The 428,288-nt window shown below is 47.5% G+C and overlaps 17 protein-coding genes, 1 long non-coding RNA gene and 9 other non-coding genes across 35 annotated transcripts; 14 read left to right on the top strand and 13 right to left on the bottom strand.

Annotated features, from left to right (window-relative positions):
- Window positions 1-2,404: 2,404 nt before the first annotated feature.
- On the bottom strand, window positions 2,405-7,203 carry TMEM53 (transmembrane protein 53). Of its 4 annotated transcripts, none has more exons than XM_021530147.2 (3): window positions 7,101-7,203; window positions 6,494-6,606; window positions 2,405-4,739 (listed from the first exon to the last, which is right to left on the bottom strand). In XM_021530147.2, the coding sequence occupies exons 1-3, from the start codon at window positions 7,195-7,197 to the stop codon at window positions 4,077-4,079; spliced, it is 873 nt and encodes a 290-aa protein (XP_021385822.2). In that variant the 5' UTR covers window positions 7,198-7,203; the 3' UTR covers window positions 2,405-4,076. The 4 variants fall into 4 exon arrangements, with proteins under 4 accessions (XP_021385822.2, XP_021385828.2, XP_021385838.1 ...); XM_021530153.3 differs by having other exon boundaries at window positions 6,494-6,603; window positions 7,101-7,202; XM_021530163.2 differs by having other exon boundaries at window positions 6,494-6,603; window positions 7,027-7,124.
- A 236-nt stretch (window positions 7,204-7,439) lies between these two features.
- On the top strand, window positions 7,440-32,469 carry LOC144246759 (uncharacterized). 2 transcript variants are annotated; one of them, XR_013340443.1, is made up of 4 exons: window positions 7,440-7,539; window positions 8,140-8,242; window positions 10,447-10,709; window positions 32,419-32,469. It is a non-coding gene; the product is annotated as an uncharacterized LOC144246759 (long non-coding RNA). The 2 variants fall into 2 exon arrangements; XR_013340442.1 differs by lacking the exon at window positions 32,419-32,469 and adding an exon at window positions 14,653-15,147.
- Window positions 11,080-11,194, top strand: LOC116183932 (U5 spliceosomal RNA). Its single transcript, XR_004148643.1, has one exon. It is a non-coding gene; the product is annotated as a U5 spliceosomal RNA (small nuclear RNA).
- Window positions 12,581-12,695, top strand: LOC116183937 (U5 spliceosomal RNA). The gene has a single exon (XR_004148648.1). It is a non-coding gene; the product is annotated as a U5 spliceosomal RNA (small nuclear RNA).
- On the bottom strand, window positions 15,718-30,828 carry KIF2C (kinesin family member 2C). Its single transcript, XM_021524865.2, has 21 exons — window positions 30,694-30,828; window positions 30,492-30,586; window positions 29,012-29,113; window positions 28,747-28,795; window positions 26,020-26,139; window positions 25,153-25,269; window positions 24,685-24,785; window positions 24,335-24,430; window positions 23,869-23,923; window positions 23,616-23,778; window positions 23,247-23,337; window positions 21,574-21,637; window positions 20,385-20,476; window positions 19,999-20,141; window positions 19,061-19,265; window positions 18,503-18,613; window positions 17,985-18,052; window positions 16,665-16,767; window positions 16,471-16,587; window positions 15,984-16,110; window positions 15,718-15,794 (listed from the first exon to the last, which is right to left on the bottom strand). The coding sequence occupies exons 1-21, from the start codon at window positions 30,755-30,757 to the stop codon at window positions 15,718-15,720; spliced, it is 2,160 nt and encodes a 719-aa protein (XP_021380540.1). The 5' UTR covers window positions 30,758-30,828.
- Window positions 31,575-31,689, bottom strand: LOC116183938 (U5 spliceosomal RNA). Its single transcript, XR_004148649.1, has one exon. It is a non-coding gene; the product is annotated as a U5 spliceosomal RNA (small nuclear RNA).
- A 1,183-nt stretch (window positions 32,470-33,652) lies between the features above and the next one.
- On the bottom strand, window positions 33,653-33,767 carry LOC116183939 (U5 spliceosomal RNA). The gene has a single exon (XR_004148650.1). It is a non-coding gene; the product is annotated as a U5 spliceosomal RNA (small nuclear RNA).
- Window positions 33,768-34,863: 1,096 nt separating this feature from the next.
- Window positions 34,864-39,622, top strand: RPS8 (ribosomal protein S8). Its single transcript, XM_021528435.2, has 6 exons — window positions 34,864-34,935; window positions 35,753-35,859; window positions 36,235-36,334; window positions 37,695-37,870; window positions 38,815-38,944; window positions 39,460-39,622. Exons 1-6 carry the CDS (start codon window positions 34,932-34,934, stop codon window positions 39,567-39,569), a joined length of 627 nt encoding a protein of 208 aa, XP_021384110.1. The 5' UTR covers window positions 34,864-34,931; the 3' UTR covers window positions 39,570-39,622.
- On the top strand, window positions 35,600-35,684 carry LOC116183925 (small nucleolar RNA SNORD55/SNORD39). Its single transcript, XR_004148636.1, has one exon. It is a non-coding gene; the product is annotated as a small nucleolar RNA SNORD55/SNORD39 (small nucleolar RNA).
- On the top strand, window positions 36,041-36,144 carry LOC116183928 (small nucleolar RNA SNORD46). The gene has a single exon (XR_004148639.1). It is a non-coding gene; the product is annotated as a small nucleolar RNA SNORD46 (small nucleolar RNA).
- Window positions 38,113-38,185, top strand: LOC116183926 (small nucleolar RNA SNORD38). The gene has a single exon (XR_004148637.1). It is a non-coding gene; the product is annotated as a small nucleolar RNA SNORD38 (small nucleolar RNA).
- On the top strand, window positions 39,189-39,260 carry LOC116183927 (small nucleolar RNA SNORD38). The gene has a single exon (XR_004148638.1). It is a non-coding gene; the product is annotated as a small nucleolar RNA SNORD38 (small nucleolar RNA).
- Window positions 39,623-40,210: 588 nt separating the features above from the next.
- Window positions 40,211-40,340, top strand: LOC116183935 (small nucleolar RNA SNORA35). The gene has a single exon (XR_004148646.1). It is a non-coding gene; the product is annotated as a small nucleolar RNA SNORA35 (small nucleolar RNA).
- Window positions 40,341-48,737: 8,397 nt separating this feature from the next.
- Window positions 48,738-55,880, top strand: PLK3 (polo like kinase 3). Of its 2 annotated transcripts, XM_077785371.1 has the most exons (16): window positions 48,738-48,896; window positions 49,669-49,776; window positions 49,855-49,971; window positions 50,384-50,513; window positions 50,601-50,688; window positions 51,225-51,320; window positions 51,988-52,183; window positions 52,537-52,663; window positions 53,059-53,168; window positions 53,247-53,364; window positions 53,459-53,542; window positions 53,744-53,906; window positions 54,006-54,135; window positions 54,339-54,449; window positions 54,834-55,064; window positions 55,095-55,880. In XM_077785371.1, the coding sequence occupies exons 1-15, from the start codon at window positions 48,738-48,740 to the stop codon at window positions 55,026-55,028; spliced, it is 1,932 nt and encodes a 643-aa protein (XP_077641497.1). In that variant the 3' UTR covers window positions 55,029-55,064; window positions 55,095-55,880. The 2 variants fall into 2 exon arrangements, with proteins under 2 accessions (XP_077641497.1, XP_031361412.1); XM_031505552.2 differs by having other exon boundaries at window positions 54,834-55,880.
- A 755-nt stretch (window positions 55,881-56,635) lies between these two features.
- DYNLT4 (dynein light chain Tctex-type 4) lies at window positions 56,636-57,292 on the bottom strand. The gene has a single exon (XM_021530197.3). The coding sequence runs from the start codon at window positions 57,281-57,283 to the stop codon at window positions 56,636-56,638; it is 648 nt and encodes a 215-aa protein (XP_021385872.2). The 5' UTR covers window positions 57,284-57,292.
- A 2,031-nt stretch (window positions 57,293-59,323) lies between these two features.
- Window positions 59,324-67,222, top strand: BTBD19 (BTB domain containing 19). The gene is given in 9 exon segments (XM_031505483.2): window positions 59,324-59,367; window positions 59,369-59,524; window positions 61,995-62,232; window positions 62,661-62,714; window positions 64,235-64,294; window positions 65,361-65,429; window positions 65,758-65,889; window positions 66,063-66,188; window positions 66,312-67,222. Coding segments are annotated over 9 exon segments (1,014 nt in total). The 3' UTR covers window positions 66,447-67,222.
- A 1,403-nt stretch (window positions 67,223-68,625) lies between these two features.
- On the bottom strand, window positions 68,626-88,620 carry PTCH2 (patched 2). The gene is given in 25 exon segments (XM_031505553.2): window positions 68,626-69,030; window positions 69,167-69,412; window positions 69,833-69,932; window positions 70,201-70,343; window positions 70,468-70,605; window positions 71,126-71,409; window positions 71,874-72,054; window positions 72,143-72,285; window positions 72,539-72,851; window positions 72,936-73,341; window positions 73,444-73,562; window positions 73,642-73,767; window positions 73,854-73,946; window positions 74,063-74,218; window positions 74,298-74,429; window positions 74,661-74,808; window positions 75,075-75,196; window positions 75,290-75,485; window positions 77,437-77,528; window positions 77,772-77,841; window positions 77,960-78,149; window positions 87,871-88,063; window positions 88,321-88,419; window positions 88,421-88,548; window positions 88,551-88,620. Coding segments are annotated over 25 exon segments (4,293 nt in total).
- A 12,514-nt stretch (window positions 88,621-101,134) lies between these two features.
- Window positions 101,135-199,826, bottom strand: EIF2B3 (eukaryotic translation initiation factor 2B subunit gamma). Its single transcript, XM_021528458.3, has 11 exons — window positions 199,532-199,826; window positions 196,014-196,153; window positions 179,167-179,326; window positions 173,691-173,802; window positions 149,422-149,511; window positions 131,104-131,234; window positions 130,245-130,438; window positions 126,265-126,342; window positions 125,434-125,582; window positions 111,702-111,805; window positions 101,135-101,351 (listed from the first exon to the last, which is right to left on the bottom strand). Exons 1-11 carry the CDS (start codon window positions 199,677-199,679, stop codon window positions 101,299-101,301), a joined length of 1,359 nt encoding a protein of 452 aa, XP_021384133.1. The 5' UTR covers window positions 199,680-199,826; the 3' UTR covers window positions 101,135-101,298.
- Window positions 199,827-200,461: 635 nt separating this feature from the next.
- On the bottom strand, window positions 200,462-208,719 carry LOC110470519 (E3 ubiquitin-protein ligase HECTD3-like). Its single transcript, XM_021530221.2, has 21 exons — window positions 208,386-208,719; window positions 208,147-208,307; window positions 207,545-207,637; window positions 206,993-207,128; window positions 206,503-206,618; window positions 206,125-206,238; window positions 204,976-205,058; window positions 204,574-204,739; window positions 204,145-204,226; window positions 203,706-203,888; window positions 203,564-203,613; window positions 203,380-203,444; window positions 203,043-203,146; window positions 202,686-202,805; window positions 202,468-202,557; window positions 202,169-202,375; window positions 201,775-201,904; window positions 201,305-201,379; window positions 200,954-201,035; window positions 200,799-200,870; window positions 200,462-200,630 (listed from the first exon to the last, which is right to left on the bottom strand). Exons 1-21 carry the CDS (start codon window positions 208,701-208,703, stop codon window positions 200,546-200,548), a joined length of 2,532 nt encoding a protein of 843 aa, XP_021385896.1. The 5' UTR covers window positions 208,704-208,719; the 3' UTR covers window positions 200,462-200,545.
- A 4,898-nt stretch (window positions 208,720-213,617) lies between these two features.
- HECTD3 (HECT domain E3 ubiquitin protein ligase 3) lies at window positions 213,618-223,366 on the bottom strand. Its single transcript, XM_021528481.3, has 21 exons — window positions 222,988-223,366; window positions 222,759-222,919; window positions 222,278-222,370; window positions 221,886-222,021; window positions 221,339-221,454; window positions 220,978-221,091; window positions 220,535-220,617; window positions 219,986-220,151; window positions 219,433-219,514; window positions 218,346-218,528; window positions 217,776-217,828; window positions 217,430-217,494; window positions 216,904-217,007; window positions 216,463-216,582; window positions 216,046-216,135; window positions 215,496-215,702; window positions 214,980-215,109; window positions 214,533-214,607; window positions 214,252-214,333; window positions 214,065-214,136; window positions 213,618-213,812 (listed from the first exon to the last, which is right to left on the bottom strand). Exons 1-21 carry the CDS (start codon window positions 223,312-223,314, stop codon window positions 213,728-213,730), a joined length of 2,544 nt encoding a protein of 847 aa, XP_021384156.1. The 5' UTR covers window positions 223,315-223,366; the 3' UTR covers window positions 213,618-213,727.
- A 42-nt stretch (window positions 223,367-223,408) lies between these two features.
- Window positions 223,409-227,026, top strand: UROD (uroporphyrinogen decarboxylase). Its single transcript, XM_021528495.2, is given in 11 exon segments — window positions 223,409-223,487; window positions 223,490-223,649; window positions 224,388-224,500; window positions 224,579-224,658; window positions 224,858-224,920; window positions 225,006-225,203; window positions 225,440-225,601; window positions 225,882-226,019; window positions 226,162-226,262; window positions 226,517-226,583; window positions 226,758-227,026. Coding segments are annotated over 11 exon segments (1,326 nt in total). The 3' UTR covers window positions 226,923-227,026.
- Window positions 227,027-228,014: 988 nt separating this feature from the next.
- ZSWIM5 (zinc finger SWIM-type containing 5) lies at window positions 228,015-325,012 on the bottom strand. The gene is made up of 14 exons (XM_077785369.1): window positions 324,334-325,012; window positions 257,803-258,159; window positions 249,877-250,025; window positions 249,090-249,240; window positions 243,616-243,795; window positions 241,179-241,355; window positions 238,798-238,944; window positions 236,570-236,707; window positions 235,873-236,133; window positions 235,356-235,491; window positions 233,496-233,653; window positions 231,164-231,327; window positions 230,780-230,861; window positions 228,015-230,411 (listed from the first exon to the last, which is right to left on the bottom strand). Exons 1-14 carry the CDS (start codon window positions 325,010-325,012, stop codon window positions 229,549-229,551), a joined length of 3,642 nt encoding a protein of 1,213 aa, XP_077641495.1. The 3' UTR covers window positions 228,015-229,548.
- An 8,282-nt stretch (window positions 325,013-333,294) lies between these two features.
- On the bottom strand, window positions 333,295-336,628 carry LOC110470530 (selenoprotein Pb-like). 2 transcript variants are annotated; one of them, XM_021530232.3, is made up of 5 exons: window positions 336,545-336,628; window positions 335,602-335,824; window positions 335,291-335,503; window positions 335,017-335,152; window positions 333,295-334,387 (listed from the first exon to the last, which is right to left on the bottom strand). In XM_021530232.3, the coding sequence occupies exons 2-5, from the start codon at window positions 335,808-335,810 to the stop codon at window positions 334,142-334,144; spliced, it is 804 nt and encodes a 267-aa protein (XP_021385907.2). In that variant the 5' UTR covers window positions 335,811-335,824; window positions 336,545-336,628; the 3' UTR covers window positions 333,295-334,141. The 2 variants fall into 2 exon arrangements, with proteins under 2 accessions (XP_021385907.2, XP_021385917.2); XM_021530242.3 differs by having other exon boundaries at window positions 336,540-336,612.
- Window positions 336,629-338,984: 2,356 nt separating this feature from the next.
- HPDL (4-hydroxyphenylpyruvate dioxygenase like) lies at window positions 338,985-340,679 on the top strand. Its single transcript, XM_021530254.2, has one exon. The coding sequence runs from the start codon at window positions 339,057-339,059 to the stop codon at window positions 340,233-340,235; it is 1,179 nt and encodes a 392-aa protein (XP_021385929.2). The 5' UTR covers window positions 338,985-339,056; the 3' UTR covers window positions 340,236-340,679.
- Window positions 340,680-341,192: 513 nt separating this feature from the next.
- Window positions 341,193-345,915, bottom strand: MUTYH (mutY DNA glycosylase). The gene is made up of 14 exons (XM_031505484.2): window positions 345,788-345,915; window positions 344,961-345,000; window positions 344,595-344,668; window positions 344,426-344,467; window positions 344,280-344,351; window positions 343,963-344,076; window positions 343,615-343,712; window positions 343,234-343,378; window positions 343,072-343,147; window positions 342,812-342,997; window positions 342,489-342,634; window positions 342,163-342,315; window positions 341,971-342,021; window positions 341,193-341,749 (listed from the first exon to the last, which is right to left on the bottom strand). Exons 3-14 carry the CDS (start codon window positions 344,649-344,651, stop codon window positions 341,645-341,647), a joined length of 1,245 nt encoding a protein of 414 aa, XP_031361344.2. The 5' UTR covers window positions 344,652-344,668; window positions 344,961-345,000; window positions 345,788-345,915; the 3' UTR covers window positions 341,193-341,644.
- A 909-nt stretch (window positions 345,916-346,824) lies between these two features.
- TOE1 (target of EGR1, exonuclease) lies at window positions 346,825-351,633 on the top strand. Its single transcript, XM_021528536.2, has 7 exons — window positions 346,825-346,966; window positions 347,040-347,080; window positions 347,194-347,290; window positions 347,445-347,603; window positions 347,891-348,150; window positions 349,453-349,624; window positions 350,689-351,633. The coding sequence occupies exons 1-7, from the start codon at window positions 346,853-346,855 to the stop codon at window positions 351,481-351,483; spliced, it is 1,638 nt and encodes a 545-aa protein (XP_021384211.2). The 5' UTR covers window positions 346,825-346,852; the 3' UTR covers window positions 351,484-351,633.
- Window positions 351,634-352,085: 452 nt separating this feature from the next.
- TESK2 (testis associated actin remodelling kinase 2) lies at window positions 352,086-428,008 on the bottom strand. 3 transcript variants are annotated; one of them, XM_077785368.1, is made up of 11 exons: window positions 427,973-428,008; window positions 417,798-418,098; window positions 400,853-400,974; window positions 394,160-394,208; window positions 375,643-375,789; window positions 367,218-367,300; window positions 365,309-365,384; window positions 363,576-363,659; window positions 362,390-362,476; window positions 358,839-358,974; window positions 352,086-357,047 (listed from the first exon to the last, which is right to left on the bottom strand). In XM_077785368.1, exons 2-11 carry the CDS (start codon window positions 418,014-418,016, stop codon window positions 356,035-356,037), a joined length of 2,016 nt encoding a protein of 671 aa, XP_077641494.1. In that variant the 5' UTR covers window positions 418,017-418,098; window positions 427,973-428,008; the 3' UTR covers window positions 352,086-356,034. The 3 variants fall into 3 exon arrangements, with proteins under 3 accessions (XP_077641494.1, XP_021384189.1, XP_021384196.1); XM_021528514.2 differs by lacking the exon at window positions 427,973-428,008 and adding an exon at window positions 425,684-425,778; XM_021528521.3 differs by lacking the exon at window positions 427,973-428,008 and adding an exon at window positions 424,173-424,979.
- Window positions 428,009-428,288: the final 280 nt, after the last annotated feature.

Raw genomic sequence — 428,288 nt, 5'->3', positions numbered from 1 at the left:
TTTGCTTTTAACAATCAGTTAAACCTGAGGAATGGGATCTAGTACAAATTCCAGAGGCAGGCAGCCCTAGGGAGAGATGCTATTCTGCATTAACTCACAATCTCTAGTTCTTGTCATCGGAGTTAGTTCTTGCTGGTCTTTTTCCTTGCCCCGAGAGGAGACCTTCTGCTGGAGATGCTCTCAGGCACTCAGAAGCGCTGGGCTGAGCTGTGCTGCTGGGGTCTCCGCCGGGATGTGCTCAGATGTCTCCTGACTAGGAATCTCTCCATGCGGGAAAGAGGGGTCCTGCTGCCATCTCGTGGAGCTGCTCCCGCCCGGCACGGGCTCCGCGGGCTCTGCACGGCCGCCCTCTGCCAGCTCCTCCACGGACAGTGGAGACCAGGCTCCCTCCTTCACTTTTTGGGATGCAGCACGGGGTTGGATTGCTTGGTTCCATCCCGTCCATTCCCACTTTTCCATAAATGGCAGAGCTCCACGCATATGCCTGCAGCATCCCAACATGTATGAAAATGGGACCTCAGCCCACACACCTTTAAAACACCTTTATGAGGTGTGGGCACAGGTCAGTCTCCACCCAGGATCTTAATTTGAATTACTCACTCTGCGAGATGTTCCCCCAGCTCCAAAACCTGAACCCTGGCTGGCTGGATCCTGCCTCTGGCTTGCCCAATTCCCCACCATAGCCTCCCCCAGAGCTCTGGCTGCACAGAACCCTCCCAGCCCTGTCAGGAGCAGCTGAGCACCCTCCAGCACAGCCACACGGGCCACCCTGACCACTAAGTGGCTTTGTTTGTTTTTCAAAACCACTCTGTAACATCACCACTGTATGGGAAGAGAAGGTGGCACAGGGGAGCAGGCCAGGAGCCTGTTCCCTCACAGGAAACACAGATTTTGTTACGAGGGAAAGTTAATTCTCCTTTACCATAACTGTGGTAGCCGGCTGTGAGCATCCTCCTCTCCCACCACTGTTGGTGTTCCACCCACACTATTTCACAGTCTACACATGAGGGCTGGACTGCAGAAAAGCAAGCTCTAGGCCACATCCCACTCCCTACCCTCGAGGCAAGTCCAAGGATGCTGCATTTTTTCCTCCCAATGAACAGATCTGCAGTGCCCCTCCTCCCCATAGCTCATCTCAGAGATTTACTTGGATTTGCCAAGATATCACAACCTTTGGGCTTTCAGTGTTCAGGCTGAAGCTCTTTAGGAACACCGGCTGCGCAAAACCGTGACAGTTTAGCAAGGATTAAGGGTCTGAGGCTGGGTTTTTGTAAATCCAGTAGTGCTTGGATCAGTTCTCAGCCATGTGCCTTCAGGCTCCAAGTTATTAACCTTCTGTTTCAAATAAGCCTCAGGAATACGGAGGGCAGGAAGGTGGGGGCACACAGTACAGGAAAGCAGAGGCCAGCATATCACACAGTGCTCACAATCAGAATTAAAACTTGCTGGGACTCAGAAAACAACACCCACTCACAAGACTGGTGCTGTAAATCGCTGGCTTGCCCAAGATCATTCTACTGTCAGACAGCTGTGTACACAGATCACCTTTGAATTTCAAGTCACTTTTGCAGCAGTGGAAACGCCTGTGACCACGTTCCTGTCGGCAAAGCTCAGGACACCTCTGACTGCAAAGCTCCAGCAGGCAGCACCCACTCCCTGCCTGCTGCCCTGGGGAGTGGGGAAGCAGCAACACCGTGGTGGGGAGGTGAAAGTGAGGAAGGTGCAGCTGATGTGAAGTTCTTTCCCAGGGGAAGCCTCACCATCCTGTCAGGCAAGGGCAGAGGGTTTAGCTCCAGCTCCTGCCAGCCATGCTCTGTAACAGACCAAGTCCTTAAATAGGAGAAGTTCAACACCCACAGCAATAAACAGGAACAGCAGATTCCCAGGAACAATTGTATTAATTCAGAGGCGTGTATTATGGAGTGTTTAACTGATCTGTAAATACTGAACCTGTAGAAACCAGCATGAGGGCAAGTGCTTGGTAAATAACTTTTATCACCTCTGTTCTCCAAGAGTGTTCACAGGGCCACAAACAGGCTGGATGCTGAGAAGCCCCAACCCAGATGTCTGAAAAGGCAGATAACACATCACAGCTCAGGAGTTACAGCACTAACAGCACAAACCAGGGTCCTGCTTTAAAAAGCTGAGAGTTCTCTGATGGGCTTTCTGGAGATAGGGGACCATGCCTGGATTTTCCAGGTCCAAACCCTAGAAACAAGAATTTCTCCATGAAAAGGGGAAGGCTGAAGGCTCTTACCACAGAGTAGACCTCACACCCCATTGTCACAGTGGGAGCTGGAACTGGGATCACACCTACAAAAGACTGGGACCCGAGAACAAGCTCCCGTGCCTGGAGACAGTTTTCACTTTTAAAAAATAAAAGACAAACCAGGTCATCAGACCATTTTCAGTTAATTCACATTTATCCCATATACAGCCCAACTCTCCCTCTAAAACCATGGCCATCAGGGGGTTATTCTGCTCTAAGTGAGCATTGTCACAAGTCTGCTACAAACCAGCTGTGTGGTCACCACTGCTACTCGCCCTGTGCTTTCACTTCTGTGAGGTGTTACAGTTCTTGTGTTAAATTTCCAAATTATTTTTAGTGCTTCCCAAGGACTTCCCCTTCTGCATTTCAATCCAGAACAGCAAGAGTTTTGTAATTGTGGATGACAACACCCCAAGAGTAGGCAAAAGCAGCACAGCCACCCACTAGCAGAACTTTTTTCAAAACTCCTCCTGCTTTCTAAATGCCTACTTCTCTAGGGCAGTTCCTTGTTCAAGCAGGCCCATGTCACAGCCCTCCAGAGCTTCTTCCAGGCAATGTACAGTTGGCTAGACCTGTTCACCATGTAATTAATTATCTTGCTATACTGTGACATAGCATAAACATATCAGCAGGCTCTCCTCTGTCTTTATCCCCACTTCTTCCTCAAATAAACAATAAAACCTAAACCCAAACATGAAGTACAGTGCAATTAGCTACTTTTTCACTAGGTGGAAGGAATTAATTTCTTGTACATGTTGTATGGACTGCAAAGACTGATCATCTGAAGAGAACATGATGGACAAAAACATATTTCATGGTCATTTGTAGGCAAGAGGTGATTTAAGAAATACCCAGTATGAAGCATAGCTCCAAGAGACAGTTCTGTTTTCTGCAATTCCACCTTTCTGTTTCTGGGATCTGGCACAGCTGTAATCCAAAAATTTCCCTGAATATTGAGATGCAAAATATAGGCTGCTTCAAGACATACAATTAACAAATAAGTAGCTCTCAAAGAAAGCAAAACTACTCAGTAGAAAACACAAAAGACTGGAAGGAAGAGAAACAAAACACTAGACACATTCAAAAATGCTAGCTTAAACCTCTGGGATGAAGAACACAAAAGTTATAAAAAACATTTGAGCTCCCACCAAGGATCAGATAGCTTTGACTGTTATATCTCAGCTATTTAATGGAACCAGATTACAGTCTGGTCATACTGCCCTACACACACCTTTTCCTGGTCTTACACTTGGTTTCAGGGCCTGATCTCCAGTTAGGAGAGTACAACAAGAACTGAGATGCACTGAGGAAAGCAAAGAGTCCTGCAGATTTGGCTCTGTTCGCTCATTGCAAGATAAAAGAACTGTTAGGAAAAAAAAAATAACAAAACAACAAAGACATGGAAGAGCTGTATTGTAAAATTAATACAAGCAACAGAACATGCATGTTGGACATCAGGGACAAGGTGACAACATGGAAAGCAGAGAATAAGAAGAGACAGGAAGAAAGAAACAACACTCGGTGTGAGATTCTGGTCTATGACACCTTGGCAAAGCACATCAACATGAACCATGACAGGATTTCACCTTCAGAACTTTAAATTAATCCATATCTACTTTCTGCTCTAACGTGGCTGGTCCAAAGGCCAGGCTGGAGGCTTTCAGGCTTGTAGACGTTACAGGAAAGAAAAAAACAAACCAAACAAGAAGCCTCTACCTTCCTCGCTTCAAAGACACAAAAGCAAAGGGGGTGACATTTCCCATAGGAGCTGAGCAAGCAGAGGCAAACACTGCAGGTGATTACAGCACTAAGGAGGTGAGGCCCCGACACAGTCAGACAGGAAGGTCGTGCAGAGGCTGCGGTAGTAGGTGGGGTACACCCGCATGTGGCTGACGTGAGCCGAATCCGAGAAGTCCACAGCTTTGACAGGAACACCGAGCTGCTGCCGGGCACTGGCCATGAGCTGAACCTCGCTGGCCTTGATTATGAGATCGGCCTGGGAGTAGAGGTAGAGCTCGGGCCAGCGCGAGGGCGCTTTCAGCAGGGCGTCGTAGTGGCTCTCGTGCATGAAGCGGGTCAGGGGGTACAGCAGGATCCGCAGCACCACGGCCGCGCTGGCAAACGTGAACAGCAGGAAATACTTGAGCAGCACGTTCATGGAGGCCAGCACAGTTGCCAGGGCACGAAGGGCTCCTCGCAAGTTTCTCCTGCCGGGGGCGCTATCGAAAATGGTGCCAGCTACTCTGAGGTTCTGGAACGGCTCGTGGGTGTGGAGCGCCTCGACGATGTAACGGTACAGCATGACACCACCATTGCTGAAAACGTGGAAAAGAACCGGTCTGTTCTCAACACTGTAGTCAAAGAGTAGCTCCAGGAGTCGCCTGGCTGGCGTCTGCAGGGATCTGATGCCAAAGGTCTCAGAGAAGAATATCATCCTCCATGGAGCTGTGTAACGGATGACCGTGCACCCCTAAGAACAGAAAGAGACCCCACACACATTTAAGCTGTGCTGCAAATTACACAGAGTAGGCAAGCAGCAGTACAAATAAATTAAAATTTGGGACACGTTTCCAACAGAGACCACAGGGCAGCACACAGTATTATGAAAAAGCCTCAGCAGTGACAGAGGCCTGGCTTTGGTCATGCTTGAGATCCTTTCAAATCTTGTGCTAACTGGCACAACCCATGGGGAGACTGCTACCTATTTTTATGGCTGTTAATCCTCACCAGGAGAAGAAAAACATCTCCCTGATTCAGACCTTCAGCATCAGCCATTTTGGTAAGATGAGGCTGCTCTGGCACACATCTTGCTCATCACACTGAAGCAAATATAAGAAGAAATTGGAATTCCTCCTCTCCTTGGGTGCATTTGTTTGCAGCTGTCTCTTAAGACTCACCACCAACACCAACATGATTTTTGTAGACCTTCCTGAAACACTCTAGCTGTGCAAAGAGCTCTGGCTTAAGGACTCAGAACTCCTGAGCAACTGTCTTCACGCTTAAGTCCTTACATTTAGGTATAGATTTGGAAACAGGATCTTGGAGGAGTTTCAAAATAGAGCAGATGGAACTACATTTATAAATGCTTTAGACCTTTTCTATCACCTGAGCTCGCTGACATTACACACTGACAAACACAAAGCAAAATCACCAACACAACCCCCCAGAGCTCCCTAAACAGTGAACGAGTTAGAAGAGGATACCAAGTTCTCAAATCAAAGCCTTCTCTTACTTCTTCCTGTGGTTACAGCCACTTCCTCTTAGTGAGCTAAGAGAACCCATCCTCTCCTTTCCCATTTCTGTGATCTTTCTGAGAGAAAAGTATTTTCCAAGAAGTTGTCATGCTGCCTTGTAACGTGCTCCTCGTCTCCTCAGCAGCCTCTTAAAGCCACTTAACAACTAATTCTTCACTAGATCAAGCCAATTAATGACCCCTGCCCTGGATTACACATTAACAATAGACTTGTTAATGTACAAACTTTACCACCTATAGCTGGAACAGATTTGGATAAATCCAAGATTCCCTGTATGCTGACCAAGAAAAAAAATTTAATGTCTCACTGGGTCCCCATCCTACAAGCTGGGGTCATTCCAGTAAAATACAGTACTAGAAAGGAAAATATCATAACTTAGGGAACTGGCAGTAGGACAGATCTCTCTAGTTCAAACACGAGGAATTCCTAGTGAGCAGCTATGACTATCACAGGATGCCTGTTTCACAGACAGGATAAAATTAATTTGTCTTACAACATTTAGATGAATCATTTTCATAGGAAGGAAGAGCCAAAGGCACGACACATGCCAATGTGTTCTGTCAGTTCCCACCCCAGCCTCACCACATCTGTGCTGTGGCCTAACAGCAAGCAGTAAACACAGAATCTTTCCCTGCATGTTTACCTGTTTGGAAAACTAACACAGTTCACGTCATCCCTGAAAAATCCCACAACTTTAAAAGCCTTAAGATACTTCAGTGAGTCACACGGCAGCTGAAAGTTTCTCCAAGGAAGTATTTCTGTCTTAGCTGCACTCACAATGGTGACATCAGCAGCTGTTAGATAACACTGCCAGGGCTGTGAGAGACAAGGAGCTGTCAGTGACAGGAGAACTCTCACTCATGCCCCATGAGTGAGACCAAGAGAGGCTTCAGAGAGACTCTACCAACATGCAAAAAGAAGGCAGTTTCACAGTATGACAGTGTCACGAAAATAGAGACAGGCCACTCACCTTCTGGCTGTAGATTGCACTGTACTTGGCCAGGTATTTGTCCTGGCAGCCGGCCCAGCCCAGGAGGATCACCACAGGCTGGCCCTGGGCAGGCCCTGTGTCTGCACTGCCTTCTGGAACAAAGCACAAGTGTTAAGCAACTGCCCTGCATTCTGCCCGAGTCACAACCTACAGCAGCTTGTCTGGTTACTAGAGTTTAAAGGCAATAGCGAAACGAGTATAAGCAATAGCAAAACAAGTATAAGCAACAGCAAAACAAGTATAAGCTTGACTTCTCGGTCAGTTACACGTATTGCCTCACGCCATTTCATTAGTGGGGGTATTGCACAGCACAGCTTCGGCCCCCGCAGCTCCCACCACTCTCCAGCACCGAACTGATCCCTACGGGGGGCGAGATCCCTCCTCCCGCCCCCGGCGAGGCGGCAGCGGCTGCTGCCACTTCCAGGGGGAAAAGGGAAGCGCCCTGCCCTGTCCTCCAGGGACTGCCAGACCCCAGCTGGGCCACCAATACCCCAGGGCTGCTCCTCCCGTACCCAGCGCGCTCCGCCCGCAGAGGCCCCCCAGTCCCTGCTGTCACTGGTGTCCCCGGTCCCGCCGGCCTGCGCACCGCGGGCGTGTCCCGGCTCCACCGCGGCTCCCTTCGGCCCGCGGGCGTGTCCCGGCTCCGGCCCCAGCGCGGCTCCCTTCGGCCCGCGGGCGGCCATGGCCGCGCTCCGCGCTCCGCGCCCCGGCCGCCGCCGCCGCTTCCGCGCCCCGGAAGCCACGCCCACCTCCCTCCCCGCAGCCAATGGGAAGGGAACTCGCCCACCCCGCCTCCTCGTTCGCCCCGCCCCCTCTCCACCTCCCACTTCCTTAGCAACGCGACCTTAGCGCCGGCCCGGCGCCCCGCCCGCTGCCCACCCATTGGGCAGGGGCAGAAAGTCTGGCAGCGATTGGCTCGGCCGCGTGTCAATCACCGTGCGGGGTCCCGCCCCTCGGCCTGAGGGGAATGGCAGGGCCTGGAGGGGGATCGCGGCGTGAGGGCGGAGAGCGCTGTGGCTGTTTGGGTCAGGAGGGGCTGGGGCAGGGAATGCTGAGGCTGCAGTGGGTCAGACGGGGCGGGGGCTGGGATGGATGCAGGGGCAGTGCAGGGCCTGGCTGGGATGGGGCAGTGCAGGGAGGTTTGGGCTGTGGCTGGCAGGGCCTGGCTGGGATGGGGCAGTGCAGGGAGGTTTGGGCTGTGGCTGCCTTAGCAGTGGGGTTTGGACACGCGGGTCAGAGGGGCTGGCAGGACCGTGGGTTGAGGGGCTGGGGGTGTACACTGAGGAAGGTGCACTGTGAGGTGTGCCAGGAAAGGAGAAAACCTGCCAGGAAAACAAGCCCCAAGTTCTGCCTGAGGCTGGGCAGAACCTTGATGTTGCAATATGCAAAGGTAACAAATCACTGCCACTCTGTCCTCCCATGAGTCCAAGGCTATCGTTCCCTGGCACCTCAACTCGGTGTGAGGCTGAAGCAACACCAGTCTGCCTTTTGATCTCAGTCTGATGATTAAGCAGAACTCTGGATGTAAAGAACTGCTGAATTGCCAGAGACAGTTCCTAAATCACTCGTTTTTCTCTTGGCAGGAATAAAGCCCTGCCCTGACCCAGCCTTGTTTTGATTATTAGGTCCAGTGGACTGGGTGGCATCCCAGCACTCTTGACAGCAGACTTTGAAGCCAACAACCAGGAGTTACATGTTGATGCTAGCACTGACAAATTATTCAGGCAAGTCATTTAACTTCCCTGTATCTGTATGATCCCATATGTAAAATGGTCATAATAAAAACATAAATGTATATTTTCAGAGTACTTTGCAATGTTGGCTTAAAGATGCCCATGTCAGCAAATGCAGCCAAAGACAGACACCACTGTATCCTCTGAAGCCATGTCATCATTTCAAAATTCTTTTTTTTTTTTTTCCTGTTGATTCATAGGCAAGCCCTTTGTATCACTAAAATCCTCACATCCAGAGGCTGGTGCTAGTATTTCTGAGTAGTGGGCAGGGGGGGTGGGTTACTGCAGCATTACACCACCAGCATCTTAAACATAAATATGGAAACGTTAATTTACAATCAATTTTGGGATGTTTCAGACTGTAAAGTTCTTTTAACTAGATCTCTGTTGAGGACAGAGGAGCACTTTATGGGACTGTAAATTTCATGCAAACAGTCTCTGTGAAATACAGATTCCCCCTACACACGAGCTGTTCTCTCAATATCAATCATATGCCTTGCAAGTAATGTTTCACAAATATTCTGTAAATCACAGGAAAATGCTTGCAATAATGTGAAATATGACTTTCACTTGACTGTTTCAGCAGAGGCCCCTAATAGGCCATTCTCCTGTCAGCACTAACATTTGTTATGGCTAATAACATTTTCAATCACAACTATTTTGGGAAAATGGATTTATTTTAAACCTGCTTCCCTGCAGAGGAGATCCTGAAAACGCCCTGCCAAGGACACAGATGCCTTACAGAACACAGACCGTTAATTCCCAAATGAAATTTCATCTCATCTTAATTCTCAAGCACTGTTTCTTAGCCAGCTTTTTGAAGACTTTACTTGTTTGTTTTTAGGCACTGAGATACAGCTTCACATCTTAGTCATTGTTTTCAGTCTGGCTCAGATAACAGGAGTAGAAAGTTACTTTTGAGCGGGTATCTTGGGGATACTTTGGAACGGATTTGAAATTTTTATCCAGATATTAGGAGAAAATACTTAAGAACTTTGTAAATAGGAAATTGGTAATCTTGATGATTTGTATTACACTGGAAAGCACTTCTTATTCTGAAACACAAATACTTTATGTCATTTTAACTCTTTCTCTCAATAAACCACACTTAAATAAAACCTAAAATTGTGCTTTTGTTAAGTAGGAAGTCCAAGAAATGCATTAGACAAGGTGTGAATTCCTTTCTTATCCTTAGGCATGTTGATACAGCTTGGTGGAGAAAAGGCAGCTGTGTTAATGCCACTGTTTGTGACCTTATCCCTCTTTCTCCTTCTGTGTGTGGGCACAGATCCTGGTGTTTAACTGCGAGGCTCCTTGAGAATGGTCAGTGTCCTCCAGCCAAAAGCGTGCACGGCTGTGGGACTGCCACACAATTGGAAAGCTTAGTCCCTGACATTCCATCTCCCCTACTAAGTGCACCTTCACATTTATCGAGCTGCACCAGGGGATATCATACTGAGCCAAAAGACACTTGGGAAAATGTAGATTTCTTTATTTAACATCTGTGTGAAGAAATAAAAGGAATTGCAGACAAGGGATGCTTCTGGAACTTCTGTCTTCTTGCTTATAGCTCTTATCATTTTAGATTTTCTTAGATTGTCTAAAAACATGCCAAGAAAATTAGAGAGGGAAAAAAGAGAGCAAATGTCTGTCATGCTAAAGGGTGCCAAAGCACTTTCCCACTGCCAAGGCCAGGCACGTGTTCCTGGGGTGGGTGTCCAAATGGCTGTCGTTCCAGCACGTGAGGGCTGTGCTGCTGTGCTAACAGGCATTTATAGCCCCCTTGACCCTGTCACTCCCCATAAATCCATACCTATTTCTGCTCTCATTTATTCCCTGGCAGGTTAGATATGAGACGCCCTGTTCATATCATGAGGCTAGTGAGAAACAGGGCTGGGGTAATGGGTAACATCAAAATGACTTTATTAGCAGAGCAAAGAGCTCCTGTGGTAAAACCACCTGCCCAGGAAAATAGTCTCAGGTTTGTCACAGATTCATTGTGCAGCTTCAGATATAACAGGAACTCTCTTTTTGCTAGTTTTCCTGTGACATGAGTGCAAGAGAAAATTAGATCAAATTATTACTAAGTGCTTTCATATTATTTGCCAGAGATTTTAAATGTGATTCTAATGATATTTCATTTGTACAGTTTTTCTTCACAGACCTTTTTTAATTTCTTTCTCATTTTTCTCTAGGCAGAAGAGATCATAACATGTGTCAAAGAGCAGGAAGCCATTAGCCATCATGGTTTTCTTGCTGGAATGGGATAGTTGCCCACAAAGTTGCTTGGCATTCTGGCTGCACTGGCTAGCCCTACTGCCTGAAGAGTCTGGAGAACTGTGTGAAGCCCGTCCCTGTCACTCTGCCCTTCCCCCAGGATACGATGGGAGATGTGCCCTGTCTGCTCACGGAGCCCATGCTGGGTGTGCTGTGCTCAGTACACCTGGAGGTGCAGCACAAAGGTAAGCTCTGTCTGCCGCCCCAGGACGGTGTGGGGCTGGCCCGGTGAGTGTGCCGGGGGCGAAGGGCAGGCTCAGGAGCTCCGTGTCGAGCGGCCCCGGCGCCCCGGTCCTGCCGCCTGGGCGGGGACGGGCGCTTATTAGTATGCAGCGTCATTTGCATACCCAGAGTGCACCGCGCGCGGCTGCCGCGCACACTGCAAAGTTCGGACCGCCGCTCCCCGGAACCGCTGGTCCGGTGCAAGGCCGAGCTCTGACCGCAGCCGGGACAATGGGGTGAGGCAGATGAAGGTCGAATCTGGCTACAACTGGCGTCGCTGTAGCATTGGAGGGACAGCTAGGAATGAGTACCTGCCAAGGGCCACAGCATAGCATACTCTGGTTTCTCTTCAGATCGTATAAATCTTTCGCCTTTTACTAAAGATTTCCGTGGAGAGGAACAGGCACGAGTGTCGAGAAATTTTTTGAGGCTCCATTTCGGTGGAGCTACCCCTACTCTGGTAAAAAAAAGAATAAATAATTCTTTGGGTAGCTTAGAAATGCGGTGTGTATGCCGTGTTCTAGGGTTGGAAGCACAAGGCGCACCGGGCTCCCGGCAGCACTGACCCTGCGCTTACGGGCCCGTCCGCACACCCCAGCCCGGGCGGCCGGCTCAGTACCCAGCCGGGTCAGGAGATGAGCGTGACAGGGTGGGGGTCGGGCAACCCGTCCTCCCGGCCCGGCCCGGGCGATGCACAGCTGCGTGCCCGCGGTTCGGACTCCGGGAGGAGAGACAGCCAGGGACCTGCCCGGCACTCCCGGCCATTCCAGCCCTCCCAGGAGGATAGGGGTAGTGTTGGCGCCCTCTCGGAGCTCGGCACCTTGCGTAGAACCCCTACCGCAAGCCCCCCTCGCTGTCTAGCTCCGATCCGTGCCGGCGGCGTATGGCGGCCTTTCTCGGAGCCGACTTTTTGCCTCTGCGCGGTGTCTCCTTGCCGTGGCTACGATGTGACCAGACCCGAGCGCCGCTCCCAGCTCGCTTTGTCCGCAGCGGACCCGCTTCGCTCGCCCCGCCCCGGCAGGAGGGCAGGAAGCACCGGCTTGGCCGGGGCGAGCCGCCTCCTCCGCTTGGAGCGATCAGCATACCCGGGCTGCCGTGCGGGCAGCGCCGGGCCGGTCCCGCCGAGCGCCGCCGCTCTAAACCGGCGCGGCTCCGCGCTCGGGCCGGCCGGGCTGTGGTACCGGCGGGAGCTGCTGCCGAGCCGGGTGAGGCGCCGGAAGGAGTGGGAAGTATGGAAAGGAACTAAGTGAAAGTCTCCTTGTCATACGGGGCGGCAGTAGGCATATGTGCGGGGTGGAGCATGGCTGTCCTCCGGTTTCTTTTCAGATCGTATAAATCCGTGGAGAGAAACGCGTACGAGTCTTAATAAAAATTTCGTGGCTGCATTACGGTGGAGCTAACCATTTCCGGTTAAAGAAAGAGCGAATGCTGAGCGCTCATTGGGGTGGGTTGATGGTAATTAATTGCGGCAATGGGGAATATAAGCGATCCCCAGTGCTTGGGACCGTGGGGAGAACGGATGTGCTGCGGCACCGATGTCAGCAAAACCAACTCGCCCCGCCCGTGCGCGCCGCCGGCTCCTCCCGCTCATTACGGCCGCCGTCACGGGGCTGATTTGCATACCCAGGGTGCCCCGCGGCCCCGCCGGTGTCCGGCCCCGCCGGTGTCCGGTGCTGGGGCCGCTGCCGCGGGCTGCGGGGGCTGCCCGGTGTGTGCATCCCGCGGGGCTGGGCCGGGGATGTGGGGCTGGGGGCGGCGCGGGGGCAGCCGTGCCTCACCCTGTGTTCTGTGGGGTGGAGCAGACAGCGGCAGTGTCGGGGCGGAAGCCGAAGGCATACTCTGGTTTCTCTTCAGATCGTATAAATCTTTCGCCTTTTACTAAAGATTTCCGTGGAGAGGAACAGGCACGAGTGTCGAGAAATTTTTTGAGGCTCCATTTCGGTGGAGCTACATTTTATTTGGTTAACAATAGAGATAAAAATGTCGCTATTCTAACGTGGCTGTCGAGGTTTTCCCAATAGTGGGGGTATCATCATCACTTGCAGGGCTCAGCCTCCCCTTGACGGGTAGGGGAGATGCAGGGGGCTGTCCCCTGAGGCGAGGGGTGCAGCAGCAAGGGCTGCCCGGGTGCAGGCAGGGGTTGCCTGCAGCCTGATGCTACCCTGCAGGCCTCCAGAAATGTGCCAAGGGCTACTGCGTGAGGATGGCGAACAGTTCCAGCGCGGGGTGTTTCCTGTCCCGGCTTAGCAGTGCAGGCCACAGTAGCCCAGACTGCTTGAGCTGTGGCATGTGCATAGATCATTATACATATCCACAGCGTTTCCTGAAAAAGTATATCCACCCTCCTTTTATGCTAGCAGCATAACTCCACCTCTAACTTCTTAGAAGTGTTTCAAAAGCATCATTCTTTCCTTGCTAATGTTCCACATACACACACAGCCACACTGGGTGAGAGTGTATTAAACAGGTAGCTGCCACAAAAGCCATTGGGTGAGACACTGGAGCAGAATCTACAGTGCCATAAAAAGAACCTTAGAGGAGTGGCATCCTTTCAGTAGGAAAGGACTGCGACATGTTCCTCTCAGGAAATATTCACCCATTCACCTCTGGCACTCCTCTCTGCTGAGTATCCCAGCTTCATCAAGTCTCCAGTCCTAAGCTGGCTGGAGATGGGTGTGCTTGGGAATGAGGCAGAGTCACTGCCTGCAGATAGGACCCTCCCAGCTCCTGCCACTGGAGCTGGCTTGAAATTTTATTTACAGGGAGATGTGAAATTTGTACTGGCCTTGTGTATTGTCACCCTTGATGGCTGGGCATGGAAGCAGTGTTATGTCCTGCAAAGAGCTGAAGGGTGCTGCATTGCTCATGGCCACTGTATCCTCCACACAGTTGGTAGCCACAGCCAGCAGTGAAACACCCTTTTATAAGATCAGCCACCCACTGGAAAACCTAGTGCCTATGACTGACTGCATAAGGGGAAAAAGCGGCGCCGCCTCTCTCCCCCTCCCGCTGTCCCACCAGCGCTCGCGAACAGCAACAAAATCCTCAATGAAATTCAGCTATTTGCACTAAAATTCAGTATGAACTTCCTGCAGTAACCACAAGATAGTGCTGTTAGAACACCTTTTCTGGAAAAGCAAACTGCTTGGTCGATAGGGAGGCAAACATGAGTTTTCCAGTGACATCCTCTCAGAAGGGTGGTGATGTTTGAGTCCTGGGGTTTTTATGGTGACACAAGAAACTAGCCAGACTTAAATATAGACCAGGAAGCTCCCACTGATCACTAAACAGTTGGTTCTCAGCAAGCCCAGTGTTAAATTATTGTTAGCCCATGCACAGCTGAACATTTCTTATTTTGCAGCTCTGGTGTCTATTGGTGCTACTAGGGCAGGACAGGAGCATTTTCCATTACAAGAGGCACAGACTCAGGCCATTGGGTAGTTCTTCCCCCATGCAGGGTAGGATCTGATGGCCTGCAGATCAGGTCTCTAACTCCTAAGGTAGAGGGGAAAATAAGTAATGTTGGGGCCACAGAGGGAAGGTAGCAGGCAATATTTGTTCCTTGCACAGGGAAAGGCTGGGTAATCCAAGAGTACTAACACCTGAAGTGGAACAGGATTGTCTTGCCTTTGTCCAGACTTAGCAGGGCATAACAGCCCTGCTACTCTGGCTGTGCCATCTTAGTATGATGCAGGCAGAGCCCAGGTCCAAGTCAGCTTTCACAGTTCAGAAACCCTCAGAGTGCTCAGCACCCCTCTGCTCCCAGAACCTAAACAGTTAAGCACAAAGTGCCCAAGCTGTGGAGGAGAATCATGACTGGGTTGAAGTATCCCTTCTTTAAGTGCTTGTGACTAATGTTTGCTCACATCCCTCAAAGTTCCCTGACTTTTTTGCTCTCTTTTCCAGGCCAGCCCTGAAACATTGCACATAGTTTTTCCAGTCCAGGCTGAAGAACTGGCCTCCAATATAGTTGGCATCTCCAGACACACAGCGAGAATGCAGTCTACAGCTGGAAGGTGCCTGTCACTTAAATTACACCCTTGATTTTCACAGGGATAAGATAGCTCTAAGAAAAGAGGGAGTCATGGTAGAAGGGTCCCTTTGTGATCTGATGTTTGCACAGCTGCATCCTGTGTTGCTGAACCTAGAGCTCACACAAGTATTTTGTGCTTTTGAAGAAAAATGCTGAACTGAGCTGAATAAGTAAAAAAGAGCAGGCACTAGCACAGGCCTTACAGATGTTCCTTCCCTAACCTGCTCTTCTCCCAGAGGAAGGGTCTGCAGGGCAATCTGGGCCCAGGCTGCACACAAGGGCCATGGCAGCAGATAAGCTACACTTAAGCCAGCTTCCCCCTGGATAGGGGAGTCCAGCAGCATCTCAAAAATTAAGAGACAAAACTTATTTTGTGATTTTTATGTAAACATTACAAGTATAAAGACTTTGAAAAGAAACTTCATCCAAGAAATCAGCCTCCCTACCAACAGCCAGTCTTTAGGAGCTGTTAAACTTTATCATAATCAGCAAGAAATATTTTTTATAGGACAGATAAGATAATGAGATCCAAGAACATTTATTTATTCAACTTCTTAAAATACTAGTTTTGGCAATCACATAGTCCATTTTCTTTCCTTCTAGAAAAGCAAAACTTGTAACAGTTTTGCAATGTTTCAAGCACATCTGGAAAAGGTAATGTACTATATATGTGTAGTTAGGTCTCTTAGGGGAGACTATTGTCACCAGCAAAGGGCCAGATATCTCAGGCCTTCTACCTAAGCCTTGCAGTGGGTGCATTTTAGCACTTTGCTGAGTACCCTGATACAGACCATGAAGAAAAAGGCTGATGAATTCACTGCCCTTAGGCATGACACTCTACCACATTTAAAACAGGAGTGATACAAACCACTGACAAACATGCAAGACAAGACAAGCACATGAAAGATTGTTTGTGAAACTGGGTTTTGCTGTAATGATTAAGGCCTCTGCAAGCTTAGCTGTTTGCTGGCTTGCTCCTCCAGTTGCATGGCAGTCCCCAGGGCATCCAGTGTTTCTGCAAAGAAAGGTAAGAGCAACAGGGTGATTGATCTGGAAGCTGAACTCTCCAGCACAGCTGTCAGTCCCAGCAGACTTCAGCTGTGCAGGACTGGGTGCTCAAACCCCCACAGGTATGCTGGTGCCACTTTGAGGTCTTTGGAAAAGCATTAGTGACAGTGCTAGTCAGACACAGGCTCTAACATACCTTTGACACTAAGGAAATTTCTTGAGCTGTCCTCTGTGAAGTACTTAGCTCTTCTCACAAAGGTCTCAAGATCATAATCTGGTTTCTCTGTGATTTCCAACAGGCAGTCAAGTTCAGTAGTTATTTTCTGTATTTACAAGGATAACAGTGATGATAAATGGACTTTCTAGAAATTCAATTAGTTTCTTCAAGTCTGGCAGTCTAATCAACATAGTTGAACTTCTGCAGACCAGGAGCTATCAGTGATCATTAGCAACAAGTAGAGGTTGCTATTTGGAAGGGAAAGGGAACTGGAAAAAGTACTGGAATGCCCCAGTTTAACCAACTGGGCCAGAAAATACCAGAAAAAGTTGGCAGTGAGGAAAAAGTAACACCACTAGTACAGCATCTTGCATTGGTGCCTCCCCAGCAGCACTTGGCTCAGACAAAGCAAGCTGCTATCAACATGTAGAAGGTGGCCTGGGATGGGTTTGCTGCTTCCCCATACCTGTCTCAGTTGTCTGAGCTGTTCCACAACCTTCTCCTCCTGTTCATTAATTTGAGTCATAACCTCTCGATAGCTGAACATGTAGGGAGAGAGTTCTTCCTCCCCTTCTTTGGAAAACTGCAAGAAACAGCCCAGGTGAGAACAGCAAGTTGTTCCCAGCTTTGAGTTCTGGTTAGCCCACTGCACACACATACATTGAATTGAAGACCTGAGCTTTCAGGGCTGGTCTCAGCCTCCTCATTCTCCATCTGACACTGATTTTCACCACCTCCATCATGAGGGCTGAGCTCTTTCACTCTGTAACAAGAAGATTTGTCACTCAAATTCGTCTTCCATCAGTTTCTTGGCTACAGCATCACAAAGCAGCTACAGCAATCAGTGCTCAGCAAGAAACCATCAGTTGCACTTTAAAAGTTACACAGTTACTATCCCCAGAACAGGCTTATGTGGGCAGAAACCCCTGAACACTGTGGGAAGGAAAATCAGATGTTTGTGTTAAGGAAACTTTCCTATCTGGGTATCCAGGAGCCACTCTGGCAGTTACACTTCCATCAGTTGAGCTGGGACCAAAATCCCTTCACAGCAGGTAGGAATTACACCTATACATTGTACTTAGTCCTTTAGGTCTGTGTGTGACTATGCTATGGCAAATATACTATGAAGGTTGCAGTCTTAGATTCTTAAGTATGTTAAGTATTTTTAAGTAAGTTAGACCTGCAAGTGTTTGCTTATAGTAAATTTGGTAGAATCCTATGTTAAATTATTTAAATTAGGCTATGGATTAAGTGCAGTTAAAATCTTTAGGCCTAAACCATTGGTCAAGTCCAGGCTATGTCTGACAAGGGGGTCACACGAACCTTGTAACTCAAGGGGAAGCTCTCCCTTAGTCCTTTTCATCTTTATCCTTTCTTTTTCTAACCTTACTCCTTCTTCCATTCCCCGGTCTTCCAGGTAAGTAGTTTTAAGTTGATTTTTATTTTAGATTGATTGATTTTAGTCAATTTTCTTCTCTGTGTGCTTTAACTACCTAGTAAGTAGTGGAGTGAACCTTGCCAACAAACTGTGTCTCTCATTAAATTTTGAACCTACTTTTGCTGCTATCTTTGTCATTGATTTGTTGAGTGAACTAAAACACTCATTCATGACACACATTCTTAGAACACCCTTACAGAGGGGTCACAAAGTACTGCAAAAAGTAAAAGGCATGGAGATAACCATTCAGGACAGGGTAAACTCCTGAAAGAACCAGGGACTTCAGGGCAGTCTGAAGTCTAGCATGAGAGGAGATTCCTTTGATGAAAAGAGACATTACTTATGGTTTTACATCATCTCTGTTATGTATCACACAGAACACCCAGGTTGGTTTCATATGACAATTCTAAAATACTTTGCTCTTAACAACTATCCTCCAGGTTGACAATACAAACAATACAAAGGTTCCAAAGGTCAGAGTAAAAGCAGCTAAAACACCTTTTACAATAAGATTAGAATCCCCAGGTCAGAAAGGCCATTACCTGTCAGCATATCTCAGTGTGTTTAAGGTGTACTCACACGAATTCATGCCTGGAGAAATCATTGCTATCTGCAAATATAAAAGAAACCTTAATGACTCGTATCTGACTTTTGCTCATTAATGCTTCTACAAATCTCACCACACAGCTAGGACATTTGAGGACAAAGGGCTGGAGTTGAGACAGCCAAGTCCATTTTTCTTTATGGACATGCCAGCATCCCTGTATCCAACTTTCCACTGTCTTTGTGTGCACCTGCTATGCTTCACCATCCATAGAAAGCAAAGCCCTTTGAGACCACACCAAGCTCTCTTACAGATTCACCAGATTAAAAAGACTTCCACAGCCTTGCTTCTATGATAGTTGGGCATAACACATGAATTTTTTATCTTGCTCACCATGGGCAAGTTTCCATGAGGAAAATAGTTGTTTTTTTGGAAATCCCCTTGCTGTAGAGGAACATGCAGCTATTTGGTTGAATTATAGAACCTAAGCATTGTGTTTAACATGTGCATACTCACCATGCAAGTCCTGGAGTTTGCTCCTATGAAAGAGTCTCTTAGCACCTGTGTCAGCTTGCTCTCCCGAAAGGGGGTATGAGACTTGTTCTGCCCTAAAGCTCGAATGCACTCCTACAAAAAGACAGGTCTTGTGAATGCAGTATTGGCATCTCTCTTCAATAAGCTCAGCAAGCTATCAACCACCAATTGCTGGTAAACCCAACAGGCTGAAGAATGGTTACATATATTGCTTGCTCCAAGTTCTTCATAGTCTTTAAAATGTGCTCCAGGTATCTGACTATCACAGGACAGTAGGTATAGCCATCATGTCATAAACCACCCCCTTAAAAAAGGTCAACTTGAATGAAACTTGAAATAGCTATACCAGTGTCTGGCCTGATAAGACTGCACTACTTTCCTGGAAACATTCTAAATGGAAGTATGCTCTAGCTTGCTCACATCCTAAACTAGTACTTTTTTGTTTTTTTCCATGTATTGGAATGAAACAGAACAGATAACCCCAGAGCTGAACAGAATCCACATGTTGATTATCACTCTGCTCCAGGAGCTGTAGCTCACCTTCAAAGCCAGCAAGCTCTTATTGATTTCAGCACCTTCCATCCGCGTCAGCCGATCAGCATTAGATGTGTCTGCACCCCTTTCATTTCCTGCCAGATCCACCAAGGAAAATTTGCCAATCATTTGTCCTCTTCGGCGCAGTATGATTTGGAAGCAGGCGTGTGACCGTGAAGAGTTGGCATTTGCAAAAGTCTGCCCAGATGTCCTACAGCAGAGATGCAAACAAGCCTCAGAAATGTGTAACAAAAGAGGTCCTGACAGCACTAGATAAGACCTGTAGCCATTCAATTTAACTCCTAGGGTTTCTCCCACATTAATACTTTGTGTGAATTATAGAATTGCTTCTGATATAAGAGCACAGAACTACTTGTGAAAAATACCAACCTGCACCCTGGTTATAGAAATTGAAGGCTGTTTAAGCTGTCTGGCTCAACTCAGCCAGCCTACATTGGAATGCCTTTCTGAGTGCTAAAGCTTCATGTGCACTTTGAGCTGGAAGTCACACCTTCAGCACACCACATGTCATTTTCCTAATGCATCTGCCATTATACAGTAAGCTCAGACAAGCTCCCTACTGAACAGCATTAGCTGTGCTAGCACAGTACAATCATGGTAAATCCCTTTCTCCAGCAAAGCTGGTCTGGCATTTCACCTTTACTGTGCAGCTGCACCTGCCCCATCACTGCAAGGCACAGAGTGACATCTTTAAATTTAAATCTCCCTCTGACCTTCTTTATCATTTATTCCCTGAGAATGCTGGCAGGTTCACTGTTCCACCCTCATCTCTGCTACTGGGGAAAAAGGAGGGAGTAGCCTAAAATGTAAAAACAGTTCATGACTAAATTGCTAGCCAAAAAGGGCTGCCTCATATATGCTTTTCTAAACATGGAGATGCAACAGGACACAGCTCCTCTTTTATAGGTTTTAGGTCACCAAACCTGCAGGCACTGCCAATCGTGATCATTTTGATGACATCCTCAGCACAGCTAACTGGTTCTTCTTGGAGACCAACAACCTGGACCTGTTGCTTGCCATCCTCCAGGACTCGAAGTTTGGCCTTCTTATTCAGGAGATCAAACACCTATATTTAGACAAAAAGATTGAGGCAAACCTGAACAAGGATTCCTTGTAAGTATTTTTCCCTGACTTGGTATAAAGCTATATAGAAACAGCATCTTTAACATAGACTTCAAATTCAATTCCAAACACACCAATATAAACAGAATACATAGAACTATAGAAAGTATTACATTTGACTCAGCTACTTATGAAATATTCAACCAAAGAAATCAGGTGAAGATTTAAAAATAAAAAGATGTCTTACTTTTCCATTGTATATTTCAAAGAAAGTCACATAGACTTCCAGATTCTGACTCCTGTACCTGGGCTGGTTTAGGAGGAGGAAGACATCTTGTGCTAGTGAGGAAAGACAGAATTTCAGTTAACTGGTTTAAAACATATTCTAGTTGCTACTTGATCTACTTTCAAACACTGCACAGCTATAAGGCAGTGTCTAAGCACTGAGTGACAATCATCCAAACAAATGCTAACAAACAGTGCTGTGCTACCATCTGGAGAACAGATCGAGCAGCATCCTTACCCAGGGAGTGAAAACAGGGAAATTCAGGCGTTTCAACTGCTAATGCCACATACAGACAAAAATCCTTACTGCTCTGAGGGAACACTGGGATCCCCTATTGTTTTGGACAGGCCTGAAAAATTCACGTGTTTGCGTTTCAAGTACATCTTGCAGAAAGTCTAGAAACATGCATCCCTGAACATCTGCATTGCTGAGGTTTGGAGAAAATATACCAGATTAGTTGACCCTGTGGCTGGATCTGGTGCAGCTTTTCACAATAAGGCTCCAGATTTTGAAGCTAAGATGAATAGCAAATACTCCTTCAGGGCCAGTCATAGCTATTTTTCAGAGATCAGCCAAGAGTTGTTCCTGGTTCAGCTGCCTTGCTGCTGACTAAGTTCACACTGTGTCTTTCTAAAGTAAAGGTCAGGTTTTGTGGTACTTTCCAGACATTTTATCAAGGAAGAGCTTCTAAGCATTTGTTTTCTGAAATAATTTTGGATGTGCTAGTCTTTTTGCATTTAAGGCTTTTGGAAAGAAACACAATACATACATCCTTTTACCTAACAAGTCTTATATCACAAATGGGTAGTTGTGTTGTACTCTGATATGTCTGAGGCAAAAGCAAAGCAGAAGCATTAAAATTAAATGGTTCTGCCCAGCAAATACCTAATTAGAAAATATATCAGAAACAAATATCTTCTACAAGTATGTAGACATTTACAGGCTAGAGGAAAAATATTTTGTGAAGTGAATGAAAAAATAATCATACCTCCTGTGTAACCTCCAAACACAGGTCTTATTATTGAAAACACAAATACTTCATGTATCTTCTGCTGGACATGTTTAAAATAACCATAAGAAACCAGATCTTATCTAGTTGAGAAAAACAAACATTAATCTGATTTTTCTATGTATAGAAGAATCAACTTACAGGCAAAAGCATATATGCCCTTTGAGGCATTCTGGTTTCTCCCAGACAAATCACCACCCATAGTCTGTGTAAAGAAAAGGCCAGAGGTCAGGCATGTCACTGACAAGTCAGCCTACCTGATCTTAGTTCCAAAACCAAACTAGGAAGTTACCACAGATAAGCCCCAATGCTAAATGCCCCATTATCAAATTAGTTTGCAGCTTCCCTATCAGTTCAAAAAGAAAATCTGGCTTACACAAAGCAGTGCACCTGTAAGGCTCTGGGGTGCAGAGTCAAAGCAGTTGCTCCTCCAAGGAAACTGCTTTGACAGTGCAACCAAACAGCCTCCAGTCAGAAGAGACAAAGCTTCATTTGTTAGGATCTAGGTTGAATAACATTTTTACAACTACATGCAAAAGTTAACACGAAATACAAATTTAGAGCAGACAATACCTTCAACGCCTTTGACCAAAGTATCTTTAATCACAAAAAAGTTTTCAGTTAGTGCTATCCTAGTGACTTGCTCCTACCACTGTTATTTAAGAACACACCTCAATCCAATGACACATTCTCAATCTACCAGAGTTTAATGTGCAGCACTCTAGTCTCAAGGTACAGCTGTTGTCCCTGCACTAGTTCTACCCTAGGACTGGGAAGGGAAAGCAACTTCACCTATGATTTTAGTGCATCACAGCTGTATTCCTGTAATGAGGCTCAGGTAAGCAGGCTTCTCTGCCCTTTCCAGTGCAATGAAGGCAGCCTGTGCTCAATCTTGTATAAAGCCCCAACTTTTTGTTTGGATTACTGGAAAAGATCTACAGCTCACTACATAGCACTAAAGATAGTAAGTCCTAGCCTAAAACTTGCCTCTAACACTGAACAACAGCAATGACTGATTACTCAAAGCAGTGCATTAGCACAGTCCAGTGCAGATGACTGTGGTTGATGTAAACACTTCTTGCAGAACAGGACAGCACATTTGACTCCACTATCATGCTATGAGGATTCCTCCCCATAGTTCTCAGAAAAAAAAAGTTAAAGATGACACAGCTGTTTTAAGTTTAGAGTAAGCTTTCTCTTTTGAGACAAAAGAATTTTCACAACTCTTAAAGCTGCAGCTGTTACACTGGAAGGAGTGGTTAGAAAGCAAACACACTAACTCACCCACTTCACAAACAATACCAGATCGCTTAAACATTTAGGTGCATCATGAGGCTTATTTTTATATAATTGCTGAATTCTTTGGAATGCCTCCAAGCTTAAAGCACAGGATAGACTAGCCTTTGTCTCAGACATAGGCTAATAGCCCCACTATATACAGACAGGACTTAAAAAGCAACAGGCATTTGAGGCAAGGAATAGCCATGACTAAAACTGACATATCAGGATATCCTAAATATTTGAAAAGCCAGATTTTCTTTTTTCTAAAGAGAAAAAATGTCTTTATATTTCTTAATTCTAATTCTTTTTTTCTAAATCTTTTGAAAAGCCAGTACCATTTTCCACACAACTTCAAAGGAAACCCACTAATACAGAAAGCTAGAAAAAAAAGAGTTAACATCTTAAAGTATTAGCTTTAAGACAATAAAACCAAGATCCAAAATTCTTACACAATCCTACTCATGCTCAAGATCAGAAAGCTTTGAAACACTTTATCAAAGCTAGAAAACTTGAGACCTTGGAGAAAAACTTACATGTGTCTTGCCACTTCCTGTCTGGCCGTATGCAAAGCATGTCGCCCTCCCACCCTCAAAGATGGTCTCTACAAGAGGTCTAGCAGTGAATCTGAATATTCAAAAGATAAAAAATAGTTACAGAAATATTTCATACACTGCTTCATCATCATCAGTTTTAACAAGAAAAGAAACTAAAAAAAAAAAAGCAAATCCTTAGGCAATCAGCAAGGCTATGCCAAAAATAAGCCTTAGACTTTTCAGTCCTTCAGCTTCTTCCAAAAAGGATTCTAATATTTATTTCAAGTAAGTTTCTTAAGCTTAGATGCCATCTGGTCACAGCTCCATGCTTTTATCTGAAAGGCATTTCCAGTAAGCAGCAAGCATTACCTGTATACCATTTCATTCGTAGCAGTTTCATCAAATGAAAAGTCAAATCTAAATGTTTGGGTTTCAAGGTATTTTGTTAGGTCTACTTTCTGCTTTGGCTCATGCACCATCAGGACACACTTGCTTGGAACAGTAACCACATCACATTCCTTTTTTTGAAGTTCTGTTGACAGAAAAGACCCTCAGTTTTAACGAAAACAGTTTGAACAAAGTTAAACTGTTCAAGACATAACTTTTTGGTCAGTACACTCACCTTGCTTATTGAGAGGGCGCTTTCTCACACAGACACAAATCCTGTGCTCTTCTATCTAAAAGAAAATAAAGTAAGTAATTATTTCCCGATATTTCTTGATTACAGAGAGATCTGATGCTCCCTCATATCCATTTTTCTTTATGCTGATCAGAGTTGCTTCTGAACCCACCCACTCATGCAGGGATGTCAGTCAAAGTGCATTCAGGGCAACTGATGGCCACACATCATTGCATGACAATTGTTGAAGCACAGACTCTTCACTACTGTCAAAGTATAATAAGACAGCTTAGCCCTAAATAGGGAAGGAAAGCAACCTTACAGATACCACCAACTTCCTCAAGCTCACAATACGCTCAGAGGATTACCAAGGTGCAGTGATGCACCAACTGCTCAATGCCAACATTTTCAGTACAAAATAGAGAAGTTTGTCTACAGGCTGCAGTTAGTAGCCTCAGTATTTACTTACTGGATCATTTATAGATATTGGCTGGTAGTTTAAATTTTCTCTGAATGCCTTGATCATACGTGCAAACTCCCAGTTTGGACAGGTGCTGTCAAACTCCTGCATGGAAAACCATGGTAGTGAATGCAATTGATCTGTTACAGCAAAAAAAGGCCACAAAGACTATTCAACAAGAAGCTGTATACAATTCAAAACATTTTACACGATTCACAACTTTCTAAAACCAGAATCAATCCATCCTTATGTACAGATTTCTAAGAACAAAGCCTGTACAAAATATGTTTTAGTTTCAACTACTGTAGTACAGGGTCCTACAGAATTTCCCCTTACAGGTGTATTGTAGAGTACTCCACCTGTGCTCGTTTTATCCTGATTTCATTAATTTGAGCTCTCTTTTCTTCTCTCTTGTTTTTCATTTTCTCCATCTTTTTCACAATGTTAGATCTTCTTCGAACTAGATAAAATGAAAACAGTTCCTTGGGTTAAAATTTCATGCTGGATTTTAAGCATAAGACAAAAATTTCAACTTTTCCAGGCTGCTGACAGACTAGCTCATACAGGAAACAATCATCTTTAGAAGGATGGCCATTAATTTTGCAGCACTTCCTTCTCAGAAGTCACACTACCACCCTAAAGCAAAGGCAGCATTTCTGAGGCAATACCACTATAACAGAATTATATATCTATAATAAAATTGAAGCTATTCTGTCTTGCTGCCAAAGTCACTCTTTCAAAGCTTTAATCTCTGAGTACACAAAGCAGCAATCACAGTGATTCACTGCTGACTGATGAGTCAGCCTTTATCCACTGCTCCCTGGTACCTGGGCTCACTGAAGAGTTTGTTCTAGCAGCAGGCAGATAATTCTCTGTATTACCATTAACACTTGTCAGTGAAGCTTCTGGGATACAATCCAGCTCACTAGGCCTGGTTCGGCCAGCTGCAGAAAGAAGCCAGACCAAAATCAATAATTAGATTACAAAGATCAGGAATAACTTTGTGATTTGTAAAGCCTCATACACCACAGGCATTTCTCAGCTCCTGCAGTAGGAGAGTGAATTATCTAAAATCTATGGTAAATGTGCAAGTAAACTTAAATCCTTTGTCAATCACAAACTTTTATGCAATGCTGCAAATCAAGGCCAAACCAACTAGACAAGAATTTAGTATCAAGCCTCTTATTTCAGTGTTTTTGTAGAACTTAACATGCAAGGCATGGCCTCAGCTATTCTTCGGATAGCCTAGTAAAATAAATTACTACAATTTTGTAATTCAAGGAGGCTCAAGTTCTTGTGTTACTCAACCAGCATAGGTAAAACTACTACCAGTATGGTTACTGGGTAGTAGGGTGCATTGTCAGCAGTGTTAAGGCACTTCTCTTCCCACTGTAGCACCATGAATACCATTTTAAGCCATTAAGCAGGTATCACATCCACCCAAACTGCCCAACCACAGCGCTCTCACTAAAAAAGTACATCATTATGCACAACATTGTTCCCAAAGTCCTTTGGAAAACATTTCAGGCAGGAGCCCTGGATATTTACATAGTGGCAGACCTCTAGGCCTCTCATTTTATCTATGAAAATGTTCAGGTGGCTCTCCCACTGGTATTTTCAGTTTGAATCATTAAATGCACACAAAGTGAAAATGGTTTCACATTAAGAATTCACAGGAATGCTTCTCCACTTACCAATAACTGTCAAATATTTTCTGGTTTGCAAAGAAGCGGAGGGATCTACTGCCATCTCATCTTCCTGGAAGCCGCAGTGGGGTTCTGCAATAGCAGACATCCGGGAACGGCCATGGACAGCTTTGGAAACAGGAATCCAGGGACACTCAGATACTTGCAATGAATCAATTGTTCACAAGGTACAGAGCAGTGGGGAAGAAGGTGTGGTTAAAAGGATCTTTTCCATTAGCATAGTGCAGGACAAAGCAATGCATGTGGTTGAAAAGTGGTCAATAAACCCACCACTACAGAAAAGCAAACAGTTCATCCCAGATTTGCAATTCCAGTGAATTTCTTTCAGATCCCACTAAGGATTCACATAAAAATATGGCAATTCCAGCATCCTAACAATACCTAGGAAGGAGGAAGTTTCAAGTCAGAGAACCACTAAATCTTCTGAAGCGTCACACTTGCAGGGCTGTATGAATTAACTTTTTGATGGTGACACGAGTACAGCAGCCTGGCAACTGGCCATGGGCAGCACTGTGCCCACCCACCATGAGGGCACCCACACACAGGCTGTGTGTGGTGCACAGGAGGCTGGGAGCTCCATGGCACTACATTCAGCTAAAAGACCCTGTATAACCACAACAGCAAATGTTTGAAAAAGGTCCCTTTGTAGGCAGTCTCCATTTTCACATGCCAAGGTATTTCTTTCACCGAGATCAAGTCCTTTACAAAGCTTCCTAGGAGAAGGATTGGAATGTTTGCCTCAATAGATTTGTTTTAAAAAAAAAAAGCAAATCTGATATGAAAAATAAAGTGTGATACACAAGCTAGAACTCCCTTCACCAGCAATTATTAGAATTTATCCAGAATTAATTACTATTATTTCAAAGGACACCAGATATGTTTGCAACCAAGGGTTCTTTTCAACTCTGGATAAAATTCCTTAGAACCATATGCAAAATTCATTGTTCCTGTTAACGCTTTACCTTGAATCGTCTGCTCAGGTGCAGAGACATTAGATGTGACTGCTGCAGTTTTAGAAACAAAAAGCATCAGTTTCATTACACTCAGAGAGGGCATTTTATTCCATTTTCTCTTGTCCCATGTGCCCAGACCTGATCTCATCTCACACTCGACAGCACTGTTTCTATAAATGCTGGTGCTTCTGGACAGGCAGATTAACTGGAGGATTCAATCTATCTAAATAGGCTTGATTCAAGTGATTCTTGTATGTGAGAATATTCAGCATCCTCAAAAACTCCTATTGATTCATGGGACTGAGGCAATATCTATTCCTTATTAATCTATTTCTTAACTAATTCTGAAAGCATTGCTTCTGCTTCCCTCCTTTCCTGAATAAGATGGAGACAGACACCTGCTGATCTTCTTTAATTTGTTTAGTCTAAGAACATGAGTGAAGCCAATGTTAGCTTTCTAAATGGTGCAGTGCAGAGTTTGCAACAGGACAGATACTCTGACACTCCTAGGCTTTAGCTATTTTTAACAATAGAAATTATTTTACTAATAACTGTGCCACTTTGGACAGGCAACAGGCATTTTAGTTATGCAATTAGATTCTATACTTCAGGAGAGCTGTGACCTGTGCAATGACATGTTTCCATCAACCAATGACTGGATTAACACACATTGTGTTTTCCAGCTGGCTATCCAGTTCTATTAACAGACCCATATATAGACAGTCATGACTTCATCACGTCATTTTGCTTGTCAGTTCACAAAATTTATGGAGTTCTCCGAAGTTGAGAAAAATCAGTATACTCCAGTACAGAACTTCTTACACATTAGGATTCTTGGACAACTCCTGCCTCTCTGATGCCAGGGAATTCATACTGTTATCTTCTGGGACTGGCTTCCCTGTCTCACATTGCATGGAACAGAAGAGACCAAACAGCCCAGATGTTTTGTTTACAGCTCAGCTAAATGGCGAAGCACAAGTTTTGGCTAACTATGCACTTTAAAAGAATCATTACATCAGCAATTATTCAACCTCAGCATCATACAGTGTGTTACAAACAGACTCATAATGCTGCCATTTGCAATTCAAAAAGCCTAAGAAGTCAGCTAATAAAGCTAAGAGAATGCAGAAAACAGGCATTTTCTAACTCCTGACACCTCAGGAAGAACATTTTCTTAGCAATCCCACACTGACATCTCTATCTACCCTTCTGCCTTTGCTCAAGACATTGTACTGACGTGCAATCGGGGAGCTGGGCACACCAGCTGGCACTTTAGCTGCCTGGTCTGAAAAGTCTCCAAGTATAAAGCTCTACTTATTGTCCAGGGAGACTGCTTGATGAGGAGACATACATTTGTCACCACTATTTCTTTCTTGTCCTTTCCACTCTCATTCTGACACTTTTAATCTCAATAGTTGCAACTTATCTTCTGTTGGTTGTGGCATTTGCAAAGCTCCATACAGAACTTGAAAATTCAGCGCAACAGCAACTGCCTACTGACATTTAAAGTAGGAGATAACCACAACAATACTGCAGAAGAGGAGCACATATCAACAAACCCCACCTCACAGGAGGAGGACAGCAAACCTGTTAGGAGAGTTACTGCCCTCATACATTGGTATGAGACAGTATCCTCTTGGTTAGCACTGCCTGAAGGAGCAACCTTATGATGCACTAAAGTACAATATTATGGCTCTAATGAAGGACCAGCACAGTTCCACAATGGTATAGCAGAGAAAATAAAAGCAAAACATTTTCTCACCTTCCCGTGGAGCAGGAATCTTTGAAAGGGTTGTTCTACGCTTCTGTTTCTGAAAAACAAGGAATGCTGTAAGCAGTTGGAGTAAGTAGCAAACACCAAACACTGCCCTTCAGGGCAACATCAATGCAACAAGAATTTCTGATCAAAGCCTATGAGACAGAAAAGACAAGTTAGAGAGCTCAACCTTTAAGACTGAGAGTATTATATAGAACAAGACCTATGAATTAGTATCTTAGAAAAAACTAAATTACTTTAAAACACTTACCTGTAAAGTTACATTGTCTTGCAAAGGAACATTCTCCTTCACATCCGCAGGAGGTAGTTCTAATAATTCAGGATTTATTGCAATCACGTCTTTAATATCAAGCTGCAAGAGCAAAGGCAGGATTTTACATGGTAGAATACTGCTGCTACTACTTAGGGTTTGGTTTTTTTTCTAATCTGGACTTTCAGTGAAGGCAAACAAATTTGACCTACTGCCTGCCAAATATTATGCTAAAATTGCTTGGAAGAGCAAAACAGTAGTTCCTATTCCATTTGAACAATCTGGTACATCTAAATATACCAGACAAAATGTGCTAGTTAAGCCATTTACCCTCATCTGCCAAACACCACACAGCTCTGCAGGTCCCATAGAGGACTTCTGAAGAGAAGGGCAAAGCCCATTTGGCAACCCCTGCTTTAATCTCCCACTGCTAATCTTAGTAAATCTCAGCAGCTCTGTAACTTCTGTGCTAGGAGAGCATTAAGTGTTTACTGGGTGATGTGCTTACTGAAATAAACGTCAAAGAGCTGCTTAGACTCTGGGAAATGAAGGATTCAGCATTTAATCCATAACTTAATTCACCTGCATCTTCACTTGCTACTGCAAACAATTTCACCAGGTACCAGCTACTCCTGACTGACCCTCATGTGAAATCATAATTCTGCCTTCACCTCATCACATGCACAGCATATACATATAAGCACATAAGAAAATTGTTGGATTTTGAAGTATCTTCCTAAAGATTTAACATCTTAACACATAAATGCAATTTAGTCAATAGTTATATCTGAATATTTATTGTATTGAATGCAGCAGGCACATGCAGAGTAAGATGTGGTTTCTAACAACCAATGGCAACTTTTAAGATTTTAACTGAAATCCAGAGTCTGCACGTTTCCAGACATCAGAAGGACAAGCACATTTGCTGAGTATCAGACTTTTTTAATTGTCAGGATTTCAGGCATATAACCTTCAAATGCCCAAGTCTCCCCTCTCTCCCATCTCATCTCACACTGTATTGATTTCATATTGATGCAGAAATTCAGGAAGTCAAACCCAACCCTTAACACGGCACCTTATTAGTAAGAGATTTTAAGGAAAGCCTGAAGGCCATTGTGTAAGACACGGAAAGCCAACAAACAGCCCACAGAGCTGGGAAACTGGACACTTGGGACATTGAGCATTGGGACAGCCAACAGTGTGAGAGACCCACCCTCCTCGATCCCTCTGAAAGGCAGAAGGTGCAGGTTCGCCACTGCGGCTCTCACACTTTGCCTTGGCACGGCTGGAGCGCTGCTCCCGTTCCGTACAGAACAAGGCGAGCAGGGAGCGAGCGGCAGCAGCGCGGGAGAGGCGCTGCCCGCGCAGCGGGGCGGAGGAGCCGGGCCGCTCCCGGGAGCCTCGGGCTGCCCGGGGCTGGTCCCGCCGGGGCACCCGGGGCAGGACGAGCCGCGAGCAGCCGCGAGCAGCCATCACTCACCTCCTTGCCCTTAGTGACGCCGCTCTCAGACCACTCCACGCTCACACAGGCGTACTCCACGCTCACCGCCTTCACCGTTGCCTTATGGATTAAGCCTGGAAAAAGCCAGCATTGAGCCCAAAGTTGGCCGCCCCACACCGCCAGAACTTATGCGGGCGGTGGGGGCCGGGACCGTGCAAACACCCCATTCCCCACTCCTCACCACTGCTCCGCTGGATGTTAATAACGGCACCGGGCTGAACGTTGCGGTAGACGCGGGACTCCATGGCACGGGAACCGCGTCCGGCCGAGCAGCGAGACACCCGCCCGGCAACCGCCGCCGGTTTAAACCCCGCGCGCGGCGCGCGGGCTGCCGGGAGCGGCCGCGGGACTACATCTCCCGGCAGGCCAGGCGGCGGGGCGGGACGGCGTGGCTCTAGACGGCGCTGCCGCTCCTGCGGAACGGAGGCTGGGCGGTCCGCTCCGCCGCCTGACTGCGGCTTGGGGCGGGCCGGTGTGGTCCCAGTCAGCTCTGCCGCTCCTACAGAACGGAGGCTGGGCGGTCTGCTCCGCTCTCCCGCCTGACTGCGGCTTGGGGCGGGCCGGAGTGGCTCTAGACAGCGCTGCCGCTCCTGCAGAACGGAGGCTGGGCGGTCTGCTCCGCTCCGCCGCCTGACTGCGGCTTGGGGCGGGCCGGTGTGGTCCCAGACACCGCTGCCGCTCCTGCAGAACGGAGGCTGGGCGGTCCGCTCCGCTCCGCCGCCTGACTGCGGCTTGGGGCGGGTCGGTGTGGTTCTAGACAGCGCTGCCGCTCCTGCAGAACGGAGGCTGGGCGGTCCGCTCCGCTCCGCCGCCTGACTGCGGCTTGGGGCGGGCCGAGGCGCCGCGCCCGGGAAAGGCCGCGGGATGCTCCAGCCGCGGTCGGCGGGACAAGCCTGGGCTGGGGCCAGCGGAGCATCGCGGTGCGGCTGCACATCCCGCAGAGACCGGGTGGTTGTGATGACTGGCGGCAGCGTAGAAGGGCTACTCAATGTTTTCACGCAACTGAGACGGGATCCGTGTTAGCGAGATTAACGTTTTTCTATTTTTAACCAGAGTAAAGGTAGCTCCACCGAAATGGAGCCTCAAAAAATTTCTCGACACTCGTGCCTGTTCCTCTCCACGGAAATCTTTAGTAAAAGGCGAAAGATTTATACGATCTGAAGAGAAACCAGAGTATGCCTTCGGGTTCCGCCCCGACACTGCCGCTGTCTGCTCCACCCCACAGAACACAGGGTGAGGCACGGCTGCCCCCGCGCCGCGCCCAGCCCCACATCCCCGGCCCAGCCCCGCGGGATGCACACACCGGGCAGCCCCCGCAGCCCGCGGCAGCGGCCCCAGCACCGGACACCGGCGGGGCCGGACACCGGCGGGGCCGCGGGGCACCCTGGGTATGCAAATCAGGCCGGTACCGGGGCGGGGCGGCCCCGGCGCAGCGGGGATGGCGCCTCCTCGTTGGGGTCTAATGGCAGCTGGGCCCTCGCTGACCGCCCCCACCCCGCGGGTACAAGGGAGAAACGCGTGGGGTGAGGCTGAGGAGTTTAATAATTAAAGCAAAGTGGTATTAAATTGAAAATTGTGAGGAAAATAAAACAGCATCACAGAATGGTCTAGGTTGGATGGGACCTTAAAGATCGTCTAGTTCCCATCCCTGTGCCATGAGGAGGCACACCTCCTGCTAGACGAGATGGCTCAAAGCCCTCTCCAACCTGGTCTTCAGCACTTCCAGGGATAGGGCAGCCACAGCCTACCTGAGCAACTTGTTCCAGTGCCTCGCTACCCTCACAGTAAAGAATTCCTTTCTAATATTCAATGTAAATGTCTCCTCTTTTCATTTTAAAGCAATCTCTCCTGCCCTATCACTACATGCCTTTGTAAAAAGTAATTCTCTCTTTTTTTTTTTATATAGGTCCCTTTTAAGTATCGGAAGGTCTCAATAAGATCTCTCCAAAGACTTTTCTCTTCCAGGCTCCACAACCCCAAGTGTCTCGGCCTGTCTTCACAGGAGAGAGGTTCCAGCCTTCTGATCATCTTCATAGCCTCCTCTGGATTTGCTCCAACATATCCATGTCTTTCCTGTACTAGGGACCAGAGAGGTGGATTCAGCAGTGAAGGGCAGAATTGCACCTCTGCCTTGCTGCTCAGGATGCAGTTGGCTTTCTGGGCTCCAGCTGCTCACTCTTGGTTCATGTCCAGCTTTTTACCCATAAGAGCCCCCACTTCTTTCTCATCAGAGCTAGTCTCAGTGAGCTTTCCAGTCTGTGTTCTCTAGTTCTTCTTGTCTGGCATTGTCCAGACCCAGAGCTAGCACAGGGCGCTTGGACTTGTTGAACTTCATGAGGTTCTTGTGGGCCCAAGTTTGTCCAGGTCCCCCGAGATGGCAATAGGGGTGTCCTTCAGGTGTGTCACTCACACCGTTCATTCACCTTAGAAACTGGCTGTAGGTGCACTCACTCCCACTGTCTGTGTCATTGATAAAGATATTTTAAAAGATATTGAAAGCCCCAGCCAGTCCCAAGACACAGCCCTGAGGGACAGTGTTTGTCACCTTCTCCACCTGGATAAAATGTTAATGTCCACAGCACCCTGATTGTGATAGTAAAAGTGTTTTAAAATCATGGGGATTTGGGGAGTCAGAAGGAAAATTAAGCTTAGCAGGCCCTGGGAAAATACCCTGGGAAAGTATAGGCCTTGTATTTGCTAGAACTGCACCTGTGTAGCTAGTATATGATAAACGATATAATTGTTAGATGTGATGATTTTTTAGTAATTAAATATAATTACTGTTTAATCGTAAGAATAATCAGGAGACACTGTAGTCAGGGGCTTGAGAAAGATCACAAGAAAGGTCAATGTATACAATAGAACAATATAAGTTTATTAATTAAAATGTAAGTTATATAATGATAGAATATAAAATACGTTCAGCTCAAAAGCCATGTCAGAGTCAGATTTGGGTCTGTACCCGATTCCCAGAGCTCTATAATGAAAGCACCTGCATATAATCATATCCCGTGATTATGTGTGTTCCTGAACGCTAACAACTGCGCCCATCCAACTACCACTTATCCGAGCACATCTCACTCAGTTAATTCTGAGTACGCAGTACACCGCTCAGTCTATTTTTTAACCAGAGTAGGGGTAGCTCCACCGAAATGGAGCCTCAAAAAATTCCTCGACACTCGTGCCTGTTCCTCTCCACGGAAATCTTTAGTAAAAGGCGAAAGATTTATACGATCTGAAGAGAAACCAGAGTATGCTGCGAGCTGTCCGCACGCACACACCGTCCCCCGGCTGTCCCTCTCTAGCACATGGCGAGTCGCGGTGCCGTCTCCCCGTCCCCCGCCGCCGCGCTCTGTCCCCGTGGCACCGGCACGGATCCACCCGCGCCCGGCCGCAGCCGCCCCGGGAGCACCGGCGGAAAGCGCGACCGGGGCCGCTCCGCCGGCGCGCAGCGCACCCTGGGTAGGGAAATAAATCTGAATACGAATACGTCACATGCTAATGAGCGCGGCGCTGCACACTGGGCATGCAAATTATTCAGAATAGTAATGCCATATGCTAATGAGGCTGTCCCGATCCGCAGCCCTTGCGTGCGCTTAGCCCCGCCGCGGGACGCCGGGCCTGGGTAGTGGCTGGAGGCGGTCGCACGGTGACCCGCCGGACAGGAGGGACGGGCCCGCGGGCAGAGCCGTGACAGAGCGGTGACAGTGCCCGCTCCGTGCCGGGCCCGCGGGCAGAGCCGTGACAGAGCCCGCTCCGTGCCGGGCCCGCGGGCAGAGCCCTGACAGAGCCGTGACAGTGCCCGCTCCGTGCCGGGCCCGCGGGCAGAGCCGTGACAGAGCCCGCTCCGTGCCGGGCCCGCGGGCAGAGCCGTGACAGAGCCCGCTCCGTGCCGGGCCCGCGGGCAGAGCCCTGACAGAGCCGTGACAGTGCCCGCTCCGTGCCGGGCCCGCGGGCAGAGCCGTGACAGAGCCCGCTCCGTGCCGGGCCCGCGGGCACAGCCCTGACAGTGCCCGCTCCGTGCCGGGCCCGCGGGCACAGCCCTGACAGAGCCGTGACAGAGCCCGCTCCGTGCCGGGCCCGCGGGCACAGCCCTGACAGAGCCGTGACAGAGCCCGCTCCGTGCCGGGCCCGCGGGCACAGCCCTGACAGAGCCGTGACAGTGCCCGCTCCGTGCCGGGCCCGCGGGCACAGCCCTGACAGAGCCGTGACAGAGCCCGCTCCGTGCCGGGCCCGCGGGCACAGCCCTGACAGAGCCCGCTCCGTGCCGGGCCCGCGGGCACAGCCGCCCCGCCATTCTCCGCCGCCTCCGCTCGGCGCCGCCCGGGAACGCGCCGTGACGTCACCGCATCGCGAGAGCTCGCCCCGCCAAGCCGCCCCGCGAGCCCTGGCCCCGCCTCTTTGCGCCGGTGCTGCACCATGGGTGAGTGAAGGGCCGGGGCCTGCCGACATCCGCCGCCATCCGCCCGCTGCGCCGCCGCATCCGCCCCGATCCGCCACCGGCTGGCAAGCGGGGGCTGCCGCCTGCCTGCACCGTCCGCCATTGGGGGCGCCTGCAGTAGTGCCGAGCCGCTGGCGGGGGGAGGGTGAGCGGGCCCAACATGGCGGCCGGTGGATGATGGGGGCGGGCGGCCTCGTCTCGCCGTGCCCTGATTTCCTGCAGATCTCGAGCGCTGGGCGCGCTCCCGGTGTCTGCCGCAGATGAGCAGATGCGGGTGAGGTGGAGCGGCATTCAGCAGGAGGGATGCGGGCTGGCGTTGCGGAGCTGCGCGAGTTGGCAGCTTGGGCCATGCGGGAGGTGGCGTGTTCTGCAGATGGGCCCCATCGGGCTGAGTTCATTCAGGGTGTCTCTCGTAGGGGCTCAGCGGACAGGTGGGATGGGGGTCCCTTCCTATAGCGGATCTACCACATTCTGCCAGTAGCGTAGGATGATTGCGGTAGTGCGCCTGTCAGATCGGCGTCGGGCGCTTCCCAGAGAGTGCCCAGCACGCGAGGTACGTTGGGAGGCAGCTTCCCGAAGAGGACACGGAGGAAGGGGGTCTCTGCTTTGTGCAGCTCTGCTGGAAGGGATGTGCTCGGGGCAGGTCTGAGTATCAATGATGAAGCTTCTCTAACTGCTGCATAAGGCTGAGTGCACTGTGCGGATACCAACCTTGGAGAGCTGAGGACTCAGAACCGCGCCCTGCTGCTGCAGCCGGCCAGGCTCGTGGCACCCTCTGATCGCACTGCTCTCCTCTCAGGTATCTCCAGGGACAACTGGCATAAGCGCCGCAAGACTGGGGGCAAGAGGAAGCCCTACCATAAGAAGAGAAAGTATGAGTTGGGGCGACCTCCCGCCAACACTAAGGTGAGTGATTGGACAGAGTTGGTCAGAAGCATATTCTCAAACCAGAGTTGCTGCTTTTGTGCTATTAGAGGTTTAAATTCCTGCTGTTTCATGTGGGGTTGAATATCTGACCCTGCTTCTCTAGAAGGTGGTGTTTGTCCCTCTGCCGGTGGAAAGCAGCAATACGTTTTTGCAATAAGGCAATTGGAGTGATGAAGCTTTCACCTTAGGTAGATGCAACAGACCGTTCTGGTCATTTACTGTATCTGCCGATGCTGGGGTTTGTCATAGTTACACTGACCACATTGCCTTGGAGGTTAGGGCTGTGCTGGGCTCCTGTGAGGGCCATGCAGCATTCCAGCACCAACGCAGCCTGGTGTTTGTTTCTGACTGCAGATTGGCCCACGCCGCATTCATACCGTGAGGGTGCGTGGGGGAAATAAGAAGTACCGAGCCCTTCGGTTGGATGTTGGCAACTTCTCCTGGGGGTCAGAATGTAAGTACGTGGTGAGCCCACTGCGTGGAAGGGAAACCTGTGCTGGTCTGCAGTACTGCTGCAGAGTAGAAGGACGCAAGCATGGATTTGTGGGCTTGGATTGAACATCCTGGAGCTGACAGCTGAAGCAGCATGCATGGTGATGATGATAACTTTGACCTTACGTGGCCTTAGGGGACCTGGATTTCCACTAAGTTCACAGTGGTAGGAGTGTCATAGTTACACTGAGTGACATGCTTACCTTAACTTTTTATGGGGGAGGGGGACTAAAAAGGGGCTGAAATACTATATATGAGTAGTTTTTCACAAACAGAAGCGTTGTTTATCTGTGAATTTTGTTACTAAAAGTTAAGTGATGTTGTGCAGCAGAGAAAGGTGCTGAGGATGCTTGGGAGAAGGCCTGACCCCAGGACAGTGTAACATTAGCATGTGTAATTCCATATTTCTGCTTTGCTAAGGAAAAGCAGGAAGCCCAGAAGTAAGAGGGGGATTCTGTTGTATTTCCCCAGAGCAAGGTGGGTTTTCTTTGCTTTACAAGCTGACAATAGAATCACTTGAGCCTGAGCCCAGTCAGTGTTGCTGGGTAGGATGGTAAAACAGGAGCAAGGAAGGTGGTGAGTTAGTGACCTGCAGTGGTGTGAGGGAACAGGACGTTTTCAGTTATTTCACAGCATTGTCTGTGCACTGAAAAATACCATTACAGTCAGTATTGCACATATGAAGAGGTTGAGCATACCTTGCAACATGGACAAGGTACGTGAGTGAAGGGAGAAAACCCTCCTTGTGCATAATCCTTGCGTATCTTGAGGGCTGTTTTCAGGACAGGTGACTGCTAAACAGTCCAGTAGCTAAAACTGCATGCTTCAGGTGGGTCTTGCAAGGGTGAAAACACCAGCTTCCCTTCTCAATTTACTCACAGACCCTGATCCTATAGGAATGGGTTCTGGAATGTGTTTCAGGACAGCCCCACTCAGTGTGGCTTAATTCAGTAATTCTAGCAAGTGCATACAGCATTGAGCCCTGTGTGCAGTGTTGGTTGGCATCTGCTGATCTTGCTAGTCTGGAAATTTTAGGATTGCTTAGATCTTTTTGAGATGAGTTCCAGCAAGGCCACTGATCCTGGTTTTTTGTGTAGGAGGGATTTCATTTCCAGGTGTAGATTTCTGTCCTAACAGAAAGTTTGACAGATGAAAAATAGATGGATCTTCTAGTTAAATTTAATTCAGTGCCAGGCAGGCTGGAAGATACTGGATGGGATGTTGAGTGCAAAGTTATTTAAAGGGTATTTGTGAGATGCTATGAGCCAAATACTCAGCTGTCTGATCCCTGTAGGTCTGAACTCATGCTCTTCTCTTGAAAGGCTGCACTCGCAAGACCAGGATTATCGATGTTGTGTACAACGCTTCCAACAACGAGCTGGTGCGGACCAAGACCCTGGTGAAGAACTGCATCGTGCTGATTGACAGCACCCCGTACCGGCAGTGGTACGAGGCCCACTACGCCCTGCCCCTGGGACGCAAGAAGGGCGCCAAACTGGTACGCCTGGGGTTGTCCTTTTGGCTCCTGACACAGCACTCTGCCCTGCCACAGCAGCTCCCATCCTGAACAGACAGTGGCTGCCAGAATAGGGTTGGGTACCCAGCATTGCTTATCCCAGTTGTGTTCCCATAGGTTCCCAGGATAAGTCTGGCTCTCTTAATGGAGTGCTCAGTAGCAGGAGCTCTCCCGGAAGCATTACACCCGTTTGTGCACAAGGACCTGCCTTTTGAGATCTTTGTCTTCTAATGATGATACCTTTGTCCAGTTCTGCTACTGAAGGGAGAGCGATGACAATTTAGGATGCTGAGGAAGACTTCATAAGTTGGGTTCTTGTGCTGGGTAGTGATTGCTTTAGTGAGAAGCTTGGGGATTGCTCACTGAACTTCAGTGTGTTTTTAAGTGTCTTGAAACTACACTGAGCCATTAATCTGAGACTTGAACCCTGGACTGCCGAAGGTATTTAAAACCCCACATGTAGCATTCAGATAAATCCTTGTATTAAAAGCAAAGCAGTCCTTGTTTGGGTGCTGTATAATGCAGAAGCAGAGGGAAAGCTCATCTGCCTTGGACTATGCACCCACACCCGGGTGCTTTCATTGTTTCTGCAGAGGGAAAGAGTATTCACTGCTTTTTGTAGGAGGAGTGATTCACCAGGGAAACCGTTGCAGTTTCATTGATTTGAGAACAGCCTTCCTTAGGGCAATGTGCTCAGTTGTCACCAGTGACTCTGGTTAGCAGTGTTGTGTTTCTTGGTCTCAAAAGTGAAATGCAGCACCTGGTTTTGTGAGATCAAATTATTTGTACCTCTGCCAGGTATGACTTTAAGCACAGTACAGTGCTGAGAATACAAGGGTTTCCTTCATGGTAGTGGGAAACAACCTGTGTTAATGGAAGGTGGCCATGTGTAAAACAATTTTTCTTGCTTTTGGTTTTGGATTTAGACTCCTGAAGAGGAGGAAATACTGAACAAGAAGCGTTCAAAGAAGATCCAGAAAAAATATGATGAGCGAAAGAAGAACGCCAAGATAGCAAGTATTCTTGAGGAGCAGTTCCAGCAAGGAAAGCTGCTTGGTGAGTCCCTGGCAGCATTAATATAACTTGTTCTTTAATCTTCTCCAGAGATACCCCACTTGTTGGCAGGATGGGGAAGTCTGGCTAGCCAGGCTTCTGTCGTTGATTATTCCTGTTGGGGCTTTGAGAAGGAAACGGGGCTCAAGACTAGCAAAATGAGCAGATGTGTGTCAGAAAAATGTGCCACAGGCATCTAAGAGCTTTGATGTTTCAAGCTCTGGCAAACATTTGAGTGTTCTGAAGTCTTCTGGTGATGAGACCTTTGTCCAGTTCTGCTACTGAACCCGAGCGATGACAGTTTGGAGATCTGAGGAGGACTTCATTAGGGACTGCAGCTTCCAGAGCATGGTGCCTCAGGCAGAGGTGCTGCTCAGGCACAGGACCTGGTGACTCGGTCACTGATGAGCCACTCGTCCGTGCTGCTGCAGAGGCTGCGTGCAGTGTGTGCTCTTTGGTGTGTGCACTGGGGTGGGGAATTGCTAAACTTTAACTGGGTGGCTTCTCTCTCCTTGCAGCCTGCATTGCCTCCAGACCTGGACAGTGTGGCCGAGCCGATGGCTATGTGTTGGAAGGCAAGGAATTAGAGTTCTACTTGAGGAAGATCAAGGCCAGAAAAGGCAAATGAATAAAAACTGTTGTGCTAAGAGAACGAATAAAACCAAGAGTCTGCCACCGTAACAGGTTGTGTGCTCGTTTGTGTGTGCAGTATGGAGAGGGCTTCTGTAGCTTCACCTGCCCTGTAAAATGTGAAGGAAGATGGAACTCTAGGAATCCCTGAGCCCTTTAACATCTTCAGGCAAAACTTGGCCCTGCACGTGCTCAATTAAAACATCTCAGTGGGTTCTAAGTGACTTGCAGGACCAAGTGTGTGTGAAAAAGAGTTGTCAGATTTGACAGAACTGGGAAATGTCCAATATTGGAAACCTGTGAGCAGGAGGTAGGTGCAAGTGTGCACCTCCATTAAAACTTCTGGGTTCTGAGCTCCTGAGGTCTGTGCACAGTTCCCCCTTGTTCCTGTGCTGTGTTAGGTTAGCAGGTGCTAACCCACATGCTCATGGGGTGTTGGAGAGGTCAGTGGGGAAATGGGCTAAGTCTGGCTGAAAACTTGGCTATTACACCTTCAGCCCCTGCAGCTGGTAGCTCATGCCTCTGCCTTCCACATTTCATGAGCTCCCATCCCCTGGTTCAGGCCAGCAGCCCCTTTTGGTATTTCCTGCCTGTTTGTACAATTCCCTGCAGGATCCAGTATCTTTTAACCAAACTAGGTGGCACTGCTCAATGACCAGCTGGTCTTCCCCTGACCTCCTTGGTCTCATTCCAGTGCGAGATCAATTCCTTCTAGCAGAAGGGCCAGGCTCACATCATGGTCTGTCCTTTTCGAAAGCTGGATACAAATTCCAGCTTTGTGCCCTGTCATTTGTGATGGAATTGGAAAGCTGTGGTGAACAAAAGCTTTTCTGGATGTTTTTGGTGATAACCATTCCTAGAGGTTCCTGTCCTTAAAGAAGGTAAATCTCTGCAAATAGTTGCTCTTTGTGCAGGTATTGGGGGAAGTCAGGAGCTCATCTGAGGGCTGGTCCTGTGCCGTGGGGCGGGCCAGGCTCGCACACTTTGTGCCTGTCAGGTGAACAGACTGCACATTTCATCCCATTTGTGTGTTTTTACAAAAGCCTCATTTATCCATTGGATCACTGGTGCAAGTCAGGCTTCCTGCAGGCCCCAGCATCACAATCTTTAGCTCTGAACTGAAGGGAGGTGGCCCGTGATCATCTTGCCCAAAGGAGAGTTGTAGTGAGACTGAAGTCTCATGCTTCAAAAATGCAACTCTGTCCCTCTAAATAGTTTTGCAGGGAGGGGTTTAAGTTTTTTTCCTGTGGTGCTGTGCCGTGTTTGGCAGGTATAACAGCAGGAGGTGCCCTGGGGAGTGTGGGTTCATCCTGTGTTGCTGGCAGGGAGGTGAGCATGAGTCAGTGCCAGAGCTGAGCACTGCAGACTGGTACCTGCTCTGATGACCGTGGCACAGGCTGGGTCTGTGCTCTGTGCACTGTCAGCAGAGCTGAGCCCAGCTGGGTGCCACTGCAGTCCAGGAGTCCCTGGGCTGGGTGGGATGTTTTCACAAGCACATTCCTTCTCCATAGTGATCCGGTGTAAACTTTCCCTGCTCTCCAGCAGCGCCTGCTTTCCAGAGAGGTGGAGTGGAGGCGATAAGCACGCTTGGCAGGGATGTGTCATTGCTGCTTCCTCTGAGCGTGTTTCTTCTCTCCGTCATCCTCTGTAGAATGCAAACAGCATTCAGGGTGTTTCTGGGGAACTTTGTACAGTTGGAGAAACTGACTTTATGGAGCAAATGCTGGCTTGATGTCAGGGCAGGATTATAAACCTGTCCCCTGATGAACAGGATTATGGCTCATCAGTGTGTGCTGTTTAGAAAGTTACTACTCTGAGAAACACAGCTGCCAAGGGCAACTGCCCACAGGAACAAAAGTGGCACCTGCAGGTGTGACATGGGAACAGCAGTGGCAGCTGGCCGGGGTGTGTGGCACTTCACTCCCGAAGTGGTGCATGCACAGCCCTATAGATGGCACAGGGATTTACCTGCCTGGGAGTGGGCAAACCTGCTATGCACTGAGCCAGGAAGTGATGGGCTGGGGCTGGGGTTAAGCACAGCTTTAGCCTGGCTAGAATTCAGAAGTGCAAAAGCCTAGGCTGAGGACTTTACCCACTTCTGACAGGTGGAGGGTCTGAATTTAAAAATAGTTACTTGCATAGGATGATCAGCTGCCGCATAAGCCAGGTGAAGTCCCTTGTTATGTGTCCTGCTCCTTGCTGTTGAGTGGCTCTCAGCTCCACACAGTATTAACTTTGGGGTATTTTCACAGGACGTGATCCAACCCAGGAAATGACCTTGTGGTTACATTTCAATAGATCCAGCAGTGACCTGGAAGGCAGTGGAGGAGAAGGAGGGCTGGCTTGTTGAGGGACTTTGTCAGCCTTAAAAGAAGGGGGACTTGAAGGAAAGGGAGCTTTTAAACTAATATTCTTGGGGAAAACGTGTCTGAGTGTGCCAGGGCTGTCACAGACAAAGAACAGGGGACACTGGGTTTGGTCACACCTCCCTGCACCTGTCACAGATGGAGATTTGGGTGGGGGCTGCAGCAAGGGCTGGACAGACCCACTGGGGTAATTTGGGTCGCTCCCTTTGCATCAGCCGTGGCATCTGAATTTAGGCTTCATGAGAAGGAGGGAAAGGACAGGATGTTACATCATTCCCAACAGCCCTGGGAATGGGACCCCAGGGTACATGAGCAGAGGGGGCAACCATGGAAGGGCATTTCTGGAGCACAGGTGAAAAATGCAACTGTTGTTAGCCCTAGTCAAAATCTGCAGCCATGGGCTGGGGTGCAGCCCCTGGAGACCACTGCTAACCCTGCCTGTCCTGCCTTTGCCCTGTGGCAGCTTCTGGTCCCTCTGTTCCTGTGGGGATGTGGGGGTGGCATGAGCCAGGGTACACTGAGATATGCTGGCTGTAGTACTTGGCACAGAGTGGTGAAGGGATATTAAAGGCTGGGATACTTTCCCAGGGCCCAGGAGGGAGCAGGGAAAGAAGTCCAGCTGGATATCAAACAGGGAAACATCCATGAGTGGCAGGAGACATGAAGGGGAATCATCCTATCCTTGTCCCCAGACCATGTGGGGCTGGGACTGAGCAGTCCCACCACGGGCTGCTGGAAGCCCCAAGCACTCTGCAGGAAACACCACTTCCTTTGCCGGCCGGAGCACCACGTCCCGCCCTGCCCAGCTCCCTCCCTTCCTGCCTGGGCACCAGGCCCAGCACGGCTCCAGAGCAGGCAGGGTGGCCAATGCAGCTTCCAGCCTGGAGAATGTTCCCCTGGGCAGGAGGAGCAGGACTCAAGGGTGCCCCCCCTGCATCTGCAGAGAAGGGCTGGAGCACCATAGGGGAGACTTGGGGGTGCCTGTATTGGGCACTGATTTACAGCATCCCCAGCCTTTGCTCTGCTCCCAGGAGCCCCACAAATTCTTGCTTTGTTCAGGATCTGTGGCGTTTGCAGCAGGCTGACGCCTTCCCCACCCCTGTTGTAAATCCTGGTACAAAGCAAAGGCTCTGCTGGATTTTAGCCAGTGCCCAGCTCTGCTCTGCCAGAGCGACAAAGAGGCTCCAGGGATGCTGGGCAAGACCCTCACTGGGCCATCCAGGGCAGGGGAGGGTAGATGGGATAGGAGTGAAGTCCACCATCCCTGCACTCCCCACATCCCCAAAGCACAAAGGGATGAAACCACACTGCCAGGAGTAAAATGATATATTTCTTACTGAGAGCTGGATCCTACAGGGCTGTCTGCAAGGGGCCTGATGCCGCTCTGTTTGTGTGTGCACTTCACACACCCACTCCCACAAGTGTGCACACACACGTGCCATGAAGCAGCACATGTGCCAGTGTGGGGTGGGCAGCAGGCAGAGCCACCACAGGCTTCCCCTGACAAGCCCAGGGCACCCCATCCAAACGTGACACCCCCTGCACACCACACAGGCAGGACCAGCCCTGTTTCATGTCTCCAGACCGTGTTCTGTGCAGGTTGGAGAGCAGCACGTCTGTGCCAGACACCGTCTGGCTCCAACAAGAGAAGAAGCTCTGGTCAGTGGGTCTGGCACTCACAGCATCATCACTTGATCCCCAAAACCAGCCCCCACCTTCCCTGCATGTCCTTCCTCAGGCACCACCAGCCTGTGGTAGGGTCTCCAGAGCCTGAAGCACCCTTGCAGCCTTGCCCAGCTGCAGCACATGGCAAGCGAGGGATTCACACGATAGCACAGGGGAAGGGATGGGTATTTGGGGGTGCAGCTTTGCAAACAGCCACTGTCAGCCACGGCAGGACAACTCATGCCTCCCTTGTTCTGGTGGCTTTCACTCCTGCCCAGCCCCTGGCATCCTACTGGTGTGTCCAGACACAGCCCAGGTCCTGGCATCAGTGCAGGTCGATGGTCTCGTACTCCAGGTTGTCCGAGTCCTCCAGCTCGATGCCGGGTACCAGGTTGTAATAGCTGGTTGTGTGACTCATGTAGATCTTCTCCCGGTCAGCAGAGTCCTTCAGGACTTCACTCACACTGACAGTGTCCACCTCTGGCTCACTGCCCAGCTCCTCTGCCCTTGGTGCTGGGGTGCCCAGCTGCCCTTCATGGGATGGCACCTGGGAACTGCTGGGGGATCCCACCTGGATCTCCACCTCCTCATAGAGGTCTCTGCCACTCTCTAGTGGATCCACGAAGGGCTGGAGCACAACCTGCTTCCCCAGCAGCACTTTCTTCTCAGTCTTGGAGGGAGCAGCAGGCAGCTCATAGGGGATATAGTGGTGGGGCTCTGCAGACACTGGCACGTCGCTCCTCTCTGCCATGGCCCGGTGGCTCTGGGACCTGCCCTGAAGGCTGTAGTTGGTCTTTTTCTTCTGCCGGCAGAAGCACCAAGCGATGCTGGTGAGGATGAGGAGAGGGGGCAGGCAGATGAAGAGGGCGGTGAGGCCGTGTGAGCGGCACAGCTCATCCCGGGGGATGCTCCGGAGCCCCACACCGTGGTAGTGCTCTGGTGTGTGGCAGATAACCTCAGCAGCCTGGCTGGACCAACCCTCCAGGTTGGTTAGCAAAGCACAGCTGCAGTCCCAGCTGTTGTTGGAGAGCTGAAGCTGGAGCAGAGATGGCTTCAGGAGGCTGGCAGGAAGAAAGGTGAGAGCATTGAAGCCCAGGTAGACCTCCTGGACCTGGGAAGATGCTTTCAGGAAGGACCTGGGTAGCTCCTGAAGCTGATTGCTGTCCAGATAAAGAACCCTCAAATTAGGGGCATTTTCTAGAAAGCTTCCAGGGAGACTTTCCAGCAGGTTGTGACTTAAGTGTAAGATTTCCAAGGCAGGAGGGACTCCCTGTGCGTTGCTGATGGCCGTGATGCTGCAGTGGGAGAGGTAGAGCTCCCGCAGCCCCTGCACCCCCACCAGTGCACCCCAGTCTAGGTGGGTGATGTTGGAGCTGGTGAAGTTGAGGCAGCAGCTCTCGGGGAGCGGAGCCTCCCGGAAAGCCTGGTAGTCCATGGGCTCCGAGCAGTTGCAGATTGGCGGTGCTGGGTCGAGGGCAAGGCCGGCAGCGAGCAGGAGGCTGCCCCAGAGGGACGCGGTGCCCAGCCCGGCGCCTGCGGGGAGAGAGAGGGGACGGTGACTCCCTGTGCCACCTGCCCTCCCGCTCCCTTTCTCCAGCCTTCCCGGCGGGGGAAAGTGAACCCCACTTCTCGTCCCCACCGCGAAAGGACCCTCCCGCCGCAGGTCCTCCCGGAGCCGTCCTCCGGTGCCACCGTCCCCGCCAGCCCGGGGCTGCCTCTCCCGCCGTGTCCCGCTGCTCCGGCGGGTGCCCGCGGGCAGCGAGCGACCCCCGGAGCCACGGCCGTGCCCCCGTGCCCTGCCCGGCCTCACCTGCCGCCGCCCGCCCCATCCTCCGGGGCTGCTCCGCGTCCCGCCGCGCTCCCGCGGGCGCGGCCGCCGGCTCCGCCTCGCCGCGGGGCGGCCCCGCCACATCCCGCCCCGGCCCCGCCGCCGTCCGGCCCGGCCCTGGTCGCCCTTCAGCCCCCCCGTGCTCTCGCAAGGGTCCCGCCAGCCGTGGGCCTGTGCAGCGGTACCCCCAAATTACTCTTGACCCAGCTCCCCTGCAGTCAATCAACCCGGGGTCCCCCCTTATTCTGCCCTCCTCCATAAACCGTAGTTCCTCCATAAGCCATAGCTCCATAACCCATTCCTTCATCACCCTTCCCCTCTGCATTCCCCAGAAAGAATGTCCCTTCCCAACCTCTCCCGCTCTGCCCCGCCAGAAGCCATGTGTCCCTCCAGTCCTGTCTTTACTCCATCATCAGCCCCCCCAAACACCTGGAAAGGGGCTGGGCTGGGCTCTGCTGAATTTGTCTTCCTCCTGGGATGGGGAGAGGGTTCTGCCCGGCTGGGTGCAGCTGCCAGCTCCACTGGGGAAAGGATGCAGAGTGCACATTCTTGCCGGATGGGGACCAAAAGGGGAGCATCGCACTCCATCACGGGACCCCTTATCAATTCCCTTCATCCCACCCAAGTCCCAGGCCAGTAGTAAGGAGGAGCAGAGTCAGACATGAGCACTACATCCCTCAGAAAAGCAGTGCTGGAGAGGGGAGCTCTGTTTTCACACCCTGAAAGTGCATGTGCACTCACTACAGGGTAAATTGGGTAAACTGATGCACATGGCATGTACCAACAGCTCTTTGCTTGGGTGCCGATGTAGATGGGTAAGACAGGACCTGGGCTGAGCGTGTCCAGTACTGTGGTGCCTTGTGCCCCAGTTCCTGGGGTGCCTTGGCTCCTGTTGGTGCTGGTTCTTCCTTCACCAGCTCACCCAAGGGACCAACCACTCTCTCCATCCTCCTCCTTGGTGGCTGCAGCCCCATGCTTTGCAGAGCTGTGCTGAGGGATGGGAACACCCCACTCCTGAGGGTGTCAGGGCTGTCACCCCAGTCTTGGGGAGCTTGTCTGCACCCCGATGCTTGGCTGGTGTTGCTCTTGCAGCCGAGGCACTGCATGCAGGGCACACAGCAGGGCACACAGCAATGCAGGACACACAGCAGGGCACACAGCAATGCCCTGCAGCTGCCCTGAGAGGGCAGCCCTGGTGCAGGCGTGAGCTGGCAGCTGGGTTCAGCTCCCCTGCTGTGATATTTTACCACATGCACAAGGGGAAAAAGGTTTCCTAATATCTAGATGGAATTTCCCTTGATGCAGCTTGCATTGTGTGCCTGTCATGATTTTACTGTACACAGCCCCAAAGAGCCTGACTCCCTTTTCCTATAACTCCACCTAACTAGCTGCGGGCAGTCAGGAGTTCACCCCAGAGCCTCCCCTTCCCCAGGTCCAACAGGCTGGTGATCTTAAACCACAGCTCCTCCCACTGCCCCAGATCAGTGACGGGAAAACCCGTGATGAGATGCTGTGCATCACAGGGGACCGGGGCTGCAGGCGGCGGGGTCTGCTCCCAGGCTCCGTCCCTCCTGGAGAGGAGGTGCCTCAGCCTTGGCAGGACATGGGCTGTGGGGCACATCTCTGGCCCAAGGACTCAGCCAGGGGCAGTGGGGAGCAGGAGCACGGATGGTAGCTCTTGGTCCTCGCAGGTCCCCGTGTCCCTCTGTGGGAAATCCCAGGACAGTCCCTGTCTGTCACATCATCCCCAGACAGGTCCCCGGGGCCCTCCTGGGTGCCTCCACCCACACACTGCCTTCAGACGCTGACTCAGCTCCGGAGCTGGGGCCTCCATCGGAAAACCTGTGATGCCACCGGTGCCCGGGGAGCCCCGGGGCCGCGATGGAAACAGGCAGCTCCCCTCAGGGGCAGCAGCATCCCAGCCTGCTCCTGAGCCATGTGTGCTGATGGGCACTGAGTCTGTGTGCTTCCCCTACGAAAGCTGGAAACACAAGAGAAAAACAGTCAGATATGTGCTGTTTCCTCTTTGTCTTCAGGCAGGTTTTCTCAGTTTTTCGGCAGAAAAAAATACAGAATTAATTCGTCCCCAGTACCCTAGGGTGAAAGGGGATGTGGGATGTGCTGGGAAGAACGGGGCTGTTTCCTGGAGTGCTCATATAAAACCATCAGCATATTCTGGAGCACAGTGCGGCCAGAGCCCTGAGCAGCAGTGGGGAGAAACTGAGGCACGGGATGGTCACAGAGTCACCCTGTGCGTGGTGTGAGCAAGGGAAGGACAGCGGGAAGATTGAGGAGCTCTTGCTACACTGCTGCTTCAGACTCGGGGGGGGGGTGTGGGGTGTGAGTTTGCGGCCACCTCTGGCAGCTCCCACGCCCGTGGGGAGGGAGAGATGCCAAGCGCCGGCTCCCAGGGCCCGTTCGGGCGGCAGCGCGGCGTGCGCTCGTCGCGGCCATCAGGGAGCAGCAGCGGCCGCCGCTGCTCGCCCTGTCAGCCGGGCACCCGCGGCAGCACAGCCCCCCGGGCACCGAGCGGCAAGCGTGGATCCCACCAGCTCTGCATCTTCCGCTGGTCCCTGTGCGCCCAGCGCCCCAGCTGCGACCCCCTCTGCTGCGCCCTGGCGCAGAATGAAAGGATCTTGGGGAGTGGCCACCTGCCTCCAAGTTTGTCATACGGCAGGGAGGGACATGTCCGGGCCCACAGGAAACACAGGGGCTTTGAAAACCCTCCCTGGGCCAAAACCTTCCCATGGGGAGGAGGTGTGAGGACCGCAGCTGGGCGTGTGGCGCAGGCTGGGAACACCTGTGAGGGGAAACACCCTGTGAGAAGGTGTTTTGTGTGTGTGTGTATTTACAGATGTGCATGGGAGGCGGCTGTGAATGTCCTGGGAGACAGGGGACGGAGCTCTGCGCGTTTGCGGGGTCTCAGCGTGACCGTAGCAGAACCCCGAGTCAAGGGGAGGTTGTCCCTGTCCCTAGGATGGGGATGCAGCTTCTGAGGGACATCACGGTGTGCGCAGGGGTGGGCCCCGTGCAGCGGAGGCAGCGAGCCGCTAACGGGGCTGCATCCCGGGTGTCACAGCTGGCAGCGGGATGCCCGCGCATTCCCGGAATTCCGAAACCCTTCCCCGGTGCTGCGGCCCCTTTAAGGGCAGCACGGGGCCGCCCGGGGGCGGAGCTCCGCCGGTGACGTCACCGCGGCCCTGATAAAGGCGGCGGGATTCCCGGGACGGCAGCGGCGGCGCGCGCCGGCGGGGCCACGTGCGCGGGGCGGCGGAGCCCCGGGACCCTCCCGTCCTCCCGCGCCGCCATGGACTCCGCCGGCCTCTTCCCGCCCTTCCCCGCCGCCGCCCTCCCCGCGCGGCCCGCGCCCGCCCCGGCGCCCCCGCCCCGCGCGGCCGAGACCACCCGCATCATCACCGACCCGGTCTCCGGCCGCTCCTACTGCAAGGGCCGCCTGCTGGGAAAGGTACCGGGAATGGGGAAAGGGGGCTGGGCCGTCGCGGGGGGCAGCGGCTGCGCCGGGGTGAGCCGGTGGGGACGAGGGGAGGGGCGGGGGCTGCGCGCCTGCTCGACCCCCCCCCACCCCGGGCCGCCCGGGGCTGGATGCAGCCCCCCGGCCGCCGCCCCCACCGTCCCCGCCTCGCCCGGCGGGCCCGCAGCAGTGCTGGAAGCCGTGAATCACCCGGGCTGGCTGCGTGCCTTGGCGGCTATCGGAGCCGCATCGGTTTCGGGGCGCCCCGCGGGGTGTGCGTGGGCCGGTGGGTGCCCCGGTTCCCAGGGGTGCCGGCTCGCACCGCTCCGCCGCACGCAACTTTTCCTCCGGCTGACAGCAGCGTGTGTAGGAGGAGGATGTCGGTTCCCAGCCCGGCCCGAGTGGGCTCAGCGGCTGAGTGTGCAGATTGGAGGGTGACATCACGGCAGGAAAAACCTGTCTCCATGGGGCTGCCTTTCGATGGCCTCCGGTCCCCGGGCTTCCTGCCCTGCGCAGGACTTTCCAGGTTGATCTATCATGTGGAAAGATGCAAAGTCCGGCCGTAGTGGGAGGGAAAATGCCCTGGAGGTTTTACAAGAAATGGGTGAAGAAAATGCCTGGTTGAGAGCATCATAGTTCAGATCTTAGTGGGCGACTCAGCAGGAGGGAGCGTGTGACGCTGCCAGGGAAGGGAGGAGGAGGCTTGTAAGCAGACAGGGGTAAGGAGCTGTCTCCCACCCACCCGTAACCACCTCTTCCCTTGCAGGGTGGGTTTGCACGATGCTATGAAATGACAGACCTCTCCAGCAACAAAACCTATGCCGTGAAGGTCATCCCGCACAGCAGGGTGGCTAAACCTCACCAGCGGGAGAAGGTGGGTGCCATGCAGCTGGTGGGGTGCTGGGGAGCAGCAGCTCACCTGGGCTCATCTGACACTGCTGCTCTCTCACAGATCACCAATGAGATCGAGCTACATCGGGACTTGCACCATAAGCACATTGTCAAGTTCTCCCACTACTTTGAGGACTCGGAGAGCATCTACATCTTCCTGGAGCACTGCAGTAGGAAGGTCAGTGCTGCTGTGGCCTCCTTGTCAAAGGATCTCCTAGACAGCCATAGCTGCTTGGAGCAGGCCTTGCGGAGGTGTTTGTTAGCAGTCCCCTTCTCCTGAGCTGTCACACCCTCTGAGCTCACCCTAAGCAGAGTGGTTTTGCACGGCACTGGGCACTCCAGCAGCTCTGTCTTTCTTGGACTGCCTGCTCATGGTGTGGCCACCATAAGTCCAGAGGTTCCCATGGCTCTGACGAGCAGCCTCAACCTCATGTGGGGAGTTGGCTGAGGTCATGGCTGTGAAAGAAGGATTATTTGTGAATGTGCAACTTCTGGAAGAACTGGCTTTGACCCTGCCTACCCTGTGCCTTGTCAGCAGGGCTGTCTGTTCTCCCTTCCTGCATCACAAGCTGTCTTCTCTCCCTTTGCAGTCCCTGGCCCACATCTGGAAGGCCCGCCATACTCTGCTGGAGCCCGAAGTGCGCTATTACCTCAAACAGATCATCTCAGGCTTGAAATACCTTCACCTCAAGGGCATCCTGCACAGAGACCTCAAGCTTGGTGAGTGCTGTGGTTGGCACATGGTGTTGTGTGGGGAGCAAGCTGTCCCCAAGGGACTTGTGGTGACACATCGCCCTTGACTTGCAGGCAACTTCTTCATCAATGAAAACATGGAGCTGAAAGTGGGGGACTTTGGGCTGGCTGCTTGCCAGGATGTCTCTGACCAGAAGAAAAAGTACGTTTGAGGTTTTCCTTTTTCAGAATCCTCCAGGGTTTCACTCTTCTTCCTGTGGCTTCCCAGGAGAGTGGAGGGGCAAGGGGTCCCTCCTGGTCTTGGGAGAAGCAGCCTTAGGGCCCCTTCCTGGGTTGAGGGAGCAATTCCTGCTCCAGCTGCAGGCAAAGCGAGGGGGCTGGGGGTTTTGTGGCTCCTCCAGGAATGAGCTTGCAGCCGTCGGGGAGAACAATGTGTTGACTACTGCTATTGTGCCTGCCTGGCTGCCGTGCCGGCTGCACAGGCTGGGACACAAAGGCTCTGTTCCTCCTCAGCTCTGGGACAGGTCTTCCCAACAGCTCCCCAAGAGCAGCTGCTGCTGACCTCTGTGAGCTGGAGAGGAGGGAGTCTGTATGGGCCTCCTTATAGATGGCGAGGGGGCCACAAAGAGCAAAATGGAGTGAGGGGAGGACAAGGCTGTAAGCTAAATCCCAGGGCTAGGGGGAGGCTGTCTGTGAGGGGATGAAGAGCATGCACTGATCTGGTGCTCTGCCCCACAGGACAATATGTGGGACCCCCAACTACCTGGCTCCAGAAGTGCTGCTGAGACAGGGCCATGGGCCAGAGTCGGACGTGTGGTCTCTGGGCTGTGTCATGTAAGTCTGTGCTGCTGGGTGGGGAGGGGTCCAGGCACCCTGCCTGGGCTGGGGGCAGCTGCTCTGTGGGCAACACAATGAGGAAGTTTTCGTGTGCTGTGCCTTGTGGCTCTGCAGCGGTTGCTGAGAGGCAGGGGGAGGGGAAGCAACTGGCTGGATCCTGCTCAGCCTTACTGTGGAGCAGGTGCTGCCTGTAGCCATCCTGGGATGCTGTGTGGGGACTGTGCAAGCAGGACCTGCATGGGGTGGGTGTGCTCATGCCGCACTCGGCTCCGGTTCAAAGCAGGCTTGACCGCACCGTGAACCTGATAAACAACGGAAAATCTGTGGCTGCCGCGCTGTTTGCTCAGGGAGTGATCGCCGTTTCGGCACATCCAGCCCCTCACCCGGCTGCTGCCTGCTCCATTTTCCACCCTGGTGGCCACGCGGGTGGGAGCAGCGGGTGGCCTTTGCCTGCCAGCTCTTTGTCCTTCCTCAAGGCTCCTTGCCTGTTGCTCTAACAGTTGCTAGGAGGAAGCATGGCCGGATGTGAGCATGGCAGTTGGGGCTGGAAGTGCTGTTCTCAGCCAGGTGTGGCCAGCCAAATGCCAATAACTTCCTTGCTTTAAGTGCTGCTGAGTCACAAGCCTGGTGGGGATCTGACAGTGGCATGCATGTTCCCTCCCAGGTACACCCTGCTGTGTGGGAACCCTCCCTTTGAGACCTCTGACCTCAAGGAGACCTACAGGTGTATCAAGAAAGTGGAATACACCCTCCCTGTCTTCCTCTCCCTGCCTGCCAAGCACCTCATCACTGGCATCCTCAGACCCAACCCCAAGGACCGCCTCACCCTTGAGGAGATTTTGGACCATGAGTTCTTCAAGGTGAGTGGGTGGGGACCTGGGTCAAGAGACCCTTCACCAGGTGGGATGAGGTTTTTTTGGGCTGTGCAGGGTGTTGTCCTTGTCCTGTACAAAGTGTCAGTCCTTCAAAGGAAGCAGCCGCTGTCCTGCCCAAATGCCAGCCAGAGGAACTGAGGGATCTGCTGTGCTTCTGCTGCCTTGTTGCTATAGCAAGGGGTTGTTTCCTGTGCTGATGCCAGTCATGGTTTTGAGGCTTCACGGAAACACAAGCTGGCTGTCAGGAGGGCTGTGAATGACTGTGGTCAGCCCAGGGCAGCTGCTCTGCCTGGAGCATGTGGCCTGTGGAAACCAAACCTCTCCCTTGACCTCTGCAGGGCTACACTCCTGAGAAACTCCCTCCCAGCAGCTGTGTGATGGCTCCAGAGTTGAGTCCCCCAAATCCTGCAAAGACTCTGTTTGCTAAAGTCACCAAGACACTCTTCAGGAAGAAGAAGCCCAAGGGTAAGTTTGTGCATTGCCAAGGAGCCTCTGGGTGACTCTTCCTTCAGGAAGAAGTGGATCCTGTTTTCTGGAGAGACCTCCTGATGGATCTCTCTGGACCCCATGCCTGGGTACAGCACAGGCTGGGTGTGCCCCTGCCTTTCTTGTGCTGGTGGCCTGGCATGGGTGTGTGCCTGGAGAGCGGATACTGTGCCACAACCCACGGGACAGTTCCTCCTGGAAGTCCTTTGTTGCATGAGAACTGGGAAGTGAAAGTGGGAGGCAGCTGTCTGACACCCTCCTTGCCTCCATGGGCATGGGAACAGATAAGGGAGAGCTGAGCTACTGGGAGGGGTGGCCTGGATGTTGCCGGCCTCTATGCTCAGCAGTGTACTCATCTCTTGCTCTCTCCTCAGCCAGGAAAGGCTCTTCAGAGGACAGGGATGACCTCTCCAAGCTGGTTACTGGGCTGATGAAGACCTCAATCTGTCGTCAGATTAGCTATAAAACTGTGGAAGGGAATGAGGTGAGAACCTTTCCGAGGCCATGCACACCCTTGTTTGGCGGAGCAGGCAGACAATGATAAAGCCAGGTCTCTCCACAGGCCACTCCTGTATCATGCCGCAGTGCCAGCTCCAGCCCCGTGGAGACAGTGGTGGAGGAGACTTCTCACAAGTCTGCGTCTCCCTCCATCCGGGGAACGATGGCCAGCAGCTGTGAAGGTGAGCAATACCTGTCCCAGCCACCCCAAGCTTCCTGTCATGCCTGGGCTGATAGTGGGGCCAGCTGACTCAGCCTCTCATCTTCTCCCCACAGCCTTTGAAGATTGCATCACTGCCTCTGCCATCATTGAGTCAGCTGTCCGGCTTCTGCGGACCTGCCTCTCCTCCATGCCTCCAGGTAAACTGGTTGGACTGCTCTGGGATGGGATAGGGGGCTGTGCATCCCCTTCCCTGTGGGATGAAGGCATGGCTGCTACTTGGGGTACAGATAGCACCCTAAATGGTGCCAGAGCCTGCTGTAGGGATCTGTTCCCTCTGGGCAGGTGAGATGGACAGGGGCTGGCTGGCTGCACTGCTCACCTCCTCTCTTCTCCAACAGCGGAGAAAAACCCAGCTTCCCTGGCCCGCCATGAGCACTTTGTCTGGGTGAGCAAGTGGGTGGATTATTCCAACAAGTATGGCTTTGGCTACCAGCTCTCCAACCGCAGCATTGGGGTCCTCTTCAACAACGGCACGCACATGACGCTTTCCCCCAACCACAGGTGAGCGGTGGGAATGGGGCTGATCTGTCTCTAGGAGAGCCCCTTGGGTGGGAAGGGGAGTCTGTACCATCCCCAAAACTTGTGCTCTGCTCCCTCCAGGACTGTACATTACAACCCAACCAACAGCAAACACCTGGTGTTCTCTGTGTCTGCCATCCCCGAGCAGCTGCAGGGACAGATGAGTGTCTTGCGCTACTTTGCGTCCTACATGGAGCAGCATCTCATGAAGGTGAGTGCTGGACATTGGGTTATGGCTTGACCACACCATTTAGCTGGCTGGACTCCCTGCTTGCAGCTGTGGCCAGGTGGACACACAGGGTTGTGCCATGGGAGTGGGGACTCCACTGAGGGGGTACCCAGCTTTGTTGTGTGCACTGTTGGAAGTGCTCCCATGTGTGGGACCAGTGTCTTATGCAGACCCTTCTCTCAAAGGGAGGTGACCTGCCCAGCATAGATGACCTTGGACAGCCAGCCCTGCTCCTCCTGCAGTGGGTGAAGACTGACCAAGCCTTGCTCATGCTCTTCAGCAGTGGCACCCTCCAGGTATGTGTGGGGCACAGTGGAGATGCCCAGACCCTTGTGAAGAGGAGGCCAGATAGGGGTCTTCTGGTCTGTGTTGGAGCTCATCTGCCACAGCCCAAATGGAAAATACAGCTGTGAAAACAGCTGTGCGTGCATGATGTTGCTCCAGTGCCTGGAGCTGCTGGTTGCAGCTTCCCCAGCCCATGGAGAGACATAGCACTTCAGCTGGATGCTTCTGTCTGCCCCTGTGCTAGGGCTGGCTCATTCCTGCCGTGGGGCATGGGCAAGGGTGCTCCCGGGCAGGCTGGGGAGGAGGAACGGGTTGAGGCAGGAAATGTGGCTTCATCCTGGCTCCTAACGTGCTGTGGGAAGCATGGCTTAAACCAAGCCCAACCTGTCTCCTAGGTGAATTTCTACAACGACCACACCAAGGTGATCATTAGCAAGCCTGACCACTCCTGCCTTGTCACCTACATCAACCGGGAGCGCAACTCTTACACTTACAAGCTGTGCAGCATCCAGGAGCTGGGCTGCTCTCCTGAGCTTCAGCACCGCCTCAGATACATCCTCAAGCTTCTCCAAGAATGGGCTGAGGCCTAGCCTGGGACCTTGGGGGCACCCTGTCTGGACTTGGAGGTTTTCCCCTGCCCTCCCATGGGATGGGAGGGATGATGTGGTGCTGGCTATCCCCCTGAGCACTGTGTATCCTGGTGCTCAGCTGGACTCTGGACTAAGACATGTGGATGTGGTTACAGCAGCAGGTCTGGATATCCTTGCTGCTCCCTGGCTCTGGGCAATCGCTGTCTTCCCACTGGCAGCTCCTGCTCTGGTGGTGCTGGTCCTGATGGAATGGACTGGGTGTTACAGGGAGGTGGTGGTGGATGAGTGTTCTGCAGCTGGGTTTGGGGCTGGCTGAGCCTTGTTTAGGGCTGGCAACAACTACCTGTGGTGGAGGCTCAGGCTCCCCTGCCCCAGCTGATGCATCAGTTGCACAGACCCTTTGCATGGCCTGGACATGGCTGGCACAGTTTTGATCTCAAACTTCAGGTGCTGTGGGATAGGAAAACCCCTTCCCAGGAATGGGCAGGGGTGAAGGGTGCTGTCTGCCCTGCCAGGGGCTCTCTGGGCTGGTGTGTGCCACTCCACAACTGTTACACTAAGGAGGGACTTGTGCTGGGCCCAGCTGGGCTCAGTCTCTTCCCAATTTGTGAATTGTCTGGTACAACCTGAGGTTTGATAAAGGGTGGGGGATGGGATCTGAGGACTTGCCTGGAGAAGCCCTCATTTTTTTGGGACCCAGGGTTGTTTCTTATTTCAAGGCAGTCTCTGCCATGTGGGACTATTTATGTATCTTATTTATATGGAATTTATTTATTTTCCTGTTGGTCTGTCCATGTGCAGTTCCCTTCTCCCTGAGTCACCTCAATAAAAACTTATTTGTGTAAGGGCAAACTATGTCTGCCTTATTTGAAGTTAGAGTCACAAAAGGGCTTCAGCATCATTCTTGCTCCAGAGCTGCTTCTGCCTGTTGGGGATAACCCTTCTTGCCACTGATTGCTGCTGGGCAATAAGGTCAGGGAGGCAGGATGGCCATGAAAAGCCCTTGTGGTACCTCCACTGCCTTTCATGGGACTGGCACAAAGGGCACAGTTAGCTCTTGCTTATGCTGGTGGAGCCTTGGAGCTGCCTCAAGTTCTCCTTGCTGCTGCCAAACGCATTCCCAGTCTTTTCTGTACTTGGACCCAACCCAGCTGCTCTCCTGATTCTGCTGAGCTGCAGAAGGCAGGAGCTATGACCCAGGTGGTGGAGGGGTTGCCTGAGCCCTTGCGTTGACATTTCGTGTGATGGGATATGAGCTGGGCATGAAGCCAGGAAAGAGCTCTGTGAGCTTGCTTTGAAGGTGATCTGTGTAATCAATCTGCCTGGGAGCAGCTTGGGCTGTGGGAAGCAGCCTGGGCTGCTCCAACAGCCTTGGGCAGTTGCCTGTTCCAGGGAAATCCAGCCTTTTGTTGTGTTTGCTGCTGCCTCGGTCTCTTTGCAAACCGTAGTACTGGGAACTGCAGTGTGGGTGTGAGCTGAGGCTGGAGTGAGCATCCATATCTTGCTCCTTGCACACACCCTGGCCCAAGACTCCTGGATGAAACCTCTTTATTTCAGCTGCTCTTTCCCTACAGCTCTACAAGACTGGGTGGACAGAGAGGCATGTGCTACTCGAAGTAGACCCCATACACTGTGGCTACAGCAAAGAGGGAGGCGTTGGAGAAGGTGGCAGAGGCAAAGCTGTCAGTCTCAGGGTCCCATAGTCCCCGGCTGGCCACCAAGAGGCTCTGCTGGCCCTGCTGGCCCAGCACCACGTGGCAGACCAGCTTGTAGCGGGGTGGCACCACCTCCTTGGCCTGGTTCTGCAGCAGCTCAGTCAGGCTCTGGGCTAGTGGGCCATTGCCCTGGGGACTGTATACACTGCTCCCCAAGGCATGGGCCAGGGTGCCCTCCAGCACCCTCTGCACCCGCTGTGCATCAAACTCGCAGCCTTTGTCTGGTCCCATTCTGTAAGTGTTTTCCAGACGGGTCTTGAGGATGGGCTGGAAAATTGGGAGCCCAGAGAAGCTAACACGTCTGTGGAGCATCCAGGGGCCAAGGGAGGGACGCCTGCTCCCCGGGACCATCCCGAATGAGCTGCGGCGGCTGAGGATGGAGTTGCGGCGGGAGAGCAGCGCGGGTGGTTTGCTGTCCTCAGTGCCCCGCGCTGCGGGCTGGGACCCACGGCATGTAGTGCGGAGTGAAGGGGCTTCAGAGTTGGCTGCAGCCAGCACCTGGGCTAGCAGGGCTGCCTCTGGGATGGGCTGCTCAGCCATAGGGGTGGCCTGCAAAGGACATATACCTGAGTGTTAGGTGAGGCCGGTGTCTTGTAGCCTCTCCATTCCCCTGCCTCTCTACCTCACTTCTCCCTGGCCTCTGCAAATCCCATGCCTTCTGGCATGTGAATCTCTGTGAGATGACATGCAGAGGGGCTGGGAGATCCATGGCAACTGTCTTCCCTTCTCCGGTGCCTCCATGCCCATCAGACCCAGCCAGCTGGGGCTGATCCAATGCATGGTCCACACAACCCCCTGCTCTCCCATCCCTTCCCCTGGCACAGGTGAGTGACTCTTTCCCCAGTGTTCTGGTCTGCATCTGATCTCACACTTACCATAAGTTCCACTCCTGTCCTTGCAGAGTAAACCCAGGGGAATTGTCTCTGGTGGATGTCACTGCCCTGGACCAAACTTTATCTTGCAAGTTGCTGTGAGCAGGGCCAAACCTGTTGTGTTCCTGGAAGGTGAAGTGTTGCTATGTGACACTGTAGGTCTCCAGGACTGTTCTGGGGCATGGCTTCTGTAACTCCTTGTTTCCTGGTCCCTGGATAGCCCTGTTCCCCTTCACTTCTGCCCTCTCTGCATTTTCAGCTGTGTCAGCACAGGGATGTGGTTATTCCAGGCGTGTGCCCTCCAATCTCAGCTCCCTGCTAGCCCTGAAAAATGCAGGCTGGTGTTGGATGTGCAAGACAAGAACAGGGGGTGGAGAGTATCAACTGTGATCCCTACTTTGTGCCCTGACCATGGGTTGCACTGGGACTGAGTCCTCCAACAGCTTGATTTTGCTCAGACATTTGCATCCTTAGGCTACTTATGCCCCACTGCACCAAGGGAGAGTGTGAATGGGTGGGCACCATTGAATCATATAATCACATAGTGGGTTGTGTTGGAAAGGACCTTAGAGACCATCTAGTTCCAAATCACCTGCAATGGGCAGGGATGCCACCCCTAGAGCAGATTGCGCAGAGCCCTATCCAACCCAGCCTTGAACACTTCCAGGGACTGTATGGAGCACAGCCCTGGCACATGCCAGGGACTCTGCTGCTGTAATGCCTGCAGGGTGAGCAGGTCCCTGGGGGCTCCTGACCCTGGCTGGAGTTTCTCTCTGCCAGTGGAGCCCAGCCCAGCTGGTACGACACAGCTGTTCCATCAATGTGCCTTTGTCTGGCCTGGCTGCTGAGCTATTTGAGGAAAGTGGAGACAGCTTTTGTGCTTCTATCTCCGGTTGGAGGTATTTATAGCCTGCCTCTACTAGCGCTGCCAAGCACGCTGCCAGCTAGACCCCATTCCCTTGGGTGCTGCCTCAGCTCTGAGCCCCATTCCTGCCTCTCCTTCTGACATCCACTGACAAGCAAGGGTGGATCCCTCCATGGGCAGTCCCCTCCTTGCACTGCCTGGGGCCAGCCAAGGCTTGGAGAATGTCACAGGACTTGGTTTGGGCTTAGGTGAGCAGGTTGCTCTAGTGGGCTGATCTATGGGTGGCATCCCTGCCCATGGCAAGGGGGTTGGAGCTAAATGGTCGCTTCCCACCCAAGCCTTTCTATGCGGCTGGTGATGCTTTTTTCTCTCTGCAAGCACCTGTACCCTAAGCAGACATGAGAGCTGTGCAGGGCTCTGGCCTGGAACATCGCAGGAGAGAAGGCTTCTCCCATTTCAGGGGACAAATCTTCCTGCCGAGCTCCAGTGCTGCTGCTGGGGACTCGGCCATGCCCAAGGCCTTTCCATGGGGGCTGTGGAGGTGAGGGCGATTTCCGTGCATGTGCTGCCTTTTCCAAAATCTCAGCTGGCTGCGTCTCTTCACCTTATCTCTTTGCTCCGCAGCAAAGCCACCAGCTTGGGCCGCAAAGTCCCTGTGCCAGGCGTGCCGGAGCCGCGAAACACGGCAAGGAATTCCACTCGCTGCGAGGCGCAGCCCCGCTTCCCCGCGCGGGGAGCGCCGGCCGGAGCCGCCTCGGCAGCAGGGCCGTGCTTCTCGCCTCAGTGTCCCATCGCTGCCTCCGCCGCTCGCCCGGCAGCGCTGCCGGCCAGGCTTCCCTAGCAATGGGCCGTGCCGCCCGCCGCAGCTCCCCGCCGGCCTCCCGGCAGTTCCGCGCTCCCTCCCGCCATCCCCCGGCCCGCCCGCGCCTCCTTCCGCCGCTCCCTCAGGCCGCCCATGGCCGGACCCTGCTCGGCGCGGCTGCAGGGCGACGCGGCCGCCTTCAGCGCCGCCCTGCGCACCCTGGTCAACAACCCCCAGTTCAGGTGAGGGCCCGGGGCGCGCCTCCCCCCCAGCCCCGCCGAAGCTGCTCCGCGCTGTTCCCCGCAGCCCCGAGCCCTCCTCGCTGTTCCCCGCAGCCCCGAGCCCTCCTCGTTGTTTTCCCGCAGCCCCGAGCCCTCCGTGTTGTTTTCCCCGCAGCCCCGAGCCCTCCGTGTTGTTTTCCCCGCAGCCCCGAGCCCTCCTCGCTGTTTTCCCCGCAGCCCCGAGCCCTCCTCGCTGTTCCCCGCAGCCCCGAGCCCTCCTCGCTGTTTTCCCGCAGCCCCGAGCCCTCCTCGCTGTTTTCCCGCAGCCCCGAGCACTCCGTGCTGTTTTCCCCGCAGCCCCGAGTTCTCCTCGCTGTGTTCTCCGCAGCCCCGAGCCCTCCGCGCTGTTTTCCCCGCAGCCCCGAGTTCTCCTCGCTGTGTTCTCCGCAGCCCCGAGCCCTCCTCGCTGTTTTCCCGCAGCCCCGAGCACTCCGTGCTGTTTTCCCCGCAGCCCCGAGCCCTCCTCGCTGTTCCCCGCAGCCCCGAGCCCTCCGTGCTGTTTTCCCCGCAGCCCCGAGCCCTCCGCGCTGTTCCCCGCAGCCCCGAGCCCTCCGTGCTGTTTTCCCCGCAGCCCCGAGCCCTCGCTGCTGGGGCCGCCGTGGCTTGTGCAGCGCTCCCCGCACACCCGCATGCCAGCAGGAGTCCCGGGCTGCCCGGGTGTAGCCCACCCTGCGCAGCCATCATCTCTCAGGCGGAGGGAAAGTTCTCAGGAGTGCCCAGACCCCCTCTGCCCCCAGGCACGGTGCCAACAGGGCAAGGCAGTAATCCCAGGATAAATCCTGTGCTTAGGCACTTGCCCTTGCTGGGAATGGGGCTACATTGAGCTCCCCAGGGGTAGCTTTCTCCCTTGCTCAGTTCCTCTCCCACCTGGCTTTACTGGTGTTTTATCCCCAGAGGGCATGCGACAGCATGGCATCCCTACTCACAGGGTGTGGCATTCCTGCCACCCCTTGCCAGAGCAGAGATGGAGATGCTGCTTTGGCTTCCCTCACCCACATGGTATGTCCTGCCTGCCTGTGGGCCTCTTCACCCACTTCCTGCTGAGGCCTGGCCAGCCTATCTAAGGAATGCCAGAGCTATCTAAGGAAATCCCCATTCCTGCTGAAATTTTTGGCCACCCAGAAGAGAAATCCCAGTGAAAACTCCCCAGCCACAGCACCAGGAAGCAGAGGAGTGGCTGACAGTGCCTGGTTATTCTCAGCCTACATCCTGCTGCTCACATCTTTCAGCCCATACCTCTTATCCAGCATCCTGCAATCTGCATCCTGCAACCTGAAATCTGTGCTCTGCATCCATCTATTTCATCCCACATCCTGCATCCTTTCTCCTGTAGCCTGTACCTCACAGCCTGCACTCTGTAGCCTTTGTTCTGCATCCCACATCCTACAATCTTTGGTTTGCACCCATCCTGCAGCCTGTGTCCTTCATCCCAGACCTTGCATGCCATCATCACAGCTGGCATTCCACATCTCACAGCCTGCATCCTGCATTCTCCTTGCTCCTCTTGGCCTCTGGACCTCAATCACAGAAGAGTTTATCATGATCCCCTTTGCAGGAGCAGTCATGGAGGACCTGCTGGGCTCTGCTCACAGCAGCCATCCTGCCCCAGCTGTGTATTTCCTGATAGACATTTGGGATGACCCAGGTGTCTTTCCTTCTGGTGGTCACATACACTTCCCTGTAGGACACTCTGAGGGTCAGGCCATGGGTTTGTGCATGCCCTCATAGCAGTGAGAATTTGGGTGGCATGTCTTCTGTTCACTGGCCTGCTGGGATGGTGAAAGGAAAAACGGGATAGATGGGCTGTAGCTGCAGGTGTGCTCAGGTTGGAGACTCCATGTCCTTTACCTGCTTCTTTTTCCCTGATCTTGCCCTGCTTTCTTGGGGCCATGGAACTGGGGAAACATTCTTGGGAGGGGAGGGTTATAGGGGATCAGGGCAACAGGATGGTCCCTGTGCTCTAGTGTATGCCACAAGCTGTCCTGTTGCACCACTGCCAGCCCTGCTGGCAGCTATGCCAGAGACTTCACATCCCTGAGATGATGAGTCAGTTCCCATGAGTCAAGGAGGCTGATCCCGATGACAGTGATGCTTTCCTTGGCTCTGCTATGCCAAAAGAGAAAGTCACTTTCTCTAGCTGTCCTTGGCCTTTCTCTGCCCTGCTCGGTGCCAGCACCCAGGGCTCTCCATGCTTTCCAGAGCACCTGTCATGCTCACCTCGCCTGCAGCATTCAAATGGCTAGAAAGAGCCACCAACAAGGTCCCCACTGTTCCCCTGTTGGGACAAACCCCTGGGTTAAAAGTAAAGGGTACTGCCCTGCTGTGCCAGGCACTCAGCAGGGCCCTTCCTGTGTGCCCTGTGCCAGCCCAGGGAAGGCTGTGCCCTTGCTTTCCAGGCACCATGTCCCTCACAGTCCCCTCTCCCCCGCAGCGATGTGATGTTCGTGGTGGGCCAGGAGCAGCAGAAGGTGTTTGCACACCGCTGTGTGCTGGCATGCCGCTGCCAGGTGTTCCGTGGGATGCTCAGCCAGGCACCAGTGGGCAGCCAGGACTCCTCCAGCAGCATCCAACCCCAAGGCCCTTTCATCCTGGGCAACGTGCAGCCTGAGGTCTTCTTGGCCGTCATTGAGTTCCTCTACACCAACAGTGTCACCCTCAACAGCCACATAGTGAGTGGGGATGAGGCTGGTGGGGACCATGGACATGGGAGGGACAAGAAGGGGATGCAGGGAAGGGGGTGCTTTGCAAGTCTTGGTGTGCCTAAGTTGGAGGAGGTGGTCTGTATGATGCTCTCTGGCTGGCTAACAGGGTAATGAATGTGTGGGGTCTCAACCCAGCATGGTGGGGTATCCACAGCACCTTGTCCCAGTCTTGGGACCTCTGGTTGTGCATATCCTGGATAGTGAGAATGGGGATACCACAGCAGGAAACCTAAATTTTTCTCCATGCATCAGCCTTATCTCCCACGCCCCGCTCCCACGTGGAGCTCCCATGGAAGCTGGAGCACACCTGCCCTTTACCCTGGTGGGCCCTTTACCCTGCTGTGCCTGTCCATGGCCCCGCACGCTGATGATCACAAGGTGCCTCTTGCCTGCAGGCACTGGAGGTGCTGACCTCATCGGTGGAGTATGGCTTGCAGGACCTGTGCAAGGTACAGTGCTGTTTGGGCTGAGGGTAGTGGTCCCTGAGTGTTCCCAGGCTTGACAGCACCCCAAGATGGTCCCTGCATGGCTGGTAGCTGGAGGTGCCTCTGAGGAAAGCACTGTGGAGCATCATGCAGGCTTGGCTCTGTTTCTCGATCCTAGGAGGTCTCTTCAGTGGGATTCCCCTTGAGTGGGTGCAGCAGCGGCCAGGAATCCCACAGGGGAATCCCGAGAAATCACAGGGAAGGACATAGAGTTTCACATACCCTGCACAGCAAAGGTCAGAAGGAAAGCCCCTGTGACTTTGCCAGCACGTGCTGCCCGGTCATCTGACAGGGTGATGCAGTTAAAGAGAGCCCCGGTCCTTGGCAGCAGTCAGCACCTCAGCTGACAGCCAAGGCAATGCTGCTTTGGGTAGGAAGGTTTTGGGAAGGCAGCAGGGAGCAAAGAGGAAGGATGGGAGCTGAACAAGGAGGGGCCAGGGAGCTGAAGCAGCTCAATGTTGGGGAGGGTGGCCAAGCCACGTCATCAGCCTGATTCCTGAATTACAGCCTGGCTGAACGCGTGACCCGACATCTCACACCCAGACTTCCCCTCCCTCCCCATCGCACTGGGAAAGTACCTCAGGAACTGAGGAATCGTGGGATCCTGTCTGCCAGTGGTGGAATGGGACCTGTGGAAACAAGATCAGCCAAAGCCCAGATGTGGCAGAGCTGTCAAACAGCTGTCTGGGAAGGGAAGGGATATAAGGAGTGTAGCAGAAAAGGGGGACCTGGTGTTCCTATCATGAGTCACATGTCACTACCCAGCAAATGCCTCCTGAGGGGAATGACCTGCATAGAGGAGGGGTGGGAGGGAAAGGGGCTGGTCAAGGACAGCTGGTGAAACCATGTCAATGTGCCCAGCTGCAGGGTGACCTCATATCCCTCCTGCCAATGACTCAGGGCCCTTCTGCCCCAGCTGACAGCTCCTCCCTGCGTGTCACATCCCCTTGGGTTTCCCAAGGACTCTGGTAGGCAGCTGAGATAAGCAAGAGAGAGAGGTCCCACTCACTGATAAACATGCTGGTCTGGCTGCATTCCACCTGCATCATCCATGTAGAGGATGTAGCTGGAGATGCTGGTCCCAGAACGCAGCTGGCAGGCAGGACTGGGGCACAGCTGAAGTCAGCAGTGCACTGCAGCTGGCACCAGGATTGTGCCCTGTGGCAGAACATGGGTGGCATCTGTAGACAGGATTAAGGGACCCACCTGGGCCTATCAAATTGGCTGGGTTTGGTCACATCAATCTTGGTCCCTGGTTCCATCAGTGGCCAAGCTGGCTGCCCATATCCACACTGCAAGACTTCATCCTACAGGCCATTGCTTATGAAATAAGCATAAGCCATTGCTTATGAAATCCTGGGGGACTGGAAATGCCTCTGCCCCACATTCCATGTGCTGGGGCTCAGGGGATGCTGAGAGTTGTGTGGGGGGATGGCAGGGTTGTGTCCCCAACTCTGCCCACCCTCTCCCTGTCTGCCTTACAGCTCTGTGTCAAGTTCATCAAGGACACGCTGAGTGTGGAGCAGGTCTGCGAGGCCCTGCAGGTAAGAGTGACACCAGTAGGGTCATAAAGTCTTAAAAATAATCTGTACAATTTCGGGGCAGGAACAGACTTCACCCTTCTATTTTGGATAGTGGGGCAGGATTTCCCACTCAGCCCTGGCCCAGCAGCTGCCCTGCCAACTCCCAGATCATTGGGGTTGTACCAGGGCTGCAAGGGACAGTGGGGCCACCAGAACCTGACAGAGAAGTGTCTCCTCTGTCAACCTGAGCAGGGCTGGCCAGAACTCCACAGTGCCAGGGCTTTGTCATCATCTGCATGAAACTGGGAGGCACTGGGTTTTGGGGAGCCAGTCCCAAAACCCCTGCTGAGAGCTGAGGCACCTAAAAATAGCCTTGCAAAGGTCCTAATGTCCCTGGCCATGCTACTTGGTGAGACCAAGACTGCTCCCCAGAAAAGGGGGATTTTTTTTTTGTCTCCCACAAGCTGAAATAATCTTGGGGTGAGGTGCCTGCCCCAGAACACAGAGCCCCAGCCAGATGTGATGCCAGACCACTGCGACATAAACGGAGCTAAAACTGGCCCAGAGGAAACAAAACAAGAAACCCCAAAACCCCAGAACAAAACAAACCTGAAGAAAACAGCTTGTCTGCCCTCCCCACTTACGTCAGCACTGGTCCCATGCTGTGGTGGAGTGGGACGTGATGTTCACCCTTCCTGTGCTGGTCCCGAGTACCCCACACACAGGGGCTGCTGTGGGGGGATGGGGTTGTGCCCACACAAGGAGCACGGAGGACTCGTGGTTTCATGTGCCTGTGGTGTTATCTTGTGAGAACAGCACCAGGGCCTCTCCCACACTGTGGGCTCGGTGAGGTGCCTGAGCAGAGGTGAAAAATTGTGTCCTGGGCATTAGAGCCACCAAAACATTTGCTGTTGGGCAGGCCAGAAAAGGAGGGAGCCTTGGTGCCCCTTCCTCCCCACCGTGATACCCAACCCAGAGAGATGTCTGCCTCACCTGTGTCCCTGACAGGGCCCATGTTTCTGTAGAGCTTTGGCAGTGAGTCCCTGCTGCCCTGGACCCTCTTGCAAGTGTCCGTGTTGTCTCACAGGCTGCGGTGACCTACGGGCAAGTGGACCTCCAGCAGCACTGCCTGGCCTTCATCGAGGGCTGCACCGCGGTACGGTGGCAGGTGATGGGGGAGCATGGTTGGGGTACCCCAGGGTGTGGGGGCACAGGGCATGGAGAACACTGCATGAGGCAAAGGAGCAGGGCCCATAAGGACAGCATGCCTGGAGGCTGGGAGACGAGCAAATGGCATTTGGAGAGAAGATACTGGGCGACTGGCAGAGGCAGGCTTGGGGGGTACTGGAGTGACATGGGATTGGAGTTTGGGTTGGGATGCTGGAGTGCCAGGCAGGAATGACACCAGGATGTGTCTGATGGATGAGGGTGGTGGTTGTGTGGGGTCCTGGTTCCAGCACCCCAGTGTTGTGGTGTGCTGGCAGGCAGTGGTGCAGACCCAGGGCTTCCGTGAGCTCTCCGACGTGGTGCTGGTGCGGGTGCTGCGCAGTGACCGCCTGGCCGCAGATGAGCTGGACCTGGTGCAGGCTGTGCGGGAGTGGGCACACGTCAGCTCGGTGAGTGTCATGCAGCAAGGACCACCCAGGGGTGCCTGGGCCCCCACCAGCCCAGGCTGGGAATGTAGGCACCCTATCCCTGAGCCCAGGGATCTGTGATGCATGCAGGCCCCTGCTTCCCCTGGTGCCCAGGACACCACCAGCCTCATCCCTCATATCCTGATCTCTGACAGGCTGTCCTGGAGCGTCCGGTGGCAGAGGTGGCTGCCCTGCCAGTGAGGGAGCTGCGTCTGCCCTTGCTGGCACCCAGTGAACTGGTGACACTGGAGAGCTACAACCAGCAGGACCTCCTCATCCCGGTGAGCTGCTGCCTGTTCTTAGTGTCTCCTGACTGACCTCTAGGGCTGGAGGGTGCTTCGGGATGGGCTGAGAACCACACTGTGGCAGTGCTGATGTCCCCATCTGTCTCCCCATCCCCACAGGTGGAGAACATCGCGGCAGCCTGGCGTGCCCACGCACTGAGGAAGGGCAGCGGGCTGCCCTCCCGCCTCTGCCGTCCCCGCCGGGGCACACGGCCCCGCGACCATCACCGTCACCTTGAGCCACACGCCAAGTAGGGGTTGGGCAGCGAGTTTTGTCCAGCCCAACCGGGGACTCTGCAGTGGGGCAGGGTGTGGGGCTGGGCACTGATGCTGCTGTGGGCAAGAGCATTGATAAGGGGCTTTGTCCCATGTCACAGTGTCAGGGCCAGGGCAGGATGCCTGGGTCACCCCCAAAAGTGATGCAGGGTCTGGGGGTAGGGTAGAACTGGGCTATGCGATGGGTGCAAGGACACTGCAGGCTGCCCAGGTAGTGACCCAAGGGTGGTGGGGTTGCAGAGATCCCTGCAGGATGGGGACCCAAGATGAGCTCCCCTTTCCCTGGGGCCGTGCTGCCCTCCCCCGGCAGCGGGGCCGTGCTGCAGTGGGAGAGAGCGCCAGCACCTCCAGGAGGGGCACGGAACCCTCCATGGCAGTAGCACGGGGACCCTGGGGCTTGGAGGGGGTGCAGGTAGGAGGGGACACGTGCATCTTTGCAGGCACCGCTGCACCGACAGGCTCCCACCCCCAGCCACCACCAAGCTCTACCAGCAGGCCACACACGCAGGACAGGCTGCCAACCCCCCCATGTGCCACACACACAGTGTGCAGCCCCCCCTTGCACCCCCCATTGAGTGTGTGCACACAGCTGGGTCTGTCTCAGGCACACATATCCCCCTTCCAGCTGTGTTCCCCAGGAGAAAGGGCCGGACACAGCAGGTAATTTATATATAATATATATATTTACTCTTTAAAAATAAACCTTCGGTCCCCACTACCGCCTGTACAAACTACAAAAATAAACCTTTGCTCTCTTTGATATAAATAACTTAGATGGCGTGGGGGGGGGGGGGGGCTGCCCGCCGTGCCCACGCCTGGCACGGGGACAGGGTCCCCAGGGCCACCCCTGCTCAGGGGCAGTGTCGGGGGGCCGCAGGCACAGCAAACACCGCTGGAGTTAAAGTGCTGGGTAACGGCGCGGACGGTGCCCGGGATGGGGACAGGGACAGGGGCTGGCTGCGGGGACAGCCCCGTTGCACAGGGACATGGTAAGAAATACCGTTTCCCAGCAAGATGTGCCTGGTGGCACCATGGGAGCCCACGTCAGCGTGCAGTGTCCCGTGCATGCTCAAGCCTGTGCCATCCCCTGGACAGAGCACAAGTGTGACACAGGGCTGTGATCGTGGAACAGCTCGGGAGCTTGGCACAGCAAGGACCACTCCAAGGATCTCCCCCTTCCAAAACCCTGCCTGTGTGCTGGGGAGCAATAACCTCCCTTTCTCCACTGTGGCACATCCATGATCTCCAGCCTTCCCATCCTTGCCACTGGGGAAACTGAGGCATGGAGTAGCATGTTGGAAGGGGTGAGCTGCCCATGGAGTGGGGGCATGAACCAGGTCTGTGCCCCCAGGCTCCTGCTGCCTCCAGTGGGCAGCCCTGCACTGAGCAAAGGGTCTGCCCGCTCCCTGCCTGCACCCTGGGCAGCCGGGTGAGGCTGTAGACTGAGAAATAAATCTTTTAAAATAAGCTTAAAAATATATATCTCTCTATAGATAGTTTCCCTTTGCAATAAATAAAGGTGGGAGTGCCCACCCTAGGCCTTGCCCATGGCATGCCAGGGCATAGCTGGCTCTGGGGCTGCCCCCTTATCAGAACAGGGGGCATCAGGGCACCCTGTCGGGGTACCCCAGCTCATGGCCTGGGATGGGTGGTCCCAGGAGGAGGTGATGAGGAGCAGGCAGTGACCCCACTGAGGGGGAGCTGGCATGGCACCGAGTCCACCTTGCCAGCAGCTCCAGAAACAGAGGGGGGAGTTAGTGCTTCCATTTCTGGGGGGCAACAAGTCCAGGGCAGAATAACCCCAAGCCCTGGGCGATGGGACATGGCACCAACGGTACAGCCTCAGACGAGGGACACGTGGGCACAGCATGGCCTGCACACAGCTTGCATAGAAGTGCCAGCCTGCCCTACCAAGCTCTAGTGCAGGGTGCAGGGGAGCCGGTCCTCCTTGGCCAAGACCACTCCAGCAATTAGCAGCATGACACGGGTGACCCCGCTCTGCACCCTCCTGTGCCCGCTGGGTGCTGGGGAGATGCTCTGCCCAGGAACCAGCAATCTGCAGGGAGAGAGATTTGGGGGTCAGTTGGGTCCCTCCACACCCACCTCGCACCCCCACGCTGCCACGCACCAGCCCAGGGTAGGGTGCCCCCAAGCTCACCTAGCGCCAGGCACCTGCCCTGTGGTGTCCCATGTTCTGCATCTCAAAGGTGTCGGGCACTGCGGTGCCACTGGTGCTGGGCTCGTCCAGGCAGTCCTGCTCGCTGCTGGTGAAGCCCTCAGGGCTGAAGGTGGGGTAGGAGCCAGGCAGCGTGGGGTGCAGGGCCACTGTCACTGACGCGGTGGCTGTGACGGTGGTGTAGCTGCCGGCAGGACCCTGCAGGTGGGTGCTGTAGGTGGGCAGGGCTGCGGGCGGCGCTGGCCGGGTGCCCGGTGGGCCGGGCTGCGGGGGATCTCGGGGCAGCGTGGTGCAGGGCTCCCCGAAGGGCAGGGGGGCTGCAGGCTGAGGGCCAGAGGCCTCTTTCTTCCCCTGAACCTCCAGGCTGTCCTTGTAGGGCTTCAGCACCTGGAGGGGAAGCATGAGGATCCCCAATCATATTGAGCATCCCTCTGGCAACACCACCAGCCCCCATCCTCCAGGTCTGTCCATCCCCTCGGGATGCAGGGGAGTCGGCAATGCCACAATGGGTAGAGACACTCACAGTGATGCGGGGGAAGCTGGGGTCCTTGCCAGCCTCCAGTAGGATGTGTGCTGGGGCAGGGGGCACGACGAAGGGTCCTCGTGGGCTGCCTGGCCCCATGCTCTCCGTGTAGTGCTCCGTGTCGGAGGGCTCAGGGAAGGTGGCAGGCCAGGCTGGAGCACGCCGGACATACAGTCCCCCAGGGCCCAGACATGGGGGTATCGGCTCTGGTGGGGGTAGGCAGGAGCCATTATCCAGCAAGGATGCCTGGGGAGATAAGACAGGTGAGAGGGGTCAGGGACAGAGTATGGAGAAGTAGGGAGTATGGGTTGATGCAAGGATGGTGATGTGGGTGATGCCAGGTGAAGCAGGGATGGGATCAGGGGGGTCATGGATCAGGGAGGGATGGGTCAGGGAGGGATGAAGGAAATTGTGTGTGGAATGAAGCAGGAACAAGGTCAGGTAGGTATGGCTCAAGTAAGATATGGGTCAGAGAAAGGATGAGGTAAAAGAGGGATGGTACAGGGCAAGGGATGGACTGAGGTGGGTTCGAGATGAGGTTGGGACTGGACAAGGCAAAGATGGATAAATTGGGAAAGGTGGGCAGGGAGAGGGGCAATGGGAGATGGAGAGACATGGGTACAGGGCTGGGGAGGACAAGAGAGAGGGGATGGAGGGGTCTTGTACCTCAGGGGGTGGCCCGATGACAGAGAGCAGCACAGGCAGCAGCACCAGCCCGTTGAGCAGCCCCAGCAGCGTCAGGATGGTCAGCACCGCAAAGAAATACCTGAGGGGGCCACAGACACATGAGGTAAGCAGGCACAGCCATCATGAACCTGTCCCATTGCAAACATGGCTTCCCATGCTACAGCCCGTGGCCCTGCCATGTCTCCTCAGCCTCCAGGCAAGAAGGAATGGCAGTCCCCAGCAAAATGTCCTCACGAGCAACCCCACATCTCCACTGGCAGACAGGGGGGCTGCCACACCCATCACCCCCAACTGCCAAAGCTCTTGTAGGGCAGCAAGTGTCTGGTTTACCCTTCTTCAGGGCTCACCTCATGATGAAATCAAACTCAGAGCCAGCCAGCATGAGGACACCCAGGAGCGTGGAGACAGCACCATCCATCACAGGCGCAAAAGTGTGTTCCAGTGCTGCGGCTGAGCGCACGTTCCTGCTCCCCGCAGCTGTCAGGAAGCCCTGAGTGGGATGAAAATATCATGCAGAGCTGTCCCCATGTGCCACCCTGATGGGCCACCCATTAGCACATGGCCAAGGGGGTGAGGGTGCCAGGGAGCAGGAACTGGGATCAGCCTGTGCTCACCAGGGCCACGTGGACAGTAAACTCCACACCAATGCCCACCGAGGCAATGAGGATGACCACAGGGATGGCGCTCAGCTTGATGCCCATCAGCCCCATGATGCCAAACAATTCCACAGTAATCATGGCCAAGATGGAGACCTGGAGGGTGGTGGGATCAATGAGAAATGGCTTTCATTGGCTGTCCCCTCTCCTTGGCAAGCCCGATCCTACTCTATATAGGGCAGTGTAACCTCACTGACCCTTTTCCCTCTATTTGGGAATAGGGACTGTCCCACCTATCCCATCTTCTGGGGGTAGCCCTCACCCTGCTCTGCATGGATGTCATCAAATCCCTGCCCACTACACACATTCCCATCATAACAGGTTCCCCGATCCCTCCATATGGCTCCCCCAACAACTGCCACCTCCATATGGGGGTTCCCAACACACTCCTGCATGGATGTATCCAGGGCCCCCTGTTCTCTTCATCAATGATGAAGTCCCCCACCCACTGCCACCCTCATATGGGCATCCCTTCCCCTCAGGGTGCCCCTGACCACTCCATCACCCAATTCCCATTAAGCAGGTACCCAGGACCACTCAGCATGGCGGGAGAAAGGCTGGATGCCCCTGACCCCACCCATCAGGACCATCCCCACACATCACGGTGCGTACTCACGATGATGCCGGCGGTCCAGGGGTTGAGCAGCAGCAAGGCGCAGACGAGGAAGGTGCAGGCCAGCAGGATGCTGATGGCCAGCAGGAACCAGTGCCGCAGGCCGATGTACTGCTCCCAGAAGAGGAAGGGGTAGCCGCTGGGGTAGCTCAGCACGCCGTGGCGCTGGGCGGCCTCCTGGCAGATGGCCCGCACGCTCTCAATCGCCTCCACGAAGTCAGACGTGCGACGCAGCCCGCTCAGGTAGAAAGGGAACTGAGCGAACTCCAGCGGCTGGGCTGCTGGGACTGGTGAGGAGATCACAGGCAGTATGAGGGTATGGGCAGGATGGTGTACAGGCGGCACGAGAGCACCACAGTCACACCAGCCTGAGTGCAGCCTGGGCAGCCTGATGCCTGGCTGGGTACCACAGGACTGGGGAGTGTGTAGGGAACAGACTGGGGTCAGGGAGGAGGGCAGGATATTTCTCTGCCTGTAGGATTTTTGTGCATTAGTGGGTTACTCTTTGCAGTGAGATGCTCATGGGCTGGAGCAAGCGTGTGTTGCTAAGGGCATAGGGAATGTACAGTGGGATACCAAGGGTGTGGGATGCAAGAGGACAAGGGTCAAGCATGGAGAAGCAAGGCAGTTTACCAGATGGGGCGAGGGATGTGAGGGGTTTCCCTTCAGGGCAAAAAGGTGTGGGGAGTGGGAGGAGGAGGAGGACAGCAAAGGCAGAGGAGGCCCTGGGGAGCCCACCATGCTCACTCACTTCGCAGGTTCTCGCCCGTGGTGTCGTACTTGTCATGAATCCACTCGGGGGGTGGGGGATAGAAGTTGGCCTGGGAGGCAGCAAAGCCCAGGGGGTCGTTGCTGGCCCACACTGTCAGGCAGATGTAGAAGGTGTCGGGGGGGATGATGCCATTCTCATCCACCAGTCGCCGCGTGGTCAGCTACAGGAAAGACCAGGAGTGGGCATGAGCTGGGCACCTGGGGCAGAGACATCCCCAGCCCAATCAGCCCAGCCCTGTCACCACTCACCTGGTTGAAGTTGAAGGGCTCCTTCTTGTTGCCAGTCTGGATGAGGAGCTTGTATGCCAGTGCCCCATCCTCGGAGCCATTGCGGTAGCTGTCGTGGGTGATGCGCCCGGCCTGCCAGTCCCTGTCGAAGGTGGCCTGGAGCCCTGGGGATGCAGAATGGGGGGTAAGCATCCCTGGGGACACACCACCCTGCACACCACCCTGTGTAAGCCAGGGAATGTGGTGCCAGAGGGATGGGCACACAGAAACACCAAGGCTCAGCTTCCAGTGCTGGGCACCTTGGGACCATCCTCCCCAGCACACAAAGGAGGGCATTCCCAGGCCACTGGGGAGCATGCAGGCTGAGGAGAGGACTGTCAGGCAGGGGAGGTCACAGAGAAGAGGCATGTCCCTCACCTCGCAGCCAGTCCTGGAAGTAATGGAGCCACATTTTAGGCAGGTCGCGGTTGCCCTCCCGCACCACGTACTTGACGGTGCTGAAGGCCTGGTGCAGGCTCAGCAGGGCAGCCTGGGCACCCGGGTAATGGAAGCCACCCTTAGTGACAATGAACATGTTGTAGAAGGAGAAGTACTTGAACTGGGCCGAGATGAAGGCGTGTGCCTTGGTGTCCCGTGGCACGATGTCCGTCAGGTAGAGGCCATCGTGTACCATGGTGGTGCCATAGAGGCTCAGCCCTAGCAGTGCCAGGAACAGCACCACCACCACCACCTGTGGGGACAACGGAGGGGTCAGGAAGAGTCCTGTGCCACCCACCCACCTTGAGTGGCACCTCTAGGGCTGCCCCCACCTCACCTTGGTCCGGGTGCGCAGAAGGAGCGGGGCGTACTTCTCCCGGGCGAAATCAGCGAGGCTCCAGCGGCAGAAGGGCAGGGGGACACACTCCCGCCCGCCCTTGGCCTCATCCAGCTGGGACAGCAGATCCCGCGTGGAGCTGGATGGGGCGAAGACCTGAGAGCCCAAGGGGTCACTGTGGGGCAGGAGGATGGCAGGTGAAGTGCACACCTGGGAGGTGGGCGGCAGGACGGTGACAATGTGGTGGCCCGAGGGGTCACAACGGGTGAAGGCTTGCACAGTGGTGGTGATCTGGGTGCTGGTGGCCATGCCAGGGTGCCCATAAGGAGATGGGTGGCAGGCATGGTTGTCGTTGGCATCAGCAAGCTCTTGGGGCTGGATCTGGATGACCCTTGAGGAGCAAGGGCTGCATGGAGAGAGCAAGAGAGAAGGATAAGATATTAGGTCACCCAATCTTCTTTAGGGACCTGTGGGGTCAGAGCCAGCCCAGCCAGCACAGTGCCAGTACCTGTAGAAGCAGCAGAGGATGTCGAGCCGGCGTTTCTCCCGGCGGTGCAAGTCCAGGCTCAGGATAGCAGGGAAAACAAAGAGCACCATGGCGAAGTTGAACACAACAACCACTGCAGCCTGCAGGTATTGGGGAACACACGTCAGAACAGGGTCTGGCCATCCCTTCCCATTCCCTGGAAAGGGACCATGGCCCTACCTGGAGGGAGAAGGCACGCAGGGCAGGGATGGGCACCAGGGCTGCCATGAAGAAGGCGATCATGTTGCTGACAGAGGTGAGAGCCACACTGGTCCCCGTGCGCTTCAGACACTCACCTGTCCGCTCCTGCAGGGACAAAGAAGGGGTGATGAGAGAGACCATGCAGAGGCAGGAAGAGGCTGAGAAGTCCCTGGGCAGTGCTCAGTGCTCACCTTGAAGGGGATGTGCTGGCTCATCTCGGTGAAGGCGTGAGCCAAGAGGAACATGTCATCCACCCCAATGCCGAGGGCCAGGAAGGGCAGGACCTGCCACAGAGCAGCTGGCATGAGCAGAGGGACGTGGCCACCACTTGAGAGGGCCACCCCTGAGCCCTCAGGGTCCCACTCATGTCACAGTACCCAGCTCTTCCTCCAGCACATACCTGGGTGGTGGCTGCATTGAAGGAGATGCCCAGCAGTGAGCAAAGCCCCAGGCCAGAGGCGACGGAGAGAGCCACAAGCAGGACCCCAGCCAGGCCCACAGCCCCTTGGGACCTGGAGCAGTCCCACCGCAGCATGGTGACACAGGCATAGGCCAGCTGGAAGAGCACAGTGGTTAGCAGGGACCAGGGGGGAGATGGAGGGATGGCAGAGGACAGAGAGAAGGGGCACACATACCATGAGGAGGTAGCCCCCAGCCACCCGGATGACGCTGACGTCAGAGAAGGACTTCATGATGTCATTGAGTGTGGTGGTGGAGAAAGCATGGACACTCTGTGTGGCGTTGGGAGGGATGGAGTCCTGTGCCAGCTGCCAGAGGTGCATCCCATTAGAGGAGTCAGGAGCCCCCTGCTCTACAGTACACCCACCCCAGAGCCATTCAGGGTGTCAGCACCACCACTGACAGTCCCTAGGGATGCACTGGACTAAAAGAGAATAGTGCCAGAACCCACGGCCACATGAAAACCTGGGCACAGAGGGATACCCGTGCACAGGCTGACCCCCACCCAGCCCCATGTAGGGGCTGTTCCTGGTGCTCACCTCTACGAATTTCCTCTGCCAGGCCTCCAGGATGGCTCCTGCCTTCTCCTCGCTCCAGCTGATATCATGGATCTCGTAGTCATCCTTGAAGTGCTCATAGAGCTGCCGGGGGCTCATGAGGAGGAACATGGTCTGTAGGGCCTCGGCGCTGGGGGACAGGCATGGACCTTGTTGGGACTGGCTGCCACACCCCAGGATGCAGGAATGGGTCCATCCCCCACCCCAGGGCACCCATCCACACCATGGACACCCAGGAGAGAACCCAAGCATCCTGCCTCCTTGCTCTGCTTTCCTCTGCCTTGCTCACTGGCCCCACACACTCACCAGCCTCTGAGACTGCCCCACAGCCCCTTCTGCAGCCAGGGCAGGTATCCTCCCTGTGCCTGGGGATGCCCACACCACAGTAGCTCTTACCGTAGCAGCTTGCCCTGGGAGTCTTTGGTCGTGCCGCCTAAAATCAGCTCCTGCTGCCAGCGCATGAACTTCCTGGAGAAGCCATGGCAGCCCCCCGAGAGTTCGGCCGGGATGTCAGGGCTCTGTGGGTGGAGGGGAGGTGTCAGGATTGTGGGGCAGGCAGGAGAGCAGTAAGCCCCCACACCCAATCCTGGTCCTCATGGACTGTGACCCACCTGCTGGCTCTGTTTGTTGGGAGCACTGGAAGGACACTGGGGGTCCCGGGGGTCCAAGCAGGGCCGCTCCATGTAAGCCTGTCCCACCTCTGCCTTGTCCAGCAGCTCTTTGAAGCCTTCCAGGGATGTGAACTGCCCCAGCTCCTCCATCAGCTGCAGAGGGTCCAGGTTGCTCCACTGGATATCTGGGCGGCCCCTGGGCAGAGAGCAGCACGGGGGTCGTGGGGATGCCAAAATCCACACGCGGTACCACCACCACCACTGCCAACCCATCCCAGGGGTGCAGTGGATGCCCCCACAGGCAGGATATGAGGATGCAGAGGAGCACATCCCTTACCCCTTCCCGGGGCCGCCTGCCGAATCCCCCGTGCCCTGTGCGCCACAGCGGGCCATGCCCCGAGTCAAGTAGCGTGCCTGATCCTGTTAGTCCGGGACAAAGCGGGGGGAGCCGGCCCTGCTGCCTGGCCCCGCTTTGTGTGAGCAGTCAGGCCGATTACTGCCCATGGGCTAACATCTTGATAGAGGGGAGCAGGCAGGCAATAGCTCCCGGCATCCCTTACAGCCCTTCCTGCATTTTCCCCCAAGCTGGAGATTTTGGGGCTCAGCAGAGGTCCTGGGGACTCAGCACAATACTGGGAGCCGAGCCTGGAGTAGGTTCTTGGAGGTCCAGCAGGACCGCACAGGACTTGGGTACCCAGGAAAAGGGTTTTTCCCATTGCCTGCAGATGCTCTGCTCCCTCCACCCCAGCCTGGAGAGCTGGGGGCCAGCTTCCAGCCACACTCAACTTCTTTTTTAAGACAGAAAAGACACACAAAAAAGCCAATAACCCAGCCCAGCACTCCAAAGAGGGGAAGAAAAAGCCCCGAGCAAGTGTGGGCTCTGGGGAGAAACACAGCCTAATAATTCATGAAGGCTGGCTGGGCCAGAGCCGGCCGCTCGAGATTCCCACATACCAACCGGAGCTGCTGCTGCTTCCAAAGAGAGCCCCTTTTATCTGCTTTCGCTTGCTTCACTGAGCCAGGGCAAATCCTTTTGTCTTTCCATAGATTGCTGCTCTTTGTTCTCCCAGCTCCCACCCCGCTCACCCTTTGGCGTTAAAAAGGGGGACGAGTCCCCATGGGCTGGCCGGCACTCAGCCGGGGTGCCCGCCCGGGCACCCGTTCACTCGGCTGCCGGAGAGATGAGTCCCATGGCTGCTCCAGTGCCACCCTGCCTGCCACGTACCTCAGCCCAGAACGCTGCCCAGCCCGGCAGGCAATGCCAGCAGCATCCCGTCTGCACAGCCACCCAGCCCCCCTTGCTCCTGCTCTCGGCAGTTCCCCAGCCTGGGATGGGGAGAACCTGAGGTCCTGGGGGGGCAAAACCAGCCCCCTAGTCCTGGCTGAGGATGCTGCGGCCCCTTCCCCCTCCTCCTGTCCGCAGCAGCCTGAATAAGGCCACTATTTCATCTATTTGGCAAGGGGCAGCTTTCAGAGCAGCATTAGCATGAGAAAGCACGGGGCTGCGTTTGCTGACAATGCACAAGCCGCCCCAGCTCTCCCGGACAAACACACGCGTAAACAGCAGGAATGTGGGGGAGGCTCCCCCGGCCCAACCCGGGGTCCCCAGCCCCACCAGCACGGTGTGAGGAGCTGGCTGGGAGTCACTCACACCCAGCCCAGGGACTCTGTGCCCTCCGTGCAGCTCAGGAGTGGGTGCCCCCTCACAATCGTGGCACCCACAAAGCGCTGCCGGGGGCGGGGTAGCAGCCTCAGGGACCCCGCCTGTGGCACAGCCACTGTCCCCCTGTCCCCATCCTGGCCAGTAGGAGAGCATGACAGAGACTGGGATGGGATGGGATGGGATGGGATGGGATGGGATGGGATGGGCAGTAGCCCCCCTGCAGCAGTGCAGCCCTACCTGTGCCACTGAGGCCAGGCAGGGCAGGACAGGGACCTGTCCCTAGGGTGTTGACCCAGCAAGACAGCAATGGTTGTGGGACCAACGTAGGGCTGAGCAGGACAAGCTGCAGCAGCACTGAAGCACCTTGGAGTAGGCAGAGCCAAGCTACAAAGGGAGGTCAAGCACAGCCCCTCAGCAGCATCCCCAGCTCCTGCTCCCACCCAAGGTCCCCCACAGCTCAGGACAGTTCCTCACAGACACTCACGGGAGATAGGCTGAGCCTCCCTGCAGCTTGGAACCTTCCCAGAAGCAGTCCAGCGGTGTCAGGATCACACAGGGGAACAGCTTCTCTATCATCTGTAGGAGGAGACGCGAGGGGTCAGCAGGGATGGATCAGACAATGCCAGTGCCCCCCTGCCTTGCTGGGCTTCCCAAACCCGTGCCTTCCCATATCCAGCCAGCAGTGCCTTCACAGCACCTGGGGCTGACAAGCCCTGTCCCCACCACAGCCCATCCACTGCCACTCTTGATGGACTGGTCCCGTGGGTCAACAGCCACACCCGGGGGGACTCCAGAGGGCCATCCATGAGCAGCACTTACCCTCTCGATCATGCCATTCTCAATTATGGGGACACCCGACTTGTAGCAGATCTTGTTCAAATCCCACGATCTGGAAGGGCAGAAGGAGGAGCTGAGAATGGGCATATGCCACAGGGGACATGGCAAGGGATAGAGGGACGTGCAGAGCACGGCGGGGGTCCCCGTCCCCCATCCGGAGCCGGACTCACTTTCCGTACAGTGAGACTTGAACCTTGCTGGCGGCCAAGGCCGCCTCGAGGTGGAGCTGCAGGGCCTCCTGTGTCAGGATGTTGTCACCATCCTTCTTCGGGGTCTGGATCAACATCTGGGAGGTGTAGACAGACTCCTCGCCCAACTTCTCCTTGGTGTAGCGCAGCTCCTGGCTCACCCGGCTGCCCGCTGTGGAGGGGACCATGATGTGCCCTGTCAGTGCCAGGGCAGGCACAGCCCCCATCCCACCAATTTGCCCTGCCCATCAGGATGCCCAGGGAATGGGATGGGCAGAATCAAGGCTGTGCAGCATCAGACAGTGCTATGATCACTCACAGGGGCTTCTTGGTGTGGGGTTTCCCAGTTGCTGCATCCTCTGGGTGCTCACACCCAAGGGATCCAAACAGGGACCACCTCAGGACGCACTGGACCAGGCATCTCCCTTCCCACCAACACTGTACCCAGGCCCAAAGCAGCTTGTTGGCTTTGCTTTCTCCAGAAAAAACCCACAAACATATGGTTGGTGAAGTAAAGTGGACCCAGCCTGTCCACTTCCACCTGTGCACTGTGGTGGGTGCTGCAGATGCCCAAAACCAGCCCACAAAACAGGAAGCAAAACTGGGGGCAGCCCAGCCCAGCCCAGCCCAGCTCCTCCATGGCACCCCACAGCAGGCAGGGAAGGAGTGTAGGAGAGGCAGGCACCCCAAAGTCCCTGCAGGTGTAGGCTGCCCCAGGAGGGGTTTGAGGACAGGGGAGGGACATGGTGCTGGGGACATCACTCTTCCCTGCCAAGGCTCTGGGATTTGTTCCCCCTTCAGCAGCAGGAGAGCTCTGAGCACAGCAGGGCCAAGGTTTCCAACTGAAGCCACCAACTTCATTTGCGGCTGCCTCGGCGTGGAAGACAAATCCCCTCCCAGCCAACGTGGCTGGGGCTGGGACCAAACCCTGCACGGTCTCTCGCATGGCTGAGCACCAGCCCAGGGACAGCTGTTCCCATCCCCTTTGAACGTGGGGCTCCCATCCCTCCTGGCATAGCCCGGGGGGGGTGGGAAGTGGATCCTGAGACCCCTCCCAAGTGCACCACTCGGCTGCCCTGCTCCCAGCCCCCTGCCCACGGAGGGAGGGATGCTGCCCTGGCACATCTGGGGTGTAGCCCCCATCCCAGTGCCACCCACTGGGGTACCCCAGGATGTCCAGCGTGGGATGGTTCCCAAGGCAGTGCTGCTGGCAGGGGCGAGGCCAGCTCCTGCCCAGCCCCGGGAAAGCGAGAGGAGGTCACGATTCATCTGCACCAGGATGCTCCCTCAGCAAGAGGCGGGGGCCCCGGCGGGCCTGGCCCTCCGCCAGCACCGAGGAGGCCAGAGCGAGACCGCAAATAAGGAGCAGAATCTTCCCTTTTAATGACTTATTATATGGGTTGGTGTTTTGGTTTTTTTTTTTTTTTCCCTGCTTTTTGGGAACGGGGAGGGCAAAGCATCTTTATTGTTCCTGGCTGGGCCAGGGAGCAGCTGGTGTCCATCAGATGCCAGTTGGGATAGAGGTTGTGCCAGGGACAGGGAGGGGGGGACATGGCCGCGGCTTTTGTGTGTGTGTCAGAGGGGATAGCAGCACCCAGGGCGAGGGGACGAGGACACAGGGAGGGTGGGTGTCGGGGGTGGGGGGAAGTGGGACGCCCATCCCGTTCCCAGCAGGCTGGGAGGTCGGGCAGGAGGTGCGCCAAGCTGCTCTGATCTCAGCCATGCCACCCACGCCGAGCCCGGGCGGGAGGTGGGACACGGCGATGAGGGGGTGCCCGACAGCGCTGCTGCTCCCGGGGGATGCATCCTGCTACGCCCTGCCCTGCCGGCATCTCCGCCCAGCACGGCCGCGGGAGGAGCCACACATCTGCAAGCATGGGGTGGGGGCGAGCCCCCGAAAAATTAAAGGAAAGAAAAAAAAAAAAAAAAAAAAAAAGAAGAATAAAAAAAAAAAAAGAAAATAAAAAGCCGTCCCTTGTAATTAGTGTTAATTTGGAACAGGGCACTGCGAGCCGTCAGCAAGCTTCAAAGGCCGTGAGGAAGCCTCAAATTCCAACACCCTAATTAACCAAAGAGCAACATGAAAAGACAAGGCAGCGCACACAGGGCTGCCAAGGACACTTCAAACGGGAGCGCGCCCGCGGCCGGCCGGCCCGGGAGCGGGGCGAGACGCCCCGCGCCGCACGCAGCCCCCCGGCCGGGGAGGAGGCTGCGGGGGCACCCCAATACCAACAATGAGCACGTTAATGAGGAACTGTATGTAAATTCTTCCTTCTTGTTGTTGTTGTGTTGGTTTTTTGTTGTCTTTTTTTTTTTATTCCAATTAACAAAGGGAGCCCTTGGCTTTTTCATGCAAAGGGCTCTCTGGTTCCAATCAGGCGTCCGGTCCTGCTTACTAACAGCCTGCTCTGCTCCAAACACGGCAGGGTTTGGCTTCACTGCCCTGGACCCCCAGCTCCCTCCAAAATCCAACAGCAGGGCTTGGGGGCAGGGCAGTCCCCCGAGGCAGGAGCATCTTCGCTGGGGCTCACATTGCTCCTCGGTACCACTGCCTGGGGGTTTCACGCTGGGGGGGCTGTGGGTGCAGGCTCAGAGCAGCTCTGGCTGGATGCTGGATTCGGACCCTACACCCACTTGCACTCCAAACACCTGAGGTGCAGAGCAGGCTCCTGCCGTGCCCAGCCAGGGAGAGCGGATGCTAAGGATGGGACAGGGTCCCTGGCAGTGAGGGTGGCTGCGTGTGCAGCTGCCTCCCATCCACGGGCCATGCCGGGGGAGCCCTCTCCGTAATTACAGTATCCACCACAAAATTATAGAGCAGGGCTGGAGCCTCCCTGCCCCCTTCCCGGCCACCCTGCCTGAGCCATTTCCCTGCCGCTGCACCCCAAACCCTCCTGGCACAGGACCCACGGCCACAGCTCACCCTCATAGTGGGACCAACTTGTGCCCTCAGCTGCTCCAGCCAAGACAGAGCCTCAGCCCCTGTGCTGTCCTCCTGCCCTGTCTGATCCCTGCTCATTCCACATTTCCCCAGGGGTAGCCAGAACCCCCCAGACGCATCTCAGAGAGTTTGGGTGAACCCATGCCAGGTCCCGCTGCCCACAGTGCAGTTGCAAAGCCCTGCCAGCCCGGGGCTGGCCCCTTGCAGCCACCTCGCCAATTGTGACAGCAAGGAGACCTCCCACCATGCTTTCCCAGGGCAGGAGGTGAACAAACCCCGAGCACCAACGCTGTCTCCAAGCACCCAAGGGTGGGGGCAGCAGGCTGGGTGTGCCAGGGCAGCGTGTCTGGGTGGCAAGGGGAGGGCAGTGGGTCTGGGCAGGCTGCCAGCCCCACACTGAGGCCTCCCTTCCTGGCAAGGCTGAAGGTGAGGGAGGGATGTGGGAGGTGCTCGGGACCACAGAGAGGAACCAGTGCCTCCCCAGGAAACACACTGCTGCAAAGACCACTCTGTCCCATCAGGCTGGGTTGAGGTCATGGTCAACAGCACTGCCACCACAGTGCAGACGGCACCCAGGCACTGCCAGTGTTGTCACCACTTGAGTCTTGAGTGACTTGGGTGGGACAGGGGATGACAGGGAGGGAACACTCCTGGGTACACAGTCTCGCTTGGCCCCCAAAATCAGGCCCTGTCTCGCTTGTTGTAATGGGGCTACGGGATGTGGCAATCAATGTTGAGCTGCAGATTCAGCTGGTGCACAGGGGATGCTACAGCCCTGACCCCAGCTCCAGCTGGGCCCATAGCAAGGGACTTGATGAGCAGCGCCCTTTCTACAGCACGACGTCCCAACGCTAGGGTTGGAAACCACCACAAAGACACAGCTGGGAGTGGGGCAAGGTCAGGCTGAGATCCCCTGGGAAAAGCCATCCCCATGGGGAACCCCCTTTGCAGCACCCCCCTGCTGCAAGAGGCACCCACGGGGGCAAATGGGAACCGGGCGCATCCCGCTGGCAGAGCTGCCTGGCCTGGGTGACCTGGGTGATCGGAGCCCCAGGGGCTTCAGAGGGATGCCAGAACCATCCTGCAGCTCCAGCGCTATCCCGCATCCCGGTGGGAGGGGGTCCCGAGGCACCGCCCCAAGCATCCCTCGGCTGCAGCTTCCCCGTGCTGAGCGGCGTGCAAGCCGGAGGCCACCTTCAAAGTGTTGTGGGGCGGATTAGCTGGATTAGGGAGGCAGTGAAAGGACCCATGCTGCTCCGGAGGAAGTCTCGCCCAGGGCACACTGAAAGAGCCATTTTTACCTGTCCCGGCCGCTACCGCCAGCCTCGCCAAAAGCCCGGCGGCCCCATCCTGTCAAAACACGTCCTGCCGGCCCCATTCACCCCGCGGCCGTGCGGGAAGGGGGGCAGCTGCCTGGCAGATGGGTGCCCCCAGCAGCACGAAGGGACGGACGAGGGCTCGGCGCTGCCCCAGCACCTCCAACCAAGCCCAGCCCCACTGAAGGGGCTCCCAGCTAAGCCAAGAGGGGCGGCAGAAGACGGGGATGCCTTCAAAAAGCCAGCGGCGGAGGGGCTGAAAGGGCCCGTTTGGGGCCAGCTCCCCAGCCGCCGGCCCCGGCCGAACTCTTTTGTTTAACGGCGAAGCTAAATTAATGTCTTTATTACCCCAAATCGGGGGGCGGCGGTTCCCAGCACAGGGAGGGGGGCAGCCGGGAGCTCGCACCGCCCCGGCCAGCGCCGAGGGGACAGCGCGACCCCCGAAAAAGAGAGGGGGGAAAAAAAGGGGAGGGGGGGGAGAAGAGAGGGGATTCAGTTGGGAACTATTCACCGCTAAGACTCCTGTCAGCATTGACATAAATTTCCACTGGTGTTGGCATTTAGGCATTTGCCATTTCCATATGTATAGGGCTGCCTGTACTAATTATGCTAATCACCCCCTCTGTTGGCTGCTGTGAAAAATGGCCACATTAGGCACTCCACTGCTTGCTAATGTCACTTAATGTGTGGTTGAAACATACATTCATCCCCCTCTGAATGGTGAAATTTTTCCACATTGCTGGCTTCATTCAGGCAAGAAATGAATTTTTTGAACTCAGACCACTTTTCCAGGCCCGAGGGAGAGGCAGATAATAAAACCCTCTTCTTGGGCCCTGGCGCTGCCCCCTCCCAGCCGCCAAATAACATTTAAAACACACAAAAAAAAGAGCCCGTTCCCTAAGTCCGTAGATATGTCCAAGTTAAAAAAACCACAACATATATATAAGAAAAAAAACTGTATAGGAAATAAAAAAATATATAAGTTGAAAAGGAAAGCAAAATGGATAGGGGCAGATAAGCCACAGCCATCTGTAAAGTCTTCCAGTCTCTTTAGGTTAATTAGCAAAATTTTCCAGCCCAAAAAAGCTGACCAAGCTGTCAAGGAAGGGAAAAGGAAGAGCAAGAGGTTTTGCGCTCAGCTCCCAAAGATAAATAAATAAAGGTGAACTGCCTGGACCCCATCTTCTGGTAGGTGGGGGGCTACTGGGTGAGCCTCCTTTCCCCCCCTCCCGTCTTGAGAAGAAAGCTTCTTTCTGAGCCAGAGGAGACTTTAGAGCGGAGGGGAGAGCCAGGCAGACAGGTTTTTGGGATAACAGGGACCTCCTCACTTCATAGCAGCAACACCCCAGCTGCTCCTCATTCCTCCAAGCTCCCGAGGATGGGGGCACAGTGTCCCCACAGATACCCAAACCCTGCAAACAAAGAGGACAGCAGGGTACTGAAGGAAAGATCCCACCAGAGTCCCCAGGCACCCTGGGCTGTCCCCTTCCTTCCTGCAGAGCAATACCTGCACCACCACCCCCCAAGAGAAATGGGGACCCTCTTCCCCAGGACACTCATCTGGAGACAGAGCAGGGACACGGCAGTCCAGGAGCCACCCCATGGGAGTGAAGCCAGTTCTGGCCAGATCCCAGCAGGCATCTTGCTGCCCCAGACATGGGGACAAACTGCTATTAGAGCCCCCCAACTTGTCAGCACCAGCCACACACAGCCCCCCAGATTCACCCGCTCCTTTCTCAGCCCCTGCACAAACATCCCACCCCACAAACCCACCCACCCGGCAAGGAGACCACCCACCTCTCTCTGTGCCCACCCAGGAACGCTTGTGGCATCCCTCTCGCCCCCACTGCTGCTGCCCCACACCCCTCCACGGGACCCACCCTGCACAGTGGGGACAGGGGCTGGGAAGAGAGGCCACACAGACAGTGCTGAGGGCGTTCAGTCCTGTCCTTGGCTTCCTGTTGGGGCTTTCCCATTGCCTGTGCCCCTTTCCCTGCAAACAGACTCAGCCGGCACCTCCCCTCCCTCCTGGCCTGCCGTGGGGGAGCTCCAGGCTGCATCCCAGCCCTGTCCTGGGTGCCGAGGAACTGATGCCCTGTGCCAAGAACTGCTGCAGAGGTCAAGGAAGGACAGAAGCCACTGCCAAGAGGGTTGGGGGTGTCTCAGCTTTGTGCCCCAAGATGAGAACAAGAGAGCAAATTCCCCGAACCCCCGTAAGATATGTCCTATTTCATCCCACCAGCATGTTCGGGGTGTCCATGACCCCTCCAGGAAAGGGACAGGGTCTTCTCCAGGGAGACTCAGCAGCTCTTTGAGAGCGCGACGGCTGTGCGGGGCGCTTGGCTGTTCCGGTTAGGAATTAACCCGGCCTTCCTTTGAACCAGCCCTCAGCGCTATAAATCAGGCAGACCTATTCACCACCCAGGGCTCTGCCTGCCTAGAGCTCGCCTCCCCGGCCCCTTGGCCCTAAAGACACCCTGGGAGAGCCAGGAACAGCTGCCAGGTGTCTAGAGGTAACTCAACACTCACTGCTAGCCGGGATTGCAAAGCCTCCGAGTGGCTAATTGCTTTGGAGGAGCCTAATTGAACATTTCCACAGTTGAGTCCAATTTATGTGGTGACACAGCCTCCTTCCATCTCCCAAACAGGGATACAGGTCAGGCATAACCCCAGAACACTGTAAAAATCCCTCAGCCAGCCCGCTGGTGTAAGGACATTCCCAGAATTGGGACAGGGGACCTTCTGTTTTCCCACTAGTGGCCAGGGTCACAGCTGAGGCTCAGGAGGACATACCATCAACATGGCCTGAATGCTGACCCCAGTCATGGGGCCAAAACAGGGCTGCCCACCCTATTCCTCTGTTTGGGAAGGAGGGGGATGGCATAGCAGCATCATGCTCCCATGGGAAGCGGGTCCCTTCCCTCTCCTGCTCATCAGGACCCCAGCTCCCAGAGAGCTGAGCTCAGCCTGCAGTGGGGACTGCCTGGCACAGGGTCACACTCCGCTCCTGCAGCACTGGGACCTCACCTGGGTGGGGTGGCAGGTTGGAGCACCACCACCCACATCCCTCAGCCTGGCTAGGCAGAGGCAGGTGATCGGGTACAGTCACCAGAGGCTTCCTGGAACCTTAAACCACCCTGCTCCCGAGCTGGGACCCACTGGGCTAGGACAACGGGCCTGGGATTCCCTGCACACACACCCTGCCCCTTAGACACCCTACAGCACTGCCTCAGGCAGGGCTCCCACAAACATCTCCTCACAGACCCAGAGGAGGCAGGAGTTCAGGTGCCCAGCACCCTGGGGGTCCCAAACACTTGGGACCAAGCTGATGGGATACCACCTCTGCCAGCCAAGGAGCAAGAACTGCGCTGCATCAGCCTGCCACAGTGGTACCAGGCTCACTGCAGAGGACACACACTCCAACCCTGCCACACATGTGGGAATGTGAGAAAGCAGCAGCTGAGAAAAACCCCCAAGCAACTTCAAGTGCTCTGGATGCAACCACAGAGTCTGGGCAATTGTGTTCCAGTCTTCAGGGGCACCCCAGGCCCTCCTGTCCCCTGATAATGCCCATCCCCACACCAGCAGGATGGGGTGCAGTGATTGGGGCTGGCCATATGTGGGGGATGCTTTGATCTCACTAGAAAATGCAGAAGCTGAGGCTGGCGGTGAGGCAGGGTCCTACAGATGGTTATGGGGAAGGGAGGCAGCCCCACAGCTGATACACGAGACTGAAAGTGTCACCGCAAACCTTCCTTCCACATCCTGACCCACACATGCCCCCATGGGACTAAAGCCATCTCAGACACATCGTCATTGGTGGTCGCAGGTTGTGCCAACGCCTGAGGACGCTGGGGCTGTGCCACCCAGGAGCAGGGCACGGAGGGGTCTGTCCCAAGTGCACACTCCCGGGGGAAGAGCCCTCCCAGGAAGGACAAGGGGGGGCTCCAAGCAGCACCCTTGGCAAGGCACACCGTCCTCAACCAGGCACCACAGATCCAGAGCGGTGCAAAACCCAGTGCACCCCTTGCCCAGGAAGGGGCAGGATACCCCATGTCAGCGGTGTTTCACCGCAGAGTAAAAAAACCATAAAATTAAATCCAACTTCTGACACTGAAGAAGATGGGAAACCATGAGAAAGAGAAGGTTCCTGAGAGAGGCCCCCGGCGCCCACATTACAGCCAGACCGCAGTGTGGGGGAAATCCCCCAAGAGCAGCCGCAGTTGCTCCTGGCTGTGCCCGTGCGAGCAGGGAAGCACAGTGGGGCACAGGAAAAGCCGGGTTTCTGGGCGCTTCCAGCCGTCCCCAGGCTTGGCCCCTTCCCCATCCCGCTCTCCACCCTGATGTGCCGCAAGTCCCATTCCCCTTAGCAGGAACAACCACAGCCGCTTTCCTGGCCACAGTTCTACAAAACGCTGACTCCTTGCTACCCCAAAAGCACAATAAAAATTCAATGGAGCCGGAGCCACGACCCAGAGTGAGGGAACCACCGAGGGAGCACGTCCCTCCTTCAGCAGCCACAGCTCAGGCGCTGGCCGGACCGGGAGGTATCACTGGATTTCTCTGCTACGTGTTGCAGTGGAAGGGGGTGATGGAGCCGAGATCTGGGGAGGGGGGACAAACATCCCTGGGGAGCGGGGAGCAGGTGGGAGAGCCGGGCATTCCTGGGCAGGGGTCCGTGCGTGCATCTGTGTGCAAGCAGCCAGGGAGCGCAGAGCTCTTTTTTTTTTAAATTAAAAAAAAAAAAAAAAAAAAAAAAAGGGGGTGGGAGAGCAAAGTTGCTTCTATTGTTGAACCAAATCCAAGAGTAGCTGAGGACCACACAGGGAGCGGGGCGTGGGGGAGGAGGCAGCGCTCCCGCACAAAGATGGCTGACACCCCTCCGCTGAGCAACATCTGCCCCTGCACAGCACCCCGCGGGGACCCCCGCCCGGGGGATCCCCCTGCCGCGCCCGGCAGCACGGACGGGGGCGCGATTCGGGGGGCTGCCCCCCCGGGGGCCCCCCAAAGTCGAAGCGAAGCGCAAGAAAAGCAAATCCCAGACCCGTGAAGCACGGCTGCAGGGATCGGGGAGAGAAAATCCACGCTGGAGTTATTAATAACAAAGGAGGGGGATCAGCCGCTTCCACTCGGAAACAGGGATTTGCTCCCGCCTGACCCTGCCCGCGCTCCCGTTCCCCCCGGGCCGGGGTCCCGGGCCGGGACTGGCGGCTCCGCGGCGCCGGCTCTGCCCGGTGCGGGGCTGCGGCCGGTCCCGGGGGCTCTTCCCAGCAGGAAGGGGGTGTCCAGCACCCTCTCCGTCGCACGTGTCAGCACCTTCGCGCAGGGACCCCCGTAGGGACACGCGTGGGGGTCCCTCTTCAACCCAGCACCACGCACCCGCGCAAGGCGCAGCCCGAGCGGCCCCGCTGACGGGACCCCGGCCCGTGGGCACCCACGGCCCCGTCCTCCGCGGCCCCGCTGACGGGACGCCCGGCGGCGGCATCCTCATCCTCCTCGTCCCGCCCCGCTCCCGCGCTGTCACCTGCCTCCCGGCCGGCCCCGCACTCCGCGCCGCGCGTGGGAGACAAAGCCGCGGCCGGGAGCGGGACCGGGACCGTTCCCACGGGCGGCCGAGCCCGCTGGGCCGCGCTTACCTTCCACCCAGAGGTGCTCGATGTCGGTCTCGATGGAGGCCACCCGTAGTCCCACGGCCAGCGCCCCGAACACCAGCAGCCCCACGAAGAGCACCTTCCCGCAGTGCCGCTGGATCCGGCAACCCAGGGCGAAGAGCAGCGCCTGAAAGCGGGCCCGCAACCACAGCGGGGTCCTCTGGCCCACGGCCGTGCCCTGCGGAGAGGGCGAGGACTGGGTCAGCCCGGGAGAGGAGAGGGGAGAGCCCCTGCCTGGGGAAGGGGACCCGCAGCCGGGGCGGGATGCCCACGGCCGCCGCACTCGGCTTCGGAGCGGGACCGCGAGCGCCGGAGGTTCCCCGAGCCGGGGGACACGGGGGTCTCCGCACCCGCCCGGCCCGCCCCGGGCTCCCCCGCGCCCCCCGAACTCCCCTGCCCGGCCCGCAGCCCCCGCGATGCTCGCCCCTCACTCACCTCGGGCAGCGGCTTGCGGCGGGCGGCGCGGAGCGGCGGCGGCGCGGCGCGGGGGGGCTCGGCCGGCATGGCGGGGCGGCTGGCGGGGCTGGGCACCCCCCGTTATGTGGGGCCGAGCGCGGCGGCGGCCCCCATGCGCGCGGCGGGGCCGTGCCGGTGCCGGTGCCGGTGCGGATGGAGGGCTGTGTGTGCGCCGCCGGCCGCCCGCCGCGCCTCTAAAGGGGAGGCGGGGGCGGGGGGCGCCGGGGCCGCGCCGCCGCCGCCGCTCCCATTGGCCGCCGCCGCCGCGGCAGCGCCCATCGCCGCTGCTAAGCAACGGCGCGCCCGCCGCCGGCGGCCACACACCGCGCTCCCCTCCGCGCCGCCCCGCGCCGCACCGCACCGGCCCCGCCGCGGGGGGGAGCGCGGCGGCGGCGGCACCGGGGCACCGGCGCGGCCCGCGCCCGGGGCTGCCCCGCGCCTCCGGCACCGGCAGCCCCACACAGACAGCCCCGGGGATGGGCATCCATCCCCCCTGTGCGCGTCCCCCGGGGTGGGTGCGCAGCCCTCCCACCCCCCACGCCGTAGCTGTACCCCCGAGGATGGGCACCCGACAAAGCAAAGCGTTCCCTACATCCTTCTTCCACAGCTACCCCTCAAAGGGTGCGCAGCCCCCTGGAGATGCCCCAAGGGATGGCATGGTTCACATATAGTCATATCAAGGGTAGTCAGTGCTCTCCCAGAGTCTGTGCATCTCTCTAACAGCCATCCCAAGGGATGGCATCTCTTCTTCAAGGGCCAGGTGTTCTCCCCCAAAGGACCAGGCATCCCAATTAATACCTTTTCCCAAGAAAGTTCATCCCCCCTTCACCTCCCCACAAAAGCAGGGTGTCCACCCACCTCCAGTACCACCTACTCTCCCGAAAGGCCAGATATTCCCCCAAGCCATAGCTGGCAGCAGGAATACACTCCATTCTTCAGGTGTACCCACAAGTGCTGCCCCATCCCCTGCCATGGGGAGCCAAGCCCAATACCCCAGAGGTGGAGGCCAGAGGCACAAAAACCCCATCCATGGGGCACAAGAAGTGCAAAAGAGCCAGAGATAAATGGCACCCATAATTTGTGGGGTGGTTAGGATTGTTTCTCTGCTCATTTCACTCCCTTCTCAGCTCTTTATTGGATAGATCTGCCTTTGCTCCCACCAGGAAAGCTGCCCTAAGGAGCTGCTGAGGGCATCCAGGAAGGTTAGTAAACCAACATGGATCAGCACCCAAGCTATGTGCAATCCCTCCATCACTACTTTGGAGCAATGCTGAAGATGCTCAACCTGGTGTTTTCCTCGCCAAAAACGGGGGACACCCCAATAAATAAACTGAGTGCCTGGGGCAGTTTTTCCATGCCCCCCAGTCACAGCCCCCACCAGCCCAGTCTGCTGCTGCCAAGCTCTCCTGGGCCCTAGCGGCACGTAAAGGGTTTCTCCCTCGTCCAGCGATAGGCCTGTAGCATCTGGCGTGTCCCCAAATACAGAAGGGAAACGGCTATTCAGCACTTCTGCAGCCTGATTGCTATTAACAGCTCCACCATTCCCTTTCCCGGTGGACCCACACTACTGCTGGGCAGCTGCAGCTTTTTATCAACTTAATATTTAAAGTGTAAGTTGTCGTCCTCCTTTCCAGCATGGATGGCTCCCCCTCCCCATGTTCTCCATCAGCTCCCTATCTGTCATCATTGGTTTCCACCTGGGGCTCTCCCACCCTTGCCCTACACCCTGGGAAATGTCATCAATGTCCTTGGAAAAGTCATGGAATGGCTCATGGAGACCCGCTCAGTGTCTGCCAGGGCCTGGGGGTGACCTGGCTCTGACCATCCCAGGGTATCAAGGGTTTTCCTAGGACATGGGCACCCAGTGCTGCAGGACTGGCTTCCATGACCCCCATCCTGGCTCACACACACTGGCACCAGGCTGCTGTGCCTCAGGAGCACCATGCAGGACGGGATCACCCCTGCCATCCCTGCCTGCTCCACACCATGCACCCCTGTCCACTGCCCTCCCACTGCCACTGTGGTCCCCAGGGACCAGCTGTCCCCCAGGACCTGTGTGCCCCAGCAGCACTGTCACAGCACGGTGACTTGCACCCCAGCAAGAGGTCATAGGGCTTGGCAGACGGGCAGCTGGTTTGGGAATCCCAAGATTTGCAGCAGGAGTGACAGGGCCAGATCCTGCCACGCCAATGAGGATTGAAAACCCAAGTGGAAAACGTCTGTGGGCAGGACAGGGCTCAGCCTGCCCTGTCCTGACGCCACAGAGATGAGCTTTGAGTCTCCCTGCAGGGCACGTACTTCTCCCGGAGCCACCCAAAAGGGGACGGGGAGCCCTGCAGGCCACCGGCCTTGGGGGAGCAGGATGGGGAGCAGGGGCTTGGCTCGCATGCAGGGAAACTTCTCCTGCCGCTTCTTGCTGACCGGCTGTTTTATATCAAGGCGGGAGGGGGGATTTGCTGTTCTAGATGGTATTTTAATGGGCAGGCAGGCAGCTGGAGCCTGGGAGAAGCCTGCTTTACATTGTTTGGGGTTGTAACAAATAAATTCAATTAAAGGCAAATGGCTCCGCGCAGCCCCCACCCTGCGCAGTGTCTCTGCGGCACTGGTGGCTGCGGGAGCCGCGGGTGCGAGGCGGGAGCCCCGCACAGGGGCTGCCCGGGGCTCTGCCCACCCTCGCCCCTCGGCCCTGCCGCAGGAGATGCCGGGGTGAGCTGGCAGGATGCGGTGGGAGCTGGGAAGCGCAGGGCACCGCACCCACAGAGTACCCACAGAGAGGATGGAGTGTCCGGGGAGTCCACCCTGTCCTCTGTCCCCACACTGCGCGTCCCACCCCGCTGAGCAAAGGAGATGTGAAAATCCCCGTGGCAGGAGCCCCGCCACAGCGAACACTCCTCAGGAAGGGCAGCCCGGGACAACAGCCGCGGCGGGCAGCAGCATCCTCCGGGCAAGCAGAGACTGGGCAGAGGCTGGGGCGTGGAACTGAGCTTTGCATGGCCACCATGCAGCCCCAGAGCCCCATGGCCGGGGGGAGAAGCAGAGGGGACTTGGCAGGGACACGCCAGAGCCTCAGCACGCTGTAAACAGCCGCCGCCGCAGCAGCAACTCCTCTGCCGGGAGCCAGCGCCGGGCGTTAGTTAGCTGGAAACCAGATGGTGCTCTCCCAACCACCGGCACAGCCCGCTGGCCACGGCCCGCAGCCAGGCGCAGGCTCACAGGGACTGCACAGCACCCAGTACTGGGACCCCATCGAGGTGCACGGAGAGCTGGGGGCGCAGGGAAGCCCCCACAGATGGACAGGGAGTGTCAGTGTATCCCCGGCCCCCGTTGCTCCCTCAGCAAGTACCGTGTATATCCCAAGGCATGATGTATCCCAAGGGATGGAGATGGGAGGCAGAATCCGCCAGAGGGGATTGGAGATAGGGTGTTAACATCCCTCAAAACGCCCATGCATTTCTATGTGCCACACCGTGCCTCAGTTTCCCTGTGCCTCCCTCCCAAACAGCAGGGAACAACCAACAGCTGGTCCACAGGTCAGACTCTACCTCATCCCCTCAGATAAGGATAAGATAGGGAAGAGATAAAGCCCCATCTCCGAGGCCAGGGAAAGCCTGAGCAGTTCCCCGGCACATGACACCTGGAGTAACTCTCCATGGGAAATACAACATGGAATACAGACAGCAAGTCTCCATCCCAGCACCATGAGCAGGACCTGGCACTCCAAGCTCTGCCCCACTCCCCAGTGGTTTTGGGAGCAGGTGCACCGAGGGGGCATAGTGGACCCATCCCAGCTCTGTGATTTTAGGGGGGTCTGCAGCAAGAAGACAAACAGCCGGGGCTGGGGAGGGGCTGGGGGGAAGGACGGCATCCCTGGTAGCCGTGGCGGGGGTCCTGTGGTGTTTACAGAGCTTAAAACCCGCCTAAGCCCCGCAAGGCCACGGCGCACAATAGTGTGTGGACGTGGTGACACCGGCCGTCCCCACACCACCTTGGAAGACAGAGAGCCCTGCCACCCACCGCCAGCACCAGGATTAATTATGATAATGTAGTTCTTTCCCCCTTTGTCACCCTAATGAATGGGCCCCTTTAGGATTTTAAGGCCTTTGTTTGGTGCCTCTTTACTGCGGTATTGTAGGATGGGGACTAGCAGGTGGCAGGTCCCCAAACAGCCCCTTTTGTCTCCTTTGGGGGCTGTTTTGTGGTGGGGTTGGGGAGGGGGATGCAAGGATGCAGAAGTGGGGGTGTGCTGCAAGGAAGCTCCTGGACAGAACCGTAGCACCCGTGCCATCGCTGTGGGGCCATGGCACCCCACGCTGTGCATGGTGGCATTGGGGATTGCCGGCCCTGGCCGTGCCCCGGAGCCACCCGTGCCCTGGCCTGCTCGGTGGGCAGATGCAGGGAGCCACCGTCTGAGCCCCTGCCTTGATCTTTTACTGCCTGGGCAAATCAATTACCCAGCAGAAAAGTCTCTAAATCCCACCATAAAACCCGTTTAGCAGCCGCGGTGGCGCTCGCCAGGCCCTGGGCAAACCTCGCCCTGTGCCGGCATGGAGCTGGAGCGATTTTCCGCGGGGACAGTGGGCAACTGCTGCCGGGGAAGGTCAGGCTGCAGGCGCAGCTGCACAACATCTCCCCACTCCCAGGAGGGAGATGAGGGCTCCCCAGGAGTCCTGGCTGTGCTCAGACCCTTCCAAGCCCTCCACAGCTCCATGTCCTTCTGCACCAGCCTGTCCCCCTCCACATCCCCTGAGTGCAGGAGCAGCTGGGGTTTGACAGCACCGGGCACGGCACTGGGGACCAGGGGCAGACAGCTGAGGTGGCACAGAGGCACAGGGAGCAGGGATAAGGCAGGGCACAGAGACACCTGAATGGCAATGACCTGTGCCAGCGTGGATACATGGGCTTTGTGTCATGGCCATTGGCTGTGCTCATGGTGCCACCAGAGTTGTGATGATGGAGCCTTGCTTCCTCCTATGTAGACACACAGAAGCATCTTTAATACCAATGCCAGCACAGGGACGACACCAGCACAGGGCTGAGAGGCCCGGGGATGGTTAACGTTCCTCTGGTTGCGGGCTGGACTGGGTGATTCCTTCAGGATGCCCAGGAGCACTGGAGACACTGCGTGGTTTTGCCTGGGGCACTGGGGATCCCTCTGCTGCGCTTACCTTCCGGCACAGGAGACCCCGGCTGCCATGTCCCCCTGGGCAGAGGGGCTCCATGAGGAGGGGGGAGATCTTGGCCAGGCACTGCCGGGGGCTGCAAACTGGTGAGCAGCGGGGTGGTAAAACAGTGACAAGTAATTGGTGTCCCGGCCAGTCCTTTCATGCCGACGCCGTTTTATGGGTGAGGAAATTGCTTGTGAGTCAGGAACACAGGAGACAAATTTAGGAAGTGCTCTCTGAATGTGCCGGGGTCAGGCGCCGAGGCCGAGTGCTTGAAACCTGGGTGGCCTCGCCGCTCGCCCCGCGTTCCCCCCCCGGCTCCTCGGCATGGGAAAGCAGACCTTTTATCTTATCACTGCTCTTCCGCCGCCCCGGTCTCCCCCGCACGGCCCCCTCCCGGCACAGCCGCTCGCGCAGCAGACACAATGCGCGGTGGCGGCCAAACGCGCACCCGTGACCCTGCGGGAGTGCCTGGCACAGGGGCTGCTCCCACCCGCCTGCCAGAGGGCTCGGGATCCTTCGCATCACTCCGCATTCCCTTGTCCAGCGGCACCTGGCTGGCCAGAGGGCTGACACAAGGCATCGTGGGATGAGGGGACACGGCATCCTACCCCTTCTCGGGAACGAGCCCTGGCACAAGCTGCTGTGGCCCCAGGGATGCAGTGATGGGGAAACGCTGGTGCAAAGGTCTCCATATACCATGGGGTAGCTGGTCTCATCCTGCTGGCAAAGGTGGTGGAGAAGGCAGACCCCCCGGTGCTGCAGTGCTGCGCCCTATGCCAGCCTTCCCCACGTTCCCTCACATGCTGGGAAGCTGGGACTGCCTTTTTCTCCCTTTTAACTGGGAGGAAAGGCCCCAGCTCCATTAAGGTGCACCCGAATACAGCTGGCGGCTACCTTGAGCGCGCAGCCCCCATCCCCGGCCGCGGCCGAGCCGCCGCATCGGGCGGTTTGGATGTATTTTTCTTGATCGCTGGCCAAGCACTCTCTCCTGCAAAGCAGCATGTTTCTCATTTTCTGTAGGTTTAACTCCAAATTAATTTGTAAGTGATCTAGGTTTCTTGTTCCCCGAAAGATACCTAATAGCGGGGGGAGAGCTCCTGCCAACCGAAACGTCTCAGCGGGTAAAGGAAAAGCAGGAAAAAGAATCCCAGGAACTGTGACCCCTGGTGGGTATTTAACAAGGTGTCAGGGCAAGGGATTTTCGGAGCCAACTAAGTGGATGTGACACCGACCCCGTGGGTCGGGACGGGGTGTGGAGATGCTCCCGCCGCGGCAGAGTTTGCTGCTGCCAGGTCTCATCCTGATCCAACCCCTGGGGGCAGGAGCAGGGAGGGATGCTCAGCACTACACTGCTTGCGCTGGCGGGTGCTCCGAGCCCCGAGGTGCGAGAAAAGCTGGGAGAACAGGAGATATTTGGGGTTGGGGCGAGCCATGCCCAGCACGAGCCGGTGGAGGTGCCCTCTCTGGGGGACCAAGGGAACGTGCTCATACTGGACAAGGGCTGCGGAAGCGCTGGCGCCTGCAGAGAGGCAGGGGAGCCCCACAGGGTGGTGGTCCCCTGGGGCCGGTGGGTGGTGGGAGGGGGCCAGCGAGCCCGCCGGGCGCCCCTGCCGCATGGGAAGCGGGCACGGTTTAATTGGGCGGGCGGCCGCTCGGCGGGGCCGGCTGCTGGCAGGCGGACACAAGCTCTTTTGTCTCCGCTCTCGCTCCCGGCACCGGCTGGGGCTGGCAGGGCCCGGAGCGGTGCAGCCACTGAGAGCCGAGCTCGCCACCGGGGCAAGCAGCCAAACCCACCCCGGCTCCTCGGGCTGTCACAGGCCCTCGCTGCACGCGAGGAAGTGTCCAGGTGGCCAGCGAGGCTTCCTGGCTGATGAGGGGTTAGGAAACGTGTGGCAATCCGCGGCAAAGTGTCCTGCAGTTCTCCCCGTGCCTCCTTCTTGCCAGGAACAGGCGAGACCCCTGCCCTCCCCGCTGACTAGGCCCCTGCGCTTCGTGGCCGGGGATCCTGGGGCAACAGGCGTGTGAAAGCACCCTGGCTTTTCCTCTCCAAGAGGATGCCAAGGAGGATTCCCTAGTGAGAGCAGCCACTGCTTTTGGATCCTGGTTCCTCTTGCATCCCTCCTGTCCCTCAGCTCCACTCAGATCCTTTCAGCGGAGTGGAGTCACCAGCCAGGGGCTGTGCCTCTCCTCCCTTCCCCTGCACCCTGCTGGCATGGTAGCTCTCCAACCCTACAGGTGACATCCATGAAGGTGGATGATGACAGGGCTGAGGAATAAGGGGCAGACCCCCAACATGTGCATCCTTCACTGCCTGGTCTCCCAGGGCCATTTCCAGGAGCCTCCTCCCCCAGAAGTCCCTTGCTACAGGAAGAATAGGGGCTATGAAGACGGGAAAGGACATCATGGTGAGAGCACTGAAGAGTGATCACCAGGTGACGGGGTGGATGGTCTGGCCACCATTCAGAGCAGGCTGGACTCCTCACAGAGCAGTCCCAGCACAGAGGGAGCATAGCTGGGGTGGCGGGGTGCGTCACAGCCAGCTGTGGATCAGCAGTGACTGCAAGCAGAGCACGGCCAAATCTCTTCTTCCCAGCATCCGGCACCAACCACCCTCTTTGCAGAAAGGCCCAAGCAGGGGAAGATGTTGCTGTTGCTCAATGACCCTGTGAGGGCCTGGGTCCTTCCTGGCACTGCTGGAAATGGCTGAGTGACATGGCTGAGTTGCCAACCCAAAGAGCAGGCACCATCATCACCATGGTGCGCAATGTCTCATGGATGGAACACACCGGCCAGGTTTGCCTCAAGTCTCTCAACCCATCACCAGGGGATTCATGGCTTTCCTTGTCTGGGAACACAGCTGGATGCTTTGGGGAACCCTGCTGCTGGGTTCAGAAGATCAGAAGGAAGGGGCTGTGAGGCCATTACCCACTGACCATCACACCCGTCACCGCTGCTGGGTTTGCCGGTGCTGCCGGTTGGTTTCTCCTCACCATCCCCTCCAACTCTCCCAGCACCAGCAGGCGGCTGCACCCTGGCCCCAGGCGCAGGTGCTCACACTGGAGACCACAGTCCTGGGGAACAGTGCTGCCTTCCCTGCCTGGGGCAACCCGCATCCTGCCACAGGGTTAAACTCCCCAAGGAAAGGAGGGAGGAAGATAGGAAAAACAATCACAAGAATTTGTTTCATGCTGCCTGGATCCCTCCCCGCACGCAGCAGTGTTTTTGGACGGCCGATTTATAATCAGCAGTGTGGAATGTTGTAAATTAAATATTTTTAAACAACTTTGCTCTCTCTCTGGTTAAACATTTCAGAGATCGCTCTTTCTTGTCTGTCTCTTGCTGGGTGGTCCCTCCATTCGCCCGTACATCTTCCTCAAACACAATTAACCATTTAGATGTTGCACAAAGGAATAGCTTATGCATACAACACCAGTCGCTCGCTGCTCCGACGCTGGGGGAGGGAGGCAAATAAGAAGGCAGCTTCTTTTATTTTCTACTAAAAACAAAAACAAGAAAATCCTTTTTTCCTTCCCAAACTATCCCATTTTTCCTTGAATTGTAAAGGCACTGATCCAAGCTCATCAGCTGTCTTGGTCCTCAGTCCAACAATCCCTTTGCCGTCCCCCATCCCCTGCAATTCAACATTAGCATTTTAAAAGCCTAAAACATACAAGTTTATTTAGACTCAAACTCTCCCAAGCTCTTGCTTTCCATATTTATATACACACGTATTTTAACGTATATAAAATGTCTGTCTATAGGACCTGGAAGGAAGTTCCCGTCTGCCGGCCCGTCTGGGAGGCACAGGCGCGGCTGTGGACCTTGGCTCCTGGGAGATGGAGTGAAAACCGACAGGATCCAGAAATCGGCCTCCTGCCTGAGGGGGAGTGAGCCTCAGTGGGCAGGCTGCTGCAGAGGTGCTGGGGCAGGGGCTGGGGTGTGCTGGGTGCTGGTGAGGGAACCTCCATATCCCCAAATTAACTCTGCAGGTGGCCAGTGCGAAGGGCCCTGTGCTCTGTGCTCCCCCATGGCTCTGGGACGGGCCAGGTCAGGGCACAATGGGCAGCCTGCAATGCCAAAGGCCCCAGCCCCAACTGCCCACTGCAATAATCAGTCCTTTAAAACAGATAACCAAAGGCCACAGGAGTGGCTGTGTGTGACGGGAGGGCGGCACTGCGGTGTCCTGGGGCTGGATTACACCACACACTGTGCAACGTGCGTCTGTCACACCACTGCTGCCGGCACAGCTCCTCTGCGGGCCCCACGTGGGGCTTGATCTCGCTCTGCCTTGAGCAGCCACTACTGGCCCTCACTGGGGACTTGGGCCACTTTGAAGGCAGTAAGGCACCTCTGGAAAACAGTAGTGTACCCCAGACCTGTGGGGGTTTATTAGGAAAATTTCATCTCTGGACCAGCAAAGTCCAAAGGGTGGCCAGGGGCATGATGAAAAGCACTCTTCCCAGGCAGTCAGAACAAGGACAGTGGGGTGCAGAAACCAGCAAGGAAGCCAGCAGGATCATGGTTCTGCACAATCAACGTTGGAGACTGAAGGCAGTAAAAGATTGTCAAGTCCTTGTGATTCCAACCCTGAGAGGTTCAGGAGAGTCCTACTGCTAGGGCTGCAACACAGTGTTACCTGGATAGGTGACCGGGGGAGCCAGACCTCTGTACCTTAGACCATATGACTGCTCAGTCTCTGCTCTCCCCTTCCTGCCCACAAGCCAAAAAATTATCCTAAAAGCAAGATTAGAGCTAGATGCAAAGTTTTTGTGTCCATTTGAACACCATGGGGGTAGGAAGCCCACTCTCCCTGGGAATGGCTGCCTGTTTGTCTTCACTTCATGTGGTTCTCTTCCAGGGCTGCCAGGAAGATGGGAGCCATCTGCTTTGGTTTGACTGCAGAAGGGATCAGATGAGCTGCTGCTTCTTGAGAGATCCCAACAGCCACCTACAAAAGCAAACACAAACTGCTGAGGGAGGTGCCACAGCTCTGGGTGTCTGCAACTGCCCAACAAATCTCTTCCCAAATCTGTGTCTTACAAATGGGCTTGGCTACAAAAATCCTGGCAAGCACCTGGCTGCAGAGCTGCTGTTGGTTGAACCCGGCTCACATGGGAGCCAGAGTGAGGGGGCAGAGCTTCAGGAACCCCTGCCATGGTGTGCCAGTGGGGCAGGACCCACAGGAAGAAGTGTGGCCAGGTGTGCACACACAACAACCCTGCTGCCCTGGTCACAGGAAAAGCGTTTTGGGAGCAGATGGCAAGACACCACTCAGGGAAAACCATAAGCCACCAGTCCTGCTGGCCATCATAGCAAACCTCTATGCAGATCCAGTATGTGACAAGCCACTGCAAGAACCTTTTCACAGCAACCCTGGCGTTACATCTGCCAAAGAAGTGCTCAGGACAACTCTGCCCTGAAAGAGCCCACACCTACAGAGCTGAAGAACTTTCATCTCCTTCAGAGAAATGTTGCCTCTATAGGCACCACTTTGATGCCAGTAACACTATGATGGGCACGAGCTGTAATGCTCAGCTGCCTGGGACAGAGCAGCTTGTTTGTCTGAGAGGTGCCCCATTCCTCAAAGTTGGTGAGCAGCCGATACCAGTAACACCTTCCAGAATGTCTCTGTGACCTGGGACCAAACAGTCACATCCAAAACTACCTGGGAACAGAAATTCATGTCTGCAGTCGCCTCCCCAATTTTCTCAATGACTCTAATATCACTCGGTTTGTGAAGTTGCCTGACCCAACCCATCACATGCTCACCTGATGATGACAACAGCATAGAGACCAGGTTAGATGAGGAAGGGTTAACCTCCCAGTGCCTGTCTTGGGATTCCTGAAGGCCCTATTATCCTGAACTATTTTTCATAATTACTGCCACACACGTAGACTACATCAAGAGTGAATCTTCACTTTGATAATTTGTGCTGTGAAATCTCACTTTGGGATCTACTTTTATCTCACACCAAACACCTGCAGGTCGTAAAAGGCGAAAAGGAAAAGAAAATGCCTCAAATCCCAGCCAGGTTTTCAAGTGTCAGAGAACACTAAATTAATGCTAAATTCTAACCGACACAGTAAAGAGCCCCCCACCCTCTTCTTAAATTAGCTAAACAAAAGGACTGAGACATTAACATATAATTAAGGCATAAGGAGGTAAAGCTGTAGCTGCTAAACAAGGCAGTGCAGACTTTTTAGAATTTAACATATATCCTAAAAACAGAAGGGGAGGCTTTGTGTTTCAGCAAAAGGACTATGAGTCAAAGTCCCTGCAAAACTCTCGAGGCTTTGCCAGCCTTCTGGTAAATTGCAAAGCCAGGTAATTACACTCCGCTCTGCTTCTGTTTCTACACACCCAAAATGGAGCCTCTTTCCCTTGCCGCACACAGAGACAAGAACACTCTTTAATTAACCTCTGTAAAACCTCTGCGATCTTTGGATGAAAAAGGCTTCGTACCTTAGGAACATGTTTGCGCACATACGCAAGACAAAACCTCCAGCACAAAGCTAGAGCTGAACTACAGTGCATTTCTTCTCTGCAGCTTGTCACAGGCCTTGAAGCTCATCCTTACCCATAGTTTCCATTCCAATCTGGTCCTTTAGAAGAAGGATTTTGTTTATGAAACTCAAGGAATGTCTGGATTATAATCTCTCTCCTGTCAAATTAACTAGGAAATGGTAACTGTCCTTGGGGTCATAGATACCCATGAAGCACACATTTATCACTTCAGTTACTGAAATATCATCCCCACCAGTTACTGTAAGCACCTCTGGATGTCAAACTGCCAGGGGCAGATAAATGTCCCATTCAATCCTACTACATTCTAATAAACAGCTTTTAGGTAGGAACTTGTGTCCAATTTATAAACATTAAAGAACAGCTTGCGTTTCAATCCCATCCAGGTGCTTTACAATCCTGGCACAGGCCCTGACCACAAGGCTGTGCGTTTCACATTAACATGAGCGACTCATCTCAGAGACATAGGTACAGTCATCCACAGATCATCCAAGTGTGGAGAGAGACCTCTTGTCTGGGATTAGAAACAGTGGACTGACAGGAAGAACCATCAAAATAAGGCAGGGAGTATCCACTGTTTACACCTCATACCTCCTTCATGCTCCATCAGCTCTCGCATACTTGCTCTTGGGCAGAATTTCAAAGTATCAGACCAAACTCAGCCCTGATGGAAATGGGTGCCAAACTCTTTGACTGCATTACAGAGAAGAGGCACAGATTAAACACTTCTGTGCTGTGGGGCAGCATCATGAGAGACAGTGAGGAGGAGGAGGAGGAGGAGGAGGAGGCTGGTGAAGCTACCGGGCTGCAAAGAGCAGCCGACGCTGTTCTCACTGTCTGCCTGCTGTGTTGATGAGATGCACAAGCAGCATCCCGAGCAGTTTCTCCCAGGCTCAGGGATGGGTGGTGCAGGACTGCAGGGATGTGATTTACGCCGCAGGGAGGGCGGCTAAGTCATTCTTTGGAGTGGGCACAGTCTGTGTGGTCCCCGCTCTCCCTTCTGCTGGAAAAGTACAGTGCGCTGGCCGGGCGCGCAGGAACCGATGTAACCCGGCACAAACCCCGCGCATCCCAATGAGGGGGGAGGGGCCGACGGACACTCCGCTCTGCAAATACTTCTTTATTAAGACATAAATATAAAGCTGAACAGGAAAGGAGCAATGGCAGGGTAAACCATGCCAGTACTGATCTGTACGGATGATCTTACGGTGCTTGAACATCTGGTTCTGCTGCTGGCTTCCATAAAATCTTCTTTAAAAGCTACTCGGGTTATATCTCCATCAGCTGTTCGGTGCCCACAATGACTTCATTAACATGTTTGGCTGAAAAGAAAGAGGGAGGAAAAGAAGAGCAATTGAGTTTTGGGGCAGAGCTTCAGACCTTGCATTTTTCAAATCTGCAACTTTAAAACAAATGAGAAAAGCAGATTCTGGGGAACTCAAATAGAGATTTGCTGAACTCCAGTGTCTCTCCGACACTATCCCACACACATGGTGAAAGCCTAAACAACTGACTAAACATCAGGAGATTTCTCTAATGAGAGTTTTCACATGTATGTGTCACTAATAAACACAAGAGGCCCTACGGAAGTCACAGCTGCTACTGACAGGTGTACACCTAGGTCAAGGCAAGGAACCATCAACATCCAACATGAAGATTAGACATAAAATTAAAGATCAGTAATCTACCCTGGTTCTAAATAGCACTGTCTACCCCAAACTGCTTGGTGGGGAAAAGGGCTGCTCAGCACCAGGGGGCCATCACTGAGGCAGTGTGAGATCTCAGCAATCTCAACTCAGCCCTAGCAACTTAAAAACAGGGTGTTTTTTTTTTTTTTTTTTCTTTTTTTTTCTTTCATTTTAAACCTGATCCTCCTGTGGAGCAAATTTGTTGGAGGGGTGATTTCTGCAAGGTCACTCCTTTGCCTGTTCCCAGGAGCTTTGCACAGCCCCAGTGGACACATTAATGTGCCAGTCCCTGCCCCAGCACTGTTAATGCACTGTACTGAAAGAACCTTCCCTTTAAAATGCAAAAGCAGCCTGTCAGGGAAGGACTGCAAATAAAGGATCTAAAGCCAAAGTAATAAAAACACGCAACTGAAAGCCCAGTGCCTAAAAAACCCAAGCATGCGGCCTCAGACACAAAGCTGGTGTGCTCAAAGTGGGTGTCCTCAGGGTACTGTGGGGGAGGTGGTGAATCTAAACTGCTCTCCAGGAGCTGGACACCTATTCAGGTGGAGCTCAGGCGATGTGTCCCATGCCCCTAGGCTCTTCATCTTACCTTCTGCAATTCAGAATAACAATTGCCTCTGGAGCCTGGGATAAAGTGTCAAGGCCTGTGAGGAGCTGGGATACACCACTGGAAGCTCTGGTGTCTCCCACACCTTACACAGAAGTGGGGGTAGATAGCCAGGGATGATGGAAATGATGAGTTGTGTTTTATTTACCTACCTAAAACTCCTCCCCTCAGGGGAGTAGATCTTGCAAGACTGCTGCAAAACAACAAATATGCCACATTTGGCTAAAGGAAGAAATTCCTGGCAATCCCCAAAGTGGCTGGGCCAACATGGTGCTTCTCTTGGTTTAAAATTCAAGATGCAACATTTGTATCATGAAAACCATTGCTCCAGTAAAGGTTTGATCAAATTCTGCTCTATAAACTTCAAGGAGTTCTGCACTGTGCAAGATAATTTCTCACTACAACTTCAACCCCAGAATAATGTGGATCATATGCGATCTTCTCAGCCTGAGGGACAGAATGGGTGAGCCACACCACTTCCTTTCAGAGACCCTGCAGGAAGGCTAAAATAAGGAGACCAAGGGGCTGCTTCTCACCTGCAGCATCAGATTGAGACATTTAGTTCTTCGCTCAGGGTATTTATTGTAAATTGATAATTATTCCTGGAGCTTCACAGTAACATCCTGGAGCTCAATCTCCAGCATTTTGGGCAGGATGAGCAGAGGTGGATGCAACGCTCAGGAAAATGAGGGGCTGACTGTACAAGTGCCAGGTGCAAGCATGATGTAGGTAGCACCACACAACTTCTCCAGGACAGCTCTTGCCAATAGCCCCAAGTCCAGCCTTCAGCACCTCTCTCCTCCCGTCCTGGACCCCACACAGCCTTGCCAAGGTACCTCAAATCCAACCTGCAGCATTTCTTGCTATAACATTCCTCATCCCCAACAACTTTCCCAGTATATCTCAACAGGCCCTGTAGCAACTCCTGTGACTCCATTCCTGAACCTCCTCCAAGCAGACTATCTATCATGTTGATTTCTATGATGTGAATAAGACCCTGGCTACCATCCAGTGAGAGTAATTATATTATGCCTCTGCAGATTAAACATGCCTTCATCTAGGCTTATAGAGAGCCATGTCAATTTATGGTTCTATATATAGGTTATCTGTAGCAATACTTTTTAATAAGGAACTTCTTGCTTCATTTCAGACAGCATCCTCCACGGTCCTAAATGTGCAGAGCTGGGATGGGTCCTGTCACATACCTTGCTGCAGAGGTGGTACAGACTATTTGTATTTTGCACTGACATGCTTGAGGCAGTCTTGTATTTTACTCCTGATGAGTTCAAAATGCTTTTTGAGAAAGGGTGAGTAAGAGCATTTCTGTTTTACAGATGGGGAAACTGAGGCAGCAGTGAGTTTAGGGAGCTTAAGCAGTCAAAGCCGCATGGGAAATTGGAGCCTGCATTCCCTCATCTCTCATCCCTCTGCCTGTTTCATCTCCTTGATCGCCGTGGCCAGATTCCCCAAAGTGGGCACACATGGTATGTCATTGCTACCTCAGACTCATATGAAATCACCAAACTGATTTCTTCTTGTAAAGACTTAAAGAAAACACATTAATCTGCCTGTCTAAAATCTGCAAGAAAGTTTTTAAGTGATAAAGGGAATAGCTTTGCTAGAAACAAAGCCCCATTCCGCACCCCAAGGGGATGTGGTAGGCAGATAAGGATTCACCCTGCTTTCCTCTTCCATTCCCGAAGCCCTTCTTGAGGAGCGAAGGGAATTCAGACTCCAGTGTGTGTGCCAGAGAGCTGAGTTGGGGATAGTGTTTCATTATCAGACGTGGCTGCCAGTTGCCAGTGGCTCTGGCTGGTACCAGCAAACTCAGTTCCTGCAGAAACTCTGCCTGAAACTCTGGGGGAGGAGGGAGAAGTATCTCACATGCTTTGCTGTTCAGCTACATTTCTCCTTCCCCAGCTCCCCACTACGGATTTCTTACCAGGCTGACTTTTATCTGACACTGGCAGGGTTACAGATGCATTCAGCCCACAGAGAAAGAAGACAGATTAGAGAAAGGACTTTGAGAAAGCCTTAAGAGTTGGACTCTTCAACCTTAAATCATGTTCAACTAGATCTTCTCAGATTGGGAGCATCTGGTGCTAAGCAAATCCAGAGCTGATCAACACATTCAACCTCCTGATTAGCACTTTGCCTCAACTTGCTGACGCAGCCCAGCCTGAAGTCTGCCTGGGTGCTTGAACCGAGTGTCCATGGAGACTTTACTGAGTGTAAATCAAAAACCTGTCACTCGTTATATATGCGTTCCTGCTTGGGAAGACATTTGTTTACACATACTGTACACTAGCCCCTTAAAAACATACGCACAAGGCAAACTAGAGAGCAGAGCAGCTTTTGGTGCTTGGCTAAAAACAAATTGTAATGCAAATAAACAGAGGGGCGGAAATGACTGTGCAGCCCAGCACAAACCCCACCAGCAGGCTGGGGGCCGGGGACCCAGCGCTCCCCAGCCTTCCTGGCAGGTTCCTGCCAAGCCACTCACAGAAAGGGGATGCCGGAGCATTCCTTTAAAAGCCATGTGAAAGCATCTCCTTGTTGTTTGCTCAATTAGCCCCAGACAGATTGCTGCTGCTGCTGCTGGTGGCAACGCTGGGTTGTAAAGGAGGAGGGGAAGGAGGGGAAAGGGAGGAAAAAAAAAAAAGACAGGAAAAAAAAGGGTTAGGGCCTAGGCCCAGGACCACCACGAAGTTTCAGCCCTCAGGGGCTCCAGAAAACGTTCAGTTTACTCACTCAATTACATACACTGTTTTATAAACCCTTTAAAATAAAATAGAAAACAGTCCCTGGCACAGAATTACTGCTCTATTATACAGCAGTGATGAAAGCCACTGCTGTGTATTTGCTCTCTTTAAAGCAAGAGATAGTTTAACTTAAAAAACTAGGTGGGGGGGAGGGGTGGCTGCAGAAACGCATGCACGAAAACACGCTGTGGGTGGTTCCCACCACATTCACCCAGGACAGAAAGGATCAGAGAGTGGGAGAGAAGAGCAACTTGTCTCTGCAGTGATGGTTGGCTCTGGAAAAGCAGCCAGGTTAGGGGCGGGAGAGGAACCAAAGGGGCTTACGGGGATGGGAAGCAGCTGAAGCTTGACTTTGGGAGGCTGGAGGGTGTTTTAAATTACATGTACAGATAAAGAAGGGAAGCAGGTGATGGGGGCTGATTTGTTTGTGTTTACAGAGCAGTGGGACTTTCCAGTTAAGGCCTGTTCTCTCCTCAGCCAGGCTTTACATGATCACTGGAGAGCAGGGTGACCACACTGTGGCCCCAAAGGCAAGGCATGTCTCACAATTTCTCCCAAGTGCCAGGTCAGCCCGTGTGCAGGCATCAGTTGAACCCATGGGTCGCCAGCAACAATGATCCTCATTAGCTGAGTGTTCCAGCTGCTCCCAAGATTCCTTTATGCAGGGAATGAGGGATGTGCAGCACACCCCAGGGAGCTGGTGGTAGCTTCAGGCAGATCAGTTCTGGCCCACAGCTGGGGCCTCCAGCCCACAGAACAGACAGGCAGTAGAGATCTTACTTCTGCCTTACATCCAACAACCACCAGCTCTCAGTGCTGGTGGCCCCGTGGTTCAGCTGAGGATTCTTTCATAGTTCCACCAGAATTAATTGCTTTGCTCTCAAACCCTTCTGTGGACTAGATGTGTCTTGAAAGTGTGAAGGTAACAGTGATTCAGAGGCCAGTGAGAGATTACTGTGGCTTGGAGCAGATAAATTGAGGGAGTGGAGGAAGAGGACAGGATGTATGAGGAAGTGATTGGTCTTAGAAGAAAAGTTAGTAAAGGGAAAATGTGATCAAGAGCTTGGGATGTGCCTAAGATTGCAAGCTCCTTGGGGAGGGGGACATGCTTGAAGTCCTCATACTCGGACAGAGTCCTAGCAAAGTGTGTGAGAAGGGATTGGATTACATCTATCAGTGCTCCCATGGACTATCACCTCCTCACAGCAACTGCAAGCAGGAATCTCAAAACAGCAGTCTAATTGTCCATATCTTAACTTCCTGATTTGATGGCAGAGGTGCCATATTTGCCTGCAGCACTGGACACAAATCCTCTTCCTTTCTCAGCATCCATTGGGGTGTTCTTCCTGGCCCTTTCATGTGCCTGAGCTCTACCACAGCAGAAGTAGTTTTTTTCTCTGCGTGGAGCATGTAAAAATATTTCCACAAGGTTATGAACCACTGCCTTCTGGGTAGGCTTCAATATCAGCATGCTGCGAATGTGGCAGCACATTTAACCCACTCACTCAGGAAGCCTGAACTTCCCTGGCTGGGAATGACAGCATGCACAAGTGTGGCAGTCCCCAGCAGCAGAAGGGAGGACAAAGCATTGCTGGATGGATATTCTAAGGAAGTTTTGCGCCACTGGTAAGGCCAGAACTCATAAACCATTTTTATACAACTTGGAAAGGAGGCTTATTAGGATTAGTTAGCAGTATAGTCACTGCATAGTCACTCCAACAAAAATGTCAAGTATTTAAGAGATGCCTGTTTTAGCTGCCAACAATATCTTTGTCATGGGCATTCAGTAGTTAAACTACTTTAGGGAGAAATCTTACCGATCTCTCAATTTTGCTATAAATTCACACCATTCCTACATCACCTCCAGCTCATTTTCCACCCCTGTGCACTGTATACATGTGTGCACTGTTTAGTCTGTGTCTGTTCTTCATGAGCTTTCCTAACTCCCATCTGCACAGCAGCATGCCTTCTGATCCCAACCCTGTGTCATGCTAAGTGTTTTCAGTTCCTGAAGACTGCACCAGGAGGTACTCAGCATCTTGCAAGAGCAGATGCTCGCCCTTACTTGAACGCAGTGAGAGCATCAGAAAGTCTCTCAGTTTCTTTCTGTCCCTATCCTGTTAAATCTTGGCTCATGTGAAGCCTCCTCACAAGCAGGGAACCATTCACATGTGGAGGTACCTGCCTTAGAGGATGACATTAGAGAAAAATGTGCTCTTTGGCCCTCATTAAAATAAAACAATCTTATTCTGTTTCATTGAAAAGTCCTGGGACTCCAAGGTTGGAACAGAACTTGGAAAATGATTGGAAACAGGAGCCAGTCCTTACTGAATATGTGCCTTTTTCTCTTCTTGTGAGAAACCACACAATTTTGGCTATGTGATAAGTCTTTGAAAAAAATCTGAAGTTTGCACATGTTCTCAGGAGGACAGCTAAAAGCTCCAGAGACTGCAGTGAGCACTTTTGACCATGGAAGTGCAGGAGGAAGGCAGGGCTTCCTCCAAGCTGTATGGGCCAGTAGAACACTAGGCACAGAACCACCCCACTCCTGTGCCCAGTATGAGCCTGCCCAGGCATGAGAGAAAGAGATGCAATCCAACTGAAAGCAGTTAGGGAATGAATGCTAGATGAAAAAAGGAGCATGGGACTGTTAGGCAAGGGGACTGGAAATAGCAGCTATGGTCAGACCAGAGGAGGTGTCAGGTAGGTGTCTGGGAATAACCAAGTAAGAGAGAAAAACAAAAGTCTCTATGGGAGAAAGGCTAGGACTGGGGTGAGCCTGGTGCTGGGACAGAACCATAGTGGAGGGCTGTGAAGCAGGAGTCAGAATCAGGTAGGACACAGATCTAGTTGGAGCCCCATGTCTGATACTGGAAATAAATATGCAAATAAAACATCCCAGCCCCAATGACAACAGAGATGAAAGCAAGGGATAAGGCAGTGAAATTTTATACCAGTTTTGCTAGTTTTATACTTTGTGTGAATGTTTACTGTAGTTTCTGTTCCTGGTGTTGCTTTGAAGAAAGGTTAGGCCACTTTACCTTGAAGAAGGGTTAGGCTGCTTTACCACATATGCTGGTTCCTGGCTAACCAATACCAGATGTACAAACGCTCTCCCTGCTGAATCTGGCCGAGAGACTCCTTTGGGAGCTGTACTTAGTGACTTCAGGCTCATCTGACTCCTCAACTGGCCCATCACCAGCACTCTCTCTCTAGTGCTACTTCACTGAGCACATGCTGCTTTTGAGCTCCTCTTTAAAACCAGGTTTATCAAAAAGATTGCAGTGTAATCTTAGTAACTGTCTTCAAAGCAGTGATTGAATGCTCTGTACAATGATTCAGTTCTTTCAGAATGCTGTCTGCCATTTCCTATTCCTCTAAGAATTACTGCCTTTTTCTTAGGTACCAACATGTTTTTCAAACTGCTACCTGGTGAGGTAGCTTTCACAAAGCCCATCTGTTAATTCTCTGTTAGCAAATTCCTTTAAGAATCAAAGAGGAAGGAAAGTGGATGCTTCCAAGGCATGGTAATAAAAGCAGTAGGAGAATAGCAGGGCTCTCAGGAGGCATGGCTTGCCAATCCAGAACTTAAATAAAATGCCATACCTTCAACAGAGACATTTAAAAATACTGTCTCTGGCCAATTCTGTGACAGAGAGGAAGTAAATGCAGGACTGGGACGACACTGCTGACAGTTACCTGCATTCCTGTGTCTCCAATTTTGTTTTTAGTTTGAAAGTACCAGGTTGCCTCTGATCTACCCCTGTAACCAGTAGTGGAGTATTCCTTCCATTTAGGTGTCAAGAGATTTGCCAAGCCAATTATTAAGTGATGAGATCTCCCACCAAGTCCCCAGGGAGATTATCCCACAGTCTACCAGACCACATCATTAGGAAAATGCTCCAGATAGCCAACCTAAATTGTGTTTAATTCAATCCCATTACTCCCAGCTGTACCATTTGGACCACCCTAAATATACCCACATTATTCTGCAGAAGGAGAAGGGTGAGAGCTGGTTTAAGTTACGTTTGCCTATCATTTGTGGTAGCTGTTCTCTTGCCATCCTCCTTGCATGGGACTGGAATTCATTTTATGAAAGGAGGTCAGTGCACCTCTGGCTCAAAGAGCTCTTCTACCCCAAGCTGCCTGGGCAGTGTGGCCAGGACTCATACGGTAGAGCAGGGAGCATACAGCCAGTTCTGCAGCAAAGTCAACTGTGGGATCTGCCTGGGGCTGTGTAGGATGATTCAGGGATATTTCTACCTTTGATGAATCCTGGCTGATGTTCTGGAATAAGAGACTGCTATATTTTCATTTTTTAAAATGTTTCTGGGAAGGTGTATGAAGTTTTGCTGAGGAGGTTTCTACTCCCAGAAAGTGGAATGTATAACTCCCAGACTAGGGTCAGCAGCCAGCAGCTACTGCTTATGTCTGCTGAAGGGTGATCAGCTTGCAAGAAAAGGTGGCTCCTACCCAAGAGAACTAAGTTTTTTCTTAACCCGGGCATGGAAGCTCAAGTTTGAAGAAGGAAAAGTTACCCAAAAGAAAAAAACAGCCAAAGTCTTGATGAAAGGTGCAATATGGAAACATACTTACAGGGCCACACCAAAAACTTGGCACGAGATACAGGAAGTCTTGGGCAGGGGAAAGGAAGTCATGACATGCTTTCACAGAGAAAAAGAGAAGACCCAATCTACTATGGGATCAGTCAAGGTTAGAAGAGACATGCTGGGCTGGAAAGACTCCATGGTGCAGAAAATAAGTCATGAACTTCACAGACCACCATGGCAAACCTGACCCCCAGACCAAAGCAATTCTAGAATGGTTAGGAAACTGAGGCAGGAAAATGAACTGAGGCTTTACAACATTTGCCCAGTATAATGGTGTATTTATAATCTACCTGAATATGTCTCTGCTAATGTCAATCATACATGTCTAAACAGTTTAACTGGAGGGCCACCAGCCTCTAGTTAACCCAAGAAGTGGGTTTAAACTTTGGGGAGAGGAGCAGCAGACTCTCAAGAATAGGCAAATGATCCATGGGTACAGCTCTGTTACTCTCCCTGCAAATACATCTACAGAGCCTGAAAAATATTCAGACAAGGATGACAAAGACAATCAAGAAGAAAGACCAGTTTTCATACTACAATCAACCAGACTAGGATCTGCACCCTAGAAGATACTTCCGAAGCAGTTGTGATCAAGGTCAGAGGGTGATATTTCTGTTTGGCATCATCTACTAAAGAAATCAAATATATTCCTGTTTCCTAAAATATTAGCTAAATCTACACCCTATGTTCTCATAGCTCACACTGCAAGTTAACAACAAAACATGCCCCAAGTCATCTCTCCTGGTGTGATGTGTACATGCAGCACTCAGTGACATGGTTTAATGGTAGACTTGGCAGCATTAGATTTATGGTTAGACTTGATGATATGAAAAGGACTTTTCCAACCCAAGTGATTCTGTGACAGGGGGCAATGAACCCCACAATGGACACTGATTCAGACTGGTGTGATGGACAAAGCTATGAACAGACACAGACACACAGAGACCAAGACCACAGTGAACTCACTGTGTTACCTGCACTATCAGAGACTTGAAACTGCAAGATCAATACTTTGCTTTCATGAGTCCCTTGTACTTTCAGTTTCAATTTAAGGAAATTTCGTCATATGTGAAGCTGACAACAGGTTATGCTATACTACATTAAGTTCAAACCCTGCTCTGTATCAAGACACATAGAATTGGGAATCCATTCACAAAGACAAAGCAAGCAAATAAATCCTGATCTGACTAAATAACTTCACATGGAGCCCGCAAAGGAACTCACTTTTGTCCTCGGTCCACACACTGGAGCAGGGATCTGCCAAACCCCAACCATAAATATTCATTAAAAAGCCTCTGCTTGGGATGCAGTCACTGAAACAGCCATTTCCTGCCCATTATCTCTTAGGGCAGGAAATCAACAGTTCCACTCATGCGGTTACCACCGAGCCCTCACCACGAGCACTCCCACTGGACGGCTGAACTTTGTATAAATGAGGGCCACGTAGCTGTATCCTTTCTGAAGCCCCAAAACAGTACTTCATGGCAGTAAAGCAGATGTGAACGTAGCTGTACTTGTACTTCCTACTGAGCACAGCAGCTCCTAATATGATGTTCCACCTCGAGCTTTTGCTTGGAGCAAAGTGAATGGGAGCATACTGGCACTGTGGGCTGGGAGCATCTACAGAGAAGGATGTTTGTGTGACCAATAGATTTGCCTGCTTTTCCCCTGTTACTGACAAAGATTACTAATCAAAATAATGGCTCCTGCTGAGGACAACCTCAGGCTGATCTAATTGTGGTCTCTGGGAAAAGACTGTCTCAGCACCCAATCTTGTTCTTTATAAGAACAGAGCTTTGCTGCCAACTTCAGAGGAGCAAACCACTGAACTTATGCCAAGAAGCTGTACTTTCCATGAAAAAAAAACCCTAATATTATAGGACACCCCACTGTAGAACTGCCACAGTTTACTATCACTTCATGAAGAAGCAGGAGGAAAGTCTCAAGGAAAAAGTTCTGAAAATTATGACACATGCACAGTAAATACAACTTTTTTACTTACCTTTGGTTTCCAGCCTCTGATCACTTCCAATCAAACAGTCCTTGATGTCTGCACCCTTCTCTATCACAGCATTATGACAAATAACACTGCCCTGAAGACAGCACCTACAACATAAACACAACCAAATCAAGAAAATAATTTAAATGACAGATATAAAATAAAGGTATCCACTGGAATATCTAATGACTCTGTGACATGATCCTGTAAGTAGGTTCAGTTCTGCACCTTTCTCAAAAACTCCATTCTTCTCTTGATCCTTACACCCAGTTGCTGGAAAAACTAAAAATTCCAGGTGTCAGATTGGGTTTGGAAGAGTTTGCAGTTTTACCTCCTGTTAGAACAGCTTTCCTCTGTATTTCCTCAACAGAATAAATGCTTAACTGAATAAATAAAGACCTGGGACCTGGATCAAGTCTTGTATTTTCCACAGACAGTCTGGGTAACTGCTGGGGTGGCTTCTCTGCTCAGCTCCCCAGTTAAAAACACGAGCAGCAGCACAGTCTTTCTTTGCAAATTTTACTGAGTAGTTTTATGCATTCCAACTTGCCAGGCACTAAGAAAAGGTGGAGAGAAGGGGCAGATCAATAGCTCAGCTGGTTGGCTTTGTTCATGTTACATTCAAGCACCCAAACATGATTATTCTGCAGTACTAAACCAATGAAACCCACACTAGACCTATGCTACCTGCCTTGAGTATCTTCATGCTCATGTTGCCTTTGAAACACTACACAGTATATAACTTCAGCAAAAGTTAGATACTTATTCCAAAATGTATTTGAATCTGTGACAACCAGCTTTCAAATCTGCCAATCCCACTGTCCAGAGAGGAAAGGAGTTCAGAGTCCAACTGCTGGGTTTGTAACTTCTCTGCTGAGAGATTCTGAGTTACTGCATTTCTCTGAACCCCTTCTTCCAGAAAGCTGGATCTTGTCAGTCTTAACTACTATCTGTGATGTGTCCTGAAATGCTATTCCCTCAGCATGATGTGTCATGTTAAACAGCATTAAATGTAATTTCTTTCAAACCTACAGAGAAGAAAATAGCTGTGAATCAAATTATTTCTTTCCTTATTTTCACATGTGCAAAGGTAGACAGGAGTCATTGAAGGACAGAAAGCATAGCTAAGATATCTAAAAATACTAACACTCATCAAAATCAGCTGATTGGGAAGAGGGTATAAGTGAGATCTATAACCCTGGAGACATGCAGGTAATCTGCTCCTCCTAGATAACTCAGTATTAATCCTACTGTGAACCATAGCATCTCATATCTGCTTCCCAGTATTTCTGTCAATATTAATTACAATAACTGTGAATATTATCAGTCCAACAACTGATCTCTGTCAAAACCAGAAGTTTTTGGCTTCAATGACCTTCTATGCACAGCGAGTTGCACAGATTAATGACCTGCAGCTATTCCCCACCTTGGTTACGGACACCACCACTACTCTCTGCACTAGTTAAGCATGGCTGCAGTGCATCATCAAGCTGGCTTGTGGACAGAACTGTTAGCCTGGAGTCTGAATTAACAAAGGAGTTTTGGTATCAGGTCGAAGCCCTGAGCCTCAATTCTGTATTGAATAGAGCACTAGTCAGCTGAGGTACTCAGAAGAGTGAAACTTCGATCCTCACTCCAGACCACTGATCCCAAAATTAATTCATAGTATTTTCCTGCTCACACAACACTATTATCTAGAACAAAGAATTTATCATTAAACGTATTACAATTCTGTTGCTTGTGTGAGTCAGAGCAGAAACCATCTGCCCCACAAAACCACCATTAATTCTGCAGGAGTAAAAGCAATAAAACTGGACCTCAGTTGCACTGGTTCATAGTTACAACCCCCTGTGAACAGACTGTCCCCTCTGAACAATTATTCTTTTAACTCACTTAAACTCCCCCTCTGCTGACCTATAAGGAGGCAATATGAGCAATTATTCTACAAGCAACCAGCTCAGGTTGCTTTAGCATGGTTTTTACTAACATGTTAATAAGATAAAAAGCGGCAAAGATACACAGCAGACCCCTGCCTGTCTTTGCTCTCACACTGTCACAATCTGCTTCCTTTCCAATAGCCTCATGTGCCCGCACAGCAGCTCAGGCCATCGTCCTGTGCAACAGCAGCTGCTGAGAGCAAGAGCAATTTGGCATTTATGCCAGGCTAGGGAAGGGATCACTGGAAGCATGACTGCCCGCTGCTGCCATTCTGACTTAGCTTTCAACAGGACTAGTGAAGGGAATGGGAGAAGTTGCTCATTTCCCACTGAAATGGCTCCTATCCAGAATGTGTGCTCCACCATACCTCCTCCTCCGTTGCTTTGAGCCAGTCAGATGAAAGCTTTCCCCTGCAAACTGTCAGGTTCCCACCATCTATCACTCCTCCTGAGCATGAGAGCAGCTGTGAGTGCACTACACCTCTCAGCATTACCCTCATGAAGGAGGATATTCCCTAAAAGAGAGGGGATTTAAGCTGTTGGTCTGGGGCTCAGGCTGGAAAATACTGCATGTGTGTTCAGAGCCTACTTGAGCATTGGCTTTCAACTCCCTGAGAAAGAATAGCATTGTAACCAAGAAACTGCTGATGACATTAACATCAAAGATAATGAGGGTTCCTGCCAAACCATTTTTCGGGAGGGACAGGCCAGGGAACCAAGATGAACTTGTCTGTGCCAGGTGCTTGCAAATCAACCCTTCCCTGGTGCCAGGGTAAAACAAAACCCAAGAACTCCACCACCCCAGGAGTTTCTTAAAACTTATAAACCCAACCAACTGCAGAAGTTTTAAAGCCATACTCAATGCTCAGATTACCCCAATCACACAAACCAGCAGCAAATCCGGCTTTTATTGCTCAAGTGGAACAAAACTTCAAGAGATAAAAACACAATTTGTGGGTGTTCCCTTCACCCGCTGACAGATGTAACACAGCCATTTTGAAACCACTTGTAAATGCCTTTTTTCTTTTTAAAAAAAAGTTATAAAGCCTGCCAAGAGAAGTATTTTGTGTGTTTATTTAATTTTTATTATTTTTTTTCAAGTTGAATAGTAAGGAATAAACTTTTATTCTCTTACAGGGTAAATATCAAATCTCAGGGCACTGCTGTAGTCTCCTTAACTAAACTGCCACCACAGTTCCTGCCTTCCATAACAATTAGGTGCTATTAGCCCTCAAAGGTGCTCTGACAGCATCCAGCTTCATCAACTCTGGTGTGTGTGCGCATACACACACATTGATGTACTGCTTTATAATGCAAACCATATTTATTTTTTCCCCTGAAAATGTAGTATATTTTTAAACTTTTCAGCACGGTGAAAACGGATATCTCCTGACCTTAAAATCCAAAGAGCATGTTCAAACCCACAAGAGGAACTAATTTGGGGCATTTGATTTACGGCTGAAATTTCAGTTTGAATTTGTTTTAAGTGTAATCACAAACTGAAAGTCTGGCAGCTGGGTGTTTTTCAGAAAATAAATAAAAATATTCAGTGTACATCTGCATTTTAGAGAGAGCATTTTACAAGCCCAGTCCTGTAGTGGCAACAGATGTAGCTAAAGCATTAATTTGTTCTACAGGTACAATGTGTAAATAGGAGCATATGAGAGCATGTGTGCTTACGTCTGTGTGTCCGCTACGTGCCTGCATCTGAGAGACAGAGCCCGACTTTGGGGTGGGTTTTTTTGAAAGTGAGAGAACAAGAGCAAAAGGAGTAGTGGCCAAGGAGGCATGGGGGGATTACAAGGATTTAGGTCTTTAAACTGCAGACCACCTAACAAGATCACTCTGAAATGCCACTAATTTCAGTTAAGGCCACAGACCTCCCTTCCTCTGCCCTCCCTCTCTCCCCCATTGTAAACAACTAATCCCAGCAGAAAACAACAGAGAGCAAAATGTACACACATTCTGCAACATTCCAGGTCCTTCTTTATCTTTTATTTATTTTTCTAAAAGGTCAGCGCATGTATGGAGGGAGGGGGGGAGGGGAAGAAAGCCAAAAAAACCTCAAGTCCATCTCTTGTGTGGGCTTGAAGGAAGCTGGAGAAAGCAAAGTCCAAGAGCACACAATATGGAGCTTTTATAGCACAGCAATTCCTGGACTCAGCTTACTTTCCCCTCCCTCTATTTGTGGCAAAGTCACATAGCTTTAAACCAAAGGACAGGGTGGTCGATTACATCTGAAAGAAATGTAAAGAATTGGGAAAGAATTCCATCTCCTGTCGAAATTATAAATAAGGAAGTATTAATCCCAGAGACAGGCTGATTTATGTAGCCCTGGAACTGCTGACTTTCAGCCCGAGTATCGGTCTATAAATCAAACCCTTAAATCAAGTGTGTCAATCGCTGCAGCACTGTGATACTCAGGGAAGGCAAGGCACCTACCACTGAAATCAGGAAGATTGCCAGGGGACTGAGGTGCCGTACCTTTCTTAATTTTCTGAAGTGTAAATCTGAGATCAAACATCCTTTGGGGGAATGGGAAATCAAAATACGCAGTGCTCAGCACACCGGGAGCAGGCAGCAGGAGTCCAAGACACAACCCCCTAATTACAGGCTACCCACTGATTATTTAGGACTCTGTGATTAAAGTGATGAACGCTCCTGGGAGAAAGGGGCTTAAGTAACTGAGGTCAAGACCTCAACTGCAGCTCTCGCCCTGGTTGTGCAAGCTTAGGAAGGTATGAATGTCACAGGTTTGCCTTACAGCCAATCTCCTGAAATGCCAATGGAAGTTATCCAGGCCTGGTACTTTAATCCAATTGTGCCAAAACCCCGACATAATCTCTGTTGGGCAGCAAAGCAAATGAGGTGTCTATAATGCAATGCTTAAAACTGTAGACTCACAAGAAAGAAAGCCTGGAGCACAAAGCCTAGGACAGCCTGTTTGGTACCGCTCTGCCGTGCCAAGCAATTGGGTCTTGTGTGCCTCCCGATGAGCTGCGAAACGGAGAGACTGACACGGGAGTTAAAAGCAAAGGGTGACATGCCTCAGCAGCTACTTTGCTGACTGAGGGGTAACAGATGTGAATTCCCCTGGGAGCAACATCCCCTTCTGCCCTAACCAAGGAGATAAGAGGCACCACAGGCACCTTAATAACATTAAGAAGTGCCAATGAATCAGGGAGAGTTCTAAAACCTACCAGCAACCCCTGAAGGAATCCCCTGCTAGCTAGTGAGATGTTGACTGGGACTCATGATCACAGGCATGAGGCACAAAGACCATGGAAAAACAGAGGAGAGGCAAAAACACTACTAGGGAACTTGGGAACCCGAAACGTTGCCTTTGCCAACATGCTTTCCACACCAGTACATTTTTACACCAACACACTTTTACACACAAACACAAGAACTCCAGGCACTATGCATCTCACGTTATACATTCAAGTAAATACCAAAGCCTACAATAGATGCCAGCAGTACATGCTATAATTTATAGATGTATTTCAAAGCAAGCATTCGTAAGTGAATTTGGCCTTTGATCTCCTGTTTTTCCCCTTGGGGGTAACAAAATCATTCTACCCCTCTAAATTCTTCGCCCGTCTCTGAGGGTGTTTTCACTAAGGAACTTGTTCCATGTCTCTTTTCTAGCCAAGCTCATCACTGTGGTATGGCTCCTTTACACTTCTTCCCCACACCCTAAACATTTTGCATTACATATTGCATATACTTGCCAGCACTCGTATTTTCCAGTGAAAGTTCAACTGACCTTAAAGGATTGCCTCAAACATACCTTAATGTGTTTTATTAAGCGAAACTTAGGGTGTGGGGGGGGAGGTCACCAGGAAGGTCATGCTTCACCTCCGAAACTTCAGTTACATCCAGCTGATCTTGGAACAAGCAAATTGGTGGCCTTTTATGTAGCTGCAAGCTCAGGATTGCACACTTCAGCAAAAGTATACTTCAAGAGGTTTACACTGGGAAACACCACACACAGGAAAACTGACCACCCTGTGGATTCTCTTTTGCAGAGTGGGAGGTGTAGGCCAGATTCTACATGATTTTACAGACACTGCACTGAAGGCCAGGAAAAGCTACTCATGTCTATGTGAAGGAAACAACACAGAAACATTTTATGTTCATTACCACCTCTCGGTTTGCTTCACTTTCCCACCAGCTCCCACAGACTGAGCGAGGTAACAGGCACAGTAAAAGGACACCTTCTCTGGGGTTTTTGAAGCACAGTTTTGGGTGAAGAGCTGTGGCATTTCAGAAAACATTATTAGTTAAGTCAGTTTCCATATCATGTGAGTTAGATTGACATGGAAAAGGTTTTTGTAAATGCCACCCTTACAAATGAACCTGCCTTCTTAGATCCAAGCTGAACTTGTTCAACTCTCGTCTCCTCAAGAACTTAAGAGGCACAATGTGGTAATTTCTTCCTCTGCCATACCCAGGTGGGAGAAGATTTTAAGGAGCATCAGAGACATTCACACCCAGATTCCCACCAAAATCCAACAGCCATCAGCTGTTTGTGAAAAATCTTCACACTCTTCTATTAGATCCATGTGGTTAGCAGGAGAGAGAATCTTATTTATAGCTCTGAAGTCAGACATAATCCTGTCCATCTGAAGAAGCAAATCAGCAGAATGAGAGGAAATATTTTAAAATGCCACTTTTCAGGGCTCATCTGTGCTTTAAGTTCAACATTTGATGTACAAGATGTTTGGAAAACTGGGATGAGTTCCCTGCACAATCAGGGAAACATCTGCATCTGAGATTAAAGAACAGGTGATTTATTTAAGAGAGATTAATGTACCAGGAAGCTAGCCAGAAGAAATTTTTTTTTTGAGGAGCTGCTAGTAATAATGTTTCAGACACTCACAAGATAACAGGTATTATATGAGAAATTTCCTCAATACATTAGATACAGTAGAATTTTACTTCAGTTGAAAGTAATTGAAAACCAGTTCCGCAAGTAGCTCCACCACTTCCTACTTACTAGTTTCCTACTTTGCATTTTCTTCCTCAATCTATCTTCCTGAAAGCAAACTCTGCTGGCCAGAGGTTGTCTTTCTATTCAGTATCTTACATAGCATATACAGTGAATTAAATAGTAGAATGAAAATTATAATTCCTGACCAAAAATGTTCACAGATTAAAATCAAGAGGTGTGACAGAAAGGACAAAACTGCTACATAATCAAGAGAAATAAGACCCCTTTTTACAGGCAGGGACTACAATACACATAGTTTTCTTAATGAATTTAATTTTTATCCATATCCATGACATATTTTATCCATATATTTAAGATGAGTATGTGCTTTTTCTGAATGAAGCTCTCACTTTTCATGTGTTTTCTGCGATATCTATTCTAAACTTGTTCTTCTTTCTTTGTCAGGAGACAACAGCCATCTTAAAAAATGGTTCAAGATACAAAATACTTTGGAATTTCAGCACAAGGAGATCTTTATTTTCAGGTTTGCAAGCTATGGTGATGGGAACAACTTCACCTCCTCATTTTTTTTCATGAGGTTATGTACTGTAAAATATGTTATCTTGGCAATAGGATCATTCCTTTGTACTGCCACTGTCCAAGTGATTACTTATGCACTGAACCTCTATAAAGACTCAATTCTATCCTGGTTTTAATTACAATTTGCTTCAAACTGCTGACTGTTTCTACGTCAGGTGCTGATTTGGCACTATTGAGGAAACAACCAATAAACTTCACAATCAATCTGCAGTTAGTAGTCAATCCAGCTCGCCTTGCTTGTTGTTTTCTTCCTTTGCACGTTTTCTCATACAAAATAGCAATAAATTGAAGACATGTGGTAAACTAGAGAAGCCTTAACCAGTCACATGTGGTCTCTCTCCAGTCCCCTCACTGAGCAGAATTACAGCATCTGTCCACCTACTTTCAGACAGGTAGCCAGAACACCTTTAACAAAATCCAGTGCATAACTTACTGTCTTCACATGACTGAAGAAGGACGATGCTAGTTTTGGCTGAAAAACCATTTTTGGTGCCAGTTCTTTCTTCACATATCTGGGTACTTTAGTCCCTCATACTAATTTTTACTTCAGCCTATTCCTTCTGCCCAGGGAGTCAGAACTCCAAGGTTTACCACATCTCTCCCATGGGACTCTTCTAACTTTCCCTCTGTCCTCAACACTCACATCACCTCCCTGCAGTTTGTAACTCAAAGCCTTTGGTGTCACCTCCCTTGCCTTCCAAGTTTCCTGATGCTGCAACACTTTGCAATTTGCTGGCTTTACAATGCAGCCTGACCCAAATCATATCTGCCTTTTTAACCCCTTCCCTTTCCAAAAGGTAACCTTAGCTGTGTGCCACTTCACATGGGGAACTTCAGCAGTTCAGTCCTTTTGGGTAGTATGCTTACAACAACATCCTGTAAACTTTAAAAGCAAAGATACGAGGCTATTGTTCAATAATTCTTGCCCCTGCACAAACTTAATCTCAGTCACACCTGCAACCCCACTCTTACAGTTCCTGAACCAAATGTCCACTGCATCAAGGCTATCTGCCAACTATCTGCTGCAAACTCCTTTCTGGAGGAAACTCTCTCCTTTTCCCATTGCTAATTCTGGTTTGGGATACCATTTTTCTGGTAAAATTACAGGTGAATCAAGTTTAGCTTCCTTGGTTGCTCTGTGAAGATCTGAAGGTACTTTCTTGCTGTGGAGGTGAAATCTAGAAGCAAATCTTGGGCCATTTGCTCTCTCTGATAATCAGAGGAACCTATTTATCATTTCCATAAAATCATCATTTGAAGCAGAATGCTTTCCTGTATTTTCATGAAAAAATAAAAGCAGCAAAATACTTCATTTCAGACTATATCTACCACAGAGTCCTTATGGTACTGACTACCCACCATGTCAACAAGACCTTTTCAAAGCATGGCTTACAGCAGACTCAGTATTTATTTGAGCTTTTAACACTTGCCTTCTCAACTAACCTCTAAATAGTCCAAAGACCAGATTATTTTCCCTACTAAACAGTCCCTTCCCTATAATCTTTACCAGGGAAACATTAATTTTCCATGACCAAGGAAAAAGGATATAATGTGCACATAAAATGGCCAAGCTCCTTTCCGTAAGTGTATACAGTGGGATAGTTTTACTAACAAACAAGAGATTTCAAAATATTTACCTACAGGGATGGAATAAAGGATTCAACATGTTTTTCCTGTTAATACTATTTGTAATGCTCAGAGTGCTTCAGCACAAGGTCCTGTGTTACCAGAGCAATTAGATGTTCCTGCTGCCAGAAGGTAGCAAACTAAGTAAAACAACAAGAATGGTAAAAATAAAGCCAGTGTTTGATAAAAACCAACAAACCAACTGATAAAACAAAAGCCAGAACAGGAACCTGAAACAAAATTAATCCATCCATATCTAGGTCTCATTTCAAAACAGCTAAGTGTGCCTAAGTCTACCAAATGAAAAAACATTATAGAACCATAGAGTAATTTGGGTTGGAAGGGACCTTTAAAGGCTATGTAGTCCACACCTCCTTAAATGAGCTAGACCAGGTTGATCAGGGCCCCATTCAGCCTGGCCTTGAACATTTCCAGGGATGGGAGAGTCCCAGCTCCTCTGGGCAACTTGTGCCAATGCCTCAAAACTCTTACAGTAAACAATTTCTTCCTTATATCTAGTCTATCTTCTTTTAGTTTAAAGCCATTAGCCCTTGTCCTATTGCAGGAGGCTGAGCTGAAGTTTGTAACCATCAGTCTTCTAAGTCCCATTTAAGTTCAGAGAGGTCACAATGAGGTATCCCTGGAGCCTTCTCTTCTGACCAACCCCTACTCTTTCAGTCCTCACAGGAGAAGTGCTCCAGCCCTCTGATCAGTATTACATCTGAGCATATGTATTATGGTCCATAAAGTTGAGAGGTGTGGGAAGAGAGACTGACAATAAAGAATGAGGCAAAAAAAGTGGTTGAGTACCTCAGCCTTCTCCTCATCTACTGTGATCAGCTTGCCAGCCATGCTTATAAGGGGTTTAAATCTACCAGGTATTACTTTTCATTTGCAAATGGGAAGCTTCAGTCAGTCCGTGGGTGTTACACACTGTCCCTTTGCAAGAGAGCTACAATGAGGGGACTCCTGCACCAAAGATGCAGCAATCCAGGGAGTCTCTTGTGCTGCTTTACCCCTGACAAAAACAGAGCAAAGAGAAGAGGCAGTTGAGCCACTACAGAGACGGACACACACAGCTATTGCAGGAACATCCACACAGACAAAGTTTTCACGCAAATTATGATTTTAGCTCAATTAGTAGATTTTCTCTAACTATGTAACTCAGTGCAGTCATTTGTCACTGAGCTCTAGGGAGCCATCCAGAGGGAAAAAAAGAAGTGTTTTGCCACTGCAGCCTGTCACCTGGGCAGTCAGCATCTCTCAGCACTTGAGCTGTTGTATAAATTACATCCCTCCCAGCTTGGTCAAGTACATCCATCATTCAGCACATATGTAATCTTTGCTATTTTATTGTCTCATTGATGGAAGAATTAGCTGCACAGTGGGAAATGCATTAAGAAAGGACTACCAATTATTTTCCCCTGTTACTAACTTCTTTAATCCCCTGTAATCTCTTCTAAGGGGGGATTCATATCTACTCAAATCACTTCACAGGAGACATATATAATGTAATAGAAGCCCTACACACCAAAGCAAACAAAACCAGCTTCTGGTACTCCAGAGTATCAAATGCACCAGCCACTGCTGGAATAATAATAATTTGCAAACAGTATGCAATGGACTGTCCAAACTAACCCCAGTTACTTGATCCATTCAGTTGGGAAAGTTATCATCACCTAGGCCATGACCTCTGTTCTGCCAATAATGAGGCAACCACGCCTAGTAAGAGATATCTGGTTTTGTTCTAAGCACCTTGTGGTGCTCCCACCTACACAGCAAGAATTTATCCATTTCAGAAGCTGGTATTAAATACCAGCTGTGAGGCTATTACATTTTTTTTTCCTGCTTTGGAGATATGTTTTGTGGATCTTGACCCTGCAGGAATTATGGCACAGGATCACATTATAGGAGAACTACCAAGAGACAAACATTTTAAATTTTGTTTTTGGTGAGTTTTGTTTGTTCATTTTGTTTTGCTATTTGTATATTGACATAGTAAACTAAAGCTGCTGATCACTTTTGCAGCTGAGACGGGAAAAAAAAGGAAGATTCAACCCAGAGAAGCTAGAAGTCATGGAAGAGGCAAGGGAAATACCAAGGCAGTGCCATGTAGCTCTTGATAAATGAACTTAGAATGCAGAGCAATTTTTGCATTTGGTTGTTCCCAGTATCCCAATTTTAAAATAAAAGATTTAGCTGATCTTTATTTCTTCTGAGTTATCTATACACCTTTGTCTTTTCCATAATAAGTGTCCTTACTGCAATCTTCTCAGCCTACTGCTGCAAGTTGGTGTTACTGCAATGAACACTCTTGAGAATGGCCTTCAGTTACCATTCACATTTGACTTGGGCATTATTATAGTAGACCATTAGTCTGGTTGAGCTGTTCATGTCAGCATAAAAATGTATATTCTTTAAATAACACAGTTTTTATCCATTTCTCAATGCAATTTCAGAATTCTAATATACACTACCTTAGTTGGTAAAACTGCCTTACTTGTAGGACATCTGCTGTGCGACAAAAAAAAATTAATTAGATCTGTCAGGGCACTTTATTATGTTCATTTTGACCCATATCAGCTAACACATACTGACTTTCCAATTAAAGATTAAGACATTTTCTGAATCTGTGATTAGATAAAGCTTGAGCTGTTTTAGAGACACTTGGGAGAAGAGGTGTTTATAAGGAGTTGTCCACTGTGGACAGTTTAAAGCAAAACCACATATAATTTATCCACCTGTTGCAAATGGATCCATCAACACAAGTAAGAATGATTAGCATTTTAACAAAAATCCATCAGATTTAACCAAAGTAATGAAAGAAGGTCAAAATACATAAAAAAAATACACAGAAATCCTTCACTGCAAGCAAGGCTTCTTTCAACAAAACTCAGCAGCTAGAGTATTTCTGTTTCCTACTACCTGTGTATGCATGACTTCATCCCCCTCTAATCTTAAGACTTACCATAATGCAATAAGAAATAATTTATCAGCTCAGTATTTGTGCAGATCTACAAAATATTAATTACAGTATTCTTTGCAATAAAGATCCAGGGTCTATGGTCTTAATTCCAGCTGGAGAGGAATAATTACAAATTTGACTCCAGTGCATCAGTGTGCAGTAACCGCAGAACAGCTAAAGGGGGTCAAACCCTTGGGACTGTGAGGTTTTTCACTCTTTGGTGGCTATATTGTTTTCAGCAAGAGTGACTAGGGATTACATTGTTTTCTAAAATTCACAAAAATGTTACCCCAAAAGTCAGTTTATCTCTCTTAAAAATAATATATCACCAACTTTACGATGCTTGTGGAATTTTGTGAAATGCTTAACATAACAGCTCTGGGATCGATTTAGGATTTAGAACACTACTAAATGCCAATGCAGACAAACACAAGATGATTTGGGACTCTTCATAAAAATAGTGCTATTTATACACTTAGCTGCCTCTGCAATTTAATGGTAGAGCTGCTGACCTCATATGCAAAACCATACCATTATGATTGTGGCATCAATTCATTAATCAAAATGACAGAGGGTCTCATGATCAAATGAGAGAGGTTCCTCTACTTTTTATGACAGTAGGGCTTGTGATACAGCCATACTGGATCCATCTGTGATTGAACTGGAAACCAGCTATTTTCTATACTCAATGGAATTCTGATTTATGATGTGCTTGAAATTACTGTGGATTTCTATTAAAGACAAACACTTTGTGGTAAGGTACCATACTTACCTGTAATTTAGTTATGTAACAGTAGTATCCTCCATAGACCCCACATCCTTTGGGGTTTTATGTTTTTCAGATATGCAACTTTCAGAGCCAACTTGGCATTTTTTAAGAGTTTGGCCTTTTTCCTGAGGCCCTAAGCAAACCTCAAGCCATGAAGGAGCAGAGAATTTATACAGGTCTGCACAGACTCAATCAGCAGTTTCCTTTCCACTGACATCCACAGGAAGCCAGCATGTATGGAAAGATGGGGGCATGCAGACATCAACAACTGCAGACAGGCCACTTTTCCCACATTTGGAAATGTATATAGCTCAAGGCTAACTATTTAGTCAGTGTCTTTAGTGCATGAGAAACCTCTACTAGCTGGCAGATGCTCTCTTTGAAAAGTTTATTAATTTATTCTATTACTCAGCATAGGCAATAGTAAAGGCTGCAGGATGACAAAGAAAAAGGGCCAAAGAAAATGACATTTTAGGTGAGGCTGTAATGTTTAAATGTGAGAAGAATATTTCTAGCTGGCAAGCATACCACTTTAAATAATGCTTTGTGCCTCAAATATTTTAGGGATACTCACTGATCCAGCCATTAAAATTACACTTGTAAGAATGACACACAAGGTCATACAGACTCATACATCCACTTCACTTACTTACACATTCTGAAGATGACAGGATCTATTGTAAAAAGAAGACATTTATGTTCCAAGACTCTTGTTAGTTCATTTCATTTGTGCACTTCTAGACTACTTATAGAGACTTATTTATGACTTGGTCTTTGGAAACACACCCCCTGGTATCATCTCTTCTGGCTGAAGATACTTTACAGGACAGAAATTACTGACTCAGGATCTACCTACAAAACTAAACTGCATATTTAGGGAACTAAGGTACAAAAAAGTAACCTACCCTTCCTCAATTGTAACAGAATTCATGATGATACAGTTTATTATCTTAACTTTGTCTTTTATGGTACACATGCTGCCGATGATGGAGTGTTTGATGGACGTCTTCTCTCCAATTTGTGTGGATGACCCAATGATACTGTCTGATCCAATCTAGGGAAGAAAAGAACAGAAATTAGCAAAAGTACATGGAGCTCTCTGATATATATTCTCCATACAGCCCTCCCAAAGTACATCTCAAGCACTCGTCAATAAAGTTTACCCTTCTCTACCCTGAGGGATCCTTGGCAGAGGAAAGACCTGAAAATTTAGACCCCACCCCACAGACAGAGAGTTTTCCCAAGGTCTGTTAGCTTGGTAAAACTCCATCAGTGGATCTGGGTCTGTAGGCTTCATGCAGAAAGGTAAGCATGGTAGGTACATTCCTGCTGGTACTCACTGGTTTCACTCAGGTTTGCCCTGTGAGACCTGTTAAAGGGAGGCTTGAAGCTGGCATTCAACCAAAACACATTAGCAAGAAGCAAAGCTAAAATACTGATCCTTTCTGAGTTTGGTGTCCCTAGGGAGGCAAACTGCTCAACTACCAGGAACTGCCATTAGGGAACAAGAGGCTGCAGTGTCTGACTTGGGACTAAGATAGACTTTTTACCAAACATTTTGAAAGAGAGAGACTGAAAGGCTGAAACCCATGGGTGAGCCTACAGAAGACTTTGGGATGTATCACCTATGTTCCACCATTCCACACTTCAGAACTTGGCTTCACTAGCATGCAGTTCTTGAAACAAAGTGGTTGCAGACTACTGAAAGAACAGAGATGGGAAAAGACAACACTTACCATGCCTCTATCAGTGATCTGTGCAGACCCATGAACCAATGACTCTTCCAGACCCAGATTAAGCAATAATTTGGGAATCTACATGAAAAAACCCACATCACAAATTAACATGATAATGCTGTACCAAAGATGGCTTTGGTTTCTATTGCACAGGTGTATTTGCCATAAACATTTTAACTTATGGGAAAAGGCAGGCCATGGTATTTCAAATGTCCACCAGCTATGTGTGATTTATCATCTCCCCCTTTTGTAAAGGAGACAGGTACACTGCTACCACAGTGCACTACATGTCTCCTTTCAACTCAGCTTCCCACTTGTGGATCTGCAGCAGCTGGCTCCAGATGAGCACACTGATATCCTGTATGTTACCACAATGTCCAGCGTGTGCCATTCCTAATGCAGCTCAGCGTGTTTTACACTGTACAGTAAAGCAAGGGAGGGAAGCAAGTAATAACAAATATAAATGAATAAACTGGCATAAAAAGATGACTGTGTCCAGCCCACTCTGTAAGATAGTATTCTGAGGCATGGGCAACAAAATTGTCTAAGTAGAAAGAAACTAAAGTTGATCAAGTGGCTATTCCAGATGATAGAAAGGTGCACAAGAAAAGGCTCTCAACAGGGAGAAGGCAGGTGTTAGATAAGCAGACAGAACAGCAATGGTAATAGAGACACAGCCTGAGAGGTAGCCAAGAACAAATCCATGGAGAGCAATTCTGAACTGGCTCCTGAAAGGAAGGGGAGGTAGCATTGTAGGAGGATAGGTTATCACTCCATCATTCCTCCTGTGGGTGAAAGAGCAGCCTGAGGCATTCTTCATCTCCTGGCATCAGGCTGAAGCTAAGGTCACACAGCACAGAAGAAGTGACGACAGCAGGATAGGGATATCAGGGGAGGTGGGAGCCTTGCAGCAATGCACACAGGGCTGCAGTTACTGGCAGGATGTATGTATGATGCAATGTATGATGTCTCTTGGTAGGACAGAGATGGCAGTCAAAGGAACACAGGGGTGAATGAGGGCTAAGAGATCTGTGTCACAGCAAACTGTATGGCTGAATGAGAGGCAGCATGTGCTGGGGCTGGTGTGGAGCTCTGCACATGCTGCTTGGCCAGCCAGAATTGGGCACTCACTGACCCATCTGAGAGGTCATCTGAAGTCTCAGCACAGTGATGGTGCAACTGAGTTTGCCTCAAGGGTGGAAACAGCACTCATTAAGTCTTCCTTTTCTCTACCCAAGCACCTGTTTTTACAAAACTCTTAGAAAAGCATATCTCTTAGATCTCTATTGCTCTGTTAAATTTGGCTGAATGATGCCAGCAATTTCCAAAGCTGCTATTAAGGAACTGCTACACAGTACAGTTGTGTAAAATTATTTCCTTAGAAAGCTGGGATAACAAGAGCTGATGGCTAAAGAGTGAACCTCAAAAAGCAAGTGCCACATATCTGAAGACGATGGGATCAGAGGAACTCACATTTCTGAGCTATCACTTCAATTTGCCTGTTGGCCCCAGTAGACATTTTCACATCTGTAGCTCTTTGTATCTTGAAGTTGGCCCTTCCCACTAGACTTGGATTTTGTTTATTTTTTAAAAAAGCAAGAGTATATTAGATCCTTCAGTCCAAGGTGCAAGCCCTACAGAAAACCACCAGGTTACCAGAACACCACAACCTAGGCAAACCCATCTGGATGATACTGGCTGGGTGAAGAGATGCCCTAACATGTTACTTAACACGTGACACAAAGATCCAGGAGAGGAACACACACCAAAGCATACCTACAGCATAGGTTGGAAAGATTCCTACTATCCACTGTTGATCTGCAGGAAGGGAAAATAATGAAGAAAGGTTCTCGCCCTCCTCAGTGGAAAGGTGGTGTGGTGAAATAAATAAAGGATTTTACCGGTCAGAGCAAAGGCCTTATTAGAATCAGTCAGTGCTAGTGCAGCCTGAGGGGTAACCCACGAAGGCTACAAGCTCAAGCATTTTGCTCTGAAAAGAAAGGTTAGGCTGGGGGCAGGAGTCAGAGGGAGTGCCTGGGTCAAGGGAAGGTTTAAGATGTGTTTGGATTTAATTCATCTTACAAAGAAACTATTTCCTGCTATTGAAGATAACTCCCTCCTGAACCCACCTGCCCACACACAGGCTGCAGGCATCCAGAAACCCAGCTGGAAGTGAAATGATGTGAGCAGTGTTTCCTCACCAGAAGGGCAATGGGTTAGGATGCCATTCCTTCCCACAGCTACTGGACTGGACTGCTACTGCTATATGAGTCTGTCCTTTGGGACCTCAAAGTTATAGGTCCTGACTTTGCAGCAAGGGGATCAGGATCTGGTCTGTAAAGGCCAAGATAAGAGCAAACTAAACAACCAAAATCTTCCTCAGAGACCAACAAAACAGGTAACCCCGCCCCCCATCAAATTAAATGCACATCTTTTATGAGGATTAGCAAGAGAAACAAAATGCAGTGGCACTGAAAAAAGGAACTACTTTCTCACATCTCCTCATTAAGCTCCATTTTATGTTTTACCTCCACAAGTTTCCCTAGAAATTTTACCATCCTGAAAAAGTTCAAAATTCAAAGAAAATCCTTTCCAACGCTGAAGGCCCCAATGTGACTTCAAAACACTAATTCTTTGTACCACCCAGGAGCAAACATATTTCCTGAACTAACCAAAATGTAGAATATTTAGGTTAAAATAAACTCAACCAAAAACAAAAAACCAACACAAAAAAACCCACATGGAGTCTGACTGGCTTAACTCAATAACTTTTTACTGAAGTGCCTGCTGCCAAATGTACACGAACACTTCCCTTAGAAAGTGGTATTCTCCCTTAACCCTTTGGGCACACTTGTTCCTATTTTGGGGGAAGTTTTCTGTTTCTGACAGCAGGGCTGCCTCTCTTCCTCATCTCCCTAAGCACAAAGCAAATGACTTTTTTTCTGTGTTCCTCTATAAACATCAAGGAGAAAGAGCTCCAGTGTGTAAACTCATGCTGCCATTCTGCAATTCTGATTTGCATTAATTAATCCATCGTTGTCAAAAAGAAATCAACTCAGTCTGAGAGCAATGGCAAGGCAGTGACCACTTCCAGAATTCCCAATACAACTTTATCACCTTTTCCAGCTCCACTTAAGAAATCTTGAGTCTTTCCTTACTGCACTCCTTACTGCCCTTTCAAAACTAGAGGAAACTGGCCATTCCTGATAGAATTGAAGTTCATCACTAGCAGAACAAAGTACAGAGAACTTGTACATTGCATCAGCCAGTGTAGTCAAAAAACCCCTAAAACCCAAATCCCCACCCCCCAAAGATATGATGAGCTTTTAATCATCAGCTTGTTAGGTCATACAGGATTTCCCTAATTCTCATCTGTGATTTTTTTCTTTTATGAATTCTCAGTAGTGTGAAAGCTGCAACAGATGCTGCTGCAGATCAAGAGTTCACCTCTGTGTGTACCTGGAGTACCACAGTAGGAAAACCTGTTCATGAAAGAATTCTTTTGTAATGGAAATCATTAGGCAATTTAAATAAAAGGGTAGTTTTCATCTTTCTTTAAATTGTTAATAATCTTTGTTATTACCACAAACAAACATCTGCTAGGAAGAGTCCAGTCAGAACTGATCATGCTTTTAGGACATGGACATTGATTAAATGAGCTATCAAAGCTACTTCCATTCTTATTTTCCTCACTTTGTGGCTCTTTGGCTGTAGGTCCTGATGCTCCCAAAAAACTCCCAGAAAGTGTGTAGGGTGAGGGTTTTCTCAGCTAGATCAAATCTAGAGTAAATCAGTGACAGAACTATTTCCTGGCCTCATGTCCCAGTCCAGCAAGCAGTAGGGTGATGTGCCTGGACAACGTGGCACTTGTTCAATTCCCACATACTACTCAGCTGTATCACAGAGAGTCACTGCTGCAGGGTGAAATGCCCTGTAAGCAACTGCTGTATTTCCAGGTGGAACCTCTGTATTTTCCTCACCTGCCTGTTGGCTTCAATGTACAGCCCAAGAGTATTCACTCGGTAGCACAGCCCCTCCTTCATGATATGGACGTAGCAGCGCACTTTTCCTTCGTGGAGAGTTTCATTCATATCTCCTCTGTGATCATTCCAACAAGAGTTATCTGGAGCAGGTTTCAGCAAGCTATTATCTTCCTTTATGAAACTATAAATGTCTGGAGAACACACACATGCATGAAGTTAGACAGGATTTAATGAAATACCTTCTGAAGAGGAATACTATTAAAATACTGTTGGTGAAGGGAAATCTTCGCCTCACCTCATCTCCATGGCTAGATACTCAGCAATCATTAACAGATTTTATCACATGTAGTGAGTAAGTGCTTATTTTTATTCTGCAGGTGTGAATTAAGGAATCAGGACAGATGCAATGTTTTGCCCAAGGTCATACAAGGAGACAGCAGAAATGCTAAAAATAAATTCGAGGATCTGAGATCCTGTCCAGTTCCCAGTGCAGTGTGGTTAAGAGTTAGTCTGTTGTCCTACACAATTTTAGGAACTCCCTCCTAAAATTACATTTTCAAAAATGAGTCTAAATTTTTCTCAGAAAAAAAAAAAAAAAATACAGAGACCCTAGCTGATTTGCTTATGGTTTACACCAAAATAAGGGAGGACAAAAAGAATTTATATAGTACACAATTCTGTTTGAAAAAGAAGTTCTACTAGAATATTTGCTAGGAAAAGCTTCCTCTGCTGAAGAAAAAAAAGCTCAATCTCTAAAATAGTGTTTCAGGGTAGTTCTGTACTCTACTCCATAACTCAGCTGTAGCATAAGGGCTTTAAAACCTCCATAAACCCAAATCTTTGATACTGTACTGACCTAGGGATGCTTGCTCTTTTTTCTTTTGGTCCTCTTCTTTGTTGTCGAGTCTTTGCTGCAATGATGCCGGAGAAGAAAACTGTTTCCTAACCAGATGTGGAATCAGTTCACTCCGGAGAGATGTGATTGTCCTGGAGAAAGAGACACATGAAATCTGTGAATGTTAAAACTTATGTCTTCATTTCCTTTGTGTAACATCATCAGACATTTTGCATGCTTCATGAGGATTAATCAAAATGGCAAGATATTAAGACAATGTCCATGAACCACCTGCTTCCTTAATGCATTAAAATACAAAGAAATATTCAAAATGAAGAAAAAGCTTCATTTTCAGAACCATGTCCCCTCTATTTTAACAGCAGTGACTATAATTTAATATATCATTATCCTACAATTCATACTTGTGTGCAGATGGAATGCAGAAAGTAACATACCAACACTGTAATGACAAAAACTAAAGTCACTTTATGTGGCTTTAAAAAGGGCATCATTTGACTGGAAAAGAGAGAATAGAGCACCCACAGAGGGAAAACCAAACAGCTCATTTTCTTTGTGATAAAAATATGGAAATGCTCAAAAATATATGAAATATCAGATTGTTAAATTAAAATTTTTATGAAGTATGCATTAACAGAATTCCTGCTCAAATGACACATTCAGAACATTTTAAAAACTCAGTCCTTTAACAAGAGAAATCAGGACATTGCAGTTTAGGTCCCAAGGCTTTCATGTTCTTTAGATGCTCCAGTACAAAAGGTATAAGTGAACAGAAAGCTTCCAGAGGCTTCAGCTGGCAATAAACCCACCTTCTCCTTGTACAGATTTAAAACTGCTATTGTATCCATTCTGATACCTCAATACTAGGAGGTCGGGAAATCACAAGGGGTTTTCTCCCAAACCACCTATGCCTTAAACAAGGGTCCCAATTACTAGATTATTTCTACTCTTGCATAGATTTCTACATTACAATGAATCAACAAAAAACTCTCCCAAAAGACAAATATCAATGTAGAAAGTCTATTGTACAATGAGATTATAACCCTGCATATTTAATTTTGACTATGAAAAGAAAATTTTATTCTTCAATTAGGTATTTGGGGAAAAACCCCAAATCAACACTTTTTACAGTTGGAGTGCGGTCTTAAAATAGCTTTATTGTTGTTGTATCATTATTTTAACAATCTCCACTTAGTTACTGAATTGTGGATTATTTAAAGTAGTACTTGGGAAAATCATGCAGAAAATGAACTCAAACTTGGCACATGTAAGAGGAAGTGCTAAACTTCAGAGGAAGGATTTGAGAACTAACACAGTGAGTTTGGCTAGAGGAACTCAACAAATAACAATCCACAAAAAAAGAGAAGTTGTTTAGAACGGAAGATGGCAAAACTAGGAACTAACTAACAGATTGAAATATGAAAGGCAAGTACTAGAATGAGTACAGTGAAAATTATTTTGGTTGGCAAGATCTCTAGCAAAGGGGGATCTTTCACAGTTCAAACTTTTAGACCAGCTCAAAATCCACCCAGGCCCCTGTTCAGGTCAATGATAGTGAAGCAGAGCTAAGGACCAAAGCAGTCTTTCCTGTCTCTGGCTTTGAAGGGAAGATTCAGAAGTGATTGCCAGTTCAGCCCTATGAACAAATACAGTGTGTTTCTTTTTCTTGACAAACTTTTTCTTCAGTCCTCAGTGCAGGTTGTGTCACATCCTCTGTCCTGCAGCCCACCTCTGAAATGTTGCTTTTATGTTTTATTACAGACAAGGAAAAGCTCTAGTCTTTAGTCTCTCCTCCTGCTTGAAAAATAAGATTATAATCACCTTCAGATAGCTGTATTTCAGGAACCAACGAAGGAAAACACTTCATTCCTTAATCACTGAATTTCTGCCTGCTAACCACTTACAGGCGCGCTCGGCCGCGGCCGCGCCGGCCCCGCGCTCCCACACACGTGGGGCTGTGCAGATGGGCAGTTTACTAGCTCACAATGTTTGCCTGCAGCTGTGCCATTCAGCAATGATTTCCTGCTTGGGTTTTATACTGCATCCAAAACCGACAATCCTCTGTTTCCCTCAGAGGCTGGCTATGGCATTTATAAGATATATTACCTATAAAATACCCAAGTATTTGGCAGTGTTAAATAGTCTGATGCAGAGGACAACACAACACGGTAGGAAATGAAAGCAGTGGAAAGGGGAAAACACAAAGTTTTGCAGTTCTGCCTGGTTTTTGATGGTTTAATCTTTCTTGGCCAAACTCCTGAAGCTTTCCTGCAATTTCTGAAACGCTAGCCACATTCCTTTGCCAAAGGTGGAGCAAATCTCTGGGTCATCCATAAGATGTGGCTCAGAAACACATCCTTCTAACTGGAAAAGGAAAACCTGGAAGGTTTGCCTTTGCTTGCTGTTGAAGCAATTTACATGCAACATTAAAGGAATTTGCCTTTGGAAAGTAGTAAAAATACACAGTAAGGCCCTCTGTGAGAAAGATATGGGAATTTTTTGCAACAGATCTTGCAAATTAAGATACACAAAGTGATAGCATGAACTATTATCTATCAGAAGCAGGAGAAACTAAACAAGCAGCTGGAACTAGGAAAGGAATTTAAATCAAAGGAAATGCAGAGGGACTGAAGACCCTTAATCAAAAAAGACAAAAATTAGAAGGAGTTTGGAAGAACCAACTGGCCTGTAACCTAGTGACAGAAGAAGACAAACTAAAAAGATTTCTGGTCTAGTGTATTTAAAATTCTTACAGTCAAATCCCAAACTTCACATGCCTATATTCAGAAGAAATAAATGTTAGACTGCATAAGCTGAAGAAAGCATCTTTTTTTTTTTCTCTTCAGGTTTTAAAACTTGGAGCTCCCTGGTTTCTAAAGCTTGTTGTTTTTTTTAGCACCAAGAAGTGAAAATGAAATATGCACTGATATCCACAGAAGGAAAAATCTGCTACAACCAGGAGAAAGAAACTAAAGGGGTGAGTGGAAGGAGAGGAGGGCACACAGAATTTTGGCAGAAATCCAACTGCAAGCCAATGTGGAGTAAGCATGCTCTTGACACCTCAGAGCAAACTCCAGACGGTAGAGAGCATAAACATGAACCTGCCTTTGAGAAACATTTGCCAAAATAAATATGTTTTCATAAAATCTAGCCCAAGTGACAGGCCCTTTTTCATGACTTTTCATTCCCTAAACTTTGATTTTTGAAGTTCTGTCTGTTTTCACCTCAACAGAAAGTAGCAGGTTTTCAATTAAACCACCAAAGATGGAGAGTGCTGTTAGATGTCTTCTTGTAAATGAAGAGAGGGGGACACACTAATCCCTGAAGCACCTTAGGTGGCTCCAGTACCCTGAGAAAAAAGAGTTGGCAGCAATTTTGAAAGAGGTTGGTCCTGATCACATTTGAAGCATGCAAAAAGAAGTATCATCTCTTGCTTGGAATCTGCCATTCATGCAGCAGGTCACAGCTACAGGGGATGCTGGCAAGAGATGGTGCATAAGTGGGGGAAACAAAGACAACTGGGCAGTTGAAATTTATGGTGCAAGTGCAAGAAAAAAAGTCGGAATTCAAGTGAAGATTAAATATTAAATATCAAAAGAACCTCCTGGAAAATTCAATATTAAATGTACCTAAGAGCTTAGAGCACACATCAGTTACTTGCAGTCAGCTATGTGGATTGCAGACTCAGACAATATAAACTTAGAATAGTCAAGGTTAATTTTATTTAAACCTAAAACATTAAGGGACAAAAATGGCTACTTGGTCAGACAACTGTTATTTTACCAAGAACTGTTATTATCAGCAAGACATAATTATACCTTTAGAATTCCTTTATCCCTGGTACCTGTGCACTCTCTGTATTCCCAGTGTTTCTGGGATTTTTACATTTCATTAAAGGCACAAATAAGGTTCATGCTAAATTCAAAAGTTTTACTTGTTGTTGTTGGGTGAAAACACCCTAGGTTAATAAGCTCAATATTTAAATGCAGCTATGCAAAATGTTTCAGAGACATTTAACCATAAATAAACTTAAAACAGTCTACAACATGGCAGAATTAGGTTTGTATCTATGTATGTTATATTATATTACATTACATTATGACCCACAGAGGGCCAACTTTTACTTGTTGCTGAAATGCAACTGCCTCTGGAATGAAGCTTATTGAAATTTCAGCAAGAAATGAAGAACAATATAGCCAACTGAAACACAAGAAGAGTTTTGAGGGAGAAAAACTAATACTGTCCCCTTCAAAAAAGACAAAAAATGGATTTCACAATTATGCTTTAATGGGCTGTGATTTCTGCTCTTAGATATATGCATTGCTGGACACTCTGTCATAGGACATGGAAAATAATGGTTCTGACCAATGATGATAAGGAAAGGAATCTCCTAAAATCTTTTACAATAATACAAGACCCTATTTGAATCTAAATTTAGGTGACCTTACACAAGTCTAGGTAAGTGAAGGTGCTGTTTGGCTTGATCCACAGCAGGAATAGGACCATCCACAGCTTCTGCTTCCTGCAGCTAATTCCCACCAGCTTCAGACTCCCTGAACACAACTGTCAGTTCCATTTACCGGCTGTCATTCATTTTCCATGTTTAATGTTAAACACCATAAAACAGTATTAATGAGTATTAGCATTCTAATATCCTCCTTGTTTTATTAATCTGTGATGAAGCATGAAATCTACTGTTGCTGTCAGCACCCACCTGTGAAATCTGCTGTTACCCTCCATGGGTAGCTGCAGGGGGCTTCCCTTGCTATCACTGTCAGCACAATCAGCTACATCTACAGGTGCAGATAGTGTTTGTGATTCCCCACTACAAACAAGCAGATCATTAGCCCTTTTATACCTATTTGTATACTTTTTTTTTTTTTTAAATAGGCAAATGTTAGCTCTTGTACAGCTATGCAAGCGTACACTGGGTTGGGCTCTGATCTTGGCTCCACGGCCTTCAACAGAGATTCTTCAGATCACATCAAAAGAACATGAGGCTGTATTTCAGACTGGTGCTCATAATTAATGTTAGAAATGTATACATAAATACAACTAAACAAATCCTAAGGCAACTTACAGTTTTGGCCAGAAAGGAGTTGCATGTTTATACAGAACAATAAAGATGTAACAAAAAGGGAGGGAAGAAAAAAAAATGACAGTGTGTTGGAAGAAAGAGAAAAGTTAATTCTGAACCCTGTAGGTACATAGTTCATGGTTCTCATCATTTAAAGGACAAAGCCAAATAACATTTAAAAATTCCATGTAAGCTGGGAGCTCTCTTGTTGAATCTCAGCGTTATTTTCTCCTGATCCTTTGATGGAGATTAAAAATTTCCATGTGAATACAAAGAAAGAAACAACAGTTACTCTGAGATTTTTTCCCTGAGCATTTAATGCTCCAAACTAGAGCAGCCAGCCACCATTCCCATCTCCTCCCCCCTCCTTCAAGAAAAAAAAGTCAACTCACTTTGAAGAAAAGACAAAACAGACAAAACAGGGTCAGGGCAAGGGGGATTAGGGAAATGATATTTATATCATGGACCAAATTAAAATGTCAATGCAAGAGGCAGGCAAACAGCCCATGCCACATATATACACCAGGCATGTTTCCTCAAGGAAACAGGAAAGAGATTTGAAAAGAGTTAATGCAGTCCTGAGTTAATACCACCTGCCTCAGACTCAACACCACTTAAAAGACAGTGTTTGGGCCCATTTCCCACAACATCATTTTAACAAGTACAGTGGAAAAAGGAATTACAGGACTTTTCCCCTTCTTCTCACTGATTCATTACTAAAAATGCTGGAATTTCTGAGACATGCTAAGAATGCAGAGAAAACAGAGAAGGACTACATACAAAAGGGAAAAAAAAATCAAGTGATAAATCTCTAGGGTGTGCCACATCTCTGCAGAAGGCTAATTCTGCTCTTACATCTTGCAATAATCCTTTTGCCTTTGTTTGGTGTAACCAAGACCAATTATAATAAAGGAAAACTCCAAAGTAACCAGGCAAGCCAATTAACTACCAAGCAATTAATTGTGCCTAGTTCAATAACCTGCAGCACTCATCACAGCATTAAACATCTCTTATATCTTGCTATGTTCTATATCCCCGTTCTACTCTCAAAATTTGGACCACAAAAAGAGCAAATACATTTCTCACACCCTGCCATAATTTCATATTAATTGTCAGTGTCTCTTATTTTTGAAGCTAAAAGCCTAGGGAGAAGACAAGGAAACTTCGAGAAATGTTCTACTAAAAGGTAATTCCACATGACTGCATTTGTGCTTCATTTGTCTTTCCACACTATTTTCTAACTAAAACCTTAAAGCCTGACAGCAACATACTCCCAAAGCTCACAAGAACGTGCATGACTCATTCAAAAGCCATTACACAGCAAGCCAGTAAAACTGCACAGCTTTGCAGGCTCAAGTTTATGAATGACTTCCCAAAACTGCAGAATCACCACCAAAACTCCACATTCCGGATGATGGAGGGAAAGCAGAAGACAAACAAGTGACAGTCACAGACACCATAACATGGAGAGGAACCAGATCAAAGTATGAAAGGGATGGTATGGATGCAAACCACATAAAAGCTGTTCTCAAGTTCCACCAAGTCTGGATGCAGTTAAAGGAGCAGGGATCTAACTTCCACTTCTGCCAAAAAGCCCTTTGGGAAACAAGGCAGCTTTCTGAAAAATTGACCACAGAAATTAAAACTCCTCAATTACATACTCAAATCCTTTGAAAGCGTGTGCACACTCAGCTCAGGTCATCTAAGTAACCTTAACTCTGCCCACTTGCCAAACAGCCAGCAACACCCCACAGCTCCCAACTAACACAGCTTTTGCACAGGAATGCCAGCAAGTTTAGACATTTTTAGAACTTCTCTCTGACCAAAAGTCTCTGAGGCTGTCGGAGGCCACCCAGGGTGTTTGGCAGGTTGTACACACTGCTGAGGAATGGATCTCATTCATTCCCAGACAGCATCCCATTCTTCTAAAACAAGCGCACCTGCAACAAATGTGATTCCTTGCCAGAACTCATCTTTCCCGTTTCTCTCCCACCTCCGCCTTTGCAGCCATCTGTGTCCGAGTTACAACTTTTTTCTAAGTGCTTTTGAAACTAGGCTCCTTTTCTGAAAAAGAAACAGGCATTCTGACAATTTGCCTAAACAAACACACGTATATGATGCATTTGATAAGGCTGATGTGTATCCATAAACCGTTGAGTTATGTAAACTTTAGGTGCATAATTATGCATTTAGGTAAATAGATTTAAACACTTCAGACTTGTATAAAATGTTAAGTGTCAGAAAATGCAGACACAGCTGTAGCTTTACATGGGCAACCTCTTCCATGCCACTCCACTGGTATTGCATTACAGGCACTGGAGATGCCCACATGACTTTGGTCTTTCTCCATGAAGATACTGTGTTTGGTGGTCTGCAATCAAACTGACCTATTCTCAGTTTGACTAATTTCTTTCAGCAGTCTGGGAAATAAACTGGAAGCTCTGATGTGTAATTCAATCCTGCTTCCACCTATACAAGTACCATTTCTATACCCTTCTCCCCAGCACTCTACCTTAACTCCTCCATATGGATTGCTAATCCTTGTTCCACCCCTCCCTGTAGGACAACTCTTCTGTTCTTTTTACTATGGTGTTTGCAATATGATCTTCTGTCTGTGATAAAACTAAACTTTTTTTTGTCTTCACTTTATCCTTTCTTGAAGAACTTTGAAAGCTTTTTGGCCAATGAATCCCATCTCCTCTTTTTCATGAGACAGCTTTTATGCATAATGTTCTTTCCAGGTGGTATTAATCCATTGAAGTTTGGTGTAAAATGCTGTGGGAGCTACAGTTGATCGCTGCATCTTTGATTTAGGGGAAATATCACTCCTCTCCATTCAGCTCTTGGACTTCTTCAAAACCAGTAGCTTAACTAGACAGCATTCAGCATTTCCCATAGACTATTTAAAATGTTATACTCCTTTTTTTTTAAATTTTTTCACTTTAAGTAAAAAAATTCAGTTGCTCCTCTTTGATTCAAGACTGTTCTAAGATCAATCCTTACCTCATGCTCTAGGATCCTTATCACATTCAGAATGGAACTCAAGAGTACCATCACTAACTTAAGGAAGACACTTCTTAGCTACTCTATTCATGTATGTGTGCTCTATTATCACTGGTAGCAGTTACTTCCCATCTACAGGCAGGAAGTTAGAAGTCTCCCACAACAATAATTTAATGTAATAATAAAGTCAGTGACAGGGTTACAGACTTATTTATGATTATTCATGTTTCACTTGCCTTGCTAAGGCACAGTGAAATTTAACATTGAACTAACACCCAGAAAAATAAAAAAAACTATAAGAAAAGTGAAATATTAGGAAGACAATAATTGTTTTCTCTCTTTACCCAAAATTCAACCTGTCAGTAAAAAGGGACTCGGCATTTCAAAAGGATGTATTAGTGACTGAGGTGTTATGGAAGAAGAGAGATTTAGAAGCAAAACAGAGAGGGACAGAAAAGAAAACATTATCTTGAAAATAGTACATTCAGATCATCTGAATGAAGAATACAAGGGAATTATGTTTTTCACTGCAAGAGACATATATATGGTATCATGGCATAAGGATTGTGCTATCCTCACAAGGAGATACCCAGCAAAGCAAGATAATAACTTTGCCTGAAGTATAATCTTATATGCAAGTACTGCTGGGTACATGAAATGTACTGAATTGATAAAGGAATGTTTAGGGTGATAGTGCTCAAGTTGCAATGATTTAAGAAGAAAAAAATATATGGGAAAAAAGCACACAAAGATGGGTAAACTAATTACTTCTCGACTCCGAAATCACATCTCGTGTGAAGACAAAAGTCAACTTGACTGAAGGTTACCCAAGGAAACTGAAACTGCATCAAACAGTGGAAAAATAGTTAACCATTTTTAATGTTTATTATCAGATCAGAACGAGCCCAGCTGAGGCCACCAAGAGGACCAAGAGCACATGACACAGGAGAAGAAGGTGGGGGAGCTGGGTTTGTTCAGCCTGGAGAACAGAGGGCTGTGGGGGAATCTGATTATGGTTTTCCACTACCACAAGTCATACAGAAGTGATACAGATGACAGAGAGAGTTTTCCAAGAAGTGTACAGTGAGAGAGCAAGAGGCAACAGATGCAAGCTGCAACAAGGGAAATTCCAGTTGGGACATAAAAAAAAATAACTTTTCAGTGAGTGGTACAGTCCTGGGACAAGGCCCAGTTTCCATCTTTAGAGATTTTCAAAACTAAACTGCAGAAAAACCCCTGAGCAACACAAGAGTTAGACTTGAGCAGGAGGCTGGACTAGATCCTGCTAGACATTCCTCCCCAATCTAAGTATTTCTATGATTCTATATTTGAATTACATCTTTCATACCCTTCCTAGATTCACTTTTTTTACAGAATCCAAAGGGTCATAATATGATGCTCTAAGTTACAGTAAGATAACAAAATTAATACATTTTAACATTTACCTTTGAAAATTTGTGTTAGGAGCAGCTTGGGTGCACAGAATACTGTGCTGTGACCAAGCATGCTTTGGTATGTCAGGCACGCGGCCACTATGGAGTATCATGGTCCCACAAAAAGGTTTGCAGTTATTGGTGAAGTTCATTAGCTCCAATTCAGCATATCTAAAGATATGTCTACTCCCAGGTAGTCTGCCAACAGGAAAAGGAACTGTATTTCTTACAGAAGGCATTTGCTGAAAATCACAATGTGTTTAAATCTAGTTTGGATCATTAGGGCTTTTCCCCTTGAGGTTTCAGGAGTAAGCTTGATTGGAACCATGGAAAGACGATAGCAGTAATGATACCCTGGAGGATGAGGACATCAACAATTTTTAAATCCTGGCATTTCTAGTAAGGAGCAGGGAAAGCTCCAACAGCTGGATATGTTTGACAAGGAAAGGAAATGGGGAAGATGAATTGCCATTTCACATTGTAATAGATTAAATGCACTAAGGAGGAGCCTAGGTTGGATTGATTGTGGGGTGGTTTTCCCCCTTTTTCTCTTCCTTGTTTGAAAAGCTACAATCTATTTGCTCTGACTTCACACAGTATACTTCCTGTAGGAGCTATTTGTTTATTTATCCATTTTAATCACAAGGAAAGTATTCATTATAAAATCTCTTTTTACAGCAAAGAGAAACCTTCCAGCCACACGGCTGACACATGTTAACTTGCAGGTATTCACAGAGCAGGTTCTGTTTTAAGCCATCTTTCAGGCAGCCACACAAAGACCACCAAAGCTGGGTGTTCAGTTCTGCCAGACCTCCCCCAGCCAGCAGCCCTTGCCAGGAAACACAGGTGACAGCCTGAATGATAAAAAGGCATTTAGAGGGGAAAAAGAAAAAATGCACTGGTTTAGTCTGGGCAGCACCTTAATATAAACCTGCAGGGGCCTTTGTGTACAGCATAGCACACAGCCATCCAAGCAGGAGCTCCAGAGACAGTCCCTTGTACCTCAAGTTTCCAAAGATCCCACACTGCCCTGCCCTTTATCAAGGGAGGAGAAGGGTGGTTCTGCTGCAGCTCTTTCCATGGCCACAGATCTCCCAACACAGCACTGAGACAGCAAACCCTCCTCTCCCCTCTTGGTGCTGGCCCAGCAGACACTCTCTGGACACAGCAGAGGGGAACTCAGCAGAGAAGTGTGCTCTGGGATTGCAGCTGAAGCAGTTTGGAAAGGCAGAGCACTATGACCTCACACAATTTGCTCTTATTTATTTCAGCAGTAAAAAAAAATACCAACCCAAACCCCAGTGTTTAACTTTGTAAACAAATCATACTGACTTTGGCTATAAAGTTTACTGCAAATTTGCTCAGTTCAGAAAAGAGTTTCTCTACTGGCAAATTCTGGCAGGCAGCTCTCCAGCGCTGGAAGAACTGCAGAAAGCTGATTTGTTTTCTTAGCTACAGCTCAGACTCTTAAAGAGTGCACCCTGAGAGGAGGGCTCCCCAGGGAAAGTAGATTTCCCTGGTGGTAGACAAGATGTTAGCATTCAGCATTCCCAGGATAAGGCACTGTGAATTGCTAACTCAGACCTTTTGATGTGAGCATAGTGCTGCTGTTTATAGTTCTTGCCTCTCCAGTACCACAACTGATCCTTCTGGCCACAGGAAGAGCTGCCCACTTCCCAGGTGACTGTACCTGGGAAAAATGTGGCTTTTTCTACATCTAAAACTTCAGAAGGACTAGATTGTGGACAAAATGGTGATTTGAAAAACACATTACTAAACACAATAAAATTTTATGTGGTTTTAGAGAGGAAGAGAGGTGAGGAAAAAGGGGGAAGGATACCATACAAGTATGTGAAATGTCCTACTATATAAGAGGAATATGTGTGTTGTCAATTTTGTCTTACATATGTCTACACAGTCTTTAGAAATGAAGTCTGATGATCTTATGTCACAAAATGCATGTGACACTCAGGTGGAGAACAGAGAACCCAGAACATCTGAACAAACACACAGTGGCATCTGCCTCCACCAAATCTGAAATTATCAAAATTCAGAGGTGGTGCAATTAGGGTGCCTGAAAAAAAATTGCCCAGAATTTCCTAATTTAAGTTTCTGTTTTCATATGTTTGTAAACTTTGCCAAAGTGTAACTGTTTTGGCTGAAATTACCAATGCCAGGTGTTTCCCTCAAGCTGATTCTTTTTTTGGATAGCGTCATCAAAAATGTCTCAGCTATTTCCAAGAACAAAATTATGGAAAAACCCCTTTGTTTTGATCATGTTAAAAATATTTCATCTGCTGTGCTGAAAAGCTCTTGCACTTCCATGCTTGGAATTTGGCACAGCACAGGGTTGTCTTTTCGTCTGGGCATTACATTTGTAAACAGGAAAAGTGCCCATACTACACCAGGTTAAGTCTGAAAAAACACTGTTTGCAGATGCTTGGAAAAGACCCATTTGGTTTGGATTTTTTACTTCTAAAAGGTAGAAGTATGTCTATGTTGGGCATGCTCCATTCTCTCTTTTCTGCAAGGCAATAGAAGTACTTGTGCACTGTTCCACAGAGAAACACAGTATGCTCTGGGCCAAGGTTATAAATGATGACATGGATAGTCTTTGAAGTTTAGAGCATCCTAACTCTTTCTGGTGGCTGACCTGAAAGGTGATAAATCTATGCTGGTAACAGCTACTCTCTTAGCAAGAGTCACAGTAGACTTACTGATTAATTCTAGAAGTGAATTAATACATACATACATAAATAAATATATATACACACACTTAATATCATGGTAACAGTTTGGGCACTCAAATTAAGAAAAGCTAGAAGCATATTGCTTATACCTCAATTAAGACCTTGTGTGTTCACATTATGATACAACCCTTAAAAACACACCTACTTTTCCCCTCGTGCCAATCTCAATCTCTTCTTCACCAAGTGCAAAGATGGACTATGCCCTGGGGATGGATCACCTTTGTGTAATGAGGCAGAAGAATGCCTCATTTGTTAGAACATCTGTGTTAAATGTACAAAGCAGAGGGCTGCAAGAGGAGAAAAGAACTGCTAAGATGCAAGACAAATGAATGATGCCTGAAGAACTGATTTTTACTCTTTTTTCTTTTGTAATTCCCTCCTGTCAGAGGACTTTATGGATGGTGTCAAATGCAGAACATAAATCTAATTTCTGCAGGTTGCCAATGATTATCACCCTGCAACGGCTATCATCAATGGAAAACTTTTTCAACATTACAAGCTCCCTGTATAACATTAATAATTGAAAAATGGCATACTTAAGACAAAGCTGCTTCAAACCTCAACTCTTGTGTATCTGGTTTCACACTTTCAGAAGGGGAAAACCATGCTTCACTAATATATGTACTGAACAGAGTTAATGGGCATTACCCAATCAGTGATGAGCACCAAGGGGAACGTATTTACTTTTACCTTTCCAAAACAAAGTATTTCACTTATCTTCAGAACATGGTTTAAATAGGAATGAAGGCTGGTGGCCTTCACCTGAACTACAGAAGTTATGTACTACACTGAACAGTGTCTCCTTCAGTAAACATTTCAGGCAATAAATGAAGCTGTGGTCACAGACAGGGAAAAAAATACCCAAACGAGGTACAATATAACTGAGGCTGTTCCATAATATGTGGGAAAAATAAAAGCAAAAAGTTGCAAAGGGAGCCTCAGCTGTGGCACTTAATAATTGGCAAGTGCCAAGTGCTACAAAGTTAGTATTTTTAAATGTGGCTTTTTGTACGCTCAACTTGTAACTAAGGTTTGATTAGTATGTTCCTGACAAGATCTGCACTGATGAAATTTAGGAAAAATTTTTTTGGGGACCTTATTGATTAAGACCACATATTGCTTTGCTTTAGGCAGCCTTGATCTGGCTTTGGACTTTGTGGTCTACCTCAATGAGGGATGAAAACAGCAATCCCCTTATGCCTACAGGTTTCAGCTGTGAGTATGGTAAAATTCTAACAAATATAACAAATGCTGCCATCTGTACCTGCACAAGTGACTTTGGGCACAGTGCCATTCATGTACACCTGTATTATAAATGCATATTACATATGTTCTTAAGCATGTTCACAAGATATGTAGAGACATATCTTCAAGACTTAAATTTCCAAAGCTAGTTTCAATTTTCCATGTTAAAATTTTACAAGTATCTCCCCTCCTCTCAATTATGTATCTTACTTCACCAGGCCAAAGCTTTAGAAATATTCAGGAAAAACAGAACACAAGCTACCATGCAACTTCCCTTTGATCACGTTTCTCCTGGTAGCAGCTTTTAGCAAGCCAACTGTCAGCACGCAGCAAAGAAATACCAGCACATGCCTGTGCAACACGCGGGGCTCACACGGCACAGGCCCACATCCTGCCCTCTGCTACACGTGAAGTTCATGGGGGAAGGAGAATAAGGACTCTCTTCTTCCATCTGCTCCGAATGCAGCAGCGAGGCAGGATTCCAACCTAGCACTCAGGAGAGTGCCAAAAAAGGGACTGGCTACTGTGCTGGCTGCCACTCCAGGGCCCCAGGGGTGTGAGGCCCGCCAGCTGTGGGGTGGAGCCGTGCCCCCAGCCAGCTACAGCCTCTGCTTCTGTCTCGCTGCTGGCTCAGCGCGTGGAATGATTGCTTTAAGAAAAGCAATATTGTGCAGTTCATCGTGTGCTGCAGGTGTTCACCTTCAACTGTCCCTGCCCTGTGCTGGCAGAGCAGCTCCAGCAGCATGCACGGCCTCCGCTTGCCTGGCTTCCCACGCCACAAAGTGTGGCAGCTGCGAGATCCACAGGCTGGCTTTGCTCTGAGAGAGGAAATGCTGAGGCAAGGAAAGCCCTCACCTAAATACAAAGAACTCACATTTTTAACTGACTTCCCTCCCATGTGGAAGTGTGGTAAAACCCCACACTCTCCGCCAAGACCAACCTCAGCAACTCTAATTTCACTGATGAAGAAAGCAACCTGGTGAAGAATCAAAGGCCTTTGCTGAAATAAACCCTAGGGCCAGGTTCCACCAGCAGAAAATTCAGCCCTGAACTGAATTTTCAGCTCTGAAAACAATGCTTCACATTGAGGCCATAGTTCCTGTTCAGACAGGATAAGTCCAGCTGGCAGCAGGGTATGGTCTGTGACCTCTTGTGAATCTCACGAGGACAGACCCAAAAGTCACCAGTGCTTGGGTATCCACTGCAGATGCAGGGATGGAGACGTTATCCGAGGGCAGAGCTCCCAATCCCATACTGGCACCCCTGTGCAGAGGCTGCCAGAGCACTGCAGCTGATTAAAGAGCACTTTTTAATCAACCTACCCTGGTGAAGCAGAAGTATGGAAAGAAGAGAAGGAACAAATTCCAGCTGTAGGAAATAAACTGCTACAGGCAAGAATTTCTTCAGCTATTGCCCAAGCCAGCATGGAACCACGAGCATTTGAGCTTGGTAGATTTGGACAGGGTAGGACCCTAGCACACTTGATTTCACTAGAATCTAGTGTTGAATTAGGGGATGAGTGATAGATTGGAGATTTAACTGCCAAAATGCATTTTTTCCTCCTAGGAGAGGAAAGAAAAAGCAGTTTCATTCCTGAAAAATAAATTCCCCAGGTTTAAATTACATTAGGGGCATAGTAATTTTTATTTTTGTCTGGACATACATATTTGAGGGTGTTCTAATAAACAGAATATTTCCTCTGATTTTTATTCAAAGGCACTAGCAAGTTCTGCCTTTTAAAACTCAAGAATTTGATTTGCTATAGTGCAATAAAACTTCAGGCAGGATAATCATAAATTTAGGCCTTTTAAAATAGTTCATAAAAATATATTAAAGGACTACAAACTGAGTTACAGGCTACCAAACAGTATTTTGACCTCTCCTAACATCCCTCATCATAGAATCTCACTGCTGCCAAACAAATACTGATTATTTTCCAAACAATCCCACCTAGAAGAGGAAACAAATACATAGAAAAATCAAAGAATCTGACTAGTACCACAAAGCAAGACAGTGATAAAGCTAATGAAAAAGCCCTTGCTATCAAGACTTCATCTTGGAGCTGAATATTCAGCCTTTTTCCAAAGCTGCCACTCAACAAAGTTGTTGCAAATCCTAAAGCAAGATTTATATAGTTAGACACAACCAAGGTTTAGTCATTTCGTGAGTTTTTCTCCTGTTTTCATATTAGTTGCTCATGACTTTTTACAGGTACAACTACAAACAAGTTAGATTCACCCAGGCAGAGCTTGTTCTTTCCATATCTTTGCAGCTAAGCTGGGACTCACTGAAGAAGAAACAGATCCCCTACTGATAACCACATTAATTTTCATGTAATGCTCCAACCTGGAAGTAATCATAATTTTCCCCTACAAAAGCCAGTTGTAGCAACTGAATTTTTTACTGCTGGGCAACATCTTTTCAACTTTTGTATGTAAAAAAAAACATTTGAAAAAATGTAAATGCTTCACTGAGTTACAAACAATGAAAAAAGGTGTTCTGCCTGCCATCAAACCCCGCTGTTAAAATATTAACACAATGTAAATATTGTAATATTGAGGAAGTACACTGTGTCAGTACTTCCTGGCACTGTACAAGAGCTTCACTGTTCGCTTCAGTCCCTGCTGTTAGTTTTAAACACACACAACTTAAACAAGGCATCTGAGCTTCTCCAGTCCTGGTGCAGAATTGCAGAGAGGCAAAATCTTACTGTAGGTTCTTTCTAGACTAAAAACCAAAGTATTAAAAAGAATCCTTAAACCCAAACAATTATGTAGATGTCAGTACTTTTGAGGCAAAAAAAAAAAAAGAAATCCCGGAGTCTTTCAAAGGTCTTGGCATATTGCTGCCAAACATGGAAAGATCTTTGGGTATGCACTGTCCTCCCCTTCCTCAGAGAAGAAAAACAAGCTGCAAATGCCCACCAGTGCCAGAAGTCTGAAAGCTGAAGTTATTCCTCATGGCAAAAGTCCCATTCCACAGATTTGCCAGTTAAGCACATTACTTGCAATTGACTCTCTCAATTGACTGAATAAGCAGCATTTGTGTAATAAAGAGAATGAAGCAGCCATCTACCATCAGTAAGCCAGATGTTGCTATCAGGTCTTAAGAAACACTGTCTAGATGCTGTAATTATCTATTTGTTATGGAAGTGTCACAGAAAAGCAGCACAGCTTCAAAAAATAGTGAAGACAGAATAACCTCGCTATAGAAAACAACCAAAAAATCCCTGGTCTATCATACTTGCAAAAAGTCAGTAGGCTTGTTCTATGGGGATCTGGGGGCAACTAGAAGAGTTTTACTCTACTGGCTTTGGTTAATACAAGGTAAAATCCTGACTGCCAAAGTCAAAGATCTCACCAGTTTCCACTGAAATAGCAGAAAAAAGATTGAAATATGAAGTTACCGCTACTTACACCTAGAGGCCTCTCTGAGTGACATATCTGACAAAGATCATCCTTATTCCACAGATCTAAATTCAAAACCAAATGAAATACTAGGGAAAAATAACTGAATGTGTGAAACGTCTAATATTCCAGAAATGTCTAATCTCAGCATAACTAGGTGCTAGGGTTTCAAGAAATGAGTCCTACATGCTGTACTATGACAAAAGAAAGGTGTAAACACTGCTTCATGCTACCACAGGGAGCGTGAGAATTCCAAACCCTCATCAACTTTCTAAAATACACTAAATAAATGGTTTATTCCAGGTTTATTCCTGCTGCTCCTGAAACTTTCTCACCTTTCACATGGTTCTGTACACAAGTGGGAACTAAAATAACTTGTACAATGCCCCCGTGGACCAAAGTGTTGGATAAGCCTTATTCTTATGTGTGGTAAGAAACTGCCCTCAGGGTTAACACAGATTTTCCACTTAATTTTAATTTGCTCACAGACCCTTTTTCTGGAAGAGCTCCTTCAAGTATGTATCCAGCTGTATCACCAGATTTGTATATGGTCGAGACTAACATAAATCTCCCACCCTCAATGTTTTTTCACATGTCAGTTTATCTGCTAAGAAAATGTACTATGAACACAACACTTAGCCTCTGTATCTTTTATCTTACTTAAAAGGGTAGAAAAACTCTTGAGAACTCAGTGAGCACTCAGTATATGTAATGGGCATGAGAGGGCTATAAAAAGTCTAGGAACAGGACATAATTCCAAAACTGAACTACTTACTGTGAGGGGGAGTGTTCATTTGTTTGTTTTTAAAAGACAAACAGGGTTTTTTTTTGTCTGTTTCATGAAATATTATAGCTAAGATCCTTCTCCACTTCCATAAATGGATGTTTTTCTTACTCTCAGTGGGTGGTCTCAGAGTTTTGACAGAGGAATATCACAAGCTAAAACATAGGATGCTACAGAGATAGCCCACCTGCAGTGGTGGTGGATGTGAAGGGGCAGAGGGAAGGTGATTGCAAAGACCAAAACAGACTGTGGTGGGGGAAATCAAAGGTCAGAAATGTATTCACAAGCCTAACAATACGGACACCCTGGTAAAATGAGCAGCCAAAAAGAATAGATACATTATAAAAAGAAGGGATGCATAAAAGAGACAAAAATGTTAGTGTTCACTTATACTGGGGTTTGTGTTTTGTTTTTTTTTCAAAAGATCCTAATAAGACACTCAGACATAATGCTTGGCATTTCTTTTAGTATGGTTAAAATATTTTGAAAACTGGTCTCTTTTATATTTCTATTTTATGCTAGCTAATTTAATGGAAAAAAAAAATTCCTTTAAAAGTTCTGGTGTAAACCATATGTCAATGCAAATGCCTGCTACTACCTTGTGTGTTGCTTGGTTTCTTACCTGTTTTCTACCAGAAAGTCTACCACGTATTTCTTCAGACAGTAGAGATGGGCATCCATTAGCCCTGTTCTGATGTGCATTCTGGGGTGCCTGGAAAAGAACAAAAATGGGAAAATCATGGAGATTTTGCATGGCTGTTTACAAGAACTTGACTTTGCAGTAAGGTCAGGGGATAGTGACAAGTGGGCAAAGGTCTGCTCCTTTCCAGGTACAGTTGGACTGCTGGAACAGAAGAGCTCAGGCTGCCATTATTGGGCTGTGTCTATAAACTTACACCTGCTGGCCCTGGGCTGATTTGCTGCAAAAGAAAACACCTCCTCCAAGGAGTCATTACTCCTGCTACATCTTCTCACATAAGTGGAAATTGCACATTACTGGGCAGGAAGCCAAAGTAATGGGCCCAGAGTGCTAAAAGTTACAGTGGGTAATGTCAGGGTACAATAATTCAAAGCTTCTGGCTAAGTGCCTGCCTTAATATATATGCAAGGCTGGGCATGTTCTGCTAGCAAACACAACAACACTACTGTATTTTCTCCAACACTTCCTGGAGGGGAAGAGGGGAAGGAGATGGGGTCTGCTCACCTTTCCTACACTAATGATTGTCACAGCTCAATTACAAAGCATCTGGCTATCCAGCCCAGTAAGGTGGGAAATATCAGTAAAACTCCCACTCATCCTAAGTCAAACAGGGAAGTCTTTGCTTTCAGAGTGGTGTCAAGCTTTCAGGTTAATATTTCAGAACCTCAGGAATCTCTGGTAGCTTCAAAATTTTAGGAACAAAGTTTAAACCACAAAGACTAATTGACTACTCCTATTGCTCCTCTTTATGATTTCTCTGTTCTTGAATAATGGAAACCCTTTTTGGAACCTGTTTCAAACCAGTTAGATATTTTAGGCCAATATTACTTTCCCTTCCACAAATCTGTGGCCCCATTTGAGTGCATTCTGGCTGCCTGAACATTTGCCACTAGTTTTCAGAACAGAAAAGCCACAAGAATATTTAGCCTGCAGATTAAAAAAGACAAAACACAACAACACTCAGAGACTACGCTGAGCTGTTCAAGCCATCCATAAATGCACTCACAGTCAGAGGCTATTAAGGAGAAAAATTTCAATCCACACCTGAAATTGTCTCTGTTTTTATTTTGCTTTCTTTGCTGTGTGGATTTAACAATTAAGTTTGAATGAACATATTTTATCAGTGTACTCTATCCAAATTGATTTGCTTATTCCAGAAAATGCTAAAGTCAGATGTTTGTGATCACGATCACTTGTATTATGTAGTTAGCTCAGCAGAAGGATCACTCACAAATTGGGCATGCATATAAATATAAACAATAAACCAATACTACCACACTAAATATTTAGTAACACCAAAGCTACCAAGAACATCAGATATACTAGTAAGCCATTTTTAGTGCATTTCTCAACTAATGCCTTGAACTACCAAACTATTTAAGTGTTCACATTTCATAACTTATGTGGCATTTCTCAAGCATGCCATTCAAGCTACGCATATTTTTGACTATAACAAAATTCTTTAAGTCTCATTTCCAAAAGGAAAGCTCCAATAATAGTAGTACAACACTTTGCTGTGAAGTATGTGGTACTAGAAAATGATATATGCACTTTCAGTGGATTACTTCATTAACAAAACATGAGCTCACCTAGCAATGCTCCAGTACTGATGTTATCAGTGGCCCAGATGTTGCTGTGGAAGGCAGCCCAAATAGCAATGTTCCTTATGCAAAGAGGATAGGGAATCCACTAATTTTAATGAGATCTTGCAGTTGGAAGTAAGCAGATTCCCTCCTCCTCTGCATCCTGAGAATGGTTTCCACATTTTGTGTATGTATGAGAGGGAGAAATTTCCTATCTTCTCTGAGAAGGGTTCCTTTGTATTTATGTAATAAATATAGTCATTTACTGGGAAACCAAACAAATCAATGGAACGGGCCATAAACATGCAAAAATAGAGAAACAGATGGAACATAGGAAGGAGAGGCAAAAATGGGAGAACAAAATCCAATTCTTAACCTGAAGATGACAAACAAGACAAAATTTCTTTAGTGTCAGAATGCCAGTTTTTTTCTCTTCCTATTCAAGATCCTTCATATACTCCCCATTAAACACCAGGCAGGGGAATGCTGCAAGGGCTAGGCATCAAGCAATGGTGTAAAACAGGAATTCCACAGTAAATACTGGTTCTGACGCCAGTGTCTGTGTGGCTCTGACACATGCAGTCTCCCCACCTGCAAACTGGAATAATGCTATTTAGCTACACCACAGGACACTGAGGATTTGGGGACTGAAGTTTGTCTCTGCATGCAAGCATTGTACCAAGTTTTACTGTAGCTAGGCAACTTTGTTATAAAGTAATAGAAAATCAGTGGAAGTGGACAAATAGTAGCATGGTGCTATCCCAGCTCCTCCATCACACACAAAAAAACCCAACAAAAAGCAGCCAGACAAGATGTACTGAAACACCACTCTGAGTTAGCTTTCAATGTAGAATATACTAACAATAATGGAACATCATGCTGGACAAGAGGGAGGTCCCACAATGAAATCCTCCAAAATACAGACCACCTAAGAGATTTGCAACAGAATAGTCCCACAGATTAATATTATAATCACAGCTTCAAAGGTCAAACAGGCAAGTTTGGGCACATGCATAAACAAAGCTGTGATTTCTGTAAACCAGGCTCAAGAAGAGAATAGACACACTAAACCAGACTGATAAGAGCACTCTATCATAACAAGTCACTAAAGATGATGCTCATTTTCACTGACTAGTGCTTAAACCAGTTTATCTTCAGGTAGAAGCAAAGGAGCCAAATAATCTAACAGATAACGGCAAGCCCCATCACCATTTCAAATGAGCATCTGGTTACTAATATTGAGAGCCACACTCCCATCTCATGCCTCTGATCTCCCACTCCATCAGCTAATCTTTACAACATATGAAAAATGAGCCCGAAAGAACAGCTGATACAGAGAGAATTGAATAACAAACAATGCAGGAGCTGACACACCTAGACTTATTGCTTGGAGCGAAGATAATACAGAAGGCTTTTAATTATATCATCAAAGCCAAAGAGAAGGTACTAGGAGGGGCTGGCTGCAGATGGTTAAGTGTTAATGAATGCCGGGTTGGGTGGTTTATCAAAAGAAAAAGACTGGAAATGTATCTGAGAGGGTCACCCTTGAGATGAAAGTTGCAACAGCCATTGTTGAAGCTCTTTAATGAGGGAGGAATGTCAAATGTGTACCCTGTAAGAATCATACCAATTACTAAATGAACTTCAGTTCAATCTAGCAAATGTAATCAAGCACAAGTCATTAAAATACACAGTAAAACTCCCTTTGGTGCTGCCACTATAGTGTCTATTACTGTCTGTGCTGCCATGCAAGGGAGGGGGCTGCTCCCAGTTATAAGCTCTGTGTGTTAACTGATGGCAGATTTTAGTCCTAATGATGAGGCATGGAGGGCTCCCTGGCAGAAAGTTGACAATTAGAAGGCTAGGAGAGATCTGTGGAGAAGTCAGGGAAAGATTAAAAGAGCTATTTCAATGTGTAAAATTAGCTTTTATTAGCACATAAGTCCACAAAATCTTCACTCAGGATGAGAATGCATAAAGGTCTGCAAGAGTCCTTAGAAAAGTCTGTGCCTGTAATTCCTGACACGCCATTGTGAAATAATAAGCAGTACTAACAGGATTGATGCATGCTTCATACATGGCGTTGCTTTGAAAGTGGAGCCCAGAGCTTTTCTTTCCCTGATAACCCCCCTCAGGATTTCCTCCCTCAGGGAAATCAACCACTGATAGAGCAACCTTCCCTTGTTTAAAGGCAAGAAGTCGGACAATTGTTTCAACTGCAAACTAATTAAGAGAGATTACCACCAAGAGCTGGAGGTTCCAACCAGCTCCATACTCCCACTGACAGTGTGATAATGCCAGGCTGAGGTCAAAATCATAAATCTGAAGGGAGCACACACAATGCTTAAAGCCAAAAAGCCTCTCTACTAAGCATGGGATATTGCCACATTAACCTCACCACCTCACAAATAAACTAGCTGAGAAAGAGAAATCCCATGACCTCCCTTTCCCTAACTTCATACAGCTGTTGATGGAAAATATGAAGGTCTTTAAATAAGCTCAAGGATCTGAGGCTGTCTGTACTCTAACACTAATCCAAGCAATGACACAATAAAAACCTAATCATACCTGCTATTAACCTGGCTCCTAAACCTATACCTGAATTACATCAGATGGGCTCAGGGGTATTAGTTAATCTTCCTCCCTGTCCTTCTAAAATAAATAAATAGCAGCAAGCTATGTGCAAACTATGCATTCCACACTTGCATCTTTCCTAACTAATGGCATGTAGCTCACATAGTCCATATAGCCAATACTCTGTCACATTCTTCCTATCCCCACACCATGAACTGTGCTCTTGCATGAAGCAGCGTGCGGTCCAGTTCAAACACAGTGCTGACCCCTGCCTGTCTGCAAGAATGTGGTGCTCTCGTGTTGATACAAAGCCAGTGTACAGATCAACATGAAGAGAAGTCTCACAGCAAAATCTGCCAGACCACCTTTAATGTCTCAAGCATTCCTGCTTTTAAAGGAAAAAAAAATAATCCCTAAATCGCATTGCTCATTTACGGGACAGCTCTTGGCTGCAAACTCACTAATAATAAAAGACCACTGTTACACTGGCTCTTCAAAAATCCCAGACACCTTATGACCTTAATTTTTTTTTTTTTTTTACCCAGTGCTTTTGACCAAAAAGATCCCAAAGCACTTAGCCCCGTGAATGTCCCCACTGTGTGCCGGGGCTCCTTTGCCCACCGGTGAAATGCTGCCACCTCCGGGCTGCAGGGCTGCGGTGGCGGGGCCGGCCGGGCCCTCCCGCCGCTGCAGAGGAGGGTGGCAGAGGCGAGCCCGAGGATGTGCTTCTTGGGTGGGACTGCTCCAGTTCTGGCTGAGGATCACCTCAGCAATGGGACCCCGAGAGCTCAAGATGACATAGGCTACTATGAGGTGTCTCCCAACACGTGCCACGAGCCCCAGATGACCCTGAGCTCCGTTTCCCTGCTCAGGGGCATCCCCTCACTGTTTCCCTCCCTGTAGTTTTGTAACAACCTTATTTAAAAAGACAGGAGGGCAAGGTTTGCTTTGGTCCACTGAGGATTTGGCAAGGGAGGACAGGACACTGAAGTTCTGGTAACAACTACTCACCACCCATCCTCACAGCTGCTGCTGCTAAAGAGACACTGCACCAGAAATGGGAAGTACTTTCTAAATGAAAATGTTTTATTGATCTAGTGACCTAAGTTGCTTGAAAGCCTTCTGAATAATAAATATTTTTCACTTAAAACCTTCACCACATGCCATTTTTCTTTGTTGTATTATGTTATTAATATACCCATGAGACTATAATACAAACTCTGAACCTACTTTTGACAAAAACATGCTGAAAACTTTTTGGTAAAGGAACTAACCTTCATGGAAAGCCAAAGATTAAATCATTTTCTCTAGTATAAAGAGTATAGGTTAGCAGTCAGAACTCAGGATTAATATTTGCTCAAGGTCAGTAATGTTTTACAATAAGCCAGTGTGACCTCTCTGTAGAAAGAGTAATTTTCTTGGCAACAATGCTGTGTTTTAAAGTTAACATATCTTTAGACTTCAATGCTGAAGAGCAAGGGTGCCAATGGTTGCACAGCCACCCCATCACATGAACCTATAAAAAATATTTTTCTTCATCCTCCGTCAGCTTCCCCATATGAAAAGGAGAACAGCAGTAATTCCTCAGCCACCCCAAGTCAGGAGTGCTCCCTGGGGGCTGCACGGCCACGTTGCTGGATGCACGTGCATCCCCCTGGGAGCACACCAGACACAGCTGCCTGTGAAAGCATTTCCCTAAACTTGGTTCCAAGGGTCTTCTCTACCACACTGAGTGTGAACAGCTGTAGGAAACAACGCAGGGGCCAGGCTGCCCACAACACTACCACCCCTCTTCTCTTTCCCTGTCACTGGAAAAGCAGAGTTAATGCAAATATTTTATACTAGACACTTTTATACTAGATACTATTCTTCTAGAATACCCTGATTGCTATGTATAAACTGGGAAAGCAAAAGAGAGAGACCAAAATGATAATAAGCCTGGAGTTTGGTGTGAACAGAAGAGAATACACTGTGAAGGAGGGCGGGGACTGCCAGAGACATTATTAATAGGTTTTACCCTTGAGCTCTGGCAGCTACTTGTTCTATACACAGAGGAAAAGGATTAATCAAGCCTTGCACGTAAAGATTCTTTCTATGGTCTGCCAAAATATTTAAAGGGCTATATACAAAGTGTAAGCCTTATTATTATACACATTCAGTGTAATCATCTTATGCTACAGTTAAGGCCATGATGACAATAAAGTAGATTATTGTGTGCTATAACCAATTCAATTCCAACACAACGGGACATGGCTTAGTCACTTAGTTCAGATCTGGTGTTTGAGCTTATTTTTCTTATGCTGGGCTAAACTGTGATTTAAGAGATTTAATCAAGCTTTGGGAAATGGTTTCTTTGCTGAAGAAGGAGAAAGAACTAGAAGTCTGCACCTGGCAACCCTAATCATTTCCAATTTTCAGCTCATTTTGCTTCCTGCTTCATGGAAATTCACCTTAGCAAATAAGTGTTCCCTTAAATCACCAGGGCTGAAAGGATGACAACACTTCAGAGGAACAAGTTTTAAGAAAACAATTGAAGCTGGAGGATTGTATAGAGGCTACTGAAGAACAGCAGTTCCTGCTGATCCCTCCTACATCAGTTCCCTCAGGGCTAAGCAGTAGACATATGATATATTTTTTTAAATCAAATAATTACAGTAAATGCATGGGAAACTGAATACTAGGTCAAACCTGCAGGTCACTAGCAATATGTACCTTAAACACAGCAAGGCTGACACAATTTCTTCATGCCACTGGCCTGCACTCAAAGGCAAATACAACTGTCTCTGCAGTGTGAGCCTTGCATGACAAGGCACTGAAGACCTGCACCTTCCAGGTGCAGAGCACTTAAAATACACGGTCTGCAAAATTTGGGAGTTTAAGGTAAGGGCATCCCTTTGGGCTACTAAAATACATAGGCAAAAAGAAATTCTTCCACCCCTAACTTTAAATTGCAAGTAAAAGCATAAGCAAAAAACCCCTCCAAAGTTGAAATAAGCATAAATGTTTTCCTTGCATTTCACAGGGCCCAGGAGCAGAACAAATTGAAGCTGTCACACATATCCTCAGGTTTCCCATTGTGAGTTGCTCTTCAGGTATCTCATCAGAACCACCTATTTCTGCACCACCAGTTCATCAAAATTTAAAATCTCTCTTTAAACCTGTTGCTATGCTCAGGCCACAGGCTGATCACTCACTTCCCTTTGCTAGGATCTTTGCCTGACAAGGAGACGGGTTCTTCATGACAGAAAGCGCACCTTTGTGAGTCTTTCTGTAAAACATATTTGCATTCAAGAAAGTTAAATTCCACCAGACTGAAGAACAACCTTGCAAGAGCCTGACAGCAGATCATTAGGGTAAGAAAGAAGAAAAGTGGAGAAGAAAGACTACATGTTAGACAAAGCAGCATCTGGCTCCCACCAAAACACACAGTCCAGAAAGCAAGAAGACATGAGCTTTGAGTCCAAAGATGGGAAAAACTTAAGTGTTATGGTATTTATTACCAAAATCGACTCAAATCCAGCCCACATAAATCCAGCCTTTCTGCCTTAAACCTGGAAACGTTAATTTCCTTCATTTACTGTAAGTGAATTATACTTTGTTCCTACTCCTTGATGGTCTGTAGCTTCCTGAGCTGATGCTTTGACCCATATGGTTTTTTTGATTTTTGGCAACTACTGCCTCTGCCTCAGTTTTGGTTCACAATAAGCTTTTGCTACCATATCTACTCACATCTCAATTCCACTGGAACCTCGACACTTTAGCACTTGACATGGTAACTACTCTTCGTACTAACAAGATCCTAATAACTGCAAGTGTCAAATATTTAATTAGGTAATGAGAACAGCTTTATCTCAGGCAGAAATTAAAGTGGGCACAGAACTCTGCAGCCACTGTGGAGGGAGCCTGGCTGCGACTGCCAGGGTACAGGCTGCTCCACACCTTGGCAATGCTGAAAAGGTACATCAAAGAAAAATACATGTTGAGGAAATTCTTCTAAGGAATCAGCACTCAGACTTCATGAATCCTGCTGTCCTACAGGAAAATAGGGAGGGTTTCCTGACTTGGTTATACTGAAGTCATGACTCAGCCTGTGTATTCAGATACATCCTCAGAGACATGCTAGCTCAGATTTAAGGCAGCATCGACCTTGAGCTGTGAGGTTTCAGGACAGTGAGAGACATCAGAGCTTGGGACATCAACCACTTTAGAGTACAGCCCAGTCCTGCTGTAAAATACCCCAAGGTGATAGGAACATCACACAAGAAACACAGATATACGTACGCTCTTTTCTAGTTTAAAAGAACCTATGCAATTAATCAACTAATATTTTGACAGTATCAAACAAGAATTTCATTAAAAGCATGTCTTAAAATTAGCAAGTTTAACATTCTTTTTGCAAGTTTAACATTCTTTTTGCAGCAGAATTGAAAACCAAAGGAGAACTGAAGTCAGACTAAGCCACTGACAGACATCACTCATCTTTTCAACCCAAAAGAACCTGATGATTACTTCTTTTAATAGCTAACTGGCATTTTACAAAACACCATATAATATATTCTATTAATACCATGGAATGAGGAATATAAGTATCAGAGGAAAAAAAAAAGGAAAAAAGACTAGACACAAAAAATTATCATCACCACAAGATGACTTTAAAATCCACCCCAAGTCCAAATTTGCATTTTTTTAAACAAGTAATTACAGTGGATTAGTTTCTGGTTAGACCAGATTACTCATGATTTAAACTTTTCAGACTCGTTAATAGCTATAACAAAAGTTGCTACTTCTTATTACTACAAGAAACTGAACCTACAACTAAAACACTTTCAGGAAGATGCTAAAAGTGGAGCTCTATAGCATTAAACCCAGATGAACCAAAACACAGTGCACTAAAGACAGAGCTGGATTTCCAAGAATCTCTCTTACCTTTTACCCATTAGTAGCACCTGAATAAAAGCTTAAGGTTGAGCTGGAAGAATTTTACTCATTTGGAACAGTGATCACACAGCAATTAGAATACTGCAGAAGAAAATCCTGGTGAATTCAATGCAATGAGAAGGTACTTTGAGCAGGTTTCCTTCCTTCTCTGGAACAGCTATTGCTGACTTAGAAACTTCACACACACTAGAGTGAAGTTTCTCACTTCAGCACATGCTACGGTGGGAGCAGCCTTTATAAATAAGCAGGCAAAAAACCCCAAACAAACAACAAAAAAAACCCACCAAAACACATTGTTGAAGGAAAAATTGTCAGGACAGCTAATAAAACACTGATCATCAGTGTATTTTCACAATTCCAATATTATTTTTTGAACTTTTTAGCTGCACTTATGAAGACCAGTTTTTGGCCAAAATTACCACACATTTTATTGCTATGACACCCAGCACATTACTTGTCTGGAGATAGAGTGGCTTCAGCAATTCAATAGATTGAAGAAATGTCATTAATCTAGACTTCAGTGGTCCCTCACTGTGAAAGCAGCAGCAGAGAGCCATTTTCAGCACAGATCACAAGTTGATCTTGAAAAGCAAGTGAGGAGACAGCAACTGAATCCTCTGTTGTTTATACCACCTGGGGCAGAGTTTAAACCTCACAGTCTAGAAACAATGAACTGGCCATGGCAAGTACCAGAGCTCAGATGTTCCATCACTTGCTCTTAGAAGAGCTCTCTGTACAAAAACCAGAGCAGCAACAAATCCAGCCCCTGCCTTTGCAAGGCTAAACTCATGGTAGGACAATTGCCTCATCTTGAAACATTTAGCCTAACAGAAAGAAAAAGAAAATGGGTAGTGGATGACCTGAAGATTATAATTTACAATTTTACATCAACCTTAGATACCATTAAAACAAAATTACTTCTATTCCCTTCTCGCTTGGAAAAGACTGGGACCATTCTGTCTGTGGTTGTAGACTGTTTCAGTATTATTCAACTGCATAAATGAAACTAGTGTCAAAATTAAGTTTTAAATGGCTTGAGGTTTATAGGAATTAAAGAAGGAAAAATTAAATTTGAAACTCTGCTTGTTTACTAGTACTAATTAAATATGCCAGATTTCTGGGCAAGCTTCCTAGCCTGTGGCTACTACGTTACTGGCTTGTAAAACAGTCAGCAAGTGCATGAGTACAAAGCACAAATACAATAACAGATTTCATGTACAATCCTGCCCTTAGTTTATAAAGGAAAAATGTATTAGAACCAATATGTAACCATAAAGACCTGTGCTAACCCTCTAGACTATGCTAGTAATATAAAAAAGGCCCAAGTCTACAATGGCTGCTTTTGCAGAGACAATTATAAAAAAAGTAAACACAGAGAGAGGTAAGAAGCAATAAGCGTAACAAAAATGAACAGGAAGCCTTAAAGACCAGTTTACTTCTAAAAATTCCATGCTTCTGGGCTCTGTTCTCAAAATAATTTGCTAATAAAAATAAAAGGGAGCTTTAACACTGCAACAGATGAGGTGGGTCTGATTCTTCACACCACAGAAGCTGCACTCTTCACAAATAGATTTAATATTATATTGAACTTCACTAGAAAATAGCTTTATTCTGAATAGCTGGAATTGCATATTTAATGGGAGCATGGACCATATCTTTAAGGGCACAGTCCTTTATACTTTTAAGATGGGCAATATCTTTGTGTTCTACATTTTAAAGGAACCAGCACAATGAGCTCATAGTCTGTGAGGAAACTACAACAACCAAGAAACAACAAACTGAAACTAATCTCAGAAAATAAAAGGAGTCTCTGGGGACAAAACAAAATACAATGGTAGCTGTATAATCCCTAGGTAGGTAAAGAAGGAGGGACAGTAAGAGCCCATCACCTAAACACTGTTCTTTCCACACCCTTCTTTCAGGAAAAGCTCCTCCATTTACCTTCTGTGCCTGAAGCAGCTGTTTCTACATAAGCAGCAAACAACTCTTAATAAAGAAACACTTGTGGACAATTTGCTGCCCTGACAGCTTTAACGTGAAAAGCCTTTCACAGCAACTCAAATTAATGTATGTTCCCACTGTACAGTAGTCTTGCTCAGCTTTAAGGAAACCAGGAATTATGCTTCAATAAAAATTCAGCCACACAAATATTCTGCTGTAAAAAGAGGCATAAACATATAACTCTTCAACTTCCATAATCACGTACATGAGGCAAAGGGAAATGATATAAAAATAACTAGGTTTTTGTTTATATCTCTGATTTAGAAGAGCAATTCCAGAAACTAAATTGCTTCCACAGAGGCATTGATTTAATTAGTCTGCATAGCATGCTTTATTTGTTTTCAAACCTCTGACGTACATTGATAAAAAAGAAAAAAATATACAGTGGACACACACAAAATAATTGCCTAAATTTTTCTATGCCAGATGCAAGTAGGAATTCTCCAACACACTTTCATGGGCTCTCCCCTACATGCAAATGATCCTTTTTTAATATACACAAACTATGCATGTTTTCAATTAAAAACATGGCTGGATCAATTGGATCATATATTTTTGCAGACCAGCCAAAAATCAAACACAAACTGAAGCCATGAAGGAATTTCTGGAAGTACAAACCATACTACAGTTCTACTTCTGGCAACGAGAATCACCTCTCATTTTCAAACAATGCTAGAACTGACAGCAGTGCACAAAAATATGCTGTCATTCAGCAATGAAATAACTACATTAACAAATAGTACTTAGAAGCCTAAAAACCCCTAAGTGGTCAAAATCTTAGCTTAGCAAATAAACCCACTATGATCAAGCAACAGCAGAACACTGGCTTCTTGCTTTTTGGTAACTCTTAATCTCAATTTTGGGTCCTGCTATTCAACAGGATGACACCACATGCTCCTCAGAGACATGAAAAATGGATTCTCTTCAGGACACAAACAGTGGCAGGGAGGGTGACAATTTTGCTTAAAGTAACAAACAGGACTACAAAGAATGGGCTCTCATACACTTTTTTCCCCGTTCCATTTTGATTGCCACGAGTACAGATGTTGCTTGTCCTGTCTCACAATAGATTTAAAAGCCAAAACATCCCAGAATTTTGGGAATGAACATTCAACTGTGTGTGTAAGTAAGACATTATTCACTTTTAGAGACAACATCAAAGTTCAAGTTAGTGTCTACTTTGAATGAATACTTCTGAAGTTCATCAATTTTTCTGCTCTTTATAACCTCATTTAATTTTCCCTATGCATGCAGCACCCAGCAAGCAGGGGCCAACAATTCTGACAAACTAACTTACACAGAGAAGTCAGATCAGCCTTTGCAAAGACACTTGCAGTTCTCCTTAGCTCTCATGTGTGCACAGCACCCAGATGGTGGTGGCCTCACATCACCTTCCCAAAACCCCTGCTCATTTTGAGCTTTTGGATGCTGAACAATTTGGTTCAACTTTCACCTCTTCACCATACAAAAACTTTTCAGGCACTGCCCAATGATAAAACATTCACAGGTCAGTGTATCTAGAACTTAGGAAACAGTCATATCCTAAGATAGCTAAGACTCTACATATTTCCACTGAGACATGAATTAACACTCATGGCCAATTTTTTTATTGCCATTGGAAGAGCAATGAAATCAGCAGTAGATATGCAGACATATGGCAGGTAGCAGACTGAAGACATCCAGAAGTCTTGACTGGAACTTGTGAGTCACTTCCACTGTGAACACAAGTTTTCATGTACGAAAATTAAGAAGTCAAAGTAAAACGAACTTTTAAATTATTGTGCTGCAGTTTGCAATGATCGTTCACTCATACTCAGGACCAGACACCTTTCTCATACTGACAAGCTCATATCCTTTCATCCACTGCCTCCAAGATGGTGAATCAATCAGCTAGAACTTAAAACACAGAAATGAAGGAGCAGGTAAAGTGACAGATTTGTTTGCAGCAAGCTCCTGAACTGCAAGGTTATTTCAGCTCTGGCATCTGGCATTTTTGCTGTTCGTGGCATTCTTGATTTACAGGTTCATTATAACTTTGTTTATACACACAACCTTTATGAAGCCACTATTCAGTAGGGAGCATCACTTTGTTTTATTACCTGTCATTCAGAAAACATTCACTTTCTGTTTATGGAAAAAACTGATATTAAAAAAAGTGAAAATTAGATCATACTCAGCTGCTGAAATCAACTTGGAAGATGTTTTACAATAGATTGCTTGCAAAAATATCTGTCATGTTTTTTAAATGTTTAGGAGAAATGAAAGTAGTTAGTCTTTGGAGCAATCACCTTCTAAAGGGAATTACTTTTCTATTGTGAAAATAAACGATTTGAGGAATTATAAAAGATTATACTCCTGTTTGATAATTGCATTCTACTGGATCTTGAAAGCGCTGACCAAAGCTATACGTGTGGGTAACAAAACCACGGTTCACACCACAGAATTTAAAAGCTGCCATCAGGTGGCCAAACTGGAAGAGCAGAGCAGCAAACAAATGCAAGAATTGAAGAAACATAAACATCACTTTTTCTCCTTTATGCAGAACAATATGGACCTGACAAAGCGCAGATGACACAAGGGTTTCTGCAGCACGACTGGCTCCTCCCAAGAAGTCCTGGTGCTATTTCCTCAGGACACACAAGCTCCAGCACTGCTGTGCCAGCCTGGCCCTGGCAGCCCTTGGGTGTCAGCTCAGGGGCACCACTCAGCCCTGCCAGACTCACGTCAGCATTTGCAGAACCAGTTCGGATGCATGCCAGGAGTCACACACCTATATACAAATCCCTGCACACCCAGGAAGAGCAGCTTGTTAACGCAAAATAAAATAGATTTAATTTTTCACTGCATGTCCAATGCCTTTGTAGAACTAAAAAGAAAAAAGGGAGAATTAGTGCATTGAAAGGGAACTAGAGACAGTGGAATGGTAAGAACAGCAGTGCATAGTAATGTAACACACGATACACGACACAATAATAAATAATACAGACATCTGACATGTAAAAATACAAGTGCTGAAACTGAAAATCTGGGTTCAAACATGACCTGTAGTTCAGGCTACAGGATGCAGTGTTAGATCAGCTGTTTCCTGCCGGTCATTTTAACAAGTACTATTCTAACTCCGTGTGGGAAAGCCAACAGTTAATACCCTGTACTCAGAGCAACATTTTACATTTACACTACTGACATAAATGTTCACGAGTTATGCCCCTATGAGACAGGAAAGAAATATTGCATTCATTTTAAAAAGAAAAGATAGTGTGAGGCACTAACATTAAGTGGATTTCTCAAGCTCACAAAGCCAAGTAGAGAGGTGAAAGGCATTCTTAATGCAAACAGGTGATAACACACCAATTTGTATGAAGTTTATCCCTTCCAGCACCAGATCTCCCAAACAACGCTTCCCCAGTAAACACAAAGGTCACTTATTTTAATGGTTCTCTACAACAAAAAGATTAACACTTCTATTTTTTTCAAACAGAAGAACAGATTAGGAGGAAGTAAGGTCAGACAACTTTTCTGCAAATACTTTAATTCAACAGTTGTCTAGGACAGTAAAAGTAATTTTTTACCCCCAGGCGTACGGTCACCCCTACCACATATGGCCTGAAATCTACACAATATCCCTAGCATTGCAACATTTTTTCAAACAACTATCAAGAACAAACAAACAAAAAAAAGCTAGAATCTGTTTTTTTCCAGTATGCTTCCTTCCTATAGCAACGTAAACCAGAGAACACACAGAAATCTGTGTTCTAAAGCTACACTGCAATGGGGGTACATCTAAAACAAATGCATGCAAAGGACATATTCCTTAAATATGAAATATATACTATTTTGTCAAAGGGTAAGAGATAGAAAAACATACCAGCAAGCACCAATTTGTCTCACTGATCTATCCCCTCAATAGCCAGAAGCTACTTTTAAGTATGCTGACTTAACACAGGAATCTGAATTGTATAAATCAATGTCTCAATTAACATTTTGTTTAGGAAGAGTTAGGAAGAAAAACAGAATGTAATCATTTGCTAGCACAGCGGCTCCAGAGGTCTGGGAGTGTGTGCAAGAAGAATGGAGTTGAATGTGGGAAGGGTCCATTATTCTTTCAATAGTGTCTGGTGCTGCAAAGTATGTACTTGCATACTTTCCTACTGGAAAAGCTTAAGTCTTCAGTAGCTCCTTGGTCTGGGAAAATGGCAGGCACCCAAATGCTAACCCAGGGATCTAGGAACAATATCTACCTGAAGAACAATATTTTTCAAGTGGCCTTAGAAGTGAAAAATGGCCATAAAAAGAAGTCTCATTTCCCAAGGGATATTATTCCTTCTGTCTGGCTGCTGTTTGTCAGGTGCTGTTCCCCACACACATCCTCAGCACATTCTGAAACAAGAATGGAGTGAGGGCCTCTCTAAAAATAATCACACTTGCTGAAAGACCAGCCCTGCATAAATATCTCTAACAACAGTACAAACAGAAATCAGACTTCTTGCCCAATACTTTAGTTGAAATTTATGGCACCACTGGCCATGATTCTGTTATTACTATTCTACCTGGCTAAGGCTCAAAGTCACAGAAGTGGGAATTTCAGAGGTATTTTCAGAAATGATGTAGCTCATCTGGGAAAAAAAAAAAACAAAAACAAACCAACCAAAAAAATTACTTAATTCTATAAATGCTGTACCAATGCATCAGTGAATAAAGCTATATATTACACATATATATACACATATATGAACACATACAGCATAGAGATAGGACAGAGAAGTTAAGGACACACATGGCCTCTGAAATTATATTTAATGCTACACCTTGGGAATAATAAAGCAAAGGGCGGGGGAAATAAAATCAAAGGGAATACTAGAAAACAGTCTCTGGTGCTCTTGCAAGTATCACCAGCTGCTGGATGATTTATATGCAAAAAAACTAGAAGTTGAGCTTTAACTTGCTTTCTTACTCGTTTGCTTCCAACCCTAGGAGTTTAATTAAAGTCCATCAGCCAAATTTTTCTGAAGGACATTCAGTTACTCCTTTTTTAAATCTTCCTGTACTAACAGACACAGATTTTTTAAACTTTTGAGCTTTCACCAACCTGATTATGAACACACAGACACACACACTTTTAAGACAGTTAAAGAATTTCAATATGATCAATCCAAGAAATGCCAATAGCTGATGCTGGCCAATATACAGATATGCAGGTACATGCAACTTATACTAAAATGAGTAATGGGGCAAGATACAGCATTCTGTATTTCCAGTTCACGTGTCAAGATCTAATAGCTACCTTCTCTTCATTCTTAACAGAGTATTTGGTGACTGGGAGAGTTCTACAAGAAATCTCCAAGAAAAGTGGATAAGCAGTTTTACTGCTTGTAAAAGGAATCTCTCATCTTCTCTTGCTTTCTCTAGGGAAATGGTGCAATAAATTTGATGAAGAAAGGAAGGATTTAAAGCCAGAGAAAATTAGGATTTCTCAAAGCAGAAACATGCTGCCCTTAGGAATAGATCTCCCCTATTTACTTGATCTACTGGAAGAACTCCTGGGGAGCATGTCTTAGCAAGAGAAAGGAAAGTTTGCTATGCTCTTCATTTCCTGTGTAATTCCAGAAACTGCCAGCACAATGCTGTTTGGGGAGAACCACACTACAGCTATTCAGCAGGGAATTCAGCATTGTATTCTGAATGAATGGAAACTTTCTCAAAGATATATATTTGCTGCAACTAAAGTAGAATGCAAACCCAGTAAGGATGTGAGCCCACATACACCTTCAATCAGCTAATTGCAAATTGTGACTCTTTCCATTATGACTTTTGCAATTCTTCACAGTGTGAAACATCACAGTAAATCACCCGGGTTAGAGTTCACAGGAGCCATGAACTAAGTGTAATAAATCAGCACTAAAAATATTATGCAATTGCAGTTCAGCTGATACCAAGTGTAGCTAATTTTAATGGAGAGGCTATCACTTTTATGCATCCTTGCAAGTTAGCAATTTGGGGTCTCGGTGAACAGGATAAAGGAAAGGCTCTCTGAAATCTGGATTTCTTAGAATAAACTAGATGAAGGGTTCCCTGCAAAAATCCCCGGGGTATTTCCCTCCTGCCACTGCAAAATCCTTCTGCTAAGTATGAAAATTTAAAGGACTGAAAAAGCATCAGTAACACAGAACAGTAAGGGAACCACAAACTTTGGCTGGGTTCATGAGCCAGAACCTCATCCTCAAGCAGAATCAGACCTTTTAACTGAAGAGGAACATTCACATGCCTCATTTCACCCTTACTTTGCTTTAAACTAGGCTGTTTCCTCCCCCGCCATATTCCACATTGGCTGATAAATTCCCCAACGGCGGGTGTTAACTAACTCTGCATTCCAGTCTGCTCTGCGTCATGGAGTTCCACATCCCACTGATGAGGAACACATGGTGGACATGTGGTAGGGGAGAGCCTGACAGCGCTCACACAAGCAGGGATAACTCCTCTGACCTTTGGCTTTTTTTTCTCTCTGTACCATCCCAACTGCACAATGAGAAGTCTGTGCCCCTCCGTTGCCTACTGGTCACTCTGGGATCACTGGACACAAGCTGAAACCCTATCATTTCAACAGTCAGCTACACTGAATATATGTTATGGCTGAAAATGTATGTTGAAAGTGAGCAATTGATCATTCTCTGTTTCTGCCCTACATAACCATCCAGAGGAATTTCTGACTATACAGGTTACATCTGGATCAACTGGAGTAAGTATGTCACAAAAAAGATCTGTGGTTATGCCTCCTCATCAACTCTGTGAAATAAGGTAACTCAAAACCTTGCTAAAAAGTACACAGTGGCAACTGTATTAAAGCATTAAGATGTCTTTCTAAAATGAACAGATCATTTCTCATCTTTTTAGGACCTGAGCCTGGCTTAAAGTAACAATGAGCTTCAACTTCAGTGTTGTCCAGACTGAATGACTCATGCAGAGTACTGCATTTACCAAGTCACATGGACTTGAGGGTGTCCAAGCAATACAGTCATCCCTTCCTCCTTCAAAACCTCTGAAAAGTAAAACCGAATCACAGGCTAAGTGCTGGTCTGAGACCGCAGCAGACAGACAGACAGACAAATGACTAATGGCAATCCATGCAACATACATTTACTGCCGATTAGAAACCAAATGCTGAGCCTCAAGCTCTCTGCTTTTAGCCTTATGTGTACTAGAATACTGGCCAGAATCCTGCAGTAAAATGAAAGCCATTGACAATAAGCCCTTCTATAACTACATCCAGCAGAAGCTCCTGCTAATATTCCAGATTCTGAGATTCATGACCTCTTACCTGTACAAGCTGTCAAGACACAGCATGACCTTTCTTTTATAAATAGGACCTGGATATGCTGTACCTTCCTTTCAACTCCCCACCAATGGATGAATAAAATAACATGGCAGCAGCAAAATAATAAAATCCTATGGAAGGAACAGTATTAAAATCAGTAATAGCACTATGTTCTTTAAAATATAAGGTCAATGTCTCACTAACTGCTTTTATACTATGTTCACATTTATTGTAGAAGTGCAACAGATAAAAGAACCAAATTAAAAGAGTTTTCATTATACTTGGCTGCATTGATTTTAGAAATAGTAAATATTTTTTAAATACTCCATTTCTGAAGTTAAAGGCTACACTCATCCCCAACAAATTTACAGAAAAAGCAGAACAAGTTGAGCAAAGTTTAAATGCATAATAAAAAGGGCAAACTTTCTGAGAAAATGAATGCCTCCTAGCTACAGTAGCTACTCTTAGTGAGCTGAGAAACTAAACAGGCATGCAAATCCTACTCAAGGCATCCTGAGAACATCTACTCCAAACTCATGTCTCAAACAACAACAGGTCCTCTTTGGTCAGTATCATTTTCTGAAATGTCCAGCAAAACCCTCTTTTCTAAGGAAATATGACTGAAGCTACAACAACATTTTTAAAGTGTGATTATAGTTTGAGGAGCTAGCATGTAAAAGTCACACCCTTTTATTCAACAGACTTATTCCCTGATTTTGATTCAGTCAGATCCACTTGCTTTACTGGCTAAAATAACTTTTTACAGCTTTCTGAATTCCTATTAGTACTGTGAAACCAATTCAATTCTGGGAAGGGGAACCAGATTCTTTTTTGGCTTATGCATCTGCAAAAGGATTATTACCTAAATCAACACATACAATTTCTATTTTTTGATAGAGGAGCCAGAAAGAACGTTCCTTATTTTCTGGATGCTAGTCAGGAAATTTTATTTTTATTTGTGAGAAGAGCAGACCTGGACTAATTGAAAGAGCAGATTTCAATCAACAGAAAAGACATCACATTATAAAGGTCATATTTAGAGAAAAGAAGTTATATCCAACAACTTTCTATGCTGTTTCTCAAAATACAACTTGAATGCAAAATAAACTTAGTCAGAAAACTTTGCTAATGTGAAAACTGAGTTTTCAAAGAGAAGACCACTACCAAAGCTAGGATGTGTATTCATTCTGTACGCAGCTGAGACCAGCTAAGATTTTTTGCTCCCTGGTCTGTCCTGAACTGCTCCTCAAGATTTTCCTATTGAGTTACATTACTGCATTTCCCCCTTCCCTGACAGGGGAACTGCTTGTGGGGATATCTCCCAAATGCAGAAAGAAAACAGAACCAAGTTATCAAAGTCCTGCTGTTTAATCTATCAGAAGTCATGAAGCTGTTTTTGACACGTGGGCTTATGGAGTACTCAAGTCTAACTGGGCATATGCTCAGGGTGGTGGCCCTCTTCATCAGCACAGCTGGATCTGGTACAGGACATCTGCCATGATTTAGTTTAAGATGCTTCACACTGTAGAGCGTCTACCTATACCCGTGTCATTTCCAGCTTTTTGAAAGCAAATAGATTTTAGAAGAGAAAAAGAACCACCATAGGAGCAGCAGAGTATTTCAGAGATGACAATTTCCCAAGAACAACAGTTTTAGAGAGCAGAAACATCAAGGAAGTTGCAGCATGTTTATATATGATCCACTTATTTAAAACAAACTATCAGCAGGTAAAAAAAAAGAAAAAAGAGAAAAAGGACTATATCCCAAGGCAACAGAAAGGAAATCAAGTGTATCAAAGCTGTTTCTGAGCTCCCTTTACCTACCACTTGGTAATGATGACTTTTGAAATTGTATTACACCGTTTGCAAGGAGAAAAGGAAGAAAAAACTCCCCAATCTTACCCCCTCTTTTTACAAAATTACCTTAAAAACAGATCTGCATTGTTACTTCAAGGTTACTAATGTTAGTACTATATATATTTATAGATGAGGTATTCCTTTCTGTCTGAAGCACATGAGGTAATAAGTAGCTGGAATTGTCATGGTGATTTATTAACATATTCTCTAGGAGAAGCCCTGCACCTGCATCTGTGCAGACAGAACACCCACGAAGGCTGAACTCACCCCTACACAGCCCACAAGATCTTAAAAGGAAATGCTCCAAATTTAGACCTGCTCCAACAGGTGTCTTTTACTGTTTCACTTTGCATGACCATAAATATCAGAGGTGGAGCAAAAAGCTCCCTGTCCATTGTAATTGTGCTTTGAAAACAAATACCTTTGCCCCCTCCCAAAGCAGAGCCAGCAGCAATGGAATTCTCATCATTTCCTCACTCCTTCATCCTGTCAAGACCCAAGTCAGAGAGATGTCACCAGCAAAACCAGGCTCCAGGGATGAGCACATAATTTTATTTTTTTCTCTTCAAAGGGCCCTAAGCTGGCTCTGAAACATCCCCAAACTGTATTTCTTTCATTCTAGTATCTCATCTTGCAGCTATTTGCCAAAGTGAATGACATGCACAGGCTGTTCATGGCTTTTTATAAGCTCTCATTACCCAAACAGGGAACCATTTCCTTGAAAATGCTTTCCCCAGCAGCATTAGTCTCTCTAGGCACCACCAATAAATTTGTCTTTTGGCTCAGCCTGTTGCACTCCAAAACGTGCCTGAATAGATGTATTTGATATTGTTTTCCACTTGTTTACTGAGGAAGGATGCTACCTGTGGGACTTGTCATCAGGGTGATTAACAGCATAGGGAAAATAAAAGATAATTTTACCCGCCAAGTTGAAAGCTTTGCCAGACTTGCTCTGGCAAGCAAAGGAGCAAAATCCAGACTCCTTTCTGTGGTGTAACAAGGAGATGCAATCCCAAACCCAAAATGGCTATCCACGTCTTACAAAACCACAACACAAATCAAAATAACAAATCTGGAAAAGAAATACTAACCAAACTGAGAAAGAGAATAACAGGTTACACCATGAGCTTAGAAATTCCACTAAAATGTTTAATTTTGTAACACTTCCACTAAAAAACACTCCAGTCAAGAGCAAATAAATATTTAATACTCAAAAGGTACTCAGGAGAAGGTGTGTTTTCCCCTGTCCCTCCTCACCAGCTGCTCTTTTATGGCAGGAAAGTGAAGAGCATGAAATCCAATGATAGGAAGAAGGCAAAGGTCAGGAAAAAGGTTTTTCTTCAAGGATTTAAATTAGCGTTCTACGGTTTTGCGTGTTTTGTCAACACAACTTCCCTCCTGTGAGGAGGGGAAGCCAAAGGGCCTTTGAACCATTTCTGTATGGGGTCTAGATTTTTACCAGTAACAAGATTCCTAGCTTTAAAGAAAAGCTCATCTTCCCTCTTCCCATTCCTTTCACCACTCCCTCCCTGTCCCTCCTTCCATTCCCCTCCTTAAAAAGAGGAAAAAGAAAATAGACAAAGGATATGAAGAACAAAACAAGCACTGGAGGAGTTCTAGAGTTCATGTAACAAGACCACTATAGCCCTTCAAAGGGACCATTAAAAACAAAACAAACAAAAGCAACATCCTCAAGATGTCTATTGTATTTTACAGAGGAACAAATGAGTGTACTGGAAATTCTCCCACCATCTTGCCACAAAGTCTGTTATTTCATCAAAACAAAGTCCAGAGATCAAGAAACAGCCAACATGGCAGCTGAAAGTCAGTCACATAAAGTGATCCATGAGGAAAATGAGACAGGGCTTGCTTTTTTTTTTTTTTTTTTTTTTGCTTTTTTTTCTTTCTTTAGTATGATGTATTAAAAAAGACTTCAAAGACTGTTTCAAGCATTGCTTTTGTTTCTCACATGAGAAAATCAGGGGTTGAGCAGGTCTAGACAACTCAGTGGTTAAAACACCATTAGTTGCCAACACTTTGTCTTCCTAGAGCTCCCACAGTTGTTGTTACCCTGGATTTGCCTCAAATGAAATTACTTGATGATTTCCATATATATTTTGCTTCCCTCAGAGCTTCTCAAAGGTGGGAGCTGTAGGACAGAGAGAGCACACCAACATCGACAGTTGGCAGTTTCAGATGTCAGAGGTGGGTACTGGCCCAATACTTCTGCTTGATGCTACAAAGCATCATTTTAATTTATTTTTTATTCTTTTTAACACTTAGCAAGTCTCTTTTTGCTCTTCTACACTATCCTAGCATCTTTGGGCTTTACTTGGAGGGTGGCTAACACTTTACATTTGCTTTCATAGCTGTGCATGCAAGAACTACAGGGAGACAGATTTTTATGCCATCTGTATATCATCAACACACCATTCACCAAATCCCAAACAGTAATGCTTAAGATCTGCTGAAGACAATATAACTGAACAGGTGCTACTGAGGGCAAAGTTTAGCCTGCAGGATAAATCCTGATAAATTTAGCTATAGGAATGAGAATCCTCTGGTTAGATGAACCTGTAAAATCAGGGGTCAACTAAGATCACATATGTTACAGCAATTTATAAGTCATTATACCACAGCCACCCTCTAGTGCCAGGAGGCAGCCATAAACATTAGATAAAATATTCCTAACTAACATTAGATAAAATATTCCTCCCCTAGCCCAAAACAGTTATTAGTCTTCATGTGCACAAACCCACAGAATGCATCAGTGATGAACTTCCTACTCTATACAAATCAGCTGCTGTGTATGTACAGAAGGCTTGCCTGCAGCTTGGCCCTTTCCATGCCCAAGACAAGCCTAGGAGAGAGCCAGTGGAAACACGCTGGGACAGCATTACAACAGTTAACAGGGCCCACTCTTGATCACCTTCCTTCTAGGATAATCCTTAACCTCAGGCAGAGGAGGTGTCATCTTTCCATGGGCACAGAGCATCTCACTCACATCTGGTAGCAGGATGTTCAAGGAAAGATTACACTGAGCTGTGGCCTGCAGTACACACCAGAGGCATTTTCACAGCAGAGATTTATCTGAGAGCAGACCCCAGATGTCTGCATCCTTGACTTAAAAGGTCCACATGGATGAATTCCCAGATCTCAAATGGCTGTTCCACAGGTGTCTCATCTCACAGAGGTGAAAATCTGACTGTCAGCCTGGGACAAACTACAAAGGTTGGCCTCTCAAGGAGCCAACACAGCTTTGCACAGAACACGTCAGACAACGTGTGCCTGAGAAAACTAAAATCACTGTACTGGAGAGCATAAAGAATAAGTCATCTTTCCTTCTTCTGCTAAGGGATATGAATTACACAGTGCAGAAAGCTCAGCTTGTCTGGCATATTTGATAAATTTATCCAAGTCCCCAGTGAAGTTTTATGGTGGATATAGCATGGTTTCTGTAACGAATATTTTGGGGCCTAGAAAGACAGCTGAGATTTTGTGCCTTAAATGCCTAAGAGGGTCATGAAATCCTGAGAGCCTCTCATGGATACTCCTCAAATCCATTTGGGACTCAACCAATGAGATTAGCATTTCATTTATGGAATGGACCTATTCATTTATAGTCCTAACACTTCACAGTCTCTGAATCTAAACTGTATCTGACCTATTGCAATATAGGTGTCATTTCAAGAAGAGTTACCTTTTCATGCATTCCTTCTCTTTCCCTGGATTTTTCCCTAATAAAGGTGTAAGACAAGCCTATCAGTTGGTTCCAATGATGCAACAATAAAATATTGCTCCCTAAATATTGCAAAAGTGGCTTTTCCTCTTCCCTTCTCATCCTACTTTGTCTTTAACCATCTCTCTTACTACATAAATATTTTATCTCATCCCAAGTTCAGTTTCTATTACAAGGACTCATGAGCTTACTTCTGAAGGATGGATCTTTTAATGACAAGTTCTTCATCCAAGTCAGCTTCATTAGCCATGAAGAGCAATCTTTTTCCTGTGTCATCCACTCCAATGAAGTCGCGCTGCTCCACTGAAGTAGAAAACCAAACACAATCATTATATATTTTTATCCATTTTAATGCAGGCTGGAAAGACAAATGGGACCACCAACCACCCCCAAAACTCCAACTCCAACTATCCCAGCAAATCCACGAATTTAATAAATATTGTTGATAACTTTTTCAACTTCTTGTCAGTTGGGGTGGCTGATATGTATCATGGGATTCAAAACATTGGCCCTGAAAGGTTTGTGCATCCTTTTTATGAAGATGCCAACTACAGGTCCTGACATGCAACACCATATTTTGAGCTGTGCTTTCCTTCTCTTTTTTTTTAGTAAAACCCCCTGCTATCTGAATTAAAACAACAACAACCTCAAGGCAAAAATCAAGTTCTTCAAATCCAACATTCTCATAAATGTCACTCCACATCAGAATTAGGGGATCTGGTCAGGATTATGATTTCAGTTAAGACATAAGTATTCTGCAACTCATCTATTTTAGACAAATATCAATAGATAAATCACAAACACACATAAAAGTATAGATTCTAAGACTTCTACCACAGATGTTTCTGGTGGGTTATCTTGGTTTAAATATATTTTTATAAAATGGTCTACCAAGAGAATACCTAACACTCACATGTAGTATTGTGGCAATCAGTGACTGCATCAACAGGGACTTTGGCCTATTGAAATGGAAAGCATTTATTTTTTGACAGTTTTCTATAACATCTGAATACAGTGGTGGCAGCTCATTCTAATTTTCACTCTGTAGTTGAGCCACCATTCTGGTGGCAGCTATATACTGATATTTACAGACACAGGCTGTACAAAAAAGCCACAGTACAGTTTTAACAAAAATATTTTTTTCTTCCAATAAATACTATTATTTTGGGACACACTTGCACAGATTTGATCTCCTAAGTTCTATGCCTTTAATCACACTGGAGTAACAACATACTCTAGAATTAGCTAATTCTCTAAAATCTTTTTCAAACAAACTATTTTTTACTTTTTTTTTCCCAGTTCAGGCCCATCCCTTGTTTTACTTATACCTGTTCTTTCAGAGTTACCACAGTAATAACTACTGTTAAAACAGTCAAATCTATGCAGCTGTTGAAAGTTCTCCTGTGCAATCTTTGATCCAAGTGATCAAGCATACCCTCCTTCAGAAAATCCCCAACCCTTCTCAGATCCCAAATTCCTTCTCAGCAAAGAAATACAAAATACAAAAATAGGTCTGGACATCTTCCACCATAACAAAATAAGTACAATTACGATAAAACTTACTTGCTGCAAAAACTCAGAGTAAGTCTTGAAAGCAGTGCCTATTTTCATTCTGTGAACAGCTGTGAAGTTTGAGATTAGGGGTGAATGAGCCCTCACCTCTGCCACCTAACTGGGGTCTCCAGACAGGTTGGAAATACAACAGTGACTGACTTTCCTCCATCGAGGCACCAACATTTCCCTAAAAGTTCAGGTCCTGCCTGCCCATATCCTGGCTGTTCTTATATTGCACTGCTACAGCAAAACTCTATGCAACAGGAAAAAGGGAAAAAAAACAACTTTATGAGAGTAGGACCAGGTACATGACTGACACGAAACCGGTTGCTCTTGCTTGTGTGGATAGATAAAAAACAAACAGTGAAACCATGAGAGTGCACTGTGGGATTTTTTCGTAACAGATGCCAGGTCAGGTTTCTCCTTGTACACTGGCAATAAACAACATCACTTCGGTAATTTAAGAAAAGACAAAACTTATATAGTAAAATGGAAGAGCAGACACATTACTAGCTCACAAAACCCCTGCAAGAACTAGGAGAAAAGTGTTAAAGTGATGGTAACTTAACAAAATAATTTCAATTATAAAAATGAAATGCAGGATAGATAATAGATAGATAGATAGACAATAGATAAATAAGGACTTGACACTGCTCTTCCAATATATTAATTGTCTTACAAATTAGATTCCCATCAATTTTAAGGGCTTTAATGATCTAAAGAAACTATGACATCACAAGAGAATGTTAAGCACTTTAGTGACAAAAAGAAATAAATTTCAGTCACATTTTTAAAAATGCTTTTCAGTCAATCATAATTAACTGACACTTGAGGAAAAAGATACCTCTGTTAAAGACTCAGTATCCCCATCCTTTCAATTAAATGGAGAGGATTTCACAGGATGCAGCCTTCAAGACCACCAAGAGGTCTTCTGGCAAACACAGAGAATACCAGTGATGAGATGCTTGCTGCTTTCTAGGCAAGAAAAATAAGCAGGAAAGAGTCACCAGCCCCATCTTTTCTGTCTTTCTTTATACAAAAAAAATGTTCAGACATTATTTTCCACTCAATCCCTTGCAGGTCATCTTTAAGCACACAGCTCCATTCTGGGTATCTGAATTCCTGACACTCTCTGTTTATTTGGGTTCCTACCACTGACTAACATTTTCATGTGTTTTTTTTTATTGCCATTGCTCTTACTGCTCAATTAAAAAAGCCAATGAGATTATTGTTGTCACTATACGATACCTAAATACAAAATTCAATGAACTAGACCCTGTAATTTGCAGCTGAGTCAAACATTGCAGGAAACCAGGATGAATTTATAGCACTTAACACACTGCAATTCATGCTAATTTAAGAACTGTTCTTTATATCACAGTTCTTGAATGTTCAATAATACCCCAAAAGCAATAATTCTGTATCAGATTCTATGACGTATGCGAAATAATGTCGTGTTGATCCTTCTCAAAAAATGAATTGCTTTGAAGGAACAGTGAAAAAATAAATCTAGTGGCTTGTAATGGGATCTATTTTCTAATACAAACACTTGAACAGTAGAGTCCATGTACATAAAAAAATGTATGTGTCACAATTTAGAGAAGGAGCTCATAGTGTCACCTACTATGAAAAACTGCCTAACATACTCCATGTTAATATCTCGTCTTTGGGTGCTTATAAGCTTCACCAAGTTTTAACTGTCTGGGATGAAATTTCCAATGCCAGGTGGCTGGCTTAAGAGGAACATTTGAAAAACTTCAGCAAAATCCATTCAGCTGGTTCTAAGGCTAAGGAAAAAAAACCCCAGTGTTTAGCCTAAGTGGAAATGGTTTGGTGTCCCTTCCCTTGAAAAGCTCTAATCAATCTTTGAAAAACTGCAGGTTCACGTACGGTATTTTTCTCTAGCCTTCTATTTTTGCCGCAAATGTTGCTGCATATTTTATTGTTAAGGATAGATTGCTCCAATTCCTCAGCTCCTGGAACTAATCAAATAGCAGGTGCTACCTAAGGTTTTCTGTACCATCAAGTGGTAAAAGCAAAGCACACAAGCCACAAGGCTCCACAGCCATGCTGCAATGACTACTCCAGGGGAAAGAATTTAGTCTGTTGTCTTTTTGCAATCTGTTTTTTACAAGGAAATAAAAGTCATAAACTCACAGGGGTGAGGGAAAAGAAAAAAAAACAAACATAAAAACAAGGACAGGCTGGAAGGGACAGAAAGCAGTCCCTGAAAACTACTGGAAACTGTGACTTCTGTTAAAGGACACTAGATGGGACAGGAATCAGAAAAGGCAGATGAGTGAACCAGATGAAGACAAGAAGTCAGAAACAGGACAGAAGATGGAACTGGCAGTTCCATCCATTTTCAGTGAAAGAAAAGAGTAATAGATGATAAAGAAAAACCAGGCTCTCGACAAGGATCCTTGAGGAAGGAAGCTAAGGAAGGGGAGCAGGAATGAAGGCTGGTGCAGCAAGAAGCCAGCACAGGCCAAGGAAAATGGATGATCAAAGGTAATGCTGACAGCAATAGGGCAGATTTAGTCAAGTAGGAATGAAAGCCAGGAGGGTCTGGTACTGCCTAAAATGTACCTCCCTCCTCCAGAACCTGGAGAAGAACCTAAGATTCCTGTCTTGGCCCTCCCCTGCTTTTAACAAATGACTAAAACAGGCCTGGTAGAGTTCACATGTTATCAGAGGCAGTCCACAGGAAACATGTCCATGGCAGCTCAAATGGTGCTTTGCATGGGAGATCTTAGCATTGAGCCCCACAGAAAAACACCAGGGGTGACAAAACACTTCTACATAATAGAATTTTAGTCTTTTCAGATCTGTAAAAGACCAAACTTGAAAAAACACACAAATGTCAACAAGTCATGTAGGAAGAGTTATGCTACAAAGTCAAGCACACACCATAAAAAACAAGCAAAATAAGAATGCATGTACAATCTGATGTGTTTATATTTGCAAAGAGCCTTCAGATAATATTGTTTATCCTCACAGACCTCCTCACCCCCACCCTGTGTGCTCAGAGCTCACATGCTGGGCAGCTCTATGATGTTTAACCACAGACCCATTAGTTTACAACTCCTGAATCTCAGCTCTCTGCTGTAGCAGTGCTCTTGACAATGTTTTATGTGCCATTAGCACTTAGATTGCCTTTTCAAAAACAGGGGAGTTAGAGCTGTTTGAGAGTCCAAATACTAAATGCTTTCAGCCCTACTAACCTTACACATTGCTCCAGAAAAATTTTCATGCAGAGCCTGAGAAGTTTTCTTTAAAAATGTATTTCCTCCACTTTCAGACAACTGTTGGCTTGCATTGTGCTCCTCTCTCAAACAGTTTGAAGCTACGTTTTCTTACTTGTATTCCAGTAATGTCTCTGAGCTTTAATCAAGGACCAGGTCCCACTAAGCTGCCAACAGTCAAGGCTCAGCATTTTGACAGATATCATTAACAGAAAATGAAAAGTATGGCGTGGGAACAACTGTGTGGTATTTAGTACATTTAGCATATAAGTAAAATGGGTGTAATAGCCCTGCTCTGCCTTACAGCAGTGTTGTGAGAACAGATACATTAAAGATTACAAGGCACTAAGATATTATGGTAAAATGGACAAGATAAGCATCTAATCAACTCCCTGAAATCAGTGGGAGTTTTGCCTAGCAAAAGGCTCCTGGATGTGATTTCAGAAGAGTAATTCACTATATATCATGACAGGGGAGAATTTCTAGAAGTGCTTGTTACCCACCTAGTGCTGGTCTCTACAATCAGTGTAAAATTCCCAACTATAATCTGGCTGATGCTTAGTGCTCTTGAAAAACCTAACGGTTTTAATGTTCATATGTAACAAAAATTCAGGGTTTCATCCAAAACTCACTGAAGTCACCTGGAGCTTTTCCCTTAACTCTTGTGAGCTTTGGATCACAGCCTGCAAGATTACACGAGTCTAATACTTAATTCTGAGCTGGAAAAAAACAAGTCACACTCTCACCAGGGAATCTGAGGAAAAATAGGGTATCTGTGCCTTTTTATTTCTTTTGCTCTGGGATTGATAACTAAACATATCATACATACCAGTGGTTTATTAATAAATATGTATTCCTTTCTACATACCTGGTTTTTTCTTCCCTTTTTGTCCTGGTACCCCTTCTGTTGGTTCATGAGTTTTCTTCATCAACATGGAGAGAGAAGCGTCATGTGTCCGAAAGAGGTCCACAACTTTATATAAATCAACATCTGTGATCAGATCGCAGCTCAACACCAAGACATCAGTCTGTCAAAGAAGGAAAAAAATCAGCAAACCTTTCAGAGATACAAATTGCCACATATGGACTAGCATATGAGCACCTAAAACCAAATACACACTTGAACTTTTTTCTTTTTTCTTTTTTTTTTAATTTACCACTGCCAAAAATAAAAGTTCCTGGTTTTTACCAGTGCACTTTTCTTGAGTCCTGCCATTACTCTTATTTGGTTAATGCTTTTCCAGCTCTGAATCATAAAGAATATGTGATCACCTAAATTAACTTCCTTTGCTCCTAAGGACAAAGAAGCCATGGCTTTCAAGACCAATAAAAAATTCTGCAGTAATTTCAGCAGCTACTTTTAATTATATAATGAGGTAGAAAATAAATCTTTCTGAAGAACTCCTTTTTAGCTGACTTTGCATCTGGCTACAAAGTGCTGGAAAAGATATTTAAACTATGTTATTTTATCGGGGGACAAAAAAAACAAAGACTATCTAGGATGTGATTTACTCAGTAATTGCACTGCGATGGTGGGCTCAGTTTAGAAATACATTTCCTAAAACCAGCAATACTCCACATTATAAGAAAAAAAAAAAAAAGAGGATGTTAGGTCCTATTTAATAGGAGTCTTGTACTTAATTTTGATCTCAAAGGATTCCAAAATTCCTTATACAGGTTTTAAGGGAACTGCTGCACAAGTCACAGGAACATTGTTACATATGGAGCAAGACACAGCAGCTTCATTAATGGTGGACATTATCAGTATAATCCACCTAAAAACTCTTACTTCGAAAAAATCTTCTGTATTTCATGTGGGTTGTGGGATATGCTGCCAAAAACCTATGAGTTCAGCAATTAACTTAAACTAATCCTAACATAATATTTGTGCAGCATGGCTGACACAAAAGTAGCAAATTTCCACTTTTTGTTAACGATCAACCTTCTAAAGGCCTCTCCAGAAGACAGTGCTTCTTTTCTGACAGTTACCATTTTCACTTTCTCTCTTGCCATTTTCCATGCTAAGCTTCCCTGCAGTGTGACATGGCTGCCTAATTTTGTCTTTCTAAAAGACAATATTTAATGAGAAGGGCATTAGACAATACTTAGAAAAAACCTGAGTTAATCCATGAAGGATCGATCAGTAATTTTACTCTTTGAAAACTATCTTGGTTTAAAGGAAACTATTTCAGGATTGACCTCTCATTCCAGAAAGGTTTATTAAAGAAAAGCTTGGTTTTTTATCTAACACAAGGAGATTCCACACTGCAGTTGACATTAGCTGAGGTCTGGTATTTACATTATTTGACAGGTTCTCCTATAACTGCTAGGCAGTTTCATGTGTTTACCAATAAGGTGTTGGAATTCATCATGTCACAAACTGTTGGAGCTGCTGATTTGGCATGCTGTGAAAAAGGTCAAACTCTTCCATTTTCATCTGATTTGTCCCCACTTTACTGAGAAACACCTGGCCACTGCATAGGAATGAACAATCTGCAGGTTGACAATTTTACACTTTCAAAACCTGACTTGCATCACTCCCTTTTAACATATTTTCAAAATGTGTATTTAATATTACAGTTTTGCCCAAGGAAAGTGTTTTAATTAGCACTTCTCTAAAAAAATCCAACATGCACACATTGGAAAAAACCCCAACAACCCAAACCACTAAAGCAAGTTGCCCAGCACTCTGGAGCAGCCCTGCTCCAACATTCCAGGGTGCACAAAGAAAATAAGAAAAAAATTCCACTTGGTGTGGAAGCAAATCTCCCGCTTCACAACTGTAAACTGTGAAGAAACATGTATTAAATATCCTGGAAAATCCTGAAAAATTTTCAGATATTCTGTTTTTACAAGAGCATGAATGAATAACAATATTTACAGGAAAGACCAAAAGGTATTCAAGACCCATATAAATAGACCTATACTTTTCAAACTCACTTTAAAGAAGAAAGAATAGATTGCCAGCTTCAAATCTAGATGCATTCGCTCCAGTGGTGAAAATATGAAATAATCAAATGAGAGAGACTGACACCCCAATAGTCTTATACTAAGGAAAAACTATCTGGACTTGTAAAACAAACCTTGTAATTATTTCACATTTTAACAAATGCTTTAATCTGTCACTAATGCAAAACCCAACAAGCGTTTCATAGTTCTGACCAGGCTCCTGGGTTTTTTCTCCTCCCTATAGGACAAGCTTTTTGCAAAAACTGAATGCAAGACCCCTGAGGAGCATACGGGAACAGAACCACCAAATGTCTGGTTGCCATCTGTTCTACCCATTTACTCTCCCAATATGTAAATAAACGTCAGTGAGCGCAGGGACCAGTGAAACACACAGTTGCTCTGTAAAGCCCACATTTCTGCCTCTCCTCCTGATGAGCAGAGCAGTGGCCTCAGAAGCACGCTGAGAATACACCATGAAAGGCTCTTTTGGGACTTGACAGCTTCCCCTTTGAAACACCACCCCCCTCATAAATAAAGCCCTCACTGTCTAATGGATGCACTTTTTTTCCCAGTGTACAACTCCTGAACGAATAAACTAATGGCTGAATGAAAAAATAAACTATCCTAGAACCTTAGCAGAAGTGTGTGTTTTTCTTTACGTTTTCGAGGTGGGTGTAGAAGAAAGAAAATAAATGGCAGAACTTGTGGGTTTTACATATATACACACCGAGTAAATGCAGTGCACCCTTTCCACGTGAGCCACTGATACAAAGAAAAGTACATACTTACTACATGCACTCACGTGCTAACAAGGGGTATGTGAACATACTTGACTTCATGAATTATGCAAACGCCTAAGTACACACACATCTCTTAATGAAATACATGTAACAATGATTACCTCAACCCCAAACTATTATACAGATGATAAGAATCAACACGAACTGATTAAAAAAACCCCAGCAAGCACACACCTCAAGGAGAACAACTGCAAAGGAAAAAAATGCACACATGAATGCCTCTCAACACGCATGGCAACCACAGGCACAGCAAGGAAAGGGTCTTAAAGCAAGGAAGACCATCTAATGGATGGAGCATGAAACAAATACTTGGAATATCTGGTATATTCCTGCTCTGCCAAACTTGACACATGCCATTCTGTCTCTACTATTTTATGACCAAGACCTGCCCTCATTACAGACCAGGGCTCTACCACAGAAGCTGCTACACAGAGCAGCTGAAAAGGCCATCAAGCATAAGAAAAGGGCAAATGATTTTGGGTTGAGGAACACAGGAAAACACTGTATTGCCATTCTCAGGGACAGAAGCCCTGTCCTCCTGGTAGCACAGCTCATGTTTTTGTGAGCATTACAAGAGCCACAGAAAGGACAAGGAGAATATAATGCTCCTTGGAAGTGTTAACTGGGCCTTAGCAATCCCTTTTAACGTCAGATTTGCAATTCACTCGCTCAAATGAAAAACTGAGACTAGGCTACTGACCAGTGAAGAAAAGTGGGATTCCCACCTATGATTCAAGTTTCAAGAAGATTCTTCTGCACCCCTACTGACTTCATAAATTATTGAAGCTCTGGGCTTTCAGTGCAACCATCCCTGAATAAAGAGCATTCAGTTAAGTCAAGTATGAAAACATGGCACTAAGGTCCCCACATCTCCACTCTACCTTTCTAACACTGGCTAACAGCACTTCACCATCAAATGTTATAAATTATGAAATGGTCAGATATGAAATAAGTTAAATACTTGATCCAGCAAAATAAAACAGTGTAACATAAAACATGAAGGGATTTATACAAAATAGAGAAAACAGTAAGGAAAAAACACTGAAAACCAGTATGTCAACAACTATATTAAACCCAGCACAATATGGAAAATATACACAAAAACAAGACTAAAAAGCAGATTGTTTCAAGAACTCGGATCAAGACAGCCAATTTAAAAATAGAAAACATGTTTTCAATGGAACTAATTCATACCACAGATCAAAAGATGGATGCAATTATATGGTGTAATATACCAGCATAAATAAAAAGCCTTGGACTTTCTCACACCCCACATACAAAGGCAATGCTAAAAATCCTTTTATATTCAGTAATTATTGCTGGAGCTCTTATGATCAAACAGGAGATGTCAAGGTTACCACAGATAGCTGGCAGCAAGTTATGAATTTTTAGTGGTATTCACTATGATTTTTCTATCAAGTATAGACAAGGGCAGGACCTCACAGCCTAAACTGCTGATGGCCTCAAGAACAGCAGACTAGAAAATAAGAAAACATGTGTTGCAAGGAAACTGTAATATGAACAAAATCAGCCTCAAGAGAAAGAGGAAAACAAATGTCAGATTGCATTATAAACAGAAAAGAAGCAAAACATCCACAAGCAGTAGAACCAGCTTCTAACAGAGCTGAAAACAGACAAAACACTGAAGCTAAAGTTAGAAGTTTCCAATTGCAAAGTATTAGCTGAGACTTTGACAGGAAAATAAAGTCAATCAAGAGATTAGATATACTCAACTTAAGTTAATACATGCACAAACAGAGAACTTTGCATCACTTCCTGCGGTGTCACCAAACAACAGGGGAGAGAGAGAGGAACAAGTTATAATTACTGCTGGAATTAGGACTAAGTTTTATACACAATAGCCTGGAACTTCACCCACATGTTGCATTAACAGTGGGGTTTGTGTGTAATGCTTTTTATTATTCTAAAGAGTGGAAAGGGAAAAAACAGTTTGGCTGTGGGCAAGCATTTTGATTGCATGTTAGCATTCTCCAGGCAAAGTCAAAGATACCTCCCAGCAATTGCATTACTCACCTCTCTTCAGATCAGAAAGTTACATCCAAGGCTTTAAATAATCCCTTTTTATCTCAGTCTCCATTAAGAGACCTACAATTTCCACACCTGTGACCTCTTTGAAGCTCTGTGGCTGTTGCTGCAACTGGAGCAGGGAACCTCATTTATTTTTTGATGTCTGTAAGATCTTGTTAGCTACCAACTGAAATGGCTGCCTTTGGCTGGGAATTCCCACTCTCCTTTTGTAATATCCTTGACGGCAAGATTCAGAGGGAAATCATGATTTAGTACTTTGCTAGCAGACATGAAGCATTTACCTACTCTGCTGTCACCTCGCAGCAGGAAGTTTGCTGTAGACCAGCACCGTCGTAACTATTCTGATAGAGGACAGTGGAGGCACAGAATGTCTCTCAATCTGAAATTCAGAAGCAACCATTTCTTATTAAAGGATGGAAGAATTCTTTTTTAAGATCTGTGTAATGTGAAAGGAGCGTCTTAGAGGCTTATTTTTTCCTTTAAAAAAACAAAACAAAACCCAACAAAAACAAAAACAAAAAAACCCCAGAAAAGTCTGATGTGGGAGCCAAGGGAGTCTCTTCTAATTTCCTGGATGGCCCTAAATTCATCAGGTGAGGATATCTTAAGGCAATGTGAATGCCTTCACATATGTAACCTGTCAGCATCACTGTTTATCTTCTCACAGAAAGCTGTAAGAAAGATGCCAGAAGCTGGGGAGGAGACTTAACCCCAGTCCCATCATATGGCTCATCCTATGTTTTGTATCAGATGGGATCATACAATGAAAACACCACTTTAGTTTATCTTTTCATCTCTCAAGCTACCATCCAAAATCAATATTTTTTAATTTACATACATATAAGCTAGGAACAGGAAAGATATTCAAGCCTAGAAGGCATCCTGTCTCCTCCCAGAAGGAAGTTGTGTTACCTATGCTCAAACTGACGTGACGTGGAAAAGGGTAATTTACAGTTCTCAGCAACCAAATCCAGAAGTTTAGAGATGAATAGAAGTTCAGAAACTTGTTAAGGATATTTTCAAAGCAGGACATTGATATTATGACACTTATTGAACTGTAAAACTTTTGGTCTGGAACATAAACTTTGCAATCCACCTCTTCCTCTGGTTTCAACTAAATGAATCTTGTCCTACTTATACAGTACTTCCAAATGTAATTTTCCCAGCTTATTCTTCTACCCACATCACCATTCTTCACTGGTTCTGCTTTCTATCACATAAAGCAAAAGCTATTTACTGTCCTTTTAACAGCCTATCCCATCCAGTTGCCACACAATTAGCAAACCTACTTCTACCTCACTTCAGCCCTGGTATCTATTTGTGTCTTCTAAAAGGTGTGGCTTTAGCCGCTGCTGGTTTTTTGGGTTTTTTTTTAGTAAAAGAAATCTGCTACCCTTACACTTGTGGAACACTGACAATTGTCATACTATTAGTATGCTGGGGCGCTGGACTGACACAGTTGATCCTATCTTGGTAGGCTCTCTCATTTGTCTGAGATCAGGGTCATCTCCTGGGTTTATGTCCCAGTCCTGACTATGCCACAGAGGAGACTGTTTTTCCCATCTAAAGGCATCCAGAAGTGTGCACTGTGACTGCAAAGGCTCAGGGGAGCACCCAGAACCCAGCCCCTGCATTTGCCAGTTCATAGAGGATAAGCCTGGCAAGGTGAATTCTCTCCTGACACAATGCACTCACTGCATGGACAGATCCCTTCTCCACAGGCAGAACTCCAGAAACAAACAGCACTCCCCCCCATCACTCCTATTCCTGGAAGGCAGGTTTCCAGGGCTACCTGGATGACAGCAGCACTACTAGACCTGCTGTGCAGCTGATCTTGGACTCTGCCTCCCATGAACAGAAAGGAGAACGCAGCAGTCGGGCTCCAACCTCAACAGCAGCAGCGCAGCAGGAATTGCTGCCAAAGCCCAGAGCTCAAGCCCAGGCTTAACACTTAATGTATGCAGAGCCTTAGGCAGTCAGGTGCTGCAGTCATACACACAATAATAATAAAAAGTAGTCGTAATGGAGCTCAACTGGCTCAACTTATTGAAGGGAAAGAAGGCCTTTGCCCACAGCCAGCAATCAACCCAACTGCAGATCTCTTAGCAGCACAACAAAAAGCAGGAATGACTGGATTCAAGGGCTAGGAACCAGTGATTAGCATAGGAATAAAATGAAAAGTGGTTTAAGAGGGAGAATAAATATAACCTGGAATAAAATACCAAAGTATGTAATAGACAATTCACACATTCTAGTAGATGAAGAAAGTCTTGCTATATTTCAGAAACATTTTTGCTAAGTCATCCCTAAGTTTTGGGGAACAGCCCAAACTAGTAGATGCAAACTCCCATACAGACTAGAGGATCACAATGGTTCTTGCAGTCTCAAACTAGACACTAAATAAAAACCAAAACATACAAATATGTGTCCTCAGGAATCATTCTGCCATCCTGCAGCTAGTATCAGCACGATCTTAAATTAAAAAACTCTTTCCAAGGTCAAAACAAGTCATTACACAACACACAGTTTCAACACTGCTTCAAAAGAAAATCCAAATTCTGATGTACCCTGCAAGCAGAGGCTCCATGAGACAGCTCAGTGAAACTGCTACTGTGCACCAACCTGCACAGGAGTGGCAACCACCTGCCTGAAACCCCATCAGCCTTGATCAAATGTTGGGGCTCTTCTCTAAACACTTTTTATGCTGTGGTAAATAAAATCACTATTATAAACTGCAGGTTCCTAAACTATCTTCCACACAGCATAATTTTCTCCTCTAGCACCTTTCCAATTTTTCTAATGGTGTTTAGTCTGCAGCAACTGTTGTTGTAAGAAAAACATTACGAAAATTTCAAAACCTCCACTGCTTTGTCCAGCACTATTAGTCTACATCCAGAATTTTCACATTCTTCCCAAAGAAGCTGACTGACAGAAGAATATCTAAATTTGCTTAATGAAAAATCTAAATGCACATTTGCTTTTTCATTTTCAGCACAGAACCGAGGAAAAATGAGATAAGCTATTTGGATTTCCCAGTTAACACAGTATGACAAAAATGCAAAATTAAATTCCAGGCATCCTAAAGTCCACTGATCTTCACCACGGCTTTCACCAAATTAAACAGTGACAGAAAAGCAGTACTGAGAAGAGTGACAGCCTCTGGGCTAGCCCGTGCTGTTCACAGCACCACATTCCTATTATCAGTGTTACACAACTCTACCAAGCTGCAAAACCAGACACAGGGGAAAACCCTCTCCAGCACAATTAAGTCCATGCGCTGACGTTTGGCATCTCCTTCCTCCCACATTCCCAAAAACTGGAACTAGGTACTTAGGCTCCAACACACAGATCAGTTGTGTCTGATCTGAACAATTCCATTTTCTCTTTCAGGGGAAGAATATCACCTGCAATTATACCTTTTTTGGACATTTTTGTGGAAGAACATTCCTTCCTTGCTGCCTGCAGCCTTTTTTACTCTGTTTCTATCCTGTGGGATTTCTACTTGAGTATTTTCTCCATGTTTAGATCTTAACAGATCTTCCATCATAGAATGTTTGGGTTTTTCATGGCAGCTGTGGGCATTACAGCTGTCACAGTGTCATCTTTAAGCATAGCTGCCCTTTATTTACATAGGGCAGCTGCATATATTTTAAATAGGGAAAATAAAAGAGGATTTACCAAAATTAACACTACTATTTACTCCCCAAAAATGAAAACTAGTAGTGGCTGACAAAACCAGGAAAATATTTTTACTAGGATGCTTTTAAATAAATTACTTCAGCTATATGCCTGTGCAAAGAGCTTGCTGTGTCTGCAAGTAGAATAGGCTGAATTTGTGTAATTCATCAGAAACCACACAGGGCCTAAAAGAAAACACACACTGTAATACAGGAAAAGCAATGACCATTAACTTCTACATGGGAACAGGAGGTATTGGTTAACATAATGAGCACAGGCCTGGAGTTCCCAGGAGCATGAAAAGGATAAGGACATACAGTGGGAGATGCAACAATTGAAGGTGACAGGCATCTCAGGTCTGTCAATGACTCTTCTTGCAAAACACCTAAGGTTAGGCTGGTCTGTATAATGGAAGGCATCCTCTTTAGCTGACAATGGGCAGACTAGCAAATGCCATAATAACCATTCCTGATCCAACCTTCACAGCTAATTGCCTTATTCAAACTTCTGGTGTTTAAGCCATTATCCATAGTAAACATGGGAAGCAAAATAATTTAATTAGCTAGAGTCTTCTAAAGCTGAGTAAACTTTAAATAAAATAAAATAAAACAACAAACAAAAAACCCCAACAACTGCTGAATTCTCTCTTACCCTGCCAGAAAAAATAATGATCAGCTGAAAGTCCTGAACACATTCTTCAAGCACAGAGTCAGGCAGTGGTGTATTGTTCCTCCCAGCCACACAGCGTGAGCACCTGCCCATGTAGCTGCTTTCTACAAAGACAATCAGCAGTGCTTTGGGAATGGGACTTGGGCATGCAAAGTGTAATAAATGTTGGCTAGTGCCTTCAGTGGTGAAAGCTTTCAGTAAGAGGCAGAGAGAGAAAAAAGATGCTACATAACCTGTGAGCTGCCATCTGATACATCTGCTTTCCCTATTAACAACATCGTGAAAGGCAGAAACAGAAAAGCCACCAAGACACCATTTTTATTTGCATTTTAAACACTTAAGTACAAAATGTTTGCTGTCAGCTGAGCTGGAAGAAAATGATTAAATTATTTTTACTACTTCAAAACAGATTAACAAAATATTTAGTTCAGTCTTGCTATTATACAGACCTTGTCTCTTACAAATGAATTTAATTTGGGGTTTTTTATTTCCACTGACAGTACAAAAAATACATAATTCTATATTATGGGGACCTAAGTTTTTCTTTCCATGCTCAACAAACTCTGCTCAGTCGTACCAAAAGGATTCAGATTCCATCTTCCAGCCGTTCCAGCAAGCTTACTTACATCATGTGTTTGGAAAGGAGATTTTTCAGCAGAGGAAGCGGAGCGCTTCGCCATGCTGGCCAAGACTCCACGGATCAGTGACCCTCAGCAGCACACAGACCACCACCGTGACATCACACTTTCCACAACACGGATCCCAAAGATGCACATACCAAGAGAATCTGGAGTTTCAATCTTTGTTTATTTGCTCAAAGAAAGTTGGTTTTTCTTCTTCTTTTTGGTAGCTTTTTAGGGTTTGTTTTCCTTTGTTTTTAAAGAGCTATATTACTTTGTAATCTTACTTTTTGAAACTGAGAAAACCAGGTGGACCACCTGAGACGAAACACTTCTCTCACAAGCACTCACCAGCGATAGCAGCAGAAGACAAGCTGATTAATTCACACCATATTATTCAGGGCTTCCATTAACACAGCTAAGGGCTCATCAAGGGAGGAAAATATGAAATTGTTCCATTGCTGTTGCTCTGCTGGAACGCCACATTTTAATCACTGTCTGGAGTATAGTTGAGTGACACAAGGGAGAGAAATGCTTAATATAAGATGAAAATAATACAGACTCAGTGAAGACAAATGTTTGATCCGGGCACACCCAATCCACCCAAAACACAGATTCATGAGTTAACCAGGTTTTTCAACCTGCTGCCTGGAGAGCCCCTGCCTAGGAGGGGTACTAGACAGCAGCTGTGTGGGTCTGGTAAAATTTGGCACAGGAAACAAAATGGTCAAATATTACAGATGCTTAAATTTCAGAGGAGCTCATTTGTAAACTATAGTGACACCCCTTGCCATTTATTTTTTTCATCAACAGTAATCTACAATCCACAAAAAGAGATTTATCAGCCTGATGAATGGTACAAGCAGAAGGTCACAGAAACACAGTCCTCAGAGGGGTTTCCTGAGTCAAGAGTTTTGCCTCCTGTCATTCCAGCTATTGATTTACCTAGTTTATTTAAAAGCAAACAAAATACAACAAGAAAACAGATTCATATTCTAAGAGGAAATTGGGGGATTCTTATCTTGCTTACTCCTGGAAAAGTGTCTCATAATCATATTCTGCTCTGATTAAAACTTTTCTGTAATTTTCAGTCTATGTTTTCTCACAGCAAATTTAAACCCATTTATACTCCACTCTGAATATCTTATCTCCTTTTCTAGTGTTTGTCCCACATTTGATACATTTGAGTTCCACACCTGCTAAGTATTCTTGGCAAACAACCCCTTCTCATTGCCTTAAGCAATACAATTAATTTCTCATCTCTAACATAAAGAATACTTTACCTGATACATTCTAGTTTTGTACCAGCCTTTCCTTCCTCCATCAGAGTGGCTGCTTATCATCACACAATTTCAACTAATACATTCTGAGGCATTGCAATTCACTCTTGGGCTTCTAGCTCCTACCATGAATTTCTTGTTACTATTCCCCAAGATCACAAGTTTTGTGTTACCAGCCAAGCCCTATGTGCTATAACATGGAAGGTCAAGGCACACATTTCGCATACTGATTCATGTCCTGTGAATCTGCCAAAGGAGGTCTACTGAACTGCAAGAGAAGGCCTTTAAGAATGGCAGCAGAAGTCAAATAAATGAAGATCTACATCTGGGCTGCAAAAAACCACACTGGATGTACCAGAAGACTTTACAACATGACTTAAAAAAGCATGCCCACTAATGCCAGCTACAGAGGAAAAGCCTCCCTAAGTGAGCCAGGGGATTTCATTACATAAAATTACATGGAACATTAAAATAAGTTCACTTTTAAAAAGGGTGCTTCCCATAATAAAGAAAAAAAATTACCACTGAAAGACAAGCTGCCTACAAAACAAAACTCCATCATCTACCACAGCCTGCAGCAGACAGCACCCAACCTCTTGATAGAGTGTTACCACGTATCACCACTGAAATGGTCACAACTTTTACTGATTTCCCTATTACCTGATTCAACTCACCTGAATGCTCCAGCCAATGCTGCTTACCAATGAAAACCAGAAACAAGGACAAGTAATAGTTATTGAGGAGAAAGCAAGTATATATGATTTTAGAGAAAAGCTGTATCTCTTACACAGAACCCCTTCCACACTGCTCAAGCAATTAGCAAGTTTAGGATGATAAATAAAAATAAATAAAAACAAGGTAATGGAAGTTACTAAATTACACCTTAACACCGGCTGTTTCCACCTGCAAAATCAGCCTGTTTTACTAAAAATGCTAAACACTGATCACATTTAAAACCCCCTTAATCTTGAAGCAGTATATATGAAGAAATTTGAGTACAAATGCAGATAAAGATTAATGTTTTCTTAACATCTATGGATGGTGTATTTAGTTGTTCATGCCCAGGGCTAGATTGAGCCTTCCTTACATTCAAATTATTTGCTCTTTTGTCCCTAATGAAAGTTTCATTTTAAGAAGACTTGGTTCTGAAGAAAGCAAATTCTTTCTTCCCCCATAAAGATTATCCGGGTTGCTAGAAAAGTGTGCAAAGGCAACATGCCTCTCATGCCTGTAGTGGGTGAAACAGCAAATAGTAATAGCCTAACTGATTGATTAAAGATATTTAACAAGTAGAATCAGAAAGTGACAGAAAAAAAAAAGTGGATGTGGAAAATGAGCTTTCATAAAGGAAAGTCTGATTTATTTTCTGTACAAAAAGAATTTTATACCTCTGCTACCATTTTTTTTTTTTTAACGCTTCCTGACAGGTCAAGAATATTCTTTAGTGCAAACAAGAGATTAAAACAAAAGCAGATTGGCTCCTTCAAAGCAGGAGACTAAAACACCACTACTTAACACAGTTTTTCTAACACTGATAGTCATGAAGTAAAACAGTCAAAGCCAGTGCCCTTTTTGTGTCCTGTAAGTCTTGCTGGACCCACATCACTTTCATGCTGCAGGGAAGGCAATAACCCAAAAGGTACTGAAGTTTTTACTAAGTAAACTGCTTCAGAATTACTCAGGTATAACTGCATATGTGAACAATTGAAAGAAAATTAAAGTCAGAAGGCATAATAAACAAACAAACACAGTGTCCCTGTAATGATTTTACTCAGCTACAGAAGCAGATTGTCATCTTCCAGAATAAATTTCCCTACACATGATGCCCTTGCTAAAGCCCCATCTGAAGCAGGGGAGCTTTCTTCACTCTTCAAGACCAGGAAGGTCAATCCAAACCTAAAGGCATGAAGACTGATTTACTGCTCTGTCAAGGCTAGAATGTGAGTTAAGAGAGACCTCTGAACACCCCTAAGGTGGTAAAGCTGCAGTTCAATGACAGCACTGTTATACCCTCTGATATTAAAATTCTATCAAAACCCTATGACTGGGTATTAAAAGGATACCCATGAAAGCTGTCATAAGGCACACAGACTGTAGCAGGATACTGAAACAAACTGCATTCCAGGGAAATGCTGGGATGGTCCATAGGAGGGCAATTAAGGGATCTGATCAACAGTTGTCACAATGTTCTTTAACAAACTGTTTTCATATCCCTGTATATAACAAAACATTTAAGAAATAAATAGGTCCTATATTGACATTTTTGCTTTTTGACAACTTAATTTTAAATGCTGCTCTTAGTGTAAAACAATTATAAGTGTCTTTTTAAAAATTTGGTAATATAAATGCTGGCAAAAAAATCCTTAGTTTCTACTTAATATTAATTATTTTAAATATTATTTAAGTGCAAAATTTTTTTTATAATTAAATGCAAAACCATTTTTTACTTATATTCAGACTGACACATTCCAGATTGAGGGCCTTTTAAAAATCATAGTCTAGCACACACTGAATAAACCACAACTGGAGATTCAGAAACTGAACTACAGCTCTAATGAAGTTTCCTCAACTGTTTTCACTTAAAACAGCTTCAACTTGTATTTGATGTCTTGTCCTGCTGGCTTTCTGAATGTGGGGAAACAGAGCATGTAATATTACACAGAATATGTACTATCATAAGGTTATCTTATGCATGAAACTGTAAGAGATTTGACACGCAAGTCCACTTTCCAGTACTGGTACAAATCTCTTCAATGATCCAAGGTAAATCACTTCACCTCATTATGCCTCAGTTCTCAGCTGTAGAACTGTGAGCACAAACCGATTAATGGCGTTTGCTATTCAGACCCCAGAATGGAATGTTTAATAAAACCAAACAAAACAACCCACTACACAAGTCAATTAGAGAAATACTGGTAAAGAACAGGCCAAACTGACACCCAGGCCTAGGAATACATAAAGTGAAACTTACAGGACCAAGTTTTCTTATGTTCACTACTTTTCAAGTAGGTGCCTTTAGGAATCAAGTTTAGCATAATATTTTTATTGTATAAAGGATCCAAGAAAAGGATACATTCAGACTTGTAACGAAGATGAAAACCCTAATGAAGCTGCTACCTTGTCAATCAGGTGTAGGCTGAGACAGCCAAAAATAACACGAAGACTTCCAATAGAGCAAAGAAGCTGCATTTAGTATATCAACTTTCTAAGTGAAATTGTCAAAAACATTATTATGTGTACAGAGTGGGAAAACAGCAAACAAAAACTTTAATGAGTTTCCTTTGCTGTCATGAACTTCTGAACATGCAGAAAGTAACACTGGCAGTCAGATGTTTGTTACTGTGAATGAAAAGTCAGTCTTACCTGCCATCAAAAACATCAGCACCATAAAGAGAGAAAACAATGGAAACTACACTTCCTTAATCCTTACAGGTTTTGCATGTACGTGCTCTCCTGCTACTTCTGAATGCCATTCTGTAAGTCTAATCTTGACATCTAATCTTTAAAGTATCAAGCTTCATTACCCAAGGAGGAACACAACAAAAAGGCCCAAAACTGCAGGCACAGCAAGCAGCAGTGAGAGTCCTTCAGTCAAAACTAGACAAGGCAGCAAGTCATGAAATGTTATGCTTTAGAGTGCTTTATGCACATCTCAGAATTTGTGATCAGCAGTTCTGCTACCCTTAGACATATTTCTTACTGTGCATTTAGAATCTTGGCTTTACTCCCTGTCACTTGCACCGCACACAAGCAAGTTGTCTATACTGTGCCATGTTACCTCGCTTTCACTGAGCATACTTGCTCTTCTGTCTGTGGGCAATTAACTCAATTTGTGACAACTAAGTTTCAGCAACCAGTTTAAACTCCTCATCAGACTTTTGGCATGGGCTGCAAAAAGCCTGCCAGCAAACTATGGCCACAAGAAGCAGTTGTTTTCACCAGGGAAACTCATTCTTCAACGAGATCACTCTCCCGCTGCACCGCAAACACAGCCAACATACAGCAGCTTTTCAGCTACCTCTACTGTGGAGTTCTCTCACCTCTATCACACAGGAGAGGGCATACCCTGTAAGAGGTGCACCAGTGGTATGCATTTACTAGAGGAATGACTCCAAAATACACAGTGCAGCAATCTGCTCAAGAACTTAGTATAGGCTTATTTCAAATAAGAGACCACTTTGTCCTCTGTGCGCAGGCAAGCAGACATGTAATAAAAAAGGCAGAAGCAGCTGCTGCCACTCATACATAGCATCTGACTTAGGAAAACTTGTGTGGTTTTCAGGACTACCTCACATCTTCTCTAAGCCTTTTTTCTGGAAAATAAACAGAAGATCAACACTGCCGCCTGTGAAGACACACTATTTTCTAACTCACAGACACTCTACTTGCTGCCTCCCAGAGCCCCATAGCAGACCTGTCTGGATTACCAAAAAGACAGACACCCTGTCACTGATCAGGCAATAAAACTGTAAGGTCAGGGTCCCAATTTGCAGTGCAGATACTTCCTTATTGCACGCAGGTATTTTAAAAAATACTGCATAAAGTTATGACAAAACATTATTCTCCACATGACTGAAACAGTCAGTTCAGCTAAACTGATTTTGTGTTAATGTTGATATTCTTTGTTATCTATTTTCTTTGTTATTTATTCTCTTCACCCTCTAAATACTAGGGCACCCTCTAAGCACTAGTGCACCCTCTAACTACTATGCATTAATCCCTTGCCAGATGTGTCTTGTGCCATCTACACATCCATATTTGCCTTGAAGTTTCACCTTGTCTCAAATGGAGTCTTTCTCTTGGGAGTATATAGCTTGTAATACTGTACTTTATTAGCTTCAAAAAGAGCTTCAAAAAGAAGCCTCAGGACTTAAGCACTCATTGATGTTCTGTTGCAATATTTATTTAAACAGGCAATTTGGCTAAGATGGCCTAAACAGACATGGAACAAATCCTATGATTAAGTCTATGACAACAACAAAAACAAAAGTCCGTCCCAGATCACAGCAAGAGCTCCAAGCAGCATTTCTGCCTTACATGGGAGTGCTTTAATTATGCAGCTGGAAATTAAAATTCTATAAACTGCTAGTTTTATTTGAACAGCAGCCCTTTATCACATCTGGGTACTGTTTACTGAAGAGCTTACTGTAGGACCAAGGGAGCAAAAGCCCAGGAAAAGCAGAAAAGTGAAGCCAAGCACAAGTCATTGACCCAACAGTGCAGGCATGGCTGTGTCATGGCCAGCAGTGAACACAAACTTTCTGAAGCATCACTGCATTGCCTTAGACAGCAAAGAACGTTTGTGCAGAGCTACTTCCCCAAGCACTAGGTAGACAGACAACAACTATCACACACTGCATCAAAAAATCACAGAAACAAATACAACCTTTCAATTACCTTGCCAGAAATCTAACACTGGCCAAGAAGCAGCCCAGCCTGAACAGGCTCCACCATTCCCAGCTCTCAATTCCAGTCATTCAGGATCTTTGCATGAGTTCCCCTGTGAGGTGACCTTACAAAATTCAGCTCTTTTGAAGATCAGGAAATTCAGTTATGCACAGTATCATTACACAGGACATTCCTTACATTGTAGCAAAAAAAAAAAAAAAAGAAAAAAAAATTTAAACAAGTAACTCCCTCCTAGTTAAGGTCAATAAAAGACAGTAATACCTTAATTTTCTGGTGAATATGCCTCAGTGAATCTGCTGTACCCATGTCCATGTTGTCACTGATGCACACAAAATCAAGCTTCATTTTTGTGTCCAGGTTTAGCATCTTTTGGATTTCCTTCCTTGTAATCACAATGACCTCTAGAACAAAGGAGAGTGAGATGAGATGAAGCAGAAAAAAATTGAAATAATATTTATCACAAATAGGATACACCCACTTTTTTATTTAGAAAGGCTGATGGAACTGTCAAAAGACTTGAGTAACATAACTGGGTTCTCCACCCAGTCAAGCTCCTTTGGCAACAGTAACTTTTCAAGAAAATAATTAAACTCCAATGAATGTGAAAACAATCTCCCCTGCTTTGCTGGGTGGAGGTTCTTCCTGAAAGGGACACATGCATGTGTGGCATGAGTTCAGAAGATAGAACAGACACTTCTATCGTTAACCAGCAACCTCAAACCATATGTCCCCAAACAGACCAATGAGACCCCGTGTTCGTGTCACCAATACTTTAGAGCTTTGTCTTTTGCTGCCTCGATCCTGTGTAATCCTCTGTGGACAACACCAACCACACTATTACAATACAATGGTTAAACTATTTCTTAGCATCAGCTTGGCAAGAAAGTGGAGTAATATATGAGCACAAATTCATTCCATCTACAAAAGAAAAAGGATAAATGCATATTTGAAGGAAATCAACACTGGCATGAAAGCATGTTTTCCAAAATGAAGAATGTGAGAATAGAAGCTCTGCAAAGAAAAGACTGAGGAAACTAGAGGACAAGAAACCTTTTCCCCCAGTCTTAAGAATGGGAAGGAAAAGCAACAATCAAATTTTCCAGTTAAAGTATCCCCTCAAAACACCTAAACACTATAGCATTGTATTGCACATGAAATTTTAACAGAGAATTATGTGAAATAATAAATAATAATTATAATAATAGTATAGGCAAGATGAAAACACATCAGGAATAAATCTGTATCAATCAAAACTAAACTCATCCTGAATCTATTAAAAGAAAAGAGGAAGGTACTGTAACATGAGAATTGTGTGGCATTTTGGTGCCAGAGACATGGCTGCTTTTCCACTCCCATACTGGATGCCAATGTGGATTCAAAAGAGACTGAAGAACCTAGAGAAAAGGACTGAAAGCACACCTTGAATTAGGCAAAGAATTAGCTGCTGAAGATGGAACTGGTGTCAGGTGCAGGTTTTAAGCTCACACTGTTCAGCATCAACCTGGTGAGCTGGGCAAAGGTCTTCTAAATATTAGGAGAGATGAAGCACTTGCAATTAGGGCAAAAGAGACACAGTGAGTCAGCCCATGAAACACCTACTTACTTACATAAGCAAGTATGAGGAACTAATCATCCAGGGAGAGAATTCATGCCATTGGATCATTTAATAAAAAAAATGTACAGCTTGGTCATGGGCGTGAAGCAAGGAGGGAGAAGGAAGGTGGCAGTTTGCTTACTAAAGCTGAATACATTTATTGACTATAAGCCTGCATGCCCACATTTTCACTGGAGAGAGAGAAGCTGAAGCATTACATGTGAGAAAGGAGAAAGATCTGACTGCAGCACTATCACACAGTCACAGCACGGTTCAGGCTGGAAGGGACCACCCTGGGTCATCTGATCCAACCCCCCTGCTCAAGCAGCCTCATCTCAAATCAGGTTGCACATGTTTGTGTCCAGATGGCTCTGGAATGTCCCCAGTGAGGGAGGTCCCACACCCCCCTGCACAGCCTGTCCCGGTGCTCGGTCATCTGCACATTAAAGAGGTTTTTTTCCCATGTTCAGGTCGAACTTCCTGGGAATCTGCCTGTTTCCTCTTGTACCACTGCTTAGCACCACTGTGCTGAACCTGGTCCATCCTCTGACACCTCCCTTCAGATACTGAGAGATATTGATTAGGTCCCTTCTCATCCTTCTCTTTTCACCTCTGAACAGGCCCAGCTCGCCCAGCCTTTCCTCATAATGGAGATGCTCCAGTCCCTTCCTCATCTTTGGTACCCTCCACTGGACCTGCTCCAGGAGCTCCATGTCCCTCTTGTCCTGAGGAGCCCAGGACTGGACACAGCACTCCAGATGTGCCTCACCCAGACTGAGTAGAGGGGCAGCTACTTGTGGTCAAGAGCATCAAGTGAAAATGGTTATTTCTGAATAAAGAACCAGACAAATCACGATACTGATTACACAGAAGATTTTAGCTATCTAAATTTCCATTGCAGGATAAAAGTATTGCCAAAAAAAAAAAAAAAAAAGAGACAGCAGAACAGGCAAAGAAGGCAGGCATTCAGAATGCAGATTTCAATAAACAACAAACAAAAAACAAATCCAAAGAACATCAGTTCATTAGGGTTTTCTTATGAAACAGAATAAAGGCAAAGTCTGCTCTTAGTTTTGTTCCTTCACACTGAAATAGTAAGAGGCTAACATGGATAATCATGAGCTGATCTTTACATCTTCACAGAAAATAGAAGCAGTCAGGAAAAAAGCCACAGATTCAGGATGAAGTACAGAATAATCACAGAGATGCAGAAACACAAAAAACAAACAGAAACATAAAAAATCTGGACGCTTTAAAGGTGTCAGGAAGAAGCTTTATAAGAAGCTGGGGGGATGCCACAGAAAGATTTGGTCCAGCACTGAAAGGTGAACAAAAGCCTAACTTCAAAAGATACTGAAGAAGCTCACCAGGTACTGAATACCACCCTAATCCCGGTGTGAAACAAAACCCACAGGTGAGCAACACGAGTCTGCCGCTGTCCCCGCCCTGTTGTGGCCAAAGGCCAGCACTTGGCTCTGCTGCCCCACGGACTGAGCCTCGGACAGAGCAGCAGCCCTGAACTCGGGCCGGGCTGAAACAACAAACGAGGCACCCCCGCAGAGCTGACACTTCCCACGCTGCTGCCATTAACTTCTCTGAGAAAGGAACACGGGAGAGTCAAGGGAACGACACCAGTGGTGGGAAAGGCCTCGAATCAGAGAATCGCTGAAGTGTTGGAAAAGATCTTGAAGATCAAGTCCGACCAACCAGCATCACCACCATGTTCACCACTAAACCACGTCCTCAAGTCTCATACACTCATGGCTTTTGAACACTTCCGGGGATGGTGACACCACCACTTCTCTGGGCAATCTGTTCCAATGCTTTAAAACCCCTTTAGTGAAAAAGATTTTTGGAATATCCAATCTAAACCTCCCCTGGTGCAACTTGAGACTCATCCTGTCACTTGTCGAGAGAAAAGACTGACACACACCTCTCTACAACCTCCTTTGAGACACTGCCGGCCCTCGGTGAGAAGAGGGGTAGAGGGTGCAGGCACAGAGAGCTCAGGAAGGGATGTGACACGGGCCAACAGCACAGCTCCAGCGCAGAGATGCGCTGCAGCACCTGCCCCGTCCAACAAGGCACCTGCGACGCGGCAGCAGAACGGACGGCAGCGGCGGCGGTGAGCGGGGACAGCCCGCAGGCAGCAGGGCCAGCACGCCCAGCCCCTGCCGTGCCTCACCTTCGAAGCCGGCGCGCTCCAGCAGGTTCAGCGGGTACCACAGCAGCGGCCGGTTTCCCACCGGGAGCAGCGGCTTCGGGATGCTGGAGGTCAGGTCCGTCATGCGGGAGCCGCCTCCAGCCGCCATCAGCACGGCCTGAAACTCCATGGCGCGGAGGAGTGCCGCAGAGAGGCAGGGCCCCGCGGGACAGAGGGACAAAGCCGGTTCCGCGCCCCGGTTCCGCGCTCGGCCCGCGGCCGCCCCCGGCACTGACAGCGCAGCAATGGCGGCGCGGCCGCGCTGCGCCTGCGCGGGACCGCCGAGAGCGTCGATCGCGGGCGAGCGCCGATAGAATCGATCCGCCTCCCCGGTGGGCTGCGGGCGGCCACCACCCAGCCAGGACGGCGAGAGGAACACCGAACGCAGGGACCCCGCGCTGCCGAGCGCCAAGTCATGGATTCCTGCCCAGCGGCGGGGGGCGCTCGGCGGAACAGCGGCCCCGGGCGGCCGCGGGGAGAACTGCAGGGGAAATGGGGGCACACCGGGCTCTGTGTGGGGTGTGGGGTGTACTGGGGCAATGGGGGCTCCGTGTGGGGTGTACTGGGAGAAATGGGGACTCTATGTGGGGTATGGGGTGTACTGGGGACACTGGGGCTGTGTGGGGTGTACTGGGGGCTCTGTGTGGGGTATGGGGTGTACTGGAGGCTCCGTGTGGGGTGTACTGGGGACACTGGGGGCTCCGTGTGGGGTGTACTGGGGGCACTGGGGGTCAGTTTGCAGCTGTGCTCCCCACACCATTTCCAGAGCAGACAGGACTCGGCGCTGCTCTCCGCCCCGCAGGAGCCTGTGCGGGCGCAGCACCGCGGCCAGGGCTGTGCTGGCCTTCCAGCTGCAGCACTGGCCACATGCTCCAGTGCCAGAGCTAGAGAAGCACAGACACAAACAGCACCTGGACAGGACAGCAGGACCTGGCCCTGCAGTTTTATTGAATCCAGTGTCCCCGAGGCTCCCGTGGCGTGGGGCACACAGGGGTCTCATTCATCCCAGGGGTTCTTGTCGGTGTCAATGGACAGGCAGTTGTACACGGCGTAGCGCAGCAGCTCCTCGCAGACCTTGGCCCTGGCAGGGGGAACACCAGGTCACAGCCATGATGGCCACAGAAAACCTCAGGCTTCCCTCCCAACACCTGCCAGGACATCCCCCAGGGGAAGGCCTGGGGAGTCTTGATGGGAACCCCAACACCAGCCTCAGGGACTGGGGACCATCCCTGTCCCCAGGTCAACTCACGAGGAATACTTGGGCAAGAAGAAGGAGCAGGAGCACGTGCAGGCCTGTGGCATCAGGTCCAACGCATCCATGCTTGGGAGAAAGGAGAGTCAGAGTGACCTGACATCATGGGGGAACCCAGCATGGCACAAGGACCCCAGGCAGGATGGACTCACTTCGACCTTTCTGGGTAGACGTTGATCTGAACGGGGAGGCGGCTCCGGCCCGTGACAAACTTGAGGAAATGGCTGAGATCCTCTGAGGGGAAGGACAGAGCACAGGTCTCAGGGACAGGACTGTCTCACTCGCTGCTGTCACAGCAAGATCTGCCTTGCCAAATCACCCCATGAGCATGGGGCAAAGCTAAGGGATCCTCTCAGAATCCCAGGAAGGGCCAGGTGGGATGACCCCATCCGCTTCCCAAGGAAGCACCTGGTGAGCACCCCTGGGGCACAGGGCAGTGGTGCCCCATACCCTAGCCTGTCCTACTGCATGTGAAGAGCAGGTAAAGGCTTGGGGTCACTCACCACTGGTGAAGTTGTTGAGTGCCTCCAAGAAATACTGGATACGGGTATCAGCAGAGAAGAAGTCCTCAAACTTGACTGCAACAAAGAATGTGCAATGGCCTAATTAGAAACTCCCAGCAAAGCAAAGGAAAGGAGGAGGAGACCCTCTGCTTCTCAGTGAGCCCATGAGAGCCCCTGGCACCCCTGAGTAGGACCAGCACTTTGTGTCATGGTGGGCAGAGAAACAGAGGTCCTAGTTTGCAGAGCAGCCACTCACCTCTGCCCATAGCAGCTAAGGACCAGATGGACCAGAGTGGGGTCCAGTGGGGTTTGCTGCTAAACCTGAAACATCCAGGTACCCTCTACCTAATCCTCCCCCAGGCTCTCAGGCACCCCATGACCAGGATGCATGTGCAGGACAAGCATTATTAAGGGGATCCCCTGCTCTTGTGGAGGGCAAGGAGCAGCTCTGGGCTGGCCCTGTGACTTACTGAACTTCAGTAGTTCAGCAGCTGTGATCTCCGGGTCCCCGCAGATCCTCTTCTCAATCTGCTGCCAGGTGAGCAGGTCCAGCACAGGCTGGGGCACCACACGGAGCAGCCCAGCACGTATGGCTGCAATCTGTGGGGACACAGGACGGGCTCCATGTCACCACGGTGGGTCTGCCTAGTGGGCAGCCACCTAGGGCTCTGGGGACAGCAACCGCAGGACCCCAAAAGGGATCCCCAGGACACATGGACACCCTGGGCATGGAATGCATAAAGAAATCACCCAGCTGAAGCTGGGGGCACATTTTGGCAACCACTAGTCCCATAAATACCAAGATGTCTTGCCACAGGAGCAGGGTTCCCTTGCAGCTCCGTCAGCCCTGGGGGACAGTGTCACCTGCTCCTTGCTCTCCTCCAGCCGAGCCTTCTGCACCAGGCGGATGAACTCCTTGCGGTCCTCGTAGCGCACAGCGGTGTTGCTGCCATTGGGGATCAGCTCCACCATGCGCTGGTCACTCAGCACTGTCGTGTAGGTCAGCTCTCTGCCAAACATGAACTCAAAGCCTTCCCTGTCCACCCACTCCAGCACCTCCAGCAGCTTCACCTGCAATCCAAATGAGCAATAGCCACCACAGTGGAGCCAGAGCAGCCATGAGAGAGTACGGCACTGCTCTGCCAGCACCCGGCCCTGCTCACCAGATCTGAGTCCACAGTGGCAAAGTCCTTGCTCCAGCTGACCTCCTCCCCTGCCAGCTGCTTCCACACTAGTGCTGGCAAAGACAGGATCTGCCAAAAGAAGTGGACACAAGCATTCTCCTCCTGCCTCTCCTTCACCCATAGGCAGCCCCTCTGCCCAAGACAAGGTGGCCCCTACCAAGCCCCTTCACTGGCCAAGAAGGCTCTGCTGTGCTCACCAGAAACTCCTTGCTCCTCAGGGCTGCTCCCATCAGCTGCCCAATCCATTCATACTTGGGGAAATCCTTGCAGGAGGGGTTGGGGACATACATGTCCCTGGTGTCACTGCTGCTGTTAACCTGTGGGAGAGACTCTTAAGACACAGAGATGTGACAAGCCCAGCATGGTCTCTCCCCCACATTCACCCCTCCACCTGCCTCTCCAGCCCTTTACACCCCTCCAGGAGATCTCCACTACCCGGATACAAGTACAGCTCTCCCAGCCAATGGCTCTGCAAGCATTAGGGTAAGGCTAACACCCCAGGCTCTGCTGGCTGACTCCCCTGGCCTGCACAGGCAGACAGTGGGATGCCAAACCTGATTGGAGGTGCGCACAAAGAACGGCAGGGGCACTGGGACATCGCTGGAGCTGGGACACAGTTCCTCTGAGACATCTGACAGGCTGTCCCGAAAGCCACCACCTGCAGCGGAGGAAGACAATGGCTAGTGCCTGACACACCAGGGCCAGACTCTGAACCACAGGATCTGGCTAAGATGCCCCCCTCCCTGGGGCAGCAGCAGCACTGGTGGGGTAGGGGAGATACAGGGACGATCTCATGTTTGCAGAGCAGGGTTGCCTCTCCCAGAGCAGCTAGAACAGCATGGACACCCACTGAGCTGCACCCCAACACGAGACACCGGGGAGAGCTCTCACCATTGTCAATGATGCCCTCAGTGACGAAATCACACTCCCACCACTGGCTGTAGGTCAGAGGCCACCTGTGGGGAAGGAACAGCCTCATGCACATCTCTCTTTGAGCATACCAGCAGCACCTGGAATCCCCTTGCACTCTACTCTGGGGAAGTGACACCCCACAAAGATGACACTGAAGACCTACCTGTAGTCCAGGGGCTGATTGTTCTTGGAAGATCTGAGGCCTTCATACAGCTGGAGAGTAGCAGAGCAGAAAGGGGATGAGATGGGGGCAAGATACCTGCTGAAGTGACAGGTACCTGGCACAGGGCATGGTGTTGCCATACCTGGGTGAAGATGGCGTTCCTACAGCTGGGGTCCAGTGTGGGGTTGGCACGGTGCTCCCGGGCCAGGAGCCGGTTGATGTAGAGCTTTGGCAGGGTGTGAGGAGCAGAGCTCTCCGAGGACTGCAGACAGTGGGCAATGAGGGCTTCACTCTGCTTGGTGAGCAGCAGGAATGGCTTCATGCTCTAGCAAGGGACAAGCAGGGATGGTTAGAGGTCTGATCCTGCCACCACCTGCTGTCTTCTCCTCTCCTCAAGTCAGCCCTGGTGTCACAGAGAATGCTCTTCCATCGCTTGGGCAATGCCAAACATGGCAGCACTCAGTCTTAACCTAGTCTGTACCCACTGGATAAGGAGGAAACACTACAGCCCCCAGAAAACCTGAACTTGTGAGGAGATGCCCATACTGGCACCATCCCAGGGAAGTTTGGCACATGCTCACCCTAAGTGCATTGAAGGTGCCAATGCTGTCCTCAGAGAGGGGGATCAGGTAACACAGGACACTTTCCAAGAGCTGGACAAACCTTGAGACAGGAGAGAAGCAGTGTGCAGCTGCAGGAGAGTGCCGTTTCAGCACAATCCTTGGGCACTGTGCTCCCTGCACATGGGTCCCCTCCAGCCCATCTAGGGACATCAGACACGAAGGGAGCACCCACCTAGCACCCTCTGTGCAAGCGCTTTATTTCATTTCCCCCAAAATATGCTACAAACAAGGGCAGCCCAGCACATGCTACTGCACTGCAGCTGAATCACTGCAGAGGGTCTCTGTGGGGCCAGTGCTGACCCCAGCCTGGGGCTGCCCTGCAGGTCAAGGCATGATGCTTTTTGGGACTGAGATCACTGTAGGAGTTGGGGCATCTCTGTGCCGAACCTCTGAATGAGCACAGCTCGCCGGTATAGCACGTCAACATCCACGCCGTCCAGGAGAGGGTAGCGAACCAGCCGGGCTGGCTGGAACATGCCGGTGTTCAGGACCAGGTCCCACTCACAGAAGGACAAGATCTTAATCCCCTGCAGCCGGACATTGTCCCCTTCGTCTGCCAAGAAAGAACAGTGATGCTGCATGTGCTGCAGCCAGCATGGCTTGGATGCTGCAACAAGAGGCGAGGTGCCGCCAGCTCATGCAGCGTCTCATATGAAAGTCATTCCTCAACCTTCCCACCAGTGGATTCCAAAAAGCAGCAAGTGTGGTAGAAAGAGCTGCAGGGTCAGGACTAGTGCAGGTTTAGGGCCAGGCTGGGCTGGCAGCCAAAGTCTGGGTGCACAGGCTCACCCCGGCACTCCAGGAAGCGGATCTCCAGCACGGGCATGTGGGTTTTCATGTCGCGGAGGATGCAGATATTCCGGTAGCTGTTCCTGCACACAGCACGGAGGGAGATGGCAGAGCCATGAGGCACAGACAATGGTGAGGTGGCCAGCAAGGCACAGGCCACTCTGGTTCCCCAGCCAAGGATGTGCTTCTACCCGCAAAAGCCCCCCCACCTCACCAGGGCTGTGGCAGGAGGTGCCCAAGCAGAGAAGAGGCTGTCAGAGGCACAGAGACGTTCTGGAGAAGGTGGAAGCCGCATCCAAAAAGCCAGAAAAGAGCACAAATTCAAAGCAGTACAGAAAGACAAGATGGCTGAGAGCACGTCACTGTTCTTGGAGGGTCCCAGCACATCTCACAAGGGCAGAACCAATCTTTTAAGCAGAGTTGGTCATGCAAGGGTGGTGTGTTTTTGAAATAAACAGATTTGTGTAAATGAGCAATTTACTAAGTGTATTTTCAACGCTTTGTCAAGGTCCCATCAAAGTCCTGTGAGCCCATGGGGAAAAAACACTGCAAGCATTCAGACACAGGGAGGCGCTGGCTCCTGCCACTGCAAAAGACACCTCTGCAGTTCTCACGGGTGCCTCTTCAGAGACAGATTTCACTGCTCAGCCAGAAAACATCAAACAGGCACGTTTTGGGGGAAGGCGAAGGAGACCTTTGCACTCCTGGGTAAGCCCCTGGGTGCCTTGAGAAGGGTGCTCAGGGCCTGGGTGAAGATGGAGAAGTGAAGCACCCCAGGACTTCTTGGCAGAGACGCTCAGGAAGGTGGCAGCAGTGGTATGTGTTCCCAGAAGTGAGGAGGAAGAGGCAGAAAGACCACCAAAGTCACCAGGCAGAAGGAAGCATGCTGCAGGCCAGCTGCCGCAGCATGGGTGAGGAGCAGGAGAGGAGATTAAAGCACTTGACTGCCACATGGAAGCAAGGGAGCACCACACTTGTGGGAGCAGATGTAGCCTACACCCAGGGAGTTCCAACCCTTGGAGAGCCACAGTCATTGGCAAGCCACTCAGAACCAGGCCCAGCCCCATCTTTAACATCTGCTCAGGATTCAGAGACAGCTCAGGAGTTTGGCACAAGCTGGGCACAGGCTGCTCCTCACTCATTACTCACTCGTTAATTAGGACTGTTCTCAGGTGCTGCAGCCTGCTTGGTGTTCCCCCATACACAGCCACTCGCCTGGGTACCTGGCAATTGGACTGCCCATCCAGCATCAGCCACAGCTTCCTGTGGGTGAGAAGAGCAAGGAACAGCACTGTCCACCCCTCATGACGTGCCTGGGCCCAGAGATACCCCCCAGAACTGTCCCAGGCCTGGGGCAAAGCTGTGTCTTCCTGAGGTGCCTCTGACAGCAGCTGTCCCCACCTCAACCCCACAGCCCCAGGTACAGCTGGAGGAAAGCTGGGTTGAAGAGGAAGATGGTGCTTTGCCCCGCACCCCACCCTTCCCTGGCACAGCTGTTGGTATGGAGGGGACACCCTGAGGTCTCACTTAACAATGGTGCCTTTCTTCATGTTGAGCCGCACCCAGTGCTGCCCCGGGGGCCCGTTGCTCTCCCAGAAGGTGTAGCTCAGGTTGTCTGTCAGATGGGCTGCATCACAATCCTCCTGCAAGAGTGCAGTGAGCAGAGGGATGGAGATGAGCATCCTTGGACACACCATGGCCTCTTCTGAGGTGTGTTTTGTGGGTCCAAAGGAGGTCAGGAACAGGCCAGCCCCTTGGTATGTTAGGCTGTGGGTGGATGGTGGCTCCCTGACATAGCAAACTGGGCATAGCTGTGGACCCCTAGTGCCCCAGAGACACAATGGAATTTTGCTCCCAACACCCAACTCCCAACAGCTTTGCTAGAGCAGCAAAAGCCCCCACCATCCCCTGCCCCTCGCAGAGGGGACAGCCACAGCTGGCCACTCTACCCCACATCTGTGGTGATGCTCATGTGTCTTATGCTGCTTTTAGGCTGCAGAAGAGCCCCACTACACACCATGTGTGAGGAGACCTCGATGCTGTTGATGTGTTCCTTGGTGCGGTCCACGCACTGCAGCCTCCTCTCGCTGTGATCGTACAGGAAGCGCCCCAGCTCCATGTCATGCTCATAGGTCCAGCCTGGGGGCACGAACCTGCAGGGAGTCTTTGTATTAACAAGATGAAGAGACCAGGCTGCACCCCAAACCTGCGCACCAGCAGTGTGCAGGAGCCCTCACTGAGACTGGCTGCAGTGTCTCATGGTCACCAAACTGACACGGTGTCATTGTCCCTGCAGCAGACAGATGGCATGGCTGTATCTCATCACCAGCACACCAGGTATTAATGGCCACTCCAGCCCAGTGGGAATAGCAGTATACAGTCACTCCAATGGTCTGTGGGACAAAGGCCATCTTCACTTGAGCAGTGCTAAGGTACTAATGTAAAAGGCATCTCATGGCACTCATCCTCCCCCCTCCAGACCCTGAAGCTAGTCTTGGCCATGCAGGCATGGCTCTGGCCAGCAGCCCCTCAGGATGCTGCAGTCCTGCTCTAGAAAATGCACTCATACCGAAACTTCTGCACAGCAGCCTCATCCTGCTCTATGAGCCTGGGCATCTCTCCAAGGCGTATGGAGTACGTCAGGTCCACCACTTGTTCCCAGCTGGAGCAACAGGGGCAGAAGAGTCACACAATGGAAAAGATGTGTCAGTGCTCAGAGCGTCCATTACTGCCTTAACCTGAAGTGTAGTCAGCAGTAGTGGGGCACTGGGGGTGACACCCAGGAACAGCTGTGGAAAAGATGAGTGTCTCTGCACCCGGGTACAGGCTGGAATAGAGCAGGGGAATCCCACCCTGCACATGACTTTACATAATGAAAATAAAATTTGAGCTCTCTGATCACTGCACTACCTCTGTGACATCGCTCAGCCCAAATTCAAATGACTCAGAATGCCCTTGGCATCATTTTTATTCTGTGCAGGCGCTACCACAAGCAAACAGGATTAATCTACGAGGGAGCACGCATCTGCCCACCGATGCTAGGCGGGGATGGGTCCCACCTGCGCTGGAGGGAGTGAGAGGGCTGTGCTGGGCGTGCCCAAGGGATTTGGGATGGTTGTGTGGGGGCGGGTCACACGCGTCTCCAGTGCCCAGTTCCCGCCCGGGCCATACCTGACAGAAGGTCTGTAATCAACCCCCAGCGTTTGGTGCTGACACTGGATCCTCTGCACGGAGTCAACCGGGACCAATTTATCTCCTCCCTCTCCGAACCTCTGCGCCAGGACCCAGCCCTCCGCTAAGCCACGGGTGCTCGTGTGCTCCTCCAGCTGCTCCTGAAGGCACATCCCGTCCTGTCACGGCCGTCGGGACGCGGCACGCCCGGGGGGTTCCCGGTGCCGCACCCGCGTTACCTTGCTGAGCTTGACCCAGAGCCCGGCGCTGTTGCAGTACTCCTCGCCGGTGGCGCGCAGGCAGCCGCCCTTCTCCACCTCGATGGTGGCCCTTGCCGCCCGCTTGCCGCCCCGCGCCGGCCCCGGGCTGTCCCACACGCTGAGCAGGCTGCGGGCGGCGGCGGCCGCGGGGTCCTTGCAGATCTTGTACTGCACCTCCCGCGGCACGTAGCAGAGCGCGGCGGGCAGCGCCCGGGCGCGGCGGAAGCACTCGCTGCACTGCAGCAGGAACCGCAGCCGGCCCAGCACCTGGTGCGGCGCTTCCCCGCCCGCCCTCATCGCGCTCCGGCCACCGGCTCCGCGCCGCTGCGCTGCGCCCCGGGCGGTCCCGACCGTGCCCCGACCGAGCCCGCCCAGGAGTGCCCGCCGGGCCGGGGCGCCTCCGGCAGGGCCGTGCCCGCCTCCCTCCGGGGCCGCCCCGCCTCGGGCAGCTCTCACTTCCCAGCTGCCGCCTCCACGCCGGGCACGCCCCAGCGCTTCTTCATCACTTTCGGGCAGCAGGCGCTCCGGTCTCCAGTTCCGGGCTCCCTTTGCCAAGATGTGACTGTTACGCCACTTCAGTATCCGGCAGGAGCTGACCCGGGTCACAGGCATCCCCTTGCCCTGGCTTAGGACTCTGCTCTCTCCCGGCCTCCAACATCTCTGTCATTGCCTGCATTCCTACAAGCAGAGGAGTCCTGTGGCATCTGGGCACAGAGTTACATCTCCAGCTTGAATAAGGAAGAGAGTTTAGTGGGAATTCTGGTATGGAAGTGCCAGCTTCTGGCTGTTACATCCCTGCCCTGGGCAGGCCTGCAGCAGGTGGAGGTGCTCCAAGCACTTGCTGGGGAGGACAGGCTTCCCTGCTCAGAATAGCTTTATCCCAGGCAGCAGAGGCATCCTGGCAGCAGGAGTGAGGTCATTACACCCAGAAGCACCCAACCCCCTCCCCCACACAACACTCTCAGTGTGCCACCTCATGTCACATCTGCTTGTTGCATACCACAGCAAGGCGGTGGCACAGAGCAACTCGGCTCCACCCCATGCTACCTTAATTTCTTCAGGTTGGGCACAAAGGGCTGAGTTGAAGGACCATGAAACAAGCAGGCTGGCAGAGTTCAAAGGTACCCCTGGTGCCTGCCTGCTCTCCTGGCAGGTCAGAGTCCAGCTCCATCCTTGCCTGCAAAGGCACAGTGCAGAGAGATCCAATAGCTGATCATCCCTGCAGTGTTATCTATTGAACAGGTGTGACTGTACCTCACTGCAGCAATGGCCAAGGGCCTTGCTCTTATGTGCAGTAACCACAGCCAGGAAGGTCCTGGGCCCACCTGGGCCTGTCACCCTGTACCACTGGTTTGCAGAGCTGCTGCAAAGGGTTAAGCCAATTAATACTCTTGAGTTACCTCTGTGACACTACTTTGTGTGCAAGACATTGCAGGGCCAATTTCTGCTTCACCTCCAGCTGACTCTCACACCCCCAGTCTTCATTGCTGCTTAGAATCATGGAATCATTTGGGCTGGAAAAGACCTCTAGGTTTATAGAATCCAACTGTTAACCCAGCACTGCCATGTTTATGACTAAACCATGTCCCCAAGTGTCACATCCACTATTTAACCCAACAGAAGGACACAGGAGCCTCAGCCAGACCTGAGAAATCATCAGGAAGGCCAGGAGCAGTTAGTTATTTTATTTTAGATACTACATGAGGTAGGGACAGACAGAACCTGTCAAACTATTGGAGTTTGTCATACTCCAGAGTATTCGTAGCATAACAAGAACAGCTAGACTACATGTGCGCTGTTAATCCCTGAAACTATTCTATGACAATCCAGCAAGCTGAAGGCAGGAGAGACCAAGTGGTTACATGGAGCCATGATGACATCACTCCTTCCCATCACTCACTCCTATCCACCCTGTAGAGCTGCAGCTCTGGCCCATGGAGATGCTCCTCAGCAGCACAGAGACAGCAGCACCTTCCTTAGGATGACACTAGCTTGAAAATTGATCTCCAGTGATTTGAGACTGGTTGTTGGATCGAGGACACGAAGCCGCTGATTCCTGATACTTGGGACTCTCTTGCCCCAGGCCACATGCAGCAGGACTCCAGGGCAGGGGCACTTGATTTGTGCCTTGTCAAACATGATAGGAGACAGTTCCTACCCACAGCTTTAGAGATCAGAGAAGAAATGTGACCCAGCACTGACCTAACACCTATTTTGGGCCCCTGAGATTGGCCAGAGTTGAGCCAGGCTGACCTTTTCCACAATTCGCTGGGCTGTCACAGCAGGTGTTCAGTTTGTGATTGGCTTTAAAATGCTGCAGAGAGGACCACGCAGAGGACATCCAGGCCACTCCCAGCTCCCAGTTTACCTTTGCACAGCAAACTGAACACACTGAGTACAATCAGTGGGTTATCTTGGCATCATTCCACAGCAGCCATGTTTTTCCAAACCCTCTGACCACACACCAAACAATCTCACTGCTGCCATCGGCTCCTCCCCCTACTAGAGGGGCTTTCACAGGTCTCTCCACCTCAGTACACCACCACAGCAGCAACTGCTGCAATTCTCCAACATGCATACAGTGATAACACAAAATAGACAGTAAAACAATGGTTTATATGGTAAAAAAATGTTTTTCTCAGTATGCTTGTAGGAGTTAAATCCAGACCATCCTGGGTGATTCCCTTTCTGCTAGGACCAGGGTCCTGTTACTTCAAGTATCTTTTAAACAGAAATCCCGGTCAGCTAGATCCTTTCCCCAGAGTTCCAGCAGGCCCTTGGGCAGCACTCAGTGGCAAGGAATAAGAGGTCTCAGATGCTAAAAGACCTTACTGGAAGGGACAGTAGAGAAATACAGGAAACATGAGAAAAAACTAGTTAATAACTCCATAGTTCATCAAGTGCTTCGGGTTAGGGAGGGCCTAGATCTAAACCCAGCACGATGAGACTGGAAGGTTGATCACAGTGTCCAGGGCTGTACAAGAAGTCTTGAGCATCTCCAAAGACAGAGGTGCCACAATGCTTCTAGGGAAGGATCCCACCACTTCAGCCAAGTTCTGCTCTCAGCATCGCCTTGCACAGCAGCTCTCTCCTCATCATGGAAGGCTGCGGCTGTGTACGTGGTAATGAGAGGGAATAGAGCTGTCTAAACACATCTCAGTGAGAAACCTGAAGTGTTGTGGGTATAGCTCTGTATTTACCTCAGTTACCCTCCTTCAGCTACAGTTGCTTCTAAGGGCAGGGGAGACAGAGGTGCTTGCTCTCCCACAACTGATCAGCCCAAGCTGGCTCCTAACCTGCCCATTCCAATGGTGACATCAGCTCACCCTCCACCAAACACTAGGGCCATCTTATCCATCCACCCTGAACTACTTAACAACCAACCCTTGCCCAGCAATAAAGAGATGAGTCTATTTTATTGCTGCTTCTAATTCTACTCAGTAAATGTGTCCTCCTGCTGATGTCCAGTAGAGGTAAGAGGACAAGGTTGGAAAAAGCAGTATCAATTCCATCCCAATGTCAGTCCCTTTTCAGATGACTTACTTCAAATCCCAGCTCGCTGCTGCAGGCTCCTTCCTCAACACTCCTGAGGGCAAGCCAGCAGATCGAAGTCCTTTCACCAGCTTACTCATGCCCATTTAAGACACCCTAGGAAGTGACTCAGCCACCAGCACGGAAAATTATTGCACTGGTTCCGCTCTTGATCCCACTGGTGGTTGAAATCAGCCACAAAGCCACAGAGATCAATTCTGAGACAGCTCTAGGATATACAGAAGACCTCCTCCAGCAGACAGGACTTCACACCCACCCAGCTGAGCATGGAAGGCCCTGCTGCAGGCAAGGGCTGCCATAAACAGCTTCCCTAATTCACCCTGTGCTCTCTCCACTCACCATGATGCAGGAGATGGCAGCATATGCTCCTTTCTGGTTTGCATCCCTTTTAGCAACAACCGTCCTCAACAGATCTAGGAATACATGTTTCAAGGGAAGGACTTTGTTTACAATTTGAAGTGATTTCTGGATAACAGAGTCCTTCAACAGAGGATAAAAAGCAATGAAACATTAAGACAGAATAAATCTTAACTCACAGCATCAGCCCCACTCCAGTGCGACCCCAATGACTCTGACTCACAGCAGTGGAGGTCCAACAGACCACACAGGCTGAAGATCGAGCTGGAGGTATAAATGTAGACTAATATCAAGCAGCTCCCAGTGCTAGGCAGTGACCAGCCTTGCCCTGAACTGGGAAGATCCACAAAGACTTCCAAATAGTTTTGAAGTTGCCCACTCCTCACTCACAGAGCAAATGTTCATCTGCTCAAGGAGCTCCAACTCTTGGTGTCTGGTTTCTACACTACCTTAATGCAAATGCTTTTCCTATTTACCTGAAACCTCCATGTCCTTTCCCCTGGAGCGGGGGGAAGCATGCTATGCCTGCTTCTGCTTTAACCTCTGCAATCAGGAAGATGAACTTGGCCCTGATGGCAGATCTCCATGAGAACTAGAATAGATTAGTTGTAATACTGCCATTCAGGGTAAACTGAGGCTCAAAGAGCCTGGGAGAACAGCTGCCAGGCCACCAGCATGCTGGATGCAGAAATAAAAGAACAAAAGGGAAGCAGACAGTTCCCAATCACTGTGAGGAAGCAGCTTCCCCAGCAGTTGCTGCTGTGCAAGAGGTGCCAGGAACAACAGGTACTCAGATTTTGTGTGATGTAAAAGCATGGGAGTCCCTTTGGAATCACCCACAGTCCTGCTGTGCAGGTCTGCTATGACACCTGGTGGCCAAAGGCACCCCTGCAGCACTTGCCATCAGACTGCCCCATTCTTCTTAATCCTAGATGAATGATCTAATCCTAGATGAATTCTCTCATGTGAGAGCAGGAACAGAGCATGGTCAGCACACACGGCGCATCTTGGCCATCCCATAGGCTCAGCAGCAGCTCACAGCTCTCTGTCCTGTGCTGTAAGCTGCTGTGCAGCTTTGTCTCCTTACCTCACTTTTGTTTGAGTAAAGTGCAGCCTGGAAGGAGTGTGCATTGTGGAGCTACAAGAGGATGTGGAGAAGAAACTCATTACAAAAGCCTACCAGACCTTTCTGATGCATAAGGGCTCAGCCAGGGTTCCATCATGGCAATCACATTTACAATCCAAGCTAGCTCCCACCCTGTTGAAGACCCAACCCTACATGTCAACTGCTGGGAGCCAGGATTCACACCCATATATTTATTATATATACACATCCCGTGGGGACAAGGGAATGCTTCCCACTGCATGGTTTCCTTGAACAATCATCCATGCTGCTTGGTCAGGCTGCAACATCACTCTTCCCACGGACTCATATCTGTGTCAATGGCCACGCAGTTATAGGCAGCATACCGCAACTTCTCTTCACACACCTTGGCTCTAGGGATGGCAGGAAGGAAAAAAAAAAAAGGTGAGGAGAAGCTGCCATTGCTGCATTCACCAGTTGAGAGGACAAGATGTTTTCTGAAATGGAGTATATGCTTCAGCAGGGGCTCGCACAGAGAAACTCAGCAGCCACGTGGGACAGGCAGGGGATATGAGTGTGGCAAAATGATGAGCCCAATGGGTCAGCACCAAGGTTAAGAGAGACCACACACAGTCCTCCAGACACAGGGAAGCACCAAAACTTACGTGGCATAGTTCGGCAAGAAGAGAGTGCTGGAGCAGGTGGATGATTCTGGCAAAGCATCTGTTGTCTCTGAGCTGGGGAGAAGGTGACAAACTGGTTAGAACCAGCAGGCCAGAGAGGCAGACAGCCCAGACAACCCACTCCTTTGGTGTGGGATCTGTCAGCCTTCCTACAGAAGAATGGACTTACCCCATCTTGTCTGGATAGATGTAGATCCGTGCTGGAAGGCGACTTCTGCCAGTGACAAATCTGAGGAAGCGGCTGCGATCCTCTGTGAAGGAAAACCAGACATCAGGAAACCCTAGAGGGATGTGAGATGCAGTACAGCTGCTTCTAGGTACCCCCAGCACTAGCAAGCAGTCCCTTCAGCCTAGCTGCTTGCTTTCCTTGAGTGGCTTCCCTCCAGCTCCCAGCCAGCAGGCAGGAGCCGTCATGGCATGAGGTATGCATGGACAAAGCAAATTGCTCACCATTAGTGAAGTTATTGAGTGCTTCCCAGAAGTACTGAACACGGGTATCCTGTGGCTCAAAGTCCTCAAACCGGGCTGTCACAAAGGATACAGAAAAATTTTAATAAAGATCTGAACTCCTCCCTCTTTGGCAGTGGTTGCCTGCAGCATGTGACCACATAGAGCCAAGGAGCAACCCCAGGAAGCACAGCCAGATCCACATCTCAGCCTCACAGGGGCTCAGGTACTGGCAGCCTAGGGATGCCCCAGCCTCTACCGTGAAGCCCAGGATGGAGTCAAAGGACACTCCTGTCACCATGAGCACCCAGCTAAAGGCAAGAAGGACACAGGACTGTATTCTCAATGTAAGAAAGGCTAATACTGGCCTCCCACACTTCTCCTTGTGCTAGCACAGACAGAAGACAGTCTTGCTTTCAGGAAGAGTTTTCAGCAAAGCCCTTCACTTACTGAGCTTCTTCAGGGCATCCACTGTGACTTCAGGGTCTCCACAGACCTTTTTTTCCAGCTCCTGCCATGTAAGGAGGTCAAGAACAGCTTGGGGAACCACCTTCAGCAGCCCAGCCTGCATGGCCATGATCTGAAAAGGAGACAAGACAGGTAAGCAGCATGTCTTGCCCATTTCCCTGACTCATGGTTGAGCCTACGGACTCTACTGGATTCAAGCCATGTGACTGCTCAGCACGTGCTCCAAGTAGCTTCAAGGAACAGGACAGAACAAGGAATGCAACCCTGTTCATTCAGAAAGCCTGTGTCTGAGCTGGGAATAAAATCCCCTATCACTTGTGCTACTAGAAGCCATTTTGCTTCTCAGCAGCTCCATAGGCTCCAGGACCCCACTGAAAGGGTTGGATACCATTGCCCTAATGAGCACAGGGACACTAACCATGGTGCATTTTACCAGAAACAGGCTGGGGGGCAGGTCTCTGCGAGGCAATGACCAGCCACAGGGTGGGACAGTGTCACCTGCTCCTTGCTCTCCTCCAGCCGAGCCTTTTGCACCAGGCGGATGAACTCCTTGCGGTCCTCGTAGCGCACAGCAGTGTTGCTGCCGTTGGGGATCAGCTCCACCATGCACTGATCACTCAGCACCGTTGTGTAGGTCAGCTCATTCCCAAATTTGAACTCAAAGGTGTCTTTATCCATGACTTCCATCACCTCCAGGAGCTTCACCTGTCCAGGCACCAAGTAAGTGCATGTTAGAGAGATGACCAGGGAGCAGTGATGTGCCCAAGTTCTCATCTTCTCGCTTTCCAGACAAGTGACAGTGACACAACATGGGATATGCTGCCCTAAAGCTGTTTAGCAGATGCTGGGCTATTGCATGCTTGAAACAGCAGTCAGCATGGCTGCATCTCTATAAGAGCATTTGGTGCTTACAGCTAAAAGTTACCCTTTGTTGTGTTTATTTGACATATCACAGGAGGAAGCAAGTACATGAGGACAGGGACACAAATCAGCACCTTGCTGAGTGTCACAAGGAATAGGATAGGCACAGCCTCCCAGTCCCTCTCACCAACACGGAGTCCACAGCAGGGAAGTCTTTACTCCAGCTGACCTCCTCCCCTGTTAATTGTTTCCATACAAAGCCAGGAAGAGCCAGGACCTGAAGAAGAAAAGAGATTTTATTGAGTCTGTGTCAAAGTAAGACCTCCCCAAAGAGAAAGATAGGACTCAACAATACAGACAGAAAGAGGCTTCCCTACTTCCCCCTCTACATGCAGAACTCATCATAGTTGAGTAGAGAGCAAATACTATCTCCCAAGCTCTCAGCATCATTCCCCAAATCTTAGGCTGTGAGTTCTCCAAACTGCTTGGGCCCAAAAACCTCTTTCCCAGTATGTGACCACAGAGCCTTTCCATGATCCTGTTAGGCTGCAGGAGAGGGCTATAAAAAAAAAATCTTCTTAGAGGGATGGGGTTGAAAACTTACCAGAAACTCCTTGCCCCTCAGAGCTGCTCCCATGATCTGCCCAATCCACTCGTACTTTGGGAAGTCTTTACAAGAGGGGTTGGGGACATACATGTCCCTAGCTTCTCCAGTGCCATTACCCTGTAAGAGTGAGAGGCAAAACTCCACATCATAATTTCAGCACAGCATGAAACACCACAAACTACTCCTGCCAGGCCTCTGGGCACTTTTCACAGCAGAAGCAGACTAAACCCCCCATCCCCTTTGGCAATATTCCCAGTGACAGACTGGTATCCAGGCACTTGCCAGCATATTCTAAAATGAAATGCCACAAAGCAAACTACCCAACCCCTCATAAAGAAAAGCTTAAAGTAGGTATGTCCCTGGCATGCAAGGGGACAGGGACAGTGCTACATTGCCAGGCATGGAAGGGCTTGCCCTAAACATCCCGATGCACAGCACCTGGTTGGATGTGCGCACGAAGAAGGGCAGAGGCACAGGGGTGTCTGCTGAGCTGGGGCACAGCTCCTCTGACATGTCTGCTAGGCTGTCCCGAAAACCACCACCTGCAACCCCAAAAGAAGGGCATTCTTAGTGATGTGAACTCCCCATGTGCTGATCCTCAGAGTTACGGAGCAAAGGTGAGGATTTCTGGTCCAACCTGGCCCTCAGTTGAGCAGAAGGCTCCTCTTAGAACCTTATGGCACTAGAGAAAGTAAGACAAGAGAAATAACATCCCTGCCTCGCCTGTGGAGAACAGCCAGAAGGATCACTGGTTTCATAAGGCTGCTGTTAATGATTAATGGAAGTTTGGTCCAGTTTGGTCCCCCTCCCAGCGAACAGCCAGAGGTGGCAGGACAAGGCAACCTGCCTTCCCTCTCTCCTCCACGGAAATTAACACTGGAACCAAACAAAAGCACCTACAGCAACAGTCACCTCATCAGCTCCCAATTGCTCCAGAGGAGCTCCGACCTCCTGCAGCCCCTACCTTGGTCGATGATGCCCTCTGCAATAAATTTGCACTCCCACCACTGGTCATAACGCAACGGCCACCTGTGGAGAACCAGGCATCACCTGAGGTGCTGCTCAAAGCCAAGGAGGTGCTGGGACAGGCACAGCAGAGACATCAAGGGACTAGGGTGGAGCAGTCTGAGTTTAGGACAAGACAAGATCTTTATCTCCAGAGACAGCTGCATCCTCAGTACGGAGGTGACACCTTGGGGAACAGGTCCCAACAAACCCTCTCCAGAGTACAGGACATGGGCTTCCCAAACACCCCGCTGTAACAGGACACAGCACTGCATGGTGCCTTCCCTTCCCAAGACACTGCTTACCTATAATCTAGAGGCTTTTCAAACTTGTCTGAGGGTTTCAGGCCTTCATATACCTGCAACAAGCAGAGACAATCAAGGCTGGTATCCCCTTCCCAGGGGAACTGGTGCCACATGAAGGCAGGTACATCAAACACATCAAGTCTCACAGCAGTTTGGGGTGTTTGTGCATGCACAGAGCCCCAGATCTGTTGGAGGTTGGGAGAGAATGCACACAGGAAGATCAGCATTGCTGTAAAACCATGACACAGAACACTATGCAGCTACTTGAATACTGTCACACAAGAATTCTTTGCTACATTTTTAGTGCAAGAGGATTGTTACACTCTCCACTAACAACATGCCACAGAGAGCAGCCAGGATAGAGTACAGATTTCAAGTCAGAGGTCCTAAATCGCTCCTAGATGTTATTCCTTATGGGACCATCAGCAGATTGTAATTATAGAGCCTGTCAGGCACGTGAAGAAGCCTTGAAGTCTGTCTCCAGCTCCAAGCTCTCTTTTCCACTCATCTTAATGCAGATCATTTTGATTTTGGGATTCCCCACTCTCCCCAGAGCAGCAGGGACAGTACCTGGGTGAAGACAGCGTTCTTGCAGCTGGGGTCCAAGGCAGGGTTGTCCCGGTGCTCCATGGCCAGGCGTCGGTTAATGTAGAGCCTTGGCATGAAGTTGGGCTTGCTGGTCTCTGAGTCCTTCAGACACTGGGTAATGAGAGCTGTGCGCTTCTTGGACAGCAGCAAGAACTGCTTGATGTGCTGCCAACAGGGATGCACGTGTCACCTACTTTCTATTGAAGCCATCACAGCTCCAGGTTTCTCCCTTTCCCAGGGCCTTCCTACACAGACACATTCTCATTGACAGTATTTGCTCCCCCTCTGCCTCTGAAAGATTCTGCATACTGGCTTAAGGGAGGTAATAAGCTCAGTCCTCAATCCATCAGTTGTCATCTGATGCTAACACTCCACTGTTGCTTAGAGTCTCCTTCACCCTCATTCTCACCAGAACATTGGTCTAACTATCCTTTTTAGTTATAATCAAAGCCAGCTTCTCTAAACAAATAAAAATCTTCAAATGCTTTTGGTCCGTGTTGACCTGGCACAGGAATTACAGTGTTTTCTGACATTAGGCCTGGAAATACACAGAATAGGGCTATCCTGGTAATGTCCAGTGTATATATTCTTGGAGAGGATATAAGGAAAACAGACAGCTGGAGGGATGAACTCAGCACTATGTAAAGGATGAAAAGCAAAAGCTTATTAAAGCCAGGAAGAATGTTACTGGTAAATGCCTTGATGTTTGGACAAGCCAGCTCAAAGCTGCTGGCAGGCAGCGCAGGAACAGAGCGTCCTGGGCTAAGATCTTGGAGGGGATGTGGATCCAACTTGCATGCCCAGTGCAGCTATGATCCAAGTCCCTTTGAGGGTGAAATGTTCTGGTTTGAGTCCACTTGTTAGCCCACAGCTACATGCTTCTACATCAGCAGTTTAGCAGGAAAATAAACAATATCACCTTTCACAGTGTTAGTGACTTGAGCTCAGGAAAGTATTTCTCTCCAGCTGCTTTAAAGGCAACATGCCCTGGCTGCCTCCCTTGCCACAGCACGAGCACCATCACCCTACCAGACTAAGGACCCAACAAGAACCAGAGCAAACTGCTCACCTTGAGTTTGCTGAACGTGCCAACAGTGTGGTCCCAGGCTGGCACCAAGTGATGCAGGACACTGTCCAGGAGCTTGATGAACCTAAATCCCAAAGAAGAAGGTATTGAAACAAGAAGTGATGGGGATTTATACAAGTCTGTTCCAGACCATACACTCCTGAACACAAGCAGAAAAATAACTGATCCAAACCAAACCCAGCATAGTTTTTTACATAATGGAGCTTTTGGTAATAAATTCCCACTCCCTGGACACTGCATGGATTTTGCATTCCTTACAAGTGACTCTGCATGTACCTGCCAACGACACTGCACAGATATGTTGTGCTCGTGACACACAAGACACTAAACTTGAGCTACAGGACTCCTCAGAAAGTATAAGGGAGCCATTCCAGAGAGCCCACTTTGTTCCCACATGAGTGCTATTTTCTCCAGTGTCCAGAACATCTGTCTCAAGAGGAGTATCATAGTTTTACAGCTTCCAGCCATGTACATGTTGGAGATGGCATCAATTCCTGCAGGCAGTGGCACCTGTCTGCTCCCCTCCACACAGTACCTTTGAATGAGCACAGCACGTCGGTACAGCAGGTCAGGGTCAGTCCCTTCTAGGCGAGGGTAACGCACCAAATTGGGCAACTGGAACATGTCAGCACTGAGCCCCAGGTCCCTCTGTCGAGAGGATTTGATTTTGATGCCTCGGATACGAACATCAATCCCATCATCTGCCAAGGAAGACCATGGATCATATGCCAAGATCACAAGAAAGCAAGCCTTAAATGAAGTGTAGGAGGTCTATAAGCAAAAACAGTAGGAAAGTACCAGCTCCACCAGCTCTGGTGCTGGGCACTGAGAGCTTCAAATACCTCTGTGAAGAAGAAGCAGGGCATTTACAGGAGAAAAATAATTAAATAATTGGAGGCAGAGAAAGATAGGCTGAAAGCTGAGAACTTGCAAAACTTCAGATCTCCAAGGAGTTTCCCATGGCTCTTTTGAATCTCATCTAAAAACAGCCCACAGGGAGAAGAAGTACAAGTCACAGAACAAATTCTTGATGTACAGTATTTTACACATGCATTATGGATGTGGCCACAACAGCCAGCCCTACCTCTGCACTCCACAATCCGGATCTCTATGACAGGCAGGTGTGTTGTCATGTCCTCAAGGATGCACACATCCCCAATATAACTCCTGCAAACACAGAACAGATGAGGATTAAAGGGATGTTACCTCACTTATCCTGCCAAAATCCACTAGGGCACTTGTAAGGGAAGACAGTTTGAAATGGGAGCCTATGGCAAGAACTCAATTCTTGCTTACAATTACAGCTGAATGCCTGAACCTGCCGGTGACTCAGGTCCAGGTACCATGATTCTGATGTGTCCCACAATCGGATGAGGAGAGCCCTGATGACTGTACCATGCTATTGTAGGCAGAGTGAACCCAAATCCCAGAGAGCCTGGCTTGTACTGCATGACTTCTTAAGGCCACTGTTCAGCAGCTTGGGCCCCTGCAAGAGCCATGACACCCTGTGCACTTCCACCCACTCACTCATCAATGCCGACGTCATTCAGTTTCTTCAGATTGTCCCCCTCACCCCCATACACAGCAACCCGCTTGGGCATGAAGTTCTCATCAGTGGTATCCACTGTCAGCAGCAGCTTCCTGCAAAAGGAAGCAGGACATTAAGGAGAAGGCAATTGCATCTGAACATCCATCTCATCACTTGGTCATGTTGTTACCAAGCTGGGATTCCCAGGTACCTGTGACAAATCTAAAACCACTTCAAGCTCAGAGCCCTGAGGGGCAGGGGGAGCGAAGGGCAAATTTGGGCCATGACACTCAGGCAGAGGGAGTGGCAAAGCTTGTCCCAGTCACTAGCCAGCATGTAGAGCAGACAGAGATGACTCACTTGACAATGGTGCCTTTCTTCATGTTGAGCCGCACCCAGTGCTGGCCCTGGGACCCATCACTCTCCCAGTATGTGTCGGCATGGCTGTCAGTCAGGCATGACACATTGAAATCCTCCTGGAAGAGGGCAAATGAATGGAAGGAAAATCAGATGAGTGTAGGATTAACTTCTCTTTAGTGGTTACTTTCATCATGAATCTTAGTGTCACAGGGTATCACATTGGCCTGTTCCCTTTGCTGTGGGTAGACACCAGGAGTGCAGAGCACACAGGACACTGGGGTTGACCCTCCAAGGTGCTCTGAGGTCACACACAGAGCATCAAACCCCCCACAGACATCAGCTTTGCAGGTAATATTAGCACTGGCTTCTCAAACCACCATCCCTCCAGGGGCCACATCATACAACATGCTGCATGATACTCCCCAGGTTTTACTCCCACATCCTCAAGCAGAGTGCAGTCCAGGCCAGAGCAGAACAGCAAGCACTATCCATGCTCCCCAGCCCCATGGCACAGTGGGTCAGATGTAGCCTTGTCCCTTTAACCCACCGTGTAGGACGAGACATCAATGCTGTCCACGTACTGCTTAACACTGCCCAAGTTCTCATCCTCCTTCCCAATGTGGTCATACAGGAAATGCACCAAGTCCTCATCACATTCGTAAGTCCATGTTGGGGGCACAAACCTAGCAGGGAAAAGTGATTACTGGGTCTGGAGAGCCAGAGGCAGCCAGGCTAATGGGTCAAAAAAGGAAGGTTCACATCCTGCTTGCCTTACTCAGTTTCCTGCTTTTTGCAGGCATATCTAGGACAAGACTGTGCTGTGCAGAGCTGCCTGTCTTCCCCCCTCTCCCCCAGGTCTGCAGGAGACGGCTGTCTGGGCAGTCACAAGAGACTGGAGCTTGTCCCCCACCACAGCAGAAGCCAGGAAACAGTTCATACCGAAGCTTCTCGACTGCAGCCTCATCCTGCTCCATGGCCCTGGGCTTTGCTCCGAGGCGCAGGGAATATGTCAGATCCACCACCTGCTCCCATCTGAAACACAGAGAAGTGGAGTGAGAACACCCCAGGAGGAACAAGAAGTTGGTGATTGAGGAGTAGTTGCAAGGGGAAGATTTGGGTTTAAAGCCCACCGTGCTCCATGCTTCATCACCTCCAGCATCATCTGTTGCCCATTCCTTTCCAACCATGTCTACTCCTTCCACACCCCGCCGGGCGTGCGACAAGCACAGTGCCCGAGTCAAACCCAATTCACTCCACATCCGGCATCCCTCTTGCCTCACTTCCATGAAACCTGTCCAAGCAGGCCGGGGGTTCCCTAGCCCAAGTCAGGAGGGACCGTGGGGAGGCATCCCGAGCGCGCACCGAGGTGAGCAGCTCCGCGCTCCCGGGGACCCAGCGGGACACCGCGGCGGCCCCGCACCTGATGACAGGCTTGTAATCCACCCCGAACAGCTGCTGCTGCCGCTGGATCCGCTCCGTGGACTCCACGGGCACCAGCCGGTCCCCGCCATCGGCATGTTTGCACACCAGCACCCATCCCTCCTCCAGATCGCAGCCGCTGCGGTACTCCTCCAGCTGCTCCTGTGGGGACAGCCGGCGGTCAGGCGCGGCCGGGCCGGGCCCTTCGCGGGGCGCCGCACCCGCGTTACCTTGCTGAGCTTGACCCAGAGCCCGGCGCTGTTGCAGTACTCCTCGCCGGTGGCGCGCAGGCAGCCGCCCTTCCGCACCTCGATGGTGGCCCTCGCCGCCCGCTTGCCGCCCCGCGCCGGCCCCGGGCTGTCCCACACGCTGAGCAGGCTGCGGGCGGCGGCGGCCGCGGCGGCCGCGGGGTCCTTGCAGATCTTGTACTGCACCTCCCGCGGCACGTAGCAGAGCGCGGCGGGCAGCGCCCGGGCGCGGCGGAAGCACTCGCTGCACTGCAGCAGGAACCGCAGCCGGCCCAGCACCTGGTGCGGCGCTTCCCCGCCCGCCCTCATCGCGCTCCGGCCACCGGCTCCGCTCCGGTTTACGGCGAACCCCGCCTGCCGACAGGCAAGATGGCGGCGCCCGGCGGGGCGGACGTAGAGCAAGATGGCGGCCCCCGTGCAACGTACAGAGGAGCAAGGAGCGGGGCAAGATGGCAGCGCACGGAGGGACGGGAAGCCGGGCGGTGGGCGGGGAAAGATGGCGGCGGGAGAGAGGCGGGACTACGTCGAGATGGCGGCGCCGACGGGGCGGGACGGGGGCGGGACGGGGCGAACCGCGCCGCGTCGGGAGGCAACGGAGGGGTCGGGGAGCAGCTCAGGAGCATGGAGGGTGGCGAGCGGCTCCTGTGAGTAACGGGACCGGGCAGGCCTGCCTTTCTTCCTGGTGTGGTAACGGGGCCGTGTTTCGGCGCCTGCACGGGGGATGCTGGTGTGCCTCTGGGAACGGCGGTCTGGCACTGGGAGCAGTGGGGATAGTGCTTTGGCGCTGAGATCCTGTACTGGGGACACTGGAGTGGCCCTGGGATCGTGGTGCTGGCACAGGAGTCCAGGAGTGGGTCACTGGAGGAGCTCCGGGCGGGCAGGCAGCGGGGTGATCTGCACTGGGAAGGATCAGCAGGGCCGCTGGTGTGCTGGTTGAGTCCCTGGTCGCACATGGAGGTTTTCGGGATTTTGTTTCCATAGGCCCCGCGGTTTCCGGGGTCCCCCTCGCCGGTGCAGGCCGGACCCCAGCAGCCCCACAGCGGAGGCTGGGGACGCGTGGCACAGACCGGGGGCAGTGCAGGACCGCCTGCCCCGCTCGCCCCACATCTCTCCGGGCGGGAGCAGCTGCTGGCCCCGATAACTTAATCTCTGGGCCCTGGGCAGCGCATCGCCTCTCTCCCGATGGCCCTCAGCGGGAAGAAGTCCTGGGCTGTGGTGGGGAGAATTTATCACATTTGTCACAGCCGGCCGCAAGCCTCCTCTGCGGTCAGGGAGTGGGGACGAGCCGCCTACTCTGTCACCCAATGCCCCAGTCGTGGGGGCCTGGCAGGGCACCCAGACCCCTCGTGGGTGACACCCTGTACCTGCTCTGTGCTCCGCAGCCCCAAAGGCTTCCCCAGGCTGAAGAACGACACGTTCCTGCGAGCGGCGCGCGGGGAGGAGACGGAGCACACCCCGGTGTGGTGCATGCGGCAGGCTGGCCGCTACCTGCCAGGTGAGTGGTGGAGGCATGCGGGGGGTAGCCAGGGGACCTCAGCAAACACCCCGTAACCTTTGTGGTGGTTCCTTGTAGAGTTTCGGGAGACACGGGCATCACAGGATTTCTTTGCTACTTGCCGGAGCCCCAAATTGTGCTGTGAGCTGACTCTGCAGGTGAGCATCACTCAGGGGTCCGTGTGTCCCCCTCTGTCTGCCCAGATGGGGATGGGGAGAAACTTTGATTCTGACCATCCTGGATGGCCTCAGTAAATTGTGCAGCCCTTGGGGACTCCACTGCCTCATGTGCTTGACCAGGTCCTCCATGGGAAGGCAGTTGCAACCCCTCACTAATGTGGCCTCTTCCTCTGTGCAGCCACTGAGACGATTCCCTCTGGATGCTGCCATCATCTTCTCTGACATCTTGGTGGTGCCCCAGGTAAGAACCATGGCCAATGCCACAGGGAACAGCAGCTGGTAACAGGGCGGAATCCATTCCTGCTTCTCCATTCTCCCGTCCCCAGGCGCTGGGCATGGAGGTTGTCATGGTCCCTGGCAAAGGACCTACGTTCACAGAACCCCTGAAGGAGGTGGAGGATCTGCTGAAACTGAGACAGAAGGTGGATGTCACCTCAGAGTTAGGTTATGTCTTCCAGGCCATCACACTGACACGACACAGCCTTGAGGGCAAGGTGCCCCTCATCGGTTTCTCGGGGGCACCGGTAAGTGGCATGGCTCTTCTGTGTGGGTTTTCCTGATGGGCTCCTCTGCTCTCTTGGGGTGAGACCAGCTATGGCACCCCCAGCTGTGGGTGCTAAATGGGCACATAACAGGAGGCATTCAGTGCAGGAGCAGCTGTGCCCCAGGTCTGGGTTGCTCACAGGTCCTACCTTCAGCACTGTGAGTGGGACTTCGTGTCTTCTTTCATCTCCGTTACTCTTTTCACTCCTTCCCACAGTGGACGCTCATGTCCTACATGATTGAAGGTGGTGGCTCCACTACAATGGCCAAGGCCAAGAGCTGGCTCTACCGTCACCCCGAGGCAAGCCACCGTCTGCTACGCCTGCTGGCTGACGTTATCATTGACTACCTGGTGGGGCAGGTGGCTGCTGGAGCGCAGGTGTGTCCTGGGGCAATGGGGACAGGGCTAAGATGGAAGGCAGAAACTGGGGATAGGGAGCAGAGAGGATCCAGCATCTGGAAGGAGGAGGAGGGACTGAGTTGCTGCTCTCCCAGTCCCATGGGAAAGTGGTTGAATCACCATCCCTAGAAGCATTTGATAGACAAGTAGATGTGGCACCTGGGGACATGCTTTACTGGTGGATTTGGCAGTGCTTGGTTGTTAGACTCAATAATCTTAAAGGTCTTTTCCAGCCTAAAGGATTCTGTGTCCCTGGCAGGCGCTCCAGCTGTTTGAGTCCCATGCAGGGCATCTGGGCCCAGAGCTGTTTCAGGACTTCGCCCTGCCTTACATCCGGGGCATTGCCCAGGCTGTCAAGAGCAAGCTGAAGGAGGAGGCACTACCCCTGGTGCCCATGGTGAGTCAGGGCTGCCTGGATTGACCCTGACATCTGGGTGCTGCTGGAGAGGGGTGCATCCCCTGGTACCTGCTTCCCTCAGTCCAGCCTGTGGAGAGGGATCTGAGCCACAGCAGTTGCTGCCCATCTCCTCCCTCCCCAGATCATCTTTGCCAAGGATGCACACTATGCCCTGCGTGACCTGGCCCACGCTGGTTACGAGGTCGTTGGTCTCGACTGGACCATCCGGCCCCAAGAAGCTCGGTAAGAGTCTGACTCAGGGCTCAGGTGTCTGGGCAGGATCCCAGACCAGGTACTCTGACCTCCTCTTCTGCCCTGAAGCATCCCAGGCCTGGACATTGCTGCTCCAAAGGTGGGGATAGTTGGGCCACCATGGCACAGCTTCTAAAGGCTGCGCTGAGGGCTCCTGGGAGTCCTGTGGCAGGGGCTGCAGGCACCTGGCTGCTCTCAGTCTCTCTACCACATGCAGCAACTCACCTGCTTCCTTCCTGCTGCAGTGCACAGATAGGAAAAGATGTCACCCTGCAAGGGAACCTGGATCCGTGTGCTCTCTATGCACCCAAGGTGAGCTATGGCTACTGCCAGCAACTAGGGCTAGTTCTAGCCTGTGTTAAAGGCCTTCTACCCACAGCACTGGCTCATGTCCCAACATCCCCTCAGGCTAGCTGAGGGGGACTGGTGAGGGTGAAATACCCTGAGTGGATTTGTCTGACACGTGGTTTCCTACCATACCTACAGGAGAAGATTGGCGAGCTGGTGAAGAAGATGCTGGAGAGTTTTGGCACCCAACGCTATATTGCCAACCTGGGCCATGGCCTCTACCCTGACATGAACCCTGAACATGTGGGTGCTTTTGTGGAAGCTGTGCATGCTCATTCCCGTCATATAAACAAGCACAGCTGAGCCTGGGGCCCTGGGCACAGGACTCTGGTTTGGGCACAGTGACCGTGTTGTCACAGGGCTCACTCGAGGCTGGGCTGCAGCATTAAACCAGGACCTTCTCTGCAGCAGCCGTGTAGCTCTGGCTGGGGGGATGGGGAACTGTACACCCCGGAGAGGGGAAGTCATGGCAGGCTGCTAGAGGAGCATGTGTGGTGAGGGGGAGCCCCTGAGCTCCATCCAGCAGGTCAAAATGGGGAAACAGCAATGGCAGCAAATTGTGGAGGATGCCTCTCCCTGCTAGGCTGCCAGTGCCCATGCTTACAACAGAGGATGTGAGCCCGGGACACAACAGCCATCTCCTGAGGATGGATGTGCTCAGCCCTGCTAGGGAAGGTGGGCTGCCCGAGGCTGGCAGGGTCACAGCCTGGGCGCTTGGGGCTCACAGCCCACCACTGGCAGAGACTCAGCATCAGCTGTCCCACAGTCCTGCTCAGGTTGAAATGGGCAATGTGTCCTCAACCCAGGGTAGTCTGAAGGGGCTGTGAGAGCCAGCAGAACTCACCTGGGAGACAGCTGGCAAAATGGCAGGAGAAGCTCTGACACAGCACCACCAGCACCCTGCCACACTGGCTGGGATGGCAACAAAGGCACCACGGCCCTCCTCCTCCAGCTCCCAAAGCCTCCTTAGGCTCACCCCCTGGTCCTAGAGTGTTCCCCCATGCACACCTCCCCATCTCCTCTGATCCAAGCTTGCCTGGGGCTCAGCAAACCCTGCAAAAAGCAGCCCAGGAACCCTGAGTTGCAAGTCCTTGCCACCCCATTCCACACTGCAGCACACTCACTGTGGTTCAGGTTGGCGGCAGGACGGATCAAGACACGGAGAAACGTTGGTCTAGCTGGCATGAATAGGGTCATGTCTCTGGTATGGGCAAGGACCTGCTAACATTGTAGATGGCAGGGAGCTGCACCCAGAAGCAACTGGGGTGCCTTGTCCCTGCTCTGTCCCCCTCTTCAGAGCACAGGAGCTGGCTACCACAGGGGGCTGAGACACTGCTCTGCACAAGTGTGGTGACACCCGCTGACTTCAGAGAAAGGCAGGAGAGACACAGGCAGGAATGTTCATCCCTTTTATTATTAAACATCAGATGAAGAGGTCGCACACACACATACACGCACGCACGCAAAAAAAAAAGGGAAGGAAAAAAAGAGACTGGTTGAAGACCGCTATTTCGGTGGCGACACAGACCGAGTACAATTGGGTTCCTGGCCAGAGCGCGGACACAAGTCACTTGCCAAAAAATTAAACCAGACAGCAGATAACTAGCGCACATCCTCTAACTACAAGTCATCATCCAGACTGGCCTTGGCCCCCCAGCCCTCCCAACCTGCTGGCAAAGAAATGAACCAAAACTGAAGAGCCACTAGCCCGGAGCTGGAGTGTGCCCCCAGCACCAGGTGAACTGGGAAGGGCTGAGCGCTGGCTGCACCACGGAGCTGGGAATGGTGCAGGAAGGTGACGCGGCTGCCCCTCCCTCCCCCGGAGCCGGCAGCCCTGGTGCCCGCCCAGGCACTCACACCCTGCACCTGCCCTGCGATGGGCTGAGTCCTCCATCGCCAGCATCTGCGTGTGTCCGAGTGAGCATCGCCCCGAGTTCCTTCCTTTGCTGGGCTGCTGCTCCTCCGTCCGTCTGTCCATCCGTCCGTCCCAGGGCTGTGAGTCGAGTAGATGTTCGCCTCCCCCCCACACCCTTCTTGCTGCTGACGATGCCATGGGAACCTGAGAAATGTTCGTGTGCCTCCTCCTCTTTTTGTCTGTGGTTTTGTGTGGGTTTTTTAAATAATAGTTTTAATAATAATAACAATAATAATAATAGCAATAATAAAAATAATCGCCCCAGCCCACAACAATTTCAAGTATCCCCCAAATAAAAGACAGAATTATAAATAATTATAACTTTACAATTTAATAATTGACACATATACTATAGTATTTACAGTATCATAAATGCTTTTTTTTTTTGTGTTACTTTTAGTAAGCAATCCCTGAGAACAGTTACTTTTACTTGTTTTTATTGAAGTATCTTCACAAATAGAGGAGTTTGCATGTCTCGGGCGGGCGGGAGAAGCGCTCTGCAAAGCCATCGCTTTTGGTGACGCATGAGGTTCTAGTGTCGCAGGTTTCTTTGCTTGCTTTTTTTTCCTTTTTTTTTTTTGTTTTGTTTCATTAAATTCCCCACATAATTTTAAAGATTTTTCACTTTGCAACCTTCGTATCCCTCCAGCGACCACATCCTTCAGGAAAGAGGTATTAGATTTCCAGGTTAGCTTTTGGTATTGGCAAGGGAGGGCAGGGGGCTGAGTAAACCATCCTTTTTCCCCGTGGTTGCCTTTTGGTTTGTGCCCAAGGAATCTCTGGATCCTCTCAGTGTGTGAAATGGTTAAATCCAAGAAAGAGTAACACTAAAAGAAAAAAAAAAAAAAAAAAAGAAAAAAAAAGAAAACAAACAAAAAAAAAAAGAAATAGAAGACCAGAACAGAGCAGCCTCTGCCGATGGGGGGAAGCTGATCTCCACTTTCCTTCCTTCTTCTCTCCCGAGTCCCCGTGCTGCGGCCAGACCCTGCCAGTGAGCATGGCAGGAGCCGGGGCTCACCCAAACCGTTCTCGCACCAGCAGCATCAGTTTTTTCTTGCCTTTGTAGATTTGTTTAAGATTGTCAATGAATTGGGCGAACTGTATGTGCCCGTCCTGTGCCAGGAGGAAGGTCTCCCTGGCCTTGCTGAGGAACTCGATGAACTCCCCATAGTGCCGTGGGCTGATGTGGGTGAGCCGGGAGTGGGTGGTGTTGATGTAGGCGCTTATCGTCGCGTCCAGCAGCTGCCGCAGGGGGGCTTTGTCAGTGGACATCAGCTTCCCCGAGTTCCTGCGCCCAGGGATGCCGGCCAGCCCTGGCGCCGTCATGGTGCAGCGGCGAAGGATGTCCGAGAGCACTGTGGCACAGTGCACGCTCTTCACCACCAGCGGGATGATGGCTGCCAGCTCATTTTTGCCCAGAGAGTGGCTCAAGGCGCAGGCCCAGAGCACATCATTGATGGCTGGGTGCGTGTCCTGGTTGTAGGCCAGGTTGAGATGTGTCATGGCCAGTGAGGCCAGTTTGAAGGCTCGGAGTGGGTAGCCCCGGTGCTCCATGTAGCGGGCGATGGTGAAGAGCTGGGTGTAGGTCATGCCAGTGGAGGCGGCGTCAATGACGATCTGGTAGGCGGTCTCGAAGGCGATGTGGTCCTTCTCGCAGAGGGTCAGGGCAGACAGGGCGCAGTTCTGAGGGTCCTTCATGGCGCACTGCAGGGCCAGGGTGCGGGCACAGCTGGCTAGCTCTTCCCGCTGTGGGTAGTCCAGGCTCAGGCGCAGGATGGTGTTGTGGGACATCACTGTGGCCGCCACAATGCTGGTGGCTTCCGTGGGAGTGAACAGTGAGTACCAGCTCTGCAGGATGCTCACCAGGGCCCTCACTCCTGCAAGAAAACATTGTGGTCACAGCATATCCATGGAGCTCCTCTGAAACCTGGAGACAGGGCAAAACCAGCCCACAGCAGCGCTGAGATGCTGCCTCTGCCCCAAGAGGGACAAGGCAGAGGGGGACAGGCAGAGGCCAGAGACCACCACTGGCCTGGGCCAGGTACAGGGAACCCATTCAAGTCTCAAAACCGGCTGCAGTCCCAACCCTGCCAACTGGTGCTCTGAGGTAAATTCAGTTACCCAAGAAGAAATAGGAGACTCAGGAGAAGTCAGATGCTCAGGGGTAGACATGACCCAAGGATCTCCATGCCCAACCCTGCTCCCACTGCATGCAGGCCAGATCCCCCAGCGCATATGAACTCACCCACTTCGGTAGCACATGTCACCAGCCACCTCACCATCTCCCGCCGCCGCCAGTTGAGCGTGGACAGGGTCATGCGCATCACCTGCGAGGCAAACTTGGGGTGACTGGCTGCCCTGCAGGGCTCTAGTGAGGCCACCCAAAAGAGCAGTGGTCCCCAAAAATCCCTCTGGTTCAACTGGCTACCAACTACCTGGCACTACCTCACCTCCACCCAAACCACAGTGAGCACAGGGGCTTCCCAGGGCTGTGGTCCCTTGCTCAGGACCATGCAGGGATCAACGAGCTCCATCCACATGGGACACCTTGCTTGGTGGAAGACCATAAGCAGCACGGCTACCACAGCAAGAGGGACAGAAGGGCCACCAGCATCCCCAGCATTATCACCTGAAGCCCCAGTTCCAGCGCCACATTGAGCAGTGTCGTGTCAGAGTTGCTGTCGGCTGGCGTAGCAATCTTGAATGCATCCTGAGCCAGCTTGAAGATCAAGGAGGAGGAGTGGATGTTTTTCTGGATGGCCTCCAGCACCGTGCGTAGGCGCAGCATGTCCCCTGGGAGCAAGCAAGAATGGTCAGATGGCTCAGGCACCCCTCTAACTTGCCCTGGAGCCCCATCTCTTGCCAGCAACATGAGCTGAACAGTCCCTTCACCATGGCCAGCCCCTCTGGACACAAACACGGAGGGATACAGTGATGCTGGATCAGGTCCTGCAGTCCAACAGTCTAAAATGGAGCACCCTCCCCAGGAAGTGATACATCCTACAGCAAGTGTCCTCACTCAAGTTCATCCTCTCACAGAGAGGACAAACAAACCTGAGTGATTCCAGACATGTCCTGTCTTTAGCAGACATCTCCAGACACCTGGATGTTCCACCCTGGCCTCAAGTTTGACAGCTGTAGAGCAGCTTCTTCCCAGAAAAGGAGGGGCCTGGGGAGGTGCCTAGTACTGAATGGCTGCAGAAACATCAGTCTTCATCCAGGAACATTAAGAAGAGGAAAAGCTGTTTAATGCACACACACTGTCTTGCCCAGCAAGTTCCCTCTGCAAGGCTGGGCTGGGGTTACCCAGACTTGCTGCACATTGGTTCTGAATGTCCCAGGTCAGGCACACAGCACTCACAATTGAGACAGGCTGAGCTATCCCCAAAGAAGGGGGTTTGTGGCACAACACCCAGCGGTGCTGCGGGTCTCCTGCTACAGGAGGCTGTGGGTGCTAGGATATATGATAGCACCAGGAGATGGGGCAAGATCTTGGAAGAGGGACACATCAAGGCATATTAATACCATGATCCTGCACCTAGCTTCGGAAATCCTCCTATCAGTGCCTGTGGAACACAGTGTGGGGAGTGGGACCTTTCAGATGTGCGCAGACCAGAGGTCCTAACATGCCACATTAGGTTCCAGCTTTATTTCTACTCCTAGTCATAGACTGAGCAGATGAACCTCATGCAAAGACAACCAAATCATGCAGAGCAGTGTGAAAAACCCAGTGCTGCACCTGGACACACAGACACATCTCGGGTGACTCATAGCTAAAGATATCACCTGCCACCCACCACAGCCACTTGCACTGCCACCAAAATCCAAGCCTCCCTAAAATGGCTCATAGGGGTGTGGGCAAGAGAGGCTGCAGGATAACATTAGGACATGCTACAGCAGGGGAGCACCTGAGGAAGGGGACAGTTGGAAAAACAAAAGCAATCCAACAGCCCTACAATCCCAACATAAAAACCTCATTCCATTAGACACTGGAAGGGAGAAAAACACATAAAGAATAAGCCTCGTATCAGCTCTTCATCTGAGCACTGCAAATTGGGCAGAACACCATCAGCCCTGGTAAAGCAACCTAGAGGAGGGGGCTGGAAGGAGAGAATAGGCTCCCAAGGCAGCAAGGCTGGAGCTTTCTGACAGCTCATTTCCCTTCCCTCTCACTGAGAAAGAAAAACATTCCTTGTCAGGCTGGCAGCACCTGGACATCAGAGGGCAGTGGTACTGCTTGGCTCACTGATCCTCATGGGACACGAGACTCTTGCCACCCTGATGGGGTCTGTTTCTGGTAGGGGGATATTTAATGAAAAGCCTGTGCTCACCTTCATAATAGTACCTGGGCAGAAACTGAAGAGGCCCAAGAGACCAGTGAGGTGTTTCACGAGCCCCTTGCAGCTGGGACCAAAATGTCCTACCCAGCATTGCTGATTCCAACAAAAGCTAGTTTTGGTTTGGTGCACAGGGAGGTCTTCTCCCTCCCACAGCCCATGCAGGATCATTACCACAGGGTGGAAGAGACAAAACAGAGGTGAAAGGATAAACAGCTTCAAAATAAACCATGGCATGACCTCACGACATGCCTGGCAGGGATTGCTGGCCTGGCAGCTGTCTGTGCTGCGGGGCAGGCATAGTCCTGCATCACCTGGGCACTACCCAGGACCTGCAGCACCGTGGCTGCAAGACCTGCCTGAACCTCATTGGAAATTCCCATCCTGCCCTGCTGGGCCACAAACCCTTTGAGACAAGAATCCCAGAAACCCCAGATTCTCAAAGCCAGCTCATCATGCCCTGCCCACAGCAGGTTGCTAGTGGGACACCAATGGGACTAATGGGACACCCAACCAGTCTCTGCCAGTGGCAGCAGAAGCAAGAGCTCCCTCCTTTCTCCAGTAAAAACTCTTCTATCCTCTTGTGCACCATCATCCCATCAAACCAACTGCCCTGCCACCAACCTTTGGCTGCCGTGAGCATGGTGGAGGCGAGCTCGCACTGCTGTGACTCCAGGTGGCCCAGGGTGAACCAGCGCGGGTACCGGCTGGGGACCACCGAGACCAGGTGGTGAGGGTGAGTCACGTCGCCGGATGGTGCCGTGGTCTCCAGGACAGGCAACCTGAAGGGCAAGCAGGAGGAGGCAACATCAGAGCCCAGCCCAGCCCAGCTTCACCTCCTCTCCCTGGGGCGCTGCCAAGGCGAGGCAGGGGCTGCCTGCAGCAATGCCTTTGAACACATCCTGCTGCTGTGCACGTGTGGGGCTCCCGAGGCTGCGTGCTCAGCACATGGGCACAGGGATCAGTCTGAGACTGACTTGAAAGGGGGGAGAAAGATCCATGGATTGATTTACAAACTTGTAAGGAGAAGCACAGACCTCAGAGGAAGAAAAAAAAGTAAAATCCCTCCTCCCCTCCTGCTCCTTTCATGTCAAAGCACCCAACAGAACTCCTGACTGTATCATCTGGTTCTTCTTAAAATGCTTGGTTATGATCAGAAGCAGCAGCACATTTCCCCAGGGCCTCTGCAGCCAGGTTCGGTTGCCTGTTTTTGTAGGCACATCCAAAAGCCTGGAAAACCTGGGGGAGAAGCAAGCCAAAAGAAGGGGAGAGGGATTCTCAAGGCACCAGCCATGATGACAAGTCCTAAACTCTTGAGTTGGTGCTGGTGTTGCTAACTTGACAGCTAGTTATGCAGGAGGGAAACTGCACCCTGGACATGAAGAGCATCCAAATGTCTCTGCTATCCTCACTTGCAGGCTTGAGGTAACCACAGGGCAGCAGAAGCCCAACTTTTCCAGCCCTGGACATAGATACCTCAAGACAGGGAGTCCTAGCTGGGAGCAGTGGATGGGCATGAACAGATGGCATCCCTGGGACCCTCAGTCCTGTTCAAAGGCCAGAGGTAACAGGTCTAGCAGAACATGGTGCTTCTGCACACCACAGAGGCCCTTGGATGCTTATTAGGGCTGGTTGTCTTCCTGAGCAGCTCTTCTCAGAACAAGGGGATTTCAGACTTCCCCCAGTGCTGGAGAGATGACCCGTTTCATCGAGGAAATGCTGCAAAAAAGGTGATGCTCTGGGCCAGGACTTTTAATGGTGGTAGAGGGAGAGAGCACTGGGATGCTCTGAGTTAACAGTCCTCCAAGCAGTGACTTGTTTAGGAAATTACAGCTTTTCCAAGACCCATCCAGTCCCTGTCAAAACAGTGAAATACACGGGCTGATGTCTGAAGTGTGTCATGGATTGGGAAAGGAGATAGGGCAGCTCTCAGCATCAGCTTTTTCCCCAGTTCCAGAGACGAGTTTTAATGGAGAACAGAGTTTAACTGTGTTCTCTACTTGGCTCTGTGACACCCTGGAGCCTGGGGCAAACCATCCGCCCATCTGTGCCAGGATAACAGCCCTTGCTGCAGTCAGGGAGGGCTGCAGGGCACCCAAGGCCTGGCAGACAGAAGGCAGATGACAGTTCTGTGTGTGCCCGGGACCTGCTCTGGCAGAGGATGCCTGTCACAGGGACAGGCAGGTGCTGGTCCAGCCTGGAGCAAGGGGCTGGGTGGAGGGCTGGGCCAGCAGACATTGTTGGACCCATACAAATCCATATGAATGGTTTATAAACCAGGAATCTTCCAAATGGAGAGCAGGAACCTCTTTGCACTGCTGCTGTGCCCTGGGCTCTACACACTGCAAAGATCTCACAGACAGCAAGCTTCAAGCCTGGCTCCACACCCATCCCTGCTCTAAAGTTGCAAAGCATCCCAGCTTCCCAACAAGCATAGGAGAGAGGCAAAAAGGGAAGCAGAGACAGAATTAAACATGCACCAACCTCATGGCCCGCAAAGCCAGCTTGTATGCCAGGTCAGCATCGTGGGGCAGCAGGGCAGAGAACAGGTATTTGGCAAAGGTGTGCATGGGGACACTCTCCCGGTGGATGACTTCTCCCAAGCCGCTGAAGGGACCACCTAGGCAGAAGCAGAGCCCATCAGCCATAATTAGCACAGCAGAATCTGTGGCTGGGATCTGGACCACCCCAAAGCTCTGTGGATCTGCTGTTCAGCTCCCTGGCGTGTTACTCAAGTTGGGTCCAGGGATGCTCTTTCCTTTTCTAAAAGAAAATAAGAAACTGAAGCCATGTGCTCAACATCCTTCTCCATATTGCCTCTGACTTGTTCTGTTTCTAGGGATGCCAACAAACCCTTGCTTTGCCAGGTGATGGGGCAGAGCAGCCGTCCTACAGGCTCTGCACCACATCCAGAGAGGAAGAAGCAGGATGTGCATAAATTTTTAAGATTACCAACACTCGGCTAAGACACAAAAGTCATCTAGATGAGCCAAGTCCCCACCTTCTAGCAGCAAGATGCACTGCTTCCGCAGGGTCTGCACCAGCACTGGGTCCAGCTCCAGGTCCTGCAGCCGGGCAATGATCTGCTCCTCATTGCGACACACCTTGTCCTGGGCATAGAGACCTTCAGGCATCACTCTCTGCTGACCCATCCCCATCAGGGCCACTTCTAAGGCCAGGGACAGGTAGGACTCATCACCATCTTGGCTGCCTGTCACAACGGGCACATGTTGATACACTGGTGGTTTGGAGTCCCCAGCGTCTGAAAGGAGGGAGAGGAGATGCAGTGGGGTTAGAAGAGTCTTCCCAGACAGCAGAAGCAAGACCCACTCTTCCCTTCCTGCCTGCTTTCAGTTACCCAGAAATGACAGATGAAAGCTCTCTGAGGGAGATGTGGGCTTCACCCTCCCTTCCTGCTCTCACTAGGAGATGCAGGAGACCCAAGACATGTGCAGCAGGGTGCAGAGCTGACATCACAGCCTTCCCATGGACCTGCTCTGCTCTGGTTCCAAACCCTGAGGCTGAGAAAACTCTGTTTCTCTCTACTCACTACCTTCCCTGTCTGCACTGCAGCTCTGCCCTAGTGCTCCTGCCAAGGCAGAGAGGGAGGACTCAAGAGTCCAGGTGTCCAGCGCCCCAGAGCTGCACCCACCTCAGCCACAGACAGCAGGAAGGGATTCAGGAGAAGCACTTGGTACCTGAAATTTCAAGGCAATTTTCCTCTTCTAATCTACAAGCTTCGGTCAGGGTGAGAAAGAGGCAGCCGATGGGGTTCAGAGGGTGGCCTACCCAGCCCTCCAGGTTGGTGATGGTTGTTGCTCCTCGCTGCAGCAGCTCTGAGTAAAATAGAACAGGATGATGGTAAAAGTAAGGAATTTAAAGACAAGTTCTGCACCCAGAACAGGCTTCTAAGAGCAGAGGACTTTTTTTATCCCACAACTTGCATCACAGGGACGTCTAGGGCCAACTCTGGCATGGTAGTTCACAAGGGCAAGAAGACGCCACTCTGCACAGACAACTGAGGGAGCAGGAACACACACAAGAAGAAGGTGTCCCTAAGGCCATATAAGATGCAGTGACTCATTCTCTGTTCCAAGAGGACACGAGGGTCTGTAGAGTCCCAAAGACAAGGTCTATAATGCCAGACCTGCAGCTTATGGATTGATTTGCATTGGTAGCCTGAATGTTTTGGAACACAAGCAGAAATCTCTCCTGAGATGACAAAGACTTCCAATGATTCTTAAAATTTCATCTTTTGGTGATCTCAAGCTGGCTGAGCTGGCAAGGACCAAGAATCACTGACCTTCAGCAGCACTGCAGTAACTAACCCTGGCTCTCTGCCAATTGCAACTGCAAAAGGAGGAACACTGGGCTTGTCTCCTGGTACATTGACTCAGGAAATGCAAGGTGGAAATAGCACACACAGCCAGTTACTGCTGCTCTGCAGTCAGGCAGCTCTTCTTTAATGTGGGCAGCACTTGCCTGGGCAGTCCTTACAGGCAACCAGACACAGCAACAGTGGGAACAAGAACATCCCTACTGTGGGCAGCTCTGTCCTCAGCATGTGGGTATCAGCTTTGCTCAAACAACTCAGTTTGTCTTCCTAGCACATGAGCAGTCCCCTGCAGTGCTGCCCACCCTCCACCTCTGCCACGCTGAATGGGGCAGCACAACTCTTACAGAATCATTAGGCTGGAAGAGACCTCCAAGATCGAGTCTAACCCATGCCCTAACACCTCAACTAAACATGGCACTGAATGCCACATGCAGTCTTCTCCTAGACACATCCAGGATTGTGACTCCACCACCTCCCTGGGCAGACCATTCCAGTACTTTATCACCCTTTCATAAAAAGCTTATTCCTAATATCCAACCTGTATTTCCCTTGGCACAGCTTAAGACTGCGTCCTCTGGTTCTGTCAGTTGTTGCCTGGAGAAAGAGACCAGCCCCCACCTGACTACAACCACCCTTCAGGAAGTTGTAGAGAAGGATAAGGTCACTCCAGAGTCTCCTCCAGGCTAAACACCCCCAGCTCCCTCAGCCATTCCTCACACGATTTGTGTTCCAAGTTCCTCACCAGCCTTGTTGCCTCCTCTGGATGTGCTCAAGGTCTCAACGTCCTTCCCAAGCTGAGGGGCCAGAACTGCACACAGCACTCGAGGTGCTGTGTGATTACACTCAACATAAGCTGTTCTATTACCTTACCAGGTACTGAGGTCAGGCTAACTGGCCTATAATTACCAGGATCCTCCTTTCCACACTTTTTATGAATGGGCATCACATTGGCCAGCTTCCAGTCACCTGGAACCTCACCAGAGAGCCAAGACTGTTGGTAAATAATGGAGAGTGGCTTCACAAGCTATCTGCCAGCTCCCTCATCACCCTGGGATGGATCCCATCTGGTCCCATAGATTTATGAACATCCAAGCAGCTCAGCAGGTCTCTGACTGCCTCCTCCTGGATAACAGGGGGACCATTCTGCTCCCTGACACCATCTACCAACCCAGGAGGACTGAGGCAAAGAAGGCATTAAGCATTTCCGCCTTCTCCTCATCTGCAGTCACTGAGTTCCCTCCCACATCCAGGAGGTTGGTTTTACCCTTCCTTTTGCCATAAATATATTTGTAAAAACATTTCTTATTATCCTTTACAAAAGTTGCTAAATTAAATTCGAAGTGAGCTTTGACATCTCAAATTTTTTTTCTACATGCCCTAGCAACCCCCTTAAATACTTCCTGAGATACCTGACCCTCCTTCTGAAGATGATACATCCTCTTTTTATTCCTAAGTTCCTTCAAAACATTGTTGCCCAGTCCAGGCTGGAGGCTGGATGTTTGCCTCGTCAAAGTGGAAAAGACTTTTCCAACCCACTGAGACACCCCGGCCAGACGTCACAAGAAACTTGTTACATAGCTCTACTCATACCTTTCTTCTGATGCTTATATATTTCCAGCTGCCTTTGCTGCTGCAGTCGCAGGGTGTTGATTATGGCAACAGTGAGTCGGAGAGCCTCTCTGGGATAACCATGGGAGCGCAACGCGTCCACCCGAGCACAGGCTGTCGGGACGTGTTCTGCAAGGCAAGGAAGAGGGGGCATGGCTGAACCAGAGGAGCACAGCCATTGACTCCTGGAGCATCTTCTGCTCGTGTTCCCCACACCTGAGCTGAACTCCTGCTTCCTGTCTTGAATTCATCCCTTTCTCCCTGTTCCTGGAAAGGATGCCTGCCAGGAATACTAACGGAACTCCTGCCACATTCAGCCCACGGCAGCCACGTCAGTATCTAAATCCCCACCTCTACAAAGCTTATCTAATGGAAGCACTTCCAACACGCCATTGCTGCAATACAACAGCTCCAACACAGCCCTGCCGCTCCTTTCTCCTAAAATCTGCATGGCTTATCTCGATTTCTCTCACTGCCCTCAGGGCACAGGTGATGATACACAGAGTGAGGCTGGGCATCCAGCACTGTGCTGGGGGCACTGCCAGACTTGGGGTGATGCTTTGAACTGACTCCTTAACACCTCCATGGAGCGAGCACTGCAGACATCCTGTCTCTTCTGCAGTTCTCCTACCTGGTGTTTTATTATTAGGAACAGTTGCACAAAACCCCCTCCCAAGACTCACAGTTGCTTAGGAATTCATCTGCTTCTGCTGCTTATTGCTCACCTGAAATCACAAGCAACTGTGGAGAGGATTATGACTGAGTGAGAAATTAGCAGGAGCAGATGACATGACATGCTGCATAACAAGCAGCACAAATCCCATTTTCTTTCAAAATGTCCTACCAAGGGGAGAAAAAAACTCAGGCAAACACAGATGATCTGAAGTTATCATAGAGGGATAATTTCTATTCCTGGAAGAGTTCAGAAAGCTCTGGAAATGCAGACAACCACCTCCACAAATGGGGTATCCACATCCCAAAGGTCACCCACAAGGAATACAAGAGGAAGAGATTTCAGAACAAACACATCTGTAAAAGAGCTTCTTGTTGCTCCCTCTATTCATTTGCTAAATGGATGAAATATTCATCTTCTCACTGAATTCATCACTGGAAGCTGCTGACAAATCACCCTCCTCTCCCAGCACTGAGTCCCTGAAGAGGTGCCAAGAAAGCAAAAGCGCAAAATCCAAAAATCATGGCAAATACATCAGAAAAATAACATGCACCAACCAGCTGGGGAAAAGAGTTCACCAGAACCCAGATTAGACTCAGGAGAGGGGAGCTGTGACCATCACATCCCTTCTAGATGGAGTCCATGGATGCACTAACCTACCCCTGCTGCCTGTGGCTGTGTGGGAAGATCTCCTGCCTGCATCTGCCCAGAACTCTTCCCAGAGCAGAAATAACCTCTCCTGCTCCAGCTAAGGTGCACCAATGGCCTACATATGGGCCCTTCCTATCTCCTGGCATTAACAGCAACTTAGTGCCTGCTACTCCAGAAACTACAATCTCTAGACAGCATTAAATATTCTCTTTCCTGGTGGCAGACCCCAGCTTCTGGGGTGGACAATAGTGCAGTGGTGGGCTTTGACCTGTTCTTTGCTCATACATTCAACTCTTGGACTGCAGGGGATAAATAGTCCCCCTTCCCAGAGGTGGGTAGGGACTTGTGTCTCCCACTTTGGGGTCTGTCTTAGGGCTGACAGCCACACCAGGGTCCCCCCCAAGCCCTCCATGTCACATGTTCTCATCCCAGACAAGGAACTGTCGAGGGTCCACAGATCTGCCTGGAGTCATGACTTTGCAGGAGAAAATTTGTGAGGCTTGAGGTACTTGGGCTGAAATTCTACAACACAGGAAGCCTCTGGGCTTGCCTGGGCCAGTTCACCTTAAGCTCCCACGAGGCTTAATTGTACTGACTGCTAATTGCCTTTAAGGAAAGACTAACAAGAAGGAAAGAGCAGAGAAGAGAAAATCCAGAGGATTTAGTTGTGCTTTGCAGTCAATTTTCAAGAGACTTTAAGTGTCCAGACCCCCTGTACTGGTAACAGTGAGAGGCTGTTCTGGGGACAGCTAAACACTAGCAGGATGAAAAGGGGCATGATGAGCTTGGTCCAAACTGCCCAAGAGAATGCCAGATTGTAAATAAATGTGGAGATTGCTCTAAGGATTGTGGCTAGGTGTGGGTGGGCATTGAATTCTTCTGCCTCCCCCCTCCCACTCCTCTGGCTAAGGGTCAGGGTAGCAATTTCAATCTAGGATGCAGAAACTTGCAAGGACCCAGGGTGGCCTCAGGTGACTCCTCTCCACTAGCAACCCTACCCACAGAGGCCATGAGAAGGGCTGCTGGTTTGGATGCTCACCCAGCCACAGTGGCTGTCCCTGGGAGTTGAAGAGGAGGCTCTCGCCCTCCCGCTGGTAGGAGGGGGACACGTAGAAGTCGCTGCTGATGATGCGCTGCAGGTGGCTGTCCTGCCAGTGGAGGTCACAGCCCTCGATGGCCCGCGTGAACACCGTTCGTCTGGGCCTGGCCAGTGAGTCTGCAGAGAGAAAAACCATCAGTGCCCTGGTGGGGCAGGGGCAGCCCGCTCCTCCTCCCAGACATGACCTCCCTGCCCGGAGCTCTGCCTTTACAATGAGAGCAAAACCTGGTCTCACCCAGTAATTTCATGGGCTCTGGCTTTGGATACCTCTGCTGCCATTGCCGAGGGAGACTAATGTCCCTCAGACAGCATTGCTAAGTAATTTGCTAGAATAGCTGACTTGGTCAGAGAGGTGAGAAAGAGACATGGACCACCCACCCATTTGCTGTGTGACCACAATCCACTGTCACACACAAGGCTGATGCCTTGAAACCTGGGAGTGTGTTCCCTCCCCTGTGACACTGAGCATGCAAGCAGCTGCCCCAGGGTCAGGATTGGGCTTTCTCAGCATTACTGCCCTGCAAGCACCATGAGCTCTCCTCGTTTGCTCCAACACTAAGTCTCAGCTTCACTCAACTGCAGCTTCTTAGATCAGCAACACGTGAAGCCACAAAAGGAACCACACAAATGTGTCTCATTTGCCTCCCAGTGACTGAGGGGACCCATCACCCCCCAGCAACCTCTGTGGGCCACGTGAGAGGGCTGGAAGGGAGAAGACAGCATTGCCTAAAACCCCACTCCTGCCCTGCACCGGATATCTGCACTCCTCTTCACAGCTGCTCTGTAACTTCATGAGCATTTCTGAAACTACCAAATGCTGGATTAGCATTTCACCCCATCCAGACCGATCAAGACAAGTGCTTTGTTATGAGAAAAAAACCTGTCCAGAACAATCCCACTATCACTCCAGCCACACTGGATCAAGGAGGCCAAACACAGCCGGCAGGCTGCAAAACAGGAAGCCCCAAAGGGGGTGCAACGCTCCATGTTAGGTCCTGCAACCCACAAGAGGGGCTGAGTTAAACACATTCAAGGGTGGAAAACAAAAGGCACTGTTCAAAGCTGATCCAGGGAGGCTGGGTAAACATGCTCCGGAAACGATGGCAACAAGCAATTAGCCGGAATGCTGCAGGCACCCTGAGGTGGAGAGAAATTAAACAGGTGTTTGTATGTTGAGAACCAAGGCTGCTCACTTTACCAGGAAGGATTTCAAGAATCAGCTGTTCTTCAGTAATAAAAGAGGCTGTCAACAATCTGGAGCAGTATTTGCATATGCACAAACATGAACCCCAGGACACCTCCAGAATCCAGGCTGCTTTCAATTCCCTTTTTGGAGAGACAGGAGCACAGGGAGAAGAAAAGGGGACATCCCTGGCATGTGCTTTGGGAACTCCCTGAAGGCCTAAAAAAAATGACCTGTTCAGCCCTAGCAACCTTCCCCAAATGCCGGAGTAAATCCTTGGGAGAGCTGGGAACACCGGGGGGGTAGTCCTGGGGCTGGTGCAGGACATGGAGGAAGGCCAGGTTTAAATTAAGCTGCTCCCTGAGGAAGAACATAGGGAGACCGGGCATGTGGTCCTGGCCATGGCTGGTGTGGTTACCAGGACAGCCATGCTCCCAAACTGCTGCTGCAGGACTAATCCCACCCAGAAGAATGAAGTTTCCCCTTTGGCATGGCTGCTGTCCCCCTCTCCTCCACCCACTTTGGCCACACATAATACACTGAAAAGCAATTCCAGTGAAGCAGAGGCATGTGAAGAGCAGTAACTTTCAATTAATGTCTACTTCAGGCAAAAGGAAGGAGAAAGAGTGCTTAAAGTTAAAGGGATCAAATGCTTTGTCAGCAGTTGAGAAACTATTTTAGCACTAAGGAACAACCCCTTAACTACACTGCTCTGTCTGTGCTCTGCACTTGAACTGCGTTAACATTCCTAGCTAATGACTTCCCTACCACCTGAATCACAGCCTTTAAGTGAGGCTTAAGGGCAGGGAAAGGGCTCTGCACCATCTCCAGCTCCTAACTCTCACATTACTGCCAGGACTCCTGAGCTCAGCTCTGCTCTGTTGCAAGCAGTATTGTTTTCCTGTATTACCCCCATGCCCAAACCCGCACAGACTGTAGGTGTCTAAACACCCCCAAAGTCAAATTGTTTTAAAACAGTCTCTAAAGTCAAAACACAGGCGACTTTACCCTGTAGAAAAGAAGCAAACATTCATATATAAAACCAGAGGCTGTGAAGACAAATATTTTGTGTTCCTATGACTTGCAGAAACGTAACCAGCAGCTGAAGCAAGTTCTCTCGCTTTGGGGTGAGTTTTGACCTGGACCCAACCCCTGTGGCTGTCAGCTGGATTTCCACGCTGTGCCCAGACTCACCTTGGCTGTGACCGGAGCTCTGTGTAAGCGCGTTAGTGATGTTGGGAAGCTCGTTACCATAATTGCCATCTTCCAGGGGACAGACGTCCATCTCACCCCACTTGCGCAGCTGCCGGAGCCAGCAGGATTTCTCTTCCAGCTTGCAGTGCGGGTTCAACACCACACACACCCACAGCGCCCCTAAACAAAGCCAAGAAATCACGGAGGTGCCACCGCCATGCGTGCAGGGCAAAGCCCTCTGGCTGCTGCGCTCGCCCGAGAGCCTGCAAGGTTCCATCGAGGTTTGTAAACTCATTTCAGCATAATGCAGAGACCCAGGAGGGGGATTTACACGGCTTTTAAACAAGGAGGAAATTAACTCTATCCCAGCTGAAAGCAGGACAAAGTAAAACTCCTTCGTAATGAAGCTAAATTATAATCTCATGAGATGGGGGACAGTGGGGAGGAGGGAAGGAGAGAGTGGCTGTGTATGAATTTGTGAGTGCTTCTGTCTGCCAGGACAAATCTAGTGTTTGAACTACACATCAAAGCACGCTTCAAAACACCCTGGCAAGCTGCAGAGTCTGCATCTCCAAAGACTAACCTGATTTTGATCCTACCCACGTTCCAAGAGCTTTAAAACCCGCTCTGAATGCTATTTCATCTGCTATTGTTCTTCAGACCATTTGCATTCAACTATTTAAAAAGGAGATTTGGTGTATTTTCTTTCTTTTTTTTTTTTTTTTTTCTTCCTTTTTCAATCCCTAGTAGCCCCAAGCCTGCAGAGGAACCAGCAGAGGAACCTGGAGCTTGGTTTGATGTCTTGCAGACAAGAGCCCTCCCTGATGCGAGTCCTTCGGATCTCACAAGTCAAGCTGCTCACCAGCAGGACACCCACGCTGACACTCTCTGGGTCAACCATGGGACCTCCCATGATGCTGGTGTGTGAGAGATAAAACCAGAACTAAGGACATCTGTCATCATTACGATCCAGCTCATCCTTTCATAAAACAGGGCTGATGCTGGTGCTGCTAACTGAGCCTTGCCGACTATTCTGGGTCACTCACTGCTCTGATAAGTGCTACAGCAACCTGAGTAAGTGTAAACCTGTGAATTTTTCTTTAGCTAATTCCATTCCTACCCAAATTTCCCTGCATGGCTGCCAGGATGTAGAATGTCCCCTCCCTTGTGCTTCCCTGCAGGGTGGGATGGCTGTGGGCTGACACAGATGCAATATGAGGTATCCCCAGGGATCCCCTCAGGCTGAGCAGCTCCTGCTGCTCCTCTCTCTGTCCATGTCAAATCCTGTCACACACGTGGGACAATTCAGCTTCCTGCAAAAACATCCTCTCTGCCTCTCCTCCATGGGCTCAGCAGAGCCCTGGAGCACCTTTCCTCTCCCTGCTGTCCCTCACTTCTCCATCTGTCCCAAGCCAAAGTTCCCATCCCAAAGCGACAGCCAGTGGCACGACAACATCACCCAACACGCCTGCACTGCGCAACAGGGAGATTCCTCCACAAGCCCCAGCCACCTCCCTCCCTCACTGGCTGCGTTTCGAGCAGCAGCTCCCCAGCCCTGCCATGGAGCCAAACAGCCCCAGGCGAGGCTGCAGATCCAACAGGAGCCGGAGCAGCCGGTCCCTCTGCCAGACAACATGAGGCAAACCCAGGCTGAGCAGCGATGTCCTGGCCCTGGCTCCACTCCGGGGCCTCTCTGCTCCTCTGCGTTACAGTTGAGCTTTGTTGGTGCTTTTGGGGTGCACGGCCCCTGAGCAATCCTTTGCCAGTTGGAACTCGTGGACATGTCTGGTTCAAATCATTAGTAAGGCGTGGAGGCTGTGCCTGTCTGGCTCCTTAGAGCTGCCTGGCTCGGCAGGACAGACGTCACCGCGTCACAACGCAGATGGTGGCGGCAGCAACACATCCAGGAATGGGCATGGGAAAAGCAATTTGCAGGCACAAGAATCAGCAAATGTCCAAAGCAGCCCTTGCCCAGTTCAGCTCAATCTGTGCCCCCAGGAAATCCCACCAATACCTCACTTCTTTCTGATGAACAGGGGGGATTAAGATTTTTGAGCTGCAACATCAGCAATTAATTAATGTGTAAAAGAGGTACCTCCTTGGGGGCCCATCCTTACCAGAGTAGGTCTGTGTCACTTAGTCCCAAGCTCCTGCAGGCTCCATGGGGGATACTCAGACATGGCATCTTTTTAAAAATCAGGTCTCAGCTCCAGAAAATGAGTCTTCCTTAAGGAAGCGGATAGAACTTCCCACCTCCTCGGGTGGCCATCAGATAAAACCTGCACTCGACTCTGGGTGTCAGGCATTCCCTTCCCATCAGTGTTCCCGCCTGTTGTCATTGCTCTTCTTCGCCCACTTTGGGGGTGCTTGTGTCAAAAGCAGCCTTGGGCAGTTTCAACTCACACCTTTGAGGGTGCACAGAACTTGGCTGACAGGCAGTAACAAGGCTTGGTGCTCCAGCTTCACCGCCCCCAGAAATGGGATGCACCCGCTGGATTTTTGGCTCCCACAGCTCTGCTAATATGCGTTCCTCAGAAGCCTCATGACTTTGCTGCCTATTTTTGAGAGCCCTCTGAGGCATCCTTTGCATGCCAAAACATTATGCCCCTGGGCTCTCCTGCAGAAAGAAAATGTAGTGGGGAGGTGGGAACCAGGAGGGAAGTGAGATTTGCATCTGTCTCAGTCATGATAATTATCTGGGAGATATAATAGAGTTTTCTGAGCCCTGTGGTCAAGTGACATCAGCTGACAGCACAAGTGACTCCTGTCCTGAGCCGAAATGCCACACCAGGTCAGACTCCATGTCTCTTCACATGCTGCAGAAACCTTCATTTGAACTTTCTGACAGCAGGAGGTTAAACGGGGAACAAAGCGGCAGATCACGATTAAGCTAAGCCTCTAAACAAAAATGCTTTTTGATGACGGGGCTGGGTGCAGGGACAGGGGTTGTCAGAGCCTTCCCAGCCCAGTGGTCCTGGCTGCAGGCCCCAGAGGAGACAGGCACTCCAATCCCGCGCCCAAGTTTCCCAACCATCAAAGAAATTCTCCCGTTTCCCACAGAGTCGATCCCCGGCTTAATCTGCTGAAATTCCCCACTGTAAACAAGTGGCTGAGATAAATAAACCCGTCTCCAGGCAGATTAAGGTCAGGCTGCACTTCAGCTGGTTTTTCGTCTATTTTTTGTAATTAGGCTTTAATCGTAAGTACTAATGCGCCAGGGCAAATACTCCCACGCTGCTGAGCTCTCCATCCAGCACGTCCTTCCTCTGGCTCCCCAGCAGACGGGGCAGTAGAGGTTCAGTTGGCAGCACATGCACAAGCAAACGATCCCGTTTTTATTTTCATTTTCTTTTTTTTTATAACTCTGAAATCCTGCAAAATCCTTTACATTTTCCCCAGCATAAATCCACAATCTTCTTTAAGGCTGATCTTCTTCCAATCCCATACAAGTCTGTGATGCAGTCTTTGCTAAAATTGATGATTAACTATTAAACGCATGCCCAAAATAATTTCCAAAAGGCCCATTTTTTGCTTCTAAGTGGTGGAGGATTGTGGTCTGTGCCAGGGCTTCCCGTGGCAGCTGGCAACAGGCCCCTGATCCCTCCCTTCAGCAGTAATGGTAATACTGGCAGTTTTGGCATGCACAGCCCACAGGCAGTGGGATGTGGTGCTTCCACTGCCCCATGTGCCCTGACTACTGTTACCTGCCCAGGGATGGTTTAGGACACTGCTCTGCATTCCTGATGTTTGTTACTGGTGAACACCCCCAACTCAGAGCAGCTCTGGTCTCTCTGTGCCTCCACACCTCCTACAGAGATATGCTCTGCTCCTACAGTAAACACTGCACAAGGCCAAATGCAAAAGGCTTCCGTAAAATGAAGGAATAACCCTTGCTTGCGAGAAATAACCTTGAGTACAGTCCATGCCCATTCTGGAGTTGCTTCTTCGAACATCACCATGTCCTCTACAGGAGCTTCTCTTCAGCATGGAGATGCCCAGACCCTCACGTGTGACATGCCTATGCCAGGCGAGCTGCTCTGACGTGTGTTGGCTGATACCAGACTTCCCCTGCTGTCGTGTTGATCCAGCTCTGGTAGGGCCCTGACATTCCCCAGCCACTTTGCCATCTGCCAACGGGGACATGCTGCCACCTCCTCCCATTCTGCCGACCAAACCTGCGTGCACCAACCTGGTCCTTGTACAGTTAAGCCAGGACTGAAATCCAACCACCCTCCCCTCGCCTGTGCAGGAAGGGAGGGAGGGCTCTCGCCTTGGATAGCAGCTTGGAAATCTGGCCAAATAATATGTAATTTTAAGCAAATTGCTTCCTGCGTCCAGGCCTGCCCACACACCCATCCATTCATATATTACCAATGTGCTTGCTTTCTTCCATGTGGAAATTCTGGCTTGGTGGACTTGGCCACCTCTCCAGGATCCTTGCATATCCAATTGTCTAGCTGCAGCATCCCAAAATCCTGGAAATATCTTCTTGGCAAGCAAGCACAGATGAGCTCTCCAGAGCTGGTGTGGTTATTTCCATCCAGGAAATTTCATACAGAAACAAGACATCCCACCCCTGCCCAGATCTTGTCTGCATAGTTTGGCCAGGGTTCCCAGCCTCATTTCTGTTTGCATTTGTTGGGCACTTGGTAGGTGGGTTTGTGATTTCCAACTGCAGTTTCAGATGTTCCAGATCCCAGACCATCCCAATCCTTCTTTCAGCTCTACCATATCCCTTTAGTGCCAGCCCATCAGCCCTTGCCCTTGGCACAGTATCTCCTACTAGCAGGCTGCAGAGGAGCTCATACTCATTCATCAAACCATGGCTGAAGTGAAACTACTCACCCAAGATCCCATATGTCCAGGAGAACCCAGAACTGCATGGTTAACTTCACCACATAACCCCTACTTCCCAAGCCCACGTCATCTAAATGTTTTATTCTAAGGATATTATAGTGTCAGCCAGCTGAGCTGGTGTCTAAGGTGCTTAGCTAGAATTACCCAGAACTGCATTTCCCTCATAACCAGGCTCTGTGCTGCCCATCCTGCCCCCTCATCCTGGAAACATGCACCACAGCAGGCAGAATCTGTTAGATGTGATGAGACTTGAGAACCTGCCTTTCCCACTCTGGATCATGGTTCCCCCAGAAAAAGAACTTCCACATCTAGGCTACATCCATCCTCCCTTGCAAAGGCTTTGGGGCAGCTCACCAAACACCAGCCTGCTGGAAGCATGAAAACAGCAACACACTGCACACCTGTCATCCTTGATCCCTTTGCAGGAAAGGGGCATGTCTAAGGTTTTGAACTGTGTGTTTTTTGGGCCTGATCCAGCTGTCTCACAGTGACTACCCAGCAGGGTATGCCTCAGGGTCTCTGCTCCCAAAAAAGAGCCCCATAGGCCTCTGAAATGATGTGCATTGGTCCAGCAGCCCAGGTAACTCTGCTCCTCTCAGCAAGGCAGTGACCCTTACCCAGCTCATCCCAGAGCTGCCGGCACTTCTCTGTTATGCCTGTCCCCTGCTGCCTCCAGAGGGAGAGCCGAGGATCAGCCATGAACTGTTCTGTTATCAACGTCAGCATCCTGGCCCCGTTGGAGTCCCTCATGCGCAGCATCTCCCGGACCTGGAAAGGACAAAGAGAAAATCTTGGGTGAGACAAACCATGGTCCCTCGGAGGTGTTTAAGATGCGTTCACCTGGCTGGCAACCCACAGCTTCCTCAGCCTAGACTGTAAATGCATACATATATAGATGTATGTGTGTGTGTGTATAATGTAGAGTCACACATCATAACCCTCATGCAATGGCTGTGATGAGGCTGACTGGAGCCCAGTTGAGTAGCAGTCACAGCCATGCTGTGAAGGAGGTTGAGATTAAGAACATGAAAGCAAAGCCCTTCTGCAAAGAAAGAGAAAAGCCCATAGGTTGGTAAAATTTGTGGGTTATGGCATCACTTTCCCATGGTCTTGATAGGCTCTGCAGGGTTGGCTTTTTCCCCTATGTGCTGAAGGGGAGATGGGGGAATGCCCTTCTTGCACAGGGATTACAGCACCCATGAGAGGACAGGACCTGCCAGGACAGCAGGTGAGACAATCCAGGCCTAACCCAGAGCCTGGATTACAACCGCCTGCTCTGCAACAGGGCGAGAAGGCACTGGAGCAGAGATTCCCAGCTGTGATGGGCACCCTGCCAGGGCAGCCAGCGAGTGCCAGCTACGTGACACTCTGAGCAGAGATGGGAGAGAGCAGCCGGCTCCTCACCTTGGCAAACATGGAGTTGAGCTGCTTCCCCGAGCCGTAGTACCCTCCCTGAGATAGGAACAGCTTCACCTGCTCTCGGACCTGCTCCTCATCCAAGTGCCAGCAGTTCTCATCATCGATGCTGGCCCCAGCAGTGGGGTCAGGAGCACCTGAGAGGATGGGGGGAAGAAGAGAGACAACCATGTTTATGGCAGCAGGGTCAGCAGTCCCACTAGCAAGGAGTGGACCTACCTCTGTTTTATTAGGAACCCACCTTTACTTAATCAGCTCAGGTGACAGAAAACCGACTTGATTCCTCGGCAGTGAGCCCAACTGGCAGCACTGTGCTGACCTAACACAGTAGTGGCAGCAGCCATCAGGAGGGATACCCTGACCACAGGGCTAATGCTTGCATGGCCCCTCACCCTCTGTACCCCATGTGAAATGAGGCTGAGGAAGACCAGGGCCCTGCCTTCCTCCAAAGCCCCAGGAGTGCAAGCAGCACAGCTGCAGAGCCCGAAGCACTCTGTGGCTCCAGGGATTGCCCAGCATGCTCCTGCTCCTGCTCCACATCACCGGTTTGTTAAAGCATCAGTAAAGCTCCAATTCCTGCAAGCCCTTCCCCATATCTGGAACAGTCTAGCAAAGGTACTACTGCACTTGGGCTCCAGAGCCCTGGCTTGAACACCTGGTCCTGCCCCTCACTTGCTTCAGGACAGAAGACAAGTCCCTGGGCATCAATGTACCTGCCTGAGAGAGACCCTCCATGGGAAAGAACGAAGGATCGATAATCCTTCAAAGAGCAAACTGTGACCAGAGCAGGGTCTTTAGCAGACACACATATGCATTCACAGGCTGCATATCATCTTCCAGAGGACAAAAGAAAGAAAGAAAACCGACAGATGATTTAAACAAGTTGGACCAAATTTCCCTTGCCTTGTCCCTTTTGTTCCCATTTTCCCACCCAAGCACTACCCTACGTCTCAGCCACAGGTTCCAGGGCGCACAGGACAGGCAGTAGCACAACTTCAGTAAGCAGCCAAGAGCACAAAATGGAACAAAAGCTTGGATTTTCAGCCGTCTGCTTTTGGGTCCTGCTCTACAGAACCTCCTTAGGGAAAACCAGTACCAAAGAGGGACTGCTGCAGCTGGAGGATGCTCCACTCCACTTTGAGCTGCTTCTCGTATCTCCCTCTCAAGAGAGGAAGAGAAGGTCACCACAGGAAGATCAAGGTGCTGCATGAGGAGCCATGGCATGCTGTAGCTGACACAGTCCCAATTAAATCTTCATTATGCCTTTTCCAAAACTGGGATCTGGTTGGGGAGCAGACATCACTTCCTACAAAGACAGCCTGGGATGCTGTGCACACCCCAGCCTTGTGTGTTGCTGAACCAGGAGCTCAAATACAGTTCATGAAAACTGTGCTCCAGGATACCTGCTCAGCAGGGCAAGTGTCTCTTCCTGGCTTGTAAGCAAGGCAACATCAGCCTCAGGGGTTCTGCTCCTCTAGCAGGCTGAGAACACTCCTGACCCACTAAGATACAGTTATTTGTATTTAATGTCCTTTACAAAATTGCTTTAATTTCTGCTAACAGTCACTGCCTGAGAGAAGTTCCAGCAAGCTCTCGGCATGCTGAAGGGACAGGATGCTGCTGCTCCCTCTGCAGAATAATTTATAGTCGACACAACCACATAATTGGGATGAGAACTGAAGCAGCAGAAAGGAAATCACAGTTCCTGAATGAGCATGAGGACTTTTACCACATATGCCCTGATCCCGATCCCAACTCCCCTGCCATAGCTGTGGAGAAGCAGTTAAACCCTGAGCCCCCAGCAAGGGGCCAGTCCTGCTCAGTGTACCATCAGAGTCAGCTCAGAGCCCTGCCATAAGCCACGAGGGACAATCACAGCCAGGGAGCAGGGCTGGGGACAGTCCATGCCGGCCCTCTGAGCTTTTCTGTGCCTTTTCCTTCCCTCCCCCAGCCTCATCCTTATCTCGCAGATAAAGAGCAGACAAGCTGGTGATTATCCCCTATCAGGAACCGATGACTAATCTGTCTGCCATGAGCGCTTATCCTGCCCCATCCTAGGTATCCCAGACGCTTGCACTCTTAATATCCTCCTCCTCACCATCCTGCCCGCCACTCCCAGCGCAGCCACCCCGAGCAGCCTCGACTGCCTCTACAGGGGCACCTGTGTGGTCTACAGTGACCAGGAGGGCACAGTCACCTGGGGTGACCCATCCCACAAAGCTCAGCTCATCCACGGCCGTGGCCGCTGTGACGGATTAAGGGGGTCGCAAAATGAAAGAAGTGGGTTTGTTCTTTGGGGGTTCCCGGGGCTACCCCTCGGTGCCTGCTGCTCACACGTAGCGTTAGCAACGGAAAGCCCGAGCAGCAAGGAAGGGAGCGTGCAGCTAAATAAAACCTCCTCCTCCCACGCAACACATTGAGCGCTTCGCACGTTGGGGTTCGGGCCGCAGCCAAATTAGCAACGCGCCTCCTGCGCCTCCAAATAAAGCCCAAATTCGCTTGTAAATGTATTTTTCTCTCCTATAAAAGATTCAGAGAGAGGCTGTAATAGCAAATTCCCACACGTGCAGCACAACCCAGCAGATAATGGGCTGCCCAATTACGCTGGGGAGCTGGATAAACATTTAAGAGCAAACAACGGGATTTGTGCTGGGTTTAAATATTAATGGCAGGATTTGTCCACTTCCCCTTGCCAGCGTTCACACCGTGGGGGCTTCGGCAGCGGCATGCCGTGACGCAGCTGATGAGTGATTCCATGTCTCAGCTCCAAAGGAGCTGGGAACGGCATGTAAAACAGCCCGGCGCCTGCATAACACATTTCTCATATAGCAGCATTCGTGCTCCAAAGAGCCCTGTTTCAGATGTGCTGGATCTTGGTCCTGCCGGATTCAGATTTAAGGAAACACCATTGCACATCTTGAGTGGAAAGAGTGTTTCACCAGCCCGTTTACACTGGCTGTAGAAACGAGATAAAAATGCAATCCATCACACCCAGAGCTGGGCTCCCCCCTCACTGGGAGCTCGGGGGTTTAACTATTTGACAGCCAAGTGAGACTTGGCAAATACAACCACTGAAGGAAAAGGACTGGAAAAAATCTACAAATTAGAAAACAGAGTGAAGTCAGGCATGGAAAATTCAACTCCTCACTCAGAAATTAGCTGCCCAACATGAAGAAAACAAAAGGGGCTCCTGGACTGAGAAGCTGCAGGTTTCCAGGGCTGAGGAGGCAGGAGGACCCTGTGGGTCATGCCAAAGCACTGGCACATCCCAAACCCAAGCTCCTGAACCCAAGAAGGGGAGATACATCAGCTGAGAAGTGCAGAAAACACTCCCAGAACATCTGACTTGAAGCAGGATTAGCAATACAAAGAAAAACGCATGATTATAATTTTTAACCAGTACCTGGAGCTGATAAAGTGAAGCTGAAAGCCACCCAGTGATAAGGATGGCTGCTCCAGCATATCCCTTATGGTCATTTCCCCCGACTATGCCCAGCACCCATCATTGTTTTGGGGCCTGGCCGTGCCAGCCCTGGGGTCAGCGGTGCCTGGAGGTCGTGGTAGCCATTCACAAGGGCCATCTCATGACTGCACATGGTGGTGCTGCTGAATGCCTCCAGGCTCCTCTCCGGAGTCGAGAGAGAAAACAGATGTGAAGGATCAGCTCAGGGAGGGGGGTGGGGAGGACATGGACAAATAAGCAAACGGCAGAAAACCTTGAAGAGAAAATAACCAGGCACTAGAAAGGAAATGAACTCTAACAAGGGATTAAAAATAGCAGCAAAGCAAGGAATCCAGCTCTGCCAAGACTCCTGGTTTGTTTTCAAGTGGAGGCAAACCAGAGGGAGCTGCCAGGGCACCCTGAAGATTCACATACACCTGACAGCAACGGAGCAAGGGAATCCAGCTCCCAGGACTGGCTCCCAGCAGGGTGGACAGGAGCAATGTGGTCCAGCTGGTACCAGTACCTGGTGCAGCCAACTTTGGAAGCTGCTTAGCAAGAACCACTCATGCTCTGGAGTCATTTGGCAACCCCAGTTGCTCTGCAAGACAAGGAGAAGAGCTGCCTTTCTCTCCAGCACTCAGGTGTGTTTTTTCCCTTAAATCCACCACAGCTCAGCAAACAGGAACATGGATGCCCTGAAGATGTGACCTTCTCCTCCTCCCTGTGGAAAGGCAGAATTTCAAATAGATTTACTGGTGCTGCCCTCCAGACGCTGTCTCGAGATGACCTGAAAGTCAAAGAGTGCCCGAGGATTCCTCAAACATCAGCCTTAGCTTGATGTGACAGGACAGGCAAGGACTTCCTGCACACTGACCTGGCAGCCAACTTACCATGCACAAGGAACAAGATGGGACAGTATTAGCCCAGGAGTTGAAGGAAAGCTCAAGGTGGTCAAGAATGCATGTATGACAAAAGGGAATGGATGAGGCAGCAGGCATCTTACGGCTCTTGCATAAGGAGATCTGCTTTTCCCATGCCAAAACCTAAGGGACCATTCCCTTTCAGGGTTTTCCAAAGGTCCTCTCCCCTAAGGAAACTCCCAAGACCCTGCAGGACCATGGAGACCCCTTGCTGTTCACATTGTCCCCAGACAGAATTGCCCCTGCACCTTCTGACAGCAGAGGTTTTGTGGCTTTTCTCACTTCTGGTTGAGAAGTGCCCTTCTCAAGCCCTTTGATGGCACCAGCTGAGCACCACAGCTACAGTGTCATCCACTGGCATTTCCGTGGGCCACCACTCCAGTCACAGCTCCTGGACTGAGGGCAGCAGCATCCTCTGCCATGTCCACATGCTGCTCAAGCTGGGCAAGTTGCAGAGCTGCAAACATGGGGTCTGCCAAAATCTCCTGCTCCTTATGCATGAGAGGGGGAGAATTCATCAGCAATGCATGAAGAGTATCTCTAAGCCCCAAATCTGGGCCCATAGGCACTGTCCCATCTTCAAGCTCTCAGAAGAGTGGAGGGACCAGGGCACCAAGGTGACCACCACCAGATGATCCTCACTCCCTTGGAGTCCCAGCTGCTGGATCCAAGCTTTTCAGCTGCGGCATCTGGCTGCCCCCAGCATTCTACCCACCAGGAGAGACCAAGCAGCCACGAGTCACTTTTGCTGGCACAGTGACATCCTTGCAGCCTTGCTCTGTGCCAGGCAGCCACATTGCTGGCTTTGTCCCCTTGGGGAGGAGCATTGAAACCTACCCTGGTCTCCTCCCTCCAGCTGCCACTCCAGACGCCAAGCGCGGAGGTGCCAGACACGGAGATGCTCTCGCTGGCACACGCTGCCCTTCGCAGCCAAGGCACAGGAGCAGAAACGTGACCCACTTCAGCAGGCAGAGGTCAAGTGGGGAGCAGAGCGGCAGGCACACCTAGGCTCAGCTTGGACTGAATCCTTCGGGAACACGCAAGCGCCTTGGCTGCGCTCCAAGACTCCATCATTACTGGATAGTTTGCATTTCCTTCTAGGAAGACAGCCGGGAAGATCGGCACGCGGTGCACAGCCCGCGGCTACAGACTCCTGCAAGGAACAAAGCTCCAGTGCCCGGAGCTGAGCGCGCCAGACAATGGCCAGTAATTCTCTCTGCCATTCAGGCTCTGCAGGAGGAGAAGGAGCATCCATGAAAGCCTTATTTTACAAAACCAGACAACCCCCTTGCACAAGGGGCATTCTGCAGCCAGCCTGGTGCAAAAACAGTTTCTCAATCCTACAAACTCACCATATCAACAAGGGAAAGAGGAGTCCTTTGGGTGACCAGAGGCAGGTGAGGAAGACCTGATGCTGATACGAAGCTTAACAGACCTATCCTCAAAAGAAGGAGGGGCAGGGAAAAAAGACAGATTTCCAGAAAGAACATTCTTGCTTCAGGGTGTAATAACTTCAGGTGTCCTATGCACAAAGTGGGCTACTGTTTAGGTTGCAGAGGCTGGCCTGCCAAAAGACACCTTGGCCCCAACCCCAAGTCTGCAGTGTGACCCCAAGATTCTGAAATGCACATGGTCAAGAAATGCACAAAAAGCTCTATGGAGAGCACAGCTTGAAGAAATACAAATCCCAGGATCAGTGATCCACTACAAATGCATGATCCACAGTTGGGAAGGGCAAGATGGACAAATCTGGATCCACTTCACCTGGAGACCCCAGAATTCCTCTCCCACAAACAGATCCCCATGGCTGCAGCCCTTCCTCACCCTGGGGTCAAGCAGATCTGCAGTGTAGTTGGTTGCACTGTGGCTGTGCTCCTGGCAGAACCAAGAGGGCAAAACTTGCAACACTGTCCAGGATCAAGAATCAAAGCCCTGGCCAGCACCACTCTCAAATGTGAGGGGTTTGGAGCCTTCCTTTTCACAGGATGCAACATTTATGAGTTACAGATCACCTTAAGATCATGTCATCATATGAAGGCTGATGTGCATCCTCCCACACGGTGAGACAAGGCTGCTCTCCTGCTTCCAGAGGTGTTTACTCACTTGTGACCAGCCAGGCAGCCACAGGGGTGTCAGATAGGTGCCACCCTCTGTGGGGTGACCATGTCTCTGCTGGTTTAAGATCGCACAGTGGAGTGTGTAAATTTGCACCAAGTTTGAAGGGAGTGAGAATTTTTGCTTTGTTTTATTTTTTTAAACCACTTGTAAAAACAAGAAGCAGATATTGAACCAGAGCCAACATCTGTATCTTTGTAAGACTCTCAACCACCAGCCTTTTGCTGACTCGAGGACAATAAATATTCAGAGCCTTAAAAGCTTTACTTCAATCTGCTTAGGAGAAAGCAGCCTCAAACAACGGCCAAGAAGGGATCTTGCCCAGCCTCAGCTTCAATAGATCAGTTCAGAGAGGGAATGGCTCTCACCAGATCCTTGCAGCATCAAGCTCCTCATTCTTTTACAATGCCAAAAACTGAAGCCAGCTACTTAGACCACAACCATGTGGCAGATGTGACCCAGCAGAGGAGACAAAGGCCTCTCCCAAGGTAGGAACAGGAACTCCCAGATAGAGCGAGATGAACACATCTAAGATCAGAGCTGCCATCACCCCCATGGTGATGGTGAACCTCTGGCCTTACTTTTCTACATGTGGATTCAACTAGTTCAGATGGTATTTTAGGCTGCATATGGGGCTTTTCATCTTCAGAACACTTAACAGGCACATGTTAATCCCTGCAACGCCCTTCCGTGGCAGATAAGTGTTTATTATCTCTGCTCTACAGCTGGTGGGACTGGCACAGTGGGGAGCAGCTCATTGCTGCAGACCCTGGGCAACCTCAGCTCCTGGGCTCCTTGAAAAGACACCGTGGGAGATCTTCAAGAGCCTGGGCCACATCCTGGGCCAGTGGAGCAGGGCTGGGCTGGGCACTGTCCCTCAGATTTCCAGGGGAGGAAGTCAAAAGAATTTTCCAAACACAAAGCCCCAGGACACATCTCCACTGTCTTTGTGTTGTAGGTAAGAACAGCAGCGCTCATTTATTATGGGAAAATTAATGCCCATGGAGATTAAAGCTTTATCTCCCACCAGCTCAGCCACATCTGACTTAGTGCAGGGCTCAGGCTAACACTGTGTCCCCATGTGCTGGAGGAGCCACATCCCCACTGCACTCCCACTCTACAGGGTCCCAGCACCATGGCCTTGGCTTCTCCATTCTACTCTGAGCTGTGCCTTGTGCACCACCAGCCTGTCAGCTCTGCCTCTTCCTGCCTGTTGAAGCCCATGTTTGACAGACAAACACATAAAGGAGAGGACAAGCTGGGGACACCCCAGCCATGTGGTCCCAATACATACATTAACATCAGTGTGACACTGCCAGCTTCCTGTGCAGCAAAAGACAAATGTAAAATGAGGGACACAACCATGGGCACCAAAACCACCACCCCAGCCTCAAACACAGAGTCAGGGTCACACAGTGAGGAGGGAGGAATTACCGTGCACTTGGTTGATCTCAGAGTTGGATGACAGGATCTCATCAGCCAACTTTTGGGCAGTGGGCAGCACCTCGGTGTGGTGTGCTGTGATCAAATACTGAACAAACTTCTGGAGCTGGTCCCTGTTCATCTGGAAAAGGGTCTCTGAGATGGGAAGACGGAGTTTGACCTGGTCTGGCTTGCGGATCCTGTACAGTGAAAGCGCCACGACGTGAGCGCAGTAAAAAATGTCCTTGTTCCCACAGCCACACGTCACTGAGGTGATTTTGCAGCGGTCGAAGCTGATGGCCACCTTGTAGGTCATCTCTGGTTCTGTCGCAGTCGCTGGCTCCGTTACTGTTCCACTGAGGTGGAACCCTGGAGAGGGAAAGCAAAAGAGGGAAAGGTCAGGTTAGCTTCCCTCTGACCACAACCACCCATGCCAGCCCTGGGAGAAAGGAAAGCCAAGACTACTTGTGTGTCTCTCATATACCGAGGAGTGCAGCATCCAGTACAGCCCATCCCCGTGGCTTACACCCAGCAACACCCAGCCTGTGTATACAAACACACTTCTGCACCAACACACACACAGAGCCAGACTCATCGGCGAGTTTATTTAACAGCCAAACCCTCAGGGGAAGAGCGAAGCTGCTCGGTTCCCATTTGTTTAAGTATCTCAGACTGTTTCTCTCCTGGGAGTCATTTCCATCCACGCCTCCCTCTCGCTGAATTTGCAACTCACATGAGCGAGGGCTGGTAGAAAAAGACCACGTTTGCTTTTCTTTGATGAGGCAGACAAAAAAACCCACAAACTAAATGCAAAACAATTCCAACTTTGGTCTCTCAACCAGGTAGAGTGCTGCAGGGCATGGTCACAACTCTGAGCTCTTCCACACAGTGGAAACAAAGAGCAGGGACAGGAGCTATGCACAGTCCAAACCACAGCTGGGGGAAAACTGTTCCCTGAGTTCCACAAATCATTCACACCAATGTTATGGCACTCCTGGCAGTTCCCACCATGCAGAAAGGGGGTGCAGTGCCTTCAGGAATGAAGTGTGAAAAAAGCCCCTAGAAGTACCAAACACAGGTGAGGAACATGAAATGGGCTCAGAAAGTTCCATGAGTCCAAATAAATGTGGATGTACCAAGCAAGTGAGGGGCTAAGTCAGTGAGATAAGACTGACTGATGGATGCCTATCAACCTCACTTTGAACGGGAGCCTCAGGGAGTCCTCACAATCCAGCTGCTGAATGGGTTCATCACCAACACTATGCACTTGCTTAGCCACCTGGAAAAGGGGTATCTTTGTTTCTCACACTCATCTGCTGTGTTCCTTCAAGAGAGTGAGGCTGCACCAGGAGGTTAATTAACATGGCCAGGGCAATCCAGTGTCCCCATGCCAGAACACGGTGTGGGACCTGGCACCTCACACTGCCCATCCTAGTCATCCTCCCTGAAGAGGATGCTCATTTTCCTCTGTGCCACTGCAACCTTATTAAGCCTGTGTATGTACAGGTCCCTGCAGAGCCTGCCATCCCCTTGGAGGAGGCAGCAGACAGCTGAGAGCCCTACAATTAGTGACAGAAAAGGAGAAGGGATGGGGGGTGAAGATTAAAATACATTAACTGCATCAAACCCTTGTGCATTTGCCAGCTCTTACAAAGGCTTTCGGAGACAAATTCTACCAGAGGTTTTTAATAAATGGCATCAAAACCGGCTATTCACTGCCAGTCTCTTTAAAGCCACGCCAAAAACCACATTCAAATCTGATTAAGCGTCAAGGAGGTCTGCTTTTACTTTAGTGCCGGGGTGGGGGAAAAGCAGACCTGTTCTGCTGCCATCACCCAAAAGCCACCCCATGTGGGCAGCAGAGCAGGAGAGAAGGGATGGACACTGCACTTCCCTGCCCTCCCTGCTCGCAGGCTCTGGGAGCAGGAGCAGCGTGGCTGTGGAGGTGCTGGGCTCGGCGCCGCGGGAGCAGCACGGCCAGGGGCTGACGAGCCTCCCCCTCCACACAAATCCGTCCCCTGGCAGCCAAACTATATAAATCCAGAGGATAAACTCCAAAGTGTTTATGTTTTACCACTTCTCTGGTTTGCAATGCTTGGCAGGCGGCTCCAACTCACTTTCAGTTTCTCCCTAGTTTACTTTTTGAACAAGTTAAAGGGACTGGAAACCGCGTTCGTGAGCAGGTATGTACGTATATCCTCATATGTATGCCTGCACACACACATATAAAACACTCTAGGACAAATTACTGGCCATAAACACTGCCTTGAAATGCTTACTTTAACAGGACTGTGGGCCAGACCCCACTTGGGGCTAACTGATGTAAGGCGGGAGGAACTCATTTAACCAAATTATCTGTTTCAGACAGGTATAAGTCTGAAAATATATCAACTGTGGTCAGACCCAGCCTCTAAAGACAGAATATTTGTCCAGGTATTTCTCAGGATATTCTCAGGCATCCCTAAAGCTGTGCTCTCCTGTCTGCTCCAAGAGCTGGTCTTCACAATTCAGACCTGGTCTGCACATCGAACAGGACCATTCATTATGTCAACAGCTGCTAAATTCATCTGGCACTTAAGCCCCAAGTCAAGTGTTGGTTTAGATTTTAGCTGTGGTGACAGCAGGTCTGTAGGATAAACAAGGAACTCTACAAAACATTTATCAAAACTTGAATCAGAAATTAAACATGGGGGGTGGAGGAGCGATGAGCTGGCAGGAACAGAGGCATTATTTGTGAATATTTACATTAATGTGAGGTCAGACTGCAGCTACCACATTGCAGCCAAGTCTGCACCCCAGCACCCATGGCTGCTGAGCACATGAGCTCAGTAGTGATGGGTATCAGAGTCCCAGAGAAGAGTGGGAGCTCAAAGGGAGGTTTTGGTGTGGTTACTTCATCGTCCATCGAAGCACACACTTCTGCTCCACACAGAACACTGATGCTATCACCAAAAAGCTGTAAGTAGCCCTGGAAACATACAGCTGTCACTGTACCCTCTTCTCTGTTCCTCTTACATCCTAGAAGAAAGAAGCATCCAATGAGCTGTGATACCAGCACTTCAGTAGAGAGCAGCACAGCCCTGATCACTGGTATGGGGTCTGGATAGCATTGAGAGCAAACTCCTTCCTCCCTGTACATTCAATTTAAAACAATCCTATACCCCAGTGCTTATCTAGGACTTCATCTTCTGTTCTTAACATAAGCTAACTTGGTGCTTGATTTGCTGCCAGCAAAGTGACAGTGCCAAGGCTTGGAAACCATGGAAAATAAATAATTAAATACCATCTTTGTAACTACAGACTCATTACGCCCCCCCAAAGTCTAGCTTTGTCCCAAGAATAACATCACCTTTTCCCTGCCCCAGAACACCCTCTCCTACTTTTACCACAGAAGTTTCCCAGTGGATGTCTCTTTGATTGAGGTTGTAAAAGGAGCTGAGTGTTCATAACCGCCCCAGAAAAAGCACAGAAAGGTGCCATGAATGTTCATGGGCACACAGGGCATGATGAGCTCATCTCTTTCTAATCCCAGCATCCAACCTATCAAAGGGGGACAAAACACTGGAGCAAGAACCTTCCTTGTTTTACTGCCACAGGACATTGCACCTCTGATTTAAATTAAAACAGATCCTAGAATTGTTTTCCAGGAGTTGGTGCATTCCATACTAGTGGGACTTACAAACTTGTCAGCTGGGTAGCACTCTCCTCTCTGGAGCTGATAAACCCTGCAGGCTGGGAGGAGGATGGATCCACAAAAAAGAAAATAAAAAATCCTGGGCTCTCAAACAGCTACAAAGGATCAAGGATCCTCTAGCAGGGATCCCAGTGCAGGAGATTTTGCTATTAGGACAACAGTATTAACACCTCAACAGAAGCATCTTTAACCAAGATGGTGAATTCTTTGATTTCTAAACCTACTTGACCAAAAGGAGTTGTGCAAACTCTTCCAGTTCCATAAGAGCAGAGATCTTTTCAACGGGACATCTTTAACCCAGATATCCTCATGCCAACCATCAGGAGAAACCACTAGCCTGTCCTGCAGCTCCAACCTCCCATGAGGCCAGCTGCAAAGACCCCTTGCTTTGTGTCCTTCAGCAAATCACTGAAGATAAAGCAAACATTTAGGCTGGTTACATTGGAATACTGGGAGTCTGGAGACAGGCAGATGCCCAGATGGAAATTTAAACCCCAAAAGCAAGCAAAACCCAGGCACAGCCCCTTCCCTTCTCATAACTGTGGCAGCAACACCTGCAAGAGAGAGGAGGACTCCTCCACACCTACCACGCTAGCTGGGAACCCGAGTGCTCAGCTCTGCTCCCTCCAGCAGTTGCTGCTCACAGCCACCCCTCAGATTTCACACCACAACCCAGACAAAAGTCACAGTTGTCATTTGCTAAGTTGTGCCATTCGGAAAAGATGAGCTCTTCCTTCCCAGGCGTGGCAGTCGCCTGCCTTTCCTGGAGCGTTGGCACAGTCCTGCAGGGGTGGAAAGCACCACAGAGCTGCAGCCACCTGCAGGACCTAACCCTGAGGATGCTGCACTGGCACTGCTGTGTGAGAGGATGGCAGCCAGTAACTCACAGGTAACGTGGGGAACATTTCTTCATGACACTGTGGTTCTTCTGTCTCCTCCACAGGCTTTTCTGTGTCCTGGTGGAAACCTTGAAGTGGGGCAAGGAATGGCTCAGTAGAGGGAAACATGCCCCACATCCATGCCCTGAGCATGGACCGCTGGTGGGACAGTGTACATAAAGAACTCACAACCACACCTGGCTGTCAAAACCTCAAGTAACCTCCTAGTACCTGAGGCTGATATTTTGGGCAGCCTCTGTTAGGAGCCACGTGATGGAAAGTCCATCCACGCAGCTTCCTGAAGGCACCAGCCACATCCCCTTGCATCATAGCCAGAGAGGGGTGGCTGTGGCAGACAGCAGCTTGGCTGCTCAATGCTCCTGTACTCCGTGCTCAGCTCCCAGGATTCTCTAGCCAGACCAACCCCACTCCAAATCTGTGTTTGGGGAGCTCTATCTTCAGGCAGGCAGGAGCTCTGTGAAACTAAACAGGAAGGAATAGATAGATATTTATGGGGCTCAGCAGATATAGACGAGGTAAACTGAAATTCTCGGTGCGAGTTGTATACACTAGGTTAACATGACCCAAATATGGTTTTTTTTAAAAATTTCCAAACCACAGCGGAAAGTTATTTTAAACTAAAGTGATTCCAAGCGCTTTAGTGATTAAACGGACTGCAGCTCCAGCTCCTAGTGGAAAAACCATTTGTTTTTCCAGTGTGTGAAAGCCATAACTAGCAATGAATAATAATTGCCGCACCCAAGTGTTATTTATAAGTCATTCTCAGTCACATTTCCATGCCTCGAAACAGCAGCTTTCTAAACATGAACTTAAAATTGGTCAATATTTGTAATGTAGACAACACCCACGGGAGGAAGGTGTCGGTGTACTCGGCGGTGGGAAGCGGAGGTTAGTAAAATCTCCTGAAGCTTTCCAGCTTCTAGATCAATTCCTCCAGCCGGCTGATGCTGACAATTGCTCATTCCCTGACCTTGCAGTTGGAAAGGAGATGGGCTCATGAACTCATTTGCACATGACAATGCTCCAGCAAAGTGAATCATCTGCCTCCGATAGTAACGAGAGTACGGCGTGCCCCAGCCCTCCCGGGCTCCATTCAACCAGCACAGGGCTGGCCTTTTGTGCTGCCAGTGCAAGAAAGACTCTGCTGAAGATGTGTGCAATTAAACCCACTTTTCTTGTTGCTCTTTTGATTCAGCAGCTCAATGAGAGGCACCCTAGGCAGGTGTTGTCACACACAGATAAAATGTGCCTTTTCAGAGCACTGGCAGACAGAAAGAAAGAGGGTAAGGCTGAATCAATTGCCATTTCTCCCTTGCAAAATAGGGAATCCAGGCTTCCAGCGAGTCAATGAGCAGAGCTGCAATGAGTTGCCATCCTCCCTCCTCTCAAAGCTATTCTGTTTTGTGACCGCAGGCAAAGGTGCTGCTGTTGAGACAGACTTTGGCAGGGATGAAGGAGGCAGGCGATGGCTGGCCAGGAGGATGCTACCCCAGCAGAACACAGCCACGCTTCTGCTTCTAAAGGTTTTCCCCCTGCAGCCCTCCACCCCGTCCCCACTATGCTCTTGTCCTTGCGCAGTCATTATCGTCCTGGAAAAGCACCTCCACTTTCACAGAGCTAACAAAGACCATTAGTATCACCCCAGGAAGGAGCCATGCCCACAGCTGAGCTGCTGCAGGAGGAGCCGAAACAAAGGGATATGGATGAGTTGGAGAGTATGCACCATGTCTGCAAGAGTCCCCAAACATACCTATGGCCTCAGGCACCAACTACTACAGGTTTGGGAGAAATACTCTTCTATCACCTCTCCAGGTATGCCAGGGAAGAAGCAAGAGCTGCAGCTGTAAACAGAGGAGATGGAATAGGGCTGTTTGTGCTGGAGGGAGCCGTAAGCTCCTCTGAGCAGCTGAGTAAGCTGGAGGGACGCTCTCTCTGCCATCTGCTCTGATCCCACAACACCTCCTGCAAATGAAGAGTCAATCCGCTGGTTTCTATCCCTGTTAACCTCTAATCAGCCAAGAGGACCGGCCTCTGCCTTGCTCTTTATCCGAGCTAGCTAATGCGTGAAGCACACCGCGCTTCCCATCTGCTCCAGCATTACTAGAGTTAAAGGACAAAGCCGTTTCCCTGTCCTGAGCATTCACTTACACAGATGCCCTTGTATTAACTCAATTTCTCAGTGATTTCCATTATTACCCTTACGAGATTTCTGGTGTTTGTTTATCTAGGAGCCTGAAATGGAGGTTTTTCCCCTCCCCCTACACAGCTCAGGGGCTTGGCTGGCCCAAGGCCATGCTCCAGACAACCAGTCCTAATCTGTGATTGTACCCAAAAGTATTACAAAATGTTCTCCATTTTCTCCCCAGCCTGGAGTGCTCTTTGTTGTCCATACAGTTATTAAGAATCAGGTTTTTTGAGCCTTTGTTGCCAGCCTCAAAGCCAAGACCATCCTTTCCAGCATCACCTTCCACAATGTTCCAACACCTGCCCCACAAATGGGTTTTTAATCTACCCAGATGTGCAACCCTCTCTCTGAAGACATACAGTTTGGGCAAAAAAGAAAAAATACAACCAGTTTTAAAGCTTGGACTGATTTCCTCTGTTAAGATGTAGCCTTACAAGCCAAATTCCTCTGATTCCAGATCCAACCAACCTAAATTATGGTTCTGAAGCAACAGAAACAGCTTGAAGAGAGGATGACTTGGTTAATGTGTGCTGTCCATGCAATAACTAATGGCAAAATGCTGTCAAGTCTCTGCTCTTTACTGCTACAGGGTAACTTATAGGCATCTTGAATATAAAGATTTTTCTTTAAAAATTCAGAAATGTTAGAATGATGAAGATGTGCAGTACATTTTTAAGCAGAAGCAGTGAACGCAGCATCCTTATGGTCAAGGGAGAAAAAGCAATGCACTTCTGTGACCATCCCCAAACCATCCTCTCCTCTTCTCCCTGTGTTTACAACTGGCTGTGGCTGAACAAGGAGCAACATGGTTCCTTGTTGCAACTCAGGTGTTTGCTCAACAGATGCAGGGTTGTTTTCAAGCATGAAAGAAAATATCCAGAGGGAGGAAATCCACTTTTGCAGCAGCTTCCGGGCTCATGCGTGCCATCAGTTGGAGCTGCCACAAAGCAAACCCAGCCCTGTGCTGTCACCACCTCAGCTGCCTCAAGGAAACTGATGGGAGATGCCAAAACTCACACAACAGACTCAGATGGGGTCATCTCCTGACTTCAATGGAGCCACCCAGATTTCCAACAGCTGAGAAGCTGGCTTCTAGCACATAAAAGGGTTCTAATTAGGAACTGCCTCTTATCCCTTCATGCAAGCATCACCATGATGGGATCACTGAACTTCATCACAGTCAAAAGCAAACAGAGCAGTGCTCTTCCCTTCATCGCCTTTTTTATGTGGTGATTCACAGAGCTCTTAGCGCCACAAAAACATAATCCCAACCCTTAAAGCAAAGTGCCTCCTATGCCAGAGCCCTTAACCTGTTGCTCCTGGCTCAAGGGCTCCTTCCTGCTTGTTGATCTAGAGCCACGGACATCCTCTTCTCTTGAGGTATCTGTACGCCTTGCTGACCTGCTTTTCTGAGACATAACCTCCCTCCTGAATTGGCCAATTTTCCAGGACTTAGCCTGAGGCTGGGGAGCAGCTTTGGATTTTGTCTCCAAATATGCAAAGATAAATTGCATTCAATGCATATTTTACCATTTAAAGCTGCCTCAGGAGTGGATCATCTTCAAAACACAAATTCAATTTACCAATATCGAAAAACAAAAGTAAAAGCAAGCCTGAGAAGCTCCTGACTTGTTTTCTTCCCACATTTTGGTTTTGCATAGGGCACGACTAGCTTAGCAAGGACCAGAATCAAACCAGGGCATCACACAGGAATGGAGGGAAGCAGGACACCACCCTGATCCTCCCTGAGACACCAGACCTTAAAATAGCAGCTCTACAATTTATAGGGAAGTTATTAGTTATGATTTTCCTGGCCCTCAGACGCCTTCTGAGGGAATGAGGCAGCCTAGATTCAATACCAAAGTCTGCTCCAAATTCTTCCCCAAAAAGACACTTTTTCCACTAAGAATAGCTCTTTCATTTTTAAGAGAGCATAAAGTCTGACTTTCTAAGTCACTCGCAGTGTTGTTAAATGAGCTCTGTATTTACAAAGCATTTCAACAGCATTTCTGGTAATGGTCTCAGTAACAAATTTGTTGAAAAGGTCAATTAACTTCCTTCCGAGAACCTCACTATAAGCACGGAAAATGGCTTTACATTAAAACTGCCTCCCCAAAGTGGAAAAAACTCTGAGGTGACACCATTTTGCCATTTCTGCTCTCAACTCCCCATTCAGGAGCTGAGCAGACCCCAGGAGAAGGCACCAGAATGACTCCCCTCTCCTGCTGACTTTTACAGCCCTTATTTAGAATAAACCCACCTTTTTTTTTTGCTTGTGTATATATATATATATATATATATGTGTGTGTGTGTGTGTGTGTGTGTGTGTGTATAATCTCACTAAGGAGACCACAGACACACACTTTATATTGTGGAAATATTATTATACTTAAACAGCTTAGCTCACTTCAGTAACTTCACAAAAACTTAGTCATTTCCTCCCCGCTCTGGCCCCCAAACCAATAAAGCTTAAATTTTGGAGCTTATTTGGGCTGCTCCATATAGGGAAATTATCTGCTCATTGCAGAATAAATTATTCAGCAATTGCTATTCCAGATCAGCCTCCTCTGTTGACATTTTATTCCAGAATAATTTTTGGAAACTCTGTAAGCATATTCCTGAAGAAGGGGACCTCAATTCCAGGACAAGGAGTAATCCAAATACCTGCTGGCACACCAGTGGCTGGGCTGGTCACCATCCCATGGTGAAAGCCTTGACAAGAGCTATCCCAGAAGAGGAGGTGAGAGGTGGTGTCAAGTTTGGGAAGATTGACTGCTGTATTTCAACATCCAGCAAAAACTGAGGTGAAGGAAAGGCACAGACCTTGATTTCGTGTGAAAATATTTTTTTTTTCCAGCTTTCTTTCAGTCTGAAAGTTGCAAAGCAAGAGGAACCATCCAGCAAGAGGCTGGAGGACTTAGCATAACAAGTTGTAACATCAGGAGGATGGCACACCTTTTATCCATCATGCAAGTGAAGTGTGTCGAGGGTATTTGAGAAACACCAACTCGGACAGTGGAGAGCCCTGGCAGAGCATCTGCAAGTGCTGTGGCAGTTTCCAAGCCCAACTCAACCTGCTGGTGGATGTTTTGTGCCTCTTCCACATGGACCAGGGCATTTTTGGGTATTCTCCACTTCCACCAAATTATCACATTCAACAGTACTCAGAGTCAGCTCCGTGGAGCCCAGAAGCTGTGCCTGAGCAGCCAGACTCATTGCCATTTCCTGGGCACAACCATTTCCACAACACTCACAAACGGCTCCCTGGTACAAACACCACCACGCACAAACCTCAACACACTGCAGAGGGCAACAGCAAAGCAGTGTGTTCATGCACTGTAAGGAAAATCAAAGAGGGATAAGACCAACCCAAGTGAGGCAACCACATAAAAGTCCTCAGTTGCCTGTATGTCCTCTCTGGTGAGACCCCGCAGAGAAGTTCTGGGTCATGGATGACAAGCAGTCAAATTTCCTGATTCTGCAGGACCAAAACCCTCTGCAGAAGAGTCAACACGCTTTAAATAACACATTAAAAACCCTTTTGATCACATTAGTCTTCACATGACCTTTCTGAGAAGTCAGGAAGGCAGCAGGAGGTCTGCAGAGCAGAGACTTCCCCAGCAGCCCTCCTCGATTGAAAGGAATGTGGTTGGGAGACAGATGCCTGACAAAGATGCTCTGCTCTCCTGCATCAGCAATTTTCACCACCTTTAGCATGCAGGCATTTCAGGAAAAGCAGATTCCTGTGCAGTGATTTTAATCCCCTCAGTACTACCCTTTCTCCTTCTGGACACACACTGTCCCCAGCATCTCCCAAGCCACTCATCACCAACCTCTGCTTTAGCAAGGAGAATGCACCTGGAAAGCTGTCCCGGAAGATCCACCATGCACAGGAAAACACAAGCCCTCCTGCTTTTCAGGTCCAAGATGACTCCACAGCTTCACAGCCTTCAGAAACACAAAGGGCCACAAAAGCTGATACCCAGGGAAATAGGAGCCATCACTCTTGCTGAGTCGGGAGCAGTGTACAGGCTGCCTCTGCGAAACTCATGTTTCTCATTAAAAACTTCACAGATTTTTTTTTTTTTTCCCCTGGAAAAACATTGTTATTCAACCCACAGCCTAGACTGCAGGCTCCTCCGTTTGCTTTTGATGCAGTGCAAACATCTAAAATGACACCATGTAATGACAAGATCTGTCATCAGGATGGCTGGGGCCACAGTAGAAAGAAAAACAAAGGAACAATCCTTTCCTTCTCCCTAGAATTCAATACAATTAAAACAAAAGGAAACCTATATTGTGAAGTTAATACTAAATACAAAGGATCGAAGGGAACAAGGAAAAGTGTGATGTGAAACATTTAGTGGTTGTTTTTTTCCATTATGTGACACGAGGCCCTTTTGGCAGTGGACAGAGGGTCTCCAGCTCCTATAAACATAGATCTATTTCAGTAATTAAATGCTCTTACAAAGAGCGAAAGGGAAAGGGAGAGGGTAAGGGTTGCAGTATCTCAGATAACTATCTGTGGGTGAAATTCCCCTCTGCAGCCTCCTGAAGCTCCTGGTTAGCCCCCATGGTACAAGCCAGGCACAGCTCCCTGGGAGCAGACACGGTATGTACCAAAGGGTTATCAGCACATTCATCAAAATTTGAAACTGGAAGCAACCAAAAATGCAGTAAGCTCACCATAATGGGATAGAAATAAAGTAAAAAAGCAAAACCAGATGAGAAACTAGGAACCGACTCCTCTCTTCCCTTTGAAAAGGGAAGCCAGTAATTTGAGAGAAGGTGGTTTTACCCACAATCTCAGCAAACAGTTTTAGGAGTCGCCCTAATAATCACATAACCCATGTATTACACAGTACTTCCATTTAAGAGATGGGAAAACATTGTGGGGAAATCTTCCCGACCCTTGAAAGCAGATCCATAGGCACACCCAGAAAAGGAGGAGAAAGTCCCACACTGTGGTCAACATGTCCTGGCTTGGAGTGGTCTCTCTTCTGGTCAGATGGCAGAGTGCACTTGAGCAGCTACACCCTGCTATTTTTCCTGCCCCATGCTGATTAGGAGCAGAGTCCCCCGCCCCCTGTCTGGGAAACCAAGACAGAAGTGTCTGGCAGCAAATCAAGGGCCAGGAACAGTGGCTGGGAAGTAGTGAACACGTATGCAAGGAGCCCATGCTCCACTGCTGTCTCTCCAGGAAGGAAACCTCCAGCCCTGCCTTATCCCCAGACATCCTCCTAGGGCTCAACCTGTAATAACTGCAAGGCTGTGGGTAAACTCTTGTGTTTGGGCTTTCCAGGAACCACAGCCACTGACTAAATATGGTGCTTCCGTGCAAAATAAATTGCTCTAATGACAGTGGTCAGGGATGACGATGCTCTCACTAAGATGACACCTGCAAATGTATCTGTGCAGGTGGATTCCATGCTGCCCTGATGCTGGATGCTGCTAACCCCACTTCCACAGCTGCTTAGCAACTCCCATAGTTTGCTGCACCAACAAGTACCTCACACTCAGGTTTTGCAGGTGAGGAACAAACAGGAGGTAACACACAGGCCATTTTCTCCTTCAGGAGGTGCCACCTCAACCTCTGCTGGGCCCTTAAAAATTCCTGCCAGGATGCCAACCTGCAGCACACACCACTGAAATGCCACTATCAAACCATCTGCATTGGAAAAGCCCCACTCTGTGGAGACACGTGAGAAGCCTGGTTATCACAGGCATTTAGAGAAGATGCAAACATGATCTTGAAACAACTAGGGTACAGAAATTAAACTCAGTTTGCTTTCCAAAGCTTGTAATGTTTTAAGCAGATACAACTGCTTTTGTCATGGCTTATGGCTACTGAGTAACTTGAGTTGCTCAGAGAAGTTAACATCAGCCTGATGCACAGCCAGACTCCACCATCATCTCCACAATCCACAGAAGGGGTATGCATGACACTCGAGCCAAGGACACCTCCAAACAAAAAACAGCATCACCTCAGACAGAAGCAGCTGTGGGTTTCTGGCATCTACAGGGGGCTGAAACCTGACTGGCACCACACATCAAATGATGATGCTCACCTGGAGGAGCAATACTAGGACTGCCCAGTGATACACAGGGAAGATGTGTCTGTCCAGTTGTGCTGGGTTTCAGATTTACCCAGACCTAAAGGAGAAGACAGCCTCAAAGTTCCCAGCAAGACCAATTTAATTCCCCCTGAGTCCTTGCTCAGAGACCTACTTGCAAAACTTTACACCCACCACTTGTGTGCACAGGGAATGGTCAAACTTTACAGGCTCTGACACTGATGCACTCACCTCAACAGCAAACACTCCTTCAACAACACACACGCCAAATTAAAATGATTCCAACCCTCAGCAGCCTCCCTCTCTGAAGAGCAACTACCATTACTTATTAATTTAATTCCTCAAGATAAACAAGAAATTTATTAAAGTCTGAAACAGACCAGGAGCACACAAGGCAGCAGAGGGGCAGGGGGTTGCCACTTGTCTTTAAAAAATAAATACTTCTATGCTAGATTACACTTTCCACTTGCTATTTCCCCCAGGAACCAGTTTCCACTCTGTGCAGGACAGAAACCCCACTGATTTCTATGTTATGTTGAAGGCTCAGTCATTTTTGAGGGGAGGAAGCACCAAATTTTGGGTCTAGCAGGTGAAATGCAAATAAAAATAGACATTTTAAAATAAAAGCTACATGCATCTGAGTGATGAGTGCATCTGTCTACAGGCTTCTCTCACAGATCATGACCTTGACTTCTTGCAGAGGAGGTGCAATCTTTGACAATCAATTCAGCTCCTTGTTTAGAGGAACTGCTCTGTTAAACCTAGAGATGAACTCAGCATGGATGAAGAGACCAACACTTCCCAGGAGAGCTGAAAACAGTCTCACTCCATTCAGTCAACAAGCAGGTGATGCTCATGGGTAGAACTGGAAGAACAAAACTCATCAGTATAGTTTCCTACGTCATCTATGGTGAGAAGGAATGGTTGGAAGGATGATGAGGAGCAGAGTTCCCTTCATGCTCACAATGTACATTTTCAAAGGCAAAACATCATCTGTGGATTTTCCACCCATGCAACAGCCGCTCCAACAGCCTTGCTTTCATACATCCCCCCTTGTTTCTCCAGTCACAAGGGAAGAATTAAAAATGGCTGTTTCCAGACCAGTACAAGTTATCAACTGCATCACAACACCAGTCCAAAGGAAATTATGTCCACAGTATATCCAGTATTTGTGCAGACAGAAGTATACGGGAGATAAAAGGGAAAGAAAACTCACAGCAGGTAATCAGGACATCTAAATTACAAATGGAAGGTCTGCAGTCATGGTTGCCTTCAGTCCTGGTGGTTTGCTAAAAACCAACTTGATTTTTAAGTGATCAATGCAGAGCAACAGCGCTGAGGATGCCCCTGGGGCAGTCGTAGTCTTGGTACCTCTAGGATGCCATGAGCCCTTATTCCTCAGCCTCCCACTTAATGAAGATGTGAAACTTCACATTAGCATCCTTATCATTTCCAACCACACTACTCTAAGAATCACAGCTTTTGAGAGCTCTGTGCCACCAAGAGACAATGGATATGAAATGTGGTGGGGTGAGACACCCCAGACCCAGTGTATGAGTAAACTAAACTAAAACAAAATGATAACCAAATCCCCTATGATCACTACAGACTGTGAAGTTCAGCCAATCCCAACTGTACTTCTCTTCTCCTACTGACCCTTGGACCACAGCAGTCATGGGACTGTTCTGGTTACACCTTTGCAATCCTCGAGTCAAATGCTTGGGAAATGCTATTCCAGTTCAACACCCCTGGGAGATGTGATTACTGAAGAGTCACCAGTTGACATCTCCAAGCTGTCCTGCAGCAAGTAGACAGATGAAACAGCGTGGTGGGGACTGGCACAAGTGACAACACCAGTGTAGGGCAGTCCAGACTCCTGCTACTCTCCACCTGTCACTGTTCACCCAACTCCTCCACACCCAGGGTGGTCTACAGATATCACCCAGTATCCAAGGCAGATGCCAGATCCAGCTACCACCACTGAAGATACCAATTAAACTCACTTTGAAATTTTTGGCTTCCTGTATCTGTGTCAACTGGATAGTTAAACTGACACCTTTGCACATTCTCTTTGTCTGGAGCCAACAGATCAATCTGCCTCAAATACAGGAGATCTCTTTTTAACACTCCAAAGCTAATGAAAAAAATCCCCTTTGGTGAAAGAAAAACACTGGATCAGAGAAGTTTTATTAGCCCTTAACCATGTAAAGTTGGAAGCTCGTCCCCTGTTTAATTCTAATACTCCAACTCTGTTAAACATTAACTGTATAAATAATCAAATACTTAAGAGTCATACTTCCAATATGGGGCAAATAACCCAGAGGGTAATGAAGGGTGTAGTCTTCTGGTCTGAAGGATTTCCAGCGCTCTCCAAAAAGTAGAACAAAGACAGTCCCTTCCCCCTCCTCTGCCTTCAAAGCAAAAGCTTTGATTCATTTGGGGAGACCACATCAAGTCAGAGCAGAGGCAGGCAAGAGATGTATCTCATCATTCCCCTCTGCTCCAGAGACACACGTGAAACCACCAGCCACTGTGTGGTCTCAGCCTTCTAAAACAACCTGCATCCACTCCTAAAACACCTAAGTCTCTCTGGTCCTGCTGGCTAGCAAGCCCTGAGAATCCTTCTCACCCTTGCTCTGCACCACCTGGGGAGGTGATGTGGCACCAACCACCCAGCCCACATCAGTCCCAGACACAGATCCTTCCACCAAAACCCAACGTTGCTTTTTCAAGATGAGTGTACTCCTAGCAAGCAGGACTTGAAGCAGACAGGACCTCCAGCTCTCCAAAAGCCTGTGGTCTTCCACCCGGCTTGGAGGAGCCACAGACTGAATCCCACTGAAAATATCCCTGGTCTCCATTGATTGTAACATGGATCACAACCACCTGGTGTTTTTGAAATTGAACTCTGACTCTCTTAGGGCTTTGGTTTCCCTAACTGCAAAGCTGGGATAAAGCCCCTTCTGGGATTCACAGGGGTATTTCAAGGAGCAGGCTGAAGTTCTGAAGATCCTCAGGAAATGACCGGTGCGTCTGCTGTGGAAGAAAAGCTCTATGAAGGAAAAAAGACTGTTTGAAAGAAGCTAAAAATTAAAAGCTGCATTAAAAGTATGTGATGCTGACCATTCCCCTCATCCAAGGTCAAGCTAAGGTAATTTTTTGAAATATGTAATCATCTGATGCCCAGGACTGCCTCAGTTTAGACTGATGCTCTCACTTTAATGCTGACTGCAAAGTTTCAAGTGATGCTTGACAATCAAATCATCAAGAGCCAAATGGAGAATTGTCTGACCCACAGCCCTGCCTAAAACTGCACTTTCAGTACTTCTGAGCTGACTTTGGAAAGCCAGTATTGGCTTTGGCAGAACCCAGGAGAGCCACTGTGCATTAATTATCACTCTTGCTCTGCAGACAGACATACAAAAGATAAAGACAACAGTGAGGCTTGTTCAGAACAAGGGATCCAGCACCATCTCAGCACAAGTACTTTCTCCTTCAAGTGTTATTCAACCATCCAGATCTTGAAGACAGCCCTTGACTGAAGGCCCTTTACCTGCACTGTAAGGTAATGGACTCACCAAAATCCATGTGATTTTTCTCCACATTGTTAATTTAGGTTCAGCACACCACCTGAGCTGTAAAAAAAAAAAAATCACATCTCCCAAGCACAGCCATTACACCAAAATCTGCATTGTTGAAGGGGTCAGCAGGATTCCTCTCTATCAGCTGCATGGTCCATCATGACACCTACATAATATTTCAACCAAAATTTTACTGTTCTGGGCTTCTCCCAGCAAGACCCTGATTTATCTCCTCCTCCTGCTGACAGCTGAGAGTGCAGCTGGGATCTACAAGAACAGAGAGAACAAGAAAGGCTCTTGGTTTCTAGAATGTCAGCTGTGGAGGTGGGGGAAAGCAGGTGCTGCATTCTTGGGGATTTTCTGGTCAGCCCATCATTTTCTGTTTGCTCCTCTCAGCACCCCCAAGAAGCACACACAGCATGTACAAGAGCATAAGACACCCCTCAGGGGCCCCCAACCTACCAGCACTGACTGGAATAGTTCAGGCTTAAGCCCAACTCTTTGCAGACACAGCCCAACCCACATGCACAGAATCTGAGAATGTAGGGACAGAATATGAAGGGGAGAAGGGTCCAAGATCCCTGGAACTTGGTCCCTTTCAGGAAGCCACATTGGTAAGGGCTTAGCATGACTTTACAACATCTACAAGCAGGTTTCAGTAAGTAACTCAGATGTCATTCATGTCACTGGTGCAGCACCAAAGAAAGGACCCTCTGAGAGCATTGGACACGAGCATCTCAGTCCCTGCTGGCTCCCTCGCCCACGCTGACACACTTCACAGGCAAGCTGCCCACGCCCAGAACAGGCAGTCTGCTCCAGGGCCGATTCCCACTGCATCTCCCATCCTTATTTAAAATGAGAGCTAGCTGGTTTCCCTGATGTACATGGTGCAATGCCAGCCACACTGAACAGGCTTCATGTAAAACACAGCCCACTGCCTTTCCAAGCCAAGGGGGAGACATTCTCCCAGACTGCACATAGCAACCTCAGACACCCTTAAAGCCAAGCTCTTGGTCTTGCTTTCCTTCATGAAGCAAAGGCAGAAAAAGCACCACAGCTCCCCGACTCCAGCGTTTTCTGGCATCTCCTTCAGCAAGATAGACATACAGACCTCCTCCTGCTCCTCTCTGCAGCAAAATCTTCTAAACAAGTCACACCTGACAGGGACATGGAAACATCAGGGACATTTCTGAAGGACAGCAGCCATGATGAAAGACAGAGCTGAGCAGATTTTCTATCAGAAAGGTTAAACCTTGAAGATCATTCCCTGAAACACTCATCCCAAAGGGAAAAATAGGTTTTAAGGTGAAACCAAAGAAGGAAATTCAGCCAAATGACCATGTCCCACCCTGTGGTGCCATGACTGACATAGCATCCAACAGAGCTGCACAGCCCTCCAGCCGCTGCCTGTCCCATCCTTCTCCATTCCCACAGTAAAAGCACAGAGAACCCAGGACATGCAAACAAAGCCCCTTCTGAGGAAAAGCAACTCCGTTCCTCATGAAGCTGATGGAAAAGCCCTGCCAGGATTATGTCTGATGGCCAGAGAGCTCACACCGAGGGCTCTGGGGCAGCGTTTATGTAAGCTTTTCTTGCATGTATGCTCTTCCCCAGACACCTCCCATCACTCCACTTGGAGACACTCAGGTCACAGAGCAGGCGGGAGGCACACGAAGCCCCAAGACAAGGCAGAGTCACCAGCATCACACTGCACACCTCTGAGATGCAGGAACCTAGAGGCTGGAGGCACCGAGGCAGCCAGGATGCTCTGGCAGAGCTGCTGCTGCCAACATCCTCCTACACCAGCCACCCACTACTCCAGCACCACCGGCAACAGGCAGTCCAGACCTGGAGGTAAAGCCAAGAACCACAGCAGGAGAAGGGCAGGCACAGAGACAGGAGAACCAAGGGCTCTTTGCCTCCCACACAGCCGTGTAATGTAGCCAGAAAAGCCTTTTGGACTTACAGTTCCTTATGCTGACAGAAAATTCAAAGCTGAGTTTTACTCCTGACTTGCAAATCCTGAGGAGGAGGAGGAGGAAAAGGGATAAAAAAAAGCCAGGCCATCTGCTCAAGGGCCTTGCAGCAGAGAAGAGGGCTGCACATGGTGATTCTCCAGGTTGAGCCTAGGTACAACTTTCAGGTTGACTTGGCCACTTGATTTCTTTAGTGCAATTCTGGACCCAGATGTTTCATAGCACATGCTATTGAGTGTGTACATGTGAGGAAACTACCTCTAATTTGAATATCCCTGAGAGAACATTGCTCTTATTAAACACTGCAGAGCTATTGCTCCATGCGGCATTAACAGTACAAGACGTTCTGGTAGACTACAAAAATTGGCCCATAAAAAATAAACACTTCTGTCTTACTAAGGGCATCTGGAAATGACCCAGAGAGCTTGTCTATTTTCATTTGTAGCATTTTCATACAACAGAAAAAAGAAACTGGTTGTGAGTTTTGAACAAATGTTCTTCAAATGCTTACAAGGAATCCCTGAAAACACCAGCAAACACGCCACCCACCCAGCTCCCCACAGGCAGAGCTTGGAAGACCACAATGTGGTCCCGTTTCATTCAGGCTTTACCCCACTAACTATCCTTCCTGTTGTCTCTCAGTAAATCACATCCTTGAGGAAAGAAACTTGTCTCAGACACAGGACCCACCCACTCCCAAAAGCATCCAACTGCACCACAGCACACACGTGGCAGGGAAAGACAGGCCAAAGGAATGGGTAGGCTGCCCTTTACTGGGATGCTCCTCTGAGAGCAAACTGTGTTTCTGAAAGAAAAACCCAGTAACAACATTTGAATTAATACATTGCTTACCTTTGCACTCCCGAGGGCTACAAACCTTCACCTTGGCAGCTGGACACACATCAGCTCAAATGCAAGAAGCAAGTCAATCCCTGGCATTTAGGCGTGCAAAGCTGAAACCTCCCTTTGTGTGCCAGAGGCCTGTGGTCATTTTTGGAGCTTCAGCACATCAGCAGACAGCAGCATGACTTGCCATGCTGCCATTATAGCACACCAGCAAGTCAGGAAGCAGGAGGTCCAAGAGCCCTGCTAACCTTCTTGCTCTGCTGCAGAAACCAACCAGAAACACTCACATCCTATCAAGGATGGGGTCCCAGAAGAGCAGACAGGAATACATCACAAAGAGATAGCATCTTCCTCAGCAGTCTCTTGTCTGGAGACATATTGCTGGTGACTGGTTTCTCAGGGCTCTTCAAATTCCTGCTCCAAGCTCAGAGGACTGGAAACAGGAATGGTGGAGTCACCCATTCCAGATCCTACCCAGGAACTGCTCTGATGACTGCCTGGCTCCTTCCTTCACAGCAGAACATTCCAAAAATGAACCAAAACAAACTCTAGAGTCATGACACTTCTCACAAGGCAGACTCCAGGCTCTCCAGCCAGGCCCAACTGCAGACGCCACAGAAGTGTATTTATTTTACAGACTATTTGAGCTGGAGTTTGTGAGAGAAATTATCCTTTTTTTAAAGAACTTGTGGTTTTTGTAAAAACTGATTTTAGCAACAGTCACATTTCAGGCTCTCTTTAGAGAAACCATCTGCTGATCTCCCAAACGTGGTGCAAGCATTTCTGCAGCCCTCTGCAAGGACTGTGCACAGGAGATGCGGCACCCAGTGAAGGGCTGAGACTCCAGCTGCACAATTGGGAATATCAGAGACAAACTGACCTGATGTGTCCTTCTTGCACAATGCCATCCCATGCTTCTCCCTGACCCTGGGAAGTCTCCCTCCTCCAGACACTGTGCCATTTTCTACCTCTGCCTAGAACACCTCCGTATTCCAGTGTCCCCTGCCAGGCCCAGCCCCACCTGCCTGCCCTGCTGTGGTTAGGGACACACTTCCCACTCCGTGCTGGCTCCCCAGAGCAGCTATTAGAGAACAAGACACTCCAGTGACAGAAGTCACTGGCTGGGGATGGCCAGCCCTGCCTCCCTGGGGAGCCATGTGGGAAGGAGCTTTGCCCATTGTGAAGGCATTTGGGTAATTACCAGCTGCCGGAACCAAAAAAGTCTCTGCTGAGAACGTGCAAATTCCAACTTCTCTTGGATTTGACCACGTCTGCAGAGGGACAGCAAAGACGTCTCGCAAAATGGGCACCTCCTCCCTATTCCCCTTGCACTGAGTCTCACAGCAAGCTCTGAGAAATGCTCTCTGGTCTTCTTCGACAAGGTGAACACAACATTCCTCTCCATGCTTACTCTCCAAAATGGCAGAACCATTTAATAATTTTTTTCCCCTCCCTTAAAATCAAACCATTTGAGGTCAACATCCAGCATGAAAATTCCAGGCATAGATGTTTAAAATCCCAACAGAATCACAAGCAAATCGGAACACAGGATTTTATCTCATTAACAATTGGACAAATCTTCATAATAGCTGGTACCACCAACCCCACCTCCAGTAATCCCCATCCTGAGGCAAACTGCTCCCAGACACCTGCTTGGCAGCACAACAGTGCCCATCTCCACTCCCGCCTCGCCTCTGCCGACGCTGAAATTGAAGCAGACTGACAGCAGGATAATTGGGGGGAAAATTACATTTTCTATATAACTTTCATACGTGACTATATTTAGCAGATGGAGAAACAAAGTACATGTATTCAGTAAATATATATTTTTATAGCTGTAAAATTATAAACACATATGTATGTTCCAAGGAGATCTGAAGTCTATTTTAAGATGCTCTTCACATGCGGATCATTAAAGCCTACAATGCAGTTCCTTTGCCATATTATAATAAATATGGAAAGTGAATACACACTTCTCAACTCTTGTAGGTCACGAGAGACCTAAAGATGATCTCGTTTCTCTTCTGGTTGCCCTCTTTAGTGCTGCTTCAAAGGGAAATTGGTTTCATATGTGGGTTGACTGTACCTCACAGCATCATTTTGCCTGCAAACCTAATTTAGTGAGCTGCTGAAACACTGTTACATAGGCAAGCATCGATTCCAGACCTCTGAAACCCATAGGGTCAACACTGGAAACTAATTCCTCGCCTGACAGGCTGCTAGCCTTGCATGAGCAGCAAAACTAGCATCTTGCCACCTCTCACATTCAGGAGGCATTAATCACACTTGCATCACTCCAACAATTGGAATTTCTGATCCAGGATGATTAATTTCCTCCCCATGCCCATTTCAAGCTGCTCACAGGCTCAGGGCTCTGCCTTTGGGGACGAATGCTGAATTTCTCTTCCTGCTCCCTGCACGGCCAAAGCCAGGAAAGAGGACAACTTTCTCCACCTTATTTCCTCAAGACTTCTGCCCCTGGGGAGTCAACAAGGTTTTAATCAGCACCTGGCACTGTATCTATCAGATATGCTAATAAGGTTCCTTACCTTAACAAACACCCTCAAGAGCAGACTCATCTATCTTAATTGGTAAACGCTTCATTAATAATGCAGCTGAGGAGTCTCAGAGCTAGAAATATAAATAGCAAGTTCTGATGCAAGGGCTTTTTTTTTTTGTTCTCCAAGTACAGATTCAGAAGGAAGGTCTCTGTCGTGCCCTGCTGCAGACACAAGAGCCCTTTGCAGCGTGCACAAAAAGCCTCTTTTCTGTCTCTAAGGGGTCCAAGTTCAGAGCATCCCTTTCCAAAGGAGAAAGGCAGGCATACTGGAAGGCATTCCTGGGCTGGGAGGCACCCACAAGGACCAGAACCCATCAAGCACCAACAGAGAGGTCAATGTGGACATGCTACCGAGACAGTGGCTTCCAGCCATTGATCAATGACAGGAAAAGCATTAAAACGCTTCTTTGGTTAAGTCACAAATTCCAGTCCTATGATTAACGCTACTCTTAGCCAGGGAGCAAAGCAAAGGCTCAAACACCACAACCAGAAGGGACATTTGAAGAAAAAGATCTTGTGTGTCTGAGACTACACATTCTGCAAAGAGATGACCCCAGGCCCATCACACTAATCTCCAGATCTCCATTTTAAGGACGTAGCCAAAACAAGGCAGGAGTCTCTGAAACTCTGCTCTACTCATGAACTCCAGGCATGTTAAAATAGTAGGCCTGGGTTCTCCTTTTTCTTATAAATTCATTCTGCAGACAAAAAGCCAGACAATTAGGGATTTTAAGTATACTCAGTGCAGCCAGAAACTTGCTGATCTTAATCAAGTTTCTCAAAGCAATGCCCATAATTTCTACACAAAACCATTTTTATTGTCCTTTTTGTTTTTTTAAAGCTCTGCTTACCAGTCCCTACAAAGTCTTAACAGATCAGACTGGGGGTTTAAATCTACATGTAGAAGAAGAAATTATTGGGGTTTATGGATGTTAGAGATAGTAATTGTTGATAAATATCTTCCTCTGATGACATCTGGAGGATTTAAATAACAATGAAGTGTTAGACCAAATCCCAGATAAAATGTTTTGACAAAATTTTAAATATTTCAAGCAAGGAGGTTTCAAACACTTTTTTGGGAGAAAAAACGACCCAAAAAGTAGGAAAAAAACTAACAAAAAAGTTTTGTTTCAGATTCTACCACCAGGTCCAGATCTTGATTTTTTCTAAGCAACCCTTCTCTGAGCCCAACCTTTCTGCATTACTTATGGCATCTTTCTACAGCAAATGACTCTTCCAAATACTAAGAGGCTTCTCTCAGAGGTTTTTAAAGCACCAGGCTTGGAAAGCAAGGCTGCAGTCCAACTCAAACTTCCAATGTTACTTTGAGTCCTGTGCTTAAAGCTCCTTTGGAAATGGCTCCTGGGCACATGCTCTCAATTGGAACAAAAAGGCAGGCCAGAGATTATATTTCCAAAGGATCACAAACAGTCACACCTGGAAACACTGTTTTTTCTCCCCTAATCCCATTTAGCAAATTTAACTGGACGCTTGCCAAAGGTATGTAACTCAGTTTTTGTACTCATTTAGAGCAATTCAGCAATATTCCCTGGGACGGCAGCATGAGGATGGGAATTTGCAATGGGGTCTGCATGGACACAACATCCATATATCCCTGCACTGATCCCAGGCAGAGGGGCCTAGCATTCCCCATCCCACACAGTGCCTCTGGCTAGTAGTGCCTCATCCCAGACAAACCCACCATTGTACAGGATGCTCTGCAGCGCCAGCCCGGCAGGACATCAAGGACACTGAAAACTGATTTCTCCAGCCAGCCCGAGCTCCCGCCCCACTGATTAATGGTTCTCCGCCACAGAAGCTAATAGGATCCTCTTTGAAATCCAAATAACCAGCATTAGTGACCTCAGAGCCCTGTCTGCTAACTGGACATACAGCCTGCTTTTAATTCTCTTTATTTTCCACTGCATCTTCCCTACCAAAGCTTCCTTCCCCACAATGTTCTTTCCGAGCTGCTACATCCCTGCTCTGCTGAGTGTTCCCCACCTGCCACTCCAGTTACAGCCTGTGTGTGGCTGCACAGCAGCATCAGCCCAACCCAACCCATCCTCCCCCTGATCCCCTACCCTAGGGAAGGGTCCAGGTTAGCTGCTGCAGCCCCACAGCATGTCTGTACTGAGACAGTGCCCAGGCAGCAGCAAATGCTCCCCTGGCACAGCAAACAGCTATCGAGTGTACCCCAGGGCTGGTTCTCTGCAGCCAGCAATTTAAAGCTAAAATTCACCAGGCTTCCTTGCCATTCCCGCACCTAGCTCAGCAAAAGCCTGTCTGTAAGGGACTAACATTTAGGCAACCAGCTCTGACTACAGTAAATCTCCTTCTTTCCTCTCTCTTTTTTTTTTAATCCATAACCACCAGCTTTAAAGCTTTAAATCAATATCCCCTCTTGCGATCTGCATTCAGCAAGGAATTATTCACATTGAGAGCTTTAAAAATTAAGCTAAACCCTGCAGGGCCCAGGCCAAACTTATATCACAGCAAAGCTTTAAACACTGGATCAGGGACACAGCATGAGCCATGTCCTGGTCTTAGATGCAAACTAAACGTAGAAAACAAAGCCGCCGTCACTGTGTTAAAAGGAAAAACCATAAACGGTCCATGCTGTGGCTTCTCCCAGGGACACAAGGGACAAAGGCCCTCCTTCCATGAAGAGGGGTCAGCCCATTCCAACCAAAACACCTCGCATAGGAAAGAAACTAATTGTCCCCACAAAGGAAAGAGACTTATTGTCACTGTTTGAAAGAGAAAATGGCAGCTGATCTATCCACCCGTCTGTAATGCCGGCCAGAGGGAGGTCTTTGAGGGATGATGCGAGGACAAAGAGGGCAGTGCCATGTGCTCCCTCCACAGAAGTACCCAGATCCATGGGAACAGGAGGTTCTCAGCACTGCTCACCCACTGCTGCTCACAGCCAGACACAGCTGGCCCCAGGCTGGGCAGGAGTGCCAGATGCCAAGCTGAGAGTCCACAACATTCCTAGAGGTGCCAATTTTAAGGTGCAATTGAAGAATGGGTGGGAGAAGAAAAACTCACAACCTAAAACAGCTCCTGTTGGTGCCTCAGAGGACTACAAAGGCAGGAGAAGATGGATGAAAGAGCAAAGATTCTCAGCCTCACTGGTAAGAGAAGCTCCCACCTTTAATTTGAGGAGGGGTCTGATCTGCTCAATGACAGGACTAGATATTACAGGGAAGACACCCTGTACCCCATCTCTCCTCCCACCACAGGGACAAGGGGCTGCATGCACATCCCTCTGCGCAAAGATACCTCAATCCCACTTAATGCTGTGATGGTGGCAGAGGCAGAGGGTTGGGTACAACCAGTCCAGGAAACAGCTGGATTTCCACCACCCCCACAGTGGCATCTAAATGAGCACTGAAATCTTTTCATCTTCCCTGCTTGAGGGATGGCATGAAGAAGTCCATCTGGACTGTGCAGAGAGAATCCTTGATCGCAGTCACCAGCCTCATGTAAGACCCAACAAGGACTGGCAAGAGTCAAGGAGCTGGAACGAGGCTAAGAAATTGGTACAGAACAAAGCAAATCTGGAGGCTCTCCTGGCCCTAAACATCCTCATGGTCCCACACACTGGTCTCTTACAGGCATTAACTGCACAGGGAACTTGAGTCTTGAATCACCCCAGAGCACAGATTATGACTCATGTTCAGCTCTTAAGATGCCCACACACAGCCACTTCTCCAGCTCTCAGTCATGGGGGTGACTGCCCAGGCCTTAATATTTGTAAAGTCTTTAGGAAATCCTTGGACGGAAAGAGTAGAGTATTATTATGAAATAATAGCTTTTTATTCTGCTCCATCTGAAAGCTGCAGGTCTTTGTTCGGCCCCACGCTGTCTCAGCCAAGGGTTAAGGCTTGACTGGCTGGGCTGTGAGAAGCCATCCTCCATGGTGGGGGAAAGGCAGACTTCTGAGGGTCTCAGGAACCTATTTTATTTTTTTATTTCTAACCTATTCGGACTCCAATAAGCAGCTTTAGATGTAACAATAGGGAGCTGAAAGCCCAAATACCCCAAAGCCTGCAGACAATCAGGACTGTTAAAGCATCCACAACTGACATTTTTAACACCACCTGAAATGTGTATTTTCCTTTCTGTTTCAAAGCGTTATTTTCCAATCAGATTATGTGCAGGATAAATACCCTTATGCAGTGACAGCAGGCACTGCAGAGGAAAATTGGGGATAATGGTAAATGCAAAGATTTACAGATACTTATCTCAGCATCTGCAAGAAATATTAGCTTTGAACGTGGTGCTCAAACACAGTGTCAATCACTAGAACCTAGAAAAGTGCAAACTTGCTTAGCTGAACTTAGCTCTAAAATAAATTAAATAAATAAAATATAACTATGCTTTTAGAGCCCATCTCTTGAATGGGAAGCAGCAGCTACATGCATGAAAAGTCAGGCTGGTCCAAGTTGACAAAGCACAGTAACAGATGAGAGACTGAGAGTAATGACCCTGGAGACACTGCTCTTCTCTGAGGTCAGGGACACCCAACCATGAGGGACACAACAATCAGGGAGGACACCTGGCCATCACCTGCAGACACAGCGGGCGCAGACACACTGTGGCTGCCATGGAGCACATCTGTGCCACTCAGCCAGGCTATAGGAATGGCCACGAGCACCCCAAGCTCGCTGCAGTCACAAAACAGCACCCACGTGCTCAAGACATCACGCTGTAACCCCCTGCCTTGGGGACCATGAAGGCTCGGTGGTTTCTGGTGTCACCATTCCTTCCATAGCCCCCACCCAGGAAGAGGACCCAAGCTCAGGCTGCTGCCAACGCTCCCTGACCAGTACCACCCAGGACAACACTCCTACATGCAGATTTGCCAACCAGCAGCTGTTAAATGCCCACACAGGTCCTATGCATTCCCACATAAATAATCCATGTAGCAAGGAGATCTCTGCAACACACTTGCCCTGACACTGACCTACGAGGAAAGGATGTGCAATAAGGTCCTGAAACTTTAATGAATCACTGTGAAAAAGAATGTTACAGTCACTAGCTTAAAAATATACCAAAATCACAAGCAGTTTCAATGGAGATGAAAGATGAAGGAGGAAGACGCCTCTTCAACAGCCCAGATCTACTTACCTCTAAAGGTCCAACACATACTGGTGTTTCTGAAGATGTGGCTGGACCTCCCCCGGCTGGCCAGCCACACTCTCAAAGCACAGGATCCACTCGCTACTCCTCAGCTCCTTCCCCTGCACTTGCTTTCAGCACTGAACATCGTTCACACCCCCAAAGTTAGCCAGACACGCAACTGATCCTCCAGATAAACAGCCCGACATCCAACAGCGCTTCTTGGGCTACAGCCACAGACCATCAACAGAAGAAGCGAAGCTGTGATCTGAAATCTTATCTGGTCGCTGCAGAAACGCAGCGGAGAAGGTCAGCTTTCCATCATTCAGCAAAGACATTCAGCGCCAGCACACAAACACTAAAAAATATCACTGTTGAGTTAAGACAACTTTGGGGTTTCTGCTTTGCAGCCAAGTATCACTCAGCGGCCATTAAACAGATTTTTTAGCCATCAGTGGAACATTAGAAATTCCATGAATCTGAAGTTTATTAATTCCACAATACAGTTTATACTTTTTTTCAGGATTTATACTCCTTGGCTTCACTCTTTCAGCTATAAATAAAACCATTTGCTAAGTTGGCTGATACACTGCAGCCCATGACTGGCACATTTATGCAAGTTGGCTGAAAAACAAGATGGTTCAAGGAATCGCCAGAAACACTAAATCCAGTTATTTCAAATCTATTTTGAAACATCTAATAAATCTGCAGGGATCACTTGAGATACAGAACTGGCTAAACTCGAGTAGCCATGCTTCTGAACAGCATCCCTGACATTTATGAAGTGGCTGATGTGCATTTTACAGCTTTCTCTCTCAAGTCCTTCACAGTCCATTGCATAATATTCATGTCTTTGGATAGTCTTCAGAAGGGAAAGAAATGGAAACAGGAGGAAGAAATGGCAAAAAGAGATCCAGCAGAAAAGACTTATAAGATCCCCCATGCCTTTCCACAAGCTTTAAACAGAAAAGAGATCTACATCCACGAGTTCCCATCTTGGTAGAGTGCACCTGGCAGGGATAGGTTCAGAGGCCCGTGAAGACAGTGTATATACAGGCTCAGCACAAGGAAAAGGTGGGTCTGGTCTATCAAAAAGCTCCAGCAAGAAAGTGAGCCTGCACAGCTACTCACTGAGTCAAAGGTGAAGCTGGGACAGTGGTAACTAAATCTGCAGATTTTGGGGTAGATGGAAATTCTAAAATCTGACCAAGTCTCAGAGCTTCCCTGGTTAGCAAGAGACAAGTGATGAAAGACCTGATCAGAGGAGAAAAAAATAAAGATATCCAACTAAAATTTTTAATCATACCACTTACAGTCTGTACCCTGAAAATTTCTTGTGAACAGAAAGAGACTCTGGCCTCAGGACACATCAACAGATCTTACCCCAGAGCACCAAGGGGCTGACAGCAGTTTTGCTCCTCCAGTAAGAGGAGCAAGCCAAAGGAGAAGGCACAAAAGTAATCTCATAGGGAGAGGGCTGTGTAGGAAACCCTGAGCTCAAGGTGGAGCCTCAACACTCAGTTGGAGCTTTTGCATGATTACTTCCTGAGCAAAACCAAAACCCCTGGCAAAGCTGCTCAGACAGGTGATGATTAGCACTGCAAAACCAAGGCAGGCTCTCCAGGAACTCAAGGTGTGCGGTGCCCCCAGCCATGAGAGAGCAATTTGAGCCCTGGGGAAACTGCAAAAACTTTCAGGCAAATAGAGATGTGATAAAATGAATAAGACTATTAATAGATGAGAGCCAGGGTCCAGGGCTTCCCTCTCTGCTTCAGGCAAGAGTTGATTTTCTTTCAGTCACCAAAGCCATACTTCTGAGTGTTGGTCTGGGGCACTCCAGCCTCCAAAATTTACACCCTGGGTATGCTCCTGATAGCAACACTTTGGGTTTTCCTTACCTGAAAGCATCTTCATTGCTTGAAAGTCCCTCCTCTCACTTTGTATCTCCCAAACAGCAGCAAGACATAGTTGCCAGCAGCTGTGTTTCCTCCATGGAAATACCAACCGTTCTGGAGTGTGCAACACTTGATAAACATGAAATCCAATGGGATGTTGTCATCCCTGTGCCCTGTCTGGCTGACAGGTGTCGAGACCACAGCCCCTAACAGACACTGCAGTGTAATTCACCTCCCTGCCACCCCCAGCCCTGTCCAGAGAACACTGCTGGCCAGCACCACTGTAGCACCCAAGGCACAAACCTACCCCAGAGGTTTCCCCACCTCTGATTCGCTTGCTGGGAGCCAAAAAGCAAATAATTCATCATTCCCTGCCCCTCCCTGATGCAACTGCTCAGAAATTGCTGAGTCCGACCCTGCTTATCTCTGGATGTAGTGCAGTTCTGTTTTCTAATCCCCTACATCTGCATTTTGTACAGCCCTTTTCTAAGGCTCTTCACATTTGCTTCACAGTTTATCGCCCTGCTCATGCAAGATGACGCATCTTTAAACTTTCCACTCAAAAGAAGCGCTGAGGAATGAAACCATTCAAAACCGAAGAAGCTGCCTCAGAAAACAGTCTCCACAGAAAACGGCCAGCAGGAGTTTTTTTTTGAAGTTATAAATTTAATGAGACAAGGGATTATCTCTTCTGTTGGAAAGACTCCTTGTTCCTGGTATCATAACAAAATAGTGAACCATCTGAGGGCTTTTCTTCTTAAGTTTTGCTCAAAAACTAGGACAATAACAACTGAACTCAGAAGAAAAAAAAAGAAAAAAAGATAGTTTCCGTATGTGGAGACAAAAAAGCCTTCCCAGCACAGACTTGAAGAACAACCCATTCTCTATGCCAATTCAAGAAGTCCTAGCAACTTAGATGACCCTAAAGCAAATAGGTCCTATAGGTGTACCCTAAAGTTCCCTCAGTGATACATCCCAGCAGTCAGAAAAGGTTTATCATGGTCTCTACAAGTTCAAATACACTTCAGAAATTTTAGATGCCTGTATGCAAATAAGAAGATCAGTCCACTCTGGCAAAGTTGTTTGTCCTGGAAAAGCCAAAAAGAAGCCAGGCAACACAGAACAGAGAGAACAAGACCTAAACACAGAGATGCTGCTGCCGCCTGGCAGCCCATGGGGTTGACCTTTACATCCTTCCCCCTTAAACAAACCTCAGCTTCACACTCACCCACAGTGAGTGGGACCCCCATTTCACAGGAGACAGCACTGGCTCAGTTTATCTGGGCTTGGGGGTCTGCAGGGTCTGGCAAGCACACGTACACTAACCCAAGCAACAAGGACACCATCAACAGACAGGGAAACATTTCATCCCATGTCTTCAAACCACCAGCCCACTCCTCCTCTTTGCCCGCAACACCACAGGGAGTCTCTGATCCCAACCAACTCCCTGAGCACAGCCCCCAGCGCCTTGCAGTTCAATACAGGGGCTCTCTGTGGGGGTCTGGACTGGGTTTCAAAGACAAAACATTGCCAGAACAGGAAAACCCTGGGTAAAAACCGAACGGGCAGCTCTGCAGCTCTACATCGGGTCTGCAGGAAGCCAAGGATGACTTCAAGCACCCAACGGACACAGTTCCCCGGCAGGGATGCTAAGCCAGAAACCACACGGCCTGGTGACCCCAAAGAGCACACACTGCCACCCACGTTGAAGCCTTGAAGGGTTATTTGTACACAAGGCCATGTTGAATCAGGGCAGCCAGAGACACTGCTGTGGCTCCAAGGAGAAGCACACACACAGCCTCCCCTCATGGTGGAGATGACTTGACCAGCTCAGCCAAGAGCAGGATCAGGCTGAGCAACAGCCACGGCACTGGTGGGTCAGTACTTTCCATGGGAAGGTTTGGGCAGCACAGAAAGAAGAGGGGAAAGCCAAGTTTGACTTGGCCCAGCAGCATGCTGGGACTGCAGACGATGCCCTGTCCAACACACAACCTGCTGGGAGCAGAACCCAATGCCTTGCTCTACCATGGCTGGTCTTACAGAGTTGGTGCTATCAGATCAAACCCCTGGGGCCACAGCTGAGCCCTGGGAAAATGTTGGGAATATCTGTCATCCCTTTGGCTCAGTTTATCATCTGGAGAAGGCAGGACCTTCCACAGTGCAGGCAGATGGTACAGTCACTGCAATTGCAGAAGAAATCTTCTGATGCTACAAGTGTACCCATTTTTCTGCAGTCTGCCCCAGCAACATACCCACATAGAGCAAAAAAGAACCCAAACACTCTTTTTAATTAGGTTAAGTTAGCTGTTTTTACAGCTTTTAAGGTTCAAGCTAGACTGATTATTCATGTACCCACAGCACTAGCAGGGCTGGCTGTCTCAGATCTAAGTTCATCTTTCCTAGATCCAAAGAAAGGAAAGGAAAAAAAAGATGAGTTCTAAAAAAGAAAGAAATGCTTTTGGTCTCCCGTCACATGATTTCTTACTCTCACCTGGGTTTGGCACACAGATGCATAGCACCTGGGCTGATGGGAGAACCTGCTCACACCAGCAGCAGAACAACAGGGCCACACAGTCCAGCACATCTCCTTCCCTGGGCAATCCCCACAGAGCACTGCAAGTTATTACAGATGGCTTCGCCAACCATAACAAAACACAACACCCAGTCACCTCGAGATCGCTTGCAGCCCAGCTGTCCTGGAGAAGGGACAACCCATCCCATCACTGGGCTAAGGCACAATCAAATATTTAAATGAACGTTTCTGCTTCAGGTCAGCTTCACCTTCCTCCTCCTGCCGGCTACCGAGTGGAGAGTGATCTCCTTGCATTGCCGTGACAACCTGAGGATGGGTTACAGCCATGGCTGGGCTGCTGAATGGCAGCGCTGGGTACTTGACATGCGACAATGGGATACGTTTGCCTTTTTTCAGAAATGAGAGGCTGACATTGTGAAGCGGTTAAAGCCAGACATCCAAGCGAGGCCATCACCATACACGGGCTCAAAAGGCTTTGTCTGCCCTTCTAAGAGAAATTTCATAATATGCGAGGGTGAGCAGTCAGCAAAAGGCTTGGATAGCTCGACTTATAATCATCCCCAGCTTCCTCACAACGGCCCTGAATACATCTTTGATTGGTTATGTATGAGAGGAGCCGTCCCCAGCGTGGTGCCAGACATGTGCAACACAGACCTGGGACGGACTCCTGAGCAGGAAGAAGAATTCTGTTCAGCAGCAACGCTTAAAGCGGGGGGAAATAATAATAGTAATAGTAGTAATAATAGTAACAGTAGTAATTAATAATAATAATAATAACAAAATTATATTCCATTATTAATATTAATTTGAACTTATTATTGCAAAATGTTGCAATTATTTAATCCCTAATGGTTTCAAGATATTCCTGGTTCAATTGTCATTCCCCCCCTCTGCAGGCAGGGTGAAGAGCCAATTCCCAGGCTATGGCTGTTATTCCCGAGATGGGCACTTCCACACAGCCCTCTGTTTCTCAGTCCAGAGGGAAGGGCCACCCATCCCTAAGAGCGCCCCGCCACCCCCAGCATTCCCCCAGGACCCCAGCCCAGCCCCTAAGAGGGGAGGGGCATGGATCCCGTGCTCATTCATTGCACAAGTGACTTTCCTGTTGTTCCAGGCGAACAAAAGCCGAGCGGCGCAGTGGGCCCTAAGAAGAGTGCCTTCCCTTTAATAAACGTGATTTCAATCCCAGTGAATATTCATACAATTACCCTAGCTCTAATTTGTATAAAATGACAGCCTGCAAACCAGGGATGATTGAAGAGGACCAAAATCATTTTGTTTGATTACAATCTCTCCTCCCTCCTCCCCCCCTCCCCACCTTCATTATCTTTTATGTCTATTTAAACTCTGGACACTGCATATTCATCTCAATTCTCCCTCCATCTCTCCTTCTGTTTGTGGGTTGCTGCTGCTTTTATTTTTTTTTTCCCCCTCCCATCTCTCTCTCTCCTTTCATTGTAATTTTCTTCTTGCTTCTGTTGTGCATTCAGGGATTTGAGGAGGTTTTCAGGGGGAGTGGGGGTGGACTTCATTTCATAAAAAAAAAAAAAATACTGTGTTGTCTGGATAGAAAATTACATTTGCATGCTCGAGGGGCCTGAGGGCTTCTCTGTGGGCTTGGCAGAGATCCTACCTCGGGGAGGGGGAGGGAGGTGGAAGATGCTGATTTGATTTCCTCCTCTTCCCACCCCTTCCCCCTTTCCTTTCCATATTATGTATGTCTGCCTGATTTTTCTTTTCTTTTTCTGCATGTGCAAACCACTTGAAGAACAATGGCACAGATTAGAGGCCTTCCTTAGGGCTGTTTATGAATGCAGTTGTGGAGTTCAGCAAAGCAGAAACATTACATACAGTAATTGGACATTTAATTACTAATGAAGCTAGCAACTGATTTTTTTTTTTCCAAGGGTCTGAAGCAATGTGACAGACCCTCCAACTGCAGGTTTAATTATGGCTGGAGATGGGCTTAATACTCCCCATCTTGCACTCTATTACCCTCTCAAAAGCCCTTCTGCCTTTTATTTGTAATTTTTATGCCCCTGCCGCATCCACAGGGAGAAACATCCTGATGCTCTATCAGACAGGATGATGCTTCTGCTGCTGCTGCTCTCAATTGCTGTGAAGCCAGACAAACCAGTCTTGGACAGGCTTCCTACAGAGTCAGCTCTCTTAAGAGCATGGAGGGAAGAGACCTGTTTTGGTGGCCAAGAACATCCAGAACAAATCTCTCCTTGATTATATTTCACTTTTGGCCCAACCTAATTTTTGACATCTCAGGTTTCGATTCCTCTTTTTAAGAAATCAAATACTCAGGTTGTTTATCATAGGGGATATTCAGTTTCCTGCTAGAACTTAAATCTTAAGTTTTCTTTTCCTGCCTCCACCTCATCCAGCCACTGACTCCTCCAAACTCCCCGTTTTCCATAGGACAACTGGAAATGAAGTCTCTACAAGGCAAGGAACCAGAGCAGGCTCCAAGCAGTGTGAAAGCAAAGGTTTGTCCCCAGAAAGTTTTGCTTTTGTAGGGCTATAACCAGGCATCAGTACAACACTGGGCTGGTTTCCAGAGCGAGAGGTGAGCAGGTCATGGGTCAGGGGGAGTGGGAAATTAGGTACCTGAGGTCTCAGTCCTATCACTGGCAGCACATCACAGAAGACCTCAAAATGACAAGCCAATGTGTACTGGATCACAAATTTCACCTCTATCTTGTCTCTGACAGGGAATGGCAACCCCAGAGAGAGCTTCTCCCTTGCTTCTAGCAAGAAGGAACTTAAGAAATTCCTGAGCTGGAAGCTGCATCTAGACCACCTGGTTGAACACCACTGAAATGGGGCTGGAATTGGGTTAACAAGCACCTTTGGAGTTTTCACATTTCATTCTGCCTCACTGAGTTTCATTCATTGCAGCTCTAATTTCCTTCTTCAGGTGAAAGGAGACAAAGTGCCAAGGCAATCCCACCTCCTCGTGCAGAGTGCTAAGCTCCAGGGAACTGAACCTTCAGCTTCTGTTGATCAAAAAACCTTCTAATTGATTACAGATGAATTCTGTACAGCAGAACTGTTGGATTTTAAGAGCAAAGAGAGCACTTTTGTAAAATGTCATATGCATATTGGGATTTTTCTTTCCTGGTTTTAATGACAAAGTGCAAATTTGGGGGTTGGGGGGGAGAAAAGACAGGAGAAAGAGTAACAGATGTGAAGAGATGAAAAATGTTCCTAAAGAACAAATCACTCATTTCTTCCTCCAGATCTCCCAGCACATCATACGGAAGACTGTACGCTCACAAGATTTCACACTAATCCTCACATGTGTTACAGAGTGAATGAGCAGCATTCAGCCAGGACCCATGGATTCAACTGGCCTGCACATTCTTACACCTCCTCTGGTCTCAGGAACAACTTGTATCTATGAGAATGTTGTGTCAACTGAGCTAAATCCACTAAAACATGGAGCAGTTGGTATCCTACTTGTACAGGTTATGGTGGAATTCCTACGCCATCACTGAGGGACTAAGCCAGCAGACAAGGCTCCTCTAACACCAACTGCAAGAAAATCATCTACATACCCCAAAGGTCTGGGATAGCATCATCTTCAGGCAGCACCGGTGTCTCCAGTGACTATTAGAGATCTTGGAAGACTATACTGAAAAAGACACACAACTTTTAGACAGCAGGCAGGAGTCCCTCTCAAATACCACGTGCTCGGATAATAGATGCAATTTCCCCCCTGGATTTGCCTTCCAAATGTGGGATTCAGCCAGGAAGCCCATCAAAAGTTCACTGGCACCAGTGAGAGGCCCTGCTGCTCTGCTGCCGACTTGGATCCTAGACAACTTGCCCCTGGCTGTTTTAGAAGCAGATACCATATTCCTTGGATTAGGAGCAAGAGTTTGCACCAGACGTCTTCCAAAACTGCCCAGTTCCTCAGCTTTGACTGAATTCAGGACTTTTTCTGCTGCATGAACAGCTGGGCAGAAAGTCTCTGGTGATACAGAAACACGGCCCCCATTCATCTTCCTTGCCCAGGGAAGCAGTCTAGAAGAAGACTATTTCCAAGAACTATTTCCATGTCCCTTGACATGATTTTCAACCTGTTCACCGCAGCGAGATGCAGCTGAAGGACTCAATCAGTGCTTTAGTAAGTCTTTCCAGGTCCTTTTTTCAAATCAGGCTAAACAATAGGGGTCCACCACAAAGCTTGGCAATATGGGACATGGGAGAATCCCACCCATGGGGTCATGGGAGGCTCCCCCAACCCTGGCAGTGTCGAAGGCCATGCTGGATGGGATTTTGAGCAGACTGGTTTAGTGGAAGGTGTCCCTGCCCGTGGCAGGGAGGTTGGAACAAGAGGATCTTGAAGGTACCTCCAACACAAACCATTCTATGATTCTATGATTCAGAAAGGACAAACAGGCCATACAAGCTGACATCTCCAACCAAAACCTGCTACTGAAAACTGGATGCGGTCAAGAAGAGAGATCTAGTGACCTGGGCTCTGCCCTCACCTCCGGTCAGCTACTTCAGCATGTGGTGGCCACTTCATGTTTCAAAGGAATGCCAAATTTCACCCAGGGGCATCTCCAGGAGCACTTCCAGCTGACTAGCAGCATCCTCTGCCCTTTGGGAGCTCACAGTTGCCAATTCAGTGCTACAGAAACGCTGGTGTCCAGACTCATCTGCTTTCCTGCATGTCAGAATTACATGACCCATTGACTCATCTCACTGCCTCCACCTTCTCAGGGACCTTGTGGCACCATGAACACCTGCTCAGGGTCACCGGGACCCAAACTTCCAATCACACTCATCAGCTTCTATCAACATCAGCTGTATTTTAAACTACTTTGAAGCAACGACGGTGAATGTAAAACACAACCTAAATATAGCTTATATGACAGAATGTAGCCCGGGTGTGAGCTGCCTTTGACCAGCAGAGCTCTAGGCACCCCCCACCATAAGGAATCACACTTTGCCCAAGTGACCTGCAACTGCTGTTGTCCATCTGAGAGCCCTTAAATGAGATCTGCTTTACAGAAAAGGATGAACACCCTCCTGCTGAAAACTGGGCCCCTTCAAGATGTCTCTAGTCAGATATTCAACACTTAATTGCTTTTGAAGACCAAAGAGCCCCTCTTCATTCTCCTCCCATGTGTTTATCTTCTGCAGAAGTCAGCTGCTGAGTTTGCAGGAGAAAGATCAAATAACAACTAAAAGAAGTTTTAAGATGCACACCCACTGCCATTAATCATATTTGTAATAGCTTCCTTCCCTCATTGCCTTAAAAATGCTTATTTCCAGACCCTGGCCAGCCTGCTCCGTACAAACACAAGTGTGGTGTCCATCAGAGAAACAGCTTTGGTGGCAAAAACATGCTACCAGGTGTGAGAAAGTATTCCCTTACTCAACATATCCACTGATGCTGGGCAAAGATGCCAGCAGGAAACCAGGAGGACATGAAGGGTCAGTCCTGCCCAAAGTAGCTCCAAGGCTGGAAGGGAAAGGAATGCAAGAGCCTTCTCCAGCCCTTGGCCCATGGGAAGCATCTGTGGGAGGGAGCTGCTTCTCTGGCAATGCTAGTGCTCCTTTGGAGACCTAGTCCTGGAGACCTGAGCTCACACTGCAGGAACTAGCTGAGATTTGGGAACCATTCACATCCAGAGGCAGCTGCACTTAGACAGAGTTTCCCTGTTTAAGGGACAACAGACTGTTCAAACCACTTCAAAAAGGACTCATCTGCCCAACAGTTGCCTTTTTACCAGCTGGCCCATGGTCCAAAATATCCATCACCTTCCCACACATTGCCATACGCAGACTGAGATGTCCCAAACACCCTCCAGACCCTGCCATAAAACTAGCTCACATCAAAACTTGTTCACATCAGAGTCAAGATCAGAGGGGAGCCTGATTTCCTCCAGCTCTCCCACCATGTCTAAAATGGCCTTCCAGTACCCACTCACTCCCAGGGATTTTCAAGCTTTAACTCATCTTTGCTCCCAGTTCAGGGGGTTCAGAGTGCAGGGCAAGGCTGGGCTGGCAGCCCAATGCTCACACACAATGAAGGAGAGTAGAAAAGCAGAGCACAGAAACCCACACCAAGGACATTTGCTCTCCAGCAAGACCAGAAACGTCAAGCCAGCACCACAGCATTGCTCAACACAATCTGGATGGAGACAGGGGGGCCCTGCCTGTTATTCACCATTGGAATGGGGGTAAAAACCAGCAGGCATCCAGGATCCTGGCTGGGGAACATGGCACTCAGACCCCCATCCCAAACCACCCCTGCTTTGAACCCCAGCATAACCCAGTTAAAAACAACCACCCCACCCCAAGAGCCAGCTGTCATGCTGGACAAGGACACTGCTCTTGAGCTGGACTCCCTTTCAGCATCTCTAACTTGACACAGCTGTTCACTTCAACTGCTAAAAGCCAGTGTAAGCTGATTTTGCAAAGAGCCCGTCTATGTAAACTGTGCTGTTCCTCCAACATAAATAGTACGATCCTGGCGTATAATTTCAGCAACTTGATGTTTTCTTGGCCAAGAGTGAACCCAAGCAACTGGAGATGGAAACAACTTCAGAAAATGTGGCCAACCACATAACACAGACTGAAACACTCCCAAAGAGGACCTTGCTCATAGCCACGTGGCTGAACTAACACCCACCACTGCAGGTCACACCCACGTGCCCCACGGGCAGGTGAGAGCTTTGCACTGAGACACTGCACCCTGCAATGTGCTCCTATCAGCCATGGGGTATCAAGGGAGACACACAGCAAAGCTGGCACAGAATCAAACCAAATGCAAAAACCACTTAGGAGTCAAAAATATTCTAAATCTAATCCTATTCCTTGTAAAAGTGGGTCCTGAAGTCTGGATTTTTAGGACAAAATGTTCTTGCTGCTGTTACACCTGGGAAAGAGAGATGAGGAGTGCATGTTGGTGTGGAGGGTCTACAGCCTCCACTAACACCATCTTAGCTCCTCATCCTTCTGTCTTGGTCCCAAGCAGCCAGAACAGCTTGGTGAGAGCCAGTGGTGGTCCTGACCTCACCTGGATGACACTCAAATGCTGCATGCCCTATTTAACAGAACCCACATCACACACAAGATAGTCCTGAGGGACACAGGGACCTGCACACTTTCAAAACCTCAGCAAGGTTCTGGCCATGCTGTCTGTATGGAGTGTCTACATGTGTTCACAGTCACACACTATACGTAAAGTAGTCTTTACATCCATGTACTGTCCTACTGAAGTGATGCTGCCTCTTTGTTCCCTAGTGCAGAAAGCATCCTTTGAGCTAAGAAGATTTCAAAGCCCTCCACTCTTCACTGCAGCCAGAGATAAATACATTAGGATGCAAGGAATTAATAACTTAAGACAACAATTCTGAGTTTAATAGAAAATGTTCCTCCCACCCCTCTCTCTGAAGAGGAGGATGGCTGTTAAACCTGTGCAAAACTTGCATTAATTCACCAACTGTTTCCATGGCAGAAACGGGTGATGCAGTGAAGTCAGTGACTTCATTTCCTGAGGACACCAGATCTTGCTCTATGCTAAAAATAGAGATTTGTATTTTAGGTTTGCTAAGGGATGCTGATTTTTAAGATTCCTTGGAAATCTCTGCGAAGGCACATACCTGAGCAGGAATTGGTACCCAGCATGATTTGCTGCTTGGAGACAGCAAGCCCAAAGTTGTTTGTCAGGAAAACCATCTCCTTGCTTCCTTCATTTTCCATCAGAAAAACGTGATGCCCACACCGGCTGCTCATGGTTTGACACCAAAAGCAAGGAGATGCTAATGCAGCTCAGAGAGGAGATGGGCCGAAGTCTCAGGAGATTAATCTGCCACACATGGAAAGTAACTGTCAGCATGAAGCTGAGGAGATGACACAGACGTTAAACACAAGCGAGAAATCCACAGCGCTGTTTCCTGGGCAGTTGGCGTGAGACAGTGGAGCCATTTCACACACCTGAGCGATTTCCAGCAGCCTGCTGACACTCACTTCCCTCCCCTCCCAACTGCGCAATTTGTTTTCAGAGTTAATTACAAAGAGAGATCAACATCGACCTGCAGAAATCAGGCAGCACCTCAGCTATTTTTGGAACAAAAAGCACAGGACAGAAGGTGATCTCCTTTGATGAATAGAGAAGATACCCAAAATAAATCTTTTATGCTTCTCTATAATTTTTTTCCCTTTTGTTTTCATTTAACATCTTTGATCGTTTTAAAACAAGACCCACTCTCATGAATTCTCTCCTAATTAAATGTTCTAATTAAAATGCACCACACTCCATAAATTCACTCTAATTTCCAAAGCTGAGTTTTAATCTGGAGGGCAAATAACTCTGATCTCAAAGTTGAAAGGGGGGGAAAATAAAGCCACCCCACATTCAACTGATTCAACAGTGTTTAAAAAAAAGAAATCTACCCCAAGACCTTGAGGGTAAACAGGAACATTTGCACCCACTTAACGTTGCCAAGATGACACTGGCAGGCAACGTGTCTCTTCCTGAGTCTGTAGACCAGCTGGCATAATGGTAGGGTCTATCTTAACACAAATATTTACTCTGATTTCTATTTATGTAAATACCTGGAAGGCAAGGTGGTATTTACAGATCACTACAATCAATTTAACCACTGTCCTACCTGTCTTGCATGTCCCTAGTCTCTGTGCTGAAAATCCTCAGACCCAGAGAATTCAGGCATCTATTTAAGGAACAATCAAGTAAAATTCCTCTTCAAAGCAAAGGCTCCAACAAGAAGAAAGCCCCTGAAGCCACCAAACATAAGCTTGCCTGTTGTTGGGATAAGTATCCCATGTCCACCCCAAGACACAGGAAGGATGAGTCTTAGCACTGTGTATTTTCCCCTGGTTATTAAGCAGGACACCTTACACAACCATCTTGTATGCTGTACAGATGCTAAATGTCAAATGTGCAAACTTTAGACGTAGTCCATTGTACATAAGCTCTTCTCCTGCTTGGAACAAGAAATCTCCCAAAACCAACTTCCTCCGCTCCCTGCTGGGATACACACTTCTGTTTAGTTTTCTGGAAAGGAAAAGGATCAAACTGGCCAATTTATGACATGAGCAGATTTTTGCATGTGTGATGACATCCTAACAGTGCAAAATGGCATGGATCCACTCTTCAACCCTCAACTGGCATTTTTCCCTCTTTGCCAATGTACTTCTATGTATTTTATAGCAGTTTCACATCACACACAGGCAAAGGTTCTCCGCCAAGGGTTTTCCATTCCAGCATTTAATTGGTTTGTCTTCTTTCCCAGAGATTTGGTCCTTGTGAGGACATCAACTGAGTATTTTAACACTCAATCTACATCTGCAGGAGAAGAGCATACTTTCTCACAGTCCGAAATAGCTTAAAATTTGGTTTTGTTTGGATGGGCTTCAAACAGAAAAATATTTCTATGCAACCAAGCCTTTTTTCAACCCAAAGTGTCTTTCTTTCCCCCCACTCCCAGAACATTACAGTCATGTAACATAAACATTACCAAGGGCAATGATGGTGAGGTAGGTATGTGGTAGCAAACAAACTAATTTCTGCTTCCTGATACAAGGGTTGCTATGAATCTTGCACCCATTCAATGCTTTACCACAGCTTCACCAGCAGATAAAAATGGGGTTTTAGAGAAAAAAACCTTACTTTAATCACTGATCTTCAAGATGACAGTTACGCTATAAAAATAAAACACATTCATGAAGCCCTACAGGAAAGATCAATGGTTTTAGGTTTCAGGGAGATTAGACTGTATATTTTTAAGTTCTGCAATATGAACTTGGTTTGGACAAAAAAAATAAAGTGGGGGAGAAGTGAAATCTATAATACTTGTTCATTCTGAGTTTCAAAGTCCTTTATTATTTTGGAGACACAACTGCATCACAATTCCCAAGTGACCAATAATGTGATTTTACAGCAGCATTAACCATCACAAGCAGAAAGCCAAGCTCCTGAGGAGAAGTGAACCACCTGGTACTGGTATGCTTGGAAAGGAGGAGATGTTATCTTCCACTTTGTTCCCATTATGGGATTTGCCACCAGTTTTGTCAAAGTAGCCATCATGAGCCTCAATCTGACCCACAGAGGCTCACCACACACTGTCCTGGAGTATTTGTCATCTTCTGAGCTGCTGCATCTTAAAGAACATAATGGTCCAGTACTTGGTTAAAGCACAGAGATTTCAGGGGAAAAAAGAAAATCCTTGCTACATTTCTGATGTGCTGGGTACTTTTCCACCTTGGCGCCACTTCAGGCAGCCCATGTCCTTCCCATTTTCAACAGAGCTATTCCCTGCACTGTCCAGCTGGACTGGTCACCATGGGAAGCAAAAGAGACAGGAGTACAACATCTTCAACCCTTTTATGTTTGCAGAGCTCTGTATGTTTTTCCTGCAGAGATGCACTCCCACAGCATGAACATCAGCCACCTGAAAACAGGTTAAGGCATTCCTTAACCTGACTATTTCTGCAGATTCTTTAGGGTATCCTCTAATCTAGACCACAGCCACTGGGACAGGACAGACAACATAAAGATGGCAAAGGTGGAAAAGGAAGAGGTGGGAAGCAAGAAATACGTATTTGGAAAAAGAAACCAAACTACAAAAATAAGCAAATAAAAAGCAAAGGAAGGAAGGATGCTAAAGCCCCGCCACAAGATCATCAGCAAAACATGCTTGTGTTCCTCTGATAGCTCCTGCCAATCAACAGCTGACAGGCCAAGCTAAAACGTACTGCAGGAAGTTGATGCTGGAGGCATTTGCAACTTCTTGTCCTCTAATATTCCTGCCAGGTGTAGGTTTTGTCTAAGCTAACATGCCACAGCAGGGATGCATAATTACAGGCAAGTTCTCAAAAATAGCAGGAGACAAGGTTTTCACTTTGCATTTGTACAATGCAAAGGCTCCCTTTCTTTGTCCAATGGCACAGAATGGAAGTCCAGAGCAAAATTCACCAGCTAAAGATTGTGGGGAATAGACTGTCTCCTCCAACCTGTTCAGTCACCTGATGGGGAAGAAAGCAGCTGGGACACAAATTAGTCCCACCAGCACAAACATCCCAACCTTGAAGGGCAAAGCCCACCCCCCTCAACTCTTGGGTGCCTGAAATTAGTAATACACATCGGAACATCAAGTGAGCATTAAATCAGGAAGAAACAGTTTCTACAGCATCCTGAGCCACAGTGTCCCCCATGACTTTAAGTGGGGTACCCTCACAGAACAGCAGTGTGCAGAGCCTCATTGATCTGTCCTTCATCATGATGCTTGCAGGACATTCACAGCCAACAGACAAGTGCTAAGCAATTGGCCAGGATCTCCCAGTTCTCAAGTCTCCTGAGATGCCAGGCAAGCAGGGCCATCAAAACAGATCCTCCTGCAACATGGGATCATGCTTGCAAGAGGGAAGCTCTGCTGGGAACCCCCAGTACCTACAGGCAGAGTGAAACAAGGAAAAATATCAAGAGTCCATTCCCAAAAATAATGAGTTTCTCATAGAAATCCAGGAGGAAATCTAAAAGGTGAGAAAGAGAAGCCTTAGGAAAGGCAGAGAAGGGCAGAGCACCTTCACTCTGCCCACAGGCTAGAGCAGAAAGAAAAGGAGCTGGGATCTGCATCAGCCCCCAAAAGTAGCTCACAGTCAGGGAAGCAAGCCAGGATGCTTCCCCCAGCACAGCAAAGACATCTCACAATGGTCAAAATGAAGAAGAGTTCATCTATTTTAGCTGCTGTGAAATCTCTGCATGCCAAAGCTGTTTAGAGAAGGGATGCTTCAGCTAGCTAGTCTGCTATGCTACTGGCAAGGGTGAAACATCAGCCTCTCATTAGGTTTGCTGCCCAGGTGTCATCTAATTGTCATGCCAGTTTACGAGATTAAGATCTGCATTAAGGTAAGACTGGATGAATATTTGGGCCCAGAATAAAGGAAAACTAATTCCATCACCCTCCTGGTCTGAAGTGCCCCTCTGCCCACTGACAACAGCAGATCTAGAGAAAGTGGATAGAGTAGAGAGGATTGTTACGGGTTCAAACAGGCAATTCAACCCCAAATATCAAAAAGCCTGCTCACTTTGAAATAAACATACTTGTTTCAAGTGCCAGATGGACCTCACATGCTGATCTCCTTTCAAAGCAATAAAGGCTGCTTCAGCATACTGTTTATGTGAGTCTGGGGCCAACACCAGGGTGAATGCAAGTGGACTTCCTCCCCTACCTGGAAACATCCCTACAACACTCCAAATCACTCCTGCTGAGGGATCACAAGATTGAGCAGAGATAGTCTTGAACTCTTGTGGATCATACAGACAGAAGAAGTCTTGAAAGATCAACAACTCTGAGCCACCTCAGTCAGGACTGATCTTGTCCTACTCTTGACTAAAGCAACAAAACCCTCTATCCTAACTGCTCGTGGACCCTCCCTCTCCAGTTAGATCATCCCTAAAGTGTCCATCTTCATCCTCAGCAAAGGGAACACAGACAGTCTCCAACCAGGCCTCACCTGGAACACAGCATGAGCCTACCACGGCCATTCCCATGGACCTCGCACCCATTCCCATCACGCTGACAGCCTGCTCCAAACTGGCACAAGGGGACTCCTCAAACAGCTCACAAACCAACAAGAGGACATGACCTCCATCCCCTAAGGAAACACACTGAACTGCTGGACCAGGTAAGGCCACAGTTTAGAGAAATGACCACTTTCACCGAGTTTGGAAACAGCAAAGCCACTGGAGATCAAATTTAGGAATCAAGCCAATTGGACTACTGCATATCTGTTTTTGCTCTAATTAGACTTATTTCCTTTAAAAAAAAAAACCAACAAAACCTCTGACTGTACAGTGCCCTAGCACCCCCACTCCATCCCAAACTTAGCAGGCATTTTTCTGTTACAAATTCCAAAGGCAGCTAATTAGTCAAGACTCAGCAAACTCAGGTTAAAAAAAGAAGCCGCTCCAACTCCATCAGGGAGGCAGATGGCAACGGCGTGTTTCAGACACTGCAGGCTGCATCAGCACTTTCTCCAGCCGATGGTGTCTGAACAGGGAGGGCTGCAGACTGGAGGCAGCACAGCGGTCCCTCTGCCAGAGGGCCACAAACAGGTGACTCACTGCCGTGAAGAATTCTTCCCTGGCCTGTAACCCGCAGCCTGGAAAGGCACACCATTGATTTATTAACTCACAAGAAGTGTTCATCTGCCACGGCTTGACCCTCAAGCAACAGTCCCAGCCTCACACAGACACAAGCAATATTTAAGCTGGGCATTTCACCCTGCCTTTTCTCAGATCTGCTTCCCACCTTATTCACTGGGATGCAGAAAAAGATAGGGCAACTGCCAATGGTGGGGGGAAGTAAAAATGTACTGTGGGGAAAACCTGTGCTGGATACAAGAAGCAGTGAGCCCAGAGCCTATGCAGCACAGATGACTCTTCGAAGTAATCCCTTATGCCAGCAGGATCCAAGCCAGGTAGGCACAATTTAATTAAAATGACGTCAGCTCACACACAGGAGGCAGAGGTCCCACTGGACATGGTGCCCAGTGGTTCAGATATTGAGCAGAGACAAGCAGAAGTCAAACTTGCTTGGACTCCATCCATTTATACTCCTTGCTTTTCTTTTCTCTTGGTTTTAAGCAAGTCTTCACTTCAGACATCCCTCCTTGTACTCTTCTCAATGCCCCGAGCTCTCACCAAAACCATAAGCCATCAGGCTACATCATGAGCATCATTTTCTGTTGCAGCATCTCCTGCTCCTTTCAATCCTGTCCCACTCTTTCAGGACCATGAGGCATGTCTCAGCTGAGAAGGAACGGAGAGGGCACACCCATTGGGAATGTCACCAAAGTCTCCCTTGGACCAGCCATAGGGGAAAAAAAAAAAAACCTACACAGTGAAGGTGGGATGCTGGATTTGCAAGATCACTCAGCCTCTGAGCAGACCACAGACAACAGAAAACTGTTTCTTCAGATGGCCAGTTCAGCATTTGCAGGTTCTCCTGCTGCCTACAGACACTGTTACAAAAACCTGTACCATCTGTAAGCTCACTGCTGCCTTAGCTCAGTTATGGACTTGTGGTTGCACAAAAACATCTGTAAGGAGCACACACATCACATTCCCAAAGCATCTACGCAGAGCAATGAAGAGCAGGTGACCAGTTTCAGCTAGAGCATGACCACGAAAGACCAAGTTCTCCAGAAACACCATGGCCCAGACCCATGGCAACAAATGTTCTCCCTGCAGTTCTCCAGTTCACTTTGCACTACAGATGCAAAGAATGACAACTCAGGAACTCAGTGGCTAAGGACTGTCCCACTCACTTCACTAGGACACAGGATGCATCTGCTGACACATTCACACACCTGTGTGAGGAGACCCTGACCGTGGGCTAAGGTACTTTTTGTGGTACACAACGCAGGCACGGAGAGCAACTTCCAGCTGAGAGGGCGAGGGCACCCATGCCCCGCACACTTGACTGGGTCTTGACTTGTCAGGACAGCAGCCTGGGTTCCTTATCTGTAAGCTTCAAAAGAGTCAAAAAGATAAGGAGGGACCAGCTGCCCTGTAAGCACTATTAAATCCTCTTCAAAACATCCGGCTGGTGCTCCCAGACTGATCGATCAATAGCAATCAATTTCTGCTCACCAGCGGTTTTGCAAGCGCCTGCTGCTCTCTGGAATGGGGCCATTAGCACCTACAGTCTCAAACTAATAGCCAGTAATGAACATTTTACCTATGCTAATAGCTGGGTCAATGATAAACACTGATTTCTGTAGCATTGCTCGCTGGGGTGAGCAAACCTTCTTGCCGCAGCAAAGGAGAGAAGATAGAGGAAGAGATGGCGCTGGCACTCCGGGAAGTTGGCTATTTAGAGGAACAAAGAAGAAACAGGTACCCAAAAAGACCAAGAAAAGGAGTCAGGAAAAAGACATTTTTCTTACACAGAAGTAAATTAATTACATGGGAGTCTCCAAGACAAAAGGGACTGAACACAATGTAGCAAGCAAACATTTACCCTATCTTTTAATTTAAAAAACTGAGTATTTCCACTGGCACCAGAGAAGCACAACTCCTGGGAAGCTATATCCTCACATGTCCACTAATTTTGAGTAACAACAGAAGTTTTCCCCAATTGCACCATTTCCCTCCCAGGTGGATATTCTGTATGGATACTATGGAGTATCCACAGTATGGTAGAAGATCTGGGTTCACATTGATGCTGCTTCTCCTTGGAGACCTACAAGGGCCAGGGTTCTCTCCCCTTCTGAGGCCATGCACCTGGTAAGAGTTAAACTCCAAGGCTGGTTCCAGCTCCTGCTTTGTGGGTTTAATACGCCCAGAGCTATCGCAAGGGTGTTAAACTCCCACTCTTCCAGTTCAAAGGCGGCTTTGCAGAGCTGAGCAGTCTTAAAATGCGCAGCTTTTCAGAAGTGTGACCTTTTCACAAGGTTTCCAATTCAGTAAAGGTTTGTTTCCTCCCTCTTCGAGCACGTAACTAATGGTAGTCATGAAACACCTCCTCCAACAGCAGCAGGCAGGCGGGCCAGGCTCCCCACTGGCCTTGAAATGTCATGACCGGTTGCCTTTGGTTATTGGATGGTGCTTCTGCAAAGGCTCAAGGGCACAGAAAGTCACTGCACCATCATCAGGCATCAAGCCTTTGCACGCCGGGTCTTGCACACATCTGCACATCTCCTCCACCCTGCTGCTGTCCCCACACGGGGAGATGCCAGTGTAGACAGGGAGGGCAGCAGGAAAATGGACCTGGATCCACCACATTCCCCTGCACAATGCAGGGTCGGTGCTGCCCCACGCACACAACCCCCAACCACCCGCAGCAGGAGGGGTCTCTCAGAAAGCTGTTCAAATCCCTAATTGCTCTCCTCAATAAATCCACACATCTTTTTCCTGCAGATATCAACCTGACAGACCTTTCCAGCCTCCTCAGTGCCAGACTGAGGTCACATCCACAGGTTTCACTGGCCATCTTTCTTCATTCTTGCTTGCCCTAGGGCTTCTCCAGGCAGAAGAATAAGAGGAGAATTTTTAGGTATTTGCATCAACAAATCCTACAGCATACCAGAGGGGACACCTTCCACTGCATACCAGCCCTCACCCTATGCCCACTGCCCAGCTCATGGGCTCCTACGCTTGCCCCTCTCCACCAAGACACAGCTCCAATGTTTTCCACATGGCAATCCAAGAATAAAAACAGCCACTGGGCAAACAAAGCAACACATCATGCTGACAGGACGGACTCTATTGCCACCCAAAAGGACTTCTCCATCCTAAATTCCTACAAACCCACAAGGCCCCAAAGAGCCTAGGCACAAGGTGCTGCTCCTGGCTTTACCTGCACTGCCATCCCTCTCCTTCAACTCTAAAGAAAGGCTAAACCCCTGTACACACCCTGTCTGTCCTCTTCTTCCTTCTCTGTTCATGCTGCCCGGAAACCTCTTCCCATTCCTATACAGAGAGGGAGTTCTTGTTCTTGGGGGCAGCAGACAGTTGTCCCACATCTGGAAAGTGCCTCCATGTGCTACCTAGCTATGCATGAAGCACAGAACCATTGTACTGCTCTGTCAAGACTCCCTTTCTCATGTCATTTCTTTGCCTGTAAATGAACTCAGCATTTCATATTTTGCCCCCCTTTTCCCTTTTTACACTAAAGGGATAGGGAATATGCTGTTGTCTCCTCTGAGGGCAGCAATCCAGCTCTCAAAAGCTACCAATCCCACTGAAGATGGTACTACATACCCCCACCAAAACCAAATCTTTCCCACAGCTTTGTTGCTATGCTACAACCAAGGACCCTTCTCCAGTTTCACCCTTATTCCAGGGTGTCCAAGTCCTCACCACCTCAGCAAATGAACAGACATGGGTTTCTTTGGAGAGAGTCTGTAGAAATATCCACACAGTCCCTACAGCTCAGGAGGCTTATGTTACCTTAAAATATCTAGGATTAGTAATCTAAAGGCAGGTCACACACTCTGGAGGAGGTAGTGCTACACAAACTGGCCTCAAAACCAGGTCCAGTGAAGTCCAGTGCCATTAAACTGCTGAGAGTCACCATCACTGATGTGCCAGGTATTTCTGAGCTAACTGACTGCACACACTGCTGGTCCCAAAGTTTACAAACTCCTAATCCAAGGCATTGTCAACAACACAGCTGATGTTTGGAAGGAACACATTGTTTTTATGCTGACGAAGTTTCTCCAAATACAAGGCACAACATCACAGAGACCAAGTTCAGAGTTTGGGTTATGTACTTCCCAGAAAAACTTTGGGCCAACCAAGGGGGAACTCCAGCCTTACACCAGACTCCATAAACTTGTCACACAGCTCCGAGGCAAGCTGTGGCTAACCTGCATTTTGGCGTTTTCTCTATACAATGCATATTTACCACATGGGTTTGTTTGGATGTGTTTTGCTCATGACTTGCTCTCTGGAACAACTTCAAATCTTCCTCCCTCTTAAGTTGTGCTACAGTATAGTAATTCAAAATGATTGCAAACATCAGAAGTGAGGGCTGATTTCTTCATGTGCACTAATTCTAGACTAGGTCACCAAAGTATTTTCATAGTTATGTCAGCACTGTCTAGACAAACCATTAAAAACAGGATGCAATGATCACCAGAAATGCAATGTCAAGTTTGTGCCCAGAGATACTGTGGGAGCCACAGAGAGAGAAGAAAGGCCAAACCTGTCCCATTCCCATAGGTTTACCATAGTTGGCTCAACTGTCACTTTTTCATTCAAGCAAAACTTTACCAGAGATCATCAGAAAAACATATATTTAACCACACTTTAAAATAAATAAGCTAACATCAACAAGCTTGAAGAGCAGCAGGATCTTTTGAAGGACTCCCAGGGCAGTCACAAACCCATCTAAAACTGGCTCCTCTGTACCACTGGATGCCCATACCTTGCTACCAGCACCAAATTCTCACCAAACCACATCACCATCCTCAGGACACCAGGCAGACACCCTGTGCCACAAGTGTCAGCACGTACAGCAGGATTTGGCTGTGGGCACTCACCCTCACCAACCTCCAATGCTCACCACCAAACCCACAGCCTCCACAGCCACGGAGAGCTTCTTGCTAACACTGTGCATCAGAATGGCTGCTTCCTGTTCCTTGCCACTCCTTGGCAGGGAACTCTTCCAAACTCCAAGAACATGAGCTGTAATCTCGGCAGAAAGGGACGTGCATATAAAAATCACTACTCTGTCAAAACAGAAAAATAATGCAGGAGCTGATCTGTGCACATTAATCCGCTGCAGTCATGAGGAGACAATTTCCCTGGAGAAAGTCATACATTAAAAGAAAAAAGGAGAAAAAAAAGGGAAGAAAAAAAGATTAATGTGACTTTGAAATATCACAAGCACCGTTTATCTTCCTCCTACCACCACAGGTTTCTTGTCTATTTTTCTCTCTTTTTTTTTAATACAAAGAGCCTTAAAATTCTCTGTGAATGCAGCCTTTCTGTCTCCAACGTGCAAACATAGGTGCATTACTGTATAGCAAAAATATAAATATAGGGCCACCTGTTCTGTCAGTATACAATGTTAACATTTTTAATTAATTCAATTTTTAAAAACCATTATTGCTTTTCAGTGGCATAACCTTCTAATTACACTCAGAGTAGATTCATGCTCCTCAGAGCTCCTACTTATGCTTGCAACTCAGTCATACACAAAGTTCAGCTTTTGGTACTTCTGTGTCTGCATGGAAGCTGAATGCAAAACACTGCTCCCCAATATACATTTAGGCACAGATAGAAAGCTCAGGCTGTGTCATGGGCACGATCAAAAATTCAAGAATGCATTCCTTTTCCAGGGCAGGACTAAACGATTTTTCCAGCTAAAAAAAAAAAAAAAAAAAAAAAGAAAAAAAAAAAAAAAAGGTTCAATCCATGTAACACAAAGATGACAGACATGCTTAAAACCGAGGTGAATTGCATGAACTCAGCCTTTGGCAATCCTGAAGCAAATGAGCTCACCATACCATTTAGATTCTCATTTTCCCTTTACACATATCGCATAGATCATAAATACACATTAATAACTGTAACAGTCAAAGTTTACATTCGGCTGTAACATTTAGGATCAATACTCTTCAAATGACCTTTAGTAGTAATGAGCTGCCATAACACTGTCTTGAGGACATTAAATTTTTATTAGAAATACTTTACTACAAAGGTTCAAATCTCTCTATGCACTTGTTCACCCATACAAATATTCTCCTGTTATATTTTTCCTTGACAAAAATAAAAAAGCAGGTCTTCGAGGGTTTTTGAAAAAATGTGCAGCGTAGAGGCTTTAAATATTTCACATTGTCAGATGTGGGGGGTTTCTTTCTTTGTTGTTTTTTAATCAGAACCCATGAGCCAAGGGTTGGAAAATCAACCACTTTTCAAAGTGATAAATAGGAATTGTTCCCACGTGGCTCAAATGGGACAGGACTGAGCTCCTGATTACCATAAGCCCTCAATTCGATGAGAGTGGAGGAGGTGAGAGAAGCTGGTGCTTCACCCGTGGAGGGGTGACCCAGAGCAGACCTGGGTCTGGCCCTACAGATCACCCCCAGGTCCCCAGGGAAGTCATCCATGGGCTCAGCTCTGCTCCTGCCCCCGATGGGCACCTGCCATCAGAACAGATCCATCTCATCCAGCTCTGGCCAACTGAAAAGCAAAAAACTGAAAGGTGAAGGAAAGCAGCTAGTCAAGATCCAGCCTCTCTACTATTTCTTTTTAAAAACAAGTCAAGTTCAAAGTCAGATCATGGTCACGTTTCACTGTCTATTTTAAAAATTACAAATAATTCACAGGATGGGGGGCTTGTAGCAATTTATTTCTTCACCTGCAGGTCCTGGACTCAAACTAGAGAGAAATCTGATTTTAGCAGAACAATGAAACCAAGCGGATGGAGGTGAAGTCAAACAAAGGAGACACAGGGGAAAAAAAAGAAAAATATTTCCTTGCATTGTTATTAGATGTCACCTCTAAGAGTTGCAAATTAAACACATTCAAGGCAGCACCATATACTGCAGTTAATGTCCTTTGAAGAGCCTGCCTTGGCTCAGCAAATCAGCAGGATGCTACAAAGAGCTCAGACCTGGCAGGGAGGGCAGCATGAGAACATTCCCACATTTCATTGTAAATTCCTCAGGTGTCTTGACTTTTAAGAAATATTTCAATCTTGCCTCTCTTGTTCACACTGATCTTAGTCTCTAAAAAACAATTTTGTGATTTCCATACTGCTTTCTAAACAGCAGTGATCACACTGCAAGGGGGCACCCCTATAAAACCACCAGAAAAAGGCAGAAAAGCTGACCAATATTTGCACTCCCTAGCCCCTTGATTTTTAGGAAGGCACTCTGAAACCACCATATGTACGTTTCCATGCCTTTGGAGAGCATCCTTCTCTCCGGGGGAGGTACCAGGAGAGCCAGCAGCAAGCCTGCAGCGCGCACCCTGCCCACAGCACTCTCCTCCCCTGCCTCAGCAGAAGGCAAATCACATCCCCCACCCTCCCAAACCCCTTATCTGGGTCACGGCAGTGGCAGCCCCTCACCACAGCCCCCATTTCCCCCTCAGCTCCTGCAGCGGCTCATTAGGGTGGAGAAAGGCTCCAGCGCATCATCTCTGCGGGCTTGTGGAGGGCTGATCCGAGACGGGTAATTCCCACTGCTTAATGACCTGAGACCGGCCGAGGCAGAGGTAAATGGGAAAGGGAATCTTCTCATTTGTTACCCATCCCCACACCCCGATAAAAAGAATGATTACACTTTTAAGTTTGAACAATTCCCTGCAGTTGTAGCCATGTCATATCTAGATTGTCTAATTTACATGCATATTCATAATCCCTGTGTATTTAATTAAATTCTTCAATCCCTGGAGTGTCTTTCCTAAACAATAGTAATTTATCTTGCACAGATAAGGGTGCCCTCGATTTATTCCGCTCTGTAGCTAACAGCACTTCCTTCTGATCAAGGCTAGGAAGCAAACTTAAACAGAAGGAATCTTTAAATATATTTAAATTGCAATATTAGGCTGCTTCTCTTTCTCTCTCACCCCAAGTTACCCTTTTAAAGAATAAACGCTTTCTCCTGAGCTCCGAGGAAAATCTTTCACCCAACCTCCTGACAGCAGCTGCATGTTCCAAATACAGTAATGCTGCCCAAAACCCACAAGGCAAAGAGATCTCACAGACTTGGTGTCAAGAGCTACTGAGCAGCTCCTCCATCCGAAGTGGTCCACAGGACATCCTCTGGATGCATCTTCCATAGCAGGCTACAAATTCCACTGCAATTCACAGCAAACAAGCCACACGTTAAAAAGCTGCAACCAGCAGGCTGAAGAGCTCTGCTTCTTTCCAGCAAATATCCCTACACTAGGGGCTATTCCTCAATGGACAACCTTGGGCATCTCAGAGAGGGCCACACACACAGAGCAGACAGCCCGAGATGAGGCAGCCCTTCAGAGAGCTGCAGCTGCCTCCAGACCACCAGCCCTACTGAAACACCAGCACAGGGAATTTAGCTTGTCCTACAATTAGAGAAGTGCTAAAATATTTAGCAAAGTCAAACCATCTAGAAGATTGTAATAAGAAAGGGAAAATAGAGACTGGTGCTACTGCATGGTTTCTTACTACATATTCCTAATACCTGTTAAATCCACAGCTCTTAGTACCTTTTCTTCCTCTACAAATCTCAGCATGCAGGATGGCATCAAAGTGGGGTAAAGAAGTGCTGGTCTCTCCAAATGCCTCTTTAGCCCCACCAGTGCTGCATCACTGCTGCTTTTCAGAGCAGTGCCAGCAGTCCCTGCCAGGGAGGGCCATCCTGACCCCCACAGCAAGGATGCTATGCCCTGAGGAGACTCGGGGATAATCCCAGTGCTTCAGATGTGGGGCCAGTGCTGCTGTCACAAACCATCTCCTTCTGCATCCACATTGCAGCCGAGGGCCAGGGCAGCCCTTTGGCTGGAGAGACTGCTCATGCCAGGAAAGCATCCCTCTGCTCCAGCCTTGCTTCTTAATCTCCTCCCCAAGCATCTGCTGCTGTCCACTGCCAGACACAGGGGAACCCAGCCATTCCCTTCCCAACCAAGCCCTCGAAGCCTTTAGAGATACTGTTACTATTTATGAAAATAGGGTCAGGATCCTGCTGTCACAGCTCCTTCCTGAGCTGCAGCGTCACCCGTGCTGTTGAGGCAGCTCTAGGAAAACCCTCAGGAATGTGACCACTGGGACTCAATGACAGACAGGCTCCAAGTCCCAGCCACTAGCACAGCTCTGGAGTAAAATCAGTCTGCCCCCACCCGTGTGTCCCTGGGCAGCCTCATCTTCCAGTTTCACACACACTGCAGCCACCAAGTCATCCTCTGGGCCACCCCGAGAGCCACCACACCCCTATTTCACTGTGCCACCACACCACAGCCACGGCTGAACAGCCGCAGCCCCACACAGCCATGTCTGGCTGACACCACAGCCCCCACCTTAGCAGTGAGGTGCTTCTGCCCTCACTGAACAACAGAAGCAACAATGGACAAGGAGGACAGTGGTCTCCTTCAGCACTGGAACAGGCCCTGGCACTGTCCTGAAGAGGAAGGGGCTCGTGCAGCCAAGCTGCCCTGCCAGCACTTGGCTCCCAGCAGAGCCCATGGGACAGTGAGGTGCGTTCTTCACCCCACAATGCAAAGCCTGCCCACAAGACATCCTGACATTGCCAAATCCTCTTCCCCAGGAATTCAAAACTGGATTCAGACATTCCCAGCCTGTTACTTATTTCAATACTTTCAGCTCTCTGGAGTAAAGGGACATCCTGTCTTAAACCTGCTGAGCCTCACGCCAAAACGACATCTGCTTGGAAGGCAGCCCCTCTGGCTGACCCAGCCCTGGAGGGCTGCCTTCCCATCTCAGCAAGATCCCAAACATACCCTTGCACCCACAAAGCACAGCCAGCTCACAGCAGAGCCAGAAGCACAAAAAGTTGCTTAGGCAAACCACAGCTCCCATTCCCACTTCAGAAGCGTTGCAAGATTTTTAGGTCTTGGAAACATTTTCTTCCTACTCAGGGCATTTTTAGGTTAATGGTTCATCAAACCTCAGTCCAGGAAACCTTGGTGTGGCTTACCTCTGTGTGGGTGTGGGAATGGGTGGGGGAAAAAACCCTCTTGGGCATCAGCCTTCCTACAGTGTTTGCACCACAGGCTCTGGGCTCAGCTGGGAACCACCAGAAACAAGCCAAAAACCAGGCAGGCAAGGGAAAACATCACAGTGCCCTGTGCCTCCTTCAAATACAGGGAATGCATTGTTCATCAGTCCCCATTAAGTCATCCTTCTACATCCCTCTTTTCTATAGGGAAAGTTGAGAAGCTGAGCCATGACCAGAAACAGTTAAGCATTCATCTTTATCTTGTCTAGTTTTACTAAGTTTTTCTGATTTTTCAGACCCTAAGTCACAGCAAATTTTTATCATAACACAGACAGAAAGGTCACAGAGCAAAATTCCATAATTCTGCACCCTTTCCCAGCAAGTACAGCACTAGTTGTAAAACACCTCCAGTTCCCTCTGCCTCTGAGATACTCCACAGGGAAGGCAGCCCACTGTGAGCCACTGGCAAGTAACTTTCAGCTTAAGCAAAGCACTGCACATGGGAACCTTTCAAACCATGTCACTGCAATGAATTTTAGAGATAATGGATGCTTGAGTTGCATGAGAACTGTGACTCAAAGTGGACAGTGATGCAGATAAGATACTCTCTCTTTCCAAATGCCCCCAACAACATGGTCAGGATGAAATCAGCAGCCTCATAAACCACTGAACATACTCGTCAATCTCAAAAAAGCTGCCTGCTAACAAGCACTCCTGAGGAGGGCTAGTCAAAGAACCTGAATGTCATGTAGTGGGATGAGTCCCTTGAAGCTAAGCAGATTAAGTCAAACTCAAGTGAAGTAGGAGATGAAGAGAGCTCTACAACAGTAAAGCAATGTAGCTTTCCATGTCATCCAGGGGCTCAGGGAAAGAACAGGGTTAAGGGTTAACTCTGCCCCATTTCAGAGGGCATAGCTTAAAAGTACTCTAAAAACTCCACTGCTCGTTCTTGGTCATCCTCACAAGCACTTGCTTTGTGCCTGTTGTTGGTGAGTAATATTTTCCACAGAGGCGGCAAGTGAGCAAAACCAGCACACTAGAAGCCACCCAAGTTCATCATCATGAACTTTGTCACACACTGGTTGCAGTTCTTCTCCACCAAAACTTGCCAGAGCTTTTGAGATGTGACCTCATCATGAACCAAGGGGAGAGAAGAGCACACTTCATTGTCCCACTCATCACCTCTCCTAGAACATATTGCTTTAAACAGGCACTTCTTCCCTCGCCCATTTTCCAGTCTCCAGAAGTCAAGAGGAGGCCAATCAAAGTGAAGCAAAATGGCAGAAGCCACAAAAGGAGGTGACTGGGGACAACACAGGGACTGGAGCCTTGTGAATGCACTAAAAGCATCTGTCAGTGATGCCAGCTAACCTCAAAGACCCTCAGTGAGACCCTCAGTTTCTTAGTCCAAGTCTCTAGAGAGCTCAGCTGACCTCAACAACTTCCCAACACACCATGACAAGATTCCCAAGTAGAATTTACAACCTGATTTTTCTACTTTCAGGCCAGATACTTCTTGTTTTAGCAAGTACCTCAAATATGGCAAGTCCCCATCTTACAGATCAAATAAGGCAGGCTTGAAAAAGAGGAGACTCAATACAGAAAAGATACTTCCCAACAAGAAAAAAAAAAAGAAAAAAGTAACTTTTGCCTCAAACATACCAGACACAAGGGACAAATTAAAAAGGGAAACCATAAAATGCTTTCCCAGCTCCTTTTTTTAATCCTTACATCTGCTTCTTTACAGTAAAGTTCCATCTACTGTGTATAATTAGATATATGTTCCATAATTCTGTTCTATACAGATTTGAGATTTATATACATTTTTTAACCCCAAAGACGTTTTAATTGGACCAAAAGCTGCAGTTAGAGCATTGCCTCACTCAAAGTTCTAAGAGGTGCTGCAATGTCAATGGATGAAAGTTTCAACCCATGGTCTGCAGACTTGTGCAAGGCAAGAGGAACACACCAGCTTATTGCTGCCCACCTTAAGCTCCAGGAACATCTAGAGGCTACACACCATCCACCCCCTGATTACTCTCCAGATTCCACATTCAGGGTCATGCTACACCACACTGAACTCGGGGCAAAGCCCAGTAGGCTCCCCAGAACAGCCCCGTGCTCATCTGGCCCAACTGCAAACCACAAACCAGCCTTTTTGTTGTTTGCTAGGAAAAGATGAAGCTTGGTTGGGTTTTCTTCATCAGTCAAAGGGTTATTTCCTTGGAGCTGGGAAACCAGATCGAGAGATAGAAGGCCACCAATTCCAGTGTCAAAAATCCAATAGGCCAAAGTATCCAACTTGTACTGACCTTAAGAAACTCCAAGACCAGCAGGTCCAGGAGATTAACATGACCCAGATACCCAAGAGCAAGACAATGCCATAAGTGGGAGAAAGGGATAGGGAGACCAGGCAATGGGGATCCTCTCAATTTGCAATCATTGCCCCTTGCTAATTGCTTTGGCATAAAGGAGATCTCAATCTCATGCCTCCCACTTTGTAATTAAGCACATAAAATATGCACAAGGATGGAAGTAAACTGTCTCCACTTATAAGGGAAGGACTAACCACCCCATGTTTTACTGGGGCAGGGAAAAGAGCATTGCTACTGAAAAACACTCAAAAGTACAACCCATTCCGCTTATGACCAATGCTGTGGGCACTCCTGGGAGAAGCTGATCTGCCAGCATCTCCACCAACCATGAGGAAAATCAAGGAGATAAGCAACACTAGACATCCAAGCTAAGAGGATGAAGCATTTCTCTGGAAACAATCGGGTTCTCTAATAACAGGGCTGCAGCAGCAGTGTGAAAGGGAGGGAGGAGGAGCAGGCGGGGAGAAAGGGACTAGCTGGATATTTATCCCATCCTCATCTTTGTGTTATCAGTACCCCGGTATCAGCATTGTTCAAAATGGCTGCTTAGATGGTTGCCAGCAGCAACAACAGAATCGGTCCATCTGCTGGCATTCTCCTTAATCTATCTCAAACACTCGTCTTCTTTTTAAATGCACACAGGGGAAAGAAGGGGGGAAAAAAAGTCTGCCTTGTACAAAGAAACAGAATCCTCCTATAACAGAGCCTTTTAACTAGATTTTATGCCACCCCTGTTTCCAGGACACACAGACAAAAGTTAATTTTCCGATAAAAGAACCAGTGTAAGGTGCTTTTTTGTTATGAGATCAGAAAGCAAATGGAATTTGAATTGTCTGCAGTGGCATGTATCTGACAAAGATTAATTTAAACAGATATTGTCTCTGAAACCAAAGTCCATTGAGCGGCTTCACAGCCTATCAACCATGCGAAAGCGCCTCCTTAGCAGCACTGCTGACTCCACCACTTTCTTTAAAAATGGCTTAACCTATTTCTTGTAAGATAAAAGGTCATATATAGTTCTATTTTACAAACCAATAATAGCCAAAGCCACACCAAGCGAGGACAATCGGGAGAAAATAATAACGGGGGGGGATTTCCTCCCCCTTCAAGGACAGATGCTTGACACTTGCTGGGCATTTTTCAAAGCGCGCCAGTAGTGAGCGGCTGCAGCACTGCCGCAGAAATGTTTCTACACCCTCAGAACAGAATAAAAACCTCTGCAGGCCGCCGGTGCAGGACGCAGGAGCCCACCCTGGGGTGGAGATGCTGCAGCAGGAGAACCCACCACCAATGGCACGGGATGCTTTCTTCGCTGGGATACAAAGCCACAAGGCTGCAGGGACAAGCACAGGGGCTCCAGCTCCCTTGGCCACTGGGCTAAGCAGGCAGGGGCAAGCAGGAGGAAAGACCTGCTGCTCCCTGGGTGCTCACTCACCCCCCAGCCCCTCTCTGAACACTGGGGTATTATTTCTCCTTTTGATCACAAGAAACAGATCTGTGCATGCCATCAGCGGGCTGTGCGGATGGAGACAGCTGCTCAGACTTCAATGGGACACACACACACAGGGTGAAAAAGCTGCAGAAATCCAAATCCTACAATTTCTTCCCTTTTTATTTCCAGTTTATACCGAGCACCGCGGGGAAAACACTACCAGACAGTTTCAGAGCATTTGATATAGCAACGATCCAGCTTTGGGAAAAGAACGAAGGAGAAGCAAAATAAAAGATGACAGCCAAAAGCACTTTTAATATAGTTTCAGTACTTTCAAGAGAAAGCTTCTGTACACAGAGCAGCCAATGAACTGTTTCCAAAATAAACACAACTGGCTTTAAAAAAAATTAAAAATGTCTTTCTGATGATAATAAAGAAAATCAAAAGAGATGAGAATTAGTGAGTGAGACAGAAAATGCATTTATTTTTCATCCCCCAGACACACTTCTTTTAATTTGGCATCCAAAACCACTGTAGTTCATTAATAGAAATTTTATTTATCTCAGGAACCATTTGCTGCTTTGCCACTCCTTTGACAGGGCACTCATCTTCATCAAGGCAACCACACAAGGCACAGCACGAAACATGTTCTGCCACCCCAGCCTTTAAACACCACACAGCACCAGTAACAAGGAATGCCTATGACTGGTGTCCCAAAGCAGTCAGCCACATGCTGGTATCAGTCAAAGGACGGAGGCCAGGGCTACTGGTCAGCATCCAGAATGGGGGAACAGCCTGCCTAGACCTTGCCAAGGTCCCAGACACCAAGAATCTGGCGTTCCCACGGGGAATCCCCCCCACTCCAGCAGCTGCGGGGACACGGGCACCGTCTCCAGGTGCAAGGACAGCACCCAGGCAGATACCTGCATCCTGCTGAGCAAAGCTCAATAATGATTAGCGGCCTCGGTCAAACAAGCTGGGTGGCGAAGGTGCAGGCAGCTCATTATGGGCATCAGCGACAAGCAGGGCATGGCAAGGGGGACACAGACCCCCCTGCCCCATTTTAACCCAGGGCGACAGCCGCAGGACATTTGCAGACAACATGCTGGACCAATATATCCACATGCAACCCTTCCAAGCTGGAATCCCAGCAGATCTGCTTTCTAAGCACATTCATGTCTTTGTTTTTAATGAGGAAAAAAAAAAAAAAAAAAAGAAAAACCCCTGGCAACATGCACCTACAATGCAACACATAAAAGCCCAGGGTTTTATTAATTTGTGCATTACTTTAAATGCACCATTTTACAAGGACTAACCCCAATCCTGCACGAAATCCTAAGCCATAAGCTTGAGACAAAAAAGCAAATGCTCCTAAAATGCAGCACTAAAAAAATCCATTTTGAGAGAAATGTGGTGGTGGTTGTGCACAGGTGAATCCTCAGCATTTAATAAAACACACCCACCATGCCAACCAAGTGGAATCTATTCATATTTAAACATCAGGATTAAAAGAAAAAAGCCTTTGAAAAATTGCATTTTATTTCTGGGACATTTTATTTTAAAACCAGGAAGATGCTTCCCTACCCACATTCCCCAAGAAGGGGTTTTGAAGGACCTGTGTCTCTCTGTGAGATGTTATCAGGACCCTTCCCAACTCCTGTTGCAATAGCACAAAAGAACTTGGGGATCAAGCCCATATATCAAAACCTTGTGAATACAGGTGAAAAATGAAATGGGCTCATTTTTTTCTCTCCTGAGCATGGAGGACAGCATCTCCAGGGCCTTGGCAGCTCTGTGGGCAGACAGGGAAAACTCCCCACCACCATCCCACATCCTGGCTCCAGATGCTAGATTTGTCCTATTGCACTTATTAGCACAGCCAAGGTTTGGTGTCTTTGAGTTTTTGTTTTCATCGGAAAACAGATCAATTTCTATTGATGCGGATGCCAGAGAAAGCGAAGGCTCAGCAGAGGCAGGAACCAGTTACCCAGAGAAGTCACTTTCCTCCCCGCTCCTCTCATCCCCAGAAGACCAGGACTGTGACAATGCCATGACACAGCCTATTCAAGACAGCATCAAACATACAGTAGAACACACCACAAGTTCATTTTTAACACCCTCAAGATATTCCACACCTCCACCTACTTGCAAAATAAAGTCACTGGCACCATGCACAGATGGAGAGCTTGATAGAGAAGCAGGTTCAACCATCACCTGACTCCTGCTGAGCAAAGCCAGGAGGCATCCCAGTACCCACTATCCAAGTATCTTCCACTGCCCCACCACCAGAAACAAACCCTGAAAAGCAAATGATCCTTCCCCTCCAGCTCCAGAAGAAAATTCACTCACTTCACACACAAAGTAGCACCATGCAGCAACAAGCCTTGGCGTCACACTGAAAATCCCCAAGCCTGGCCACCTTGAGAGGATGAAGAGATGATGCTGCTCCCCCCAAAAAACATGCCCACCTCCTCACCCACGAGTTACTCCAGCCTCAAGAGCAGCAGGGGAAAACCAGTATCACTACAAAACACTAAGTTGTCCATGTCACCTAAATGCAAAACCCCTGAAAAACAAATGCAAGCACAAGGTTTGCCATGATATTCATCTGAGCTAACCCCAGAGGGGAGAAGGACATAACCCCAGAACCACCGAGGACTCCATCTCCCCCAGGGACCTGGTCCTCCTCCAGGGCAAGGTTCCAGTATATGCCAAGGAAATACATAAACCCACAAACTCTTCCATCCTAATACTACCAAGATTTTTTTTTTTTAACTTTTTTCTTTTCAAAGAAAATTAAAAGCTGACACACCACCAGACAATTCACAGCTGAATGTGACTTTACAGAGCTATCAGATAGACAAGCTCATTTAAGTTTTCCAAAAGTCCTATCTGAGGTTTGGGGGACTAATCATAAAACATCTAACATCAAAGCAAGCGTCAAATAACAGCAAAGCACATTCCCTCACACAAAGCTTCAAAAACAAAGCAAGCAGGCACATGTGGTTTATGTTATTGCAGTTTTAGCACAGTTAAATATTTCCTAAAATATTCTCCCTAGATGTGAGCAAAATTAAAATCTGCTGTGAATGACACGCAACTTGGAAGCTGAAGACTAAGCTTTATAAAGCACAGGTGAGCTGAGAACAAACTCCTATTGCCAGCTGAAGCCAGAAACTAGGACTCCTACTCTGAAATATGTTGCAAACCTATTTATTCTTAAAGCCAACACTAAATATTTTATTTCTTGTGCTTTATTTTTCAGGTCTCTGGCCTCTAAGTTTGTATCATTTAATTAACCACCTAGTTCAAAAGACATCCCAGCCTCAGATGATCTATTTATACTCTTTGAAAAAGACGCAAAAGCCAACAAATAAATCTGCTTAAAATAAAAGGTTAAAATTCCAGCTGTCATCCCAGCACTCCCTGCACTACCAGCAAGAAATTCTGGTGGTTTTCATCATCTTCTTTTTCAGTTTCTATTATAGAGTCCAGAACAAGCTCAAGAAATATCTCACCTATGAGGGAGCAGAAATAAACAGATCGTAAGGTCTAATGCTTAATAATACTTTGTTTTAATTATATATGTTAAGAAAAAGATAATTAGAAACCTAAAGAGTTTAATGTATATTTAAAACGTACAAGAGTTTCCATCATGATAGGGCTAATGAACCTCTGCCAGCTCCTTTTATGTGGTTTAAAGTATTTTAATACATAGGGTAGGAAGAGTAATCTACCCATAAAGAAAAACAAAGTAAAAATTAATTAGCAAATTGGATACATGTTGCACAACAAGCATCCCACACAAAAACTAAAAGGATACAGAAAAATTAAACTCCCTTAGCAGCACTCAGACGCAGGACACCAGGATTTAACCTGAAAAAACCTTTCACATCCCATAGCATTCCTTCCAAACCTGCTCCTGCTGGATACAGCTTTAAACCTGGACCCAGGAGGAGACCATCTTTACACAAAACAAAAGCAACCACAATTCGCCCTAGAGAGCCCCATCAAAGTGTTTTCCCCTAAATAAACAGCTCTATAAAGCAACACACCACTGGATATAAATTTATACTCTGCTCCATACCACGTCACAGGGGGAGGAAACCAAACGCTTGCCTAAAAGTGAGCATTTTTAAGGAGAAGAAAAAAAGAAACTTAAAACCTTAAAATAGTCTGGAAAAAGAAAGCTAGAAGTGGTTTCAACCACATTGGAACTCATTGGTATTTTTACCTCTGAAGCTACATTTCAATAGGCATGATTACAAACATAGACCAACGCAAGCTGAAAACTGAAGTGCAATGAAAAGCTTCCAAATCTGAACTCCTCCAATTAAAATGCATTTACAGGTATCATTTACAGGTATCAGGTCTTGCTTAACCTCTGTCCAGTCAGCAGGCTGTTGAAGCAAGGTTAAAAAATGCCCAGCACCTACATGTCCAGCATAGATACCAGACTAGGAAACATGGGAAGGTACTCATGACTGACCTGCAAAGCATCAGATAAAATATCCAGAATTAATTGCAGGTTTGAAAGAAACAGGCTCCCTCCAAGTGTTTACAAAGCCAGAGCATTTTAAAGCCCTGCTTCATTGTTATTCTAACAGCAAAAGTAAATTCTGCCTATGTACTTATGGCTGGACCGCATACCTTCCCATCGGGGCACAAAGGCTTATCTGTGGGTAAGGAGCACATACCGTGTAGGTTCCTAAGCGGCTGGTTACAATCCAAAGAACAACACAAAGCTCGATGCTTCCTCTCCTAAGTCATTGTAAAACCAATGAAAAAGCAGAATTCCTCCCTAAAACTACCCAGGACACTTGCCCACCCATCAGCATCCCAGACCACTCGAGGGCAAACCATATTATACCATACTGGGGAGTACAGGCAAGAAACAGGAATTTGTTCTGCCAGATCACAGATCACTGTCAAAACCCACCAAAGGTCTTTTCTCTCTCCAAAAACCCAAGAGATAATAGTGTAAAAACTTTTGTTCATAAATATTTATGCAAGTGAACTTGTTAAAAATTAACTGCTGTCGTTAAAGGTTTTGTATCCTTTAGGATTCCCGGCATGCAGTGCAGTTGCATGCTTTATATTAAGCCTGGCATTTCTGCATTCCTTTCCTGCATGCTTTTGTCATTTGTCTAAAAATTAAAAGAAAAAAAACCCACACACCACACACACACAAAGACGGGATCTGTACACATAATAATAAAGCAGTTTTTAAGGAGACAAAGATGCCTGTGTTCAACATCCAAGATCTTTCTTTGAGCAGGGGAAAAAAAAAATCAATTTAATGACTCCAGTGAGATCAGGGTTTAAGCCTCGTTTAAGTTTTACTAAGCATGAAGGAATTATTGGTTGATAATGTGTCATATATGTTTTTTTTCAGACCTACCAGCTTTATAAGCATGAAGGGGCCAGAGCTTGAAGCACTTTGTGCCCATAAGCACAACCCTCACCCCTCCACACCATCCTCCATTGCCAGAAGGTCATTCCTCCTGGATTTTGTCTGTCAATTTTTCAAAAGGATTTTTCCAACCACACAGAAAAGGAATTTCACATCTGTACTGTCCCTATTTTTTTTCCACAGGTCTGAGTCAGAAACACAACTGTATAAACATCTGATCTTTATTAACAACAAATCTCAACTGTGCAAACCTCAGGTCATGGCACCAGGAGCCATTGGTGTCCGTTAAAGGGATCCTTAGAGGGGAACAGTAGTTTTGATTTAGTGCTGGAGAGCATCAAGGAAGCCAGGGTTGAAGTTTTATTTTTTTCCCAAGACATAATGGTTCCCAAGTTCCTATCTTAATTGCAAACATACACAGCCACAAAGTGTTTGTGTCTCTGGTGGCTGGAGCTCTTCCACCTCACCTTCCAGAGGCATCCACAGGATGGATGTGGAAAGTTGGCGGAGGACATCTCAGCCTTGCCTCCCATCTATAAACACAGCCCTTCATAGCCTTTTGTTTGATGTAAATTTTCCTCCTCCAGCTCAGGGCTGCAAGGCACTGCTGTGACGTGGCTGCTCCTGAGACAAAAACAGAGGTGTCTGACCCCACGTGTCACCCACCCACTGCCATGCGAAGAGGAGCCACGCTGCAGCCAAGACCCAAACCTTCCCCTGCCAGCTCCAAAGGCAAATTCCCATGGCGAGCATCCCGCACGCCCCTTTCGGGCTGCGAAAACAGGCGATAAATCACCCACCAACTCTGTAGCAAGCGCTTCCAGAACGTGCTGCTTCATCTAAAAAGCTGACGGCTCGGAGGACAATGAGTGCGAGCTCTGGTTTCAAAGCTGGGGAGACGGTTTAGACTTGTCAGAGGAGACATGAAACACCGGAGCCAGGACCATCCTCTCTGTTCTCTGGCTTGCCAACAGCAGCAGCAGAAAATGCAGGGATGGGGCAGATGGGAGGCTGGATACCAGCACTGGACGTCACTTTGGGATGGGACTGCTCTGCTTTGTGTCCTGCATGCACCTGACCCCAGCGCTCACCCACATCCTTCACAGAGCTGGATAAAGGCTCATCAAAGCTATGTTCCAAAGACAAATAAATTCAAAACTGATTTTAAAAGAAAATTCCTTTGTACTGAACCAGTCCTGGGTTTAGGCAACCTTCACCTCTGTCTCCCACTCCCACACCAGCTCACTGCATCCACACCTTGGTGGGCATGTCATTAAAACATCACCCTCAGCAAGCTATTATCTTCCCTCCCCTCTAATTTTAAAGTTCCTGAAGAGCTACTCCTCTCCTTCTAAAAAAATAATTTGGTTTTGAATTTCACAGTATTTTAAACAGAATAATTAATCATCTTAACGCAGCCCTTACAAAATATTAATTCACGCCAAAAAAAAAAGGCTATAATCATATCCTCAGAGAAAAACCTTTTGTGCTTCAGGAATTTTCACTGCATGTCCTCAGAGGTGGGAGGAGAATTCTTCTGCTGCCTCCTATTCTCACATCTCAAATGGAAAATGTTTTGATAATGCTCTTCTGAATGTAAACTGTACCAAATGGGATTTTTATTATTTTTTTAAGCAGCTTTTTTTTCCCCCAAAAGGAAGAACGGCTCTTTAAATAAACAGAGCGAACTAACCGTTCCTTACAACAAAAACCACCCTCCCTTCACTCATTCACGCCATACCCTGGCACAAAATGAATTTACATTTCGCATTTGCAAAACAAATTCTCGCCTAATGTCAATTTAATGGGAACGCGCATTTCAATCCCTTCCAGTAACAACGAGGAGCGGCTTATTCTATGTAAAACACCCCAATTTGTTTCTCTTTAAATATATGCGGATTTCAGCTGGGGACAAGGGCTAGAAGGATGGGGGAAGAGGAACATTTCCTCTCCGGCAATCCCCCTCCGCCAGCGCACACAAAAGCCACCTGCCCATGGAGAGAAAACACGATGCCATTATTCCCATCGTCATTCCCACGGCCCCTTCGACACCGAACGAGCGTGAGAAGGCCGTGCGCATCCGTCCGGGACACGCGCATCGCGCCAGGTCACCGGTGGTACCCGCGGGTCCACCCAACTTGTCACCCCCACCGCTCCCTCCGTTCCCCCCGAGCCGGCCCCGCTGGACGTGCCCGTGCAGGGGCTGCGAAGAGGAAAGCGGGGGCTGATGCCACCCCTAGAGATGCTCCAAGCAGGGAAAGCCCCCGATGGAGAGGACAAAGAGGAACGCTCGGAGCTGCTGGAGAGATGCATTATGTTTATAAGCCCATCTCCCGGTGGAAAGGACAGGACCCCCGTGGGAGCGCGGGTGGGGGTGCTCAGGCGTGAGAGGGACAGCGGCTGAGGGGTCGGGGAGGGCGGCAGGGCTGCGTGCCCTCCAGACAACCCCCCGACGGGCACTTGGGGGGGGGAGTGGGGGAGGAAACGAGGGGTGGTCTTTATTTTCCCCCTCGGACTGGACGGACGGTGTCCAAACTGCAGGCAGCTGCCGGTGACCCCGGGGCAGACGCACCCCCCGAGGCGGGAGGAGGTCACCCTCGCCCTCCCACCCCTCAAACCCCAAGCCGGCGTCTTCCCGAAGGAGCGCACGGCAGTCCCTGCCCCCGGGGCAGGATTTTCCTGTCAAACCACAACCGCGCCAGACAAAAGGCTTAAGTGCAGGAGGGGATGGGGAGGAGGGGACGGGGACGGACACAGACGAGCCCCCGGGGGCCCCGTCCCGGCACTCACCGACTTGCAGCACGTTGTCCACCGCGCCGGTCTCCAGCAGGCGGATGCCGCGGCGGAAGGGCAGCCCCTCGCCCTGCGGCGCGGCGGGGGCGGCGGGCGGCGGGGGGCCGGCGGCGGGGCTCTCCTCGCCGGCCGGGGCGGGGGCGGCGGCGGCCGCGGGTCCCCCCGCAGCGGCGCTGGCGGGGGAGGCGGCGGCAGCGGCGCGGCCGGGCTGGAAGCTGGAGTACATGCAGATCTGCCGCTCGCTGCGGGGGAAGCTCCAGTAGACGATGCGGCGTTGGACGGGCTCGGGGATGCGCTGGAAGCGGCCCTCCACCCGCTCGAAGGCCCAGCTCCCCGCCACCCGCTTGGCCGCCGCGTCCAGCAGCGACTCGGGCTGCAGCAGGCTGCCGGTCCCGCCGCCCCCGCCGCCGCCCCCTGGCCCCGCCGCCGCCGCCGCCGGCCCCGCCGCCCCCGCCGGCCCCGCCGCCGCCGCGGGGCAGCAGCCGGGCAGCGCCGGAGGGGCCCCGCTGGCCCCCGCGCCCGGCCCCGCCGAGCCGGCCCCCGCGGCTCCGGGACGGGGGTGCACGGCCCCGGTGCCCCCCGCCGGGCAGGCCCGGGAGCACAGGCGCTTGGGGCCCGGGGCGCCGGCGGGCAGCGGCGGGCGGAGCAGCTCCTCTCCCTCTCCTCCCTCCGCCATGGCTGCGACCGACTGAGCCGGGCGAGGGGAGGAGAGACGCCGAGGAGGAGGAGGAGAGGGCGGGGACCGGGGGGTGGTCCCGCCGGCCGGGAGCCGGCCCCGCCGGGGCGGGACGCTCCGCAGCTCCCCGCCCGCCCCCCGCCCGCCCGTCGGGGCACCGCCGCCTGTGGCACCTGCCCGGCTGCTGCCCCGGTGAGGGCACGGCCCCGGGCACCGCCCGCTGTGCTCCTGGCCGCGTCCCCAGCGGGAAGGGGACACGCAGTGGACGCTGTGTGCCCCGTGCTCGGAGAGGAAGGAGCCGAGGCTGCGGGTCCCCACGGCGCTGGTGGGTGAGGGGCTGGCGGAGCCATCCGAGCGGCAGGAGCCTGCGCTGAGCCAGCGGGACAAAGGGGCACGGCGGCGCTGGGGGCGGCAGCGCTCCCCGGCGGTGTCGGCGGCATCGGCCCTGCTCCTGCTGCGTGCCCGGCCGTGCCCGGTTCAGGCGCCCACTCTGACCCACAGATCAGCACCCAGCCTCACCCGTAATTCACCCACGGCTTTACATCGAGTACAGAGCAGACAGCAGTGCCCTGCCTTTCATGGGCATCAGGGTTTGATTTTTTTTTTTAAAGCCCTTAGTGAAGGGCTCCTCTCACACATCATAGCAGGGTCCTCGGGCACAGGAATCGCCAGGTCCTTTAGTACACACGGCCTTTGGGGGAGGACATAAAAAACAGGTACTGCTGGCTTCCAGGAGCTCTCTTGCGCTCTCAGGCAGGGCTGCATTAAAGGAACATATTAATATATTCAGTACATACTGCCTGAGTTGGCATCCCAAAATCCAGGGAGCTGACTCCTCACTAGCCTCTGCTTTAAACCGAGGGTGATGGCAGCACCCCTGGGACCAGCACAGCGTGGGGCTGATGGGGGGAGGGCTGCAGCAACTGAAGTCCACTTCTCTGGGCCCCTACACCCTGCCACCGCTTTGCTGCTGTGTCCAGCAGGACACAGTTCCAAGTATTTCTCCAGAAATACATTCCTGGTTTTGCGTCCTGTCTAAATTTATGCGACAAACCTCTGAGGAAGGGCAGAGCTCACAGGTCTCTGAGTTCAGTTTTCTTGCTATTATTCTCAGTGCTTTGAGAATACAAGACCAATTCCTTCCTATCTGCAGTTCAGTCACATCTAAACCATTACCGGTTACTCCCTTGTTGCAGAGATCTCCTATTTATTCTTACTGACAGAGCAAGAGTACATTTCCTGGAATAACAGGGCGATGCAATTAGGGAACAGGAAATAATTATGTGCCTTTGCTCTGCCACGAGATACCTCCAAGCCCAAGGTCTCCTCCACAGGACACGGAGGGAAGGAATCGGGTCTCAGGCAGGTGGTGAGAGCAGGCAGAGCTACTGCAATGAGAGATCTCCATTTTAGAGAGTAAGCCACAAGCTAATCGATGAAGGTCAGGAAGAGGTTTTCCTTGAAGGCTGAGGTGTTCCTTGCTGCTGCTGGTCTTGTTCAAAGTAATGAGTGCTGGCAGTGGCAGGGACTGGCCTGGGGCAGCAGCTGCACACAGATTTGTTTACACACAGATTTTTCCCCAGGAATCACATCCCCATTTCTTTAACCCTGAAGGCCATTTTGCTGTCTTTAAGAGTTTGTTGCAACAGGAAGCACTTGCCACAGGAGCATGGCATTTTGTCCATCACCTCTGCTCATTGTTCTGGTGACAGGTCCTGGGGTGACAAAGAAGGGCTTTGTCCACCTCTGTCCCTCCCTGGCTGCAGAGAGGGACCTCACAGGGCCATCCCAAAGCACCCTCCTGACCCAGGGTACAGCACACCTTCCTGGCAGAGAACAGTCCAGCAATCTCAAGCTTTCCCAGTGATGAAATCTGTGAGCTCTGGTGTCACAGAATTTCTGCGGGCACCTGTGTGTCCCTGCAGCTGCCAGGGCTGCTCAGGAAGAGGGTGAGACTTCATGAGAGCTGGGACACAGCACCCAGCTTGTCTGGTCCCTCTGTCACCAGTCACCGCAGAGCTCACCTAGTGACAACCTTGAGTGTCCTTACTTACGTCGTCCCCAGACAGTGCCAATAAAGAGGAGTTTAGACTTCAGACAAAGCAGGGATGTTATTCATTACCAATAAGCTGACTTTTCATTGCATAAAACATATAATCCCGACTCAAATCAAAGCAAGGTTGGTGCAGTGGCTGGCCAGCCTGTCTCTGGGGGGTTAGCATGTTATTTCAAAGAAAAACCAATCTATTTTTCCTCTCTCTTCATTCTGAACATTTGTTGCTCCCCATTCCTCCCCATATTTCCCTGTGCCTTTCATCACTGCCTTGATTTTGCAATGGGGAGAGCTCTCCTCCTCCCAGGGAACGTGGGCAGACCTCTTCTCCCTGGGGAAGGATGCAAAATGTCAGCCTCCAGCCCAGCCCCTGATGCTGCTCATTCAGAGCCTGGAACCAGGTACATCAATAATTCACTGCACGCTTTCCTGAGCCAGCCATTTGCTGAGCCACTGGCAGCCCTGGTTCCCCTCCTGTTTTCAGGACTGTTTGGTCAGGGCCTGCCTGTGCTGCAACCCAAAAACTCCAGCCCTCCTGGCCTCATCACTGGTGTTATCCAACAAGTGCTGATTTCTCCTGCTGGTTCCAGGAAGTATTTTATTTTGAGTCCCTGGCTAGAAAATTGACTGACAAAAGGGGCTGGAGCCCTAGGGGCTCTAGAGCACAGTCAGGCAGCAATGCAATGCAATATCCTCGGAAATTCTTTGGGTGCCAGCTCAATCAGAAATCCAGCTTTAAGCTGCAGATGCTGTGGAGTAAGAAAACCACTTTCATCTTCCTAGAAAATAAATTCAAGGACTATAAAAAGGAGAAAGGACAAGGGTGCTGATGAGATGCCTCTGTGGGCTTCCTGGCAGCTGTACTTTGTTTTATGGCAGTCAAGGTAAGTGATGGCTGGTGTCACATCTCAGCCCAAGGGGATGTCGCCTCCTTGGCTGCTCCCACCTGCACACCTTCATGTAGCTGCTCTCCTCTCTCCCCACCATGCCCAAACTCCATCCTCAGCAGAAAAACTGCTTTTCTCTGGGCATCCTCCCCTCTCTTGGATACTCCCATGCTGCTTTGACATTGCTTTGACTCCCAACAGTCAGTGTTGTGCCCTCACTAACATGAGGCCTGAGCCTTTAGAGATGACAGCAGAGTTTTGCAAGGCCCAGGGAGTACCAGGAAAGTCCTGTGGCGACAGATGAAGGTACACAAGGGCAGAAGAAGCTTTACAGCCAAATAACGATGGGAAAGGAACAGGATAGTAGAGTGCAGGCAGACACCAAGCTCCTGCTCCAGCCATCCAGAGGATTTGTTGCTCCAAAGCAGCCAAAGACAGGCTTAGCAGCATCCAAGCTCCCTGCAACAGCCTCCATTGCACAGTACTCAGTGGAAGTGTGGCTGTTTCTGCCTTTCCTATGTTGCTGATGCTGCTCAGGACAGAGACAGAAGGGAAAGGACACAGGGAGTAACTGCAGCTCCCCTGCCTTAATGCATTTGGGAGCAGAGGAATCTGTTGGTCAGGACAGTTATTCCTTAGCACCCCCTTAGATCCAATGTCCAGGAAGAGGCACAGAGAATTATCTCATGAAATATTTGGCCTTGCAAGCAAGAGGAGAGACACCTTGATTTGGTTGCTCATGGAGTTTAGCACCATTTTTAGATTTTCCAGTGCCTAGTAAGGTCTCCAACAAAGCACAGACCGGAGTTGGAGCTTTTTGCTGTCAAACTGTTCAAATCCCCTGTGGATTCTCCACTGATTCATTAGCGCTGAGTTATTGCTGTGCTCCTCTTCCAGCAGGGACTCTAATAAAGTGGCTTTTTGCTAGCCAGCCAGTTATTTTATGAAACTTTCCAGAACTGACAAGCTCAAAGGCCTCCTTCAGGTGTGACTGCAATTGTCTGCGTACTCAAAAGAGAAATGCAAGGACTGAAAGTACCTCTCCCTTCTCCAAGCACAGGCTGAATTCCAAGATCAGGTGTGGGATGGCTGTTCTCACCGTCATGTTGATCCAGGAACTGCTCTACCTGCCTGTGTGTCCCTGTGGTTGCTCAGGCTGGGATGATGCAGACCCAGACACACTCTTGTACCCAGGCAGAGATTTCTGTCTGTCAGAACCTGTTGTTCTCCCTTTCCCCCACACATGACACTACACCTCTGGCTTTGCCAGGCCTGCCTTCCCCCAGCCCCTATAAGATTAGCAATGTGCTGAGCCTCTGTCTTGCCATGGAGATTTCAGCACCCTTCCAGCAAACGCATTTGCTGTGCAAAGAGCAATTCAGCACAGAGCAGCTGCTGGGTGAAGACCCTTGGCTTCCAGAAGGAACAGCCACCTCTCCAGCATGAGTCTAAGAGCACAGAATGCTCCAGAAAGTTACTCAGTCCCACTGGAGAGATGTCCATCCCAGCCAGGCTGGCTGTCTCAGGGCTGAGCTCAGCAGAAAACAACCCTCTTGGGCCACCACCTCCCCCTTTCAGCCACTGAAGTTCCTTCCCTTTAATTAGGGATACTAAAATAAATGGGGGATCATTTTTTCAGGCTACAGGCGTATGAATAAATGATGGCAAAGCAAGGGGTAAACAATGCTTCTGTTAGCCTTTAGTATGGGGTCTGCCCTGGCTTTGGAACATGAGTGGATCACAGGGTCCAGCTGGATGGGAAGCTGGAGTCAGGCATTTTTGGCAGCTCTACCAAGGTTCCTCAGCTGCAGTGAGGGCCATCACTGTCACATCTGCCATCATCCCAGGCCGCCCTCAGCAGCAGGATTTGGGGACCCAGCATCACAGCTAACCTGTTTCCAGGAGAGATGTGTGGAGACACACATGGCAAATCACCACTCACATGGCAGAAAAGGATTATCTTGCTGTCTGCTTTCCTGGCAGGAAGGCAGGAGGGAGCCTGAATCTTAGCAAAGCTCCTACAAACACAAGGACCAGGGCAAGATCCAGTCTCAGCCCTGGGGACCTGCCTGCAATTCCACGCATGAGCTGGCCTGGTGAGACGTGTCTCTCCCAGAGTGTGGGCTGGGCTTTTTCTGCTCACACTGGGCTCTTTCAACCCCCTGATATAAGCTGTAAGTAACAAAACCAGACTATGCTGGGTGGACAAAGAGAGGAGGTAAAACCATAGAAAGCTATGCAGGGGTGAGAGCCTTGGTATTTCATGGGGCTGGGGCTCCAGCTCTGCCTCCCCCAAATTACTCTGGACCCATCAGGAGGGAGGGAGGGAGATACTGGGATACACCTCTTGTAGGTCATCAAATGGCCATGGAGTGGCTTGAAGGCCTTTGGAGGAAGGAGAGAGGTTATAGGAGGAAACAACGGGAGAGGCAAATCTGTCGTATGCAGCTTTGCTCAGAAGTCAGAGGCACCTCCACCCTCTGTCCCTGGGTACTGCTTTGAGATGACTCTGCTCTCCCTCTGCCAGCAGACAGAAGATGGGGCATGCCAAGCAACTGGGCTTTGAAAACTCAGGGATTGGACTCTGTCCTGCTGGGGGCCTCCTGCCCAGCCTGGTCCCACGGTTGATGCTGAAGAGGGAGGTGGGAATGAACATGGCCAAAATCTGACTCAGTTCTGCAGCCCCTGCATCACTTCCATCAACCCCCCTGCACTGGTGGCCACGCAGGGACCACAAGTCCCTGCTGCTGGCTCATCCCTGCTGCTGTTTCTCTGCTCTGTCCCATCTCCTTGGGCAACGCTACCCCAAAGTTAATCTGGGCCTCTTCACCAGGGTCACCAGCAAGCTGGCCAAAGCCACAGATGACCTCTCCAGGTCTCATTCCCCAGCTCCTAACCCACAATGGAGATGGATGGCTGCCACCCCCAGGCAGCAGCAGCCACCCTGACCCCAGAGAAGCCAGAGGGGCCTGGCTGGGCTGGACTTGGGGGACAAAAATGCAGCCGCTTGCATTTATTTTGCCTAACAACAGTGATCCCTCTGTATATTTTCATTCTGTTTTCCTAGGCTCAGCTGCCTCCTCAATGAAATGTTTCCAAAGCAGCCTGGCTTGGCAGCACGCCAGCCCCGACTGCCAGATGAATGGGTGGAGGAGGAGGGACCCATTCCTCTTCTTGACACAGCATCGCTGCACAAGAGGCCTCTGTTGACATTAGGACTGGCTGTTCCTCCTTTCCCGAGAGGATCTGCCGGGCCCTCGGCAGGAGCAGCACACAGGGCCAAGGATTCATGTGACATGAAACTGACATCTGTCCTCTTCCAGGGTGGTGGCACAGCCATGGGTACCAGGGTACCCTGCTGCACCCTCCTCCAGGGTACAGCCACACGTAACAGGGTACCAAGGAACAGCACTGCTAGAACCTAAAGCCAGCTCTTGTTTCTGGCCCTTGACCCCCCAGCTGAGCCAGCCCCACAACAAGTGAGGATTCCTTGGAGCTCTCTGACTCTACTTACACCACCACTCTCTCTTGGAGAGACCAAGATATTGGAGATGCAGAGAGCCTGTTTCCTCCCCCAAAACACCTCTCCACCCCAGCCAGAGCAAAGCTCTCCCTCAGCATCGCAATAGTACAGACACTGACACAGCATTTGCAGAGCTACAGGTTACTGGCATCTTTCAAGGGTGAATCCTGTCATAGGGGACCCAGGCATGGCACCCCAAACCCTTCAGGTCTTTGGACAGTATTATATGGAGCAGGATCAGTTTCACTCTAAAGCCTTGCCCCTACTCAGTCATGTAGGACTTCATCCAAACAATGTGACACATCTTTCCCACACCTCAGTGTTTCTACCCAAAGTAAAATGCCTACCCAAGCTTTCAGGGCCAGAAATTTGTCTGCTGGGAGGTAACCAAATGGTAGCTGTTGCAGTGGACTACACACCCAGCACCAGATGGGATCCGTCTCTCTGCCATGGCTATTTGCAGCACTGGTCATCAGTGAGGGAATGCAAATCCATGTATGCCCACTCATTACCTGTCACCTCCTCAGCAGGGACACCTTAGGAGTTGCACAAGGAAAGGATGTGGAATTTAATACAAGTGCTGATAATGCATCAGAAGGCAAAAGAAAGAGATTAAAGTAATCAGCATCCTTCCAATCTGCACCTTTTTCCCTGATTGGCTCCTCTGGCATCTTCTGCTGGTGGCCAGCACCCAGCTGAGGCAAGCCAGGGACCAGAGGCTGGACAAGAGCAGCACCCAGCAGCATGCCACAGGAACACAGTCTGCTCCTACCAGCTATGGCAGGGAGACTGCTCTGCCTGGTGGAAAAGAGGCCAACCATGCATCGATAAGATGAATTAGTTGTCTCAGCAGCACCAGCAAAATGAGCAAGAGGAGCCGAGCCCGTGAGGCCCGGCCTGCTTTGTTTCAATTACAGCAGCTGCCAGAAGAAAAAGATAACCTCAATATTGATGGCAGGAGCAGCAGACAGAGGTGCCCTTGCAGGCTACTGGGAGCAGGTAGAGGAGGAAGGGGGAGGAGAAATGGAGGAGGGGGAGCAGGGTCTCAGCTAGCACCCCATGGGAGAGCCTGGCTGGTAAGAAAGACACATCTGATCCCATTGCTGTCATCCCTGTGAGGAACAGCTCCTTTTCATCCTGGTTTTTGTCCTAGTCACTGTGCAGAACATCCTCCAGCAGAGACAGGATGCAGAAACCCAGCACTGGGACACAGCACCATGAAATCTCTGAGCAGAAAATCATCTCTCTGCTCCCCACTCAGGATGCAGGGCTGTAAGAGGCACTGAGTAGGGCTGTGTAGGATGATGGATGGAGCTGGAGTAAAGGGCAGAGACAGGCCTGGGGCACCATAAGATGAAGGCAGGCATGACTACCTGCCAGGGGCACAGCACCCACCTGCCTGAGGGCTGGGGAGCCCCACAATGTGCCTGCAATGGGGACTGGTCTGGGCACTGGATGGGACAAGATGCCCGTGATGACTTTGGACTGCATGTGGGAACCAGCAGCAGCTTGGGGCAAGCACCCCAACATCACACCTACAAGCCAGGTATGGAAGTGCCAAGCCAAATATCCTCCAAGCAGTGCAGTGTTAATGTCCTGGACTCCCATCCTGGGAGGCAGCTGGAAGATAGGAAGAGATGGTGTCTTCTCTTGAAGAAGACTTCTCTTCAATCTTAAACTCCTTTACTTCCAACTCCTGTTCAGGGGATGTAAACCATCCTTGGCTGCTGCACCTTGGGGTCTACATCCAGCCCTGTGTCCCTCCCTGTGCACTGAGCAAGATCCCCCCGGGCCCACCAGAGGCCAAACCGAGCAGTGGTCACTTCACAGAGGTTTTATTCGCACTCCGGATGTCCGCGCTGCCCTCCCGCCCCGCTCACCCCTCAGCGCGGTCACCCAGCCCTCCCCGAGCGGTGCCATTGCTTCGGCCCTGGGTCTCCAGGAGGGGACAAGGCCACCATCTTGCGGCCACCAGCACCGCTGCACACACCCGAGCGCACGGTCAGACACGGGGCTACAGCTTGGACCATGGCGAGCTGCCACATCCCACCGCTCTTCGTGCCCTCAGTCCCCCGGACCGCGTCCTGCCGGGCACACGCTGTCCCTCCCCTCGCTCCCTGGCCAGGAAACTCGGGGATTCCAGCAAACCCAGGGGTGTCTGGATGGGCAGAGGGTGCCGGCAGCGCTGCTCCCATCCCAGCTCTGGCAGAGGGTGCCGGCAGCGCTGCTCCCATCCCAGCTCTGGCAGAGGATGCCGGCAGCGCTGCTCCCATCCCAGCTCTGGCAGAGGATGCCGGCAGCGCTGCTCCCATCCCAGCTCTGGCCCCTCCAGCCCCGCCCCGCTTCTCTGTGCGGTGTCAGCCAGCAGTGACCAGGGACCTCCTGGTTTGCACAGCGGGCTTCATTGAGCACAGAAAGGCAGGCAGTGGCAGATGAAGGCTCAGAACTGAGCCCTGGGGCTGAAAACGCAGCACTGAGCAGGGTCCAAGGGGAATTTCCATCCCTATCACAGCGTAGGAGGACAGCCCACATGAGGTATGCTGGAGGAAGTTGTTAAACCAGTGCTGCTGGTGACCAGCAGCCCAAAGCAAGTCCTTCCATGCCTCTGTGAAGTGAGCTGGGGTCATCTGCACACTACTGGGTTCTGCAAGGCTGCCCAGCCTGGTTTAATGCTCATCCCCCTCCTTCTGCTTCCTCCCTTTGTGATGGAGCTGGCCATGGTCTCCATGGTGGTGGTGAGCATGGGTAGCAGGTTTGTGGTCCTCACTTGGGTTTGTGTCCCTCTCGCTGTTGACCTCGTGGTGGCGATGAGGATGGAGGGGCTTGTGCTGGTGGACAGGGGTCTCTGACTCCATCCCCTCGTGTTCAGGAAGGGAGCTCGGGGTTGCAAAGCCCTCCATGGTGCTGTTAGCCTGAGGAAAGTAACACAAGGACTGTTGTGGTATGTGAATGCCCACAGAACCCTGCAGGAAGCCTGGGGGCACAGCTGTGAACTGGGAAGGCAGACCAGCATTCATCATACAGAAAACTGTGGGTCAGAGCAAATGCTCTCCAGCCCTGACCCAGGGCACAGGGAGGACAGGAGAGGCTGGAGCACACAGGGCACAAGCCTCTAGACTTGCATTCCTTGGCTCAAGCTGTCTGTGGTCCAGAAACAGAAATTAGCATTTAGTATTTCTGGATGTACTTCTCTCCTGGGAAGTGACTAATCGCCTGCCAAGCTCAGAGCTACACCCTTTTCTTTGCTCTGAGCTTGCCACCTCTGCATCCACTGCCAGCCCTTTCTTTTATGGGAACAGTCCTAGTTAGCATTCCTAGACATGGGATATGACCCCTTTGGTCAATTCCTTTTCAACCGGAAAGCTCTGACCTATTTAAGTGCCCTTATTCCAGACCTTCCATCACCTTTCCTCTCAAATACATCTGAGGGCAGCTGCCAACCCAGAGCCCATCCCCAACACGGAGATATGATTGCTCTTGCTGATGTGCAGTGCCAAGGACAGAAGGGATCCAAAGCTCCAGCAAGCATTCCACGTCTTACCTCCTGGGTAGTGTTGGGGTACAGGGAGCAGTTGCCACAGAAGTCCTTGATGTGGCTGGAGCGGATGGCTGCCTCCACATAGGGGAAGTGGAGGAAGCTGAAGGGCAACTGGATGTGGAAAGCCAGGCGGCCACACCTGAGGGGAGAAGTCATGGCCTGACTCAAGACAGGGGTCTGGAATCCCCCCCAGCCCAGGCATGAGAGGAGATTTTGGAAGCCCATCAAACGCTCTGTAACACCCATTAAAGCCTCAGGCGAGTTGGGGGACACTCACCGGTCATAAACAAGGAAGTCGTCCTTGTCACCCCCCAGGACCTGCCAGACGTCAGGGTCCTCCCGCTCGGGCTGGAAGACGGGGACGCCGGGCGGGGCATGGCGCTGCAGCTCGGGCAGCATGGCGCGGGACAGCGGCGCCTTCTCGTTGACGATCATGTAGCGGACATCGGCCGTGCCCTGCCGGGCCAGCCGCTCCCGCAGGCCCCCGAGGCTGCGGGAAGGAGGCGCTGGGAGGGCTGCCGGGGCAGGGGGCTGCCAGACGCCCCCGAGCCGGCGGGGACTGCTGTGGGGAGCGGGAGTGGGGCTCACCTGTGGGCCTGCCTCAGGCAGAACTGTCAGCTGGCCTTCAGCAGGGCCACCACCGTCACCTGCCCTGCCGCCCCCTCCATGGGGCTCGAGCCATTGATGGTCCATGCCGGCGCCTCCTGGCAGATCCGGCTGCTGTTGGCCGTCTCCTCAGAGGCCGAGGCCAGCCCCAGCCCCAGCCAGGTGGCCAGGGCCAGCACCAGCAGCCCCATCCTGGACCCTGGCCCTGGCAGGGGGACATGGGGTGTTAGTCTCCTCCCAGATCCACTGCAACCCCAAAACACCTCCCTGCAGCCTGCTCCAGGGCAGACAAGGGTGTGGGCAGTATTGGCCTGATCCTGGCACTGGAAGCCAGGACCCCCATCCCAGGGGGCAAGGAAATGGGTACGAGGTGGGGAATTTGGCTCCTTGCTGCTGTCTTTTGTGGGCACCCACTGCTACAGCATCCTGTTCTCCCCTGGCAGTGAAGACCCACTCCACAGCTCAAGAGAGGAAGGTACTCCTCTGGCCATGGGCCTTCTCCATTTCTTTGATCCCACAAAACAAACCCAGCCCCAGAGAGAGGTCTGACTTTGCTCCAGAAGGGAGCAGGGATACAGCCCTCATCATCTCAGCTGCCAGTGAGCAGTCACTGAGACAGAGATGGTTTCACCTTCAGGTCACCTTGAGAGTCCTTGATACCCCACAAAGTGCTTTGGGAGTACACAAAGCTTTTAAAACCCTTGAGTCTCCCAAAATTTGCCTGAAGCCCTATCCTCCAACAGCTCTCTAACCCAGGATATTGCCCGTCCCTCTAATATCCAGCACATTCAATGGGCAAGAGGGAGGATATGGGTCTGGAGGGAATGGTCTGGGGAGGGAGCAGGGAGATGCAGGATCTGGACAGGGTGGATGTGCCCCCACTCCCCACCCCCCTCCCCGCGAGAACGAGCCCTCGATACCGCACTTCTCCTCGCTGCCGTCCTCCCTCGCTCCGGGCCCCGGCAGCTTTCAGCAACTTCCAGCTGGCCCTGGTCTCCCTTTTATCTCCTGACCACTCTCCCCGCCCAGGAGGGAGGAGAAGAGCCTGGCTGGAGCGGGGACTGTGCCCCGGCCACCACCGCCTGCCTCGAGGGGACAGCGACAAGGCAGGCACTGTCCCCGTCGGTGCCATGTGGCCTCGGGGCGCTGGTGCCACAGCCCAGCCCAAGCCGTGCTGGGGCAAAGCGGTGCCTGGTGCCGGGCTGACGCCAGAGGCTGACACGGGAGAGATGGACACAGCGGCTGCAAACCTCGCAGGCACAGGAGGGCTGGGGGTACTGCCAAGGACACTGCTACACCAAAGGGTTGCAGGACTGCGGGGTGACCTCCAGCAGCGCCATCCCTGCACGGGGCGCCACAGGAGCCACCAGTGCCGTCTCTGCTTCCCTGCAGCCAAGAAGATGGTGTCTCCCATACAAGGCAGGGTGCTGGAGCTCCCTGCCCTGTGGGGTGTCACCTCAAAAGCCCGGCTGTTCTGTTGTGCCCATGGCCGTTCTCAGGCCAAGCTTGGCCCCACAGCAACTCCCCAGTGTCCAGTTCCATGCCTCCTGTCCGGCCCCACGTTGATGGGTCTGTGCTAGTGTCGGTGTTTCCTTGGGAAATCACAGCGACACTGATTCCACCCCCCAGCCAAACAAGAGGAGCTCACCGCTCTGGCAGCACAAGGACATCTCTGCAAATATTTGAGCAGTTTATTGTACCTGGGATCTGTACAAAAACATGATAAGGCAGGGAAGGGCAAGCAGCCACAGTCACAGCGGGGGCAGAATATGATCCCAGACACACATAATGCGGGGATTCGTCTGAAAACAGCAGCGGGAGAGGGGATCACTGCTGAGAGGCTTGAGGGGCCCAGAGATGTCTGCAAGGATGGTGAGCAGTCCCTCATGACTGACACCGGACTTTCCTCAGAGCTGTCACCCCCCACCTGCACGTTGTTCCCCCCAAGTGCCCCCCGGGTACCCTGGACGCTGTGAAGCGCCCAGCACTGAGCACACGTTTCCCCAGTTCATGTGCTGGGACTCGGGCTGGCAGGGAACGACCCTGCACAGACACGAGCTGAGCCCCAGGAGCCCCAGCCACCGCCGGGCAGGCGCTTCCCCTCGGCTCATCCCGTGCCTGCGGCTTTCAGCCTGGGCGGCTTTTGGTGCGCAAACCGCGGCACCCGCAGCGGGCAGCGCGGTCCCGGTGTGCCGGCCCCGTCCGTGCTCGGGGCGATGGCCGCGATCCCGCGCCGGGAGCGTCCCGCGGGCGCCGTGCCCGGCCCGCCGTGCCCGGTGCACGCCGGGGCGCAGCGAGCTGCCCCGCCCCGCGCCGGCGCTGCCGCGTCCCTTCGCCGCAGCCTTGACCCGGTGAGCCGCGGCCCGGGGGCGAGCGGGGCGCGGGGGCGGCGGGGCGGGCCGCGGGAGCGCCGCGGGCAGCGGGGCCGGGGAAGGAGCGCCGGCCGCTGCCCATGTGCTCGCCGGGCTCCACGCGGTCCCGCCGCCCTGGGCCGGTGGGAAGGGGCAGGGAGAGCTCGGTGCACGCAGCCCCTGCAAGCGGGCAGGTGGAAGGGAATATTTCAGCAGGTGTGTTGTCCCCAGCCCACTGCACACCTGTGAGGACTGGCCAGAGCGGCTCGTGCATGCCGTGGGATCAGGAAGCCTCAGTGGGTGCTCTGGAGAGGTGATTCCGATTGGGGTTTTGGGCACATCTTTTTTCCCTCTTGAGCATCACAGATATTTGGATTGGTGGGGAGGAAGATCACTTTCCCGAAGTGTCCCTCCTCTGTGCCCCTAGGGCAAGGTCATTATTCCCAGACTGTTGCAGAGAGCATGGTGACTCCACGCTGTCCTTGTTGGGGAGGGGAAGGGCACATGAGCCTATCATGACCCCACTGCTCCCCTCCACTGGTGGGACACACCTGACAGGCGCTAGGGCAGCACAGGAGCGTTTTAGCTGTAACCAGTGTGTTGCTCCATGTTTACCAGTCCATGTTCTGGTACAGGACATTCCCACCATAACCCTTGTCCCCATAATCTTGCTTACACGTGCAGCACACCTCCTCCACTGGGAATCCCCGTTGACCTCCCTTCAGCACTCCCAAATTACACGTGGCTCCAAAGGGGACCCGCAGGGCTGCATCCAGGGCTCAGGGCTTTCTTGCTCTGGGACCTCCAGCATGGGGCAGGGTAGCAGAGTGAAAGGCCTGCAGGAACGCTTGGCATCCTTGGACAGCTCTGTGTAGCTGGTCCCGAAGGTGGCTGCCCTTTCACAGTGCAAATTGGCTCCTGAGACCCAGTTATTTAAAATACACACATTTAAAAGGTGCGAGTTTACACACATACGCATCTGTGCTTGCAAACACAGGTGTGCTGTGTGCAAGGTGGGGGAACGGCTTTTCCCCAGGGCCAGCAGCCCCCCTGATCCCCTGCATCCTCCCTGCAGCCTGCCCAGCCATGGCAGCCTCGCTGAGCCGCCCCTGCTTCATCTCCCTCCACCTGCCCTACAGGCAGGGCTGGGGCCAGCACCTGGCCAGCACCTTTCGCTTCCAGCCGGTGGCCGTGCGGGAGACGCCGCGTGTCCGGCAGGTGGCCTTGCAACGAGAATCTGCCATCTTCCTCGTCAACGAGCGCCTGGCACCTGCCAGCACCTCATCCCGTGATTTTCTCTATGACATAGATCCCCAGCCCACATTGGGCACGGCCTCCAACATCTGCTTCGAGGTGGATGATGTGCCAGAGCTCTGCAAGTGGCTGCAGAGCCAGGGATGCTCCTTGCTGGTGCCCCCCACTGAGCTGAGGGATGACGCTGGTTCTGTCACCTATGGGGTGGTGAGCTCTGTCGTGGGCAACATCAGCCACACCCTTTTGGACCGATCCTGTTACCGGGGGCTCTTCCTGCCTGGCTTCCAGCCCATCCAAGGAGCCCCCTCAGCCACAGGAGATGGGATCAAGATCTCTCACTTTGACCACATCACATATGTCTGCCCCCGGGGCGGGGCCCGGGCGGCTCTGGAGTGGTACCAGCGCTGCTTCGGCTTCCACCGCTTCCTGCTGAACCCCCGGGAAAGGCCGGCTGAGGGGTATGTGCTGGGGGGGCAGGGGGTGGGCATGCTGCTCCTCGCACTGCAGAGCGCCCAGGGCACCCCAGCACACGGCTGCAAGCTGGTCTTTGCCGAGTCTCTCTCCCAGAATGGCACCAACCAGGTCGACACGTTCCTGGAGCAGCACGGCGGGGCTGGGATCCAGCACGTCGGTCTCTGCACCACTGACATTGTCAGCACGACCAGGGCTCTGCAGCAGCGGGGGGCACGGTTCTTCACACCCCCTACCACCTATTACAGCCAGGGGGGCAAAGCAGAGGAGATCCGAGGAGCTGGGCAGGACCCCCACATGCTGGCGGAGCTTGGCATCCTCCTGGACACCACAGTGCCTGGGGACAAGGGTCGGCTGGGCACTGATGCCACAGAGAGCCCCTCTCAGGAATATTTGATGCAGATCTTCACCCATCCCATCTTCTCTGAGGAGACCTTCTTCCTGGAGCTCATTGACCGTCGGGGAGCGCCCGGCTTTGGGGAAGGCAATATCCGGGCGCTCTGGAAAGCTGTGCAGGTCTACATGGACCAGCAGCAGTAGTGCAGCGCTGCAGTCCTCCTCCCTCAGCTCCCCATCTGCTCCACTCCAACCCTGGGGCAAGGACCATAAAGATCCCATCCCTGGCATGGCCCAGGCGGGCGGGGACCAAGGATCCACATCAATCCAGAGCCAACTCAGCGTGGGAGCAAGATGCTCAGGGCCAAGTCCAGCAGGGGTGTGAGCATGGCACCTGCTGGGCTCCCAGTGATTTATCGACCACATGTAAAGAACTTTCTGCCTTATTTTCAGCTTAATTTATTGAGACTTGAGCCTGGAGCATGGCCAAGAGTGTGCTGGCACAGAAACACCCCCAGATGCAGAGAGATGAGGGGCTGCCCAAGAGGAGTGGATAATCCAGAGGCCACTTACTGGCACAGCATGACCAGCCCTGGGGGTGAGTGGTGGCCTCTTCCTCCTCTCAATTAAAGAATTAACTTACAGGCACTGCTTTGGATTTTTAATCCTTTTGGGTTTTTTATTTAAGATGTGCCGAGTGCCAGGTCAGGATGAAATGGCCATTTCCATCACTCAAAGTGGGCGTATCACTAAAATTGAGATCACTGCCCCTAGCACCCTGCCAGGACTGTCCCTGCCAGCCCCCAGCATTGTGCATTTGCACACTCAGCAGGAACAGTGCTGAGCAGCCCAAGAGAAAAATTATAAAAGTAGGATGAAACCCTGTAAAAAGCCCGGGGGGCAGTTGTTCAGGCCCAGGGAGGAGCAGCCCACAGGCAGGAGCAGCACAGCTCTTGGGGGCTGATATCTGCCCTTGCAGGAGGGGTGCTCTGGGTGCTTTATTTGGGGTCACCAGCAGTTAATGCCCAGCCAAGGGGCACTTAGGTGCACTGATGAAGAATCCCTGCTCTCCCCAGCCCAGATCTAAGGATCCTGTAGGCCATCTTCACATTCCACCACAGGCTGCCCAACACGCCCAGCTTAGCACAGTGCAACAGACAGTCACTTAAAAAACACACTTGAGATTTATTTTCAGGTCCAGTAAAAACAAGGAAGGGTACAGCAACATCCCCAGTCACTGGCTGGGGCATGAGATGCAGGCAGGAGACAGGGACAGGGCTGCAGGAGCCATGTGCCCACAGTCTTCCCACTGCTGGAGAGAAACCCCTGCTGCCCTGAGTCCACAGTGCCAAAGTGGTGGCAGTTCAGGGCTGAGTAGCCCCAGAAGGGCTCCAGCCAAGGAGGGAGGGCAAGTCTGGCTCCAGGATTAATCCAGGACCGGTGGCCACATCCAGACACAATGCCCACAGGGGAGGCAGGGGAAAGGAAGAGTGAGAGACCATTGTAGTGCCATGTCCTGGGCTTGCTACAGCACAGGGACAGCACTGCCAGGCCCCGGGCAGGGCTCACCCCAGCGAGGGGCTCTGGTGCCTCACTCGAGAAGGTCGGGGGCCTCACGGGCCAGTCGGTGCCCGGAGAAAGGCGTGGAGGGAGAGCTGTGTCCCAGGGCAGGGCCTGCCTGCTCCCTGCGCCTTTGCCCCCCGCTTCCGCTTGGAGCCCTGCAGGAGACACAGCAGGGCTCAGCCAGGGGCCCCCACGGTCTCCAGGGATCCCCCCTGGGTACTGGGGACACCCAGGGGCAATGCCAGTCAGGCAAGTGCCCCTGCCACGGGCTGGGGATGCTCCTTGGCCTGATCCCAAACCCTGGAGCACCTTCACCACAGCACACCAGTGGCTGTCCCACATACTGGGGCTCCAGGCACCCTGGAGCACTGCTCACCTTGACTGGGCTGCTCTCCTTTCTGCACTGCTTCTCGTGAGCTTTCAGCACCTGAAGGAAGAACAAGAGAGCCCAGAGTTGAACAGCAGCTGGGTCCTGGAGCTGGGACAGCCCAGAGAAGTTGAGGGGATGCCAGGGGTTTTCCCCAAGATAACTGAGGGAAGGGAGGAAAGGCCCAAGTGCCCCCCATACCTTCTTCATGGCCGTGGAAACGGCCGAAGCATGGAACTCATCCTCTGTCACCCAGCGGGATGGGGACAAGGCAGGGTCCAGGGTCACATTCCCATCTAGGTGCAGGGAGTAGACCACATACGTTTGGTGGATGTGGGAGAATATGTGGATGACCTGTGAGGGGATGGAAAGACACACGAGATGGGCAGCTGGCAGGCAGTGGGGGATGCAAAGTGCACTGAGCCTGCCGGGATCCTGAGCAGTGGGAAGAGACACCTTTCTTCTGTGTGCTACATCCCATGGCTGAGCACAGGGGACTCACTGCATCCCTCCAGCTCCAGGCTCACCTCTCCAATAAACTGCAGGCCTTTTGCTGCCACAGGCTGCCCCATCCAGGCCTGGAGGTGATCAGCCAGCTCCTCCCTCTCCTTCTCCTCCTTCAGATCTTGAGCCAGCGGGAGACTTGGGAACTCCCAGAGTCCAGCCAGGAGACCTGGGAAGGAGGCATGACAGAAATGTGAGACAGCAAGGGGCACATGCAGGGACACTGAGCCTTATCAGAGCTCCGAAGAGCTTTCCCAACCCCAGCAACCAAAGCCACTCCCTCTATTCCTCATGAGGTGGAAGGGCCTGTGTGGTGCCTTCATCCCCTCCTTCCCAGCCCCATTACCCGAGCTGGGTCTCTGCACAATGAGGTATTCTGGGGCCCCATGGCAGCCCCTCCGCTCCAGCACACACGTGGCTGTCCGCATCACCCGCGGCGGCTTCTTCGCTGCTTTCCGGGGAAAGTTGGCCACCCCCAGGCTGCTGTCCCACGGCTCCGTGGCTGGGGGGCACAGGGGACAGTCCCCAACACCTGCAAACACCAGTGTAACAGCTGCTGCAGGGCTCAGACCTGGAGCTACAACAGGGATCTCCCCACATGCTTACCACAGTCCTCAACATCAGGCACTGGGGGGGCTTTTCCAAACAGCTTCTGAGAGGTGAAGGCCAGCTCTTTCTCCACCTACACAGGCAGACAGAAGTGAGGACAGGCTCATCCACCAGCCCACCTTGTCCCCAGCCATGGCAAACCCTCGGGGCCACACTTACTCTGTGCCATGCCTTGCAGTGCTGTTTCACTGGGCACTCCCTGCACAGTGGGGATTTGGGCACACACACAGTTGCCCCCAGCTCCATCAAGGCTTGGTTAAAATCCCCTGGGCGACTCCTGTCCACCAGGACATTGGCCATGTCCCTGGAGAAACAGCAGTGAGAGGCACGGGGATCTCTGGGGAGAGCATGCCAGGACCTTTGCCTGCCTCCTGCCTGTCAGGGGAAAGCTCCTAGGTAAGCACAGGCTCCTTTCACCAGTACTCCCAGCAGCACTAACATCCCATACTCCACACCTGCCTCCCTTCCAGGCTCAGCTCCTGGGTGATCCTGCCTTTAGCCACAATCAGCACAGCTCCAGAGACAGAGCATTCCCCTTACCAGAGCCGGTCGATGACAGCCGGGCTGCTGGAGTCGGCACCAATGCATCGCAGGCGGCACAGGACCCGGATCACATTCCCATCCACAGCTCCCGTGGCCTGCCACCAGGAGCTGGGATTACCATGGTGGTACAAAGAAGGGAGCTGGGATGCTCCCAGGATGGAGGGTGACACAACTGAGGCCAACCCATAGGTCAAGCTGGGTGGGGGCTGTGATGCGTCTCAAAGTGGGGGGAGAGCCAAGGACAACCCTGGAGAGCCCTTGGCTTGTGAGACGCAGCAGCAGGACCTGTCAGGAGTGGGGCTGGGCAGCGGAGGGGCAGACGTGTCCACTGTCACCAGCTCTCACCTGTCCGTACGAGATGGACGCGATGGCTCCCGCCGTGTACCGGCCCACGCCCGGCAACAGCTTCTGCAGCTCCTCGGCTGTCCTGGGCATCCGGCCAGCAAGCTCGGACACTACCTGGCAGGGAAGGGCCAAGCTCAGGGAAGCAGCAGGGGTGGATGTGTGCAAGGAACCCACTTTGCCCATGGGAAGATGCAATGCCAGCCTCTGCAGCCTTGTGCCAGCGGCACAGCCCCAGCGAGGCAGGGCAGACATGAATCAGCACCAGCCCAGCGGCCACAGAAGGCTTTTGAAATGCCCTCCACCCCCCACTCCAGCACCTTCCTTGCTGCTTCCTGCAGACGCTTCCCTCTGGAGTAGTAGCCAAGTCCAGCCCACAGCTCGTTCACCTCCTGCTCCGAGACGCAGCACAGCGTTAATGGTGAGCCACAGGGCAGGGAGAGCACCCAGCCCCAGTGATGCTCACCTCCAGGGACGCCTGTGCCAGAGCCTGCAGCGTTGGCCACTTCTGCAGGACAGAGGGAAAGGGACAAGTCAGGGACAAGCAGAGTTCTGGGGATCTGCCACAGCAGGGGGCAGCTGCCCCCTCTGAAAGGAGCAGCCTGTGGGCACAGGACTGTGTAAGGAGCAGTCACCTGCATCCAGCGGTTGTAGTAGTGGATCACCGTAGCCACCTGTGTCTGCTGGAGCATGATCTCGGACACCCACACTGCAGGGAGCAGGGCAGGGGTCAGAGCACAGGCACCAACGCCACCCACACCTCGTGCTGTGGCCACGTTAGCACTGGCTACAAACCCTGCACAGCACCCAGCACAGGGGACACCCTCCCACCCCTCACCTGCCCCACATGCTGCCCCACAGGAGCTCCCCCAGGCCCAAGGTGGGTTCTCCAACCCCCCAGCACCTTGCAATGGGAATCTGGCTCTCGTGGCCACTTCAGGCAGCTTGTTCCAAGGATGGCACACAAAGCCACACCTCACAGTGCAGTCCCTGCTCCTCACCTGCATATCCCCGTCTGTCGGCATCCGGCTCTGTCGCTGCCTGGAAGGGGAAGAAGATGAAGTGTGAGAAACAAGGTGACACAGGACTCCACTGCAGAGGGGACCAGTGTGCAAAATAAAACAGTCCATGGTGTGTTTTGAACACTGCGATAGAATCTGAAATTAAAACAAAATATTTCCCCCAGGCACTCAGAAGTTCTGAGTTAGGGTTAATCAAGTGACAGCCAAAGCAGCTTCTTGCTGATGAAATGCCCCAAAGACAGCTACTTATGAGGTTCAAAATCCCACAGAGAGCTATCCCATACCTGAGCCTGCCTGCCTAGGAAGCAACTGGAGGCAGATGTAAATCCCATAGAGGGGCTGTGCAGTTCCCACCATTCAGACATTGCTGAAAAGCTGATGCCCACCCTCAGCACCACAATGACTCTTGAGCCACTGCTGCCAGGCAGAGCACAGACCAGGCAGGAGCTCTAAAAACACGTCCAGCAGGCTTAAAACAAATACATGGGAAACCTTCTCCATGCAGCACTTGCTGCTTCAGGGCAGCATAGAGGCAGGAACAAAACAGGATTAAAACACAGGTAGACTAGTCTTGTCAGAGATAAGTACTCCTCTTGATGGTTATATTTGAGAAGTGTGCCCTGCTTTTACTCTTCATACCTAGAGATTGGCTTCAGACCACCCACCACAACACAGCCACGACTAGCTGGGAGCACTTCCACGCAGGTAGGGATGCATGACATAGGGAAAAACACCATGGGCACATCAGCCAGGCTCCCTTAAGGCAGAGCAGTTCCCCATCCCCGCTTCCCGATGTCTCCCGTTACCAGTGTCCTCCAGGGAAGGTCCCGCTTGCATCGGTCATACCAGGCGAGCAGATTCCGGCGCAGGGCCTGGACCTCGGCCGGGTCGCTGAAGAGATGCCGGGCGGGCGGCGGAGCGGGCGCTGCAGCCGGGACCCCTGCCGGGAGAGCGGCGGGAGCTCAGCGCACGGGGGGCCCGACCGAGCCGCTGCCGTGCGGCGCGCACCGAGTACCGGGCTTTACGAGGAGCCAGCCAGCACTGCCCGGGCTGGCCGTCCGTGCCCCGGAGGGAGCGCCCCGCGCTGCCCAGCCCTCCCGGTACCGGCAGCTCCGCGGGGCTCACGGCGCTCCGGCTGTCCGTGTCCCGGAGGGAGCGCCCCGCGCTGCCCAGCCCTCCCGGTACCGGCAGCTCCGCGGGGCTCACGGCGCTCCGGCTGTCCGTGTCCCGGAGGGGGCGCCCCGCGCTGCCCAGCCCTCCCGGTACCGGCAGCTCCGCGGGGCTCACGGCGCTCCGGCTGTCCGTGTCCCGGAGGGGGCGCCCCGCGCTCCCCGCTCCGCCCCCGGGCCGGGACCGCGCTCCCGCCGATCCGCCGGAGCGCGCGGGCCCGCGCGGGGCTCATGGCGCAGCCGCCGCCGCGCGCGCTTTCCCGGGAAAACGCGTCCCGCCCCGCCCCCGCGCGAGGGCCAATCAGAGCGGGGGTCCCGCCCGCCGGCCAATCGAAGGGAGGCGCGCGGAGCGGGCTCGTACCCGCCCTGCCCCGGAACGCAGGGGTGAGGGGCGGAGCCTCCCGGCGCGCTGGAGCCAATCAGCAAGCCGGGAGCAGAAGGACCCGCCCCTGCTCCCGCCGGGCCGAGCGGCCGCTCGGGAAGGACCCAAAGGAGCTGTGCCAACTAAACGCCTGTTGACTTAATTCCAGCTTCGGTTGAAAACGGATTTTGAGAACGATAGAAAACCCCACCGGGACCGGCAGAAGCCGGGCCGGCCGCGAGGGCGGGCGGCGCTGGGCGCGGAGCGGGCACGGCGTGCGGGGCCCGCGGCAGGCAGGCGGCGGGCAGGCACGGCCGCGGAGGCCCCGTGCGGGCGCGGCCATGGCGGGCCCGGCGCGGGTGCCGGTGGTGGATGTGCAGAACGACAACCTGGCGGACCTGTGGCCGTCCATGCTGCTGGCGCTGCGCTCCGCCACCTTCGTGGCCGTGGACACGGTGAGCCGGGGCGGCGGCGGGGCGGGGCGCGGCGGGTGCCGGGGAGCCGCTGACGGTGTCCGTGTCCCCGCAGGAGCTGAGCGGCCTCGGCGCCAGGAAGTCGCTGCTGAGCCCGTGAGTGCCCGGTGGGGCGGGCGGGGGGGTTTGCGTACCGGTACCGGCTGCGCGGGGTCCTGTCCCCGGGCACGGGCAGGCCGGAGCCGTCACGGGCCGTTCTCCGCCGCCAGGTGCATCGAGGAGCGCTACAAGGCCGTCTGCAGCGCCGCCAGGACACGCTCCGTCCTGTCCCTCGGCGTCGCCTGCTTCAGGCAGCTCCCGGAGAAGGTGCGTGCGCGAACCGTGGCGCGGCCGTTGTCTCTTGGTCCGTCCCGGGAGACGGGGACGCGCTGGGAGATGGAATTCCCGCGTGGAGTTGCCCCGGCTGTTTCGGCAGCTCTGACGGGTGTCCCTGGGTTCTTTGCACGCTCTCCTTGTGCAGTCAGAGAACACGTACCTGTGCCAGATCTACAACCTCACGCTGCTCTGCACCGAGGATTATGTGGTCGAGCCCCAGTCAGTGCAGTTCCTAGTGCAGCACGGCTTCGACTTCAACAAGCAGTATTCCCAGGGGATCCCTTACCACAAGGGCAACGACAAGGTACAAACCCCCTCCCTTTCACACCCCTCAGCCTGCTCTGCTCCAAGTTTCTGGCGGTGTGCTGGCTTCCCCTGCTCCTGTGTGAAGGCGGGCGTGCACCGGGGTCCTGTGTGCAGCATTATCCCTGCTGCTTTAAACCCACTCATTGCAGTTGCTTTTCCAAACGTTTGTGTCTCTGTTCAGAGTCACGGCTGTGGGCAGCCTGCTGCTGCTGCAAGCTCTGAGGGCTCTGCAGGCTGGCAGCCACTCAGGCTGCTGGGGCTCACTGACCGGTCCTCCTCACGCAGGGCAACGAGAGCCAGAGCCTGAGCGTTCGGACGCTGTTCCTGGAGCTGATGCGGGCGAGGAAGCCACTCATTCTCCACAATGGCCTCATCGACCTGGTCTTCCTGTACCAGTGTTTCTATGCTCACCTCCCGGACAGCCTCAGCACCTTCACCGCCGACCTCTCCGAGATGTTCCCGGCAGGAATATACGACACCAAGTACGCCTCGGAGTTTGAGACTCGCTTTGTAGCCTCCTACCTGGAGTACGCCTACAAGAAGTGGTGAGCAGCACACTGGTCCTCAGAGCTTACAGGAGGAAAGGCAAAGTCAGTGTGTGTTGTTTTTCCAGGCAAGGGGGCTGTGTCCTTTCACTGTCCCACTGACTGAAGGTTCTTTTCAGGTGACTCTGCCCTGGGCTTTTTCTGTTTCTAGAATGGGTTTGTTTTTTAATAGGCTTTACCTGTTCTGTGGGCAGCAGCTGAAAGAGAACTTCAGATCTGGTGCCTGGAGAAGACTGATCACAGTGGCCTGATCTGAAATCTAATTGGGTCGTTGCCTGGCTCTGGTCCAGTAGTGCCACAGGGTCATGGCAAAAACTCACACAGAAAAGAAACCAGGGCTGTCCTGCAGGTCTGCTAATTATAATTCTGTCTTGTGAGGGATACTGTAAAGGGTGGGTGCTCACTGCACTCCTTGGCACTGACCAGCTCTGTCACATGAGACATCTCTGCACACGAGATGCCCATGGCCCACTCTGACTCCCATCACTTTCTTCCAAGCAAGGGTTGTGCTCTTGCTCAGGACACATGTCTGTGCTTTGCAGTCTGGCCCCACATTCTGCAGGCCTCACACAACCTAAACAAGCTCCTTGCAGTGATAAAGCCCCTGCGATCTCCATAAAGCTCAAGTCATGCTCTGTTTTGAGGAGAGATGGTATTTTTTATGACTGTTTTATCTCAGGAAATGCCATTTTGACAGGTCTGAAAACATTCAAGATGGCCGTTCTCAAAACATGAGTGCTTTGTTTTGACAAGATAAAAATAACTTTCTAAGCTGACGTCTTAAATGTTTTAACCCAAGTTCCCATTAGGTAGAGCCTTCCAAAGGTTTCGGCCTTTTAACCAGCTCTTGGACCACATAGAGATCAGATTTTTTTTTTTCATGAAATGAAAACTCTTTCCTTGTTGTCTCTATTGCCCAGGTTCAACCTGCCTGGGTGGTGACTACTGGATGGTCTGCACAGTACCTTGTTTTGGGGCATCTTGTCCTTGTCCATTAGCACTATGAAGACAAAGACATATCTTAGTGCCCTTTGTAGATAAAAAACCAAACTGTGCATACCCTTCCCCTGTGACTTCAACAGAGCTGCCACTTTCCCTTTTTCTATGTCAGTATAAGAAAAACAAACCTTTGAATCAGCATGAAAACAACTACTTACTACAGCTGCTCTCTTGGGATCGAATTCCTTTCCCGCACCCGGGGCTGGAGCTCAAGAGCAGGAGAGTCATGGAGAGCTGGTGGAGAGCAGTGTTGGCTCCGTGCCCTGGTCCCATCCCACAGTAACTGTGCTCCTCTTGTTCCAGCAAGCGAGAGAACTGCAAGCTGAGGGACTCCAGCGGGCAGCACCTCACGGTGGAGTTCTGCAATTACCCTGCCAACATGTCCCGCTACATCGACTACCGCTGCTGCTCTCTGGAAGGAGACGGCCACAGCGCTGCCGGGGGCAATAAGGTGCCTGTCTGTGAGAAATTTTCGGTAAGTAACACTAATCCCTGCTCCCTTCCTGACTCCATGGAAAGGGCCACACGTGGCCTGAGGCAGAAGTTGTGGGAAAGCATCTAGCAACTTCTTCATATATGGTACAAGGAACATTTTCAAGCTTCAGGTGGCTTTGTGACAGACAAGGCAATAGTGTGCCTCTGCTTTGAGGCTGGGAATCCTACAGGCTTCATTAGGAAGATTCCAACAGTCTATGGCCCTAAACAGTGGGACAGTACGAGTTAAAGTACCCCTTGCTCTCTTGGGGGGGGCTGCAAGTTCTGTGTTAGTTTGGCTTGTCCTACAAGGAAGAAGTGCTACCTCTACCCTTCCCTTTATCTTCATTAGATATAAAAAATTATTACCTGTCAGTAGCTTCTGGCACTGTAGCACAGGGTGATCCACAAGAGCTCGTCCTAGTGCAGCTACAGCAGCAAAGAGCCCATCTGGTCAGATCATAACTGGCTTCAGGTGATTCATGGAGAAAAGGAGCTGTTCCACACATTGTATATTCTGTCACAGAACATAAGTTGAGGAAATCTCTGGAAGTTTCTCATCTAACCACCCCCTCAATGTTGCTCAGAGCCTTGTTTGGTAAATTTTGAAATTGTGTAAGGACAGAGATTAAAAAACTATTCCAGAGCCCTGTTCAAGTGCTTGACCACTACACGAAAAATGTTTTCCTGCATCTCTAGTCATAATTTCCCCTCTTACCAGGTCCCTTCTCCATGTGCTCTCACAAGAGTTTAACTTCATCTTGCGCATAACCTCTGCTGGAGGTACCTGCAGACACCAACTAGATATCCCCTTCCCCTTAGCCTTGTCTTTTTCAGGTAGAACAAACCCACCTTCCTTAGCCTCTGCTCATATGCTGTGTGCTGCACTCAGTGCAGTGTGTCAGCATCTTCCCTGTGTGCTGGGGATCTGTAACTGGACACTGTCCCTGCTCCAGCCTCACAAGCCTGCAGTGGAAGGGAATAATGAGATCCACTCCATGTTATGGTGATTGTTGCTCTAACCAGTAAGATGGAGGTTACAGACCCCTCTCTCTTTCTCCCTAGGCCTATGGGTGGTGTCCAAAAGGGGTGAAGTGTCCAGAGTCTCATAATATTGACCTCATCATTGACGAGGATGACAAGCTTTGGGAGAAGCGAAAGAAACGGAAGCAGAGATGGAAACATCGGAAGAACCTGAAAGTGCTCACAGCGGCATTCCAACAGGAAAGCTCAGGGGACAGCACGGAGCAAGCTCAGAACGGGGAGGAGGGACCACCACGGAAGCAGAGCTGCTATGAGCCTGCAGCTGCTACAGAGCTGGCAGAGATCACACCCAACGGGGAGGGCAGGCCACTGGAGGAGAGCTGCACGGACATGGAAACAGAGGTCAGCTCAGACACCGGCACACAGTGGGAAGAGAATCTGGGGAGCACTGAAAGAACTGACCAGGGAGCAGCTGCCCAGAGCCCTTCTGCCAAGGGAAATGCCTCTGACAATGACCAAGTGGAGAAGAAGTCAAAGGTTCCCACTGGGTTGGGCTCAGTCAGTCACCCAGCCACCCATGAGACTGAAGCAGACAGTGCTGCAGAAAAGGAAAAGGAAACCCACAGCCTTCCCTCACAGGGGGGCACACATCGAGCTGGCTTTGATGCATTCATGACTGGCTATATCATGGCTTATGTCTGGATGCTCAAGCAAGGGAAAAATACAGACACCGATGCAGGGCCCTGGTTGCCAGACTGCCATAATAAACTGTACCTCAGTGGGAAATCAGTGCCACTGCAAATAGTGAAGAGCTTGTTTTCTAAATCTTCCAAAGCTCACAGTGAGAAGATAAAGTTGGTGTGGGGCAGTGCATAGAGCTACAGAACTACTCATGAAACTGTGCTTTTTTTGTCTCCTGCAAGTTTTGGAGCTCTTTCTTCCATCGAGAACTCACCAAAAAGTGAACAGGTTTCATATTCTTGTTTGTGTTTTAACATCTGACCAATTAAATTGCTCTCACTTGGAGTTGGCCGTTTTCCTTAGTGGCATGCTGGGATGTGAAGGTAGGGATGAGGCTGAAGGGGGGAAATCACCTTTGATTAGATCATGCACAGATGAGACCTTTGCCCCTACAGGAGAGAAGGGAAGGAGAAAATTCCTCACACATGGGCTGATTCTAGAGCTGGATAACTGCATGCAGAACCAAGCCATAGCAGGTCTTCAGACTTGTTCCAGGGGGAAAGGCAGTGGGGCTGAAAGCCACATATGTGATACTGAGAAACTGCACAGCTTCCTGTGCTGCTGAAGCTATTTAGGGCTAGAACAGAGCAGCCACCATGGCAAGCACCCTGCAGGGCTGCTATCAAAAGCCATCTTATCTGGTAGCTCACAAGATACAGCCTACCCTTCAGAGCACTGTAACACAGAGCAGAAAAAAAATCCTTGAGTCTCATAGATTCAGTAGTGGAACTCTTCAATGAGATGCAAGAGAAATAACATTTACTGAAGATGAGTTTTCCTTGGGTAGAACTCAGCACTGCGTAATAGCAAATACAATCTCAAGCCAGGTATTAATGGCATTTGTATTTTAAGTAAGTAGTCAAGCTAGCTTTTTTAACTTAAAGAAATTGTCCTCTTAATCACAAGACTCAGACCTTGATTTCATTTTTATTTTGAAAGCAAGTTGGGAAAGTTTACAAAACCTGACCAAGAAAAAAATTATGAAAATATTTAAGTGGATTCATCTTTGGTTACTTCTTATTGCAGTTCCAATAAAACATACACCATTTCTATAGTTCAAAAAAGTCAGAAGGTCAATCAACATAAAAACAAGACGTGCTTTCTTTACATATTCATAAATATCCGTAATATTAGAAAAGTTGTTTTGCAAAGATCTTTTTTCTGGCAGTGTTAACTTACTATTATACACAGGCTACAAACTTCTTCCTAAGCCTTTAATTACAAGTTCAGCTATTTACAGACTGCAAAATATTAAGACGTAAAACTCCTTCATAAATACGAAAATAGATCATCTCGCAAAGATCTTTATACTTAATCAAATATCTGGCTGCCCCTCCTCCCCAAAAAAAAAGGTTATTTGTTTTGCATAGAAATGTAGTGACATGCAATATAAACAATAGCATTAAGTGCAAACAGGAATTATTCAAGTGTCTTTAGTTGTACTGGCAAAAAATACCAACGTTCTGTTACACATAATACATTGATGCCTCTCCAAGTACAAGTCTGCTACAGCCCCTTGGCTGTGCTGCTTTTGAGGGGCAGCAATTCACATGCATTCTATTGGCTGCATTTTATCAACCTGCAACCACAACAAAAATAGCTTATAACAGACATTTAATTGAACTCAACATAGATTTAAAGTGAATTAAAAACATCTTTGATCTCTTCAGGGAGATGTGTAGCAATGTGTAGAAAGTACTTTAAAAGAGCAAGAACTGCTCCTGTAAAGTGAAAATCACGGTAAAAGTCAATCATGATAAAACTTCATCACATCACTATAAAACAAGGAGTTTGCTGACCACATGTTCAAATTCATGTTTATCAGTAGCTGTCAGAAAATGGCCCTCTGTAGAAAAGCAACCTCAGTAGGCACAAAACCTAGGAATTACTAGGTGCAGCCTAGATTCAGCTTTATGCAGCCAAAGGGATGAGATGTCATGACTTCCAACTGCATCCTTGGAAACACTGGGTTTCAGCAACCACTTTGCAATTTTAGAATGACCTTTTACTCTGGTTTCATACATGTACCTCTTCCCATGCAGACCACTCTCCAGGAAAGGCCTGAGCTGATACTCCTTGGCATTTCTGTTTCTTACATCTCTACCTCAGTTCCAAGAGCCAGAAATGTTGATAGTTGTGCCCAATGCATGTCAATTGGTTGTGCTTAGAGCGGACATTTAAGAAAATAAAATTTTAGCTCTGCCACTTTGTAAGAGCTGTTCAGGGTAGGGAGATGGTGTAAAGACAGCAGTTAAGAGAACTGTGAGGTCACTGCAGTGGGTGCCCTGGGGGTACTCCAAGCCTGACTGCTCAAGCTTTGCAGTCAGTGTCAGGGAGGGCAACAGGCTTCATGATGAGGTGTCAGCACTGACAGCCAGGGCTCGCTCACGGGAGCCCCAGGGCAGCCAGAGGTGTGCGTGTGCTCTCTGGTCAGGCTGCTGGACAGCTTCCCTCAGCCTGGTGATCCAAAAGTGAACTACTCATTATTGCTTACTTGTCTGAAGTCACACATCTAAATGCATCTTGTGACAACAGAAGCTGGTGCTGATGGTTTCCCTCCCAGAAGATACAATTGTAGCAAAGATAAAAAGTTAAAAAAAAAAAAAAAAAAAAAAAAAAAAGGCAAGCAGGCACCAGGCAGGCAACTGAGTTCAATAGTGTTTCTCTGTCCTCGAAGTTAGACACACGCAATGGCAGCCATACAAGCTGCTCTGCACTCTGCAGACAATAGAGAAGACAAACTACTCTGCAGATCAGTACCTTCAAGAGGCAGAGAGGTGTGGGCCAAAAGGGGTGATCTTAGTGAGCCACAGGCATTTTCTCTTTCAAGCTGCCAACAGTTGCCTAATCCGGTATGGACTATTAAATAACTCAGCAACACTGGGCTTTTCCTTTCATTCATAACAGCCACTGCAAAGGGAGAACTGCTCAGGTTAACACACACTTCACTAGAGGAAGTCATAGCTGTACCTCAAAGAACAGCTACCTACACCTCAGGAAAGATACACATCCCAGCCAAGAAAGGTTTTCTCCATCCTTTCTTTGAGATGGGAGAAGAGTAGAAATAGTCTGGCTTCCATCAGAAACAAGCCTACAGTATCCAACCTTACAAGAGAGCAGGAAGAGTGTAACAGGCTACCGACTAAAAATCTGGACTCTGCTGCATCACCATCTGCTCAGCAGGTGTGCAATGTTTCCCTCATTTAGGAATGAGGATATAGATTTAAAAAACCCCATAAAATAAAAATCCCATGGTCTTTGGGATGATAGTGGAAAAAGGCAGGATGTTGCACAAATGTCACAGAACAAGCTTTCCCACAGATTGCATCCCAGAGCAGGGATTGCTGATGATGGTTCCAGCAAGAAGCATTAAAGCTCATGTTGGGTTTTTCACAGGTACCTGCTGGTGGAGGGAAATAAAAACATTAATAAAAATATTATCCTATTCAGTGACAGGAGAAACCAATAAAGAGAGCAGCTTCTTTCTGTAGATGAAACAAAAAGTCAATTTAAGACAAGCTAATTTTCTTCCGTTTGGCAATTCAAAGCCCTCCTGTGAGTTGTGCTCTCCAAGAGCACTTGCGGGGCTACAACACTGATGGCAACTTCCTCTGAGCAGGAGATTCCTGTCCTCTGTCAAGCAAGCTAGTGAGGAGCCATCATTACTGCAGTGAAATCAGTGAGATGGGATGTTGTACCAGAGGGGGAGGTGAATATGACCCTTCTAGCTTAGTTATAATAGTCAATTGTGATGTAGCTACTGTATTTAACTATTGTTCACTCAGCTCTTCAGAGATAAGGACCCAACCTCTGCAAAAGCCCAGTACAGCTGGTACTTTCAGGAGCAGTTTCTCAGAAGCCCAGAAATGGCAATGCTGGAATATGCTTCTCTGTGCCCTAGGCAAATCTTCCTCTACATCTGGACTGAGGTACATAAAGAGATGTACAAGGAAGTGAGCTTCCCTGCACAAATGTATTAAACATCATTACTAAATCCCAAGGGAAAATGAAACAGCAGGGAACAGATTCTTCTTGTTAATCACAATGTACTTGTCATGTGACTCAGCCTGCAGATTGTGACCAGCATGAGGGGTTTTGTTTTTGCTGCTTTTGACAGAAGAGCTTGTTTAATGCTACAACAGCATGCAAAGCAGCTCTGGGACTAGAGAGCGTTCCTATCTGCTCAACATAGCTCAGAAAGACTTCTGTGCCTGTTTCTGAAACAGAGGCTCAGACTCAGGTGCACTTACAGAATGTTAATGAAAAATCTACAGTGGCTTAGAGCAGATGTTCAGTTAGACGAAGAGGGAAAAATCTAAGGGTCATTCTTTCTATTCTTCATGGAGCTTAAGACCTTAAAATGCCCTACACTGGAAATCCAGGCCAACCTGTTTACATGGTGCCTGCTCTGACTATTGCCTCCTGAAAGGACTGTGGGACATACATGGCCATTCTGGCTGGAGTAGTTCCCCCTCCTAATGCAAATCAGGAAAGGGAATAAGCACAATTTGAAATAAAGTTTTATAAAACAATCAGTCTCTTCAGACACTGTATGTAGCTATCTGTCCTACAGCCAGTTTCCACCATCTGTTGAGTTTCTTTCAAATCTGAAGCCCAGCACTCCAGAAAAGCTTAGTTTAAGCAACTGTGAACAACTCAAGGACACATTCAGTTTGAGCTCTCTCTTCATATGTCACAAGCTGACTTTGTGCTGCCACTTGCTGAGATGTTGGAGGAGGTCTGAGATAACAGGGCAGGACTGTCCCCATCCTGCTCCCTGAAGGGCCATGCCTCTCTCTTCAACTCAGTGGGAGAACTAACACTGAACAGAGGCTTTGTAGACTCTAACAGAGTAATGTTCAGCAGATCATCTTCTACCTCCATCTCTTCAGAAGGGAGATAAGCTGCAAACACTTGTGGGGAGCCACGTCCCTCAGAGTTCACTGAATTCTCAACTGGGAGCTTTTTGTAAGACAGCGGCCCAGACTGGGCCAGCACTAATGGTTGATCACATACTGGATCTCCACATGTGTTCTCAACAGGGCAGAACCCATTTTCCTCCTGGGCCACTGGGCCATCTGAACAGTCCATATCCTCTTCTTGTCCTGGTGCAAGAAGAAACTCTGGTCTCTGAGGCTTGGCGTGAAAGGGGGGAATCTCTGACACACCATATTTAGTGCTACTCAAGAGTTTTTGCCGAACCTCTGCACCTAACTGGGCTGGGTCACACCTACCAACAGTTGAAGACAGTCCCCCAAACAGGCCATATTCCTTGTGTGGTAATTCAGGAGAGAGTGGAAGTGATCTGCATCTCCTCCCAGGAAGAAGGGAAAGGTCTTGCCAGTCTGTGCTATATGCCTGCCGGAACTGGGACTGGCTGGCTTTCAGGCCTCCACCTGCCTCTGGAGAATGCAAGTCAAACACGAGGGAAATCACAGACTTGCTTGGCATGTCAAAGAATTTGATCTTTCCTCCCTTGAGGTCCTCCCGGGCACTGAAGGGATTGACTTTGCGGCCTAACCCTTTGCTTGGAGTGTAGTAGGGGTCCTGCACATTTATCTTCCTGGAAGGTTTCCGAGAGAAGATATCCGACTGGCTGCGTGACAACCAGATATTCCGCCGCGGACGGGGTGACTTGGGTGGGATCTTATCATCCAAGGAACTCAAACGTTTTACTCCTGGTCCTTTGTCAATTGATCCTGAGTAAAAAAAGAGAAATACTCTTAGCTTAAAGAAGCTCCATATAGCTGTGCTCCCCCTGCTCACTCACAAAGCCTTCATGACCACTGTAAAGAAAAAAAGCTGTGTTTCTGATATTCCAAACTATGTTCCATAAGCACATGTCTGCTCCTTCCTTTTAAGTTCCTGCACAAACACAAGTACACCCTTCTCTTCTCCTCAGTGTATTTTAGAGCCCCTGCAAGCCTCTCTGCTGCCAGTACACTGCCACAGCAGAGATGACACGGTAGCGTTGGAGAAGAAGGATTTGCATGTTTCTAGACTTATTGTCCTGGCTTCCAGCAGAGGCTATGTCTGCTGGTGCTAATGGCCACAAAAGAGAAACAGTACAAAACATTGTTGCCAGAGAAATTGGCACTTTTTCACCCTGATGGGAAATGTCCAAAACAAACAAAAAAGGTCTCTCCTTGTATCATGTAGATTTTAAATCATTCTATCCCAGCCTTCTTTCAGTACATTATCCAATACAAAACTGAAGAGCTATCAGAGTCTGACCCTAATAAATAGGAGTTGAAAAGTTGTACATATGTCTGTGTATTTGCACCCATTGAACACACACACATTTATAATACAAGCTGTATCACTAGATTAGGATGAGAAACTGGTAGATGTTAATTCCCCAAGTGTTTGGAATGCGCATCTGTCATGGGCTCTCAAGCTGCCTCTGAAGAGCCATGTTAGAGCTGTAACAAATGGGTATAAAGAAGTGATATCTCCTTTTGATTACCATTTCCAAAATAAGCACATATGGATTTTCACTTTTCCATTTAAATACTGTCACAGTTTAGACTACAGCCGTTCCATGTAGGAAAGACTATGCAAGTCAAAGAACAGCATGTAACACTTCTTTGAGAAGTACTTGTTTTGTACATGTACTCAAAGGGAGAATGCCAGGAAAAAACCACCAAACACCAAAAGAAAAAACCCAACCCAAACAAAAAACCCTAAACCTTTTAACTCACACCTCTTTTTAGATGCCTTCCAGGTGTGGGAGAACTATCACATGCATTAACTCTACATGGTTTGATGTAGAGAAAAATTATTTCAATCTACAACTACATTACAAATCAATAGTTATGTCCATAAGTTGCATATTTGTATATATAAGAAACTATTTTTAATGTACTCTTAAGTTTCTAATGCCAGAAGTGTACTAACATAAAACACCCAAGTCAGAATACAGCCCAGGCTACAAGAGTTTGCTCCCCACACCAGGTGGCACCAGACAGCTTTAGAGAAAACCTTTCAAGGCCAACATTCCCAAGCAGACCTGGGACTCATCTTTTCTCGTCTTTCAGAGTATTTCTAGGTACTTTATAATACTCTTGCATCTTCTGTGCTCTTCCTCCTGAAGGAATTTAAGAAGCCTCTAAATATTACAAGTAATATACACCAAAGAAATTACGTATATTTACGAAGTATGGCAGTGAGAAATCAAAAGCTGATGGATTTTCATATACTATTAGCAATTTACAAAGCCATTCCCAAATGAACTCTAAATTTCCTCTCAAGGTCTTGGGCACGGAATATTATCGGGCATTTTAAGAAACAGCTTCTTTTTTTTCACAAAAGTACATTCTGCAATGCAAAGCATACAGCATTGCTCTAGAATAGTTTTCAGGGTTTGTGTAAAATCATTCATGAATAGTAAATAAACCCATATATAGCCAAAATAACAGTCTTCAAAATATGAAGCTTTTTCTCCTCTTGCTGTGAGCACCCAGCAATGTTTCTACAACACAGACATTTACCTTTTGATTTTCTTTCATTGTTGTCAAGGTTCAAGAACTTTCTGTCTCTCTCTGAGTCTTCATTTCTCAGGCGGTTTAACATTTCCTCCAGTGTTTTGACAATATCAGCAAATGAAGGACGCAACTTTGGATCCATCTGTGAATGCACACAAATCAAGTAAGTCCATGTGGATTTGTCCATGCTATTCTGCTTACACAGCGGACAGAAAGAGGGACAATCTAAGGAAACTGAGGAAATTCAAAATGATTTAAAGTGTATTGTCATCGCAATAAAAAGTACAGAAAAAAGGGGGAAAGCAGAAGTCTATTACACCTCTTGTGTTTAATCCTCAATTTGTAAATATTCTATGAAAAGGAAAAGTTTTAAATTGAAAACGTGGGAAACTGTCAGACACATGGCTTGTGAGGGGAGTTGGTTGGTTTGCTTGAAACAGCTTGGATAGTTCAGGATTTCTGTCTGGACTCTGGTTATCAAACAGAGATTATGTATCAATGTTATTTCAAAAGGATTACACATAACAACATGGCTATATAAGTCTTTAAAATATTGTAATTATCCCATCATGTTCTTGTGGCTTTAAAACACACCTAAAATGGCATTGCTGATCTTAAAGCTGAAAATGTTGTATTCTTCCATCTGTTAATTAGCCATACAACTCAGTGTACTGGTCTGTCTTGTAGGAAGCCAGGGTGATTACATAATTTGACAAAGTTAAAAGTTAGGAAAACCAAAAATCCATCTTTACCAGGTAAAATATTTCCCCTGCTCATCAGTCTGTATTTCTCAGTACTTATTTATTCTCAGTATTTATTTATTCACTTTAGCAGATATAAATGTCTAAACAAAGTCCAACACTAAAATTGTACCACAGGGCAAGCAGCTTCCTATGACCAGTAACTTTGAAAGCATTTCATCATTTTGAGCATTGACTGTGTATATATGGCACAGGCTTCACTACTGTAGTAGCAACACCTAATTCAACAGCTGAAAGTTAACTTCATTCCAGTAATAAAAACAATTCTGCTTAACCTGATTGCTGTTTCCAGCCTGCTAAAGGCTTTCTCAGAGTGGACAAGCCCAGACAGATCCCATCTCTACAATGGGAACAGTAGTGCTTTGTACACAACAAACCCCAAAGACCTCCCCTGACACTGCCCTGCAGGTTAAGACGGACCCTTCTGAGGACAATTGGTACGATCAGCAATGCCAGGACGCCTTCTAGCAACAAGGGGGAAGGTACTAAAAATTCCTATGAACAGTAACAAAAAGCAAACAAAGAAACCACACTTGAAGTCAAGGGCAGCAAGAAAATAGTTCTAAAACAGCAGCTGGAATTTGCTGGCATTGGAAAACATATTTCTGCATTCCCTATTTCACTGAAAGAGTAGGGCAGGGGCAACACTGAAGCACACACTGTACTCTGACAAACTTGCTAATTTGGGAATCTTACAGAGCTGCTGCAAGCTACAGGAGCTTAGAGGAAGCAAAAGAGCTCTCTGGCTATTTTAATTTGTGCATGGTAGGATCCAAGACAAGAGCAGCAATGGAAAAGTTACTCAGAGCAGTATTTGCCTCTTCCATCCCTGAGCAGTCCAGATTCTGCTCAAATGGAAGAGAAGGTTCCTTCTCAAAGCAGCAGTTGCCAACAACTTAGCTCATCCTGGTAAGCTTTTTGCATGATCATTTATGATTATATTTATTAAATATTCCACAAGTAGGCTTATAATTGTTGAGTTCTTGCAGGTGTTTATTTACAAACCCCCACACTTTATAACAGTTAAATTTGAATCCACTACTCATACATGTCAGTTTTTCACTGGTTTTCTTAGGGTGTCTTAGAACAAATTTCCTGGCTGTAGAGAATCCCAGGGCTTTGCACATTAGTTCAGCTGGGCTATACAGTTCACACCTTGTTGACCTATTAAATAATAAAAAGGTACATAAATATCCATGTCTCAGAAAATATTACCACACTGATCACCTCTTACTGAGACACAGCATGCTTAGGAAGATATAAGAAAGCCTTATCTTTTTACTCTGTTTCCCTTCTCCTAGGTGAGTGGTATGTGAATTCCAGCATGCCCTACACTGAAATCAGCATATTAATGGCTGGATCACAAGACAGTAATTTCCATTTCAATTCAGCAAAGGGACATTAATTACACAGGAAGCTGCATTTGACAATAATGAGTAGGAGAAAACCCTTTTTCTCTGAGCACACCAAATTTTACATGAGAATATAAGGTCACTGCCCCTTCCTTCATGAGAAGCTTTACTCTGAATTTCTGAGCTGAAAAATTGCTTTGAATCATGCACCATGTGTTTGGATGCAATACCATTTCTGGAGTCTGCAGGTGGGAGCTGAGTCAAATCCTACCTCTAACCAAACCCTTTAGTACTCATGTAATCAAAGGGCTTCATAAACACGAGTGAGATGTACCCCTTCAGGTGAAGCAAGCTCTGCTGTACTAAGGTGAAATAAGAGGAGTTAAGTACCTGATCCATAGTAACTTACACAAACACTTTTAGAATTAAATTATGCTGTGTGGTGCTAAGAGCAGCAGTCACTGCCCCTCCATTCTCACCACTCTCCCCTTGAGCATGGGCTTTTGTACTAATACAAAGAGAGAGACATCATAACCACCAAAAGCACAAAGAGATGAGATTTCTTAAAAGCACTCGGACATGATGCTAGCATCAGCTCCAGCACAGCCTGGTTGTGAATCCAGGGCCAAGTTTTGCGCAGTAAAATTTTTTAAACTTGCCTCTACTTAAGTTGAGCAAACTGGACATTCCCAACTTCAGCTGAATGTGGTGGAAGCTCAAGTTCTCTTACTTTATATAAACTGGTTTACTATACATTGGTACTAGTAACTCTGTTACAGGATAACCAGCAGAAGAGATCTACTGCCTTGGAGTTTTCACAATAAGGAGCCAGGAAGGTATCTACTATCACAATTTTACTTGAATAATTGCCAGAAAAATTTCTCCATATAGCACATGGCCTATAGGCTTACAGATATTAAATAATTTCAGTCATAGTTTGGATTTTATGACACAGGCTAAGCATTTGGATGTCAAACCCTTTTTCCAAAAGGCATCATACAGTCACTTCAGAATAGTTTAATGACTGCTCTTATTTTGGTTGTCCCCTCTGTTTATAAGAACAACTCAGTCCTTCTTTCATAGCTCAGTAGGTCTGCACACAACAACAGCTGGATTTTGTCAGCCTGAGGGTTAGCCAGTGTCAATGGCATCCAACTGGTTATGGTCAGCCTGAGCAGCCTGCAAGAACCCGTTCAGTGTGCCAGACCTGTTTGTTTGGCATGACAGAACACAGAATTGCAGAAACACAAGACAGATCTCTGAGCAAAGGGAAGGGAAGGATTATATAAACTGAAAGGGACTTCCTGGGTTGTTAGCAGGTACACTGCTTCCAGAGGTAGGCTCTTTGAGTCTCTTCTGAAAATGCTTTAAGCTTTATCTTCAAAAATCAGAGGGATTTAGAGAACTCCAGTTCAGGCCTCTCCCCTTCAAATAAGATACTCACATTACAGCAGTTGAAGGCCAGCTGGAGGAAGTCAGGAGGACAGTCTCCCACCATGTGCTGAAAGGAATCATAATCTAATCCAAAATTCTGTAATGACAACAAAGCATAGAGAAATAAATGAGGTCTTCTATCTAGCTCAAAGCACCCTCTTTTAGGAGGTCCCTATGTGAAGTTATCAGGAATAACCATGAACACCTTTCTCAGCAACAACATAACAGAGGAGTTTGAGAAAACTTCATGCACACTCCAAACTGCAGCATTCCCAGTGGAGATTACTGATACAGGATAGCTATAAGAGAATGGGCTGACATCAAAGCCCATCCTCCTTCCTGGATTCAAATGCAATCCATTGCACTTGAAATGTTGCCTCTGTGGATTTGGAAACAATACCATAATACCAGGATGTTTCACTGTGGTGATTTTCATAGTGCAAATTAACAGCCTACTCCAAAACCAGAGGCTTTCCTATGACGGAAATGTATGAGTTAAAATGGCTAATTTTTCAGTGGATGGTAGACTGGTAATACAAACTATCCAGTTCCTTAAGTGCATGTCTACAAAATCTGAAGGGCAGACTAAAAAAGAATCTTTTATTTATTGCAGTCTGAGACTTAAGCAATTTTCCATTTTCAGAAATGGAGAGGGATAGACAATTTGGAATAACCCCACAAAGGATCAAAAGCTGCCCTGTAGATGGGACGAATAAAGAAAAAAGTATCTTTAGTTAGTCAATTATAGCTCAGATCCACTGTGCTTAGCAGAGTTCACAAAAAATAAGGGTTAACTTATTTTAGCTGCTGTTAACACAGCTCCTACCCCTTTTACAAGGGGAGGGCTGCTTATTGCATACAGAATGCCAAAATGTCTCGTTGTGAACCTGGCAAGAAGTCTACATGAGATATCACTCCACAAAAGGAAGAGTTTGCATTGCAATGCTCTCAGTGTCCTGCCAGTTAGGGGCAGAAAGGATTCCCATGAGGATTGCAGCAGCACAAAGTGTCTGAGAAAGTGTCTTCAATGGAGCTTCCCACAATAACAGCATAAAGAGCAAAAGCCTTTTAAAGGCTATTTTTAATGTCACACCTATCCATCCTATCTTTGACAGCAGTGGCAGAAGTTCTAAAGGCTGAGCTGTTATCACGGCAGACTCCCACCTCCCACCAATGTTATAAACACAACCACTCACCTCTGTGCGAGGGAGATAGTCTGGGTCTGCCTGTATTCTTGCTATAATCTCACACAGAATTATGCCATAGGAGAACACATCTGCCTGAGAGAGAAAAAAATTAATAGACACATGGTTCAGCTATGAATGCTCAGTGTCTTTATCTGCTACTGAGTTTCTCCTTACACCAAACGGCTATCATGAAACAACTGAACACCACCATAGCCTCAAACACTGAGCAACTGCATTAAAGCTAACCTTTTCCACATGAAGAAACCGAAGCTCACAGGAAGCATTCTTGTTGTACAAATAGCAATGATCAATTTAAAATTCTTTCAAGAAAAAAAACCCCACCAAACCACTCTTAATTCAGCAATGCAAAAATTTTTAAAAAAAATTAGATCCTTCCTTGCACGAAGAATAGTGAAGCTCCACTTGATGTCCTACACATGGGAATAATTAAAAACATAGCCAAAACATGATGTGCCAATATATCACTGTGGTTAGAAAAACAGGTTAGGAATAGATGATTCACAGCCTAGCCAGAACATTAATGCTATTTTTAAGAAAAATTATGTTTTCCTCTTCTCAGTTCAGTACCTCTGGAGAAAACTGTCTTCCCAAAGCTTGAGATACCTAGCAGCACTGTATCAAGTTTAATTTCCATGACGTTTAGTAATCGCTTATCTGACTACCCCTGGAGCTGCACAGTTCCTCAGATTTCCACCCACCTGAATTTTTCAGGTAATAAAATTTAAGAAAACACAGAACACAAGTCTACAGGGCAGAAGCATGAATCCTTCATACCTTATCAGGCTTGTTTCATGTCATGTTTCATGCTGATGAGTTATGACATCTGCTTCCTCTTTAGCCCTTCTCATGGTAGGGTCAATGAAGAATGTGGCATCAAATATTTGGGTACTTTATTATTAATTTAGGTCAATTAAGCTCTTTTAAAAGCTTTGAAATGGTAATTATTACATTCATTACTGAGACAGTTACTGGTTTTCTGCAAGTTAAAAGTACCACCAATTAAACAGAGTATTGACTACTAGATATGGAGAGGTACAGGATGTGGGCTTTATCTCATAAAAGCTGCACTGGCAGAGCTGAAGTAATGAAGACAAAATCCTGTGTAAAGCAGAGACTGATTGAAAACACCACTTCTAAAACCCAGTGTGACCTGATCCTCCTCTGAAAGAGAGACTTCCCAATGACAAACAGGAAAACTTCGAAAAACCTTTGGAGAACATTTTGTCTTATCAAGGTATCTCACCTTAAGACATGCTGGTTTCTTTTTTAAATTTATACACACATACATACACAGATGTAGATCTATGTATATACACACACAGCATTGTGCAAGTTTACATACAGACCTTTTACTTCTACCCAGATTTCACTAGTGTACAGTTAGGGAAGCAACTTTGCTACACTTCTCAGACTTGGTTAAATTAAATTGTGTTAGGTCAATAAAACATTACTATATATCAGTATATGGGGTGTTTCAGAATGGAAATAGCATAACAGAACAATCATAAAGCCAATTCTATTTGCATATAAGATTAAACACTATGAAATACAAATATTAGCTATTTAATTCCCACTCTCCCTTAATCTGAATGATCTACTGAGTACGGGAGCATCACATGTGAAAATAACAATAGTTTTAATATGATGGGAATTCTAAATCTTGCATACTGCTACAGAAGAAAAATATTTGACAACTAACTGCATTTGTATCATGTACCTACCTTTTCATTGTAGGGCTCATCTCTAAGAACTTCTGGTGCCATCCAGAAGGGTGAACCCACAACTGGTAACTTCTCACTATACAGATGTGGGATAGATAGGGATGGGAGGTGGTGGGAGAGAAGGAAGAACCATTAATTAAATGCTCAAGCATTACTACTAACTTTCCCAATCAATTACTCATATTTTCAGTTTAAAGTGCACAGCCACTTTAAAAGAATGTTTTATTTTAAGGTCACAGCAGTTCAATAGTTTTTATTGCCTAACCCTTGACAGGGTTGGTTCCTTCATCTACACATAAAATTAAAAAAAGAAACCAAAAAGGTTTGTAGACATTGGTTTTGGGCTAGATGCCAAGTTCTCCATTCATCCAGAAAGACATGCAGGTATCCAGCCATAGATGTATATGTAGCTCTGAATGAAGTCAAACTTATTTATTATTATAATAATAAAGATTTTAGAACTGTATTTAAAAAAACTAAAAATCACAATTTACAAATCCTTACTATGGAAAAATTAAAAGTACTCAGAATAGACTCAATTTGAAAAACTTGCAGTTTCCATAAAGCTAAATACTGGGGCCTTAATAAAGGCTCTAGCCTGTCACCCAGCTGATCTTGAGGGAATACCTATTTAAAAAAGAAAAGGCCTCTGAAGGCCTCAAAGTAGCATGGCTTGTTACCAGCAAACTGGAAAGAACAAAGCTGCTTTTGAAAATGGAGGTAGAACTAGATAAAAACAAAATAGTGGCTAATAGAGCTAATGTAACAAATCTATTATGTTGCTGGCTTTAGTCTCAAGCTATCTTAACTATAATCTCAGTTTTAAGGGCATCTCAAAGCTGAGTATTAAGGACAACTTAAGGCACCTGTAGTGTCTTCCTGATTTTGTCATGGGTTCATCTGAATACAGCTGAAGCTTTTAGCACCTGAGTGCTCCACAGAAGCTACAAGACAGACATTGGCTGTACTTATCAGTAGTTTGTAAATTAAGATGTTCATTTTGTTAAGCTTTTAGATCCAATATTTCACCAATATTAATGCAGACCTTCAGATCTCTCAATGTATGGTTTTAGGATATGTGCATTTAAAAACTGTGCAGAGCTGAGATCAACTTTTATTGTTTCCTCTGCAGTCAGAAGTGCTGGAAGGCTTTTATTTATTTCACGCAGAAGCACACACTGGAGAAAATCTGACAGCATTTCACAGTCAGAATACTCTGCAATACACAAGTCAATATACAGAGAACAATTAAATCCTTGTCCTTGATCTCTCTAATGGAGGGATGACAAAAGGACTATTTTCAATTGTAACGCTAGCTTGTGACAGTCCCCTGTGCATTCCTCAAATGAATTAAGATTATCATTTCATCCTAGGGAGAAGAAAATTGTAAGCTACAGTTAGACAGTAATTTAATAATTAATTTTATTTTAGGCTGTTATAAACGTTAAAAACTAACATAGAGGTTAAATAAGAATAATCCTGTAATGACAATGTATATTTTTTATGAAGCTAAAGTTGCTTGAAATCAACAAATGACATTTATTACAAAATCATCCCAATCAAGAATGCTGGACAGTATGTTTTTTATTATTGTGTTTGCTTTGTGTTTTGGGTTTTTTTAAACCCAAAATTCCCAGTACCACCTTAAAAGATCTACCAAAAAGCTTGAGCAAATCAAGCTTTAGTGCTTGGAACATTTTTGAAGAATAAATGTCACCACTAAATATCAAAATGGACAGTAATTAAGGCAGGAACATTTTGGCTATCCAACCTGCAGTTCCAGACTGAAGACTGAGGGTACTTTTTGAAAATTCTGTACCAGAGTGCAATAACAGTCTCAGGAATCTGGCTCACTAGAGCTTCTGACCTTGTGTTACAACTCTCACTCCATTTACATTAGCTCACATACCTGTGATCAGGAATTTTCTCTGCTAAACCAAAGTCTCCAACTATTGCTGAGTATCCATTCTCATCATGTTTGATTAAGCAGTTCTGGAAAAAAAAAAAAAAACAAAACAAAAAGCAAACAGAGGAGTTATTATCTGGGCATGAAACCTCTGTAACATTCCAGATTAAAAATAAAACAAGAACTACAAATATAGTTTGGAAGATATTAATCTATGAGAAGCTTTTGTCTGAGAGCAACAACCCTTCTTCCCCACCCTCCCCCTGCACAATCACATGTCTGTCAAATTTAAGATGCTACAAACAACCTTCCACTTAGCTAATAATCCACTTTAAAACTTGCTGAGAAGGCAGGCAGCCACAGGCAGCACATACCCCACAAGGTTTTAACAAGAATTAAGATTATTTAGCTCCCTTATGCTCAAATATGCATTACATGCTGTTCACTATGACACCTTACATTTTCTCTTTACAATTTGCCTGTACCTGACCAGAATACAAGATCAGAGCAGACTCTAAATGTCTCTGTATGTTTGGTTGCATTAACTACAGAAAAGGAACTTGCTGCTTTGCAGTAAACTTCCATCAGAAAATATAAGATGTGACCAAGTTATATGTGCTTTTACAGTCTCAAAATTCTTTATTTTACATTACATCGTAAGACATTATTTAAGAGAAAAGTAATAGAGAAGTGCTGTCAGTCTTTTCCTTTCAGATGTGCCCTCCAGTGTCGGGATGGAGGGCAACTTAAGGACACACACAGATAATTGTGCTCTAACAGCATCACATCACACACAGGGTATTATTGATTCCTTTTTGTTATTTATTTACAACTCCGAGAAATATGCTTTGAGCATTCCAGTACCACATCTTTTCCCATTTCACCAAATGAATCGATAGCTGATTCCCTGCATTTTGTTCTGTCCGGCAATAGATGGAACAAGGCAGAGAATTCATTCCTTTCCCACATGTTGTTCTGCATCCTCCTGCGGGCAGTACAATAGCAGTGACAGGCAGCAAACCCACTGGACTCCTACCGAGTGGTACCCTGCATTAATTAGCTAAACAGCAGGAAACACTTTCTGCCTTTATTGTGCCTGGATATACAAAAGCCCCTCGCTGACCTCAGAGCATTAGCTTGTCTGTATAATGCAACTACTAAGAAAAGTGAATCCCTTGTCTAAAAGATCAAGTTCAGGTCATCACTGTTTACATTATTGAGAGACGATTGTGGCTTGGGCCATGAAGTGAGTTTTCTTCCTGCCAATTAAAAGGTTAAGCGAGCCACTCCTGCAGTCGTGTAAAGAAAATGCATGCCAGCCTCTTGAAACACATACCAGGCTCCTGAGATGCAAAGTTTATTTGTTTAGCATGACTCAAGTATAATAACTACAGTTAGTTTGGGGATTCATAAACATGTACCACTTTAAACCAACTGTGCTTGCCCAAAGAGCAGCAAAGCTTCTCAGTTGCAGGCTTTGTTATCTTTTATCAAAGAGTGCATTCATTCAGCTTGCCTCTCTTTAAACATTTGGCCACAGTAAGTGGACTTAAAACTGAGAAGGATAAAACTACTGAAAAATCTTACTCAAACGATTCAGACAAGTGGAATTTCATTGTGTATCACACAGAAACAAGTCCATGAGGACACCAAAGATTTTGCAGTGTTCAAGAAGGCTGATACTATTTTATGCAGAAAAAAAATCAGGTTACTTTTCTGCCATAGATTTCTCAGTGACTAAATGATTCTTAATTCAACATTTCTTTAAAAAACCTCTGTAATTCCTAATCACTAGTTTTGAAATGTAGGTTTCTTTCTTGCATTATACCTATAATTATTTAAATTTTATTAATTTTGAGAAGCAAGACTGCAGTACTTCATTTTACCTTCTCAGTTTTATGGATCATTGTTATTCTCCAATAACCCCAGTTCTCCAAAATTTTGAGGAAACATTTACAACCCGACTAAGAACTATTTTCAATGTAACTAAAAATCTGTCTACTGATCTTAAGATCCACAATAATTTACAAGCCTGCTTGGTTACCAAAAGGAAGCTTAAATGAAACATCATCCTGACAGCAAATATTCCTTCAGCTTCTTACCAGCATCTAATCTCATCCCTTTAGACAGTGATATATCAACTGAAGCTGAACAATCCTACCCCCACCAAGCCCCAGGCAGTCTCAGCTTTCAGGTGCAGCACTGAACTATTATACAAGTAGGTTATTCCTAGATAAATCATACATTAAATCAATGCTGTCTGACAGCTCTGAGCCTCTTCCCAATGAGCAGGATTTGCCTGCAGCAGAGCCAGGCTCCCTTTCAGTGCAAGCATTTGGAGAGAGCCAACAGCACAGGCACCCCACTGCTGGGGGATCCACAGGTCCTGCAGGAGAGGCCACTTCCCCAGGAGAAAGCACCAGGGGAAAGTCTTGGCAACATTCATGCTGTAGGGTACTGATGAGCTGCTCTGCTGTGGTGGGCTGCACAAACTGCTCTCTCTCATTAGTGGACACTTGTCTTTTGTTTGCACATGAAGAAGTGCTGAGTGTGAATTTAAATTCATTGGGATACATATTCCAATACAAGAGTGACTTTTTAATTCACACTTTTTTATTCATTTAAATCAGCCACAGGCAGGTGACATGTACGATACAATAAAATTCCAGTGTCACTACAAATGCTCACTATAGTGAAATTAAACTGATTTAATTCATCTGGGGCAAATTTTTACATAGCTAAGCACTGACTTCCTGGAACCCAGAAAGAATGAAAACCCATTGCTAGCAAAATCAGTAGTCAACCCTTTCTACATATACCAGCATGGTCAGATGTCACTTCTCCAGCCTGTACTGTTCATTCAGAGCAAGACTGTGCAGATGGCAAAGCTACATTCTGTGCTGAAATTCTCCAAGCAGTCAAGGAGAACCCTCAGCTCCACTATATTCCTTTTCTCCACACTTCCCACCCTAGTAATGCCATTACACAACATTTTGCCAAACCCACAGCACAGATAATGGAGTTATCAAATTTAAGATGCAATTCATAAATAGGTGACATAACACAGCCCACTGTGGTTCATGTGCACTCAATGAAAGACAAAGAATTCACATTTTAACAACAAGATAAATCAAGATCAGAAAGGGACAAAGTTTTGGTAGAGACTAAAAGGTTGAAAATAGCTTTGAATTTAATCTAGAGGTGGCATCTTAGTAGGAAAAGTGCAGTAGTACAAACTGCACCATTTCTTCTAACAAAGTGATACTTCTCAGTTTCTGTAAAGAAATAGTGTATCAGGTACGTAGGAGTTCTATTAATGGATTTTAGCTCAAAGATGCAAGGGTTCAAACCCCTCACTAGTGCAAAGAGCCACTCAACAACTGCCTATGAAATGAAATGCCAAGCAGCTTCACAACACAAGCTTTGAGAAAGCACTTTTGACTTACTATTGCACTATTTGTATAAGCTGTAAGGCAATAAAACTTGGTGACCTTTTCAGGCTTTCTTACTGGACCTCTACAGACAGGGATGTTCTTTCCTTTGGCAGCTCACACAGTCAAAGAGGGCAGTATTTAACTTCAGCTGAGTTTCGGAGGGGGCTTTTTCCTCCCAAAATAGGGACCTCATCAGTCCTTCCTGAGGCAGTCTCTTAACAGAAGCAAGGAACTCTGTACATGAGTACGAAAGAGTTAACAGAGCTGTTTATGCAGACAGATGTGAAAGAACATAAAGCCCCCTTTGTGTGTTACAGGAGCTTAACATCTGCTTTGCACAGCATGATCCTACTAAGGCGAATGCAATATTCTACTCCCCCTTTTACATAAACAAAAATGAAAATAGACTCAAGAGTTTCAGAGTTAAAAATAAGTTACTTAGATGAAGAAACATCATAGTTTTATTTTATGATATTACATACAAGTTAAACCCTCAGAGATTTTACTGCACTCCAGAAAACAGAAATGCCACTGCAGTGTCATTTGCAACCTTCTGATGACTGTTACCAAATTAAAATACTTAAAGGCCAATCGAGATGTGTCAGCTGTTCAAAAAGTGCTATCCCCTAGGAGAAGCCCCACTGAGAAATAAATGCATAACAGGAAGTTTACAGTACTAGACACACTTCTGAAACTATTATACTTAAGGGAGAAGTTCCATTTGGTTCCTGAAGTATCAGTACAAGTTTACTATTGAGACTATCATTAGAAATAGCCATCTGCAACCGCTAATTTTTTCAGTGCAAAATATCCAGACAAGAGCTTATTCCAGCACAAAGGGGACCTTCCAACTGTAGCATCAACTATGAGACTCATCAGACAAATGCCTCTTCTCGGCGTGGGGTTTATTTTGTTTTAAAAAAGCAAACAGCATACAAGGTAGGAAGGCAGAGCATGTCACTTTCAAGCCCAAAGGCAGTGAATTTATGTTACATCAGATAATCCACAGTAATTGCTTACACGCATGACTCTGTCCCATAGTAACTGAGACTGCTCCTCTCAATGACAGAAGGCTGAGCCATTACACACTGTGAAGTGAAAGCAGATGTTGGCAGGAATGCACACACATACACATGTTTATATATACATGTGTCTGGAGATTGCAATTTCTCCATAGATTTTATCATCAATGGAGCTTACAATGTTCCCCAAAATTGCTCACAACCTACTATTGATTATAAAACCTTGTTTTCACTTACACATAATTCTGCAAAACTAAAAGGCATTTGGAAGTTTGCCTGTTTGTTTTTAATTAAGAGTTTTGGTAGTGGATTTTTAGGGAGGGGGTGTAAACTGTCAAAATATCAGTCTATGGTATCATACCGAATTTGGCATGTTCTCAACTTGAAACATGGTGAGACCTCTTTATAAGATGCTTCTGTTGCCATCTCTGCAAAGAGTAGACTGGGATAGAGTAGAACAGTATATGCTGTGTGAGGAATTTGAGAGCATGACTAAGGTGACAAGACAGAGCATAAACCCAAGCCTGGGACTGGCAGGGACCAAGACCAGGGAATAAGCCAACAAGGCTGGTTGTCAGAACCCATCCATGGCTTCTTTTCCATGTAAATCTTTTCATGACAAGTCAAAAGTGCAGACACCACATTTCTTGGCCTATACAAAGTCCAAGTCACTCTGCCCACACACCTACTCTGTGCAGGCTGCAAATGGCCAGTCTGACCACTTGTACCTTCTGACAGATTCAAGTCAGGCTGTTGCTATCAACTAGGGCAGCTCAGCCTCATCAGCTCCAGCAGCCCAAGCCCAGAGCCCAGGCACTGGGCTGCTCATGACATGGGGAAGCAGCGTCTGTCAGGGCAGCACATCCCTTCTAAGCAGCACTGCCTCTCTTTTTGACAGAAGGCCATTGGGAAGGGCACCAGTGGGATATGAGGGCTGACATGCCCCTGGGCTGTCACATCGACTATAATGACCTACATCTACTCTTCTCTACTGCTCTTCCCTCTGGCCTCCTGCAGTATCAATGCTGTTCTGTTCCTCTCCACATCGTGCAATTAGGGAGTGAGATCACCCTGCTATATAATAATGGCCCAAGACACTTATTTTCCAATCTTAGATTGGCAGGGGACAGGAACTTTCCCTTCTTTAAATTGTTAGGCATCAAATACATTGACACATATAATGCTAAGAGCAAGACAACTCTGTTGCCATAACTGACACCGTAAAATTTATGTAACACACTATCCACTCCAGGAAGCTACAGGAATTAGAGGTTTACCAGAAACAGAAAGGCAGAAAGTAAGGGTCTAAATTAATTAAAATTAGTAAAATTCATATTAAAGAGACAGTTTCTAGTGGGGTATTGTCCCAAGTGAAACATGTAAAGCATGGAGATATTCCTGCACAGAAAGTCTCCGTTTCATTCTGTTCACACTTCAGTCAAGGCCAGCAAGTTTCATAGAAAAATACTCCATTCTCCCACCTTGCAAACTCAGTCTGTTCTGACTTTTGCAGATGTCTAAACTCTTGTCTTTGCCTTCATTTTGAATAATAAAGCCATCCCATCAATTAGTGAAGTTTACTGAAGAAAGAAGGACAATACAGAATGGTATTGAATTTATCCTTGCTCAATCCAAGTTCTCGCCCAAGGCAAGGGTCCATCACACTTTCCTTCAGCTTGCTCCACACTGACTATTTACTAGTAAGAATAAAGATAACTCATCCTATCACCAGTACAAACCTGGTAAAGGCCAAGGCATATTCTCAAGTAGTAGCCAAAAGCTGTAGTCTGAGAACTGAAAATTTTGGTGACAGGTTTTTCCCATGATCATTTTCATTGTTTTGCTTTGGAACAAAGTTACTTTTTAAAAACTTAGCCAGCCAGCAATGCAAACATTTGCCTAAAAGGGGAGTAGTTCGCCCAACAGATTTAAGGTTTATTTCATCAATACCTTAATACGCTAATAAAATTCATTAGTTGTTTAAGGTGAGTGTTTAAGGTCAGGTATTTAATCTATTTCCTTTCCAAACAGAACAAGGAAAGTGCATACATCACATTAAAAAAAAAAAAAAAAAAAAAAAACACAACACAAAACCAACCCCAAAATCCTGAAGAAATTTAAAAACACAGACTATAGCTGTCATCAATTAAATTCTGTATTATTCTTAAAGCTGACAGCTTCTGATGTGACCCACACAGATACTATAACTTTAGTGCTAAGAACCATCCAGATATAGCATAACTGCTAGTGAATTCTTAGGGTTTGATTTGTTGTTCATTTGTTTTTGAATAACCTTAACTACTTCCCGTGGCCTCTGATGAGTTTGCTCTTCCTGGGACATCCTGCATCCCTCCCAGTGGGTGCAGCTTTTCAAACAATTGGCATTCAACAATAGATAACATTGAAGCATTGGCAGGGCAGCTCCAGAGAATGACATACAGTTATGTAAAGCTTGGAACAAAGGCATTCACAGGGAGCCCAGGAACTGGATTTTCATATGACTGACCATCACAGTTACATTTGTAATAACAAATGCTGCAGGCACTCAGCTCTCCTTAGTTACTTTGGTTCCTTGCAGTAACTCTACTCTTAAATGCACTAAAGTACATCCTGAAAAAAGAAAGGGGAACACCAAGCTGTCTTTTCGGATATTTTTATGGATCTCTTACCTGCACACTCCAAGGTGACTGAAATTGAGCTTTCTGAGTGTATCATGTCAAAGTGACATGACTCCCAGTCTGGGCATTTCTCACAAATTTAATATTCATCCTTACAGAATTCAGTGCCTTTCACTTGAAAGAAAGTATTTTCTGACTACACCAAAATACTTCTTTCATCTACCAGCTGATTTTTTTTTTCCCACCTTGACTAAATGCAGATTCTACATCTGTTTAACACTGCACTAAGGAAGCTTTAAAAAGACCCCTAAAACTGAATGAAGGAGTAGTAGTCTCATTGGCAAACACACTCTGTTGTGGTTTTATTTTTAAAAGCTGTTTCTAATCCTAAAAAATAATACCTTTTAGACTAAATTTACATTCTTCTGGATGCTTCTGACTGAAGTAATGTGATGAGGCCTTCTCAAGAAGAGTTTTGAAAGACTTTCATGTTGCAGGCCCCCAGTGAGTTTAAACCAGCTCATTAGCACCAGACAACAGGACAGACAGGACAGCAAAGCATTCAGCACAGGCTGCAATGGGTGGCAAGAGCCAATGTGAACACTGGGACAATCTGCTCACACAGCTTAGTGCTCCTATGTCAATACTTCTAGCTGAGCTTGAATTATCCAGCTACTTCAGCCAACTCAAGTCATGCAACTTGTCACCAAAGCAACTAGAAAGAATAAATCTATGTCCACTGAATACTCTGCCACTGATATTATTCTGGGGAAAAAAAAAAATCAAAATTTGGAAATTTTAGGCAAACTATATTGATCTTACTGACTTTAAAAATGAAAGAAAGATAAACCAGAATTTACACTGCACTTAAGGCAGAATTAGTAATGAAAGGTCACTCTTCCTACAGATTTGTGAAATACACAGGGAAACAAAAACCACAAGGAGATTTTGAAGTGCATTTGTAATAATCCCCTCAGTTTGGGTTCTTTATATGATTAACCTGTTCCAAATGTTAGATTATTGTGCTTAATTATCCAGGGATTTAAATACTTTACTGAACCGGAATTCAGAACTAGAAAAACTCTGCAGCTGCTTTATGAGAAATACTAATCTGAACTCATTTAAGGGATGATCTTCCTTCATGATAACAATTTCTCTAGTTTCCATATGAACTACAAACATATTTTGAGGAAAGTTTTAATTCTATAGACAGCATTTCAATTTGTTTCTCAAAATGTCTTAGATCACACCTCATACAATAGCAATTCTCTGCATGGAATGGAAAAAGGGAGAAAACCCAACAATCAGTTGCAGCACCTACATTAGGAAGTTCCCTTAATTTTATAAACAGTACCTTGGATGTAAGGTCTCGGTGGAAAATGCCTTTATAGTGAAGATAACTTATTCCCATGGCAATGTCATATGCCAGTTTCACCCTCACTGTCCAGGGTAGATGCTGGTTGCCATCTAGTAGCTGTTCCAGGTTACCACAATTGATGTACTGAAAAGATAAAGCAACATTTGTAATTAATTATTTAACTTAATATTTTGTCAGGAAGGTAAAATTCATCACTACAACAAGTGACTTCAGCTCAATTACACATTAAAACCTTTTTTCCACATGGGCTTGGCAGGCACAAAGTTTGCAAATTAAGAGAAGCTGAAAATGTCTCCCTTCACCACCTGTACCAATGCCCTTATGTTAAAGATGCAACAGCCACCACTGTATTAACTCTACAGCATTTAAACAGACCCTTCAGAAACACCTACAATATCAGATCACCTTCTTATTACAGTTGGAGGAAAATTAGGGCAAAAACAATGCAGAGTTGACTTTCATATAAAATTAATCAACAAAGGCAGAGCTAAGTATCCAAGTGTAGGTCATGGAGCCTGATCAAGTTCCCAGTTTCCTTAAACTGAGACAGCATCAAAGAAAAAATATTACAATGTGCTGCTGTAAGTTCTATTTTTTTCACTGGTGTATCTACGAGTTCTAATTAGCAATATGATTCCCACCGTGTTCAGTACTACATCAACCCCATCAAATGGTAGCCCTCACAAAAAGGAAAGCACAATAAGTAAAAGATAAATGCTACAAGAGACAGTGAAACAAAGCATCACCTAAATGATACTAAGTAATATAGCCCAGGTTAAGACAAGGCTTATGCTTTATGTATAGACCCTTTATACCACCCCAGCAGCTACGTAGTGTTTAAGCAGCTTCTTGTTACACTCCCAGCCTCAGTCCCCCACCAGGGACCAGGCAAAGAGTAGCTCGCTCCAGAAGGAAAACCTGGCAGCAATGCAGTGACTTCTGGCAAGGAAACACAAGTGAAGCAGTCAGAACAATTTGCTCCCAAGCCTGGTCCACGCATGTATCCCTGTGCCAGACTGCACCAACTTCACTTCTTTGTGCCACGCAGGTCTCCAACTCTTTCTCAAATGATTTTCCCATGCCATTCATTTGGACAAAACATATGGCAGCATTCTCATGTTAAAAAAAACCTTCATTGCTGCTCTTGCTGTTTCAGAAACTTGGGACCTGCTTGTATTTTGTTGCTCTTCCTTGTGTCTTGGAGCCTGGGACACCAGGCAAACGTGAGCCGTAGACCCTGCAGTGTGGATGGATGTAGCTGATCTCCCGAGGCTGTGCTCCAGCAAGGAAAGAACACACACAAGTTGGATTCTACTGGTAAGTCTGGGGGTCACAGGTCACCTCCTCAACAGTCTGCAAGAAACAGCTTCTTCTTTACAGCTTGGGTCCACCCACTGCTGATCTCACCAGCAAATTCTGAAAACCCTTCCAGCAGATACACAGGTTCCACAGGTAACTGTTTGAGGAGGCACAGAGTGATGTTACCTGGCACGGAGCCCATCAGGAGGGTGCCACAAAGCAGCCGGGGCTGCAGTGTGCATCCCTCAGGAGCGGGGCTCATCCCAGCCCATGCACAGCAGTGCATTTCACTGGCAGCCCAGGGCATGACCCCCTTCTCTCCAGAACAATCTGTTCCTTGTGTTGGAGCTCATGTGCCAGGAGATCAGAGCAGCTCTGCAACAGGTCACTCTGAGGCTATGCAATCTCCATCCTTGGAGATTTTCAAGCCCAACTAGAGCTGTAGCCAACCTGGTTCAATGTTATAAACAATGCTGCTTTGAGCTTTTCCAGCTTTGATCTTTCTCGTTTCTTCTATCTGAACCCCTAAGAGAACCAGATGACCTTATAGAACACATAAGAAAAAAAAAAAAAAAAAAAAAGCAGCAAAAAAAACCCCCAAAACCATGCTCAATAAATTTAGATTTTTTTTTTTATTAAACATAAGTCGCTATCATGCTTAAGGGAAAAACAGCAGCTAAGATTTCTACAGTAACCTGTTATATATTCCCAGCCTCCTTGAAACAGAGCAACAGCACTTCTCATCCAGCCATGTCCAAATCAGAGCAATACTGAGCAACCTGGAACAGAAAGCTCCAACAAACCTGGCTGAATAACTCAATTATAAAATGACACTTAGCAATTATGCCAAACCATTTCATCTTTCTGACAGGCCAGTAACAGACCATCCATAAAGCACCACCATACTTGAATTTATCGGAAAGACAATGCAAGGGGGGAGAGAATCCCTGACCTAGCATCCATTTTCTGTTCTCTGAACTGTGCCATTGCATGACACAAATTGCTCCAGAAATGCTAACAAACAAGCAGCCCCTAAGAGTATTGACACACACAATGAAATGGGACAATAACTGGCTCCTATATCAAGCATGCTCTTGCTTTCCTTTTCAATACAGCAGCCTACTGATTTGATCCATTGTTGCCATGTTAGTTAAGTGCATCCAATGTATACATTCCTGCAGCACTCTTCCAGTCAAACAGGCATGCAGGGTCATTCAGCCATCTTAACTGCAAGGACTAGATTCTAGCATGGGCTGACACACACACTGCACACAGCATGCAGGAGCTACAAAAGTAACAGTCAACCCTGCTTCCAGTGTATCTACAAAATCCTACCAGGCCTCCTTGCCACCCTGCAAGTGCACAGCCATCATTTATCAGAGATGTGAGTTTTGGCTTTGGCTGTAACTTCTATGCTTATGAAGCACATGAGGCTAACCAGCAAGTGAACAACCGAACTAAGATTTTCCTAGACATCTTTAAGGCTTTAGTTGATCTCAGGTTTTAGCTGGCCAGCAGGTAATATTTGCATGCTGAGATCTGAATTGTTCCTAAGGCAAGCACTGCACAGTGCCCCCTCACTGTCATGTAAGTAATCCAATTCTTCTAGTCATTCAGGCTGATAATGCAAACAGCCAGCCTGATGGCCTATTTTTTTCAGAGGGCTTCTGCAATGCCTTTTCAGGACAGACACAAAACTATGTACATTACTTCCTAATTGCCACTGCAACTGAAAGAGAAAAATACTCATTCTCAACCTCTTACTGGCACAAATCAGCTCTGTGTGGTAAGAATATCCTGAAGGAGAGAAAGTGTACCTCTCCCAAAGAGAACACTGGATTTTATTCTGTCCCTGACACAGTACCGGAACAGTAAGGCTACAGCTCACACATTGTCTCAAAACATTATTCTACTACAACAACAGGCATCACATAAGTCTACAAGCAATTGGAACAGAGATCTGACTGGGCAATGACAATGAAAGCAAAGGGCACTACATTTCTTAGGGACATCACAGCTGAATGGAGCAGTGTTCAGACCTTTTCAAACCCTGTATCATCGGGTTGCAGTGAAATAGCTACCCATTATTCCTCATGCTACTTTTCTGTCATGTAACTGGACACCAACAGCCAGCTTATCTGGTTGCCAGTCTGAAAGCAACAGCTATAGGTTGTTTATTTTTGCATTTACTACAACTTAACACAGCAAGTTGAACACTGGTTAAAAATACCTTGGCATATTCATCCACAAAAATATTCTTTCTTAAAATAATCCAAAATAAGGGCTCATACCTCTGTTGTGAAAACAAAAGTTCCACTAAACTACATTTCTGGTACCTCTCCCAAATATTATGAAGAAAGAGAGCAGTAGTTTCTTTGAAAGACAAGTTATTCAGAATCTCAGCCAAGCACAGATTTCTGGATTAAAGAGATCTGGATCTTGAAGAGGTTTCTGATGTTATTGTTTACTGCTATGAAATGCAGAAGCAGCAGTGTGTAACTTATCCCTGTACAACAGTCATGCTACTTTAACCTAAAGTCAGCATAAATGGACTGCTGCCTTGTAACACAACTGCAGTCACGTTATCAGATTCAAGCATATTAAATGAAGAAATTCAGCATATAATGGTACTTAAACACAGCATTACATGCTTCATTTCAAGAGACTTAATAATGAACTTCAGCCAGTCAGATAATGCCCAACTTTAGTTGTCAGATTTTAGCTTCAAAAATCAAAACAGAAGTTTAAACACTAATATGAGAACTAGAAACTCTTAAAGAAAAGGCACATCAGATTCACATAATTCTAACAGTCATTTCTCAAAAACAAAGATTCCAAATATTGCCAAGTCTGAGTGAGAAGACTGATGGGAATCAGAAAGAATTTTCAATGCTATTTTGAAAACCAATGCTGTTTCAGTGTGTAGGTCTGATATAAATAAGCCAACAGATACAACACAGGAAGGCCAAAAAAAAAGTTGGCCTGCTATTTAGATGATTTTAAATATCACTGCCTGTCATTTGAAAAGCAACAAATAACCACAAGACACCCCTGTACTGCTGGCCAAATGTTGCCAAAGACAAGGCATTAAGTGGCTAAGAAAAGTATGTGTGGAGAGTGTATTTAAGGTGACAAACCAAATGAGGCAAATGAAGAGTAAGAGATCCAAGGACCCAGAACACTACAAGACAAACACTGAGATAGCAAAAAATGAATATACTGTAAAAACACATTGAAGAAACAGGTAGAGATGCAGGAGAAAAGAGATACTAGAATCATGGAAGTAGCAGCTTCCGCATGGAGTAGCAAGAGACATCGGAGCAAAACCCAGAATAAGTAATTATACTCTGAAGGGAGACCTGGAAAGCAAAATAAAGTATTGCAGTCATTATTGACAAATGCATGAGTGTCAAAACAGACAGAGCTTGCACATTTGTATAATTTCTGATGCTGGACGTAAGAAGGTAACTCTCATGCCTAATAAAAAGAAGTTGAGAACTTTTCACTAAGCTTTCTGCAGAAGTTTAAAAGCAGTTTTAAACCACCTGTCTCAAGGAAGACACAACCTCATCTTCAGTTCTCATCTGTCATACTCTGCAGTCTCTAAGTGACTACTCTGAAGGCTTCTGCACAAACCAATGTATCCTTCTGTCACAAATGGCATAACTCACTACAGTGGAAGGACTGGAAGTTTCATCCTTTCACCAAACTGTTTTCATTAGCTTCAGCTGTGCAGAATTGGAAAAGACAGAATCACAATATTCAAAACTACAATATAAGATACTACTAGTTGATACACCAAGACTGACAATGCCATTAACATGTTTTGAAATTTGAAGTTGGTTCCTAGACCTCCAGTTGTTAAAAATCCCACAATTTAAAAGTCTACAAAACTACCTGACCCACGTACCTCTGACCCAAGTAACCTTCCATTTCCATTCACTGTATCAAACAATAAATAAATAGTTGAAACAGAACAAGTTGGATTTTTAATTTGGGCTGTGTGAGTACACTTTTGCTCAGCAGGTCAACTAATGTTACCACAGAGAAACACACAAATACTGAAAGAGAACACAGGTGAAGCAAACACATTTCAGAACAAAGATCAAACTTTTTAATGGGGGATGACAAGGGCACAAGTGGCTTGGAAAAACAGCTTGATTGAAAGAACAAAAGCAAAGCCAGAAGTCTTCCTCTAAAGGCTCCTTTACTTTCCTGCTCCTCAGTTCCTGAAAACTGAAGGAAAAGAATCTGTAACCAAAAATCAATTTCTCATCTGCTTTTCTACCAATACAAACAATCCTGCTCTTTAATAAAAAAAAATATTTATGTTCTTTAAAGGTGTTAACCATTACAGCCTTAAAATAAATTTAAGTGCCAGCTATTCACAGAGGAAAGGGTCAGCTTTGTCAACTGCCATAGCCTGGTCAGTCTTCAGAACTCAGAACCAAAAGCTAAGAAATGCAACAGATCTACCTCTGTTTCTTCTTCTGTGTCAGTTGTGGCATTGATTAATTCATTGGCTCCTCCTTCTGAAAAGGCATGTACAGGCATGGCTTCTTTTATAAGGGCAAACAAGAATTAACATGCACTAACTCAGGAAGGAGCTGTAATGAAAACCATTTGTTGCATTCCAAACATTCAAGTGTTGGCATGGAAAATAATTCGGCAAGATTTGTCTTCCTTTAATTCCCTAATTCCAACAGTTTTTATGGTCAGTATGCTGAATTTTGCCCTTTTCTGTCATTCTATTCAATCAAAATGTAATGTTCACTTGGCTGCTTGCTGCTACAAACAGATTCTTGTTGGTAAGGCTTCAGCTGAGGCACATAGCAACAATGCACTGCTGCAACCCATAGGGATGAAAGCAGTTTTATGGACATTCACTTATACTGAGGTCTGAAATACTGCAGGAAATAAGCTTATTTTGTTGGAACCGGAAAACACTCCCAGTATATCTATACAAACTGACCTTGATAACATTTTTTCCTGTAATTATATTAGTAGAAAAGAAAACAGAAAGCAAAGAAGGCCTAACAAAAAAGCCTGCATTTATAATCTGAAGTCATAGTCATTTGGATTCTAAGTGAAGCCCAGTCTAAGTACAGATAAGAATCTGGAATATGGCATAAATTAGCACACAGGCATAGAAAAGAAAGTACCTTGTTGCTGACACAGGCAAGAGAAACAGCATCTCTACAATAACACTTGTGTTAAGAGCAGAAGGCTCTATCCACACTGACAGCATTTCAAACATACTCGACTCAGTTCTGCTGAGAAGCTGCAATTCCTAACAAGGAGCTTCTCATTTAAATAAGGTCTTTCTCACCTTCCCCACATAAATACCAGCAGCCCACAGATTATATGTCTGCAAGATGGCAAAAAAATAACCCTTTGCTTCACTTTAAGTCTGTGAAACAGCTACAAGGATCTACTGAGAGCAAACTTGCAGCACATGAACACCTCTCATAGTACAAACTTGAAATTCTGCACAAGGAATACTCTCTTTGAGCTGTTTCAGAGTACTTTTCCAAGCCTCAACACTCCCACGTCCACTCAACACATCCACTTACATTTGAGGGTACTCAAACATTTTATTGGCAATTATAGAAGGCACCAAGATTCTTTATTAATAGTGGTGTGCAAAAGCAAATATTAAAGGAATTTTCTTGTACAACTCAATTTCTGAATGTTTTGGATGGCTGATAAGTAAAGCAAAATGAGGAAGTGAAACTACAGAACACTTGTTAATTGAAGAGTATGTTTCCTGGGATCCAGACTGAAATGTGGGGAAATAAGAGAAAGCACTACATACAAACTAAATTTACTAAAAATACGTGAGAAAAAAATTCCACGGCAAAAAGTTAAGTGGCCAGCATCATAGTACCTAACTGGACTGCCTCTCTTCATATGCAGAAGTAACAGGAATATCTAGAGCTCAAGACAGTGTTCAGTTCTCATCCTCTCTCTCCCCCCCATACTGTGACAGCTGAGAAGTTTACATCTCCTCATTCTTGTTAATCTAGCCACCAATAAAAGAATTCGGAGGTTGAAATTCAAAAAAAATTTTTTTTGCTTGAAGCAATGACAAATGGTCCAGTTGGCTTACAGTGAGTGTCAAAACAGATTTTGAAAACCCCTCCCCCAAAAAAACCCACACAACCCACACACAGAGCACCCACCCACATGTGTGTGCCTCACACATGGGCAAAAGGGAGACACGGAATGAGACAATGGAACTTGCTGTTTGCAGTTGAACATTATCTGCCTCTTATCTTTCTTCTATCCTTGAGACATTCTAAAAAGGAAGAAGAGGTTAGCACCAGCAAGATATTTAGCAAGCTTTCCTCAGAACACAACATATTTAGATGCACCTATCTCAGATAAAATAATGAATAAAAGTTGCTTGTGTACTATTACAGGCTCTGAAGTGATAAACCAAGTCAATCATCCTCTTGTGTGAGAGGAGAGGGAAATAATTAAAGCCAAGGCATAGCCAAGATTTAATTTTTAAAAATAGAGGAGAGAAAGGGAGAAAAGCTCACAAGTTCTCACTGAAATAACTGGTTGTTCATCACATCTAGCACCTGCATGCATAATATAGACCGTGGACCTCAAGTTAGACTTTTAGTTATAAAGTCTTGGCTGCTGCCTTTACATGAGGACTTCTTTAGTGTCTCTGATTATAGCTCTTTTTACATCTGAACTTTGCTCTTGTGAGAACCCACCCTTCTCGCCTGACCACACAGTGCAGATTCATCTAAGCAGCTTCCCACTGCCTGCAGCACAATGCAGGGCTCACACAGCTTTATTTGCTCTTGGTAAAAGCACAGACTTTGTCTGGAGAGTTGTCCCCACGTGTTTAATCTACCTGGTCACCACCAGCCAACAGCAGGTCTTTCCTTTAACTGACCTGCCAGCTCCCCTCCTATAAGAGAGTGCCTGCAATGCCAGCTTGTGTCCTCCAGAAGCCAACGTTTTTGTCAGCTTTTTCTTTCCTGTAACTGAGCTTTCTACTGCAACTTTTTGAGAATTAATTCCACCTTTCTGTCTCCAGAAAGTGTGAAGACAGGTAGAGCAACATGAATTTCCTTCCAAAAGGAAGGCTCCTGCATGGCCAGGTACAACATACCCAACCAAAATGTAAAAAATTCTCTGTTAAGTGTTTTTCTGGAAACACAGTTCTTTGATCAAGCAATCAGACAAAATGGTTAGCTTTCACTCATTAAAAAAAAAAGTAAGTAAGCATCAGATGTAGGGGGAAAATATTTGAAATATCATATAACTTAAATAAGGTCCTTTACATGCTTTCCAAAAACCTGACTTTTGCTATTTAAGCACTCAAAACTGCAAATCTACAAATCAGAGTGAATTAGCTGAAACTCCTGTAGAGACCTGTATCATTTTTGCTGGAGAAAGAAGCAAAGGGTCAAGCACACCACATATGCCACAACATGAAGCTGCAAGAGTATGAACTGGAGGAACTTCAGTCAGAACACTAAATTTCCTGCCTCCTGTCATTGAAAGCCAGGACCCCCTGTGTGATTTTAAATTTACTTTTTTGGTACATGCAGCACATCAAGCTGTGTTTGGGACTGAAGTCTTCTTTTTAAAACATTCACAAAAATATTGGGTTCCCGAGGAAAGTCAAATAAAAGTAAAGAATATGTAGTTTGTCTAAATTTCTGTGAAATTGCTTCACTGTGTTAAACACATTGCTTTTTTTTTTTTTGTTACAAAATACATGAAGCCTTAAAGTTACAATGTAAGGTTTAAATGGTGTGACACTTTCTAAAAACCACAACCATCCCCTTCCCTGTTCTGCAAGCTTTTAAAACTCTACTTACTTTGAACAGTCTAATTTACTTATTACATGTACCATGTTTAGAGTTGATTTTGCATCCACTGGTGCATAGAGATGCCAGGTTAACACCTATCATTAATCAGCTTGACTCAGCTCTCACACATAAGGTACACATAGGTACCAGTATGCAACTCCAGCTGGTTGAACAAGCTCAGTGCAAGTGTCTACAGAATCATTAAAAAAAAAAAAACCAAAAAAAAAAAACAAGACATCTTTAGCTGATAAAATGGATGAGGGTGCTCACATTCTTTTGACCTTCACTCAGCTTTCTCAGAGTTGATAACCTATATTGAACTGCCACTGTTCTGAAAACAGAATTTTAACTTTTGTTGCTTTCTCTTGCACTCTTTCAAAAAATACAGTCAGGGCAGACATTCCCCCGACTAAGCCAGTACAGCTGGTTTGGTCTAGCACTCCCCAGTTAATCAGGGCATGGCTGCATCTAGAGGCACCTGTGCTTCTTGACAGGATCAAGGACCAGGAATGGGTCTCTTCAGTTCTGCAAACTGGTATGTGTCTTTCATATGGGGATGTCTCAGGTTGAAGAGAGACATGCTGTACTGCTCTGAAGAGAATAAAACCAGAGGAAAAAGGACACCGTGTTGAAGATGAAACAGTACAATGCTTTGCACAGCACAAAGAAAGGATAAGGTACAGCTGGCTGTCAAGGCACAAACTACATTTGCTGAGAGCACATTCAGCCACTTTTTATAAATTAAACTGAGAACCTAAGTGAACTGTTCCAGCAAAACTGAAACTGACAGTCCATATGCTGTGAAGAGTGCAAAAATAAGACCAAATACGGCTTAAGCGTTGACAAGTATTTTTAAAATTCTATTATGAACAATCAAAAAATGAAGGGAAGTGTTAGCACCAAACCAAATTTATAAAAAGAATTATAAACTGCATTTCAAAATGATCAAAGATGTAGTAGAAATCATTTTGCAAGTGACACAGAAACAAGTAAGCCCAAGGTCTACATGTAGTACTAAACAAATATATACACACATCCATGGACTTATTATTCACATTTATAGATTTTTTTTTGTCACAATAATTTAAGCAAAAGCTAAAAATTATACTTTGATAAAAGAAATCCAAAGCACATCCCAAAGCTTTTCACTTTAAAGAATCAGGATTCTTACAGCTTCAAAAAGATATTGCTAGAGATTTTGCTATCATCTATTCCTAGATGGTTTGTCATCTTATAAACACATTCATATTGGAATATAAACAGAAGCTTCCTAATCTTTCAGTTGTAAGAACAGTCCCTATTGCCTATGCCTTTCTCCTTTCAGCAGGTAGCTGCTGCATACAACAACAAAGGTGGTAAAGCTTTGAGCTCTTCCTAACCAAGTTCTGGTGCTCATGTGAAAGTAGAAAGCACAGGCAATAGGCTTATCTTTCTGTACAAGTTTAGTTGGTTAGTTTTTTTAACCCCAAAATATTAAGTCAACATTCAGAAGTGCCAGTAGGCAGGCACACAGTTACAGCCTTTTGCATCTTGTAGATTTACCTTATCTCTTTTTTAATAAAGGATTATAGAATTACAAGATATTTAAAAGCCCCTACTAACTCACAACAATTTTTCTGTGGTGAGATAAGTGATTTTTCCCAAAAGCAGAAATATAAAGGGCCATCAAGATGATCAGAAGGATGGAGCACCTCTCCTATGAGGCTGAGAGAATTAGGATTTTTCAGACTGGAGAAGAGAAGGCTTCAGGGTGACCTAACTGGAGCCTTCCAGTACCCGAAGGGAACCTACAAGAAAGATGGAGAGAGACCTTTTAAAAGGCCAAGCAGGAATGTTTTTAAACTGAGAGTAGGTTTAGATTCACATCTTAGGAAGAAATTCTTTGCCATGAGGGTGGTGAGACACTGGCACAGGTTGCCCAGAAAAGTTGTGGATGCCCCATCCTTGGAAGTGTTTAAGGCCAGTCTGGATGGGGCTTTGAGCAACCTGGTTTATTGGAAGCTGTCTGTGTCCACGACAGGGGAATCTGAACAAGATGATCTTTCAAGATGCCTTTCAACCCAAACCATTCTGTGATTCTATGACCAGCTCTTGGCAACCAGCCTTAGCCAGCCCTAGGTGGCCCTGCTTGAGCAGGGAGGTTAGACCAGGTGACCTCCAGAGGTCCCTTCCAGCCTCAACCATTCTGTGATTCTGTGAAAAAAGCACTATACAGACAGCAAACAGCCCTAAGAGACATCTCATGATCCATTCATTCTAAATTAGTGCTGGAAAAAATAGTGCCAATTAAATGGTATGATTTCTCACCTTTTACATTACAGACTGCCTAATATTGCTAATACCTGAGCCATTTCCCCACTCTGTTTTAAACTCTACTTCTGGTGCCATGACCACACTCTTCTCGGGTCCTACAGTGAACCCTCACACAGTCATTAATGGGGAGTGCAGCTACTGCTGCATCAGACAAGGTTACCATTACTCTTCTCTAGAGGTCAAATCCCTGGGCTCTGAGTGAATGGTTTTCTGCTGACCCTGAGGCAAGTACATGCAAGGTCTCACTCTTAGTGATTCCTGAAAGGGAAAAGCTAAACAACCCAAACAACCAAATTAACAGAGGAAATAACATGGATATGTGCTGGCTGGACTTCTAGTCTTATGACAAAAGCAGCAAAAATGGCAAATAATAGCAACAGATACTTCTAATTTTATACCACATAGCCATTCTTGTCCTCAGAGCATATATTCCTGGAAACAAATTTATCCAGGTCTAAAACTCAAGTCCATTCCAGGAAACATGCAAAGTAACCACAGCTTAGCAGAGGACTCAATATCTCCAACATATTTTCAATAGGACTAAACTTACTCTTCTGGTGCTTGAGTTTTATACCTGTGGAGGCCCAGATTACCTCTGCATGTTGCTTTCCAGCACTAGCACAGCACCACTGAAAGCACTCTTCATTCGTAAAGTAAAGCTACACCTCCAATTAATGCTACAAAAAGCATCTGAACCATGGACAAAGAGGATAGAGCCTGCAAGCAGAGGTTTATTACAGCATTAATCCACAGGTCGTGTTTTTCATTGGCTGAGAGATCACAAGGATAACTTTAATCTGCAGAATTTTATGCATACTTTGAGTTCTTATAAAGTTTAAACCACAGCCCTTCTGCTGCATCCTCCAGCCAGGAAGCATTTAAAAATTCTGGCTGTCAGTTGTTGGAAGTCATCTGAAAGATCATTTGTCATCATTGCATGGTATTTTTTTTTAAGTTACTCCAAAGTAAATGCCCTCTTTACACTGTTCTGTATCAAGATCAATTCACCTAAAAAAAAGATATTTAGAATTAACAAGTATATTCTGTATCTTCTGAGCTGTAAACAGAAACATCCATGAGAAAGCTTGCACCATCGCTCATGTTGTTCATCCAGAAAGTCAAAGTAGTGATCAGTGCCACAAAACCATAAAACAAATAACTTTACATACTGTCCAAGACCTTAATACATTCAAGGAAGATGCTTTATGTATGCAAATGCAACCAAATTGGAGCAGAATTGGGTCCAAATCTGAGGAGAGAAAGAACCTTTAAAATTACCTTTGGAGTTCTCCCACCCCTCTGCTTTTCTCCTCCTTGTTTTGAGTTTTCTTTTTTCAGTACTTCAGTCAGAAGGACTACACAAAATGTCTTAAGAAATATTTCAATAAGCAAGGGGAGGTAATGCACAAGCATTAGGTAAGTACAAGATATTAAGGAATACAAACTGATCTGGGAGCCTGTACTCAGTATGGCTTTATTGAACACATTAAGTAGTACCTAACATGAATTCAAGGACTTCCCTAATAAATCTTTGAATTGTTGGGGTTTTTTTTCCTAGAAATTGGACAGCAGTATCCAGGAAGTAAGTAATATTTTCTAACAGGATGAAAATGAGAGTCCTTTAATTTATTTTGATGTTCCACTTGGTGCTATGTTAAGCACAACTGTAATTTTCTTTTCAGTTGTCTCCAAGCTCAGGCTTACCAACTTCACACCACAGCTATTCTGGTTTTTTTGGGGTTTTGTTTGTTTGTTTTTGTTTTTTGTTTTTTTTTTGAGAAATACCACCAAAACCAACTTATCCAGGAACTAAATATCAGCCTGTAAACAGGTAATACCTAAAGCAGGAACAATTCCTTTCCTGCATGAAATATTTGCAGAATGGCTGCTAATAGGAACTACAGTTCCAAAGACACCAAGTTCTCCAGAGCTGACAGCCTACTGCCAGCACCAAAGCTGAGGTAAATATTTGCAGTGCTACAAGAGTAAAACTAAAGTTACTCAAACAATATGAATCATACAGGTGGAACAAAAGTAAGGATTAGAGAGTCTTACAGGAGATGAGGAAAGGAGGGAGCAGGGAAGGAATGGTATTTCAGGCCCTTTTACAACTCTCACAAGTATGCAATTGCCATCTGGAAGGCAAGGTATGACTATATACATTTACTACTACTACAATTTTAGCTGTAGAATAGAGCTTCAGAAGAGGAGACCTAAAGTGATGTCTGTTTAGTTTTCTCCATTCTAGGGTCAAAGGGCCTCTACGGAAAGATAACCAAGAACTAAGGGGAGGAAAAACTGAAACACTTTTAATGATATTTTTCTGCTGTGAAAGCTGTATATCAGAAAAACCTTCTCACTTTAAGAACTTACCTTCTATTCCTTGTAAAAGGGCAACTCAGCACAATTGAAACAATTCAGAGATTTTTAAGCTTTCAGTATTTTTCTAATTAATACTATCACCAAAAGTAAAAAAAGAAAATATGTTAAAAAGGAAGGTCTCCAAAAACCTGAAACTCCACTAATTGCATTTGTTTACTTAAATTATTGCTGTTGAGAGGGAAAGCAGAGAAGGGAACTTTTCAGTTATCACCAAAGAACTTAATGAAAAAAACCCTCTCTCTTCAAAGGACATTGGCATTTTCCTTACGATGAGCTTTAGCACTTTTCCCACTGCCATATGTAACAGCACCTGAAAAAACCATAGCTGCCCAACTACACTGAGTGCTTCAGATTCCACTCCAGCTCTCTGCTGTGGTGTCACATGTTCCATGAGTCTGCACAGTTCACCAGCAAGGACCAAATCTGAAAGACTTCAGGAGAGCATCTCGGGAAGCTTTCAGCTCCTGCTGAAATAATACTGTCCTACCCCTCCATCACCCACCACATGCTCCTATCCCACTGCATCAGCCCTGCTCTCTGCCTGAGAAAGTTCCAGTGCATGTTAGATCCCACAATGAGCAATCAGATTGTGGCAGCAGCATATCTGCACACATTTTTACTATCATCCAGTATGAATTAATAATAGTCATAAAACTTCTGTTGCAACAATTAACTATTGTCCCTGAAGCACTGCAATTTCAAAATATCCCAATCAACACACAATAACTTTCCATTCCTCATCTTCTATACACACAAGTGCCAAGGCTTTAATTTCCTTCAAGAAGGAATTATCAAGCTGTATGACTCATTCTGTGCATATATAAATATACATCTAATTATAACAAGATTTTAGCCTGACCTGTCTCTTAGAAAATAAGATAAACCTGTTTAACTGAGTTCAACAAACAATTCAAGATCTGAAAGAAGGTATTAAGTGGCTTTTATATGCTAAACTTTATGTTGCTACGTTATCTGCTTCAGTATATTAGCACAGGCCTATAAAACCTACAACACACAAATTTGTTTATCTTCCATCTAAAATGGATGTTTGCTCATGCAGCCATCCCATGGTAGATGTGTATGGGATAAAATCATACCCAGTTGCTATTGAGCCATGGCTGTTCCCCCTGGCTCAGGCTCCATGTCCCCTGAGCACACCCTGTCTGTCTGCTTGCCTGGCAGCAGCGCTGAGCTGGCCTCTGAACGCTCTGCAGCAGCCCATGCTGACACCAGAGACTCTGCTACTCTGCAAGTTTCTCCAAACTTATGATACTGCTGTGTGCCAGGAAATGGAAGTGAAGAGAGTTGTCAGATTAGGAAAGTGGCTGGAAAACACAGAGAGGCTTGAGGGAAAGGCTGAATTGAGTTTGGAGAGGCATGTGCGTACAGCAGGAAGCACTGCAGATTCCTGTAGCTAAAGAAACAAACCAGCAGCTTCAGATTAAAGCTGAATGCTGAGAAAGGAATACCCACTTTCTGGTTGTAGAAAAAAACAAGTGTGGTGAATCTGTGCTCATGAGCTGAACATTAGTGAAGCAGTCTAATGCCTGCCAGCTCATTTGGGTGATACACCCATTAAAGAATTTACTTTGCTTTCTTGAAATGTTTCTTAACTGGGTGCTTGCAGGGATAGAGGTCCTTGGCAGCCTAAGCTGTTCTGTCAATCTAAGGATATTTAATTACTTTAGAAGAGGCATATACCATAGATTCTGGCCTGAGAACTTAAAAAAAATTGGATTATCAAAACTGATAAGACTGTGGATTCAGAACAAGGCCAAAATCCTAGTGTGGTCTATAATTAAACAATTCCATTCTTATTTTGAAAAAAAAAAACAAAACAAACAGAAACTGACTCTTGCTCAAGAGTTTTAAAAACAAAAGTCACTTGAGAGAGGAAAACTAAATCAACACAAAATGCTGCCAAAAGGGAAAATCCCAAGGCATAAATAGGATCAACACCTTCCTCAGGCAAAAAACCTGCTCTGCATGATCCACTCCTGTATTTAAGCCTCCTGTGTCTGTAAACATGCAATAAATCTGTAATGCTTCAAACTCTGCCTTCCGATAACAAAGTGCTGTATATTCCTAATGTAGCCCCTTAACAGGCTTACAAAATCCTCAGTGCTCTTCTAACACCATTTGAGGTTGCCCTGCCTGTTAATGGCACAAGTTGTCTAAAACCAGTCACCAAACATTTGGCACAAGTTCTCATCTTCTTCTGTTATGGAAACATATACATATAGATAAAATAAACATGATTTCCCATCATGCTGCCCTCAGACATAAGCTCTAAGTGATGCTGTATCCCTCATACATAGACATATCATCAACTGTACTCTCAAAACACAAGAAGGGATAATTAAACTCATTACAGAACAGGTCCAGCACGGCAAGCACAAGAGGATTCTCCCAGCAGTGACTCAGACACCTATTGACCAATGGGCCTCTGAATCAACAGTTTCATCTCCAAAGAACTGAAACCCTGGCAGAAGTTCTGAGCACTTGTAGTACCAGGCTGGTGTCAATTATGCTGAGCACTAGGAGCAAGGAGACCACCTTTGTGGACCACAAGCTGAAAAAAGCCATGAGGCAGTGGCCAATTTGTTTATCCTCCTGGGCTATATTTGATCTAGTGATTCACCCTGTCTTACTAATAACTCCTTCAACTCGTCATTTCAGCCCCCTTCTCCAACCTCCAGAAGTCTTCAGAATTCAACTATTATTCTACACACACTTGAGGAAAAATGCTACTACTGTTGCCAGAAAATGCAATTGCACCACTTGGAACATATACAGTTTTTAACTTTTAAAAGCTCTCTAAAATCAAAGAATAGCTATTTTACTGGGCAAAATTGTGTGTGGATTCCCTACAACAGCCATTTCTGTCATGGATTTTCCTATTGAAGGCATTAAATGCTCACCTTTGTCCACAGAAGAAAAACAGTAATCACTAATTATGCTTTTATAATGTCACTAAAGCTATTCTGTTTCTCAAAAGGTTGCAGTAAACTTCTTCAGTCTATTTCTTTTTTGGTCTCAAGATGCTTTAGGAATCTCTTCTGTTATTCTGAATTATGACTATAAAAAGTTATTCTTTGAAGTCTTTCTTAGATTTATTTGCTTGCCAAGAACTCAAAAATAGCTGAACAAAGCAGCAGCTACAAAGTTAGCTCACTATGAGGAAGCATATGTGCTGTTTTCATTTTCTTGGCTTTTTGGGTGGGGAGGGTTATTTAAATGGTAAACAACTGCTGTGAAGGAAGGGAAAAAAATAACCAAGCAAAAAAACCCACACTGAGCAAAATCTTCCAAGTTTTAGTACAATGAAACAATATGACGCTCCACCTCATCTACGATAATATTTAGTGAGTGGAATGGCCCAAAACCTCCCTGTTTTAATTTACCAGATATCCAAAAGAAATCAACAATAATATTAGCAAAGCCTGCCTGAATAATTTGATCAGCCGTCTTAGGAATGTTTCCTCTACTGAGCACAGGGAGGAGGAAAAAACCCAGAAAGAATAAATCAAATAAACTGTCCCTCTCATGGCAAATTGCTCACACTCATGCTGTGTCTTGAAATTTCTGGAACAATCTTTACCTTTGCCCCTCTCGAAATACAGACATTGAACCAGAGTGCATCACTCCAATAGCAGCTAGAATGAGAACTGCAAAATTGTCACCCCAGAAGGTGAAGAAATTCATTGCCCACATATGTGCATCTTTGCCTCAGAGTGGCATCTGTAAGTTACAGAAAGTGATGGCGACACATATCCTGCTAATTGGCATCCAGCTCCTCAGTCTCCTCATTTTACAGCAGTTCTTGGCAAGCACACCAATACCAGGAACCTGCTTAAATTGCTAATTAATAACAGACTTGTCTTTGGAAGGGTGGGAAAGGGGTAATCTTTTAATTGAGCAGTTCCTACAAAACAGAAGTAAATAAGAAACATTAACTTTACAAACCAAGAGTTTCCTTTCAGCCTGTACTCAGACTAATACAACAGGCAAAGCATTTTATTGATTTTGACTCAAAACAGGCAGCACTATTCCTAACAAGAGAATACTCTCTTCTTGTTTTTCCTGAGCAGTACAGGGGGATTAAACAAACAACCAATAAAGCTGGGTGGGAACTCCTATGAATGGAACTTCAGCTTCATATTTGATACCCAGATCTTGACCAGGGTACATGGACAACGGAATAATTCCTTTTTATGGGACCCAGATTAAGCTGTAATGTGAAAGTAATAGGGAGTGAATACAATTAAATGATCCAGCTGAAACGTTATTGATTCACTTGTGAAAAGTACAACTGGAGTATAAATAAGACTTAAATACAATGCAGTGTCACTGAAACAATATTTATGAGTAGCTCAATGGTAATGCACATCTCTCATTTAGAACATTATTAGTGAAGTTTTATGTTCTTACTATGATTTTTTTTCACCCCAATAAGTGCTTCTGAGGAGAAAAGACATACAAGGCTGTGAGTGGAGTTCTAAGGACTGATTCTGCAGTCTTCCCTTAACATAGCAAACAGTGAGTGATTAACTCACCAGTCACCATAGAAGAAACTTCACTGAAGGTGATTGGCAACTGCAGAATCTGTCCTGAGAATTGAATATTTCATATTCAGTATGTATATTATGAAATAGTCTTACCTCTGTAAGAGCGTGCAGCTGTCCTTTATGCACACAGACACCCATAAACCTACAAGAAACAAGAAAAGAAAAGTGGTTTGGGCTTTTTTCCCCCCCTCTTTTTTGTTCTTTAAAAAAACTAATATAGGATACACCAAAAAAGAAGAAAAAAAATCAGCCTCACAGACACTGCATACCTCACCATTGATTATTTAAACATCTCAGCACAAAAAATCATCTACACTACAATATAATCTGAATTAGCAGTTCCAAGAGAGCACAGGAGACAGCTCAACCTCAAAATGGAAAGTTACTAATTTAACTATAAGCAGAGGCCAACATATAATGATTTATGCAGAAAGGAACAGTCTCAGAGTCCTATTTTAAGGATGTTTAAGCCAAGTAATCCACTGTTGGTCTGCACAAACACAAAATTACTTCCCTTTGCATTTTGCTGTTTAAGCATAAAGATGTTTCTTCATATCCCATTCTTAACCACTCAGGAATATGAGGGCACATACGCAGCGTATACTTCCCCTCCCCAAACTCCTCTTTCCAACACTTGGATATAAGCAAGTTTCAATAGTATCCAGAATACACACATTCCTCAAGTGCTATCTATACTGCACAATTTTCAGACTCCTGCTGTTAATAGTAATGATTGCCACCCTCAGTTTGTCTGGAGAGCAACAGAATGTGCCATAAACAACCGAAAGCTCATTTTTACTACCATACAAGCTGAACTTCAAAGTGACAAAATGCAAATTAATGCTACTAGTAAACACCTCCCATGAGAAAGTTCAGTAAAGCTGAAATTTTAAACACTAGAGTTGTCCCTGCACAGTTCAAGTGTTTGTTCTTTATTGATTAACTAATTCTCAGTTTTAACATTTAGAGTTTGGTCTCAGCAAGCAAAAAACAAATTGTCTATAATTTCCATAACATTCAGAAATTTCCATTTTGCAAGTAAGAGGTAGACATGTATGATCTCATTAAATGTGATAGGAATCTTGTGGACAACAACTCAAAGGAAAAGGATCTTTTCTATCCTGAAACACTTCTGAATTTAAACACAAAATGATGCAAGACATGTAGTGCTAGTTCAGCTAAGCTGCTTTTGAAGAAATGAATGATCCTCACTGTTCTCTTGTCTAACAGCTGACTGGTAAATTACAAGCAGCCAAAGAAAAATAATATAGATAAGGTCCTTTGCATAATCTGAGCTATGGAAATCTGTTTTTAAAACCAAAGTAGCAGCAAGACTTTAATTAGAACTTCTACTGCCTGCTCTCACCTCAAACACTCAAACAATATTCCCTGAATATAGGAATTTTAATTTGAGAGACATTGAAAATCCAATTCCTCTTGTTTAATGTAGAATCATAGGGCATGATCAGGTCCTCAGGGGAAAGGGAAGAGGCTTCTTTTTGATATAGCAGGTAGGCAAAGCATTTCTCATTCTGGGTTTCACTTCATACTGCAATGAACATATGAACAATTTTGTAAAGAAATCGACAAATTAAACTTCCTGAGGTGAAGAAACCCAGACTTCTACTCTAGATTCTGCTAAAAACCCAACCTTCTGCTCTAGATTTCTAGAACAGAAATTTATTTCTTAGTGCATTCTGAAAGTCTTCAGAGCTATCAGGCCTGGTGTTAATGAATTTATTCACAAGCAAAAATGGAAAGTACACAATTCCAATATATTAATTTTTCTATAAGACAACTTTCCAAATTAATATCTAGTCTATCAATTACACAAAATTAACCTGCTATGGCAATATTTTCATTCAACAAAAAGGGAGATCAAACAATTAAAAATAATTAAGTTTTCATCTGTTTTGGTCAAGGGAAGTCTCAATGGACACATATTCATTACCTTTGTGAATCTATGCTTAAGGCAGCAAAGACACATTGAATCAAGTTACCAAGAGTAAGAGTTTAAAAATTCTGACATGCTTAGTATTTCTTCTAAGAATCAAAAAACAAAGCTCCATATCATGATCTCATGGAAAAGAAGCTGGACATAAAGACACATTTATGAACCCCACATATTTAGAAACTATTACCCAGGAAAAGAGAAACCAAATACACTGATAAAGACAGAATTAATGAGTTTACAAGCAACATACTGAAGCCATTTAAACTTTGTGTGAATGAATCTCAGTTTTCAGGCTCTGGAAAATAGATTGATAAAACAGACCTCAAGCAATCCAAATTCCTGGAAAACTTCTGCTTAGCTGTTTTATCAAGCAATAATAAACCACTTGGTTAAGCCAAGAACTGCTACAAGACATTGTTGGAAAGGATTTTCACTAAAAGATAATACACCCAGCTGCTACTGGGAAATGCAATTAGCAAGCAAGATTTAACATGGTTTCAATTTCTGAGATTGCCCCAGATGAGATTCCGAGCTCTGTGGATAGGAAGCTGACATGCTGGTCCAGCACAGCTGAGATTATTCCTGTTGGCTAGACACACTGTCCCCCGAGCCAAAATGTGCTTGTAGGTGAACTTCAGCAGAAAGACTTGTCAGCCAAAGGTTACACTTCCTATAAGCATTTCTAGCTGGAAGGAGCTCCAATAGACCAATCATCCACAAAACAGGAGATCATCTGCAGATTTAAGGAAGTTTATTTTCAAGACAGTGTATCTGGCCTTATCAGCAGGCTGAAACACTTCCAAAATCTGGTTGGAAAAGTTTTCCTAGAAGCTGCAAATAGAAAGGATGATATTTAAGTCCACCCAACTAAACAGAATGAAGCACATTTCCACTACCAAATGCTTTCTGACAAATGTCAGCAAGCTATACACATGTTGGAAATCTCATTTTATAAACAAGCAATCTGGAAAACCTGTCCTCCTTAACAAAACCAAGAGAAGTCTGGATATTGCTTAGTCCTTCACAGTGGTTACACAAAGTACTTTCAGTTCAGTCAGATGGCAAGGGGGAAAATCCTGGACAGAAAAGGGCAGACTAAATACTGTAGCTTCAGTCTGAAATCTTTGCCTTAATTTATCAAGCAAAACTAATATCCAGATCATACAGCCTCTGGATATCCAGACACTGAACACATGCTTCCAGTTAAAAGAACTTCACTGGGACACATTCCTGCTCTGTGGATAAACATGGGGCAGCTACAGTTCAACAAAAGAAATTGATGACCTCAAAAAATTATGGCTTGTATGAGAAAATTCAGCACTTTAATAACATTAAACAAAAGAAACAAACCAAACACACCAATGCAAAAGCCTCTAGTACAAGCTCAGTAACCGAGACAAAAGTTCAGAATACGCATTCTTTTTTCATTGCACTGACTTGGAGAAGGAAGAGGGCAAATAAAAATATTAAGTCTTCATTAAGGCAACAAAGGCCCTCCTTAATGGTTTAGGCACCATGCTAGATTAAAAACGTATTTTAAGTTTTCTACACTTGCATCTTGATTCTAGAAGAGGTAAGGCATTTAATCTAGAATTTCTGTAACATATACAGCCTCTCTTCTACTGCGTGTACACTGTATTTCTAAAATACTCCTTTTTGATAACCATGACACACAAAGAGAAGAAAAAGCTATTTTCTTTCCTGTTCAGTACAGGATAAAGGATGTTAAAAGACAAAATCCATCCTTCTGGCTATTGTAACAAAGTCCATCACAAGCAATTTTACGAAAAGGAAGGTTTGAAAGGATAAAACTACACACAAAAAAATTCCTTGGTATTGTGTTCCCAGGGCGATAGATTTGTCTCAAAGGGGATGAAATAAAATTCTCCTTGAAAGGAGTTCATGGAATATGCACACAGTGTGCTTATTTGTGTGCTGCACACACAAGAAGGTGGATTTAATCAATGAGTCAATCTGCCTGCATGCTCACAGCCAAACATGCAGCAATACCTCCAAGCACTCCCACGAGAACACTTAAGATATGAGGTAAGACTTTCTGTGTACAGAATGTTTTAAATTAAGTCCCCAAGGTACAGATCAAATAAAGAAATACTTTTTCATGCAAACAATAGTGATATTAAAGACTGAAATTCTACCTCAAAATTGAAGATACACAAATTTAAGAGACAGCACAAGAGATGGAGAATCATTGGTAGCACACCACTTCATTTGTATGAGGAAAAACACATCTGTAAGATATTACCAAAACAAAACAAAACAAAACAAAAAAAAAAAAAAAAAAAAAAAAAAAAAAAGCTATCAGGTCTCTCAGGCAGTTGACTGAAGGCCCCCAAGTTCAGGACACAAGGATGGAGATTTCCTGAGTCCTTTCCAGACCAATTTTCTTATTTTGAGTAAAAACTCATGACTACAGCAGCACATCAGCATTCAGGAAAGTAACAAAATGGTAGAGCACATCTACAAGCTTACACTAGACCTTTCAAAACCATGGTACTTGATCTAACCCAACCTTTGAACAGCACTGCACTTTAAGCAGGACACAAGCTAATAAAGAAGTGGAGAAATGCTCCAAATCCCTGTTTTCCCTAACACTAGCAATTACAGTTTTCCCATGTATCAGCTAACCTGTATTAAAGTGGTTATAGTAAACATCACATGGTACAAACCCCAACCTCAGCTCACTTTTCCACACCTCCTCTCACCATCTGTCTGAGGGAAGATGTGATAAAACCAGCACATCCCACAGCCAAGGCAGGAAGAAATGGAGATCAGAGGAAGAAAAGCATTTTAATTCTCCATGTTCATCTTGTATGCCAGAGTGAGATCGAGACAGGAGATGAGGTTGATGGTAGAAACAGAAGAAATCACTCTTTGAACCCCATTTGTCTGCTGTACACTCCTAAAATGTCCCCAACCTGGACCCTGGAGAACTACCAGCAAACGAAAAAGATAAACAGGTCTCATACATAGTTTGTTATAAACACCAGACAGTGACTGAATTAAAAGTTACTACATTGTAGTTAGCACCTACTCTGCCTCTAGAATCACATCTGCTAGCTGAAATAGGAAACAAGAGGAAGGGAGAAAAACAAACCTCCCAAATCCCCTATTTATTACCATCATGCCTGTAGCTGCAAGAGCTGGAGTCTTCTACTCTAAAATATCCTTAACAGACTGAAGTTGTTCATTTTTTTTGCCAAAATAAATCCTCTAATAGAGGGCAGCCTCTCATTTTCTTCATGGAAAATACATTAGAAGCTTACATATACACATATATTTGACCACTGGAATCTTTATGATCCTACCACGGGGACGGTAGACTTACTGGGGACTTGGTAAGTGAAAACTAAGCTCTTCACTTACTTCTCTTTTCTAATCAAGATGGATCTATATAGCTGGCCAAGAGCAGAATTTGAGTGCAGAAATACTGAATGAGTGTGGAGATTTAACGCTAGCCTTTTACTCCATGGCAAATAAAGCCTGTTGCTTTTAAAGCCTAAATACCCAGATCAGCGCTTCTCCAAATAAACCTGAAACTCACCAAGAGAAACAAAAACACCTTGACCCAATTCCATCTCCTCAAGATGTGCAAAAGTATCATTAAGGTAAAAACACAGACGCACCTTTAGGTAATCTCTACTGAGCGAAGGAATAAAAGGAAGTCAGCAACTGCTGACAAACTCACAATCCAGAAGAGTGACCAGAGTCTGGATAAAAACCTCAAAAGGCATCTGTAACTCTAAAAAGGAGTTGATATGGACAGCACAGAAGCAAAAGCACTTTCAAAGAGTCAGCAATATTACTAGTGACATCAGTGCAATCAACAGCAAAAATACCAAAATCTTCACAATAACATCTTGAAGTTAACTGTGGACACATTGGAATTTAGAGCTTGTAAAAAGCTGCTATATATTTTAGAGCACAGGCAAAGGGATGTTTTTTTTCATTACCCAAAGGATAACGATGATCCTGGGCTACCAAATGCACTACAAGGAAGAAGAAACAGAGTTCACTGTGTCTCCAAAACTTTTCAAAAAGAGGCTGAGATCAGAAATCAATCCCAGGTGTGCAACAGCAGCTTAGGAGAACTGGTCATTTGATGCACTGTCATCACATCTTTAAATTTCATAATGTTATGGCTTCAACCAATTATGTTAATTGCTTGTCACATCACCATAGAAGGGAAACCAAGACTAAAGTGGTTCAAGAAATAAGAAGATACGCATTGGAACATTCTGGATTTGCACGCAGTAATCTAATGCAAAGCAAAAATACCCTTTTCCTTCCAGGAGCATATAAATTAGATTAGTTCAACTCTAGCTTCTTTTCTTCAGTCCTTCTTATCCCGCCTTGCAATACTGCAATAAGAAAACCCTAAAAACTAAGAAGCAGACCTAAGAATAAGAAACAGCTATGGCATTTTGCATTGTTTAATTTTAAAATTAGTAACCATAAGTTAGTTGAATGGTGTTAAACTTGCAATAACTTAAATTCACAAAAAGAAGCCAAACTTCACTCTTCATATCACTTTATTGATTCATCAGAAATTTAAAACGGGAGCATTTGTTTTTTGCTGACCTAAGTTACTCATTACTGGCAACTCCAGATACCAAAATTTTGTCCATATCTGGGTTCTTTTCTCTTAATTCTTTTCATCTTCCCATTCGTCTATTAAATTAGCTATTCATCCTAACACATTCAGAACAGATAAACCTACAACAACAACAAAAAAAGCTAAATTAAACTTGGAAAGAAGAGAGCCCTACTAAAGACAACCTATCTCTATATGACTCAGAAAAAAGCCAGTGTACCTTAAGATGTTTGGATGTGAGAGTCTATTCATAAGCTGAACCTCTTTCAGCATGTTTGCTCTGTTGCTGTTCAGTGTGTTCATCTTCAAAGCCATTACTTGGTCTGAAGTTCTGTGCCTTACCTATTGGATAGAAGCAAAAAATGGTAAGAATATGAAACGAGACTGAAGAAACAGTATTGTTTTAGTGCAATGTAGAAATCCTTCATGACAAAAGTGATCCATACACCAATTTCTGCATCTTTATCATAGACATGACTTTCTATAAGCATACTATGCAAATGTGAAATGGCATTTTGCTCTTCTCTTGCAACTCATGACAGAAAGCTTGAGAAGTTGAAAAAAACCCAACTATCAGCTTCTTAGTACAAGTGAAGAAGCCATCTGTTTTGTACACAAAGAAAAAGCTTCTCACTGAAGACCTATGAAACTTATTTTGATTCCACCCATATCCTTTTTTCCCCCTGCAGTGGTTGCTGTCATTGTTCACAGAACGTGTTATACAAGACCTGTTGCTTACAGCTACAGGGCAGATTTTGGAGATGCTCATTGTTTACTTCTGAAAATAGACTATGACCCAGCTTCCACATCCAGGAGACTGAAAGCATTCCTACCAACCCCTGCTGCAAAGCAGAGAGGTTCCTGCACAGGAGAACACCTCACCCACGGTGTCAGTAGTGGCTGTACAGCGTCAGGAGGAAAAAAGATTTCTCTGGCAACCAGCACCTCGTTCAGCATGACTTTGCCCAGCCAGGAATGCAGGGCTGTGGCCATTTCTAACTTGGTACTCAAACTAGCCCGTCTGTCAAATGTTATGTAGATGTGTGCTACTATTAGAAAGGAGCTGTCACAATAGTGAAAGGCTTGCCAAGCCTTTGAATTTCCTTGCAGTTGGACATTCCCACACAAATACTGGTAGCATTCATGGAAATTACGTTCCCATTTTCTTCATACATCAGTACCTGCAGCTCGTAAATAGAAAACATGCATTTCTCAAAACCCTGAATTAACCCCATGGCAAATTCATTCATGTTTATGGAGATTAGCTTCGGAAGGTCTGTATTCCAGGAATTTAAGACTCATCAGCTTTCTAATTTAAAACTGAAATCAACATTATGACTTAGGTACATACAAACTACCTACATTTTAAACAACAGCAGCCTGTCTGCTTTTATTTCAGAAGACTGTTCATCTTCACCAGTAAGAGGCTTCTTTAGCTGTGATATGTTAATTACAGAAAGAAAAACTGAATCCATGATAAGACAATGCAAGAAGAAAATGGGGTATGGGTTTTGAAGGTAAGGCTCCCTTCCTGGCAGATCTGAGGCAGCAAGTGATACCTATTTTCAACTTTCATTTGCACACCACTATCTGCAAGAAGAAGGGGCATGTTTCAGCTAAACATTCTCACCTAGACACAAAGCCCACGGATTCAGGGCAGGGATGTATGGGGGAGGAGAGGGTGTCATGTTTCAGGTGTGTGTCTGGTTTAACACTTCTAAGTTGCCTCTTCCCGTCCTAGTTTCAAGTATAGGATAGCACTGGAAACATCCCAGGTGAGTATGGTAAACAACATCGAGGCACTGAGTAGAAAAATAGTCCTCAGATGCTTTTCCTCCTGCTTCTCCCCGCTTATGTACATGAGCTCCTCAAATGCCTCACCTACAGTCACCCAGTAATCCCAGCACAAGAAGGATCAGGGAAAGGGGGTGGAGAAGGATATAGAAACCAGCACTGAGCAGAAACCAACAGCAAGTTCACAAGCATGGGACTCCTCCTTTCTGTGGTAATATTGGTTTTAAAATAAAACTGGTCAAACTACAACTTTAGTGCATTACAACAAGATAATCTAGAGTCATTCTCAACACAACCTGTCTTGCCTGTTTGGCATGCTTATTGGTTTTAAGCAGGATGATTGCATGTTAAGTTGATGAGGTTTATTGTTACTTGTCAGGTTTCTTATGTCAGTTGTGTACTTTCATTAATTTTTAATTTTACCCCGCCAATTTGAATGAACAAGCTAACTTGGACAGATCAATGTCTACACAGAGCAGAGACTTTTAAAATATATTTTAGTTATATCTTAGTTTTACTAGAAGTAATACCTTGAGTGAGAGGGAAAAGTTAAAAGTGTTTTCATAGACTTAGAAAACTTCAACAATGTAAATTTAAAAAAAAATCTAAAAGGACTATGCTTTGAACCTATACACAGCAGCAGCTAAATTCCTCCGAGACCAAGGTTAGGAATCTTGGGTGTTGTGATGGAGTAATTTGGGGATTTCAGGGAACAGAAAAGGATTTGAAATAACTTAATTTCCACAGTCAGAGATGCTCTCAACAGAATTTCCTCAGAAATGAGCTTTCCACTAGCACAGAAGCTTCAAGGTGTGCCAAAAGGGAATGAATACAGGTAGCAGGTGATCAGGAACTCAGATGGAATGTGGTCTTAAACAGTATTTGCCTTCTCATTAACTCTGCCAGCTACCTCTTAATTTCTTGCCTATTTCTATAATTCACACAGTTTCATGCCAAAATTTCCTGCTCTTTCACCTCAACTCTGAGGTAAAAGTAGAATTTATCATAGAACCTTTTTCCTTGTTCAGACTGCTTTTCTTAAGCTAAGGAAACCTCAGAAAAGAAGGTGGGCAACTTTTTGGGTCACTGTGTCCTGCATGCTTCTTGGATATTCAGGTCAGATATGCAACAAGAAGTGGCCAACAACTGCTTCTCAAAGGTCTGACTGTCCACAGCACAAACTGCACATCCAGAGAAAAGTGAGCTGCTTTTGCAAAGACAAAACTTTTCATCCTCTGTTTTAGGCTATCCTGCAGTCTTTCGAGTCTTAACAGATTGAACAAGATTTGGTGGAAGGTCAGTAGACTTTCCTTTTGTTTGTTTTATAAAATCACTTTTCCCATGCTTAGAAATTTCTCAAGTTTCTTACACATAGAGCAGAACAATCTGTCCAATTACCTGGCCTCTAAATAGTACCCAATATTGCACTATGCTCTGTTTCACTTAAAGGGACACTGTAAGGTAACACCAGCAATATTATTTGAAGTTCCATATATTCTTCTGATTTTGGAGGATGTATTCCTCCAAGATCTGACAGAACAGCAAAATTCCTAATCAAACCAAAGAAGGGGGGGGAAAAAAGGACTCTTCCTCTCTTGCTAGTTATCTTTTAAGCAAGGAGGAAGAAGCAGAATGGGAGGTAAGAGGGCATCTTTCTCAAGAGGACAATACTCAACATTATTAATAAAACCAACTATCAGTTTATAAATTATGGAACACAATGCTAATCACTTGGAATACACCAAAGACTAACCATGTTCTCTTCTCTGAAGCACAACTGGCAAATAGCATTTCTATGGCAAGAACGAATTGACAACAAGGAACCGACAGGTTCTGTCTTTAAGGTCTCATCAAACTCAGAATCATCAACATGGAAGGAGCTGTCAGCTCTGTCCTCTGTCCCTACTTACCCATCAGTCATACCCTAGACAAAATTTGTGTCTATCCTGGCATGCCTTGCCAAAGCCCTGCAAAACTATTTCGTTTTAATCCTTCTCCTCTCAGGCCACCTCTATGCCACAAAAACATGGAAGAGATGTTTCAACCACCTGACTACAGAAAGAAAATGAGCAAATATTTTGGCAATACTGCTGATCCAATTTAACATTTGTTTACACAGCAGTTTGCCTCAGGCATATGCCTGTATACTCAACATAAACAGGGATTCACTCATGCAATTCAAACCTCTCCCTGGTGCAACTTGCAGACTGCTGTGAAGTTTTTAATGACATTATTATTAATTATGGCCCCTTGCATATCAGACCAAATACTCTTTCAGCAATGTCGGGATCATGGTGTCTCTGCTTAGAAACATTCTGACAATCCTACAGCTGCTTTGCACACACTTCCAGCTTCTCAGTCTGCTTACCTATGTGTGTGACTCCATCTCCAAGGTCACAGTAACCAGATATTGCCTCCCTGTTTTATTGCTGACAGGCAGTTAAACTGTCCTTTTGCACTCTGATTCTTCTAAGATCAAAGTACTTAGGACTTTGACCTGGCCGTGGTTACCTGGGTGGTTCTACACACATCAGATCATGTTCTGATCCTTAACCCTTTCTTCAAGAGAAAGTGGGAAGTAGAGGAAGTCATAGATACAGGTAAAGAAATAGTGATGTATTTAAAGGAAATCTCATAATTGTGATTCAGCACGGCTCACATTCCAGAGAAGTAGTCACTATATAAAGTTCATGAGAATTATCATGCAAAAATTGTTGGGTTTAATGTTCAGCCTGCTGCTTAGTTGTAAAGTTCTTTATTGTTAAAAAAATTAAATATAATTTAGATTATTGTTTATCTATTACATCATATACGTCTATCAGGATTCTCTGAAAATCCAAACATTTATATTACTTCCACCTTCTGCTGGACTAAAGGGCAGATATATTTTAAGCAATAGCTGAAATCTAGCCTGATTTCATCTTTCACAAGGCCTTTTTGATCTATATTCACTGTACCTTTCCAGGTGGCCCTGGAATAAACATCTGAAGAACATTTCCTGATGCTGATATTGTAAATCTGCCAACACAGCTTTCAGCTGTGCTCCTAGTTTTTCATTGCATTTTCATTATTTTCCAAATCATCATTATATAGCTGGAAGTATTTTGTCACAGTTCTCTTCAAAAACTTAACTGCTTTCCAGTTTTTCCTTACCCTCCCCTCCTTCTGGCATCCAGCCACACTGCTTAAATACATTTACAGATCTTTACTTATACAGCCTACTCCATAAAATCATGTTGCTGCTCTAGCACACACACCAATTTTTGTTCATTCTTTTACACACCTTGAGTCTTCATCTGGCCATTTCACCTTCACCTTTGCTGCCATCCAAAGCACCATCATAAAAGCAGTCCACTCTGGTCCAAATATTTGACCTTCCTTGAGTTTGTCTTCATTTGATTTACAAGAATTTTCTCTTTGATGACAAGAGATGAAGACATTCCCTTAGCTACCATTCTAGGCCATTTGCACTAAATGTTTTACACAGTTTAATTTTGATTGACTGAGTTAACAATAAAGCTTGTGAGGTACGTGAGATGATAGAAGAAATCACTGCTAGAGTGAAAATGCTTCATCATAAGAGTATCTACCAAATGATAGGAAAAAAGTCTTTCACAGGGAAGCAGACCAGCAATTTGGCTCTGATACAAAACTTCTCTCAAACACAGACTACTTCCTTGCTGTGACAGCAGAAGAAAAATTTAAAAAACATAGGGTCAGCTGTATTTTATCCAAGTCTCACCATCAAGCCACCAAGTCATCACACTTACAAGGACATATTCATGCCTTGAGGACGAATGTGTAAGAAGGATGCCTTAACTCTATGGTTGATTGAAAAAAGTTCCCTTCAGCAAAGATAAACCTGTTCTTCAGCTCAGATCACAGCACTTATAAGCCTGTAATCTGAAATGTTTTTCGTAACATTAAAATGTACCTACTGTCAGATACACATACTCATAGCAGTGATGCCTATATCAAATAAAAAATTTCTTACCATTAGGAAAATTTATAATGACAAATAGAAGCTGAAAGAAATACACCAGTCCAGATAATACTAAGCTGCTATGTTGATTCCAGAGAGTCAGAAGGGTTGTGGCTGTTTTCAGAGTAGTAATACAGAATGTCACTATACTACAACTTCTTGCAGCAAGAAGAGAGACATGCCAAATGTAACAAAACTCTGCCAAACAAAACTAGTCAGCATGTGTTACAAGAGCTGTAGCACAGGTTCAGAAGATCTACAGAAACTAGGCACAAAATAAACCCCAAAACCTTTCAAAAGTCTGGCAGTAATTGTGACTCTACTAATTTCTAATACTAAAAAGAATTGAGAGAAATACACGGAAAAAAGCTGGAGACTTCACCATTTTGCCTTTAGTACAAAAGCTCAGTGTTAGTCAAACAAATGTCCTAATTTGATAACTTTAGTAACTTCTAGCACCACCAATTCAGCAAAGAAATATGTTCAATTACTAGAGAATATTCCACACATACAGTTGAATTATCCAATTTTTTTTCCAAACTAAAGTGGATTTCTAATCAGTAATACAGCAGTACCACTGATACTTTATAAATCCACTTGTCTTCCAAAAAAACCTAAATATTTCTTTTGTATTTTGTTTTTCTTCATTGCCCACTGTAATCTAGAACCAGGGCCCAAAATAGAGCACCCTTTTATTTTAAACAAACCATTTATTGATATGAATCTGTGCACATATCTCTGCTTCTGCCATTAACTTGATCTCGATCAAGCCATAAAGGCAGAAAGAGACTACAGTCTTATTTAGAGAGAAAGCACAAATTCATCAGAGGACTATTGAGATGAGAAATAAACAGGCACAGCCCAGGGTGGGGAAGTTGACTGATTTTGTAGCCAGTTCAGCAGAATGTAACCATATAAACTTTCCTCTGCAATCCAGGACATGGAACAAGGATGCTGGGTAAGCACTGTTTTACCTCAACCTCAGTAAACAGCTCAGCCATGTACTTGATACCCGAGTAATATTATAGTCAGGAAAGAAAAAGAAATAATGAGTTTGAAGTTCATAAATGAGAGCTTATTCCTAATTTTCAGTGTTATCTATCCTCAGCTCACTAGGCAGCCCTGAGCATGCTACTCCCTTTCTTTTGTTACCTAACTGGTCTATAAAACTGAGGTGATATTATCTACCTGCCAGAAGACTGGAAGATTGACATCTGCAAATGACTACTGTAACATCCAAGGATAATACATAATCAGATACTGTATCTGTGTTCCTATTTTCTTATTTAATTTTTAATACTTATGGTTAAATATTTTCCATGTTACTATGACTTTAGCCTGTATAAAAGATAATGACACTTACATAATCTGCAGATGTTTCTGAAGAAATCAATACTTTGGACTGAGTTTTCCTGACACAGAAATTGTATCTTCTAACTTCTACAGTATATGAACAGTTTGGCAGTGAGGACAGAGCCCCCCCACTACACCAATAATCTTATCATTGGTATTCAAACACATTTGTGGGGTTTCTTTTCAAGACTATATGGGAGCCTTGACAGAAAGTTCTGTTTGGGGCAGAAATATTTTCCTTAGATTTCCTTTATAAATCTTTCAAATAAGCATTGCCATGCATGAGTCCAGGAAGTCTTTCTCACTTTTCAGAACAGAGCCCACGGACATACAAGTATTGCTATTATAATCACAGCACTTAGAACTTGATCACAACCACAAAAAGAGAGCAGGGAGCATGAAGAAGCCACATTTTGCTTACTTGAAGATACCTCAGCTTTTATAAATTGATACAGTTAATAACATTCAGGTTACAGCCAAAATAAAAAAAATTTTTGAGGTAATTTCTTTTTATTTAAGTCTTCATGAACTGCTCTTGTTTAGAGCAAGGTTCTTATACAAGTAGCTAATTAAATATGCCATGCAATTTCTTATGTCTCCTCACGGCCTGTAAAAGCTAGGAAGCACAGGAATTGGATTTGCAGGACTTAACTGCAGGCAGCTCATGTGAACAAAGCAGCAGCAGTGAGTCAGTGTGAGACACACTGTCAGCTCCGGATTAGTTAACAAAGCAACGCTGTCTCGGCATTGATCACTCCAGGGATGTTTCAGAGCCCCTAATGCCACCAGGCCATCAAACAGAGGGCCCCCACCTTGCAGAGCTGACACCAGTGCAAAGGGCCCTGCAGCCACCCCAGAGCATAAACAGGAGAAGTTGTTCCTATAGTTTGGATACGGCCTCAGTACCTATTGGGAACAAGTTTTGGATTGCATACAGAATACCAACAACTGCAGAAGGAAAGATAAAAAGAAGTCCTGTCATACAGGCTTAGGAACTCCTTTCTCTAACCACTTCCAATGGCTGCTAAGGAGCTATGGAGAAGTATTCCCTATGAATCTGAGGCTATTAAGCATGTCTATTTTGTTAGTGCCACCAGTAGCAATTTGCAGTTCTCATTTTTACATTTCATATTAGGCAATAACACATAAGCATTTGTATGCATTAACAACACAGATACTCCACAGGCAAAGGCAGTGAAATCCGTCACTGAAATATATTTAACTGTTCCCTGCTGCTAATCCCAGTAAATAAGAGTCCAGAGAGGTGCCTCAGAGGTGTCTCACAAAGCTTTTAAGTGATGCACTCTTGTTCTCTAGATGCAGTCATGTTAATACTGGACATATGCCAGCACAGTTATTTGAAGAACAGTAAATCAGCACCTGTCTCTCAGTATCAGCTATGAATGAGCTTACACAAATGTGCATGTTTGCCAGCTGGCAAAACAGAAAATCCCAGAGCTGCCAACCCAGCACATCTCCATCCAGAAGAGAAAACTAAACAGATCTCATTTAACCATGCTTGAGAAATTATTATGGAAAACAAGACAAAAAAGCACACAAACATTTCAGGGCCAAGGGCATCTTGCCACCTGTTTTGCCCTGGGAAAACTGCACAATGATACTCAGATTGGCACTTTTCCAACAGAAGAAAATCAAAGGCCCAAAGGACTCTGAACTACAGCAGTCACTGTACTAAACACAAAATCCAAATGGGGGTTATCTCCTATTGCAAGGTACTTGTTATAGTATCAGTGTCTTTCTTACCATTGACAGAATTTGTGAGCGTTCTTTCTATTTGTGAGGACAACAAAGACTTACCTCGGACATTCCATGTATCAGCTCTTCAGCAAGGCTGAGGAGAGGCCAGGTTTTCAAACAGATGAAAAATACATTACAAAATGGACAACTTTACATTAAACTATGCTTTTTTGTTTGTTTGTTTTTTACTGGGTATTGTTTAACATCAAGTTTGTTTCAGTGATTTTTATTCTGGCTTTTTAGTCTTCAAACAAATTGTTCATTTCAGGATAGTTCTATCATATTTTCTAAATATTTCTTTCTTCAACAGAGAAGCTATCTGACCCAACCTGAGAAAGTGAAACACAGTGTAAGAACTGTTTCACCCTGTTTTAATTCTTATTACTCAGTAGAGTTCTAGACTTGATGGTAGTGATGCCAAACAGGACTGTAGGAAGAAGCATTATGGAAGTATACTTTTGGAAATTTTCTTAAAATATTTCAACACCACTACAAAAGACAAGGCTTTCATTAAATCTGCTTCCTGGTTCTCCTTCAATCCCAGTGTTTCCTCAGCTGATGTTTTAAGATGATTATAACATGCACATCTTAAGACTTCTACCCAGAAAATAAATTAATAAGAACCAGAACTTGTTTCAGATAGCAAATATGAGTTAACCCTCCATTCTACCTTGTATTTCAAAGCATTTTCAATTCTGCTAAAAGTAAGAGTGCTCTACACTTTAGATACATGCAAATGTCATTAAAATTCAGAATTGCTAAGTGGGGAGGAAGTGAGTATTTTGCCCCAATGGTGCAATCCATAAAGACAGATGAGATTTTTAATTCCTATATTAATGATCTGTTGGAGTGCAGCCTATTTATTACTACTTCTCCCTGTGGCCTATGCCCTATAAAAGCATTTGCTAATTAAGTGACAAGGACTAGGATGACAGTAGCTTGGCACCTCCATAGCAAAAAAAAAAAAAAAAAAAAATTAGCAAGAGGAAGACAACTGTCTGGTTAAGTGGTTATCATACAAATCATCTTAGCAGTTGGATTCTGCATTTATGCCTCAGTTCCACAATGGCACTTCTTCCTACTCCAGACAAGAACCACAATAGAAAGAAACAGATTTAAATCACCTCTCTAATAAAACCACAGAGTATGAAGTCAAGTTTCAGAGTTATACTAATCTCCTTGGCTAGATTACATAATACAGTGACTGTATTCTCAACCAATTAGTAGCTTGTTTTAACATCCTAACTTCACAGGAGAGACCTTTAGCCTCCAATACCTTACTTCTGTCACCTTGAGCAAGGTGAGTTTCCTTCTCTAGTCAAAATGAAAAAGATTTCCAGCTTAAAATTCAATCCTATAAAAAAACTAGGCCAAAAGGTATACATGGACAAGAAGAGATGCTGTCTGTTTTTCTAACTGGCATCATATCACACAGGGAGGGCAGGGACAAGAACAATGGCTCTACACCTGAGTGAGGGAAGATAAGCCTTGGTCAAATGGGTGTCACTTTGCAGTCACAGCATATTCCCCATGCCTAAAAGATTAAATATTATGTCTGCAAAACCAAAACATAGGATAAACCACATACTCATTCCCTACTCCTTTTCCACCCTAAAAAGATGGCTTCTGCCACCACTTATCATAAGCAGACCTTGAAGTATTTCATTTCACCCGATGTAGCTACAGAAGTATCAAGAGGAAAAAAAAAAAACCACATACCAGTTTAAAAAAAATCCAATTGTCTAGACCATGACTTTCCAAAATTGGTGGTATTATACTGCTGAAAGCTGTAACTTCCTCAACACCTTACCAAACTTAATCAAGAACATTCTTAAAAAAAAAAAAAAGCCACAAATATCACTCATAAAGCAACCGAAAATAAATTTTGGTTGGTAAGGTGTTTTTTAAAATAAGTTCAATTCCTATTACAGCTTTTAGCCATTGGGCTTTATCATGCCTTTTTCATTACACTGAAGAGCACCTTCAAATAACTATTTCCTTATTTTAAGTCTGTTTATGCACTGTAATGACAACTTTTATACAGCAAACACATTAAGACTGAAGTCATCCATTGAATCATGTCTCCAGTTATTAAACCAAGTTTTATTGTTTCTTTGTCCTCAAGTGTTAACACCAAATTAACAACTTGTATTCTCCAACTTTCTGAAGTCAAATATCCAATGTTGAAAAAGTATTTAAAGCCTAAAACTTGAAAATTAATGCTTAATAGATGAATTAAAATTAAGTATATTTTAAGCCTATCAAATAGTATCACAAATATCATGGATACTGTGTGATCTCATGTTTACAAAGTTTTTGAAAAACACTTAGGTGTTCAGACACACTTAGGCCTCTGATCAGGCTGCTAATTCCAGAGGCCTAAGATCCTTTCCCAGTACAAACCTTTCACCAAATGCTCAAAACAACACATGACAAAGTGAGAGAACTTTCAAACTGAAGCCATAAGGGCAAAGAAAAAGTATGAGACAGATTCAGTATTTCTAGAGAAATTTTACATTATCAGTGCTGCTCTGAGTACTTTTAACTTGAATACCAGAAAATCTACATGTTATGCAGAAAGATGTTTGTCGTGTTTCAAATTTCTAAATTGACAGCGTTACTATTTTGTTCCTTAACACAAAGTGACAATGAGTGTAGATAAAGGCATGAGGAAAACATTTATCGATGACGGAAAGCAATTCTTCCAGATGTTTTCTCAATTCCTCAATAAACTTGCACCATCCCTTTTCCAGGAGCTTCTCCCCTTCCAGCCCAACTAGGTGAAGGGCCATCCTGCACAGATCAGCAATAATGCACAGACTCACATTTAGATTTAAAACACTTTGACAGTTCAAATATTGCAGTGACTGTTCATCTGATAAAACCCAAGTTAATAAAGATTCCAGTCCAGGAAAATGTTGTCTGCAAATTCTGACACTGTTTCCAACACCTTCTGCAGTGGGATTTTGCTGAGCTTGGGCTGAAAACCAAGTAGCAGGTCCCTTGCCTTTTTTTCCATACTTTTTCCACATCCTTTTTGTAGTCATATTCTCCTTTTAATATGAACTAGCATTCCCTTCCTTGCATGCTCATTTTTATAACTACTCAAATATCTGCTTCCCTCCTTCCACACACTCACAGACATGTTACTCTTCTGACTAAATGCCACAGGAAAATGGAAACCTCTGTCAGTAATGAGTTGCTAGTAGAGTCAATAAGCAAATAGGAAGGACCAGCTGTAGAAACAACTCAAACTGGGAGGTTTTATCTATAAAAGGATCATTTAAAAATAATAAATTATAGCCTGGATACACCAAAGGAGGTTGTAGACTCTTTTATGATGGAAGTTTAAAGGACAAGCCAAAAGTAGCTGCCAAGAACAGAGCAGAAATATTTATGCCTGACTTAGCTAAGGATACTGTACTAATTCTCATAACATCACTGCCTAGATTTACATTAATTTTCAATTTAGGTATTAAGATTGATGAAGCAAAATGTATACCTATTTTGCAATCGTGATATACAGAGACTTCTGTAAGGCATCTGACTCCACGCCACAACTGACTACAACCAGATTACAGACTTGCCAGGCACAGCTGAAGATACACTTGGACATTACAAAGCAGGGTAAGACAGGGAGTCTCCCAGGCAGCTTCCCGAGGAGCCAAGCGAGGTCTCTGCTTTGCCTTCCTTCTGACAGAAGCTGCCACTCAGACCAATCTGAAACTTTTCAGTTTGGACCATCACCCTGTTCATGTTATTTCACTAACTAGTGAAAGCTGCTTCATATCTTAAATCTGAGCAAAAATCAACATACCCAAATAAAACCTTCATTGCAAACAAGGATTGAAGGCTAGAGAACAGGAGGTACTAATTAATTAGTACCATTAAATATAAGGTAGTAATGTGCCATGACAGCAAAAAGTGACACGCATTATAAGAGTGTGACACAAAGCTGAAGGATGGTTTTTATATGCTATTGTTGAGAAAACCAGGACATGGTTTTATCTTTGAGATCTTCAGAACTGAATTTTAAAAATCAGCAAGGGAGGTATACCTTTGCTATATGCTGTATATGTAGTGTCAATATATGCTCTATATACCAGTTCCAGTTGCTGGTAAAATTCAAAGAACTTAGGTAATGTGGCAGTGTGTGTAGATGACCCAGTAACTCTTCCAAGGCTTAACTGTTTGAGAACTTCATAATGCCTTTATTTTTAGGCACAGAGTTAAACTATGAGACGTTACAGGCAAAGTATAACATGATAGAGATATTCATGCCACCAAGACAGATACTCTTTTTTTTAGTCAAGAGACCTCTTACAGTCTGAAATCTCATTACTTAATCCCTCACTTACTCTGCTGTTCTGTTCCTACTCTGCACTGTTATTCTAGTTAAGCCCTGTCAGAGGCAACAGAAGAAAGTGACATTAAACATTTCTGCACTTGACTCCTCAAAACCTGCAAAATTACAAACAGAGAAAAATGTTATACTGAATGGTAATGAAGTCATAAAGTACAAAAAAAAGAAAAATTCCCATTGAGTCACTTTGGGAAAGCCATGTCAGTAATATCTCTTAAACCTCCCACAGCCTACAACAAGATGTTCCAGAGATCAAGCCCACCACCATGACAATGTGGCCATGACACACAATATCACAAATGACACTATGTAGTATCACTTATTATTTGTATGTTAAGAGGTGACAGAACTACCAGTTTTATCCTAAGTGCATGACAAGTACTTGATAAAAAGGATTATATATGTGTTCTTCACAATACCTGTGAGCACAACTCCAGCCTCGTTTCTCCTTTCACATTAGACAGTTGGATGCTGCTTATCTCTAAACACCCTGAAGGCATTAAATAAATACTAGAAACAGGATCCTAGCCTCAGGTACAAGGTACGTATTTGGACAGGCACACCTTTCTTGATCAGTCAGCACTTCAGAAAGTCAAGGAAAGTTAATTTAACCACTGAAATAAAGACTGACAACTAATTAATGAATTGGGGACCATCACTCCAGGGTATTCAAATAGGAGGCCTCACAGTATAAGCACATACAGCACAAACACCTTGGGGACACTGATCCTTTTGCAACCACCACCCATCTTGTTAAGACATCCAAAAGTATGATGCCCTCTCTTTGTATTTATACTTGGCTTTGTATAATTCTGTATTAGATCAATGACTCCTTTTTTCATGTGCACACAAATAATAAACTGCAAAAAGTCCATTTTTAACACTGGAATGTCCAAGTATTTCCAGTCTCTCTCAAAAGTTCAGCTACAGAATGCACAGACAAAAAGAACATCTGAAGGAAATTCACAGCAATTTGAATTCTTAGTACTGAACTTGAAGGTAAATGTGAATAGATCATCCTGGATTTTAGTTTGACTGCTGTTCCAAAACACACATTTTATAATTAATAGTAACTATTTCCTAATGTAATACTTCATTTCAGTATAATGGTTTTCCCAACAGTTTATGGGTTTGGGATCATGGCTGTTCATTTATACAAACAGTGTCTGCCCAGCTTAATCTTAAAAGCAAACCTCAGGGTGCTGCACTTGCCATTGAAATTTGGAACAGGCACTAGTCAGTCAGCTGCTTCAAACTAGACTGCTGATGTTTTGACAAAGTTCAGTTTTTCTAAACTAGTTTCCATTACATATTTCAGGTGAACATGAATTTGAAGTGTTATAGTGATGGCTAACAAAATCAAAACACTAGTTTAGTAGTCTGAATAAGCCACAGATTTTAATATCTTTGTGAATAAAGGCGTACTAGAAATGTTAAAAGATCATTCATAGCATATATGACCATGAACATACACATCTAAGCTGTAACATACTCTTATTTAAAAGTTAAGAGAAGGCAACTTCTATCCACCACAATAGACTATTTTAAAAGAAGCTTCCACAGAAAAGGATAGAGGGGAAGAAATCACTGAAAAAAATTGTCAGCTACATAGCAAAACAAAAATCTCAAGCCCTTAAAATAGTCCAAGCATTCTTTGCTAAATCACTTGAGTGAATCCAATGTATGATACAAAACAATAGACAAATACATTACTGAAAAAGCTCTGGAGACATGGTGGGTTTTGAGACACCTCTGAACATTTAAAGGGAAGGCTTCATTGCTCTTGTAAAATTACCTATACAGTAAGTTTAGAACTATCCTGGCTTTTTCTCAACTTCAGTCATTTAGCTGTGAGCCTGCAGATCAGACTGAAATTTAACTGTGTCAAGCCACGAGGCTCTCTTTACTGGAAGCACATCAAGGTTCTCACATGAAATCTGATCATCAGCACAGCAGGATTAATGACAGAGGTGGTCAGGCTGATAAAGCAGCTGAACAGAAACCTGCTTAAATGAGTTTGGAACTGCATCTATGATAAAGTTGTAATGCATTCTCACCCCTTCGTGCCAGAACTGCAGAGCTCTGGTCGAAACTGATGCAAAAGAAAAGAGTTTATCACTCAGTCTCTGCCTGCAGGAGGACTGTGGTTGTTTCTGTGAAAACAGACACCAGCTACTCAGACTACCACCATCGCTCTCACAGGAATGCCACCAACTCGATCCAACACCTTGGGATTCCTGCTTTAGCTCACTGCAAAGGAGAAGAGCAGGGGAAGGTTTTTAAATAATTAAGAGGACTTGTTTATGCATATAAAAATAAACTGGGTATCGGGGATTTCTCTCAATCAACAAATTCTCAAATTAATCCATTACTATGAATGCTGGAAATTCATCTTTACTTTTAGCTACCTTTTTACCTCTACCTGAATTCTGAAATTGGCACAAGTAAACTGAGGTGTGTTATTTAGACATGACCCAAGTCTATTGGTACCTTTATATATAGCACAGCAGCTTCACCACAGAAGCTGTAATGATGAATTCAATAATATACAGAACTTTCAAACATTTAACATTAGAAAATGTCTCCACACAAAACCAGTTGCTACAAAATGCATTACAGAAAGTTTTCCAAACAGGAAAATAAGACAAAAACCAACCAAACAAGAGCCACCAAACCAACCGTTGTTTTCAACTGTTACAAAAGCTGGCTTTATAAAGAAATGTCCTGCACCAAGTCTCCTACACACCCCGAATAAAGTTCTTCATGTCTAGCCCTTTTAAAGAATTAAAAACTTGTGATAGTGAAAACTAAAATTTCATATATCTAGCTAAACAGAAAAACTTCTGTGGAGTGACTCACCTTTACACAAGAGGAAATATATACATGGAAATCTCAATGTCTTTAAGTATTAAAGCAATATTAAAAAAAAAACAATTTTCTAATGCAGGTATCTCTTTACAGCAATAAAACTGGATAAAAAAGTTTTTTGGTTTAACTTCAAAAAAAAAAAAAACACAGATGAATTGTTATGGAATGGACATAATATACTGCAAGATTGTTTCCATTTCAGTGAAATGCCAGAAAACTATGTGGAGGGTAACTCCATGAGAAGTCAGGAACTAGAACAAGGAAAGAAACTATTTTTTCAATGCTGGAAAGACAACTCAATGTCCTGTTCCTCTGCAATAAACCTTAGAAGAAGAACAGTCAGCAGCAGAAACATTATCAGCACTATAAAACTGTATTTACAAATTGCTTTAAAAAGGTCTTTTCTACATCCCACATACAGAGCTGCAAGCCACTGAAAGTATCAGATTTTCTTATTCATATTATTTACTTCAAACCAATCTTTCATTATTGGAGTGTGGCATAAGAAGCAAAGGAAACAGAAGAGTAGTTAATTGTATTGCAATTTCAGTGCAATAAAATCTGTGGTCCCAAATTCAGCAACCATGTATGGAACTCCTTAACACATGCATCTAAGTCTTGTGAGGCGAAGACTACCAAAGGAATGTGTACCATCCCACAAAACCAATAAACCAGCTAAATTAAAGACATTTACACTTACATATGGGAGAACCAATAAGCCATCAGTGTTTAACACTACATGAATGCAGAAATACATGGCAGAGGTCAAAAAATAAACCAATTATTTTTAGCTTTTTCTCTTCCTCCCAAAAAGCTCTGCAACTCCTCAAATAAATTATGTGACAAAAAAAAAAAAAAGAAAACCAGCTAGAAGAGTGATTGAAGAAGTATTTGAAGCCTGAAAGTTCTTCATCACTCACTCATTTGGAGTGAAGCAAATACAAGGACTATCATTTGACTTCAGTGGAAAGTACTTCTCCTGACAGTCTTGTACATTCTCAAACATGAAGCAACCAACATTAAGAGTAAAAAAAACTAAACACACACCTTGAACACCTCAGAGAAGAAACCAGAGCCAATTTTCTCACATGTGAAATCATCAAGACGAGTAAGTCTGGAAAAGGCACTTATCAGGGCTCTGTATGAAGAGGTACAAACTCTTCCTAGCTGGGAACCAGTCCCTTCTCCAGTGCTACCATCAAAGTCTTCAGCGCGCTCCAAGCGTGGTGGAAATCCTGCTATTGAATTCCGCTTACTTCGGTCCATTTTGAAAACAAGATTTTATTTCACTACAGGAGGACTTCTCACATCTTAGGTAATTTGCTGTCTTCTGTACTCTGCTTGGATCCTAAAATACAAAAAATTGAGATTACCATTATTGTGAAGATATCTAATAAATTTGATAGAACCCAACAAAGCTTACATCCATTTAAGAGAGTAAGAAAAGAATGAAGCTATTCAATCAGGGGCAAAAAAGCCAAAGAAATAAAACAAACCACCACACAACATCAACAGTAAAGACAGCAATCTAATGAACTTCTCCTTTAGATCCATGGAAATATCCTATGCTTTGGCTACTCTGAGACAAACAGGCTTGGAACTCAAAATTTAGCTGGTAACAAACAACTTTCATTCCCTTCCCCCAACCTTTTCTTTTTTTACAGCAAGCAAGGGAGCAGGGGGAAACCCACAAAATGTAATTCCACTTCAGTTGTAGTCAGTGACCAACCTACTGCTACAGCAAAACTATTTCACTTTCAGGCATGAACAAAGCATCTCCAACTATAAAAAAAAATTAAAACACTTTCAACTGGCATAAGAAAAATTATTCACTTGAAGCATCAAAACCTTGTTTTTAAAGCTTCCATTTATGAGCATGCCAAGATCAATTCCCTAACCAGCAGGAACACAAGGTTATACCCACTGAACACCTAGCCCCCAAATTTCTAAAAAGACCAATCCTGCTACGAAGTATTCTTATAACAATCTGCCATACAAATTTTCCCCACAAAGATATTATTTAAACCTATATTAATTTCAGTTGAACTGAAAACACAGGAAACAAAGTTACATTTGCCAAGTAGGAGAAAAGGAAAAAAGGAGGGGGACTAATAATTTTTTCCTCTTTTTAAGAGGATGATGAAGTAATCAGGATGACTCTGGAGCCCATCAAATTCAGCTTGGAATGGCAAACTTGACAGGTATTTTAAATTTTTAGTTATAAAATGCAGGTATTTTACATTTTTTTCTTTAAACCTTAGACTTAGGAGGTTATTCATCCATTCCAAACTTCACTAGTCATTTACAGCAATTTGGTGAGCACCTACAAAGCCTGAACAAAGTGAACAGTCACAAAGAGGATACTTTTTTTTTTCCCCAAGGGTGAATGAAAAACTAGAAGGAAGGGAAGGAAACAATAAAATTATCTTTTAAAAGGTGGGCAAAATAACCACAGAGCAGGCAATTACACTTCTATGTACAAAGATGTACAGAACCTGAACAATACAGTACATTTGAAAAGCATTTCAGAGGCACACCAGCTGCCCTCTGAAAACACAGCAGTGCTGCTATTACAGGCTATGTTTTGCATGCAGTCTATCTTTTAGAGATGCTCTGTGCCAACACATCAGGCAAACACACAGTCAAGTCCTTCCCTGCTTTCAGAAATAAGCTCTGCTGAACTGTCTGGAATTAATTTGAGGTTGTCCACTCCAAAAAAGAAGGGTGTTTATTTCAAACATCTTAACACCTCTCTAAATGGATGTCAGTGGGTATAAGGGACTCTTACCAAGGCATGATTATGAAAATTTAATCTCTATCAAAACCCACATCATGGTTTTCCTACAGATTTTTGTATGCAGACTCCCACATGCCTAATCTTAGTGCACTTTTCAGATTATAGTGGCCAACTGGCACACAGGAGATCGGGATCCAGTTTGTAAACTTGTATTCTTGACTCAGGAGCCTTGAGGGTCTGGAAAAGGCACAGAAGCACCACAAGAAGATAAAGGCTGTTACATGTCCTCCATGGAGAAAAATAGCCCAGAAACATAGCTGAAAAATAGCCTAGAAAAGTAGCTGAGAACCTCCTCAGCTACAGAAAAGATGCCTGGGAATTTCCAAGGCCTGCTTAAATAATTCCTTTTGATCTGAAAAGGGCAAGCTATATTTTGGTTACTTTTTACGGAGATAAAGAAAGAACTGCCTATGGAAGGAGAACAGACAGAAGAAACCATGGTATTAACAATTCATTTTTTTATATGAAGATACTATCTTTGAAGACTGACCAGAAAACCTACTGTAATTGAAGGAACAATTTTTTAGAACTTATTTCTATCAGAGTAGCACCCACATGCATCAGTCACTTGCCACGGAAGGAGGCAAGCATCTGCCCCCAGAAATGCACAACCTGACAACCCAGTACCACAGGGTACTACAGGATCACCACTCCACTGAAAGTGCAGAAGCCCAGAATAAACTCAGTGAGAAAACATCTACACTGCAACTCAGCAAACTAAAGATTAGAAGTTCCCAGACAAAGCAAGATAAAAAATTAAAATAGGAAAAACTGCTGTTGTTTTAACTAGAGGAGATAGACCAAGTTAGATGAGCAGTATTAAACAGGAGAAAAAGCCTAAATCTCTTAAGTATCCAGATACCATTAACAAAAGATGGCCTCAACACAGTTTCTACATCTATTTAACAAAACAAAAAATCTCCCTCACACATATACACATCCTTTTGATTGAAATCACATGGTGAGCTTTGCAAAACTGCACAAATTCCACACTGAGAGAAGCAATTCACTGTACTTCACACACACAGAAAAAAAAAAGCCCCAAAAGGTTTTGCCATCTGGATTTCCAAATAACCCATTCCTTCATTTTTGCCTGCTAGAGTTTACCTTTCCAGACAGCTACACAAAATCCTTGGAAAATATTAGGATACAGCTCCATTATCTTGCCCAGGATTGCATACACAGAATTAGAGGAAAATTTAAAGTGGGCACAATTCCAAGTGGGCCTCCTGTCATTTTGGCCAATTACACTAATGATCACATTCTCAATGAAATCAACCAAGGTTTAATTGACTGTCAAGCCAGTCTGAGGTACTTTAATTTACTACCTTGTATGGTTAATTAAAGTGCACTGAGCAGAATCTAAGACTATCCTGTAAATCCTGTAACCAACTAAAAGGTTGTTGGGTGGTTTTTTTCATATTAAGGTTCAGCTTAAAACTCTTTAGCTGTGCTCAACAGATAGTTAAAAGACTCTACACACTAGAAAACAAATTTCCTAATAAAGCTTCTAGAACAATTTTTCTGACACCCGTACTCAAGAAAAATGCACCTCACTCTGCCAAGACCAAAGTAATTCTGAAATTCACCTCTCAAAATGCCTATCTGCCCTATTCAGCCATTTCTCAAATTTCTAAAAAGTACAATTTCAGAACATTTCATGCCCTACTACATTTAAATTTCTTTGCTTACCAAAATACACCTTGAAGGAAAAAAAATCCATATTAATATTATATTAAGATCACTTTCTTCACTGAATGAATGCATTGATTATTTAATCATAGAAATTGCTATAAATACAACTATTATTAGCATTAATTGGGTTAATTAGAGAGTTACCTTTCAAAACCAGTGCCGGAGTCTGCAATTATTTAAAGATGGAAACCCCACAAGAACATATCAAGTTATACCCTAAACATCAGTGTTAAACAGGGATATACTAGCCAGTAATTAACATTTTATACTTCATAGATTTAAAATGGGTAAGGCTCCTGAACTCCAGCAGCATCCCTTTTATGCCTCAGAGTATAAAACAAGATCCTCCCCAAAAAAATTCTACTCATTACTAAGAGGTTTCCTGTCCCCAGTATCTTTATAAATATGTGCATACTTGCACTCAAATGTCAAACTCACAATTTCCTAAAAGATGGCCCTAATAACAACAACCATTTTTAGACACAGAGACTGTCACTACGCATTCAGCCTGGAAAGCAATAAATCTGGCAGAAGCATGTTATTAATTTGAAAAGGTTTTCTGAAGAACAAGATGCCAAAGCTTTGATAAAAGTCATTTGCCAAGAGTTAACTATTTAAAGTTGTAGTCTGATGAAGCTTCAACAGCCAGCACTACAAAAACATAAAGGAATTAGAGGAATTATGCTGGCAAGTGTCACTCTACAAAATAGTAACTCTATGGGGAAGAAGACTTCACTGTACTACAGTGCAAACTTCAGAAAGGCTTCAAAAAAATGTAAAGAATAAACTTTTCTAAAGACTGAATTGACTGAGGTCCTTAGCCTGAGGAAAAACAAATAAAAACAAGGAAAAATATTTTAAAATGAAACCCAAGAATTTAAACCAAACCAGTAAAGAGAACCAGGCACTCAACAATTTTGCTCTCAGCTGCTGTCACCTGCTCCCCCTAACAGAGGAAAGTTCCTCAGTTTGTCCATAACTTAGCTTCTTGTCCTTGAGAGGAAGACAACAGCAAATATTTCCAGATGAGGTAGCTACAAATACCAGATCTTGGGTTATGTTTGGCCCAGCACATCCTGAACCTGAAATCTTTTAGACTACTTTATGGGACAAGTCTTTAGGTCCATTTTATAGTCTTCATTACGACACTGCATTAGAACATGAAAATCACAGTATTTTCTATTTTCACTTACATGATATTTTGCTTTAATTTCATCTCCCCTGTACAGGATAATTCCCAGCTCTAGACAGTACTGTCACAGCATAAGCTTCCTGCAAACTAGGACTGACATTCCTCAGAAGAGACCTGCATTAGCCCTACTACACCGTTCCAGAAACTGGAAGACTGCTGAACTGCATCATGGTTTTATAATGCAAACAAACCTCCACGAGAGGCTCTGCTGAAACAAACAGTTCATTTATTTTGTGACTGTAGCCAAGTTTGAAGTGAGTAAGAAAGACCAGCTATTACTGCAGAGCTCAGGATTCAGGGCCAAGGTTGTAGGTTTAAAAATATTTTCATCAGGCATAGGCATAATTTCTAGCACATATTTAGAAGGTAAATATAACTGAGGGAGAATAATAAAAACTCACAAACAAACAGAAAACTAATTGATCCTTATGCCCACAGTGTAATCACCAGCATTTTCTAGGGTGCAATTACAATACAAAACTGAAGCTCTACTAAGGTCCTTGCAACAATCCATTCCTCTCCTAGCCTGGTTTCGGTCACCCCAATCACAGAGCAGACAGGCTCCAGCCTGGTTACAGAGCATCGTTAAATAACCACTCACGTAGATCATGTACAAGACACAGCTGCTGCTTCAAATGGATCATTTTTATATATTATGTTTGCTTAACAAAACGGAGCCCAGTAGAGACACTGAGAAGCTGCTCATGCCTTCCAGGTGTCAGCAGGCTGACATTTGCTGAGCGCCTAACAAAAAGAAAGGGAATCAAAGCCTTCTAATACCAACAGGTATTGTAACATCTCAATCTAGGAATTTCTCCCCCAGCCTCTCTGCTGGGTTTGCAATGAGGGCTGACAGGTCTTTTAGCACAAAGGGTTTCACATGAAACTGGAAGCAACTTTTGCTGTTTCAATGTAGCCAGTGAGACAATCCAGAACAGCAAAGAGAACACGAATGCCTGAAAGAGGGACGAAGACAAAGTAAACAGGCTGAATTTCATACCTGACTACCATCTCTTGGACAAAATTATATTTATGCATTCCCACACAAGGCAGTCAATATTTGTATTTTCCAGCTAGAAGTATAATATCCAGAAATATTTAAGACCTTCTGTAGCCTACCCTAAGCACAAGGCTGTGTTACTGGTTGCACCTTACAGTGAAACACCAAGTACCTTGTTTACTGCAGTAGCAGCTGCACAAATGGAACAGTAACATTGTCTTCACTAATTTATGACTTTTGGAAGTGAGAACAGGGCTTCCCAAACCCGTTGTTCTTAAGGTACTGCAGAAACTGATGTTTACTGGTGTTTACAAACCAGTCTGAAGCTCCCTGCACAATGGAAAACACGTAATTCATAGCGTGAGATCCGTGGACCTGGAGCACACAAGGTCAGCCTTCAAAAGCAAAGTTACCTCAACCATCTCCACTCCGAGCTGCAAAAGCTGTTACATTTCTCCAGTGCAACCAACAGGACAATCATGCCAGAAAGTGGTTTAGCCACTACCAGCAGTGTGCTCAACTTAACAAAAAGTGACAGGATCATATGAAAAGAAGCTTACAGTCTAAGTCAGAAAGAAGTCTTGGCAACAGACAACAGATGGAGTCGGTGTGATACAGTTGCTGATTATTAGATGGACTTAGTGATGAACACACAGCTCCAAATGAATATGTTAGGGAACTAATAAGCAGGAAAAAGGCTTTAAGAAAAAATTATGAGCAAAATGTTTTTGATCTTACCTAGAAGAGCTCTTATTTTTGTGCCAGTTTGCAGGATCCCACACTGCAAGGACACAGTAAAGAGCTCTGCCATTGTGCAAATGCACGGTTGTCTGCTACAGGAAAAATACAGAAAGGGAACCTATGATGCAAGTGAACCACAAGCTTCATTCTTTTCTGCAGCAGACACAGAAGCAACAGAACCCTCCTTCAACCCTGCTTTTTTTTTTTCATGAGTCTGTGAAACCATTTGCATAAAGGAGTACAATGGCAAAAGCAAATATCTGGAATTAGAGGGTATAACTAAGTTACGGGAGGCCTGTGCCACCAGAGCAGCTCTTGTGAACTAACTCGGTCCATCCACAAAAATACAAAGAACTGAAGCAAGGATTACTCTGTAGGCCCTAATTTGCGCTTGGTCCCAGCTGCCAGCTGTTCATCCTAATGAAAAACCACAAAACAAATCAAAGCAAAAAACACAGGACAGCACACACTTGCCACCAGGTATAGGGAACACACCTTTGCCTTCTGTTTAAACTACTCGTTCTGCATGAAGGTTTTACACAAACCAAAATGGACAATGGAATTACTCAGCCATGTCTACAGCTGAACACTGCAAGAATCAGAAAATGACATTTTTATTGGCATGCAACAATTATTTCCAAGCATGATGACTAAATGGAAAGGTTTATGACTAGTCCACAGGGCATGTCAGAGTTTCTCATTAAAAAATCTTATCTTAGGTTGCAAATTCCACTGCCTAATTAAGTCCATGGAACTGTAAGTCTGTTGATTTTGCAGACAATAAAATATGCTAGAACTCTGATCTCTACTAAAAAAAAAAAAAAAAATCAGTCAAAGCACAAAGGCTTCTCATAAACAACCTAAATGTTAGCTGCTGCTTTTTTTAGAGGGGCAAACAGAAAGGTTTAAATAAAATTCAACCCAGTACTCTTCCAATTCAATTCATTACTCTTGAAATTGCAGCTTTTAACTATTACAGCATCACTTACAGGAACACACAAGTGGAAAGTCCCCCGTACTTGAAGCAAAAACCCTTTCGACCCTCCAAGGGATAAAACATTAAGAGTGACCACCTACATTTACACAGCACGTCTCACCTGAAGGCCACAAAGCAAACATACACGCACACACACACTTTAACACTCGAGCCTGTCATTAACGCGTGATTCACGTATTCTTACTGGGTACACTGAAACAGTAAAACCCGAGCCAAGCCCTCACTCCTCTTGGCAAAGCGAACATTTCCAAGACAATCCTGGCCGGGCAAAGCTCCGCGCCGGGCGCTGCAGACCTTTACCCCGGCTCGGAGCGCGGCTTTCCCGCCGCCCCTCACCTGCCGCCGCCGGGGCTGGCGCGGCCCCGCCGCGCACCTGCTGCCCGGAGCGCCCCGCTCCGCCACCGCAGCGAGACCCCGCCGGAAGGGAGCCAGCCCCTCCGCCGGAGCGGCCCCGCTCCCCGCCGCCGACCCTCCCGCGCCGGCCCCGCGCCGCCCCCGCGCCGGCCGTTACCTGAGCGGCGGCGCCTGCAGGGCCCGCGGGCGGCGCGGGCTTTCATGGCCGCATCCCGCAGCCGCGGCCCCTCAGCAGCCCGGCGCGGGTCCGCCCCGCCGCTGCGGCCGGCGCGGGGGCCCCATGTGAGGCGGGAGCCCGGCTGCGGGACCCGGGGCCGCGACCGCCGGCTCCGCCTCCGCCTCCGCCTCTCCCACCAGCGCCACCGCCCACAGAGCCGCCCCTGCCCACCGGCCAATCGGCGCCAGGCGAAGTGTGAGGGACAGTGCCTCTCGACCAATGGGAAAAGGAAACCGGGCGAAGGGATTCGCAGGTAGCCTGCGTGAGTGCCCTTTTCCAATTGGTCATGAGCGCTTGAGCGACACGCCATCTGACCAATCATAGGAGAGACAACAACTCCCGAGAGACGCGCGGGAGGCAGCGGCAGGAAGAAGAGGGGGCGTTGCTATGGGCGCCTCGTTCTCATTGGGCAACTCCTGAGGGCGGGTTATAAATAAGAGAATCAGCCAGTAGGAGAGCGGGCCGGGCAGTGATGGGCGGGCGGAACAGCCAATCACCGTGTGGCTATAGCGGCGGTGGCTGAAGCTGTCAATGGGGCGGGCGCTCGAGTGTCCCGAACCTACGGCCGGTCCCGGTCCTGGTCCCGGTCCCGGTCCCGGTCCCGGTCCCGGTCCCCGCCCCCGCCCCATCCTTGATCACCTTGCCAACGAGCACAGCTGGGCTCCGTGGTGTCAGCCCTGCTGCTATTGCCTCTTATTCCCCGTCCGTGCTAGGATTCCCGCAGGACTCATCCCTTTCTCTGGGCTCCTCCTTGCACCTTCAGCGTTCACTCTTCCCGTTCTGTCCATCTGCCTGCCCCCCGCTCCTGCTGTCGGTCACACGGCTCGGCCACCCCCGCTCCCCGCCTGGAACCTGCTTAACCCAGCTCAGATATTCTGGGCGTTCGCCTGCCAAGGTGAAATAAGCCTGGGATTTCTCACATACAATCGGCTATTTTTCAAATTATCACTTACGATCATGTAGGCAGCCTGGAACAGGTATGGAAGAAGATACCTTTCTTCCTGCTGCGACGCGCTGCCAGATTCCAAGTATCCATTCCAAAGCACGGCAGGACTAAAACATCTCATTAAACATTTGTGAGGGGGATTTGGTTTTCGTTTACATTGGCGAGAGGCTGATTCTTTTCCCTGACCTCATCTTTGGCAGAGGATGAACTATTTTTACTGAAACTCTTCCACAAACAGGGTTCATTTGCTATGCAGTTATGGATAGAATAACCAAAGCCCAAACAGTTAAAAACTGGAGGAGTTGTAACTAAAAAGAGTCTCAGGCAAGAATGTGTCAGTCAGCTTTTTCATACCATATTAGAAATATGTTTTCTCATTATTGTTCATCATTAATTTTACATCTAGTCTTTTCAGTGTGATCAAAAATGTGCTAGAAGGAGTTTGATGTCGGACACATTAGCACCAGCTCTAAATACTGAACAGAGACTTATTCTTACAGCTGGATTAAAATTTCTCTATTCTGCAATGTCTTGATTAAATTTAGTCTCAGAATTTCAATCAAGAGTCTACAGTGAAATTTTCTCCGTTTGTTTAACTACAAAAGGTATAATCATCTTTGCACAGGTAACAGATTAAAAGTACTTTGTGTGTGGGCAAAAAATATGTTGTTTTCTCAATTTCCTCCTGGATTTCCTTCACAGGAAATTTTCCCACACTCACAATTGTTAAATATCAACCACCTGCAAACATCTGTTCTAATGACATCTCAAACACAGAGTGCAGCAAAGCTTTGGTAAATAAGCCATTAAAAAATTATTATTGTATCAATCATATTTTAAAGAGTGACATAGCAGATGGAACTACCCAGATCCATCAGTCTCTTTATATTTAAGCAGGACTGAGTCTCAGAATAGGCGTTTTTAGCAAGATTTTTTCTTTAGAAAATTTTCTTTTTTAAGTTAAATTTCAGTGCTTTATATTTTGCTGGGATTTATCTCAGCAAGATTTTGTAAAGCTAACTCTGGGACATCCCGGGGTCCTTCACCATGTCAGGGTCCAGTGATCCCTGCGACTTTTTACCCCGTTTAAAAAAAAAAAACAAAAATAAAACAAAACAGTATCTCCCCATTTCCCGATTTCCTCGTCCCTGCTGTTTTGGGAGCTATTAGTTGGCTTTAAGGTGACATCTGGTGGTAGGTTTTGATTACCGCTCTTTTTAGGAACTGATCCCAGAACTACACAAATGAATTATCATTCCCCTGTTTCCCTTCAAAAATTTTACCTCCTTTTTGTTTCTCAATGCCTGCTTTTGGGCTGCGAATGTCTTACTGGTAATATCCAGGAATAAGCAGTAATCCCACAGTCTGGTGCAAAGAAACATCATTAAAAGGCACCAGCGTGATCCAGTAAAGCTGAACCTCGGTTGGAAACACTCACACTGTGTTTCATGTAACATCACACGAGCTCCTGTGACTCGTGACGCTACTGAGCCCTGTTTCGAGAAGAAAATAAAGACATCTCATGAGCCCTCCTATGACTTCATCTCAACGGCAATTCCTATTTTTGAAAGCAGGAAAAAAACCGGAGCTGGCAGCAGA

The sequence above is a fragment of the Lonchura striata genome, chromosome 9 (genome assembly GCF_046129695.1).
Source record: "Lonchura striata isolate bLonStr1 chromosome 9, bLonStr1.mat, whole genome shotgun sequence".
NCBI classification, from domain to species: domain Eukaryota; kingdom Metazoa; phylum Chordata; class Aves; order Passeriformes; family Estrildidae; genus Lonchura; species Lonchura striata.
The sequence above is the reverse complement of the archived record's forward strand: the minus strand, read 5'-3'. Positions and strand labels throughout refer to the sequence as shown.

What these genes read in the sequence shown, in the direction of transcription:
- TMEM53 (XM_021530147.2), bottom strand. Translation starts at nt 7,197, where the DNA reads ATGGCCGCCCGCGGGCCGAAGGGAGCCGCGCTGGGGCCGGAGCCGGGA. An exon ending in GGAGCCGGGACACGCCCGCG is followed by an intron (nt 6,607 to 7,100) that starts GTGCGCAGGCCG and finishes GCTTTGTTCCAG; the next exon opens with AAGGCAGTGCAGACACAGGG. An exon ending in GTGCAATCTACAGCCAGAAG is followed by an intron (nt 4,740 to 6,493) that starts GTGAGTGGCCTG and finishes TTCTGTTCTTAG; the next exon opens with GGGTGCACGGTCATCCGTTA.
- KIF2C (XM_021524865.2), bottom strand. Translation starts at nt 30,757, where the DNA reads ATGGAGTCCCGCGTCTACCGCAACGTTCAGCCCGGTGCCGTTATTAAC. An exon ending in GCGTCACTAAGGGCAAGGAG is followed by an intron (nt 29,114 to 30,491) that starts GTGAGTGATGGC and finishes TTGCTCTTGCAG; the next exon opens with CTTGATATTAAAGACGTGAT. An exon ending in ACGAATGAAATGGTATACAG is followed by an intron (nt 23,338 to 23,615) that starts GTAATGCTTGCT and finishes TTGAATATTCAG; the next exon opens with ATTCACTGCTAGACCTCTTG.
- RPS8 (XM_021528435.2), top strand. An exon ending in GCAAGAAGGGCGCCAAACTG is followed by an intron (nt 37,871 to 38,814) that starts GTACGCCTGGGG and finishes TTTTGGATTTAG; the next exon opens with ACTCCTGAAGAGGAGGAAAT. An exon ending in CCAGCAAGGAAAGCTGCTTG is followed by an intron (nt 38,945 to 39,459) that starts GTGAGTCCCTGG and finishes CTCTCCTTGCAG; the next exon opens with CCTGCATTGCCTCCAGACCT.
- PLK3 (XM_077785371.1), top strand. Translation starts at nt 48,738, where the DNA reads ATGGACTCCGCCGGCCTCTTCCCGCCCTTCCCCGCCGCCGCCCTCCCC. An exon ending in TGGTCTCTGGGCTGTGTCAT is followed by an intron (nt 51,321 to 51,987) that starts GTAAGTCTGTGC and finishes GTTCCCTCCCAG; the next exon opens with GTACACCCTGCTGTGTGGGA. An exon ending in TGGACCATGAGTTCTTCAAG is followed by an intron (nt 52,184 to 52,536) that starts GTGAGTGGGTGG and finishes TGACCTCTGCAG; the next exon opens with GGCTACACTCCTGAGAAACT.
- DYNLT4 (XM_021530197.3), bottom strand. Translation starts at nt 57,283, where the DNA reads ATGGCTGAGCAGCCCATCCCAGAGGCAGCCCTGCTAGCCCAGGTGCTG.
- EIF2B3 (XM_021528458.3), bottom strand. Translation starts at nt 199,679, where the DNA reads ATGGAGTTTCAGGCCGTGCTGATGGCGGCTGGAGGCGGCTCCCGCATG. An exon ending in AGATCACTGATAGAGGCATG is followed by an intron (nt 125,583 to 126,264) that starts GTAAGTGTTGTC and finishes TTTCTTCCCTAG; the next exon opens with ATTGGATCAGACAGTATCAT. An exon ending in TCTGTTACAATTGAGGAAGG is followed by an intron (nt 111,806 to 125,433) that starts GTAGGTTACTTT and finishes TTTATGTTGTAG; the next exon opens with GTGCTGTCTTCAGGGCAGTG.
- LOC110470519 (XM_021530221.2), bottom strand. Translation starts at nt 208,703, where the DNA reads ATGAGGGCGGGCGGGGAAGCGCCGCACCAGGTGCTGGGCCGGCTGCGG. An exon ending in TCTGGGTCAAGCTCAGCAAG is followed by an intron (nt 208,308 to 208,385) that starts GTAACGCGGGTG and finishes ATGTGCCTTCAG; the next exon opens with GAGCAGCTGGAGGAGCACAC. An exon ending in GGAACGCCATCTTCACCCAG is followed by an intron (nt 203,614 to 203,705) that starts GTATGGCAACAC and finishes GCTACTCTCCAG; the next exon opens with CTGTATGAAGGCCTCAGATC.
- HECTD3 (XM_021528481.3), bottom strand. Translation starts at nt 223,314, where the DNA reads ATGAGGGCGGGCGGGGAAGCGCCGCACCAGGTGCTGGGCCGGCTGCGG. An exon ending in GAAAAGCCTCTAGATTATAG is followed by an intron (nt 217,495 to 217,775) that starts GTAAGCAGTGTC and finishes GGTTCTCCACAG; the next exon opens with GTGGCCGTTGCGTTATGACC. An exon ending in CTGCTGTGGACTCCGTGTTG is followed by an intron (nt 215,703 to 216,045) that starts GTGAGAGGGACT and finishes GTGCCTGGACAG; the next exon opens with GTGAAGCTCCTGGAGGTGAT.
- ZSWIM5 (XM_077785369.1), bottom strand. Translation starts at nt 325,012, where the DNA reads ATGGCGGAGGGAGGAGAGGGAGAGGAGCTGCTCCGCCCGCCGCTGCCC. An exon ending in TCAACTCCATGTTTGCCAAG is followed by an intron (nt 249,241 to 249,876) that starts GTGAGGAGCCGG and finishes TGTCCTTTCCAG; the next exon opens with GTCCGGGAGATGCTGCGCAT. An exon ending in GAGCTCCGGTCACAGCCAAG is followed by an intron (nt 241,356 to 243,615) that starts GTGAGTCTGGGC and finishes TTCTCTCTGCAG; the next exon opens with ACTCACTGGCCAGGCCCAGA.
- HPDL (XM_021530254.2), top strand. Translation starts at nt 339,057, where the DNA reads ATGGCAGCCTCGCTGAGCCGCCCCTGCTTCATCTCCCTCCACCTGCCC.
- MUTYH (XM_031505484.2), bottom strand. Translation starts at nt 344,651, where the DNA reads ATGCTCCAGCAGACACAGGTGGCTACGGTGATCCACTACTACAACCGC. An exon ending in ACTACAACCGCTGGATGCAG is followed by an intron (nt 344,468 to 344,594) that starts GTGACTGCTCCT and finishes TCTGTCCTGCAG; the next exon opens with AAGTGGCCAACGCTGCAGGC. An exon ending in AGGAGAGCAGCCCAGTCAAG is followed by an intron (nt 341,750 to 341,970) that starts GTGAGCAGTGCT and finishes TGTCTCCTGCAG; the next exon opens with GGCTCCAAGCGGAAGCGGGG.
- TOE1 (XM_021528536.2), top strand. Translation starts at nt 346,853, where the DNA reads ATGGCGGGCCCGGCGCGGGTGCCGGTGGTGGATGTGCAGAACGACAAC. An exon ending in GAGTACGCCTACAAGAAGTG is followed by an intron (nt 348,151 to 349,452) that starts GTGAGCAGCACA and finishes CTCTTGTTCCAG; the next exon opens with CAAGCGAGAGAACTGCAAGC. An exon ending in CTGTCTGTGAGAAATTTTCG is followed by an intron (nt 349,625 to 350,688) that starts GTAAGTAACACT and finishes CTTTCTCCCTAG; the next exon opens with GCCTATGGGTGGTGTCCAAA.
- TESK2 (XM_077785368.1), bottom strand. Translation starts at nt 418,016, where the DNA reads ATGGACCGAAGTAAGCGGAATTCAATAGCAGGATTTCCACCACGCTTG. An exon ending in TCTTCTCTGAGGTGTTCAAG is followed by an intron (nt 400,975 to 417,797) that starts GTGTGTGTTTAG and finishes TCTATCCAATAG; the next exon opens with GTAAGGCACAGAACTTCAGA. An exon ending in TGGCCTTCAACTGCTGTAAT is followed by an intron (nt 358,975 to 362,389) that starts GTGAGTATCTTA and finishes GTGCATTCACAG; the next exon opens with ATGGATCCAAAGTTGCGTCC.